Here is a 576,716-nt window from a genome sequence, read left to right as displayed (position 1 = left end):
GATTGATATCTGCCCACTGTTAGTGAGCTTCGAATATTCTTTGTTTTCCAGGTGAACTGTCTTCTCTTTTTAGCATGAATGTGTTATAGTATTTCTGTTTTCCCTAATACTATATGGGAAATGTTATAATTAATATTTTTCTTTTATTCTCTATCATAATCACAGCATCACCAAATCTCAATGCCTGCTGTTTAACGACACGTTTTGTCTCTACCTAGATTAATAGCAGTCCATGAGGTCGCAGAGTTGGACGCGACTGAGCAATTGAACTGAAGATTAGTACAGCCTCTAAAGTCTCAGCAAGTCTTCTTCCTTTCCTAAATCCTTATCAAAAAAGCATGGTATTGTTGTATTACTCTCATTCGTCCTGAATTACTTAGCCAATTTTCTTCTATTCATTTTACTGGGTTACTTTTTTCTTGCCTGTGTCTTTGTTTTTAAATTCCCAAATTACTCACTCTGCCCTACATATCCTGTGCAAAATAAAAGAATCTGTTAATTCACCCCACATCTTAAGGTAGAAGACAGTACATTGTAAAGTATTGGTAAAGTCTATACCAATACTATAAAGTCTATACATGGTAAAGCCTACATGGTAAAGTCTAAGTATTGCCATGTATTACACAGTGATATTACTTATGAGAAAACCTATGTAAGCAGATTCCCACATTTAGTTTTAAGAAATTGCACTTCCCTTTAGTGCTCAAACAATATTCCCAAGACTACTTGTTACTTGACAAAAAATTTAAAAATTTTATTAGACTCCTTCTGAACATTTCTGGCATGCTGCCCTGTCCCATAAATCCAGCTGGCATGTCACTCCGACCCCAGCCAGTCTTGTGGTACCAGGCGCATGACTCCCCACCCCACTGGGCCATCTGTACCTGGCTCTCAAAGGCTGCTGCTGATCTCTTTGCCTCGCCACTCTTCCCATAGGAGGGCACAGCCCAATCCCTTAAATCTGAAAATCTTGGTTAAGCCCTAACTTAACAAAACTATGCTGAGGATGTGAAGAAATGTAAAGAATTCTAACACAGCTAAGCAAGTCTTAAAACTGTGTAGTTTATCAACTATTTCCAGAGTTTACAGGCCCCTCCACAGGTAGAGACTTAAGGTGTTTCTCTTAATTTCAGCACCTCTGCTATCGGGTTCCTGAAACCAGCTTCCCTTCTCAACATAGGAAGGCCCTTCTGCCAATAATTTTCCATTCCTTAGAATTAATACCCTGGAGAGAACAAACAGAATATTTCTTAAAGTAAAAATTTATTCTAAAATTACAACATTTTGTATGAGAAGATAACATCTACTTTTTAACGCCGAGCAACTCAGTTCCTCCTTTTACCAATTCATTCCAAAATAGAAGCTCAGTCTTAAACTTGTATAACTTACAGCCTGGAATGGCTCCTCCAAAAACAAAAGGAGGGGAAAAAAAAAAACACCTCTTCTCTGAAAAATAGAAGCAGACCTCTATCCAGAGAAACAAAATGGGTTGGCAGCCTCAAAATAGCAGTCTCTGCTCCTGTCTCTTCCCAGTTCCCCTTGTGTGGTCATAAAGCTTCAACAATATTGATGTTTAGTCTCAGAGAAAGTTATGTACATGTATAACTTGACATCTACTCTTTTCTTTGCTCCTTATTTTAAGACAAGCATTGAATACTGAACTTGATTGTGACTCCAAGCTGAGGAGTATCATTTTTAATTTTGGAAATTCAAGCCAGAGAACACAGCCTTAGGACCAAGCAATGTGCAGTGTGGCTATGTTTATTCATAACTGAAGCAGAAAAATGGCTAGCAGTTGCAACAATCACGTTCAGTGTCTAGTGGCTATAAGGAAGAAGTAAAGATACAACCTCACAAAAGCTCACAATAAGATGCTGTGGAAGAAACCAAGAGATCCAGTGTAGCTGCTTGCAGACTGTAATGTGGCGTGCCCATCCAGTGATTGATAGGGACTGGGTGCCTGTGTGCATGCTAAGTCACTTCAGTCATATCTGACTCTTTGTGACCCTATGGACTATAGCCCACCAGGCTCTTCTGTCCATGGGATTCTCCAGGCAAGAATATTGGAGTGGTTTGCCATGCCTTCCTCCTGGGGGTCTTCCCGACCCAGAGATCAAACCTGTGTCTCCTTCGGCTCCTGCACTGCAGGCAGCTCTTTACTGCAGGGCCACTGGGAAAGTCCCCAAATTTCCCTGAACTGCATCTAAAAACACATAGGAATCCAGCAGGAAACAGATGACACAATCAAACAGGGTAAGTTGAGAGTTTAACCAGAGAACTATTGAAAATACAGGTGTGCAGCTTAAGGAAATCACAATTAATACTGCAATACCCCTGGGCCAGAATTGTGAGCTCTTCCTACCTCAGTCCTGAAGGGTCAAGTTGAGAGAGCAGCAGGGACTCAGAGGCAGAGAGGGCTACGTGGGGATGGGACTGCATCTCTCAGGGCTAAAGTAGGAGGAGAAGGGTGGAGAGTGTACCTGGAGGGCAAGCCTATGTCCTACTAAATCAGAGAATATTTTCGGTCTTCCATTTCACCCTGTATCCAGTTGCTACGAGGGGAACATGACGAATCATCAGAAACTGAACAGGAAACCAAACTGATTTAATTAGAAGAAAAAACCTAAAACTTTAATTGGCTAAAACAAATTAATTAAAATTCATTATGTTGATTTGCTTAAGACTTCTAAATCAATTCCTCTATTCTTAAGCACATAATACCTAAAACAGCTGTTCCTGCCCAAAACATTTTTCTATGCATGTAAAATTAGGTTTATTTTGTAAACAATAACTTCTGGAGAATTTTGAGTTGTAGAATGCCAAGCTCTGACTTGCACACTGGAAAAAATACTCCATAGTAGTTTAAAAGATCATTTTGAAAATGATGTACCTGGAGACAGTAATACTATATGAGATATTGTGACAGTTGGGATAGAGAGATGATGATAATACAGGAAACTTTTGGAGGTAGAATTAATAGAATTTGGTGCTTGATTGAACATGGACAGAAATTAGGAGTCGAGAGTTAGGACTCTTAGGCTCCTAGTTTTAAAAAATAAGAAGTGTACCCAATTAGTGGGCGGGGTCAATAATAGTTCAATTTGGGACATATAAAACAATGTACTGCTGAAATCCAACCAGCTGAATATATACCTTTCCCACACAAGAAAGAGATATGGAAGTTATAATGTAGGAATGAGTTAAGGTACATGGTTATATCTGGAATCAGGTGAAGATGGAGAACAGAGCACACAGTTGTTCAAGAATGGAGGCTTTAGCAACATTTTAAAATTCAGAGCTCTTCCTGCTTTAGTTCCATTGATAATCTTTCCCACCAGACAGTAAATCTCAGGGAGAACAGGGATTTGGCCTAGCTTGTTTTTAATGGTATCCTCAATATCTAGCATTGTGCTTGGCACATGGTAAGTCTCAATATACGTTACTGCATGAATGATGACTTGATCTGGCTAATGGGCATTGGAGAGGGTCATCTGATTTAAGAACTGGACTTATTTATAGATCAATTCACTCTGAAGGATTCTCCCATCTATACCTCTTTTAGGGCTCCCCACTGAATTTGAAGTTTTTCCTGACTAGCTATTGCTTGGAAGTTACTTCTTGTTTGTTTCTATTTCTCAGTTGTTATATTTGTCTTAGTTCTTTCATTTAAGGCTTTGTCTCAGGTCTGTTTTTAAGAACCAATTCTTTTTTAACCATACCTCTTTATCCAATTTTCTCTGTAGAGAAAGTGATTCTTTATTTATTTATGTATTTATTTTGGTATAACCAGAGGCCCATTCAAAATTTGGAAAGTAATCAACAAACATGTTTGTAAGTAGATAGGTAATATAATGAAAGTCTGAAAATCTAAAAGTACTTTAAGTACAGTGTATCTTAAAGCAGTGGTCCCCAAATCAGGGTTGTTTATCCTGGGAGTATCCCAAGACTTTCCAGGGTGAGGGGGGTGGAAGATACATGGGCACATAAAAGGAAACAATTTCCAGAACTTCAACTTAAAAAAAATATATTTATTTGGGGCTGCATCAGGTCTTAATTGCAGCACACAAGGTCTTTTGTTGCAGCACATTGGGCTTCCCAGGTAAAGAATCTGCCTGCCAATGCAGGAGTGGAGAAGACAATGGCACCCCACTCCAGTACTCTTGCCTGGAAAATCCCATGGATGGAGGAGCCTAGTGGGCTGCAGTCCATGGGGTCGCTAACAGTCGGACACTACTGAGCAACTTTACTTTCACTTCTCACTTTCATGCATTGGAGAAGGAAATGGCAACCCACTCCAGTGTTCTTGCCTGGAGAATCCCAGGAACGGGGGAGCCTGGTCGGCTACCATCTATGGGGTTGCACAGAGTCGGACATGACTGAAGCAACTTAGCAGCAGCCAATGCAGGAGACACAAGAGATGTAGATTATTCAATCCCTGGGTGGGGAAGATCCCCTGGAGAAGAAAACAGCAACCCACTCCAGTATTCTTGCCTGGAGAATCCCATGGACAGAGGAGCTTGATGGGCTATAGTCCATAGGAGTTGCAAAGAGTCAGACATAATTTAACATGAACATATGCATGCATGAGCTCTCTAGTTGTGGCACTCAGGCTTAGTTGCAGGCTTAGCATGTGGGATCCTAATTCCCCCACCAGGGATCAAAACCACATCTCCTGCAATAGAAGGCAAATTCTTAACTACTGGACTACCAGAGAAGCTCCCAACACTTCAACTTTTACCTGGCCTCTTTCCTATAAAATTCATCAGCCAAAGAAGGTGCCTTTGACTGTGTAGATCACAATAAACTGTGGAAAATTCTGAAAGAGATGGGAATACCAGACCACCTGACCTGCCTCTTGAGAAACCTGTATGCAGGTCAGGAAGCAACAGTTAGAACTGGACATGGAACAACAGACTGGTTCCAAATAGGAAAAGGAGTACGTCAAGGCTGTATATTGTCGCCCTGCTTATTTAACGTCTATGCAGAGTACATCATGAGAAACGCTGGGCTGGAAGAAGCACAAGCTGGAATCAACACTGCAGGGAGAAGTACCAATTACCTCAGATATGCAGATGACACCACCCTTATGGCAGAAAGTGAAGAGAAACTAAAAAGCCTCTTGATGAAAGTGAAAGAGGAGAGTGAAAAAGTTGGCTTAAAGCTCAATATTCAGAAAACGAAGATCATGGCACCCGGTCCCATCACCTCATGGCAAATAGATGGGGAAACAGTGGAAACAGTGGCTGACTTTATTTTTCTGGGCTCCAAAATCACTGCAGATGGTGACTGCAGCCATGAAATTAAAAGACGCTTACTCCTTGGAAGGAAAGTTATGAGCAACCTAGACAGCATATTCAAAAGCAGAGACATTACTTTGCCAACAAAGGTCCGTTTAGTCAAGACTATGGTTTTTCCAGTGGTCATGTATGGATGTGAGCGTTGGACTATAAAGAAAGCTGAGCACCGAAGAACTGATGCTTTTGAACTGTGGTGTTGGAGAAGACTCTTGGGAGTCCCTTGGACTGCAGGGAGATCCAACCAGTCCGTCCTAAAGGAGATCAGTCCTGGGTGTTCATTGGAAGGACTGATGTTGAAGCTGAAACTCCAGTACTTTGGCCACCTGATGCGAAGAGCTGACTCATTTGAAAAGACCTTGATGCTGGGAAAGATTGAGGGCAATCTTTCCCATATTGAGGAGGAGAAGGGGTTTGGGTAAACTCCAGGAGTTGGTGATGGACAGGGAGGCCTGGTGTGCTGCAGTTCATGGGGTCGCAAAGTGTTGGACACGACTGAGCGACTGAACTGAACTGAAGAAGGTGTCTGTGGTGGAGACCATTGGTTTTACTTTTGCTTCTTTTTAAAACCAGTTCTCCTAAACTTTAGAATTCATCAGAATCACCCTGAGTGCTTGTGAAAGCCCAGGTTGCTCTTCTCAGTCCTAAAATTTCTATTTCATTAGGGCAGGGTCTGAGGATTTGCATTTCTTACAAATTTTTAGGTGATGTTAATGTTGTTGTTTCAGAGAACAAGCTTTGAAAATCTAAAGCTTTAGAATAAACCAAAACCATTTATTAAAAACAAACAAACAAAAAACCCACCACATCAAACACACTCTTCATCTGTCCTGAGTCTTAGGATGCACTGACCTGGGATGTAAAAATTATAAACAAACAAAAGGACAAATCCAAATGAATGACTCTAGTGACACCAATAAATTTTAAGAAGGATTTCATTGAGATGTCAACTGACAAATAATTGAAAATAATTTTTGATAGACCACTATGTGATGTTTGGCGTATAATTTAAAAAGAAGCTTAAAAAATTTGAGTAGCTTTGCTTAATAAAACTATCATTTCCATTTACGTAAGTTTTTTTTCCACTTTTAAATCTATAAGAATAAAATAGGAATAGAATTGATGCTAAGCCATGACACATTCTAGTTTCATGGAAATGTGAATTGCGATAAACAGTCCTAATCATCTCATTGAGCTGTATTTTTAATAAAATGTTACAATTTGTGTAATGACTTTTCAAAGTTTGTAAGAACATTATATTGCTTTAACCAATTTTATATCTGTAAATTACAATGATAACTCAATCCAGATTTTTAACTTTACACCTTTATGTTCCTAAAATTAATTTTTCACTTCAAAGTACAAATTTTGATGTATATGTGTTGATAGCTTAATCAATAGAAGATTTTCAAGCACATAAATATATAATATTTAGATACAATTACATGTGGGAAGTGAAATTAAAAAACCAAGTCCAAAAATAAGAAAAACATAAAATATCTGACTGTTAAAAGATTATTTTCCTTCAGTTGTTTTTTAGATGGATGAGAATGGGAATCAAACTAGTATGGTATTTAGAGTCCTGCTGAATATATTTAAGAGTGATGTTACATGTTTATTTTAGAATGGCAATATTTATAATACACCAAAAATAAAGTCCTTTACAACTGTTTTACTCTGTGATGAAAAACATTTTGGTTGACAATGTCAGATGTGATGGGGACACAGTTTAAAGTTTTATTTTAAAGTAAATACTATCAAAATCATTTACAACTTACTGCCTTAAGGCAATCAACTTTTAATCTTCAACAGGGATCATTTGATGGATTCAGACAGGACTGTGAATTAAATTCCAATTAAAATCCAAGCTTTGCTTATTCTGTAAACATCTCAACAAAAACCATTCTTGTTCTTGTTTGGCATTTGCTCTTTCTAGTCCAGCTGGGATCCAAACACACAGAAATGAGTAATAATGGGAAAAGATTACACACTCTTGAATGACTCATTCAAAGACCTTTATCAACTTTCTGTAGACTTGTTTTAGAAAAGAATCATTTGGATAAATTCTGGTGTGTTTAGCAGATGGGAACTGCAGCACAATTAAAAAAAAAAAAAGATGTACAAGTTGTACAAAACCATCACTGCGGGGCCTTTTTCTTCAGAAATCCTTTCACTGCATTTTAATACTAGGAAACATTAAAAGAAACACAATAAAACATGTTGAAGCTATCACCGAGTCTTTAACCACTTGATAGTAACATCTTTTGCTTTTATCTAAGATATATTTCCTCTTGGAGATTTCTTTGCTTGGGAGACACTCATGTATAGCCCATTCATGAAAGCAACTCTGCACTTTTGGGCAACCTATTATATTCTTTTCTGTCCATTTCCAAACTCGAAAACTTAAGTTTGCATGATACATGCCTTCTGGACAATTAGCTCAAGGCTAATCCAGTTCTTACTTTCTGCTCTGTAACTGAAAATTCACTTAAGATCAGCAAAGTTGCTATCACATCAAAATGATGTATTCCTCTCTATGGGGCTTCCCTGGTGGTACAGTGGTAAAGCATCCACCTGCCAATGCAGGAGACACGAGTTTGATCCCTGAGTCAGGAAGATCCTCTGGGGAAAGAAATGGCAACCCACTCAAGTATTCTTGCCCGGAAAACTCCAGGGACAGAGGAGCCTGACTGGCTACAGTCCAGGGGGTTGCAGAGCAGAAAGGACTTAGCAACTGAACAACATTCCTCCCTATACAATCTCTCATATCTCTTCTATTTCAGCTACCCCAGAAGACCACCTCTTCTTATATAGCTCCTTATGGTAGGGGCACATTCTTCCCCTGATATGCAACCCAGCTTTTAGAAATGAATAGAAAACCACCTCTGGCTGATATTGAGTAGTGCTGAGTCTCCTTAAACTTCTCACTTTGTCCCAGTATTATAGGTAATGGAACATCTCATAGCCTCTATTATTTGTACCTAGATCAATAAAAATTTATTTGATGGATTTATAAACGTCTAATAAGGGTGTATGTGTGCTTGTGCTCAGTCACCCAGTGGTGTCTGACTCTTGTGACCCCATGGACTATAGCCTGCCAGGCTCCTCTGTCCATGAAATTCTCCAGGCAAGAATACTGGAGTGGGTTGCCATTTCCTACTCCAAGGGATCTTCCCAACCCAGGGATCAAATTCACGTCTTTTGAGTCCCCTGCATTGGCACATATAGGTGGGCCACTGTGCCACATACTTACATACTCCCTGGAGTAATTTCTCTTTAAAGGTCTGTATAGATATGACAGCACATTAAAAGGACAAGCTCAACAAGGAAAAGTATCTCTGCTGCATCTAATCATGCCTTCCCATATATTTTTGACATTCCAAGAAAGAAACCTCAAAATAACTTTCCACTCACCTTTGTCTTTTATGATATCTTCTATACAACTGGAGTATATACAATGGATTTGTTCTTTCACAGCATTAATAAATATATTGAATAGAACTGACTGTAAAATAACTCACATGGGATGCATTCAGTATAAAAAAACCTTACATTGGCAGGAACCTGTGTAGCTTGCTCACTGTAGAATCTCCAGGGCCTAGTCCAGTGCCTAATACACAGTAAGTACTTAGTAATAGTGAATGAATGAAAATAAAGGGATGAATGAATATCTGGATGGATAGGAACTTGGTGTTTGTGACATCTTCTGATCATTTTGTTAGATATGATCTTCTAGCCAGTAAATTAACCTCCTGAATCTTTAACAACTGAGAATATATTATTTTATATTTTTATTCAGAGTATCATGCAGGTTGTAGAGATGACCTGCATCCTCTACAAACAAACTATGCAACGGGGCACAAATGACTTAAATTCTCTAAGCTGTTCCCTCATCAATGAGACGGTAACAGCCTCTCTGTTAGGCTTGCTGGGAGATGAGGCACATTAAACACTTGGCCTGGTTAATAGGAAGAATTGTGTAAGTGTGACCTATCACTTTTCCTACTGCATGTTTCTTTCATTTTTGAGATCAATGCCTAAGAATGCGGTTGTAAACATTATCAGAATTACTATCTCCAATTTTTGCAGGGACATTTATAATCATCTCTCTGCTAGCCATAAAATCATTTCATTCAAGCCAGCAGCTTATACTCCATGATAGATCTAGAATGTAAAAATGTTGGTACACATTAGGATTTAAAGTTATAAATATGTAAATAAATACATGTAAATATAAAAAAATGTAAATAACCAGACCAGTCACAGTATAGTAAAAGAAGGATTTTAGGTTTCTTTGGTGAAACAAAAGCAGGTATAAAAAAGTTACAAAGATTTTAGATTTTCATTCACAAAAAAAAAACAATCATTCACATTTTACACTATACATGTTATAATATAAATACAGGAACGTATTATGTGCATTGTAATGAAAGAGGAAAAATAAAAACCTCATAGGTAGACACAGAGTTCTTCTGTGCTCTAGAACACCCAAAGGTTGGTCACATTTAACACAGCAACCGAGGAAACTTGCCTAAAGACAGGGTGTATGACTGTGGCTACTGTAGCTCCTTCTAGTCAAAAGAGGTTCTGAGAAAAAGAATCCCTGTTGGGTCTGCTCTTTTTCTATTCGCATTTTATTTTTTATCTTGAGCTCTCAAGATCATTCTAAACTAAAATTAGGAAAAGACACCTAAATGCTTTCTTTCCATCACAGGGTTTCTTTAAACATTAAATTAAGCAGATAATAATTCAAAGTCATCTTTAGCAGTCATTTTATTCAAATTAAGGGGAGAAAATGGAGTGGGAAGAGATAGGGAGAAATTTCAACACATACACTCCACCTAATAAGAAGCAATGCCCATACTATTTCTATATATGTGCTCCTTGCTTAGAATGGGCAAACACCATTTGCTGAAAGCTAGACACTTTTCCACTCTTCTTTATAATAAAACACTTAATGCATTCTATCCATCACATTATTTAATCAGGGACAGAGTACCTAGATTATACGATTCCAAACTGTGAGGGAAATATAAAGGCTAAAACCGAAAAATAACTACCAACTACGTCAATGTTCAGGTTTGAGGGAAAATAACATCCAATAAATTAAATCAGTATGGCTTACTTCATTTATTTATGTATGCTTCACAGCTGCAGCATTCATACATGAACATTCAAAACTTTATAAAAGATTAAAATGGTTATATATACAAAATTTCTTTCTTTGAATGTGTGTTGTTTTAACAAACCCCCTCCCTCCAGAACCCCAGGTCTATATCCATTTGAAATGTGTTGATCTGTAATCTTGCAAGTTAGTGTTAAGAAAGCCATTAAAAAGGAGACCCAGTTGAGTTAATAATTAGCACTTTGACCCCTAGAAAATGCTCCTGGTCATAGAAAAGTCCTCCATTCAGGCCTTTCTTGTAAGTGAAAAAAAAAGGAACGCAGCAAAAAAAAAATTATATAAAATAAAGAGTTCCATGTTGCAGTCTCTAGTTTCGTTGGGATCCCATTAGCCAGGCTTCAGCATCACATGGAAGCCAACTGTACCTGTGGTGGAGATGGGACAGTGACCTACAAAATTTTGTGTTTGTTAATTGTCCAGCAAAAGCTGTCTTCAGTCTTGCTGACAAAGAGCAGGGAAAACCATTTCCAGCCTAAACAAACTACAAAAAGCAGCCGAACCAATGATTAAAGACCTCTAAGGCTCCGTAATCATCATTAAATATGCTTGAACTCAGTGACTTTTTATTTTATATACAGGATTAAAATCAACATTAAATCATCTTATTTACATTGCCATTGGTGCTGAAATGGAGCTTTTTAAATAGTACAGTAGGCTGGTATACATTATAAAATGGTCTGCACTGGAGGCAAATAGAAAACTAAAGAAATTAGGCTGGAAATGGTTCCATTCTGCTCTCATTTTCCTTTCTTTTGTTTGCTTTCTTTTTGAATGCCAATACTTTGATTTAAAATGTTTTGGGAGCACGGCAACCCAAAATGACTGGACTGGACGGTGTTCCAAAAATCCAAACCAACTGATAATACTTCTCTAGGTGATAGGAAAGGCACAGGAAGTTAGGACTTTGGCTGAAATGATGAAAACATGTGTATGCCATTTTAGGGATCAGCGCCTTGATTCTTGCCACCTTCGGCTCCAACGGTGATCATGTTTTGATGTATTTATTGAATTGTCCTTTGCTGATGAGGAATTTTTAAAATATTTCTTAGAATAAGTCCTTTGGTATGCAGATGCTACATGGAAGGAAAGAAAGAAAGAAAAGAAAACACAATAATATTACTTGCTCCATACCCTAAACTACCAATACCGTAGCCGTAAAATGAGGGTGTCTAGTACTTGTTATAGCATGGTTGTCCATTCTTTCTAAAGGACCACTTACGGTTCAGGCAGGTAATTTTAGGCATAGCCCATCTTCCATTTCCTAGGCAACGGATAGTTGGAAGGTGGCGTTGAATGAAACCATCTTTGCAGTGATATCTAATCAAGGAGTTGATTTCATAACGAGGTTTCATCTTTCCAAAGGTCTTGGCATTTTCTACAACAGGGGGCTGGCCGCAAGCAACTAAAGAAAAGTAAATTGGGTTATTTCCAAATAATCTAAATATTTCTGTTAGTATAAGACACTCTTCTTTTTTTTTCTTTCCTTCTTTATTTTACCCAATCAAGTACCTTCAGTAATCATTTAGACTAAGAAATTGACAAATTTCAAGACAAAATGAAACATTGAGGCTTTGGGCCTGGTTTGAATCTCAGATTCTGTCATCTTGAATTGTGTGTGTGTGTGTGTGTTTTTTTAAAGGAACCATAAGGCATGTGGTTATACATTCATTTGTCCGTTTGGAAGAGCTACTTTTCTGAAAAAATTCCAAATTAAAAGGCATCTGTCTCATGTTACTATGTGGCCTATTGGTTTTGTCTCTAGCCCAATGGTTTTATTTACCCCTCGCCTTCACTTCAAACAAGCTACCCTTGCAGCTCAGCTGGTAAAGAAGATGACCACAATGCGGGACCTGGGTTCGATCCCTGGGTTGGGAAATCCCCCTGGAGAAGGGAAAGGCTACCTACCCCAGTATTCCAACCTGGAGAATTCCATGGACTGTATAGTCCATAGGGTCGCAAAGAGTAGGACACGACTGAGTGACTTTCACTTTCACTTTTCACTTCAAATAATAATAGATTTCTAACAATTATTATTTCCATTTCTCTGAAAAAATTTACAATGTATAATAACAACATAGCTCTAAAATATGGACTTTTCAGTGTAAATAAAATACATCTAGGTTCAATTATGTTTATTTGTTCTTTCTGTCTTCTCTATGGAGACAGAGAGCAAGTCAGGACATAGTATTCATGCCTCAGTTTTGTAATTACCTTATATATATAAATTTCAACTCTTAAGAAAGGTAAGTAAAGGTAAATCTTAGAATATATAACCATCATTTTTAACCTACAATAAAAAACTCTGAATAGCAACAAACTTAGTGATGATAGAAATAGTAAAAAGGAAATAACAGTTAAAAAAACTTTGTAATTTTGAAATTCAAGAAGGTAGGAAAATTGATTCAACAACATTTGTATTAATTTGTAATTTTACTCATATCAGCGTACTTGCTTTAAAAATATACTAATTTAACTCTAAGTGATTGTGTTTTGCTATATAGTTCTAATAAAAATATAACTTAACTTCAATATAATTTCCCTGAATGACATTTCCTACCCATAGTTTACTTTAAGAATGCCATCACAAGGCCTACAAGGGTATGCCATAGTCTCTCATGAAATAATGCAAATCTTCAATGGGAGAATGATTACCAGAAACCTCGGAACCAAGAGGTTTAGATGTCAACATCCTAAAATAACCAGGCAAGAATACTAGTGTGGATCGCCATGCCCTCCTCCAGGGGATCTTCCTGACTCAGGGATTGAACCCGTGTGTCTCTTATGTCTCCTGCACTGGCAGTCGGGTTCTTTACCGCTAGCGCTACCTGGGAAGACTATTAAATGGTTGCGAATGTTAAATTTATTTACATATCCAGAAGGCTGTTTACAACCAGATTCTTTTGCAGTGACAAATGCAGGTTTAACTTAAATATTTAGCTCTTTAATTTACTTCTGCCTAACAAAACAAGTTAGAAAGTATTGACCCTATAGCAAAAATTGTCTTTAATAAAACACAATCCAGGCATATTTTTTTCATTCACATAAGAAATTGTGTCTCAGATAGCCATAACCTAAAAATAGTTTATAAAATCCTGCTATCTAAAACTAAGAAATTAGAAGTATTTATGCATATAGTTCCTTTTCACAAATTCCTAGAAGGTAAACTGAGAATTCTATAATAATACGTTATTTTCAATTAATAGTCTACACTATATATAGTTCAATGATAACCCCCATCTGCATATCTACACTTCTTTTATTGTAATATGGAAAGTCTACACTGGGGCCCAGACACCAGTAAGTATCAGAATGAGATAGCAATGATATCAGTTAGATAACTCATACTTGATTCTGGCAAATTAAAAGTTGTCTTTAAATTTGAGAGGAAAGCAATGTATAGATTTCTTCCAAAACTATAAACGAAGACTTATTCTGAAGTTAAAATAATTCAAGGAGTGTGGTATTGGCAAGGAAAGGCAAATAGACTAGAAACAGACCCACATATACATGCTTGATATTTGACAGAGCAACATGGCAGAGCAGTAGCGAAAAGGCAGTTTTTTTTCATTTGGACAATTGGGTATTCATATGGAAAAAATTTTGGTTCCCTACCTCAGAGAGTCCATGGGAGATCAATTCTAGATGGTACACATACATAAATGTAAAAGATAAAACTATAAAGCATTTAGCAAACAACATAGGATATCTTTCCAATGTTAGGGTAGGTAAGAATTTCTTAAGACACAAAAAGGCTTAAAGCATAAAAGAAAACTCGACAAAATAAACAACTCTATTTATCAAAAAATGCCGTAGGGTAAAGAAAAGCTACAAACTAGGAGTAGATATTTGCAACATACAATTATCAGGGGATTAGAAACTAGGACATTAAAAACAAAAACAAAATACAAAAAAAACACAAACTCCTGCAGATCAATATATATAAGAGAAGCAATCAATCTTTCAAAATAAGCAATAGAAATGAGCAGATAGCTTACAAAAGAAGAGCTATGCATATATGAAAAGATTTCCAAGAAGAATCATCCAAGACAATGCAAGTTAAATCAGAAGAGATAACATTTTATACCCACCAGACTGGCAAAAATTTCAAAGTCCGATAAGATCAAATGTTGGAGAAGATGTGGAGTAACAGGACCCCTCACACATTGCTGGTGGGAGTGCAAATTGGTACAACCACTTTGGAAAATAATTTGGCATTTTCTAGTAAATTTGATGGTATATATATCCTATGACTCAGCAGTTCATTCCTGGAGAAACACTCTATGGAAACTTGCAGAGATCTACCACAAACAAGTTCAAGAATATGCATAGTGACATTGTTTATAATTGCAAAAACACTGACTATAACCCAAATGTCCACTTGTAGAACTGATAAATAAAATGTTATATAGTCATACAATGTAATACTACACAGCAGCAACAATGAAGAAATACAGCTACATGCATCAATGACGTGGATTAATCTGACAAACATAATGCTGAACAAAAACAGCAAGGCACAAAATACAAACTTAAAGTTCAAAAATGTGCAGAACCAAACAATTTGCTTACAGATACAAGCATAAGTGACCATTTTTAAGAGAAAAGTAAGGGAATTAAGTCATTATCTGTGGTTGGATTTGGAGATAAATGGATGGGATTGGAAAAAACCTGCAGAACGCTCCAAAGATGCATGAATGGCACGTACTAAGGTTTGTTTTTTTTAATGTCTTTTGTAAATAATGTAATTCTTCTTTGTAATTAATTAAAACTACCTAGGTCTGTAAAGACGTATAAATTATCTGTAAAGAGAAATGAGTGTATATAGACATTTATAAAATTCATAAAATTCCTCAGGGTAAAGATTAACAAAGAATTAAGTTTACATAAATAAAAATCAGACAGTAGGGAGATAAAATATATGAATTGTTTTGTTTTGGTTTCTTCCTCGTTTAACGAGGTAGACCTAATGTTTTGTAAATCTTTCCCCATTGGGAAATGTATACCATGATGCTGCTTTTGTGAATCCTTTTTAGATCTAGGCCAGTGGTTTTCAACCGGGGGCAGTTTTCTTCCTCTTCCCGCTTCCCCAGGGATAGTTGGCAATGGCTAGAGACGTGGATGGCTGTCACAAAGCAGAGGAGGATGGAGAGTGGGGGAGAATGCCTCTGGCATTCAGTGCATAGAGGGAAGTGTTGCGTGTTCAGTTGCTTAGTTGTATCAGACTCTTTGCGATCCCATGAGCTACAGTCCACCAGGCTCCTCTGTCCGTGGGATTTTCCAGGCAAGAATAACTGGAGTGGGTTGCCATTTCCTCCTCCAGGGGGTATACCTGACCCAGGAAGCGAACCCATGCCTCTTGCATCTCCTGCGCTGGCAGGTGAATTCTTTACCACTGAGCCACCTTGGAGGCCATAGAGGGCAGAGATGATGCCAAACGCTCTGCAAGGCACAGAACAGCCCCCGCAACCAAGGGCTGTCGGGCCCAGAGTGTCAGTAGTGCTGCTGTAACATACCCCAGTATAGGAAGAAACAACACTGGAGATAAAAGAACGTTTGCGTCATAAACCGAAAAGTATGACTCTGGGGGCATTTGGAGATCTAAGAAGGCAAACATGACATTTGGATAAAGACAGACAGTTCACTAAGGACTTCTCACACTAGGGAACAACAGGAAACAGCAGGGAAAACAGCAAATAACTTGCTTTGCTGTTTTCACAGGCTTAAGTGCTAAAGTAACATACATAGTCAGGAAAGCTGCTCACACAGAAAGGATATTCAGAATAAATTCTGTTTCAGAGAAGAGAATAGCAGAGTGAAATAATCACAGATACTGAGTTTCGACTCAGCTTTGTGTAAATTACTGTTCTCTGTGTTTTAACAGAATTTCTCACTGGTGTTTAAGTCTTTTCTAAAATATCTATAGAGTATATATTTTTTGTTTTATCATTTTTATATTAAAAAATAAGTCAAATGGATTTTATATTTTGCATTTGTGCTTTGTACTCTTAATTGAGGTGGGTAAAATCTGGGTCTAGAAGTTAAATATGCATGTTCTAACACCATTATCAATTGTAACCAGGTTTAAAAATTGTGATGCAATTCTTGTTGTTTTTTTTTAAGGAAGAAATCTACGTAGTATGGCTTAGAATTCAAACATATTGGTCAATGATAAATGCTGAAAAATCAGCTTCATTAATTTTATCTGTTAATGTCAACTAAGCAATTCTCCTCATTCTAGAATTTATATTATAAATGTTTTTGTTTTATCACTTCTTGAAAATAGTCATAATAGATATAGGGATGGTATTTTTGTTTTGTGGTTTATGAGCATAGATTGAGCTTCTAAGGGACTGATTGAAAAACTCAAATGCCTATAAAGACCAGGAGCTTAACCAAAAAGGAGGGAAAGTCCGAATGAGGAGCACAATGAGGTGGGGACCACAGCCCCCACCAAGGCAGGCAGTGTTGTTTAGCTGCAGTACTTTAAGCCACTGATAAATTTGAACCAAATTAGGGCCAAATGGCACCAAGTGGTCTTTTTTATTTTTAAGTAAAAAATAATTCACATTATCTTATGGTATATCCCAGTTTTTTATTTTTGATAACTAATTTTTTTTAATGCTTTCCTCATCAAAATTAACAGATTTGTGGGCCCTTGGGGCTGACAGTTGTTTTTCTTAAAAATACTGACAGGTAGTTTTTTTTTTTACATAAATGCTACATTATTATCTTAAGCACTTGAAATCTAAAATGAAGACATTACTGAAAACAAACTTTTCAATTAAATTGAGAAAGTAAACTGTTCCAGAGCAATAAGGATGCTGTATATGACATCCAGCTTATGTCTCAAAGAATGACGTTTATTCTTCCTGAATTTACTTGATAACTGAAATGCAGATTAAGTATATCTTACTGATGGGTTAATCATTACCTGTTCCTTTCTTGCAGGTGTAGGTGAGATGGTAATTGCAGGGAACGTCATTCCACTGGCCATTCTCATGCCATATAATCACAACACAATCTTCTCCAGTAGAAAAGAAGCTGTCTGGTTGGTTCGGCCTCCAGTTCTCATATTGCTGTAAAAATGCAGGGAAAGATAACTGTTGAAGCATACTATAAAAGCGATGGCTCCATCACAGCACAATTGAATTAGAATGGGCTCAGCAATTCCTGTTGAACAATTTAGCTCAAATAATTTTGGTGGTAAAGATTTTTACACTTTGAGTGGAAAATATGTGTTATCTCCAAATCTCTCTTCAAGAAATATGCATATTTTTTCCTTTGACAATGAGATATATCTAAGGAACTTGGTGCTATTAATAGTGCTTCCCAGTGGTGCTAGTGGTAAAGAACTCTGCTGCCAATATAGGAGACAAGAGATGCAGGTTCAATCCCTGGGTCAAGAAGATCCCCTGGAAGAGGGCATAGCAACCCACTCCAGTATTCTTGCCTGGAGGATCCCACGGACAGAGGAGCCTGGCGGGCTACTGTCCGCAGTGTTGCAAAGAGTCGGACACAACTGAAATGACTTAGTGTGCACGTGTGTGTCCTAGATTTCTAAATATGAAATCAATGCTCATTTTAAGAATTTTACCCATGGCATTATTGTTAACTGTAACAACATTAATGGCAGTGCAACAACTAGAGACAAAAATCATAAACTCGGCACTCTGATCTACATGTTTCCTTCCAGACTCTATGTGTACATATACTGTTATGTAGTTGTGATTATAGTGTGATAAAAGGTTCAGTCCTTCATTTATATTTTTATCACTATAAAGTAGCTTTCTTTGTCTTATTGAATTAAATTGTTTTATCCAAATTCTTTGATATATTGATATATATGTAAATTGCTATATTTGTTCTTTATTTATCTAATATACCTATGCCCATCATTTTACACTCAACTTCCCTGAGTAATTCTGCTTTAGATATGATTCTCATGTACACCATACAGTTGTGTTTGCTTTATGATCCGATCTGCAAGTTTCTTTAATAGGAATATTTATCACATTTGTGTATATTGATATACAAGATAATGCTTTTAAAATACATCTTACTAAAAATGTTTTTTAAATGAATGTTCAGATAATTAAAAAGAATTTTATTGATCTGATGTTTTTCTACTGGTTGCCTTTATATCTTTAGATAATTCCTATTGATTCTCTGGTTTGAGCAATGACATGTAACCAGAAATATCTTTTGCCTTCCATTAGTTTCACTTTTCACTTTCATGCATTGGAGAAAGAAATGGCAACCCACTCCGGTATTCTTGCCTGGAGAATCCCAGGGACGGGGAGCCTGTTGGGCTGCCGTCTATGGGGTCACACAGAGTCGGACTCGACTGAAGCGACTTAGCAGCAGCAGCAGCGATACTGGAACATGGAACAACAGATCGGTTCCAAATTGGGAAAGGAGTACTTCAAGGCTATATATTGTCACCCTGCTTATTTAACTTATATGCAGAGTGCATCATGAGAAATGCCAGACTGGATGAAGGACAAGGTGGAATCAAGATTGATGGGAAAAAAATCAATAACCTTAGATATGCAGATGACACCACTCTTTTGGCAGAAAGTGAAGAAGAACTAAAGAGCCTCTTGATGAAAGTGAAAGAGGAGAGTGAAAAAGTTTGGGGCTAGTGCACTGGGACGACCCAGAGGGATGGTATGAGAAGGGAGGAGGGAGGAGGGTTCAGGATGGGGAGCACATGTATGTGCTGTGATGGATTCATTTTGATATTTGGCAAAACTAATACAATTATGTAAAGTTTAAAAAAAAAAAAAGTTGGCTTAAAGCTGAACGTTCAAAAAACTAAGATCATGGCACCCGGTCCCATCACTTCATGGCAAATAGATGGGAAAACAGTGGAAACAGTGACAGACTTTACTTTTGGGGGCTCCAAAATCACTGCAAATGGTGACTGCAGCCATGAAATTAAAAGATGCTTGCTCCTTGGAAGAGAAGCTATGACCAACCTAGACAGCATAGAGATTACTTTGCCAACAAAGGTCAGTCTAGTCAAAGCTATGGTTTTTCCAGTAGTCACGAATGGATGTAAGAATTGGACTAAAAGAAAACTGAGCGCCAAAGAATTGATACTTTCGAACTGTGGTGTTGGAGGAGATTCCTGAGAGTCCCTTGGAACACGAGGAGATCAAACCAGTCAATCCTAAAGGAAATCAGTCCTGAATATTCATTAGAAGGACTGGTGCTGAAGCTGAAACTCCAGTACTTTGGCCACCCAATGTGAAGACCTGACTCATTGGAAAAGACCTTGATGCTGGGAAAGATTGAAGACAGGAGGAGAAGGGGATGACAGAGGATGAGATTAATGAATGGCAACCTGTCCAGTTGGTGATGGACAGGGAAGCCTAGCATGCTGCAGACCATGGGGTCGCAAAGGGTCAAACACGACTGACTAAACTGAACTGAACAGTGATATTTGCCTTTTATTTTAGCACCAATAATAGATGAAACCCTATTCTAGGTACTTCGTATGCATTATCTCTTACAATGATCCAGCAAGACTGGGAATAACTTGGACCTTAGAAATGTTAAACACCCAGAATTTTTTGGTTTACATTCAATTTTTTGTCACCTTAAAATGTAGCCTCCATATCAAGCAACAATTACATGAAAAACATAGTCCTTATGCCTATTCAAAAGTAACAAACTTTAGTGAGATGAAAATAATATTGCACTATAAATAAGAAAGCAGTTTCCCAGCTGCCAGACTCTTAACTAGAATGTGATACAGGACAAGTTTGTTCAGGTCTGTCTGACTCGACTTGGGTACTGCTTTCCCAATATACTTTGCTTACTGTCAGCTTTTACATCACATCTAATGTTGACCAGACTGGTGGAGACACATTTCCTTCATCTGAAAGGAATATAGATTCAGATTTATGGGACAATGGCAAATATGACATCTCTCTGGGCATACAGATTTATTAATCTTTTCTTGAATTAAATTTAAAATTAATTTCTAGTGGTAAAATCCGCCTACCAATGCAGGAGATGTAAAAGACACAGGTTTGATCCCTGGGTTGGGACGATCCCCTGGAGAAAGGCATGGCAACTCACTCCAGTATTCTTGCCTGGAGAATCCCGTGGACAGAGGAGCCTGGCAGACTCCAGTCCACTGGGTTGCAAAAAGTCAGACATGACTGAAGTGACTTAGCATGCATGCACCTTGAATTAAATTTATTAAGTTTGTGTGTAGAAAACAAACTTATGGTTACCAAGGGGAGAAGAAAGGAGGGAGAGAGAAATTGAGAGGTTGGGATTGATATATATATATATAAAATAGATAACTATACATGAAATAGATACTATACATAAAATAGATAACTAATAAGAACCTACTGTACAGCACAGGGAACTCTACTCAATACTCTGTAATGACCTCTGTGGGTAAACAATCTTAAAAAGAGCGTGTGTGTGTGTGCGTGTGTGTGTGTATATATATATATATATATATCTGATTCACTTTGCTGTATAGCAGAAACTAACAACATTGTAAATCAACTATACTCCAATAAAAATTTTAAAAAAGGGGGAAAAATAAGTCTGTGGTTGCAACAATGAATTAGATTCTATTTGAAAAAAGAGAAGAAAGAACTGAATATGACTGAAGGCAATTGTTCCCAATTCAGAGCATGCCAAGAGCTGTTATTTCCAAAAGCTATTTTTATGTTTTAAAAAAATGTATAGTAAATTTACTAGAAAATGGTTCGAATTTTCCTTTATCCTCAGGAAAAAAAAATGTGGTTTTTAAAACTTTATAGTGAAACAACCTAGATCTTTGAAAAATAACTTGTGAGATGAAGACCTTAAGTTTGAAAGGTAGACGATTAAGAAATCTTCTACTTTTCTTTCAATCTCTTTGCTTAACTTTGCTTTGAAATACACATCAATCATGTGAAAATTAAAATAGGAGACAAGAGACCTCTGCTATGTAAAAAAGCGTCTCTGAAAAGTGATACAACTGCAAAGAATTAAGGGGAGGTTAGTAAAGATTTTTTTCCCCCCAAAACACAGAATTAAGGATGTTTTTATTTCTACTGTGGAAATCCAGAAATTACATGGATTTAAATCCATTCTCTTAGCCTGGAGGGTACCACCGAGTTACCCACTAGGTGACCCTTGGAAAGACGCTTAGAGGAACATACACACCAAGCCACTCTGCCTGGCAGGTTTTCCTGCAACAAGGAACTGACGTTTGATCTGACCTGGGTTTCTAATTATTTCTTTATTTTTCTTTCCTTATTATCTCTTACCCTCTGTGTTTTTTTTTTTTTTTTTTTTTTTTTTGCTATCTTCCTTTATTAGATAATGGAAAAGGAAATGGAGCAACATTGCAGATAGAAATGTCACATTTGTCCTGCTGCTGTATAACTAAACTGTCTTTAATAGATGAATTAAAGCAGGATAAAATAAAAAATTAATAAGTAAAAGAATAAGAATCCCCTAAAACTAATAAAGATCTACATTTAATACTTTTATGGTGAAAGATTCCAGAGTTCCTCATATACTTAACTTGGAGCTCAATATTTTCTAGTTTACTTTCTAACTAACCGTTTCCAGGAAACCAGTGAATGTCCTCAAAGGTGGAAAATTTTCCAGTATCCCAACACATGTGTACACTGTGCAATGCTCCCCTCTCCTTGTCCCTCCCGTACTGTTCGTCTCCCTTCTTTGCTCTATTTTTCCTCATAACACTGATTACCTTCTAATATCCTATACATCTTATTTACTTATTGCATTTTTTTCTCCTTAGCAGAGTGTAAGCTCATTAAGGACAGGAGTTTGGGTTTCTTTTGTTTACTCCTGTATCCTCAGTGCCTGTATCCTCAGGAGCTATGGCTGGCCCCTGATTGAAGATGTTGCTTCCCCCTGGTAAACTGTAAGCAAAACAATCACAAAGTCAGCAGAGTTAAATAACCGTTCTGGGAAACGGTGGGCAATGCACACCAAGAGTCTTAAAAAGTTCTCAACACTGGACCTCGTAATTCTACTTCTAAAGGGTTATCCTAAAAAATAACCAGAGGTGTGAACATTTTATCTAAAATATTACTTACACTAGTAGTAAGTGGGAAAAATATATAGAGCAAACATATATTTAGTAAATCTTGGGTACAGCCAGACAAATGGGATATTATATAAGCATTAAATATCTTGTTATTGAGGACTATACAGGAAGATGGAAGATACTAAAAGAAGTGTTAAGTTAAAAATCAAAGTACTAAAAATATACAATGATCCAAATTTTACACATACTCTCAGATGTAGCTGTTTGTATGCGTGCATATAAAGGATCAAAGAAAAATATGTGATCAAATGTCATATATATAGTTTATACCCAGTGCTATGAGATTAAGGTAATATTTTATTCTACATATTCTTACAGGTTTGACAACTTGCCTTGAGTAAGTATGAATTACTTCTGTAATTAGTAAAAATGAACAGTATAAAATGATCTATGCAGTGATCAGAAAGAACTTACCAATTTCTCAGCTAGCCCTTTTTTAATCTAACCTCAAGAAATATCATTTCAAGTCATCCAAGTCCCTTAACTGCCGTGTATTTTGCAGCTGACATTTCCTCCTGATCTGAACAATAACCATCTCATTTTCACACTGAAATGAGATTCTGATTCCATGCCACCAAAGTAATTCTCAGGCCTTAAGCTGCCCAGACTCAGACCTCTGGTAAAAGATTTAATTGTTTTGGGTGGGAATTGCATTTGGCTCACAACAGTGATTTAAAACCCGTGTTCTGTGTTGTTGCTTGGCAGAACTGTGGCTTAATGGTGCAGGACCAAATTTTAAGTCTGTGGTTTTTACAAGAATGTCTGATAGCCACAGGCATGTCACACTATTACCTCATATCTGATTGCTCCATTGTGCACATTTATTTTGGCTTGGATGCTTTGATTTTGCTCCATGTTACTGCCAAACTGACTTAGCAAAGGAAACTGCAGTTTTCTGAACAACTTTCTTTGTATCCTTCTGAATTCTTTATAGCCTTATTTAATATCATTTATAGGACAAAAGAGTAGAAAAAATAAATCATTGATTTTAGGTTTAATAACGTATTTTTTTTTTCCACTAAAGCTAAATGTGAGGAAATCGGTTCTGAGTTATAAGAATGTAACTGAGCCTTGTTCATATAGACCGTGACTCATACATACAGAAGTGTAGACTCTTGGATCAAGCAGAGAAAAATTCTCTACTTTCACCTGGATTATCTTCTCCTCACTGGGATTATAAGCCAACATTCTGGGTGATCCAGCCCAGATTGACCCTCTTCTAGGATTGGATGGACAAACTAAGAATTATCCCAAAAGACCAGCATGGTTTGGGGAGAATTCATCTTAACATTGCAAACAGAAATAAATGCTGACCAGAGACTGCTTCTGTCTCAGACACTCATGTTCACCATTGTAAACCTTGAACTCTTTTTCTTTCCCATAGAGACCAGAATTAGATCAATACCGTGTCTGAAAAGAAGCCCCTACATTACTTTGCATTTTTATTCTCTTCTGAGGGCAGAGGAAATTATGACATAAAAGTCACACAGCTGATGGCAAGCCAGATCAGATGTAAACTTTTCTACATGTTCTGTAATAGACTTGCATTTTATCAGATCAGATCAGATCAGATCAGTCGCTCAGTTGTGTCCGACTCTTTGCGACCCCATGAATCGCAGCACGCCAGGCCTCCCTGTCCATCACCAACTCCCAGAGTTCACTGAGACTCACGTCCATCGAGTCAGTGATGCCATCCAGCCATCTCATCCTCTGTTGTCCCCTTCTCCTCCTGCCCCCAATCCCTCCCAGCATCAGAGTCTTTTCCAATGAGTCAATTCTTTGCATGAGGTGGCCAAAGTACTGGAGTTTCAGCTTTAGCATCATTCCTTCCAAAGAAATCCCAGGCCTGATCTCCTTCAGAATGGATCTCCTTGCAGTTCAAGGGACTCTCAAGAGTCTTCTCCAACACCACAGATCAAAAGCATCAGTTCTTTGGTGCTCAGCCTTCTTCACAGTCCAACTCTCACATCCATACATGACCACAGGAAAAACCATAGCCTTGACTAGACGAACCTTTGTTGGCAAAGTAATGTCTCTGCTTTTGAATATGCTATCTAGGTTGGTCATAACTTTCCTTCCAAGGAGTAAGCGTCTTTTAATTTCATGGCTGCAGTCACCATCTGCAGTGATTTTGGAGCCCAGAAAAATAAAGTCTGACACTGTTTCCACTGTTTCCCCATCTATTTCCCATGAAGTGATGGGACCGGATGCCATGATCTTCGTTTTCTGAATGTTGAGCTTTAAGCCAACTTTTTCACTCTCCACTTTCACTTTCATCAAGAGGCTTTTGAGTTCCTCTTCACTTTCTGCCATAAGGGTGGTGTCATCTGCATATCTGAGGTTATTGATATTTCTCCCGGCAATCTTGATTCCAGCTTGTGTTTCTTCCAGTCCAGCGTTTCTCATGATGTACTCTGCATAGAAGTTAAATAAGCAGGGTGACAATATACAGCCTTGACGTCCTCCTTTTCCTATTTGGAACCAGTCTGTTGTTCCATGTCCAGTTCTAACTGTTGCTTCCTGACCTGCATACAGATTTCTCAAGAGGCAGGTCAGGTGGTCTGGTATTCCCATCTCTTGAAGAATTTTCCACAGTTTATTGTGATCCACACAGTCAAAGGCTTTGGCATAGTCAATAAAGCAGAAATAGATGTTTTTCTGGAATTCTCTTGCTTTTTCCATGATAAAGCGGATGTTGGCAATTTGATCTCTGGTTCCTCTGTCTTTTCTAAAACCAGCTTGAACATCTGGAAGTTCACAGTTCACATATTGCTGAAGCCTGGCTTGGAGAATTTTGAGCATTACTTTCCTAGCGTGTGAGATGAGTGCAATTGTGCAGTAGTTTGAGCATTCTTTGGCATTGCCTTTCTTTGGGATTGGAATGAAAACTGACCTTTTCCAGTTCTGTGGCCACTGCTGAGTTTTCCAAATTTGCTAGCATATTGAGTGCAGCACTTTCACAGCATCATCTTTCAGGATTTGGAATAGCTCAACTGGAATTCCATCACCTCCACTAGCTTTGTTCGTAGTGATGCTTTCTAAGGCCCACTTGACTTCACATTCCAGGATGTCTGGCTCTAGGTCAGTGATCACACCACCATGATTATCTGGGTCGTGAAGATCTTTTTTGTACAGTTCTGCTGTGTATTCTTGCCATCTCTTCTTAATATCTTCTGCTTCTGTTAGGTCCATACCATTATTTAAACCTTGTATGAGCTGCTTAATGCTCTATACTGTATGAAAAAGTTACTTTAGAGTCCCAATTAAATGATCACCTCTACATATCTGTACAAAAAGAAAATGTGCCCCCAAAGACAACCATTTCAATTAAATTTAATTTATTAACTTTTCAGTTACTGTTTTCTCTTTCTTTCCCCCCCAATCAGATTCAAGCAAGGTAGCTGCCAAAAACATACACTGATTCTAAAAATCCTGGCCAAAATCCAACAGTCACATACCATTCTATCAACTGAATGTCTCCACAACCAGAGAATTCATTCTGAATCAATCCTAATATTGATTGAAGTTATTCACCAGAATCTATCAAATTTTACAAATGCTTAGATTATTTTTTTCCAAATAACCTGTATCTTACTGTCAAAATTTTATTCCTGTCTTAAATGAACATAAAAGCAGAGAATTACCCTGCAGGTCTCCTGGAGCACATGGAACTCCCCTGCCTGCAAACATTCTCCACCCTTGGAGAGTGAATTCAGTTCCATGGATCTAAGAAGAACTTGACTTAGTTCTCTCAAGCAGAGTGGCTGAAGAGTTATTCTCTCCTCCCCAGCTCTTTGAAAGTTTCCATCTTGATTCAATCAACATATTGGAAGGGAAAATGTATGTACTGTGTTTTGGGATGGGGGTAGAGTCTCTGCTTTTGAAAGTTACCAGAAACCTACTAAACTCAGTCAGGGTTTACATCCTTTCAAGGTGACTCTGACTATTTAGTGTCTTGGAGTCCGAACTGTCATTCAAAGATACCAGCGGACTTTTATCTTTAAAATACACACCACCATGATCAATGGTCCTGAAATCTCAGCAGATAACTAGCATCACGAGCATGAACAAAATAAACTGAGGATAAAACTGTAATGTAAGTAATTGACTTTTTTCTTAAGTAAAGATAGATCACTGTCTTTTTTCTAAGGTTAAAAAGCATAATTCATAGACTCACAGACACAGAAGGGAAACTTATGGCTACTCAAGGGGAAAGGTAGAGAGGAATAAATTAGGACTTTAGGATTAAAAGATATACACTACTATAACTAAAATAGATAAACAGCAAGAAAGACCTACTGTATAGCACAGGGAACTACATTCAATATCTTATAAGAACCTACAATGGAAAAGAATACATGCACACATACATGTAACTGAATTACTTTGCTACACACCTGAAACTAACACAACATTGTATATCCACTATACTTCAATTTTTCCAAAAGCATTATTTCATTAATAGACAAGGTTTAGAAATAAATCAGGTATTTTGCTTTGCTTTACAGCAGGAGTTAGCTTGGTTCAGCTTTGAGCACTGCTTTCTGTTCAAGAAAAGAAACATACCATCCAGTATTAGTTACTTCTGTGATAGTCACGTCCCAGCTGGTCCTTTATGTGACACAGATATAAACAGATCAATTTATGAGGAAATAGGCAAGCAGCTGGCTGGTGAAAAGAAAAGGCTGGATCAAGGAAGGTTCTTGAAATGTGGAATGACTTACTCTCCTCACATGCTGCTACTGCTAAGTCACTTCAGTCGTGTCCGACTCTGTGTGACCCCATAGACGGCAGCCCACCAGGCTCCGCCATCCCTGGGATTCTCCAGGCAGGAACACTGGAGTGGGTTGCCATTTCCTTCTCCAATGCATGAAAGTGAAAAGTGAAAGTGAAGTCGCTCAGTTGTGTCTGACTCTTAGCGACCCCATGGACTGCAGCCTACCAGGCTCCTCCATCCATGGGATTTTCCAGGCAAGAGTACTGGAGTGGGGTGCCACTGCCTTCTCCGCATCCTCACATGCATGCAACATTCCAATATAATCTTTGTTTTTAGCCTACCAGGCTCTTCTGTCCATGGAATTCTCCAGGCAAGAATACTGGTGTCGGTTGCCATTTCCTTCTCTAGTGGATCTTCCCAGCCCAAGGATTGAACCCAGATCTCCTGCACTGCAGGCAGATTCTTTACTGTCTAAGCCACTAGAGAAGACTTTGTCTAGGAAATCTTTTGTCTTTAAAGGATAAAGCCAATTCAAAAATCAAACCCCTGAAGATAACAAGGTCATGCTTCAGCCTCTAGTAGAGAAAGAATTCCTGGAACATGAAAGAGCTTTGTTTTTAAATTCCTTTATCCGCATCTTAAAGCTAAGACATTTTCAAAGCAATGGACCTTATCAAAACTTGGTTGATAACTAGCCCTTCTCCATAATATTTGACCCATTTCAAATTCTTTGCATTGAGATTTTATGATTTCTTTATTTGGTCAAATAACTACAAAGAATAATCGATGGAAACAAATTAGTTCTGCTAAAGAATCACTCTGTTTAAAATCTTTTGGTTTCTTTTCTTCTCTAATGAAATAAAAAAAAAATATTTTCACACACTAAATGAAATTAAAGTTCATCTTTCTGTGACACAAATTTGACACTTACTACCATCACACACACACACACACACATTCACCCCTACAAGTACAGTATTTCTTGGCCTCAGGGAAGGCAGCATCTAGGCTAGACCTTTGGGAGTGCCCCTGTTCACGCAGACCTGTGCTGTGGATAGGTTCCCACCATGAAGATGATAGAGAAATTCCAAAATGGTTAAATGACTACCAGAATCAACAGCAGCAGACTCCTTGAGATGGGAAAACAGAGCTGTCCTTTAGACAAACTTGTTAGCTAACTAAACAATCTTTACACACTAGTCCCTGGGTAGAGTTTGAATTTGTGCTTGAGCAAAAAGTACAAACTGTTTCATGTCATGGATCTTGAGGCTCTCTCATATCATCAGTTCAGTTCAGTCACTCAGTCGTGTCCTACTCTTCATGACCCCATGGACTGCAACACTCCAGGCCTCCCTGTTCATCACTGACTCCCAGAGTTTACTCAAACTCATGCCCATTGAGTCAGTGATGCCACCCAACCATCTCATCCTCTGTCGTCCCCTTCTCCTCCTGCCTTCAATCTTTCCCAGCATCACGGTATTTTCAAATGAGCCAGTTCTTCACAGCAGATGGCCAAAGTATTGGAGTTTCAGCTTCAGCATCAGTCCTTCTAATGAACAGTCAGGACTGATTTCCTTTAGGATGGACTGGTTGGATCTCCTTGCTGTCCAAGGGACTCTCAAGAGTCTTCTCCAACACCACAGTTCAAAAGCATCAATTCTTTGGCGCTCAGTTTTCCTCATAATCTAACTTTCACATCCATACATGACTACTGGAAAACCATAGCTTTGACTAGACATGCCTTTGTTGGCAAAGTAATGTCTCTGCTTTTTAATATGCTGCCTAGGTTGTTCATTACTTTTCTTTCAAGGAGTAAGCCTCTTTCAATTTCATGGCTGTAGTCACCATCTGCAGTGATTTTGGAGCCCAAGATCTCCCACGTATATCTGAACTGCAAATCTTGAATCTGTATCTGCCAAGGGCCTCCTCTGTCACTGACCTTGGACCTACACACATATTTTTCTACAGTTTTTCCGCTTCACTTGAGTTAGATTGAATCTTTTGTTCTTTAAAATTCACTGGAATTTAGATTATCTTAATGGCTTTGTGTTTTAGAACTACTTTGGGTTTTGCCAAGTATGTTTAAACAATTAATCACATACATTCCATTGATAAAAACCACTCTTGACATTTGTCCAGTAAAGTCATTCTATGATATAATATATTATTGTAATTGTTGGAAGAATTTATTAAGGCTTCAAGTTATAATTTGGAGTTTTTTTTTTTTTTTTTCCATGAACAATCCAGTCTCTACTTTCTACCTAGTCTCCCTTTCCCCAAACACTGCTGATTTAATTCACTGTAAAAAAATTTTCATAATAAAACCAAAAATATCCTCTAGGTTCACACGCCAAGCGAACCAGCCAAGGAAAACTTTCCTCTGTTATTACTGTGCATAAAGTGAAGATACGGGAAAGATTGGTCCTAATATTTGCCTCAGTTGCTAGGATTTTACTAAGCATGTGACTTCATGTGTTAGCTTCAACTGTATTTGAAAAATCATCTCATATCACATGTAACTTTCAAGTTCACAATATAATGCAATTCATACTAGAATTTTAAAACCTAAAGCTATAGGGACTTAACTCACAGAGAATATTACTCCTGCAGGAATTTAAGTGCAGTTCTGGGAATGCGAAGTTTTGACATGCAAAATACTATCTGGCCACTAGGTGGTGATATCCATCCATCACTATATTTGAATTACCAACTAATTCACAGTTAAAGTAGAATCCCCCCCAAACTACGATTATTTACTCTATATGGAAAAAAAAAAAAAAAGATTAAAATTATCTGTGTTATGTCCTCTCAGTTTTGTGAGGAAAAGTAAGAAGAGAACACTTTTCTAAAAAATAGATCTCAATTAAACAGTAAGTACCAATCCCATTACATTCTATTTGGCTACAGGCCAGTGTAGCTATAATCTAAACTTTCTACTTGACAAAAATATTCAACTACAATAGTTTATTTTTACTATTTGGGCTTTTTAAATTATCAGATAACTTACATCAATGGTGAAACTGCATCAGAAACAAGCCAAATCTATAATAGCCACCTAAAATCCTTAGAACGGGGCAGATAAAAATAAGCACCTATACAGGAGAGTGAAAAGGTTGGCTTAAAACTCAACATTCAGAAAACTAAGATCATGGCATCTGGTTCCATCACTCCATGGCAAATAGATGAAGAAAAGGTAAAAATGGTGACAGATTTTATTTTCTTGGCTCCAAAATCACTGCAGACCATGACCGCAGCCACAAAATTAAAAGACGATTGCTCCTTGGCAGAAAGGCTATGACAAACCTACACAGCATATTAAAAAGCAGAGACATCACTTTGCCAACAAAGGTCTGGATGGTCAAAGCTATGGTTTTTCCAGCAGTCACGTATGGATGTGAGAGTTGGACCATAAAGAAAGCTGAGCACTGCAGAACTGATGCTTTTAATGTAGTGCTGGAGAAGATTCTTGAGAGTCCCTTGGACTGCAAGATCAAACCACTCAATCCTAAAGGAAATCAGTCCGAATATTCATTGGAGGGACTGATGCTGAAGCTGAAGCTCTAATACTGTAGACACCTGATGTGAAAAGCTGACTCATTCGAAAAGACCATGTGCTGGGAAAGAATGAGGGCAAGAGGAGAAAAGGAGACAGAGGATGAGATGGTTGGATGGCATCACCAGCTCAATGGACATGGGTTTGAGTAACCTCCAAGAGATAGTGAAGGACAGGGAAGCCTGGCCTGCTGTAGTCCATGGAGCAGGGATATGACTTAGCTATTGAACAATATGCACACAAGTTAATGTCTTCGTGTGATTTAGTTTGTTTTTCATTAAAAACTTATGTAGATTAGTTATAAAAACATGACACTTGTACTAAAAGCTGACTTCTCTGTGTTCAAACTCTTTTTATCACCTGGAACCGGTAGGGCCACTGCTGCTCTTCCCATGGCCAAATGCAGATGATGCCAGGATGCCAGGGGTAAGCAGATAACCACCCAAGGATACAAGGATAAAAGCAAACTCCAAAGAGAAAACAGTGACCCTAGAGGATTGCTTACCCTTTTGAAACATATGCTGATAAGAAACCACCTTTGCACTAAATGAAGGACTCAGATAAACCACTCTGGGTTTACCTCCGCCCCCAACTCTCCGCCTTTCAGAACACAGGTCAAATGGTTATCTGCCAGGAGCTTAGGAGGACTACTTATTAGAGAAATCAAAACATTTGGTAACTTTAAAATGCCTCTCTCCCCTAGATGGCTCTGGTCACAATAGGCATTTGTTTGCAGTCTGCGGCATGGGGGGAAGGGGGGCGGTTGTATTTAATTTTGTTTTATTTAAATTGCCGGGTCACATGACCTCACTTCGAGGTAGAGATACACCCTCTTCTGATCCTGGTACTTGCTTCAGGTTACTCTGGTCTCGGTCCTTGTTTATTTATGTTTTAAAGGAGGTTATGGTTTTGCCGTTGTCTTTTAGTCTAACAACCAAAAGGAAAAGAGCAGCTTTGTTTTAAAGGAGAAAGAGACGTTTGTTTTGGTGTCCCTGCCCTAGGCTGGCAGCCTGGAGTCGGATCCTGCAAACATGAATACATCGAAGGGAAGAAAAACTAACTTGGGCTCTCCTGATAGTTGTTAAAGTGGCAATATGCCCATTATTTTCCTAGCTGGCAAGTCTCTGTGCGGGAGAGATGATCTGCCAGCTTTGGAGCACAGCACTAATCTTGTGTAATAGCGTGAGCTCACTGCCCTACAAAGTAGTAATTATCAACAGCAGTTTCCAAAGGATGTGAGTTCCTCCCACTGTGAGAGCACTTGGGAGATGGGGCCCCAGGCGCAGCCCCACAAGCCACTTGCGTTAATCCCCACCATGAATGATGCCAGTGGGTTCCTTCGCCCCAAGTTTGTTTGTACAGGTCTTCAGTCAGGAAGTGCTAACGATCCAAATGCAACGTGAAACTGCCAAATCCATTCAACATTTTCTTGGCCTTTTCCTTGGTTATGCATTGCCTTAAACTAATTAGCAATTAAATTTAAATAACCGTGTGTGATTTTCAAGTTTCACAGAGCACTGTTGGAAAAGCCTCTGGGAGAAGGAACTACTGCATTGATCAATTCTTTTTTTAAGGGGAATTTTGTCAACTATGAAGTGATTTTCTGGTGGAGGGTAAATATGGTTCTTCCAGCTGTTTGCTGTCACGAACCAGCTGACTCAAGGAAGGGAAAGGAGGAGGTGAGGGTTTTGTGTTCTACAACTACTCTATTGCTCGATCTATCTCACGTGTAGAATCAGAAGAATCAATTCTTGTTTCAAATCAAACTGAACTGCAACACAAGTAAAAATTTTCACCAAGAGTTTAGTGGTCTTTTGGACAAGAAACTGAAAATTCTTCTACTCATGGGCAATGTGTGAAAGGAAGAGGAAACAGCCTACGTTTCCTTGGCTTTTAGGGTAATGTGATGAAGTCTGTGAGATTTAACATAATTAAATTAATGTTGATATGCAGTGTGACTTGCTCATAGGGAAGTGGCATTTGACTTGGAGCTGAAGCCACAGCACAGCCAACACACATCCATCTGCAAACATTTGACAGGAAGTCTTCTAAGATTTTCAGGTAGAAAAAGTAAAACTGAAAGTTTTGGCTTGGGGGTTTTGTTTTGCATCATTGTTTTCTGCCAAATCATTCTCAATCCCTTCAAACCTACAAACCTACAAACAAACTTGGAAGACACGGTTAGTTAATTCTCTTGATTCTCTTTTCAATGTCCAAGACATCTGGGAGAGGGAGGAGGATACGAACCTTTGTGTTTATAAAAGGGTAATAACGGTACATTCCTGCAGAAAAAAAAAAAAATAATGGTTTATGGCCTGCAATTTGTTACTCTTTTTCTCTGTCCCTTTTAAGTGTCTCTTCCTGGATTAAAGGCCATTTCTTTATTGTTTCTACCTTTTTAAAAGCTGTGTTTTTTTTTCTCACCATACTTTGCATGACAGACTGAGGTGTTTATTCATGAAAGAAGAAAAAGGGACTCTGGATTTAAAGTCAAATCCACAACCGATTTGGCTATCTTTCTGCATCAACTCTGCATCATGACCAGGAGGGCAAGTGAGTATTCCAAATTCTAGGAGGGCCAGTTTGCCAATGATCAACCATGTTTAAAAAAAAAAAAAAATTGCAAAATTCCGATATCTTCCAGAATATTATTCCCATAGCATTTTTTTAAGCACAAAAAGGATATCAATAAGCGCTTCATAATCTATCTCATAACATAAAGGCACAAGATTAATTAGCTAGAGCTAGGAAATAAGACAGCTATGGATTTGTGAATTACTAACTTGTTTGAGAACTTTCTGACTAGAGCCAGACAAGTGCAGAGAAAAGGAAGTCTGTTGTCTCCAAACACGACCCTGGAGAGTGAGAAGGAGGCCGTGACTACTTCCTAGGAAGCTGACAAGCTACCAGTCTTTCACAGAGTGACACTGAGTGCTGATAAAACAGAGATGACAGGGGAAAAGTATAAAAGAGATGTAGAAAGTGCTCTTTTTAATGTATAAGGATAAAGCCAAGGGTTTTTCCCTTACAAATCAGACTTTCCTAAAGCTCCTCAACATTTTTTTAAAGGGAACTGGATTGTCAGTTCTATTCAATCCTCAACCTCTGGACATCGAAGGTGACATTTTCCTTTGAAGTAATCGCATCTGATCCACTGAAGCATCTGAGCCCCAGTGGTGAGGGGGCAGTTTTGAGCTGCTGTAGGAACTGACTAAAAAGAAGACTGAAAGGAGCAATACAGACCTCAGGAGAATCCTATGAGAATTCTCTGAGAGTTTTATTCCTGGGTGGTTAGAGAGAGGAGGGGGTAAGAGAGTAAAAGCTTTAAGTCTCTGAGGCCCACGGGTTGATTTTAAACTGGGGAGTTGTGTTATAAAAAAAACGGTGTGACGAAGGCACTTAACAGTTTCCAGCATCTTCCTAACTTTGCTGTCCATGGACACACTATAATCTGTAGTTGAAAAGCAAGTCATGAAATGATTTTGCCAGGATGCATGTAGGTGGAGAAACATAAGTGACTCCAGAGTGCTCCCTGAGGTCTGGCTCCCTCTGTGCTTGAAAGGACGGACTCAGATAGTGGATGGATAAAGGAAGCCCTGTCCAACTTAGCAACCACGTCATCCTCGGGGAAGCAACCCATAAGAAATGAAACAAGCTGAAAACATTCAGGAGTGGGATTCCTTTTGCTTGTTTCACTACATTTTGGATTTGGATAATAAGGTTTTTAAAAGTCTGAGTAATTGTCAGTTTCCCAAAACTTCATGGAAAATCGGCCCTGATATAACTCAAACTTTTGAAAAGTTTGCTTTCCATTTTTTCTTCCCAAGGCTTATATGTATTCTTGGGACAACCATGGACAAAATTGTCATCATTTCCAGGAGGAACATCTGTTTTCCTTTGAGTTAATAACTTTCGTAAGATGCATTATGCTCAGCGACATACTTCTGATTCACAGAAACATTTTTTTTTCTTTTCGTCATGTTTGAAATACCACCTATTTTATGGTTTAATTTTTTTCATACTGATACAACTTTAAATAAAACAATTTAGATAAACAAGAATTGTCATGGGGAGATTCAGCCAAAAGACTTGATGAGTCTTTTCAGTATTCAAAAGATAACACAGTGAGTTGGTTGAGTAATGTATGGATACTGATTATTATTCAAATATCTGTTTTTGTCAACCACTCTGCTAGGTGCCAAGAAAATAGGGATGAAAGTTAATCCCCGCCCCAGAAAGCTCTGTGTCAGGAAATTAACACCACAGGGTTCAGTGGTAGGATGGGAAGAGCGCACAAAGGTTTCTGCAACACAGAGGAAGAGTCCTTCGTCACATCCAGCTAGGAGGGTTTCCTGGAAGAAGGTGACTCTTAGCTAAGCAAGGTATTCAAACATTTATCAAGTGAATTTAGGGCAAGAGGTGAGAGCATTTTGAGACTGAGGGCACGTGAATGTAAAGACCCGCAGGAGTGAGATGTCATGGCTTATTCCTGAAACTGTGGGTATTTTGAGATAAGACAGCCTAGGAAGTGGCAGATGGAGTAAGTGGGCGTGATATGCGTCACAAATAATTACAAAATTTTATCCTGAAGGCAAGAGGAAGACATTTGCAGAATTTTAAAGGGAGTAACAATAGTTCAGAGCAAGGGAAGAGGAAGGTCATAGGCAGTGGAAAACAAGATCTGGGGGAGAAACACTTCAGACTAGTCATTCATTTAACAATAGGTTAAAGAAAAAACTTAAAAGTCAGCTAACAGTATAGAAGCTAGATAAGCAATGTTTGTTTAAGTTCGCCAGCTTTAATGTGTATTTAACTTGAATGGTTTAACTTAGTGTCTTTGAAGACATTACTTGGGTGACAAGGAAAGTAATTCATTATGGAAGTTATTTGTCAGGCTTTCTAACAAGCACTTGAGGCATTTTGCTGTGAGAAATCAATAGTCAAGTTAAAGAATGACTGGTGAGTAGAAAACCAAAGGACAAACTGAAATGTGACTGCTGAGTAGGAAAGCAAGTGACAAAATAAAAACTGTGTTAAGAGAAAATAGCCTTCATAGAAATCAGAAAGGTGAGGCTAGAACAAATACTGTTCATGAGTACAATTTTGTGAAATTTATTGGATAAATACTCCAAATAAATAACAAAAAATATTTTAAAGATTCAACAAAGGCAAGAATTTGTCATTGTAGCAACATCCTATTATACAAACCAATAATGTGGAATGAAGCCATCAGAATATGAAGAATAAGGGCAAAGTAAATAACTTGGCCAAATAACACTATTAATTTAGTATAAGCGTATAACCTGAATTAATCCAGCTATAAAGCATAATCACATTAAATACGATACACTGCAAGTTTTTTGGAAGCAAAGTTTAATGATTTCAAGAAAAGAAATGATTGAAATTGAGACCTAGTATCAGCTTGTTTGTTTTAACTGTAAGACTGAATGACACAAGATAATATACGGTAAATATCAAAGGTTCTTTTTGTTTTAATACTGCTCTACCTCCCAAGAAGGATAAGCTCTAATAAACCTTTCAAACAAAAAATGGGAGTGGGGGGAGAGAGGAGAAATCTCTCTAAAATATAAACAAAGTCCTTGAAATTACACACAGTCAAGTTAACACCATTCCCAAGTGTAAGCAGATACTGCTTTTCCCAAGGAAGAGTTTACTATTAGGGATATTTTCAAAAGCAGGACACTTGGCGTAAACAGCGAAACAAAGGGGAACTATTTTATTCCAAGGCCTGAGCACACATGGAACCTGTTAAGGGGATGGTGGCTGCAGAAAGAACTACAAACGAATTTAAGAAACACCTAGGCTGCCTCGGAAAGGAAGGATGGAGGCAAGGGTGTTTGAAAAGCAGAAAGTGGGCCAGAGATCAGTCGAATAGGAGGGAGACAGACTGTTGGGCAGATGGCCTCTTCTGTTCCAAAATGTTCAAAGTTAAGGACACTCCTTAGCACACTTTTATTTTACACAAAGAGTGAATTAAGAAGAAACCGGGGGTCTGTCAGAGTTTTTCCTAGATTTACTTGTGGCATTTCTTTGATAAACTTCACCTTGTTTATGACATTCATTTGCTGCCTTCTTCAAATTGAGCCCCATTTACTTGGTGCTCTCTCCAAAACCCTTGGGTTTGCATTAGAAAATGTGAATTAATTAAGGGAAAGTTTCTTGTTTATGGGGTATAGTTATCTATCTTAGGTCACGTTACCTTCATCTGAAAATATCAGAGTGAGTGAAAGTTGCTCAGTCTTGTCCGACTGTTTGCGACCCCATGTACTATACAGTCCATGGAATTCTCCAGGCCAGAATACTGGAGTGGGTACCGTTCCCTTCTCCAAGGGATCTTTCCAACCCAGGGATGAACCCGGTCTCCTGCACTGCAGGCGAATTCTTTACCAGCTGAGCTACCAGGGAAACCCAGAAAATATCAGAGGAAGACCATTATTTCTCCTTTGAAAAAGTGCAATACTCACTTATTTACCAAGTTTAGGACCAGTCTAAATTATGGAAATGGTAAGTAAGTTATTATTTCACGTGTGTTTCACAGTATAGTCCATTAAAACTTAAAGGACACAGATTAAAAAAAATCATCGAATTCAGCTGGCTTGCTTCAGAAGAGTGGAATAATGACACCTGATGAATCAAGCATATCTGAATGGCACCTGACAGGCAAGATAAATTCCCTAAGATTTTTTTCAGACCTCCATCTGCCAGCTATAAACCAATATTCAAGCTCACTAACCAAACTCAGAGGGAGTATAGAGCCTTATTCTACACACCTTCAGAAAGAAAATGCAGACAAGAGAACCACATCTTTGAAGAGCTCAATTGCTCATGGAGAGACCAGAAAAAACATTTCATTTCAGTTCAGTTCACTGTGTCGTGTCCGACTCTGTGACCCCATGAATCGTAGCACGCCAGGCCTCCCTGTTCATCACCAGCTCCCGGAGTTCACCCAAACCCACGTCCATCGAGTAGGTGATGCCATCCAGCCATCTCATCCTCTGTCGTTCCCTTCTCCTCCTGCCCTCAATCCCTCCCAACATCAGGGTCTTTTACAGCGAGTCAACTTTTCACATGAGGTGGCCAAAGTATTGGAGTTTCACCTTTGAAGACTCTTCAGAGTCCCTTGGACTGCAAGGAGATCCAACCAGTCCATTCTGAAGGAGATCAGTCCTGGGATTTCTTTGGAAGGAATGATGCTAAAGCTGAAACTCCAGTACTTTGGCCACCTCATGTGAAGAGTTGACTCATTGGAAAAGACTCTGCTGCTGGGAGGGATTGGGGGCAGGAGGAGAAGGGGACGACAGAGGATGAGATGGCTGGATGGCATCACTGACTCGATGGACGTGAGTCTCAGTGAACTCCGGGAGTTGGTGATGGACAGGGAGGCCTGGCGTGCTGCGATTCGTGGGGTCACAAAGAGTCGGACATGACTGAGCGACTGGTCTGATCTGATCATTCCTTCCAATGAACACCCAGGACTGATCTCCTTTAGAATGGACTGGTTGGATCTCCTTGCAGTCCAAGGGACTCTCAAGAGTTCTCCAATACCACAGTTCAAAAGCATCAATTCTTTAGCACTCAGCTTTCTTCACAGTCCAACTCTCACATCCATACATGACCGCTGGAAAAACCATAGCCTTGACTAGACGGACCTTTGTTGGCAAAGTAACGTCTCTGCTTTTGAATATGCTATCTAGGTTGGTCATAACTTTCCTTTCACGGAGTAAGCGTCTTTTAATTTCATGGGTGCAATCACCATCTGCAGTGATTTTGGAGCCCCCAAAAATAAAGTCTGACACTGTTTCCACTGTTTGGCCATCTATTTGCCATGAAGTGATGGGACCAGACGGCATGATCTTGGTTTTCTGAATGTTGAGCTTTAGGCCAACCTTTTCACTCTCCTTAGTGACATGGAAAAGTACAGAGCATGAGGATATACAAACCCAGTCTATAGGACCAATGACAGGCTGGAGATAGTCAGGGACTTTGCCATCAGATCAGTATGTTTCAAATGACAGACTTTACAAGTACTTGACTGGGTCAAATGCATCTATCCTAGCTCAGGGCAGGAGCATAGAGGTACCCAAGTAACAGGCACACTTAGAGATAAGTCATGGTCCAAGTCTGCAAAGCACAAGTAAGTACCCACCAGAACTGGTCACCTGAGTGCCTGGCATTCCAGCTTCTGTAATAGAGCTCACAAGAACCTGCACTTTTACTGGGCTATTTATAAGGGGGAGACTTAATAGTGGGTAGCCTAGACCCAATTTATCCCACAGGAATGAAGCCTACATTCAACAAGGGAAAACTTACCGAATGCCTATATTACATAATAAACTTCAACAAAATTATAAAAAGTTTTAATTGTCTGTAATATACATGAAAAATCTTTAATTTTTATGTTTGCTTACATTAATAAAAACAATATTGTCTATCTTAAATTAAAATTTATATGTAAGAACTCATCTACATGAACCACTATTAATATGAACAAAATTATCAGCCTGCAATTACTACTCATTTCAGCAAAATGAAAATATACAGATGTAACAACTGCAGATACATTAATACCATCCACCCAGGACAAGTAGAAGAAAATGAGACTTTTGATGAAGTGAAAAGTGAAAATGTTAGTCACTCAGTAAAGTCGGACTCTTTTCAACCTGATAGACTGTAGCCCACCAGGCTCTCTGTCCTTGGAATTCTCCAAGCAAGAACACTGGAGTGGGTATCCATTCACTTCTCCAAGGGGTATTTCCAACCCAGGGACTGAACCTGGGTCTCCCATATTGCAGGCAGATTCATTACTGTCTGAGCCACCAGGGAAGCCTAAGACTCCTGGTACAAGGGCTGAAATCCTATACCTTACTGAGAATATATTTTATGGACAAACTACTTTCTGTACTTTTTCTGCCTCTTACCAAAGAACTTACTTATGGACACAAACGACAAACAATGTTGATTAAATATAAGGAGTGATGACAGAGACAGTGCAAGCCAGGGTATTTTAGGGTTCCTAAAGGCAAAATGTGATAAGGGATACCCTTTTTAAAGTCAAGGAGGTACCAGCTAGGAGAAAGCCTATGGCTTCTCCCCTTAATAGCATTGTGACTGTGGGCAAAAGTTTAGCCTAACTGACCTTCATTTTCCTATTAAAATAAACCACCTGATGCCTTTCTTACAGGTTACTGTGGAGAATAGATGAGTACAAAATGCTGAGTACAATGATGGACACAGAGATGAACTGAGGGGCATGTCCAGGAGAGCACAGAAAAGTTTTCCTGAACAGGCAGAGCAGAACTTCTGAAAACAATAATTAGTTTGGAGTCTGTTCTAGAATGAACTTCACATTTTGCCAAACTCATTAAATCCAGATGAGTGGCAGTAATGAATGAAACTTAAGCACACACAAAAAGTGTTTAAAAATTATTTTCAGGTTTTCCTCTTGTTTATCTAAGTTAGAATTGAATTTGCACTTAACTGTCTAGCCTAGTAGATCCCAAATCTTTGTCTGCATTTTAGAATCACCCAGGGAACCCTTAGAAAATATAGCTGCCAGAGGTTTTGCTTTAATGAATTTGAGCCGAAGCCTAGACACCAGTTTTTGTTTTTTTTTTAAATTACGCTCCCCAGGTGATTTTAATGAACAGCCAGAGCCCAGAACAACCACTATAGCTAGCTGCACTTGAACTGCTGCTGCTGCTGCTAAGTTGCTTCAGTCCTGTCCGACTGTGCGACCCCTTAGACGGCAGCCCACCAGGCTCCCCCGTCCCTGGGATTCTCCAGGCAAGAACACTGGAGTGGGTTGCCATTTCCTTCTCCAATGCAGGAAAGTGAAAAGTGAAAGTGAAGTCGCTCAGTCGTGTCCGACTCTTAGCAACCCCATGGGCTGCAGCCCACCAGGCTCCTCTGTCCATGGGATTTTCCAGGCAAGAGTACTGGAGTGGGTTGCCATTGCACTTGAACTAGTTCTTAGGAATTAGACTCATGCATTTACTAGCAGTGACTCAAATCAGCTTCACCCATCCTGACTAAAGAACCTTATTGAAGCCTACTCAAGGATGTGGGCAGTATTATCAAATCACTTTTTTCTTTAAGAGGTAGAAAAATCTAAGAGACCATATAATTAGTCAACTGAGTTTGAATAGAAAGAAATTTATAAGATCATAATTCAACAATCCTTTCTAAGATGTAAAAAAAAATGAGCATTTTTTGCTCAGATAAAAATGAGCCATGCCTTATAATATCAGATTTCCAGTGCAATTATGTAAGAAGAAAAGGTTTTGTTTTTTTTTTAAAGGATGTTTTCTGTCACATTTATTATTTCCCTTTTTGCTTTGAAGCTGTAAAAACAAAGATAACCATCTGAAAGACAGGCCTGAGGCAATTCTGATGATTGTGCAGTTTACCTGTTCAATGGAAATCCAATATACTCTTCTTTTAAGAGGGCCACCCTGACTAATATTAGTAGCTGGATCTGTTCTCAGGGAATGAACTATTTTAACCCCTGTCTATTTTACCAAGTAGATGAAATATTACACTGATTAGATGAAAATATCACTGAGCAAGATGTTTAATTGGTCTGCAGCCTAATGTGTCTCAGTAAAATGCCAGCAACCCACAGTACCAAGTTCTAGAATTGGTATCATTTTAATCAGCAACTTACCAGTGTGCTGCCATCAGTCCAACGGAAGTCATGCTCAAACATCTTGTCATTGAGACCTATCCACTGATAATCATGGCCCACACCTGAGAAGGAGAACAACACAGACATTTTTATTGCCTTTCCCAATTATGGATGAAATGTATCAAAGAAAGTTATTTTTGGACTGAATCATGAATCCTCTCCTGGCTGAATTTCTGTTTAGTTGCTCATAAAAATCTTTCATGGTCTAACTATCTTTTGTTCTTCTGCCCAACGTGTTTTAAACTAAAAAGCTAATTTGCAAATATCGTGAATAAAATATCAGACATGGACAATTATTTCCCTAGCAGTTTACTACAATTAAGTAATTTTTTCCATCTTTACTCACGATAGAAACTTTCCACTTTTTTTTATTAAGCTGTGCAGTTGGCAAAAGTTCAGTGAACCAATAAAATGTGACAGATCTCACCCATACTAGACTCATTTTGGAAGCCACATGTTTCTTCTCAAAGCATTTTTAATGGTGAGCACCTAGACTGGACAGTTCTGCAAAACTTCCTCAAAAATAATGACTTTCACCATGGAATGAGTCACAGGCAAAGACACCATGAAAACACTTAAATGAACCTCTACCCAGATTGCAAATTAACAATCAAACTTCTAAAAGATAGCAGGCACCATAAGAACATATTAAATAGATCATCAAACAATGTTTCACGAGCAAAAAATTTCTATGTATTTTCTACATAAAAGCTAGCTGCCCTCCTCTTTGCCATAGTCTAGGAAGTTATTAAACAGCTCTGGTAATAAGTTTCATTAGCTTTCAGCATCCATAAGCCAATTATGCACAGAGAATAACATTAGGGTGCTATTATAATTTAATTTTAATTAGTGGGATAAAAATAATTGAAAGCAATTTTCTCTTTAACTTTAGACAACATATGTACATATTCAAAGACCAAAAAGTATGGGAAGAATTAGATTGGAAACTTAAGAGGTGGTCATTTCTGTAAGTTAAAAAATGATTGAATAGCAATTTCATATGATTCCACCTATAGCATGCTATTTCAACCATTTCTGGTGGCAAATCAAGAAATGTCTGCCCATGTTACAGTTGAATGTTTCTCAAAATAGGGGACTCACATAGGAGAGATGATTTTAAGCATTTTACAGACGAGGGATTTAATAAGTTGGGTCACAACTGAGAATGCTACTTGTTTCAGTTAGATACAGGAAAAACTAAGAAGGTGGTAAGATTGAATGAAAACCCATGTATATTTGATTGAATGAAAACCCATGTATATTTGGTACATACGATTCACAAACATTTGTTCCTCGTGAGACAGGATACTGGTGAGATGGGCGCCCTGCAGACGGCATTCCCGTTCAGCTGCATCCCACGTTCGTCGATGGGCAAAGTACTTGTAGCACTGCCCTTGAAATTTGTGCCAGCCATAGTCACATGTCTCCGTGTCTGGGAAGAAACAAGGATGGGCTTATTAAACTCACCTATATCATTCAAACTTGGTTCACTCATCCAAAAGTTCATAGACATCCCAAGCCACATCAATGCAATGTCCCTGAAGCAAGGGATTCACCAATTTTGGTTACAGTGACAAAGAAATCATGATAAAGAGAGCCCAGGTGATTCCTGCCAAATGAGTGACAATACATCTTAGGACTGGAAAGGCACTATCGAACTGCACTTTCCTTGATGAAAGCCAGTATCAGCAGGAGAAAAACTGGAAAAGGGGCCAATCAAAACCTCTGTAGGCTGCAGAGTCTACTGACTCACTTGTGAAGCAACTGGGGCTAATAATTTCTTACCAAACTTTTCTAAAGAGAAATCAGTCAAATGATAAGATAAGAATTCTTGCTAAAAGGATTATGAATGCTCTATTTGCATAATGACTTCAAAGGCTCTGGAAATAGTCCTTCCCCACTTCCCAGAGAGAGAGCTGCATGGTCACAGGTTCTTGTCACGTAGATTTACTAAGAGAAAAAAATTATTCATCAATTGGCAGCTTCTGGGATATCACTAACAACTGTGAGCCTTTTTCCCAAAAGGAGAGGGAGTATAGGTAACTCCCAGTGCAAAAGCATCAGGATTTGAAGTTTATCAAGAGTGACTTTAACTTAGTACCCCTCATTTCATCAAGCCATATGCACATATGTAGATATGTGTATATGTATTAATATATACATATACTTTTTCTCTTTTGAAACAAGCATACTATAACCAGTATCCTGGTGAGATGAAAACATTTGTCAAATATGTTTAAATTTTACACTGGCAGTAAACTTCAGCTATATTTTCTAGATTGCCACTTTTTAAGTATATCAAAAGAAAGTAGTCTTGCACATAGCATTGACTTCTCATTGGCAACCTTCTCAGACTAGCCCACTCACTGCTGCTGCTAAGTCACTTCAGTCGTGTCCGACTCTGTGTGACCCCATAGACGGCAGCCCACCAGGCTCCGCCGTCCCTGGATTCTCCAGGCAAGAACACTGGAGTGGGTTGCCATTTCCTTCTCCAATGCAGGAAAGTGAAAAGTGAAAGTGAAGTCGCTCAGTCGTGTCCGACTCTTAGCAACCCCATGGACTGCAGCCTACCAGGCTCCTCTGTCCATGGGATTTTCCAGGCAAGAGTACTGGAGTGGGGTGCCATTGCTTTCTCCAAGCCCACTCACAGGTGAGATTAAAATATGCATTAAATGATGATCAATAGAAATCATTTTAACTTTCATAAAGCATCTCATGAAGATATTGAACCAGTTACATGTAAAAACGAACAAAATGGCCAAGTTTATGAAAGTGGGGACACTGTGAAAACTCCACATTACCTAATGATCAGACGCCCCTCCCCTAAATTTTACTGATTGATGAAGATAACAAAACTCTATTAGATGAAATAAATGCTCATTTTATATGTCTGACTTGGGGGCCAAGCTGAAAGTCATATTGTTTCCTGATTCTCACTCCATTTATTCCTCCTCCTATAACTCATTGTGGGAAATCATGCATGATGAGAGACTTAACATTTTTCCTGGCTTCAGTGATTAAGCCAGAATCATACAACAGATGCAGCTTATCTCTGAAAACAGTCCTTATTTCAGTTTAGTCTATCAGGCCTGTTGTTTAGTTAGAGCCAGCTGACTAATTGATTTCAACAATGTGCACTGGAAGTTTTGAGTTGTATTACAGAGTTGTTTGGACACCACCAATCTCATAGGAAAGGACTCAAGACACAGATAGGCAGTTTTATAACAGTAGCACTCAGAACCCAAGAAGGAAGCCTATTTTGGCTACTTGAAAATAGTGGGTTTTCTTTTGGAAAGTTCACATGGAAGATTTCAGAGGAGAAGTGGGAGGGGTGTAGAGGAAACAGATCTTTATATATGAAAGGGTTGCGGGGGCGGGGGAGAGGTAGAATCGGGAAATTTGTTAAAATATCCTTACTGCCAGTCAGTGCTGTGATACTGTAATAGCATTAGTTCAGTTCAGTCACTCAGTCATGTCTGACTCTGTGACCCCAGGGACTGCAGCACGCCAGGCTTCCCTGTCCATCACCAACTCCCAGAGCTTGATCAAACTCATGTCCATCGAGTTGGTGATACCATCCAACCATAACCTTGGAAATTATCATTTATTTGAAGAAACACAGTTCAAGATTCTAGAGGATCCCTAGCTTACTGAATAATACATCAGAAAAAAATTATTCTCTACCCTCTTTCTTATCCTCTATTAGCCTAAACAGTTTTGGTCTGGTTTTCTTTGTCTTTCATCACTAAGAGAAAGTATTTTCCTCTTAAGTACAGAAAACCAAATGATCCTAAAAATTTAGATACATGACCATGACACTGCCCCAGTTCCTTTCTCAGTTAGCACATGTGTACAGAAAATAGAGGCAGTGTTTCTGCTAAAACCAAACAGGGACAGATTATTTATCTGTACTCTTCCAATGATTGTAAATAGATGTGCAAATACTTAACAGAGTGAATTTTTTTTAAAGAAGCCAAATAACCACACCAATTCACTTAATCCTTATTATTCATGAATTTAACAAACACGTAATGAAGGACAATGTGTCAAGCAGCACCTTCTAGCATGCAATTCTGAAAGGAGTTATCAGAAGCAGTTTGTCTTTTCAATCTTAGCTAAAAATAATGTGATACACATCTTATTTATTAAAAGGCAATGCTTTCAGATGATGCTTTCTTAGGCATCAGTCTACGTTTGGGAATATTTCTTATGCTTTAAGACTCCTATAGTCTATAGGTTATACTACAAAGTCCCACATTTAGTTTGGCCTGTGTATGTTGGGGGAAGATGGGGAGATTACAACAACACTTGTTCACGACCACAGAGGCTGAAATTGTCATTCTTAAACAACCTCACTAAAACTCTATTCTCCTTATGCTATATAGGTAACGTTTTCAACACTCCTAACATATAGCCCACAAGCCTTAAGAAACTGTCAACACTCTGGCACTTCTGTTTGGCAAGATGTATCTTGACTTGGGGGCAAATTGTGTGTACAGAACTGTCCCTCCATGGTTCTAAGACCTTCTTCTACATTTTAAGATCTGTTATCATTCCACCAAATGCGTCCCCTCTTTCAGAGTTGCTGGGAGTTGGGAAGTTACTAAAGCAGAGAACAGAAAAGGTCAGCTGAAGAAACAACAACACAGTCATCACCGAAATTTGGATAGAAAACTGTTTAGAGAACAATGCCGCTGTTAATGAAGAAAACATTTGTTCTTAGGCAACCTGAAAAGAGGAGAAAAAAATCTTTCAGTGTCCTGGCAGTAAATCACAGGAGCACAGCTGCATCTGGTAAACAGACTGGGGTAGCTATTCCTCAGCGAACCTTGCTGTAAGATAAAATAGAAGGTACCTGAAAGGCGATACCAGAAACGAGAAGAAAAATGAAAACTTTTTCTTTTTAATATTCTCTTAAAAGGAAGTAAAAGGTAATTGCCCCCACACTCCCTTCCAAAGATGTTACTGCTGAGTCTATCAGCTTCACATATAAATAAAATGCTTCTCCTTAAGAGTTACTTCAGAAGAGTGAAGATGTTGAAGAAATCTGGGCTTCCCAAGGCCACTGAGGTTCATTCTTCCCACTCTCTAATTTACTAGCTGTGTGACCTTGAACACATCACTTTTCCTTCCTGGGCCTCAATTTCTGGTCCACTTAACCCACAGAAATATTGCTGTCAGCCAAAGGAAATGGTGTACCTTGAAGCACGTGGTAAATTAAAAAGTAACCAACAAAGAGTATCTCTTTGTATTCCCTGCCAAGAATTATGCTGAGTCAAGAAGATCAGAGCCTTTGTTTTGTTCAGAGCTCTATCACCAGCACCCAGAACAGTGCCTGTAAGACTGCAGGTGTTCAGAACACTTGCGGCACAAATAATTTTTTGAATCACTCCTTGTACTGGGAACTAAGTGAAGCCAGAATCATTTTAACACATACAAAAGGCTCAAGCACCTCACCCTATCGTTTCCTTCAAAAAATAGCATCTTTCCTACTGTTTTCTTTAAAGAAGAGGATCTTGTTTGGTCAATTATCATATTTATATTTTACAATTTTGAAACAGACCCATCCTATGCAGTAAGGAAAAAGAAAAGAAAACCCTAAAAAACCCAAACATCATCCATCCCTTTCCTTTGGCAATGCAATGCACACTCCTTTTAGCTTTGCTTTAATTGTGTTGACATCCAGATTCATGCTGCAAAGCGGAATGTGGGGCCAGACCAATGTGTCTGAGTTATTAGACACTCATTTTCATTTTGTCTGGTGGAATGGAAGTTTGGCATTAAGCACTTTTATCAAAGCCAAACCACTGTATGACTTTAAGGAGAGGAAATCGATGTTCCAAAACTGAGTGTGCTGAGTATGCGATCTGTTTCTGATTGATGGGCTCAGAAATGTTACCGTTAACCACCCAAAATACACTCTCAGGTTGGCCATAAAATGCAAATTACAGGGATCACTCAATTCAAGCCATCATGAATTTAGGCCTTTCATTCAGAAAAAAATAGATTTTTCTTCAGTAGGAAAGAAACCTGGTTCATAATATCTTTTCTGTAGTATTTGCCAAGTCAAGGTGAATGTATTCACACAACTGCATTAACTCATTCTCCAGAGATGATCAACTATGAACAGTAAGACCATTGAGTCTCAAATGCTGAGAGGAGAAAATAAAGGCAATTAACACTGAATTCAATATCCTTGGTACAAGCTACATATGTAATTAAGGTCCATGACTAGTCTGTCCCCAGGAAGAATATGTACCACAGTGTTCCTTTTGGTGGATGGATGTCCTTAAAGGCTCAGCATGCCTGTCTGCAATTCCATTCTATCAGTAAAACAAAAATGATCAAATGAACATTATTGTTCAAATGTTGTGAGCTAAAAACGCATCAGGAAACCTAATGTATTTTGGCAATCTGCGAATTTCCTCTGCAGAAAAGAATATACAGTATGGTCAAAATTGCTAACAACAACAACAATAAAATCCAAATAATTATGACAAAGGGCTGTCCAGAATTAACAGTTGAGATGAAGTATCAATACTGTTCTTCATGCACATGTTGCAAAAGCTCTTACCTTGCTCACAAAGTGCACCAACGTAGCTCGGGAGGCAGAGACACCTGAAGGTATTAAAACCGTCAATACATGTGGCTCCATTGCGACAAGGATTAGAATGACATTCATCAAAATCTATAATAAAAGCCACAAAAGTACTTTCAGTAAAAGGTCAAAAGATCCTATTTCATAAGATTGCCAGGTAAAATACAGGATAGCCAGTTAAATTTGAATTCCAGATTAAAAAAAAGAAATTTTAGTATGTCACATCCTTTATTTAGGGCAAACTTGTACTAAAAACTCTTCTTTTTTAAATCTGAAATTTAAGTGTCACTGATCTAATATTTTTATTTGTTAAATCTGGCAACCCTAAGAAAATTTCAAGTATATTCAGAGTAAGGTCATTATCTCCATTGCTGTTAGATGAGTCCCATGAGCATTAAAACCAATAAAGAATCCCCCTAGCCTTCCCACCCCGAATTCTGACTCATGCTCTGACCACCTCAGTTGTGAAACACTGAAAATACTTCACTGGCTTCATAGCCTCCAGACCCTTCCCTTTCCAATAGATCCTTCATTCAGCTGACTGTCATCTTCTTTAGGCACCATCAAGATAATTTTATTCACTGGCTTTTTTTAAATCTTTTTAAATGTTTAAATGTATTTTTCAATTTTTACAAAACTTTTAATTTTATATTGGAGTATAGCCAATTAACAATGCTGTGATAGTTTCAGGCGCACAGCAAAGGGACTCAGCCATATATACACATATCCATTCTCCCTCATTGGCATCTAAGCATTCCGCAGACACCGATTATCCAGGGTGGCAGTCGTCAGAATGCGGTCCCTGGACCAGCAGTATCGATATCACCTGAGAATATCAGAAATGCATGTTCCCAGGCCCATCCAAGACTTACTGACTGGTATTTGGAGGATGGGAACAACAAATTGTGTTTTACCAAGCCCTCCAGGTGATTCTCATGTACACTAAAGTCTTAGACTTTAGACTAGATCCCACTAGCTTTCCACTGTTCTTTCCCAGCGTTTCTCTCTCACAACCCACTAAGTAGGCATCCAGAATACTCGTGGTCCCCCAGACACATCCTGCGTTTGCGGTCTCTGCTTTTGTTTGCTGTGTTGAGTCTTTCTCTCCCACTTATGAAAATCCTCCCTAATTTCAGTGTCTATATTGAATACAAACTTTCTAACAGACATCTATGATCTCTTGTGATGAAACTAATACCTTTATTTCATTGCATTTTGCAGTTACACTAAAAATTTAGTTAATGTTTATATAAGTATTAAAAATGAATATATGTGTGTTCGGTCACTTTGGTCATGTCCACCTCTTTGCGACCCCCTGGACTGTAGCCTGACAGGCTCTTCTGTCAGTGGGGGTTCTCCAGGCAAGAATATGGAGTGAGTTGCCATCCCCTCCTCCAGAGGATCTTCTCAACGCAGGGATCTAACCCACATCTCCTGCATCTCCCATATAGCAGGCAGATTCTTTACCACTGAGCCACAAGGGAAGCCCAAAAATAAATATAAAAAATAAATTAAATTTCTAAGAGGTATATGCTGTATTCTTACCTAAAGAAATGACCTTAGTAGAAATGATAATATATTAATATCATAATAATGGTTTTATATTGTTTGCTAAGTGCCAGTCATTGATCAAACAGTTTCACATATATTAACTCATTAAATATTTTCAATTGATTGTAATGTGAAAAAAAATGGGGGTCACACATATACTTTTATACTGCACACATAAATTTGAGGGCTTCCCACGTGGCTCAGTGGTAAAGAACCTGTTTGCCAATGCAGGAGACCTATCTTGATCCCTGGGTCAGGAAGATGCCCTGGAGAAGGAAATGGTAACCCACTCCAGTATTCCTGCCTGGAGAATTTCTTGGACAGGAGAGCCTGGAAGGCTACAGTCCAGGGGATTGCAAAGAGACAGATAGGATTTAGCAGCTAAACCACATAAAATATGTAAATTTGATATTTAAGATATAATGATTTCTTAAGTGTTATCTATTGTGACTCGATGGACATGAGTCTCAGTGAACTCCGGGAGTTGGTGATGGACAGGGAGGCCTGGTGTGCTGCGATGCATGGGGTCGCAAAGAATCGGACATGACTGAGCGACTGATCTGATCTGATTGTGATCTCTGTCTTCACTGGTTAGCACACAAATAGAACTAGCTCTGTTGACTTTTGCTCTTTTTTTTTTTAAAGATAAGCACTCTTTTAACATGAATGCTGGGGGTTTTATCTCAACATTTCTGTGTAATCTAAAGTATAAACTTTATTCAGTCATTATGAGAAAACCACTATGGTACTGCTAAAAGGAGCACCCGATGAGTAGCTCCCATCATTTTATTTCTTAGGGTCAAGGTCTGCTGCTACTGCTAAGTCGCTTCAGTCGTGTCCAACTCTGTGCGACCCCATGGACGGCAGCCTACCAGGCTCCTCTGTCCATGGGATTTTCCAGCAAGAGTACTGGAGTGGGGTGCCATCACCTTCTCTGAGGGTCAAGGTCTATATTTAGCCAAATCAAAACTGGAGTCCTTTTTAAATTTTTCTTCAGGAGAAGGAACCCCAAATAAGAATGGAAGTAAAAGGGACTGATTTAGTAAAGAGACAATGACGTTCTTTGGAATCCAAAGAGAGGAGGAAGACAACAATGTCACAGCTCCTCGAGGGAGAAATGGACTAGGCTGGTCTCTGGGCACAGCCAGAGAAGGTACTTTCCCATGACACGCCAGAGCAGCAAGTCATCTCAAAACATAAAAACTCCCTATTTTTTAAATTGTTGTTTAGTCACTATGTCATGTCTGACTGTGACCTCATGGACTGTAGCCCACCAGGCTTCTCTGTCTGTGGGATTACGCAGGCAAGGATGCTGGAGTGGGTCACCATTTCCTTCTCCAGGGGCTCTTCCCGACCCAGGGATCAAATCTGCGTCTCTTAGGTCTCCTGCATTGGCAAGCAGGTTCTTTACCACTAGCGCCACCTGGGAAATCCATTTTTTAAATAGAGCTTTTTAAAAGAAATTTGCACTTAAATTGGTAATTTATTGATACACAGATTTGGAGACAGATTAAAATTTTTGTCAGTATGTAAGCAAATACTGTATATCAAACTTTACATTTGTAAAGCCTGAGTGTGAAAACCACACATAAATACAACTGACCTCAGTAATCTTCCTTGAGTCCTGGTGATATCAAGAAAATTCAATAAACATCTATCCCTGTTTCCCATAGACTACTTAAATTACTCTATGATTTTAATTTCATCTAACACACCATTCATCTACAATGGGCTTCTCTGAAATCCTCTGATGGATCCAAGCAACATAAACTCTCCCCCAATATGTCTTCTGGAAAAGCACTATGGTCTTTCAGGGAAGAACATCTTACCAAGTTCACACCGATCACCACTGTATCCTGGCACGCAGGTGCACACGTAGGAAGTTTCAGTAGGATAACAGGTGCCCCCATTGAGGCACGGGTTCATTTTGCAACGATCAGGTCCTACCAGGTTCAGGAAAGTAAGAAGAGCAGTTAGGCTCATCTCTCAGTTTCAACATATTTTAGCATAAAAATGCCATTTTTTGCTACCATAACATAAGGCTTTACCATAGCACTACACATAAAAATTAAGATTAACTTTACTCTCTGGAGTGTTTCTTGGCATTATAACTAATTATTACAAATTGCGTCTATTCATTTCTGGAATCCAATCAATCATCATTATTTTTAAACAGTATTTTGTATGGTATCTGGCAACTAATTAATATATTCTACTGCAGATTTAGTTGGCATGATAATGGCAATTGATTTTAGTCAAAATGATTACACGTATGTGCACAGTGAATGGAACATGTATTCTTTTAAACGAGGTTAGTTCATGTGAAATGACTGGATACACAGAACATGCATTCTTTTTAGCATTGGCTTGTTACCATCATTTAAATTATTATTGCCTTTTACCACTTAATGCTCAGAAACTTTTTCTTCGAAAGTGTGCACTGAAGTCTCTTCTGCTACATTAATATGCTTTTTCCAAAAACACGTTCCAATTGTACTCCTTTAAACTATACTTGAAGAAAAGCAACACATGGATTAAACTCTACTGTGTAAAAACAAACCCAAATACAAAAATCTCACCTCAAGTGAAACCCCAAAATTTTATTACAATTTTCTTATTAAAAACACAAAATTGACACTCCTAGGTGATCAATATAAAGGCCAGAGGTACAAATGTATAAGGAGAAAACAGTTTAATACATATTTTCTAAATCCAAGTACTTTTAGACTAATTGAGGCACATCTGTTATTCTGTAATATCGCATGGGTAATTATATTTATATTAATAGCTTATATATATTATTTGAACACTTTTCCAGAAGTCCTTGCTTCAATGTTTAAGAATCCAAATGAGAGCTAACCATTTTTTACAAAAGAACTGAAATAAATAGGCTATATAGTTTCAAAAATTTTAAGACCTGAAAGTCTGAAATAATTGCACATGAAGAAAAGAAGATATGCACTTATGAAACATGAGAAACAGGTATGGCTGTAGAAAATAACTGAGCCTTTCCCACCCAGGAAAGTCAAACTCACACTTTCTGAGTGTTAAGCAAATTCTGGACTACTAGAAAGACTTGATAGGGGCACATGTGCACGTGTGGGTTCATGATAATTAGGTTAATTCAGATGCTTGCAACTGTTTCTTCAAAAGTGACCCCAACTGTGCTAAGATTCTCCCTATAGTTCTAAAGATCTCCCTACTTTTGCCTTCTGCTTTTGAAAACACGCTGCTTAGATGACAAGGCTACGGTCAACAACACTTCTACATGCTGCTCTCAGTGCAAAACCAAAATGACACTAAAGTGAAAGTGGTTGGTAAAGTGACGTGCCACAGAAATGTGAAGTACAGCGTTACTCCCACCACAGACACGGGACATCATGCGAGAGTGCAGGACACGGGCTTGGCCAGGGAGAGGGCTGTGAACTGAAGGCAGTTTCGATCAGGAGAACAGTTTTGTTTTCACTCATTTCATTCTTCCCTAAGCAGTGTGTAGTCATCTCGGAAAGTTGAAACTGCAGCAAATAGACCAGGCGATCCAATAGGAGCTTTTTTTATTGAATTCACCTAAAGTGACACTTGGTTTTGCAAGGACGCAAGCTCTGATTCTAGGTAAACATTACGAATTGGGCAACTGGTACACATTTCTCATTTGTCAAATCCAACTCTCTCTATAGATACATTTATTACCAGTGATTTCTCTATCATATTTCCTCTAATCTGAAGTATATTTCAACTAAATTACAAAAGAATAAATATTGGCCAGATTACTAGGTTATCATTTACAGATTCAATCAAGAGTGACCAAAAAAAAAAAAAAAACACAAAAATCCATCAGCCACCTTTGATCAGATGTATTCACAAAATACTTCATCATTTATAAAAGTTACACTTTATGACTATTTCACTCTATCTGAAGCACAACAAAACTGAAGCATTGGTAGCACAAAAGATAAGGTTGCAACGCTCAGAAGAATAACTCTTAAGTATAGCCATGCTGTAAAAACATACTCATTAAAATAAAACATATTTTTAATCAGCACAGTCCTAGAAGTACTATTTTTTGGTTTCTTTTTTTCTTTTTCTAGGTAGCAACTAGGTGGTGATAGCTACTTATGGATTCCACTAACATTATTATTCCCACCGTTCTTGGAAAACACCATTAAACTCAACTTTTCAACATTATCAACTAGACTAAAAGGAAAATAAATTCTACAGAGTAAATATTCCAAGATCTCTGCTTTACATGTAATTAAATATTATTCATTTTTATACTATATTAACAGAAAACCACCAAAGACCAGTGGAAAAAACCACCTACTCTGGAGCGAGGCCCATCTGGGTTCAAATACCACTTTACCATGATGTGTGTGGCTACAACCCTGGGCCAATTACAGAGCCTCTCTGAACCTCCACGCCCTACCCTTTTAAATGGAGATAATAATGTACGCATTGTGGCCTTTCTGTGAAGCTCAAATGGCATAGTCTATATGAACCAGTATCAAATTCATGCTTCCTGTCTACTCAGCAAAAAACTAGAAATCTCTCAACAGGCAGAGTTTGAATATATACTAAATGAATACTCACTGTGGCTAGGCACTGTGTTAGAAGCATTAGGTAGACTACCTATCTAAAGCAAGGAAATTACACAAAAGTATGAACTTATAACCGATATTGTGTGAACCATGTTAAGTATTTATTAGAGTTACTTACTAGTCTCATTTGTAAAGGCCTGACAGATTTTAATATTGCCATAATAACACCCATTCATTAGAGTTTTGTTTTGTTTTGTTTTTAATAAGATACTTTTCCTGTTCCTAAAACTAAGATGCATAACTATGGGACCTAAGACAAAGTCATACGTAAGTTGTGGATAAAGTCAAATTGAATTTTTATACCATTAACAACTTCAGGTTTTCCATGTTGCAATTGAAAAAAAAAAAAGAAACAACATGTTTCTTAAACCCAGAAAAATACAAAGTTTATCTTGGAAGCCCCCAGTCTATACTTACTTTCTTTGCATCTCATTAGGGAATCAATACTATGGCCTGTTCTGCTGTATGTGAACAATACAAAGAACCTTCACCCCTTTCACAGTACAACACAATTATATAAATAAATATGTTAGGACCAAGGGACTGTTTCCACGTTTGGAAACAGATTTATCAACGTTGTGTCCTTACCTGGTAAATAGACTGCTGTGCCTTCCACTGACTCTTCATTAATGCCAATCAGGAAACTGGTTTCGTTAGAAGTTTCCAGAAGGGGAAATGATGGTGTTGCAAGCTCAGTATTTAACTCTGTGGTGCTTAGTGTTGCCTGCTTATTAGAATCAAGCATCCTCGTCGGTACTTGCTGTTTGGGGGCCGCTACTGTGGAATCCTCCCCTCTGATCAAAGCTGCCTGTGTTTCAGGGCTTATTTCCAGAGGAGAAGGGATGGTGGGCCACTCAGAAGTCTGTGGGCTGGGCTGAGGCACCACACCTGCCTCGACCCCGTGAATCACAGAAGCAGAAGTAGAATGTGGCCGCAGTGTAGCACCTTCTAACTTCGTTTCACTTGCAGCTGTGACAATAGCCTCAGCCTCAGGGGTTTCAATACTGGGAAACACCTTGACTGTTTCCCCAGAAACCTGGACACTGGTTGTGCTGTCAGAATTTTGGAAAATCTCAATTTCTTCTTGAGCAATTAGTTCTGTGGCAGAAGCCTCCGTTGGTTCTAATAGTTTAGGCTTACTTTCATCTTCTGAAGGCTCTGTGTCAGGAGGTAAGGATGGAGGCTCAGTTATGTGAAAGTCTTCTTCACTTGAGGGTTTGAAAGTCGCTTCAATGTTTGCAAGTTCTCCTGAGGATACCGGGGGTGTGCTGGCATCTGTACTTGGCAGAGCACTTGGCTGCAAGTCCTCTGAGTGCTCAGAGTCTCCACTGCCTAAGTGGATGCTGAGTGGAGGAAATGATGGTGTCTGAGAGAGCAGCTCTGAAAAAGCTGAAACTGTGGATGTGTCGATGGAATCCGGCAGACGGGCTCCTTCCATCACATCAGGTGCCTCTGTTAAACTCTGAGCCGTCAGGTAGGTAGTACCAATACTTACGTAGGGGGTAGGATCTGTCAGTGCCTCCTCAGCCCCAGAAGAGAACTCTGGTTGGAAAGAGGGACTTACATATTTCTTTGCTTCATCCTCATTCTGTGTCCTTTCCAAATAGCCCAACGTTGATATGACTTCACTTTGGTCTGCAATAGCTTGGCCATCAGACAAAGTGCTTGATTCAAAGATGTCCTCCAGGGTTTTGGCTTCAGTTTTTGACTCTGGATTAACTGTGGCAGACTTACTAGGAATGGGCAGAGATGTGGCTGTGGGAAGCAAAACGTCTAATTCTGTCTCTGAGCTAAGGATGGGGATCCCAGTCGTGAAGATAAAGTCTGTGTGATCTAATGGATTTCTGTCTTCAGGAGCCTTCGATTCAGGTGTTGCCTGAGTGTAATTAGCCAGCAGAATATCACCAGAAGCCTCAAAGTTTTCCTCGGTTGAAGACAGGTTAACAGCTGCCTCATACTTCTCTTGAACTTGAGTGCTCTCTTCACTACTGTCAGGCGGTCCCGAGGGTACTTCTGGATCCAAGTCTGTCTGCATTCCAAGGATGTCTTCATATATTGGTTTAGTGTGATCAATATCTATGATAGTATTTTTATCTGATGTGAGCTCAGGTATAATTTCAAGGATGGTACTCTCCGTCATTGTCAATATTAAATCCTTGTCCTCTTTGTCCAGATCTATAATAATACTTTCAGTGGCTTTTCTTTTGTCGGGTTTCAGCGTGGAATCCTTGAATCCCCCGAAATGGTCTTGGAAACTATCTGCCGCACCTTCTGTGGCCTTCTCATATGATGCTGTGCTTGCCGGTGTGCCGGTTGCTTCAGGAGAGCCTTCTCTCTGCTCAGGATGAAGCGGCAGCACCATTGAAACTGTCGGGAATCCATTAACAGTAACAGCTTCGACACTTGGAACCTTGGGATGTTTTTCCAGGGATCTATCAGAAACAAATGTGGTGCTTCCTTGCCTAGTTGCCTGAGTCATTCCAGAAGCGTGGACTTCTGCACCAACGGCATCCAATTCCCCAGAACCTTCTCCAGAATGTTCATAAAACAGGTCAGATGGTTTCGGTGTTGATGTAACAAATCCTTTGGCCATTTCAAGATCATATGTTCTAGCCAGAAAATCAGTGGCAGAGGTTGCTGTTTCTTTAGTTTCTGCTGTCATAGAATTCTCGCTAGAGACTTGATCAGTCAGAGGCTGTGGTCTACTGGTCTGGATTTCTTCTGCCCTACGGTGCGTCTGATTTTGAGGCTGTCCGGGGCCTGTGGAAAAAGTGAGAGGTGCCGTGAAGGGCCCTTCTGTTCTGGCGTCACTTAAAATTTCTGGTAGCGTTGTGCTGGATGCTGTCTCACCATCTTCAAAAATGCTGTCTGTTTTGGAAATGAGTGGTCTCATTTCATTTGCTACATTTTCCATTCCCTCATAGTCTCCACTTGTATCATTTAAGATGCTGGCTTCTAAACTTTGTACTTGAGAAGTCAGGGGATATAATGTGCTAAGGACTTGTTCTATTTCAGTAAAATTCACTGATCCTAGAGTAGGCAAAACTTCTTCCCCAGATCCCAGTCCAGAGAATATAAGATCTGTATCTGACTCTTTAATTATCGGGCTCGTACCTTTGGGAAAGGGTTTTATACTCTCTTCCTCTTTGATGGTTGAACCTGCAGTTACACTTTCAGCTGGTACTGATTCAGTCACTGAGGCAGTAGCTAAGAAAAAATGGGATTTTTCAGTAACTTCAGGGAGAGTAGTGTACAATGCCAAGCCCTTTGAATCTAGAGTTGGAGTGGACACGTCAGCTAAGGAAATGACTTCCTCCTCCATTCTCTCATCAGTACTGTAAGTTTTCTTTGTCGTTAGTGTGAAATAACCTGTGGTTTGGAGTCCAGGTTCAGGAAATGTCTGTGAATCAAAAGTTGTTTGTTCTGGTGCAACAGAGCTTTGAAGGGGTTCAAAAGATTCTTGTTCTTGAGTCTTTTCCTCTGATACTATTTCACTTCCATTTCCTTGCCTTACAGGGTTGACTTCTTGTCTAGGCCATAATTCGTCTGGCTCCACAGTTGGGGGAAAGTCCGTTGAAACTGTGTGATTCTCCTTCACCTCCCCCTCTTCGGTTGAAGCTTTAGTACTCTCAGCTTCTGCTGTTGGCAAAATGGTGGATCTTTGATCAGTTTCATTGATAGCACCTTCTTCTCCCAATCGTTGGTCAATAAATGGGGAATCTGTTCCAGAGGCTTTTCCCGCGGCACTGGGAAACACTTGGTCAACAGAGCTGCTTACTGAGAGCAAGGGCTCACCTGAGCCCTCAGCAGAGGCTGTGAATTCTTCCCAAGGGAAGGCTGAGGTGCTGACTGAGGTGCTGACCAAAGTGCTGCCAGGTTCTTCCGAGTCAGCAGTGTGGTTACTGAGGTCCGAGGTAGGTGTTACAGATGGTAACATCTGGGTATCCTTAAATGCTGCATCCCCTGAGCCTTCCATCATCACTATTTCTTCTTTTGTTATGGGATAAGATACTGTCGAGTATTCTCTGAAGTCACCACTGAAATCTTCCTCCAAAGGAAAATCTGTAGAAAAGCCCTTTATTTCTGCCCTGTGAGTTGGCTCTCCTGAGATCTCTGAAACCAAGTTTTCCTTAGATGTTTGGCTTATAGTTTCAGCAACCTCCCTGACCACTGCAGTACTGAAGACTTGTTCGGTTGGCTCAAAAGGGAATACAGTTTCCACATTTGGAGACCAAGTGCCAGCTGCCTCCTCTTCAGCTAGAATTTCAGGCTCTAAATTTAATGAAAGTGAAGAAACAGTGGTGGTTTCTGGGTCAACAGCAGCTTCTCCGGAGCCCTGCTCCATAAAGAGAGAGACGGGGCTCCCTGGGACAGTAGGTGACCCTTCCAGAACCCCAGGTTGACTGCTAAGGCTGGGATCTGTGGTCTGTGCTGCCAGATTGTCTAAAACTTCTGTTTCTGTAAAGACAATGGTAGAACTTGTCGTTTCCCTTTCAGACTGTGTGGGTATCATCTGGGACGTGAAACTCTTCCTAGTAGCAGCTGCTGAATCATCAGGTGGAGTTTCACTTGAGCTTTCTAACTCAGAGGGTGAAACAAACTGATCTAATCGCTGTGTAGGGGAACGTACGTCAATTGTAGAAGCTGTACCTGTAGTTCCCTTCTCCTCCTCTTTCCTTGTTGTTTCCTCCAGAGGTGGACTGAAAACCCACTCATAAGTGTCTGTCTCCCTTACAAATTTGGTAGGCACTACTGCAGAAACCTGTTCAGAAATTGAATATACAGTGGTTGTAGGAACATCCACAAGGCTCTCCGTGATCATGATCTTGCTGGTGTCTGAAGTAACGCGGGGGTCTGTAGTATTTCTCTGTGATAAATCAGTTATCATGGCAAATATTTTATCTTTGTCTTCTTCTGCTTCCCCAGAGCCTTCCGGAATTGGAATTGAAGGACTTCCCGAGAACTCGACAGTGTGTCTAGGGGTTATTTCCATCCAGCTTTCTACTGTGGACAACGGCTCATCAGACTGTGGAGTGCCTGTTAAGATAAATGATGCATCCTCTGAGACAGGTGCTGATACAGAACTTGCAACCATACTTGGAGTATGTGTGGTAGAACTTTTTTCTGCCTCTTCACCAAACGTTCCTTCGGTAGCCCCTGAAAAGATGATTTTTTGAGATTCCTGGTCAATGGCAGCATCTCCTGAAGACTCTTCAGGAAACAGAGGTACCGATTCAGCATGTTCATGCACCAGATGATCAAGTTCAGGATTTTTCTCTGTGATTGAGTCTGGCCCCTCAGTGGCTTCTCCCTCATGGATTGAGGCTGTGGGGAAACTATCAGGCTCGCCACTTGAGAAAGGCTCTGCTGTTTCAGGGTAAATCTCGGGTCTCCACGTAATTTCAAGGGACTCCGTTGTTTCTTTAGATTCATTAGGTTGCATGGCAGTGGACAGTCCAGCATGGGTGATTATAAACTGATGGCTATCACTTTCACTGCTGTCTGAAAAATTTTGAGAAGGTGCAACACTTTCGAACTGGCCACGCCTAGCTTCTGCTGCTTCTGGGTCCTTGGGAACAGTGGTAACTACATGCTTCCCATTTATGTACTGCACGGATGGGGTGGTCGTGACATCAGTGGCATTGGCACACTCCTCATCTTCTTCATCCTCTTCACTGTGCAACATACCAAGTAACTCAGGTAAAATTTCAGCAATTAGATCGTGCTCTGGATCTGTTTCTTCACTACAAGGCTCATCTTCTTTAGATTCTGAATCTATTGGATGACCACTTACACTGAAATCACTCATTCGACCTGAAAAAAACAAAGAGTTTTCACAATACTTAAATAGAAGATTTGGCAGTGTACGATAGAAGAAATCGATAGCAAGGCTGGCTGATCACACTCTCACACAAAAAGAAGGATTCAAATCTGTTCACAGTAAGAGCAATCACCCTTCTACACATGGTTCTCAGTCTTCGCATTTGCTGTTTGATATTAACAACGGGAAAGATAAATCCAACTGTAGCAACAGGTCACAAAAGCTCTTCAACATGTTTAACAAAACCACATCCTTAAAACGAAACAAGGCACCAGGTACACACAGTGTAATCATGAAATGGAAGAATTCATCTCTGTGCAAACTGGAAAAAAAAAAAATTTCAAGTTAAGATCCCTTCACGAGATCATACAGAAAAAAGTAACTGTTGTCCTTCATGTTGGTGAATGCAAAGATACCCTCTATTGAATAGGGAAGTGAGAAGCAATTTCTTCTGGCCTCCTGTCATAATTTACTCTAGAGAAGACTGTTTTTAGAAAAGTAAAAGAGAGGTTTCTTTACAGCCCTTTCACAGTGTGATGACAATCCTGTCCCACACAACAGTAAGACAAGACTTAGCTGTGTAATAAACTGCAGCCACATTCCATGCACAAGGGCAGGAAGCCCTGGGGAGGAGGGGCTGGGGGTCTCCTTGCAGGGCTGTCTCACAGAAAGCACCAGGAAAGAAGAGCCCTCCACACCTTTCCAGCTTTATCTGTAATGAGAGGTGATCTGGCCTGGGGCAATTGTCATTCTTTTCATTAACCTTTTCTCCAAAAGAAGTTCAGGAGTCACTTCTAAACATTAGAACTAGCATACCTGAAATAACACCTATTCTCGGAACATTTCCTAGACTGTAGATTGCCACAGGGTATCAACCACTAAGCCCATCTGTCTTTTCTCTCTCCAAAAATCCACCAGCAAAGCTCCTCATCCAAACACCAGGAGGGGGACATTCCGCACCCTCATTTGCATCGGAGTGGAATTCAGTGGTCCTTGGAGAGGGTTTCAGAATCACGGCAGCACGGACAGGTACCTGTGGGTGTTCTGACCCCAGGAAAGACACAGAGAAGCTCGTAGGGTTGCCCGGGGTCTCGCCCTCTGGTCCCGGGAACACTGTTGCAGATACAGCTTTCAGCCTAGCCCTGATCCATGCCACACATGCTTAGGTTGAACCTGAGAACTTACAGGAGGAATAATAATTACAACGACGGAATCACTCCTACCCTCTATTGGTAGGGAAATGGCTTCTGTTGTCAGAAGCCACTCCCCGTCACCCAACATCTAACATTTCCTGATGGCAAAAAAGAAAAACACTCTATTGAGACGGTAGCAATATTGTCTGTATTCTTTGCATGTGTGTGTGTTTCAGTCATGTCTGACTCTTTGCCATTGTATTCTCTGTGTCAGCATAAATACAGAAGTATATGAACATCCAATAAAAACTCTACAGAGCTCCTTCTGTTTTTAACTATGGTTTGCTAATTAAAAAAAGAGAGACCGCAAAACGTTTATGTAAGTAGAAGATATATTGTATTTACATTAATCCCTTTCACTCTAATAAAAACAAAAAAGAAAACTTTTTTCTCTGTATCCCATCTTCACTATATTGCCACCATAAAATATCAGTACTATTTGTGTCAGAGTAGGTCACTCTTCCCTACTACATGTGCATCCTATTTAACTTTCACACACTACAAATCACTCCTTATATCTCCACTGAATACATTCGGTGCCTCAATCATGTAAACAAAGTGGGATAGGTATTCAAATGAACAAAAAATACTGCTACCCTAAACAGAAATGTGATCAATACATAACTCTGGCATATTACAAAAATATAAAACCCCACCTAGAGGGGTGGGATGGGGTGGGAGGTTGAAGGGAGGTTCAAGAGGGAGGGGACATATGTATTAGCTATGGCTGATTCATGTTGATGTAGGGCAGAAATCAATACAATACTGTAAACCAATTATCCTCCAGTTAAAAAAAAAAACAACTAAAAAATAAATAAAACAGATGGCCAACAGGGACCTACTGTATAGCACAGGGTACTGTGCTCAATATTCTGTAATAATCTAAATGGGGAAAGAATTGAAAGAGAATTTACATATGTATATATAGAGCTGCATAACTTTGTTGTATACCTGAAACTAACACAACATTGTAAATTAACTATAAACCAATATAAAATAAAAATTTTAAAAATTAAAAATATGTACTAATATAGATGATTTCTGCCACAGAAGTTACAGCTATTCCTAATTGCCAAACTCACAGAAGTAACTAAATGCCTTACCTTTGTTTTCAAAAAAGGGTAAGTTCATTTAATATTAGATCATAGAAGTTATTACTCTGATCTTATACTGTCTCATGGTGTATGTTTTAAAAGAAAACATCTTCAGATGACAAATACCTTTTAATATAGCTTGTGTTGAAGGCTACCTCTCACTAAGGAAAAAAGAATGTGAGAGAATATATATGCATATTCTTATATAGGTATATGAGAGAATGCATCTTTAAATGCCTTCTGTACAAATGAATCTTTTGAAATATCACATATATAACCTTATCTAATCACTAAATCAAGCAGCCTCATTGTTAATACTATTTGAATACAGTTGAGTGAAAGCGTGTTAGTCGCTCAGTCGTGTCCGACTCTGCAACCCCGTGAACTACAGCCCACAAGGCTCCTCTGTCCATGGAGTTCTTCTCAAGGTAAGAATACTGGAGTGGGTTGCCATTTCCTTCTCCAGGGGACCTTCCCGACCCAGGCATTGAACCCAGATCTCCTGTGCTACAGGCAGATTCTTTACCATTTGAGCTACCATGAAGCTACACTCAGTTAAACGATTCTGTGAAACTTTGTAGAATTTAACAGGAACTTCAAAAATATGCCAATTTTAAATTGCTTATAGTGCCCGGAGAATCCCAGGGATGGGGGAGCCTGGTGGGCTGCCGTCTGTGGGGTCGCACAGAGTCAGACACGACTGAAGTGACTTAGCAGCAGCAGCATAGTGTCATTTAGCATATCACCCTTTTCATTAGGTTTCATTAGGTATAAATATCATGAGAACTCATTATGAAAAATGATCACACATACAGTCTAAATTTCCACAACACCTTGCACTTAAATACAGAAAGAATTTCAATAAGAAGCATAGGTGTGTGTCAAGCATATATAAAAAAATCCCCATCACATTTTGTACCTCTGTATAAGCAGTGGAGATTAAACTAACTACTCAGCCAAGCTTCTCCAGCCAAACACAAGGATACATAAGGAAATAACTGCTTGATAGTCTTTATTTATAAACTCCTAGGCTGGGAATAGGGTAAAAATATTCAATGTTATTATAGATTTCTATGAATTTCTAAATAAATTCCTTACTTTTTAGAAAAACAAAATGGATATAAACATATCCCATGAACTTCTTAGTGAATAATTATAGATAGAGGTTCATTAGGTATGATGTTGGTAGCTCTAAAAACAAGTGGGGTGGAAAAAAGCAGAAAGAAGACACAGAGGTCTGTCAGTGTGTCAAATGTCAACATGTCAAAGGAACTGACACTCTGACGCTCACTTACATGTTTTACAAAGGAAAAGAATAATTGAAAATAAAATATTTTCCTAGTAAAGAAAACAAAGAACTCATTGTAAATCAACAATTTTTATAATAATTTCATTGACTATCAACTCATTAAGTCTATTTAATTCAATTAATTAAATTCCCTGACATTCATTTTATGTTCTCTAATTGCAGTTCAATGAACAGAGTATAATATTCTTTTAGCCCATTTTCCACTTGGATAAGGAACCCTGACATTTCTTATTGCTCATAAATCTGAGGACTCCCTTAGCATTTTAGACCAGCGTGTTAGAATATTTCACCAAAAGACTCAACTGTTAGATGCAATTTATTCCATTTTCTAACCTAAATAAATACCACAATACTTCAATCACAGCCATAAACTTCACAACACAGCTCAGCATCGTACTGGTTTTTGCATGCAAAATTAAATTAACTCCCACAACCATGCATGGCACCCCAAAATGCAATCTCCCCAAGATCAATTGATTGCACAAAATTTACTAAATACTTATTCTCTATGAGACTATATGGCAGACTCATATTTACCAACTTTACAGAAACCTATGGCCTCCAACGGTGTCTTCCAAATCTTTCTCTTTCTCTCTGAAACAAGTCCTCATGCCAATAGGTTAGAGAAATGACCTTCCTATAACTCTTTTTGCAAATGACACTTTGTGATTGTACGTAATGCAGATGTACCAATCATTACATTTAAATTAGAATTCCTTTATCTACCTGCCTTCCAAGTACCTGATCTGCCTTGCCTCAGAATGGCAGAAAATACAGAAATACTTAAGCAATTTCATCTTATACTTCTCATTGTTCTTTGAAGTTGGACTGACCAAATAACTATCAGTGCATCATAATAAACAGTGATTGAGAAGATATATTTCAAAAGGTGCTCATTAAATATGAGCACTGTAAAAATGCTCCACTTAACAAGAATTCTTAAACAAAGATATGAAATGTACATAAAATTATTTGGTTTTCTTTTCTGAAAGGAATCTTCTCACAATTAACTTATCAGTGAAAAGTGAAAGTGAGGTTGCTCAGTTGTGTCCGACTCTTTGCTACCCCATGGATTATAGCCCACCAGGCTCCTCCATCCATGGGATTTTCAGGCAAGAATACTGGGTGGGTTGCCATTTCATTCTTCAGAGGGTCTTCCTGACCCAGGGATTGAACCCAGGTCTCCCTCATTGTAGCCAGACGCTTTACCATCTGAGCCACCAGGGAAGTCTTAATAACTTATCAGTATTTATTATTAAAATAAGTTGTGTTCCAAATGGTTTCTTCTGATTTCTTAATATTGGTTCAAGGGTGAGGAAAATATTCATTGCCCAGGGCTTTGAAGACAAGTTTTTTGGCCAAGAGATTCTCTACAGATGAATCGACATTTTATTCTTAGCATGGCAAACTTGTTTTCATACTTTTAAAATGTCATGAAGGGCTTCCCTGGTGGCTCAGTGGTAAAGACTCCACCTGCCAAAGCCAGAGACATGGGTTCAATCCCTGATCCAGGAAGATGCCACGTGCTGAGGAGCAACTAAGCCCGCACACCACAATTATTGAGCCTGTGTTCTAGAGCCTGGGAGCCACAACTATGGAGCCCACGAGCCGCAAGTACTGAAGCCTGTGAGCCCTAGAGTCATGCTCTGCCTCAAGAGGACCACTGCAATGAGATGCCCATGTACAGCAGCTGGAGAGTAGTCCCCAGCTCACCACAACTAGAGAAAAAGCCTGAGCAGCAACAGACCCAGCAGAGCCAAAAATAAATAAATAATTTTTGTAAAAAGTCACAAAATCGACTTAAGATAGACAGGTGAATTCACTCCTGCCACTGCCACCTCCATCTCACCCATATTCCAATTTGCTCCTCTTTATTTAGTTTCTGAAGTTACTTCTTCATCCCCCTTTCTTGCCACCACCCTCACCCACCATGCATATTATGAGAGAGTTGCAAGAGCTATTATTGCAAACCAGAAAAGTTTCTTTGTAGGGTGTGTGACCGGTGGGGGGTGTGGAGGGGAGTAGGGAACACCTGTGTTTCTGTGAAAGCAAGTATTTCATCATGAAATTGTGATCTGCTCTATTTTGTACTAACAGTGCAACCTCATGGAATAATTAATGACCCCAGCTCTGAGGTGAACAGATTCTTACAAAAGACGACTCTATTTTAGAATTTTATTCTAGGGTGATATAACTTTTATTTGGACTGCAAGAGTCAAACCACAGAACTCTACACAGCGTATGTATAATCTTTTCTCTGTTTCTATGAATGTATTTTAACAGCTTGAATATACCACGCTAATAGATTTTTTTTAATGGCATTTCACACAAAGCTTTATTGCTAGCTGACCTCAAATTACTCATCAAGTATATTTAAGTACTTAATGGCAAAATTTTGTAGACATAGCACAAGTCTTACAATCACACTGTTAGCAGACACAAAACATAGTTGCTAAGATGCAGAGGCAGCTGGCTAGAGTCCATGTTTTCTATAGGGAATTCTACAATTTAAGAGCTTTTAATCAAATATAAGTATATACCAATCCACTCAGTGGAGAGATACTAGGATCACATTTCTCTATGAAAATAGATTTCAATGTGTGGGAAAAAAAAGATTTTGGTTCCTTATTTAAAAAATACAATAGACAGCCATACTGAAGTACTTGAGAAACACTTTTGGAATTTAAATAGAGAAAACTTGAAGTTGTCTAAGATATTTAAGTTTTCTGACACATACCTATGAATCTAATATATCCAGACATAAGCAAATGCTTCAATTTCATTCACCATTGAAATATTCTTAACTAAAATAAAATGCTAGCTGCCACCTTGTAAAACAATGAAGACTACCTAATGTGCTTTTCCACTAGGTTGTCTCAGACATTCCAAATTTCCCAACATTTTCAAAATTTGAGACACTAAAAATGGTGCCAACTCAGGATGTTGAAAAAATAAATGACATTAGTGATCAAGATATAAATATCTTCCCCAAATCTTGTCACTTGTTTTCATATGCTTAAATTACTTTAATAATTGAAAATCACGTGATATTTAGATCAACGCGCAATCCCTCCAGAGGTAAGAGATTAAACTAGGGGCCAGGAGATCAAGATTGGATTCTGTGACCCGTGTCTCCCTGTTAGCTCTGCTAGCCGAGGTTCATTTGGTGTACCACCCATGCATGCTATCGGACACTGACAGCTCCTGCTTGCTGAGAAAGGAGCTCAATATTTCTCAATTCATGAATTTTACACCCAGAAAGCGTAATAAACAATATAAGCGTTTCTGATGGCCTCACTTTTGAGGCAGACATGTTATGGGGATGATAAATGGGAATCATCTCTTTTCCCAGCTTCAGATAATCCTCTAATAATGCTGTTCTTTCAAGTGGAAAGAATGTGTTTAGATACAGTCATCTGCTCTAAGTGAGCTTAAGGAGTTACCACTGAGTGTGGGCTTTTCTTGCTTATAGAAGAGGCCCAAGGGACTCCCTAACTTCCAATTTTTAAAGGGTAAGGGCTTTCCTGGAGAGCTTAATCAAGTAATTTTGGGCCCTTCAAGCATTTTTGAACAGTAAGATAAAGAGCTGCATGAAAAAGAAGGCAGGTTATTTCAGTTTGTAAATGTTTCCTTGAAAGCAGAGCAAATGACAAAAACCAATTATTGGGCAGTACTTACTTTTCTTATCTTTTTCATGTTAGTTCCCCATGATTGTCAAAACTTTTCATAGATGAATAGATGACAGATAATGACTAGATGCCCAACACCAGAAAAATACTTTGGTCAAAATCAAGGATTCAAATTTAGGTAAAACACTTTGACATAAGTAAAACGAATGCCCCTCATATGTGTGTGTGTGTGTGTGTATCTCAATACTTCCTTCTAAGCTCTCCAATTACAGCTACTAAACTGAACTTTACCAAACATCAGTTTGTTTTCATTACAACACTCCCTTCTTCAAAAGTTACCTCTTCCAACTGACCTCTTCAATAGCATGTTCAAACAGCTCCATGGCTGTCCTCACATTTATCCTCATCCTCTCATTCTCTGCATCTCTGAGTTGGATGCAGAGAAATCTATGCCCCCATCTCAATATCCTCCTCATTCCCAACTCACACTTCTATTCAACAAGAATCCTCCTGCCCCAAACTTGGAATGCTTCATAAACCCTCCTTGGAGCTTCACTCCTGTATTTATGAATGATCCAGCTGAAGTCTCCATCCCTCCAGTCTGTCTTCACTAAAACTCCTCAGCCCGAACTGGTTGTGTCTTTCATTTGTATGCCATAGGACTTATGTCATATTGTTTCTTATTTATAAATTCCCTAGTGGGTATTATATACTTGTCTCACCTTCCTTACTAACTTCTATGTTCCGTAAAGTGAAAGAATCTTTTAAACATGTAAAGCTTTCCTTATTCTAGCCACTTAGCTTCTCTTTGGGAATTTAGTTGAAAGAATGTCTACATAGTTATTTATCATCAAGAATGGAAACATTTACATTTACTACTTTGACACTTTCTTTTAAATATCTGCATTTTTTCTGGTCCTGAAGAAACTGTTTTTTGGCTGCAATAATAGCTCAAATTCTGAGACACAACTAAAAGAAACACAGATAATGCAAATATTAAAGACTTCTATGGCTATGAAAATCAGATAATCTAAGTGGGCAGGCATAGTCTCAATATTATTTTTTATCATTCTTTTCCTTTCCAAATATAGAATCCATATAGGTTTATCTCAGGGCAATACTCACTATTTTTCTCAAGTGGAAATATATAATGAACATATTTACTTTGTCAGTATAGTCAAAAGAATCCTTAAGCCATGAGCATATGTATTTCCTTTTAATCCCCATGCTGATAGAGAGAAAGTAATACGGGTATGGCAGTGTGAGGTATGCAGGTCTGTATAATTCAAGATACATTCTCCACCCCTCACGATCACTTTTGATCCAATTACAATTACTCTGAAATGTTAAAAAACATATGTTTCCATTATAGTTAATTCTATTTTCTTCCTTCCTTACAGATGTCAAGGTTCATTTAACATGTGTGAGAAAAGCTACACTTCCCAAAATGTGATAAAGCCCAGCATTTCATTTAGGGGAGACTGAATTAAACATTTTTTCCCCCTTAAAACTGGTAAAATACAACTTAAACTTGCAGAGGTTTAAAGCAACCCCTTCCCCAATATGTCTATATTTCAAGGTCAGAAAGCCTTTACTTTACTGTAGGGTTCAACATTCTCCAGGAATAAAGACTGCATGCATTAAAAAAATACAGACGTCTAATACTAAAAAAAGAAGGCAAATTTAAGAAAAGAAACAAAAAATATGAAGGCCTGGGTCCCACCACTAGAAATTCAGATTCAAGTTGTCTAGTGGGGGTTGGGAGAGTGGATATTTTTATATGGAGGCTCCCTGGTGATTCTGATATAAAGCCAAGGTTGAGAAGCAACATGAGCAGAATTTGTGCACTGGGGGATTTCCTGGGGCTCCTTCAAACCCCTGCACAGAATGGCATCACTGTCGGTCAGCTGCTGATACCTGGTTGGTGCTGTTCTGTGGCCTTCTGGGCAACATGGATGGTTGCTCAGCAAGAGGATGAATGCCCAGAGTTTCCTGTGAGGCTGATTCTGAGACTTTGTCTGAAATAGTAACTTACTTCATTGTTGCTGCTGTTGTTCAGTCTCTCAGTTGTGTCCAACTCTGTGACCCCAAGGACTGTAGCAAGCCAGGCTTCCTTGTCTTTCACTATCTTTTGGAGTTTGCTCAAACTCACGCCCATATTACCTCTATTTTTCTTTTTTATTAAAGCAAGCAACTGGCTTTTATTGTATACTTTTCTTGCTTATTGATTATTTCAAGTTGCCTTCCCAACTAAGCTATGGATGACATTATTTTCCTTTCCCTAGCCCTGGTGGCTCAGACGGTAAAGTGTCTGCCTGCAATGCAGGAGACCCGGGTTTGATACCTGGCTCAGGAAGATCCCCTGGAGAAGGAAATGGCAACCCACTCCAGGACTCTTGCCTGGAAAATTCCATGGACGGAGGAGCCTGGTGGGCTACAGTCCATGGGGTCTCAAAGAGTTGGACGTGACTGAGTGACTTCAATTCACTTCAGCCACAGAGTAGCTTGACTGAATGCCTTTATTTCAACAAGCCTTTAAAATACTTCCTGGGAGTGAATGTGAAGAGATGGGCAGAGAATGTTTTATCTTCAGAGAGTGAAATGGCTCCCTTAGAAAGCAGAGCAAGGTAAGATCACAACGTAATAAAAGATGGTAACTATAGTATATTCCGTTGTACTCTACAGAAGCATACGTTGGTGTGTTTTCTCCCTTTCTCAACTTAGAGAAACCCAAACCTACTCCGAACAGCACATGGCCAAAGAAACTAACTCACCCTGTGAGATGCCAGGAATACTGTGGTGTAAGATGAAAAGATGAAGTCATTGGAAGCCAGACAAGGTAGTGTATGCCGATTACATACTAGGGGCAAGCAGGTCTAAGTACCATACTGAGACATAATATGTCAAGCTTTCATAGACACAGATGTTGAAGTACAACTAAACTTTCCCTCTCACTCAAGGGATTCTTTCTTTCCAGTTTCAAATCTCCTACTTTAACTTATCTATGGAAAAAAAATTTTTATACATTATCACAATAATTCTAGCAAGTATTTAGAAGGTTTGCCATAATTTAGTCTCCTCCTCCAAATCAAACCACTCCTTTTGAGAATAATTATAGCTTTCATGCCATTGGATCAGGGTTTCCTTCTTGATTTACACTCAAAAGGTCTGAATATTGGCATATCCCTCTAAGGAACACAGTTTCTCATGCAATAGGTGCTGAATTGTCCACACAATACCCTAGGTTGAAACAATATTTTACAATTTCCATTGCCTCAATTGTGTTGTAAAAAATCAGAGTACTTCCATGCAAATGAAAAAAATATATACAACAGTTTTCACTAAAAATTGTTCCCCTGTCCCCTCAACCAGAGCCCCATTCTTGGAATCTTCCTATTAATAAAGTCACTTATTAACCAGCTTTTTTTTTTAAATATATATGTGACAAACTGGCCTCAGTGAGATTCAATGTAATAAATTTTGCAAATAAATTTTAAAACTGACAAAAACAGATAATGCATTTAAATTATTTTTTCATTTTACCTCATTAAAATGAAACCTTTATAAAGCATTTCTTTTTCTGTTTCTTGTATCCCTTTGCTCCTCTCACCACACGTCTCTCCCCTTAGCTACACCCCTCCCCTCCAAAAGTTCTGAACACTGTCTGGGCCCGTGAATACATTTTTTATTCACTGCACAAATGAATGATCTAAGAGCTGTTAAGAAAGAAGAATGTAATCCCTGTGTAGAGAACTAGGGGGTTTCCTTGACAACAACAAAAAGACAGCAGGGAATGCCCATGTTTTCTATGAATATGCAAGAAGAGGCCTGGCCCAGCACCTGGAAAAATTTATAAAGAATTTGTGAAAAGATCTTTTCTTTGAAAAAAATTAAATTTGCAATCATCAAAAATCACAAGTCCAATTTTCACACATGAAAAAGAGCAGAAAGCTAATGAGTTCTACATGTTGATAGTATAGAATCAATACTATAACTATATTTAAAATTTAAATAAGGGCTGCAGCTGCTTCTGATTTGCACCCAAAATGGCATCACCCTAGACAAACACAATCCATAGATGATTAAAATTTTAACAAGCTCTTGCAGTCAGACAGATACTAGAGTATAATTATATTTGTCTCACTGTAGTATAAATCATCTCAAATTTTAAGGAAATTGCATTTTTAACATACTTAATACAAAACAATCTACATTTTCTGACATTTAGACGTTCACAATGAAACAACTGCCGTAGCTGAGAGGGGATTCATTTCTACTACGTCATTGCCATGTGCAAAGCACTATGCTGGGTGCTTTCTAGTCACTTAGGAGGTATTAAACGTGCGATGTGCCTGCCACCGTGTCGTGCAAGCCCAGGAAGAGATCCCCTTCTCTTTTAAGTAATCTCATGAGTTTGTAGTATTAGCACATCAGAGAAGACAATGGCACCCTACTCCAGTACTCTTGCCTGGAAAATCCCATGGATGGGGGAGCCTGGTGGGCTGCCGTCTATGGGATCGCACAGAGTCGGACATGACTTAGCAGCAGCAGCAGCAGCATTAGCACATATGTTTACTATTATAACAACTGAGGCCTGTGGCGATCAAGCAATTTACCCAAGATCAAATAGGTGGCAGATAACAATGTTGACCATGAACCCAAGTCTGTTTCCAAAGGCTCTTTCCACTCCATCGAACTGTATCCCATGGATCAAATCAACTACCTATCCATGGACTTTCAGAATATCACAGAGTATGCTTCAAAAATCCAGTTCTAGTATAGTATGTAGTGAATGGCAATTATTTGACTATTTGTTGGATACATGTATATTAATATATTTGGATACATACATATATGTATGGCTAAGTTGGTAAAGAATCCACCTGCAATGCAGGAGCTCCCGATTTGATTCTTAGGTCGGGAAGATCTGCTGGAGAAGGGATAGACTACCCACTCCAGTATTCTTGGGATTCCCTTGTGGCTCAGCTGGTAAAGAATCTGCCTGCAATGTGGTGAGATCTGGGTTCGATCCCTGGGTTGGGAAGATCCCTATACGTGTGTGTGTATATACACGTGTGTGTATATATATATATATATATATACACACACAGTGATCTTTTGTTATATAATCCCTGTGATTTGGAAAAAAAAGAGAGTATGTATCAGAATTTAGGAACGATTCTTTCTATACAATAATCACTACTACATCCATTTTACTGGCAAAAATTTCTGACAGAAAATTTAAGAAATTCCTGGGTCCACATGGCCAAGAATCAAAGGAAAGACTGATTGTAGTTTCCCTAACTTATATCACCTGCTTCTGTAATATTGCTAGTTCAAACTGCATTTGAATTAAGATATTATAAAAGTTTAGATCATCTTTTAGGGTATACAGCCCACTCTAAAAAGTAGTTTTATGTCATTTAATTTTACAAATGTGTAATTCTGAACCGTGATACATCATGGGACGTGTTTTGAAAAGCTAAATGTACTTAACTTACAGATGATGCTATCTTTATCAAAATATATCAATCACTGAAAAATAGGAAAATGTGAGAGAACACTCCTTCCTGAGGAAGTTGCCTGAAGTTTCCATGATTTGTATAGGCTTCTAGGTGAATCTTAAGAAGGCATTCATCTTCTGAATCAGGGGAGCCACTCTGCCATTCAAGCCCTGTCTAGGAAAATGCCTGACAGTACTTGGGGCTCCTTGGCCCACTGGTGAGTCTCTGTTGTGAAGCAATAGGTTAATAATGAGTTTTCAGCCATTTGTCTTTGATCGTACCCTTCCAACAAGAACCAGCTTATATTTCATCCTTCTCATGAAATATTTTCTGAATCCCCTGCCTTCATTGATTTATTCTTTGTTGATATAATCTGCCATTTAGTCAGTATTTCACACCTAGTGTGTAATTATGCATTTCTGTACTGTTAATTACATTTGACTATGTTAATATAGGCTCCTCAAAAGCATTTAAAGGCTTTGGGAGCAGGGCCTATGGTTTACAGTTATTTTGTGTCCCTTTTGATTCTGTTAAAGAACAAAGCATGTTGTAGCTTTACCTGAGGATAACCCTTGACTGACTACTCTGCTAGAAGACAGTGTGAGCCTTTCTCTCAAGGTCACTGCTAATGACAAGTGGCATTTGTCTTTGGCTGACGCCCCACCTCAATAGCAGCTTCGACACTGGCAACTTGTAGTTGCAAGTGCCATTTTCAGAAAGAATAAGCTTCTTTATGTTAAGAAGAAGACAGCAAAGTTCCTTTTACCCAACTACAGGACATCTCTTTTATTAGTAAGCCTCAACCTGTGAGAAGCATGATTTTAATGTCTTCAAGATTTTCTTGAGATTAGTGGGTTAATAAATATTTATACAGCATTTAAAAGTTTGAGATTCTATGTGTTTTGTATGTGTGTCTTATGTGAGTGTATGTGTTATACATACAAAACATTTCACTTAGAAGGACTTGGTAAAAAAGGTAAGCTTTGATCTGTACTGTAGTGTTAAGCTCATTAATAATTTAAAAATATTAAGGCCAATTCTTTTTTTCCTACTATAGAAATGAAGGGAAAGGAGACAGTCTCTTCTTTTTTTCATTATTTTGCCAATAGAAGAATTCAGTCCTTTTCTAGACAGCCAAGGAGGAATGAGGGAAGCCATCCTAATTCCCTGCAGGGGAAAAAAAACATGTGCTTCTCTGGCAGGGAGCCACAGCTGGAGCCCAGCAAAGAGAACCACTCAAGTGTGCAGGCACCCGCCCCATCCACGTTCAGGGATGTGCTCCAAAATTCTGCAGGAGAGAAACAGCCCAGAACCAGAGCTGCTGGTTTCAGCATGCTGTTCTCCTGCCATCGCAGGTATCTGAATAGCATACACAGAGCCCCTTATTAGCAGCAAACGAAATCTAAGCCATCTCCTCTTAAACCAATAGAATGCCAATGAGAAGCCAGTCTTTCCAGAGTCTATGTTCTTTTAGAAACTGACAGACAGAGCAGCACCTGAGCCAACATCGAGTCATTATTCCTGTGAGTTCATCAGGGGAGAGAATTGCCTCACTGCAAAAATGCTCCAAGGAGTGCCAAGACTCAGACTAGTACCAAAGTGCCAGACCCAGTGTGCCTCTGTCTGCCATCTGCTGCATTTCCCCTGGACACCTCACAAATTACCTCTGAAGTTTAAACATGATAAAATATATCAAGAGTGGTCTGAAAATATCAAGCTCTAAGTGCACACTTGATGATTTTGCCCTGCACATACTCTGAAATATAATTATATATAATTTTGACTACATACAGCTATCAATAAGATTAAAGTTAGATTTGCTTAATTTGTTTTATTCAGAATCATGTAGGTAAATGTTCAAAGGTAAATGTTAATAAATGTGTATCATTATAGGGAGACATACACATACACGTAGTGAAAACTGTGTGCTTAGTCACTCAGCCGTGTCCAACTCTTTGCCACCCCATGGACTGTAGCCCACCAGGCTCCTCCGTCCATGGAATTCTCCAGGCAAGAATACTAGAGTGGGTAGCCATTCCCTTCTCCAGGGGATCATCCCTACCCAAGAATCGAACCCATGTCTCCTGCATCGCAGGCTGATTCTTCACCATCTGAGCCACAAGGAAAGCCCATATAGTGAGAGACCAATTTAAAAAATGTTTTTACTTAAGAAAAAATAAAGAAATTCATTCAGAAATGAGTAAATTTTTGCTGCTTTATTCTGAATTACCCAAATGATCTCATTCTCTTTCTAGCTGTGTTCTAAGGTACATGTTACTTTAGAAACTACCACTGGGGATGAGAGAGGGGTCCCAAGAAAGTAGGGCTCCTAATATCCCCCCCGTCAAACACTAACCAGAACAGCCACTCTTTTATGCGCTCAAAATATGGAGGCCCAAGAAAGGAATCTGATCCTCTAATTAAAAATCTGAAAGCAGTTCTACATAATAAATTCTATAAAAATGTGATTTAAAAAGAATTATATAAGTAACATTACTTTTTAAAACCTGATGACTGTGCTTTCAATGGTATGAATATTGGCATTTACCCAGATATCTCCTATACTTAGAGCTAATGACCCTTATTCCTTACCCTCTCCTCAACAGCATCATATTCAGGAAATAAATATTTAGCTCTATGTACATTTCTCAAATATACAAACAAAAATGCAGATGGGGTTAATCATATGGGAATTATTTCTGAATGATGTAAGCAATCAGTTCAGTTCAGTTCAGTCGCTCAGTCGTGTCCGACTCTTTGTAAGCAATAAAGTACCATAATTCTCAACAAGGAAACAGAGCAAAAGAAACTCTAATTTAGAGACCAAAATTATTTTTCTCAAAACTTCATTAATCATTAATGCCATTTCATTAATAATTTCATCAATATTTTATATTTGTTATCATTTTAGTTTCATAGTGGCTTAATACCTGTCTTACACTTAGACTGGGTAGCTAGAAATGATAAAACTAGCAAAAAAGAACACCTGACCAGCAAATAATACCAAGCGAGTCTGACAAGTAATAGGCAGTATACATGAATTTGTTTAAAATAAAAACAAATAAGTCACTTATTTTAATGTTATAACCATAAGCATTTGCATAATAATTTGTACATTCAATATCTGTAGACTTCTAAATTATTCTTTGAGTTAAAATTACAGTGTATTAGTTTTTAAAATCATTCATAATCCTGTTACACTAATTTATGACATTTCAGATGATTTCAAGGAGGAGCATTCTTTTAAAAAAGGGAAAGAGTCCAGAATTGAGCTAACTCTTCCTATGCCTTTAAACTCTATAGATTTCATGTGTGTGTGTGTGTGTGTGTGTGTATTAGTCACTCAGTCATGTCTAACTCTTTGCAACCCCATGGACTGTATAGCCCACCAGCCTCCTCTGGAGGAGGAATGGAATTCTCCAGGCAAGAATAGTGGAGTGGGTAGTCATTCCCTTCTTCAGGGGATCTTCCTGTCCCAAGAATTGAACCTGGGTCTCCTTCATTGCAGGCAAATTCGTTATCGTCTGAGCCATCACATGTTCACAAAGAAAACCTTTCAATAACTTTTCAAAGTGCAGGTGTGCAAATTACTCCTGAAATAGACAGGAGCCATGTTTTCAGTATCCCCTGAACCACTGTTAAACACACCCTATAGCATTTTTCAGCTCATAAAAATTTTATGAGCTGAAAAGTTCCTTCAGATTTTTTTTAACTGCTAACTACAGTTGCCCTCCGGCAACAGCACCCTGAGTTGCTATTAAGATCCATTTGAGCAAATAGAACATAAACATGTCCTGCATAGTGTGTTTTGTTTAATAGTAGTAAAAATTTTTTAAAAATCAAGATTTATGTGACTTGCTGAGAGCAGCAAAAAAATTATGAATGCCTTGGTTTAGAGTAACATGGGTGGTATTTTTGCCTACTTGAATATACAGTATATGTACAGGTCAATTTTACGTTTTTGAATAGATTTATACAAATTTGTACATGTACCAAGGATTTTCCAGTTTGGAAAAATGTGCCTTGATACATAAAAAGGTTGGTTTTCCAGGCACATATGTATTTTTCCTTATTAATGAACACCTGCCTTAAAACTCATTAATTTAACATCTGCTCTCAGGTTTTCCCTTTTCAGAGTGAAAAATGCTTGAAAAATTAAATTTCTCATAGAAAACAAATAAAATGAATATAAAGCAGTTGGACCTGAGTCACCACCCTCATTGTCTTATCAAGACAATAAACGGTGTTTTTAGTCTTAAGAAGGGCATATATAAAGCATACAGAAAAGACAGATAGATGCAGGGACAGGGGAGAAAAAGACAGAGATGGAGCGAGGGAGTTAATAGATAGATACATGTTCTATTCTCATCCCTAGCCCCCTGCACCCCACTGCACTCACTGGAACCCTCTGCCAAAGAAGATAAACAATTATTCCCTTTCCTTTCTGACCCATTGTTATCAATGCTGAATGGAAATTAGTTTGAAGGCAAGTCAAGGCCACATGTTTGAAAAGTGAGATTGACACATATATACTACTATATATAAAATAGATAACTAATGAGAACCTACTGTATAGCAAAGGGAACTCCACTCAACTCTCTGTGGTGACAAAGAGGGGATATATGAATATGTATAGCTGATTTACTTTGCTCTACAGCAGAAACTAACATAGCATTGTAAAGGAACTAAACTCCAAAAAAAGAAAAGAAAAGTAAAATAAAGGTAGAAAAAAGAGGAGGAAATACCTAGTTGTGTTTCCCAGACCCAACTGACTTAAGTTTACAATTCAGATAAAAATACACACTTTGTATAAATGGTTTATGAGTTAAAGTTACTCAGACTCTCCATTTCAAGTAGCCATTTATAAACTTAGATTTTTTTTTTTTCTGATGGCTGCCAATTCTTCCAGGGAGATTGAGTTTCACTTATCCCGTTTGGTAATTTGATTACCCTCACCTCAATGTACAGTTTCCCATTTAGAAGAGTTTTTAAATGCAGAACATGTTTTACTGCTTTATCTATCATTTGATTCAACATAGTATCTACACTAACAAGAGAGTAATCTAAGTTGGGAAAAAACTTTTGTGTAGTTAGTCATTCAAGAATTTTTTTTTTAATTCTCAAATTAAGCATTCGTAGGAATCCCTAAGCTTCTCTTCATTTCTTTCTTTTTCATAGTAATATCTTCTTGTCACTTTCCAGCCCCACTAACAGCAATCCTCATTACCACTATTTGGCAGCCTGTCTTCTCTCTCCATCTCCAGTTCCAAGAGGCAGAAGAGCAATGTAGGAGAGAAGAAATATGGTTTCCAAGAAACAGCATCATTAACAGGCAAATAATGCTCCAATCCTGACCTCATTCAACTGTATTGGAAAGTGGAGATTAATATCAATACTCTGAGAGTGTATTCTCTTCTCTGCTATTCACTGTCCCGCAGGAGCTTTTACATGGAGAAAGTTCTGGGTGGTAGAGGCCAAATTACCATCTAACTGAAAGCCAGCTGACTAGACATTAGAGCCACCTGTGTTCCCAACAAGTGCATCCCCAAGCAGGCTCATGAGTATCGCATAAATTACAAAAAATGACACCTCTTACAAAAAATGACACCTCTAGGGGAATAGCCCAACAGTAAGAGAAAAAAACCTCTCAAAAAACATTCTTCTAGCTTGACTTCTCATAGCTAGGTTAAGGAAAAACGAGCATTTATTCCTCTAATCCACACACTAAAACTAAAATACAGCAACTTAACTAAAATCGATGATCTTAACTTCTAAATTAAAAAAAGACAAACCTGAATAGATCTATTGAACTCCATATAACACGTATTCGCGATTCAGCTTACCAAATTTGGAAGATAGAGTGTACTGACCTTTAAGAAGGAATAAGTTAAGTTTAATGATAAAAATTGCAAGTATTAGTCAATGTAAAGAAACAGCTTTTAAGATTTTTGCCAGAGAGATATATAAAATACTTGAGCAGAATAAAAAGCACCATGAATATTCTTATAACTAAATCACAAAATAAATAACATTACAGCCTGGGTTTTTAGGGAACAGAGGTAATCCACTTTCTGAAACTGTATTTGATAAAATATATTACAGCATTTCCTAGAATTGAGCTAGACCTTATTTGTTCTAAATATTTACAGCTTAATGAAAATATCCAAGGACAACAGCTTGAAAATATGTTGAACTTTCTTTAAAATAACATTTAAACTGCATACCTATTACCCACCCCACAAAGTTGCATAATAAACCTGCAAATCATGGAAGAGAAAAACCAAAACAAACCTCTAGATGTCTTTCTATCAGCCCGAGGGATATGCAATACGGTTTTAGCTGTCCACGGTGTAAGTACTGAAGGTTAATAGTTAAAGACCAATGAAATGTTAACACAGTCTAGTACTACACTTGAGTAGTAACACATGGAAAGACACTGAAATTAAAACATCTTGTTCTGCATGTTCTGAAGTGATGTAACAGTGATGATTTGGTTATATTAGATGACAAAGCAGGGCTTCTTATGACTTTTAAAATAAAACCATATCTAACATTCTTCCAAACTGTTTAACATATTCTTCCAATTCATGTACAAATACACAATATATGAAGCTAAAACAGAATTTTTTCACACTCCAGTTATCTTCTAATGGCAGCATTTGGCATGTTGATACTTTTTTTTCCCAAAAGTAATTTTCAAGATAAAATGCTGATTGCCTTGATTGGTATGTCTAGAAAGCAAAGACTTACCTGTCTTGTTTTCTCTGACCTCAATAATATAAACATTTATGTCAGGGTGGAATTTTGTCCCTGCCGGGGGTTCTGGAGTAGAAAATGCCTGTGGTCCGAAGGCTTCTTTGCCTTCCACAGTGGGAGGTCTCGTTGGCTGTGTAGTAGAAGTACTTGAAGTTGTGAAATATTCTCTATCAATATCTGTTTCTGTTTCCTTGGCTACAATATCCTCAAGGGTAGTGGGAGGAACACGAGATGTTGATTCTCCAATGATTACCATGTCACTGGTTGTTTCTTCATCAGGTTCTCTGTCAATGAGAGGTGGCTTCTCAGTGGAGGCTGAAGGTGTGTGAAGTCTATCTGCTGAACTGAAGGCAGCAGTGTCACTTGGAACTGTGGCTTTAACTATTGAAAATTCTGGGAGTTCTGTGGCCTTGGGCTTTTCGAATAATCCTGAGCCTAAATCAATATAATCCAGGGATGTTTTCTCTCTTTTCTCAGTCGTGGTCTCTTCTATAAGCTGGGTAACACCAATGCTAAAAGGAGATACAAATCCCCTTGGACTGGTACCTTCTGTTTCATATTTTTGTTTAGGCCATGGACTGAAAGTTACCTTTGACCCTGTGGTTGGTGTTAGCGTTACCACTTCATCTGTTTTTGCTTTGGTGACAGCACCAGGTGGAAAAGATGTATGCTGCTCAAATTTTCCAATTGGAGTTGTTACTAAAACTGAGACTCTGTCAGAACCCATCACTGATCTGTCTTCAAAGACAGTATATGCTGACCCATCGCTCTCTTGTTCATCCAAAGGTGGTGTTGTCTCCTTGGCTGTGTCAGTTGTAGAACTGGGAGGAGAAACTGGTTTCTCTGGAGTCTGTTCTTTCCAAAGAAAATCTTCTTGCGTTGCTTCTTGTGTAATTTCTGTTGTTGTTCTTACAGTCTCAGGATACATAGAAGCTTCAAAGTGAGTCTGATTAATGACACGTATGTCTTGAGAAGGTTCGCCTAGAACTTCACCTTCTGATGGAATGGAAGGTACCAACACTCCCCATTGTGTCTTGGGGATTACAGGAAGAGGAATGGTATGGGAAGTGTCTACATAAGTAGTAGGCTCCTGGGTGCTACTATAATTAACAAAGGTTGACCCTTCCACATCTGAAGGGTGTGCAAATTGAGGGACAGTAGACAAAGGCTTAGAGACATCCACATCTTCTCCTTCATCCAAAGCACTTCCCTCTATGGTTGCATGAGTAACTCGGACTTCTGTGCTTGTAAAAGGTAGAACTCTTTCTTCAGTTATAGAATCTCTCAAAGTAGACTTTTCTGTGGTAGCAATTGATGTAGTTGGCTGAAATCTAACTGTGAATTTTTCATGGTCTGTTGTGTCTTCCTCAGTAAACTCCTCTAGTGGCCTTTGAGTACTACCTGGGATACGAGTGAATTCATCTCTTCCATCTTCAGTAAGACTTGGCATTTCTTTATCCTTACCACTCACTCCCGTGGTGGTGATTAAGGCAGGGGGCAATTTTGGAGAGCCTACATGTTCTGTGGACCCTAAAGGTTTTGATGTTGTATTATCTTCATCCAATGACCATTTTGATACAGTAACCACCTCCACATTTAAAGTGCTCTGGATCAAATGCATGGTTGTAATACCCTCCTCATACTCTGTGGTATCTTGATAGCCATCTGTTTCTAATCCACTTGGAGTTGTAAAGTCTTCCTCCACATCTGTTGCCTCTGTTGGTGTCACGCCTGGCTTTGTCGTTGTCATCAGTGCTGGGGATTCAAAAGATTTGGTCATTCCCACTGAATACTCGGTATGATGAATTTGCTCTGGGGAAGCTGTAGGGAACTTCATTCCAGAGAAGCCTTCTTCCTCGATTTTTTCTATAGATGAATCTTTGGTGATCTTTTCCTGTATTTCATCATTGGTGTAAGTAACTGTTCTCATCGCTGGTCTTAGAGTTTCTGTTCTTTCTCTTCCTGTTCGTGGAGTGGGAGAAATAACTGTGGATGTCCCCTCGACTAATCTTTTATCACCAGAATAAGGAAACAATTCTACTTCTGTATGATGCTGTGATGGGAAAGGTGTGGTGGACACATACTGGCCAAGAAAACCTTCAGTTATCCTGCCATGAGTCTGTTTCTCTTGCCTGTGGTCCATGGGCGACCCATCACTGTCAGGTGAGACAATCGTTGATGCGGAGACTGACTCCACATCCTCTAGTTGACCGCGGGTGGTGTCTTCTGAAGTCTTTGACACTGTAATGACCTCAGGTATTTGGCTAAAGATCGAGGTACTCTGACCCGATCTAACTGTAGATGTTCTATCTTCACCATCACCTTCTCTCAAGGTGAATCCATAGTGGCTTGTGGTCACTGATTCAGAGACTGTGCTTATTGCTTTCTTTTCAGTTTTTGATTCCAGGGTCATCGTTGTAGATACAAATGGTGTCACAGTTACAGTGAATTCCTTAGAAGGAATGTGCTTTGAGATTTCCATAGATGTTACCAAGGGACCCACTTCTATTTGTTCAATTTGTGTAACTGAATCTTTTATTTGCAGATCTTCCTTCACACCATCCCATGAATCAGGAGCATGATGGGAAACGACAGTTGTACTTTGGGGCACTTCTTCCTTAATTTCAGATACGTCTGGCTCTCCAAGAGGTCCTGAAGCGGAAGGTGAGTAATAGTCCATATCCCAAGGCTTCTTCGTACTTCCATCAGGTGGCAGTGATTCTGTGGCTGATCTGTGGGTACTAGTTAGAGGCTGAACTGTGGATTTCTGTTCAAAATTGACAATATTTCCTATAGGAGGGACCTTTGTTGTAATGACAGGTAATTCAGTGATTAAAGGGACGATTGGTGTCATTCTGTCCAGTCCCATTTGTAGTTCTTCCAATAAAGTGGGTGAGACAGTTTCTGCAAGCATATTCAGTTCGATGGTTGTAGCCTCTGATATATTCTGTTTAGCTAGAAAAATAATTTCAAAGAGTTGATTAGACAAGTCACTGATAAAAGTTGTACGTCCAGTGTTTGTTAAGTGCTGTGTGTAATTTGGAGTGACCCAAAAGTGTTTTGTGATGGAGGGGAGTCTAAAAACTATACTTAACCCAAAGACAGAAACTAAACATTTAATCATCACAAAAGACTGTTCTTAGTTAACGAACGTGAATATTATGTAGTTTTCAGATAAGAAGTTCAAAAAACAAATGCAGAGCTTGGAAACAGTAGGCACATTATTTCTCAGAAACTGCAGCACCAACTTGAAGTTTAGTAGGAGAACTCAATACTACTATTCTGTCTCTAGCTACATAATGTCTCCAGGGAGAGGGAGTGCCTCAGATTGCAAAATAACAAAAAAGCCACATCAAATGTACCCGAGTTACATATCAACCATTACATGGTCCATACTGTGGAAGCTTTCATAAAAACAGGATATTAAACGTTTTAACACCACTTGTTGCTTGATCCCAGGTGTTGGACATTTGTCTTCATGTTCCTTTCAACTCTACAGGGTAGCCTTGTTTATAATAAATACTAAAATGCCTCTGGCAGAGGCTGCTTGGCCTTTGTTGTAGTTTTACATCTTGTTCTATGTTCAACACGATATGTTTATAACTCTTACGAGTCTTGGGTCCAGGCTTACTTTCAGCAGGAAATGCAAACAGAGAACAGGAAGTAAAGTACCCACATGATATATTTTAGCTCTGTAATTACAAATCACTGGAAACAACCCTGAGCATCAGAAAGAATGGGCTCAGGCAATAAAAAGTAACATGTCATCATAAAATGCTACATTATAACGCCTCCAGATTTACAGAGAATGGCCTGGCCTGTTGAAAGAAATATAAGTTGTGTATAAAAATGACAGTGTTGTAGATAGGATTCCATCTCACCATAAAGAAAATGCGGTAGTTAGGCACATAAAGATTTTGTCTTTTAAAAAATACTCAAGATTTTCAAAAATCAAAAACTGCCACTAGCCTCAGAAGGAACTGATCTGAGGACATCTGTGGTCACTGCTTTGCTAAGTTGTAAAATCTGTAGTATCTATAATATCTTGTGGCCTACTCTTAATAATCCCCAAACCAGAGTCCTTGGAAGACAAAACTGGTTGATTACTTTTGAGCGCCATCTACTCTGTCAAAACGTAATGATATTAGGGCACTGAAACTGCTCTGTGTGATAAGAGAATGGCAAAGACATGTCATTATATATTTGTCCAAATTCAACCCAAATGTTGAATGTACAACACAAAGAGTGAGCCCTAATGTAAACTACAGACTTTGGGTGATTATGTTGCATCCATGTGGGTTCATTGGTCTAATAAGTGTGTCATTCTGATGGGGGATGTTGACAATGGGTGAGGCTGTACATGAGTGTGGACAGGGCGTATGTGGGAAATCTTGGAATGTTCCACTAAATTTTACTGTGAACTTAAAACTATTAAATAAAGCCTATTTTAAAAATTTAATGATAAAATGATGTGATTTCGTTGTAAATCAGACTTGAGCTGTAACAGACTCCTCATTTTTTTTGGTCTGGTATGAGCTATTATTAGTTGTGCTCATTTCCTGGACCATTTTAAAGCCCAGATTCATTAATATTGTACAAAAACTTGGTGACCATTTCATTATGCTGTATTTTAAAATTCTTTAGTCTGTCACTATTTGTCCCTTTATCTTAAAACTAAACAATAAAAAAAAAAGAATTAGACTCTTCAAAAACATGTTCAATAACGTTTCTTCCCCCCTTTTTTAAAGAAAGCTTTTTCTGCAGTCATTTCCTGGAGGAAGCTTTGGTCTATTTTGATTGACATGGACAACTTAAGGAACCAAAGTGAGGTTGACTATTTTTCTTTTCATTCAATTCTCTATCCTCTGAAATTCCATAACTGTTACCTCATTTAACTGCCAGATATCATGTTTGTTTTATAACTGCATTCTTTAGGGAAGCAGTAAAATGTACATACAGAGAAAGTTCCCAAGGAAACATAATATAAACACTTGGTACACTGCATATTAGAGAAAATTCAATCATATTGTTATTAATAACAACACAAAAGCTAATTTTGCTTTTTCCCTCTGAGTATTTCCATGGCTGAAAAAATTCACTTAAAAGGAGGTGATAACTGCCTGAGAGCCAAAACAGGGCCTGTGAATCAGGTCTTCCTAATGTTCCAACCCAATTTGTATGCCAGCAACTTTCTACAGTACTATGAAAATACTTTTCATATCAGTTTAAAAACGAAAGACTCAGATTTCAAAAACGACATGACTGTATGTCATTATCAGTTGGTATTGTGCTGTTTGATGCTGTCTTCCTCTAGGCCTGAAACATAGTCATATGACGGTAGTGTGTCTCAGAATCTCCTTTACAAAGCTACATGACTTTGTTTTCAGAACAAGGGTTTTTAATGAGAGCCCCGTTTAAGGGTCTGCTTATAATTAAGCTGATTAATTCTACTATTTGGAATGGAAAACCTCAGACTTCCTTTTGGGGTTGGGTTACTTTTTCATCAACTTAACAGATGATTTCCATCACAACTCAGTGTATCTGAGCATCTGCCCCACTTGTTTCAACCCTTCCAAAAAAAAAAAAAGGAACTAATTAAAAAAAAATAAAAACACAAATATCTACAAAGAAATAACATAAGAATAAATACCAGTGTATTAATGATGACTATTACAAAAGTGAAAACACAACTCCAGATTTTTCTAAAAGTGTCTCTCCACAAGAATTCACGTGGAGAAGTTTTTGTCCTGGAAAACTACCACTGTCCCTTCTTCAGCTTCATTATCGAGGAAGCCAACAGAAAGCAGCAGGCTTCTTTTCCCACAAAAGCTCCCCTCGAACATTTGCAGCTGTTTGCCACACAGATGTTTCACATCACTGTACTTATGGTATTTTATATCCTATGGACTATCTTCTCCAGTGCTTCTATTGTGAGACACAAGGCAGATTTTCCTAATGAAATACGAAAATCCTATTAGCAGCACGATAGTCGATTTAACTTATAGCCATACTTGCCTTTATTATAGGGAAATGACTAGATATTCAGAAAGTTGATTTGGGGTTCATGGTTGCAGAAAGAGTAATGGTCAGAACCGCGGGATCAGAATTCAAAGTAATATTTAAAGTTTTATGAGTGATTGAATGCCAACCGATTCAAATTCAATAAAGAGAAAACATTTCAGAAAGGCCAGTTAGGGAAGGATAAGTTTTGACACCTATGGTCAGATTATGATCTAGGGTGCAGAAAAGATAACAAGCTGATCATAGGTTAGAAAGGCAGATCAATTGTAAAAGTGAACAAATACATAAGAAAGATGTCATAGGAAGTGGTGGGTATTTATTTAGTCTTCTTTAGACCACTGTCTTTAGCTCCAAGCTTAACTGAACAGAGGGGTGTGAAAAACAATGAGGGTTCAAAGCAAGATGGCATAGGTGATTAGAGGCCTAGAAATTAAAATTTCAAAACAAGGAAATTGTTTCAGCTGAAGGAGACACTGAGGGACAACTGAACAATTGTGTTCAATAGTAGAAATGCTGTTATTTAGAATTTGGTTTCCAACTTGAGAAGGAAAGATGGACTCGGATTCTAATGCAAAGGATTTAGATAATGAAGAAAACAATCTGAGAGTGATAATAATAGGATATTGGAATGTGTTTTCTAGGAAACATTCCCTGTCTTCCTCTCCTGGAGATCTTTAATCATATTAAATGAGAGGTTATCACGAGTCTTTAATGGTTTTGATTCCCTTAAATTTGGGGAGCATGCATGAACCTTCAGAGCACTGCATAACTCTACTTCGCAAAACTTGCTTAACTCTGAGGTCAAAGAAGAATGAAAAGTGCACAATTTAATCAAGGGGAAACCAGCAGGAAGACTGTATTTCACAAGGACATTAATATACTTGTTTTTCAAATCTGTTTGACAAGAACAGATTCTAATTCTATTTATCATCGGCCATTGTTAATGTTCTATTCAGTGATTTCAGAAGGAAGAGGGAATTATAGCAAAGTGAGATTTGGTATTGTTTATTCACCATGAAGTGGCCTTAAAAACACTTTTGACATTTGGTAAAAGCAAACAAGAAAAATATGGTTATATTTCTAAATTCTTCTACTTAACCAACTAGCTGTACATCCCTGACATCACTTTTGGAATTTGTCCTTAAGGTCACAATTCTTATCAACTTTAACCCTATAGATTTAGTCATGACTCAACTCTATGGGAAACTACAGCAGGCAAGTCATTTTGAGAATATTTTTCAAATTTAAAAAAATGTACATGTTTTAAAAAGAATCTTTTAAAAATGAATTCGAAATTTGAGGAGGGTGTTGGCATTATGTGTTAAGGAAGGCTTTTATGTATGACTAAACTTTGAGTATGGTAGAGTCTTAGGGAAGAACTAAATAAGAATCTAGTCTTTAGCTTAACTGGGGTAAAACACAAAAATTTGAATCTATTATATCTGCAAGTTATATATTTCCAAGTTATATAGATTCAAATGAATTAGGGAGAAAAAAGAAGACCTAAACTTTCAAATTTTATTCACGTTTTATACAGATGTTTTAGTAGGTGGTTATTCTACTTGAATCTAAGTATCTTGTTATTTTGTACATTCATGTGAATTCCTTATTTAAATAAATAATTTAAAACACATCAGGATGAATTCTTTGGGGCTATAGACAGGCTTTGTTTGACATTTTTCTCTCACAGAGAACAAAAATGTTTAAAAGTTTTCTAGTGCCAGGTTTATAAAGCACAAGAAAATAAAATCAAACAAGGATAATTCAACTCCTTCCTGAATTTAACTTCTCTAACCCACCTGTTCCCTCCCCTCCCCAATACACACACAAAAATTTGATTTTCTCCTTTAATCACACCAGTCACTTAACATAAAACTGATTTTAAAGCTTGAACTACTTGAAAATATTCCTGGAACTACTGTTATGGGTATGTGGCTTAAAAGAATGATATCTTCTTACTTCTGGGGATAAGGTTTGGCTATTACTGTTGTTGTTTTGTTGTTTTCCTGAAAATGATCAAGACTTTTCCTGTAGTTTCAGGGCCTAAGAACAAAAACAAATAATTCGTGGCTTTTCGTGGCCAGCTTGTATTGCACTGATACACAACACATGGCTTTAACACTCAGAAAGTTGAGTTTACAGGAGGAGATCCAAACAGAAATACCTTAGCTGGGAGATAGCAGGATATGAAATTACACCTTTCCATTGCACTAACAATCTATTCTCCTGACTACTCAGATATCCCACTTCTGTGTCTTTTTGGTTAATGAAGAAAGTCTGTATATTTAGAAGCCAATTACAAAATAAGCTAGTGTATTTTTGACTCATTTCAGTTACTGTTGACCTTCTGTATCCACGGGTTCCATATTTGAAGATTCAACCAAGTTCTGATTAAAAAAAAAAAAAAACTCCAGAAAGTTACAAAAAGCAAGACTTGAAATTGTTGTGTGCTAGCAACTACTTACATAGTTGATATTATATCCCATTACACAGTATAGCTTATGTAAGTAATTCTGGTATCCCTGAGGGCCCTAGGAGCAATCTCCCATGGATACTGAGGGGATGACTGTATGTATTGCTAAAACAGTACATATATTGAAAACTTAGTAAAAAAATTCTCACTAATTCAATATAATATGGCTCCATCTTGAACACACTAAAGGTCACCAAAATTTCTAGCAGATCTTTGTTTGGCTGGCATAATATAGATCCTACAGTAAACATCACAGTGAGGCTCTGGATTAGTTGCTTGTTTAATTAAGCATTCTACAAGCATGACACTATGGTTTGTGACTAGTGCTAAAGTAATTTAAGGACATGTAAAAATTAAATATATCATTAATGTTGAGAAATGTTACTTCAAATCCATTTTAAGTTATTTTAAATCCATACTTAACTGAAGGTAGCCTATTTATGTTAGAGCTTGCCAAAAAACATATACTGTATTTAATATGATACTAGAGCATTAGAAGGAACATATTTCCATTATATGAGATAAACTGAGATAAAATGAAATTTTTACTTATAGCATGGTTCATTTTTAGGTATTATCCATGTCAGCTCCAAGTACTCACCTGCGGTTACTGAAATTTAAATCCTCTGCTATTTGAAAGAAAGGGTGATACCAAACAAAGAGGGAAAAAAACAGAACTCAGGGATTCAACTCAGCCATGACTGGCCCCAGCATTATAATAGCACCAACAATCCAATTGCATTGAAGGACTGCAATTAATATAAAACAAGTGCTCAGAAACATGTTCTGTGCAATGCAGCACAGTTAAGGCCTTTGCCTGACATTTTTTCATCCTCTCTAAAAACCATTTGTCTAACTTGTTTTAACCATATCACTGCTGTTTCATTTCCTTGTTTTTGAGAGTCACTGAACTGTTTCCATTCCGTGCACACAATGCAAGACATGGAATCATTCCAATGGCTAGTTGAACATCAATTGCATGCCTTCGAAGCTTTTTTTTTTTTTTTTTAAACTAGAATGTTTTAAAAGGTATCAAACACTTACGTTTAAAGCAGTAGGCATCAAATCTGCTATCAGGGGGAGGGAAGCCTGTCTGGTTCTCAAAACGATACAGGGTTCTCACCCCAAGTAAACCACCTCCACACTGGGCCCTGGCCACAGTCACAGGGTGACGAACGCTGGCGTCCAACAGCCACCCGTAATCACACCGGTCGAAGCCATTCCTCCACGCTGCTTGGAGCTCCCCCACGGTCGCCAGGCGGGCGTCCTGGGTTTTACACTCTTCTCCAGCTTCCTCAAAGGTGAACTTGTTGGGAGCAGTGATGTGGAACACATCACCTGCAATAAGAAGAAGAAAAAAGGGTCTAAAGTTTACTCTTGTCTTTTCCTGTTTATAGGAGTTGGGGAAAAGCACACCATTCTTTTCTTATAGTGAGGAATCATCTTCTGATATTTACAGCAGAAAACTCAGTTTCCTAATTTTGTTATTATTAATATTAGTGTATGATAAGAAGTAACACAATAAACACACACCAGAAACGTTTCATTTTATATACGTACATTCCCTAGTTCATAGAAGCAGTCATTTGATAATACAGTTACAATAGATTCTTTGAAGTAAACAAACTTTTCCAATTGATTCTTTGATTTACTGTCCAGGAAATGGGTTTTCTCTCCATGAAAGAGGCTGTGGTGTACTTATTAACATTGCATGCCGGAAAGAGAAAGCTGCACTGAAATGTCTTTGAGGTCATTTTTCTTTGTTTATCCTAAAATCAAATAGCAATTTTCTGACTCTCTCATCCATTTCTGCCATCAGAATGGATTAACTCCCAGCAAAGCAAACAACAAAACAAGACTTCCAAGGTTTGAAGACGGGGGAGGGAAAGGGGCAGAATGGAATGCAGTTTCCTGCTTTTCTGTCCTAGGCACAAGGCTGCTTTGAGAGTTACGCAGGTCATGGCCTGCCCTTGGGCAGGGCTGAGGATGTATGAGGACCAATATCAGCTCCCAGTCAACCAGCCAAAGAGACCAAAAGTCCCCCTGGAAGAAGGGGCACCCTTTTTTTTACTTGCTCTGCCCAAGGTGGATACCGTTTGAAATCCGTCTGCCTTTCCGGTTCCCACAAAGTTACCATAAGGGGCTCTAACTAGGTTGGGGAAATTTTCATGTTTATTTATTGATTAACAAAGAAAGGCTGAACATTTCCTTTGTTCATCACATTAGGCTCAATTAGACCCAATTAGTATGCTCATTATCACTTAACATGTCACAGTAAAATATTCTGGAAATGCCAAAGCGTTTGTTAAATTGGAATGTTACTTGTGTAACGTAACAACTGGCTGAAATGAATGCAATGTGAATTAAATGATGCTTTTCACAAGTGGCTAAAAGACAAAGGTAGAATTAGAGAAGACCTAAGCAAATAGAGCAGGCAGGATGAGGAGTACAAAATGAGGTAGAGAGGTAGCTAAAATATCGAGAGCCCATTTTTATAGCAGCCATGGGTCCTGCTTCCATTTCATTGAGACTTGTCTTTGATTCTATGATCTATCAGACACAAGAGCTCTCATGATCTGGATCTTCACCTCACTAAATCCAGATATAACAAGTTATTGTTTAAAATGAATAGAGCCATTACTCCATGTGTGAGTGTCATAACTTTATAAAACCAAAAAATTATAGTCAGGAGAAAAAGGTCAAGTCACCCACATCAGCTCTTCTCACTACAAATCTGAAAACGCTGCCAATGAAACGAGGACAAATCCCAATACGAGCTATTTGATGAAGAAAAAGAAAAATGACTTTTACCTGACTGCAAAAAGTAAGGCAGAGGTGAGAATGGGGTTTTGTCCTTAATAATCTAGGCTGGCAAAGGACAGCAATCTCAAACCCCAAAATACACTGAAAGAACAAAGGCCCCCCTCATTCCTAGAATGTCATCCTTCCTAGTAGGTTTTAAAATTGTAAGGTCATAGTACCAGTTGCATAGCACGTATTCAATAATTTGTTAAGGTTCTTACTCAGAAAAAACGTGCCCTTTTTCCTTCCATCCTTCCCAAGCAGCACATTAAAGAGTGCTCCCTCGGCTGCAGTGCTCTGGGTAGCTGCCATCTGGGACAGGAGATTCATCTCGCCTGTGGATCTGGCTCAAAGCAATGGGCTACATACAGTCCATGGGGTCGCATAAGAGTCAGACACTACTTAAGTGACTAAATAACAAGAAAATAACAACAAAACCTGGGGGAAGGCAGGCAGACAGACCGTGTCGCCCCAAGCAGCCTCAGCAGCCTTGTTCACCTGAGCATTACTCTTGCATTTGGCCTGAAAGCAAGGAAGTGTGAAAGAGGGCAGCCTGCCAGCACGCTTCCCTCCAAGGTGGACCCCTTGGGTTTGTTATTACAGCTGGAAGATCAATTTTGTTGCCTTCGTTTCCTGTATGGTGAGGTGCTTCTACATGGAGGCAAGAGTACTGTTCCTTTTCAGTAACTGATCAGACAACCAGAGCAAGGCAGAGAAATAAATTAAATGAGTAAACCTCTGCTTCTCCAAACAGCAACTTTCGCCCACATGATGGGGGAAATCAGCTTCTCCAAATACAGCCAGACCAAAGGGCTAATGAAGAAAAATGACAGCATGATTTTCTGGATAACTTGTTTCTCTGTTTTAAGTTGCAAACACGTTTGGGGTATTAATGGAAGGAAAGGTTTTGGTAGGTGCTGGCAGGTTAAAAAAATACCCTTATTATTATCAAATCAATAAAGATCTACTTATAGAACTTTTCATTAAAAACTCTTATTAAGTCTGACTTTATATTAAATTAATTATTTAATTCACTTGTTTGGGGTATACAGTATCTATCTCTCCAAGCTCCAAAAAATAATGATTTTATTTAAGTATAAATTCTGTTATTCCCCTGTTTTCCTTTTCATTTGTATGTAAAAACTTTTCAAACATTGCAAATTAAATTTAAAAAACTTATTGAAAGTGATGTCATCATTGGGTTTCAAGTAACTCAGATGAAAAAAGGAAGATTTAACTAGCATTAATGTGACTTAAAGTGAGAATCAAAACAACTCATCTATAAAGATCCATATGTGTGGCCCATCATTATACACGGCATAATTGTTGTTTGATTTTAAAATAATAAAAAAAGTTACTTTAACTCTGTTGCAAAAAATAGTGTCTAAGCCTTTCTAAATCATAATTGTTTAACATAAACATTGCCTTGTCTATTTCATAATTCTAATGATACAGTGAAGTATCCATACTACGGAACTATCTTACTGAGTCTAGAAGCTTTTAGAACTGACACTCAATCTCTACCAAAAGAAACTAAGATAAATGTCTAAATTGTGACCTTTCTATGTAACAACCTCAAAATATTAATGTCAGACATCTAATACTGTTCTCAAATGTGCCAGAATATCCCAGCATCAGTTTCATATACTAAAACCCAAAGAAAAAAAAGGTAAATTAAAGGGTAATACACAGACAGCAATCACTGAATTAATTCATATTCCTAAGTATTTTTGATTTCTAAGTACTCTTGATTTCTAAGACATCTGTTTTTAGTTTTTATTGATATTACTAAAATAATCTCCTGTCAAGTCCTTTTTGATTCACAAGCTACCTGGATTTAGACAATTTTAGACATTATGTCGGAGAAGGCAGTGGCACCCCACTCCAGTACTCTTGCCTGGAAAATCCCATGGGCGGAGGAGCCTGGTGGGCTGCAGTCCATGGCGTCGCTAAAAGTCGGACATGACTGAGCAACTTCACTTTCACTTTTCACTTTCCTGCACTGGAGAAGGAAATGGCAACCCACTCCAGTGTTCTTGCCTGGAGAATCCCAGGGATGGGGGAGCCTGGTGGGCTGCCGTCTATGGGGTCGCACAGAGTCAGACACGACTGAAGTGACTTAGCAGTAGCAGCAGCAGACATTATGTATTTAATCTAACATAATATAAATGTAGATGATTTGTTGTTTAAATCAGAATTAACCTATTAAAAGCTTTACCACTGAGCTTCCCGGGCAGCTCAGTGGTAGAGAATCCACCTGTAATGCAGGAGATGTGAGTTCAATCCCTGGATCTGGAAGATCCCCTGGAGGAGGAAATGGCAACCCACTCCAGTATTCTTCCCTAAAAAATCCCGTGGACACAGGAGCCTGGTGGACTACTGTCCACGGGCCTACAAAGAGTTGGACACGACTGAGCGTCTAAGCTAGTACACAACCAAATAAAAGCTTATTGCTGAAGATGTGTATTGGGAAGATTATTAACGTATAGTCCAAGTTCTAAAAATACAATTTCTAAAAATGCCTTATACAAAAAACTGATAATCCCTGAAACATGACTAGGTATCCAGCGAAAATAGGCTTTGTGGACGGCATTTGGAAAACAAATACATACAAGTCATCTGACAGGTTTCATTTCTGTAAGACTTCTCAGAGCAGGTAATATTATAGAATTTACTGCGAGTTTCTATAAAGAAGTCAGGATTTTTAAACCATTTGACCATTTGAGGAAAAGAATAATCTCCTTTTCTCATAGAAGACTAACTAGTAGTCCACGGATCTATTTCTTAAAGCAAATTGGACTAAACTGCGCTAGAGACATGTATGGCAGCAGCGTGAACACCCTCCTCCAATAACACAAGAGAAGATTCTACACATGGACATCACCAGATGGTCAACACTGAAATCAGATTGATTATATTCTTGCAGCCAAAGATGGAGAAGCTCTATACAGGCAGCAAAAACAAGACCGGGAGCTGACTGTGGCTCAGATCATGAACTCCTTATTGCCAAATTCACACTTAAATTGAAGAAAGTAGGGAAAACCACTAGACCATTCAGGTATGAGCTAAATCAAATCCCTTACAATTATACAGTGGAAGTGACAAATAGATTCAAGGGATTACATCTGATAGACAGAATGTGTGAAGAACAATGGATGGAGGTTTGTGACATTTTACAGGAGACAGGGATCAAGACCATCCCAAAGAAAAAGAAATGCAAAAAGGCAAAATGGCTGTCTGAAGAGGCACTACAAATAGCTGTGAAAAGAAAAGAAGTGAAAGGCAAAGGAGAAATGGAAAGATATACCATTTGAACGCAGAGTTCCAAAGAATAGGAAGGAGAGATAAGAAAGCCTTCCTCAGTGATCAGTGCAAAGAAATAGAGAAAAATAATGGAATAGGAAAGACTAGAGATCTCTTCAAGAAAATCAGAGATACCAAGGGAACATTTCATGCAGATGGGCTCAATTAGGACAGAAATTGATGGACCTAACAGAAGCAGAAGATATTAAGAAGAGGTGGCAAGAATACACAGGAGAATTGTACAAAAAAGAGGTTCACAACTGAGATAATCATGATGGTATGATCACTCACCCAGAGCCAGACATCTTGGAATGCAAAGTCAGATGGGCCTTAGGAAACATCACTACGAACAAAGGTAGTGGAGGTGATGGAATTCCAGTTGAGCTATTTCAAATCCTGAAAGATGATGCTGGGAAAGTGCTGCACTCAATATGCCAGCAAATTGGAAAACCCAGCAGTGGCCGCAGGACTAGAAAAGGTCAGTTTTCATTCCAATTCCAAAGAAAGGCAATGTCAAAAAATGCTCAAACTAACACACAATTGCACTCATCTCACACGCTAGGAAAGTAATGCTCAAAATTCTCCAAGCCAGGCTCCAACAGAACATGAACTGTGAACTTCCAGATGTGCAAGCTCGATTTAGAAAAGGGCGAGGAACCAGAGATGAAATTGCCAACATCTGCTGGATCATCGAAAAAGCAAGAGAGTTCCAGAAAAACATCTATTTCTGCTTTATTGACTATGCTAAAGCCTTTGACTGTGTGGACCACAACAAGCTGTGAAAAATTCTTAAAGAGATGGGAATACCGGATCACCTGACCTACCTCTTGAGAAATCTGTATGCAAGTCAGGAAGCAATAGTTAGAACTGGACATGGAATAACAGACTGGTTCCAAATTGGGAAGGGAGTATGTCAAGGCTGTATATTGTCACCCTCCTTATTTAACTGATATGCAGAGTACATCATGAGAAATGCTGGATTGGAAGAAACACAAACTGGAATCAGGATTGCTGGGAGAAATATCAATAACCTCAGATATGCAGATGACACCACCTTTATGGCAGAAAGTGAAGAGGAACTAAAAAACCTCTTGATGAAGGTGAAAGTGGAGACTGAAAAAGTTGGCTTAAAGCTCAACATTCAGAAAACAAAGATCATGCCATCTGGTCCCATCACTTCATGGGAAATAGATGGGGAAACAGTGGAAACAGTGTCAGACTTTATTTTTCGGGCTCCAAAATCACTGCAGATGGTGATTGCAGCCATGAAATTAAAAGACGCTTACTCCTTGGAAGGAAAGTTATGACCAACCTAAATAGCATATTCAAAAGCAGAGACACTACTTTGCCAACAAAGGTCCGTCTAGTCAAGGCTATGGTTTTGCCAGTAGTCATGTATGGATGTGAGAGTTGGACTGTGAAGAAAGCTGAGCGCCGAAGAATTGATGCTTTGGAACTGTGGTGTTGGAGAAGACTCTTGAGAGTCCCTTGGACTGCAAGGAGATCCAACCAGTCCATTCTAAAGGAGATCAGTCCCAGGTGTTCTTTGGAAGGAATGATGCTAAAGCTGAAGCTCCAGTACTTTGGCCACCTCATGCGAAGAGTTGACTCATTAGAAAAACTCTGATGCTGGGAGGGATTGGGGGCAGGAGGAGAAGGGGACACAGAGGATGAGATGGCTGGATGGCATCACTGACTTGATGGATATGAGTTTGGGTGAACTCAAGGAGTTGGTGATGGACAGGGAAGCCTGGCGTGCTGCAATACATGGGGTCACAAAGAGTTGGACATGACTGTGCAACTGAACTGAACTGAACTGAGACAGCGTATTAAGCAGAGACATTACTTTGCCAACAAAGGTCCATCTAGTCAAAACTATGGTTTTTTCAGTACTCATGTATGGATGTGAGAGTTGGACTATAAAGAAAGCTGAGCGCTGAAGAATTGATGCTTTTGAACTGCGGTATTGGAGAAGACTCTTGAGAGTCCCTTGGACTGCAAGGAGATCCAACCAGTCCATCCTAAAGGAAATCAGTCCTGAATATTCATTGGAAGGGCTGATGCTGAAGCTGAAACTCCCATACTTTGGCCACTTGATGCAAAGAACTGACTCATTTGAAAAGACCCTGATGCTGGGAAAGATTGAACATGGGAGAGAAGGGGATGACAGAGGATGAGATGGTTGGATGGCATCACCGACTCAATGGACATGAGTCTGAGTAAACTCCGGGAGTTGGTGATGGACAGGGAGGCCTGGCGTGCTGCAGTCCATGGGGTTGCAAAGAGTCGGACATGACTGAGCGACTAACTGAGAGACATGTATGTTTCAATCAAGAAGAAGAATCTCAGTTGAGCCATAACAATGATAACTCAGCACATATTAAGTTTCTCATATCCTATGTGTTAACCTGTCCAAGACAGAAACACAGTATATAGACAAGGTAATCAGAATCAAAGCAGGAACCAAAAAAACAAAAACAAAGGTCATATGAAGTCCACTGCCTACCAAGGCTGTGTCAAAGACTGTAAATGAGCAGAAGAAGCTGGACCAGAGCAGAGACCCTGATGGTGTCCAGGACCACATGTAAGGTGAACACGTAAGTGTCCAAGTGTAATAACAATCATTTGCTCTTGACAGCAGATAAAATGTAAGGAAAGAAATACACAAAATATCCTTTATACACAAAGCAATGCACGACTTAATGTAAAATGTGAAGTTAAGTTGTCCTAAGTAAGAATTTACTGACATGCATATATATATACATTCTTATTAGTACAACACATAAACCATAATGTAGAACAGAGGATTTCACAAAAGGGATAATTTGCATGCTCATATGGTAAACATATATGCAGTAGCTTAACCTCTGTTTTTCCAAAATATCAAGTTAAATGCTGTGACTTTAAACTATTCCTGTTTTTCCAACTTTCTAGGGATGCCCTAGAAGAAATTGGAAGACATTGCTGGTGAGACTTTAATATCTGGTGACATTCTACAAACTAAATTCATCTTAATTACAGGAATTAACATCATCAAAAATAATACTTAAATTTGAAAAGTAACTGCTAAAAGACTCCCTGGAAAGTGGATCATGCGTGTTCTTTTTCCACACTTTTGATTGCTAAATGGAAAAGCTATTCCTTGGCAGATTTAGAAATGACACATACTAAAATGTGGCAAGCAATGATGAAAACAAATCAAAACATTAAGATGACCTACAATGTTCAAAAACTAAGAGTTGATACTCAGGAGTAACTCAGAAAAATTATGAAAGAGACTCTGAGTCCAGAGCAAATTGAGAAGAGGATCTTTTTCTTTCACAAGCAATTCCCTGAGATCGCCAAGGAGAACAAGAAACTGGCACCAGCAGATCACAGAGAATTATTCAGGTCCTTCCTAGATGGGCTGCTCTGTGTGGTAGTCAAAGCTGAGGTCTCACCGCAGTTATCTAGATGGGCCTATTTTCTGGATAGTCTGATAAATATTTATGCTTCTTCTGTTTGTGTGTGTGTGTGTGTGTGTGCACACTCATAACCTATCTATCCTGAACTGTCTGAGAATTAGCTCCTATAAACTAATCATGAGTCTCTTTTCTCATTTGAGAATAGAACTTCATGATTTTTTTGTTCACTATAAGGAAGATCAAGATTTGCAATTGTTACTACAGTTCCCTGCTGTTTGGGTCAAAATGGTATACAGGCAATAAGTGTATGCAAAAGTAGACGTGGTGTATGAGCTGGAAATAGTCAGATGACATGCCCATAAGGATAAAACCACTTACAATATACAGTAAGTGTTATGGTAATAAAGACAAGTCAATATAATTATTACTAGGTAAAAGTTTTGGACTTTTAAGTTTCTTCAAAGTAAGTTTCCTTTTTTTTCCCTCTGCCTTTTGCTCTTTCTCATTTTTTGCCCATGTCTATATACACAAGATCAAAACAATAAAGACTAATACTCATTATCCTGGATCACAAAATCTATCAGCTGTACGTGGTTGATTAACAGCCAACATACACTATTACATAATCTTTTGACAGCCAACATTTGTAGATAATTCAAAAGCATGTCAGTTCCCCCTAAGATCTGATTCTTTAACCTATACAGAAACCACTCTTCTGTTAACAGTGACAAGAAAACTTCTGGGGCTGCCAAGATAGCTTCATCCAATTCTAGTGTTAGGCTGGCAATGTATCTAATTTGGGGTGTAATGGCCAGGTCAGCACCTTTCAAATATATCATTTGCTTTAGGATGAAGTAGAAAATACCTAGAGCCAGACATCCTGGAATGTGAAGTCAAGTGGGCCTTAGGAAGCATCACTAAGAACAAAGCTAGTGGAGGTGATGGAATTCCAGTGGAGCTATTTCAAATCCTAAAAGATGATGCTGTGAAAGTGCTGCACTCAATATGTCAGCAAATTTGGAAAACTCAGCAGTGGCCACAGGACTGGAAAAGGTCAGTTTTCATTCCAATCCCAAAGAAAGGCAATGCCAAAGAATGCTCAAACTACCACACAATTGCACTCATCTCACACGCTAGTAAAGTAATGCTCAAAATTCTCCAAGCCAGGCTTCTGCAATATGTGAACCTTGAACTTCTAGATGTTCAAGCTGGTTTTAGAAAAGGCAGAGGAACCAGAGATCAAATTGCCAACATCTGCTGGATCATCGAAAAAGCAAGAGAGTTCCAGAAAAACATCTATTTCTGCTTTATTGACTATGCCAAAGCCTTTGACTGTGTGGATCACAATAAACTGTGCAAAATTCTGAAAGAAATGGAAATACCAGACCACCTGACCTGCCTCTTGAGAAACTTGTATGCAGGTCAGGAAGCAATAGTTAGGACTGGACGTGGAACAACAGACTGGTTCCAAAAGGAAAAGGAGTACGTCAAGGCTGTATATTGTGACCCTGCTTATTTAACTTATAGGCAGAGTACATCATGCAATATGCTGGGCTGGATGAAGCACAAGCTGGAATCAGGACTGCCGGGAGAAATATCAATAACCTCAGGTATGCAGATGACATCACCCTTATGGCAGAAAGTGAAGAGGAACTAAAAAGCCTCTTGATGAAAGTGAAAGAGGAGAGTGAAAAAGTTGGCTTAAAGCTCAACATTCAGAAAATGAAGATCATGGCATCTGGTCCCATCACTTCATGGGAAATAGACGAGGAAACAGTGGAAACAGTGTCAGACTTAATTTTTGGGGGCTTCAAAATCACTGCAGATGGTGATTGCAGCCATGAAATTAAAAGACGCTTACTCCTTGGAAGGAAAGTTTTGACCAACCTAGATAGCATATTGAAAAGCAGAGACAGACATTACTTTGCCAACAAAGGTCTGTCTAGTCAAGGCTATGGTTTTTCCAGTGGTCATGTATGGATGTGAGAGTTGGACTGTGAAGAAGGCTGAGCGCCAAAGAATTGATGCTTTTGAACTGTGGTGCTGGAGAAGACTCTTGAGAGTCCCTTGGACTGCAAGGAGATCCAACCAGTCCATTCTAAAGGAGATCAGTCCTGGGTGTTCATTGGAAGGACTGATGCTAAAGCTGAAACTCCAGTACTTTGGCCACCTCATGCAAAGAGTTGACTCATTGGAAAAGACTCTGATGCTGGGAGGGATTGGGGCAGGAGGAGAAGGGGATGACAGAGGATGAGATGGCTGGATGGCATCATCGACTCAATGCACATGAGTTTGGGTGAACTCTGGGAGTTGGTGATGGACAGGGAGGCCTGGCATGCTGCAATACATGGGGTTGCAAAGAGGTGGACATGACTGAACAACTGAACTGAACTGAGAAACAAAATGTGGCTTAAAGCACAGACACTGGGTTTTGAAAAATTTAACCTTTAATTAATTTTAGAGAATTGTCATCAGTCATGTGATAGTCAGTAAACATTCTTTAAATCAGATAACATTCATGGGAAAAGGAATCCACATATTTGTCGACGTGCTATTACACAAGATATTGTATATGTCGTTTGAAGGGATTAAAGACACAGGAAATCCCACCAAAATTTAAGCATATTTTTATGGTTTTCAGGATGTCAGATCTCATTCTTTCCCCATGACAGAGCAGTAAGACTTTAATTAGAGTGAGAAAGAGATTCTAAAAAATTTCTGGATGTCTGAGTCTTCAAAATATACAAAAGATCGAATGTGTTATTTTGTTTGACAGGCACAGTATGGCCGCAGGTCAACATAGGAAGATCAGCCTAGTTATTTTTTTTAACTTTTCACAGCTCAGAGTTAAATGGCCCTGTGTTTCCAAAGAAGCTCTTTTAATTTAGAATTCTAGAAATTGCCATCAAGCCTTAAAGCAAATGACGGTCACAGGTTTTAAGGGATTTCTGTCAAGACATTTCTACTTATTTATTTTTAGATTATAAAATAAAAGTGGCTATATATATAGAAAACCCTGAGGATTCCATAAAAATATATTAGAACTAAGAGATAATTTCAACGAGCTTGTAGGATAAAATATACAAGGCCAATTTATTTCTACACACTTCCAATGAACAATTAGAAAAAGAAAGAAAATTACATTTACATCAAAAGAGAAAAATATGTAGGTTAAATTTAACAAAAGTAATGCAAAATCTATACTATGAAAGCTCTGAAACTATAAAACACTGCTGAAAGAAAATAAAGACGATCTAAACAAAAGATGAAAAAATATCCCATGTTTACAGATCTAATCTGAAGACTCAATATTGTCAAGATGACAATACACCTCAAATTGATCTGGCAATTCAATTCAAACTCAGCTGGATTTTTTGCAGAAATTGACAAATGGATCCCAAAAATCATGTAGGAATTGAAGGGGTCCAGAAGAGGTAAAACAATTTTGAAAAAGAGGAACACAGTTGGGAGTCTCATATTTTCCAATTTCAAAATTTACTACAAAGCAATAGTAATCAAAACAATGTGATAGTGACATAAGCATAGTCATACGGATCAATGGGACAGAGTCCAGAAACCAACCCATATATTTATGATCAATAGATTTTCACCGGGGTGTCAAGGCCATTAAAATGAGGAAAGAATAGTCTTTCTAACAAATAGTGATGGCATAATTGAATGCTCACATACCAAAGAATGGACTTGGATTCTTATGCCATATACAAAAGCATTTCCCTGGTGGCTCAGATGGTAAAGAATCTGCCTGTAATGCAGGAGACCCCAGTTCAATTCCTGGGTCAGGAAAATTCCCCTGGAGAAGGGAGTGGCTACATACCCTAGTATTCTGACTTGGAGAGTTCCATGGACTGTATAGTCCATGGGGTCGTAAAGAGTCAGATACAACTGAGTGACTTTCACTTTCACTTTCGACCCCATGGACTGTACCCCACCAGCCTCTTCTGTCCATGGAATTCTCCAGGTAAGAATACTGGAGTGGGTAGCCATTCCCTTCTCCAGGGGATTTTCCTGACCCAGGGATCGAACCGGGGTCTCCTGTATTACAGGCAGATTCTTTACGATCTGAGCCACCAGGGAAATCCCTTTGTATATGGCATAAGAATCCAAATCCATTCTTTGGTGTGTGGGTATTCAATCATGCCAGCACTATTTATTAAAAAGGACTATTCTTTCCCCATTAGTGGCCTTGGCACCCTGGTGAAAATCTATTGATCATAAATATATGGGTTTGCTTCTGGACTCTGCCCCACTGACCTGTATGACTATGCTTACGTCACTGCAACAGTGTTTGGATTACTATTGCTTTGTTGTAAATTTTGAAATTGGAAAATATGAGACTCCCAACTGTGTTCTTCTTTTTCAAAATTGTTTTACTTCTTCTGCAAAGAGTTGCCATATACAAAATATAACTCAAAATAGATAAAAATAAAAGTTAAAACTTCTACAGTTCTTAGAAACAAACACAGAAATAAGTCTTCATGACTAGGGATTTAGCACTGTTTTCTTAGATGTGACACCAAAAGCACAAATTATCAAAGAAAAACTAGATATTGGATTTCATAAAAATTAAAAACTTTGTTCATCAAAAGGTCCTATTGAAAAAGTAAAAATGCAAATCAGAGAATGGGAGAAAATATTTACAAATCATATATCTGAATAGACACTCTTGAATCGAGAGTATACAAAGAATTCCTATAACTCAGTAATAAAAAGGCGAATACCCAATTAAAAATGAGCAAAGCTTCTGAACAGATAATTCTCCAAGAAAATTATGTACATAGTCAACAGTCATAGGAAAAGTTGCTCAACATCTCTAGCTATCAGGGAAATACAAATCAAAACCACACACAGGTAGTATTGCACACATTAGGATGGTTATAATCAAAAAATCAGATTAAAACAAGTGTTGGCAGGAATGAAAGAATCGGGACCCTAAGGTACTTCTGGTAAAAATTTCAAAACAGTTCCTCAAAATGTTAAAAATAGAGTTGTCATTTAACCCAGCAATCCCAATCACTGTAATCCAAACAGGGATGCAATCATTACTCAGATAAGAATTAGGATATTTTCATGTGAAAAATCAGAGATTTGGGGGAGCATTAAGAGTACTTTGCACCCTCCTGGTTTGTAAGACTGCCTGTTGCTCTACTGGGGAATCTTTGGTGGTCCTGAAAAGCTACTCAAGAAGGACAGTAAAAAAAGGGTATACCCAGTCACTTAACTTCTGTTCCTTAGTATCTTCATGTATAAAAAGGAAGGTTTTACAAAAATCCCTGTCAAGGTTTTCTGAGAATTAAGTTAAAGGACAGTACAATCATACAACAAATAGTTTTTTTTCTTATTCTACCCATGGAGCTACTTCACAGTCAATCTATTCAAGTCATACTGACAGAGGACATCATTTTCCAGAGGTTCTGCCAGGGTCCACGCCTGGACACCTTCCTCAGTGACTCTTAGCGAGACATTCAAACACTTAAACAAAAAGAACTCCAAGTTCAATTTCAAACCCTTAGCAAGGTGCGTTCATGTCTAAAGCCTATTTGGGAACCCACAGCCTTAACTGTGATCTACGATTCTGGGAGTTCTGTAGAGAGTAAAAAGTTCCGGCATCTTCAGGCACCGACATCAATCCATGTGGAAAGATTCTATAATCCGGAATCAATATTTGAAACCATCTGCTGAACCACAGTGTGCAGGAAGCTATTCTAGTTGACATGGGGCATTTTAACTGAATCAACCCAATTATCACTAATTCTTAAATAACTCCCAGCAGTAAAGTAATCTGTAGATTACACACTTCAAATTCCATTAATATTAAAAGTCAATCTGAGAATCCACAGGCAGGAAATCACACAATTTACAGATTTGGTATCTGATTTTGATCCTATCAAATCCTCTAAAGAAGTTGGAATTAAGCCCTGCTCTAAGACCTGTTTAATGATATTCAGGTTTTTACCTGAATATTTTTAGGTTTTCATATTGAACCTGCATCTCCTGCATTGGCAGGCAGATTCTTTATGGACTGAGCCACCTGAGAAGCTTACATATATAAAGGAGCTCATAAGACAAAAAGGAAAAGTTGTTTTTCGTTCTAGGTCAAACACCTGGATGACATGGAATCATTAGACAAGTCATAGAGGTGACAGAGTTATCCTGATTTTGAAATAAGGAAGCAGTAGAAAAATAAGCCTATGATTTGTGAATAGGTACAAAGGGACCAATCCCAGAAAAGACAATTGGCTGGGGAGGCAAAAAAGCGAAATGACTGGAGAGGCGAGAAAGAATAAAGGAGTATCTCTAGGAAAAAGTTATTTCTAAGAGACACCACAGAAAAGAGTGAAAGGAGAAATTCAAAGAGAAAAACTAGCACCTTGGTGATCCAATGAAAAAAATAGATCCTTAGTAAGTCTTGTGAACAAAATTTGGCATTTGTTTTCAAGTACTGTAGAAATGGTAGGGTGGTGGAGGCGGTTTCCGAAAGAGACAAAGTTTGGAAAAAAACTGCAATTACCACCGTGTAGTTCTTGAGTTCTGCTATGTGTCTGATACTGGAATAGATTCTTCACTGTGGTTGGAGAGTTATAGAAGATGGTTATTGCCTTATTTCTATCAGGATCTTACAAAAGTTTTTTCGGAAATAAAAATATTAGGTAATAGTTTGTGTATGATGAATATAAAACAACCAGAAAGAAGAATTCAACACCAGATATGTGGCCCTAACTCGAAGAAAGGTGGGAGTTCAAAATCAGAAAATGGCAGTGTGAGCTGGAAGGGCCAAAGATGGGCTCTTGAAGGCAGTCTGCTCACAGGCATAGGGGAGAGTGGAATGCTGGGAAGATGAGAGGTTTGTTCTCAGAGAGGCTCAAAGCACAGCTGTTGGCAGGAGCTAGGGACAGCTGGTGCATATAAGCAAGGTCATATCAGAGAGAGGGAAACACAGCTGAAAAGTTTATACTCCTGAGCCAGGATTGAGGTTCTTGATTGAGCCAGCAGCATTTGCTTGAGGAGGAAGGCAACGGGAAATTCACACCATACCATGCTGAGTAGGCGAATGATATGGCCATGGTGATTGCCTGTTTTGATGGTCATAAAACAGATTCCTTGAAGAACTATTAAAGGCTTGGGGATTACTTGCGAGGTAAGACAGAAAACCAGAGATGAGACACCAAAATGATTCACAAACCAGAAATGCAGGTATGGAATTCAGAAGAGAGTTTGGGGCTAGACATGCAAAACTAAAAATTATCATTTTCATTTTTCTTTTTTTTTGTTCTCTTGGTGTCTTTTCATGTCCTGTTCATCCCTCAAGGCACTTGACTTACTTACATACAAAAGAGCAAAAATGAAATCAATTAAGAATTCAGCAGAAATAAGAACCTTTTAAAAATCTATAAACTATAATAACTACTATTTATTGAGCACTTACTTTGTGCCACACATTGTGACAAACACTTTACACCTTAACTCATTTTATCTTCATACTGTGATGAAAAGGGAATTATCCTTACAGACCCCATTTCACAATAAATGTCATTATAAACATATTGAATATCCTCTGAAACTAAGTTTCTTCTGTGAAACAAATTGAAGCTTTGTAACTGCTGACACAAATCTCAGCCAGTGCTTGAATTCGTGTTTATATCAATTCTTTCATCTTTGTCTTCCAACTTCTATGTGGTAAGACAAAAAAATTTCAGATTCTGTCGTTTTAGTATAAATACCTTAACTAAAGTTATGCTGTGTTACACACTTCAAGTTTTCAGTTATCAAATACATGAACATATATCCCAAGTAAATACATAACTATATAAAACACAGTTGGGTTACCCTGGAGCAGAGACTGGTTTTACGAATAACAGTTGCCCTAGAAGTGACGATGTTTATGGAGGTGGAGAAGAACTCCTATATGACTAACACATCCCTCTCATTGTGGTGTATGCCTAGATCCTCAAAATGGCTCTTCTGACAGCTCAGTTTTCCCCAAACATTAGTTATGATACTCTGAACAGATTTTAGGAAGCCAGCTTTGATGGTACAACACGGCTAGGAATCCTTGGCAGGGCTTTTCCCACCAAGACCCTGTCAAAAGTATCTCACACTGAATTTGTGGAGGGCATGGAATTTCTGGAGCTTCTGCACAAAGTCCTCTAGACTTCAAAGAAGTAGCGATTCTGTAGCCTTAGAGAGTGGGGTTTCAGTACCTTCATCAGGATAAGACTAAAGAAGAGACATGCAGAGGGACCCCTAGGCATGCTTTCTGGGAGAACTGTAAATACATAATCCTAACTTTCCATCACAAAGGTTGGCTTGTGATGTTAACGTTTATTCCCATTGGGATCAAATTGTCCACAGATTTATACCTGAAAGCCACTATTTCAATCACACTTGGTAAAGATTACCAATTACAACTTATATATACTTTTGCAAAATCTGTCTCTGATTTAGTTCCAGTATTACCAACATTCCAGAAATTTCTATTGCTATCACTCTAATAGACATTATTCCAAAAGAAAACAACACTGATAAAATAAATTTCACTGAATTTAGGTACAAATTTCCATCTTACTGAGATAGCAATAACAAAATTTGTTTCCTAGAATCAGAATCTCCTATCAACCATCTCTTATCCTATGAAAAAAGTTAACTAAATTTAAAATTCAACTTAAGGAAGGAGATAAGCTATATCTCATAGCTTGAATTTTCTAGATTATTTTCCCTTTACCTTTGTGAAAAATGTAAATTGTTAGTATCTGAAATTATGGTTTAGAAAACACATGTATCAATCTTAAATAACAGTCATAATAAGAATATGAATAATAAGAAGGTTAAGATGCTAGAGAACCACACTAAAGAAACCTTCTTGGAATCAGGCTATCCTATTCACATTTAGGACACCAGGCAAATATAAGCTGCTTATTTTCTAGCTTTCGGTCACTGAGGTTGTTTATTCAATTCATAGAATCAGAGAATTTAATTATGTTGGGAGGGACTATGGAAATTTTCTAGTCCAACCTCCTCATTTTAAGCATAAGAAAATTGAGATCATTCTTTTACGGGTACCCAGCTAAAATTAAATGTATAACTCAATGCGATACCTCTATTTATATATTGAGGCCTCTAAGATAGCTATTGTTACAAGTGAACTTCCATTTCAAAAGTCACAGAAACTTCTACTCCATGTGTCTTATAATAAAATTATTATGTCCTTAGGTAACATTGCCAGAAGAGAACTCAAACTTACTATCTCTAAGAGTCTCACTCTGTCACTGAGGAGGAAATGACGATGCCAGAATCAATCAGGCTCTAAGAATCTCTAAAGCAAGGCTTACATCTTACCTGACTTCATAGTTCTAACAAGCAGAGCATCTATCACACAGTGGGTGTTTTGTATTTTTTTTTTGCGTGCTGATTGATTGAATGAATAAATGATTGCTTTAAAAATTAGTGTAGCAATATTGCTTTAAATATTTGTAATTAACCTCCAATTAAAAAAATAAATTTATATTAAAAAAAATAAATATTAGTGTAGCAAAGTGAACACAAGGAGAAGCAAACCATGAAAATCCTTCCTTGGCTAGTTTGTGTCATTCAGTTGCACTTTGGGATGTTTATCAGTACTTGGATTCACAGTGGTTTGTCATCACAGGACTTTACCTGAAGTCCTTACAAGAATAGGTACCGCCCTTACAGGCTTCTATTCTTAATGCTCTAAAAGTGTATTGGAAACGTTCCAGTGGCAGCATGACTGAAAGCAAACCTGCCATTAACTAAAGACATTTCAAACCTACATAACCATTTACACAGCCCTCCTTCTCTTTCCACTTTAATTTAAGCTTATTTCACCACAGAATCATACGGTTATTTAAACTAAACGTTGCTGTTTGGAATCCAAACAAGCATGGAGACTCACTCTATCCCCACGTGCTCCCAGTGTTTCCTCGATTTTCTCGGGTCAAATGAAGCTATAGAAATGTGAACATCTTACCATCCAGATGGTCCACGTAACAATACACATCGTAAGTTTCATGAGGAGCACGGAATCCGTAGGTCCGGACTCCTTCCTTCCCCATCATGTCTCCATAGCAGCCTTCTCGGGGAACCCGGATGGGATACCTGGGAAAATAAAGGACTAGGAAGTAGCACTATATTCTCACTCCCCACGTGATGAACTAAAGCCGGTAGCCCCCAGACCACTCACCTAACAGTCTGATCTGACAGCCAGCCTGCATCACACTGCTCAAAACCATCTTCATAGGCGGCATGCAGCTGCTCTGGGGTGGCTATGACGGCCCCGATGTCCACACAAGCCTTCTGTGCCATCTCAAAGTTCAGGGTGTACCTGCTGGTTGCCGCCCTGTAGTGAAACACAACCCCTGCAAAGATAGCAGCGAACAATTACAGGCGAGTTCAGGTCTCCCCTCGTACTGTGCAGTTTCTCATTGGAGCAGTATGTCAAATGACTTGCTAACACGGTCTTAAGACCATGACAATCTTTTTAATTTTACTTCATACAGCATTATGCAAAATTATGGTGATCTGAGGAACCCCAGAAATGCTATTCACTCAGGTATCCCATTCTGCTCCATTAAAGTTTCCTAGTCAGGAGTTTTCTGTTCCCATGGAAACCGTCTGAAAAAAAGATTTAAGCCGCTAAATCCCATATGGTGACTAGTGGTCCTAATTATAGGTAGTATTCAGGCTATCATGGCTTCCCAGGTGCTTCAATGGATAAACAATCTGCCTGCAATGCAGGAGATGCAGGTTCAATCCCTGGGTAGGGACGATTCCCTGGAGGAGGGCATGGCAACCAACTCCAGTATTCTTGGCTGGAGAATCCCATGGACAGAGGAGCCTAGCGGGCTACAGTCCATGGGGTTGCAAAACAGTCTGGCACGGCTGAAGCAACTGACCATGCGCGCACAGGCTATCAGGGGACCACGGACGACTAAAGGCAGTAGGTGCTGCAGGAGACACAAAGAGTTAAGGAGGTCACGAGATCAACTCCTCTCCATGTTTGTACTCAGGGCCAACTCAATAGAAGCATATAGAACCTTCACCAATACCACTTCCTCCAAACATGAAATATTGTGATATTTACTTACCGAGACAATATATTATAATGGAAAAGACACTAGAGTATATAAGAGAAGGCCTATTCTAATTCTTGATTTGCTCCTTAATCATATATAAGCCTTAATTTCCTCCTCTATAAAGTATACCTAACAGTGCTTATGCTGTTTTATTGAAATGAAGATCAAATTAGATAAAGAATTTTAAAATATCTTAAAATGTTGGATAGGCTACTATAATAAATGTTTATCATATTCACTAACTGATCTGCATAATGTAGAATCTCCACTTTGACAGGTAAAATGTATGATTTTTATCCCAAAGAAGGCCTGAAATAAAGTTCTCCAGACTCCCGCGGGTAGAAGCCAGGCATCCTGATATGTGCTTCAAATTCCACTTTGTCGTATTTTAGGAGTTGCATAAACTAGTGGTTCTTGAACTGTGTTTCAGGGTCAAAGAACTGTCAAAAGCCTGAGGAAAGAGCAACTGAGGGGGTGAAGCTTGGGGCCCTCCTCCCACTTGAGCAAGGGCATCTCCATTTTTAACTGGAGTAAATATGGTGACTCATTTTCATCAGACAGCAAAGTGAGTCAAGCTAATGTGCCTAGGAAGTCACTGGAAAATAGAAATTGGAGTAATTGGGTTTTATGGGTGAGATTTTATTGTCATATCATTAACACCACATATTTATTATGTGGAATTAATTTTGGTTTCCAAGATATCTTTCACTTTCCTTTTATTCCTAGTAATTTCTTAGAGTTGACAACAGCCTCCCTCCGTCTCTCTCTCTCTCACACACACAGCTTGACTTCTAGCTATTAAATTGTTTTCCACATGCCTATCCTCGCTTCTGTCTTCCAAAACAGGTATGTGCCAATAAAGCATCTACAGGGGACAGACTACGCATGTCATCAATAAGCACCTCTGATCAGTGTCAATACAAAAAGGCCTGCACAGGTACCAAGCGGATGCACTGACAACTAATACTTATTTCCCATTTCTGATATTTCAAAGAACAAAAAAACAAAAAAACAGCGAATGCTTTTCATAAAATCTATACCTTTACAGAACAACTTTAAAATTTCCAGGAAGTATATATGGTCCTATAAGTATGTTTATAATGATCTCTAAGACTTGAGCAAGACTTTGCATGGTTTTAAATTAGTCTTCTGCTGATCAAAGCTTCAAAGAGCCTTCTTGGTAATTAAAAATCTTCCTTGTGCACTGAGGACTGGCAGTAAGGGGGCACAAAGGGGCCTCCATGACCAAGGCAGGGAATATCAGGCTGTATAAGTATCTATAATTGCTGGATAATTTGAAGACCTCATGGGGCTAAGGAGATTAAGTGGAGAATTTTCATTGTTTCAGAGAGGCAAGGGGCAAATCCACTGCTAATTCTTTAATGATGAAGATTTAAGAAGTTGTTAAACTTCTGGGATTTAATATATATATATAATATATGTATAATGCGTATCTAAGTTTATATATTTTATTTATATATATATATATATATATATAATGTTACATTACACAAAAAGAGGAAGAGATATATCAGTAGAAAAAACAATCCAAGACTAATCAAAGTAAATGATAAAAAAAATTAAGAGCAAAGAGCCCAGGGTGTTCAGTGGATGCCTGGAAAACATAAAAATAGATTTATAGAAGACAGGAATAGGATCTGAATGGGAAAGGATGTTCAGAAAATTAATCTGTCACATCTGAAATTCAGAGTATTTCCTTTTGGCTACACAAGAAAGAGTTTTAATAAAACCCTTTGTATATGTTTCTGAAAGGTAAATATTTTATAGGGAAATGGAGGGTTGGAAGAAAAATCTGTTCCATCATGTCTGGGTATGAGAATTTTGCTTAATAACTTGCCAAAATATTCTGCTTCCAGGAGCTGTGGCATTATGTGTGTACCCAATTAAAGCAATTTTTCTTTGCTTTGTCTCCTAACTTAAATTCAAATGACATACAAACTACCACTGAAAGGGGGCTGAAACTAAAATGTCTCATCGCAAGACAGTGGGTGACTAGTGTACTGACCTTAAAAAAATACACCGAATTCTTGTTTTGATCCAATTCAAATGTTTATTGAGTCCTTGCCTTTTCAAAGCACTATGATATTAATATATACCATGGACTTATTAGGTGCCTTATTTATTCAATGTAAGTTAAGATATAACTTATATTTCTTAAAAGCAAACTCAAACATTTTAATAATCATGCTAGGAGAGTGAGAAAAAGGGTTTGTGTGTGTGTGTATGTATATATGTGTATATGTGTGTTTATGTATGCATGTGAGTATACATGCACATATGCACATATTAAAAAAAATTAAACTGTAGATCAGCCTTTGCAGTCTTCAAAAATAATTGCTGATAGGTCTCAATAATGAAGTAATGATTCTTGAGCTATATACCATGTCTTGAGGTATTCATTATATCTGGTATAAAGTCACCTTCCTTGACTCCTGACCAATTAACAGCTCATTTTTAGTAACGGACATGGACTATTGGGTCGATTGGTGTGTGTTTTCCCTCTGTTCAAACCCTGAGCAATGGCTACTTTTGAATCTTGTTTCACCACACTTCTGAACCAGGTATCCTGTAGTACCAGCTTCTTCTAGATTCGCAAGCCTTACCCTCCACGGTCAGTGACACCGTGTCCTGTGTGTCTTCAATCCCGTACATGACGTCACAGCGGTAGCGGCCTGCATCACTGGCCAGCAGTTTGACCATGGTGAGTGAGGCATCGCCCACGTCCTCGGGATGTGTAGGCACCGACACTCTCCCTTTGTAGTCTTGACCGATCTTGATATTCCCATTTTGGGCCACGAGAACAGTAGTCTCCTTTAAATCTTTTCCCGTCTTGTCCAATTCAATCTTAGACCATTTGATTCGCAGAAATTCACTGGTGGTGTTATAACTGGGTGGTAAGGTAGGCATGGTTGAGAAATGACAAGGTAGGTTGACTTTTCCAGAGAGAGAGCCCTTAACAGGTGGGCTTTTTTCCATGTTGACTACAGGAAAAAGAAAATACAAAATCGACAAGCTGAGTCTATTAAATAAGTGAAAGGATAAGAACCATTACAGGGATTTGGTTACATCTTCAGTATGTAAAATAATAAGGATGATTTTATATATAGAGAATAGTATATCATTTCAATAATGTTTTATAACAAAGACAGGAATTAATAATGCTCATTAAAAGTTGTTTTTGTTTTTATTTTTTAAAGTTTTTATTTTATACTGGAGTATAGCTGGTCAACAACATTGTGATAGTTTCAGGTGGACAGCAAAGGTACACAGCCAACATATACATGTATCCACTCTCCCCAAACTCCCCTCCTATCCAGGCTGCCACATAATACTGAGCAGAGTTCTCTGTGCGATACAGTAGGACCTTGTTGGCTCCCATTTTAATTATAGCAGTGTGTATATGTCAATCCCAAACTCCCTATCACTTTCCCCCTATTTTCCCCCATGCCAAGCAAAAGTTTATTCTCTAGTCTGCGAGTCTGCTTCTGTTTTATAAATAAGTTCATTTGTATAATTTCTTTTTAGATTCCATATACACCCTCATCCGGATATATTTATAACACTTTTCTTATATGATATTTCTCCTTCTCTGTCTGATTTCACTAACTTGGACAATCTCTAGGCCCATCCATGTTGCTGCAAATGGATAATGCTCATTTTTAGGTGCTAAAATATGAGCATTCATTTTAAAGTTTTTGTAACTTAGATTTTAACATGAACAAAACCAGTGATAAAATAAGGCCATTGTAGGAAGGCAAGAAATCAAGGGTGGGAGGAACCTAGACTAAGCAATACAGGTTAGGAAGAATAGTTAAAAAGCAGATTTAAGTCAACAGGTGAGAAGAAGAAAAATGATTAAGATAACTACCACATTACTTTAGAGGAAATGAAAACAACTTCAGGAGGAAGTGAAAATTATCAAAAGTATTTCAGTAGACTGGAGCAGGGAAATGTCTAACACTTGAAGGACCCACTATGGTTCAGTGAATCAAAGGCTTTCATCGTAATGACAAATCCAGCTGCAGTCGCTTTGCAGCGAAACATTACCTCTCCATTATATCCTGGGGGGTAATGTTGGCTTCTGTTCACCTAACCCTCCTAAGCCTGGCTTCCCAGGTGGCTCAGTGGTAAAGAATCCGCCTACAATACAGGAGATGTGGGTTTGATCCCTGGGTCGGGAAGATCCCCTGGAGGAGGGCATAGCAACCCAGTCCAGCATTCTTGCCTGGAGAATCCCATGAACAGAGGAGCCCGGCGGGTTACAGTCCATAGGGTCTCAAGAGTCTGACATGACTGAGTGACTGAACATGCACACATGCAACCCTTCTAAAGTCTTAATCTACAGAATGCCTTTCTGCTTAAGCCCTTAAACTTTTAATGAGAAAGAACACTTCAACTATAATTTAACACCATTACATGCAAATAAATAAATAAATAAATAAAACCCACATTCTTTCACTTATATAGGGATCTATACCTCTCCTCCCCATCTTGCACCCATCTCCCAGTCTCTCCTAGTTGGCGAGACAATGTGTTGGTTCAGTTCAGTAATAGAATATAAATTATAGTGCGCAGAGAACTCCCAGTTCATGCAAATATGATGAACAGTAATAGTAACCTCTAGGTGGAGTAAAATAATATTTCTTAATTGACAAAATAATATGTAGCTAACACTTGGTATGTTAGTGGTTAAAGGCATTAGTAACACACGTCTCAATATGAACATGCATTAGAAATGATACAGATGCTAAAGACTAAAATTTAACTTCAAAAGGACTGGATCCCATTAGGCAGCTAAAGACAACAAAAAGGTATTTTGTACTTTTTTTTTATTTTGGCAGAGAATAGGGGTCCTGAGAATGGGGTCACAAAGAGTTGGACACAACTGAGCAACTGAACTAAACTGAACTGAGGGGTCCTGAGAAGGAAAGAGGTGAGAATTTTATGAACTAAGAATGTCTTAATTTGTACCCATCATATGTTCTAGGAATTCCTATATTCCTTTCTGAAAATGATTAAACTCACAAATAAAAGATGGCTTTTTAAAGGGAGAATAAACATCTTTACCATTGACATCAATTGTGGTATAAATTTATAAGACTCTTTGATTCAGCCCAATCAATTCAATTGGGAGGTTTTTTACACTTAGAGCATTTCTCCAGAATTGTGCTGTAATGAAAAGATATATTGGAATAATATAATGTCAAAAGGCAATTTTCCAAGAGTTATTTATTGTTCTGGATATTTACAGATGCAAGAGAATTAAAAGCTGCAGTTGTATGTAAATATATATTCATGGAGAATCCAGTCTTATCAACAAGATTAACAAAAAGCTGTGTGGCCAAGTCTTTTGTGTATGAAATCTTGGGTCTTAATGCACTGGGTAATGAGAACTAAGTTTATCAAATACAAATATTTTAAGAAAGAAATTTAGTACCACAGAGGATAATGTTTATCGGCTATGCATGTTAAAAAAAAAATGCTACCTGCAAGAACTTGTCTGAAATTCTGACAGTGCAAGAAATAAAAATGAATGCTTACAACAGTTCACCATTCAAGTTTGTGGTCTAAATGAGTACTGTAAGGGAGAGCACTCCAAATAATGAATAATCAATTATGCTTCATTCTATGTCAGTAAATTCTGCAGAGCAAGAATGATGCAAATTCTATCTACAAAATTTAATCAAACACACACAGACCTTGGCCTAGAAGTACCAGAGTGAGACTAGGGGAATTTATCGCCCTCTCAAGTATTAATATCACTCCCTCATTCATTCATTTACTTGTGACTGTGCATGACTCCATTTATTATATTAGAGGAATATCCGAATAACAGAGTCAGTGGTAAATAATCCATATGAAAGATATTGTTAAATCAAAGAGTTCCTTATGCATTAAAATAAAGCCAATAACCAAGAGACAAAGTGCTCATTAATTACTCACCTTTCAAGTGCCTAGACTTACATAGAAAAACCCTTAAGATGAGAGTACTTGTGTTGACCCAACTAGCTATTACTCTGTGCTTCACTGTGAACTTGGCAAATATATTTCATATGTATCTTACATTTTCAACTTCGTCCCTTTGAAAAAATGAAGCTTCTTCTGAAATTAGCCCCAAACTAATGATATTGCTTAATAGTGATCACCAATTTACAAAAAGCCTGATGCCTGGGGTAAAGTACAGGACACTGGTTGAGAGCATGGACAGTGGAACCAGATTGCCTGGGCTCACCTCCAGGCTCCATCACTAAATTGCTGTGTGATCTTCTACATTAGCTATGTTGATAAATCTTTTGGTACTATTGTTTCCTCATTTGCCAACTGGGGAGAATAAAGCACGTGTCTCATGGAAGAGTTAAGATTAAAAAAGGTTAACAAAGTAAAATACTTAGAAGAAAGCCCAACATGTAGAAATTAGTCAATATTGTTAGTGGTTATTACTATTTAAAATATCATCAAGGAGCTATACCATAAGCATTAGTTTCCCTATTATTTGTGTGAGTTCTTTCTTTAAGTGAAAGGGTGATGGTCCTGTTTCTCAAAGTCCTCCTGCTACTTTCTCTGTAATTTCCTTCTATTACAACCCAACCAAATCAACCCCCTTTTCTCCATCTCTTTTCTGTGTCCTCCCTCTTCACTCAATGCTGTTGTCCTTTCCTCTCTGTCACCTTTACTTCCTAGAAATGCTGAGGAGGACACCTTCTTGGCCATTGGATTGGTGGAGCCTAGACTCTGATGGTCATCCAAGTCATTCATTGTGGTATTCACTCATTATTTATTTATTCATTCACTTATTCACTCAAGCATAAATTGATTAAGTGCTAGCAGTGTGTCAGGAACTCTGCTAGAAGAGAAAAAAAAAAAAAAAAAAACAGCTCTCTTGAAGTCACAGTCTGCTTGGGAAAAAAAACAAGGAATAACTTATCCTCAATGAGTGGTATGGACTATAATAGCTGTCACAGGACAGGGGACAATGAGAACGTAGAGAAAGGGCTTTAAAACTGCCTGGAAACAATTTGGGGGATGAGAGGTGGGAGCCATCTCAGAAGTCAGCTCATCCTTGATTCCTCTCTCACCCTCACCACACCACATCCCATCCATGCGTTGGTCCTAATCCTCCATCTCCACCTATCCAGTTCACTTCCCTCCAGCTCTCCTGCCCCCACGTGATACAAGTGCCCCATCTCACACACGGGTGATCACAATAACCTCCTAAGTCATCTTCCTGGGGCCGCTCTTTCTCTCCTACAGTCAAACCAACGTAGAACAGCAAACATGGAACCTGGGAAGTATTCATCAACTTACCTTTCACTGGCTGAAAGCCTTTAGTGCTTCCTGGAAATAAAATCCATTTCTAAAGCTTACAATGCTTACATGGATAAGAATTGTATCAGTGGTAAAGCTCACACACTCCTGGGACAGCCTTGGTTCTTCTCCCAGTTCTGCTACTTACTAGTCTTGTGACTTTGAGCAAGTCACTTAGGTTCTCTGGATCTCAGTTTCCTCTATGGATAGTGAATGTTTCAATAAGCTAATGTTAAGTATTAAAACTGTTCCTGGCTCATAGGAAGCTCCTTCTTAAAAAAAAAAAATAATAATAATTTGTGTATAGTTGCTTTACAATGTTGTGTTAGTTTCTGCTGAAAAGTGAATCAGTTACTCCTATACACATATCTGCTCTCTTTTGGATTTCCTTTCTGTTTAGGTCATCACAGAGCATTGAGTAGAATTCTCTATGCTTTACAGAGGCTTCTCATTAGTTATCCATTTTATACATGGTAGTGTGTATATATTGGTCCCAATCTCCCAATTCATGCCACCCCCTTGGTGTCCATCCAGATTTGCAAAGTAGAAATAGAGACATGGGGGTGCAGAAAAATAAACATAGGAAGCTCTTTTCTGAGTGTCAGATAGTGTTTCTATTTACATGAGCTGATTTTTGCCTATCTCTCTATCTAGATCTCCTACTTTTCCCTTGATCACTGCTCTCCAACTGCAGTGACCTTTCTATTGCTCAAACACACTACCTAACTTGGGCCAGATCTTAGCTGGCTGGCTCCTTCTCGTCATTCCCACGTCAGTGTTAAGTATTACTTTCTCAAAGACGCCTTACCACCTCCCCTGCCCCCACCCTAAGACACTTTCTATGTCGTCACTCTGCTTTATTTTCATCAGTTCAGAAGTACTGGGATTGTTGGTTTACATGTTTATCGCCTACCTCATGTAACTAAGGAGATTAGGCTTAATGAAATCTAAAACAATGTATGACTCATCCACTGATACATCCCTGGAGACCCAGACTAAGACATAGCACGTAGAATCTGTTCAAACAATACTGTCAATGGATAGATAAATGAATGGATAGGAAGGATGGATGAATAAATAGATTGAGTGACACAAGTTCTGAATCTTAAGAATGAACTGAAGTGGAACTGTAGAGGACAAAGGAAGGCACTGCTAAGCAGAAGGAACTGCATGGGGCAGGGGAAGGGAAACAAGGTGTAAGGAAAAAAATAGGGAATAAGAATGGAAATTATAAATTATTTCAGACTCTGAAGCAGGCAGTGAGTGTGAGAAAGAAGCAGAAGCTGAGTCTAGAGAGACCCTTGATGGGAGCAGGTCACTGATACTCAGCACAGATTCTTTCTTCATGGACCAAGAGTCTACAAATTTGGAATCACAAAACTCTCATTAGGCGGACATATAATTTAAAGCTAAGAAAACAGTGCATGTTTACTTATCCAGTTACAAAGGAGAAAGAGAGAGAGAGAAGAAAAGAGAAAAAGAAAGAAATGGAGGTAGGGGTAAAAACTTGTCTATCAGTTATCTTGTCTATCTATATCTTATTGATTTCTTTCAAATTGTATCCCTCTGAAAGCTCAATAGTCTTTTTTTCAATGTAGAAAAGCCTTTGAGTGGTGTCAAAAAGAGTGGAACCTTAAAATATGCCCAGCCACTCAAATGAGCCTTTTTGCGCAGTCTGAAAGTAATCTGGTAAGTTACTGAAAGCCCACTTTCTTCTTTAGCATCCTGTTCATTATTTTGTTATAACTGATTTATTTAAAACCACTGTTTTCAGCCTAATGATATTTTAGCTAAAAGTCTTCAGCAACGAATAAATAAAAAATTCATCCTTTATTTTAATGATTCCATAATCACATTCCATGCCCCAATACTTTAATTTTTATTTCAATTAGTCCTAAAAAATGATTACCACACTCACCTTTCTGTAGTGCATGGGCTGCTATTAAGGTGGAGCACATCCATAAGATGCTCTTTATATTTATCAGCATCTTGTCCTAGAAATGAAGACAAACACAAAGGAAATCATAAGCACTCAGGCTTGTGGGAGGCCATACGTCACATGCTTTTTGTGCCTTGTATGTAACAAGAGTACAAGAAGCTGCTCCTCTTGGGTTGTAAACACAGGAGGAGACTTGCAATACGAGAAGTTGTCCCAACACTTTAATTATTAGTTTGACTCTCACCCAATGTGGTCGTTACCAAAATAATTCCAGAACCCAAACTGGGGACATATAACAATGTGGATGTGTGGGGCAACCGCAGTGGGGTAGGCTGTTGGAAGAACAATATAGACCACAGCCTAAGTAACGAGCGGCTAGCGACTGGAACAAGGAGGGAAGGGCGACCACAAAACCTATTTAGAAACAGGAAGCTGATCATAGATGGAGCAAGAGAAGATGGGGAAGCAGTTGGGAGACATGTGGAAAGAAAGGGATTTGCACCAAATGTGAAGTGTGTGGAAACCCATTGCTGATTCATGCACATGGTACCAGGACAGAGAATAAGGATCTCAACAGGCTTTTAAAGCACAGACTCAATTTAGTTTCTAGGAGGCTGATCAAACAAAATAAATGTATTATAAGGAGCTGTTAATTACAGAAAAGGCCAATGCTTGCCATGAGTTTTAAAGTAGTTCCAACGGTCTGAAGGGTAAAGAATGAAAGAAAACACCCTGTACTGAGAGTCAATAAACCCTGCCCTGGCTTTGCCATTAATTTATTGTGTGAATTTGGGGAAGACATTTAACAAATCTGGGTCTCCGAATGATCCCTTCCAGCTCACATTTCCCTGCTGTTATAACTATGAGGAGGATAAGCATCATTGTTGAGGACCATCTAGAAATCAAAGAGCTAAGCTCAAAACAACCACAGAAGACTATTTGATCTCAACAGCTGTTTCCTCCCCAGTTACATTTAGAACTGCTCTATAACAGCCATCATTGGTTGGCTACCCAGTAGCCAATGTTCTCTCTTTTCTAACAAAACTTTGATTCCATTTTAATATCCACCCTCCTTCACATGGCCATACTTTGATGGAACCTGGGTCAAACCCCAGCCCAAATGGACGATCCTGTTTATTCCAAGCCAATTCAGTTCAGTTCAGTTCAGTTCAGTCACTCAGTTGTGTTCAACTCATTGCGACCCCATGAGCTGCAGCACGCCAGGCCTCCCTGTCCATCACCAACTCCCAGAGTCCGCCTAAACCCATGTCCACTGAATCAGTGATACCATCCAACCATCTCATCCTCTGTCGTCCCCTTCTCCTCCTGCCCTTAATCTTTCCCAGCATCAGGGTCTTTTCAAATGAGTCAGCTCTTCACATCAGGTGGCCAAAGTATTGGAGTTTCAGCTTCAACATCAGTCCTTCAAATGAACACCCAGGACTGATCTCCTTTAGGATGGACTGGTTGGATCTCCTTGCAGTCCAGGGGACTCTCAAGAGTCTTTTCCAACACCACAGTTCAAAAGCATCAATTCTTTGGTGCTCAGCTTTCTTTATAGTCCAACTCTCACATCCATACATGACCACTGGTAAAACCATAGCCTTGACTAGACAGACCTTTGTTGGCAAAGTAATGTCTCTGCTTTTTCATATGCTGTTAGGTTGGTCATAACTTTCCTTCCAAGCCAATCACACAGGTCCTAGTTTGTGAAACTGTTGTATCCATGTTGCACCCATGAATATATAAGATACCCTCTGGGATGAAGCTGAGAAACAATCAGGAGAGGCAGGGCTGAAGTGCTCAGGCATTAGAGCAACAGCTAGCCATACCCTTGAACTTTCTTTTATTAGATAATAAATTCCTTTATTATTTAAACCCAATAAAGTCAGGGCTTTTTGGTAGCCAATGTCACTGAAAGGCATCTTAACTGACACATATTTGAGTTGGTGCCCTATAACTTTCTCAGAAATTATCTAAATTCTGTACTATTTAGAAAACCTAGATTAAAATCTTGTAAGAATCCAAGTCCAATTTGGGCTCAAATTCAATTTAATAATTTACATCAGCTATTCCTCTTCCCTTGATATTCTTCTCCATTTAATTGCTTTATTTTATATAGCTTGAAATAAGTGTTAGAATCTTTCTAAAAGAAAATTATAAAATTCTAGATATTTCCTGAAGACCAATTTTTATCTAACACATTATATATCTCATATTTTCCATCAATGAACCATCTGACAAGTCACAATGAAAAGTATATAGCTGATAATCCTAAATTAACCTTGATAATTAAGCTTATTATTTACCATATAATCACTGAGATATGCTAATAAATGTTGTTACATGCAAACTGGGAATTAGGTTGCTACTTTTCTGGATTTTTTTACAAGATACCACAGCAAGCAGGAAGTGTACACCTATATCTCATTACCATACCAATATTTCAGGAAAAAAAATAAGATGTCAATTTCACATACCCTAAAGCTTCCAACAAAATGAAGCTTTAGATTGTATCATACAACACTATGAAGACAATGTACTCCATGAGTACTGAATCCAAATAAGAAACTTTTCTTCAATTGTGCTTACAAACAATAATTTATTATTCTCCTTCAAGAGAAATTTTTTCTCAAATTGTTTTTCTTTTTTTCAGAAAACATTTATAAGCTTAAGGTTAAAAGTCTGGGCTCCATTGTCAAAGAGCCCTGAATTTGAGTTCTGAATTTTCTGCTTATACTCTGAGGTTTGGGGTAAGTTACTAAACAGTATAATGAGAATTGATAAAACAATGCATATAAAATATAGCTTGGTGATACACAGTATATTCAGTACTCAGTATTTATTATTAAAATTCCTAATTCAAGCTTTCTACCAGTGAGAACTTCCTGGTTTCATATCACTAGTAGTAAAAAGAATATTTAAAGCTCTTGGATTTGAAAATTATAACCTGGGTTATTACTATAACTTTGTACACCTTCATGCTCACAGTAAACTGTCCTATAATTTATCATTATGTCCTTTGAATCATTACTTAGAAATATGTTTTATCTCCTATGTAGAACAGTAGCTTTCTGAAAAGCAGAGTCAGTGTCATATTCAACTTACTAATTCCCACAATATTTCCACAGTGCCAGCTTCAGAGTAGTTGCTTTGAGGGAGGTTTGCTGACCAAATGCATGACCAACACCCCCTCATTTTCTATTCAGAAATACATTCTGAAGAGAAGCATCAACAATCTCTTTAAACACGGGTGAGTGGGCTAATTAACACATGAAATACAATTAACATTGGCCATGACTCAATAATATCTGATGTTTGCGATATCTGGAGTGTCAACATCTTGTAACAAAACCAGTGGAGAAGATGCAATCCTGACCAAGAATGGGTCTTCTGCATCACAATTTTCCACCCAAAGCAGATACTTAAAAGTCTAACTCTTTTATAAGGATACTCCATCCTTATAAAAGTGGCTTTTTTTTTTTTTTAGGGAGAGGAGGAAGTAGTTCTTCATCTATTTAACAAGTATACTCATCACTTGCCCAAGTAAGACTGCCAGTAAGGCAAGGTTAGGGAAGGAAGTTGGTGCATTAAAAGAGCAAGGGAGAGATCAGTCATATTTTAAATACATTTGCATAAATTAAGTTGCCAACATTTAAAAATTGGAGTGTTCACACTAAGCCCCCGATCTTGGACTTCTTTTGGAAAATCAGACCTAACAATTAGAGGTCCATATTCTAGCTGGCCAATCATTAGCACTAAGCAAGCAGCAGGCCCTGGCCTTGGCTCTGTGAGCTCAAGGTTATCAATGCCTCAGTTGGCCTCTCGTCCATTTCTACTCCATGCCTATTCCCTGTAGTCACCAGAGTTTGCAACTCAAATTCCCAAACTTCTGATCTCAGAACTATGTTTTCACTGCCTCTTCCTTACAGGCCATGGACATCATTCCATTTCTCTAATTTTCATAAGTCTGTGTTCATGGTCATGGTTGTTTAAGCACACCATTTGCCTTCTTTGATTTTACAAAATGAGACACTTTCTGAAGCTTCTTTGTTTTTAGCACCACTCCAACCCCCATTTTCATTCTTCTGCTCTTCTGTGTGGGTCTTGTAAGCATTATCTGTTAGTGATAACAAGTCTGACTGCATAGAAAGACCTGGGAGATATGAGAGCCGGTGCCTATATTTAGTCTTCTATTCCAGTGAAGTCAATGAGAAGAGGAAAAAGTCATTGAACAATCAAGTCACAGCTGACTGAGGCTGTTTAATTGCCTAGGAGACATGAGAGACAAGGTCAACAGGATTCCTATCCATGAGAAACGTCTGCAAAGGGGATAAGGGTCATGCCAGGGGTAGGCTGCCTCAGCGAAAGAGAGAGCCAAGGTTTTAGTAAACAGATATTTAGTATTCTCCCTTGATCTTGGGGAAGCTCCACTGAGCAAAGGGTGACTTAAGGATGCAGACCCAGTGGTTTGTCTTCCAGTTCTCGAATTAGTTACCCTAGACAACCAATTGTTCAGAATACCTCAGCCACAAAGTGGATGCAAAGAGCATTGTCTTTCATGTTGCCATGTGGTGCTTACACAAAGGAGGATCACTGTAATGCAGAGAAAGATATCATGGTTTAAGCATACAGTGTCATGAATTTGCTTCCCCCGAATAAAGAGCACCATGTGAAATTACCACAAACATAGGTATGGATTCCTGCACCTGGACTTGGCTAAGTTTTTTCATGTCACTGCTCCTTAGTATTGCTGTGTTCACTGCCTGTGCCCTCCTTGATGTAAAACACACTGCACTTTCCATTCCCTTTCTCATGTTCTATTTTCATCATAGCACATCTCACCACTGTATATGTGTATTTGGGAACTGCCCTTCTCTGTCTGCCACAATATAAGCTCCAGGAAGGCAGTCTTTGATGTTCTGTTCATTGTTGTATCCACAATGCCCAGGACACCCAGTAATATTGGTCGAATGAATGAATATGCCCATTTTGTATGTAATTATGTGCATGCATGCATGCGTGCTCAGTCACTTCAATCATGTCCAACTCTTTGCAACCCTGTGGACTGTAGCCTGCCAGGCTCCTCTGTTCATGGGATTCTCCAGGCAAGAATACTGGAGTGGGTTGCCATGGCCTTCTCCAGGGGATTTTCCCAAGTCAGGGATCGAACCCATATTTGCTGCAGCTCTTGCATTGCAGGGGGATTCTTTACCCACTGAGCCACCTGGGAAGCCAATTATGTGCACATTATACACTATTTGGCACATTACTTTCTTAGTTAAAATACTGTTTATCTCTGAGAATGTTCTGAATCAGCTAATACAGTTTGTCTGTTACTTTTAACAGCTGCATAATTTTCTCCTACATGAACGTATCATCTTTTATCATACAGTTCCTGTGATGAGCCTTTAAGGTGTCTCCAGATTTTTGCAATGAGAAACAATGCTGCAAAAGGGCGTTCTTGTCCATTTGTCTTGAGTGACATTCCTACCAAATATCTACATGGCAATACCTAGAAGTGGAATTGCTGGGTCAAAATGTATATGCATTAAAAAAAATTATAGCTATTACCAAATCACTTTCTAAAGAGGATGAACCTATTTACATATATAAGAGATCCAGTTTCCCCGCAACTTGACCAACACAAACTTTTATTAAACTTTATCTTTACAGCTGATTGATGAAAATGGCACAGAATAAACTGCTGTTTCAATTATTATGTCTTTAATTATGAATGAGACTAAGCAATTTTTCATATGATTTTAAAACATTTATTGTTCCCTTTCTGCCAGCAGTCTACACACAAAACATTTGCCAATTTTTCTTTTTGATGGGCTGTGGTATATGCTTTTGTAAAAGTTCCTGGCATATCAAAATAGTTGTTAGGTCTTTGTTTCTCTTACGTTGCTGACATTTTCTAGATGTGTTATGTGTTTTGTGTAAATAATTTAATTGTTATTTAGTCAGATTTATCAATCTTTTCTAGTATAGCTTTTGGGTTACACCTTTTCCTTATCAAGGGTTTCTTTTCTCCTAGCTTATTATTTTAAACATTTTATAATTTCCTCTAGTTATTTTTTTAAAAGGTTATTTTTTCACTCCCTACATTTCATATGAGATCCATCTTAATTTTATTCTGGGATAAATGAGGTAAAGATTGATTTGTATTTTGAGTGGGCCAATCAGTTGTGCCCAAGTCATTTACTGAATAATTTTTCATTTCCACTGAATTTCCATGTTTATTTGAGTCTGTTTATGGACTCTGTCTTCTAGTCAATGAAACTAGACAATTCTTTTTTTTTTAATTGAAGTATACTTTCTTTACAATGTTGTGTCAGTTTCAGCTGCCCAGCAAAGTGATTCAGTTATATATATATACATTATATATATACATATATACACAGTTATATATATAATCTTTTATTAGATTCTTTTCCATGATAGGTTATTACAAGATATTGAATATCTTATAGTTGCCTGTGCTATACAGTGGGTCTTTGTTGTTCATTTATTTTATATATTGTCCTGTTAACCCAAACTCCTAATTTATCCCTTCCCCTGTTTCCACCTTGGTAAACCTAAATTTGTTTTTTTATGTCTGTGAGCCTCTTTCTGTTTTATAAATAAGTTCATTTGTATTGGTTTTTTTAGATTCCACATACAAGTGTGAAACTAGACAATTCTGAGAACAGTATGTCCCTCTCTAACTCATTTTACAGGTTTAGTAGGAAATACATGATTTGGGTAATGCTGTTAATATTAGGATTATAGAATTAGATCAAGACGAGCCCCAGGGATATATATCTTAACACTATTTATTTGTGGAGTTATTTATGAGAGCCCTTTCATAGGTACTTACCCTTTTGTTGTTTATAAATGTATATCCATTTCATAGATTTTGACACCAAATGCCCAAAAGTTGTGTCTTAACTTGGTTTTCTCAACTAGGAATTGCAACTCAAGCTTTCTGATTCTAAGCCTAGTGCTCATTCTACTATTACCACATGTAATAAATACCAACTCAGTAATTTAATAATAAAAAGATAACATATTTTATATGTTTACATAGTTTATTATAAACTATGCAATCATAAATTTATAGATGTAACCACCTCTTAAAATTCTTAGAAGAATGAAGTAGGATGTATATAGATACAGAAAAAAGATAAATTTAAATGTAGTTCCCTAATTTACACCCTTTTAAAGATGATCAATCTAGCCAGCAGAGTTTCAGGGAAGCAAACTCATCACATAAAGATGCTTTGCACTGACCACTGAAATGGAACTACTCTTGGCACATTCAGTAATAGGAACACAGCTGTCAAAAAAACCTGGAGAACATATATGTAATATGTAATTATGCACATATATGTAATTAACCACATATAGGCTACCAGAGGAAACTGGCAAACATTCACTAACAAGCGGAGCTTGGTCAAGACATTTATCTCTACTTCTCCTTGTTCTGATTCCAAATCAGAGTACAGACCTTGTATTTTCTGGTAAAGTACACATCTATCCAATAGTCAATATGTTTTCTCATCCCAGAGCCAGTCACCCCCAATAGTGAGTGTATGTGACTCCTAACTGGTTTCTCTAGGTGGGTGGTGGAATAATAGCCTACTGCAGTCATTCATTGTTTTCCTCAAAAGAACCATGTGTCTGGAAAAGTTCTGTTCAGTCATAGGGAAATATCCCATTTTAAATACAGTATTTAGTGATGTTTGTCCATGAATAAAGTTAACAAAAATATTTAAACCCCACCAGGTATGGAAAGTTTAGTTATATGGCTACTGGGTGACAGTGTTGGTTGATCTTTGTGCTCTGATGTTCAATTACTGACCAATCATTAACCACAAAGTACTTAACCATAATAATGTGAGGAAAGAAAGAACAATGAGTATATCTGTAACATTAATCATATTCAGCCTTAAATGAACTTTTTAGGTCTTTTCCAAACAACTTACAAGGGTGCATGCAGATATAGGTATCCTAGGATATCAAAGGTATTTCCTTCCAGTTTGTAGGCACAGAGAAAAAGAAGAAACCGAAACCTATGTCTGTAAACATATATAAATCCAGGGGGATTCTTTTAAAACCTTAAATTTGAATTACAGTTAATATTCTTTTTACACTTTAAAAGTAGGAAATACAATTTAGGGCTAACTTTAAATTTATTTTACTTACTAAGAAAAACAAAATAAAACTTTGAATTCTTACATAAATCTTTAGCAATTGTCTTGACTCTCATCCCTTTTCCCAGAACCCACAAGATTAAGGATCGTGGACTTCCTGCTGGAGGAAGTAATTGCTCAACTACTTTGGAATCCATGGAAGCCTTTGCCGTATTAGCTGGGACACAATCATAAAATCTTCTTCTTTTTTTTTTTTTAAACATAGCACCAGAACCAGAAGTTCAGTCTGAGACCTTCTGCTTGGTATGTTCTCACATTCCAAGTTACATATTCCCCCAACTGGAACAAATTTCATCTCAAACACTAGTTGCTTCCATTGATGCCTTCCTATTTTTATGTTAATCTCACAACATCCTATTTTAAGTCTTTAAAGGAATATTTTCACTGTAGGTTTGGCAAAATTGCCAAGCATGTTTAAAAGAATTTAGGTCACAGCTTTTAGAAGGAGTCAAAACTGAACGGCAAGTGTATCAGTTAGATGTCAGAAGACGGACTAGATCTGCCTGCAATGCAGGAGACCCAGGTTCAATCCCTGGAGATGGAAATGGTTACCCACTCCAGTATCCTTGCCTGGAGAATTCCACGGACAGAGGAGCCTGGTGCACTACAGTCCACGGGGGTCGCAAATGGTCGGACACAACTGAGTGACTAACACACTAGATCATTAAAACTCTGTTCTTCCAAGATAAAGCGAAGAAGTAGGCGAGTCTAAAATGCAGCTCTAAGTGGCAGCGTCTACTCTGCGCCACATTCCGCAGTCTTTTCGCTCAGTCATTTCATAAATATGAGCTGAGCTCCAACCATGGGCCGGGCGGGAGCGAAAAGCTCCTGCTGCAAAGGGATCAGGGTTACACCCACAGCCCCTAAGGTTTGCGCTCATGGAATCTATCAGTCCTGTCAATGGCAATTGCTTGTGGTGCTAGACGAACTCTTCATGACATCCGGAACGTGAATATCTTGTAACTGACTAAAAACGATCTTTAAAAAGTCAATATATAGATCATAAACTCATCTCAAATTTGCTTGGTGTAAATCTTTACTTCTTTCCTGTCGCCAGGCAAAATCTACTCCATCCCACTCCCAAGAAGCAAGAGGGGGAAAAAAAAAAAATCAAGGGGTCCTATTTAATAAAAGTGTTTAGCGCCCTCTGGATAGAAGTCAGATCCGCTCCAGCAGTCTCCACTAGCCCTTTACAAGGGATGCGCGGCCGCCGGGCTCTCCCCGCCCCGCCCCGATCCCGCGGAAGGACCAAAGCCACGCCCCCACCGGCCTCTGGGCGGTGACCCAGGAGGCGCCCAGCCAGCCGCGGCTCTGTAGGACTGCCGGTCCAGCAGTGCTGCTGTCTCCGAGCCCAAGAAGTCACACCCGTCTCGGGCCGGGAGCTGAAGCCCCAGCCCACGTGGCGGCGGCTGGTGAACCCCGGCGCTGCGGGAAGCGCTCCATGCGGTTCCTTTACGCGGGGACAGGGGAGTGGAAAGAAACCCCCAGCGCCCCCTCTCTAAGCCTAGTTCCTCCGCCTCTCCCCCCTACCCCCGCTAACCCCAGCACGCTGCTTCAGTAGGATTTGTTACCGCTCTGGGGATTAAAACAATGGCTTAAAATGAGACGTGAAATTCAGTCCAAACCTTGAAACGAACCCAGCCGGTCCGCTCCTGGCTATTTGCGTGTATGTGCCCCATCCTTTCTTCTTCCCTTTCTCCCCACTGCTCCTGTCCTTCCCTTCTCTGTATTTTCCACCCGGAGCCCTCCTCCCAAATTTCCGTCCTCGACGAGTGTTGTGAAATTGAGAAAGTTTAAATGGAGGCAATAGTCTGGGCGGGGCCCTAGCATCGATTTCGAGTGGTCATGGGCCTTAGTAAAATCTCCCAAAGATCTGTATGATCTTTCTTAAAGGGACGCCCAAGATAGAGTACCAAGCCCTCTGAAACCTGGCCACGTGTGTTAGTCTATCAAACTGCAGGCTTGACCCGGGAGCGCCGCGCACACCCCAGCGGACTCAAGAGAAGGCGCTTCAGCCCTTGGCAAAGACGTCTCCTTCCTGGGCCTGCCAACGCTTAGGTTTACTTCGCAGATTCCGAAGTAGAAAAGTAAACGGGAAGCTATGGCCCTCCATCGTTTAATGCAGGGCTGTGAAAGAGGCTCGTTTGGTTTTGGGGCGGGGGGAGGGGGGAGGGTGAGCTCGTTTTTCTCCACCTGTACTGGATTTCTCCATCAGGGGGCGCCCACACCCGTCACAAAACTCCCTATTCCTAGACATCTGGGTTCTGCAAGCTCGAAGCTCTCCAACTGGGGGCCGATCCGAAGGAGCGCACCGCCTCCCTCGCTCCTCCCTTCTTGCCTGCCTCCGCGGACAGAGGAGGCAGGGATTTCACACTAGCCATTCATTTGTCAGCGGTGGGGGAGGGGACGCAGGAGCGAAAGAGACGGAGCGGAGGCTGGGAGAGGGGAAGGGAAACAGAGAAGATGGAGACAGAAAGGTAGAGACAAAGATGAGAAAGCGGACAGAGATAGCCAGATTGTCTTTCCGCCTGTGGGTGTGCGCACGGCGGGACAGCTCTCCAGGCGCCGTGTAGACGTTTCCTCCCTCCCGTAGCATCTCCCGGGAACTTGCAGGACTTCTTAGGGCGCAGCTGGATCCCAGAGCACATAGTTTAAGCGATGACACTAGTTTTCTACCTCGCTCTCCGCTGCCTGACACAGGGATCGCTCCACGCCCAGTGACACAGTGAGCCTAGACAACCCTGATGCCCCCCAGCCCGCACGCACCAGGGATACTGCCCGGCGGCGCCCACGCCTCCGCAGGGCGGTGGGGCGCTCCAGCCCAGGGCGTCCCCCGGAGCTGCCGACACTCGCTCTCTGCCGCCGCAAGACTCGCCAGTAAAGTTGCTCAACTAGGGCCGCGAGCGGGGAGAGGGGTGGGGAAATGGAAGGAAAAGGAGGGCTGCAGTAGTCCGGGCGAAGAGGGCTGATCCTAGAGGCCCCAGATTCGGGTCCCCACGCCACCTTTGTCTGAAAAGCGCCCTGAGCGCTGGCTTGCTGGTTGAGACGGGAGCAAAAGCCTCTACCTCGCTTCTCAGAATGAGCTAAAATTCTTGCACATCTCTACTGGTTCGGAGCAAGTTTTCCCGCCCTGGCGCCGAGCAGACCTCCGCGGCGCTCCAAACACCCCACCCCCATCCCCTGCTCCCTCCTGGCCGGCTCCGGAGCACGGCGCGCTGGACAAAAGAACCCAGGGGCACCGGAGAGAGCCGTGACAGCCCTCAAGTCGCCAAAGAGACGCGGACCGGGAACCCTGCACCTCCCCCAGACCGGACCGCCTCCCAGACAGCCCGCGGGATGAGGGGGTCACGTCCGCTCAGAACCCGGATCGCCTTGTCAGGAGCTGCCCGAGAGCGGCTTTCCAGGAACGCGGGCATTGACCACACACCAGGGGCCGGGAACCAGGTGGCCTGCACCAAGGCGGCTTCGGGGATTTGCTTGTGGGCAAGTCTCGGGAGTCCCCATTCAAACTTTTGCCTCGCGCAGGTTAACGACAACAAAAAGATCAAGGTGCCAGGGTCCCTCCGTCCTCTCCAGCTCCAGACCCCTCGACGTTTCTAGGGGGGGTCTCCGCATTTCCTTCCCTCCCTTCCCCCAATTCCATTAGTCGGTCTACCCCCACCCCACCCCGGGCTTCTTTTGTCTGGATCTTTTTCAGCACCAGGGTCCCTCCGTAGTCCTCTCTCCAAACATCCTTTTGAAAGTTACCTGCATTTTTTACAGTGCCTATATTTTCTTAACTTCTCAAAGATAGTTCTTTTTGCCTTAATTAAAGCCTTCTACCAATCACAATGTACTTTTTTTCTAAACTCGATTTTTTTTTTCCTATAAGTTTTTCTTGTTCTTTTCTTTCTTTCTTTCTTTCTTTTTTTAAGGGGAAACAAAAGAAACGTGATTACCTTGAAAGGCGGCTTATTGCAGTTTGGGGGGAAAATTCACCTCAGCGCTGCGCGATTGGGCTCGGCGTTGCCGGGGCGGGTCACATAGGAAGCGCGGTGTCCTGGGGAAGCGTGCGGGATGGTGCTGGAGGATGCGGGGCTGGCCGCAGATCCGCGTCCCCACGCCTGTCCGCAGCACCTAAGAAGGTTCGCGGCTGTTGCGCCCTCCCGACTGGAGTTCCTCCTCAGAAAGGCTCAGGGCAGCTCGCCTGCAAGTTCAAATGCGGGTTGTGACACCCATCATCATTATATCACTGTACCGTCAGCGCCGAGGAGGAGACTCGGCGAGGAGGAGGAGGAGGAGGAGGAGGAGGGTTCATTCACAGGCTCCTCAAGCGCTCCGCAGCTTCAGCCACTCCTCAAAGCCCAGGCTGGGAAGGCAGGCAGAGGGGCGGAAAGGCAGCTCCCCGCGCTTGCGGTAGGGACCGCCTGCCTCCCTCCCCAGGCACTCCCACCTCTCGGCGTTTCTTCCTGACAAGCAAGTACCAATCGGCTTGGGGACAGCCGCGCTCCCCATTCAGCGGCTCACTAAGGAACATCGCGCGGTGCGCGAGGAAACCGCTGCCCTCCCACCCTTCCCCACCCCCTCTTCCCCGCCCCCCGCGCTGCCAGTGCTGGCTTAGGGGAAAGGAGCCCCCAGGCTCTTGTGGGGGCAGGCCCGCAGGAGACCATTGAGTACCGTCGGTTCTTCTGGGGAGCAAACGAAACTCTGTAAAAATTAGCCCAGAACTTGGTTACAGCGTGTTTACGCGGCCACCGAGCCTGCCTGTCCCATCTGAGGCAAGTGTCAGGGTCCTGGCTTCTGCCAACCTGAAAGAGACACTGAGACAAGGGGACCCTTCTGAGACCTAGAGGGGAAGTATAAGAATCCCCCCACTGCCTTTCCCTGGAGCTACCCAATGGGGAGCCCAGGGTCATTGAGCAATCTACAAAGACCCTGCTAATAACGGGGCTGGACAGGAAATTCCCCGAGGCAAATCCCTTGTCAGACTCAAACAGATCCTCTTCCCCTGCCACAAACCTCCAGAAGGCTATATTCCGCTTTCTTCTTTCTTTCTTTCCCTCAGTCTTTCCAAGTGTCCCTCGTGGCAGAATATTTAATAATTTCTCTGAGCAGCCGAGGTTCCTTGGATGTATCAATCACCTCCCCTGTGGTCAGGAAATGGGACCATAATCTTTCCTGAGTTTATGTGATTTTTATTCTCAGCCAGGTCCACTGGACTATGTAAACAATATCAACACATGGAAAAGTCCCCTGCCTCCTGCTACAAAAGCCTTCCAAGAGGACCTGACATCAAGGGTCAACCAGTTGACACAAAGGATTTCTGCCCTTTAGAAAAGAGAGATTTTGTATTTCCCTTTCCTTTGAAGTCAAATATGAGTTTATACAATGAGAACAAAATAAATCCGAGGTGCATATCAGTTTAACACGGAGGATACCAGAGTGGATAGCACACTTTTCTTTCTACACAAAAATAGAAGTATTCCAAATATGGAAAATGAGATAATTCTTCTCACTGAAGTCCCTATTAAAATTGTATCAAACTCAACATCTCACATGATTAAAGGAGAAAGTCCATTTTCACACTGAATTTCTTTGAGTAAGTTGACTTAAGTTCATACTTTAAAACTTGTAGCAGCCTAGACTCTTATAATATTTCTTTTGCAATTTGTATGTGGTCTCCAGGATCATAGATTTTAATTAATAAACAAATGAAGATTGGTCAGGGGAATTTCAGTCCTCAAAATGTGATTGATTGATTGATCTATCTATCAGTTCAATACTGTGAATGATATAACTATTAATTATGGGCTTTGGAAATCAACATATTTGTTTTCACACTGATTTATTTATTCTTAGTACAGTTATTGTTGGGAGTTCCCAGGTGGTGCTAGTGGTAAGCAATCTGCCTGCCAGTGAAGGAGATGCAAGAGATGCAGGTTCTATCCCTGGGTTGGAAAGATAATGGCAACCCACTCCGGTATTCTTGCCTGGAAAATTCCACAGAGGAGCCTGGCAGGCTACAGTCCATGGGGCCACAAAGAATTTGACACAACTGAGCACATGAACACACACAGTTATTAGACAACCATTCCCAATGTTGAAATTCCAGTCCGTTAAAATATATTTAGAATAAGGGAGTCATAGAACAGAAACGGATTTTAATCTTTACATTTAACAGATAAGCAACCTAGGGCCCAGAAAGTGACTTTTTCTAGTCACATGATTAATAGCAGAGCTGTTACCAGCACACAACACTTGACTTCTGGTCCAGTGATCTTTTCAGTGCTCCTCATAGCAACTTTATGCTACGTAAAGACTTTACTCAGAAAGGGAGAAAAATGAAATAAAACAGTCTTTATTGAAGTTTATATCCCAAGCATTAGGCTAGATCTTTCTCTGAAACATCTTCAAAGTATATATTATTCATCTCATTTTTAAATTTGAGTGAACCTAGTTGAGTTCCAAAGAGTTTAATGTCCTACCCAAGGCCACTTTCTAAGTGGTAGATCTGCCAATCTGAAAAGCTTATTATCGCTCCATTATCCTGCTCTCCCTTCATAATTCAGTTAAGTAAAACTTTTCTACAAAGGAGACCTGGAGCAGCAGCAAGCAGCTAATAACAGATTAATATCCATTTTCAAGCAAATGTTACTGGTTAACATTCACTATAAATAATACCATCTGTACATGATGGAACATGATTATAATTATGGGTCAGCTACTCCTTACATCCTGAGATAATTTCCTTTATCTTGCCAAATGTGTTTCTTCAGCCTTCCAACATTTACAGTTCCTTTTTATGTCCACAGACATTACAACTCTTGATAGAGCAGTTCTACAGGGAAAGGCACTTTCTCAGGCAGACATAACTAGTCAGAACATGGACAACGTTGGAAAGCTTTATACTGCACGCCTTTTCTTTACTTTGGCATGTAACATTATTATTTAGAAAATTAAACACTCTTCAGGCTGTCAAATAACCAGAATGAAATGACACCCTTGAATATCTGCTTTCTTTTTCTAAGGCAGATTTTCCCCTCTGGCTATTTATAATAGAGAAGGAATAAAAAGGAAAGCATACCTGGTACATTCAGCACAGTCTACAGCTCTATTATTTCTATGCAACTGTAACTGTCCTTGAGGACTTTATCCCTCTTTCCCCCTTCCTTCTTTCCCTCTTTTCTTCCTTTCCCTCGCCTTCTCTCCCCAGGTTATTGAATGAGAAAATATATATTTGCAGCTTTTATAACTAAAACTGGCATTAGTGGTAAAGAACCCCCCTGCTAATGCAGGAGACATAAGAGAGTGGGTTCCATCCCTAGGTCAGGAAGATGCCCTGGAGGAGGGCATGGCAACCCACTCCAGTGTTCTTGCCTAGAGAATCCCAGGGACAGAGGAGCCTTATGGGCTATGGCCCACAGGGTTGCAAAGAGTCGGACATGACTGAAGTGACTTAGCAAGCAGGCATGCATAACTACATTTGCCCGATACACTTGTCTGAATCATACAGTAATTAAAATAGCATTCTGAGCTTCCCCCTTCAAATCATGTTCTGGTCCTGGGGATGTTCTGTGTGTAAACTCCATGGTCCCAGACATGGATAAAACAAACTCTTCATTCCCAGGGTTGGTGTCTGCAAGAAACCAGAAGCCAGAAGCTACATGCCTTGCTTCATTGCCTTGATCTTGTCTTTAGGAACTTGGCTGAGGTCAGGGGCAGCCAGCCAATGACTTAGAGAAGAAAGGTGTAGATGTCAGGTGGGTCTCCAGGGAATTTCATTATCTTTATCTAAACCTCCTTCTGAGGTCCTTTGGGATCACATTTCAGTCTTCTCTTTTTTTATTGATCAGGTGGAGTGTTCTTAGACATCTTATTATCTGTGGCTGCACTAGGAATGAAGGTTCCAGTCCCATCCACATTCAGAAAACAGTTCATATTTCACGTCCCTGATCTGGCAGATTCTAGGCACAATTAAGCAAATATCCTTTCTGGATGGTGAAAGAATGTGAAAGATTAAAAATGCACTTTTAACAAACTTTAAGACCCTAGAAAAAGGAAGTCAACCCTCTAAGACTGCTTTCTAAAAACAAAAATAACTCTACGGATTAATGTTTTATCCAACACTTCAAATCTTTGGTTTCTAGGAAATGCAGAAGTAATATACAGTCTTTGTCACTTTCTTTAAAAAATAAAAGAAACCCTACAAAAGGCAAAGTGGTGGTGACAATCTCATTACATTTTAGCCTGAAGTATATAAATTACTCAGAGAAATTAAATACAGACAAATATCCTTAGAAAGCCATGAAAAATGTGATTTTCCCCAGAAATCAGATACCAAGCCTTTGCTCCCCAACCTCCAAATCAAAATGTTACAGTAAAATATTTATTTCAATAAAAGAGTTCTTTTTTTTTTCTTTCCTGTAAATGTCCTGTTCATGGTTGGGTAGATTTCTCCAGAACTGAAGTAGGAGACCATCTACATCATGACGGAACTATGCAAGCCAAAGCCAAGTTCCAACATGGAGTGATGGGAAAGGCTGGGCTGCCGAGAGGAGATGACTTCATTAGGGAGAAGAGAGGATCTCTGAGTCGGTCCACACTGCTGCCAAATGGCTCAATACATCTGCACTTGCCCTGGGGAGGTTGCTTGGAGCAGAGTATCAAAAATGCCATCGTTTTTAGACAGGAAAAGATCAAGGCACAAATAAAGCAGTCCAGCTAAATTGAATCACAGGTATCAATCTTCCTCCTCTCCTTAGTCACTTTCTCAAATTCTTTTCTTTTCCTCTGCACAGCCTGACAAATAATGTTAATTTATATATATATATTCATATATATATATATAGCGCATCTGTCTGAATGAACCAGGACGAAATGAAGAATCTGGATTTTGAACATAAGGAAGCGGTAGAGATCTTAGAATCTATCAACGGGGAAGGGCCAAAACTTGCTGTGTATTTTCAGTGAGTACCAGGCTCCATTCATTTAATTAGAGGACAATGAAACCCAGAGTCAAGAAGCTTAATGAAAGCATCAGGCGGGCGTGCATGTGTGCTAAGTCGCTTCAGCCATGTCCAGCTCTTTGTGACCCTAAGGACCATAGCCCGCCAGGATCCTCTGTCCATGGGATTCTCCAGGCAAGTATACTGGAGTGGGTTGCCATGCTTTTCTCCAGGGGATCTTCCAGACCTAGGGATTGAAGCTGCATCTCATGTCTCCTGCATTAGCAGGTGGGTTCTTTACCACCAGCATCACCTGGGAAGCCCAATTTTGCACAACGGATGGGGCAAAAAGTCAGCATAGCATCATTAGTATCTCCTTTGAACAAAGGTGGAAGCAAGACAGGAAACAAAAGAAGTTTAGTGAGAAGAATGTTTGGAGAACTCCAGTATAGGTATCAAAACAAGGAATAGCAGTAACAGCAGTTACTATTTTTATTCTATCAGTAGAAAGAATTGCAGGACTAGTTGAATGTCAGGGACTTTAGGCTCTTATCACAAATTATGAACAATCACATTTCAACCCTGTGATCCAAACAAGATCAAATATTTGCTATAACTCACCAAGAAAAAGAAGAATATCTATAAGGCTGTGCAAATACTTGTCACAAACAGACCACTCTCAATTTGATTTCTGTTTTCTTTGTCAATTCAACAAACATTTCCTGAGTACCTTCTGTGTACACTGTTTCAGACGTTAGGTGTTCAGGCATAATTCAAAAGGGAAGAATTGCTTCCCATCCTAAAGAAGTTTATAATTTCTATAGAACAAATATTTATTAGAGTAGTCAAGCTTATCATCTACATAACGACAAATGAACTTAGAGGGGAAAAGTATTTGTCTGTGTGTGCATGTCCAGTGGCTTGTCTACTCAGCCATTTTTTAAAAAACATGCCACCAACTACCACTGAATCAGAGAAGAATGCTAGCCCAAAAAAGCTACTTCCTCCACTGGAAAATCTCTTCACACACATATTCTACTGACATTGACTCCTGGGATTAATCTTATTATAGATGAAAAAAATGTATTTTTTATTTTCCCATAATAAAAAGTTAGTTATATGGTATGTAGTCAGAATTCATTTCAAGTTTCTGAAAGCCTTCCAGAGTTGATAAATCAAACTGAAGTTGAATGGTGGAAGGAAAGCATTAAATGCCATTCTAATGAGAAAAGAAGTCAAGGAAATTGATCAATCCAAGGACACTAGGGTCTCCAGCTCCTGGACATGAATATTAAATGTAGACATTAGAAAACTAGAGAAAAGAACATTGTGCTAAAAAACTGTTACTCTTCTTAGTCCTCAGAAGATTGAAATAATCTGATTTTAAATATAGTATCAAATTTATAGCTTCCCTCAGAAATGCAGTTGTGAATGAATACTGGCCTTTCACATTCCTTGTTTCTGCAACTCCTCTGAAGAATTTTTATCTCTTTTTCTCTCATTGGTAGCTGCCTGTGACTACCTCCTCCTCACCATACCATGTCACACAATATCTATCTCTTTCCCCCCTAGTTTTATTGAGATATAATTAACATATAACATTGTATAAGTTTAAGTTATACAACATAATGGGGGCTTCCCAACTGGCACAGTGGTAAAGAATCTGCCTGTCAATGCAGAAGATTCAAGAGACGTGGGTTCGATCCCTGGGTCTGGAAGATACCCTGGAGTAGGAAGTGTCAACCCAGTCTAGTATTCTTGCCTGGAAAAGCCCAGAGTAGCCTGGCAGGCTGCAGTCCATGGGGTTGCAAAGAGTTGGACATGATTGAGCAACTGAGCACACACACACACGCATACAATATGATGATGTGATACATGTATATATTGTGAAATCTTTACTACAACAAGCTTGGTTAACACATCCTTTAACTCACATAGTCACCAGTTTGTGGTTGTTATGATGAAATATTAAAGCTCTATTCTAATAGCAAATTTAAAGAATACAGTACAGTATTGTTAACTATAGTCACCAAGGATCCCTGGAACTTAACTTATGACCGAAAGTTTGTACCCTCTGACTAATCTCTTCCTATTTCCCCCACTTCTCAGCCACGGCAACCACCATCCTACTCTCAATATAATAAAAAGGCCACATATGATAATCCTAGAGCTAACATCATACTCAAAAGTGAAAAGCTGAAAGCCTTCCCACTATAATCAGGAACAAGAAAAAGGTACCAACTGCTTCCATTTTTACTTAAAACAGTACTAGAAGTTCTAGCCATGACAATAAGAAAAAGAAAAAAAGGTAATCCAAATTAGAAAAGAAGAGCTAAAACTGTTTCTACTTGTTGATGACACAATCTTGTTTATAGAAAATTCTAAAGACTTTTTCAAAAAACTGTTGCATTGATAAACCAGTAAAAATTCAAGATGGACAAAAATCCGTTGCATTTCTATGTAGTAACCACTACCTGAAAAAGAAAACAAATAAAGAAAACAGTAACATCAAAAACAATAAAACATTTAGGAATAAATTTAACCATGAAGTGAAAGCTCTATGCACTGAAAATTATGTGACATTAAGGAAAGAAATTTGAAGAAACAAATAAATGGAAAGATGTCTTGTGGGCATGGCTAGAAAAATTAATATTGTTCATACTACCTAAAGATGTCAACAGATTCAATGGGATCCCTATCAAAATTCCAATGGAATTTTTTAAAAAAAGAAATAGGATCAACACATGTCTATCTTAGTTTGGGCTCTTATGGAGACAAGTCCTAAAACAACGATTTGAATTCAAGTAGTTTACTTGGGAGGAGAGACCAAGAAATGTCCAGGGAGAAGCAGTGAATGAGACGGGGCAGGAAGGGGTGCATTTCAAGCAGGTTGCCCCTGTGGGCAACTGGAGCATATTCTTACTATGGGATACTGAGAAACCATGGAGAACATGAACTTGGAGGCATCCCATCTGAGAGAGAGGGAGCTGGAGTATTTTCACGCCTATTGTCAGTTGAGGGCTTTTCTAAGGGTGTTTGTCTGCATCAGTTCAGTTCATTTCAGTCACTCAGTCATGTCTGACTCTTTGTGACCCCACAGTCTGCAGCACTCCAGGCTTCCCTGTCCATCACCAACTCCCGGAGCTCATTCAAACTCATGTCAATTGAGTCGGTGATGCCATCCAACCATCTCATCCTCTGTCGTCCCCTTCTCCTCCTGCCTTCAATCTTTCCCATCATCAGGGTCTTTTCTAAGGAGTCAGTTCTTCGCATCAGATGTCCAAAGTACTAGAGTTTCAGCTTCAGCACAGTCCTTCCAATGAATATTCAGGACTGATTTCCTTCAGGATCGACTGGTTTGATCTCCTTGCTGTCCAAGGGACTCTCAAGAGTCTTCTCCAGCACCACAATTCAAAGGCGTAAATTCTTCAGTACTCAGCCTCCTTTATGGTCCAGTTCTCACTTGGGACCAAAATATAACAGGCAGGGAAGATTCTCCATCCTGACCCAGCTCCCCTTTTGTGGGCCATCTGTCCTCACCATGTGCCATCAGCAGCCTTGATTCCTCTTGGGCCCCAGTTCCAGGGGCCAAGAGAGTCCCCTTTCCTCTTGCAGTTGAGGAAGCCAGATCCCCAGCAAACCCAATGGGAACAGAGGTTGCATTTTTGTAGGGGAGCTGTAAACAGTACTACCATTACTTTTGCATCTGTAGTCCTCAGTGTACACTCTCAGTCAGAAGGCGCCACATGATTTTAAATCTTTGACACAATGTATTCTGAGATCTAAAAGAACAATTTTACGTGATTCATAAGTAGAGACTGGCATACTAGGCAATAAACAAGATAGGCAAGAGTATACTTCCTGTGGGAATGGCAATTACATCCTCAGAAGGGGAAGGAGTGAAATAGAGATCAAGAATGCACACACCTGAGGAACAAGCCAGAAACTCGATTGTAATTGAGAATGCTTTCCTAAGATGACCCAGAGATGCCTCACAAAGACAGCAGGATGACAAACAGAAGGACCAGAGCGAGGACAGCGTTAATCTGGGAACCGAGTAGATGATGTTTGGAAAGGAGTGGGAGAGGGAGTGGTAAAGAACAAAGGTGAGTACAAAATTAGGTTGCTTAAAACCAGCTCATCTTGCAGACTCTACTCAGTGAGATGAGAATTAAAAGCCTGGAAGTCAGTGGATTTTTCCAGGCACTGCCCAAATGACTATTTCAAAAGTCCCCTTCTCACTGCCAATAAATTTCTTGAATCTTGGGCAGGTTTCATAACAATCTGTATACTTTTCCTTAATATATGCCTGTTTTTACAAAGTTTCATGTGTGAATCTCATATATGAATTAAGGCTTTCTTTCTACTAAAGCTTCTATTTCTGAGGCTCAAGGGTCATGACAGGGGGTAAGGGGGAGAGGACATCAGCTTTTTAACTACTCCTGCTTCTCTGTGATGCAGGGGCAGACTGCTCTGGGACTCTGCTCTTGTCTTTCCCTGTCTTCAGCACCTCTGTTATGAAATACAGAAGTAAGGGTGAAGGAAAGGGACAACAAGGCTCTCTTACCTAACTGGCTGCTGTTATAATCCTCTCTGGGATCCTGAAAGCTTCCCTCGAAACAGTGAGTGACAGCAGATGTCCTCGGTGTGGCAGGTGTCCCAACCCTGGCCTCTGAGGACACATATGTGCTTTTCAAGTACATATGTCTCTAAGGGATATCCCCCTGTGCAATTCTTTGCCCTAGAAGATGGAACCGTGATTCTTTCACACGCCTCCACTCCATCTCAGTTCACATGCCCCGTTTCCCCGGGTGCTCTGGTCCCCTAGTCTGACAGACCACCCCTGGGACACCAGGCAGCTTCGTGCAGTTACTTCCATTCTATCACTGTGTTGTTGCTGTTGAGTCACTGGTTGTGTCCAGCTCTTTGCGACCCCATAAACTGTAGCATGCCAGGCTTCCCTGTCCTTCACTAGCCCCCTGAGTTTGCTCAAAAGTATGTCCATTGAGTCAGTGATGCCATCCAACCATCCCATCCTCTGTCACTCTCTTCTTCTGTCCTCAATCTTTCCCAGCATCAGGGTCTTTTCCAATGAGTCAGTTCTTTGCATCAGGTGGCCAAAGCATTGAAGGTCCAGCTTCAGAATCAGTCCTTCCAATGAATATTCAGGGTCAATTTCACTTAGCTCATCAAAATACCTAAAGCCTGATTCTTGCCAGACCACATAGTGGGAATAGAGGTTACCCATGCCGTCTGTCCATCTAATTGCCTCTCTCCAAATACCTTTGCTCCTGTTTGGGTAGGTTCAAGGATGAGCAACAAATCCACTTTCTATGCTGAGTTCCACTTCTTATAGACATCCTGAATTTCTGTGAATTATTTTCTTATAGGCTCCTTTTCATTTCTCCATTGAGAAGAAAGAAAATAGACAGCCCTCCACACACACACACACACACACACACATGAAATATAATATAGATGGAAGGCAGTGTGAGAGATATTCAGTTTAGTTCAGTTGCTCAGTCGTGTCCGACTCTTTGTGACCCCATGAACCACAGCACGCTAGGCCTCCCTGTCCATCACCAACTCCCGGAGTTTACCCAAACTCATGTCCATTGAGTCGGTGATGCCATCCAACCATCTCATCCTCTGTCATCCCTTTCTCCTCCTGCCTTCAATCTTTCCCAGCATCAGGGATTGATGAGGTGAAAATCAAGTTGCCGGGTTGTCCAAAGATGCAGCCACATGTATCTCATGGGTTAAAACAAAAAAAGATTTGCCTACAAAGAAAGGAATTGTAAAAGTCTTTCCTCCAGTCTCCCCTGCCATGGCCCATTGGTTTCTACTTGTGCCCTTGTGCACATGTGTGTGTGGTCATGAACCTCATATCATAGACCTTCATGTCTCATTTGAATAAAACCTTCCAGGCAGTCCAGTGATCAAGTAATCCCATACCAAATTCCAGCATTTCTTCTGGTTGACAGCCTTCTGGCAACTTCATGAAGGTAGAAGAGATCTTCCTGTGGTTCAGCAGTACAGGAAGAGGAGCACTGCCAAACCCCCAAATGGAAAGGGCAGGTGTTTGACATAAGGAAGCAATGCGAAGGAAGTAGTGATCTGAGTGCAGACTCAGGCAAGGTAAATAGGTTCCCGACACATCAGGGAGTTTCTGATCTGGTTTCAGATAGAAACATTTCATAAGCTTTAAGGTCTTCAAGCTTGAATGACACATAGAAAACAAGAAAGTGGCATAATGGAGAAACAGAACTGAATTTATAAGATCAGGGCACAAATTTCCATTCTCCTATGTACAAGTTTTGTAAACTTGAAGAAGCCAATTGACCTACCCAAGTTTCCTCACTGGCCATAGAGGGACAATGATATCTACACAATAGAGGTATTAACACTAAATTTGATGAGATAACAAAATAAAGCCCCCAGTAAAGTGGCCAGGCCACCATGTACAGCTGTGCAATCTGTGCATTATACAAGTGTCCAGCCAAGCGAATGAACATGACTTGAAATAGCTCCCAAGGTCTGCTAGTTAAGCCACTGACCCAGCACAGGGCTACACAGGACAGGGGGAAGGGGCAAACTATCTTCCACCTCTGATACAAACCTACCATCGAGACTTGTATAAAAGATTCCATTTTCTCACAGCTGGCTCCTCTTTCTAGTTTTCACAATGTCTCTAATAGCTACTAGATGGATGACTAAATGGAAGACTATCTTGTAACGAGGGTGATTAGGCTAATCTTCCCTGCTATCCTTGACGATAGCTCTCAATACATCCACAAGAGCAGGCTCCAAAAGAATGAGCTAGTCAAGGACTGTCTGCAACCAGGTCAGCGTTTCTCAAGATATATCTTGTGCCACTACAAAAAGTCATTTGGAATTTGTAGCTCTGACACCAGAATCACAAGTAATAGCAGAAAAATAGAAACATGGGGCTACATGATAATTGAAAACTTTTGTGCTTAAAAAAAGTGAAAAGACAATCCACGAAATAGGAGACAATTTTTGCAAATCATCTGTGTGATAAGGAACTTGTATCTGGAGTATATGAAGTATATATAAAGAATATAAAGTAATTCAGAATTCAATAACAAAAAGATAACCTAATTTTAAAAAATGAGCAGAGTGACTGAATGTGTATTTCTCCAGAGAAGATATACAAATAACCAGTAAACACATGAAAAGATGCTGATTAACCATCAGGAAAATATTATTCAAAACCACAATGAGATATTACTTCACATGCACTAAGGTGGCTGGAACCAAAATGTCAGATAACACATGTTGGTGGGATGTGCAGATTTCAGAACCTCAGACTCTGGTGTTGGAAATATGAGATTGCACAGCCACTTTGGGAAATGGTCTGGCCATTTCTCAAAAGGTTCAACAGAAAGTTACTCATTTGCCCCAGTGATTTCACTTCTAGGTGTATATATGAGAGAAATGAAATACATATCCACATAAAACCTTAAATCCAAATGTTCATAGAAGCATATTCACAATAGCCCAAAGTGGAAACAACCAACATACCCATCAGTTTTATTTTAAATGGATAAAATATGGTATATGCATATAAAAGAATACTATTCAGCAATAAAAAGGACTGATGTACTGATATACACATGCTGCAACATGGATGAACCTCGGAAACATTGCTCTAAGGGAAACAAACAGACACAAAAGACCACATAATATGTGATTCCACTGACATGAATGTCCAGAATATGCACATGTATATTGAGAGAATAAAGACTACTGTTTTGCCTAGGGCTGCGGAAATAGGACTGACTGCTAATGGGGATGGTGTTTCCTTTTGTGTTAATGGAAATGTTCTGGATTATGTTAGTGCTGATGGATACATAACACTGTGATTATAATAAAATGCATTTAATTGTATACTTTAAATGGGTGAATTGTATGATATATGGATTATATCACAAAATATGTTACTAAAAAAACATGAGTTTGAGTAAGCTCCAGGAGTTGGTGATAGACAGGGAAGCCTGGAGTGCTGCAGTCCATGGGGTTGCAAGGAGTCGGACACGACTGAGTGACTGAACTGAATTATATAACTGTCTTTATGTTTGTATAGAATGGTAGTATTTACAAAGTTGGTATTCACTAGTCACTTAATCCTCAAAAATATCCCTGTGTAGTATATGTGGAAGATAGTAACAGGCTCCCTGAGAGAGATTCCTCATTGCTCGCTATGTTAAGAATGTACCCAGAATTTGTTTTAGTCAGATATGGTAAGACAGCAGATATGGGAATGGTTGTCATAAAGGGAGAAGTTTGTACTCACAGATCCCTAGACATGTGGCATGCCCCACAGGGCCACCTGGGGAAGGACCAGACAGGGTCTAAGTCAGAAGAGGAGCAAAAGCAGAATGTGACCAGGAGTTTTTATTGTTACTATTTTATGGGAAGGTATGGGAAAGACAGGGTAGGGTCACTGAGTAACGTGGGGCTGGATAGTTGAATAGTATTCCCTAGTTGTCAGGTCCCTGGATCCGGGAAGATTTAGGTAGGTGTTAGCTTGGTGTGTGGGTGTTTGATAAAGGAAATGGGAGCATGGGCTGTGGGTAGGTTGGTTTCTGAATAGAAGGCAAGCTCATTTCTAGGAATTAGCTAGCTGCAGGCGGAGAACTCTCTCCAGGATCAAGGCCTCAAATGCCAGAGCATTAAGAATATAGAAAATAAGGAAATGTAGTCAGCGCACTTCCCCCAACTAATTGTCTGTCCAATAGGTCTCTCTTTCCTTCCTTTCTTGGGTCATCACTCTGGGGAAATGACAACAGTTCCCAGATTCTCTTTCAGGACCACATGACCGAATTCTGGCCAATGTGACAGGGGGATGTAAACAAACTCTAGGATATGTCCTTTAAGGATGGCAACATGGCCCCTCTTACCTCCTTGCTTTATCCTGCTGCCTGAAATGCAGATGTGGTTGTCAGCCTTCTTGGATCACGTGTATAAGGACAACAGCCTAGGGATGGCAGAGAAGCAAGGGAGAGGGAGCTTGGGACTTGGGACTCTGCCGTGCCAGTGGTGATCTGCTTACATTCAGTTAATCAGATTGACCCATGAGACAGAAATCAACTCATAGCTTGTTAACTCCAAGCCTTTGTTAAAAAGATTAAACCTGTATCCTAACACAGAGAGTTGAGCTGTGATATCCAGGTGTGCAAGGGTCTTTCACACTGCACAGTGTACAGCCTCTGTGTTGTACAAGGCATCCCTGAATACAGTCCCATTTCTTCAATCAGGACGGCAAAGCTCAAGGAGGTTAGGTCACACTTTTAGCAAATCCTAGATCCAAAGCCCTACAAGCATTATAGACTATACAGGGGACAATACACCAGTTTATTTATAAAATAAAATAACAGTAACATATCAACTTTCTTAGGCAAAAGATAAAAATATGTTAAGGGCTAGAATTCAATATTTATGTACTCAGAAATTAAAGTAAGACATTTGAACAAAATTAGAATTGGAGACAATTCTGCTGAATGTTGTTCAACATGTTCCAAGGAACAGGATTCTCTCCTTAAATGTGATAGCTCACGTGACAGGCTGTGCACGGGGCAGTTAGGATGCCTGGACGTGTGGGTCTATCATTTGCATGCATTAAGATGGAAATTGAGCATCCATATTTTACTTCCATGTGCCAGTGAAGTGATTGCACTTCCCAAGATCCCTTTGTACTCATAATTATGTGATTTGTGAACCAAATGAGTGGTTTGAGGATGGAAATAGGTACATAGGAACTCCATTTGGGAGGTCCAATTTTGACATAAATGACTAGAGGCTTTTTATGAAAGAAAGATTAGATATTGGATTCAAATTCAGTTTATTTAAACATGTGATACTTGGGGTTTCATTTATTGGAAGGGCCCAGTTTGATTTTTGGTACTTAAAATTGTGCTTTAATTGGGAGATGTAGTTAGGTGATGATTGAAATAATCTGTAATAAGAAAATAAGTATAAAATATCAGTTTTATCTGTGGGATATATCAAATCAACTCTGCAGCTGTAAGAAAAAGTGTCAATTTTTTTTGTGTGTGAATTGTAATAATGCTTTGCAATTATCTGCCTGTTGTTCCAAAATACATGTGTGTAATAGTAGCAACTATAAAACTGAATTTTGTCTCCACAGACCTGAGATACTTTTCCAAAAATACCCTAAAATTCATAGTTTAATTCACAAGTTTCCCCCTTCCTTGAAAAGTCACATTTTTTTCCCTCTTGTGCAAGTACGTTCCATAGGAAATTCAGTTCAGTTCAGTAGGTCAGTCATGTTCGACTCTTTGCGACCCCATGAATTGCAGCACGCCAGGCCTCCCTGTCCATCACCAACTCCTGGAGTTCACTCAAACTCACATCCATCGAGTTGGTGATGCCATCCAGCCATCTCATCCTCTGTCGTCCCCTTCTCCTCCTGCCCCCAATCCCTCCCAGCATCAGAGTCTTTTTCAATGAGTCAACTCTTCGCATGAGGTGGCCAAAGTATTGGAGTTTCAGCTTTAGCATCATTCCTTCCAAAGAACACCCAGGACCAATCTCCTTTAGAATGGAATGGTTGGATCTCCTTGCAGTCCAAGGGACTCTCAAGAGTCTTCTCCAACACCACAGTTCAAAAGCATCAGTTCTTCAGCACTCAGCCTTCTTCACAGTCCAACTCTCACATCCATACATCCATACATACTGGATAAACGATAGCCTTGACTAGACGGACCTTTGTTGGCAAAGTAATGTCTCTACTTTTGAATATGCTCTCTAGGTTGGTCATAACTTTCCTTCCAAGGAGTAAGCATCTTTTAATTTCATGGCTGCAATCACCATCTGCAGTGATTTTGGAGCCCCAAAAAATGAAGTCTGACACTCTTTCCACTGTTTCCCCATCTATTTCCCATGAAGTGATGGGACCAGATGCCATGATCTTCGTTTTCTGAGTGTTGAGCTTTAAGCCAACTTTTTCACTCTCCTCTTTCACTTTCATCAAGAGGTTTTTTAGTTCCTCTTCACTTTCTGCCATAAGGGTGGTGTCATCTGCATATCGGAGGTTATTGATATTTCTCCCAGCAATCTTGATTCCAGCTTGTGCTTCCTCCAGCCCAGCGTTTCTCATGATGTACTCTGCACAGAAGTTAAATAAGCAGGGTGACAATATACAGCCTTGACATAATCCTTTTCCTATTTGGAACCAGTCATAGGAAATTTAATAGGCCTAAAAGGAAGCATTCTTTATTAATTCAGGAGACCTGGGTTCGATCCCTGGGTTGGGAAGATACCCTGGAGAAGGGATCAGCTACCCACTCCAGTATTCTGGCCTGGAGAATTCCATGGACAGAGGAGCCTGGGAGGCTACAGTCCATGGGGTCACAAAGAGTAGGACACGACTGAGCAACTTTCACTTTCATATCTATTGAGTCGATGATGCCATCCAACCATCTCATCCTCTATTGTCCTCTTTTCCCCCTGCCCTCAATCTTTCCCAGCATCAGGGTCTTTTCCATTGAATTGGCTCTTTGTTGTAATTAGTAATAATAAAAGTGTTTTCAAATACTCTCATATTGCTTGAAAATTAGCTTTGTGTTTGTGTGGCTGAGATGGTGGGATCTTGTGGCCTGAGGTGAAGGTCCCTGGGAGTTCTGGTTTCACATGGCTGCTTGTGGCTTTCATTGGGCAGTACTGTTAGCCATTTTGAAAGAATGATCTTCGAACAATTTTAACCTAAAATGCTGGGTAAAGTTATATTCAGAAAGTTTGTAGCCAGCAGTAGTTTTTAAGCTGAGTGGGACAATGACCATCAGATTTGAAAAAGCGTGTTCTTCTTGGTTAAAATAAATATACAAGGCTGGCATTGATTTCTTCTATTTTGCTAATCATTGCACTCTCTTGCTGTTATGGAAACCAAAATATTTTGTTTCTAGGATAGTGTTTGTCTAAAAGATACAAAAGATGCTACAATCTCAGATGAGCTCCAAATTTGTTTCATTTATTCTCCAAACATGATTATGACAGTAATAAAAATAATCATAACGATAAAAGTAATAGTTACAGTGGCCACCAACTGTTGAGTATTTAATACAAGCCAAGTGTATCTTCAAAATAACCTTGAAAAGTGAATGGTTTTTCTAACTTCACAGAAGGGAAAACTGAAGTTCAGAGAGAAAAATACTACCTCAAGTAGTCAAGATGTGGCTGGTCCCCTGGCTACTTCCATGTACAACATACCATATAAGTCTCTGTACAGTTTTTGGAGGAAATAGAGAAAGAAACTGAGGGCAGAGGGGGTCTGAGGGAGCTTACAGAAAGCAAGCAAGCTCAAGTATGTCTTATGAGAGCACGACAATGTGAATTTATTTTGACACATTTTGTTTTTATTCTTAGACCTGAGATATATGTCATCTGGTTCAAAGTAAAACAATCTAGGAAGAGGCTGCTTATTGCCAAAGAATAAGTATTTTTTAACTTTCCTAGGAAATTTTTACTGTATAGATGGGGGCCACTTTTTTCCCCTTCTTTTCTAAACTGAAGCTGAATGAGAACAGTGACTGCCGTATTCCCTCCCTCTGAAGAGAAAAGAAGAGAAAAAAAGGAGGGAAGTGTGTAGCAAACTACTTATCACATTTAAGTCCCCAGAGTTAGTTAAGTGCTCTGTAAATCCTTACCATCCCAGACATAATGATAGACTCTGTTCTGGGGATTTATTATTTTGATTTTGATAATTTGTCTTCTACCTCCTTCAGTTTTATGCAAGAACACAGAAAAATCAATTGGTGTTTTGTTCCTTTGCTTTTAGTCCATTACATGCTTCTTTTTACCTCTTTTTTTTCTCTGCCATGCTTCAGAGTAACATGATATGATAGCATCAGCCTTGGGTATAAGCCCTCACAGATAGAAATGTTCTTGAAATAAGCTCAATAGGACTTCTTGTAATAACTTACTCATGTTCTCAGACTCCTATCAGTGCCCGAGGTAGTCATAATAAACATGAACTGAAGCTTCAAAATCTTCAGGAAATTCTGGCCTTAAAAAAACAACAACAACAAAAAACTGTCTTTGGAGGTTTCTTTAAAGTTAATGCATCATTTACAAATTAAGTTAATATTAATAACCTCTAAAAATAAAACCAGAAATTATTTAAGAAGAAAACTAAGAAACGTCTGCTTCTATGGTACTAAAAATGTTAGACTTTAAATTTTCCAACAAAAGTAGGCCAGCAATTTCGTAAAAATAAGACTATAAGGTGAAAAATGAACATTAAAAGTTTTGGCATTTCAAGTGCTCCATTTACCTAAAAATAAAGTGGGATTTCGAAAAGTAGCTGATGACATTTTCATAAAAGTATCAAGCTTGTAAAACAGGTTTAATAAACATTAGTTCATTTATTAAAATAACTTTGAGGTGGTTCTGTTGCCATGTAAAATTCAGTTTACTAGGAAAAGTTCAGTCCAGACCCAAATTATTTTCATTTTTTTCATATATCACTTAGAGATATCATGCACTGAACAATCCCAGGTCAGACATTGTGACCTTCAGCGTCTATCATAGCTAACCTCCTCAAGTTTTACTTTTTTTTAAACTTTTGGCCACAAAGCACAATGGGCTTTCATCTTTATTTCTGTAAATTACTATACCTTAATGGACAGTCTATGAATGTGAATGTGAAGTTGATCAGTCATGTCCAAACTCTTTGCAACCCTGTGGACTGTAGCCCACCAGGCTCCTCCGCCCATGGGATTCTCCAGGCAAGAATACTGGAGTGGGGTGCCATTTCCTTCTCCAGGGGATCTTCCCAACCCAGGGATAGAACCCAGGTCTCCCGCATTGCAGGCAGATGCTTTAACCTCTGAGCCACCGATTTTCAACTCTAATACACATGATTTTCTTATAACAAATTGACTTAAAATTTAATTTCCTGTAACTTCTACCTTTGAAAATATCTACTCCGTCATAACATCCTGCCTGTCTTCATATTGTTTCTATAGCCTGCAAACTTCTTTCTCTGCTTCCTACCTTGCTTTATCTGGAAAACTTTGACCAAAATTTCAAGACCGGATTAAGCCTTTAGCATTCCATGAAGTTTTTCTGAAGCGGTCCCAATGCTCACCCCAACCTCACCTCCTGTTTCTTCTCAGAAGAGGTAGCTACTATCAATTATATGTACTTCCATTATTACATTTATTCCAGAAGGCTACAACTTATGCGTTACATAGACTATAAACCAAGGACTGTGGGGTTTTTTTGTTTGGTTGGTTGGTTTTATTTTTTTATACTTATATTCCAGATTTCTGGAGCAGTGATTGACAGTTTGATATCCTGCAAAATTATTTAGTGAAAAAATAAATGATGAGAAAGAACACATCTGATTTCTATTTAGAGATTCTTTTGTTTCCTTCTCAGTTTTCAAAATGAAGTAAACTCTTTAGTGTACCTATTTTGTTGTTATTGAAAAATTACCCATGGACTTTATAAAGGTTGAAATAGCAATAGGCTGCCCGAGTTTGAAAAGTGACTTCACTACCTCACTAGCTAAATAAACTTGGGAAAGTAACTTAATTCTACCCTCTCCCAGAAAGAGAAGTCTTCAGTGTACTCATCTGTAAAATAGGGATTATAATTTTATTTGCCTTACAGGGTTCTCGTGGATATTGAAGGTTGTAATGTACACAGAGGACTTTACCCAAGGCCCAGAACATGGAACCAATAATCAATTATCAGGCTAGTGTCTAACAATCTATTTTTATTTTTAAAGGCTGAGGGAAAAAAAAAAAATCCCTACTTTGTGGCAACCTCCCCTCCCCCTTCTCCTCCCGGCTCCTCTAACAGCTTTATTGAAATGCGAATGGCAGTCATATTAATGGGTCCAGAGTTGCAACATGAAACAGCACTGCACCCAGTCAATTGTAAGAACTTAATAAATGAAGATGAGTAGCTTAGAAACTCAGTTATACATCAGGTGAACTGCAAGAGCGACCTCTAAGGACTTGTCATCATTTATTTTACTTTACTTCTAAGGCAGTTTATCAAGCAACTCTCATTAAAAAGGGTTTGTAAAGAACCTGCTTGCCCCAGGCACTCTGGTGGCTGATTAACAGATATCACATCATGCTTTGTATCTTTTCTGGTGTCAGCAGGATGATTCCTCTGTGAAGAGTGTATTTCGTAGCTTTGGGCATTCACTGCAAGTTAAATGCCACTCTCCAACAACTCTAAAGGAAGGTCAGCCCTGAGACGCTCTGATCTGAGCCACAGAGAGAGAGAGTTCAGGAACTTGTGGATGGGAGGGCTCTAATTAGCGCGCATTTTAAATATCCATTCCCCTCGTGTTATTCTTCCACTTCTTGTATTGTTTCAAATGAAAGCCAGTGCAGAGGTGGAAATGATCCTAGCCTTTGGGTGAAACCCCTGACAGGCACACATCTGAGGTAGTGGGGGTGGAGAGTGGCAGCCCCTGGAGGGGAAGTGAAATGGTTCCCAGAATGTTGAGCAATCTCTGGGGGAGCCTCTCACAGGTGGTGAATGTCCCAAGGCAAAGAGGCCGGGACTATAAGGCGTTTATTGGTGATAAATCCCTCCAGTGCAGGTTCAGACAGGGGATGGAACTGGGCAAGTGAAATGCCCTCAATGTGTGTAAAAGGCCTGTAAATAAATGTGTCCACATTTCAAGAGCTTTGAATATGAACATTTTGCATCCAAAGGCCCTGAAGTGAGGCCAAACAAAAACAATAGTAAAGAATGATGAGTGAAACAGAAGAGAAAGCTTAAGTGATGTAGACGGAAATCTTTAAAAACTATAGTCAATATTTTACCATAATTATTGAAAAATCAATTTACTATTTTCCCCCAATATTTGTATTGTGGCAAAATACACACAACATAAAATTTACTATTTTAAATAACCATTCCTGTGTATCATTCAGTGATATTAAGTACATTCACATGACTGTGCAACCGTCACCATCATCCCTCTCTAAAGCTCTTTTAATCTTGCAAAACTGAAATTCTATACCCATTAAACAATAACTTCTGATTCTTCTGTTCACCGATCCCCCGCTCCCACCTGCCTTTAGCTTCTGGCAATCACCATTTTACTTTCTGTCTCTATGAATTTGACATAAGTGTATTTCACATAAGTGAATGTCTGTCTTTATGCCAATATCATACTGTTTTGATTACTGTAGCTTTGTAGTAAGTTTTGAAAATAGGAAGTATGATTCCTCCAGCTTTGTTCTTCCTTTTCAAGATTTTTTGGCTACTTGGAGTCCCTTGATATTCCATTTGAATTTTAGGATGGGTTTTTCTATTTTTGAAAAAAAAAAAAAAGGCATTGGGATTCTGATAGGGATTACATTAAATCGGTAGATTTCATGGAGTAGTACTGACATCTTAACAATATTAAGTTTTCCAACCTATGGATTGTCTTTCCTTTTATCTATATTTTCTTTAGTTTATTTTAGCAATGTTTGGTGGATTTCATTGTATGAGCTCTTCACTTCCTTGGTTAAATTAATTCTTCAGTGTTTTATTCTTTTTGATGCTAGTAAATAGAATCACTTCCTTAATTTTTATTTAGGATTGTTGTTAGGTTAAATACCAATATTAACACCAAATATAGAAATAAAATAAATATCTCTGGCTATAGAAATGACTGGAATCGAAAAGTCAATTCACAGAGCCAAGTAAGAGAAAACACCCTATCAGCTCCTTAGGTATTCCAGGTTGAAATAATCTGAGATGATTAGTTTGTATGTTGAGTGCCTCCTTCATTTTTTACTTCTGAGGGTTATAATTCTGGCTGGCTGGCTGAATGGCTGGATGGAGTCCAGGTGGAGGAAGAAAAATATCTCTTCATTTACTAGATAGAATTCCTCAAAGTTTTTTCCCTAAGACTGCTTTATCAACTGGAAATTGACCAAATTAACCTAATCATTTCCTTTCAAGATTTTAAGTAGTGTAAGCAGAGGTGGTTTTCTCTTAGAGTTAAATGTGTGCTGAGTAGCAGTAAGAAAAGCATACTTTAGGTGCATGAACAGCTTGGATATAACCAGTACTGTGATGGTAAGTGTTTAACATTTGGCTCTCTGGATTGGAAGTGCAGGATCCCTGATTTATAGTGTTACCCAATTTTCATGGCTTAAGTACTTTCATCATGGTCAATTTTGAGTTGTCAGTGTGGTATCACTGAATGAGTTCCTTGAAAGAGGTGCATACAGTTGGCCCTGTGCTGAGGGTACAAGCCAGATCCAGCTCACAAATGGATACAACTGAATCACTGTTCCAATGTGAATCAGTTATTCATTTTTTCACAAGGGATATAGCTTTCCCCTTTGACATCTTCCTCTTAAGATATCTCCTTTCCTAATGCCCCCTATCTTGTTCTTATGGGTCTCCTAATGTTCTGCTCTAAATCCCAAATTTAAGCCCATACATTTCACCTTTCTAATCTTTATATGCTATGTTCTTGAAACAACCATTTAAAGAACATAAATAATAAATTATTATCTCAATACGTACATCTTTCAGGAAAATATTAATATAATAAAGAAAAGTATTACCAGTCATGCCAGCCTTCAGAGATAAGCACTGCAAATTCTTTGATGTATAGCTTTCTAGACATTTTTATTTACATATTTTCATGTATATGTATATATACATATTTTAAAAATATATTTCACATATTTTAAGTGCATTAATAAAAATACTACACCCTAAATAATATTTTATGGTTTGTTTTTATCTTCAAAAGCATTATAATTTAAAAAATGTTGAAATAACCAAGGGATATAGAGTTAAAAGGTTATGTGCTAGAAAGCAGAGATCCAGACTATTTTCCTAGAGTACTAATTCCATTACCTATGTCTTGGGAAGAGAATTCTCTGATCCCATAAATATTAAATATTAAGCTTTGTTTTGAAAATCCATAATGTGCTTTGGCATCTTAAAGACTCTAAACATTCCTATAGTATGTTTTACTCAGCTTACATTGAGTAAAATTATTTAGATACTATATCATCAATATAATAAATAATAATATAGCAATAGTAAATAAAATAATTTGAAAAGAACTTATTTTTCATGAAAAACCAATTTCATACAACATTTTGAGAAACACTTTAAGTTTTTGTCTGGATATATAGTGATTTAGTAATCAAGTCCTCTGCTATTTGTTATTTACATAGTTCAGGCTGGGGTCTGTTGAAACCAAAGATGGGATGAACACTGCAGTATGAGGTAGCAAAGGTGTGCACATTTTGCATTACAAGTATTATAATGTGTCCATAAGACTGCTGGTTAATGTATGTCAGAGAATCCTTTTCTAAAATATAACTAAAAAAACTGAGCACAGGTCTATGACAGACATCCTAAAAATTGGTAAAGTATGTAATAACAACGTGACTGAACAATATTCAGTTCAGTTCAGTTCAGTTTAGTTGCTCAGTCGTGTCCGACTCTTTGCGACCCCATGAATTGCAGCATGCCAGGCCTCCCTGTCTGTCACCAACTCCCGGAGTTCACTCAGACTCACGTCCATCGAGTCAGTGATGCCATCCAGCCATCTCATCCTCTGTCATCCCCTTCTCCTCCTGCCCCCAATCCCTCCCAGCATCAGAGTCTTTTCCAATGAGTCAACTCTTCGCATGAGGTGGCCAAAGTGCTGGAGTTTCAGCTTTAGCATCATTCCTTCCAAAGAAATCCCATGGCTGATCTCCTTCAGAATGGACTGTTTGGATCTCCTTGCAGTCCAAGAGACTCTCAAGAGTCTTCAACACCACAGTTCAAAAACATCAATTCTTCGGCGCTCAGCCTTCTTCACAGTCCAACTCTCACATCCATACATGACCACAGGAAAAACCATAGCCTTGACAGTGTTCATACATCTGTACAAGCTCTATTAATCAGTGAAACTAGGTGAGTTCCCAGATACCTTCAAGTATTTCTGTGATCTACAAGTTGGCTATTATTATATACATAGGAAACAGAAGATCAGTTTATGTTCGAAGAGTCTAATATTATGTTTTCAAATAATATGCACCATATTTTTCTTCAACCTCTAGACAATTTTTCAGGCGTCTAAACATTGGGTCCAATAACTGATCTGTAAAATAACTCTCAATATACCATTTTTTATATATTTTCAGACTTAAGGATACTAAAAATCTTAAAGTCCTTCAGTTATAAACATATGTATATACACATACAAACAGTGAAAGTAAAAAGTGAAAGTGAAGTCGCTCAGTCGTGTCCGACTCTTTGCGACCCCATGGGTTGTAGCCTACCAGGCTCCTCCATCCATGGGATTTTCCAGGCAAGAATACTGGAGTGGGTTGCCATTGCCTTCTCCACATACAAACAGTAACCTCACTGAAAAAGGTTTTATCTTGATTAGCCTAGTATTTTCCAAACTTAAACTTTCTCTTTAAAGACATGTATTCATTTATTTTTGGCTGCACTGGGTCTTCGCAGCTGCAAAGGGGCTGTCTCCGGTTGCTGGGCGTGGGGGCTATGCTTTCTCGTGGAGCATGGGCTTCTCATTGTGGTGGCTTCTTTTGTTGCAGAGCATGGGCTCCACGGCCTGGGGGGTGGCGTGCAGTAGTTGAGGTACAAGGGCTTAGTTGCCCCGCGGCATGTGGGATCTTCCTGCAGCAAGGATCAAATCTGTGTCGCCTGCACTGGCATGAGGTTTCTCAACCACTGGATCAATAGGGAAGCCCCCAGACTTAATTTCTGGATGGTAAGCTCTCTGAGGGCACAGACCATGTGTGCCTTGTGTGTGTGTACTCAGTCGTTCAGTATGTCCTACTCGGCACGACCCCATGGGCGTCGCTCACCAGGCTCTTCTGTCCATGAGTTTTCCAGGCAAGAGGACTGGAGTAAGTTGCCGTTTCCTGTCTTCCTAGCACCTATCAAAGTACTGGCACATACAAATGTCATTAAGTATCAGCTGAATAAATGAATGGATGGATGGATGGATGAATGAATGAGGTCTGGGAAAACAACAACTAAATGTTTGGTGTTCTACACAGGATATATTCATAAAAATGTAATTCTAAAGTGAAATTTGTTTTGACATCTGAAACAACCCAGTAATATTATGAGTACTTTTTGCAGCCTTTGAAGTCTAGTGTAAGTCTCCCTCCAAGACTCTTTCTCTTATTACTATAGTTGTCATCAATCTTCTTTGAAATTTTACATCACTTTTAGTCTCTACCACATAATTTAGCACTGAATTATATACAGTCTTGTAGAATTCACTACAAGAATTCTTATAAGTTTGATTTATGACTATCTGACTTCTGGCTACTCTCCTTTCTGGTGCTCTTTGAATATAACTATCATATGATAACAAACATGCAGCACACAAATACGCCTCTCATTATTAGTAACTGTGGTATGGTTAATAACTGTATGGCCCTTTACACTGATGAGGTTCATTTAAAGCTATTATCTCGGACTTCCCTAGTGGTCTAATTGTTGAGAGTCTGCCTGCCAATTCAGGGGACGTGGGTTTGATCCCTGCTCCAGGAGGAGTCCACATGCCACAGGGCAACGAAGCCCACGTGCCACAACTACTGATCCCGTGCCCTAGAGCCTGTGCTCTACAACAGGAGAAGCCACCACAGTGGGAAGCCCATGCACTGCAGGGGAAAGCAGCCCCCACTGATGCCACTAGAGAAAGCCCGTATGCAGTAATGAAGACTCAACAGTCATAAAAAAATAAAAGCAAGCTCCTCCCTGCATGTCTACTAAGTCGCTTCAGTCGTGTCCGACTCTTTGCGACCCTATGGACTGTAGCCCCCCAGGCTCCTCTGTCCATGGGATTCTCCAGGCAAGAATAATGGAGTGGGTTGCCATGCCCTTCTCCAAGGGATCGTCTCGACTCAGGGATCGAAGCTGTGTCTCTTATGTCTCCTATTTGGGCAGGCAGGTTCTTTACCACTATCACCACCTGGGAAGCCCTGCTGCTGCTGCTAAGTCGCTTCAGTCGTGTCCGACTCTGTGCGACCCCACAGACGGCAGCCCACCATGCTCCCCGATCCCTGGGATTCTCCAGGCAAGAACACTGGAGGGTTGCCATTTCCTTCTCCAATGCATGAAAGTGAAAAGTGAAAGGAGTCATGTCCAACTCTTCACGACCCCATGGACTGCAGCCTACCAGGCTCCTCCGCCCATGGGATTTTCCAGGCAAGAGTACTGGAGTGGGTTGCCATTGCCTTCTCTGGGGAAGCCCTAGAAGCATTAAAACAAACAAACATATTGTCTCATTTGGTTTCACAATAATGGTGCAGTTGATACGAGTGCAATTATCCTCATTTTTGGAGAAAATGGAACCCATTCCAGTATTCTTTCCTGGGAAATCCCATGAACAGAAGTGTCCTTGGGTTTGCAAAGAGTTAGACACAACTTAGTGACTAACCAACAACAATCCCTATTTTACTGATGGAGAAACTAAGAACCAAAGCAAGAATTTTCCAGTGATTAAATATTTATTAGACTACGGACTAAACCCCAGCATTTATTATATCCAAAGCCCATTTACTCGCTTCCTGATCTGTTTTCTGACTTAACACAAGGTAAGCCTTGTTGTGACGTAGAGAACGATCCAGTTCCCTGGTCTTTTTGCCCTGTATGACTTTTATCCCAGGTATTAATTTCTAGACAATCAGTGATTTAAAAGGCTGCGGAAAGAGAGAGGAAGAAAAAGGAAACAGAGAGAAATCTGAGGGAGGTAGAGGACAGGAAAGATGCTGAGAAGCAGAGAGACCAAGACTGGAGGACTCTAGCTCTATCTGGCCAGCAGATGTGTTTTGTTTGGCCACCACAGAGCATTTTTTAAAAAAGTGAATTCATTGCCAACTTTTAAAATGGCAAGTGTTCTCATCTATATTTCTGGCTTCTCTTGAAAATACAAGACGAATGGCCAAATAGGTTTAAATTTCTGCAGGGCGACAGTTGGCTGTAGCTGAGTAGTGGCGGCTCCCTCAAGACAGAGTGTGAGCCCTGCAGCTATCCCAGTCCCAGCCCGCTTTCTTATCTCACTCCAGGCAGCATCACTCCTCCAGCTTCTTCGGGGATTTGTGGCTGTTTCATCTACGTAAAGAAATAAGATGGGGTTTGTCTCTGATTTTCCACAGGTATCCACAGATTTAATGGGTTTAATTATGCACATCCTGATCAGAGGGCAAACTGATGTCAAACTCTTTTTTTTTAGCCTAATAAATTCATTCATTGAACAAATATTTATTTATTGAGTGCCTACTATGCCTGGCTTTTGTTTAGGAATCAATCCCATTACTTCAGAATTAGATCTTAGATGTCCCTTAAGATGACCGATGATTATTATAAACAATATCTGATAAAACTCAGCCTTATTGATTAGGATACAAATGCTTTTAATTATACACATTCAGTGTCAAATTTCAGCAATGATTTGGTCATCAAATCCAAGCATAGCTTTAAGGATTCCAAAATGATGAAATAATACTGTGGTAGATCAAAGGATTGGTTTGCATATCTTAAAGATTTGTGATGTGGTTTTCTCAACTGTGTTACATATAAGGAAAACAATCCACTTTTTCTATAAATTAGATTTGCCTCAAGAAGCCAGACATGCTTGGGTTTGAGGGTAACAGATCAGCCAAAGCTTACCCTCTAAGTCCTTTGGGTGTTACCCAGAACTTAAAAAAAAAAAAAAGGTGAGAGCAAAGCAGATACACATGGATAAGTTTCTGTAACTCTTTTTATCATCCCCAGACATCTCTTCAAAGATTCTGTCACACTCCCCAGAGAAAATCCAAGCATTAATCCTATATGACTATACCTTTAATTTCTGATTTATTACTGTAAAGGTCAAGCAGAAATTATGGTCAGTAAAGTAAGATCATCAGAAGATTTTATGTAATTGGTTACCATGTGTATTAATATCTTAGGGCTATCAAGACAAATTACTACAAACTTAGTGGCTTAAAACAATGGGAGTTTATTTTCTCCGAATTATAAACTACAAGTCTGCAATCAAGTAGGGCAGCTCTGTCTCTGAAGGCTCAAGGGATGGACCTTCCTTGCCTTTTCTAGTTTCTGGTGGTATCAGGGCTTTCTTGATTTGTGACTGTAAGATCTGAATATCTGCTTCTGTGTTCACATAATCTTTTCTTCTGGGTCTGTGTCTTCTCTTCTGTCTCTTACAAGGATACTTGTCATAGTATTTAAGGCCTATCATGGCAATCTAGGGTAATCTCACCTTAAGATCCATAAATTAATTACATGTGCAAAGATCCTTTTTTTTCTAAATAAAGTCACATTCCCAGATTCTAGGGCTTAAGATGTAAACATATATTTTTCTTTTCTTTTTTTTTTGCCAGTTCACCACCTGACAGAGTATACCATGTTTCACTGCTTGAGCTCCTGATACACACTTCTTAGAAACATTTATACTGTACAGGCATACTATGTATACTCAATGTGGTGCTCGTGGGGAATTCCATGAAGGGCTTAGTATCAAGTGTTTGGTCAACAACACAAGCCTTAATTCTGCCATGAGTTCTATAGGAAAAAACCAGATATGACTTATCACATAGATGCTTATCTGTTTTCCATGAATCTTTAAATATTAGTTTTGCCATTCAAATAATATTGTAAACTCAGAGAATCCAAGAACTGTGACTTATATTTATTTCTCTTTTCTACTCACCTAAGATAGCCTATGTATACTGATGGGTATTTATTGAATGCTTATTGATTAGTACACCCATTCTGAAATTAGTCTTTGTCCCCGATCTCTGTAGAGATTTTGCTTAGGGTATGAATGGAACAAAAGAGAAAGAGTAGTTTTTGTATGATGGTATATCTTCCTTTGGGGGGCGGGGGTTAAAGCATGAGCAAGGCTGGCTCCAAGCTTATAATTTCTTCACTGCTCCCTCCACTCCCAACCAGTCCTTTCTACTTAGCTGTTTGGATTGACCTATATACCTGCTTCCAGAAAGTGCAGGTGGAAACAGCAAGTCTGAAAAGTCTGTTCAAGACTGAGGTATGAGAATATGACTTGGAAGTCTTGACAAAATCCTATGAATGATTTAGTTAGGACTGAGGCTCTACAGGATTGCCACTGGGAATATGTCTGTAGAACTCAGGGAAATTGTATTAATACCTTGGTTAGAACTGTTTCAAATTATTATCTTGAAAGGAAGGAAGGAAGGAAGGAAGGGAGTAAGGAAAAAGGGTGGGAGAGAACTTTAGTTGGAATAGCTATTAGGATCAATAGAAAAGTTATTTTTAGGTTTAAAGAACTTCCAAAGTCTTTTTGAGACAGAGTAAGAAATGTCAGAGAGAGAAATTAAACAAAAGTCTGTGGAGAAACAAAAGAAATTTTGCACTGGGTTGTTGGTTGTCGGAAAGAGGAATTAAATTATCAGAATGTCATGAGCTGGATGGAGGCACTTAGAGGCAAGAGAAAAACTAATGAAAAGGGGGGAAATGTGTTTGTGGAGAAGGCTGGAGAAACGTAGTCTCATGCTGCAATTACAGTATGAATAGCCGGCCAATCTGAAGCTGCGGGAAGGAATCATTAGTGCTGGTTAAATGAATACATTTCTGTTGCTAAAATAATAAGTATCTTAGAGGCATCAGAAGCTGTGTTAAAGATTTGCAGCAATTCTCTTGATATTTCATGAATTAACCAAGACCACCTTCTCTGAAGCTTCTTTGAAGCTCCGCTGACAGCACTCATGGCTATTTTTTTCCTAGGTGGAGAAAGAAAATCTAGTGCAATCATATCCTTTTGTTCATTCTAAGTAGAGGTCACTTAGATTTCCTCAAGCTTAGGGAAAATATTATCCAGGCAAAGATTCCACTTTATATGGAAATAACTACTAAACCAAAGTCCTAAATTAGCTTCTAAATGGTTTTCCTTTAAACAAACAAATTTAAAAAAAATTGTAAAACTCTGAGCCTTTGGTGAGGAACTGGATGAAAGGTTGGGCTGTCTACAGTCTGTTCTGCTTGGGAGATGTGTGAACTCTACCATCCATTTTCTGTGTGTCTAGCCAAGGCGTCTTTGAATGCTCAAGGACTGTTTTCGAACCAAATTGATAAGAGACTAAAAAGATCCCGTCTGAATTTGCCGGACCTTATCGTTTCCCCGAAAATGCCTACCATGGTAAATGTGAAACACAAATGGGTAAAAAAATTAAATCAGATATCATTAAAACAAATACATCTTTTCTTATCAAGATGAATGCTTCTGTTATTTTTTTATTTTTTCAGAAAGCAAAAGCAGTTACAGGGTTGAGATGTGTGTCAGGTGGAGGAAGGAGAAACTATGAGTGGGATCCATCATCCAGAGAACAAAGCTTCCTCTCGTTCCAGTGGGGAGGGCTCAGGCAAGGGATGTGTCCACTAGGTGGCGATTCATCTCTTACATTAGTCCTAGAATTTGAAGAACCTATCTGTTCAGCATTGTGATGGGCATGAGAAAGGTAAATACAGATCATCTGCCTTAAAAAAAAATCGCTTATGAAAATCAGTGTTGAATACTGGTGAGAACAATGCAGATTCCCCCTTTTAGGATGAAAACTGAGTAGTATCATTATGGAAGATTTCATAATTAAGGTTCTGAATTGAATGAAGCAGAATTGAACTTTGAAGCTGACCATCCCAATGATCATCCTTGTTTTGGAAGTGAAGACACTGAGAACCAAGAATATAAAATCTCTTGCTTAAGATTATAACATGAGATAGGGGTAAATCCGGAATTCGACTCCATGTTACTTGAATCATCCCAGTTCAGGTTAAAAGCTTTCATCAATAAATGTACACATAGGCATGTTAAGTTCTAGGCATAAAGCTGGATGCTGCAGGTGCAGACATGGCGCCTGTCTTAAGTTAGCCCCCTATAGAATAATTGAAGAAGCAATCTCATGGCAATAAGAATACAGAGTACACTAAACAATGACCAGTGATGCTGCCTGCCTGGTGCTCTGAACAGAATATGTCAAGTGACGAAGCAAGGGCAGAACTTGAGGAAAGTGAGGCTGAGTATGTGGGAGAGGAGGTGAGTTCAGAACTTGGGTCACTGACTCAAACAAGGCAAAGGCGAGGTGTGAGTGGGTGGTTTGGTTAGAAATGGAACACATCAGTGCAGAAGTCGACAGCAGGGCTGTGCTGTAACCAGACCAACTGCAGGATCCATGTTGGAGTCAGATGCCACACAAGCAAACCCCACCAAGTGAGTGGAGAGCAGAAAGACCGGATGAGGCAACCACAAGGAAGCCAGAGGTCAGGCAAGGGCATGAGGCAGACACCTTGACAGGGAAGATGGGAAACAGTTGATCAGTAAGGAGTAAGGAGTAAGTTGATCAGTAACCAGTGAGGAGTCAAGAATCTGGCATGCAAGTCAATTTTGTGCTAGTCAGGAAGCTTCTAATATGTTTCTGCTGGGAAAAGACATAGTTCCAAGACACAAGCAGCCTGGAATCTGCTGAAAAGCACACACAGGAAGACAATTCTCACTTCCTTCTTTCCTTTCTTTCTTTCTTGATTTCCGTGCTTCCTTCTTTCTTTCTCTTTTTCTTCATAAAGCTAAATATATAGAGAGAAATTGAGTTTACTCACCTAATAATTGTATGCAGCCATGGTATTATCCTTCTTAAAAGTTTAACAAAATCAGTATGCAAAACATTTTTTTAATCTATGCTCATCACAAAACATACTGAACTAGATTTGGCAAAAGGGAGGTGAGGAAAAGGTAGTATAGTAGGCACAAGGCCCTTTTTGAAAAGAAGCTATCTTGGAATCCATTTGTGAAGACTCTCTAGCTGTGTGTCTGGCCTGCCACATCCATGCTGCCAGAAACAATTTCCCATTGAGAGGAAGCACTGGGTCTGGGAAAGACGGGAGCAGAAACAACAAGTGAATTGTCTGTGGGAAAGACAAGTTCTTCCTTTATATTAGAAAGTGAATGCCGGATCAAGCTAATGTTAACCTACTCCTACACAAATTTTGCCTCTTAGACCTTATGATATTTCCCTGTTTTCTTTGACAGGAAACTGGCTTTCAGGCCATAAAGAAAAGCTGTAGGTGGATCTCAGATCCTAACAGCGTAATTTCATCGTGAAGCAAAGTACCAGCAGGAAAGATTTGAATTTTCTGTTGGATGCTGACTGTGTTCATTATGTATAAGTCCTCACTTGACACGTTTCACTCAAACCAAATACAAATCTTGGCTTACTGTTGGTTCACACTTACCAGAACTGTTCAAGTCTGAATATGCTTCTTATCTGGGATACGAATTTTGGAAGATATGAATTATAATATTTTATCCTCTGAAAACATTATGGGACTATTTGAAGCAATAATATTCATTCAAATTTGGACTCAATATGTCCCAAACTTTGGGATGGGTTTGTGGGTAGCTGACATTGTTTTATTTCTTGACATATGTGATGTTACCATGTTATTTTGTTTTATAATAATTTGTTGTTTTATTTTATACTTTTTTTATGTGCATTACATTTCATAGTTTTAAGAAGAAGCTTTAAAAAATGTTATATTCTGTGCTTTGGAATTGGTGAGGCCTTTTAAGAAACACAGGGAAGTGCTAACAAACTCAAAGGTATTTCCTGAGATCCACGGACAATGAAACGCTAGTTTCCAGCCACATAATAATTTCTTCTATAGTTACACTTTAAAAGTAAAGTATTTTGATGTATATTTCTACTTTCTCTTTAGTGACTCAAAAATAATTCACAAATATCTTTTTGCTTTTCTGAGCCCCCTGGTACCCAAATAAGGAGCTGTTGTCCCAGTTAACTTCATCATGTAAGTTAAGAAAATGAGAATTCCGAAATGGATTTTTCACATTTAAACTTCATCTTCTGAACTCTCGTTTCTGTGGAAGATTGTATACTTGACTTGTCATTCATTCACCTCAGAAAAGTTGGTTGATGTCTGCAAAGGCATCTGTCCCTCTGTTAACTCAGTCCAGGTGTGTTAGTGACAGAACATGAGACTTGGGGCTCCAGACATACGTTCACTACAACAGACTCAAATTTTAAATCCTTTCCGGAATGTTCTGCTAGTTTAAACTGGCCTTCCTGTCTCCCTTTGTTAGCCTGTGTATATATCTCCTCTATATAATACTAGAAACAATCCTTGTGAGTCTTACACTGCCAAGTTTAGATCCAATTAAAATTTGTGGTTTCTGTTTCAAACTGACCTGGAACCTTTGGTGTTTGGGCTTGTTTAATCTTGGCAAAGTTTTGTTTCCTGTTTCTAAGAATGAACTATTATTAGGCTCAAAAGCTTCTTGCCCATCTAATAGTTCTTAGAAAGCCAATTGTCATTGTATGAGTGAACCTAGTAAATCTGAATGAATTCTATACATTTTAATGAAATAAAGCCTGGAAGAATCAAAAAGGAAACACAAAGAGGTTGTACTTGAGAAAAATCACTTGTATTTAATAAAAGTCTAAAACATAAAAAAAAAGTTTATAATTGTATATACTTAAATTACTAAAGAGAAAACCCTATTCCCTAAGATTTATCTCTAAAGTGTTTTAATGTCATGAAACTCTAGGAAATAAATTTTTAATTTACATAAAAGAAGCTCAGGCTGGAAATTAGGATACATAGATCAAATTTTCTTCTGCCAATAATCAACTACTATGTAAAAGTTGTTAAACTCTGCTACTAATTTAACATCTTTGGACTGCCAGTTAGTACCTTTTAGTACTAAAATACTTCACTGAAAGGACTAGTCCAATTTTCCAATTTCTTCCAATATGGGAAGAAAACAGAAGTGGACCTTCTGTAAAGCTTACAGAAAGTGTAAAACTGAGACAAGTGTAAATGTACTGCATCCTTCACCCTGGAGAGTCATCTCCATTGGCCACAGGAAGCCGGCCTGGGGCTTTACTGTTACGGCCACTGTGTCCCAGGGTGTGGTGGTCAAAGGTACATACTGTGATGCCAAGATTTCTGAACCCCTGTCTCACACAAGTTTGTTACATAATCATCCATTTTAAAAAAAATGGATTTCATCAGTTCGAAATGAGTCTCAAGGAAGTCAAACAAGTGGGAGCTTTGTAGTTCCAAGAATAAGAGGCTCACACACTGTCTAGGTGTTATGCATAGTCCATTGCGAGCAGCCTGCTCTCCCATCGCCAGGGCTGGCTTTATTGATACCCTGAGGCCAATGTGTCCACCTTTTCGGTTCTGCAGTCCTGATGGTGGTTTGGGGGCGCCTGCAAGGAGGATTTGGTCACAAGAGCAGGAAACTGAGAAGAGGTGACTACTGTCTAATCTGGGAGGGGTGGGCCCTTGGAGAATTTTGGGCAGAGAATGTAGTGCTGACGTGGAGGCATGGCTCTGAGGGGTTGATCAGAACCAAGCACTAGGTTCCGGCCAAGCATACTTGAAGGAGGAAACTACAGTCACTCTTTGCTTTTAGCACCTGTCAATGCAATACATTTTTATGCTCTAGTTCTGAGGTGGCACAGTGGTAAAGAATCCCCCTGCCAGTGCAGGAAGCGCAAGCACGGGGGGTTCACTCGCTGGGTTAGAAAGATCCCTGGTAGTAGGAAATGGCAACTCACCCCAGTATTCTTGCCTGGAGAATCCCATGGACAGAGGAGCCTGGTTGGCTACAGTCCAGGGGATTGCAAAGAGTGGATACAACTGAGTGCACACACACACACACACACATGTGTTCAATTGTCAGAAGACAATAACTGACCTCTGCTTCTGGTCATGATAGGATACAAGGACCAAATAAATCCTTTCACCTTAAATAGTCAGAAAATGTGACAAAACATGTGGAACAATAATTTTAAGACACTGGACAACAGGACTCATGAGACCATTATCCCAGAGAAGGGCAAGAAAAGGGAGAGCTTACTGCCTGGAGGTAGTTTACAGGTTATAGCACAGTACAATGTGAAATGTACAAAGCATGTTGATTTCACTGAGTTGAGGAGACAGAAATCAGAGTTTAGGAAAGTCAAGGAAATTAGAATTCATGCGACAGAGTTATCAAAGGAAGGAAGTGCACTGAGAAAAAGCTCTGGCTCTGCAGAAGGTTTGCCTTGAGTCTTAGGCTGAGGACCGATCTACACAGCCATGGAAGGAAAACAAGATTCTAATCATTAAGGAAACACGAGAAAACCACAATAAGGAGACATTCTACAACATAAAACACCTATATATTTTCAAAGATTCAAGGTCAAGAAAATAAAAAGGAAGACTGAAGTACTATTCTAGATGAATGATGTCTTAAGAGATATAATGACTAAATCCAATGATTCCAAATTGGATCCCGGAGTTCTGTGATGGTACAAGGAAAAGTGGCAGGTGATACAGCCTCCTGATACTGATTCACCACTATATTATCAATGGCAAAAAGACAGGAAACATGCCAGTCTTGCTCATTGATATATACCTACTGACTAGCATCTCCAAATGTTTACATGTTGGAGAAGACTCTTGAGAGTCCCTTGGACTGCAAGGACATCCAACCAGTCCATTCTGAAGGAGATCAGGCCTGGGATTTCTTTGGAAGGAATGATGCTAAAGCTGAAACTCCAGTACTTTGGCCACCTCATGCGAAGAGTTGACTCATTGGAAAAGACTCTGATGCTGGGAGGGATTGGGGGCAGGAGGAGAAGGGGACGACAGAGGATGAGATGGCTGGATGGCATCACTGACTCGATGGACGTGAGTCTCAGTGAACTCCAGGAGTTGGTGATGGACAGGGAGGCCTGGCGTGCTGCGATTCATGGGGTCGCAAAGAGTCGGACACGACTGAGCAAGTGAACTGAACTGATAGACACTAAAGGGACTTCCTTGGTGGCTCAGTGGTAAAGAATCCACCCGCCGATGCAGGACACACGGGTTCAATGCCTGGATCAGAAAGATCCTCTGGAGAAAGAAATGGCAACCGACTCCAATATTCTTGCCTGGGAAAACCCAAGGACAGAGGAGCCTGGTGGGCTACAGTCCACGGGGTCTCAAAAGAGTCGGACTCCACTTGGTGACTAAACAATAACAACAACAGGCGCTAAAGAAATAGTTCCTAACAAAAGGAATACTTGAATGACTAGCATGTTATCTGGTGGATTTTTAGATCTCTTGGCTGCTGTTCTCATTTTCTGAACTTGGTTGGTCTCTCTGCTAGTTGTCATTTCCACGTCTTGAGCGGCTTGGCTCCTGGAGAAGTACGAATGCGGAGGGGGTGACCTTAAGGGTGACCCCTCCTCCCACAGCCCTCAGCTTCCGCTTCTCTTAATGACTAAGCTTCTGACTTTCATGCACAGTCACCCCTTATGGGCACACCCAGAAGATTAAGAAATTCAATACAGTTTACAATCAAAGGAAAGTTCACTATCCCCCAGATAGCTGGGATTTTCTTCCATTGAGCCACTCTAGTTCCCATTCCTCCAAATTCCAGTGCCTGCACTTTTCACAGCCTGAGCCGGAAGAGCTAAATAATGACTTTTTGTTTAAAAAAAAAAAGCCAATTCGTTGATACCTGATAAAGGCTACTGTTTTCTATAGCTAGTGGAACCATTGTGATCAATCTTAGTATCCTCCACTGGCACTGAACACAGTGTCTTATACATGGTAGATTCTTTCTTTTTCACATTTTAAAATTGAGTTTATTTTTTTAGACCAGTTTTAGGTTCACAACAAAATTGAGTGAAATGTACAAAGAATCCCTTTATATTCCCTTAACCTACATGCACAACCTCCTTCCACTATCCTCCCCAATATCCCTCACCAGAATGGTGCATTTGTTATGGTAGACTCTTGACTATTAACACACACACACACACACACACACACACATGCACACAGAGAATACATTTACTGTCCCTGCATCACACTTCACAATTAAGACATTAATTAATCCTGTAGGTTTCGTGTCTGCAAAACAGAAGGTGGCTGGAGTTGATTAATAGAAGCCTCCATTATGTTTTATTTAATTGTGCTATGGTAAAGGAGTCTGTATCTCCAACTGAACAGACAATTTATGCTTCATTAAATTCTCCTCTCGTCTTTGCACTTCAGGTACTTCGATTAGATGGCAGCTCTATTTTGAATGGCTCATTCAAGCATGACAAGATGCCAGTGAGTATCTGGAGGAGCAATAGAATTAAAAGCACCCTTTACGTCTGGAAGACACTACCTCTCACTTCTTATAATACTCAATTGAACCCAGTGGTTCATAAATATTCATGAGTCTGAAAAAAAAAAGTATCTTAGATAAATGAACAAACACCACAGAATTCTTGATGGGAGGCTCAATTAATGCTTCAAAATTAGAAATTTATTTTTATAGAAATGAACTGTTTGCCTCATGTGGCACATTTGAGAATGAGGTGACTTTGATCTATTTATTTTTAATTACAGTATACGTAAAATATTAACTCTTCAGTGATTAAGTATGATCCACTAACATATAAAGCCTGTAAGACATACACTTGAAGACTTTCTATTTTCTGAAATTGAATGATACATTGCATATTTAAATATTTTCTTTGAAATAAGTTTGATTTCAGTCCAAATATGAGATATGCTTTTACTTTCATATATTGACTTGAATGTACATCAATAAGCAAGGTTTAAATATGTGGGGATAAGATTTTTATATGTTTCTTTATCATTATCATAACTTCACAGAGAATCAGATACCCTGTAATATCACAGAGAAAAGCTGAGAATCTTAAGCTTGTTTCTCTTTGAAGACAAATAATAAAATTATTACTGGTTCCTTTCAAAGTAAGAGTTTACAATATTTTTAAGTTGTTTATATTCATGAGCCAATAAAGTCATATAAAATGATTCTTCCAACTAATCATCACAGTGGACATAATCTTTAACCAAAATATAGCCTTTATGGCTGGATGTTTGTACTCAGAAAAAGTTGCCATTTTCTCTGGGATTTCTGCATCACTTTTCTGATGTCTAATAAAATGCCTCCTCACTTTATACTCCAAATTGCTGACATCCAGATGCCTTAGAAATAAGAGCTAGGAGCTATGGCACTGTCTTTGCATTTACATTTTCTCTTTCAAGATGGAAACCAGGGGCTTTTTAAAGCAGTTTAATCATCTTTCTCAGAGGTACAGGTTAATTCCAGAAGAAACTCAATGGAAATATGGAGAGTTTCAGAGAAAAAAAATGGAAAAACCTAGAGAAGCCAACTGAGACGGATATCAGTGATGTTCATGAGTTGAGCCATCACTGATGGATTTAATTATTCAGCAGCAACCTTACAATTTCACTGTCTTTCTATGGCTGGGCAAATATTTTTTTAGAAAAATTGCCTCTTTAGTTTCTTCACTAACTTCATCACCAGAAGTCCTCTGAGCTACTGTTGGTATGCGTTTCACCAAGTCTCTTGGCTTTCACTGGAGCCATGGCTCTCCCCCTTCCTGCCCCGACACATACTTTCCTTAAACAAACATCCTTTAAAAAAAAAAGCAAAGAAAATCTCAGCTCTCCATTTTTGTTTGACTTCCTACACATTGCTGTTAACCATTCCCCAAACACAGATGGGAGACCTGCTGGGACCCTTCCACTGGTGGCTTTTCCCCAAGATCTCCTTTCTTTAAATATTGTGACTTATTCTCCTGAAAAGAAATTGTACCTTTCAGGGCTTTTCTCCCTCAGCAGGAATTGATTATTTGCAAACCCTGCCATTTTGGCAGTATTAAATAGTTCTCTGGGGAGAAAGCCTACACGAACGGAGTGGCCTAGTGTGTGGTTAAGAAACCTCACAACTGAGGTCTCTCTCATTTGGCATCTCCTAAAGGGTTGAGGATGGAAGGAGACAAACCCACTGATGATCTCTGATTGAAAGAAGGATGTATATGTGAAAAGGAAAAAAAAAATGACTCTTTTGCTTCTTTATCATCTGAAATGTTCTCGCTTTGCCACTAAGCCAGGAAGGGTGTGGACATTGTGCTGTTAGGGGCGGAATTGTTTCAGAGCACAGTTCAACCTAGGGCAGGCAGGCAAGGAGGAAGGACACTGTCAATTCAGTGACTTAGAAACCAAGAAGAGTGTTCTTTACTATGTTTATTGGGGCAGGGCATGCAGACTTCTCTTTGTCACACAGAGCAACTAATTCCAGCACGAGACCATATAAAAATCTACCTAGCATGATTTCAAAATGATATACAGCTTTCACTTAGAAAAGAAGAAGCTTACTATACAGTAAGAAGTATAACATCGAGAGATTATCCAGAACCTATAATTGACAAGAATCTTGCACTTTGAATCTGTCACTGTTAACCTCACCTGTATTTGTCTATACAATAACAGAGTTTCCTTAGAACCAGCTATAAACTGAAAAAGTGAAAGTTGCTCAGTCATGTCTGACTCTTTGCAACCCCATGGACTATACAGTCCATAGAATTCTCCAGGCCAGAATATTGGAGTGCGTAGCCGTTCCCTTCTCCAGGGGATCTTCCCAACCCAGGGATTGAACCCAGGTCTCCCACATTGCAGGTGGATTCTTTACCAGCTGAGCCACCAATCAACTATAGGTTTCCTTCTAATGTTAATATCTGTCAACAGATAGATATGTAGATCTACCTATATAAAGAGATAATTATTGCATGCTGATATGAGTGGAATTATACATAGGATAAGAATTATATACAATAGACACTTCTTTATTTCTATATTATAGAGATAGGTACACATCTATCTATATACACATACGTATATGTGTGTATATAGAGAGAGAATCAATGAATCAAGCTTCATAGGACATAGATTCTTGAATTAGTTTTCTAAACACATATGAGTGTGTGCAAGTATGTGTACCCTATATTAGTGCTATTTTTCACCAAATATTTTTGGATTTCCTTCTTATACGCACAGGGTAGGATTTCTCTGCCCCTTTGAAGTGAAATAAGGCCATGTGACTTGCTTGGCCAATGAAATGTGAGCAGAAGTGGGATGTTCCATGCCCAGGTGGAAATTCTGAGAGCCAGTGTTCGACTCATATTCCCTTCCGATGGCTGTGGCAACCACGGACGCACATGACGACCCACAGTCTCTGGCAGTCTCGCTTCCTGAGTGATCTAGAAGCAGAGACTCCCAACAGCCAGTGTTGGACATGCAGTGTCAGCAAGAAATACAGTTTTGTCTGGGAAAATCACTGAGGTTTTATCAGTATTGTTTGTTACCACAGCATAACCTAGTCCAGAGATTGGCATACTTTTTTGGGGTAAAAGGCCAGATAGCGAATATTCCACTTTTTATTTTTCTTAACAAACGTTTAAAAAAAATTCTTAGTTCCAGACTGCACAAAAATAAGCTGCAAGCCAAATTTAGTCTTAGCCTTCCAATGCCCTTACCTAGCCCATACTGGTATAAAAGGCATTTACTTCTCTCTGCATCACTTTTTTCAACCATAAAAGAGAATCTGTGTGTGCATGCTCTGTTGTGTCCGACACTTTGTGGCTTTGGACTGTAGCCGGACAGGTTCCTCTGTCCATGGGCTTTTTCAGGCAAGAATACTGGAGTGGGTTGCCTCCAGTATTCCTCCAGGGGTAAAAAAAAAATACAGTTGTCCTAACGATCCTCTCAGAGGTTCCTTGAGAGCAAAAAGAAGAAATGGAGAGGAATTTATTTAGAAAAAAGTAGTGTTAATGTGATACAAAATGTTATTATTTCAATGAAAAGATTCATAGTAAAACTTCTAGACAAAAATAGATAAAAAGAAATAAGTTTTCTCGATTGTATCCTCTTCATTTTCATATAATTAACTTATTTTGAATGGAACCCTCTGATTCGGTGTGTTTCACGCTTCTCCAGCTGTGTTTTATAGAGCCCTAGTCTGCTAAGATGCTACAGCCCACCCTCCCACACACACAATAGGTTCTTTGGATAAACAAATTTAGGCAAGCCTACATCCTGTAACCATGGAATGCTTATTATCCATGGAGTACTTACGATCCATGGAATAGATATTACCTGTGAATAGCCAATGGAATTTGCATTCAGCCTAACATGCTCTGGGCAGCCTTACCGTGCCTCTTACCGAGCTCCTTGAAGTGAAGTCCTTGTTAGAATGACTGGTCAAAGTCTGAATTTACCCTGTTTCCCCAAGTCCTGCATTTCCCCAGCCTTATGGTTGAGCTCTAGGTTTATAGCATCTCTGGACAATTTGCATGCCACACTTGGCCTTGAATGCCAGTTGTTGGCTATGGTAAAAAATCAATTTCATGCTAAAGCTCCAGACTGCAACAAATGCAAGTTATCTTGGCTTTAAAAGAAACACTCAGGAGAAAGTGCTGGGTGGGAGAGGCAAAGGAAAGATGTTTGGTTATTCGAGGTTTTACTTTTCCAGACCATTATTCTATAAGAATCAAGAGAATCCATAGTAGCACTTTCTGAAGAACTTCAGGCTTTTAGAAGCAATAAGCAGAGCTCTACAGACAGCGTGTCATCTGTGATTGACAGTGGGTTGTTTCACTCACATGTGTGATAATTATCTTTATTTTCAGTGTTATTCAAACCTAATTCAGTATGCAGCCCTAGAATGAATCACAAATATTTTCCATTTAGAGTGGCATTAGAATGTTTTAAGTTAGTGAACCCAAGACAGGGAGAACCGTGAGACAAAGAAATTAAAAGCTAAATTAAATATGCTTCAGATATACTATATCTGTATATATTTATATATGTTTTCACGCATACACACATAATTTTTATGTGACTATGAAGAGACTTAAGAAACGTGTTAGCTGTGCTAAAATAGATACTCCTACTTCAACTTACATAATGTTACAGAATGTCACACATATGATGATTCTGGTCATTTTCTACAAGATACAATAGCAGTGAGGGGTGGGGTGGCGAACTGTTAGCGTATAATGTTCAAAGTGGTAGGTAAGGTCTATCCTATGAAAAGAAATTGCCTCCAAATGATACAAGGTGGAGTTCTTCATGCAATCCTATCTTCCTGCCCGGAATCAAAGTGCCAGGGTAATGGAAACTGGATTTGAAAGACTTGAGTTCAAGTGAGAAATTTCCAACAAGTAACAGTGTAGTGTGAAGAAAGTTATGTAACCACTCTGAATTTCTACTTATTCATCTAAAAAAAAAATGCAGGTAACGATCTACTTGTTGCTTAACCTGTTGTGAATGTACTGAGAGATAACTACATTGCTGCATCAGCATGTGTTAGATTATGTGCTTAATAAATATAGACATGAATCTGGGTCGGTTTATATGTTTGAACCAAATCAATGATTCACAATGCACAGATCCTAACTGCCCCTTTAAAACCAAGCCAACAGGGCAGGCGGTAAGGGGTGAATATCTTTTTCCTAACTGTGTTTGAGCTGCAAAAATGAACAGAAAGCCAGATTTAAGACAGCTTAAACTGTGATAAAAATGTGTTTCTTCTTTCAAGGTAGTGTGGCCTTCAGGGTTAGTTGACTTAGCAACTGCAATAATGTCATCAAACATACAGGTTCTTTCTCCTTCTCTTGTGTTGCCCCAGTGTTAACTTCATTCCACATCTTTCTTCAGTGAGAGTAAAGGTTGCTCTTCTTAACCGTAAGTCCCTCCATGGAATCTGACTGGATCAACTTAGGCCACAGATTCTAGAGTCAAATGACAGCCAGGGGAATGCAGTATTCTAATAGGCTTAAGCACTGGTTCCTCAAGGAATACTGGCAAGGAAGATAGGATTATTATAATTGGCTTAGTCAAACCAGCACCTGCCTCCAGAATTAGGGTCAGCTCCCAAACCACATGGATGCTGCCTGTTAGAGGGTCAGCCACATTATCCCTATAACCAGCTTTTTCTAAGTGAACTATATTGGTTTTTAGTTAGCTTGATACAGTCACTATGTTGCTTTCAAATGCCAATAACCCATGCAATTTTGAGTTAGAGATTTATAATGTGATTTTTAAAATTATCTTCTTTTAGTTGCTGAATCTAAACTAGTCATGCAGATTAGCCCAGATCAGGAAAACAGGAAAGAAATTTTAGCTTAGTTTGAGAGAAACCAAGCTATAGGAAAGAAGGGATTTTTCTTCCTAGTTAGGAATTATATATGAGCACTGTATCCCAAACCGGGAGCTCAGACCATGAACTCCTTATTGCCAAATTCAGACTGAAACTGAAGAAAGTAGGGAGAACCACTAGACCATTCAAGTATGACCTAATCAAATCCCTAATGATTATACAGTGGAAGTGAGAAATAGATTTAAGGGACTAGATTTGATAGACAGAATGCCTGATGAACTACGGACGGAGGTTTGTGACATTGTACAGGAGACAGGGAGCAAGACCATTCTCAAGAAAAAGAAATGCAAAAAAGCAAAATGGCTGTCTGAGGAGGCCTTACACATAGCTGTGAAAAGAAGAGAAGCAGAAAGCAAAGGAGAAAAGGACAGATATACCCATTTGAATACAGAGTTCCAAAGAATAGCAAGGAGAGATAAGAAAGCCTTCCTCAGTGATCAGTGCAAAGAAATAGAGGAAAACAATAGAATGTGAAAGATTAGAGAGGTCATCAAGAAAATTAGAGATACCAAGGGAACATTTCATGCAAAGATGGGCTCAATAAAGGACAGAAATAGGATGGACCTAACAGAAGCAGTAGATATTAAGAAGAGGTGGCAAGAATAAACAGAAGAACTGTACAGAAAAGATCTTCACAACCCAGATAATCACGATAGTGAGATCACTCACCTACAGCTAGACATCTTGGAATGTGAAGTCAAGTGGGCCTTAGGAAGCATCACTATGAACAAAGCTAGTGAAGGTGATGGAATTCCAGTTGAACTAATTCAAATCCTAAAAGATGATGCTGTGAAAGTGCTACACTCAACATGCCAGCAAATTTGGAAAGCTCAGCAGTGGCCACAGGACTGGAAAAGGTCAGTTTTCATTCCAATCTCAAAGAAAAGCAATGCCAAAGAATGCTCAAACTACTGCACAATTGCACTCATCTCACACGCTAGTAAAGTAATGCTCAAAATTCTCCAAGCCAGGCTTCAACAATACATGAAACGTGAACTTCCAGATGTTCAATCTGGATTTAGAAAAGGCAGAGGAACCAGAGGTCAAATTGCCAACATCTGCTGGATTATAGAAAAAACAAGAGAGTTCCAGAAAAACATCTATTTCTGCTTTATTGAGTATGCCAAAGCCTTTAACTGTGTGGATCACAATAAACTGTGGAAAATCCTGAAAGAGATGGGAATACCAGACCACCTGACCTGCCTCTTGAGAAATCTGTGTGCAGGTCAGTAAGCAACAGTTAGAACTGAACATGGAACAACAGACTGGTTCCAAATTGGGAAAGGAATACGTCAAGGCTGTATATTGTCACCCTGCTTATTTAACTTACATGCAGAGTACATCATGAGAAACGCTGGACTGGATGAAGCACAAGCTGGAATGAAGATTGCTGGGAGAAATATCAATAACCTCAGATATGCAGATGACACCACCCTTATGGCAGAAAGTGAAGAAGAACTAAAGAGCCTCTTGATGAAAGTGAAAGAGGAGAGTAAAAAGTTGGCTTAAAGCTCAACATTCAGAAAACTAAGATCATGGCATCCAGTCCCATCACTTCATGGCAAAGAGATGGGGAAACAGTGGAAGCAGTGGCAGACTTTATTTTCTTGGGCGCCAATATCACAGCAGATGGTGACTGCAGCCATGAAATTAAAAGATGCTTACTCCTTGGAAGGAAAGTTATGACCAACCTAGACAGCATATTAAAAAGCAGAGACATTACTTTGCCAATAAAGGTCCATCTAGTCAAGGCTATGGTTTTTCCACTTGTCATGTATGGATATGAGAATTGGACTATAAAGAAAGCCGAACACCGTAGAATAGATGCCTTTTCACTATGGTGTTAGAGAAGACTCTGGAGAGTCTCTTGGACTGCAAGGAGATTCAACCAGTCCATCCTAAAGGAAATCAGTCCTGAATGTTCATTGGAAGGACTGATGTTGAAGCTGAAACTCCAATACTGTGGCCATCTGATGCGAAGAACTGACTTATTTGATAGGACCCTGCTGCTGGGAAAGATTGAAGGTAGGAGGAGAAGGGGACGACAGAGGATGAGATGGTTGGATGGCATCACTGACTCAATGGACATGAGTTTGAATAAACTCCGTGAGTTGGTGATGGACAGGGAGGCTTGGCGTGCTGCAGTCCATGGGGTCTCAGAGTCAGACACGACTGAGCGACTTAACTGAACTGGACTGAACTGTATCCCAGGACAGACGTATTTATCACCTACTGATACACCCTAAATTTCATATTGATAAGTTTTGACCATGTAACAATTTTAGTCAGATGATATTTTAGGGTAAAAACTTAAATGTTCGAGTCCTGGTTCTTTCAATTTCTATCTGTATGAGCTTCAGCAAGTTACTTTACTTCTCTGTGGCTCATTTTCCTGCAATGTAAAAAGGAGTCAAAAATAGTACCTACCTCATAGGGTTGATATGAGGATTAAATGACTTGATATGTGTAAAGGATTTAGAATATGGGAGAATGTTGAAAAAGAAGTATTTGCTATTATTATCATATTACTCGATGGCATCACCAACTTGATGGACATGAGTCTGAGCAAGCTCTGGGAGTTTGTGATGGACAGGGAAGCCTGGCCTACTGCAGTCTATGGGGTCGCAAAGAGTCGAACATGACTGTGATTGAACTGAATAATAATCATATTATTATTATTATTATTATTACTTTTCTACTTTAAGGTAGTAAGCCATCTACTGTGGATGTTTCAGTCTAGACAAGAAAAATAAGCGTGGAGATAACTTTTTATATGTATTTTCAGGACTGTTAAGAATTTGTTTTTAACCAAACCATACTGCATTTCAGAAAACTATGATAAGATTTGTGGGAAACGTGAATCTGGAAAGACATTTCATGCAAAATGATAGAAACTCAACACCTCATTTTGTATACATCATGTGGCCATAAAACTCCCAAGACATACTCATGCCAAGTCCCAACATGCAAGAAAGAATCTGATTTGTTTTAAACAGCATTTGGGTGCAATTGTAATGGCCAGTTATTCATAAATTTGGCTTGACTCTAAAAAATACAAAATTATTCAAATCTCTTCTTCAACCTATTATGTTACAGAATAATTGTGCTTATGTGATTGTTATTTTGGGGATATCCTTTTAATTCAAATAGTTTTGAAAGTCTGTGAGTGGTTTATGTTGCCCACATATAAAAATGAATCCAAATATTAATTTAAAAGTTCTTGAAATAGTACGTAGTCCAATTAATAATAAAACAACTAAGATATTAACATAGGCTGGTTCATATAGTTTGCTATCAGGTTGAGGTGAATGAGGTCAAAATCACAGATTCTATATAAGTATGACATGGTTCAGTTTGAAAAGCTCTGTTCTATAACCAGTGAACCTCCAGGAAAACTCCTGGGAGTGCTGGCTTTTGAGAACATGAGAGAGACTAGGAAGGGTGGACAGGGGAGAGCCTGCATCTATGTAAATATTAGAAAGTTACTGAGGACTGTTCTTACAGATGATGAGTCAGTTGCATTATGAGTTACAGTAATCATGACAATTACAGGTGATTGAATACTTATACCTGCTAGACACACTGACAGATGTTTTACAAAGTTTATTCAATTTGATTCGATCTTCATAACAGCACAATGAAGGTGTTATTAACCCCTCCCCAAAGAAGAAGAACATGAAACTTGGAGAGTTAAAGAAGCATGCTCACAACCACACGGCTAACAACTGGCAGAGACATAGCACTGCATGGAAGAAATGCTCTTCTTCAGAGAAAGATGCTGAGGATGGACCAGCAGGGCGATGGGCCACAAAGCTCACTAAAGCACTGATGTTGCTTTTCAGTACTTTCTGAGCTACACTCTAGAGTTGGAGTTTACAGACAACTGCATCAAAAGAGAAATAAAAAAACATGACTTAAAAATACCAAAAAAAAAAAAAATCTCTGATTTTTTTCTTCAGAGGAGGAAGCCTGGATAATGATAATAATAGATATTATTCAAGCCAAGCACTCTCGAGCCAAGCAGTGTTTAAACACATTTAATCCTCTTAATGACCTCAGGTATGAGATAGATATTATTTTACTCTCATTCTACAGATGAAGTAAATAAGGATTAAAAAGCTAAATAATTTCCCCTACGATCACATGACCACTAAAAGGAAGAGCCAGGACCTAAGTAACTTCCTTATAAGGACAAAAGCCTATGCTCTTACTCAGATATTACACTGACAAAAATAAACAGCAAAGAAACGTTTACATAATTTGCTGCATTTGTGATAAAAATTGTACCAACTCATGATTACGCCACAATTTAGCTCTCAGAATGATTTATCAATGGTTTGATGGTATAATATATTATGCCTATAAAAAAAGCCTCTTGCAAAAACATAAATGTTTCCTTGGAGATAAAAATACAGAGAATAAAGTATACATTTTGAATAGGATGCAGATTCTCATCTAAGTGGTGAAAAGTCATAATTCTGTTGCTTCCCTAAGGTACCGATGATCTGTATAAAACGCTTACATTTACTTACAGCATGCGTGCACTCGGGCGTAAAAACAAAATGGAGAACAATTCAGATCAAATGTCATCATTTGTTCAAATACATGTCTCTTTGGTTGCACCTTCTTGATGAATAGTAGGGGACAAGCAACGCAGCTAATAAGTTATTTTAATAGGGTGATGTAACTGCGTGTGAATTGTTACCTCCTGGGAGAGTGACTGACAGATTCCAGTTCTCATTACTGTGTAGATTAGTCTCAGAGAATTCATTAGTGCCCAGTGTGGCAGCTCTGCTGAGTGTCCTTAATTTGGAAAAAGAGACAGGAGGCCTCTGTGCCCAAGAAACTCTAAAGACGGATGATCTGGAATTGAAGGCTTTAGGGCAAAGGACTCTCCTAAGAAGACGGCAATTATTCACCTAGTTTTTCAGGCGATGGGTGACAGCTCTCTTCCCTGTAGTCTCTGTGGTTAAACTCACAAGGAATGACAGAGGACTGTCGGATTTCCCCTCGCCTCCGAGGAGGCAGGTCTAATGCAGAATGCTTCAAGTATACCATACATCCATGTGACTTATCTCCACGAGAAACGACTTTTTTATTTTACAGAAGGGCACTGAGCAGAAGTGGTGCCTAAAAATGCAGTTTATCAATAATCTTGACTTTTCATTTTTAGAAAATGGTTTTAATCCTTTGCACCAAACCAAGAGACCTTAGTATTGACTGATTTAATAATTCTATATGTGCAATTTCTGCCACATGCAGCTAAACATATTTCTTCAAACTAGCTTCATAACAAACACAATCTTTTGACTTCTGGGCAATTAAAGGTACCAATGGTACTGTCATGTGTTGTTAAAAAGCTTTCAAAGTTTCTTGCCTGCAACCCATCAGTTCAGTTCAGTTCAGTCACTCAGTTGTGTTCAACTCATTGTGACCCCATGGACTGCAGCACGCCAGGCCTCCCTGTTCATCACCAACTCCTGGAGTTTACTCAAACTCATGTCCATTGAGTCAGTGATGCCATCCCACCATTTCATCCTCTGCCATCCCCTTCTCTTGCCTTCAATCGTTTCCAGCATCAGAGTCTTTTCAAATGATTCAGCTCTTCACATCAGGTGGCCAAGGATTGGAGTTTCACCTTCAGCATCAGTCCTTCCAATGAATATTCTGGACTGATTTCCTTTAGGATGGACTGGTTAGATCTCCTTGCAGTCCAAGGGACTCTCAAGAGTCTTCTCCAACACCACAGTTCAGAAGCATCAATTCTTCGGCGCTCAGCTTTCTTTATAGTCCAACTCTTGCATCCATACGTGGCTACTGGAAAAACCATAGCCTTGACTAGACGGACCTTTATTGGCAAAGTAATGCCTCTGCTTTTTAATATGCTGTCTAGATTGGTCATAACTTTTCTTCCAAGGAGTAAGCATCTTTTAATTTCATGGCTGCAGTCACCATCTGCGGTGATTTTGGAGCCCAGAGAAATAAAGTCAGCCCCTGTTTCCACTGTTTCCCCATCTATTTCCCATGAAGTGATGGGGCCAGATGCCATGATCTTTGTTTTCTGAATGTTGAGCTTTAAGCCAACTTTTTCACTCTCCTCTTTTACTTTCATCAAGAGGCTCTTTAGTTCCTCTTCACTTTCTGCCATAAGGGTGGTGTCATCTGCATATCTGAGGTTATTGATATTTCTCCCGGCAATCTTGAGTCCAGCTTGTTGCAACCCATAAGCAATATGTTTGACACATATCATTATCCATATACATGTGGGCATTTCACAGGTAAACTTAATGTTTCAGTACATATGATACACTGTCATTTGTACTGTTCTCTTTTAATCTCTTCCTTTCGAGTATACTATTCTATTGTAACCTAGTCTACCTGTTTTAAATTTTGGTTTTTAAAGCTGATATTGTGTTAAAAATTGATTTTACCACATACTACCAATGAATCATGATTTGCAGCCTGAAAAACTGTATGAAAAAAACTATATCCCAGGACAAAGTCCTTTTCATATTTATTTTTGCAAAAATAATAATTTATTGAGTGCTTATCATAGTCCAGGCACTATGCCAGTGCTTCACTTAACTTACTTAATTCTTAGTTAATTTACTCTCCACAGCAGAGATAAAAGTTGATATTATTCCAATTTTCAGATGGAAAAAATCAAGCTCAGAGAGGTAAAGAGTCCCTCCAGTGCACATAGCTGATAAGTGGTGGAGCTACAATATCGACACGTTGTAGGCATTCTGTAAGTATTAATTGAATAAATAAATGAATGAATAAGTTATGGTTGCAAATGAGGGCTCAAGCTGACTGGCTTTGACTGTTGTATATATTAACAACTAATTCTCGCTGTAGAGTTTCTTCTGGACCACAGTCTAATACTTTGGATTTCAACTATCTCAAAATAAAAATAAAGCTTTTACCATAAAATGCAAAAATTATTTCTTGAGTGGGACGGGTAGTAATAATAATGGTGATGATGGTGACCATGGCCAAAACACTGCTCTAAGTGTTTTCACATGTCGATATAAAATAATAGTAGCCACCCCAGTAGGTTGCTATGAGAACTGAATTTATTTAATTCTTACATCAACCCTATGGGATGAGTACTTATTCTTACCTCTGTTTTATAGTTGAGGAGATTGAGGCACAGAAAGGTTTAGTGACTTATCCCAAAACACAAGGTAAGAAAAGTCAAGAGGTCTGTCACCAAAGCCTTAGCTCGTAACCTCTACTTCCTCCTGTAGCCATTGGAGACCAGCAACGTTCTTTCATCATTAAAGCAAGGTAGATACTTTCCAAAGCAAATATAAAAAGAAATGCTAAATGGAGTGATCCACCCATTATGAGTCATTTTGTTCTCCTAATATATTTGTGATTTCTTAATTTTAGAGAATTTGTCTGAGGGTTTGGATATAGCCCATGTCACTCAGCATAAATATGAAAAATTATGACTTCACAATATCTTATATTGTCATGTCTTTTTTATATGTTTTATCACTAACTTTATAAAACAAAGTTAGTGATAAAGCATACTTTTTAAGAAATCAGTCATATTTTATTTTTAATAAATCAAAATAAAAAATATTTGTGTAGTTAGCAATTCACTCTAAGACAATGTTGGGGAGACAAATAAACACAGTCTCAAGTATAATCATGAGTATCTTACTAGTGGAGAAATCTATGGTGGGACATTTCACTGGCAGAATTTAAGAGTTTAACGCAGGCTTGAAGAACAAATCAAAATTTTTTTCTGGCTGTGCTGGGTCCTCATCGCTGCATGCAGGCTTCTCTGGTTGCAGAGCATGGGCTCCAGAGCCCACAAGCTAGGGGTTGCAGCAGGTGAGTTTCTCTGGGTGTGGCACATGGGCTTAGTTGCCCCATGGCATGTGGGATCTTAGTTCCCTGACCTGAGATTGAACCCACATCTCCTGCATTGGAAGACAGATTCTCAACTGCTGGACCACCAGGGAAGACCCAAGAACAAACCAATTTAAAGTCAAAAGCCAATTCATCAGCTGATCCCACGAGGAAGTAAGAGAACATAACAAAGGAAGGTGGTCAGAGGACAGATGAGCACAGCAGATCCTTCAAGCTATTTTGCAATGAAACTTTCTCCCCTTGGTCCCCAGATTATCTTCTAAATTAGTTGAAGACTATATGCCCTACCACATAAAGATAGTGGTAAAATCGGTTACAATTTTTGTAGCACAGAAGGCTGGTGATTATGTATACACACAACTCTCCTCTTCTACCTGGAACCAACACAAAACCACAGTTCCCAGACTCCTGACATTCTGACCAATGAAACACGAGTAGAAGCCATGCTCCTGGTCTCTATCAAGTCTCTTGGGATCCTCCATTCTCATTCTCTTTTCTCATCCACTTGCTGGGCAATCTTGTGTCAAAGAAGGAAGCATATTAGGTCCCTGATCAAGTGGGTGGAGCAGGGGCTCCCTGACAACCTGCATCAGAGAATGGCAAGAACGAGAAATACACTTTTACTTTATTAGGTCACTGAGATTTTGATGGCAGCTAACATTATTTATCTGAACTAAAATAGTCCTGGAGTATGAACACTGGGGTGAATGTTATGTGTTAAATAAAGATTACGATTGGTATTTAATGATGTCAGTTCGGGGAAATGGGTGTGCTATTTGTACACGTGGCCCCATCTGCAAAGATACAGCTGATCCTGTTAAGAGTCACGACTGTTCCCAGCAACTACTCTGGCCCAATAGAACATGTAGTGAGACTGGTTCTTTCTCCAGTAAATCTGCTGGAACCTGCTAAGGGATTGATCTGTTGCTCTCCTTTGACAAGTCGTATGAAGCTGTGATTCTTTAAAGACTTACGTGGTAGAGTCTGGGTTAAACTATCTGAGTCAAAACCCTACCTTCACCTCTTAGTGGCTGTGTCACTTGGCAGTTTGATTAAATTCTTTGTGCTCATCTTTCTTATCTGTTAGGTCATTAAAACAATAGTACCTATATCATAGAACTGTTTTGAGGATGAAACAAGTTAATCGATATAAAGCATTTAAAATAGTGTCTGGCACACGGTATGCATTTGATCAATGTTAGTTATTATTGCTAGCATTTTTATCATAATACTTGAGTCATTCTTTCTCTCCTGTTTGGAATATTAAGCTTTATAACTCTTATATCTTTTCTAAGCAAGAGACCTTCTCTCCTTGTCTAGGGAAGCTGGGAGGCAGTAACAAAATTTTTCTTTATTACAGTTCTAGTCTTTGAGTTCATTCTGCCTTGTTCTCACACAGTCAGAAGGGGAAGAATCTTCTTTTGGCTTTACATTAAGACTTAGGGAAAAATAAAACTTCTAAATTCTAATTGGCCCAAAACACAAGCTACAATAACTTGGAGGTGAGATCTGGGTCCAGATTGATAGGTCTGCCCCCTTGTGGCTTAGCTGGTAAAGAATCCGCCTGCAATGCAGGAGACCTGGGTTCCATCCCTGGGTTGGGAAGATCCCCTGGAGAAGGCAAAGGCTACCCACTCCAGTATTCTGGCCTGGAGGATCTGTATAGTCCATGGGGTCGCAAAGAGTCGGACATGACTAAGTGACTTTCACTTCCTGCAGCTGAGAGAGCATTTTTACAAGGCATGAATCTGAGCTTAGCTTTCTGTTGCCCAAGCCTACACAGTCTTTGTCACATCTGTCAGTATGACTGAGTTACAATGGGAAGTTCAAAGCCAGTTTTCCTATCATGGTTGTGAGGAAAAGATAGCTCCATCATGAGCCAAGGTTTGGGTTGAGGGAGGCAGAAGTTATAATGAATTTTCATACATTAAGAGAGTCATAATTGTTTCCCTAAATCCCTGGGCACAGGTAATGATGAATGCTTGAAGGGACATTGTTGCCCTTTCTCTTTCATTGGACAGTTCATCATGGTAGCAGCCAGACTCTCTTATGAAAGTGAAAAAGTCATTACTGGCCAGAGAGTATTGGTTCCATTTTTCTCCATTTCAACAGCCAGTTAACTGTCCATAGTTTAAAAAGAGAACAGATGGGGTATAAGCAGAGACCATGAATGTGACCGAAGTACACAGTGACAACAAAGGGAAACGTGTCGATATTGGGATGATGATACTTGCTCAGACCTGCCCACAGTCCGTCTGCACTGAGTTCACTGCTCACAGAAGATAAAAGAAAAGGTGGGGGGTCGGGGGGGGTGTGTTTTAATGGGGAGAAAGAAAGAATAGATACTTGATTTTTAAGGCTTGAGTACAAATCAATATCTATTTGATTTGCTTCATAAATTAAATAATTCAAGCATTTTTCAGAGACAAGTGATATGTATTTTTAAACTAAGAAGAAACTTTGTGGCAAAAACTTGTCTTCAGTGAGAGAGAAAGAAAGTTTCACTTGGAAACAAGCAATACAGTGCTTTTTGTTTGCACTTCCTTTTTTTTAAACGAAGGGGCAGGATCCTCAATAAAGAAAAATGATGAGTTGTAAGAGAGTGAATACTAGGAATTGAAAGCTAAATACATATTTTCCAAAGCTTAAACAAAGCTGTCTTACTTTACCTCGTCTTTCTACCTAGTTTTCCATTTTATACAATCAGACATGCTAAACTGAATTGCTTGTAGATTATTTTTTTCATAACTTGAAGGTTCTAATAATACCAACATTATATTCACAAAATATAGCAGATCTTTTCTCATTATCCTTGGCTGCAAGTGACTGACCTCCTTCATATATTCTTGTATTACCTATTCATTATTCAGTTCAGTATAGTTGCTCAGTCGTGTCTGTGACAGACTCTTTGCGACTCCATAGACTTCAGCACGCCAGGCCTCCCTGTCCATCACCAACTCCCAGAGTTTACTCAAACTCATGTCCATTGAGTCAGTGATGCCATCCAACCGTCTCATCCTCTGTAGTTTCCTTCTCCTGCCCTCAATCTTTCCCAGCATTGGGGTCTTTTCAAATGAGTCAGCTCTTCGCATCAGGTGGCCAAAGTCTGGAGTTTCAGCTTCAACATCAGTCCTTCCAATGAATATTCAGGACTGATTTCCTTTAGAATGGACTGGTTGGATCTCCTTGCAGTCCAAGGGATTCTCAAGAGACTTCTCCAACACCACAGATCAAAAGCATCAATTCTTTGGCGCTCAGCTTTCTTTATAGTCCAACTCTCACATCCATACATGACTACTGGAAAAACCATAGCTTTGACTAGACGGACCTTTGTTGGCAAAGTAATGTCTCTGGTTTTTAATATGCTGCTTAGGTTGATCATAACTTTTCTTCCAAGGAGTAAGCGTCTTTTAATTTCATGGCTGCAGTCACCATCTGCAGTGATTCTGGAGCCCCCAAAAATGAAGTCTGCCACTGTTTCCACTGTTTGTCCAGCTATTTGGATGAAGTGATGGGACTGGATGCCAGGATCTTTGTTTTCTGAATGTTGAGCTTTAAGCCAACTTTTTCACTCTCCTCTTTCACTTTCATCATGAGGCTCTTTAGTTCTTCTTTGCTCTCTGCCATAAGGATGGTGTCATCTGCATATCTGAGGTTATTGATATTTCTCCCAGCAATCATCATTCCAGCTTGTGCTTCATCCAGCCCAGCATTTCTCATGATGTACTCTGCATATAAGTTAAATAAACAGGGTGACAATATACAGCCTTGACGTACTCCTTTTCCTATTTGGAACCAGTCTGTTGTTCCATGTCCAGTTCTAACTGTTGCTTCCTGACCTGCATACAAATTTCTCAAGAGGCAGGTCAAGTGGTCTGGTATTCCCATCTCTTTCAGAATTTTCCACAGTTTATTGTGATCCATATAGTCAAAGGCTTTGGCATAGTTAATAAAGCAGAAATAGATGTTTTTTCTGGAACTCTCTTACTTTTTTGATGATCTAGCAGATGTTGGCAATCTGATCTCTGGTTTTTCTGCCTTATCTAAGTCCAGCTTGAACATCTGGAAGTTCACGGTTCACATACTGTTGAAGCCTGGCTTGGAGAATTTTGAGCATTATTTTATTAGCGTGTGAGAGGAGTGCAATTGTGCGGTAGTTTGAACATTCTTTGGCATTGCCTTTCTTTGGGATTGGAATGAAAACTGACCTTTTCCAGTCCTGTGGCCACTGCTGAGTTTTCCAAATTTGCTGGCATATTGAGTGTAGCACTTTCACAGCATCATCTTTCAGGATTTGAAATAGCTCTACTGGAATTCCATCACCTCCACTAGCTTTGTTTGTAGTGAGGCTTCCTAAGCCCCACTTGACTTCACATTCCAGGATGTCTGGCTCTAGGTGAGTGATCACACCATTGTGATTATCTCGGTCATGAAGATCTTTTTTGTACAGTTTTTCTGTGTATTCTTGCAATCTCTTCTTAATATCTTCTGCATGTGTTAAGTCCATACCATTTCCATCCTTTATTGAGTCCAACTTTGCGTGAAATATTCCCTTGGTATCTCTAATTTTCTTGAAGAGATCTCTAGTCTTTCCCATTCTGTTTTTTTCCTCTATTTCTTTGCACTGATCACCGAGGAAGCCTTTCTTATCTATCTTTGCTATTCTTTGCAAGTCTGCAATCAAATGGGTATATCGTTCCTTTTCTCCTTTGCTTTTGGCTTCTCTTCTTTTCACAGCTATTTGTAAGGCCTCCCCAGACAGCCATTTTGCCTTTTTTTAAAAAATTATATTTTATTTTTAAACTTCACAATATTGTATTAGTTTTGCCAAATACTGAAATGAATCCGCCACAGGTATACCTGTGTTCCCCATCCTAAACCCTCCTCCCTCCTCCCCCCTATACCATCCCTCTGGGTCGTCCCAGTGCACCAGCCCCAAGCATCCAGTATCGTGCGTCAAACCTGGACTGGTGACTCGTTTCATACATGATATTATACATGTTTCAATGCCATTCTCCCAAATCTCCCCACCCTCTCCCTCTCCCACATTTCTTTTCCTTCAGGATGGTCTTGCTCCCTGTCTCCTGTACAATGTCATGAACCTCTGACCATAGTTCATCAGGCACTCTGTCTATCAGATCTAGGCCCTTAAATCCATTTCTTACTTCCACTGTATAATCATAAGGGATTTGATTTAGGTCATACCTAAATGAATGGTCTAGTGCTTTTCCATACTGTCTTCAATTTAAGTCTGAATTTGGCAATAAGAAGTCCATGATCTGAGCCACAGTCAGCTTCTGATCTTGTTTTTGCTGACTGTATAGAGCTTCTCCATCTTTAGTGCAAAGAATATAATCACTCTGATTTCAGTATTGACCATCTGGTGATGTCCATGTGTAGAGTCCATGTGTAGAGTCTACTCTTGTGTTGTTGGAAGAGGGTGTTTGCTATGACCGGTGCATTCTCTTGGCAAAGCTCTATTAGCCTTTGCCCTGCTTCATTCCGTACTCCAAGGCCAAATTTGCCTGTTACTCCAGGTGTTTCTTTACTTCCTACTTTGCATTCCAGTCCCCAATAATTAAAAGGACATCTTTTTGGGGTGTTAATTCTAGAAGGTCTTGTAGGTCTTCATAGAACCATTCAACTTCAGCTTCTTCAGCATTACTGGTCAGGGCATAGACTTGGATTACCGTGATATTGAATGGTTTGCCTTGGAAATGAACAGAGATCATTCTGTCGTTTTAGAGATTGCATCCAAGTACTGCATTTCAGACTCTTCTGTTGACTATAATGGCTACTCCATTTCTTCTAAGAGATTCTTGCCCACAGTAGTAGATATAATGGTCATCTGACTTAAACTCACCCGTTTCAGTCCATTTGAGTTCGCTGATTCCTAGAATGTCATTGTTCACTCTTGCCATCTCCTATTTGATCACTTTCAATTTGCCTTGATTCATGACCTAACATTCCAGGTTCCTATGCAATATTGCTCTTTACAGCATCGAATCTTGCTTCTATCACCAGTCCCATCCACAACTGGGTGTTGCTTTGGCTTTGGCGCCATCCCTTCATTCTTTCTGGAGTTATTTCTCCACTGATCTCCAGTAGCATACTGGGCACCTACTGACCTGGGGAGTTCATCTTTCAGTGTCTTTCTTTTTGCTTTTTCATACTATTCCTGGGATACTCAAGGTAGGAATACTGAAGTGGATTGCCATTCACTGTTCCTTTCTCCTGGGTCCTGGTGCACAAGGTTCTGTTGTGCCCTCTAAATTCATTATTCAGATCAGATCAGATCAGATCTGTCACTCAGTCGTGTCTGACTCTTTGTGACCCCATGAATCACAGCACGCCAGGCCTCCCTGTCCATCAACAACTCTTGGAGTTCACTCAGACTCATGTCCATTGAGTCAGTGATGCCATCCAGCCATCTCATCCTTTGTCGTCCCCTTCTCCTCTTGCCCCCAATCCCTCCCAGCATCAGAGTCTTTTCCAATGAGTCAACTCTTTGCATGAGGTGGCCAAAGTACTGGAGTTTCAGCGCTAGCATCATTCCTTCCAAAGAAATCCCAGGGCTGATCTCCTTCAGAATGGACTGGTTGGATCTCCTTGCAGTCCAAGGGACTCTCAAGAGTCTTCTCCAACACCACAGTTCAAAAGCATCAATTCTTCGGCGCTCAGCCTTCTTCACAGTCCAACTCTCATATCCATATATGACCACAGGAAAAACCATAGCCTTGACTAAACGAACCTTTGTTGGCAAAGTAATGTCTCTGCTTTTGAATATGCTATCTAGGTTGGTCATAACTTTCCTTCCAAGGAGCAAGCGTCTTTTAATTTCATGGCTGCAGTCACCATCTGCAGTGATTTTGGAGCCCAGAAAAATAAAGTCTGACACTGTTGTCCACTGTTTCCCCATCTATTTCCCATGAAGTGATGGGACCGGATGCCATGATCTTCGTTTTCTGAGTATTGAGCTTTAAGCCAACTTTTTCACTCTCCACTTTCACCTTCATCAAGAGGCTTTTTAGTTCCTCTTCACTTTCTGCCATAAGGGTGGTGTCATCTGCATATCTGAGGTTATTGCTATTTCTCCCGGCAATCTGGATTCCAGCTTGTGTTTCTTCCAGTCCAGGATTTCTCATGATGTACTCTGCATATAAGTTAAATAAACAGGGTGACAATATACAGCCTTGACGTACTCTTTTTCCTATTTGGAACCAGTCTGTTGTTCCATGTCCAGTTCTAACTGTTGCTTCCTGACCTGCATACAGATTTCTCAAGAGGCAGGTCAGGTGGTCTGGTATTCCCATCTCTTTCAGAATTCTCCACAGTTTATGGTGATCCACACAGTCAAAGGCTTTGGCATAGTCAATAAAGCAGAAATAGATGTTTTTCTGGAACTCTCTTGCTTTTTCCATGATCCAGCGGATGTTGGCAATTTGATCTCTGGTTCCTCTGCCTTTTCTAAAACCAGCTTGAACATCTGGAAGTTCACAGTTCACATATTGCTGAAGCCTGGCTTGGAGAATTTTAAGCATTACTTTACTAGCGTGTGAGATGAGTGCAATTGTGCGGTAGTTTGAGCATTCTTTGGCATTGCCTTTCTTTGGGATTGGAATGAAAACTGACCTTTTCCAGTCCTGTGGCCACTGCTGAGTTTTCCAAATTTGCTGGCATATTGAGTGTAGCACTTTCACAGCATCATCTTTCAGGATTTGGAATAGCTCAACTGGAATTCCATCACCTCCACTAGCTTTGTTTGTAATGATGCTTTCTTTCTTTTTTTTTTTTTTTTTTAGAGAACTCCATGATTTAATCCGCGATAAATACATGTAATGATGCTTTCTAAGGCCCACTTGACTTCACATTCCAGGATGTCTGGCTCTAGGTCAGTGATCACACCATCATGATTATCTGGGTTGTGAAGATCTTTTTTGTACAGTTCTTCTGTGTATTCTTACTGAATAAAGGCCAGACATTCGTTTCCCCAGTTTCTCTAAGCAAGATACAGGTATAAGACCTGACACCCACTAATCACATACATATGCCATGTTTTGAATAGAAAGCTCTTGATTTTAAGCGGGAGCTTCAAGAAGTTCTTTCTAGAGTCAGTGACTATTGCAACAAGACCGTATTCCCAGGGCAGCAGTGACCATAGTTCCCTGGGAATGAATCAGTGCCCGAAGTGTTGGCAATTCAAGCAGCAGAGAGAGCCACACACTGAGGAGGTGAGTTCCTCTGTGCCACTAGGGACACTGCTTCAGGCTGCACGGCCTTTAAGCCTGATACTCCCATTATCTCAGCACATCAGTGAGCTATCTGGTATCTTCTTTTCTTCCTTTAAAAAATTTTTTCTTTGGAATAATCTCAGATTTACAAAATAGGTGCAAAAACGGTAAAGAGAGCTTCCAAATACCCGTAACTCAGCTACCTCTAGTATTAACATCTTACATAACAATGGCACATCTACCAACAGTAACAGTTAACAGTGGTGCAATACTGTAATACCCTCCCTTCAGGCTGCCTCAGCATTTCCACTAGTGACAGTCTCTGTTTCAGATACAACCCATGACCCTGTCCTCTCAGTCTCCTCCAGTCTGTCAAGGTTTCTTGGTCTTTTCTCATCTCTTATGGCTTTGACACAGTCGTGGTCAGGTATTTTGCAATATGTCCCTCAATCGGGATTTGTCTGATGTTTTCTCATGATTAGACTGAACTTATGGATCCTGGAAGAGGAATCCACAGAAGTGATGTGCCTTCTCTGTATATCACATCAAGAGGTACAGGATTTGGGGCTTCTCTGGTGGCTTAGTGGTAAAGAATCTACCTGCCAATGCAGGAGACACAGGTTCAAGGCCTGATCCTGGAAGATTCCACGTGGCTCGGAGCAACTAAGCCCAGGGGCAACAACTACTGAGCCTGTGCTCTAGAACCTGGGAGCCCAAACTCCTGAGCCCATGAGCCACAACTACTGAGGCACGTGCACCCCGGAGCCCACACTCTGTGACAAGGGAAACCACCACAATGAGAGCCCACACAGCACAGCTGGAGAGTTGCTTAACTAGAGAAAGCCCACACACAGCAACAAAGACCCAGTGCAACCAAAATAAATAATCTTTAAAAAAAGGAGGTATAGGATTTTGGTAGGCCTTCTTACTGATGATGTGAACTATGGTCTGCAGGTTAACCTGGTGTTTGCCAGGTTTCTCCAATGTGAAGTTGCTATTTTTTCCTTTCTATATTTCATTTGTTAGAAGCAAGTCACCAACTTCTACCCCCACACAATAAGAGGATATTAAGTTTCACCTTCTTGAATTTATGGACATAAAACCACCACAGTAATTAGTAGGTATTTTGAAGGAGATACTTTCAATCGAGGCAAACATTCCATTGCTCCTTAAAATTTCTGACCACTAATTTCTGCATTTGTCATTGGATCCTGCCTGCAGGGCAGGTTCTGTGGTGTACTCATGGTTAGATTCTTTTGTCACATTCTGCATCCCAGTCTGGGTTCTCTCAATATCCTGGGGTAATTCTTTTACACTTGCACAGCATACAGTGGTATCAGTTCAGTGCAGTTCAGTCGCTCAGTCATGTCTGACTTTCTGCGACCCCATGAATCGCAGCACGCCAGGCCTCCCTGTCCATCACCAACTCCTGGAGTTCACCCACACCCACGTCCATCGAGTAGGTGATGCCATCCAGCCATCTCATCCTCTGTCGTCCCCTTCTCCTCCTGCCCCCAATCCCTCCCAGCATCAGGGTCTTTTTCAATGAGTCAACTCTTCGCATGAGGTGGCCAAAGTACTGGAGTTTCAGCTTTAGCATCATTCCTTCCAAAGAAATCCCAGGGCTGATCTCCTTCAGAATGGACTGGTTGGAGCTCCTTGCAGTCCAAGGGACTCTCAAGAGTCTTCTCCAACACCACAGTTCAAAAGCATCAATTCTTCAGCACTCAGCCTTCTTCACAGTCCAACTCTCACATCCATACATGACCACTGGAAAAACAACAACCTTGACTAGACGGACCTTTATTGGCAAAGTAATGTCTCTGCTTTTGAATAATTTTTGACAAATTCATGGAGTCCTGTACTCAGCCCCACAGTGCCACATTTACCAATTCCATTACTCTAAATTTCCCTGGGCTGCCACTTTACAGTCAGTTTCCCCATCCCTTCTCCCAGAATCCCTGGAGATGGCTGATGTGTTTTGTGATCTTATAGTTTTGCTTTTCCCAGAATGACATACACATGAAATCGTACCACATGCACTCTTTTATGTATGGCTTCTTTCACTTAATGAAATGCAATGAAGACTCATACATGTTGTGTGAATAGTTTACATAAGAATTCTACTTTTCAATAGCAAACTATCTTATATTTTCTTCTGCAGATTTGCAGTAAGACACATTTTACACGCCCAGTATTAGTAAATCCAGTGTTCACTCATTTACTTGTTAAACTTCTCCTTTGGGCTCAGCATTCTATGCAAGCAGGGTGACAATATACAGCCTTGTCATACTCCCTTCCCAATTTTGAACCAGTCAGTTGCTCCATGTCACCCTGCTCATTTAACGTCTATGCAGAATATATCATGTGAAATGCCAGGCTGGATGAATTACAAGCTGGAATCAAGGTTGCAAGAAGAAATATCAACAACCTCAGATATGCAGATGATACCACTCTAATGATACAAAGTGAAGAGGAACTAAAAGGCCTCTTGATGAAGGTGAAAGAAGAGAGTGAAAAGGCTGGCTTAAAATTCAACATTCAAAAAACAAAGATCATGGCATCCGGTTCCATCACTTCATGGTGAATAGACGGGGAAAATGTTTAAACAGTGACAGATTTTATTTCCTTGAGTGCCAAAATCACTGTGGATGGTAACAGCAGCTGTGAAATTAAAAGATGCTTGCTTCTTGGAAGAAAAGCTATGACAAACCTAGACAGCATATTAAAAAGCAGAGACATCACTTTGCCGACAAAGGTCTGTATAGTCATAGCTATGGTTTTTCTGGTAGCATGTGTGAAGTGAGAGTTGGACCATAAGGAAGTCTGAGCACCGAGGAATTGCTACTTCTGGACTGTGGTGTTGGAGAAGACTCTTGAGAGTCCCTTGGACTGCAAGATCAGACCAGTCAATACTAAAGGAAACCAACCCTGAATATTCATTGGAAGGACGATGCTGAAGCTGAACCTTCAATATCTTGGCCACCTGATGCAAAGAGCTAACTCATTGGAAAGCACTCTGATACTGAAAAAGATTGAAGGCAAAAGGAGAAAGGGGCAGCAGAGGATAAGACTATATAGCGTCACTGACTCAATGGACATGAATCTGAGCAAACTCCAGGAGACAGTGAAGGATGGGGGAGCCTGGCACTGCAGTCCATGGGATTTCAGACTCAGACACGACTTAGCAACGAACAACAACAACAATGCTAAGACCCAGGAATTCATCAGTGAACAGGAAGGACTATGGTGTACTGTGATAACTGTATCAGGAGACCAAAACTATACAGAACCATGGCAGCAGACTGAAGAACTCCCTCAGCCAGCCAGGGCCCAGCAGAGTTCACCAAGTAAGTGATCTCTTGGCTGAAGGATAAAGAAAGAGCAGTAAGTGGGAGTTAAGAGGAGAAGTCACACAGAACAGGGAAGGATGCAAACAGTTTCAGGCAATAGGGATTGCACTTTACAAGCCCTGTTAGCGTGTGAGGAAATGAAGTATGTTCCGAAAAGCCAAAACTTGAAATTAGAAGTGGGAACGAAGTGGGAAACGTGGCAAGGGTCCCTCAGGAATGACTGACTGTGTGTATGCTGTGTTAAAGTATGTGAACTTTATCCTAAGGGAAACTGCCTATGAAGAGGCCTGGGAGTCCTGGCAGCCTTTGCTCCACCCACTCCCAATCTCACCTTCATTTACCTCCCGATTTTTTAGTGTGAGTCACAAGGAATACAAGAGTAAAATTTGGAAATGTAGTTGCTTTACTTTTCCTATTTTGAGATTGAAGTGAACTTGGGACGTTCCTTTGAAGTTTTGCTTTCCTTATACAGATGCAGACTAGCTTGTCCTAAGGGAGGAGATGATCAAGACTTTGGATTCAGAATTAAAAACATGTTTTTCTTCAGGAAGGAAAACAAACAAAAAACATGATGACAAAAGGTAAAACTCTGAATAAGATTAATGAGTTCATTGTGCTTCTAATAATAAGATTGGCTCAGAGAGCTGGCTTATTTAGCAGATTTCATTTTTTTTTTTTTTCCTGAAGCCAGTTCTATGACCAAACTGAATGTCTTCACTGTACAGTTAACAGGCAGAGAGCTGCAACTGAGAATGGAGTTGAAGTTCTGGGTGCAAAGAGGTGATCTTGTTTTGCCTGGAATGCTTGTCTGGCTTCTTTTGTTTACTGACATGTAATGAGCAGTATTAATGATGTAAAAGGAAAGTAAGAAAATATCGTCAGACATCTCTTCCTCTCTTGAAAAAGGTACTTGATGACTATTGCCCTCGTGCAATAAAAGAATCTGGTTGGAATTCCATTGAGTATGCCATATAAAGAAGCATGTGGACTGAAAGGTAAAAATGATACAGTTAGTAAAATTTAAAATTTCTATCAGAAATAGTCTTTTTAAAAAAGAATCTGAGAATGTTGTAATTCTGGGCAGCAATTTGGCCATCTTTCCTTTGCCGTTGCTGTTGGTAAATAGCTAGTGATGTGGATTCAGACACTTAAAATATTGTGACACAGAGACAGAAAAATATATGCTGAATCAGCATTTAAACCCGCCCCTTCCCCGCCCCCCCCCCCCCCCCCCCGCAACACACACCTTCTTCACCAATACCATTTACAACTCCATGCGGTAGATACTATTAGCATCCATATTTTACAGTTGAAGGACATGAGGTCTACAAAGGTTAAATAATTGCTTAGGGTCACACATCTGGTAAGTGGGCATGACCCAGATTCACTTGATCCCAAGTCTGTGGTACCCAGACTTGTGCAGTTTGCTATTTTCTTTTTTAAATTTGGAATTTCACATGTCAATCGTTTTCTAAAAAATAATTTTTTTAAAATCTATTTTTGGCTGCGCTGGGTCTTTGTTGCTGCATGGACTCTAGTTGCAGTGAGCTGGGGCTACTCTTGAGCTGCGACGTTCGGGCTTCTCACTGTGGTGGCTTCTCTTGTTGGGCAACATGGGCTTTAGGGTTTGTGGGCTTCAGTAGTTTGGGCACATGGGCTTAGTCGCTCCGAGGCATGTGGGATCTTCCTGGATCAGGGATCAAACCCATGTCCCCTGCACTGGCAGGTGGATTCTTTATCACTGAGCCTCCAGGAAAGCCCTTGTCAATCTTTGTAATGACTGTGTAGCCATCCAGTACACATTCCTAATTTGCTTAACCAGACCTCTACTAAGTTGCACTGAAGCTATTGCCAATTTTGTGCCATTAGGAAAAAAAAATGCAACCATTAAATCCTCACGCCTGCTTCTTGTCCCATTTGTGCAAATGGACTTACAGGATAAATTCCTATGTACTGAGCAGAAAAAGCACAGTGTAACCGATCGATTTTAAATTTTCTATATACTATAATAAGGGAAACATTTAATCAGTTGATAGAAAATGTAATACTTCACAAGAGCCTTAATTCTTGTAGAAGCAGTAAATGCAGTTTTGCTTTTCTTTGTGGCTATAGTCTATGATCCTAGAGAACATGAAGTCACCATGAAACCAAAGTGGGTTGTAGAGTGGTACCTACTTTCTAAAAATATGTATGCTCTAGAGCCAGGATGGTGTGAATTTTAACTGAAACTCTATTTATTAGCCTTGCAACCTTGAACACATGATTACTATTTCTAAGCCACAATTTTCCATGTGAGATGGCCAACCACCACTTTAGATCAGGTTATTTTGATCATTATTTAAGAGAAGGCAGATAGAGCCCTAGCATCACGCCTGGTACATTAAAAGTGGCTGATAAACATTCATTATTATTATCTGTCTATTAATTCTGTACATTTGCCTTTTGGGTGTGTGTGACAACACTTTTTGTATCCAAGTTTCCACATGAGTTAATATATTACAATACTCATATTCATTCATTCAACAATATTTATCGAACACTTTGTATGTACCTGGCACTGTTCTGGGTGTTGGGGATAGAGTACGCCCAGAGAAAGATGATAAAGATTTAAAGTCATCCAAGTTCTGCGGAAATTAGAATGTTTTAATGTATTTTTAACTTAAAAAAAACATTAATTAAAATAATATCCTGTGAAGCAGAATGTAGGACATTTAATTATAACTAAAGATTTGGTGTTACTTTAAATTGATTTTGATATTTCTCTAAAAATGAAAAATGGCACTACTGTTTCTGGGTCAATGGCTAGTGGGAATTCTTTTTACAGCTGCCTTGTGTCATTTATCTTGATCAGACACTAAATAAGCCATTTTTTAATAATTTACAAGATCATTGTGTTCTATATCCTGGCTCCCAGATCACCAAAGAATACAGCTTAACCTTTACTTTCATCTATCCACATGGAAAAATAACAAGTGACAGGGTTTCTGAATCCTACTTTTCAATTCACCTGCTTTAAAAATATCAGATGAACAAAGATAGTTACAATTGCAGCAAGAGGGAATTTAAATGTATATTTCACTAGAGACATACATTTTCAAAAATGTAATAACTTAGTATCAGATAGGATATACTTTTCAAAATGTATGTATATACATATGTGCATTTTTTAAAAATAACACTAGCTGGTATTTAGTGGATAAGTAGCAATCCTCTTATTGTTATTTAAGTCTCTGTGTATAGTTTGGAAAAGTCAGCAAGGGATCAAAGTCTGCCCAGAATGATGTCATAACAAGGTAATATGGAGTCTGATTATGTGAAAAGCTGGATATTTACACAGAGAGGTCAGAAACCAGCTGGCTACATATAAACTAAAGAAAAACCAACAAACGTCCTAAGACAGTTCTTATTCTTGATCTGCTAAGGACTTGCAAGCTTAGCACAATTTTTTTAAGTTCCAGATATTGAGACTGTTTTCTAAGTCAGCACAAATCCACAAAAAATTTTTGTGTGGCTTGCTATTCAAATTATCCGGAGGCAATAAGAAAATGTGTTTATTTTCCTTTGCACGACATTATTTAAAAATTATAATGTTTTGAAAAACTGTAGCAACATTTTACCTCTAAGATTAAAAAAACTTCTCAGATTTAATAAAACAACCTGGGGCTATTTTTATATGTGTTTTCCTTTTATTCTAAAGATATGAATCTATGTTCAAATCGGGTTTGGTGTGAAAATTCAACTGATTGCTCTGGACTATCACCAACATTAGAAAAAATTCATATCTGAAAAGTCAGTTCTCATTGCTTGCCTTCTTCCCTTATTTTGCTTTCCCCTCTCATTTCTATCCTTTCTTTGCTTCTGTTTTCTCTCATTTACTTTTATCCCCACTTTCTGTCTTTATCCATGACTAAAATATCAACAACCAATATCATGAAAGATTATGTAAGTATATAAAAACTTGGGTCACTTATACTGCAAAAATCATTACTGAATTATTTGAATCATTTTATCTTCAGCAACTCTATTCAACTTCTTCAAAAGATGTCAGATATATTCTAAACTAAGTAATGGATAATAGGAAGGAAAAGAATCAGAAGTGTGATATTTCAGAATTATTCCTTAAAAATAAAAGTGAGATGACAATGACAAGCCAAAGTTGTATATTCAGGCCTAATAACAAGAATAGAAATAAGTTAAAACAATTCTAACATTAGATTGAAGATAAGATTTGTTAAATTCTTTGATGAAAATATATCTAACAGCTATATTCATTCTATGATACGTTTCTCAAATTTTTTAAACTCTTGGTTACCAAGATTATTGCAATACCATCTGATTTTTATGAGGTTAAAAAGCACTCAGTGTTGGCATCTGGAGCCATTTTTATTAGAATGCTTAAAAACATCACAAAAGAAGCCCTACACAGGTATATTCCATGGATTTTGCTGACTGAGATATACATAGTCATATTGATGACCTTGAATATCTGATAGAATATAAAAGCATTACATAACGAGCCATGGAGAGACTTTGACATTCACAGAGAAACTCCTTTTCTGAACATTTGGTTTTAATAATCTTGAACTCTTTAACTTTCTTTAAATCTTTAACTCTTTCTTATATTTTCATAGACACTTCATCTGGCCAAACTTTTAAAATAAAATAAAAATGGTAAACAATCCCTTTTTAGCACAATATAGCTTACATAGCAAAGGACCGCAGCCTCAAGTGCCCAAGGGCAAATACACAGATAGTAGTGAAATAATGGTGATGTAATGACCCACTTATTACTGTGACTTGGGGTACACAGGCAGGGTCAAGATAAAACAGTTGCAACACAAAGCTAAAAGTGTCAACTGACACTTGGGCTGGGCCATTTTGTCCAAAGCAATTAATGTCCCCACCAGCCTCCCCACCTCTTATTTTCCCCACTCCCTCTGCTTCGTGGCTCTTTGAAGTTAAAGGAGTTTACACAACACACTTTGTTCTTTGAAGATTATGAGTTTTTCTACTTTACGTGAAAGAGGGCTACCTAGCTTCTGCTTCTTCTTCCCAAGACTAGACAGAAATGCAGAAGTCTCAGAAGATCCAGACACTGTTTAAAGATCTGCTACAGGGCAGTGAAGCCTTGACTTTCTCAGGAGAATGGAATAGACTCCTTGGCAAAAAAGGGGTTGTAGTACATGAGTCATTCACTCATAGGAAGCCCCAGTGGAAGTTTCGTTTTATATTTTCAAAGTCAAAAGAGCTTCTTTGTTCCTCATAATTGTAACAATATTTTGTGCTTGCTCTACAAATATTAGAGGATCTAGAAAGGTAAGAAATGAGGTCTTAATTGTAGTTGTGCTAGGCATTACAACTATTTTGCTGATTACTCTTTAATTTTTAATACTCAAACACACAGTTGTTTACCAAAATACATACATTTTATTGTGATGAAAAACACATAACATAAAATTAGTAATTTTAACCATTTTAAGTGTATGGTTTACTCATATTGTTTCAAAACAGATTTCCAGGACTTTTTCATCTTATAGAACTAAAATTCCACATCCATGAAGCATCAGCTCTTCCCCCCAAGTCCTTGGTAAATACCACTCCCTGTTTCTATGAATTTGACTATTTACATAAATCATGGCTGAGATGATAAAGAATCTGCCTGCAATGCAGGAGACCAGGGTTCAATGCCTGGGTCATGAAGATCCCATGGAGTAGGAAATGGCAACCCACTTCAGTATTCTTGCCTGGAAAATCCCACGGACAGAGGAGCCCGGTGGGCTCTAGTCCTTGGGGCTGCAAAGAGTAGGACACCACTGAGTGACTAATTTTCACTTTCATATAAATGGAATCATACACTATTTGTCTTTCTGTGAACAGCTTATTTCACTTAGCTTAATGTCTTCAATGTTCATTCATGGTACAACACATGAAGGGGTTTCCTTCCTTCATAATGCTGAATTATATTCCATCACATGTGTGTATCACACTGTGTTTATCCATTGATGGACATTTGGGTTGTTTTTGTCTCTAAGCTATCATAAACATGGGTATGCAGTATTTATAGATTATAAGTCTTAAAATTATGAACATTATAATGAACTTCTCTGAACATAAATATTTGTATCACTGGTGAATTACCTTGTTAAGAAAAAGCCTAGAAGTAGGATTGTTGAGTCAAAGGGTATATGCATAAAAAATTTACCTACATTTCAAAGTAATACATTCACAAGGTACAGAGCAAACATTTCAAAACTTATTACAATCCAAATAATCGTCTTCTTTCTCATGCTTTCCCATTGACTAGATAGATCCAGAAGCAAATTTTCTAAATTGTTTATGTTTCTATTCTCTTGGTCACTTACCACAGTTATTCTAGATCACTAATTCTCAACCATGACTACACATTGCGGTCACTTCTGAAACTGTTAAAAAAAAAAAAAAAAATATATATATATATATATTTCTGGACTCTATCCCAGACCATTTAAAATATAATTTCCTAAGGTGGGGTCTGGGCTTTGCCCTTTTTAAAATAATATATTTTTTTAATCTCCCAAGTTGATTCTATAAAAACGCATACCTAAATGTGAGAATCACTGTTAAGAAAGAGTGCTATTCAAACTCTAATGCATGTATGAAACATTGATGGATCTTGTTAAAATGCAGATTTCACTTCAGTAGTTCTGCAGGGGTTACGGGAGCTGAGGTTTGGCTTTTCTAACAGGTGATGTCAAGACTTGATTCATAGACCACACTTTGTGTATTAAAGAGATTGGTAACATGAATATTCTTCTATTTAACTCCTTTTGACAATAGGCAATGACTCCTTGAGATAAAGACAGGGATTTACTTATTTTTATCACCCCCTCTTACCCCCTTCTTTCAGTGTTTGTTATATTATTACTTTTAGTTCTACAAAACTAAACATTACTTTTAGTTCTGATTACTCTTATAATTTTAGATAATACAACTACATTCCAGTTTCTTTCTACTATTTTGAGAGTATTTCTTGATACATGACCCCCATTTAAAGATGAGATTATTAGTATCCTATTTCTTAGTCCATCTTTCCTCTCAGAACAATTTTGTTATATCTTTTGTTAGCTTTACTTTGACATATAAACAATCCAGGTAGTTATTATTCTGTTCTCTCCTGGAATCACAGAGAAACTAAATCTGCCATTTTATGCCCTTAGGTAATTTCTTGAAACAGAAATCAACAAACAGATTTGCTGGAGTCATGAAAGTGAAAGTTGCTCAGTCGTGTCCGACTCTTTGCGACCCCATGGACTATACAGTCCGTAGAATTCTCCAGGCCAGAATACTGGAGTGGGTAGCTGTTTCCTTCTCCAGGGTATCTTCCCAACCCACGGATCGAACCCAGGTCTCCCACATTGCAGGCAGATTATTTCCCAGCTAAGCCACAAGGAAAGCCCAAGAATACTGGAGTGGGTAGCCTGTCCCTTCTCCAGGGGATCTTCCCAACCCAGGAATTGAATCAGGGTCTCCTGCATTGCAGGTGGATTCTTTACCAACTGAGCTATCAAGATTTAGTGCAAAAACAGATCTATGCCATGTCAAGTGATAGACTAAGCTTCCAGAGCCTCCTCTATGGGCTGCTGTATAAGAATCTGGGCCACCCAAAGAATACTGTTCTTAGCAAGAAGGTCCATGGAGTCCTTAAAATCACAGTATTTAGGTTGCTTCCTATTTTGATCAAGTATAACTTTTTCCTCTGGAATTTCAATTACTACCCACCCCATGCCTTTTGTTAATTGTCCTTCAGTTTTTCCACACTCTAATCCATATTTGCTATTGCACAAGCCATGGATCGTCCCAGAAGCGTATCCCTGGTCTATGGTCTTGCTGCCCTAGACCTGTGGCAACCTGGGACATGCCTTTACTCTTTTTTTTGGATCAGATCTACTGTTCCTCAGTTCCTAGGTTCCTGATCTGTTCTGCTGAAGCACTCTCAAGAAGCTTTGCAGAAGATGACATTTAGACCTAAACACATATAGGGCTTTTATCTTTGAGATTACAGTTACAGAGAATTCTAGGTGGAAAATTACTTTCCACCTAGAGTAAACAATAAACCTACAGTGAACCATTTCATACCAAAGATTCTGTCTTTCGGCTCTAGAACATATCTTTTTATCATTCGCTTGAAGAATTCAACACTTCTTTGCCCTCCTCTCTCTCTCTGAGGTGTCTATTAGTTGAATATAGGTCCTCTCAACTTGTTCCTCTTATTGTTCCTCTTTTGCTTAACATTTTAGAAGATTTCTTTGATTTTTATATTTCTAGGGTCTCTCCTAAATTTTTTATTTTGGCAATTACATTTCAATTCCCATTTCTTGTTCCCTCCTTGTCCTATTTCTTGTTTTATAGGTGTAATACTTCCTTGCATCTTTTTGAGACCATAAAGGATGATTTTTACAGTTCTTTTTTGTTCCATAAGTTATTTTTTTTTACTCTAAGGGTGCTTTTCTGTTTTTTAGAAATTGGTATTTCTCCTTTTATATTGCTAGCTCTCCTCACATTCTAGTGACTTCTTCAGTTATTAAAAAAGGAGGCTTGGGTAGATGGAAGAGATGTTTCTGCTTTTGTGTGAACAAGACAGTTTTCCTAGTGGGTCTCTTCCCTTCTGAGACTTCCTCCTAGGATGGGTCAGGCAGTGTTGGCTGGTGAACTCTGATCGAAGAGTTGGCTGTCAGGCTGAGCGCCTCCAAAATGCCTCAATGATAATGGCTCCCCTCTGGGGCACCAACACATTTAGAAACGCTATCTTTTCCTGGTTTGTTCAATTTCTTTAAAGAGTCAACAAGTTTTGCCTGGGGGTAAAATGTTGGCTGCCTGCTCATGGCGTACATGTTGGGGATGTGGTGCCGACTGGAAGAATTCAGAACATATTCAGACCTTTAAGTAATCTCTCTTTTTAGCTCCATTTTTCACTCTCCCTCTGATATGTTGCTGACTCTGCACTGAGGCATCTGGGGTTCCACAGGGCAGATTAGATTTCTTCCTCTGCATACAGAGCTGACAGAATCTATTCCAGGCTAACGATTTCTCTGCCCTTTTCTTCTAATGGCTCCCATTCTATATTTTGTAGTCCAGAAGTTATTAAATATCTCACCCTTTAGCAATACTCACACACGCACATACTCTCCTGTCTGTTGTGCCAGGCAGCTGCCTTTTTGCTTTGCTTTCGGCTGTTACTCACCGTTCCTCGGCTCTTGTCTCCCTCACAGGGAAGTGACTCTAGCAAATGACATGTCCATGCCAACTGGCTTCGACCTAGGTTAAGCCAGTGGGAAACGGATAGAATATTGGAGAAAGGGAAGAAGGGAGGAGGCAGGATATTTCTCGCTTCTCTTTCTGCCTTGGGCAACATCTCTAAAAGTGGTTGCATTTTTCCATGGTGTCCAATATCTCTTGATTCCAGGCAGCTCCTGTCCTCATAGTTCCAGCTCCTGCCACTGAGTACTGACTCCCGGACTCCAGGTGGCAATACCTTCTTCTTTGGTCCTTCTAAGCCCTGGAGGGGTAGTAGCACCCAATGTTGTTAATTTATCTTTTCCTTTTTTAACATGTTCTGACACCTTCATAAATATTTCCCCATGTTGAGTTCTCTCTATTGAACTACGTGGCTAAATTTTCCTGATTGAACTCTCAGGGATACAGATATAAAAGGTATATTCTATTCTATATTTCCATAATTTTAATCCAATGAGGAGGCTTTCCAGGTGGCACTAGTGGTAAAGAATCTGCGTGCCAATGCAGAAGACACAAGAGATGCGGGGTTTGATCTCTGGGTCAGGAAGATCCCTTGGAGGAAGAAATGGCAACCCACTCCAGTATTCGTGCCTGGAAGATTCCATGGACAGAGGATCCTGGTGAACTGTATAGCCCATGGGACTTCAGAGAGTCAAAACACGACTGAGAGACTGACTACCACCACCACGAATCCAATGAGGTCTTTGAAGAAATGGGAGCTCAATGCATGTGTTCAGTCTGCCATTTTGAATTGGAAAATATATGCATTTGAGGGTTTTGATACATATAATTAATTTGCCTACAAGGCAAATTACAGTTTAATTTGTATTATACCTGTATCCTGTCACCCTCAAAACACAGGGGATTGTCATTTCCTTTGAATCACTGCACCCAACTTTGTATGGGGGAGTCAATAAAAATTTCCAGCTTTCTTGGCTTAGAAGATCTTATGTTTTGTGTTGTGCTAACAGCTGGAAATGATCTCTGAGGAGATAGAGCCAATAGTGCTTGCCTAACATTTGCTTCAACATGGCTGGCCAAGTTACCAAGGAGCCTAGAATCCCAACAATATGAGAGAGACACAGAAAGCAGCTTTTCCAATGCCTGCTTCTGATATCTAAAAGGGAGGAATTATTTTGGCTGTCTAGAAAAGTAAAATTCCCCTAAATAAATAAAATCATTTCTGAGATCCAAATTATTAACGCATGACTCAGAGAAGAGAGTGTCTCACAAAAGACTGAGTCAAAATCAACTCCTCACATCCCTGCTTCCTAGCTTAGACACTCACTGGAAAAAGCCGTCACCTCTTCTATGGGACTTAGCATGCCTGAATGCTCCCCATGGGGATCTCACATGGATTCCCAACCAGAGGACCAAAAACAGAGTAAGAATATTAGAAATAAGGAATTTCTGGGTTCACGTTATGGAGTAGTGTTATAACTGCAACACTCAGCGAAATTGTGTGGAAATTTCTATCTAGGGTCTTGATTAACCACATCTGGCCATGACTCAGTCCATTTTAGGAGAGGGCAATGGCACCCCACTCCAGTACTCTTGCCTGGAAAATCCCATGGGTGGAGGAGCCTGGTAGGCTGCAGTCCATAGGGTCGATAAGAGTCAGACACGACTGAGTGACTTCACTTTCACTTTTCACTTTCATTTGGAGAAGGAAATGGCAACCCACTCCAGTGTTCTTGCCTGGAGAATCCCAGGGACGGGGGAGCCTGGTGGGCTGCCGTCTATGGGGTCGCACAGAGTCGGACACGACTGAAGTGACTTAGCAGCAGCAGCAGTCCATTTTATGGTGCCTTTGACCAATATTTTTATTTCCCTGCAATAACGCTCTCAATATGCATCACCTGACCAATTGACAGTAGTCATCCCACCCACACAAGACTTCCTCTCCTGCCTTCTGTCTACATACAGAGGACACTGAGATATGCTTTATCATCAACTAATCAGCCAGGCTGCAAAGCACATAATTTACACTCTTTGACCTCAGTTTTCTTATCTATCAAATGAGGCTAAAAGATCTTGGAACTTCCATACAGATCTGAGCAGGAGTCACGATGGCTGGGAAATAGAGATCTTCAGAAGTGCCATCTATCCAGGGCCTTATATTCACAAAGGGCCTCAAATGTGGCCATTTGATCTGCATTCCAAAAAGGTTAGTTTATTTTTTAGGTGTTTAAAGCATGATTTTAAGTACTTAAATTGTAATACAGTTTTTGCTTTCCTGTCTGGCACTTCTTCTTTTTTAAAATATTCCAGGAGACTCAAAAAATGAGTATCTCAGATCTCTTTTGACATCTCAGAGGGCTGACTCCTATTATTCAATGAGTGTACTCACACATCTCTCCCTCTCCCTCTGATCTATGAATGGGTTATTGAAGGATGGAGAAGAGATTTGATATTAGGAAGGGATGAATTGGTGTTCTGACTAAACCCACATGTTTTGGTGACTACGGGGTGGAACCCAATAATTCTGCCAAGTTGGGATTAGCACCAATGCTACTTCCCCATGGTGGAAATTCAGCCCCAAATCGTGGTTAATGAGAAATAAAGAGAATCCAGTGTGCAAGTGGACTTCAATTATAATAATCACCAGAAGTTGTCTTCAAAGCTTCAAAGAAAGAAAAATGAAAAACCTCATCAAACACATTAACACACCATTTGTAATTTGCCTAATGGATATCTTTGTTGAAAATTATTTCTAATGAGACAGATGAAAGGCCAAAGTGGTCAACAGATTGGGCCAAATGAGGTACAAAAAATGTTTCTGAGGTCTCTTTTATTTCATTTCCCCATAATCTTCCACACACACAATTTCTCATCAGTCTCGTCTGTCACAACCTTTTCCTTTGAACCCTCGGTATCAAGGTTACGTTCACAAATTAGTTTACCACCATTTGTCACGTTCTATAGTCACAAAAGTTGTAGAAATGCACTAAATGTATGTTTTACTTTATACCTAAGAGATTTAAATTTAATCCAGTTAGTTCCATATTAAAAATGAGAAACCAAAGCATCTGGTGTGACTAAAACATTCCATGTATGTTGTGCTTTTATGGAAACATGGGTTAAGTTTTGGAAATCAATTTGCTTTTTCAGTCTACCAGAGTATCATGTAGGAAATAACTAGCAGGGTTATCAACCTATGGGACAGGGTTCTGAAAAACTAGGTATCTCTTGCTCTCTGCTATTTGGCTCAAGCACACAAGCTAATTTGTCCACACAAGATACCACCTTGAGCTTGCCAGTGTTTAAATAAAAATCTGTTCTCTACGTGTTCTTTATTGCCCAGCAAATATCTGTTCCAACTCAATCCAATTCTTTGGTAATAGCTGAGGCAAAAGGTAACGGTGTCATCTTTATGTGTGAATATTTCCACAATAAAGTTTGACTATCTGTTCTCAGGCTAAGTAGACATATAAGTACATCTTCTCAACATTCCAGGTGATTCTTAAAGGTAAAGCATGTTTGTTCCACGAATCACAAATGATATCTCTGCTTTATAAAAACTATTTCTCTAGGAAGTAAAGCATATTCCTCAAGTTTTCTGCAGATATCAGGAAATTCAGTTTCAAAGCACAAACAAAAACAAAGGGAAAAAACACAACAAACAACAAAATAACTGAAAACTTTTCCATTTAGATGATACCCGCCAACATAGGGGCCTCCCTGGTGGCGCTAACAGTAAAGAACCTGCTTGCTGATGCAGGAAGGCCATGTAAAAGACAAGGGTTCAGGCCCCGAGTTGAGCGGATCCTCGGAGGAGGACAAGGCAACCCACTTCAGTATTCTTACCTGGAGAATCCCCATGGACAGTGGAGCCTGGTGGGCTACAGTCCATAGGATCACAAAGAACTGGACACAACTGAGTGACTTAGTGACGTGCGCACCAACGTAGAGACGGAAAAAATAGCAGGTCCACTCCGTCTATACCACACTTCATGGTTAATGAGCCCACAATCACGCAAAGAAATGCTCTTCAGTGCAAGCAAGGTCTTTCTGTCTGGTAGGAGTCTTGGATGTTGGTGGGGAGTATTGGAAGTTAACTGACCTAAGAAATCACTTAAAAAGTACAAACTTCTGGAAAGCACTTTTGCACAGTGGATTAAGCTGTGGGTACCGCCTCTGTACAGTATCTGCCTTATCTGTGGTCAGACAAGAAGCCATGTGAGCAGGTCTCATTCTGCAGGAAGCGGCCTTCCAAAAAGAGGTTAAGTGGCTGGCTGGCGAAGATAGTTCGGCAGCAGGACAGCCAGGGTTGGTACGTCAGAGTGAGTGACTCCAACCCATTTGATCCCACTGTGATGCTGTCTCCACTCTGCTGAAAAAAAGTGTTGCTGCAATTATCCATCAAAGGAGCAGGCACCCCGGCTATCTGCAGTCATTTGGGGGAAATGTTTCCAGTTAGCAGTAAGAAACATTTACTTCTCCTGTTGTGGAGATCATCATGAATGAGGTAGGTATGGGATTAATTCATTTTGGCAGCCATATCCTGGAGGGGAAGGGAGAGCCAGAATTATCTCACAGACAAATAGAAAGGAACAGCAAGTTTTACACCCACTTTCTTGAAAACGATAGCCAGTTCCCTGTGTGACGTCTGCCCTGAGCTGAGTAATGCACTTGAGAACTATTCTCCCAGCTACTCAGAACGTAATCTTTAACCCCTCATATTAATGGAGCCTGTGACTCTGTGGCATGGGAAAAATGATACACTGCCAGGTTAAAACTATGATGGAATTTAAACTGCTTTTCTCATTCTTTACTTTCAAAGATACTGGGGCAAAGCGAGGGGTAATGGTGTCTGCTGGTGTGCAGAAAGGGTCAAGCCAGAATTCACCACCTTATGGCCATAACGTTGACCTATGCTGGGTCCTCTTATTAAGGATGCTGAGTGATGAATGGCTTTTCCACCTTGATAAACTACTTTGTGCTCACAGGTTAGTATTTTGTGTCTCTTTGTAATCTATTTGCTTTGTGACAGGAGAGGATCACACAAACTTTGTTCTTGAAAAAACACATGGTTTTTGCTGTACCATGAAACCTCTAATATCTATATAATACTTTTCTTTAATTGACTCACTTTCCTACTATTGTATAAGATTATATCACTACTCTAAATGGATAAAGAATATATTATGTGCCTTCAATAGGAAGTAGCTAGAAAATATATCAACAATGAATATAAAACAATGCTTTAAAAATTACATACCTATTGTTAATTTGTGCTTAAAACTCTGAATGTGAGGCCTAGATACTCTCTCAGTTTCAAAAATAAAAGAAGAAAGAGAAAGAAAAGAAAGACAGAGAGAGGGCAGGGAACACCATAAGGAAAGTCAAATGCTTGCCAACACTAACTTAAGGTTTTTCTTGTGTGATCAGAGGGTTGAGAGAACCTTGTTAAAGAAATCAATTTTTCATTATAGGATTCAGAGTAATGATGCTGGGTCACTGTGCCGCCCTGGGCGCTATCTTACCTTGGGAAGCACCACAGGGAAGTTTTTATCAAACTTGCCTCCATTGAAAGCACATCTCTGCCACTCAATTAGATGCTAATGAGAAAGAGAACACGAGACAAGGGTGCCTGCCACTTTTCCTCCACGGTCAATACTCCTCAACACACGATGTGAATTGTGTGCTCAGATATTTGGGCAGCTTGTTCTCTTGTTGGTGAGAAGGGACAAATGCATTTGAAACAAATAACAACTAAACAAATCAACACTCAATGAAAGGTGCATTTATTCAAGCACCTGACTGGATGGAAGTGCACAAGAAGCCTCTGGGCTCCTCTGTATGAATGAAACATAAAACGAAGCTCCTTCTGGGCAAATTAGAAATGAGCCAGGTCTGAAAGAAGCAGCCCAGAGGGGTCCAGGACAGGCAAAAGAAGGCAAGTAAAAGGAAGGTGGGATTTTTCTTTTTTAATTTTTAAAAATGTTGTTTATTTCCGGCTACACTGGGTCTGGTTGCTATGCATGGGCATTTTCTAGTTGCAGTGAGTGGAGGTTACTCTCTAGCTGCAGTGTCCAGGCTTCTCTAGTCGCGGAGCACAGGCTCTAGGGTATGTGGGCTTCAGCAGTTGCAGCACGTAGACTCAGTAGCTGTGGCACATGGACTTAATTGCCCCCACAGCATGTGGGATCTTCCCAGACCAGGGATCAAACCCGTGTCCCCTGCATTGGCAGGTGGATTCTTAACCACTAGACCACCAGAGAAGTACAAGCTGGGATTTCTGATCCTACTTTTCTTCTGCTAGAAGTACTCTCTGTGCTCAAAGGAGGGAGAGAAACTCCAGTCAGACTTTTACAAGATTTGATCGTGTTTGCTGTGTTGAATGTGGACTAAGAAGGCCTTTAGCACAAAAGCAGCCTGCAGAAGCAAAGAGGGAATAAAGTAAGTTTGTGTGTTGAAACATACTACTATCGTTTTGAAGAAAAGATTTTTATAATGTAAATAATTTTTAAAATATTAAAGAACACTTTTTGCTTCCTGTGTAAATCATCATCTAAAGGCTTTCTAGCAATAACAGTAGCACGAGACCAACCTTTTTGAGTATGAGGACTCAAAATGTAATGTATCATGCTATATACATTACACTCTCACATGTGTAGTTTGAGAAAACACATATTGATCAAAGGCTGCTATTCATTTCACAAAGCAAGCTTGTATTTTATTCAAAATTTCCTCCACAGACATTAAAAAAAATAGCAGTGTGTGCATATATGACATATTATTTATTTAGTCTACTATACTCAATGTGCATATGGATTTACAGGCCCTTTACAATAAATTCTGCTCCCCCTAGGGGCCCAAGACCTACTGGCTGGCAAGCCCAGGGCAGGACAGGCTTATGATCGATGACAGCGAGGAAGGCCTGGGCCGCATCTGCTGCTCCTCCACTGCTTTTGTCATCAGGACCCTGATACTTTCCTCCTGAAACCTTGCACTGGGATTTGTTTACCAAAAATATTTTCTGCGTAAACTTCAACAAGTTGGTTATGACTTTCCACAGTGGAAATATTGTTTTTTCATGCCAAAATATGTATTGTACTTCGAATAGAGACTTGAACAACTGGGAGAAAAGTCATTTAAATTCAAGATGCACCAGGTCACGGCATTTACTGAGATGTTCTTCCTTAAGTAGGTGGTGATACACGGTTATTTGCTGCACAACTATCTGTACCTTTGTAACATCTCTGTGTGTGTGCATTCTAAGTCCCATTCAGTCGTGTCTGACTCTTTGCGACCCTATGGACTGTATCCCACCAGGCCCCTCTGTCCATGGGATTCTCCAGGCAAGAATAGTGGAGTGGGCTGCCATGCCCTCCTCCAGGGGATCTACACGTGACTGAACCCACGTCTCCTGTGGCTTCTGCATTGCAGGTAGATTCTTGTACTTTATTAAATATTAGGCAATCTTTGTACTTTATTAAATATGGATGTTACAAGGGGCTTCCCCAGGGGCTCAGTGGTAAAGAATCCACCTGCAATGCAGGAGCCACAGGAGACGTCTGTTCAATCTCTGGGTCGAGAAGATCCCCTGGAGGAGGGCATGGCAGCCCATTCCACTATTCTTGCCTAGAGAATTCCATAGACAGAGGAGCCTGGTGGGCTACAGTCCATAGGGTCCCAGAGAGTCAGAGATCAATTTGCCAACATCCATTGGATCATAGAAAAAAGCAAGAGAATTCCAGAAAAAAAATCTACTTCTGCTTTATTGATTACTCTAAAGCCTTTGACTGTGTGGATCACAACAAACTGTGGAAAATTCTTAGAGATGGGAATACCAGACCACGTTACCTGCCTCCTGAGAAATCTGTATGCAGGACAAGAAGCAAGTTAGAACTGGACATGGAACAACAGACTGGTTCCAAATAGGGAAAGGAATACATCAAGGCTGTATATTGTTGCCCTGCTTATTTAACTTATATGCAGAGTACATCATGCAAAATGCCAGACTGGATGAAACACAAGCTGGAATCAAGATTGCTGAGAGATATATCAATAACCTCAGATATGCAGATGACACCACCCTTATGGCAGAAAGTGAAGAAGAACTAAAGAGCCTCTTAATGAAAGTGAAAGATGAGAGTGAAAAAGTTGGCTTAAATCTCAACATTCATAAAACTAAGATCATGGCATCTGGTCCCATCCCTTCATGGCAAATAGATGGGAAAACAAAGGAAACAATGAGAGACTTTATTTCTTTGGGCTCCAAAATTAATGCAGATGGTAAGTGCAGCCATGAAATTAAAAGACGATTGCTCCTTGGAAGAAAAGCTATAACCTAGACAGCATATTAAAAAGCAGAGACATTACTTTGCCCCAAAGGTCTGTCTAGTCAAAGCTATGGTTTTTTCCAGTAGTCATGTATGGATGTGAGTTGGACTATAAAAAAAGCTGAGTGCTGAAGAATTGATGCTTTTGAACTGTGGTGTTGGAGAAGACTCTTGAGAGTCCCTTGGACAGCAAGGAGATCCAACCAGTCCATCCTAAAGGAGACCAGTCCTGGGTGTTCATCGGAAGGACTGATGCTGAAGCTGAAACCCTAATACTTTGGCCACCCTATGCGAAGAACTGACTCATTAGAAAAGACCCTGATGCTGGGAAAGATTGAAGGCAGGAGGAGAAGGGGATGACAAAGGATGAGATGGTTGGATGGCATCACCAACTCGATGGACATGAGTTCGAGCAAGATTTGGGAGTTGGTGATGGACAGAGAAGCCTGGTGTGCTGCTGTCCATGGGGTCACAGAGTCAGACATGACTGAGTGATTGAACTGAACCAAAGGATTGCCTGCATCTCAGTTACAGCTGTTTCCCTTTATATTGCTATCACCACAGGCTAACAAAGTCTACCAATAAAGTTTTTACTTCTGCACAAAGCATAGTTAAGCAACACTGAAAATCTCTTTCTGAGAGCTTTCTGGAAGTTCAACTCATTTAGCTTAGCAAATGGTATTAGAACTTGGGATTCAAAATGTGCTTACGGACTTCAGTCCAACTCTGTTTCCCTTATTTTGTGACTACCTTATGTGTGACCCTAAGGACAGTTCTGACTTCCTTATAAGCAGTTTCTCCAATCTTTCATGTGTTTCTTCCTGCAAGTGTCCCCTCTCCCTCCTGCATCAACAATGTTTTCATATCACGGCACAATTTTCCAATAAACTTGTCTATGTTCGCTGTCTGCATGAGCTCATGTCCTAGCCAGTTTCAACCCACTCTCCTCTGGCTTCTGTCCCCCTTGTCCCACTGAAAGTGTTCTTGTCTTGGTTATAAGCTCTTTCCGTCTGAGCCCGAAGGTCACTTTTTTGGTTCTCAGCTCACTTGTTCTCTCAGACACATTTGGCATGTTGACACTTCTTGTTTGAATACTTAAGTTTGTTTCCACTATACTCATTCATTCATTTATTCATTCGGGAAGACTTGTTCTACGTACAAAGAACAGAACAGTGAGAAAGAAAGACTGGCTTTTTATCTTTACAAATGACAGCATGAGGGAAAGAGGCAAATACACAGCTGCAACAAAATATGCTAAATATTATGGTTGGGAAACACCGTGTTAGGAAAGGACTTAGGAGGAATGTCTAATCAGGATGTAGAGTGGCAGGGAAACGTTCCTCAGGAAGTGAGATCTAATTCAAGACTTGAAAGAGCAATAGCAGGGGAAGAGAATTCAGAGAGTAGAGTGAGAAAGGAGACCCAAGGCAAATGGAAGAGCAGACTGCAGACGATTGGAGGTGAAGAGAGAAAGTGATGAGATGGAATACTCAGTGTCAGTCAAATAGGGTGCTTTAGGGGAAGGGGTAACAAAGCAGAGAACGATACAAATGTCACTGGAGGGAGGAGGAGTCATATGACGGGACTTATAAGAAAAATTTTTTTTCTCTACAATATATTATTTTATTTATTTACTTTTTTTATTTTCCAATGTCTTTATTTTTTTTAATTTTTTTTAAATTTAATTTTTTTTTTAACTTTACAATATTGTATTGGTTTTGCCATATATCAAAATGAATCCACCACAGGTATACATGTGTTCCCCATCCTGAACCCTCCTCCCTCCTCCCTCCCTGTACCATCCCTCTGGGTCGTCCCAGTGCACCAGCCCTAAGCATCCAGTATCATGCATCGAACCTGGGCTGGCGACTCATTTCATATATGATATTATACATGTTTCAATGCCATTCTCCCAAATCATCCCACCCTCTCCCTCTCCCACAGAGTCCAAAAGACTGTTCTATACATCAGTGTCTCTTTTGCTGTCTCGTATACAGGGTTATTGTTACCATCTTATAAGAAAATTTAAGAAGATTAGAGTCTGGCCATTACAGAAGAAGAAACAACAAAATCTGCTGATTGACTAGGGGCTAGGACGGGGAACAACATCTGGTCAGGGAGATGGAAGAGTCAATAATAACCATGATAAGGTTGGTACCTTTCTCCCATCTGGAAAACACCCAGGTAGGAAAAAGACGTGGCTAAAGGCAGCAGGGAGATTATGAGTTCCATTGAGCTTGTTGACGCTCTTCACAGGCAGAGACACAGACATGCAGTGAGGACTCCGGAAGGTACTGGCTCACCTCTGTCTCTTTCAGATATAAGTTAGAGAAGGAGGAAATGATGACAATGTCTCTGCTCCTGGGACCTGTCTCAGGAGCACATCTGAATGACCCAGGAGGCAAGATGTGGAGAGTGGGCACAACAGGCTTCTAGAAGCATCTACCTTTTCGCTAAGTAGGGGGATAGTCAGACAAAGGCCAAGGCTAAAAAATCATGGATTAGAGAATTGGGGTATCAGGGACTCTGCAACAAGAGATAGATCCTTAGGGCCAAAATTCACATGACCTCTCATATGCTTTAAGAGGCCCCAGTGGTCATAAGGAGCTGGAGAAGTAAAAATAGCCCTGAAATAGCTACAACATGAGTGGGGGCTCTTGTCCTTTCTCAGTATCCTGTCAAAGTCTTGATGACATATTCAGGTTTGGGATCAGCAAATCAGACCATGTTGAAATGAGTCTAGACAAATTAAAAATAGGGGAAGAAAAATATGAGCTTTTTTCAGTTTTGTTGGCTTGAGCCTCTTCTTTTGTATTTTAATGGCACATACCACTTGCAGTGGAGGTCTTATTGCTTGCAAGATCATCGCTTGTGCAATCCTATCTGGAGCAATATGAACAAATGAAAGAAAAAGTGAGGAAATGTATTTCAGTCACTTCTAAGAAATTATTCAAGTTGCTCGATATTAGTTTAATGCCAATACCTTTCTAACACACTTACTTGAAATATTGTGTTTCGCGATTCTGTCAGCAGAGCAAAACTGAAAGAATTCAAATATTGTGGTGCAAGGCGACCATTTTTCTGTTTTCAACATGAGCGTTCCAGTTCATATTCCCATTACTTACCATCTTTCAAATCCTCTGTCTCTCTCCACGCTAATATTTTATACACCAACACGCTCTCAATACACCATTAACGGAGTGTATTTCACTCCAGGAAGTCTGTTAGGAATGCCCAGGAAATTCTGTTCAGCTTATGTGAAAGGGTGAAATTTCTGCAAATGAGTAAATGTCTTCTAAGATAAGAACTGTGGCAGGAGCTATGGGATTAAAGCTCATCGGTGACCTGAATTTCTGTACACAAAGTCCTATCAACGTTGCAATAAGGGTGGCCAACTCCCTTCTGCTGAATTAGTCATTGTCAGTCACAGCGGGAGAGTGATTTAACTCAGTTTATAAGATTGTTCCACTATCCTCAGGGGAGGGGTTAGTCACCAGCACCAGTTTTTGTTGCCTCCTGCTCATACTGCCCCATCCTCCTCTGTAACAGTTTTGGTTACAAAGGAAGTGGCATTTTAACATTAATAACCTGCCCCTCTAATAGAGTGATTCTTGTGCATCAGGAACTGTGCTTAATACTATTTTATATGATCTCATTTAATCCTCATATCCACCTGAAATGTAAGACTACTGGCTGCATTCCAGAAAGGACAAAACTCAAGTTCAGGAAGGAAGCCATTTCCCAAGGGTTATCTAGAACTGGGGTTTCAACTCAACTGTTTGACTCTTGAATCTGTTCTCTCAATCATAGGACCAATTGCTTGCAAATCTGTTCCCAAAGGATGAGGGGGCAGAGCTCCAGGATCTTATTCCAACCAAGCAACTCTTCTTTTGTTGTTTTACATACTGAGATTCAATGTAGAGTTTATTGAAATAAGGGTCCACAACCATATTTTAAAAATTGTTTGAAGCACCTGCATTCACTATATTGCCTCTGGGTAGCATCTTCACTGCACATGGAAGGAACCCAGACGTGTCCATGCTGTGCACACGAGGGTCACTAAATGATGAAAAGAAAAGCCCCACTGATTGGCTGCAAAGTCTAAAATCTTTGGACTTTCCTGGTGGCTCAGTGGGAAAGAATCCATCTGCCAGTTCAGGAGACACAGGTTTGATCCCTGGGTTGGGAAGATCCGCTGGAGAAGGAAATGGCAACCCACTCCAGTATTCTTGCCTGGGAAATTCCATAGACAGAGGAGCCTGGCAGGCTACAGTCCATGGGATTGCAAAAGAGTTGGACATGACTTAGCAACTAAACAACAACTAAAATCTTATGTCAGTAACTCTGGGTTAGGTCGGCGAAGGCCTGTCAAGCAGATCACATGACAAGACAAAGGAAAGTCCAGTACAAATTAACTCTCATCTATCTTTGGCGTCAATTTATTACCTACTCTGTCATTCAGAAATGTCCCAGGACAAGAGACCTGAGGAGGTACATTTTATTCATGGGAAAGCCAGAGACAGTTACAACAGTGGGGACCCAATGATGAGCTCACGAGAGATCAAGAGGGAGAGATGGAGGAAAAGCTTTCTTTTTATATAATGGGCTAGTCCCATATAGCAGAAATTAAAAAAAAAAGAGAGAGATGGCTCTGATTCATTGCAGAGTGTTTATTTAAAAGGCAATTAATCAGATTTAATTTCTTATAGGCCACCCTAAGAAACTACATGCCAAGTCTCTTTATCATTTCTCCTAATGACAGGTCTACAGTTAGAAAAATATTCCTGTCTTTCTTCTAGACACAGCTATCATTTCACAGTTCAGAAAAGATATTGTGAGAATTTATTGCATGGCATGAAAACCTTTTGGAATCAAAGAATCACTATTATCTAATAGATAAAGGAAGCCTAGATTATAGAGAAGTGATGTGTGTAAACCACAAACCCTCAGCAAATCAGATGCAATGGGATTTCCTGCGTGAGACCGCACTTCAAAGTTCTTAGACACCAAAAGGCGGCAGCTGAGGAATCTGCCACTTTGATGCTGCAAGTCATTTTTTATATCCTAAGAAGAGATAGCTGGAGCAGACAGATTTTTGATTCTGGGAAAAGCAACCCAGTATGCCTCTCAGTTCTGAAAAACAGAGAAAGTAAATACCCTCTGTTCTTCTTGGGGGAGAAATAATAACCTGGATTCAGACACTTTAAACCTAAAGGTCCATTTAGTCACATAAATCAAATATAATCTAACAGACTTCCTCTTCTCTGAAGCCACTTTTTGTGGTGGAGGAGAGCAGAAAACTCCTTTGTATAGATTTACGCTGCTTTATAATAGCACATTGTTGGTTGTTAAGAAGCCCCTCTAAGAGCACTTAGGCCGGTATGTGAGTGTGTAGGTGTGTGTTTGTGTGCATAAACGCATGTGTTTCTACATTATGGTTCCCATACAGGATGTTCATATCAGAGAATCTGAAGTGTGCAGGAAAGTTGGCTATGTCTGAATCTGACATTTTATAAAAGACTTCTGACTGGGCTGCAGACACCCCATATTTAAGTGTAGTAAACTTTGGCCACCGGATGAGAAGAGCTGACTCATGTGAAAAGATCCTGATGCTTGGCAAGATTGAGGGCAGGAGGAGAAGGGGACGACAGAGGATGAGATGGTTCGATGGCATCACCGACTCAATGGACATGAGTTTGGGTAAAGTCCGGGAGTTGGTGATGGACAGGGAGGCCTGGCGTGCTGCGGTTCATGGGGTCGCAAAGAGTTGGACACAACTGAGCAACTGAACTGAACTGAACTGAACTGACTCAACAGCAACAGTTTGGGAGAAATAGACTGATACTGAACCATTTGCCTGCTGAAGTTAATAGATTGAGACTAGCTCGGGCAGAGCATGGAGCTTCCCTTGGAGAATTAACATGGTCATCCTACAAAGAGACAGATCCTAGGATATACAGCGATGGGCTAGGAAGCCAACTCTAGGATGATGAAATGAGGGCTTCCTTTTTCCTCTGGAGCCTCATGGTAATTTGGCCCAGGAGGGAGGACAGGTTAGAGGGCTTTGAGGGAGGTGCCTATATGTGTGCTGGAGAGAATGTGTTGATTAAGTTGGTTCTTGCAACATGGCTGCATGCTACTGGAGACTCCCTATAGGTGGCTTCGGTAATTAAATTAAGTCAGTGCGGTGTGCCTTCCTTGCATACCTGCTGAGTTTTCAAGTAATCAGATTTGTAGCATGGAATAACTACTGAATTTGCCAATATGGAATCCCCTGGGGAGCTTGATAAAGATTTATTTGAAGCAACAACCTGGTCTCTGCTGTGTTGCAGAGAATCAAAGGTTTGATGCCCCTTTTGGGGATGAAGCAGTAGGATGGGGTGGTAGCAGCTTAAGGAACTCATTCTAGGGAGATAAAGGAATGATTGGTGGCCCACAGAAGGAGCAGAAACCTGAAGTCTGATCCAAATGGTTGGTTAAAATGATAAACAATAACCAGGGAGGGCCTACACAGTCACATATGGTGAAAGCTCAGATTTTTACTTTGTATATTTAAAGTTAACATGAACACGCCAGTGCGAATATCTCTTCAAGAGAGTGATTTCATTTTCCTTGGATACATACAGAAGTGGGACTGGTGGATCATATGGTAGTTGTATTTATAATGTTTTGAAGAACCCTCGTCCTGTTTTCCATGATGGCTCAACCAGTTTACATTCTCACCAACAGTGCACAAAAGTTTCCCTTTTTCCACAACCTCACCCATACTTACTATCTTTTACTTTTTGGTGATAGTCATCCCAACACCTCACACACCTAGGTGTGCAGTAGTATCTCATTATGGCTTTGATTTGCGTTGCCCTGATCACTAGTGCGGTGGAGCATCTCTTTGTATACCTGTGGGCATCATACTGCTTCTTTGGGAAAATATCCATTCAGGACCTTTGCCCATTTTAAAATACGGCTTTCGTTGCTTTTGCTACTGAGTTGTAGAAATTCCTTATATATTTTGGATATTAATTCCTTATCAAATATATGACTTACAAATATTTTCTCCCATTGCACAGGTCTTTTCACTTTGTTGCTGGCTCCCTTTCCTGTGCAGAAACCTCTTAGTCTGACACAGTCTCACTTGTTTATTTTTGCTTTTGTTGTCTGTGCTTTGATGTCAATTCCAAAAAATTCATTTCCAAGTCCAACATCAAGGAGCTTACCTCCTGCTTTCTTCTAGAAGTTTTATGGTTTCAGGGCATACATTTAAGTCTTTAATCCATTTTGAGTTGATTTTTGAATATGGTGTAAGATAAGAGCCCTTTCATTCTTTTGCATGTGGTAATCTGGTTTTTTTCAACATCATTTATTGAAGAGACTATCTTTTCCCCATTATGTGTTCTTGGCACCTTTGTTGAAAACTAGTTCATTGCAGCATTATTATTCACAGTAGCCAAAACATGGAAATAAACTATCAAAAAATGAATGAATAAAGAAAATGTGGTGTATATATATATATATATATAAAATGGGCAGTCCATGGGGTCACAAAGAGTTAGACACAACTGAGAGAATGAACTGAACTGACATATATATATATATATATATATATATATACACACACACACATACATACACATATAGTGGGCTATTATTCAGCTTTTAATAAGAAGGAAATCCTTCCATTTGAAACAATATAGATGAAACTGGAGGGGATTATACTAGGTGAAACACAGACACAGAAAGATAAATATCATATGATCTCACTTATATGTAGAAACTAAAAAGAAAAAAAGCCAAACTCATAGTAACAGAGTATGATGATAGTTATAATAGGCTTGGGGAGTGGGAAGAAATGGAAGATATTGATCAAAGGGCACAGACTTTCAGTTTATAAGACAAATAGGTCTAGAGACTTAATACACAACTTATGACTATGCTTAATAATAAAGTTTTATATACTTGAAATTTACTGAGAGAATAGATCTGAAGTGTTCTCGTTTGAGTTATTTTTTCTCAAGTTTAAGTTAGTTACAAGGGATCCACTTATTTAGATTTATTCTATTCAGATTTGTGTTCTTATCTTGGCAGTTTTGGATATTTCTGAGCAATTGGTGATGAGTCTAGGAGATGGAGTTTATTGTTCTTGACGAGCACATTTCTCTAGTCTGTCAATTACGGGTCAAAAATGGAAGGGTAGTTCTGACAATAAAATCCGGCAAAAGAAGCCTGTTGTTAGTCTTCATGTAGGACCCTATAACAGTATGTGCCTCAACCTTCTGGGACAAAAGACATCATGCTTTCCCATGACCCAAAGTGGAAAATCATTCCACTGTCCCTGGGACAGCTCAGAACACACACCATGAGAAGGAGTCATAAAGTCTTTTACTTGTTTTATCTTACTTTTCCCTCTTGCTAGTTCCCTTTATTTTGGCAGGAGGTGGGATGCAGTGACCTAAATTAGGCTTTTCCACATCTAATTCCCAGACTGTTGGACACCAGTTTTACTTTCCTACTTAAAGACACACGAGCTTCCAAAAGTTACCCAGAAAGAGTCGCGCTGAAGGCAAGAGTCCTATCAGTTATAGCTTGGTCTGAAACAATTTATTTGAATGGGATTTCCACTGCCTTTTAAGCAGATCAGTCACATGAAGCAAATTTACAGTATAATAAGTGGTATTTCCTGACGTGACGGATCTCCCATCTAATGGCCTCTGAGCGCGAGTCGCATGAGCCATAATGCTTTTTGCACACAAGCCCGTAAACGTCCAGTGTAGAGCCTGCCAAATACACTTCCTCTGCATACAGGGTTCTAAAAGTCTAGGCAGGCAATTCAAACAAAATTGGGTTTGCTTCTCTTTACTTTTTTTCTAAGTTTATACCCCTGGGTTTTTGTTAACATTAAAAAAAAAAAAAAAAGATATTTAAAACTGCACTTCAGCCACCTTGTAAAATGAAAGAGTACATTGTACAGGCACCAAAGGTACACGTCAGTGCTTTTATCAAACTCAGGGTCCCGCTTGGCTGCACTAATTGGAAACATGTGTTGAAAATGCAAGACAGGATTTTCAGTTGTTTTCTAATTAAATGGAATAAAATAAGGACTAAACCTCACATTTCTTTATAAGAAGAGGCTGTTGGGTTGTTCTGTTAGCAGGACTGATGTGGAGATCCTGGCACCTGTGTCAAGGCTCCAGAGACGCCAGTAGCTGCTTTAATATTTAAGATATTCTCAGTGATTCTACGCTATAATTTAGCCACATTCATAGAAAGCCTGATTAAAAATCCTTCTCTGATAAGGAGATAAAGGGATGTGATAGAAAACCTAATTATTTTCAAGTGCATTGGGAGATTGACTCATGATTTTCTATATTCTTATAAAGTTCAGTTATTGCAAAATTCATCAGTGAGGTGGAGAAAAGTACCTTCTCAGGCACTTGCCCACTGAAATCTGTGAAGAAATAATGCTAATAGGTGTATCTACTAGAAAGACAGTGAGAAATACTGCCACAAGTTTTCTGCTGAAACCTGAAAACAGAATATAATTTGATTTTTCAAAAAGTGCTATTTCTGCCACCTTATATTTGGGGAAAAGGTACTCTGTAGCTCTTAATTGTCCTGGGATCAAAATCCCAGGGGATAAAGAATTAGTTCACAAGGTTTCTTTGCAGGATGTAAGCCCCTCTTTCATGATGCTTTATGTTATTTAACATCCATTGAATGGCACCAGTGTATTGAAATCTACTCCTTCCCCCAACCCCCAACAAAGTTTGGACCCAGACCTGGTGACTTTATGCAAAGTGCTGAAGCCTTACAGCATAAATGTGGACACTGGTTGCGAGAGCACAGTCACACCGCACAGCCTCCAGAAAGAGGGGCAAGGAGAAGTGAACTAACGATGACAGTGATAGCCACTCCTCCAGAGGTACACAGGAGCTGCATTCAGAAGGAAATGATCAAGAAAAGGGCCAGTTCCACAAGAGGTTTAGAAATATCCTGAAATCACTCTGAGAGGAAATGATGAAACCACTTCTGCTTGTACCAACAGCCTGGGCCCAGGCATTAGAAAGGGGCTCTCTGTTGTGGGTGGGTTGTGCCACTCTATCAGGAGTTTCTCAGAACTTCCAGAGATTGTTGGAAATGCCCAATCTGTGGCAGTATGAAGTAGGTTCTGATGATTTTCCAGACAGGCTGGGAATAGCATCAGAGAGTTATACCGGCTGCAAAGAGATGGGAGACCTCTGGGTGCCCGTGATTATGCCCTTATGTTGTCTTCAGGTTTCCCTTTCAAAGCACAAAGCTAGTCAGGTCACCCCTTACTTTCCTTAAGATCTTTCTATAGCCATTCATTCAAGTTAAAATCTGCTGTTGAACTGTGGTGCTGGAGAAGACTCTTGAGAGTCCCTTGGACTGCAAGGAGATCCAACCAGTCCATCCTAAAGGAAGTCAGTCCTGAATATACATTGGAAGGACTGATGCTGAAGCTGAAACTCCAATACTTTGGCCACCTGGTAGGAAGAACTGACTCATTGGAAAAGACCCTGATGCTGTGAAAGATTGAAGGCAGGAGGAGAAGGGGACGACAGAGGATGAGATGGTTGACGACATCACCGACTCCATGGACATGAGTGTGAATAAACTCTGGGAGTTGGTGATAGACAGGGAGGCCTGGTGTGCTGCAGTCCATGGGGCTGCAAAGAGTCGGACACGACAGTGACTGAACTGAACTGAACTGAACTACCTTCTCAGATGGTGCTAGTGGTAAAGAACCTGCCTGCCAATGCAGATATAAGAGACGCAGGCTCCATCCCTGGGTTGGGAAGATCCCCTGGAGGAGGGCATGGCAACCCACTCCAGTATTCTTGCCTGCAGAATCCCATGGACAGAGTAGCCTGGTGGGCTAAGGTATATGGTGGGCTATAGGGTCACAAAGAGCTGGACACGACTGAAGTGACTTAGCATACCACCTTCTCAGTCTTGCGGCTCATCTTTCTTTTTCTCACTTCACTGCAGCCACAACCACTGAAGATGCCTCCCACACGGCTGAGTGTCCCTCAGCCAAGTGGCAATGCCAGAGTCATCCCAGAATTCAGCTCAAACTTCTCCTATCTCCTCTCTCAAATTTCCCTTGGCCACAGTCTCTTCTCCCTGTAGTCTCCCAACAAAACAAGAGTAGGATGACTCTCCTTGTGAGCTCTGAGCACCCCGAACACAACAGTTCTTTTATAGCATTTCACACATCCTGATTGTCTGTGCACAGCTCTGCCTCCTTCCTTAGTCGAGACTTCTAGACATTGTGAGGCAAAAGTGATGTCTTACTCATTTTCTATCTGCCGTACCTGGCAGGGTGCTTGGCACAAAGTGTTCAGTAAGTACTTGATGAATGAATGAACACATACATGTTAGAACTTGTATTCTTCTAACCACAGGTGAGAATTGAGTGTAAGGTTGAGGAATCATGTAATTGTACAGAATCCAAATTTCAAATTCTTGAGATTAGTAAGGTTACTGTACAAAGAACAGTAAAAGTGAAAGGATCACTGGGTTACTACCACCAACAATAACAACAAACTTCAACATGGGCTGATTGTTGGCAGTTTTGAAAGTTACAGATACCACATATGATAGGTTAGGGGTGTAATAGCAAAATAAAAAATAAAACAAAACAAATATAGAAGTGCCCTTCAGAAATGTCAACATTTTATACAGAATTCCTCAAGAACATACTAGTATTTGTTTTATTATATACTTTTTTCTCTCCCTCACCTTCTTCAAATGTCACATTTTTTTTATAGAACATAAAATTCTTGTTAAACAAACATAGCCTTCAGATGATATATTGTTGAGAATGAAAATCTGCCTCCAAGTCGGAAGTCTGAGATTCTAACTATAAGGAAAGATAACTAGTTACAAACAGTAGAGAAGAACTGCAATTTTATCTTTTGAGGGAGATACAAATAAATGGATTAATGAGTGAACACATGAACACTTAAAGCTCTGGGATAGATTTTCTCTTGCCTAAAAAGCACTTGGACAGACATGGTGTTTTCCACTGGAGTGCTTCATTTTTTTACTTCAGTGGCAAAAACCACCTCCTTTCTGACAGTCACATGATTTCTGTAGATGGGTCACTATGTTCAATTAGGTCTTACTACCCAGAAGTCATTCCGTCATTTAACAATGACATTGCAGGTATGGTGGGGGATAGACAGTATTAACATTTAACACTAGGGAATATGTTACATGAAAACACGCTACCTATTGGATAAAAACAAGGAACAATGAAAAGAAAGACAATATCTGAGTGGCTCTTGATGAGAAAATAAGAGGGATTGGGGGAAAGCTGAGAGGAAAGGAAAAGAGAGAGAAGGGAGGAAAGTGAGAAAAACGGGGCAGGAGGCTGGATCCTAGGAAACAAGTTGCCAATGGGAGATTCATAAATTGGAAAGCCAGAAGATTAAAAATTTTTTTTAAATTGGGTGTAGTTGCATTTCAGCACTGTGTTAGCCTCTGCTGTACAACTTCAGTTACATGTCAGTCAATTCAGTTGCTCAGTCGGGTCTGAGTCATTGTGGCCCCATGGATTGTAGCACAGCAGGCTTCCCCATCCATCACCAATTCCCAGACATTGCTCAAACTCATGTCCATTGAGTCAGTGATGCCATCCAACCATCTCATCCTCTGTTGTCCCCTTCACCTCAGATCAGATTATGTTGGGGGCCAGAGTGAGGTACTCCGCCCATGGCAAAGGTCATGAGGAAGGAGGCTCGACATACGCAAAGGCGGGATCGAGCCTCAGGAGTCCCCCTGGAAATCCTCGAGCGTCTACCCCCGTAACCAGAGCCTGCCTACTTTACTACTTTGTGCTCTTACCTACACCTCTGACTTTACGGGGGGCTGTCCCCCACGACCTCTTTCGGAGAAGGAGTTAACCTAGAGATCCAGTTAATAATAATTCCTGGGCATGATAAGACTGTTTTAACCTACAAACTCCTCTGAAGGTTCTCTAGCCTGCCTGACAGGCTTGTCCGGCCACATGTGATTGCTCACAGCCTCCCAACCATGAGAGGCACGAGATGCTTTAAACCTTCTAAAAACAGGTTCCTTAGAAAAGTTAGAAAACTATTAGTATAAGTATAATGGGCTGATTAGAAATTGTATTGGTGAAGGGTTTTTCATTTGTTGAGCCAATGTTTGTTGCTAAGTCTCCACATCCCCTGCCCTTACACACATTAATGAATATATAGAAGAAATAAGTATTAACCTTTGATATTAATCACGTTAGACCTTAGGCTAAGTAAATTCTTTCCTTAACTAAAACCCACTACACCCTCACCCTGTAGGAATGTAACTTTATTTGGGTGGCGTCTGTTTTGAGAATAATCAGCCCTGGAGAAATAAGTGTCCTGATTGACTGACCGCTGTCACAAGGAGAGGGTCGTAAATTGTCAGCAGGCCCCCCTGGCCAGAAGATGATGTAACACCCCTAAGACCTCTGTATACATTTGTATGAAGCACCTGACTTTGATAAAAGTCAGGACTGCTGACCCCGCGTGACTTTTGTATAACATCTCAGTGTATAAAAACAGACTCTGGAAAATAAAGAATTGGGATCAGTTTCTCGAAATACTGGTCTCCCCATGTCGCGCTCTCTCTCACTCTGGCTGAGTCTCCATCTGGAGAGTGGAACCCACCATGCTTACTAATTATGCCTGGGCTTCTAAGATCCGACCGGGGAGGCCTCAGTGTCTCCTCTCCTCCGGGAGAACGGAAGGACGCCTGTGGCCTACGTAAGTGGTGCAAACTTCTTGTCTTGAAGTTTTATTGGTCTCCCGCGTAAACCAAGCCACTCAGCCTCTTTTCTCCACTGAATTTCCTCACTGAGCTATCCTCATCCTATTACTCTTTATATCCTTAATTAACATTTAATTAAGCAGTTGTCTCCTGATCTTCGCCTATGCCATCTCTCCTTCGAATACCCTGGATCAGCTGGGGCTGGTCCCCGGCAAGATTAGATCAGATAAGTCACTCAGTCGTATCCGACTCTTTGCGACCCCATGAATCGCAGCACTCCAGGCCTCCCTGTCCATCACCAACTCTTAGAGTTCACTGAGACTCATGTCCATCGAGTCAGTGATGCCATCCAGCCATCTCATCCTCTGTCGTCCCCTTTTCCTCCTGCCCCCAATCCCTCCCAGCATCAGAGTCTTTTCCAATGAGTCAACTCTTCGCATGAGGTGGCCAAAGTACTGGAGTTTCAGCTTTAGCATCATTCCTTCCAAAGAAATCCCAGGGCTAATCTCCTTCAGAATGGACTGGTTGGATCTCCTTGCAGTCCAAGGGACTCTCAAGAGGCTTCTCCAACACCACAGTTCAAAAGCATCAATTCTTCGGCGCTCAGCCTTCTTCACAGTCCAACTCTCACATCCATACGTGACCGCAGGAAAAATCATAGCCTTGACTAGACGAACCTCTGTTGGCAAAGTAATGTCTCTGCTTTTGAATATGCTATTTAAGTAGGTCATAACTTTCCTTCCAAGGAGTAAGCATCTTTTAATTTCATGGCTACAGTCACCATCTGCAGTGATTTTGGAGCCCAGAAAAATAAAGTTTGACACTGTTTCCACTGTTTCCCCATCTATTTCCCATGAAGTGATGGGACCGGGTGCCATGATCTTAGTTTTCTGAATGTTGAGCTTTAAGCCAACTTTTTCACTCTCCTCTTTCACTTTCATCAGAGGCTTTTTAGTTCCTCTTCACTTTCTGCCATAAGGGTGGTGTCATCTGCATATCTGAGGTTATTGATATTTCTCCCGGCAATCTTGATTCCAGCTTGTGTTTCTTCCAGTCCAGCATTTCTCATGATGTACTCTGCATATAAGTTAAATAAACAAAGTGACAATATACAGCCTTGACGTACTCCTTTTCCTATTTGGAACCAGTCTGTTGTTCCATGTCCAGTTCTAACTGTTGCTTCCTGACCTGCATACAAATTTCTCAAGAGGCAGGTCAGGTGGTCTGGTATTCCCATCTCTTTCAGAATTTTCCACAGTTTATTGTGATCAAAGGCCTTGGTATAGTCAATAAAGCAGAAATATATGTTTTTCTGGAACTCTCTTGCTTTTTCCATGATCCAGAGGATGTTGGCAATTTGATTTCTGGTTCCTCTGCCTTTTCTAAAACCAGCTTGAACATCTATCTGGAAGTTCACAGTTCACATTTTGCTGAAGCCTGGCTTGGAGAATTTTGAGCATTACTTTCCTAGCGTGTGAGATGAGGGCAATTGTGCGGTAGTTTGAGCATTCTTTGGCATTGCCTTTCTTTGGGATTGGAATGAAAACTGACCTTTTCCAGGCCTGTTCCACTGCTGAGTGTTCCAAATTTGCTGGCATATTGAGTGCAGCACTTTCACAGCATCATCTTTCAGGATTTGGAATAGCTCAAATGGAATTCCATCACCTCCACTAGCTTTGTTCGTAGTGATGCTTTCTAAGGCCCACTTAACTGCACATTCCAGGATGTCTGGCTCTAGGTCAGTGATCACACCATCGTGATTATCTGGGTCGTGAAGATCTTTTTTGTGCAGTTCTTCTGTGTATTCTTGCCATCTCTTCTTAATATCTTCTGCTTCTGTTAGGTCCATACCATTTCTGTCCTTTATTGAGCCCATCTTTGCATGAAATGTTCCTTTGGTATCTCTGATTTTCTTGAAGAGATCCCTAGTCTTTCCCATTCTGTTGTTTTCCTCTATTTCTTTGCATTGATCGCTGAAGAAGACTTTCTTATCTTTTCTTGCTATTCTTTGGAACTCTGCATTTAGATGTTTATATCTTTCCTTTTCACCTTTGCTTTTCACTTCTCTTCTTTTCACAGCTATTTGTAAGGCCTCCCCAGACAGCCATTTTGCTTTTTTGCATTTCTTTTCCATGGGAATGGTCTTGATCCCTGTCTCCTGTACAATGTCATGAACCTCATTCCATAGTTCATCAGGCACTCTATCAGATCTAGGCCCTTAAATCTATTTCTCACTTCCACTGTATAATCATAAGGGATTTGATTTAGGTCATACCTGAATGGTCTACAGCTGAGAGGAGATACCCAGCGTCCGAGGTCAGGGGCGGCAAGGAGAGGAGTTACCCGGTGTCCTGAGGTCAGGGGCGGCGGCCGGGAGGAGATACCCCATGCCCCTAAGCCTGAGGCCAGGGGCGGTGGCCGGGAGGAGCAACCCCAAGCCCGAGGCCAGGGGCGGTGGCCGGGAGGAGCAACCCCAAGCCCGAGGCCAGGGGCGGTGGCCGGGAGGACCAACCCCACGTCCAAGGAGCTGTGGCTGCGCAGGTGCAGGAGGGCCTAGAGAAGCTATCCCACGTTGAAGGTCAGGAAGGGCAGCGGTGAGGAGATACCCCTCGTCCATGGTAGGGAGCAATGGCTGCGCTTTGCTGGAGCAGCTGTGAAGAGATATCCCACGCCCAATGTAAGAGAAACCCAAGTAAGATGGTAGGTGTTGCAAGAGGGCATCAGAGGGCAAACACACTGAAACAATACTCAGAGAAAACTAGTCAATCTAATCACACTAGGACCACAGCCTTGTCTAACTCAATGAAACTAAGCCATGCCTGTGTGGCAACCCAAAATGGGAGGGTCATGGTGGAGAGATCTGACAGAATGTGGTCCACTGGAGAAGGGAATGGCAAACCACTTCAGTATTCTTGCCTTGAGAACCCCATGAACAGTATGAAAAGGCAAAATGATATGATACTGAAAGAGGAACTCCCCAGGCCAGTAGCTGCCCAATATGCTACTAGAGATCAGTGGAGAAATGACTCCAGAAAGAATTAAGGGATGGAACCAAAGCAAAAAGAATACCCAGATGTGGATGTGACTGGTGATAGAAGCAAGGTCCGATGCTGTAAAGAGCAATATTGCATAGGAACCTGGAATGTCAGGTCCATGAATTAAGGCAAATTGGAAGTAGTCAAACAAGAGATGGCGAGAGTGAATGTCAACATTCTAGGAATCAGCGAACTGAAATGAACTGGAATGGGTGATTTTAACTCAGATGACCATTATATCTACTACTGCGGGCAGGAATCCCTCAGAAGAAATGGAGTGGCCATCATGGTCAACAAAAGAGTCCGAAATGCAGTACTTGGATGCAATCTCAAAAACGACAGAATGATCTCTGTTTGTTTCCAAGGCAAACCATTCAATATCACAGTAATCCAAGTCTATGCCCCAACCAGTAACACTGAAGAAGCTGAAGTTGAACGGTTCTATGAAGACCTACAAGACCTTTTAGAACTAACACCCAAAAAAGATGTCCTTTTCATTATAGAGGACTGGAATTCAAAAGTAGGAAGTCAAGAAACACCTGGAGTAACAGGCAAATTTGGCCTTGGAATACGGAATGAAGCAGGGCAAAGACTAATAGAGTTTTGCCAAGAAAATGCACTGGTCATAACAAACACCCTCTTCCAACAACACAAGAGAAGACTCTATACATGGACATCACCAGATGGTCAACACCGAAATCAGATTGATTATATTCTTTGCAGCCAAAGATGGAGAAGCTCTATACAGTCAGCAAAAACAAGACCAGCAACTGACTGTGGCTCAGACCATGAACTCCTTATTGCCAAATTCAGACTTCTCCTACCTTCAATCTTTCACAGCATCAGGGTCTTTTCATGAGTCAGTTCTTCCCATCAGGTGGCCAAAGTATTGGAGTTTCAGCTTTAGCATCAGTCCTTCCAATGAATCAGTCCTTCCAGTTTGAATTTTTTTTTGGCATTGCCTTTCTTTGGGGTGGGAATGAAAACTGACTCTTTTAGTTCTGTGACCACTGCTGAGTTTTTCATATTTGCTGGCACATTGAGTGCAGCACGTTCACAGCATCATCTTTTAGGATTTGAAATAGCTCAACTGGAATTCCATCACCTCCACTAGCTTTGTTTGTAGTGATGCTTCGTAAGGCCCACTTGACTTCACATTCCAGAATGTCTGACTCTAGGTGAGTGATAACACTGATGCAGTTATCTGGGTCATTAAGATCTTTTTTTGTATAGTTCTTCTGTGCATTCTTGTCAACTCTTCTTAATATTTTCTGCTTCTATCGGGTAAATACCATTTCTGTCCTTTATTTGTGCCCATCTTTGCATTAAATGTTCCCTTGGTATCTCTAATTTTCTTGAAGAGATCTCTAGTCTTTCCCATTCTGTTGTTTTCCTCTATTTCTTTCCATTGATCACTGAGGAAGGTTTTCTTATCTCTTCTAGCTATTCTTTGGAATTCTTCATTCAGATGGATATATCTTTCCTTTTCTCCTTTGCCTTTTGCTTCTCTTCTTTTTTCAGCTATTTGTAAGGCTTCCTTAGACAACTATTATGCTGTTTTGCATTTCTTTTTCTTGGGGTAGGTTTTGATCACCACCTCCTGTACAATGTCAGGAACCTCCGTCCATAGTTCTTCAGGCACTCTGTCTATCAGATCTAATCCCTTCAACCTATTTGGCACTTCCACTGTATAATCATAAGGGATTTGATTTGGGTTATATCTGAATGGTCTAGTGGTTTCCCCTGCTTTCTTCAATTTAAGTCTGAAATTGGCAATAAGGAGTTCATGATCTGAGCCACAGTCCACCCCCGGTCTTGTTTTTTGCTGACTGTATAGAGCTTCTCCGTCTTTGACTGCAAAGAATATAAACAATCTGATTTCGGTATTGACTGTCTGGTGATGTTCATGTGTAGAGTCATCTCTTGTGTTGTTGGAACAGGGTGTTTGCTATGACCAGGTTGTTCTCTTGGTAAAACTCTGTTAGCCTTTGACCTGCTTCATTTTGTACTCCAAGGCCAAGCTCCTGTTACTCCAGGTATCTCTTGACTTCCTACTTTTGCATTCCAGTCCCCTATAATGAAAAGGACATCGTTTTGGGGTGTTAGTTCTAGAAGGTCTTGTAGGTCTTCATAGAACCATTCAATTTCAGCTTCTTCGGCATTAGTTGTTGGGTCATCAACTTGGATTACTGTGATATTGAATGGTTTGCCTTGGAAATGAACAGAGATCATTCTGTCGTTTCTGAGATTGCACCCAAGTACTGCATACCCACCTCTTTTGTTGACTATGAGGGCGACTCCATTTCTTCTAAGGGATTCTTGCCCACAGTAGTAGATACAATGGTCATCTGAATTAAATTCGCCCATTCCGGTCCACTTTAGTTCACTGATTTCTAAAATGTCGACGTTCACTCTTGCCATCTCCTGTTGTCCACTTCCAGTTTACCTTGATTCATGGGCCTAACATTCCAGGTTCCTATATAATATTGTTGCTTACAGCATCAGACTTTACTTCCATCACTAGTCACATCCACAATTGGGCACTGTTTTCACTTTGGCTCCATCTCTTCATTCTTTCTGGAGTTATTTCTCCACTCTTCTCCAGTAGCATATTGGGCACCTACTGACCTGGGGAGTTCATCTTTCTGTTCATATCTTTTTGCCTTTCCATACTTTTCATGGTTCTCAAGGCAAGAATACTGAAGTGGTTTGTTATTCCCTTCTCCACTGGACCACATTTTGTCAGAACTCTCCACCATGACCCGTCTGTCTTGGGTGGCCCTACACAGCATGGCTCATAGTTTCATTGTTAGACAAGGCTGTGACCTATGTGATCAGTTTGGCTACTTTTCTGTGATTGTGGTTTTCATTTTGTCTGCCCTCTGATAGATAAGGACAATAGGCTTGTGGAAGCTCCCTGATGGGAGAGACTGGCTGTGGGGGAATCTGGGTTTGTTCTGATGGGTGGGGCCGTGCTCAGTAAACCTTTAATCTAATTTTCTTTTGATGGGTGGTGCTATGTTCCCTCCCTGTTGTTTGGCCTATGGCCAAACTGTGGTGGGGTAATGGGGACCTCCTTCAAAAGGGCTTATGCCAGCACTGTTGTGTTCAGTGCCCCTGACCCTGCAGCAGGCCTCTGTCAACCCATGCCTCTGCTGAAGACTCCTGGACTCCCGGGCAAGTGGGTCAGCCTCTTGTGGGGTCACTGCTCCTTTCTCCTGGGTCCTGGTGCACACAAGGTTTTGTTTGTGCCCTCCAAGAGACTGTTTCCCCAGTCCTGTGTAAGTTCTGTAATCAAATCCCACTGGCCTCCAAGGTGATATTCCCTGGGGGTTCTCAGTCCCTTTGCCAGGTTGGGAAATATGCTGCGAGTCCTAGAACTTTCATAACAGTGCAAGAACTTCTTTGGTGTAATTGTTCTGCAGTTTGTGGGCTGTCTGCTCCATGGCCCTATGGTGGGACTAATGTCAACCTCCTCCAAGAGGACTTAAGTCACATGCCAGGCCTCCCAGATCTGCTGCAGCCAGAGCCCCGTCCCTGTGCAGGCCACTGCTGACTGTGCCACTGTGGATGACACTCACACACCCAAAGGCAGGTCTGGCTCAGTCTCTGTGGGGTCCCTGGGTCCTGGTGTGCAGGAGATTTTGTTTCAGCCCTCTGAGTGTCTCTGGTGGGTTTGGGGTTTTGATTCTAAATGTGATTTCACCCCTTATGCTGTCCTGTTGTGTTTCTCTTTTGCCCTCGGATGTGGGGTATTTTTTTTTTTTTTTTTCGTGGGATCCAACATTCTCCTGTCAATGGTTGTTCTACAGAGAGCTGCAATTCTGGAGTTCTCACAGGAGAAGATGAATGTACGTTCTTCTACTCCGCCATCTTTTCTCTTTTGCAGACCTCCCTTCCATCTCCTTCAGAAGACTACTTAAATGAATAAAGCTATGGTAAAATCAAATATAAGTGCTTGTTTTAAGATAAACTGCCTCTCTCTGACCTGCACCTTTAATAAATTCCACCATACACAGAGATTTCTGAGTGCTTTTGCCATGTAAATCAAAGACAATGAAATGAGTTCCATGGTTGAACTGGCATGGAGGGGAGACAGGAGAAAATCAGGATTGATAACACATGAGACTTATCCCAGCAGAACTAACAGCAGAGGTAGCCATGAAAATAAATCCCACAGGAATCCAGGAAAATCGAAAATCGTGGGAAGAGCATCAGACTAGAAAAGATCAGGGACAAGTAGCGTGAGCCAATAAATTTCAAAGAGAAGGTCAGTTTAACTGATAATCTGGTTGTATGTAACTGTGCTGATCCATTACATGCAACACAACCATCATAAAATAAGACAGTATCTTGACAATCTTAAGATATTCCATATGTGCTTCACTTACTATGAAGCAGGCCCTGGGCTAAGGGTTTTATCTGCATTATCTTATTTAATTCTCATTGTATGGATAAGAAAACTTAAAGAACTTGCCCAGGGTTAGACAGTTAATAGCTGGCAGACAGAGAGTTGAAGGCTGGCTTAATCTGATCCCTAAATTCACATTTCTATTTTTTCTATTACCAGGTTGCAGCCAGAAGTTACTGGACTTTTTTTTTTTTTTAAACATAAACACTGAAAGCTATTACAAACGTAAAATTATCTTTGTTCATTATCCTACGTGATGAACTGTTTTAGTCAGAGCATGTCAAAATACGTTTATATAACAAAACGACCCCAAATCTCAATGGCTTTGAGTAGCAAGCAATTATCTTCATGCTCACAGCCAGCATGGTTGACTATAGCTGGGCTCAGATGCAAGGCTCTTCTAAAGGTTTCAGGATAGTGAGCTTGGCTCCAGCTTGGGACCGAGTCCAGTTCTGCTCTGTGTGTCATCAACGGCCTGGGCAGGAGAGGCAGCAGCTACCTGGAACATGTCAGTCTCATGGCAGAGATCAGGAGCTCCCAAAGGGAAAAAGAGGAAATGTAAGGCCTCTTAACTCCTAGGCTCAAAACATGTATATGACTATTTCATCCACATTTTATTAGCCAAAGCAAGTCAACTGAGTGGTGGTGGTGAACAGCAAAACATTTATGGACAATGTTTTAATCTTTCATAGTGATCTAATTACTCCTCTGTAAATTTAGTTCCTCAGAGACATATAGTATATCTCTTAAGGGAGAGGAACAAGATTGTTTCCAATAGTATTTAAAAGGGCTCTGGAAAAATTCACATGCGTGAATTCCCTAAATGTTTCCAGAGCTTAAGGACAAAATGAGCACTTTCAAGCCTACTTCTTCCATCATCATTGCCACCATTTTGTCCTAATAGGGATTCTATTATAGAAGTCTCATGAGGTTTTCAATCAGATTTAAAAAAAAAAAAATAATTTATTTATACTTTTGTCTGCCGTGAGTCTTCCTTGCGTGCAGGTTTTCTCTAGTTGAAATGAGCAGTGGTTATTCTTCCTTGACAGGCTTTTCATTGCGGTGGCTTCTCTAGTTACAGAGTATGGGCTCTAGGTGTGTGGGCTTCAGCAGTTGTGGCACGAGGGCTTACTTGCCCCACAGCATGTGGAATCTTCCTGGGTCAGGGATCGAACCCATGTCTCCTGCATTGGCAGGCGAGTTCTTAACCACTGGACCACCAGGGAAGTCCCAATCAGATCAATTATGAGACAGAGAGACAAAGAGAGAGAGAGAAGCCCTAGTCACTGCATAGAAATGCTGTAATGTAAAAGTAGTCTCTTGACCATTTGAGAAAAACCAAGATAAAAATTATGTTGCTTTGTATTCTTTAAAGGATAAATATATATATTATTCTACCAAAGGTGGCACCTTTGTAACATCTCACATTTAAAATTCATTTATAAATAAAATTTTTAGTACTGGCCCATGTTGACAAAGATCAGACATTTTATACTATTACTAAAAGTCATCAATGATTTGAAGACACATCTGGCGTAGCTGCACTTCCTGGATGGCTCAGTGGTAAAAAATCTGCCTCCCACTACAGGAGACACAGGTTTGATCCCTGGGTCAGGAAGATCCCATGGAGAAGGGAATGGTTACCCACTCCAGTATTGTTGCCTGGGAAATCCCATGGACAGAAGAGCCAGACATGACTGAGCAACTAACACTTTCACTTATGTTTAAAATTTCAATGGCATTTTAATGAATTTTGAAATTTATATTATAAAATATTATACAAAGTTTAATAATGAAAGTGGTTTTACCTTGTTATAGCTGTCTTGAAACATTCTTTTATTTTTATTTTAATTTAAATTTATTTATTTTAATCGGAGGCTAATTACTTTACAATATTGTATTGGTTCTGCCACACACCAACATGAATCCACTACAGGTGTACCTGTGTTCCCCATCCTGAACCCCCCTCTCACCTCCGTCCCTGTACCATCCCTCTGGGTCATCCCAGTGCACCAGCCCCAAGGATCCTGTATCGAACCTGGACTGGCAATTCGTGAAACATTCTTTTAATAGTAAGGTTAACTAATGACAATTTGTTAATTGACAATAATGAGAATTAATTGAAATCTTCTCTGGAGAATGTATTTGATTTCCCTATTAGTTGGGTATTTTCTTGTTTGTTTGAAGAAACCATTCCACTAATAAATGTTTCAAAAAAGGGAGCAGTGGCTTTTCAGGAAATGCATGTACTGGAACTGGCTCTGAAATATATCAGGACCTGAAGCTACTGTAGACACCAGCCACTCTCCCCATCAGGCGTGAAGGTCACACAGCGCCTGCTGCTATATGTGTTCACGCAGGGGCATGTGCAGCATGTGGGCAATGAGAAACAGAAACCCAAGGATAAATGCTTTTTGCCCCTGGACGCAGAGTTCTGAGATACTTTTTAGAAGATGCCTCAGAAGATCTTGGCTCCTGGTGGCTCAGACAGTAAAGAATCTGCTTGTAATGCAGAAGATCCGGGTTCAATCCCAGGGTCAGGAAGATCATCTGGAGAAGGGCATGGCAATCCACTCCAGTATTCTTGCTTGGAGAATCCCATGGACAGAGGAACCTGGAAGTCCCTAGTCCATGGGGTCCCAAAGAGTCGGATACAACTGAGAGACCACCACTTGCACTTCTCAGAAGATCCTGGTCAGGCTGGGGATACGTCATCCAAAGAACTATCTGCCTTGATGAGGCTTTTGCACTGGCATTTCCTCCTTTTCTTTTTAATGCATCTGGTCTCACACTTTTGCTCCCTGAGATGATATTCCCCAAATAAATTGCCTGTGTGCAAGCCCTGGTCTAAGGCTTGGTTTTCAGAGGAGTATAGAGTAAGATAGATTTCTATAAGAGTCTTATATGAGCAGGTTCTATAAAAATCATCTCATTCATCTATATTATTTGACTGGTTATGTTATACCTAAGATAGTAGGGAAGTTGGAGATGATCTCTAAATCCAAAGTGAGTGGTTCAGCAAAGGGATGGATTGTGAGTTCCAGATTAGTAGATGCAAACTATTATATATAGAATGAATAAACAACAAGGTCTTACTGTAGAGCACAGGGAACTATATTAATATCCTGTAATAAACCATAATGGAAAAGAATATGAAAAAGAATATATATGTACATTATATATAGATAATATATATCTATATCTATATACACATAAATATATATATGTATGTTGGAGAAGGAAATGGCAACCCACTTCAGTATTCTTGGCCTGAAGAATCCATGGACAGAGGAGCCTGTGAGGCTACATTCCATGGGGTCACAAGAGTTGGACACGACTTAGTGATTAAACCATCCCCACCATCATATATGTTATATGTGTATATGTATAACTGAATCACTTTACTATACAACAGAAACTAATACAACATTGTAAATCAACTATACTTTAATAAAAAATAAATTTTTAAAAAGTAAGCAGCTCAGGACTAACCTACATTCCATTTACTGTAACAGTAGCCACCAAAATTGTTCCTGCCCTTAACAGGAACATCTACTGATACTATCAAGAGGGAAATAGGCTCCAATCTCCCTCTCTCTCTTTTTCTATAGATCTCAAAGCCTTAAGGGACAAAGAGACCCTCACTCAGGACATACAGTTATCAGTGAGATTGTGAGATGATAGTTTAGGATGAAGGACCTCCAAAAGAGAGAAGAAAAAACAACATATGAACAATAAAATTCATATTGAATTTTATTCAAGTAGAGGAGAGGAAGGGCTTCCTTGGTTGCTCAGCTGGTAAAGAATCCATCTGCAATGCAGGAGACCCCAGTTTGATCCCTGGGTTGGGAAGATCCACTGGAGGAGGTCATGGCAACACACTCCAGTATTCTTGCCTGGAGAATCCCCACGGAGAAGAGGAGCCTGGCAGGCTACAGTCCACGGGGTCACAAAGAGTCGGACATAACTGAGTGACTAAACACACATACACACACACACACACACAGAGGAGAGGAAAATTATAAGGAAGGATAATAGTTGGTAAATGAGACGACGTGGATATTTGAAATGGAGAAAATTAGAAGGGAGGCTGGAGAGCATTTTAGGCTGAGTTAGGTAAGAAAGAGAACTGGGAGACAGGAGAAGAGATGGTTGGATGGTCAGTTAACCACAAAATGCATGCTGTCATGTATTTTCCAAGGCATCCTTTTCCAGTTATTAAAATGGAGACAATCATTTCATGTTTGTGCACTGAACACTTGCAAATGAAATCTGCCCTCCTGAGAAGCATTTACCTAGAAACTGTCAGATTAGCAGTGGAAAGTTTTAATTCAGACAACAGCTACACAAGGATACATGAATAGTTCTTTTGTTACTATATATTCCCTTACAAAATGTGTTAACAACCTATTTTTTTTAATTTCCTGATTTATAGATAAATTCATGAGGCCTTTCATGGGCTTGGATGTCAGCTATTTAATCTTGCTTTATTTAAAATGGATTCTGTATAAATAATAGTAAGAGAATGGGAGAGACACGAAAGGATACACGTTGGCTGCTTCTTTTAAGTATCTGCTGAGAGGCCTCCAGACTGGCCTTCCTTTCCCATCCTCAGATGCCCAGCAAGGTCTGCATGACCTGAAGTTTTCTGGCAGCCCATACCTTCCCAAGGAAGTGCTAGTTAGACCTGTGGGGCTCAATGCTTGCCATACCTTTATTATACAACTGAGATTCTCGCTCCTAAACACCCTGGGCCAACAGTCCCCCTGGAATATCTTCTAACCTGTCTTCTTCATTCTGAGGATTCACAATTGTAAACTTGGAAATTAACCTCATAGCTGATGCCCCAGCACCTTCTATACTCTCTTCTGATCTGAAGATAGCTACATCCTTAGCTCACTCTCCCCAACTCCTACCAATTTCTCTTAATCTCCCAGTTGTATCTTTTATCTTCTATGGATTCTCATCTAAAACTTTAATTTTTAAATTTTTCTCTTTAAGTCGCTTATTCTAATACTCCTTGATATTATGGTTCGTTACATAGTAGTTTCAAGCCCCAATCTCATACACTCCAGTTTTTGAGACCAGACCCCAAATTTCACTTGCTAGGATATAAACTCTATAGTAACAGAGTGCTAGTATTATTCATTGCCTCATCTAATGCCCAGAGTGGAGGTCAACATGAATGCTTAACAAATACCTGGTAAATGATGGATTTATCCTTCACTTCCACACATGGCCCAGTTCTGTATTTTGTACATAACTAATCCTTTATAAACATTGTTGAATCAAACTTACCCAATAAAGAGCTGCTTGGCTCTAAAACATGGGACCTAGAATTTTATAAATTTGAGTTATGTGCCACTAAGAACACATTTTAAGTAGTTTCCTGACCTTTTAAAAACCACATAATAAAGACATCTCTTCCTGAGACGGGATTTTTTTTCTCCCATGAACTTCCCTAATGAGGCCTGACCCATACCATCTGATGCCAGGGCCAATAATTATAAACCTTATGCCAAAAAACACCCTTCAGAAATGTAATCACCTTGTTTTTAGAAGTGAGGGCACCAAGATCAAAAAAGCCAGGCTGCATTATAACTCAATTAATTTGCCTTCCATTGCAGTATCTTCTACAAAAATCTATTTTAGGGTATAGACAAGGAAAAATGTGGGAAAAAAATCATAGCATGGAATTACAGAATCTGGGCCTCTCAACCAAACCTATAGATGTCTGTTTACAGAGAACAAGAACTATAAAATAGCAATAAATAGAAAAGAGGAAACCATGATTATGGGCTTATTATGCTCTATTCTAACCAGCTGAATCAATCTGACACACAGCAATGGTTGAAGAGAACCCTGAAAAAGTAAAATACAACTGAACTTTGAACAGTTGGGGAGAGGGGTGCTAACCCTCTAGACAGTCAAGTATAATTTATAGTCAGCCCTTCATATCTGTTGTTCCTCAATATCTTCAGATCCTCCAAATCTGCAATTCTGCATCTGAAGACTCAACCAACTGCAGATTGTATAGTACTATATTATATACTATTGAAAAAAATCCCCTTATAAGTGGACCTGCATAGTTCAACCCCATGTTGTTTGAGAGTCTACTATACCATGAACTATAGATTGTATTGTTACCATTACTTAGGAAACATTTTCCCTTCTTACTGCTAGATAACAGCCAAAATTCGGTTTTCTCTTTCTCTTAAAAAAATATAAATATGCATATATATAAAACATACACATATGTACATACCTATATACACATACACTGATGTATACTAATTTTGGTCAGTCATTTGTGGTCTATTCAGATGTGATAGTATTATTTTGAGATTCTGGTACTTTATGTACCAAATCCCCTTGGAAAGATCCAAGGTAAATCCTGGATTACACAAATTCATTACTGAATTTTTTATGTGACCAAGTAAAATTTTATATTTCACACATTTATATTTACACTTAATTAAAAATCTCCCTCTTAAATGGAAACCAGTATAGAAATGAAAATGCAGGAAAATTTCTATTTAAAATAGTTTGTGGTTCCATGGACAATAAAATCTCATTTCTTTTTAAAAACTGTTTCTATTTCTTAGTAGATTTACTTGGCTGTGCTGCGTCTTAGTCGTGGCATGCAGGATCTTTAGTTGTGGCACACGAACCCTCAGTTGTGACATGTGAGATCTAGTTTCCTGACCGGGGATTGGGCCTCAGCCCCTGCATTGGGAGCACAGAGACTAAGCCATTGGATCACCATGGAACTCTCAAGAAAATCCCATTTCTGATATAAACAATAATCTATCATTTCTTTCTCATTATCTTTCTGTAGTCAAGCTTGTGTGTATATATACGTATATTTTTAATTAATCAGAGAAGGTAGTTATGTTTTCTGAAAAATTTTTTCTTTGTATCAAATCATCCAGCTAGATTTCAGTCTTTTAATGAGTTTGTGTTCACAGTGATCTAGAAACTTAAGGCAACTAGATCATCTGAGTGCCTACACTGTAATGGACATGCTTTTATTTCTTCAGTAAACACTTATTAAGCCTCTAGGAATCCAGCCCTGTCCTAGGTACTGGCAGATGGAGAGAGAAAGTAGATGGTCATGCCTCTGCTATGGTGGGGCTTACTTTCTATAGGCAGACAGACAGGGGGCTGGGGGGTGGGGACAGTGGTAGGTTAGTGAGAGAAAGACAGACAAATAGAAGGAAGGAGACGAGAGAGATAAGAGGCAAGAAAAAAAATTGTAATTCCAGACAGTGATACATGAAAAGAAAATGAAAGTCGCTCAGTCATGTCCAACTCTTTGCGACCCCATGGACTACAGTCCATGGAATTCTCCAGGCCAGTATGCTGGGGTGGGTAGCCATTCCCTTCTCCAGGGAATCTTCCCAATCCAGGGATTGAACCCAAGTCTCCCACACTGTAGGCGGATTCTTTACCCTCTGAGCCACCAGGGAAGCCGAGTGATACAGAGTGAAAAAAACATTCCCATGGGATACAGTGACTGGGAATATGCACATCTTTTTAAAAGTATATTTCAGAGCAAGCACCTTGGAGTAGGAGACATTTGATTCTGGATCTGAAAGGTGAAAAGAAACCAAATGTACAAAGATCAACATTCTAGGCAGAGGGACCAACATTACAATGGTTCTGAGATCTTGAGATCTCTGAAAAACATGCTTTGATACAAAACGATGTTACATTTACATTAATATGCACTCTATAAAGACCTGATAGTAAAGGAAAAAGTTAAGCAAGATAACATTTTATTGAGAACACAAAATCTTCAATCAAAAGTTTTATCACTAGATTTTCAGATTGTGTAAAAACTAAAACTAGATTTTGCACATCATTCCACAAATTAAAATACTCAAACATCAGTGTTTAGAAAAGACTATTTGAAAAAGGATTTGTAGACATTCTATCTGTCCTATTTTCAAAATCTTCCTAGACAGGATAGACAGCTACTACATATAATATGTGTGAAATGAATAAGGTACATGTGACCTTTGCAATAAAAAGGTCTGAAATTTTACGTAATTACAGGCATGCTGAATGAACACATCAGAATAATGTGCCACTGTCATCAAATATTTTCATATACATGTGTAATCCATTTTGCACAATGGTTTCAGCTCACTATGTATGTAATTAAATTGTAAGGTGCACTAAGGGCTGCTGCTGAGCTGAAATTTTGTTTCTGCAGTATAAAGAATGGGATAGAAAACATAGTCTTGTGAATATCAAAGTACTTTTTGAGACAATTAAATCTCATCAAAGAGGTCTCCTGGACTACTATTTCTTAGAGTTTCTAAGGACATGTTTTCAGCTGGGCCATGATCCTTTTTCGGCATCTCAGGTAGTGGAGGATCAAGCCTAGAGTAAAAAGAAAAAAATCAAAATAATTTTATTTTGAAAACCTACATATAGAATAAAAGAAAATTTTAAGAGACACATAAGTGAAATAAAAGTTAAACCCTGCTTCCAAACTGTTGCATTAACATAAAGATAAATGAAAGGAATTTAATTTCTTTAACTGCTTTGGAATTTATCTGCCTCTTTTCTGAGCTAATGAAAACTCAAAGACCTTACAACAGTATTCGTAATTAAGGTCAAGAAATAAGATATCCTCTATGCTGTATTTTTATGTCAAGATACAGAAGGTTTCTCAATCCATTTCTTTAATAATTTCAAAACAATTTACATTTTCCTTCAGCTCCTTTAAATTCTAACTATGAACATGCATTTTGAAGCTCAACAGCAGGAAGTTCTGATCACATAAATTTCTTTTAGGGGTCATTCAATTGTATATGTGTGTATAATGCCTTGTTGTATAAACAGCTGTTGATGAAATGCAGTTGGTCCGCATTCATTTACTGAATCTACATATCTTCATTTAGTGAGTGAATTTCTTCAGTTTCAGTACTGCAGTTACTATATCAATGGACTAACCTCTATATTTACGTAAATATTCTGAGTCCTAGGGCAAAAGGCATGATCACTAACTCATAATTAGTCTTAAAAGTGGTGAACTGGAAGGTAACAGCTTAATCAAAAGAAGAGCTTAGGAATGTATATTTATGCCCTTGTATGAACCTTGTTAGAATCAACCCAGTAGTACGCAAATAAATACCCATATTTCCAACCACAAAGTTTGGTATAGCTAAAAAAGAACAGGATTTGAAGTCAGGACTCTTAGGTTGGAATCCAGGTCTATTTCTTATTAGCTAGGTGACTTCAGGCAAGTCATTTAACCTAAATGGACCTCTGTTCTCTCACCTGTAAAACTGAGATGATAATACCTGCCTCAGAGGTGGTCTAAAGATTAAATGAGATATTATAAATGAAAATGCTTATAAATTCCTACAAAACATTTGGAAACTATTATTTTTAGCCCTTGATACAACATAAACTATAAAAGTGCTCCTGCTAATAGCTTCTTTAATTTAAAAGAATAATCAACTAAAAATCCACAAATGTTGAGTGTGTTTAGATGAGTATTTCCAAAAGCCTGTACTCACACTTAGTTGTACAGATTGCTAAAGATGAATCCTCTACAGGGTCCTCCTTGGCCTCCTGACTGCATACAATTAATCATGGCTGGCTGCCATTAGATCTGGGACAGCTCTGTCTTATCCTGAGCAAGCCAAGTTCAGAAAACATAACCCTCACAGGAATGCTGAAATGCTAGGCATTAGTACATTCTCCAGATGACAAGTACAACCCTCTGGGAGAATCAGTATTAAAATTAACAACAAATATTAACATAATTACTGTAACATGTAATTAAATTTCTGAAAATATATTCTATAGAAGGAGAAAACTATACAGTACAGAACAAAATCATAATTATTACATGTATAAGTTCTCAATGTCAACTCAAAACACATTACACATTTTTGTCTAGCCCTAAATGTCTTAGAATTACTTTTTCTTCTAGCAAAAGAGAGAGTTGAATTATTTCAATTAAAAAGTCATACATGGAAAAACTTCTGTAATTTTATTCATAGTCTAGACACTGTACAAGCACAACACAGACAGCCATCAATTTAGTTTAAAAAAAAAAAAAGCAGTATAGGACAAAGGGACCGCTCTGAGGTGGCAAGTTTGAAGGGAACCGATCCCTATTTCTCCATTTCAGATTTCCATCTCTTTCTAGCCATGAGGAGCCCAGGAAATAGATTTTGACTCTTTTGTTCTTAGTGTCTAGTACATAGTAGGTGCTTAGTGAAAGCTGTTCCACGAATGGAGATCACTGTTCTACAGATTTCATATCTGTGGTAAGTGAAGAAAATAAATTTAGAACTCTCCCACACCCAGATAAAAAGTTTAAACATTTTTATAAGTAACATATGTTTATTGAAAGACTTTATAAAAATTCTGAAAAGCATGAAAAAGAAAATTAAAATGTCCACCATCCTGCTTTGCATTATTTGTGTTTTCATGTTTTTTTTTTTACAAATACAAGATTATATATATAATTTTGCAGCTTAATGTTTTTACTCTAAAATATATTATCAATATTTCTGCATGTTGAAAAATATAGATCTATTGTTGCTGTTGTTGCTGTTGAGTTGCTCGGTCATGTCTGGCTCTTTGCAACTTCATGGACTGCAGCACATCATATTTCCCTGTCCTTCACCATCTCCTGGAGCTTGCTCAAACTCATGTCCATCAAGTCAGTGATGCCATCCAGCCATCTTGTCCTCTGTCATCCGCTTCTCCTCCTGCTTTCAATCTTTCCCAGCATCAGGGTCTTTTCTAATGAGTTACTTTCTCAACAGATGGCCAAAAGATTGGAGCTTCAGCATCAGTCCTTCCAATGAATATTTAGGACTGATTTCCTTTAGGATTGACTTGTTGGATCTTCTTGTGGTCCAAGGGACTCTCAAGAGTCTTCTCCAACACCACAGCTCAAAAACATCAATTGTTCGTCATTCAGACTTCTTTATGGTCTAACTCTCACATCTATACATGAATACTGGAAAAACCATAGCTTTAACTATATGGACCTTTGTTGGCAAAGTAATGTCTCTGCTTTTTAATATGCTGTCTGGGCTTGTCATATCTTTTCTTCCAAGGAGCAAGCACCTTTTAATTTCGTGCCTGCAGTCACCATCTGCAGTGATTTTAGAGACCAAGAAAATAAAGTCTCTCACTGTTTCTGTTGTTTCCCCATCTATTTGCCATGAAGTGATGGGACTGGATGCTATGATCTTAGTTTTCTGAATGCTGAGTTTTAAGCCAACTTTTTCACTCTTTTTCACGTTCATCAAGAAGCTCTTTAGTTCTTCACTTTCTGCCATAAGGGTGGTGTCACCTGCATATCTGAGGTTATTGATATTTCTCCCGGCAATCTTGATTCCAGCTTGTGCTTCATTCAGCCAGGCCGTTTGCATGATGTACTCTGCATATAAGTTAAATAAGCATGGTAACAATATACAGCCTTGACGTACTCCTTTCCCAAATTGGAACCAATCCACTGTTCCATGTCCGGTTCTAACTATTACTTCTTGACCTGCATACAGGTTTCTCAGGAGGCAGGTGAGGTGGTCTGGTATCCCCATCCCTTTAAGAATGTTCTACAGTTTGTTGTGATCCACACAGTCAAAAGCTTTGGTGTAGTCAATGAAGCAGAAGTAGATGTTTTTCTGGAACTCTCTTGCTTTTTTGATGACCCAATGGATGTTGGCAATTTGATCTCTGGTTCCTCCGCCTTTTCTAAATCCAGCTTGAACATCTGGAAGTTCTTGGTTCACATACTGGTAGAGCCTCACTTGGAGAATTTTGAGCTTTACTTTGCTAGGGTGTGAGATGAGTGCAATTGTGTGGTAGTTTGAACATTCTTTGGCATTGCCTTCCCTTGGGATTGGAATGAAAACTGACCTTTTCCAGTTGTGTGGCCACTGCTGAGTTTTCCATATTTGCTGGCATATTAAGTGCAGCACATTAACAGCATCATCTTTTAAGATTTGAATAACTCAGCTGGAATTCCATCACCTCTGCTATACTCACCATTAATTTTAAATTGTTTGTACTAACAATTAATCCACTGATGACTGTTCAGGTTGGTTCTATTTCTTAATGCTCTTATAAATAATACAACAATTAAAATCCTTATACCCATATCTTAGCATATTTATCATATTATTTTTTCATGAACATGTTTATTCCAAGCACTCATGCTAAGAGGTGAAATCTGAAAGCAAATAACTCAGAGAACCTGTACCTAAAGTCTTAATAGAAATTGAGCTAAACAAGTATTTTTAAAATGGGAGTTCCTCTGCTTCTAATTAAATTGCAACCATTAGTTATGACCCACTTTAAGTTCTAAATCTTCCCTGAAGACTTTTCTTTTTTTGTTTTTACTTTTCAAATTGAGGTTAGTTTTTATTTTCTCTGATCATTTAAAGTACCTAATGTCTGCATCCAATATTTCAATACATAGTTTTTCATTCAATCAATACTTAAGTATGTACTACGATTAGCTCACTGTGTTAGGGAAACATATCAAATTTGATAAAGGTTACACATAACTTCTGCCCCTCAGGAAGCTTTCAGTTAAACTTTTTACTTTCTCCATTTTTTTTTCAAATATGTTTTTTCATCCTCAACATTTTATAAGTAGCTTTAAGGCAAGGATTGTAATATAATTTGTTCACGAAATTCCTTTAGGAGTGTTATAAACATTATATTAAGACTTAGGATTCAAGTATATTTTTAGTTTTTATGGACAACATGGTTCAATGGAAGAATTCTGAATCCAAGGTTGGGAGATCTTTATTTATGCTTTATCACATTAAGGTTTTGGCAGGTGATGGCACATTTCTGGATTTCAGTGTCTTATTTTAAGTTGTAGAAGTTAGGGATAATATAAAAGATCTTGGAGTTCCTTTAGTCCCTAAATTCTGAGACAGTTATGCTCAAATAGACTACTTTGCAAAATGCAAGCTCTGAACAAATACCTGTGGAATAAAATGAAAACTATGAATTAAAAAGGAAAGGTTAATGACAGAATGAGAAATCATCATTGCACAAAGGCTAAAGTATAAGGACTTTTCAAATAAAGTGAATAAATGAAGCTTCTCCAGAACATGACAGCCTTATTAAAAAATGGCTATAGCCTCAATACGGAGAAGGCAATGGCACCCCACTCCAGTACTCTTGCCTGGAAAATTCCATGGATGGAGGAGCCTGGTAGGCTGCAGTCCATGGGGTCGACAAGAGTCGGACACGACTGAGTGACTTCACTTTCACTTTTCACTTATTGGAGAAGGAAATGGCAACCCACTCCAGTGTTCTTGCCTGGAGAATCCCAGGGATGGTGGAGCCTGGTGGGCTGCCGTCTATGGGGTTGCACAGAGTGGGACACGACTGAAGCGACTTAGCCGCAGCAGCAGCATAGCCTCAATAATATAGTTTCAGAGAGTTCTATGTTTTATAACTTGATTTCACACTGCATTAAAACACACACAAACACACACACACTAGAGCTTGAATCAAACTGCATTCATATCAGATCAGATCAGTCACTCAGTCGTGTCCGACTCCCTGCGACCCCATGAATCGCAGCACGCCAGGCCTCCCTGTCCATCACCAACTCCCGGAGTTCACTGAGACTCACGTCCATCGAGTCAGTGATGCCATCCAGCCATCTCATCCTCTGTCATCCCCAACTCCTCCGGCCCCCAATCCCTCCCAGCATCAGAGTCTTTTCCAATGAGTCAACTCTTCGCATGAGGTGGCCAAAGTATTGGAGTTTCAGCTTTAGCATCATTCCCTCCAAAGAAATCCCAGGGCTGATCTCCTTCAGAATGGACTGGTTGGATCTCCTTGCAGTCCATTACCACCATCTAATTAATAGTGTAGATCAAAAGTTAGACTGGCACAAGAATTATTCATCCTGGGAAAGCTTCCCTAAAATGTTAGAATGAATAATTGACTTTCTCTTGTAAATTTCTGGGAGTTGGATTACCAACAACTTTTAAAATGATATTTCTAGTTATTGGCTCATTTTGTAAAGAAATTTTCTCAGTCAAGTTTAACATTGATATCAGCATGGCTGTAATATCAGTCTTTTCTTATCAAATGAGAACCATTAGTATTGTTTAGAGTGAACTACTTGCATTTTATAACATACTCTGAAAATAATATTTCTGAAAAATGTCAATGAGCCAGTTTGAGCAGACTGAGAGGTTCAGGAAGATGTACAATGATTGATGGCATTATGACACTTGAAAAATTATTCTCCTTTGACTGTGACATGAACAATGGTTCTAAAGTCAAAAACCAAAAGTCAATTTGTATGTGGGCTAACTGGAGAAGGAAATGGCAACCCACTTCAGTATTCTTGCCTGAGAAATCCCATGGACAGAAGAGCTTGGTGGGCTATAGTCACGGTGTTGGAAAAGAGTCAGACATGACTTACTGACTAAACAAGAAGAACAAACTGTACATGATACACATACAATTCAATTCCAGGTGAACTGAACAATCAATGAGAAAAGGCCAAACTTTAAAGCATTTAGAAGAAAATATGTTTAGGATCTTAGGATAGTGATGTTCTTTTTTTTAAGGCAGAAAGTGAAACCATGAAGATAAAGATAGATAAATTCAATTACATTAGAAGCATAAGAAATAAGTACAAACATCTTAAAGAGATGGAAGAAATCACAAATTGAGAGGAAATACTGCAACATATGCTACTAACAAAGGATTATTATCCAAAGGTACAAACAATTAAAAAAAACCCCAACATAATTTAAAAGCATATGCCAAAGACTACAGAAACTTCCAAGAAGAGGGAACAGTGGGGCCAAATAAGCATATGATAATTATCTCAACTTCATTAGAAACGAAGGAAGTTTCAACCAAGCAAATAAAAAACAGGATAAAGTATTTTACACCAGATTAGCAAAAACAAAAATGTCCAACAATAGCAAAGATCACAGAGAACATGAAATGACAAGAATGAATTACTACTGGCTGGAGTGTAAACATTTGAAACCACTTTAGATAACAATTTGGCAATAACTGTCCAGGTATATGAAGATTTATGTACTTATAACCAGGAATTCTGCTTCTAGTTACATACTCTGGCAAATATTTGCATATGTGTGTCAGGAGATAGTAAACAAATGTGCATTGTTTATAATAGTGAAAAACTGAAAACCCCCCAAATTTCTCTCTACAGAAAAAATGAGCAAGTAAATTATAGAATTTTCACACAATGGCATGCACACATGCATGAATCTCAAACGTGAGATGTTGAGCAAAAAAGCAAGGCACAAAATAATACACAATATGGTTCTATCTACTTAAAGTCAAAAATACGCAAGACTATATATATAATGTTACTCTTGGAACACTGGTATGTATGTATCTGTGTATACACGTAATAGTTTGGGATCTTATTTGTTCTCTCATTACAATGCTCTCAGATTTTGGAGTCTTGTGATTTTGGCTGTTGTGAAGATGGTGACACAGAAGGGGCAAGTTGAGTACTATGCATAAAGGATTCCATTTCAGTTATAATGAGTCAGCCTGAAGTGACCATACGATACCCAAATAGAGACAGATGCTGAGTAGGTAAATGCTTATAATATATAAGCTTATAAATGTAGAGCTCAGGGGAGATTACTGGACTACATGTACAGAGATAGCAGTCACTGTCATATCACTGGCCGCTAAAGACAAATGAGTTGAAGAGACTCCCAGAGATAGTCTACCAGAGACAAAAAGTTTGGTATAGAATCCTGTGCATGTGTGCGTGCTCAGTCACGTCCGACTCTTTGAGACTCCTCGGACTGTAGCATGTCAAGCTCCTCTGTCCCTGGGATTTCCCAGGCAAGAATACTGGAGTGGGTTGCCAGTTCCTTCTTCCAGGGGATCTCCCAACCCAGGGATCAAATTCATGTCTCCTGCACTGACACATGGGTTCTTTAGCACTGAGTCAATGTGGAACGCCTTATAGAATCTCAGGAAATGTGAAAATTGCAGAGGCAGATGGCAAGAGAGAGAGATGAATAAAAGATTGAAATAGAATGATTCAAAAGTTATGGGGAGAATTAGGGAAGAGAGTTGTCGCAGAAGCCAAGAACCCAGTGTTTTCTGTATGCCCACGGCTTGTGCTACTCCCATTTCCCACCCAAAATGCTGGGTTTCCATACAACTTTGACTGCTGAATCTGTAAACACACATTAGGTAAATTATTTCACCACTAAGAATTATCTGGAGTTGAAAAGAATAACCTGGAAGGATGTTGTTATGCTTGTGATTCATTATAGACAAGAAGAACAGACAATGTTTTCTTTGGGGAGGAAAGATAGTCTTAAACTCTCAGACTGCAGCCATCACAGCAAAAATCTAGCCAAATGGCCAATGGTCAATGCCTGCCTGGCCACCAATGTAGGGCATCTGAAGTAGCTCTTTCTCTCGCATTATGATGAAAATTATATCTATATCTATCTATCTATAAACAGAGAGAGAGCGAGAGAGAGCTTTCCTTTACTACCAACTTGCCTGACACCCACACATCTCATCTCTGACTCTCCTCTGGGACTGGGTAAAGGTCAGATGTGCAGCAGGGATGAAGATGAGAGATGAGGTAAGGGCAATGCAATGGAGAGAAACAACTGAGCACTGGCTGGGACATACATTACCTGGCAATAAGAAAAGTCAAGTACTTAATGGGTTGTTTTTCAGAATGTAACAAATCAAACCATCATCAAAATGATGACAAAAAACAGGCAAGTCCAAGTATTAGGTACTTGCTACTATCAAATAACTAGGCAGCTATCATACCGGCCTTGAGAGTTGCCTTTATGGAACAAACTCAGAGAAACATCTTTTAAATGCAAAAGTTATAAATAATGGGCTTAAAGATTTGACATTACCAAAGTTACCACTGTATTTTCAAGTTAAATATTAGTATTTTAAAAAATATTTGAACCTCAAATAAATGGGAAAATAGCTACACATTTCTAGTTGACCTTATAAAAACCAAAAGTGTCTCCCAAATAAATTAACAGACTGAAGTCATCAGGATTCAGTAAAACAAGTGTTGAACATTGTCTGGAATTCAACAGGCCAAGACAGCATTTCACTGGTCTGAGAAAATGAAAATAAGCTGAAGCTTTTTTTTTCTGGCAACCAAAATGGCAAATAAAATAAACTGCATTAGCTATTTTCAATTAAATTCCTAAACATTTTTTTCTAATGAATATTCCTTTGCTGTTTATCAAGAACAATATGAAAATAGAAATATGCTTTGAAATGAGTAATTTTGAATAAAACACAGAAAAGAGAATTATGAAGAGTAAACAACCAATGCTAAAATGCACTTGTATGCCTTATAGATATTGGAAAAGAATGATTATACAATTTCTCTGTAAAATATTCATATTATGAGTCCAAAAATAAGATTATCTAGTTCTATCCAACTCAACATCTAAAGTCACAAGACATTAAGATAAATACGTCCATAATCCACAACCATGCCAGAATTTATGCAAGAATTTCATGATAAATTGAAGGATTTTGTCCTTCTTACTTTATTTAGATAAATAACATTACTCTGATAATTCATTAGATGAGCAATATCGAAGTCCATACATACTTTAAAAAAATTAATACTTGAAAAATCTTATGTTAAACTTTCTGTATTCCTTACAAGTTTTGAAGTGGTATAGGTGACATTTGCTTCTAGTGATCTGTGCCTATAAAAGTAGAAAATTGTCATATTAATAGAAAATGATTTTCTACAACTTTAGTTTTAAGATAGGCCACTGTTTTTTGCTACTTGGTGTGCTACAAGTGAAGTTTCCCTCACTAGACTAGAAGCTTCTCAAGTAGAATGACTCTGCTTTACACACCCGAGCTCATACATGTTCCAATGAATTCATGTTTTAATTAACAAACAAATAACCAAATGAGGTAAACAGTATTATCAAGAAGGCTCAGTAAGTTAAGCAACCTGCTCAAAGCCACACAGCCAGTAAACACGCATGTGAGCAGGCAGGCAAGTCAACAATGGGATGAGGACATTAGTCTAGGTTTCCCTTACTCCCAAATCCATACCCTTCTTGTTACATCTGTGTACGGGAGTCATTCATTCTTATTTCTATTTCAGAGGAAGGCAGCTTGGTGTTGTTCAGTGTGTCTGAAAAAAGTACTCTAAATGAAAAAGATTTCACTCTAAAAAAATGAAATCTGTGGTCCAAAATGTTTGGAAAATATTTATTTTTCTCCATTAAGTCCTGTAAGTGTTTCATGTGTATATTATACATTTAAAGCTATTGAAGTTCTTCCATAAACTTGTTTAATTATTAAGTAAAATGAAAGCAAGGTACAGGAGAGTGTATGTAGAAAACTAGAGTGTGCGTGTACACACACACACATATTTATATGTATTGTGTATGTGCATTTATATATATATATATAATATCAGAATATCTCTGGAAGGATTCACAAGAAACTAGCAATGGCTGACTCTGGAGAGAGGAACTTGAGCTGAAGGACGGATAATTTTTGCTGGATATTCTCTTAAACTATCAAGATTTAAAAAAACTATTTATACACAGATTATATTTTTAATGTTTTACGAAAAAGAAACGTAGATTGGTTATCCTGTTTTACAAATGAATTTGGCAGCCGAAACCTCTTTTTTCACTCTCTCTCAACTACTAATATCCCAAGAAACTAGTGTTTCTGGAACAGCCTGCATTGATTTCTTTCTCTAGAATGTAACATCTACTAGCCTGAACCCAAAAACGTATTATAGTGGTCCAATGAAGGAAATTAAAAACACAGAAAACACACACACACATACATAACTCTACTTAAGGCTACCCAAAGAAGTGGAAAACACATGGGCAGAAAATAATGCCCTGCCACGGAGGTTAGCGACTCCTAACGAACCAGGGACCAGGGGTGATCGTTTTGCCGCAATGTGGAACCAGCTGTTGGTTTCCTGCTGCTGCTGTAACTAATTACCATAACACAGCAGCTTAAAACAACACAAATTCATTATCTTACAGTTCTGGAGGTCAGCAATCTGACCCACGTCTCACTAGGCTAAAATGAAGTTGTTGGCAGAGCTGTGTCCTCTCTGGAAGCCCCAATGGAGAGTTTTCCAGAGGCTACTCCCTTTCTCCATCCTCAAAGCCAGCAATGGCAGATGGGCACCTTCTCCTAGCATCTCACTCTGACCCTGCTTCCTTGGTTTCATTTCTTCCTCTGACTCTTCTGCCCCTCTCTTCTTTAATAGCCTTTGTGATACACAGGACCTATCTGGTTAATCCAGGATAATTTAGCCACTTTTAGGGTCAGCTAGTTAGTGACTTTAATCTATCTGCAACCTTAATTTTCTTCTAAATTTCTTCTTAAATTTCTTCATGTGCTCTAACATAGTGTCAGTTTCCAGGAGTTAAGAGGTAGACATCTTTGTACTGGGGGCATGGAGGAGGGAGCATTAGTCTAGTCTTAACTTGGTTATGGCTCAAATATTATTCTAATCTATGAGTTTAAACGTTTCAGGATCACTTAAAAGAGAAACAGACCTGAGTAAGTACAGGACTCCCAAGGCCCAGAGCTAAAAGAAACCTCCAAGCTGACTGGAGGAGACATCTGCAAGGTCTTTGCAATATGAACTGAAATGCAAAACAATCCACACTGGGGCTTCTTATCTAGAGATGAACTGAACCGGAATCATTGAGAGAGGCTGGCAGTCACATAATCCATCATCTACTCTATCCACTATTTACTGCATGCTTACCATGGGTCAGCAGAGAAGGCAATGGCACCCCACTCCAGTACTCTTGCTGGAAAAGCCCATGGGCGGAGAAGCCTGGTAGGCTGCAGTCCATGGGGTCTCTAAGAGTCAGACACGACTGAGCAACTTCACTTTCACTTCTCACTTTCATGCATTGGAGAAGGAAATGGCAACCCACTCCAGTGTTCTTGCCTGGAGAATCCCAGGGACGGGGGAGCCTGGTGGGCTGCCGTCTGTGGAGTCACACAGAGTCGGACACGACTGAAGTGACTTAGCAGCAGTAACAGTACCATGGGTCAGAGACTGTGCAACATGCTTGGGATACAAAGGGAACAAACAAATGCTCCAAGGCAGAAGTAACCTTGAGTGCTGAGCTCCCCTGAATCTACACTAACAACAGCCTTTGTCTAGGGGATAACAGCTGCTTCACTGACAGCTCTAATGAGTAAGGTTGTTAAAGAACCACAGACAATGCCACCTTCATGGGTGTATGACTATGCTGTCAGTCACACAAGGCCACAAGCTTAGAGGGGCTTCATCTCTGCTTTCATGTTCTGTTGTCACTATCTTCAAATTCTTAATAATTCTGAACAAAGGGGCTCTGCGTTTTCATTTTGCACTGGGCCTGCAAATTATTATAATCTGTCCAAACCCGGCACTTTCAGTGACCTTTGTACACCAGACTCAAATCAAACCTAACAACTGCTCATATTTATTTGGGGCCAATAAACAATGGGACTCAAAAAAAAAACTGGTTATGTACTGCTGTATGGACTCATGCTGTCCTCTTCAGAACCTAGTTTTGATCCTTAATTGCCCTAATCACCAGTAAACCTCTTTTCTAACACTTAAAAAGCACTTGCTTTTTTTCTTCAGGGAGATACTTGAATTTTTACACTGGTAGTTTTTTTGTTTTTTTTTTTTAACCTATAAATAAATAAGAATGAATGCAGTTTCCTGCCAAATAAATACTCTGCTTTGTGAGGTTTCTCCTTCTCCTCCCTTGCCTTCTCTTTCTCTCTTGAAGTTCTGTGGTCTTTTGTTTTACAGTAAGAGAATTTGGTTTCTATTTTAATTAGATTTGCCCATTATTTTTGTACTTGGTAGTGGACTCGATTCTTAGTATTCTCAAAATTACCCACTCTAATTAATTCCTTGGCTCACAAAGCAGCAAACATGTCATGAGTGCCATCCCGTGCTGTGACCTACCTATCTCCTTCTCTTCTGATCTATTGAGTAGCAGTCTGCCCCAAATCGTTCCTGAATATTTTTCTGGGCTTTTCATGGAATGGGTGACCCAGGATCATGTGGCAGCCAGACGTTTTAAAGGAGACAAACTATCTTGGACAATCATCAACTTCATATGACTTTTACATAAAATGAGTATCATATAAATGATACAGAAAAAAGAACAAACAAAAAACATTTCTTCACAAAGGATACACATAATGTGGTATTACTGGCAAATGTAGAGGGTCTCTGCTCAAATTCTGGGAGATGTTCTGTCTGTCTTAAGGAAATGTGCCAGAAACTGTGAGAAGGCAGATGGAAGCAATCTACAAAATTCTGAGGATTCTGATTTTGAATTAAAAAGATTAAACTTTACAGTTGACTTTAAAAATACAACCAAAGTGTAAAGTAAAACTATTGTATAGAATGTTTTTAAAACAACTCACTATACGTCACAACTGGTGACAAGTCACTGTGAGATAAGGCAGAACAAGCCATGGAGGATTCAGTCTATGTGCTCAGAATGACCTATCTGCATTTTTTGCCCTTAAAGAGTTTATTACGTGTATAGTATCACAATTTCAAGAAAAGCTCAGAAGTCACAACTAAACTGCAATCCAGTCCACACAGAAAGCTGTTGACTACAGTTGTGTGTTATATTTATATAACTATCTTTACTAAGTACTACACACTCTCTCACTGTGATATCTTTATGATTACATAAATTACCAACTTTTTTCAAGAATTTTTTTTTAGTGAACTAATGTTTATTTTGAGGAAGTAGCATAAATGCAACATATGGTTCCAGTAGTGTTTTAACTGGTACAATTTGGTCTTATTTCTTTAAATGTCCCACTGCAATCAGAGTCTCTTTAAAAATGTAAAAATAATCATAATTATCCAAAATTCATAGTGGATGAAGCTTTTACATGGCATTCAGAAGTATCATTAACAAATGTAATGAGATCAATGTTTTGTAAAAGCATTGGTTTGATTTGCCAAAATGTATGACTGGCTGTAGCATTTAATTATTAAGGCTTGAACAGACACATTCAGTAAATAACTGATTAGCAATTTAAATAACCATTGTTACCTAACTGATCTTATTTTGCTCTTATAAGAAAACTATGTATGTATGTATCTCGGCTTTGATCATCTGCAATCTGAACTATATAATTACTGACTTTTCTCCTTGCCTTTTATTGTTTTCTCCTTCAGCCCATCTTCCAACTGCTATGAATGAACTACCTTGCTACAACACAAGTCTGATTATTACTTTGTACTCCAGCAAGGCTTTAGTTGAAACTCCCTTGGCATAGCAAAAAAAATTATTACAAAATGTCTAGCTTCATGTCTGCCTTTTTGGCTCTAACTAGCCAGTGCACTTCCACAACCAACTTCTTGTCATCCACCAAATGCATCATTCAGTCTTCATTGCCATAGTTCTCCATACTGTTCCCTCAGTTTGAGAACTCTTTCTCCTACCTTCTTTACTTGGTAGGCTCCTACTCTTCACTAAAAGCCAAGTTCAGCTGTCCTTGCTTCTGGGAAACCTTCCTAGGCAGAGGAATTAATTATCTTCTGTTCTACAGCAGCACATCTTAAATCAAGTAGGTCTTTGTTCCTGTAACCACTGCGGTGTAACAAACCACCCTCAACTTAGTGGTACAAAACAATGATAATTTTATTACGCTCATACTTTCTGTGAATCAGAAATACGGAAAGGGCACAGTGAGGATAGTTTGTTGTTGTGCCTTGGTGTCCGGGCCTTAACTGGGGGATACTGGAAAACTGGGCTGACACAGTGGCTGGGAGTTGGAGTCCTCTTAAAGCTCATTCACCCATATCTGGTGCTTGGCTGGGAGCCCTGAAAGACTAGGACTGGTTCCTAGAGACTCTTCAGTGGCCTGGCTTCCTTGTAGCCCGGCAGCCTAGGTAGTCAGGCTTCTTCCATGAAAGCTTAGGGCTGTAAGCATGAGGTGCCACTGCTGACTTCTTGTTCAGTTGCTCCGTCATGTCCAGCTCTTTGCGACCCCACAGACTGCAGCACGCCAGGCTTCCTGTTCTTCACTATTTCTCGGAGTTGGCTTAAACTCATGTCTATTGAGTCGATGCCATCCAACCATCTAATCCTCTGTTGCCCTCTTTTCCTCCTGCCCTCAATCTTTCCCAGCATCAGGATCTTTTCCAATGAAAGTATCAGAGTTTCAGCTTCAGCATCAGTCCTTCCAATGAGTATTCAGGGTTGGTTTCCTTTAGGATTGAGTGGTTTGATCTCCTTGCTGTCCAAGGGATTCTCAAGAGTTTTCTCCAGCACCACAGTTTGAAAGGATCAATTCTTTGGTGCTCAACCTTCTTCATGGTCCAGCTCTCACATCCATACATGACTACTAGAAAAACCATAGCTTTGACTATGTGGACTTTTGTCAGCAAAGTGATGTCTCTGGTTTTTATCCTCTGATAAAGCAAAAGCATCACTTCTTCTGCATTCTACTGTTTACAAACACATCAAAAGCCCATCTAGATTTAAAGGGAAGAGACATAGAAACCACTTTTAAAGGAAGGAATATCAACCACAGACTTTAATTCTGCACATCTTTGGTCACTTATGTTGCAAGCAATTGGAGAACAAGGACTATGATTTAGAATCACTGTTTCTTTCAAAATTTGGCACAATTCCTAAAAGAACAAACTGTGTGTGTTGAAATAGACTAAGAAATGTCTTGTTGAGGGTGTTTGCCTTTTTTCTCTTAGAGCTGAGCATGAAAAAAGCTTTAGCTAGTTTCATACACAATTTGCACAGAATAAAAACCATTCCAGATCAGAAGGGCAACTCTAGATTTTTAGAAATGCAATCACATAAAACTTATATTTAAGGAAGGAAATTTTAATTTCTTACAGCTTTTGCTGACCATTAGTTAGCTCACTTTCCATTATGAAGTAACTTATTTTTTTTTTCAAGTAGTTTTGGATGTTTACAAATTTATATGCTTACCAGTTCACACAAATACCACTAAGTTTGGTTATACTCCACTTCACTGGAATGTTTGGGAAGGGAGATCTATGGTTAAATGAATGGTGTTTCAATCCTCGTGGCTAAAACCCTCACTAGCAAATGCTGGTCAACTTCTAAGTAAACACACACTCAAAAGACTCTAGTTAGTTGGATTTTCTATTAAGTTTCATTAAACTGTTGTTCTTGTTATTATTATTACTTAAGCTTTAGGACTGTTGATTAATCTAAACTTCTGCTATCTGCTTATTGAGAAACTACAAGGAAAAATAAGAAGCAATTACACTTTCATTCCTACTGCAAGTAAAAGTCAGAAGTGAAATAACATCTTCAGCTCCATGCATCCTTTATTCTGAGAAGAAATGTGACTCCTGTTAGCAACAGGGAATTATCACCCACAATCTCACCATCGATGACCAATGAAGAAGAGGGGTCAGATTTCAAAAATCAGAAACCATAAACAGAAATTAAAATGTTACACCAAGAAATTCTAACACTTGTTTGGAATTAGGAAAAGCTGTCATCCATAAATTCACATGTGGCCCCAAAAGACAACCATGAAAATTGAACAGGCTATAGACATGCAAGGAAAACAGTCAGTGAGATTCTACAGCCTGATCATAATGTCCCTTAAATATATATATATATATATATATATAACCCCCAAAGTCTTCTCAAAATGTTAGTGGGCCTCTATGGATGGAGAAACAGAGAAACTTTCAAAATCTTCTTTTATTTATTTATTTTTTCTTTATTTTTATTTTTTCCACTTTACAATATTGTATTGGTTTTGCCATACATCAACATGCATCTGCCATGGGTGTACACGTGTTCCCCATCCTGAACCCCTCTCATTCTTTTTTTTTTTTTTTGGCTTTCTGTAAAAACAGGCCCCTTTATCAAACTGAAAAAGAAGAAAGATGTTTGGCATTTCCTAATCTATTACTGAACATGTTTCTCTTAATGTAACTAAGAAATTTGGCAGTGACTAGAAGGAGCACTGAAGATTCCATTTGTAAGAATCTTAAATTTCCAGAAGGCAGGAACCATGGTTGTCTTTGTGTAGTTTAACCACACACAGGAGATTAATGATTTAGGAAAGAATTGTTCTTAACAAAGTGTTTTTGAACAAACTAAGGATATTTTTTAGAAATGTTATAAATAATAGATTTTTCTCAGATCACAAAGACCACTTAGCCTACAATATAAACAAACTATTAGAAAATATTAAGGAGAACTAGCAGTCAACATAATTATAATAACCAGTTTTTCATACACTCCTTACTTCGATTAATATTTTTTTATTCAATTTTATTTTATTTTATTTTTTAAATTTTATTTTATTTTTAAACTTTACAATATTGTATTAGTTTTGCCAAATATCGAAATGAATCCGCCACAGGTATACCTGTGTTCCCCATCCTGAACCCTCCTCCCTCGATTAATATTTTATCAGTGTAAGGCACTATGCTAGCCTATGAGATGAACAAATAAAACATAATCTCAGAATTTGAAAATCTCACAGTCCAGCTGAGCAAAAATGTATTTCAATCATTAAATATAACATGCTGTGATCAAGTATGTACATAGTATTGATTTATAAGGTTAAAAAACATTTTAAGTTCAAAATCTAGATGTCAGGAACACATCTGTGTTTATATAAGGCTTACTTGTACTTGCAGTTGTACACATAAAAATTAACATGTTACACATAAAACGCTATTTGATGTTTACTACATGGTGATTTCCGGTAACTCCTGAAGAGATAGTTGACTGTTAAGATCAAAAATAAGCTTTATTCATAACAGTTATAACCGCTTTCTTTTTTCAAGCAACTTTTCCCATAAAGAAAATGGAATTGACTGCTATATCAGAACACTGAATATTTAAGGGAAACATTTGTTTATATTCATGAGAGTTTCATTAAAATAATAGTAGACAATATCCAGACAAATCCAATCCAAATATCCAACATTTAGGTGGGATGAGGTTAAAAGGTTATTTCCACATCTGAATTTCCCTGCTAGGTCCAAAGTTATAGTATTGCATTTTCAGGATAGAAGGGAATAGAGTAACATTTAGGTTTCATTCGAAGTTATGAGTCTAGGGACTTCCCTGGTGGTCCAGTGGCTAAGACGTCATATTCTCAACGGAGGGGGCCCAGGTCTGATCCCTGGTCAGGGAACTAGATCCCACATACTACAACTAAAAACCCCACATGCTGTGACCAAGACCTGGTACAGTCAAACAAATAAATACCTAAATAAATAAACATTAAAACAAAGTTATGAATATAAATTTTCTATATTATTTTCTCTCCTTATTTTGGGTGTTGAATCATAATAAAAAAATATTCCTTAGGGTGAAATAGTTACTTCTTAAAATAAACATTTGGTAAAAACAAATAATGAATTTTCCTAAGTCTTTTTATGAAAACTTGAGCTTCAAATATAGAAATTTTAAAATTCTATAACATCCTAGTGGATGCAAGCAACAAAAACTATTTGAGGTTTTTATAAAGTAATATATATGCATATTACAAAGAATTTAAAAAATTCATTAAAATAGAGTAAAATAAAGATTATCCCAGGTGGTGCTAGTGGTAAGGAAGCAATCTGCCAATGCAGGAGATGTAAGAGAGGAGGGTTCAATCCCTGGGTGGAGAAGATCTGCTGGAGGAGGGCATGGCAACCTACTCCAGTATGCTTGCCTGGAGAATCCCAGGGACAGAGGAGTCTGGTGGGCTACATGTAATTCATGGTGATCGCAAAGAGTCGGACACGACTGAGCAACTAAGCACAGGTACAAATCTGACCTATTACAGAGGATAATTGCTTTGTGTTTGCTGGCTGATGTATGCGCCAAATTCTTTTTTCTTAAACATGAAATAAATGGCTATTATTAACTTGGAGATAAGGTAAAGGTTCTTTTTTTCACAGAATTCAGGAAGAGTCAGAGTGGACAAGGCATCTGAGCCTTGTGTGCACAGGACAAATAAAAGGACAAAAACAAAACAAAGGTGATTTACTCATTGGGAAGTTTCTTATTCGCTGATATACTGATATTTTAATTCAAGGATACATAATTATGCTCCGATGTCACTCTGCCACACATGAAATTGAAGAGAATAATTTAGGAGGTAAAAAGATGACTTGATAAGAAGAGAATCTTGACCTTTTTTGGTGCAAATAAAAATCCCAACTAGAAATTTTAGATGTTCCACGAACAACAGTTAACAGCTGTTAAATGTTCTCCTTATACCAAGTACTGTGTTAAAATCCTTATTCATATAATTGTCACAACAACCCTATGTCCTATATGGTTTCTGTTTTCCAGACGAGAAACCAAACCTTAGATATTGAGCAACTCACCCAAGTTCTCACTATTCATAAATGGCCAATGTGGGACTCGGACCCAGGCCTGCTGGCCTTCTCCATGCTTTTAACCAGTGCCTCTTTCCCTTTTTCTCTTTGCCTCAAATGTTTTTTTCTTTCATTATTACATGCTTACACTCTACTAACCCTTGAATCCTCAGCTAAAATCCTACACCTTCATGGAACTTGCCTTGTCTCTTCGTCTTGTCACTTTGTCTCTCTGAAAATCTCATATCACACATCATTATAAAATTATCCTAATATAAAGTAAAGTAGTTCTACTCAAAAAAAGATAGCCTTATGTGTTACCTGGCTAATTATAATGTGTGAAATTGAAAGCTGGGCCATTTACAGCAAATATTTCTTAAAGTGCAAAAAGGCATTTACAGTCAGATTATAAACTCTAATTTTCCCTAAACTCATTAACATCACCATCTTAATGGACGTATACTTAACAAACATTTGAAGGTGAATTATGCTTTACTGGATATTGTCTGCATAATATTAAATTGACATGGCCACTGCCCTCTTTGAGCTTACAATCTAAAACAGATGTCATGGTATAAACAAGCATAGAAAGAGACAAAGGTGCCTACATACATCTGTTCAACAACTGAAATACAATGCATGAAATATTTATATTATGTTCCAGTCACAGTGCAAGTTGGGTGTGTGTGTGTGTGTCTGTGTGTGTCTGTATGTGCATGCAGAAGATTGAAATGTTCACATTCAGGGTCGAGGTAAGGATTTTTCAAATGCAGGTTTTGTCTGTATAAGAAAGAAGGCAATGGCTCACATCTGGGCAACTGGGACTTTACTACAAGAATACAGATGTCAATCACCACAAAATAACCACTGTACACATGTGAACCAGATGCTTCCATGTAAAATAACCCAGGGTGTTTCACAGATGAATCACTGAAAACGTAATTACACATCAGTCCCAGTTTATTGGTAACAGGTCCACTTATGTGGAAGCCATATGGTACTATCCATCCTGAAGTAGTGGAAAATACAAAAATGGGTACTTTTAGATGCTAAAATATAAACTCTTCTTCTGCTGCTTTGCTGTATTATCCTTGTGGCGAGGTAAGTGATAATTACATGTGTTCAATCAAATGTCTTTGGGACAGATGTCTATTGCCGCATTTTACTAGTAAAGATTGTGCCAATAAAGTTTACATTATATCCTCTCCATTTCAAAGGAATTAACTTCAACAGAAAATAAAATGTTTAGTGACCACACAACTCTTCTATATCTAATTAATGACTGTTAGGGTAAATATTCATTTACAGTACCTCAGAATGTGAGCTCAGTATTAAACTACTACAAAGGTTTTCTTTTCCATGTAGTTTAAATATTGATTCAATATATATGCATTCATTGCAGTTAAACAAAACCCATGGAAAAGCTGTCAGGAATCATCTAAGTTCTGCAGCATTGATTCTCTGAGCTCCAAGGGTCACTAGTCTGTGTTTCATAAAGCTGTCTACCCATTTACATAATCGATGGCTTGTGTTTCGCATGTGTCAGGGCACTGTCTGACTAGAGATGGTCCTCTTTAGTTAAAGCAAAGCCTTTTAAGAGTTTAGTTTTATTCTTCAAAGAGGCTTTTTAAAACAAATAAAATCAGCATGCCAACGTCTACTTCTATGGAAAACTCTGGTTAGGAAACGATATACCAGGAGGGCACACAGCATCAAAGGCGTCTAGAGTATTGTATCCACCCATCCCTGCTGTATTCTAAGGCTGAGGTAGAAACAGTTGGGAGTATTCTCAAATAATCTGGGCCCTTGGGACAAAATACTGAGCGGTATTTTAATGCTCTAACCAGGTGTTTGTTTGGTTTTTTTTTTTTTTCTGTTTATTGTTTGACTACATAGTCAAAAATGCCTTGGTATATTGATTTGCTATGTCTTCCCCTTTCCATAAAAGGGAAAACTCAAATCTGTTACCTCAAATTACCCGGTGTTTTCAATAATGTAAAAAAACTTTTATGCAATGTTTGATACATACTATATAAACACATATAAGATAAAATCATCATAATAAATCCAACTAATACATTGCTAAAATAAAACTAATACATTGCTACCACTTAATTTAAAAATATAAAATCACCAATATGGGTAAATCCAACATGCTTCTTCACAACCTTCTCTCCTTGTCTGCCTGCAGAGGAATAACCTTATCCTATTATTGTGTGTTAATCATTACTTTGCCTTAAAAGGAGAGTTTTATAACATATGTCATCGTCGTCACTCAGTTGTGTCTGATTCTTTGCGACCCCATGGACTGCAGCACTCTAGGCCTCCCTGTCCATCACCAACTCCCAGACCTTGCTCAAACTCAAGTCCATTGCGTGGTGATGCCATCCAACCATCTTATCCTCTGTCATCCATTCTCCTCCTGCCTTCAATCTTTCCTAGCATCGAGGTCATTTCCAATGGTCAACTAGAATTTCTCATAGGTAATATGCCTAGGATCTAAATTCCTAGGTCATGCTGTATGTGAATGCTTCAACCTTTTTATAGAACAATCCAGACTGTTTTTCAAAATGTTTGACCTAATTTTCATTCCCATTCAGTTCAGTTCAGTCGCTCAGTCATGTTGGACTCTTCGCGACCCCATGAATCACAGCACGCCAGGCCTCCCTGTCCATCACCAACTCCCGGAGTTCACTCAGACTCACGTCCATCGAGTCAGTGATGCCATCCAGCCATCTCATCCTCTGTCGTCCCCTTCTCCTCCTGCCCCCAATCCCTCCCAGCATCAGAGTCTTTTCCAATGAGTCAACTCTTCGCATGAGGTGGCCAAAGTACTGGAGTTTCAGCTTTAGCATCATTCCCTCCAAAGAAATCCCAGGGCTGATCTCCTTCAGAATGGACTGCTTGGATCTCCTTGCAGTCCAAGGGACTCTCAAGAGTCTTCTCCAACACCACAGTTCAAAATCATCAATTCTTCGGCGCTCAGTCTTCTTCAGAGTCCAATTCTCACATCCATACACGACCACAGGAAAAACCATAGCCTTGACTAGACGGACCTTTGTTGGCAAAGTAATGTCTCTGCTTTTGAATATGCTATCTAGGTTGGTCTTAACTTTCCTTCCAAGGAGTAAGCGTCTTTTAATTTCATGGCTGCAGTCACCATCTGTAGTGATTTTGGAGCCCAGAAAAATAAAGTCTGACACTGTTTCCACTGTTTCCCCATCTATTTTCCATGAAGTGATGGGACCGGGTGTCATGATCTTTGTTTTCTGAATGTTGAGCTTTAAGCCAACTTTTTCACTCTCCTCTTTCACCTTCATCAAGAGGCTTTTTAGTTCCTCTTCACTTTCTGCCATAGGGTGGTGTCATCTGCATATCTGAGGTTATTGATATTTCTCCCGGCAATCTGGATTCCAGCTTGTGCTTCTTCCAGGCCAGCGTTTCTCATGATGTACTCTGCATAGAAGTTAAATAAGCAGGGTGACAATATACAGCCTTGACATACTCCTTTTCCTATTTGGAACTAGTCTGTTGTTCCATGTCCAGTTCTAACTGTTGCTTCCTGACCTGCATACAGATTTCTCAAGAGGCAGGTCAGGTGGTCTGGTATTCCCATCTCTTGAAGAATTTTCCACAGTTTATTGTGATCCACACAGTCAAAGGCTTTGGCATAGTCAATAAAGCAGAAATAGATGTTTTTCTGGAACTCTCTTGCTTTTTCCATGATCCAGCGGATGTTGGCAATTTGATCTCTGGTTCCTCTGCCTTTTCTAAAACCAGCTTGAACATCAGGAAGTTCATGGTTCACGTATTGCTGAAGCCTGGCTTGGAGAATTTTGAGCATTACTTTACTAGCGTGTGAGATGACTGCAATTGTGCGGTAGTTTGAGCATTCTTTGGCATTGCCCATTAGCAGTGTTTAAAAGTTCCTGTTGATCAGGGAATTCCCTGGCAGTCCAGAGGTTACGATTCAGCACTTTTACTACTACGACCTGGGTTCAGTCCCTGGTTGAGGAACTAAGATCCAACAAGCCACAAGGCATAGTTAAAAAAAAAAAAAAACAACTCCTTTCCAAAACTTGATACTCTCAGAACTTTAAATTTCTGCTAAAATGATGTTAAATGTATCTCTACAGAGATATATTAAAAGAATCTTACTTTTTAGGTTGAAAGAAAAAGGGAATTTCGTTTCTTTGAAAGAAATTTGAAGTATCAAATTGAAAATAAATTGCCAATTTATTTGAAAATAAATTGCCAATGTAAGTGTCCCTGCTATCTTACTACTTTAGTGAGTCTTTGACGAGCACAAATGTCCTTATAAACATCCTCCTACTTAATCACAATACACCATCAAATCGGAAAATTAACACTGACATATTACTACCATCTAATCCTCAGCCTCCATTCAAGTTCCAATAGTCCCCAAAAGATCCTAACAAAAGGGTTCAGTTCAAAATCACACATAACTTCAGTAGTCACATCTCTTTAGTATCCTTTCTCACTTCCTCAGTCATTTCTTGAGGTACTTTTGACAATTAAGGGCCAGTTATATTGTAGAATGACTTTTTCTTGTGGTTTGATTAAAGTTACAGACCTTTGGCAGGACAGTGGCAGAAGTGCTGCTGTGTTCTTTTTATTGCAACTGCTCACGTGGTGTATGATTCTAATTTGTACCATTACTGATGCCGTTCACTTTGATCACAAGTTGGTGTCTGCCATGCTTCTCTACTCTAAAGTCTCTTGTTCCCTCTTTGTCATTAATGTGTTTTATGAAGAAATAATGAAGGTGACCATCTTTTCACATTTGAAAGTTATTTGTGTATATCTTCTCTGAAATGTCTGCTTAAGTCTTTGGCCCATTTTTCCATTGCTGCCTGCTTTTTACTTTATTGATTTAGTAAGAGAACACAAATTTTATTTCAATTATATAGGTTGCAAATATTTCATCTTTGTACCTAGTTTTTTATTTTCAAACAATACAATATTGAATTGAAGTAGTGATCATAGGAAGATTAATCTAAAAAAAATGCTTCTATTTCTCATGAGGTTTTGTTATGTACATAAGGAAATTCCTATAAAACCTTATTTTCAAGGAAATGTAGTTTGAGTGGTGAGTTTCATTAAATTTCTATGCGCCAGTTGAGTTGATCATATATTTTTTCTTTTTATCTGTTAATATGGTATATTCTGATTATTCCTTCCTGAAATAAAACCAACTTTTTCATCATACATTTCTCATGCTTACATTATGCATGGTTAGATTTAGTTTTCTGATACTATTCAGGATTTTTCTTTTCCACCTATGTTCAGGAATCAGATTGGTCTGTAATTTTGTCAAGCTGTTAATTTTTTTGTTTTTTGGTTTTTTTTTTGGTAACTGAGGTTATGCTAGCTTTACAGAATTAGTTGGGAGTATTCTCCTATTTACTTTGCCAGAAAAGTTTGATAATATTAGAATGATTTATTCCTTGAAAAAGCTGAGGACTTTCCGCCAGAGAGAATCTGTGTTTGTTTCCACTGAGGCAGGGGCACTACCCCAGGGTGCTCAGGGCCTAGTGCAGTCTTTCAGTGGCTGTATTCAATCAGCACTTTGATCTCAGGGCAGCCCTATTTTTCAGTTTGTTTACTGTTCATAGCAAGGTGCCTGCTTTGCTTTCAGCTTGTTGTTTCAGTCTTGAAGATCCTTACAACTTTAATCTCATTTTTTTGTGTGCACTGGAAAAAATATGTGTATTTGTTATTCATGCATTTTACATTTTAGTGGAAGGGTCTCTCAGAATGTCTACTTTGCCGTAATGTCAGAGAAAGATTCAGTGGTTTTAATTTAAAAATAAGTAACGTCTTGTCATGGAAGACGTACCTAGTTTAGAGTCAGATGAAGCTGGATTAAAACCTTGGATCTGTCACTTTCATTATCATGTGATTCTGAGGAAGTCTGAACTTTTCCGAGTCTGTCTCTCTTCAAATCGGGGATACTAACTCCTATGTTATATGACTGTTCAAAAGTACATAATAAAATATAACTGATACTTACTGAACACTAAGAGCCATACACACTTATAAGTACTTACAGGTATTAATTCATTTAAACTTTACAACAGCCCTATGAAGCAGTATTATTATCATCTCCTTTGCATATCTGTGTAAAATTAAACAGTGTTAGGAAATTTGTCCAAGGCCATAAAACCAGTAAGTGGAGGAGATAGGATGCAAACCTACAGTCTGACTCCATTTTTATAAAAACACTCTTATAATTTGCAGCATTAAATCAATTGAAATAACGTAAAAAGTTTGCAATAGTACCTAGCACATAATAAGTACTTTAAAATAATAGACAAATATTTATAATAACAATAACTAATAATAGAATAATTTATAAAGTGGATAAACACACAAACCCACACATGGAGTACTACTCATTAGAAGCAATGAAATACTGACACAGAGCCAGAGGGAAGATCTCAAGGGCATCATGCTACCTGAAAGAAGACAGACTCAAAAACAGCTACATGCATGATTTTATATGGCATTCTAGAAAAAGCAAAACTACTGGGAATTAGTGTTTCCAGGACTGGGTGTGGGAAGACAGTATTGACTACAAACAGGCGTGAAGAAACTTTGCCGGCTGATGGAAATATTTCCGAGGTTGATTGTATGTTTGTCAAAATTCATAGCATTATACAACTAAGACTCATAAATTTTACTTTATGGTAGTTTTACCTCAACAAGCAAAACAAATGAAAAACAGGTAGCAATTTTTCCTCTAAAAGAGCATTTTCAAGCTATATTCATGATAAGAGTTTCATTTCTGATTAAGATACAGAGCTGTTATTATTTTTAAAATCTACTGATTAAAAAATACAGTGTATTGTTAATTGTGAACTATGTATTCATGGAACAGGAATAACTTCTTTCCAATCCTCTGGAAATGGAGGAAAGCAATTAAGGAAGGGGCTTGTTAGTTTCAAACTGTCAAGGGATGTTTAATACGCTTCTTAAGATTTTCTATTTCTTTATGTGCTTTAAGAAATAGATTATGAAATGCTTTCTGGCAAGAATTACTTGCTGTAAGACCAAACAAAATGTACAGTAACTACTAAAAACTCATGTTATGCAATGACAAAATTTACACTTGTCAAAGCAAAACTTCAGGAAATAAACCATATTGCAGTTCACAATGGAAGAGCGGAAAACATGATATTAGTAAAAAACACAGATTCAAAGTGGATTTTCCCATAAAAAATATTAAAGTGAAATGGCTCAAGCCTGGTTAGAAGGATTACTTAATTTATTTCAATTATACTTAAAAAATTAGAGACAGGTTCTATCATGAATAAATAAAATGAAATCTGGAGGAAAACTGCTTATTAGTAATAAGTGAATCTGGCTGAAAGCAAGTAAAGTCACAGTTTCTAAAAGTACAATAAGCTGAACTATGTGATAGCTTTGATTATGAGGCAGAAACATTTCCAGCTTCACTGCAAAAATGGAATATTGACTTTGGAATTAGGTCATAGTAGGGAGTAGAATAGGAAACATCTACATGCCAAGAAAGACCATTCTGTTCCACATCGTCTAGGAAGCAATTTCATTAAAAGTCACTTGAAGGCTCCTCATTTTATCTGTGAAAGTAGCAAAAAGCGGGGAGAGATCTCACTGTAGTTGATTACTCAGGACCCAAGTTAATCTTGTGAGCTCCCCAAAATTCTATTTTCAAATGATTTTTAGCCTGTTTTACAAAGTGAGCTTGTTTTTAAATTTAAATGGTGACCAATAGGTATATTACCTTGAGTCAATCAAAATCTTTTTCCATCTAAGGTGACCATCTACTGTCAAACAGGTCCTAACCTTATATAGTCTTATGACTTATTACTAGAGCATACTGTATTCTTCCTAGAATAATAAAAACTGTATTTTCCTTTTCCAGTTGCACAAAAAAGCTGTAGGGATAGCAAAAGCCAAACCCATTGTGTGTGCTTTAAAAAAAAGTATTAATGCAAGCATTTTACTGTTTCTCTTTTATATCTGTAAGGTTGGGGCAAGGATAAGGCCTGTTCAGTTCAGTTCAGTCGCTCAGTTGTGTCCGACTCTTTGCGACCCCATGAATCCCAGCACGCCAGGCCTCCCTGTCCATCACCATCTCCCGGAGTTCACTCAAACTTACGTCCATCGAGTTGGTGATGCCATCCAGCCATCTCATCCTCTGTCATCCCCTTTTCCTCCTGCCCCCAATCCCTCCCAGCATCAGAGTCTTTTCCAATGAGTCAGCTCTTCGCATGAGGTCTGTTAACTGTTCTAAATAAATTACACAGTATCCAAGAATAATTGCAACTTTTGTAAAATTCATATCGGTATATTGGCTCATCTCAGTCTAGTTTCCCTATTATTGTCAAATGGTGGAAAGCTGAAATAATTCATTGTCTAGAAACTAGCAGACGAAATAATTTTGGAATGAGTGGCTTCAAGACTTAGGCAGATGTAGATAGAAATCAGAGAGATAGAGACAGTATACGACCATATTTTTTAACAGAGTAGCTGATGGACACAACTTATGAAAAAATCCTTGAAATTTAATGGGAAGGTATATATCTCTGTAAACAGATGATACTACCAATATACATGAAACACTTGGGTATCACACTACAAAACTAAGGGATAAGTATATTTTTTGGATAATCATAGAAATCTTTAGTTTTGCAGTAAGATGAGAAGTAAATATTGCAAAATATTTAAAACAAGTTTAATATCAGTATATGTATTGTTTCTATAGGTTACCATACCATTATACTATTATCTTAGTATCTAGTGATAGCTAATCCAGTTTCGTGGCTCTGGGAAAAGAACTAAAATCAACAGCGGCCTTCTACTTTCACTTTTCTTGTCACCCCTGGATAATCTAATCATCCTTTGTATTATAATTATTTATCTTTCCCTTTTTTTCAGTCAAACCACTGATACCTAATGCATGTTGTAGAAAATATGCACTTGATGTATAACTTCTCTTTGTTACCATTGTCTCTACTACTTAATTCAATTTTGAAAATAGAGTTCAAAATTCATCTAGATTCTATCCAGTTTGCAAAATTTCTAAGAGTCCCCAGCACAGTATCAGGTGTTTTGTTTTAGTCATCCTCACTACTTCTATTTAATTTTTGACAAAAGAATACAGAGAAATGACCTGTCTCTACTTTTTACTTGGCTGAAAATTTTCAGGCAAAATTCTTACTAATCCAAATAAAATGAAAGAATACAAGAGAAATATTTTATTAAAATTATTGTCTTATTTTTACTATGATTTGAGTAGCTGGTGACTATTTGTAGAACTACAATAAATGATCTCTCTTCCTCCAAGTGATGAAACTACAACACTGTTGAGATGACTTTAATCAAAATTTCTATGTAATAACCACTCTAAAACATAGCAATGACAGGAAATAATCATTATTCTTTATTTTTGTAAAAGTGGATTATTCCTTTATTTGTAGTGTATATGATAATACTCTTTCTAAGAATGCTTCATATTAGCCTTAAACTCTTCTTTGATAAATATGATGACTATTTAAAATATTAAAAATAAATGAAAATTACTTTAGGGCTTAGTATTTCCTGAAATAAGCTATGCATTTTAAAATATAGTTTTGTATTATAAAACTTAACGCACTTTTTTTTGTTTCGACATTTTTGCACTCCCTTCCTTGCTTGGAAAACTCTTGCAGCCTCAGCTCGGATCTTCTAAGTAGCTTTATAGAATTTGATCTGCTAGATTTAGTGCCCCACGCCTGTCTCCCACTTCCTTTCCCACACAACTCCCAGAGAGCTCCCACTTCACAATGATTATTGGTTGTGTTTGTCTGTTTTACTAAATGTTGACAATCTCAGTATATTCATTTCCGGTGACTGCTGCAACAAATCAGCACAAACTTGGTAATTAAAAACAATACATATTTACTCTTTCACAGTTCTGGAGTCCAGAAGTCCAAAATTAGTATCACTGGGCCAAAATGAAAAGGTCAGCAGGGCTCCCTCTATATACACTGGAAAAGAATCTGTTCCTTGCTTCTTTCAGTTTCTCAATGGCACCCCACTCCAGTACTTTTGCCTGGAAGATCCCATGGATGGAGGAGCCTGGTAGGCTGCAGTCCATGGGGTCGCTAAGAGTCAGATACAACTGAGCGACTTCACTTTCACTTTTCACTTTCATGCATTGGAGAAGGAAATGGCAACCCACTCCAGTGTTCTTGCCTGGAGAATCCCAGGGATGGGGGAACCTGTTGGGCTGCCGTCTATGGGGTCGCACAGAGTCGGACACAACTGAAGTGACTTAGTAGTAGTAGTAGGGAGGCAGTATTCCCTCGCTTGGAGTCACATTGTCCCAGTCTCTGCCTCCATTGTCACACTGCCTTCTCTTTTTTCTGTGTCAAATCGTCCTGGACTTCTATCTTAAAAGAATATGTGTAATTGCATTTGGGCCCACCTCAATATTCTAGGATAATTGTAAGATAATCCCACGATCTTTAACTTGATCACATCTACAGATCCTGTGCCATGCCATATATGGTAACATTCACATCTTCTAAGGGTTAAGATATGAACATCCTAAGGGGCAATTACCCAGCCTATCACCCTTAGTAAGGGAGCGGTATCTTATTCATGTTGATATCTTCGGTCCTTAGTATTAAATATATCAGCTGGTATAAAGTAAAGGCTATATAACTTGAAGAAACAAACATACATAATTTCACTGGTTTTATCTGTATATAAAACCATGCAAAACTGTGAGTTTATAGCATTTAGTAGAATTCAGTATCAAGAAAAACTGACTAGAGGCCTTAACAGGCTAATAGTGCTACTAGTGTTATGTATATTGAATAGCTGAATGTTTCATAACATAGCATAATGCTTTATTCAATGCCTCTGCTTAGATGCTCAGTTGTGTCCAACTTTTTGTGATCCTGGTGGACTGCAGCCTGCCAGGCTTCTCTGTCCATGGGATTTTCCAGGCAAGAATACTGGAGTGAGCTGCCATTTCCTTCTCCAGAGCATCTTCCTGACCCAGGGGTCAAACCCACAATTCTTGGGTCTCCAGCATGGCAGGCGAATTCTTTACAACTAGTGCCACTTAGGAAGCCCATTCAACAACTAACAATATTCAAAAATTACGCTGACATCAAATAAGGAAAAAATTCTTCAGCCAGAAAGTTTATAAATAATTAAATAACTGTTAAAAGTGAAAGCACAGAACATATAATAAGAAATAGCTTATCAGTAGGAGGAGAAAATGGTAATCTACTCCAGTATTCTTGCTGGGAAAATCCCATGGACAGAGGAGCCTGGCAGGCTACAGTCCATGGTGTCACAAAAGAGTCAGACATGACTGAACAACTAAGCACACACACGCAAGCTCATTATTTTCCTAATTAAAAAGACAATTCACATATCTGCAACTAATACCTTTTAAAGGACTGGTTTATATATTGAACACACTAGGTAATGAATTATTAACTAACTCACAGAAGTCAATTGGATCTCTTAGAGATTGAATATGAATTGCTCTGGTGAATATATAGCTACTTTCCTCGTCTTGCGCCATTTTGGTATGACCTAGTCATGAGTAATAAGGAACAGTATCACAACACATTAAAATTTCTTTATATCTTGATCATGGATGGTAAAGGTCACGCTAGAGGAGGCAATTCTTCAGGGATCACTTCATCTCCGCAATTACATTATGTGGTGTTGAAGAAGACTCTTGAGAGTCCCTTGGACTGCAAGGAGATCCAACTAGTCTATCCTAAAGGAGATCAGTCCTGGGTGTTCATTGGAAGGACTGATGCTAAAGCTGAAACTCCAGTACTTTGGCCACCTCATGCGAAGAGTTGACTCATTGGAAAAGACTCTGATGCTGGGAGGGATTGGGGGCAGGAGGAGAAGGGGACGACAGAGGATGGGATGACTGGATGGCGTCACCAACTCAATGGACATGAGTTTGAGTGAACTCCAGGAGTTGGTGATGGACAGGGAGGCTTGGCATGCTGCGATTCATGGGGTCGCAAAGAGTCGGACATGACTCTGAGCGACTGAACTGAACTGAACTGATGTTCCTACTTGTATTTCACAATTCTAGTTAATGCCATGAAATAAGCTTTCCATACCTGGGCCTGTAAGGTAGACAGATATAACTCATCCAAATACTTTTTCTTTTTCAAATTGTTTGTATGTTTGTTCTCCAAAATGTACTTGAGATTAAAGCAGATTGAAGAATAAAAAGGTGAATATTGTTAGCTTATTAACAAATACTTAGTTACTGTTAACCTTAGTAACAAATATTTGCTGTGGCTTAACAGAACGTGCCATGCTGCTGTTTGTTACTAAGTTGTGTACAACTCTTTCGGACCCCATGGACTGCAGCATGCCAGGCTCTTTTGTCCTCCATTATCTCCCCAGTTTGCTCAAATTCATGTCTGTTGTGTCAATGATGCCATCCATCCATTTCATCCTCTGTCATTCCTTTTCCCTCAATCTTTCCCATCATTGGGGTCTTTTCCAATGAATCAGCTCTTCATATCAGTTGACCAAAGTATTTCAGCATCAGTCCTTGCAATGAATACTCAGGACTGATTTCCTTTAGGATGGACTGAATTGATCTTCTTGCTGTCCAAGGGACCCTCAAGCATCTTCTCCAACCCCACAGTTCAAAAGCACCAATGTTTTGGCGCTCAGCCTTTATGGTCCAACTGTCACATCAGTAATGACTGCTGGAAAAACCATAGCCTTGACTATACAATCTTTCTCGGCAAAGTTTTTTCTCTTCTTTTTTATATGTTAGATCCCCTGGAGAAGGAAGTGGCTACACACTCCAGTATTCTTGCCTGGAGAATCCCATGGACAGAGGAGCCTGGTGGGCTACATTCCTTTGGGTAGCAGAGTCAGACACAACTCTGCGACCAACACTTTCACACTTTCACACACACTAGGTTTATCTTCTTTCAAGGAGCAATAGTCTTTTAATTTCATGACTGCCCCGTCTACAGTGATTTTGGAGCCCAGGAAAATAAAATTTGTCACTGCTTCCACTCCCCCCTCCCCATTTGCCATGAAGTGATGGGATCGGATGCTACAATCTTAGTTTTTTGAATGCCGAGTTTCAAGCCAGCTTTTTCACTCTCCTCTTTCATTCTCATAAAGAAGCTCTTACATGCCAGGTTACCAAGAATATACTTTAAGTTTCTCTATGTTAATAATACAAATGTTTCCATGAAGGAGAAGGACCTAAAGTCTCTAGCATCACTTACTGTTAACAGATTTGGATATTTTCTTGATGTACCCTGCTATGTCATTTCAAAATATTTGATGAAATTTGTGGCATATTTTGCAACTCAAAAAAAAGAAGTGAAACTAATATAAATTTATAACAGTTATAATGCTCAAAACTATTGTTTACTGAATACTGGAACAATAGGGCCTATTGAAAGCTGTTATCATCTACATTATTTGAATTACTATCTCCTTCCATTTTGGGTACTGAGAATCCAGACTATTATATATAATAATTTTACTTACAATTAGAATACTTTTGTGCAAATGACTTTCTTTCACTAGACCAGGTATTCTTTAAAGTGGTATTAAGGGATAATTATCAGAGTATAGGACTGTGTTGCTTTTATCCCTTTTCTGAGCAAAGAGTATGATTTATTTATCCAAAAAATAGCTTTTTAAAAACTGGTATCTATCTACTATGTGCTAAGACTATGCTCTTTAAAGGAATATGTATTAAAGCAACATTTACTAAAAGGAAAAGTCTACAGTGTTAGGAGATATTTGAAAATCAAAAGAGAGATATCTAGAGCAAAGATGTAATTAAAGATAATTAAACAATCTGATTGAGAATAAGATTTTATTTGGGGCCTTCCCCAGTGACTCAGTGGTAAAGAATTCACTGCAATGCAGGAGATGCAGAAGATTTGGGTTTGATCCCTGGGTCAGGAAGATCCCCTGGAAGAGAAAATGGCAACCCACTCCAGTATTCTTGCTGGGAAAATCCCATGGACAGAGAAGCCTGGCAGGCTACAGTCCATAGTGTGCAAAGAGTCAGACACAACTGAGCTACTGAACACAAGACTTTATTTAAGATTATATTCTTGTCTAGACATAATATGTCGAGCAGTTCTTAACTCTTTAAGGTATTAGTAACAATTAAATAATATACAAAAATTAGTCTGCTTATGAAACTTAAATTTTAGTGAAAAAAGAGACAAGTAAATTAGCATATGGTATTATAAAGAGTGAAATGTTATATGGAGAAAATTTTAAGAAAGGAAGTAGATTGGAAGTGGGATGGAATTATAATATATAATTCATCAAAGATGAAGTTGAAATGTGAGCTACAGTGTGAAGGAGGAAGCAAGTGGATATGTAAAGGAAGAGCACTTAGGCTGAGGAATGCTTATGCAAAAGCAGAGCTATAACTAATGTGTTCAAAGAACACAAAGGAAGCTGGAGTGGCAGGAGCAAAGTGAGACTGAGGGAGAAGAATCCATGAGATCAGAGAGGTAAATGGGACAGATAGGTAAAAAATGGGGAGGAAAAAAGCCAACATAAATATTCTGCAGCAGTAGACTGATTACATATATCATGAGAATCATGTAAAATGAGATACTTTTGGAGCCATAAAAGAATAAGTTAGATCTAAATATGCTGGTTGGAGAAGGCAATGGCACCCCACTCCAGTACTCTTGCCTGGAAAATCCCATGGACGGAGGAGCCCAGTAGGCTGCAGTCCATGGGATCGCTAAGAGTCGGACATGACTGAGCGACTTCACTTTCACTTTTCACTGTCATGCATTGGAGAAGGAAATGGCAACCTACTCCAATGTTCTTGCCTGGAGAATCCCAGGGATGGAGGAGCCTGATGGGCTGCCGTCTATGGGGTTGCACAGAGTCGGACACGACTGAAGCGACTTAGCAGCAGCAGCAGCAGCAAATATGCTGGTATTAAAAGATAGCAGTGTGTAATACCCTGATCCTATTTGTTTATATTAATACGTGGTCTTTAAGTCAGAAAATGCTTTCTAAAAGGATACATAGGAAATGGTTGACAGTCTTCCCTTGTGGCTCATTGGTAAAGAGTCTGCTTGCGCAATGTGGGAGACCCAGGGATCAACCCCTAGATTGGGAAGATCCTCTGGAGAAGGGAATGGCAACTCACTCCAGCATTCTTGTCTGGAAAACCCCAAAGAAAGAGGAGCCTGCAGGACCCCAATCCATGGGGTCGCAAAGAGTTGGACATGACTGATCGACTAACACACACACAGGAAATGGCTTAATAGCAGAAACCTTTAGATAGAAGATCCAGTGGTGGAGTGAAGAATGAGAGGGGCTTTTACTTATATTTTATACTTTTCTGTACTTAAAAATAATCTCTCTATATTACTTTTATTCTAAAAAATAAGAAAAAGAGCTATTTGTATAAATGAGGCAGGGTCATTTGTTGAGAGTTGATGAATCAACTCTCATCAGCTGTTGATGTAACAGTTTTTGCCTTTTGCCCCTTGGATGCCATCTCAGCAACCTTAGATGAATTCTGCAAGTGTTCCATTTCCTAACTTCCTTTCTCAGAGCTTATTCCAACGATTTTACCAGGTCATAATAATTTTACTAAGAAAAAAATCAGTTCCTCAATTTCTTCTTGGCTACTTAGCAACTATATCAACCTTTAGCATTTTCATTTCCATAATTTCTCCATACTGACTCATGTAACAACCAACTAGAATGACATGTATGACTACATTCCTTCCTGCTTCCATCCTCCAGATAAGCTGTCCTCCATCATCCAGAGATGGATTTCCTACTCAGGGCAAGTCTCTTCTTTCAAAACTCTCTTCCCACATGATGACTCTCTGAATTCATCCAGAACTTCCAAACATAATTTATCCTGTATTAGATATAGGTACACATCAGTTCTGTTTCACGTCAAGCATATACTCTCTGAAAGAACAGGGACCAAGTCTTTCCTTTGTTTAGTATCTTCCTATTTTGACCTCATTTGATACTCCTCACACTGCAGACATTCTACTCATGTTGCTGCATTAACTGGCAAACTTATTAATTCATATTGTTTAGAAAGTACAGTTGGCCCTGGAACAATGGGGAGTGAAGGGTCATAAACCCTCTGCAGAGTCAAAATACACCCTCAAAAGCAGTTTGTCTATATATCGGCCAATTCAACCAACTGCAGATTGTGTAGTATTTACTATTGAAAAAAAAATCCACAATGAAATGGACCCACATAGTTTAAAATCATGTTGTTCAAAAGTCAATTGAAATTTATTTTAAAAAAATATATATATATATAACATCATACCCTATATATGTATGTATAACCTCAAAGCTTTTGTATGAATTCTGTGGATTTTTCTGCTAGTCTTTTGTCCATTCTCTTTTTAGGATCACTTTTTACTACTGCAGGAGCTGGAAAGCTAAAAACAGTATCTGTCTCCTCTGTAAAACTACTGAGATCAGGAGGGTGAAAAGGAGGCAAAGGATACCTTCTTGACTTATTTGACTGTCCCTCTCCATCTACCCCAAAGCAAAATCTTGATAGAAAATTAAGAGGGTTTTTTGTTTTTTTGTTTTTTTTTTTTTCTGTAGCAGATTCCTGTGCTCATTTTTCAGTTTTATGTGTTTCAAGAGGCACTTGCGGCTGAGGTGAGGGTCAGAATTCAAGTTGCAGTGACCATAAATTCACCAACGTTGAGGCTGTCAAGTGGAGGAGCTTCCTGCTAACTGGACCAGAGTTATGGTAGTGACTTCTTGTGTTCTGATGGCAGACCGAGGTAGACCATTACAAGAAGCCCACTAGAGCCCAGCCCAGGTTTTCCAATGATTTTATAAGCACGTAATGCCTTATGTGTATTAATTTTCTGTGGGTAAATTATGACAAATTTGGTGGCTCTCACAACAGAAATTTATTCTCCTACAGTTTCCGAGCCCACAGGTCTGAAATGAGTGTTATGGGGCTCAAATTAAGGTGTTGGCAGGACTAAGCTCCCTCAGAAGCCGTAGAATAGTCCACGTTCTTGCCTTTTCCAGTGTCTAGAAATACATTTCTTGTATTCTCTGGCTTATGTCCTCTTTCTGTATGTTCAAACTCAGCACCTTAACATCTTTTTTGACTCTGCTTCCATCACATAGCCTCTTTCTCTTCTGTCTGAAATCTCCCTCTTCCTCCTCCTAAATAAGGACATTTGTAATGGCATTAGGGCACATCTGAACAATCTGGAATAATTTCCGTACCTAATTATCCTTAATTTAATTACAGCTGCAAAATTCACTTGCCCTATAAGATGACATCCCTGGGTTCCAGGGATTAGGACTTATCAGATGTCTTTCAGGACTATTATTAAGCCTACCACACCATGCCTTCCTCTTTCACATGTCACCCCATGGGGTAACACAGTCCCAGGCTCCAGACATAGGAAGCTGACATCTTGGATCGGGGATAGGAGGAAGTATTATCCTACCTGCCCCAGAAAGGAATAGAATACATGTGAAAACATGATATAAAAATAACGAAACTTTAAGTGCTGCCAGGAGGATTCTTTTCTTCTATCAAATCTGGCCCATCCTTTCTATTTAGCTCTGCTTCCTGCTACTCTCCTAGATAAACCGCCTGTTAGAGTCAGTAAAACTTCTGCAAGGGACCAAATGTCCTCCCCACCTCTGCTCCTCTCACTTGTCTAGGTAGAAAGGCTTCCTCTTTCCTCTCCCTACAGCCCAGGTCTCCCTCATCATTGCAGGGACCAACAGAAAGCCTTCCCACTCCCTCAAATCTTCCCCCATCAATTCAGCTTAGAGGGGAGTTTTGAGATCTGTAATGTTGCCTTTACCACCATAAGATTTATGACTGTGTGTGGTTATCTTCACTTATGACCACATCTTTATCCCCAGAAGGAATGTAAGTTCCTGGACATCAGATCAGGAAGTGATCAGATGCGGTACATCAGTTTGCATTCACAGGTAGTTAATTATTTCTCATTTCTGGATACAGCTAAAGAAAATTCATGCTACTTATCTTAAAGATCATGTTTATCTTTTTTAAAGAGTGACTTAAAAAAAACAGACATAACACATATAACATTGTGAGGTGTAGCGGTTTGATACATCTATTCATTAGCATAGGTCTATTTTTATATATGTATATGGAATATGTGTATTTTTCTCTAAACTTCCTATTACACAAACAATAGTTTTAAAATTCTTATTAATTTTCTGTGCTTTCTCTTTGTACTTAGACCAATAACCAACTGCAAAGAAATATAGTAGGTGGAATGTAAAAATTCCTTTTTTCCTAAATTTTTAATCAATCTGTAAGAAGACCTAAAACAATTCTTTCTGTTCAAAAAGCATAGATTATAGTCCTCTAAATATTAACAAAAGTAGCTTAACAGAGCCCAGAGAAAATTTCAGTTTTGATATTTCAATGTTGTTTAATTTAATGTGATCACCATGAATAGCCACCTCAGAATGATTTGGCAGAGAGTTGATTCTTACTATTCAAGAAACAAAAAGGATGTGAAGAAGAAAGACCTTCTTACTTACCACCAGGTCCCTTGGTCCTCCAAGATATATTTAAAAATTTTTGGAGCTTCATGAAACATAGTCAGAAAAGGGTAGAATATATAATACGCTTCAGTGGACACAGAATATCCTATATGCTTCATAAAGACTTTCTTCACAAAAGTTAAAACATAAGGTTCAATCATTTATAATTATTTGAAAAAGAATTTTCCATCTAGAATTCTACCTGGCTCTAGAGTCAATTCTCTGTAACACTTGCATGTAGTAAAGAGTTGAATACATAATCACAAAATGCCTCCTAGTTTTCACCTTACTTATGCAGTTCTCTCTCTCAATCTTCCTGCTATGCCCTATGTTTCTACTAAGAAAGAACTGCTTTCTGCCTCTCACACATATTTTTTGTTTCCCTATTTCTGTCCTTTTGAATCAGTCATCCTCTGTTGGGACTCTGCCTTGTTTCCACCATTCACAAACCCAGATCTTTATCACTTCAGTAATAAAGCTTATTGATAGTCATGACTGCCTGATAGTATTCCTTCCACCCTGGCCTATGACACCCTGCTTATAATCCTCTTAATAAATAAAAACATTCTCCTGTAGTTTTCCTAAGATATATAGCCTATTTTGCCTTAAAATATAGATTCTGTGTATTTGTTCATCCCTCAGCTAAATTATAGGTATGCTCAGGGAATACATTAAGGAAAGCTGGCAGTTCTCAGTGCTGAATATTGTGAAATCTTTCAGAACTGCTTATGGAAGGACCATCAATAGAAAAATTATCTATCCTCTACAACTCCTCCTTTGTCCCTAGATCCCAAACAACTGGCAGAAACAATGTATAACCACTTTTTAGAAACACTACTAGTTTGAATTAATAAAACTTAAAACCCCATCAGAATTCCCTGAGAACTTTTCGAATTCTTCCATTAGCAAGAAAAATGTGCTGGACTGAAATACTTTGGGGAAAAGTCTGTGTTCAATATTCACCCAAGGTGAGGCTAGAATACCTAACAGGGGGACAGGGAATGAAGGAAACTGGGCTCTCCCTCTGGTGTAGTAAAAAGCCTTGAATTCCCCAACATGAGCAATTCTGACTACTCACTCCCACAGAAATAAGGTCTGACCAAAATGTTTGAACGATGAAATATTTTAGAGTTACAAAATTTCCCTTTCTCCTTTCCCCTGTTTTGTGTGTGTGAGTTTGTGTGTGTGTGTGTTCTGTTCTCTGTTCTGTATTTTGTGCCTCACATGGGAAGAAAAGAAGCCACAAAGATGAGTCAGGATTTCCAGCCTCTGATAGAGAAACTGGCCAAGCTGAAGCAGTTCAGAGATGCAGATTCCTGTTGCCTAATCAGCCTTTTCACTGGAGTTGGGGAGGGATACTGTTGCTGTGGCTTTGCTCACACCATCCACTCTCCAGGAGTGTCATGTATTGCTGGCTTAATTTGAAAATCCTAAACCATCCAAAGTCTAAAATAACAACGGCTGGGAACTGTATGACTCCATTTCTATGACAACTCCCTCCGTTGATTATAAAATCATTTTTACTAATATAAAATCTTAAACATTCGGCACTTAAAGTCAATCTTAAGAGAAGAATCCACAATCTTAAGAGATTTACCTGATTACTTGAACGTTTTTATTAAGTTTGGCCCTGCTTTAAATTGCGACTATAAAGCCTAACATGGGAATTAAATAATCTGTGATTTCATCTACTGAAATGTTTTTCATGTTTAAAATGAGATGAACACAGAATGACAGATTAATCTTAAATAAATTTTAAAGTGATGCCAAATTTCATGGTTTTTAATAACTACTTGGTTTCCTACTTCTTGGTCCTCATGAATATTTATTGATACATACAGATAAGCACCAACTATGCATCAGTGCATATAGGTATCACAACAACTCTTGATGAGGACCACATGCTTACTACTCACTAAGATTTTGCAACCTTCAGTAGAAAATTCACTGAACTGTACAGGGATAAAATTGGTAGGGTTAACAGTTTTTTTAGTTTTTCCTGGATAACTGATCACTAATGAAAAATATGTTAGCTGAAAACTGGTGACATACATCCTACTTTTCTGATCTAATCAATAGAGTCTGCAGATCAAAGTTTAACACCTTCATGTGATCATCCTGAGAATCAGTTCTCACTGTTGCAATCCTGAGAGATTACTTTGAAATTCCTTGGACACATTTTAAAAATATTAATACTTAAATCCTCTTTCTCTCTTTTAATTAATTCTGCTAGAATTATTAATTATTATGGTTTTGTATAATTAAGCTGTAGTTATAGTCAGAAAGGATAGTAAAAAGAGGTGGTCCCTTGACCTCGGTCAATAAAGTGCAATTGATGATGCTCTGAAATCTCTGAGTAATCTAGAAAAAGACCTTTTATTGCTGTGTCCCTCCTTTGCTTTGTAAAGTGGCAACAACTTTACAAAGGGTAAAATAATAAAAAGGATAATAATGATACAAATATATGGGAAATAGATGAAAGTAGGTTATAACATAAATCAGAATGATATGTTAATAGTACAGAAGCCCCTCCAGGTGAATACTTTACAATTTTATTTGGATACACATCTCCCAGTGAAATGGATGGAAAAGTTGCTGTTAATAGGGAAGCTAAATTATGATGAATCCCTTCTTGCAGAACATGTTGCTTAATGAACTTTGATCTTCCTTGGAAACTTTGGGTTATTTTTTCCCAGAATACTGAAACAAAACAAAGTGAAAGTCACTCAGTCATGTTCAACTCTTTGCGACCCCCATGGACTATACAGTCCATGCAATTTTTCAGGCCAGAATACTGGAGTGAGTAGCCTTTCCCTTCTTGCCAACCCAGGGATCGAACCCACATCTCCCACCTTTAGGCAGATTCTTTACTAGCTGAGTTACAAGGGAAACCAAGAATAAACAACTTTTAAAAACATATTATATTAAACTTATAAAAAATATTATATTAATATTAAAACTATAATCTATAAGGTATACTTCAGTTTAGTTCAGTCCTCAGTCATGTCCGATTCTTTGCGACCCCATGGACTGCAGCACACCAGGCTTCCCTGTTCATCACCAACTCCCAGAGCATACTCAAACCCATGTCCATTGCGTCAGTGATGCCATCCAACCATATCATCCTCTGTCATCCCCTTCTCCTCTCGTCTTTAATCTTTCCCAGCATCAGGGTCTTTTCAAATGAATCAGTTCTTTGCATCAGGTAGCCAAAATATTGGAGTTTCAGCTCCAGCAGTCAGTCCTTCCAAAGAATATTCGGGACTGATTTCCTTTAAGATGGACTGGTTGGATCTCCTTGCAGTCCAAGGGACTCTCAGGAGTCTTCTCCAACACCACAGTTCAAAGGCATCAATTGCTTGGCATTCAGCTTTCTTTATAGTCCAGCTCTCACATCCATACATGACTACTGGAAAAACCATACCTTTGACTAGATGGACCTTTGTTGGCAAAATAATGTCTCTGCTTTTTAATATGCTGTCTAGGTTGGTCATAACTTTCCTTTCAAGGAGTAGGCATCTTTTAATTTCATGGCTGTAGTCACCATCTGCAGTGATTTTGGAGCCTCTAAAAATAAAGTCTGTCACTGTTTCCATTGTTTCCTTATCTATTTGCCATGAAGTGATGGGACCAGATGCCATGATCTTCGTTTTCTGAATGTTGAGCTTTAAGCCAACTTTTTCACTCTCCTCTTTCACTTTCATCAAGACGCTCTTTAGTTCTTCTTCACTTTCTGCCATAAGGATGGCATCATCTGCATATCTAAGGTTATTGATATTTCTCCTGGAAATCTTGATTCTGAGCATTTCTAATGCATATAAGTTATACAAGCAGGGTGACAATATACAGCCTTGATGTACTCCTTTCCCGATTTGGAACCAGTCTGTTGTTCCATGTCCAGTTCTATTGCTTCCTGACCTGCATACAGATTTCTCAAGAGGCAGGTAAGGTGGTCTGGTATTCCCATCTCTTTAAGAATTTTCCACAGTTTGTTGTGATCCACACAGTCAAAGGCTTTGGCACAGTCAATAAAGCAGATGTTTTTCTGGAACTCTCTTGCTTTTTCCATGATCCAATGGATGTTGGCAATTTGATCTATGGTTCCTCTGCCTTTTCTAAATCCAGCTTGAACATCTGGAAGTTCACGGTTCATGTACTGTTGAAATCTGGTTTGAAGACTTTTGAGCACTACTTTGCTAGTGTGTGAGATGAGTGCAACTGTGAGGTAGTTTGAACATTGTTTGGCATTGCCTTTCTTAGGGATTAGAATGAATCTTTTCCACAAACCTTACCAGTTTGTGGCCACTGCTGAGTTTTCCAAATTTGCTGGCATATTGAGTGCAACACTTTCACAGCATCAACTTTTAGGATTTAAAATAGCTCAACTGGAATTCCATCACCTCCACTAGCTTTGTTTGTAGTGATGCTTCCTAAGGCCCACTTGACTTCACAATCCAGGATGTCTGGCTCTAGGTGACTGATCACACCATCATGATTATCTTGGTCATGAAGATCTTTTTGTATATTTCTTCTGTGTATTCTTGCCACCTCTTCTTATCTACTTCTCTTAGGTCCACACCATTTCTGTCCTTTATTTGTGCCCATCTTTGCATGAAATGTTCCCTTGGTATCTCTAAATTTCTTGAAGAGATCTCTAGTCTTTCCCATTCTGTTGTTTTTCTCTATTTCTTTGCATTGATCACTGAGGAGGGCTTTCTTATGTCTCCTTGCTATTCTTTGGAATTCTGCATTCAAATGGGTATATGTTTCCTTTTTTCCTTTGCCTGTTGCTTCTCTTCTTTTTTCAGCTATTTGTAAGACCTCCTCAGACAACCATTTTGCATTTTTTCGTGTCTTTTTCTTGGGGATGGTCTTGATCACTGCCTCCTGTAGCAAGTCATGAACCTGTGTCCATAGTTCTCCAGGCACTCTATCAGATCTAATCCCTTGAATTTATTTGTCACCTCCACTGTATAACTGTAAGGGATTTGGTTTAGGTCATACCTGAATGGTCTAGTGGTTTTCCCTACTTTCTTCAATTTAAGTCTGAATTTGGCAATAAAGAGTCCATGATCTGAGCCACAGTCCACTTCTGGTCTTGTTTTTGCCGACTGTATAGAGCTTCTCCATCTTTGGCCTCAAAGAATATAATCAATCTGATTTCGGGGTTGACCATCTGGTGATGTCCAGGTGTTGAGTCTTCTCTTGTGTTGTTGGAAGAGGATGTTTGCTATGACCGGTGCGTTCTCTTGGCAGAACTCTATTAGCCTTTGCCCTGCTTCATTCTGTACTCCAAGGCCAAATTTGCCTGTAACTCCAAGTGTTCCTTGACTTCCTACTTTTGCATTCCAGTCCCCTATAATGAAAAGGTTACCTTTTTGGGTTGTTAGTTGTAGAAGGTCTTATAGGTCTTCATAGAACCATTCAACTTCAACTTCTTCAGCATTACTTGTCAGAGCATAGACTTGGGTTACTGTGATACTGAATGGTTTGCCTTGGAAATGAACAGAGATCATTCTACCATTTTTGAGATTGCATCCAAGTACTGCATTTCAGACTCATTTGTTGACTATGATGGTTACTCCATTTCTTCTAAGGCATTCTTGCCCACAGTAGTAGATATAATGGTCATCTGAGTTAAAGTCCCCCATTCCAGTCCTTTTGAGTTCGCTGATTCCTAAAATGTCAGTGTTCACTCTTGCCACCTCCTGTTTGACCACTTTCAATTTGCCTTGATTCATGGATCTAACATTCCAGGTTCCTATGCATTATTGCTCTTTACAGCATCGAACTTTAGTTTCATCACCAGTTACATCCACCACTTGGTGTTGGTTTTGCTTTGGCTCCGTCTCTTCATTCTTCTGGTGTTATTTCTCCACTGATCTCCAGTAGCATATCGGGCAACTACCAACCTACTAAAGATGGCAAGTTCATCTTTCAGTATCTTATCTTTTTACCTTTTTATATTTTTCATGGTGTTCTCAAGGCAAGAATACTGAAGCGGTTTGCCATTTCCTTCTCCAGTGGACCACGCTCTGTCACAAGTCTCCACAGTGACCTGTCTCTCTTGGGTGGCCCTACACGTCATGGCTCATAGTTTCATTGAATTAGACAAGGCTGTGGTCCATGTGATCAGTTTGCTTAGTTTTCAATGACTGTTTTCATTTGTCTGGAGAAATATAAGAGACCTTATAGAAGCTTCCTTATAGGACAGACTGACTGGTGGTGGTGAGTGGGGGGGAAGGAGGACTGGATTTTGTTTTGATGGGTGGGGCCATGCTCAGTAAATCTTTAATCCAATTTTCCTTTGATGGGCGGGGCTGTGTTCCCTCCCTGTTGTTTGACCTGAGGCCAACCCATGGTGGAGACAATGAAGATAATGGCGACTTCCTTCAAAGGTCCCATGTATGCATTCTTCACTCAGTGCTCTCAACTGTGCAGCAGCCCACCACCAACCCACGCCTCTGCCAGAGACTCCTGGATACCCACAGACAAGTCTATGTCAGTCTCCTGTGGGGTCACGGCTCCATTCCCCTGGGTCCTCGTTCACACAGGTTTTGTTTGTGCCCTCCAAGAGTCTGTTTCCCAGTCCTGTGTAAGTTCTGGTGGTTCTATGGTGAGGTAAATGGTGACCTCTTCCAAGAGGGCTTGTGCTATACCCAGGTCTACTGCACCCAGATCCCCTGCCCCTGTCCACTGCTGACCTGCACCTCTGCAGGAGACACTCAAACACAGTTCTGTCTCAGTCTCTGTGGGGTCTCTGGGTCCTGGTGCGCACAGGTATGTTTGAGCCCTCTGAGTGTCTCTGGCAGGTATGGTGTTTGATTCTTAATGTGAAAGACAGTAGGGGAACCCTCCTACTGTCTTTCTGGGGCTTCTCCTTTGCCCTTGGATGTGGGGTACCTCCTCGAAGTCATTCCAGCACCGTGCAGCCACCACTCTAGTGCACTTACTCATTTAATCAAATTATAGATATGCATGTCTTATGAGTGCGATTTTCTATTTCTTTTATGACCTTATCTAAGAACATTTTGTATTGCTTATTTTCTAAAATATTCTTACACTGATTGCTTTATCTTAATTCACTATCCTATACTTGAGAGCAGGTTATATGTGTATATAGTTAGCAACAATTTTTTGTTGCTGTAGACATGTATCATAACAAATTATGGTAACAAAAGCCATATTTACAGAGTAAACCTTTTTTTCCAGGATAGACTGAATTACAGAGTAATTCACTCTAGTATTTTGTTAATTTTTGAATAGGTAATATATACTTGGTACAAAATTTAAAGGTACACAATGATACACAAAAAATAGATCTTACCCCTTCAGCCAATAATTACCTCTAGGAACTAACTAGTATTATCAATTTTTTAGCTCCATTTCCACAGATAATTCTAACAAAAGTGAGTTTTAAATGTTTTCAGATTTATATATCAACCTAGTCTAAGTTGATGTGGCATGCCATGATATGGTATAGGACAATTTTCCAGAGAGTGATTTTCAGAATATGAGTCCTTCAAAATGTCCTATCTCAAAGAGTTCTGTTACCAAATCATTTTGGGTGACACAACATACTCTTAATTCCATTTTGAAATTTACATTATGTATCTTAAGGAGTCTGAGGTTTTCAGGCAAGAAATATGCTTTCTTACTTTGTTTAACTTAGCACTTTCCAAACTGACTTTACAACAGGACACTTTTTACCTCCCTTCCCCTCAAGAACACTAATAAGGAGCATGTTAAATTAATTTATATTAGGTAGAACTGAAGAATGCTGAGTAAACACTTCAGTTCAGTTCAGTTGCTCAGTCGTGTCCGACTCTTTGCAACCCCATGAATCACAGCACGCCAGGCCACCCTGTCCATCACCAACTCCTGGAGTTCACTCAGACTCACGTCCATTGAGTCAGTGATGCCATCCAGCCATCTCATCAGTTGATAATAATGTATCAGTATTGGTGTATTCCCTGAAACAAATGTATTACACTGAAGTATCATGTGACTCATAGGGGAAGCTGAGTGTGTTGCACATGGGAATACTTTGTACAGCTGTCTCAATTTTTCTGTAAATCTAAATTAAAATTCTTCTAAAAAATAAAGACCATTATTAAAAAAGTTAATTTGGGAACTGCATATGGGACATGAAATAACACTAAGATGAAGTTAAGAAATCTAATTTCTAGGTATCAATTCATGTGAAAACAGTTTATGTGAAATTTTTATAGCAACGAAGCAAAGGTTAATTTTCTCTAGAGATTATCTAAATGACTATATATTTGGGAGTGTACCCAACTCTTGATTATATGATAGAAAATAAACTAAAGTAATAAATAATCATAAAGCATGTATTTGTGAAGAAATGAAATTACTATGAATAAAATATCTATATAGTAAAAGATAACCTGTTTAGTAATGAACAGATGATATGGAGCTGTCGAAGATAGCCTGATAGACCAGGCCCTGTCCCTCAGCTCATAGCTGTGGGGTACAGGCAGATCTCAAAGATATTGTGGACTGGGGTCAAGACTGCTACAATAAAGCAAATATTGAGTCACGCAAATTCTTTTGGTTTCCCAGTGCATATAAAAGTGTCTTTACTCTATATCATAGTCTATTAAGTGTGCAACAACATTAGGTCTAGAAAATGCATATACCTAAGTTAAAAAAAAAAAATGTTTATTTCTAAAAAGAAAATTGCTTGGAGAAGGAAATGGCAACCCACTCCAGTATCCTTGCCTGGAGAATCTCATGGACAGAGGAGCCTGGTGGACTGCAGTCCATGGGGTCACAAAGAGTCGGGCACGACTGAGCGACTAACACATACACACACAGCGGACTACCATTCAGCATTAGTGACACATGGTATCAATGGGTGAAGCTCAAAGACACTAACCCAAGGGAAATAAGCCATCACAAAAGGACAAATACGGCAGGATTCCACCTACATGAGGTACTGAGCGTAGCTGAATTCACAGAAAGTGGGATGGCAGTTGTCAGGCAGATTAGGGGAGGAGGAGATGCAGAGTTAGTGCCTAATAGGTTAGAGCTTCAGTTGGGGAAGGTGAAAAATTCCTAAAAAAAAAAGAAAATTGCTAAACATCATCTGAGACTTCAAGTGAGTTTTAATCTTTTTGCTGGTAGATGATCTTGCTTCAGCATTGATGGCTGCTGACTGATCAGGGTGGTGGTTGCTGAAGTCTGGGATGGCTGTGGCTATTTCTTAAAATAAGACATCAATGAGGTTTGCCACATCAACTGACTCTTCCTTTTATGAATAATTTTTCTATAGTATACAATTCTGTTTGGTAGCATTTTATCCAGAGTAGAACTGCTTTCAATATTGGAATCAATCCTCTCAAACCCTGACATAGCTTTTTAAAATAAGTTTATATAATTATTCTAAATTATTTGTTGTCATTTCAACAACCTTCACAGCATCATAACAGGCTTAGACTCTATCTCAAGAAAACACTTTCTTTGTTCATCCAAAATAAGCAACTCCTCATCCATTCAAGTCTTATCATAAGATTGCAACAATTTAGTCACATTTTCCACTTCTAATTCTAGCTCTCTTGCTGTTTCCACTACATCTGCAGTTGCCTCCTCCACTGTTTTTTAACTCCACAAAGTCATCTATGAGAGTTGGAATCAACCAATTCCAACTCCTATGAATGTTGGTATTTTGACATCTTTCCATGAAATCATAAATGTGCTTAAAGGCATCTAGAATGGTGAATCCCTTCTAGGTTTGCAATTTTCTTTGCCTAGATACATCAGAGGAATCACTCTTTATGGCAGCTATAGCCTTATGAAATGTGTTTCTTAAATAAGAGTCTTGAAAGTAAAAATGTCTCCTTGATCCACTGGCGCAGAATGGGTGTTTTGTTAGCAGGCATGAAAACATTAATCTCATTGTACATTTCCATCAGATTTCTTGAATGACCAGAAGCATTGCCAATGGGCAGTAATATTTTAAAAGCAATCTTTTTCTGAGCAGTAGGTCTTAAGAGTGGGCTTAAAATATTCAGTAAACCATGCAGTCAATAAATATGCCATTATCCAGGCTTTGTTGTCCCATTTACAGAGCACAGAGTAGATTTAGCGTAATTCCAAAGGTCCCAGTATTTTCAGAATGGTAAATGAGCATTTGTTGCAAGTTAAAGTTACCAGCTACATCAACCTCTGCCTAACAAGAGTACCTTTGAAGAGTACCTTTCAAGCTTTGAAGCCAGGTATTGACTTCTCCTCTCTAGCTATGAAAGTCAAAGGAGCATATTCTTCCAGTATATGGCTGTTTTGTATACAATTGAAAATCTGTTGTTTAGTGCACCTACCTTCATTAATGATCTTAGCAAGATCTACTGTATAACTTGCTGCAATTTCTACATCAGCATCTGTGTTTCACCTTGCATGTTTATGTTATGTAGATGGCTTTTTCCCTTCAACCTCATAAAGCAACCTCTGTTAGCTTCCAACTTTTCTTCCACATTTTCCTCACTCTCTTAGCCTTCAAAGAACTGAAGAGAGTTAGGTCCTTGCACTGGATTAAGCTTTGGCTTAAGGGAATGTTGTGGCTTGTTTGATCTATCCAGACCATGAAAACCTTCTCTGTATCAGCAATAATGTTGTTTTGCTTTCTTATCTTTCATGTGTTTACTGGAGTAGTGATTTTAATTTCCTTCAGGAACTTAGCCTCTTTGCATTCACAACCTGGCTAATTGTTTGTTATAGGAAGCTCACCTATCAGCCTGTCTCTGTTTTTCACAAGCCTTCCTCACATGTCCTTCTGACATGTCTTTCCTTAAAGGGAAAAAGCTTAATCATTTCTAGCTTCTGATTTCAAGTGAGATATGTGAGACTCTTTCTTTCACTTGAACACTTAGAGGCCATTGGAGGATTATTAACTGGCCGAATTTCAACATTGTATTGTGTCTCAGGAAACAAGGAGGCATAAGGAGAAGGAGAAAGATTAGAGAATGACTGGTTGGTGGAACAGTGGGAACGCACACAATATTTATTGGTTAGGTTTGCTGTCTTACATAGGAATGTTTTATGGCATAACAAAACAACTACTACAATAACATCAAAGATCACTGATCATAGATTACTGCAATAAATATAATAAAAATGAAAAAATTTGAAATATTCCCAGAATTACCAAAATGTGAAATGGAGTCATGATAGGAGAAAATGCTATTGAAAAATGATTTGTTTGACACATTGTTGCCATAAAATTTCAATTTATTAAAAAAAAAAAGAAATACCTGAGAAGTACAATAAGTGAATCTCAATAAAACAATGTATGCCTGTATTCTAACACTGCAGAGCAAAAATTTTGGGTGAACCTCTAATTAAGGGTAGTAATGAAAGAGAAATGAGGCATGTGTCTGCTTAATCCCAGACTCATAAATACAAGGATCTTTACTATGAAGTTGTTTAACAGCCCAGTAATTTTTGGCAGATGGCCTTAAATCAAAGTACTTGTAATATTTTTACACTTTTGGGTAATATCTGTGGACTGTCAAACTACTGTATTATTAAATAAATTATTTTGTGTCATATTGTTATTGGTTTCATGCTGCTACTGCTAAGTCGCTTCAGTCGTGTCCGACTCTGTGCGACCCCATAGATGGCAGCCCACCAGGCTCCCCCATCCCTGGGATTCTCCAGGCAAGAACACTGGAGTGGGTTGCCATTTCCTTCCCCAATGCATCAAAGTGAAAAGTTAAAGTGAAGTCGCTCAGTCGTGTCCAACTCTAAGCGACCCCATGGACTGCAGCCTACCAGGCTCCTCTATCCATGGGATTTTCCAGGCAAGAGTACTGGAGTGGGGTGCCATTGCCTTTTGTTTCAATGATGATTCTGAGTAATTGTGGTTTCCTTTCTATCTGTTCATCACCCCATTTATGCCAGTTAATCAAGGGTTGACTGTAGTTGAGTTCAATGTAACTAGTTTTACTATAGTCTCAAGTTGTTTCCTGATTTGCCATGCGTCATCGGCAAATATTATCAAATTTTTTCCTAATTATATTTGTAACCATTTTTTGAATTGAAATTGTACTCATTTGAATCATTACCTCAAATCCTTCATTCTTAAGCAGTTTATACCACATAATATTAACTAAATATAAGTAAGCAATGTGGTGTTCTTCGTCTCTCTAATTGAATTTTCTATTGTGCTTTTTTTTTTTTTGGCTAGGTTTTTTGCTAGATTATACTTGACTTTCCCAAGTTATTGCAGTATACAATTGAAGTTATTTTAACTGACCCAGTTTTTAAGATTTGTCATGAAAGAAAACTGTCTTTTTTATAATTTACAAGTATAGTAAATTATTCCTGTTATTCTACATATTTTCCTTATACTTTATTATAATACTGCTACAATTATAATCAAAGCTTTCTTAAAAGAATATTTAGTAACTAACCAACAAACCAACATGTATGTGATATCTCCTACACTATGTAGTTGAAACCTTTCCCCACACACAAATTTAACAAATAACTTTAATTTTCCCTTACTGTTAGGAAATGGCAACCCACTCCAGTATTCTTGCCTGGAGAATGCCATGGACAGAGGAGCCTGGCAGCTACAGTCCATGGGGTGGCAACGAGTCAGCTGAGACTGAGCACACACACCAGCAATATAGATAAAGCATGGACTTTAGATTGTTACTACCTAGGTTTGAGTCCTTGTTAGCCCACTTATTATCTGTGATTCTCTGTGTCTCGGTCTTCTTATATACAGTTAGCATTTTTATCCCCATTTTATATATGAGAGGGGTTTCCCTGGTGACTCAGACAGTGAAGAATCCGCCTGCAATTCTAGAGATCCAGGTTCGATCCCTGAATTGGAAAGATTCCTTTGAGAAGAAAATGTTGTCATTATTCCTTCCATTATTTTTTGTTGGTAGTATTATTTTTCACCCTCCCAAGAGCTCTTATGAGCTATTTCTCCTTGAATTAGGTCTTCCATAATTTGTTTTCTATTAAAGATGACATTTACTTGTCACAGTAAGCTGCTTTAGAGCCAGCTGGTTAACTTTACCCATTAAGTTATTCTACTTATACCTTTAGTAGAAATCTTGCTAAATTTTAGCTTCTGAATTTGAAAGCTTAGGTGTCTGCATATCTCTTGCTTAAAAGAACTAAACATGCTTGAGAGTGTGTGTGTGTACATTATTACATGGTGGTTTGGTCACTAAGATGTGTCCGAGACTTGAAACCCCATGGACTGTAGCCCACCAGGCTCCTCTGTCCATGGGACTTCCCAGGCAAGAATACTGGAGTGGGTTGCCATTTCCATCTCCAGGGACTCTTCCCAACCCAGGGATTGAACCCGGGTCTCCAGCATTGCAGGCAGATTCTTTACCGACTGAGCTATGAGGGAAGCCCCACATTTTTACATACATTTGTTTTTTACTTAATAGCATCAGAGAACTGATACAGTACTAAGGAAATTATTAGAATAAAAGCTAAAGGAAGGCAGGATCGTAGAGAGATAAAATGACTACATTTTTTTTTTTTTTTTGCCTAAAGACATTTACTGGAACTTAGTGAACTTAAACTGCAGTTTTCACACAATTGTGGGATACAGCGGGATAGAGACAAATCTTAGGGCTTGCCCAAAGAGGAGACCCTCCCTCATAAAGGTCATGAAAGATTCATTTAGTAACCACAAGCCTACGCTTGGGTATATTTGCAGCTCAAATTAATGTGATTTAGGAAGGCAATGGCACCCCACTCCAGTACTCTTGCCTGGAAAATCCCATGGACGGAGGAGCCTGGTAGGCTGCAGTCCATGGGGTTGCTGAGGGTCGGACACGACTGAGCGACTTCACTTTCACTTTTCACTTTCCTGCATTGGAGCAGGAAATGGCAACCCACTCCAGTGGGAACATTCTCCTGTTCTTGCCTGGAGAATCCTAGGGATGGGGGAGCCTGGTGGGCTGCCGTCTATGGGGTCACACAGAGTTGGACACGACTGAAGTGACTTAGCAGCAGTAGCAGCAGGTGGTTTAAAAATTCTCAATGGTGAATGCGTTATATACTGTGGTAACCCTTTCACAATATCATCATGCTATACACTCTAAATACATTACACTTTCACTTGTCAATTATATCTCATTAAAACTGAAAAATAAACAAACAAGAAAATCTCAAACCAGGTAATTTAAAATAGTTGAAGACCATTAGTGCCCCTATGTGGCAGAAGCAATGACAAATATTTTGCAGAGAAAACACCTTTACACTAGGTCTCAAAGAATTCCTACAAGTAATTTTCTAAGAAAAAAAAAAAAAAAGAGTAACACACAGTAAAAAATTACTTCACTCATAAGAAAATAAGGCTTATGAATAAGAACAGAAGAAACAACAGAAATCGGTTGTGGAGATTTCAAATATTATGAAAACAATAAAATAACAATGCTTACTACATTTCAAAAATAAAAGATACTCAAGAACAGTAACAGGAAACTATAAACAATGATAAAGCATATCTGGAGAGAAACACACACAATTTCTAGAAATAAAAATATAATATCTGAAATTATTCAGTGACCAAGCTTAAGAGATTAGCCTTTTATATATGAAGAGAGAACTAGTAACCTAAAACATGACTAGAAGGAACTATGTGGAATTCAGCATGGAAAGTCAAATAAAGGTAACGAGACATAGAAAATAGAGTGTGATGGCCTAACCTAAGCATGATTTGAGCATCAAAAGAAAGGGACAGAGAGAATAAAATAGAAGAGATATCTGAAGAAATAAAGATTGAGTAATTTTCAGAACCAATGAAAGTGATCAATTATTTCCCTTAGAAATCACAAATCACAAGCAAAATGACCAAAAAGAAATTTACATTTGGATGCATTAAGAGTGAAACTTTAGAATACCAAAGACAAAGCGGTAATCTTACAAGTAGCCAGTCAGAAAAGGCAGATTCCTCTCAAGGAGTGATTGTGGGAATGTCAAGAAATGTTCAGTTTCCTATGAAATCAAATATTTAGTGTGTTCAAAGAAAATAACTACTAACCCAAAGTCTAGCTTCAGTAGAATTTTTTCAAGAGCACAAGTTATATAAGGACATTTTCCAACCAACTAAACCGAGAAGTTTGCCTCTAGTAGAGTATCATTGCTTGGAGAAAGAAGTGGCAACCCACTCCAGTATTCTTGCCTGGAAAATCCCATGGACAGAGGAGCCCGACAGGCTACAGTCCATGGAGTTGCAAGAGCCGGACATGACTTAGCGACTAAACCAACCACCAGAGTATCATTAAAGGAAATTCTGAAAAATGTATTTCAGATAAATTGAAAATAATCCCAGACAGCTGTTTTAAATGCAAGTTGTAAATCCAAGTAGAAAAAAAAAAAAAAAAAAACAGTGAAAGTTATACATTTGTAGATAAATTTAAATGATTTAAATGAGCACTGGCTATATATACAAACTAATAATGAGAATGTCCTTTAAAAAAAGACTTAAAGTGTCCCCAAATATGCAAAAATAAGGTTAACTTTGTGGGATTTCGGGATTAAAGGAATTTAAGGGAATTAAAGTTTAAAGGAATTAAAGTGTTCCAAATACTGAGTTCTCTAAAGGGAGCAAAAGTATACTTGATTGACTTTTACAGTTTCATAAGTTAAGAAAACATGTTGGAATTGTAGCTACTAAAAGAAGAGAAACAGTGTATTTCCCGCAAACAGTAAAAAGACAAAAACTATCAGATGAGATAAAAAACAAAAGCAAAAAATGCAGTTAAATGCAGTTCATCAGAGAGGTTTCCAAAAGGTAAGGATACAAAAAGGTAGAAAGTAGAACAGACGGAAAAATATATATACCAGGTAAATCCTAAAAAAAAGAAACCTCCCGTGGCTATATTAATATTTCTTATTGAGATGAAGAACATTACTAGAAATAATGAGAGTGATTTGATAATAAAAAATTTCATTTTTCAGAAATATTAAACTATTTTATCTAATAATATAGCCACAGATTGTCAACTACAATGAAATATAGACAAGCTTTTTATAGTTCAGCTCAGTTCAGTTGCTCAGTCATGTCCGACTCTTTGCAATCCCATGGACTGCGGAATGCCAGGCCTCCCTGTCCATCACCAACTCCTAGAGTTTACTCAAACTCATGTCTAATTGGGTCGGTGATGCCATCCAACTATCTCATCCTCTGTCGTCCCCTTCTCCTCCTGCCTTCAATCTTTCCCAGCATCAGGGTCTTTTCTAAGGAGTTAGATCTTCACATCAGGTGGCCAAAGTATTGGAGCTTCAGCTTCAGTATCAGTCTTTCCAATGAACGTTCAAGACCGATTTCCTTCAGGATTGACTGGTTTGATCTCCTTGCAGTCAAAGGACTCCCAAGAGTCTTCTCCAACACCACAGTTCAAAAGCATCAATTCTCCCTGCTTAGCTTTCTTTATAGTCCAACTCTCAAATCCATACATGACGACTGGAAAAACTGCAGCCTTGACTAGATGGACCTTTGTTGACAAAGCGATGTCTCTGTTTTTTAATATGCTGTCTAGGATCGTCATAAGTTTTCTTCCAAGGAGTAAGCGTCTTTTAATTTCATGGCTGCAGTCACCATGAAGTCACCATGCAATCATCTGTAGTGATTTTGGAGCCTCCCCATAATAAAGTCTGTCACTGCTTCCCCATCTACTTGCCATGAAATGATAGGACCAGATGCCATGATCTTAGTTTTCTGAATGTTGAGCTTTAAGCCAACTTTTTCACTCTCCTCTTTCATCAAGAGGCTCTTTAGTTCCTCCTCACTTTCTGCCATAGGGTGGTATCATCTGCATATCTGAGGTTATTGATATTTCTCCCAGCAGTCTTGATTCCAGCTTGTGCTTCCTCCAGCCCAGCGTTTCTCATGATGTACTCTGCATATAAATTAAATAAGCAGAGTGACAAAATACAGCCTTGATACACTCCTTTTCCTATTTGGAACCAGTCTGTTTTTCCATGTCCAGTTGTTATAGTAGTGAAGGATTTTAATGCAGCTCTTTTTAGGAAAATGGATGTGGATATAGATTTTAATATGAAAATTAACAAATCTGATCTACCAGACATATAAAGAACACTTTACCAAACAAATGCAAATGCAGACATATTGTTTTCTAGCACATATAGGACATTTATGGGACCATAAGAAAATTTTCAACAAACTTCAAAGGACTGAATTCATATGGTATGTAACCTAAACTTTGCCACTTACTAGTTTTATGACATTGTTGAAGTTCTTTAGCCTTTCTGAGCTTCAATCTCTTAACTTCAAAATGGGGCAACGATGGTATACACAAGAGAATCTTACAAACAATGAGAGGTTGTTTGGATTTTAAAATAATGAATTTAAACAAGGAAAGGCATGATTAGATATGTTTTATAAAGATCATTTTGGCAGCAAGACCGAGAATGGCTTTAGAGAAAGGGGCAACTAGAAGGAGATATGTTAGGAAGAAATTATAATACATCATGTAAAATGCAGGGCTGGATAAAGCACAAACTGGAATCAAGATTGATGGGAGAAATATCAATAATCTCAGATACACAGATGACACTATCCTTATGGCAGAAAGTGAGAAACAACTAAAGAGACTCTTGATGAAAGTGAAAAAGGAGAGTGAAAAAGTTTGCTTAAAACTCAACATTCAAAAAATGAAGATCATGGCACCCAGTCCCATCACTTCATGGCAAATGGATGGGGAAACAGTGAGAGACTTTATTTTTTTGGCCTCCAAAATCACCTCAGATGGTGACTGCAGCCATGAAATTAAAAGATGCTTGCTCCTTGGAAGAAAAGCTATGACCAACCTAGACAGCAAATTAAAAAACAGAGACGTTACTTTACCAACAAAGGTCCATCTAGTCAAAGCTATGGTTTTTCCAGTAGTCATGTGAGAGCTGGACTATAAAGAAAGCTGTGTGCCGAAGAATTGATGCTTTTGAACTGTGGTGTTGAAGAAGACTCTTGAGAGTCCCTTGGACAACAAGGAGATCCAACCAGTCAATTCTGAAGGAAATCAGTCTTGAATGTTCATTGGAAGGAGTGATGCTGAAGCTGAAACTCCAATACTCTGGCCACCTGATGCGAAGAACCAAATTACTGGAAAAGACCCTGATATTCAGATAGATTGAAGGCGGGAAGAGAAGGGGATGACAGAGGATGAGATGGTTGGATGGCATCACTGACTAATGGACATGAGTTTCATAGGCTCCAGGAGTTGGGACGAACAGGGAAGCCTGGCGCGCTACAGTCAATAGGGGCGCAAAGAGCTGGACACAACTGAGCGACTGAACTGAACTGAACTGATAATACACCAGATGAAAAAAAATGTGGACTTGAAGAGCACATCAAAGGACATATCTTCACAAATATCTATCTTCCTATTTGTAATTTAAGTCCCAAAGAGAACTAACAGAAACTAGGTCTACTAAATGTATAACTATTACTTTAAAATTCTTTGGTGAATAACAGAATGTTAAAGCACATAATTTTTTTCATTAAAAAGAGAGAATATAAGGGGCAATCTTCAAGGCAAATGTCTTTGTGACATAAAAAAATGCAACTGAGTTATGGTATCCTTTATATACATCTATGTATATACATATATATATACACACACACACACATATATTACAGAGATACAGGTACAGATTTATTTTTTAATTAAGTGTATTTTCAAAGTATTCTCTTTTTTCATTCTTTAATATTGTCTAAAGTTTAATCATTCTCACTGTTAGGTACTTCTTCACAGCCAATCCCCTAAAGCAAAGACACTGCATATTTCTGTTACCTGCTATTAAGAGACACTTAAACTACTTGCATATTAGTGTATTCATTAAATAGTCTTAAAAAACTCAAAGTAAAATATTTCTACACATAGATTTTTTAGGGAATTTGTAAATACAAATGAAGCAAGTACTAAACTCTATAATTTTTATTTACATGAAATTTGGCTAACATGAAAACATATGTAATTTAAACAATAAAACTAAAACTAATCTGAATAATATATCTGTGTAGCACAAACATTATATATGAACAAGGTCCTTCCCTAATTTAGCTTTGCTTTTGTTTTCTATCATAGACTCAAGGGCCATAAGTGGTAGGAAGCACGATTTAAATTTGGGAGGAATAACACTTGGCTGGTGTAAATCATGCTTCCCAAGTGGTGCAGTGGTAAAGCATCTACCTGCCAATGTAAGAGACACAAGAGATGTGGGTTCAATCCCTGGGTCGGGAAGATTCCCCAGAGCAGGAAATAGCAACCCATTCCAGTATTCTTGCCTGGAAAATTCCATGGACAGAGGAGCCTGGTAGGCTACATTCCAGAAGATCACAAAGAGTCAGACACAACTGAGCATGCACACACACACACACACACACAGAGTGTAAATGATAGTGTTAATAAGGATGGCTATTGCAGAGAATGCCACGGTGGCCTATCTTTGCCAAAAGAGTTCTCATTTCTCATAGTACCAAATTAATATTCATTTTCATGTCCTATAAAAGAGTGTCATAATTAAAGTGAAAGGAAATGAAGTTCATTTATAGTGAAAGGATGTGCTGAAATAAAATGTCAGAATTGATAAATGGAACAGGCAAAGAGATAGATGTGACTCCAAGGGGTATTACACATTGTCTCTACCAATCATTTTGGAACTCTTCCAAACAATACATCAAATTAAAGTCAATCCAAGAGAGAAATTTGTAATTTAGATAATTTATACTTTGGCATAGGCAATGCTACATATTTCTGATGATGCTATCTGGAAAGAAGAACAGAGAAGAGAAAAGGAGATCAAGGTCATGCTTATTTGCAACTTCTCTCTTATCTCCTGCTAGAAAGCATCAAACTGTGTCTCAAATCTGACAACACATCATCCCTTTCATCTTTCATCTGGATTAGTGCAGCTTCTCAACTGGTCTTCCAGAGTTCCACTCTGGTCCACTTTCAGTCTACCATAGAGCACAAAAAGTGATCTTACAAAGTATTTCAAATAAAATCCACTGTTTAAAACTCTATAAGTTTCCCAAAGCACACAGAATAAAATCCACACTCCCTTACTTTGAGCTCTAAGGTCGGCATGATCTGGCCTGTCTGTGTGTGTTACTTCTTGTATATGTTGTTATCCAACCACACTGAGTTTCTTCCCACCTTAGAACTTTTGCATATACCATTCTGTCTTCAGGGAATACCTCACTCTTAAAAGCCTACTCCTTACGCTTATATGAAGCTTAAATATTAACTGCCTCAAGCCTTTCCTAACCACCCACTCAACTCCTTGTTTTGTTTCCTTCTTAGCAAACAAAGGCAATGGCACCCCACTCCAGTACTCTTGCCTGGAAAATCCCATGGACAGAGGAGCCTGGAAGGCTGTAGTCCATGGGGTCACTGAGGGTTGGACATGACTGAGCGACTTCACTTTCACTTTTCACTTTCATGCATTGGAGAAGGAATTGGCAACCCACTCCAGTGTTCTTGCCTGGAGAATCCCAGGGACAGTGGAGCCTGGTGGGCTGCCGTCTCTGGGGTTGCACAGAGTCGGACACGACTGAAGCGACTTAGCAGCAGTAGCAGTAGCATACATCATAGCGTACAATCGTTTTTTATATTTATTGATTTTTTATAAAGTTTTTCACCTAACATGTAAACTCTGTAGTGAGAGTGGTGAACGTCTTTTCTAATGGCACCTTTTTATATATAATTTCTTATTACAGACATATAAAGTAGATTATTTTATATGCACATTATTGTTTTTTTACTCTGAAATAATAAGACTGTTTTAAAAAGCATGTTCCATACTAATGCATAGTGTTTGGTGAAAACATGATCCTAGGTCAAAGAATTCTTTGCAAGTCCTACAAACTATATGTTCTTCCTGAGGGTCCCTGATGCATATTAAGATATTGAAAGCTTCCAGAAGTAAAGAAATTGTTTTACTTTTACTCAATCCATTGATTACTGTATTTGTAGATTCTGGAAACTCCTTAATTTCCTTACTAAGTAGCATTTATTAACCTCCTGAGATATTAAGTGTTCAACATAAGAAACTTTGAGAAATGATACTACAGAGTTCCAGGGAAGAACAACTTGTCCACTGTCTTTTGTATTTACTTACCTAAATGAATTCAAGGATTTTATCACAGCACCAAACAGTTCTCCCCCCAAACCCTTCTATTATAAAAATGTTTTTAAAAATGTTCCCCAAAATGTCTTAAGATGTCTTAAAAATGCCTTTTAAAGTTCTAAAAAATGTCAAGAAGTGGAAGAAAAGCATTATCACTGAAGCTGTTTAGTTGCTCAGTTGTGTCCAACTCTTGGCAACCCCATGGACTGTAGCCCGCCAGGTTCCTCTTCTGTCTATGGAATTCTCCAGGCAAGAATACTGGAGTGGGTTGCCATTCCTTTTCCATCATTAATGCCATGAACTAGTAATAAATCATTAAAAATTTATGCATACCTAAAATTCAGGCCTAAATCCAGATTTTCTATTTTGTGTGTTTTATTTTTGAAACATGGTTCTTTAACCATATCTATATTAATTTTATAGTTATTGTTATCATTATTACTTTGTGTTTTTTTTTTTTTGCTTGTGATCTAATAAGGCAACCAGAAGTTTTCTCAGTTAATTCCTACAAGGCTGCTTAGAATTTGCTGTTAATGTTAATATCTGCATACGGTTTTTATAGGCCACACATATTCTTTGGAGTAATGTACATATTACTTGAATGTTCACTGACAAGAAAACATTTTTGTTTAGCCAGTTTACCAGAAGTTTCACTGATAGTGAATACTTGTTGTTCTAATCTAATATGAAATCACATTCATTCTCTCATTTATTAATTCAACTTGGAATACATGGCTTTTTATAGCAGAATATGTTGTTGTTTAGTCACTAAGTTGTGTCCGACTCTTTTGTGACCCCATGGACTTATAGCCCACCAGGGTCCTCTGGCCATGGCATTTCCCAGGCAAGAATACTAGAGTTGCCATTTTCTTCTCCAGGGGATCTTCCCAACCCAGGGATTGAAACCGCATGTCCTGTACTGGGAGGCAGATTCTTTACCCCTGAGCCACCAGGGAAGTTCACAGCATACTATGGTGAAGGTAAATTTCCATTGGTAAAGCTACTACTTTATCTTTACTCTTTTTTTTTTCTTTATTTTTACTCTATCTTTGAACTATTTTGGTTCAAAAATCAAAAAATTTAAACCTTGACAACCAACAATACTGAGTTTCTATTGTTCCCATTATCTTTTGATTATTCCTTTGGCACAAAATACTTACTTGAACAGAAAAATATTTCTAAGTTTCTTTTCTGTACTTCAGAACTTTCATAGATATGCATGCCCCTGGTTAAGGACAAGTGTGTCTGTTCATCTACTAACAGACGGTGTAAACAGTTAGTCGTGGTTATTTCCTTTTTGTCATATTTTATTCTTTATTCAACAGAGTATATAAAGTACTGTTTATATCTACCTGGTAGCTCAGACAGTAAAGCGTCTGCCTACAATGCAGGAGACCTGGGTTCAATCCCTGGGTCAGGAAGATCCCCTGGAGAAGGAAATGACACCCCACTCCAGTACTCTTGCCTGGAAAATCCCATGGACTGAGGAGCCTGGTAGGCTACAGTCCATGGGGTTGCAAAGAGTCGGACGCAACTGATCGACTTCATTTTCACTTTTCATGATAAAAAAAGAAAAAGACAAAGTTAAATATCCTTCCATTTTAGAAAAGAGATTTAAAAAGAGGTAAAGTTTGATATTAATCACATTATTAAAATGTATAAATGACATTATTTTATAAAATTAAGCCAACTTTAAAATATCTATACATTGGTTTCTTTTAGAGTTAATTTAAAAGAAACTTTTGTAATCCACTCTGTCAAAAACTGCTTTTGTAGCTATGTATAAGATCATGGCATTCGGTCCCATCACTTCATGGCAAATAGATGGGGAAAGAGCAGAAACAGTGGCTGACTTTATTTTTTGGGGCTCCAAAATCACTGCAGATGGTGATTGCAGCCATGAAATTAAAAGATGCTTACTCCTTGGAAGGAAAGTTATGACCAACCTAGATAGCATATTGAAAAGCAGAGACATTACTTTGCCAACAAAGGTTCGTCTAGTCAAGGCTATGGTTTTTCCAGTGGTCATGTATGGATGTGAGAGTTGGACTATAAAGAAAGCTGAGCACAGAAGAATTGATGCTTTTGAACTGTGGTGTTGGAGAAGACTCTTGAGAGTCCCTTGGACTGCGAGGAGATCCAACCAGTCCATCCTAAAGGAGATCAGTCCTGGGTGTTCATCGGAAGGACTGATGTTGAAGCTGAAACTCTCCAATATTCTGGCCACCTGATGCGAAGAGCTGACTCATTTGAAAAGACCCTGATGCTGGGAAAGATTGAGGGCAGGAGAAGAAGGGGACGAGAGAGGATGAGATGGCTGGATGTCATCACCGACTCAATGGACGTGGGTTTGGGTGGACTCTGAGAGTTGGTGATGGACAGGGAGGCCTGGTGTGCTGTGGTTCTTGGGGTCGCAAAGAGTCAGACATGACTGAGCGACTGAACTGAACTGAACTGAACTAATTCTTGTATATTCTAATCTTTTTCTGGGGTAATCTAATGTAAAATCACATTCATTCTCTCATTTATTAATTCAACAAATATTTCATGTATGTCTAACACTCAAAGTACAAGTATCTTACTAAATGGTATCTTACTAAATGGAATATAGAAGTCGCTGGGGTCCTATCTCAGTGTTCAAGCAATTTAAAAATTGAGTATTCAGATAATTTCCATAGATAAATAATAGATAATTATCCCATAGATAATTCCCATAGATAAATACCAGGTAAATAGATTAAAAATTAAAGGATAGTTATCACTTAATAGCCTACATGCTCAAAGAGGAAAGGTTATACTCATAATTTCCATGGTAAAAGGTGATTTTTGAAGGCTAAGATTATAAAAGAAGTAGGAAATAATAATTTCCAAGCAGAGAGAACAATTTAGGAAAAAATATATATAAAAGTGGAGGGATGAGAAATATGTGTGGAATTTCAGTAAATCTAACTTGTATAGCATTGTATTAGGAGATAAGATTGTGAAGGTCTGGTCTTAGAAAAAGGACATCATTCTCTCTGGGAGGGGAGGAAAGAAGCTATAGTGACACATTGAGATGAGTATGACTGGTGACAAAGAACAAGGAGCGGGTCAGTGATTAGAGACAAGTCTCCGAAGTGGTGGCCTGGGAATGTAACCACTGAAAGAACTGCTTAGTCAGCTGACAAAAATGCAGATCCATATCCTCATTTACATTTAAATTATAATTGTTAAATAGAATTACATTGAGCAAGAAATGGGTCAATAATAAGGCTCAATATTATTTCTATTGTTTATGACAATTGGAAATAATTCTACTCAAGTTAATATACTGAATTTTAAAAGATCACTTTATCCTGTCACTAAAGCTACAGTAAAGACTTAAGTTCCTCTATTTTCCTGTGACCTAAGAAAAATCCAAAATATATTTTTGTCAGTTAGTCTACAAAATAAATATCAGACACACATTTGATGAAATTTTGAATTTATCAAAAATAATAACTTCATTAATATGCAACTTATCAAACAACTAAACCAAAAAAAAGAGGTGGGTGGTGAAGGGAAGGAAAGAAAGAATCACCTGTGCCTTCAGTCCAGTGGGATGCTAACTGGCCTGTAAAAATGAGAATAAAGAGTCCTGCTGCATTTAACTTGCAGAACTAGAAATTACTATTATCTACAAAAAGAAATTAAATCATTTCATTAACTATGGAAATATGGTATAATTCAAAATGTCATTTATATGAAATAAAATAATGCCAGTTCATTACCATAAGGAAAACAGTGGGGAACAAAATGTGTATTTAAAGATTTATTTCAAATTAGACATTGGAGCTTAAGTATATGGGTAATGAATAGCATGAAACACTGAATTCTTCAGCAGAAAAACATCTAGTCAATCCCAATCATTCTGGGGGATACTTACTAGAATTAGTAATAATTGTAAACAGAACCTGCTCTCTGCAAGTGTTTTCCAAAATTCCTTGAGACACTCCAGTAAAGGGTGTTTTAAATTCAAACATACTTGCAAAATGTTGATTTAATAAGGCTAACATGCAAAGAAAGGTTCATTGTGAATCTCAAGGAAGGGCTATAGCCTGTAGATTTCCCAAAGCAGATGGCTAGGGATCATGTTATTTGCCAGACATTTTTTATTATTTCAAGTAGTAAACTCTGAGATGCTCCTCTGTGAGAAATGATGTGATTCACTTTTCCCTACAAACTTTGGTAGTTTGACTTCACTTTTCTTTATATCTTATTCACAGAATGTCCTCTAGTCCCATATCTTGCCTCACACCTCAAATATAACACACACACACACACACACAATGAAAGTTTCTCAGTCATATTTGACTCTTTGTGACCCCATGGACTATACAGTCCATGGAATTCTCCAGGCCAAAATAGTGGAGTGGGTAGCCTATCCCTTCTCCAGGGATCTTCCGACCCAGGAATTAAACTGGTGTCTCCTGCATTGCAGGCAGATTCTTTACCAGCTGAGCTAGGAGGGAACTCATACATATATATATATATATATATATATATATATATATATATATACACACACACACATATATATAGTTACATTTATGTAGATACAAAACTTTAAATATGTATATATCTTTCATATCTATCTACCTATAAAAATTTACACTCCCTGAGCAAAGCCCAAGGATAGAGTTGTCTTCTCCTTCCCTTTAACCCAAATCAAAAATCTTAACACAAAATGCCTCCAAATCAGCTGTCATACAAAAGCACCTAATAAATTAAAATGTTTTGGCATATAAAGCTGAAAATAATCAAGTATACAAAAATTTTAAAAGAATAGGGCTATTAATCTTAATCTAAAGAAATAAATCATAAATAGTATTGTGGCAAAAGGGGAGATGAAGTTTGAAGGTGGATAAAATCAAAGGGAAGATGTTTCTATTCTGCTCATCCAATAACTATTTTATATCAGCATCTATCTACCTTGCTTACATGTAGGTCCAGTAATAAATTTTCATCGAAGGGAAGCACTGCAATTATATTTCAAGAAAAGTATTTAAATTTTTCATTGTTCTTCTCCCACCCTTCCCAACACAAAAGCAAAAAAAAAAAAAGAAACAGAAAATAGAGAAAGAAAGAGATAGAGAAAGAAAACTCAGGCAAATTTTACAGGAAAATGACAAATCTTTTTAAAATACATATTTCATCAATTTTATAATTGCATAATTTTAGTGTGAATTGTGACACAGAATTATATAATTTATGAGCTGAAACTCTTACTAATGACCTGGTCCAATATTCTCATTTATGTGTGAAATTTTAAAAAGAGGGAGAAGTGATAAATGAACTCAAAGTCACACAAACCTGTGGTCTAACCAGACAGAGCTTAAAACCCAGGTCTTCCAATTCTTTGTACCTTAGGCTTTGCAATTCACCAGAGTGCCTCCTATATTTTATTTTGCTTTTGAAAATCTTCATACATTGCAGAAAAATAAGACACATGAATACATTCTGTGTTTGTGTTCTATGAACCTAATGTTTAAATATTAAAAATTACCAGTAATGTTTAGTTTATTTTCTATCTGAATTTATTCATATTTATCTGCTGATTTTGAAGTCTTGACAAGACTTGCAAAATCTGCCAACGCTGAATGATTACAGAACACAACAAAGTAACGACTGTGTACTTTTCCCCTTTAAAAGTGACTCTGTTATTATCATGCGTAAGGAAAAGCACGTATTTACCTGCCAATATTCATGAGGGGTGGCAATTTTGCAGCATTTTATAAATCTCTGAATAGTGGATACTGACAAAAGGATAAAAATTCAATTTTTTAGAGAACAGAAAATTGTGAAGAATTTAAGACTTCTTTGTACTAATTTAGAAAATCCCGGAGCCCTCTAAATTATTATATGAGCTCTTAAATAAGAAGTCATGAATAATGAAAGATTTCCTTTTGTGCAGATAACAACGTGAAAAAGATTCTTTCCAACTAGTTTTTGGTCATGAAATGACCATCTTGAGCCTTAATGTGCTTTCTAAGTTTCCAAGTAATGAAGATTTGTTTTTAGCAGAGAATCCTTATAAGACACATGGTACAGAATATAAACAGAGTACTTGGAAGGTAGCAAAATCATCATAAATATTTACAAAATGAATGAAACAGACATTTAAATTTTGATTTTGTTAAACAAAATCAATAAAAGTATTGACTTTATATACCATTCTACATAATGTATACATAATCCCATTTTTATGTCTTCATTGTTAAAACCAAATGTAGTCAAGACTATTTCAATTCTCTATTTTGGATTAAGTAAATTTAATGTATTATGTGAGGGAAATATCTGGTTGCATTTCTAATTTGTAAAGAGGTTGGAAGTCATCACGCTTATCCTTACAAATAAAGTTGAAGAAACTGAAAATCAGTCACTTTTCTTGGACCAACCAGATAATTGAGTTTGCAGAGTAAACCATCACCCTCAAATCTGGAGAGAGAGGTTAATCCAGAGTATCATAGCTGAGATGTGCTTCTCTGGAGTTGAGGACCCTGGAACCGTGAACTGTTAAATGGGAATCTTAGTGAGTTGCTGGAAGCTGAATGTAGACTAGCTTGAGAGTAAGACACTGGGGGCGCGGGCGGTGGGGGCTGAATTTTGGGGAATCCCCACCCTTTGCTGGATTTTGCCTCCAGGAATCCCACCAGCTTCTCCCGGTGAAGATCCAAGAAGGATCCTCTCCTGATTCTAGCAGTGGTTAGGCAATGTCATCTTTGTGAATATGCTGATAGAGACTCTCCATAACAAAGGCCTACCTACCCTCCAGAGAAAAATACTTGATTTGCACTTCTCACATGTTTGCTCAGTGGCAAAATCAAGTCTTGTCTGACTGTGAATCCATGGGCTGTAGCCTGCCAGGCTCCTCTGTCCCTGGGATTTCCCAGGCAAGAACACTGGAGTGGGTTGCCATTTCATTCTCCAGGGGATCTTCCCCACTCTGGGATCGAATATATTGGCAGGCAGATTTTTCACCACTGAGCCACCTAAGAAGCCCTCTTTCCACATGGGGTAAGGATTTTCTCATGTTCCAGACCCCTCTCCCTTTCTTATATCACTTAAGGGGCAGGGGTGGGAGGGAGCTATAACACCCCAGAAACACTTGTGAAACTCACAGCCCCAAGACACAAGTCTGCTAAAAGACTGATATTAAATTATATAAAGATAGGATGCTTTTCTCCTACACCATATCATCACTTCAATAGGGTTTCAGTAAAATACCAGTAGATTAGAGTTGAAAGAGCTGGAAGATGTAGACTCTCTTTGAGGAGAAGTACTCAGGCAAGTCAAAGATAAGAGGAGAGGCAAAAAAAAGGGCACTGAGGGAATCTGAAGCTTCTGACAACAAACATTAGATACAGCACAACTTGTAGCACAGTAACATAAATCCTCACATTAGAGTCCTCTTCAGCCTCTATCGCTCAATACAATGTCTAATTTTCAACAAAAAATTACATGACATGATAGACAGCAAGAAAAAAAAACAGTATTAAGAGTAAAAGCAAGCATCAGAACACAACTGAATTTAAAATAATTACAATGAATATGCTAAGTATTCTAAGTAATGGAAATGTAATGTAATATGCTAAGTAATGGAAAAAGTAGACAATTGCAAGAAAAGCAGTACCTAAAGGGAAAGTTATAGCCTTGAATTCATATATTTGAAAAGAACCTTATAGCAAGCACAAGAAAAGACATAGCAAATATCAGGAAAGAAAACACTGAAATTGAAAACAAAATAACAACAGAGAAAATCAATTAAACCAAAGGTTGTTTCATGAAAACATGATAAAATTATTACACTAGACAATGTATATGGAAGTACTTTTTAAACTGCAAATATTGAATATGATACTGAATTTATTCATTCATTTAAAATATATTCAAATAAGAAAATTAAACATTTGAAGGAAAGACTGAACATAGTACAGAAGGTGAAAACACTGATAGCAGCCCACAGTTTTTTGAATATTTTATGACTAAGTATATATCATAAGGATTTTATGATTAGACATTTGTTACCTGCCTATACTTCCATCCTGAATCATCTATACAGTTAGCAAAGAAAACTACAATTTGCACTACAAAACGGTATCATAAACTGTCAGGCTGAAATAATCAAATATCAACATTAGTAAAACTTAATTCAGCTTTATTTGTCAACCCTTTGGATAAATATCTGCAAATAAGGTCTTAGAGAGCTGTGTTATCCTCTCCCTCCTGCCCCAGGGTCTTGAGTTGTACACTGTTTGAAAACAAATTTCCTTGTCAGATATAGGCTTCTGCCAATAATGTTGCCCCAAATATTTTTCTTTCTTTCTTATTTTGTCCCTGAACCCATATGAATGGGCAGAAAAACAAGTCCACTGACAGATACAATATGTATATCTTTCATTTCCAATCTCCTATCTAAGAATATATTGACTAGAACTGTTTATGCATATATACATATATTATATATTGATACACACAATGCATATATATATATACACACATACATACATATGTTCATATACATATATATATGTGGGGTTCCCTGGTGACTCAGACCGTACAGAACCTCCCTGCAATGCAGGAGACGAATGAATGTGTATGTATGTACATGTGTATGTACACACGCACACACCCTTCTCTTGTTGCCTCTGTCACTCTGAAGAACCCTGATTGACACAAAATTCTCTATTGGTTCACTTCTGCCTTAAGTGTTCCAATGATACCGACGCAATGCTTAGGTAGGTCTTTGGCATTTAGATGTGCTATTCAGTTCAGTTCAGTTGCTCAGTGTGTCCAACTCTTTTCGACCCCACGAACTGCAGCACATCAAGCTTCCCTGCTGCTGCTGCTGCTAAGTCACTTCAGTCGTGTCTGACTCTGTGTGACCCCATGGACTGCAGCCTACCAGGCTCCTCCGTCCGTGGGATTTTCCAGGCAAGAGTATTGAAGGTGGGGTGCCATCGCCTTCTCCAGCCAGGCTTCCCTATCCATCACCAAATCCCGGAGTTTACTCAAACCCGATGCCTGGTGGGGTTGCACAGAGTCGAAAAAGACTGAAGCAACTTAGCAGCAGCAGTATGTCCATTAAGTCAGTGATGCCATCCAACCATTTCATCCTCTGTCATCCCCTTCTCCTCCTGCCCTCAATCTTTCCCAGCATCAGGGTCTTTTCAAATGAGTCACCTCTTCACATCAAGTGGCCAAAATATTGCAGTTTCAGCTTCAACATCAGTCCTTCCAATGAAATACCCAGGACTGATTTCCTTTAGGATGGACTGGTTGAATCTCCTTGCCACCCAAGGGACTCTCAAGAGTCTTCTCCAACACCACAGTTCAAAAGCATCAATTTTTCGGTGCTCAGCTTTCTTTATAGTCCAGTTCTCACATCCATATCTGACTACTTGAAAAAACATAGCCTTGACTAGACGGATCTTTGTTGACAAAGTAATGTCTCTGCTTTTTAATATGCTGTCTAGGTTGGTCATAACTTTCCTTCCAAGGAGTAAGTGTCTTGAAATTTCATGGCTGCAATCACCATCTGCAGTGATTTTGGAGCCCCCCAAAATTAAGTCAGCCACTGTTTCCCCATCTATTTGTTGTGAAGTGATGGGACCGGATGCCATGATATTAGTTTTCTGAATGCTGAGCTTAAAGCCAACTTTTTCATTCTCCTCTTTCACTTTCATCAAGAGGCTCTTTAGTTCTTCTTCACTTTGTGCCATAAGGGTGGTGCCATCTGCATATCTGAGGTTATTGACATTTCTCCCAGCAATCCTGATTTCAGCTTGCGCTTCTTCCAGTCCAGCGTTTCTCATGATGTACTCTGCATATAAGTTAAATAAGCACAGTGACGATATACAGACTTGATGTACTCCTTTCCCGATTTGGAACCAGTCTGTTGTTCCATGTCTAGTTCTAACTGTTGCTTCCTGACCTGCATATAGGTTTCTCAAGAGGCAGGTCAGGTGGTCTGGTATTCCCATTTCTTTCAGAATTTTCCACAGTTTATTGTGATCCACACAGTCCAAGGCTTTGGCATAGTCAATAAAGCAGAAATAGATGTTTTTCTGGAACTCTCTTGCTTTTTCTATGATCCAGCAGATGTTGGCAATTTGATCCTGGTTCCTCTGTCTTTTCTAAAACCAGCTTGAATATCTGGAAGTTCACGGTTCAATGAAACTACACCATGCTGTGTGGGGCCACCCCATGTGGTGAGAGAGACCCATGTCAGACCATGGTGGAGAGGTCTGACAGAATGTGGTCCACTGGAGAAGGGAATGGCAAACCACTTCAGTATTCTTGCCTTGAGAACCCCGTGAACAGTATGAAAAGGCAAAAAGATAGGACACTGAAAGATGAACTCCCCAGGTTGGTAGGTGCTCAATATGCTACTACTGGAGATCAGTGGAGTAATAACTCCAGAAAGAATGAGGGGATGGAGCTAAAGCAAAAACAACACCCAGTTGTGGATGGGACTGGTGATAGAAGCAAGGTCTGATGCTGTAAAGAGCAATATTGCATAGGAATCTAGAATGTTAGGTCCATGAATCAAGCAAATTGAAAATGGTCAAACCGGAGGTGGCAAGAGTGAACACTGACATTTTAGGAATCAGCGAACTCAAATGGACTGGAATGGAGGAATTTAACTCAGATGATCATTATATCTACTCCTGTGGGCAGGAATCCCTTAGAAGAAATGGAGACCTGCTATTAGCAAGGCTTATTTTGGTGTACTATTTAGATGTGGGTCTATATCCTTGGAGAAGGAAATGACAACCCACTCCAGTATTTTTGCCTGGAGAATCCTGTGGACAGAGGAGCCTTTGGGCTGCTGTCCATGGGGTCGCACAGAGTTGGACATGACTGAAGCAACTTAGCATGCACGCATTGGAGATGGAAATGGCAACCCACTCCAGTATTCTTGCCTAGAGAATCCCAGGGACAGAGGAGCCTGGTGGGCTGCTGTCTGTGGGGTCGTACAGAGTGGGACACAATGGAAGCGACTTAGCAGCAGCAGCAGCTATATCCTTACCTTGCCATGTCTCTGTTTTCGTCATGAGCTGATTGAGGGTAACAGGACCTAACTTGCAGATACCTAGACCTACCTTGAAAGACTGTTAGAAAATCTATGCAGTGAATGCTGAAAACACAGTAGGTGCTAAATAAATTATGGCTGCTGTTATTGTTGCTATCACTATTACTGTTATCTCAAATATAGAAGGTTGCCTGTATTACAAAGTATATCTTGGAGAATTGCTTCAGAGAGCCACTAAGTGAGGGTGAGGATCGCTGAGGCTGCTTTGGGCATGGAATAAAGGTGGCATGCTGTCAGACAGAAAAGAACGTTTGGGAGTCAAAAAGTTTAGAGAAGAGCTGTAACAGGAAGCTCTTTTAGAGATTTTAGACATGACGTTGATTAGTGGAGAAACACTGAAATTAACACAGGCAGACCAATTCATAGTCCTTTGGTCCCAAGGGTCACATTTAGATTTCAGTCAGAGATGTGCTATGCCAAATTATTCCAGAACCTCGCCCAGCTATGGATATTATCTTACTAACCAAGAATTAAGGGCTGGATATTCTGACTTTTCTAAAGGAACACAAGCCAAGGGCAGGGGATATTTTACACTAATCCCACTCTGATTCAAACAAACTTTGAGAAAAGTAATAGCAAGCTCCTGTGAAAAGTCCTGGTTTTCGTTTTTGTAAATCAGATGCTACATTCCAGGAGGGTGGAGTGACAGCAGAGGTAATCACGGTCCATGCCTCCGCCCCTCTGGACAAAGCCCAAAGGAATTACCAACAGGACCAAAAAAAAATGATACCATGCAGAATTACAAGAAAATACTCATGGTTTTCAACTGAATTTATTACTTTTAATTTACCAAAGCTATTGTGATGAAACAAACATCACCCCCCACTTTGACTGATATTAATTTGTTGCACAATATGGCACCACAGCCAATTTCTCTTTGATGGCAGACTATTTCCCAAAACTATGAACAAACTAGAATGGTTCTGAAAAGATACTTACAATTATGAAAAGATACTTACTTTCGATTTTTTGTTTCTGTCAACCAGTAGGTCAAAATAAGCTACAAAAAATATTACATAGAGATTCCGAAGACAATGTAACGACCTGTTTTTATTTACAAAAACCATAGCAACTCCCACTTTACTCTCTATCTAATCTCTTCTCCTTCCTGGTATAGGCCAATAACTCCCAGAATCCAACTCTATGTTCTTTACAGTTTTAAAGAATTATTTTACTTTTAATTCAGTAAGTCATACATGAATGTATTTAGACTGTACTTTACATCATACATGAATGTATTTAGACTGTACTTTACCTAAAGCTAAAATCTTCTTTGAGATACTCATCCCTGTCCCCAATTGCAATCCATACCCACGTCAGAGGTAGCCATTATGAACAGTGTATACACAACATTTCAAAATCATTTTTACCAATAGAAAATATTTGGTATTTTATGTTTTTTTAAATTAATTGTCCTTATAATCAATAACCTCAGATATGCAGATGACACCACCCTTATGGCAGAAAGTGAAGAGGAACTCAAAAGCCTCTTGATGAAAGTGCAAGAGGAGAGTGAAAAAGTTGGCTTAAAGCTCAACATTCAGAAAATGAAGATCATGGCATCCAGTCCCATCACTTCATGGGAAACAGATGGGGAAACAGTGGAAACAGTGTCAGACTTCATTTTTTTGGGCTCCATAATCACTACAGATGGTGACTACGGCCATGAAATTAAAAGACACTTACTCCTTGGAAGGAAAATTATGACCAACCTAGATAGCATATTCAAAAGCAGAGACATTACTTTGCCAACAAAGGTTCGTCTAGTCAAGGCTATGGTTTTTCCTGTGGTCATGTATGGATGTGAGAGTTGGACTGTGAAGAAGGCTGAGCGCTGAAGAATTGATGCTTTGGAACTGTGGTGTTGGAGAAGACTCTTGAGAGTCCCTTGGACTGCAAGGAGATCTAACCAATCCATTCTGAAGGAGATCAGCCCTGGGATTTCTTTGGAAGGAATGATGCTGAAGCTGAAACTCCAGTACTTTGGCCACCTCACGCGAAGAGTTGACTTATTGGAAAAGACTCTGATGCTGGGAGGGATTGGGGGCAGGAGGAGAAGGGGACGACAGAGGATGAGATGGCTGGATGGCATCACTGACTCGATGGACGTGAGTCTCAGTGAACTCCGGGAGTTGGTGATGGACAGGGAGGCCTGGCGTGCTTCGATTCATGGGGTTGCAAAGAGTCGGACACGACTGAGCGACTGAACTGAACTGAATGTATGTACAAGCTAGCAATTTGCTTTTATGAAGTTGCAAGAAATTCTAGGATATTCACATTTATTTATAGAGGCTAAAAGATTAGTGGAAATAATGGTAGATACACAGAAGGTTCTTTTTTTTTTTTTTCTTCCCACCCTCTCCCTCTCCCACAGAGTTCATAAGACTGTTCTATACATCAGTGTCTCTTTTGCTGTCTCGTATACAGGGTTATCGTTACCATCTTTCTAAATTCCATAATTGAGATCCGCCATCTTGGCTCCTCCCTCCACAGAAGGTTCTATAAACCTCTGCACAGCCATGAAATTTTGGGTATCACACTAACCTCACTATCCTCACTTTTGAATAATCTTTCATTTCCCTCTCTCACAGGTTTTGCGTAAAAACTAAATGAAGTAATACATGTGTGTGCTCCAAAAGCTGTTATATATGTATATGAATAAAATATGGCTTCTTATCTGGAAAATGAACTCAAATAGTGACTACTACTCTAAAACTATATATAATAGGAATTTCAATAGAAATTTTAACCAAGAAGTGTCACAATATTGCAATTTTCAGCTAGTGGCACAATGTTCTTAGCTTTGAATGCTTCATTGGTAGCACTGCACTAAAGTTTAATCATGAGATAGTAACATTGCATGTAAGTTCAAGTTATTAAGTTGCTCACAAATCCGATTTAATTTTTATTTATTTTTTTAAATTTTATTTTATTTTTAAACTTTACAATATTGTATTGGTTTTGCCAAATATCTAAATGAATCCGCCACAGGTATACATGTGTTCCCCATCCTGAACCCTCCTCCCTCCTCCCTCCCCATACCATCCCTCTGGGTCGTCCCAGTGCACCAGCCCCAAGCATCCAGTATCATGCATCGAACCTAGACTGGCGACTCGTTCCATATATGATATTTTACGTATTTCAATGCCATTCTCCCAAATCATCCTACCCTCTCCCTCTCCCACAGAGTCCAAAAGACTGTTCTATACATCAGTGTCTCTTTTGCTGTCTCGTATACACGGTTATTGTTACCATCTTTCTAAATTCCATATATATGTGTTAGTATACTGTATTGGTGTTTTTCTTTCTGGCTTACTTCACTCTGTATAATAGGTTCCAGTTTCATCCATCTCATTAGAACTGATTCAAATGTATTCTTTTTAATGGCTAATACTCCATTGTGTATATGTACCACAACTTTCTTATCCATTCATCTGCTGATGGACATCTAGGTTGCTTCCATGTCCTGGCTATTATAAACAGTGCTGCGATGAACATTGGGGTACACATGTCTCTTTCCCTTCTGGTTTCCTCAGTGTGTATGCCCAGCAGTGGGATTGCTGGGTCATAAGGCAGTTCTATTTCTAGTTTTTTAAGGAATCTCCACACTGTTCTCCATAGTGGCTGTCCTAGTTTGCATTCCCACCAACAGTGTAAGAGGGTTCCCTCTTCTCCACACCCTCTCCAGCATTTATTGCTTGTAGACTTTTGGATTGCAGCCATTCTGACTGGCGTGAAATGATACCTCATAGTGGTTTTGATTTGCATTTCTCTGATAATGAGTGATGTTGAGCATCTTTTCATGTGTTTGTTAGCCATCTGTATGTCTTCTTTGGAGAAACGTCTATTTAGTTCTTTGGCCCATTTTTTGATTGGGTCATTTATTTTTCTGGAATTGAGCTGTAGGGGTTGCTTGTATATTTTTGAGATTAGTTGTCTGTCAGTTGCTTCATTTGCTATTACTTTCTCCCATTCTGAAGGCTGTCTTTTCACCTTGCTTATAGTTTCCTTTGTTGTGCAGAAGCTTTTAAGTTTAATTAGGTCCCATTTGTTTACTTTCGCTTTTATTTCCAATATTCTGGGAGGTGGGTCATAGAGGATCCTGCTGTGATGTATGTCGGAGAGTGTTTTGCCTATGTTCTCCTCTAGGAGTTTTATAGTTTCTGGTCTTACGTTTAGATCTTTAATCCATTTTGAGTTTATTTTTGTGTATGGTGTTAGAAAGTGCTCTAGTTTCATTCTTTTACAAGTGGTTGACCAGTTTTCCCAGCACCACTTGTTAAAGAGATTGTCTTTAATCCATTGTATATTCTTGCCTCCTTTGTCAAAGATAGGTGTCCATAGGTGCGTGGAGTTATCTCTGGGCTTTCTATTTTGTTCCATTGATCTATATTTCTGTCTTTGTGCCAGTACCATACTGTCTTGATGACTGTGGCTTTGTAGTAGAGCCTGAAGTCAGGTAGGTTGATTCCTCCAGTTCCATTCTTCTTTCTCAAGATAGCTTTGGCTATTAGAGGTTTTTTGTATTTCCATACAAATTGTGAAATTATTTGTTCTAGCTCTGTGAAGAATACTGTTGGTTACTTGATAGGGATTGCATTGAATCTATAAATTGCTTTGGGTAGTATACTCATTTTCACTATATTGATTCTTTTGATCCATGAACATGGTATATTTCTCCATCTATTAGTGTCCTCTTTGATTTCCTTCACCAGTGTTTTATAGTTTTCTATATATAGGTCTTTATTTTCTTTAGGTAGATATATTCCTAAGTATTTTATTCTTTCCGTTACAATGGTGAATGGAATTGTTTCCTTAATTTCTCTTTCTGTTTTCACATTATTAGTGTATAGGAATGCAAGGGATTTCTGTGTGTTGATTTTATATCCTGCAACTTTACTATAATCATTGATTAGTTCTAGTAATTTTCTGGTGGAGTCTTTAGGGTTTTCTATGTAGAGGATCATGTCATCTGCAAACAGTGAGAGTTTTACTTCTTTTCCAATTTGGATTCCTTTATAAGGAACATACCTCAACATAATAAAAGCTATATATGACAAACCCACAGCAAACATTATCCTCAATGGTGAAAAATTGAAAGCATTTCCTCTAAAGTCAGGAACAAGACAAGGGTGCCCACTCTCACCATTACTATTCAACATAGTTTTGGAAGTTTTGGCCACAGCAATCAGAGCAAAAAAAGAAATAAAAGGAATCCGATTTAATTTTTAAATCTGTGAGCTTCTCTGCTTGATTCCTGGAGTAAATGATCAGCAGCCCTAATGTGTTAAAACAATTAGAATAACTAAATCAGAAAAGAGATTGCAAAACTATGACATTTAGAAATATTTTAAAATTTGTCCCAAATCTACTTCATATGGTATTTTATATGAGCAAACTATTTTATAACAGCAAAAACAACTGTGTAAATTATTTCATTCTTAGTTACAACTCTGTTTAACAAAATGTTTTTTATAAGATAGAAGCCTGATGGGTCTGTATTTTAAGGGAATTCAGATATTAATATTCTTGGGGATAATAGTTTAAAAAAAGAATGCTCTACAAACTCCTCATTTCTAGTTTAGTAACAGACAATATCAACTTCACCTAAATTGAAAACTGCCGTGTATTTCTTCTGATTGTTTTTCATTATGAATTACCCACTTTTTGCTGCTGAGGGTGGAGGCGGGGGGAGAGGGTTTTGGGGGAATGACTGATATTTCTCAACCCAATTTCCTTTATTTGAAACACATTACCTCACACTATTTCTTGAGCATCTCTAAATTCAAATGTCTACGTAATTTTCACCTCTTAACATTAAGTGAAAAAGAACCATGGGAAAGTACTGACATATATACATACACATAAAAAAAATATTACACAAAGCCATAACATTTTAGGGGGTGTCAGTGTGATCATAGCAAGATAACTCAGCAATGAGTAAAGATCCTGAAACACAAGTAAGTCAGAGAGTTTCCCAAATACACTCATGTCTGAGAAGGAAGGTGTGGTAGATGGAACATGTATCTAATGTCTACCTTCCAGATGCCAAGAGTGAAGGCAAACTGTAAGAATTATTTGAGGTCAGTTTAATCCCACTCCAAATTATAAATCTGAGTGAACATACATATTTATTGAATTAGTGGAATAGAGTAGATTATAAAACTCTAATTGTATAAATCAGAACAATGAGTCACATGACAGTTTTAGGACCAGTTTTAATATTTTATAGTTTGTGCCAATTTTTCTAAATAGAGAAATGCTGACCACTGGTACTTCAAAAAAGCTTTTCACTCATAGGAAAAAGCAAGCAATAACACAATGACAGATGCTCAGACTAGGTAGACAAAAATGAGAGAGATGAAAATTTTAACTATCCACTCTATAAATTAGGTGAATGGCAGAAAAAACATATGGAATCAGAAAACCACAGGCTCCCAGCTCTAGCTTTAGTATGTTGAAACATTTTAGATTATAGTATCTTTAAATATAAAATGAGGGGGTTGGACTGGATCTTCAAGGTTCTCTACAACTTATATATTTCATGGGAAAATTTTCATAATGGTATGGTTTATAAAATCTAGGATTTGAATGTCAAAAATGGTAACCTGGGAAATTTTAATGGCTCTGGACTATTTATTGCTGTCAACTAGTTCTGTTTTCCAAAAACCAAAATTTTTTCTTTTGGTCTGGCTACAGAAATAATTACATGTTATATGTAGATAATGTGGAAAATAACAGACAAACTGAAGTAAGAAAAAGAATGACCTAAAATCACTACCCAAAGATAATGTGACCTATTAATATAGATAGTGTGCTCAGCCGTGTCCAACTCTTTGTGACCCCATGGACTAGCCCGCCAGGCTCCTCTGTCCATTGGATTCTCCAGGCAAGAATACTGGAGCAGGTAGCCATTCTCTTCTCCAGAGGATCTTTCCTGACCCAGGGATCAAACTTGGGTCTCCTGCATTGCAGGCAGATTCTTTATCATCTGAGCCACCAGGGAAGCCTTGGTTAACATATACATTTCCTTACCTATTGTTATATTAATTAATTTATTGAATCCAGTGGTTTTCAAATTTTTTATGCGCAAAATCTTTTATTTTTGTAAAGAAAATCTCACATGTAACCTTAAAATGTACAAGAAATAAAAGTTAAAATAGTCTGAAATGCTAATGATGGGTCAGGGTTTTTCTGAGGTGATTATCAACATACTCCTATGGAGTCTTGTATTTTAAAAAGTACCATTTTAAAAATATTGACTTAATTTCTTAATGTTGGACATTTATGCTGTTTGCTAGGTGTGTGTTTGTTTTTGCTGTTATAAATAACATTCAGGTCTTTGTACACAGTAATGGTTGTTTCCTTAGGATAATTTCTGAAGGCTCAATTTCTAGATCAGATGATCTTCATTCATTGTCATACCAACCAGTTCTAAAGATTACCTGGTTCGAAACCAGTTAACACCAGCAGGGGTTACCTATTTCCTATTCTGTTTTTAACAGTAACTAACCCATCTGTTACTGGGCTTCCCTGCTGGCTCAGACAGTAAAGAATCAGCCTGCAATGCAGGAGACCTGGGTTTGATCCCTGGGTTGGGAAGATCCCCTGGAGGAGGGCATAGCAACCCACTCCAGTATTCTTGTTTGGACAATCTTCATGGACAGAGGAGCCTGGAGGTCTGCAATCCACAGGATCACAAAGAGTTGGACACGACTGAGTGACTAAGCACAGCACAATCCATCTGTAAAATTGGAATCAGATTCTATTTCTGACATATTTCATCATCTTCCCTTTCTCTTTTTCATGACTCCAAACAAGTTTCTATTAAGGTTAAATAAATGCTATCTTTGAAGCACCAATAATTCGTTTCTGATAAATGATACTAGACACCTACTGGATTGGTCTTTTGCTTTCTTCGGACAATGATCTGTCAAGCAGTCAGCTTCTACATAGGAATTACCAGCCAAAGGATATACTCCCCTTTGGAGGGGAATATCTTTGTTACTTGGTGCCCAAGGACACAACATGCCATACTTTAAGTCTTATTTATTGTATCTGAGCTTTGGTTAAAATCTATTCAAAGCAAACTCAGACCTCAGTATCGAGCAGATTTTCAAATAGGAAGAGAACCTGGAGATTATCTAATCTATAGTCTTCATTTTATAGATGATGACACCAAGGCCCACAGGGGCTTCTTCGTGTGCAAATAATGACACAGTGACAAATATGTCACAAATGATACAATGTGGCTGTCCCCAATAAGTTGATAGCCTAGCCAGAATACCAACAAACAAAGCAACAACAACTACACTGTGTGATGAATGCTATGGGAGAATAAGGCAGCACAGGTGCCTCAGAAGTATAGGTTGGGTGCCTTTTCTGAAGAAGGCAACAGTTTTACTCCACATTGAAGGAAATTAATGGGCTGGTGAGATAAAGAAATGGCAAGGGAGTAAGACCTCCCAAGACAGGGTAAGCATAAAACTTAGGAAGAACTGGGCATCATTCAGCACTCTGAAGAATAAACCTTAAAAAGTAGCTGGAGAGGAGGCCACCAGGGAGTTAAAATTTGCATGCACACAAGTTATATAAATGGGTGAAATTTCATGGGTGAGGTCTGTGATAAATTAGAGTGAATTTCCTCTCTAACAAGAAAATGTCAGTACAGCCCACTGTCATCATGTGAGGGGATAATCTTATAATTTGAAGAGAAGCCAAAGATCTCTTAATTTTTAAACCAGTGTTGGTACCAAATTTTAAAGAAAACATGGTACAAACAAGACCAAACATATATGTGAGTTGAATTTTGTTAATAGCCTGCCAGTTTACTACCTCAGGGCTCAAGAGCTAGGCCAGGGGCAGCTCATGAAAGGCTCTGTGTACTAAGCTAAGGGGTTTGGACTTTATCCTGAAAACTGTAGGGACTCATTAAAAGACTTGAAGTGATTAACATCTTAGAAGGGTCACTCTGGCAGCTGTGTGAAGTCTGGAAGGTTGCTATGTAACAAGGGCTTAAACCAAGGCAGTGACAGGGACACGGAAAGGAGGAGACAGATTTGAAAGATGTTAAACAAGGCAAATGGTTTAGTAAATTACAGTTGAAATCTGAACCTGGGTCTTCTACCTCTTGCTTGATATAATCATACCAGCATTTTAGGATACCTTTTTGAGTGGAATCTTATTTAGTTTGCAATTAATAAGGTACAGGGGAGATTCTCTACAAACATTACCTTGAAACGCCAGAACTTTCTTCTGTAGATACTATTAGTATACTGTAGGCAAACACTGCAGCACTAAGATAAACTGCAGGATACACAGAGAAATTGTGAGGAGACAAACGGTGGGCAAGACACATGAATAAAGCCCGGCTAAGACATTTCACTGGCTAACAGTCCATGCCAGTTTACAATTAAATAATGGATGACGATATTATTAACTATTTGGTCAAGGAAAAGAAAGGACTATCTTATTCTATTTCTGCACCCAAAACTCTATGTCTAAAAATTACTCAATTTATGAATTTCTGGATCATTGGCATAGTGGTTAATCCTTGCATACGAAGTGCAAGTGAAGACTGAAGCTTTAATTTGGTTGGTATATTTTTTAGTTCAATGAATAACGCAGCCAGACAACACAAGCTAGTCAAATGGAAAGTGAAGTCATTAGGTGGGGTGAAGTGATGTCAAATCTCTGAGTGTTTTCTCTCTTAACCTCTTGGATGGGAACTGGACTCCGTTTGTGTGACTGACACAAGATGAACTTGTAAAAGAACATTTGTTAAATAGCTCTGTAAATAATAAAATCTATCCCTACTACCTGCTTTAGAAAAAGCTGAAAATGCTATACTTTTCTTTATTAAACAGATATTAATTTGTTTGCAAAACTGCTGACTCATTTGATATTTGCTAAAGTTTCTATATTATACAATTACATTGGTAGTGAGAGAAAATAAACTTCCAAATTGTAATGTCTGAAGTGATGTTATATATTTGTGAGTTTGTAATAATGTAGCTAAACAGTGGTTTCTTCTGATGTTCTACTCTGTTGGCCAGGGTGTTAGTGTTCACGTCACAGAAATGGGATTGTACTTTCAACTGATGCTGTCTTATGACTATTTTTTAAACAGTAGTGTGAAGGTACTAAGAATATGCTACGTGGACTAGTCTCTGTATTCTATTGGTTGGTACAGGTTAAGTTATACCATAGGAGCAAATATCTCAATAAATCAGTGGCTTGAAAAAACAAAGCTTCAAATTCTCATTAGTGCCATATATTCATCGGGAGTAGCCAGGGGGCTTCACTCTGTACTGTCCTCATTATAGGACACTGGATGGCAGGGCAGCTACCAACAGTGCCAGTCACCATGGCAGAAGGAAAGAAAGTTCTCTGGCTCGGAAATTACACATGACACTTTTAAGCAAATCTTGCTAGTGAGAACTAGAATCACAGCCTCACTCAGTTATAGCCATGAAGTTCAATTTTACCATGTGCCCAGATGACAGAGAGCTGGAAATATTTAGTGAACATAGCTAATGACTATCACAGTTGCCCAAATAATTGGCCTATTATGGTTTCATGTATCTTTGTTTTCCCTACCTGGCTGGACTGCGAAGTTAGAACCTATGACTTTAAAGGCTCCCAACAAATTCTTTTGATCCAGTACATGAAGAGGACAGCTTGATTAAAGTGTGATTTCAATAAAGTAATTATGTCCTTTTGGAACTTTTCTCCTAATACTGTATTTTAAAGTTTAGTTTTGATACAATACTAAAGTTGCCAGAAATAGATAACAAAATTGTTCAGATAAACTGACAGCCCAGAAAGTAATCATCTGGCTACTAAATCCAGATATAATCATAAACTAGATAATCAAAACTGGACTGAATTCATTTTTCCACAGATGTTACAATCTATTAAAGAATTAAGCCTGGAGCTCTGACACTACAATATCGTCTCTCTTTACCTTCACTGCATTTGCTATTTAAAGCTTCACATTAGGAACCATTCAGGCATTGTTGAAGAGAAACACTCACCCAAACTGAGTGTTCTCACTTTAAGATGACAGCCATAAATCCCAAATGTTTAGGACTCTCAAATCTTTATCTCCAGACCTCACTTCTTCCAGGAACTCTAGAATCATATATCTTGATATCTCTGCTTTGATGTCTTCTAAGTATTTTAAACATAAACTAGCCAAAACAGAACTTCATTTTTCTGCTCCACAAATCTACTGTTTTCTTAGTCTTTCTTGGGTCTGAAAACAGCACCACTCACCTAGTTTCTCAAGCTAAAAACATAGGGATCTTCCTGATTCACTTCTGCCCCTTATTCTTCTAAGTCAAACCTAGAAGCAAGTCCTGGCAACTTTACTGCTAAAACATACCCATGGTCTAAGAACACCTTGCTCTTGCTCCCGGATAGCCCGAGCCATGATTGACTTTTGCCTGGACTACTGTAAAACCTCCTAACCAATCTGTTTTCACTAACCCCCACCTCTACATCCAGTTTCCACATAGTGGTCATAACAGTCTTTAAAACAAACATCAAACCATGACCTTTCCCTCCTTAAAATCTGCCATTTTACTCTGAATAAAACAGAAAGAATATCCACCTCAAAGCCCTGAATGACCTGACTGAATCCACTTCACTGACCACACGGTTAGAGTACACCTCACTCCATCGCTTTCCCACTGCCCGGACCCGCTTTCTATTCCTTCAGCATGCCAGGTTTGGCTCACCTTCAGGCCTTTGCATTACTTATTTTCTCCCAGTCTTTGCAGGGATGTCTGATTATCTTTTGATTATTATCTGATGTATCCTGGTTTCTTTTTTGCTTATTTCACACCAGTAGAATGTAACGTTAGCTGTTTTGTGCTGTGCCTTGTATCCTTTTTGACTAGATCGGCACCTGGCTCATGCTAGGTAGTGAGCAAATAGGTATGGAAAGGTATTTATGATTTGAGTATGTACAAAGTACATGGTATCAGCCAGCAAGATAAAAACATTATATCACGTAACACTTCTAAGTTAATCTTTGGCCACTTTACAATTACTCTGGAATTCCAATGACAAAAATTATTAGATTATAAATTATCAAACATAATAATATATAAACTAAATGTTTTCATAGTATCATTTTATCAAAAGTAATTAACTTGGAAAACCATTTGCATTCAAACCTAGACAGACACTAGAAGGAGAAAATAAAATGAACAAGAACAGAGTAGCAGTAGTAATTTATATTGAGCATTTACCACATGCCTAGTACATTATATCCATCACTTTATTTATTTTAATGAGTTGTGTATTACTAACCCCATTTTAGAAATTAGAATATTGAGGCTCAGAGTGATAAAGTATCTTGCCCAAAATCAAATAGCAACTATCAGAGTTAGGATATTAATCTATCTGGAACTCTTTACTCTATGGCATGACCTTAGAAGGCAGTTATGTCGTGAGTCCTGACTGAGAAGCAGCAGCAGCTGCTACCGTCATAAAATCAGTGCTCTTTCTCTCTCTCTCTCAAAGAGCTGATGGCTGGTAGGCCTTTTAATAGAGAGAGAATCATAGTCAGGTGTGGTGTCTTCAGGTAACCATCATATTTTATTATACTCATTAACTTTATATTGTATTAAATTTTACATTTATGTTCAAGTGAAACTGGTTCTCCATCTAAGAATGTGTAACTTCATTTTTAATAGGCTTATTTAATAAGCAAAGTGATTTAAAAGATAATTAACTTATAGTGAAAGAGCTACCAAGAAGTGGCAAAAGTCAATGAGGTAGGTGGTGAAACTCAGATACAACGTAAATCCAAATGGTGGCCCATGCACGACTAAACTTTAGAAAATTCAGGATCATAGTACTTATCTTTTTAAGTAGCTTTTCCAAATAAATAATGGCATTGCAGGAGTGAATAGCAAGGGAACATCCCACATTAATAAGTGTGGTGTCCCATTATTCTCTGTATGAATTGCACCACATTTGAAATATAAGAGGACTCTGGGAACACGACTTAATGGAACAGTGGCAAATTATACACATTCAGTGAAAGGCAATCCCAACCAAGAGACTGCTCATGTAAAACCATATTATTTTGGGGGAATGAAAATAACCTTTGGCTCTTCTAGTGTGCAGAGGAGAAAACTCAGAGGATGTAATGGTCTCCAAATTAAATGGAGTGATATCTTAGTTGGGGTTGGGTTTTAATGGTAGGTCTTAATGTGAAAACCAAATTATCCTGAAAAATCCTTCATAAAATATTATACTCCAGCATGGTATACCAATTTTAATTAACCCAGCACCATAGGGTATTCCTCCTATTTTGATAAATGTTTTTTTTTGTGAAGCAGTTACCTTCTGTCTAGTAGTCAGTTTTATGAAAAAGATTTATCTTTAGGTGTGCTGCTCATATTATGGAAGGATAATGAGAAATCAGGGGATAAGAAGATATGTTTCCCACTTGACATCCACTTCTGGGCCTGATTGAGTAGAATGCCCAGAATTATTTAAATTGTGCTTTTTCCTGTCTCTTTCTTCCTCCACTTTTTATGGTGGGAGACAGGGATTGAGAGTATATGTTGAATGTGCATCAGTTATTTGCACTTAGAAGACAATTCCACTCTATATGAGTGACTTTAATGTAGACTATTTATCTGATATGAAACAGAAGGCAGAAAGTGAAAAGTGAAAGTCGCTCATTCATGTCCAACTCTTTGTGACCCCATGGCCTATACAGTCCATGGAATTTTCCAGGCTGCAATGCAGGAGACTGAGCTTCAATCCCTGGGTTGGGAAGATCCCCTGCAGAAGGAAAAGGCTACCTGGCCTGGAGAATTCCATGGAATGTATAGTCCATAGGGTTGCAAAGAGTAGGACACAACTGAGCAACAGAAGGCAGAACTAGGGCTAATAGGTGGACGTGAGCATGTGAATAAACTTTCATTTAAAGCAGTAGGACTTCTGACACACAAATTATTGATATTTATGTAAAGAGTACATGGCCATATGTTTTGTGTTAGATAACATAAATTCAATTCTAATACTAACACAATAATTATCCAAAACAAGTGGGCCAAATAAAAAGAAAATAGTAGGAAGAAAAGAATTATCATCTGCTACTTTATCCACATTAGTGTTCCCTTCATTGCTTGAAATCCAATGGGAGTGTGATAAATAAATAAACTTAAGAATCTTAGACTAAACCAGTGATCTATGATATCTCCAAAATTCAGACTGAATGAGTCACTGGATTGGGTGTCTTATCATTATAAATTATTTGAAATAACAGAATTATAATACTTATATAACATTTAAATAAAAGTTCAAAGGACAGTAGAAAATTAAGTAAAAGAATATAAATGCCAAAAGAAACAAGATTTTTTAAAAAGTGAAAAATTAGGAAAAAAAGGAACAAGATTTTTTCTACATTTCAGGTGGCTTTAATGAAAAGAAAATTAGGTTCACTGAAAAGACAAGGTACAATAGTATGACTGAAACATAATCCTGGAACATGTCAGTCAGCAGTTGATTACAAAGGCTAAATAAAATCCCTTCTGTTTTCCTATATGTAGCGTGTGTACATCGTATTTTAAAAGCTGTTACGTAGACATTCAGAGAAGGCAATGGCACCCCACTCCAGTACTCTTGCCTGGAAAATCCCATGGATGGAGAAGCCTGGTAGGCAGCAGTCCATGAGATTGCTAAGAGTCGGACACAACTGAGCGACTTCACTTTGACTTTTCACTTTCATGCATTGGAGGAGGAAATGGCAACCCACTCCAGTGCTCTTGCCTGGAGAATCCCAGGGACGGGGGAGCCTGGTGGGCTGCCGTCTATGGGGTCGTACAGAGTTGGACACGACTGAAGTGACTTAGCAGCAGCAGCAGCAGCATGTAGACATTATCTTTTTAAGTATATGGCTTAGGTGCCAGCTCCTTGAGAAAAAGGAATAATATGGTGCCTGGTTCTCAGTAAGCGTGGGCCTGAATTCTGAGATTATATATATATATATATATACACATACATACATACACACACATAATATATTAGTGAACACCGCTGACCTGATAACCTTAAGATTAAAATTAGATGATTTTTTTTAAATGACAGCAAATTTAAATCATGAAAAATAATAATTAATAACAGATCTCCCAAGGAGGATTTGGCAGATATTCACAAGACTCTAGATAACCAGAAAAATAAACTTTAAAACTTTACATATCATCATACTGAGACTCGTTCCCCTCCCATTTTTTTCTTCCCTTATTATTCCCTCTCCTTCTTCTTCTTATGTTTGTCTTCTTCCAAAAATCTTTCCTTTTGTTTTTTAAAACTTTCTTTCCTAAACTTTCAAAAATATAAGTTATAGGACTCTGAAAAGAATAGAAATTTGTGATGAGTTCAAGATTTCTCTTTTTTGACTAAGACTTCAGCTCCACAAAAGCAGGGACTTTGTTCTGTTCACTATTGAATCACTTAAGACAGTGCCTGGCAAATATTAGGCCTTCAAATATTTGCTGAATAATTCTTAGTTAGAAAAACTGTCTCCTCCAAACAGTCTTGTTTTAAATATGGGACTTCCTGCTGGTTCACTACCTGAAATTATCATTGTTTATAAAAGTCTAACAGAAAATGGTGGAAGATATTTCTATACTGTATATACTAGAGAGTATGTGCAGAGAGTTAAAAGTGATACGAATATGGAATTCACAGAGAACAGCATATTAGAGAGAGGGGATAAAAATGATTATAAATTGTGCAAAACAGTTAACATGTACTGAGTGCTAATATTTGTGACAGGCACAGTGCTAAGAATTCTACATCCAATATCTCAATACCTCAAAATCGAGATCGGTACTATTATTCCCCCCCCTTTTTTTTTTACTGATAAGGAAACCAAAGTGTATAAAGGTTGAGTGGGATATTCACAATCTGACAGGTAGTAAGTTGTGAAGCTATAACACAGACCCAGGCAGTTGGACTTCAGAATCCATACTCTAAATCACTATAATATGGTGTTTCACTACATATAAAGTAAATTAAGATAATTGTGTCTGGTTAAGTTCTGTGCTTTTTAGAGAGAAAAACTAAGGCAAAGAAATGTTGAATAATTTCATCAAGATCATAGTTTCTACTTGACTTGGTGTCATTAACAAAAGCATAACAATATATTTTCTTACTTCCTATATTAAATAAGCAATCAACAGCCCTCTCTGGCTACTTCTCTTCTTGTCTGTTTATTTTCAGAGGAAACCTCCTTCAAAGTTTTTCCCATATTCTGCATATCTAATTCTTACCTCATGCTACTCTAGTTAGTCATCTGTCTCAAAACGCCCCTGAGGGCCTAGCAGTGTCTCTGTCATTATTGATTTCTCAGCAGCATTTGAGAGTTGACCTTTCTTTTTGAAACATATTTTTTAGCTTTTATTAAATCATAATCACCTCATTTTCCTCCTATGTGATAGTCTTTCTTCCTCAGACCTTGTTCTCTCATAGGTGATGTGTGTGGAACCTAATCTCCACTCTTGAAACAAACATTCTCGTGTTCAATCCTGGGTATCCTTTATTCACAATTTTCTCTGTTCCCATGGCTTTAAATACTAGTTACAGTCAGTCTTCATTATTCATGAGTTCTGTATTTCTAAATTCACCTACTTGCTAAAATTTATTTCCAACCTTCAAATCAATAATTAAGTGTTTTCTCAGTCATTAGCAGACGTGCATATGAACAGAGCAGTGAAAAATTTGAGTCCCTGAAGTGCATGTACCCGGCTGAGGTGCAATGAGGTTAGCATCTTCCAGTTTTACTTCTCATACTTGTAAATAATTGTCCTTTTTGCAGTGTATTTAGTGCCTTTTATTTTTTGCATTTTTTATGCTTTTTATTGATGATTTTGCTTTTCAAAGTGGCTCTCAAATATAGAACTGACTTGCTACCTAATATTTACAATCACAAGAAGGCTATGATGGTCCTTGTAGGAAAAAATGTGTTTGCTAACTTTCATTCAAGCATGAGTTACAATCCTGTTGGCCCTGAGTTCAATGTTAATGAATCAACAATATGTATCAAATATGGTGTCTTTAAACAGAAACATATTTAAAACCCGATTAAGTATCGACTGGTTGATAAAAAACGTTATGACCAGAGGCTCCAGGAATCTAACCCCATGTTTCTCCTTGAGCCAATGATACAGTCTTTGTTAATTCCATGTTCCCAGAAACTTGACAGAACATAACTACTATGAATGAGAACTGACTGTATATGCCTATGTTCCCCAAATCTTTGTTAAACAAATGAGTGAATCACACAATTAGTTCAAGAGGTAGGGCAAGGTCATTCAGAGCATGGTAATGAGTTTCAATTTTCCAGAGTGAAGCCATTGGAATAGTTTAGGCAAAGTATAGGAAGCAGGGAGAGATGGGGAAAAGTATAAAGATAAAATTTCTGTTTTCTGAAGTTCACTATGTGGAGAATGAATTAGAAGATGGAGAAGTGAAATGGGGAGACCAAGAATGAGCAATTGCAGTATTTGGGTGAACTATGATTGTGGTTTACCCTAGCTTAGTGGCAGTAGAAGTAAGCAACAAGAGACATTTTAAATGCAGAATGTATGAGATGAGCGGCTAGACTGGATGTGGGTGTGAGGAAGAGGGAGGAGTTCAGGATGATACTTAATTTCGGCTATCATTACTGTGTACACGGTAGAAACATTTACCAAGAATAGGAAGACTCAACCACGTGAAATCTACTTTAATATCTCTTGTATCTCATTAGAGATCTGTTTATTACTTCATTTACTTGATGATTATAGAGTACTTACTACGCACCAGGTATCATGCTAGTTGTAGAGTTTTTTGGTAACGGATGATTTGCATTAAATCCCCAACTTTGGGGATTTTTGAACTCTACATGTAATATATTTTCTCATTTGCGGTCATTTATTTGTACGTCCATCCTGGGTTAACTGGAAAAAAGGTAATAATTTTTACTTTGTGTTATTTGTATTCAATTTAGTTAGGCATTCCAAATGTACCTGAACCTCTTATGTCACATGGCTTCATTATCATGCTGGATTGTAATTACTTACTGATCCATTTCTTCAACTATATCCTATCCTCTCACAGGGGGAGTACCTGGTCTGTCTTATTTGGTGCTATAGCCCCAGCACCAGGCATAGCACTCGGCACGTAGGGGTTCTCCATTACTATACTAAGGGTGAGATAAGATACAGAGGACTGTAGCCATAACTAATGATAATCTATAATGGCAAATTTTCTTTCCTAGGCTGGGTTTTTTTCCTCTAGAAATTACTCATGCATGTTCCCAACAGTTTATATGAAGACTCCAAAAGCATACTTTAGACTGAAAGACAATGTTATTATTCAGTAAGAACATGGAGAATTTCATTTGTCTTACTCCCACATATAGCAGTTAAGAATAAATGAAATATTTTCTTTAATAGTTTCTGTGCTTTATATGTGCCATTTATTGCTTAACCAAAAAGAAACCACAATAAATAAAGAAGTATTATTTTCATGGTTTCTGGATATATAAGTCTGTTTGCCTTTATATCATTATCTCATAACTTCATTAGTTTGCCAAATTCATTTGTGAATACAATTCCTATTTTATCCCCTATAGTCTGGAAATTCCTACAAAACTTATGTATTTTTGGCCCTAGGCAAAACACTTTATAAAATCAAGACTACATCCATAACAGATTGTGGCAGTGAAAAAGTTGATTTTTCTCTGTAGTCCATAAGTAGAATATATCTCCAAGTGAGAAAAATCCCATAATTTCAAACTGAAATGAAAATATATGTCCGAAAGAAATATTTCTCTGGGATTGAGGTTAACAAGAACACCAGCTACATCAAGGAAGGCTTTCAGAGGCTATATAGTACATACTCCAGAATGACAGCATTTTTCAAAATGTGATTTAGACATAGTTTACTGATTAAAATACTTTCCTATATGCTAAAAATTAAGTTAAAAACTGAATTAAAAAAGAAGTAAAATAATATAAAATTAATGTAGTGTATGTCTATATACTTGAGTGTATAAATATGCCAGCCTGACAAAAGAAACTTTTCCAGTTTTGGGAAGTCAATGCCCACGGCCACCAAGTTTTGTTTATCCAGCCTTTGTGGTAGGCTGATTTCTAAAGTAAGACAGATGACTTACTTTTATAAAGACAATGTTTAACAAATAGCTTTCAATAGCTGATGAGGCTTCCCAGTTCTTCCCTAGTAAAAGGATAGCAACCTCAAGTGTTACTCAATCCATCCCTTTCTTTTTTTTTAATCATGCTCATACCTACAATCATTATTTTTTCTTCAGATAATTTTTCTTGGCCCACTGTGATATCCTAGCTTCACTGCCAATTTGAAAACATTCCCTCCTTCAAATGCATGGTTTCCAGAAAAAACTGCCTAAAGTGCAGTTCATTTTGTGATCCTTTAGCTCAAAATGTTTAGCAAGTCACTGTTGCATTCATAAAAGAAATTCAAGTAAATCAGCTTAGCACTGGAGTCCCAAATTCTGTCGACGTTGCTAGTTTAATCTACATTCTATGCATCTCATAATATGGTCACTGGTCCCCAATCTTCCAGACTCTTTCTCCACACATTTAAACATTCTGTTCCTGATAGAGAGGAACCCGCTTACCAAAACTGAACAAAATCATGAAATAATGCTTATGAATAGTTATATACGTTTAATTTATTTAGATTTTTTGTTTATTCATTTCTTATACCTTGTTCTCATATTTGATGTTTTTACTGTTTGCCAAGATCTCAATTACTTGTGAGTTTCTCTTTTCTTATTTTGACATGGGTAGTTTATACTTTCACACAAGCTTAGAACATGAAACAGTCTTCAATTCTATTTTGATAAAACATTTTATTTAGTTTCTTTGTGTTTTAATACAAAAGAAATATCTATTTAACATCTAGTTACATATCACAGTAGATGATTTAAGTTATATAATTTCAGTTAAAACTTAAATTTTGAATATAGTATGCCAAATAAGAAAAAATAAATATATCTCTATTTCTTTCAATATTAAAGTATAAATTATGAACAAGGAGTCATTTCCTTTGATTAATAACCCCTTTGACCAGGTATAATGAATATTTACACTTTATTCTGTGTTGATAGAGTACTTAAAATGCCTGAAACAATAACTACTGTCAAGCTAAATTTAGAAAAATTTTATGGGAGAAAGTCTTTCAAGTGATAGAAACGTAATATATATGAAATATGTGATAAAGTCCCTCTACCTAAAACACAGGATTATAACAGCTCCCTATTAAAATTTTTTTAAAAACAGAAATCCAAGTCTGTCACTAATTTGAAATCTAAATGCATGTAATAGCCTGAGGGAATTGTAGTAAGGGTTGTTTCCAGAATGAGTTATAAACATGGAAATACTTTATTTAAACATCTATGTAATCTCCATTGAAACATATTATTTTGAAATTATGTTAAAAAAGAACTTAAAATACATGTTATAAGACTAAGCTTCTCACATATTTAATAATCATGCTGTAAAAGGCCACAACACTGTGGTTGATACTGTATATATTTTTAAAATATTAATATTTTGTCCTTTCTGTATAGTTAAAAAATGGCCATTTGGGCAACCTTTATCTTAAAGTGTAATTGCTGATTTTATTGGCAAACCTATAATAATGCATATGATCAATCTTTACTTAATTATTTTGAGTTGCAAACACAATTAATAAATCATCTTTGAAATGTACTGACCATAATCAGTATATTCTGGAACAAGTCCAGGGGGCCATTAATCAAATCGCGCAGCAAGGAAAGTGAAAACCGCGGTCTGAACAGTTAGGTAAACACTCAGTGAAGCTAATAAAAACCTATCTCGTTTTAAAACCACCACTGTATTTACTTTTGCAACTAAGATAAACATTATGATAAAATTAAAGTTGTGTAAAAAATGAGGTTTGCTAATGATGACTAAAGTAAACGTATAGCAATTGCACAAACATTTAATGTCCCTAACTTGACACTGAAGAAGTTTAAAGTTCAGTTACTGAAAATCTTCAAGAATTAGATATTTGAATCTGATGAATTATATTATCCATAAAAATTAAATACACACATGCACACACAAATCAAATATACTGAAGTTTAAACTAGAAAAAAAAGCACACAATAAATTTTTAGGTATTTTCTTAAGAATCAAGGCAGAAACATGAAAACAGATTTTTTAAAAATTAATTAATTTATTTAATTGGAGCATAATTATTTTACATATTCTTTTTGAAAGAAAAGGCTGGTCAACCACCATATTCTAGATTGGCAGATATAAATAAATAAATTGTTAAAATGAGTAAATTTTTGAATGAGTTAGAAATTATATATATATAAAACATAAATCCTTCTTTCTACCCTTACTCCCTCTCTCCCTTCCCCCACATTTCTTTTTTTCTTCTTTCCTCCCTTCCTCTCTTCCCTCTACTCTCTTTCTGTCTTCCCATTTGCTTCTAAAACCTGGTCTTCTACTTTGGTTATTGTCCTTTAATATTATCTTATTGACTGCTAAGTGGGCAGAAAGATTTGTTGAGTTAACATATAGAAGGTTATTGGAGATCCTCATTTCCATAAGAATTATGAGGAAAGGAAACACTAAAGGTTTAAAAACTCCATAAATACAGTTTACTTTCCAGGAACAGATTTCCAAGATTTAGCCTAAAGCCTGGGGAAAACAGTGCTTTAAAAATAACAATGCATCATATTCCTAGAGCTTACTACTTAGATAGTGCTACATACATGGGATTTCATCTAACCCTCATATCCATGTTGAAAAGCAGGCAGGAGGTATTACCAAACCACTCTTTATACTCACAGATGAAGTCCTATCTCTACTGTGTACTGCAGAAATTTTGAACAAGCAGTCGAAAGTCACTGCATCTCATATTTACTGGCCTTTTAAAATCGGATCAGATCAGTTGCTCAGTCGTGTCCGACTCTTTGTGACCCCATGAATCGCAGCACGCCAGGCCTCCCTGTCCATCACCAACTCCCAGAATTCACTGAGACTCACGTCCATTGAGTCAGTGATGCCATCCAGCCATCTCATCCTCTGTCGTCCCTTCTCCTCTTGCCCCCAGTCCCTCCCAGCATCAGAGTCTTTTCCAATAAGTCAACTCTTCGCATGAGGTGGCCAAAGTACTGGAGTTTCAGCTTTAGCATCATTCCTTCCAAAGAAATCCCAGGGCTGATCTCCTTCAGAATGGACTAGTTGGATCTCCTTGCAGTCCAAGGGACTCTCAAGAGTCTTCTCCAACACCACAGTTGCAAAGCATCAATTCTTCGGCGCTCAGCCTTCTTCACAGTCCAACTCTCACATCCATACATGACCACAGGAAAAACCATAGCCTTGACTAGACGAACCTTTGTTGGCAAAGTAATGTCTCTGCTTTTGAATATGCTATCTAGGTTGGTCATAACTTTCCTTCCCTTTTAAAATACAGGGCCCTAATTCATTGAGTTGTTGTAAGAATTAAAGAAATTAAAGGAATTTAAGTGCTTAACACAACTTTTGGCACACAGTATTCAAACTAAATATCAGTTATTATTTATCCAGTATAATAAAGTAGCTAAAAAGTATGGTCTTTGGAATAGATGATCCTACATTCAAAATCACAGATGCAGCTTTGTCTTCAGGCAAGTTATCTAATATCTCTAGGTCCAATCTTCCATCTATAAAATGAGCATAGTTTAGTGAAACATATAAAAGGAATATAAAGGGTTTACCACAATGTCTATATCATAAGTATTCAATGAATGTTAAATATTATCATTATTATGGAGAGATGGATTTGCCTAATAACTCATATAAATACAAAAATGTCATTAATATTAATTAAAAGGCAAATGATACTCTTGGTAACATAAAAGTAACATTTTTTAATGAAGCAGTAGGGGACAAAGACCTCCACTGAAAATAAGCTGAGATTATAGATAGATAATAAACAAAAGATGAAATGCCAATAATCAGTAAATATCATAGAAAAAAGACATCTCTAAAGGTTAAGCAATGGTAAACCACTCCAATATTCTTGCCTCAAGAACCCCACGAACAGCATGAAAAGGCAAAAGGATACGACATTGGATGATGAGCCCCGCCCTCCCCCCATGTCAGTGGGTGTCCAATATGCTACTGGGGAACAGCAGAGAAATAACTCCAGAAAGAATGGAGAGGCTGGGCCAAAGCAGAAACAGCACTATGCTGTGGATATGTCAGGTGGAGAAAGTAAAGTCCAATGTGTAAGGAACAATATTGCATAGAATGTTAGGTCCATGAATCAAGGTAAACTGGATGTGGTCAAATTTAATTAATGAACAAGAATTTAATTAATGGGCAAATTTATTTCAAATCACCATTACATCTACTTCTGTGGGCAAGAATCCCTTAGAAGAAATGGAGTAGCCCTCATAGTCAACAAAAAGTCCAAAATGTAGTACTTGTGTACAGTCTCAAAAATTACAGAATGATCTTGGTTTGATCCCAATGCAAACCATTCAACACCACAGTAATCCAAGTCTATGACCCAACTACTAATGCTGAAGAAGCTGATGTTGAACGGTTCTGTGAAGACCTATAAGAACTTCTAGAACTAACACCAAAAAAGATGTCCCTTTCATCATAGGGGATTGGAATGCAAAAGCAGGACGTCAAGAGAGAAGTTCGCCCTCAGAGTATAAAATGAGAACTTTGGTTCAGAGCCAGGAAAGCCTGATGTGTATAGTTATTTCTCTAAACAAAAGTACATGGATTGTACAATTTCATCCAAGATGATGCTGTTAGCTTCTAGTTTAAAAGGCAAGAACAGAGCTTCTTTGAGTAGAAGAAGACTGTATCCTATATAAAGTGTATCAGTGGTGGCAATGCACACCACATTCCACTCCAAAGAAGTGAGGAAATACCTGCTAAGATGTGCTGCATCATTTCCTGCTCTGTGTAGCCACACGGACTATGATAACATGGTGCAACCATGGATAATTAAATCATGAACTTAACCTAGGGGTGTGTATGTATTTGCCATGAATGTGCACACACACACGTGATTTACAACCCACCAATCACCTAAAATATTGCAGCTACACAACTACTAAATGGGACTGCTGAAAGGCTGATTCAGAACACACAGTTAAAACTTCTTCCTTATAGTTCAAGAAGCAACATCTGTGAAAAGTTACAAATTACCAATATGTTTAAGGTTGTTTGGAAGAATGTTTTCGAATTCTGTGTTTTCAGAAGACATCCATCACAAAGAAGACAAAATCACGCCTGAGATATGTGAACATATATATTTTTACTTGCTATCATACAGGAATAAAGAGAATATAAAATTATCTAAAGACTATACAAGTATTCTTTTGTACTTTTGGCCCAAACTATTTTAATGGTTTTATCTTGCAGTTGAGAATGTTCAACTCCTTCCTTTGCTGCTGCTGCTGCTGCTAAGTCGCTTCAGTCGTGTCCGACTCTGTGCGACCACAGAGACGGCAGCCCACCAGACTCCCCCGTCCCTGGGATTCTCCAGGCAAGAACACTGGAGTGGGTTGCCATTTCCTTCTCCAATGCATGAAAGTGAAAAGTAAAAGTGAAGTCGCTCAGTCGTGTCCGACTCTTGTCGACCCCATGGACTGCAGCCCACCAGGCTCCTCTGTCCATGGGATTTGCCAGGCAAGAGTACTGGAGTGGGATGCCATCGCCTTCTCCAACTCCTTCCTTTAGAGGGTACAAATTTGTTCCAACCACTACAATTCTCTTAGAAAATAACCCTGCTGCTCCTAGATGATCAAACAGTTGGACAAGTAGTAGATTTATGGGAAGATCGGGAGGTGGGGAAAAAGGTCCAATATACAAACTAAAATTTCGTTCTTGAGATAAATTTAATGCCTAAAACTCTAATTAAGGTTGGAAATTTCTTATATATTTAAAATCACTGATGTTTGAGAATTTTCAGAGTTTATATCCCAAACTATGGCCCAAAATAATGCTATCCCTTGGACTGTCACTAAGCCCTTTTTGGGAGAGAGGGAGGTGGACTGCATGAGGGTGCTATGCATCAAGTACTTTTGAACAATGATTAAACAAGTCAAATGAATAATTTACTATGGATTTTTTAGATCCTTTAATATATAAATCTTCATTAATATATAAACTATAAAGTTTTAGAGGTTGGAGCATAATGGAGCATGGGAGCCATATCAGTTCAGTTCAGTCACTTGGTTGTGTCCGACTCTCTGCAACCCCATGACCTGCAAGCATGCCACGCTTCCCTGTCCATCACCAACTTCTGGAGCTTGCTCAGACTCATGTCTATCGAGTCAGTGATGCCATCCAACCATCTCATCCTCTGTCGTCCCCTTCTTCTCCCACCTTCAATCTTTCCCAGAATCAGGGCCTTTTCCAGTGAGTCAGTTCTTCGCATCAGGTGGCCACAGTATTGGAGCTGAAACTTCAGCATCAGTTCTTCCAATGAATATTCAGGACTGATTTCCTTCAGGATTGACTGGTTGGATCTCATTGCAGTCCAAGAAAATCAGAAGCATCTTCTCCAATACCATAGTTCAAAAGCATCAATTCTTCGGCGCTCAGCTTTCTTTATAGTCCAACTCTCACATCCACACATGACTACTGGAAAAACCACAGCTTTGACTAGACAGACCTTTGTTGGCAAAGGTTAGGGTTTTTAATATGCTGTCTAGGTTGGTCATAGCTTTTCTTCCAAGGAGCAAACGTCTTTAAATTTCATGGCTGCAGTCACCATCTGCAGTGATTTTGGAGCCCCCCAAAATAAAGTCTCTCACTGTTTCCATTGTTTCCTCGTCTATTTGCCATGAAGTGATGGGACCAGATGCCATGATCTTAGTTTTCTGAATGTTAAGTCTTAAGCCAACTTTTTCACTCTCCTCTTTCACTTTCATCAAGAGTCTCTTTATTTCTTCTTTGGTTTCTGCCATAAGGGTGGTGTCATCTGCATATCTGAGGTTATTGATATATCCCCTGGCAATCTTGAATCCAGCTTGTGCTTCATCCAGCCCGGCATTTCATATGATGTTCTGCATATAAGTTAAACAAACAGGGTGACAATATACAGCCTTGACGTATTCCTTTCCCAATTTAGAACCAGTCTGTTGTTCCACATCTGGTTCTAACTGTTGCTTCTTGACCTGCATACAGATTTCTCAGGAGGAAGAGAAGGTGGTCTGGTATTCCCATATCTGGAAGAATTTTCCAAGTTTGTTGTGATACGGTGTGCAGCAATTTTTAAACTTATTTGAATATGAAACCCTTTGTGCCTGGTGGGCTACAGTCCATGGGGTCACAAAGAGTCAGACACGACTGAGTGACTTCACTTTCACTTATATAATTGTATAGAATGAAGTCTGTAAATGATATCATAAAGAATAACTTCTGTACTCAATATCATTTAACTTCAATTAACATCTGACTTTCTTTCCTCACTTATCCAAATCTCAGAGCGAGAGGCATTTTGTTCTTACCTATATATTTAGCAGCTCTTTTGACCACAGAAGCTAATGCTTTTTTCTAGTCAAGGGTCATTTAAGGAAGAGCTCAAAGTTAAGTTAGAGTTGCTTGAGATTTGCAATAATCCTTGTTCCTGCTCTATTAAGAACTTCATATCTAGGTTCTGGTAACTAGGTCTGTATGGTGTAGCCTGGTGTTTGACTCCTTGTCTTGGTCTCTAGCACAAACTTATTTGGCTGTAACTTGGGTTTGGCTCTTTTCTTAGCCACCTCTCCCAGGATCTGGAGCCCTGACTCTGAGACAAAGTTTTCATTTATAGGTCTCTTGTTCAGATACTAATTTCAGTATCTCTTAAAAGTAGCTTGCTTTTGATATAGAGAATCTATAGAGATAAGAAACAGAGCAGCTATTAGAAGGTAAAGCATAATTTCTAGGTGGGAAGAAATGGGCTGAAATAGTTGAAGAAGTTACAGACATTAAAGAGTTGATTAAATCATTTCGGCTGAGCATTTTGTTAGTTGGCTACTTTTGTTAATTGACTGCTTATTTCAGTAAGACTGGGACACTGACTCAATTTAGACAAACAAGTGAATAACGACTGGGTCATTCATTTTGTTAAAATAACACAACTATTCCACCTAGTCACAGCGATTTCATGTCATACCAACACAATGGCATTAGTAGACTTTTATTATATTAGATTTTTCAGGATGTTGAAAAAATAAGAGCTCCTAAATTTAGAAAAACCTGAAATTAAAATTCTTTCTGTTATTACATGAAAAAGCATTAATAATTTAAGCTAAGTGAATATAGTGTTAATTTACATACATACTGTGCCATTGTATATTTATAGAAAATAATTTTGCCATGTTTTTATTTATACTCAGAATTTTATCTAATGATATTAATACAGTATGTATAAGGATGAAAATAATTTCACAGTCTCTATAGTCTTTGCTAGCTGGTTCATTTTGTTTAATATGTAAAATTAAAAGGACATACCAAACAACTCTACAAATCATAATTTCAAGTGATGTAAGAGAGTAAATAGCAAGGAGTGTACAGCAGATGGTTATACTGAATAATAACTCTTAGTGTTGATGCTATTTGACAGAATAGGATGAGGGTTCCCCAAGTAAAATCATATTGACTGGATTAGTCACACTCGAATTTTTAATGAATATTTATCAATATATACCAGACTCAAGGATTTCAGAGTCTTATTAAAAACAGGAAATCATCAAAAGATCTAAAAATATTCCTGAAAAAAAAACCCTGCATATTTATCAAAGGGAAAAAAAAAAAGGCAAAATGTCAGTACAATTTTGCACCTCAGGACTGCTAACACATGCCAAATTAAACTATTATCCCTGTGAGTACTCTACATAAGTTTCAGTATGTTTTCAATTTTCTAGTTTCCTGTGTTTCAGAAGAATGAGTTTTATTATTGGGAATCCAAAACTGTACAACATTTAGCAGTTTGAAAGCAGAGCTAAAAAATGAAAATGAAATGAAGTATAATAGCTTTATATAAGTTTAAATGACTATATGTGAGAAGACACTGTAACGAATGAAATATCAGAGATATCTAGTGAATCTAATATTTCAATAACTCAAAAAGCAAAAAGCAAGGGAACCCAAGAAGAAAAGTCCTCTGTGATGTGCAAAACAGAAATGCTATCATATACATGAGAAAAAGCTTAATTTTTAAGAAGGTTCCACAGCCCAGCTTGGGCTGGCCTCTGAGGAGCCTCCGCCTCACTGTACTCCCTCCGTTCTGTGCCACCTCCATTCCCACAACCTTCACACAGTCCCCCTTAGGTACATGCTCACAGGCTGCTTTCTCTGCCTAAATCTCTGCTCTCTACTCCACTACTGTACTCCTCATATCTATGAATAATGTTTGTTTTCTCTCACGTAGACTAAGCTTTATGACATCAGGGGCTGTATCTAGTTTGCTCAGCATGTAAACATAAAAGAAAGATACACGAATGGATGAATCAATGAGTGTGGGCAAGTCATAGTCAAAATTATTTATTCTCAACAAAAAACTGTATCTACTATGCATTTCCTTAGACGATGTGAAATCATGTGGAAGTCATACAATGAATGCAAAATCTACTGAGAGGCTACTGCAGGAGATATAGAGGAAATATCATTGCGACCCTCTGACAATAAATGTTTGAAATCCAGCAGATGCTTAAAATTGAAAGCAAGTAATGAAGTCAGGCTTCCCAGCTAAGTTTAGTCAGATATAAGGGTTCATTATGCCATGGTAATGTGACCATAAACACAAAACCCAATGATAAATAGACAAACAAAACAATACAACTACTAACTGTACAATGGATACTTTTATCAAGAAATTTGAAACCTCTCTCCTGTCAGGCTCAGTTTCCTCAAGGTATAGACTGTGCCTGTCTTGGCATCCTCTTTGTCCATATCAGAATTCTAAACTTCATGCTCTCAGGGTACCTTTACACTTTCAAAAGTTCTTGAGGACTTCAACAATTTTTATTCATGTAGACTCTATTTGCCATATTCAAAATAAAAACTGAGAAAAATTTAAACTACATAAGAAATAATTTAAAAATAATAAACCCAGTACATGCAATAACATATTCTTCATAAAAATCATTACATTTCCCAAACAAAAATTTTGTGAGGGCAATGTTTCGCAAATCTGTTTGATGCAGACTTTTTGCCTCAATGAAATGTTCGTTATCCTAACATCTCAACTCATGACAACCAATTTGGGATGTTTACTGAAGGAGGACAGTCTGAACCAAAAAGTGAAAAACAGCACAAATTCAGTGTATAATTCCAAAATCTAAGAGAAATAAGTAGATGACTACAAAGAGACATTTTACTTGAAAAAATATCAAGAAGAATGAAATCAAGTGGCTAAGTTGAATGTTCTATGAGTCTCTTCAAAGCAGTACATTAGATCAAAATACTTTAGTGAACCCAAGCTGGATTTTAATATTTTTTAGTACCCTACATGCCATTTCTCCTAGAGAAGGGCATGCCAACCCACTTCAGTATTTTCGCCTGGAGAATCCCCTTGGACAAAGGAGCCTGGCAGGCTGTAGTCCATGGGGTTGCCAAGAGTCAGACATGACTGAATGACTAAGCATGCCACTTCTAATTAATCCATAGAAACCAAAAGAAAAAAAATTGCTATATTTTTTAGCAAATCTGCTCTAAATATTAATAGGAATTAACTAAATGCCAGGGAAAATGTATTGATCCAAACACTTTACAATCTCCAAAATCATTATTTTCGTTCTAAAAAATAGCCTGAAGTAAGTTCAGAAATAAAAAGATAATTTGAAGACTATGTAGATTCTTTTAATGTCACCTCACTACTTAGCAAAGAATAAGATGACTTACTTTTCCTTTTCTTGAAGCTGTTGCTCCTGAGAGGCCACTTTAGGTTCTGTCCCCAGATTTTTTTGCATCCGTTGCCTCCTCTTTCTACTTGGTGCAATATCAGGGATATCAGGACTTGAAATAATGGAATCATCTCTTCTTACAGTAGCTAAAATAAAATCACATAAAAACTATGTATATTTTTTGAGTACAGTATTAATTTGCAGCTTTAGTACCTATATAAAGTGACACAATTAAAATAGAGCAAAACTATTTTTATAAATTTATTAGATTTCTTATCTTTGACAAAGAACATACAAATAGGGAAAAGACAGTCTCTTCAATAAGTGGTACTGGGAGAACTGGACAGCTACATGTAAAGAATGAAATTAGAACACTTCCGAACACCATACACAAAGATAAATTCAAAATAGATTAAAAACCTAAATGTAAGACCAGAAACTATAGAACTCTTAAAGGAATACACAGGCAGAACCACTCTCTGAAGTAAATCATAGTGAGATCCTCTATGACACACCTCTTAGAGTAATGGAAATAAAAACAAAAATAAACAAGTGGGACCTAATTAAATTTAAAAGCTTTTGCACAGCAAAGGAAACTATAAACAAGGTGAAAAGACACGCCTTAGAATGGAAGAAAATAACAGCAAATGAAACAACTGACAAAGGATTAACTTACAAAATATACAAGCAGCTCAAACAACTCAATACCAGGAAAACAAACAACCCAATCAAAGAGTGGGCAAAAGACCTAAACAGAAATTTCTCCAAAGAAGACAAACAGATGGCTAACAAACACATGAAAAGATGCTGGAAAGATGTTCAACACTGCTCATTATTACAGAAATGAAAATGAAAACTAGAATGAGATATCACCTCACGCTGGTCAGAATGGCCATTATCAAAAAAATCTACAAACAATAAATGCTAAGGAGGGTGTGGGGAAAAAGGTAACTTCTTGCACTGTTGGTGGGAATGTAAATTGATACAGCCACTATGGAAGACAATATGGGGATTCCTTAAAAAACTAGGAATAAAACTACCACATGACCCAGCAATCCCACTACTAGGCATATACCCTGAGGAAACTAAAACTGAAGAAGACACATGTACCCTAATGTTCACTTCAGCACTATTTACAATAGCTAGGACATGGAAGCAACCTAGATGCCTATCAAGAGAGGAATGGTTAAAGAAGCTTTGGTACATGTATACAATGGCATATTACTCGGTCATAAAAAGGAACACATTTGAGTCAGTTGTAACAGGGTGAATGAACCTAGAACCTATTATACACAGTGAAGTAAAAGTCAGAAAGATAAAAATAAGCATCATATATTAACACATATATATGGAATCTAGAAAGATGTTACTGATGAACCTATTTGCAGGGTAGCAATGGAGACGTAGACATAGAGAACAGGCTTATGGACACAGGTGGGGAGAGGAAGGACAGGGTGGGATGAATGGAGAGAGTAACATGGAAACAGATACACTATCATATGTAAAACAGAGACCCAATGGGAATTTTCTGTATGACTCAGGTAACTCAGATCGGAGCTCTGTAACAACCTAGAGGAGTGGGATGTGGTGGGAGGCAGAAGGGAGGTTAAAGAGGGAGGGAACACAGGTATACCTATGGCTGATTCATGTTGAGGTATAGCGGAAACCAACACAATATTGTAAAGCAATCATTCTTCAATTAAAAATAAATAAAAAAGATTATTCAATTTGATGAAATGAGTAGTTAGTATGTAATATTTCAATACCAATATAAAACCTAAAATATATTGTATATATGGAACAACTTGATCAAAATGGTCTTTGCCTATCTTGAACAACAACTTCTGAAATGCATAAATAAAAGTGAATTAGAGGCACATCTAAAGAGGTTGGGGGGAGACACTGCTACAGGGATAATGAATCAAACTGACAGGAAAACAACAATTATCAGCAGGAATGGAGACTTCCATTAGTGATCTAGAGATAATTTTCATAAACTTCTCAGTCAACTGTAGGGAATAAATACAAGAAAAATGGAAGAAAGTACTAACATATTGCTAATGCGGCTAACCCACTAAATTACCCTAAAAAATATTTCATATACATGAAATAGAAGCAACAAAAGACATATGCTTGATTTATATTTTTTTTTCTATTAACAACTTAATTGCAAAGAGCTTAAGGGGAATTCAAAATATTCTTTCACTCAATACATAGTATATTCTATCACACATTTTTCTGTAAAATAAAAGAGCTCCTTTGTTATTGGCAAATAATGAACAATATCAACATAATTTGGACTTTGGATTATCCTGTTGGTTCATATGATTTTTTTTCCCAGCTTGTTAATGTTTTAAAGTGATCAGGAGCAAGCTTCCATCCCAATGAAAAAGAAAAACTTAGCAATGTATAAAAGCCTTAAGAAGTAGAAATGAGGGCTAAAAATCCTATACAAGTCCATCCCTTTAGCACTAAAAAAGGGGCTGGTTTAGTGAAATCAAGAACCCTACACTTTTCAAAAGTTAAGCTCTCTGCAAAGATGCAATTAGAACTGAAGAATCTGTGAAGACATTTCTCCCTGTATCTCTACTCAGACATTTAACTTTTTGAAGAAACTAGCGTAATCAAATGTGTTCAGTAATTCCCATCTCTTTCATTTAAGAGGAACTGTAGAACTGTGATGACACATGGAGAAGGCAGTGGCACCCCACTCCAGTACTCTTGCCTGGAAAATCCCATGGATGGAGGAGCCTGGTAGGCTGCAGTCCATGGGGTCGCTACGAGTCGGAAACGACTGAGCAACTTCACTTTCACTTTTCCCTTTCATGCATTGGAGGAGGAAATAGCAATTCACTCCAGTGTTCTTGCCTGGAGAATCCCAGGGACAGGGGAGACTGGTGGGCTGCCGTCTATGGGGTTGCACAGAGTGGGACACGACTGAAGTGACTTAGCAGCAGCAGCAGCAGTGATGACGCATAGGTTTAGGTGACTGACGTTTGGTGAAAAGGTTAAAGATCTACTAACTGTTAATATTTTTATTAGGATTGTAACTACAGAACTAACAACAAGAATGTAAAACTACACCGATTTTAAGTGCTCTGCCCAAACCTTAACTTTTTCTTCCAAAAGCTCTATTAATTTTAGTGTGTTAGTTTGCAGAGTGAATAGTTGTTCAGGCATACATATGTCACATTCTAGAAAATGCTGCATTTTAGGTTCTCATTCTATGTAGTCCAAGCTTCTCTGAGTGGCCTGACATCACTCGGACACTACTGATCCCTCTCTAGAAATGTTGTTTTTTTTTTCTTAATTTTTTTTTCCTGGATATAACTACCAGTTTTGAGAATGCAGTGCTGGACACATTACTATGGGTTTTTAAAATATTATCTTATTAATCTTTAAATCTGTGAACTTCATTTTACTTATGAGGAAACCAAGAATTTAGAGAAGTTAAGACACTTGCCCAAATCACACAGCTTTTGCTTTTATATTTTATCATTATGACAATCAAAAAATATTTCTGCCTGGTGGGTAGAAATTTCTTGATAAAATATGCCCATCAAAGCATATTTTACTTTCCAAAGCTGCTTAAAGACACATAAGTTATAGTTGATTTCTTATACATTATTTTATTAAAATGTATTGGGAGTAAAGAAATATAAATTTAAAAAACAGATGTTTCTCTGAACATATTCCAGCTGAATGATTCCTTTATTCTTATAAAGCTATGAGGCGACTAAGGAAGATAATTCTGGTTTCCTGATTTCTTACCCAGTCAGCTGTCATACAGGGTTTAATCAACTGCATAAGCAATCAACAAAGTACAATCTTGTCCATGAATAAAACTAGCAAAAGTGTCAGAGTTAGAGGATGTTTCAACTGTAGATAGACTTGTAAAATGGAGAAAGATTTCATTTAATTACATGTTGGACATTTATGAGGAAAGAATGCTAAGTTTAAATTAAAATGTAAGGTGAATTTTTAAAAAATAAAGTTACATAAAAGTTCTGCCATTAATTCCAAAACTCCAGATAACAACTTACACTTTGGCACTCAACAGCGTATTTTATATGTCGAATGGTTATATTATTTTTATAATGCCAATAATTTACTTTAAAATGCAATGTGATTAAAGGTGTGTATTAGTAAGAGTGTTGCATCTACGCAAGAATCACAGACCAGGAACAATTTTGTGGGATTCTAATAATAAAGTCCATATACTTGAGGAGGCTACTAGAGGCACCTTTGTTATTTGCATGTCAATAACTGATGACAAAAATGTGTATCTATTGGTGAAAACAAGGCATGAAAACAAGCATGATGAATACTGCATATGAGCTCTCATGAGTAAAATTAGAGGCATTTTAGATACACAGATTGGCTAAAGCATTTTAGAGATACTCCCCTCCATTTTATGGACAGGTTATAAGAATTTAATGAGGGCTATTTATTCTTAGAGATGATGTACTGTCCTGAATCTTCAAGTAGTTTTCTGTCTAGTTGTGACTTCTGGATGATTACAGTTGTCTAATGCCAAGAAAACCGGCCATTCCTACCTCAGGAATCTTTATATTTGTCAAAAGTGAAGGTTTGATATGAGTGAGTGACTGGGACACCTTCAAGGACATACAGCTGGGACTTCTTCAAGCTTATAGAGCAGGTTAATGAATTATTTTATATTTGGTAGTAAATATTTAGTTGCCCGGAGAAGGCAATGGCAACCCACTCCAGTACTCTTGCCTGGAAAATCCCATGGACGGAGGAGCCTGGTAGGCTGCAGTCCATGGGGTCGCTAAGAGTCGGATACAACTGAGCAACTTCACTTTCACTTTTCACTTTGTTGCCAACTGTGTATGTGAGAAAACCTAATCTGATAATTTACTATCATTATTTCTACAGTTTAAACTTCTTGGTGACGACTATGATGTATCGCAAAGAACTTGAGTTCTGTATAACCAAGAGTTTTAGTTCAGTTCACTGGTCCATTTTTATACATTTCTCTTCACAATTACAATGTAGATCACTGTAACACTGCCGTAAGGAAAAAGGGCTACCATATAAACTTATTTACTAGTTAAACCAAATGTATCCCTCTTTTGGTTTGTTTTTGCACCATGAGAAACAGCTTTCCCTTCAATTTATTACATACATGAGTGTGTGCTCAGTCCATGGAATTTTCCAGGCAAGAATACTGAAGTGAGTAGCCATTTCCTCCTCCAGGGGATCTTCCTGACCCAGGAATGCAGGAACCCATCTCTCCTGCATTGCAGGTGAATTCTTTACCACTGAGCCATCAGGGAAGCCCTTACTATATAAATGTAATAGCAAATCATACTGTAATAGATTCCCTTAATTTATATATGGCTTTAAATGAAGTTTTGTTAATAATTATATAGACTTTTAAAAGGAAAAATTTCCATCCTGTCCTTTCCTCTTCACCCTGCAATTTCAGAAACCGGAAAAAAAGAGGTGCTACTCCAATCTCTGGTACCTACATATTATTAATTGATCATTTCAAGCATTCCTCAAATTTGAACCATCCCACCTCTATCCACTACTTGTGCTTATGTTTGGTCCTCACATTTCATTTGGTCTCAAGGCTGGATACTTTATTCTGACCCCAGATGCCTTGAACATTGATTCTGGGTCTCAAAACAAGCAAAGCTGTTTTACATACAGCAGAAGGTGTCTGAACCACATCCACACAAAGTCAAACTTTATGGAGCCTCCAAAATGTCTATATTATTCATGCTCATTGTGCTCAGTCATGTTGGACTCTTTGGGACCTCATGGGCTGTAGCCTGCCAAGCTCCTCTGTCCATGGAATTTTCCAGGCAAGAATACTGGAGTTAGTTGCCATTTCCTTATCCAGCAGATCTTCCTGACCCAAGGATTGAACCCAAGTCTCTTGAGTCTCCTGCATTGGCAGGTGGATTCTTTACCAGTGCGCCACCTGGGAAGCCCATATTATTTATAACTTTACATATTTTAAGGGTGACAAAGTCTTCACTTACAAGTTTTACATCCCATTTTGAAGGGAAAAAATCAATTTACATGAAGTTTACTTAATACATACTCATTTTAGCTGTGAGGAAGAATCTGAATAGAGTTGGAAAGCATGACAAATGTTAAAAGGGAAATGAGAGGAAATTTGGCCTATATAGAGGAATGTTCGTGAGAGAAAAAAATGCAGGAAACGAGATTGGTTAAGTATAGGATGCAGGGAAGGATTAAATGAAAAAAAAGATACAGAGATACGCTCAATAAATTTGCAAGCTTCCAAATCCAGGCAGAATATTGAATTTGATATTGACTGAAGAGTTTTGTTTTGTTTTTCCTGAGATTCCACACCCAGAATTTTCAGTTTTTAATATTATCATCAGTTTCTTTGTCACAACAATGTGTCTTTCACTATTTCAAGGAAATAAAGAAGGAAAAAAAAACTATTGCCAATTAACTTATTATGGCTGAAATAGTGAGTAGGAGAGCTGTGGGATGAATTTCAAGTTCTAATTGGGTTCACTGCATCTAGAAAATGAGGAATCTTTATACAAGCTTGGTTATTGTGAAAGGTGGCTCCACAGAAAGCCACACTTCTTCTTGTCTGACAGAAGAACTGCAGGATCTTGGCAGCAGGAGTTCAGACATGAGAATGCCTCGGAGTTGGCCATCCTGGGTACTCTCAAGGGCGAAATAAAATGGCACTGCTGGTTAAACTGCCTAAGCCCCACGAGTTAAACTACCTGGTAAACGTCTATTACTGACCAGACACATATTAATATGTCTTTTGTCACCCGAACATTATTGACTGGGAGGTGTTTCAATATTCACTTACATAGCATATAGCTGGTCACAGGTGTTAGTTTCTACAAAAATCCCTGGGTCAATAATGTGTTACGTCTTTGATGGTTAAACATCTAAATCTCAATGTTTTTAAAAATAATTTTTTAGGTTTATAATTCATTTTATTAGGAATTCATTATTATCTCATAGCTATGGACATTTTCCCCCTTCTTCCTAATATGCATTACTTCACGTATCTATGGAATTCTAATGGAGACTGCCACCAGAGATTCCTGTCCCCCTCCAAACATATACATCTCTCTAGAGCCCCTGAACCCACCTCCTCCCCTCAAAATTAATGTCCTGAGGCATGTTAGTCATGACAATGACTACTTCGCTCTTAAATTATTGAATGAAGGAGCTCTGATCTTTAGGTCCTTTGACCATGAAAAAAAAAATATGTGCTATTTTCAGTATGCCATGTTCAAACAAAAACTTTGAGTGGTTTCACATCACCTATAAAATAAGATCCTAAGATCCTAGTCCTGCATTCAAATCTCTCTACAATGAAATCCTCACCTTCCTCTCTGACCATACCTCCCACAATCTTCTGCTAAAGAATTCCAAGGCCTCTAGGGTTCCTCCACCTTCCTTTTTCATTCCTTACTTTCCTTGTCTTCAATGTCCTCCTATTTTCTATTGGCTCAACTATGTGTCCCCTTCCAGCACAGCTCATTTCAGCCATTTCAGTCACTCCCAGTTTTAATAGTTTCAATCCACAGCAATCTCCCCTACTCTATAGGGTTTATAGTTTGAACCACTCATTTTACACATACGATCTTGTACTGTTATTCTTTTTATGTGTATTTCCTCTTTCTCAAATAGATTATGAACACCCAACAACTAGAGGCCATGTCTTAGTTAGCTACATCCCCAATGTATTATGTAATAGTGTTATACATGAGGAATATGATGACTTGAACTCTTATTCTGAAATGTGTATCTTATTTTTTAATCAAAACTCATTTACTTATGGTCCTCAGAAGTATAGAGAAAAATCCAACCAGAAGACCTGGATCTGGATCTCTATTTCTGCCATTTACCTTGGGCATATTACAGATCTTTAAGTTCCTCTGTGAGAAAATGGATATTAACTATGATTAAATGGGTTAATATAAACTGTTTTATAAATCATAGTGTCAGAAATATTTGATATCAGCAATAAGTATTACTGACAAAATGTGTGTGTCCTTACAAAAGATCTGAGATTCATTTACTTACTCAATTTAAAAGTTTACTACTATTATTTTCTATTATATAAGTTTCGGGTATACAGCATCATAGTTCAACATCTGTAAAATGACTTTTATTTAGGTGAATCTGACGAACTTTCAGGCTATCTTATATAGCTTCTTAGAGACATAAAAATTAAATTAAAAAAGTAAAAGGTAAGATAAATTTATGGTTTTCCAAATTCAAAATAACTCAATTGTCCTAGTATTATTATTTGTTATGAACACAGAGTAGCCAGACTCCTATGGCTGTTTCCTGCTATTTTATTCAGTTGGTCATTTCACAAATGTTTATAATCATTAAGTCATTGTGTTTTATTTCGAAAGATATAAAATATTGAGGGGAAAACTGAAAATCCAGACCTAAAAATACTACCTTTAGTAAATCTGAAAGTTCAAAAAACATACTCTTCCTCTCACCAAAGAAAATAACCAATCAATGTGCCTCTGTAGTTTGTCTTACTGACAGGTATGAAGATAAGCAAAAAAAAACTGAGATAAGGTCAATCACATCATACCTCAATAAGCAGTATCTTAAAGTGACCTATCTTGAGGTAGTAAATTTCTAATGTGACCAAATAAGCACACGTTATTTTCCCTCACCATTCATCAAATAGCCCTTTTCATATGTTATCATTTTCTACCCAGTTTTCATAACCTAACTTGAATAACTGATTAACATCTTACATGGAAGGCTGATGATCTAACCTATTATCAGCAATCACTTAATAAATGGATAATAAACAGTGCACTAAACTCTTAAAAGTGTGTGTGTGTGTGCGCGCACATGCATGTGTATATCCATGTGCAAAACAGACTTTTCCAAAAGTCAGGCTCCTCTTTTAGCCAGCACAGCTGGGAGTCAGGTGTAATGACAAATGCTTTACTATATTGGGGTAACCCAAAAGGTCATCTTTGGAAATCTAACACTTTCAATGTCAGAGGCAGGGTGGGCCACTGAAGATAAAATACAGACTCCAGAAGTATTCATAATACAGAAAAAAATGTAAGTTGAACATACTAAGGATTATTCCATATCCATAAAACAATCTACTTAAAAATGTATTTATTATTTCACTTATTCACAAAATATTCACTGCGTATTTTCTATGAGTCAGGCACCATCCCAAAGGTACCTTCACCATGCATTCAAAAAGCTTACAACTGAGTAGGGCAGAAAGACACAACTATTTTTGCAAGAAAGCAGTAAGTTATACAAACAATTATAGAGGAACAAATTTGAAAGTTCTAAGATAGGTGCAAAGAGTTGACTCATTGGAAAAGACTCTGATGCTGGGAGGGATTGGGGGCAGGAGGAGAAGGGGATGATAGAGGATGAGATGGCTGGATGGCATCACCGACTTGATGGACAAGAGTTTCGGTGAACTCCAGGAGTTGGTGATGGACAGGGAGGCCTGGCGTGCTGTGATTCATGGGGTCGCAAAGAGTTGGACACGACTGAGCGACTGAACTGAACTGAAGATAGGCACAAGTTTCCAAATTTTTACTGATATTTTCAAATTAATCTGTGAATTTTTAATTTCTCTTTTTCATGATGAAACACTAAGATTTGATTTTGTATTCTGTTTTCTTTTTTTTCTTCAGTTCAGTTCAGTTCAGTCGCTCAGTTGTGTCTGACTCTTTGCAACCCCATGAACTGCAGCACGCCAGGCCTCCCTGTCCATCACCAACTCCCGGAGTTCACCCAGACTCACGTCCATCGAGTCGGTGATGCCATCCAGCCATTTCATCCTCTGTCGTCCCCTTCTCCCCCTGCCCCCAATCCCTCCCAGCATCAGAGTCTTTTCCAATGAGTCAACTCTTCGCATGAGGTGGCCAAAGTACTGGAGTTTCAGCTTTAGCATCATTCCTTAGGTATTACTTTCAAAAGCTTAATTGTTAGTATCAGGTGGCTCTAAAGTAAATTTGCCAAAAGAGAAAACTAAAAGACTAGCTTGCTCTGAGCAAACTGATAAGAAATGACTGGGTTTCAAAATTAAGTTTTAATTTCAAAGTGAAGTCAAACAACATATCTGAATTAAAACTCTAAAATTACCTTAAAGATAGTCCTTCATATGGCCCCACAACATCCTTAACAGGCTTCATCACACTTTTAATAATTTATCTAATATTTATAAAGCTCAGTGAAGGTAGAGACTGAGTTCCTTATGCACTACTGATAGTATGAGTATAGGCCGACTAGCATGGTCTCTAATACATAATGGGTATAAATTCTAAAATACTAATAGAGTTAATGACTTCTTAAAAATATTTTAAATCTATGTAAAATACTATATTGTTGATTAGCTATGGTTGCCAGGCTAGTTAACATTAAGAAAATAAAAATATTAGTGGAGAAAAGCAGTTTATGAAAGAGCAACATTAGCTTTCAATTTATATTATTTTATAATTAAAAATAATAAACATTGGAAAGCAGTTTTAATGGTTAGTAAGTTTTCAGAAAACAAAACTACAATTTTTCAGCTTTCACCAGCGTTTTCAAAGGGTCTCTGCCTATGACCTACGTCATGAAATGTTTGGAGACAATATAAAGCTTTCATCGTTGTACAAGAGTCAGGTATGGACTTCTGTCAACTTACGACTTTTTTTTTCAGCATTTTCTTAATAGATTTAAAGCTTTTTAAATTCTTCATTCTTTTTTGATGTTGCTCAACTTTTAATAAAACCTGGACACTTTTTGCTTAAGGGGATTTTATTGAACTAGTATAATTGAAAAAATGGACAAAAATAAGTGAAATATAAAAACTTTTTAACAAAATGGTACAGGAAATCTTCCAGTTCACTGTTATTTTACATTGTCTGCAGTGACTTTAGGTGAATTGGTTAGAACTAGGAGAAGGTGATGGCACCCCACTCCAGTACTTTTGCCTGGAAAATCCCACGGACAGAGGAGCCTGGTAGGCTGCAGTCCATGGGGTCGCTAAGAGTCGGACACGACTAAGCGACTTCACTTTCACTTTTCACTTTCCTGCACTGGAAAAGGAAATGGCAACCCACTCCAGTGTTCTTGACTGGAGAATCCCAGGGACAGGGGAGCCTGGTGGGCTGCCGTCTATGGGGTCGCAAAGAGTCGGACACGACTGAAGTGACTTAGCAGCAGCGGCAGCAGCAGCAGGACAAGGTCACTAGTGCAACTAGGTCAAAATGAGAATAGGATGAAAGTGAAAGTAAAGCGCTGCTTAATTACCTGGTGAACTGAGTAGGTAAAGGTCATTAATCTAGAGCATAAACCCTTTCTTTGAATATTCACAGGGGTGAGAAGGAGAACTTGACTGACAAGTTCTGTGACATGACACACTTGCCCATTTCATTTTGCTAGAATTTCCTCAATCTTAGAAAGAATTAGATAGACTTTGATACATTAACAAAAAGTGTTTTATCTGCACTTCTTTAAACCCCTTTCAGTTCAGTTTAGTCACTCAGTCATGTATGACTCTTTGTGACATGATGGACTGCAGCAAGCCAGGCCTCCTGGAGTTTACTCAAACTCATGTCCACTGAGTTGGTGATGCCATCCAACTATCTCATCCTCTGTTGTCCCCTTCTCCTATCTTCAATCCTTCCCAGCATCAGGGTCTTTTCAAATGAGTCAGCTCTTCGCATCAGGTGGCCAAAGTATTGGAGTTTCAGCTTCAGCATCAGTCCTTCCAATGAACAACCAAGACTGATTTCCTTCAGGACTGACTGGTTGAATCTCCTTGCAGGCCAAGGGACTTTCAAGAGTCTTCAACACCACAGTTTAAAAGCACCAAAGTTTGCCACTGTTTCCACTGTTTCTCCATTTATTTGCCATGAAGTGATGGGACTGGATACCATGATCTTTGTTTTCTGAATGTTGAGTTTTAAGCCAACTTTTTCACTCTCCTCTTTCACTTTCATCAAGAGGCTCTTTAGTTCTTCTTTACTTTCTGCCATAAGGGTGGTGTCATCTGCATATCTGAGGTTATTGATATTTCTCCCGGCAATCTTGATTCCAGCTTGTGCTTCATCCAGCCCCACGTTTCTCACGATGTACTCTGCATGTAAGTTAAATAAGCACAGTAACACTGGAACCAGTTTGTTGTTCCATGTCCAGTTCTAACTGTTGCTTCCTAACCTGCATACAGATTTCTCAAGAGGCAGGTCAGGTGGTCTCCTATTCCCATCTCTTAAAGAATTTTCCACAGTTTTGTTGTGATCCACACAGTCAAAGGCTTTGGCATAGTCAGTAAAGCAGAAATAGATGTTTTTCTGGAACTCTCCTGCTTTTTCGATGATCTAGCGGATGTTGCCAATTTGATCTCTGGCTCCTCTGCCTTTTCTAAAACCAGCTTGAACATCTGGAAGTTCACAGTTCACATACTGTCGAAGCCTTGGAGAATTTTGAGCATTACTTTGCTAGCATGTGAGATGAGTGCAATTGTGTGGTAGTTCGAGCATTCTTTGGCAAACCTCTGTAAACCCCTTTATGATAAGGTGTAACTCTTTGGTGCCTCTTTGGTGTAACTTAGCCCATATGGAGTAATTCTATGAAGAGGCAAAAATGAAGCTGAATTTCCAAGGTGTCCTTGAAAACTGTGGGGTATTTTTTCAAAAGGGAGATTCCCAGATCCATGGTGCTAAACATGTTGTGCCAACTAGCTTTCAAACCAAATGTGATTAAAGCAATCCTTTCACTAAAAAGGATTAAGCAAAAACATGTGCCAAATGGTCAAATAACTAAGATAACATTTATACTGAATTAATAAAATACTTCACAAGGATCCTAAACCTGACTCTGTTAATCAGTGTCTTAATGACTTAGTGCAAATCATGTAACAATTCTGTGAAAGATTTTATTTTTATTCCATAAACTCAGGTGTGGAGAAATTAGACCAAATAGTTATTCCTGGCATTAAAAAATGTCCTGATTCTAAAATTTAAGTTACTATGCTTTTAAAAAATGATTATCTTAGTAATTGATATTATCTAAATTTTGTTAGAAAAACAAATGTGCTTTCAGACCTTTCTGAAGCACTTCTAAGTTAGTTTTAGGTTAAATGTTCTGCCCAAGTGAGAAAATTTTTCTCTAGAAATTTCATTTCCAAACATCCATACATTCCTAAACATTTTACACTGTTTCATAATGCTTCTAGATTCTTAATTTTCCAATAAAAATAAAACAGTCCAAAATGCAGCACTAGGCCATTCAGGTATGAATTAAATCAACCCCCTTAACATTATCACTTTCATGCATTGGAGAAGGAAATGGCAACCCACTCCAGTGTTCTTGCCTGGAGAATCCCAGGGACGGGGGAGCCTGGTGAGCTGCCATCTATGGGGTCGCACAGAGTTGGACATGACTGAAGAACTTAGCAGCAGCAGCCTTAAGATTATACAGTGGAGGTGATGAACAGATTTAAGGAATTAGATCTGATAGACATAGTACCTGAAGAACTATGGATAGAGGTTCATAACACTGTACAGGAGGTGGTGAACAAAACCATCCCCAAGAAAAAGAAATGCAAGAAGGCAAAGTGGTTATTTGAGGAGGCCTTACAAATAGCTGAGAAGAGAATAAAAAGGCAAAGGAGAAAGGAGAAAGATACATCCAACTGAATGCAGAGTTCCAGAGAACAGCAAGGAGAGATAAGAAAGCCTTCTTAAATGAACAATGCAAAGAAATAGAGGAAAACAATAGAATAGAAAGACTAAAGATCTCTTTGAGAAAATTAGAGATATCAAGGGAATAGTTCATGTAAGGATGAGCTCAATAAAGGACAGAAATGGTATGAACCTAACAGAAGCAGAAAAGATTAACGAGAGATGCAAAAGTACACAAAAGAACTATTCACAAAAGGTCTAATGACCCAGATAACCACAATGGTGTGATCACTCACCTAGAGCCAGATGTCCTCGAGTATGAAGTCAAGAAACATCACTATGAACAAAGCTAGTGGAGGTGACAGAATCCCAGCTGAGCTATTTCAAATCCTAAAAGATGATGCTGTTAAAGTACTGCACTTAATATGCCAGCAAATATGGAAAACTCAGCAGTAGCCACAAGAATGGAAGAGGTCAGTGGTCATTCAAATCCCAAACAAGGGCAATGCCAAGCAATGTTCAAACTACCATACAATTGCACTCATTTCACATGCTAGCAAGCTGATGCTCAAAATCCTTCAAGCTAGGCCTCAGCTGTACATGAAATGAGAACTTCTAGATGTACAAGCTGGATTTAGAAAAAGCAGAGGAATCAGAGATCAAATTGCCAATATCCACTAGATCATAGAGAAAGCAAAAGAATTCCAGAAAAACACCTACTTCTGCTTTATAACACGCTAAAGTCTTTGATTGTGGGGATCACAGAAAATTGTGGAAAATCTTAAAGAGATGGGAACACTAGATCACCTTACTGGTCTCCTTACAAATCTGTATGCAGGTCAAGAAGAAACAGTTAGAACTGGACATAGAACAACGGACTGGTTCAAAATTAGGAAAGGAGTATATCAAAGCTGGTTATTTTCACTCTGGTTATTTTACTTAAATGCAGAGTACATCATGTGAATTTCCAGGGAGGATGAATCACAAAGAGGAATCAAGATTGCTAGGAGAAATATCAACAACCTCAGATATGCAAATGATACCACTCTAATGGCAGTAAGTGAAAAGGAACTAAAGAACCTCTTGAGGAGGTTGAAAGAGGAGAGTGAAAAAGCTGGTGTAACTCAACATTCAAAACACTAAGTTCATGGCATCTGGTCCCATCATTTCATGGCAAACAGATGGGGAAACAATGGAAACAATGATAGACTTTATTTTCTTGGGCTCCAAAATCACTGCAGACAGACTGTAGCAGTGAAACTAACAGACACTTGCTCCTTGGTAGAAAGGCTATGACAAACCTACAGAGTTTATTAAAAAGCAGAGACATTACTTTCCTGACAAAGGTCCATATTGCCAAAGCTGTTTTTCCAATGGTCATGTACGGATGTGAGAGCCGGACCATAAAAGAGCCTGAGTGCTGAAGGATTGATACTTTCGAATTGCAGTGCTAGAGAAGACTCTTGAGAATCCCTTGGACTGCAAGGAGATAAAATCAGTCAGCCCTAAAGGAAATCAATTCTGAATATTCATTGGAAGGACTGATGCTGAAGCTGAACCTCCAATACTTTGGCCACCTGATGCAAAGAACCAACTCATTGGAAAATACCCTAATGCTGGGAATGATTGAAGGCAAAAGGAGAAGTGGGTGACAGAGGACTAGATTGTTGGATGGCATCTTCGACACAAAAGACATGAGTTTGAACAAATTCTGGGATACAGTGAAGGACAGGGAAGCCTGCATGGTGCAGTCCATGGGGTAACAAAGAGTTAGACATGACTTAGCAAATGAACAACAAAAATAACAACAATCACCAAAGTACAGAGGAGTAATTAAGGTCACAGATAGAGAAAAATAAAGTAGGGGAAAACTGTTTGGGGTTTTCCTAAAGAGTGTAGATAAACTGGTATTAAATTTTATTTTAAAGACAGTGCATAGAGCAGATAATCACAGTTAAGCAAAACTACCCTTGAACATTTCTTAAACTGCCCATTAAGTTTAATAATACATAGTATATATAACTGTACAGCTGACTCATAAGGGCAGGAGAAGAGGTCATTAGAAGATGGGATGGTTAGACAGCATCACCTATGCAATGGACATGAACTTGGGCAAACTTTGGGATACGGTGAGGGACAGAGGGGCATGGTATGCTGCAGTCCATGGGGTCACAAAGAATCAGACATGACTGGGTTACTGAACAGAAACATGATAATATTCATGCATAGCTATTTAAGAATACCATAGTAAAAAAAAAAAAAGAACACCATAGTATACAGTTTCATAGAGAAATTAAATTCATAAAGAAAATTACCCATGATTTTCAGTAATGGAAACAGATTATCAATTTTATGAACAGAATTATGAACTCCACTGAATACATATAATTATGAATGGAATTATGATTGGAAAGATTCAACTTTTGTGTTCTGCTACTTTAATCTTAATCTTGTATGAAATATATATCAGTTTTTCTGATCTTTCCTTAGTCAGATTTCTTTAGGATTCCAAACTAATTTTTCACTGTTTTCTTTCCTGGGTCACATCATCACTTTATTTGCTTGCCAACCTAAATAATGATGACTGTTTGTTTCTTTGTCAATAGTTAAAAACTTCAAAGTTAGTCATACTTGTTCCTAGATTTTTCACATCCACACCTGTAGACATACACAGTTGGCAGAACTATTTAAAAATGTAACTTTTTTTGTTTTTAAACCTAAATTTACCTAGAAAGTTTAATTAAATAAGGTTAAATTAAGTATTTATATGATGCCACTTCAGTATAATTAAAAAATGACTAGTCCAAATTTCAATCTCTCAAGGTATTTTAATCATGCAAGAGGAAGTAGTGACGTGATAGCATAGCAGGCCTCACAGAGTTATGTATCTTCCTGTTCCTGAAATTCATAAAACAAGCTTTATGCACAGATGCATTTGATAGCCTACAGTGAACAATGCTGGATCTGTGATCTCCAAAGAAGATTTAACTTTGGGACCAGGGATCAAGCTTGATCGCTCAGAACTTTTGTGTGGCAGAAGATTTATTACAGTGAAAAAGGACAAGAGAATGCTTCTAACACAGACATCACAAGGAGGACAGAGAGTGCCCCACTCACTAGTCTTATCAAGGCCTTATATACTTTCACCAGACCAACTCCCACAACATAGATCTTAAATTAACAAGATTAGAACTAACAATAGAAAGGTCTCACCAGACCCACTCCCACAAAATACATCTTAACATAAACACTATTAGTCAGAAGGTTTTTGTTAAGAAGAAACATGTTCTCGAGCAAGATAGATTGATGTTATATAATCATGAGTACGGTTCAGTTCAGTGGCTAAGTCCTGTCTGACTCTTTGCGATGACCCCATGAACTGCACCGAGACAGGCTTCCCTGTCCATCAACAACTCACAGAACTTACTAAAACTCATGTCCATTGAGTTGCTGATGCCATCCAATCATCTCATCCTCTGTCATCCTCTTCTCCTCCTGTCTTCAATCTTTCCCAGCATCACGGTATTTTCAAATGAGCCAGTTCTTCACATCAGGTCAGGTGGCCAAAGTATTGGAGTTTCAGCTTCAGCATCCTTCCTTCCAATGAACAGTCAGGACTGATTTCCTTTAGAATGGACTTGTTGGATCTCCTTGCTGTCCAAGGGACTTTCAAAAGTCTTCTCCAACACCACAGTTTAAAAGCATCAATTCTTTGGTGCTCAGATTCTTTATAGTCCAACTCTCACATCCATACATGACGAAAAAGGCTATGGAAAAACCATAGCCTTGACTAGATGGACCTTTGTCACCAAAGTAATGTCTCTGCTTTTTAATATGCTGTGTAGGTTGGTCCTAACTTTCCTTCCAAGAAGTGTCTTATAATTTCATGGCTGCAGTCACCATCTGCAGTAATTTTGGAGCCCCCCAAAATAAAGTTTCTGTTTCCAGTGTTTTCCCATCTATTTGCCATGAAATGATGGGACCTGAAGCCATGATCTTAGTTTTCTGAATGTAGAATTAAGCCAACTTTTTCACTCTCCTCTTTCACTTTCATCAAGAGGCTCTTTAGTTCTTCTCTTTCTGCCATAAGTGTGGTGTCACAAAATAGGCAAACTGTTACTATGAAGAGCTAGAAATGTTTAGGTATTATAATTTTAATAAAATAAACAAAGATAAGACTACCAATAAAGAAATGTCTTTCAAATAATGTAAATGCAGTGTATTCTCACATTTTTTATATTTATGATTAATCCATAATAAACTGACCATTTAAGAAAATAGTTTATCGTGTTTCCTGTTATGCTGTAGGTTGCTGAATGAAATTATTTAAATTACTGATGTTTTCATTGCTGAATCAAAATATCACTAAGGAAAATATCAAAGATTTTATAAATAGAATCTGAAACAGAGCAAAACAATTGTTGTTAAACATAAACAAAAATAACAAAATAAGCATTAGAAGTATTGAGTAGAGTTCTCTGTTCCATATGGGAAAAGAATCTAAAAAGTAGTGGATATATGTATAACTGATTCACTTTGCAGTACACCCGAAACTAACACAACATTGTAAATCAACTATACTCCAATAAAAATTATTTTAAAAAATTAAAATAAGTCTGACTGATTTGTTTACCCATAAACATAAGTTCTTTCAAAAAGCTTCTGAAAACAATTTTGGACAATTTATTTCTAAAAAACTATTCATTATAAGAAAGAGAAATTAAGGAAACAGTTCATCACTGCAACGAAAAGAATAAAATACTTAGGAATAAATCTACCTAAAGAAACAAAAGACTTACATATGGAAAAGTATAAAACACTGATGAAGGAAATCAAAGATGATACAAATAGATGGAGAAATATACCATGTTCATGGGTCAGAAGAATCAATATAGTGAAAATGAGTGTACAACCCAAAGCAATCTATAGATTCAATGCAATCCCTATCAAGCTACCAACAGTATTTTTCACAGAACTAGAACAAATAATTTCACAATTTGTATGGAAATACAAAAAACCTCAAATAGCCAAAGCAATCTTGAGAAAGAAGAATGGAACTGGAAGAATCAACCTGCCTGATTTCAGGCTATACTACAAAGCTACAGTCATCAAAACAGTATGGTACTGGCACAAAGACAGAAATATAGATCAACGGAACAAAAGAGAAAGCCCAGAGATAAATCCACACATCTATGGACACCTTATCTTTGACAAAGTAGTCAAAAATATACAATGGAGAAAAGACAATCTCTTTAACAAGTGGTGCTGGGAAACTGGTCAACCACTTGTAAAAGAATGAAACTAGAACACTTTCTTTTTTAACTTCTATGCAGAGTACATCATGAGAAACGCTGGCCTGGAAGAAGCACAAGCTGGAATCAAGATTGCCGGGAGAAATATCAATAACCTCAGATATGCAGATGACACCACCCTTATGGCAGAAAGTGAAGAAGAACTCAAAAGCCTCTTGATGAAAGTCAAAGTGGAGAGTGAAAAAGTTGGCTTAAAGGTCAACATTCAGAAAATGAAGATCACGGCATCTGGTCCCATCACTTCATGGGAAATAGATGGGGAAACAGTGGAAACAGTGTCAGACTTTATTTTGGGGGGCTCCAAAATCACTGCAGACAGTGACTACAGCCATGACATTAAAAGACGCTTACTCCTTGGAAGGAAAGTTATGACCAACCTAGATAGCATATTCAACAAAGGTCCTTCAACAAAGTTATGACCAACCTAGATAGCATATTCAACAAAGGACTTTGCCAACAAAGGTCCATCTAGTCAAGGCTATGGTTTTTCCAGTGGTCATGTATGGATGTGAGAGTTGGACTGTGAAGAAGGCTGAGCGCCGAAGAATTGATGCTTTGCAACTGTGGTGTTGGAGAAGACTCCTGAGAGTCCCTTGGACTGCAAGGAGATCCAACCAGTCCATTCTGAAGGAGATCAGCCCTGGAATTTCTTTGGAGGGAATGATGCTAAAGCTGAAACTCCAGTACTTTGGCCACCTCATGTGAATAGCTGACTCATTAGAAAAGACTCTGATGCTGGGAGGGACTAGGGGCAGGAGGAGAAGGGGACGCAGAGGATGAGATGGCTGGATGGCATCACTGACTCGATAGACTTGAGTCTGAATGAACTCCGGGAGTTTGTGATGGACAGGGAGGCCTGGCGTGGTGCGATTCATGGGGTCACAAAGATTCGGACACAACTGAGTGACTGAACTGAACTGAAGAACACTTTCTAACATCATATACAAAAATAAACTCAAAATGGATTAAAGATCTAAATGTAAGACCAGAAACTATAAAACTCTTAGAGGAAAACATAGGCAAAACACTCTCTGACATAAATCACAGCAGAATCCTCTATGATCCACCTCCCAGAGTAATGGAAATAAAAGCAAAAATAAACAAATGGGACCTAATTAAACTTAAAAGGTTTTGCACAATGAAGGAAACTATAAGCAAGGTGAAAAGACAGCCTTCAGAATGGGAGAAAATAATAGCAAATGAAGCAACTGACAAAGAATTAATCTCAAAAATATATAAGCAGCTCCTGCAGCTCAATTCCAGAAAAATAAACAACCCAATCAAGAAATGGGCCAAAGAACTAAACAGACATTTCTCCAAAGAAGACATACAGATGGCTAACCAACACATGAAAAGATGCTCAACATCACTCATTATCAGAGAAATGCAAATCAAAACCATAATGAGGTAACATCTCATGCCAGTCAGAATGGCTGCTATCAAAAAATCTACAAACAATAAGTGCTGGAGAGGGTGTGGAGAAAAGGGCTCTTAGACTGTTGGTGGGAATGCAAACTAGTACAGCCACTATGGAGAACAGTGCGGAGATTCCTTAAAAAACTGGAAATAGAACTGCCATATGACCCAGCAATCCCACTGCTGGGCATACATACTGAGGAAACCAGAATGAAAGAGACATGTACCCCAATGTTTATCACAGTACTGTTTAAAATATCCAGGACATGGAAGCAACCTAGATACCCACTGGCAGACAAATAGATAAGACAGCTGTGGTACATATATAGGATGGAATATTACTTAGCTATTAAAAAGGGTGCATTTGAACCAGTTCTAATGAGGTGGATGAAACTGAAGCATATCATACAGAGTGAAGTAATTCTGAAAGAAAAACACCAATACAGTACATTAACACATATATATGGAATTTAGGAAGATAGTAACGATGACCCTATATACGAGACAGCAAAAGAAACACAGATGTAAAGAACAGACTTTTGGACTCTGTGGGAGAAGGCGAGAGTGGGATGATTTGAGAGAATAGCATTGAAACATGTATATTATCATATGTGAAATAAATTGCCAGTCCAGGTTCGATACATGAGACAGGGTGCTCAGGGCTGGTGTACCGGGATGACCCTGAGGGATGGGATGGGGAGGGAGGTGGGAGGAGGTTTCAGGATGGGGAACACATTTACACCCATGGCTGATTCATGTCAATGTATGGCAAAAACTACTACAATATTGTAAAGTAATTAATCACCAATTAAAATAAATTAATTAATAAAAAACTATTTATTATAAATCAAATGAATGAATTCAAAACCTAATATGTTAAATTACAGTTGGAATTTAAAATGCCCTTGTGGAGAATATTCTAACCTTCTAGAAAATAGTGTATTTTTTATAAATATTGGTTACCAGATATCTTAGCCAAGAAACACAGTTAAACAGGGAAGTTATCATAACAGAGCTGGGAAAGTACAGAAGCAGAAAAAAAAAGTCTGTATTTCTGTCAGTGTATATGCAGATAGATAAATATATCTGTATTTATATAAATACATATAGACTACATATAAATTGGAAAATAAAAAATTATACAGGCTCTAAATAAAAGTGAGAAGTAGTATATCTAACCAAGGTCAAAGATAGAAAATAACAGGGCAGAAGCTTAGATAAATAACTCAAGAAAATAAGGAAACATGTGATAAGAGAAATGGAGACCTTTAAGAATGAGTATTCAACAGACAATAACACGTCTTGTAAGTTGCATGATTACTGTGGATTACTATACAAAGAGGTTTAAAGTTACTGTCTAAATAATTGCCATTGGATTTACCAGTGTAAACTGCAGGGGAAAAAAAAGGTAAATTTAATGAGCTCATAAATCATTTGAGTAAAAGCTGATGCTTTTGTCTTACAGTGGACATAGCACAAAATGTTTGTTTAAACTTCTGGTTCAGGTATGGTTTGACAGAAGCATTAAAATGCATACCCACATTTTTAGGATATCATTTTTGATGCTAATTCTAATAGTTTAGTAAATGTCATCTAGAGTATTGTATAATAAAGATTTTTAAAGATAAATACAGACTTAGTAGAAATAAGCATGGGAAAGGGAAAGGTTTAGAGTTCCATCCTGACTCATAATGATAGAGAAGAGTAAAATAATTACTTAAAAGTAGGAAATTAAGCTGGTATTAATAGGGACAAAGCAGCAACGTTTTTATTCAGTAACCTTAATGGTTCCCCTGCCCGCAATCTTCCCTATGGTAAGATTTCTCAGAATTAACAGAGTTTTAAGTATGAAAATTCCCAATTGTTTTGTTTCATAAATATGCTTTGTTTTTGGTATATAGGACATACCAAAGAGTCCACCATAAAAGAATCCATAAATGAATTGGGAAACAACTCTTTTAACATTTTGAAGATCTTAAGCATAAAAAGTTTGTGTTTTCTAAACTTGTTTACAGACTACTTCTCCAACTCCCTTATTGAAACATATTAGCCATGAAATTAAAAGACGCTTGCTCCTTGGAAGAAAAGCTATGAGAAACCTAGACAGTGTATTAAAAAGCAGAGATATCACTTTGTCAACAAAGGTTCGTAGAGTCAAAGATGTGTTTTTTCCAGTAGTCATGTACAGATGTGAGAGTTGGACCATAAAGAAGGCTGAGCATCAAAGAACTGATGCTTTCTAACTGTGGCACTGGAGAAGACTCTTGAGAGTCCCTTGGAATACAAGGAGATTAAACCAGTCAATCCTAAAGGGAATCAATCCTGAATATTCATTGGAAGGACTGATTCTGAAGCTCCAGTATTTTGGCCACCTGATGGAAAATACCCTGACGCTGGGAAAGACTGAGGGCAGGAGGAAAAGCAGGTGACAGAGGATGAGATGATTGGATAGCATCATTGACTTAATGGACATGAGTTGGAGCAAACTCCAGGAGACAGTGAAGGACAGGGAAGCCTGGCATGCTGAAGTCCGCAGGGTTGCACAGGGTTGGACGCAACTGAGTAACAACAACATATTGAGGACCCATTGTCCTTTACAACATATTTGTAAATGATATTATTGGAGAGATTTCTATACATTATTGGAGAGAGTTATTTATTTATTTATTTTGTAGCAACAATACAAATGATTTTACCCAGGTACCATGCTTTTTTCAGATGGTGGGGTTTTTAAACCATTTACCATCACCACCAAAACCATCTTTTAATGCAACACATTTTAACAGGAGGTGCATTTTATAATAATCCTAAGCACTTCTAAAATATAAAACCTGAGCCCCTATCTGTTAAAAATTCTGACTCAATAGGTCATAGGTTGTTATTTACATTTTTGAAAAGTTTCAACAGATGTTAATCCATTTCATACACAACAGTGCTAACAATAGGTAACTCAAGTACCAGTTACCAATGATAACTTCAGAGGACAAAGAAACAAAGTTCCACTTGCTTTAAATCTTCTAGCAGATTTGTTATTGTCAATTCATAAATATTTTACATCTTAAAAAGAATACATTTTCACACAGCAGAAGCAATGAAGCCTGTGTTTCTTTTCTTATAATACACAATTCTTTCTCAGATATTTGTGTTAATCTGTGAACCATCAGAAGAGCAGTGACACAGAGAGTAGCTACCAGGCAGGAGAAAGACACATATCCACAAACTTTATCATCCAAATCAGATATCTTAGACAAACTGAAATACATTTCTCTCTAATTACTTGGACAACCAAGACCTTCTACCCCTTTTTTAGAGCCCTATAATATCACCACACTAGTTAAAAGTACAGTAGATCTGAATTAGGAGACCAGCTAGTCAGCCTTGTGAAGTGTAGTTCAAAATATAACTTAACTCCACTAGTCTTAAATTTCCTAAGCTCAAAATTACTGGGTTAGACTAAATCTTTGTCTTCTAAGTGATCTAAGTTCTAAGTCTAGGTTACCTTGTGTTCTACTGAAATACTTCTGAAAATAGAAAATCAACTTTGAAAGGTCATATTTCTAAATTCTAGTAAGACTATTGAATGAAAATGCCTTATTTTTGCTTTTAATCAAACAGAAACTTAATGTTATTTAAGAAAATGGGAATAGGAACATATGTTAGTCTTTTAGGGATGCTATAACAAAGTGCCACAAACTGGGTAGCTTTTAACATACATATTTATCTCACACAGCTCTAGAGGCTAGTCAGATTGGTAAAGACTGCATCTTGTCAGTATTTCCAAATAATTGCCTCTAAATTCTGATTTGCAAGATTGGTCAGATTCTGGTGAAGGCCCTCTTCTGGGTTGCATATTGTTCACTTTTTGCTCCTTCTTCACGTGGTGGAAGGGACAATGTACACTTCTTGGACCTCTTTCATAAGGGCACTAATCTCATTCATGAGGATTCCACCCTCATGACCTATTCACTTCCCAAAGGCCTCACTTCCAAATACCATCACAGTGGGGCACTGGAATTTCAACCTGAATTTCAGGATGGGGCAGACAAGCATTCTGATCACAGCAGAATGCACACAACTTGCTTCTACTGTTCACATAAGGAAGCACACAGAATATACAGTAGCTTACACAGAACACTGAAAACAGATTTTAAAATATTAGCATATGAAAAAATTAGTTAATAATAATGGCAAATATCTTGCTAAGTTAACTTAAGAGTTTTGTTTAGATTAACTTATTGAATCTCAACAATTCTGTGAGAGAGGTACTGTTATCATCTTTATAGTCCATATGAGAAAACTGTCACTCAAGAGACATTAAGTACCCAAGATCACAAAGGTAATAAATAGCAGAGTCAAGATACAGACTCACATATTTGTTCTTTATAGGTGAACTATTATAGAGTATTAATTACATATTACTGTCAGGAAAACCATGCATTAAACAGATACACGTCCTTTATAAAACTGCCCTTCAAAAAATTAATACACCCAATCTCTACCTGGGCTTCCCAGGTGGTGTTACTGGTGAAGTTGTCTGTAAATGCAGGAGACTTAGGAGATGTGGGCTCGATCTCTGGGTCAGGAAAATCCCCTTGAGGAAGGCATGGAAACTCATTCCTAGTATTTTTGCCTAGATCTAGAATCCCATGGACAAAGAAGCCTGGTGGGTTATGGTCCACCAAAGTACAAATAGTTGGATATGACTGAAGCAACTTAGCAGATAACTACCCATAAGTGATAATAATCCGGGAACAATAATGGAATAGAAAATACATAAGAGTTTTTTAAAAATTACTTTTCCTTTCTTAACACTTAGAAAATTTTCAAGATTTTGGTTTAAGTTGCAACCAGAAATTTTATAAAGCTTAAATTTTTCTGTTTTATTTAAAGTGGTTTCATATTGTTTTCAAATGTTTATAATGATAACATTAAATATAATCATGCAATATTTGGCACCTTGCCAAGAGCTGGACCTTGCCTGGCAGTGTAATGAGATATATGTCAGGCCCATCATGACACTCAAACAATCGCTTTGAATTCTGAATTTAGGGAAGTAGAAAGAACACAAATAAGGCAAAATAAGCAATTCAACCATAAAGTATTAAGGTTGGGAAAGAGGATGGCGTGAACACACCCTAATGCTATGCCTCTACAATTAAAAGAAAATCAGAATTTAGAGGCAATTATCCAGATACACTGGCAAATGCAAATACTATCTCTCAGGGAAGTAACTGAAACCTCTGCCTGAGTTACCCAGATCACTATCTCATCACTTTGGGAGATCTAGCTTCAAGGGTTTGTTTTTTTTTTTTTTCCAGTAGATCACAATAATATACAATGATATTAGATACAAATTTATGTATTTATTTTTAAAATTGAGTCAGATAGCAGGGATGGAGAGAGAGAAATAGAAAGGGTGAAGGGGGGATGGAGGAGAATGAAGTGGAGGGAGAGAAGACAGACCAAGAAGCAAATATTTACTGAACCCCTACCTGAAATTAATTTGTATTTTTTCTTCACTGATCATATGAAATATTTTTAAATATCTCTCAAATAATTATTCTATCAGTGTATTTTTAGGTAAACAATTATTCTTTTTAAACACAGATATACAAATATTTTTGAAATTGAAAATTTAAATAAATGGGCACATTTTAACATTCACAAAAAAATGTTACACAATTATTCAAAAGTAATTTCTAACTTCTCTTCATTTTTTTTATAGTTACTAACATGTTACTTCTATGATGATAATAAAAATGATATTCTTTGGTTTCTAGTGCTTACATGTTTCTGTTCTGTGTACCTCTTTGGATAACAAATTATTTTAAAGTCCACTAAGTTGTTACACCAAACATGAAAGGTGCAAAGATCAATAAGGTGACTTCCTAGACTCCCTTCTTCAAATCTATACAACAACAGATTAATTTCAAGATCTCTTGTTTCAGTAATTATAATAAAGAAAACAGGGCCCCCTAATGATTTAAGCCATGAATCGTTTTTTATTACCAAAATACCTGCTACTATATCTAAACCTGTTTTCATTAAATACAGAAGAATGTTGACTTTGTTACCCGAGGACATTAAAAGGTAAGAAAACAAACTTCTTTTAAGGGAACCATTTTCAGAACACTTTCTCAACACAAGTGATTTTAACATGCTGCTCCTTCTCAGGATGGGGTTCTTATAAAGTGGTTTATATTAATGTTTCAAGCTGGTGTGATTTATCTTTGATAAATTGCTAACATATAGCCATGTTTAACTTCTTCAAAACAACAGTAATATCAGTATGAGTATATAAAACTGTGCTCAGCAAAAGACAACCTCTACAAAGCTGAATTTATTTTTTATTATAACCCAGAATAAAGATGTTTTCACCTTCTCAAGAAGAAATGATAGGTTTCCAACACTGGACAATAGTTAGTGCAGGACTACTCTTCTTCCAGAAAAAAGAGAAATATAAGAGGTGAGCCCAGGAGCACTCTGTCTTTTTGACTGGTGACACTTTCTGGACCTCAGCACATGGAGGTAGACAGAACTCAAGTAGAATGATTTCATTCAACTAAAGAGGCAGGAATTAAGAGTTTGGTGCCATTGAAACAGTTGGAACCAGAAGGGCTGGGTACTGAAAATGAGGTAACTGCACAAAAAATGAGCCCTTCAAAGAGTGACCTTAAGTTATTGAATAAATAATAAGCTTGCAAGTGTAGAGAGCAAGACTGTAGGACCCAGCAGAAAATAGTTGATGAGCCAGAGCTATGAGCTGAATAGATATTCCAGATGTTACAAATACTGAGAGATGCAGAACTTCTGACTGGTGGAGAAAAAGACCACACTGAAATCGCTGAGCAGTCAATGATACCCCTAAAAGGTCTAAACCCACCCTAAGAAAGCTCGAAAAGAAAAGCAAAAGGATCAAGCTTGTTTGCCAGTAAATTAACTGCCCACCAGAGCAAAATTCAACACTACTTAAAGGAAGAAAACAGATTCTAGACTCTCAACAACATAAAGATCACAATGTCTAGATATAATTTTAAAAAATTATTAAACATGTAAAATAGGAAAATTTGATCCACAGTAAGGAAGAAGTTACTAATACTTCAAATACTGTACATGATAAAGAAAGTTACATTCAGTTTTCTATTATATTCACCATTGTAAAATAGCAGTCTGGAATTTTAGAAAAATAGTATTTTTAAATTACACCTCAATTCCCAAAACATTTTAATTTCACGCATTATCTCAAAAAGATATGTTTTGAAAGCCTGCCTTCATCTGCCACATTTCTGCTATCACTTACTCCACGCTCTATTAATTTAGACTTTCTCAGTGATTGGCATGAAGCAATATGCAACCTTTGCAGAGCTGAATATCAACTTTCTGCTTTCAACTAGGGAGGCTGGGTAGGTTTAACAAATCTAGCACATTTTCCTGTCCTGTCCCTCCTTCCTCCATGTCATTAAAATGTGTTTCCAGTTTCCTAACCTATTGTCTCCTTTATCCTGCTGACATCAGTATTCAAGATCAATATTATATCTGTTAATATCTCTTTGCAAGGTCTCATTTTCATTAAATTGATCCACAATCCAGGTAACTATGTGCAGGATATTACTTTTTTTTCATGATAAGAAACTTCCTTCTTACGGACTGAATTGTATCCTCCTGCCCAAATTCATATTTTAAAAGCCCTAACCCCTAGTATATCTCAGAATGTGACTGTTTTAAAGATCAGGATTTAAAGAGATAATTAAAGTTAAATGCAGTTATATGAGTGGCCCTAATCCAATATGCAGAGAAGGCAATGGCACCCCACTACAGTACTCTTGCCTGGAAAATCCCATAGACAGAGGAGCCTGGTAGGCTGCAGTCCATGGGATTGCTAAGAGCCAGACACGACTGAGCGACTTCACTTTCACTTTTCACTTTCATGCACTGGAGAAGGAAATGGCAACCCACTCCAGTGTTCTTGCCTGGAGAATCGCAGGGACAGTGTAGCCTGGTAGGAGGCCGTCTATGGGGTCACACAGAGTCGGACACGACTGAAGCGACTTAGCAGCAGCAGCAGTAGCAATCCAATATGACTGGTGTCCTTAAGAGAAGAGACTCACCAGGGATAGGCACACACAGAAAAAAGGCCACATGACGTGACCCAGCAAGAAGGCAGTCATCTGCAAACAAGAGAGACTAGAAACTAAACCTACTGACACCTTGATCTGGGACTTCCAGCTTCCAGAAATGTAAGAAAATAAATTTCTGTTGTTTCAGCCACCAGGATGTGGAATGTTAATATGGCAGCCCTAGCAAACCTGTAACATTCACTCAACTTCCTCATCATTGCAAAACTAACTTAATGACACCGCATCCATTAAAACACCATTCTTATCCCTTGAAGTAAGACAAGCATATAACCCAAACATTTACCAACAACTGCTATTTCTAGGCCAGTATTCAAATATAACATCTTAGTCTTTAAACATAGTAAGTTTGATTTTGAATGGAAACAATATATAAAGGTCAGGGGTTGGGGGAGAGAGAGAGAGAGAGAAGAAGTTTCTTCTTTGAAATTACAAACAGCAATGTTGTGCTACACAAGTTAAGACCCCTGGATTTGAATCCCAGTTTCCTTACTGACTATCTGTGTAACCTTGGCAAACTATTTAATTTCACTGTAGATAATAACAGTACCTACTTCATATTGCTGTTGTAAGTTAAATACGTTAACATTTGTAGAGCACCTAGCCTGGAACATTAACGATTATGTGTGTTTAATATTATCAAGGGAACTGATTTCAGATGGTACTGCTAAGGGAGTATATGTGAGAAATTTGGAGATAAATGAAGGTTAGATTCAATAATAATTTTAAAAATAAGCCGAGCAAAAGAGGAGTTTTTAAATTTATTTTAAGATAAGTGAGAATCAAACATCTTTACAATGTCAGAAGCAACAGTTCAGGTCAAAGAAGGAGCGTCAGGGAAACAAAACACTGAAAGAGACTGAGGAGATCAAATGTGTCAGGACCAGAGTTTTCCAAAACGTAGGTTCTGACCCATTAGTAAGTTATAAAATAAATTAAGTGGATGGTAATCAGATTTTCTAAAATAAAGTATCTTAGAGAATATCAGAGTTCATGAGATATAACAAAGGTAAGCAATGTTTCATGAAATGTGTGTTGCCTTTACACACACATAAAAACAACTGTGTTTATTCAGTTGAAATGTGAAATATATTCTTACTGCATAAGTAAAGGCTGGAAAGCTTACTTTAGAGCATAAGGCATTTTTGACAGAGATAGACTTTTCTTCTGGGGTGAGAAGAAAAAAGGATCAGTGAACTGGCACTGGGAAAATATTATTCAACAGAATCAATTCATCTGTACATTATATTCATTACAAAGAAACTGATTTGTTGTGCTTTTTGGACCTTAAAATAAATAATATGAATGCAATGATTAAACAAATACATTAACTTAAGAATATTACAACTCAAATTTTTATTTTCGTAATTTATTTACTTTGTATTGCTGAATATTTAACACAGTGAATGAATCACTCTTTCAAAGTCCTGTGGGACATTAACCATATGTCAAATACAAAGATTGGTTTTCACAAGTCGGTATTAAATACTTACACTGGGTTACTTTAGAAACCCAAAATAATCTTTGTTTTTCTGACAGTGCCCTTAGAGGGTAAGTTTCACAGGTCTCAGTATCTCATGACTGGCTCTCCCTGGTGACCTTGCCCACTTTCACAGCTTCAGCAACCATCTACACACAAGGGCAAAAGCACCTACTGCTGTGTGCTTTCCTAGTTCTGGACGCTATGCTATGCTATGCTGTCACTTCAATCATGGCCTATGCTTTGCGACCCCATGGACCACAGCCTGCCAGGCTCCTCTGTCCATGGACTTCTCCAGGCAAGAATACTGGAATGGGCTGCCATGCCCTTCCTCAAGGGATCTGCTCGACTCACGGATCAAACTCACGTCACAAACATCTCCTCCTTACCACTAGTGCCACCTGATAGAGGATTCCGATGGTTTCTAATACATTTTTTAAAAAATCTGAGGTCTCCCAGACATAAATTTAGTACATGAAAATTTTAAATCACCAGAAGGGAAAGAGACACGTGTACCCCAATGTTCATCGCGGCACTGTTTATAATAGCCAGGACATGGAAGCAACCTAGATGTCCATCAGCAGAGGAATGGATAAGAAAGCTATGGTACATATACACAATGGAGTATTACTCAGCCATTAAAAAGAATACATTTGAACCAGTTCTAATGAGGTGGATGAAACTGGAGCTTATTATACAGAGTGAAGTAAGCCAGAAGGAAAAACACCAATACAGTATACTAACGCATATATATGGAATTTAGAAAGATGGTAACAATAACCTTGTGTACGAGACAGCAAAAGAGACACTGATGTATAGAACAGTCTTATGGACTCTGTGGGAGAGGGAGAGGGTGGGAAGATTTGGGAGAATGGCATTGAAACATGTAAAATATCATGTATGAAACAAGATGCCAGTTCAGGTTCGATGCACGATACTGGATGCTTGGGGCTAGTGCACTGGGACGACCCACAGGGATGGTATGGGGAGGGAGGAGGGAGGAGGGTTCAGGATGGGGAACACATGTATACCTGTGGCGGATTCATTTTGATATTTGGCAAAACTAATACAATTATGTAAAGTTTAAAAATAAAATAAAATTTAAAAAAAATCACTAGTTTTGATTTTCAGTCTTACCATCAGCCTACTAAATTAAAACACAAGCCTAAAAGTCAGGATGCTCCCATTAGTGTGGAAGAAATCATCAAGTTCTGTCAATTTTATTTCCAATAGCTTGCTGTCTCTCCCTCCTCTATTTTGGAGGACACTGCTTTCTCTCATTTTAATTCAATACCTTTTCACTTCATCTCTGCCTTCTGGGTTTCTTCTTTCTGCTCCATCCTCCACACTCTAACCAGAATTTTCTAAAACATTAGTCTAACTGTATTAATCTCAGACTTCTTGTCCAGCAACGCACTCCAGTACTCTTGCCTGGAAAATCCAATGGGTGGAGGAGTGTGGTAGGTTACAGTCCATAGGGTCGCAAAGAGTTGGACACGACTGAGAGACTTCAGTTTCTTGTCCAGCCGCTTCTCACCATTCTGTGAGAAGCCAGTGTGTTCTAAGCCAGTCATATACAACTAGTCTTCCTTGACTGAATTTGTCCTACTCTTTTTTTCTTCTTAAACCAAACAAACAAAAACCAACCAAACAAGGCACCTTCATGCCTTTGTGTATGCTGTTTTCTCTACCTGGAATGTACTACCTTCTCAACTTGCTTACTCTTTAGTTCTGTTTCTCACTCTTCAGAATATACAGCTCGAACCTCACCAGCTCTGTAAAGAATCCTTTCTCTTCACAACACTTTCTGCATAGCATTTTAAATATACATTCATTAATCATTCATTCCCTTGCCATACCAAGTACCTTCTATGACCATACATGTATTACTTTACATTGTAATTAATTGCTTAGATGTTTCTTTCCTCAAATAGAAGGTAAACTCCTAAAAAGCAGAGATAACGGCTTATTTAATGTGGCACCTCTGGAGCCAGATATCAGGCCTAACACCTAACAGGCACTTAACAAGTGTTGATGTAAATTAATCTGATGCCTGACAAAATTTGAAATTCTGAGAACTGAGTCATTAGGCAATTAATTATTAATGACATAGTCTAGTGTGAACAGGAATTAAACAACTTTTATTATACAAGCTTACTTAAGAGCTGCCTGTAACTTGGAATCATTACATCTATAGGTGGTCTCTTAGTAATTATTTCTGAAAGAAATGAATCCTATTTTGCCTAGTTTCTTAAGCTTCAAAAATTCTCTATCTTAAAAATTTTACATTTCCTAAGAAAATTTTTTAATTTTCTTATTACTAATGAACCTGGGAACCATATAGCTAAAAGGTATGATGTAAGCTTACTTCTTTTTTGAAAAATAAACTGGCTCATGGAAAAGTCAAACTCACTTCAACATCAGCAAAATCACTTAAGTAACTATAATTCATTCTTATTTGTTCATATTGACACATAGATTAATGTTTTGTTTCTATTAGCATTTATTAGTGTTTATTATTTTATTTCCTAGCTCACTCTTTAATATTTATCTTTATGTTATTTAAAATCAATCTGCAAATTACAGAATTTGCTTAAAAAGGAACTTTGTGAGTGTTTAATAACATCTACTGATCCAAATAAGCACTATAAGATTATTAGCACACAGCAGCTTTGCCCAAATTTTGAAAGGCCCACAGGGATGATGGTTCATTGTTTATTCTAACGAGTTATATTTCCCTGAAGCCTGGCAGATCCTTTCCTAAAATCAAAAGTATTTGTTCAAGAGGCAAGTTTTCATTATCTGAGTACCTTCCATACATCTCTTCAAAAATCTCTTATTAATTTCCAAGAATATTTCTTATAAATATTTGAATTTCTAAAATGAATGCTATTTAGCAACATTTTATTTAAATATTTTTTGAAGATTTAAATAAAATAGTAGTAGTATTTTATTTCATTTAACAGTGGCACATCTTACCATGACTACCAATAGTAATAGTGATATTAATAATAATGCTAATTTCAGCTAATTTTTACTGAGAACTGATGAATATTATATTAAATGCATAATTAATACTATATTAATATATAAATCATAAATATATAAACAGGATTAAAATTAAACCTTTTAAAAGTCAGTCTCCATTAATATGGGGCTTCCCTGGTGGCTCAGAGGATAAAGCATCTGCCTGCAATGTAGGAAATCCGGGTTCGATCCCTGGGTTGGGAAGATCCCCTGGAGAAGGAAATGGCAACCCACTCCAGTATTCTTGCCTGGATAATCCCATGGACAGAGGAGCCTGGCTGGCTACAGTCCATGGGGTTGCAAAGAGTCAGACATGACTGAGTGACTTCACTTTCTTTCTTTCTTTCTTTTCTCCATTAATATATCCCCAACTTAGCAATATAATAAAGTAAAGCATACATTTTCCTGGTGACATTAGATAAATGTTCTAGCTCAGAGTTACTGATTTTATAACTATATTAAGTTTTCCCTTGATTATGTTTCTAGATTATAATCTGATGGGTTGAATTATCCAATAATTTAGGACTTCTCAAAAATCAGATGAATGAAAATAAGGCTGTAATTTCAGCAGGTGTCATTTATATAATTCCTTTCAGAATTTTAGGGATGGCAACAGATAGGAGAAAACTTGGGAACAGTCTTCCAAGGCCACCATAGACTTTTCCTGACCTCATTACGGAAGAAACAGTAAACTTTAAATGCATTGGAGAATTGTAAATTTAGAGCTGGTTGAACTTCAGAGATTATCTAATTTTCTCCTTAAATTTTATAGATGAGAAAAACGAGAAGCAAGAGGTTAGCAAAAAATGCTTCGATCAGAGAACTAAGGTCCTGGTAGAACTACAGTGGAATCTTAGGCTTCCACAGTGCTGTAAATAATCGTGATATAAATCACTTGATAATTACTATTGGTAACTAAAACTTTCTGAAACAGAAGTTATAGGAAATAAACATTTCTGGACAATATATAAATTCAAGAGAGTTCTGTCCCTTTCTGGGAATAAATGAGTTGCTCCTAATGCGTCGAAGTAAGAAAAAATCAACTATTAATAATATTATACTAAATTAATGCTTCAAAAGTAACATACAGTTAGCCCCACAGATTCAACCAACTTCAGATTAAAATATTTGGAAAAACAATTTCAGAAAGTTCCAAAAAGCAAAACTTATTTTCTACACCCTGGAAACTATATAGGATTTACACTGTATTGTATAACATAAGTAATCCAGAGACAATTTATAATATTTGGAAGGGTATGCATAGGTTATATGTAAATATTATGTCATTTTATAGAAGAGACTTGAGCATCCTTGGGATTTTGGCATCCACAGGGTTCCTAGAAACTATCCCCCACGGATACCAAAGAAGGCCTTTAGTCAATTATTAACAACAGCAATAGTGGTAAAGGATAAGGAAAAGTAAAAGAGGCATTTATTCTTTCTCTGGACTCACATCCAGAGAAAATCAGAACTAGTTGGATACTTCCATTTGCCTGTTGCACAGACAGACACAGGAACACATGGGTATCCAAGTCAAAGTTAAAGATTTAACAAGATTTACATTTACCCTGGACTTATATAAAGGGTTCTTTACAGATTTATTCTTTCTATGCATCCAAGTAAATAATAAATAATGTCTCAATAACTATTTATTTTCTAGTATAATAAATGTCAAAATAGTTTTTTTAATATTCTTTATATTAAATCTTATCAACTCACGCATAGAAGTTAAGATTTAACAACCAAATCTAGCTATTAATTAATAATAAAAGAGCCTGAATAATGGGTTGAGTTGTCAGCCACAAGTGAGTTCAAATTTTGGCTGTTTATCATACTAAGTGAGTGACCTTGGACAAATGACTTAACCTCTCTTGAATTGAGAGCTCTAAGGCCTGATATTGATTGAGGGCAAGATAAAATGAGATAAATTATGTAAAGCACCTAGTATGGCATCCCAACAGAGCAGCATAAAATCAATGTTAGTTCACTTTCCCATTACTCTTTTGGCCAGAAACTTACCAGCTTCATTGACCTTGGTCTTCAGTAGGATTTGACTACAGTAATCACAGGCATCCTAATTTAGGTATTAGGATGAAAGGGGTATAAGAGGTTATCTATGAATTTGGACAAAACTCCACATATTCAGCCTCAAACTGTATGAGCACTTTCAGATCAAAGTCCTAATGCTTTTATGCCTAGTCTCTCGCCCAGCCACTTAAGAAACATGACAGCTTGGCTACTATTTGGTTCTTCGGTTTGAGGCAATAGTTCTACTAAAAACCTCTGTGCGGCTCTTCCTAGCAAGATTTTCAATAGACTTTTTATAGAAATATTAGGACAATTCAGTGTGACAAAAAATGTTGGCTACTCCTTAGGTAAAAAGCACTGTACTGCTGTTGGGAAGCAAGAGTAAACTATGGTATCGTCCCTTTTCTTTAGAAGCTCAAGATCAGGCAAGTAGACAACTAATTAAGTTGGTCGCATTTGTCAAACATTTTAAAATTGATCAGAAATGCAGAAAATGTAAAAGGTGATTTTGATGAAAACACTAATGTAGAATACTGCAACTTTTCTGTGAAAATATTTTACGGAAGCATAATCAGTTTGTACTCTGGCTTTTAAAATATTTTAAGAAAGAAAATATTTCATGGAAAGAAATGAATAATCAAGAATAAAAATCTTCTTTGGGTTGATGGTCTCAAGAAAAGAGGTTTAAACCAAGCTGAACCTGCAGATGAAAGAAGTGTATTTTGTACAGAAAGCCATTAAAAACACCTTATTACACGTTGTAAAGTCCAACAGCAGAGGGAATTGTGACTCATTTAAACTCTAACAAATGACGAATCCATGTAAGTGGGTCTCACAGGCAGTTTATAATCAATCATAGTCAATGAATCTGTGAGTAAGTGGCACACCAGCCAAAGAACAGAGAATGAATGGAGTCTTTTAGGCTAATTTGGATATAACACAATGTTTAAATAAGTGTTATGAAGCTTAGAGAAAAACAACTGAATAAACCATACTTTATCCTTCTGAAATAGGTAGGAAATTGCGCCAAATAAAAGTCATAACTGCTGGGCTTTGTTTAACAATATTACGATGCTAAAATAAACTGTGAGGCAGTCCTGATGTTATGCCAGGTAATGACAATAAAAGACCAAATCTGTCCAATTTTACTAATGATGTTTAAAAACATGACAGGTAAAATGAATTAAAAATATAATCCAATGTAAACTGCATTTACTGTGTTCATGTCAACTACATTCAATTATATGGTAAAGGATCCATTCACTTTATAAACAAATGTTAAAATCCTATTGTGAGCAATGCCCTGTGCTAGGTGATGCAGGAATAACACTGAATTTACTACCTCTTAGAACACAGAACAAAGAGTATGGGAAACAAAGAAAGATGTGTCTAAAAAAGTTCTTTGGCATACGTACATTCCTAAATCAAAGAGTAACGTTGATAAGAATACTACTGTCTATGTACTCTACAGAGTACATTTTCATATATATTATTGATACATGGCTTTCAGAATCCTTGCCAGGCTTAGAGGTAAGGGACACCTACCCTTATCCACAATAATAAAAGGAAGATTACATATGAGCTCTCAGCTCACCATCTAAATCTTTTCCATTAAAATAGGCTAAGCTTCTTATGAACATGTGTTTTAGTTTCATGACACTGACATTCAAATAAAGAAGTAGCACTAGGATGAGGTACCATTAAAACATGTGAATTGTTACAATTTATATGATATTTAAACAAGCAAATAGAACAATACACAAGCAACCTAGGCAAAAAGGAATTCTTATAAGAGGCTGACTTTTCCTCTTCACAATCACAAAGAACTGTTGATTCAAGAAATGTCAAAATTGTCTTCTAAGTGAGACACACAGAATAGTTCTTAAAGTGTTTATTTTTTGGTTTTCAATTCTCTGGTCCTAAACAAGCACGAAGTGAATGTTCAACAAATACAAAGATGCTAATCAAGTGGCAGCACCTTCATCTTCTGTTTTTAAAGCAACACTCCCTATTCTGAGTTACCAAGTGACTGAGCTGCCAATCACACCCTTTGTAACATGAGCTATAAGAAACTGGCTTTGAAAATAAAGGCTTTCTGGCTGACAGCATGACTATGGGAGGTTCTCCATTTAACTATCAGACACTATTTTTTTGTTTGTTTAGTTTATCTTTCAGTTTAAAAATATAATGTAAATGAAAGATTGTCACTTAGAAGCAACTAAATTTTTTAAAGAAATGATTCATTATTGCTGATGTCCTTTGTAATGGAAATTACAGCAAGTATAAAATACTTTGCACACACCATGTTTTAAAGATACTATTCATGAGAATTCTGACTCTAATAGTAGTGAAGTCTAATTTTATTTCATTTTGGAAAGGTATACCATAAATATAGCAGAAAAAGAGCTCCTGTGAAGGCTTGATCTGCAATTGAAAAATCATGAAAAGAAGCCTTCAGAGTTTTCAAAAAGAAAGTCATATTAATTAGCCTTTGAAATTAGTCGTTTTTATTAAAGAATGTGGCAAGTGCTTTTGTCAGGCACACAAAACCTATTTAACATTTTTTTAACTCTCAAAAATTAATACCATTAAACTTTTTTATTTTAAAATGTTGTGTTACCTAACTTCATAATTTTGTACTTCCATATCAAGTATGCTACAAATGTATCTATGAAAAAAGGATAATCAATAAAAGTAAATAAACACACAGAGCCTCTATTTCAGTAAACACTGTTTATTAAAAACTTAATCTAATATCAATGAAATTAATTTCAATATAGGAATGCAAATTAAAAAGTATACCAAATATTGTTGCACACTTTAATTTTTAATAACCTCACGTTCTGTTGGAAATAAATTAACTTTCTAACAATGCAAATGTTGATCTGTGGAATAGTGCATGCTGTATTCAAAAATGCATACTAATTACCATATTAAAGATTGAACAATTTAGAAGTAAAGAAACAGGTTTAATTTTTATTAACTTGGTGTTTTCCCAACTCATTTGGCCACAAAACTCATTTTCAGCAAAAAATATGTTAATATTTCCTGCTAGAATAGTTTTGATAGAATGAAGATCATTTGTCAGAAGATACTTCTCTAATTCAAATTAATCTTGTTAGTACTCAATTTTAACCATTTTTTCCCAAAGAAAAATCATCAGAAATGCATTCAAAGCAAAGCATTCTGAAGAATCCATCATTGATCTTTTCAGTCAACAATAACAGAATTATCCCTGAAACCCTATCACCAACTGTTAACACTCCTGGTCTCAGCAGTTTTAATAACCTTGGAGTCACCAAGGTGATATATTGAAGAAAGAGTTCAACCTGACATGTATAATCTTAGTTAATGCATCTTGTAGTCATCACAATATTTGCCACCATAATGCCTAAGAGTATCACAGTACATGTCAAAGCATCGTATCTCAAGTCCAGCTCACAATACCATAAAACCCACCTCCAACAATAAAAGGTGGAGCATTATACCAAGAGACATGGAAAGGATGAAGTATAGTGTTTAAATTCTGGAGTCGTTTTTGTTGATTTTAATTATCTTTTAGTGGGATTCAGTTAAGGTGTTAATTTACATTTTACAAATTCTCTGCAAACCAAGCTGGTCTCTGTTTTTCTGCACCAAAGAAGCTGTAATATTTTGTTGAAATACATAGAAAACAAAGAGCTGTACTAGTATCAGACAGATATAACTTTAAGGAAAAAAGCATTACTAGACATAGGAGAGATATTTCATAATGCTAAGAAAAAGTCAATTCACCAGAAAGATAAAATAATTCTTAATTTATATCCATAAAATAACATATGAGTAGCATACAGAATAAGTCTATATTTAAAACTATAATTAAACCTACAAATCTGTATTTTTAATGTCTATATGGACATTTCATAGTATTATTTAATATTTATTAAGCACTTCTTTACCTGAGCCTTTTAATCAAGTACTGAGTACAAATCACCATCTCCTGCCTTATTTGCTTTGCCATTAAATTATGGGCTTTCAACAGACACATGAACATTCCCATTCATCTTAATGGTGCATTAATGTCACCAGGCTGTAGCTTTCCTAGAAGAATGTGTGCCCATTCTATTAAGTAAGAACGAGGCCAAATATTCCATGCTTCCTTTTTTAGGAGCCTTATTTTATAAAAATGAAGGCATCAAAATATACTTGAATTGAAAAATATAAAATCATACTCAACTCTAAGATTTTAATAAGTTAGAGTGTTCTATTTATTGAATACAAATAACTTTACAGCAGGAAGGGTTCTCAGAGATGTCAGAATCTCAGCTCCATAATTTATTAGCCTTGTTACACTGGGCAAGTTCTCTAATCTTTCTGTGCTTCAGTTCTCCCAGCTTATGGTGATAAGCTGGGAGAACTAAGATTAAACTGGTGACAGTCATAGTACAAACTTTGTAGGATTGTTATTAGGTGTAAATGAAACAATACATCTAAGAAACCTAGAATAGACTCTGGTACCCACTTGTAAGTGCCATGAGTATGGGTCTGTAGTAGTTGTGGATGTCGTGATGATTCTCCTAGTAGTGATGGTAGTGGAACCATACAGAACAATAACAGTAATAGAAAAAGTAGAAGTAGTAATGGCAGTGATCGTAGTAGTGGTGGTAACAGTAGTAATAGTAACAGTATTAATGATATCATAGGAGTAGAGCTAGAAGAACTATTGTGATCATCTTCATTGTCAGTACAATCATCAACTTCCAGGGGGTCACACATTAAAATATTTCCAGAAATTACACAAGTGATATCAATGAATGAAGTAATCCAGACCTAAGAGAAGTATTGAGGAGTACAGAAAATAAGAAAACCTATGCCCTGTTTAAATACATTCAAATTTATTACTTGAAACACTGATGTCACTGAGGAAAAACAAAGTATGTGACATAGATCTTTAGCAAGAATTAACAATTCACAACCTCTGATTTAGTCCAAGTTATGCCATTTAAAATCGAAAGAAAGAAGGTTGTTAGCATACCTAGTCATTGTGCTTGAACGTACCCTAAGTTTTCTTTTTATTCTTTCATTTCCCCAAATTATAACCCTTCCACCCTCTCCACAAAATCCTGAGTGTTGATATGTATATTTTTGCAGCTACTATTTTTCAGCATTCCCAAGTTTTACAAGGCTTGGATTTGACACTTAGGGTCTCACTTCAAGTCTTTCTTTTGCCCACCCTCCTTGTAACTGTTCTCTGTGACTATGTCATGCATTCAGACTACTTAGCAAGCCTGCTGATATCCATCTTTCACACATACCCAGGCCCTCAGAGTTAAGTTGCAGCAAGCAACATTGTCAATGCTGGTGGGCTGGCTACATTCCAGAACCTCATCACTGGTAACCTTCTCTATCCTTTTGATCTTAAGTATGGCTTATAGGTGATATTGATGAAATGACTAAAGGAACCAGATGTGCTGTTTCTGGTGGTGATCCCTGTCACAGTCACGGAGAGATGAGAATCCTACACATTACAGTATAGACATTCAGCTGATTTAGAGATTGCTGATGCATTACACGCTTTGTCTCAACAGGGTCATGGTTTGCAGTTTTAAAGTGACAGTGAAAATGTTTAGCTTCATTTTTCTCAGTCAAATTTATAAATATAGTAATACAGATTTCTGAAATTTGTTTTACTACAATGAATCTAAAACAAAACAAAACAAAAAAACCCACAAACAGTACAACGTCTTCTGCATTTATTAGGTGTTGCAATACTCAGTTACACCTACAATCATCTATACCCACCTAAAGGTTTCATGACTTGGTAGTAAAATCTGATTTTTTTTCACAATAATATAAATATATTCTAGAACCACAGAATTAGTCTCAGATGGAACTTTTCTAAACTTTAAGATCAAATAGATCTTAAGTGTGTAAAATAAAGATATAATGTAGAAAACCAGAGTAAAAAAGCTGGCTTAAAATTCAACATTAAAAAAATTAAGATCATGGCATCTAGTCTCATCACTTCATGGCAAATAGAAGGGGAAAAAGTGGAAGCAGTGGCAGATTTTATTTTCTTGGTCCAAAATCAATGTGGATGATGACTGGAGCCATGAAATTAAAAGACCCTTTCTTTTTTGGAAGGAAAGCTATGACAAACCTAGACAGCATACTAAAATGCAGAGACATCACTTTGCTTACGGTCACAGGTCCATATAGTCAAAGCTATGGTTTTTCCAGTAGTCATGTACAGATGTGAGAGTTGTACCATAAAGAAGGCTTAGCACCAAAGAATTGATGCCTTTGCATTGTGGTGCTTGAGAAGACTCTTGAAAGTCCTTGGACTGCAAGGAGATCAAACCAGTCAATCCTAAAGGAAACCAGTCCTGAATATTCATTGGAAGGACTGATGCTAAAGCTGAAACTCCAACACTTTGGCCACCTGATGCAAAGAACTGACTCACTGGAAAAGACCTGATGCTGGGAAAGATTGAAGGCAGGAGGAGAAGGGGATGCCAGAGATTAAGGTGGTTGGATGACATCACCGACTTGATGGACATGAAAAAATTGGATAATTATTATCCAATTATAATTCCAAAGGGCTCAAAGATCCCCCCACTAAACATTATTTAAGAATCAGAGGTTAAAGGTTTCCCTGTTGGCTCAGTAGTAAAGAATCTGACTGCCAATGCAGCAGATATGGGGTGGATCTCTGATCCGGGAAGATCCCACATGCTGTGTGACAGCTAAGCCCATGTACCACAACTGCTGAGCCTGGGCTCTAGAGCCTGGGAGCTGCAAATACTGAGACCACATGCTGCAACTACTAAAGTCTGCTAGAGCTTGTGCTCTGCAACGACAGAAGCCGTCATGAGAAGCCTGTGCATTACAACTAGAGAGCGGCCCTTGCTTTCCGTAACCAGAGAAAAGCTCACGCAGCAGTGAAAAGCCAATACAGCCAAAAGTAAATAAATTAATGAAATGACTAAAAAAGAAAAAAAGAACCAGAGGTTAAGATCTCACTGGATTGAACAGACCAAGTTGAAAAGAATTTATGTAGAGTTTCTGTCACCAATTAACATTAACTATATCAACCAACACTTGTCCTAGAGTCCATTCTCAGATCAGATTTCTTACCACAACAACAGTAAGATATCATTTTTAAACCATTCTCAGAACTAGTACAAGTCACTGCATGTTCTGAGGTTTAATATAGTCTCATGGGTTACGCTACCTTTTGAGATTATAACCTTACTTACATGCTCCTCCGTCCACATTCAGTACATGTCCCCTTAAAACTGAGACATACAGAAATATGGGAAATATTTATTTTCTTTAGATACTTCCCCTGTTCTCACCTAATTCATATATGAATCAAATCATACAAAGCAGGGTTTCTTACTTGGGTGTCACAGAATAATAAAACCCATTTTAAAAGTTCTCAAGGTCTTATAAACTTGAGATGTGTTTTTCAATACTTTCTTGGATTCATCGTTATGAATATTAACATATTCAAGACTTTGAGAAGTTACACAGGAAAGAAAAAACTTGTTTAAGTTAAATAAGTTACCCTGTACCTTTTTCTCATATATATATTACCCACTGAAGCATCATGTAGATGACTACTTATTTCAAGTTGCCATAGTCAGTAAAATCCTATTTCTAGATGCTTGGAGAAAAATGGTATAAATATAGCCACACAGCAATCTAACCTCAGTTTATTTACAACATTGGCCCAACGCACTTAGCAACTGTTGCCAAGAGCATTACTGTCACCAACAATACTACTGGATGTGAGGATCACCCTTCACTGATAATTAAGTGAGTCCTATTTGGTCCAGGATTCCATGCCTGAGTTGGGAAGGTCCCCTGGAGGACATCATGGCAACCCACTCCAGTATTCTTGCCTGGAGAATCCCATCGACAGAGGAGCCGTGGGCTACACTCCATTGGGTCGCACAGGGTGGGACACAACTGAAGCAACTTAGCACACACTCAGGCACCTCTCTTATTGCTGTTTGCTTTTTGCTGATTTCAAGAGCAATGAAGAATGTATTTATCTCCTTTTTGGCAATTTTAGATCTGCAGTTACTTTTGGAGGAGAGAATGTGCCAACCTTCTCATTCACCCACAGCCAGAGACAAATATTCTTAACAGAATTTATTTTTATCTCTTCAAGAACATATAAAGATATAGAAATAGTTACCAAATGAGAGAGTTAATTCTTAGCTAGGTTGATAGGGAATCTGGGTCCCTCTAGGAGGAGAAAGGAACAACTTTTATTTTCTATATTTCTTTGTCTTAGTCACATAAGATGTTTTTTTTTAAGCTCTGAGTTGTTATGGCAACAATCTATTTTGCCTAAGACTAACTTTCTTAGTCAGAATGATCTCTGTTCATCTCCAAGGCAAACCATTCAATATCACGGTAATGTAAGTCTATGTCTGACCGATAATGCTGAAGAAGCTGAAGTTGAATGGTTCTATGAAGACCTATAAGACCTTCTAATATTAACACTGAAAAAAGATGTCCTTTTCATTATATGGGGCTGGAATGTAAAAGTAGGAAGTCAAGAAACACATGGAGTAACAGGCAAATTTGGCCTTAGAGTACAGAATGAAGCAGGAAAAAGGCTAATAGGGTTGTCAAGAGAAGGCACTGGGCATAGCAAACACCCTCTTCCAACAACACAAGATGCTAAACATGGACATCACCAGATGGCTAACACCGAAATTAGATTGATTATATTTTTTTTTCCTTTGCAGCCAAAGACAGAGAAGCTGTCTACAGTCAGCAAAAACAAGACTGGAAGATGACTGTGGCTCAGATCACGGACAATATACCAAATTCAGACTTAAATTGAAGATAATAGGGAAAACCACTAGACTATTCAGGTATGACCTAAATCAAATCCCTTAATATTATGTAGTGGAAGTGAGAAATAGATTTAAGGGACTAGATCTGATAGATAGAGTGCCTGATGAAATATGGATGGAGGTTCATGACACTGTACAGGAGACAGGGAGCAAGACCATTCCCAAGAAGAAGAAATGCAAAAAAAGCAAAATGGCTGTCTGAGGATCCCTTACAAATAGCTGTGAAAGAAGAGAAGTGAAAAGCAAAGGAGAATAGGAAAACTATACCATTTAAATGCAGAGTTCCAAAGAATAGCAAGGAGAGATAAGAAAGCCTTCCTCGGTATCAGTGCAAAGTAATAGAGGAAAACAATAGAATGGGAAAGACTAGATATCTCTTCAAGAAAATTAGAGATACCAAGGGAACATTTCATGCAAAGACGGGCACAATAAAGGACAGAAATGGTATGGGCCTGATAGAAGCAGAAGATATTAAGAAGAGGTGGCAAGAATACACAGAAAAACTATACAAAAAAGATCTTTACAACCGAGATAATCAAGATGGTGTGATCACTCACCTAGAGGTCCTAGAGCCAGACATCCTGGAATGTGAAGTCAGGTGGGCCTTAGGAAGCATCACTACGAACAAAGCTAGTGGAGGTGATGGAATTCCAGTTGGGCTATTTCAAATCCTAAAAGACGATGCTGTGAAAGTGCCGCACTGAATATGCCAGCAAATTTGGAAAACTCAGCAGTGGCCACAGGACTGGAAAAAGTCAGTTTCCATTCCAATCCCAAAGAAAGGCAATGCCAAAGAATGCTCAGACTACTGCACATTGCACTCATCTCACACGCTAGTAAAGTAATGCTCAAAATTCTCCAGGCCAGGCTTCAACGATACATGAACCGTGAACTTCCAGATGTTCAAGCTGGTTTTAGAAAAGGCAGAGGAACCAGAAATCAAATTGCCAACATCCGCTGGATCATCAAAAAAGCGAGAGTTCCAGAAAAACATCTATTTCTACATTATTGACTATGCCAAAGTCTTTAACTGTGTGGATCACAACAAACTGTGTGAATTTCTGAAAGAGATGGGAATACCAGACCACCTGACCTGCCTCTTGAGAAACCTATATGCAGGTCAGGAAGCAACAGTTAGAATTGGACATGGAACAACAGACTGGTTCCAAATAGGAAAAGGAGTACGTCAAGGCTGTATATTGTCACCCTGCTTATTTAACTTATATGCACAGTACATCATGAGAAACACTGGGCTGGATGAAGCACAAGCTGGAATCACGACTGCTGGGAGAAAAATCAATAACCCAGATATGCACATGATACCACCCTTCTGGCAGAAAGTGAAGAAGAACTAAAGAGCCTCTTGATGAAAGTGAAAGAGAATGAAAAAGTTGGCTTCAAGCTCAACATTCAGAAAACTTAGATCATGGCATCCGATCCCATCATTTCATGGCAAATAGACAGAGAAACAGTGTAAACAGTGGCAGATTTTATTTTTGGGGGGCTCCAAAATCATTGCAGATGGTGACTGTAGCCATGAAATTAAAAGACACTTACTCCTTGGAAGGAAAGCTATGAGCAACCTAGACAGCATATGAAAAAGCAGAGATGTCACTTTGCTAACAAAGGTCCATCTAGTCAAGGCCATGTTTTTCCAGTAGTCATGTATGGATTTAAGAGTTGGACTATAAAGAAAGCTGAGCCCCCAAGGATTGATGCTTTTGAACTGTGGTGTTGGAGAAGACTCTTGAGAGTCCCTTGGACTGCAAGGAAATCCAACCAGTCCATCCTAAGGGAGATCAGTCCTGGGTGTTCACTGGAAGGACTGATGTTGAAGCTGAAACTCCAGTACTTTGGCCACCTCATGTGAAGAGCTGACTCATTGGAAAAGACCCTGATGCTGGGAAAGATTGAGGGCAGGAGGAGAAAGGGTTGACACAGGATGAGATGGTTGGATGGCATGACCAACTCAATGGAATGGGTTTGGGTGGACTCCGGGAGTTGGTGATGGACAGGGAGGCCTGGCGTGCTATAGTCCATGGGGTCGCAAAGAGTTGGGCATGACTGGGCAATTGATCTGAACTGAACTGAAGTTTCTTTAATCCCAGAGCTAATGATTACACACACAAAAAAATAACTCACCTTGCTCAAGGATACGTATGTTGTGGGAGTGGGTCTGGTAAGACCTTTCTATCATCAGTAACTAATTGAAAAAGTACATAAGGACTTGATAAGACTAGCAGGTGGGGCTCTCTATACCCCTCCGATGTCCATGTCAGAAGCTTTCTCCATCCATTTCCATTAATAAAAATGCCACACGAAGCTCCAAGTGACTGAAGCTATGTCTTTGGTCCCAAAGTGAAATTCTTTCTTTCAGAGATCACGAATCTGACACCCTTCACCATAAGCTATCACTAGGAAGTTATACCAAAGTTACATTTTAATAGTGGGATACAGAGAAGTTATCATAGATTTGCTAAAAACCTTTGATACATTTGAGAGTTCTCAAATAAATAATATACTAAGTTAAAGTCTAAAGCAATTAAAATACACAGGGAGTGAGGTTAGTCAGACAGAAAAAGACAAACACTGTATAATTGCACCTATATGTGGACTTAAAACACCCAAACTCATAAAATCAGAGTAGAATGACAGCTATTAGGGGACGGGGGTTGGAAATCGGAGAAATACTACTTGAGATTACAAACTTACAACTAGGAGATCAGTAAGTCTTGCAGATCTAATGCATCGCATAATAATTAAGAGTCAATAATACTGAATTAAAAACTTCAAAGTTTCGATGGGACTAGATCTTTAATTGTTCTTACCAGAAAAAAGAAATGATATTTAGATATGTCATGTGATAGAGGTGTTAGCTAATGCTTCAGTGGTAGTCACATTGTAATTATAAATGTACCAAATCTACACATTGCACAAGGTCACATGTCAACTGTATCTCAATTAAAAAAATATATACAAAGGATGACCTCAATAGAAATATGTACATTCTGGAATTTTCTCCAAAAGGTTTAGGTCATAAAGCCTTCCTTATTTAATAATACTGACTATCTCTATGGAAAACTTATGCTTTCTTTTCTCTTTAGGATTTCTCTTCTCTTTAGAAGAAAAACATGTTATCATTATTGTATTGCATCGGTGACAACTTCCTTAGTGCTAGCACATTCCCCAGGGTTTTTATAATAGCTCAAAAAGAAATGTGCAAAGGTAGGCAATCAATCATTAAAGAGGGCAAACACTTTCTCATTATTTTCTCCTGTGTGACCAACAGTAATGTACTCAACCTTCCTAGGCTTCTGTCTCTTCTGAAAAATGATGGGCTTGTATTAATAATAGAAGATCTATAACTATATTAGATCTAGATGCCTCAAATTATGTCATCATTCTTCCACAAGGTAGTTTATGAATAAGAGCCCATGATTGCTAGGAAATTTACTCAAATTGATTTTCCAGTTTTGTGATAGGTTATTCTAAATCAAGCTTTTTATTTAGAGTTTAGAAACAAATGAGTCTATGATAAACAAGCTGGAGAATATTAAGGACATAATCTACGATTCTAAAGCTGAATTCTGAGTAATCTCTTTGGCAGGACATGTTATCCCTTCTGTGAGTGGACATTCAGTGTTCAAAGCAACGAGCTCTTTGATAGTTGGAAATTTTGGATTCTGTTCTATTTTTAAAAGCTACTATATCAGTATTCATCAACTGTTTGACATAGCCATTCATTTATTTTCAAAAAGGCCATTCTATAATCACACTTCCTTTCAGGAAGCCCACCAACTAAGCAAAAGCCTGAATTACTGATAGCAGTTATACAGGGACCTTCCTGTTGGATACGAACGAAGACTAATTAAACTAATGTGCTAAATTTCAGGCTAATAATTATGGAGAAAGTGGTAAGAAAGCTGATTTTCGTGGTTGTGGACCTTTAATACAAAGTGTAGCAAGCAAAAACATTCTAGAATAAGTATATTTCTTATTTGTACTTTTAGGAAGGTTGATTTAACTATTCTCTAAATGTAAGAAATTTGTTAATTTTTATTAGAAATAATTATAATTAAAAAATATTGACTATCCATTAAAGTAAGTTTTAAATTATATTAAACATAATTAATGAGACATTAAAATAATTCCCCTTGTGGTGGCTAAGTAGAACACAGTTAACCATGTTTTCCAAATACTTCACATAAAGATCCTATTTCTATAAAATAAATCTAATTTTTTCCACTAAATATTCACACACAATTTGAATTAAGACTAATAAATGCTTTATGATAATTTTTAAAATTCTTAGAACATTCATATATATTTAAAAACTGTTTTCACATAATTCTACTTTTAATATAGTATAAAATGATTAGGAAACTATAAAAATCTGCATAATCCTAAATTATTTCTTAGGTTAGATCAGATATTGTTGGGGCAATTGAAAAGCCACTTGGATAAACTGTTGCTTAGTAATGTTTTGTTACTAAGATGCTATATCAATTATGCTTATATCACTGGATATTTTGGTGAGATTCTGTTATTCACTGCACATAATTCAACTTGAAGTTTCTCCACAGCAATGGACATCAGGTGTTACCTTGAATGGTAACTAAAGAAAGAGGGTTTCCTGTAGAGAAGATCGTTTAATGATACCTATAATAACCCAGTAGGTTTCCACTGAGTTAAAAAACAGAAACAATCCTGGAGGTAGGAAAAATCCAGACTAACCAGGAGTCTTAATGCCACAAGGAACTAATACCCACTAGAAGAGAGTGAAATGACCTATCCTCCTTTGTAATCGGAGAACCGAGTTATAAATAGCAAACACAGCACCTAGCTTATCTATCATAATCTTAATCTGAAATAAAGTGCAATACCTACAAACCCCAGGACTTAGTATGCAGTCACAATGTAGGAAATAATAAAGTTTATAAAACCACTGCTCTCTAGAAATTTTGGAAATTAGAACATAGAGAAAGCAAATTTTACTACAGAAAAATATAAAATGTAGTCACGGGGTGGTATCAACTGTGATGTTCCAATTTCAGAATACTTCAGAGATCTCCTGTTAGTTAATAAACTGTTCATGAATGCTTTAAAGACTTTTCGTAAACCTTTAAATGTGGTATAGTACATATGAACATGATGTCATTTATTAGATTGGACTACTTGTCACTAGTTATTTCCTCAACAATCCTAACAATGAGGAAAGTTTAAAAATGTTGGAGGAAAAAAGTAATAAAACAGATTGCTTATTCATAAAAATGTTACCTATTCAGTTCAGTTCAGTTCAGTTGCTCAGTCCTGTCCAATTCTTTGCGACCCCATGAATCGCAGCACGCCAGGCCTCCCTGTCCATCACCAACTCCCGGAGTTCACTCAGACTCACGTCCATTGAGTCAGTGATGCCATCCAGCCATCTCATCCTCTGTCGTCCCCTTCTCCTCCTGCCCCCAATCCCTCCCAGCATCAGAGTCTTTTCCAATGAGTCAGCTCTTCGCATGAGGTTACCTATTAGTTTCTTACAAACTATGACACTCCTACCCTACTTCTGGGTATACACATAAAGAAATATTTTACTTGAATGAATGTTGTGGAATCACTAAATGATCCTGGTCTCACTAAACCTCTGTAGGACTGAGGTAATAATGTAAACAACTCATGAGGCAATTTGGTGATTTTAATAATTAATGATGAAAATATATTTACATAATAAAAATTATCAAGTTACACATTTAGCCATTGAAAGAAATGGTTTTCTGAAAGATAAATGTATTAAATTCCATTCATTTGTTTTCCTCTTGTTCTTATAGTATAGAAAGCATACATGAACCTGCAATATCTAAAATAAATTCATGTATTTACTTATACTCTAAGAAGTTATTGTCAAAATGGCAGAATAAGTTAAGGAAGAAATTCTCACTGCTCTCCCCAAATACTCAATAATAATATATAAAAAGCCAAAGGACTAAGCTAGATAAGAGAAAATCCCATGGACTAAGAATATATTTTGTCACCAAAGAAGAATAGTTTATGGAAATCTGGTATATTATGAGGCTCATTTTATTGTTTAACATATAAAATGCTTCTCCTCATATCTGTTTAGTCCAGTGCTTAATGACATATCAAGCACTTTCTATCTAAGATTCACTTTTCTTTAAAGCAAACTTTAGTTTCATGAATACTTCTTAAAGACGCAGAGAGAAAAGAACAGTTAAAATTTCTAATAAAAATGCTCTTAATTAAAACTTGTCAAAAGCAAGTTAAATGCAAAAAAAAAAAAAAAAGAGAGAGAGACAATCAGAGACCCATGGTCAAATATGTAGTGAACTAGATATGGGTTAAAGAAAAAATAATGTAAAATATATAAAAAATATTCAATGATCTAAACATTTTTGAAGAGGAGAAATTTTGCCAAATTTAAAATAGTATAATTATAGCTTAAAGCTTTGCTTAAAAGAGACTGAACACATAAAGGACCCTATTCTCATATACCCATATTTAACCATATATTTTCTCTTCAAAAATAATTTTCATCTACATCAAAGGTTTGTGAGACACTCTGAATAGGGAACAAAATCAAAGGCCATTGTGTTTAATAGAAGTTCAGAATGTTCAAATGGAAAGAGTATTCCCTTTCCTTGTGAACTTTCAATTACATTTGATTATTATTAAAAAAGAGATTTCATTTTAAATGGGCCACTAATGGACTGCACCCTACCAGGCTCCTCCGAAAATCCCATGGATGGAGGAGCCTGGTAGGGTGCAGTCCATGGGGTCGCTAAGAGTCAGACACGACTGAGCGACTTCACTTTCACTTTTCACTTTCATGCATTGGAGAAGGAAATGGCAACCCACTCCAGTGTTCTTGCCTGGAGAATCCCAGGGACGGGGTAGCTGGTTGGGCTGCCGTCTATGGGGCTGCACAGAGTCGGACATGACTGAAGTGACTTAGCAGTAGCAGTAGCAATGTAAACCAAGCACAGCCTCCAAATTAAAAGAAATTTTACTCTCATGTGAAAATGAGAATTTGTGTGTGATTGTGTGATCTAATTCGAATTAATCAATCAACTAAATTAATCAACACCAGTATATTTCCATGAATACAAGTAGACACTTTTCTTTGTCTTTATCCATTTATTCTACCTTCTTTCCCATCATTGGGAGAAGCAACCAAGCTCCCAGCTAACTAAATCCTGCCATTTGTGTATTTGATCCCATCTCATCTACTTAGAGACAATATTCCAGGATTTCTTACTTCTGTCTACTGCCTGGACACTTTTTTCCCCCTCTCTCCTTTTTCACCCCATCAGTATTCAAACATGACATTAATTCTCTCATTTAAGAAAAAAAAAAAAATACCCTCTTGATCTCACCCTCCTCTTCAGCTACTGACCTGGGTCTTTCCTCTTTTTTAATGGTAAAACTTGTTAAAAGTATTGCTCATACTTGCTATCTGTTCTCCAATTCTCTCTTCTCATTCCTTTTGAATCTCCTATTCTCTTCTATTTCCCACCAGTCCACTGAAAATGTTTTTATTAAGATCCCTAATAATATCTGTGTTGCTAAATACGGCAGTCAGTGCTCAATCCTTATCATCTTTGCTCAGTTTGAAGCATTTAACTCAGCTAATCACTGTCTCCTCCTTGAAATACTTTCTTGACTTGCCTTCCAAGATACCACACCTACAATATTTGCGGCCCCCTCATTCTACTTTGTTGGTCTCCTCATCTTTCCCACCTCTGTACACTCAAGTGTGTTAGTATGGCATTCTTGGACCACTGATCTTTTGTCTTCTCTAACTCCCTTGAGATCTCAGCAAGCTCTAAATACCATTTTTACTTATATGTCAGCAGCGAGCCCTCCCTCAAAGTACAAATTTTTATGTCCAGCTCCCTGCTGAATATCTCAGAATTAATGTTTCTGAAACTGAGGTGGAGACCTTCCTCTTACACTCTCTCCCAAATTGGTAGTTCCTTCAATTGCTTGCCTTCAGTACTTCATTCCAAAAAGCTTACCATCATTGCTGTCTTTCCCTTCTAATTCACTTTTACAGCAAATCTGCTGCCTCTAAACATTTCTAGAATCTTCCCTTCGTTTATCACCTTCACTGCTTTCACTCAGGTCTAAGCCACTCTAATCCTTCACTCATTGTTAAACTAGCTTTCTGTCTGTTATATCTTCTTCCATATTGATCCTCCTATAGTAAGGATCCTATTCTCAACACAACAGATTAATCCTATTAAAACAAGTCAGATCATGTCACTTGACTGTTTAAAACTCTGCAACAGTTTCCAGTATCACTCAGAGTGCGAACTGAAATCCTTACAATGACCTGTAAGACCTTATACACAATCTGGCCTCCCTCATGTCCTAATTCTTCCTGTCTTCATCTTTTCACTTTATGCATACTGCTCTCCATGCTATTGCTTGAACACATCAGGCAAACTCACACATCAAGGCCTCTGTATTCAACTGCTTTTTCAGCATGGCATGTTCTTTCCACAGACAGACTTATTACCTTTTTACCAAGGTCTTTTCTGGTGCCTTAGCTAAAATCACAACCCTCATTCTTATTTCCTCCCTGACATCTTTTGTTATCCTTCCCTGGTTTATTTTTCTCTTCAGCATTTATCACTACCCAACAAACTTAAATTTATTTACCTTGTTATTATCTGTTTCCCTGTCTAGAATTTAAACTCCATGAAAGAGGAACTTTCTGTGTTTTGCACCCTTACTGCACAGAAAAGTTCTCAGTATATAATAAACACTCAAAAATATATTTGTTAAATAAACGAACATTTATATCAGAACCTTGTATGTATGAGTTCAGGGGATCCTACCTCAAAGCAATTTGTAAAACTCTAGAAAAATCATCCATGAGTTTAAAAAGCTGCTGGTCTGATCGATTAAGTAAGGCTTAAGTACTTTAAACTGCCATTTCTCATCTTTTTTCTTAACCCACCTCCCTCTATTCTAGCACTTTTCTGAATCGTAAGAGAAGTCAATAGCCATACCACCCTGAAAGTGTCCGATCTCGTCTGAATAGGGAGAGGACTTAATCTCAGGACAATCTAAACCATTCTAGATCACCCTGCTCCTTCACGTAGCTCTAGCCTGATAAGACCTCAAATGTTAAAGGCAGCCAGCTTTCAGCTGGAGATATTTATCATGCAGTCATATCTTGCCTGCCACTTACCCATCTATGCTTAATAAGAAACACTGTACCTTGGCATACACGTGTGTATGTATATGTGTGGACATGCTTGTTTGTTTTGTTGTTGCCAATGAGTTGCTGCATTTTATAATGAATATTAATTTTTAACATTAAGTAGCTGTGGTTTTTGAGTAAAAACCCTGAAATGTGTTTGTAGAAAAAATTATTTTCGAAACATTTTTCTTTACGGTTTGTTACCGTAATAAGAAATAAGCCCCAGTGAGGTATTCATCAAAAGAAATATATGTATTTACTTTACCTGGAGTTAACACAGAAGGATTAGATGGGATCTCACTGTCCTCATCAGTACTTTCATCATAGATTGCATCTCTGTCAGTAGTCATTTCAGAACATGTTGGAGTTTCCCTAGAAAGAGAGAAAGGTGGAATTATAAATCATTGGTTCATTCTTGGCCAGGTATCAAATTCACCAGTAAGTATTTATAGAAAATATCCTTAGAAAAACATTGTAATTAAACAAATATATATTGAAATTATGTAATTAAGAAAGCACTTTAAAGACCATTTGTTAACTCTCTTAAGAACAAGTGTCTGTTTTACCTAATGTAAATGTTTAGTGCTCACTGTAATTAATTCTTGAATCAGTTTATTATCATTTATTATTCATCTGTCAAATCACAATACTACTCTCCTAAATTATCTTCTGTGTGTCACAGAATGGTCAGTACTTTACTGATTTCAAAGCAGTTCTGCCTTTGAGCAGAATTCATTTGGTCTTCCCCAAATTCTGAAATGGCTACCTTTACTCTTATTATGAAGACAGTTAAGTGAGGCACAGAGAGTTTAAAGGACAAAGCCAAGTATCATTAGAATTCAGTACCAGATCAACACTTGAACTAGGATCATCTGATACTAAATGTTATATTCTTTATATTATGCCATTAGTAAATTTGTGCTTTCTCTCAGATTCAGGAATAATAGACCCAAACCTGTATCAGTTAATGCCTAAAGTAATTATAATTGTTCAAGCCATATCAGCCATAAGTCACCTATGATTCTTCCTTAAAAATCAAGTACATATTCATACTCAGAGCCATTTGATCCTAAAATTAACAACTACTTAGATCAGGATTACAAATGTGTGCCCAACCTTTGTGGTTCTGGAGAAGATGAAAGTTTTTAATTAATATATTCCTTAGTGATGCCAAATAATTAAACTACTATTATTTAGCAGTCTCATGGCAGTTGTATGATTTAAGTGTAGGTGTGACTGTTGGGCAGATAATGGAGAGATTATGTTGTGTATTCTCCAGTCTACTGCAATTAACAACCACAGCATCCAACCCCAGGCTATGATATGTCACTAAAGTTTGCATCTAACTTCCATTAACTTCGGGAAGAAATTCCACTAAAATGTATGCTTCTGCCATCCCAAAACAGAAAGGTAAAAAATACATCTTATGTTCGATGTTCTTTTCCAGTTCTTGAACTTCATTTAACAATTTATGTAAGCTTCTGATCTTTGCTTTCTTCTCATTCAGCACCAGAATGAACCGTTTATAAAGATCAGTCTCTACAGCTTCCTTAGCACTCACACATTTTTCAAACCTAAAATGTGAATAAACAAACCAATTAATATATGGTGTGGGGTTTTCTTAGCATTATTCAATTTAATACTGAAGACAATTTCAATTTTTTTTTCAAGAAAAATACAAGTAAAATCATTTTAAATAAAAATTAATTAAAAATAAACAATTCCAACTTAAAAAATCACTTTAAAATGTTTTCATTGATTTAAAGTTTTATATTGGTAAACAAATAATTAGAACTTACTGTTTATTAGCATTTGTAGTTTACACACTGAGAAAAGGATCAAAATTGGAAATTCATAGCAAAAAAGCTTTTAAAACATCTAAATTCCTAAATGTAATAACTTATTCACATCTTTGGATTATTTCTAAAAGAACATATTTGTGAGAGAAATTTGAAACAAAGGTAACTATAGCCTGTTTCTGGTACTTTGTTAATATTACTATAATAGCAACCATGATCTTATTTTGGGATTAAGTGATTTACCTAATCTGTTCTCCCAAAGTAGATTATGAACTGCTCCACAGCAAGAACATCATATACCAAGCTGTATCTTATAATCCAGCAAACATACACACACAATTAAATGTATGTACTTATAAAATAAATGAAAGCATCCAACTTGAAGAAGAAATTATGTAAAATTTTATGTATATGTAGAAGAAGATATGTAAAACACTATATACTTTAAATTTAGGTATATAGGACAAAACATAAAATTCTTTATCATTTATAATTTTTTCTACAATATTCAAATGAGCTAACAAGAGACAGTACTAACTTTAATCCCTCATATATATATATAAAGAAGGTAGACTAGCAGAAATTGAATATACTTGATATGTGCCTACACACAGACAATGAATAAACCTCTATTTTAAAGATTAAAACATAAATTATTTCATGCAATATATTCATTTAAAAGTAGTTGAGGACTTCTTGAAGGAATGTAACTCAGCTCTGTGCTCTCTGATAACCAGAGGGGTTGGACTGGAGGGTGGGGTGGGAGGTAGGTTAACTAGGGAGGGGATACATGTATATATAATGTATACATATAGCTGCTTGTTGTCAGCAGAAACCAACACAACATTGTAAAATAATTATCCTCCAGTTAAAAAAAAAACTAAAAGGGTAAAAACTAAATACAAAAAACACTGAATATTCAAAATAAAATATTTCTGGATGGGAAAACAAGGAATTTAAGAATAAATGTCAAAAACACAACAAAAATGAGAGCAGAAACAAGGTGATTTCATAGAAAATAACATCTCAAATAATACAGATTAAATGATAACCCAAAATAAATCAATACACAAATGTTAACATGTGGTACTTAGAAACAGTACAGTAATCCTTGTATTTTCAGCTCTGACAAAGTTTATACCCAGGTCAGGGTTGTTCAGACAAAGAATATCTGCACAAGAGTTCAGAGGACAAAGAATGCTAAAAAGAAATGGAAAAGAAAGCAGTGGTAAAGAGATATTTAATAAGCCTTTAAGTACTAAAGAAGATGGTAAACAGCTGTTCCTCATCCTTTCTGATGACAGAACAAGAGGAAATGGCCTTCAAGTATACCATGAAGGACTCAGATTACCAATAGATGGAAGGAAGAATTTTCTGCCTGTGACTGTTCTTAAACAATGTAATGGGCGACCAATAGGAGTTGAAGGTATCTCTTGAGTCTTAAAATATCAGACTGAATTCATCTGGCTATAATGTGATCCTAGCTTGAAGGCAGAGAAAAGCTTTCGAGGTCTCTTCTATTCTAATGATTCCATGAGTGTCAACCCAATTCAATCTGCTGAAAACTGCCTCCAATTGTAGGTTTAATAACTATAACTCAGAGTAAAGCTAGAGACTTTCTAACTTGATGCTTGAGTACAAACAAAAGACCTACTCACAAACACCGAACTTGAGAATTGTTATTTGAAACTAAAAAAGTAAAATAAATATAGCTAATGACCTAAGGATTTACATACAATAATTCTAATGTTTTCTTTCTCATATAAATTATACAAAAGTAAGTGAATTCAGGAATGTCACTTGTTTAAACTGGAGCTAAGATTGAAATTAAAAGACGCTTACTCCTTGGAAGTAAAGTTATGACCAACCTAGATAGCATATTCAAAAGCAGAGACATTACTTTGTCAACAAAAGTCCGTCTAGTCAAGGCTATGGTTTTCCCTGTGGTCATGTATGGATGTGAGAGTTGGACTGTGAAGAAAGCTAAGCACCGAAGAATAATGCTTTTGAACTGTGGTGTTGGAGAAGACTCTTGAGAGTCCCTTCCAAGGAGATTCAACCAGTCGATTCTGAAAGAGATCAGCCCTGGGATTTCTTTGGAAGGAATGATGCTAAAGCTGAAACTCCAGTACTTTGGCCACCTCATGTGAAGAGTTGACTCACTGGAAAAGACTCTGATGCTGGGAGGGATTGCGGGCAGGAGGAGAAGGGGACGAATTGGGGGCAGGAGGAGAAGGGGACGACAGAGGATGAGATGGCTGGATGGCATCACTGACTCGATGGATGTGAGTCTGAGTGAACTCCAGGAGTTGGTGATGGACAGGGAGGCCTGGTATGCTGTGATTCATGGGGTTGCAAAGAGTCAGACATGACTGAGTGACTGAACTGAGGATTGCAATTATTAAATAGCAAATAAAAAATAACAGCAAATATATGTTAAAAGTATACATGTTAAAGCTCATCCTTTTCACTCTTATTGCAATTCCTCATTGCTTACTCAAACCGTATTCATTCTCCCCCATGATCCCAAATGGAAATAGTTTTAGATTTGGCTCTGATTATAATGATACATATCTAAATACAAAAATATATGTAAAAAATACTATCAAGAAGAAAATTTAATCCACAGTTCCAGACACACACTTCAGTTCCGTCAGTTCAGTTGCTCCATCATGTCTGACTCTTTGCGACCCCATGAACTGCAGCACACCAGGCCTCCCAGTCCATCACCAACTCCATCCCGGAGTCTACCTAAACCCATGTCTATTAAGTCGCTGATGCCATCCAACCATCTCATACTCTGTCGTCCCCTTCTCTTCCTGCCCTCAGTCTTTCCCAGCATCAGGGTCTTTTCCAATGAGTCAGCCCTTTGCATGAGGTGGTCAAAGTATTGGAGTTTCAGCTTCAACATCAGTCCTTCCAATGAACACTCGGTAGGATAGACTGGTTGGATCTCCTTGCAGACCAAGGGACTTTCACGAGTCTTCTCCACCACCACAGTTCAAAAGCATCAATTCTTCTGCACTCAGCTTTCTCTATAGTCCAACTCTCACATCCATACATGACCACTGGAAAAGCCATAACCTTGACTAAACGGACATTTGTTGGCAAAGTGATGTCTCTGCTTTTTAATATGCTGTCTAGGTTGGTCATAACTTTCCTTCCAAATTAAAAGCGTCTTTTAACTTCATGGCTGCAATCACCATCTGCAGTGATTTTGGAGCCCAAAAAAGTAAAATCAGCCACTGTTTCCACTGTTTCCCCATCTATTTGCCATGAAGTGATGGGACCAGGTGCCATGATCTTCGTTTTCTGAATGTTGAACTTTAAGCCAACTTTTTCACTCTCCTCTTTCACTTTCATCAAGAGGCTTTTTAGTTCCTCTTCACTTTCTGCCATAAGGGTGGTGTCATCTGCATATTTGAGGTTATTGATATTTCTCCCAGCAATCTTGTTTCCAGCTTGTGCTTCATCCAGCCCAGCTTTTCTCATGATGTACTGTGCATATAAGTTAAATAAGCAGGGTGACAATATACAGCCTTGATGTACTCCTCTTCCTTTTTGGAACCAGTTTGTTGTTCCATATCCAGTTCTAACTGTTGCTTCCTGACTTGCATACAGGTTTCTCAAGAGGCAGGTCAGGTGGTCTGGTATTCCCATCTTTTTCAGAATTTTCCAGTTTATTGTGATCCACACAGACACACACTAGTATCATTTAATTTTCTCCTTCTAGATATTCTTTATCTAAAGATGTATTTTACAAAAAATGAGATACCTTCCATATTGGTAACTCACATTTCTCCTCTTAACACAACATAAACATTTCCCATGATATGCTTTTTGCTCATATAATATTCAGTTCTCTATTAAATATATTTCAGACCTATCTACCATAGCTTCTAAGTGAATTCTCAGCAACTATTTTGTGCCCCTCCTCGCTCTCCAGGCACATGTAGTCTAGAAAAAAAATCTGATAAAGAAATAATGGAATCATGAATGGACACTGATATAAGACTAATCAGGAGCAGCCCAGGAAACTGAACTGTGACTAGGCCTAAAGAGAGGGCCTCAACTCTATTTTCTATGTGGACAGATACCTAACTCCGAATGTCTGTGTCCTATTTCTAATCTCTCTGAAGACTCTTGACCAGTACTACTGCCTTATGGAAGCAGTAGTTGTAAATCCTTCGCTCATTTCCCAGTGAACTACGCCTCTGGACAGGGAACAGTTCAGGAAATACAGTTTGGCTGTGACCAAGGTGTATTTACAACTCTTTAAAACAGCCACTTTCTGTGTGATAGGAAAGAAAACCAAATTTGGAAACTAGGTAAAGCTACTAATCTAACATCTGGAATACATCCAGAGCCTAGAATTCTCTGGAGTAGATTTTGTTTCCTCTGTTTGGAGGGCCATTCCAAGAACACACATCTTCAATTCCTGAAAAAGGTATGTGATCCAGGACTCAGAAAAAAAAAAAGAATAGATGGAGCATAAGACTGGTGACAAGCTACATGGCTGTGCATTTGATCAAATAGGTAACTTTTTGTCACAATGACACAAAAGAATTTTCTGGATAATTCAGAAATAGCAAATTGAGCATCTGTGCGACACATATTATATGTACCCTCACACACTGTCTTACAGCACAGGGTGTATTTGTCTCTACTGTCTCATCTTTGTTCCCTGCTGCTTTCCATCCTATGGCAGTGGTGTTGAATACTGATGAGATAATACCTCTTTCAACCTCTGGCAGACATTTTAAAGCAATTTGCTCAAGTACCAAGTACCCAGTCTGCATTTTTGTGGGCAATTTGTGGATCAAATTTCCTATCATCCTGAGGGTATTTTGAGTTTTTAAAATAATGGCTTATCACGACCAGAGTACATCTCCTTTCATTTGATTTATTTTGAATATAAAATAGAAAAATACACCCAGAGTACTGGTATAAGTCCCAAAACATGCTTTCTAGAACATTTTATATTAATTCACAGCAACAAGAATTTCAAAGGGAAAATTTAAAAGAAACAAATAACATATTTTTCTGTATGGTTTCTTGACATTTACATAATTTTGATTTGGTCTAACTATAGAATTGGAGATAAAAATTAATTCAGAACCAAAAGAAAATAAGATACTTTATTAATATAAAAATGAGAGTCAAATATAACCAAGTTTTAGGTGATAGGTGTTAGGTTCATGCCTTACATTAATTAATAAATATAAATGAATGTATAGAAATTATTTCTTCTAGTAAACCTCATTTAAAAGGATATAATGATAAAAACCCTTCATATTTTTCATACACTTCCCCATATACTTACTGATGCACATATAGAACAATATTAGTCAGTACCCTAAAAAGACCCTAAATTGATAAATGTTCAAATATTCTTATGTTTATGGATTGAATAAAAGATAAAAAATATTTATATATTGGATGTAATAATGAGCATTATTACTATTTTATATATTCTGCACAATTCTTTCATATGTTACAATGTATATACTAACAAATACATGCATATTATATTAATATGTCTTTGTAGAGATTCAAATATTCCCAACATACATTTCTTTCAAATATCTTGTACATAATAGAGTAATACAGCTATTCCCTGGACCAGCCTAGATCACAATATAATTGAGAAAACTGCATAACTGAGAAGATAGGTCACTTTCTTCTTCATTGTTTAAAGAGGCAAAATCAGGAAAATAAAGGCTTCCAAATGTCTTATCCAGGAGTAACAACTACTTCTTTTTAAAATGCTGAGAATATGAACTTTCAATCAATCTGCAAAAAATAAGTTTCTCTCAGGAGCCAAAACATACTTCACCTGAAATAGATGTCATTCATAAAAAGATTTCAAATAAGGAATCAACTATGTTTATTTATATTTCATTTCTCTTTTTTATTCATTATTAACCTCAGAGGTTAAAGCGTCTGCCGGCAATGCAGGAGACCTGGGTTTGATCCCTGGGTCAGGAAGATCCCCTGGAGAAAGAAATGGCAACTCACTCCAGTATTCTTGCTTGGAGAATCCCATGGATGGAGGAGCCTGGTGGGCTACAGTCCACAGGGTTGCAAAGAGTTGGACACAACTAAGTGACTTCACTTTCACTTTAATCCTTATAAATACCAAACTTCCTAAACTTTGCTTACTGTTAATGGGTTCTGATCACCACTGTCCAATTACTTCTTACTGTTATTAGTTTGCTGGTGCCACCAAATACGAATGACCTAAAAGTGTTACTGTTCTCCTATACTGTACAATAACAACCAATAATTTAGTTTAATCACATTAAGTAGAGGTATAATCATTGACACATTTCGTTTTAAATATATGATACTCTACATATAGCATAAGTGTATAAATCATAAACAGAGCTACAATAATATAAAGAGCTTAGTGTTCTTAAGATACAAGCACATTATGTACACACCGTCCTTGAATATCATTCCAATCTCTCAGAAGCCTTTCATTTTCTTTCTGCAGGTGCTCATTTTTGGCTTGGCTTTCTGCAATGGTGTCCAGGCAGTGACAAATAAGTTCTCTAATGACCTCAGCTGGGCTTGCAATTTTCTCTAGTTTGAAGGAACCAAGCCTGAACTAGGATCAAAAGAAAACATGATTAGTTTTGGGAGAAAATCAAGATTGAGTGGCCCAGTTTTAAATATATATTTTTTCTTCTGAGAGGGAAAAAAAGGTGTAAGATTTAAATATAGTGCATTTACCAGATATAAATACAGTGGACAAAACTACTGGGCAACCTCCTACTTTCTTATTAAGGTTTATCATATAAATCAACATAAAACCTAAGGGAAAAAAAATTAAGTGGTAAGTCACTCTCTCACATTTTAGCAGAAATGAAAACAACATAAATACCATAAAAACATGCTACCATCTGTTTTTACTGTCTAGTACATATTTTAAATCACTATACATCTTTCCTGGTGGCTCAGATGGTAAAGCGTCTGCCTACAATGCAGGAGACCCAGGTTCTATTCCTGGGCTGGGAAGATCTCCTGGAGAAGGAAATGGCAACCCACTCCGGTACTCTTGCCTGGAAAATCCCATGGACGGAGGAGCGTTGTAGGCTACAGTCCATGGGGTCGCAAAGAGTCAGACACAACTGAGCGACTCTACCTTCACTTTCATACTCAGAATAATAAAATAAATTTCACATGAAAACTTTTTTTTTTTTTTTTTTTTTTTGCGCCACACTGCATGGCATGCCTACAGGATCTTAGTTCCCTGATAAGGAATGGAAACCATGCCTCCTGCCATGCAAGCACAGAGTCTTAGCCACTGGACCACGAGGGAAGGCCCATACATGAAGATTCTAAACTCCAGTTTCTGTTAATACTGATAGTAAAAGCTATCTCTGAAGAAAGAGCAAAATTTTTGTAATATCTAAGAGAAATATAGGGTTTTAAATTTATAAACCTGGGAACAGTAATTACTTCTCTGTCAAAAACCAATAATTTATTATTATAAATTATAAATGATAATGCCATATGTCAAACTTGAGTACTTTTGTGCAGAAGTAAGATATAAAAATATCTTAAATCTTCTACTAGAGGTCACTACAAAATAAAATAGTTTAATACATCTTTATTATAGTTAAGGAATTCTAAAAGAGACACAGGCTCTCCTTGTTTTGGTAGATAAAGATACTAAAACACAATGATTTAATAATAATGACTATAATTATCCTTAGGCTCCCCTGGTGGCTCAGATGGTAAAGAATCTGCCTGTAATGCGGGAGACCTGGGTTCAATCCCTGGGTTGGGAAGATCACCAGAGGAGAGCATGGCAACCCACTCAAGTATTCTTGCTTGGAGAATATCCATGGACAGAGGAGCTTGGTGGGCTATAGTCCATGGGGTTGCAGTGAGTTGGATATTACTGAGCGACTAAGCACACAGCACATAATTATCCTTTCTATTAGAATTATTATAACTAAAATAAGATTTTAAATGACAATTAAAATTATATAGCTATCATATCTTATAGTTGAAGTATAACTCAAGCATAGCACAAATATAAACTCATTTAATCATCACCAAATGGAACTATTATTATATCCATTTTAACTGAGGTTCAGAGTGGTTATCTAACATATCAAAGGAATAAAATCAAGATCCCACTATACTATCCTGTTAAACTACTTGCTGACATAAGGAGTATGCTAAACAAACAACAAGTAAGAGGAAGAATTAGCTTCCAAATCTACACATAATTCTAAACAGAGATTCTAAAGGCATTGAGTAGGTGGCAATATTGAGAGTACAGAAATTTTTTTTTTTTTTGGTTTGTGTTGTTATTTAGCCTCCTGGATAAGTAGTTTCTATTACAGCATCCACTGATAGGAATATTTCTAAAGTATCTTATTTGTAAAGACGCACTCCTATAAATATGTTATATATATATATTAAGAAATACTTAATTTCTTAATTATTAATACTTATTATTAATAATTATAATTTTATATTATTATAATTATTGATAATTCTGAGACTAATCATATCAGTCAATCTACAAATAAAAATAAAAGTCCTAAAGTAAAACTCTAGTGTTTGTAATCTGAGTGGTACTTTATAAAACATTTATGTTAATTCCTATAATTTAGGATCATTCAGTTGTTTAACCCCACAGAGTAAACTTTTCTGGATGAATTATGTTTACCAATTTACTTTTAAATTTTCAGATTAAAACCACAGATAGATGTTTTAATATCATAGAAACTCAGTGAAAAGATTTAAATACTGAGAATTCCTAGATGTTGAAAAATATTTACATATACTTGCTTAAAATGTGAAGGAAAACAAAGGATTTTAATATTCTTGTATTAGTTCAGTTCAGTTACTCAGTCGTGTCCGACTCTTTGCAAACCCATGGACTGTAGCACACCAGGCTTCCCTGTCCATCACCAACTCCCGCAGCTTACTCAAACTCATGTCTATTGAGTCAGTGACGCCATCCAACCATCTCATCGTCTCTCATCCCCTTCTCCTTCAGCCTTCAGTCTTTCCCAGCATCAGGGTCTTTTCCAGTGAGTCAGTTCTTCACATCAGGTGGCCAAAGTATTGGAGTTTCAGCTTCAACATAAGTCCTTCCAATGAACAGTCAGGACTGATTTCCTTTAGGATGGACTGGTTGGATCTCCTTGCAGTCCAAGGGACTCCCAAGAGTCTTCTCCAACAGCACAGCTCAAAAGCATCAATTCTTCGGTACTCAGCTTTCTTTATAGTCCAACTCTCACATCCATACATGACTACTGGAAAAACCACAGCTTTGAATAGACAGACCTTTGCTGGCAAAATAATGTCTCTGCTTTTTAATATGCTGCCTAGGTTGGTCATAGCTTTTCTTCCAAGGAGCAATCATCTTTTAATTTCATGGCTCCAGTCAGCATCTGCAGTGATTTTGGAGCCCAGAAAAATAAAGTATCTCACTGTTTCCAGTGTTTCCCCATCTATTTGCCATGGAATGACAGGATCGGATGCCATCCGATGATCTTAGTTTTCTGAATGTTGAGTTTTAAGTCAAGTTTTTCACTCTCCTCTTTCATTTTCATGGGCACATAATAATGTATTATGGGCACAAATGTTATACAAGGACTGAAGAATACTGGTTTAGCCACAAATAAATTTTGTATGTATTTATGTATTTTGTTTTTGAAATCTAAGCAGGTCATAATGTCTGCTTGATGCTTTAATTTGTTTTATCTCACCTCTTTCTGTTCCTTAAAAAAATGGAAACAGACTAAGAAAAATTGTGCTTTATTTCAATGAGTACATATAGTTGTGTATATACATATATATAAAACCTAAATTCAGCAATTTGAGCTTAACTTTAATTAGAATAGTAAAATTATAATTTTTAAATTATAAATTTAAACTGAATTCTAATTTTAACATTACAATTATTATTAAATTATAATTTTAAAATAGCATAATTATTATTATTAAACCTTTACCCAAAAAAGACTTGGAAAACTTACAAGAAGTTTGAAATTATCTCAGACTATTTGTCACATCTGATTTATTTCTCGTAAACTTAAAATCAAATGGCCAAAAACTCTTGCTTTGAAGTACATATAATGAGTCCATTTAACAAGTATTTAAGTTTAAATAGGAAAGTTTTATCTATGCAAATTATATAAGAATTGAAAGTAAATTTGAGTATTTAACCTTTTAAAGCTTCTCTTATGCAAACAAACACACATAAGATAAAGATCAGCTATAGAATATTACTTGTTTGAGTCAATACAGAAGAAAAATGAAGCATATTTTATTTTTAGACAATAGATCATCAGTAAAACATAAACCCAAACCATGATTTTATATTCTCACATTTTCACAATTGTCGGGCAGCTTTGACTAAGATGGACATTAAGGAAATAATTTTTTTTTTTTTATCACTTGGAAGTTGCAACAATGTCAATGGATAATGAATCATTATCCATTGAGTGTTATAGTCAGGCTCACATTTTGATCCTGAATGAAGTAAAATACAAATGGACAGGTAAACACAACCCCCTAACCTATTTAAGATGGCAAAAGATAAAGGTAACAGTTTTAAATCACTAATAACAAACAACTTCTTTCAAAATATCATTCAAATGCTTATATTCAAAATTCCAAAAGAGAATTCTTCAATTTTTTTCTTGGCTACTCAGTGTAGAATAAGCTTAAAATGTCATTTCTTCTTAAGAGCAGGCAAGTATTTTTCAGTTTCTATTTTTCTAATTATATTCACTAATTTGGGGTCCTTTAACAGGTGTGATGGAGAAGGCAATGGCACCCCACTCCAGTACTCTTGCCTGGAAAATCCCATGGACGGAGGAGCCTGGTAGGCGGCAGTCCATGGGGTTGCACAGAGTCGGACACAACTGAGCGACTTCACTTTCACTTTTCACTTTGATGCACTGGAGAAGGAAATGGCAACCCACTCCAGTGTTCTTGCCTGGAGAATCCCAGGGACGGGGAAGCCTGGTGGGCTGCTGTCTATGGGGTCGCACAGAGTCGGACACGACTGAAGTGACTTTAGCAGCAACAGGTGTGAACATCTATTATTTGAAACAATGAAAATAATCAAGAAGTATTTAAAATTCAATCCAAGAAAAATATTTTACTTGAAATATTCCGCTTATTTTGTAGAAAAATTCTGGAATGTATGCGAACATGAGTCATCTGGACCATCCTGTCTGTATCCACATAGTTCAGAACCAAGGCAGGAAACGCCCTTTCACTCTCACTATCTCTGTTCCTGCCTGTCCACCTTATTACAGATGTAATGGACCACATGCCCAATTGCACTGGACTTATCAGAGGGCCTCAAATCAGGCCTAATGAATTGAGAAGCATAAAATATTTCTGTGTTCTAACTCTACATCCAACCCATCTTTATACCATCCTTCAAATAAAAGTGGAAACTTTAAAAAGGTGTTAGCTGTCTCGCATGGTATATTTCTCCATCTATTAGTGTCCTCTTTGATTTCTTTCACCAGTGTTTTATAATGGCAAAACCAATACAATATTGTAAAGTAATTAACCTCCAATTAAAATAAATAAATTTATATTTTAAAAAAAAAATAAATAAATAAATGAGTGTTAGCAAATTCCCACAAAAGTAACACTGGATGGTTGTATCGATTTAAAAGTCCTTTACTTTCATTTTTTGTTGGACATGTAAGGCTATTAACACAGATATTCTTTATTAGTTCTGTAATTTCAAAATAATCTGCAATATAAAATTAGGACTTCAAATAGTAAAACCAGAGTCAGAAACCACAATGGGCAAAAATAAAATTTTTTGCAGTTAGTTCTTAAGACCTTATGGTGAATTTTCTATATACAGATCTATACTCAGCACCTCACTCAGTCTATAATCTATTAAGCTATGTTTTTATTTTTCTTTGTCAAAAAAGTTCAAAACAATTTTTTAAATACTTGTAATCATATTAGGTTGCACTAGTTGACTCTGTCATTTATTTTAGCAAGCAACACAAACAAAGCATTTTTTATCTGATTTGCATTAAAAATTCACAATTTCAGAAAACATATCCATTTTCCTTAGCTGGTGTTTTAGTCTGGACATCTTTAAATGCAAGATTAAATGCCATATCCTTTTACACATCACTTCAAAGCCCAGATCAAATTCTCTTTATCTACTTTAGCCTGTATTAGCTTCTCTATTCTTAATAATTCAGATTTGTCTCACACAATTTTTCACCCAGCTTCATCCTCTGTGTATCTCTCTTGTTGCTTCAGAAATGCAGTGTTTTCCTTTAAATTTTTAGTTCTTTGAGATCAGAGACCATATCTTGTATGTCTTCCTTAACTTCCACAGTGTCTTATAGAGCTCTGGACATATACTGCTTAATAAAAGACCTAAATTTTTTAAAACTTCTATGATATTTATTAATAAGAGAATAAAATTATAATATTTCAGGTAAAATAAATAATTGGGACAGTGATACTCTAAATACAAATTAAGAAATCTTGAAGCTTTTAAGAGGTAAGTTTTATTTTATTGAATAGTATAATTTCAGAAAAAGGGCATGGTTAAAAGACTGTGTAATAGCTCCTGATACTGTGATAATACATAGGTTTAATAAAACCCAAAAAGATTTGTTTTTTGAAAAATGTAAGAATGTATATGTATTGTTTTCAGGTTCTTTGGAATGGCCACACAGATAAAAGAGAATATATAGTATCAGTAAAATACACAAAAGAAACACTAATTTCAGGGGAATTGTTTATTGTTTCTGGGGACAGGAGGATTCTCAAGGTGTAAGCTGAACTCTGCTTAGAACATATCAATTAAAGAGGTTGATACATTATCAACGTAGTCTAAATAACCTTGCAGAATTAATCTGTGTTACTGTCCTGGGAACCAAGATGTAAACCTAAAGGAAAAGGAGGAATAAAGATATCTTGAGATGATTCCTAGGCAAACAAATGGAATTCCTTTTTTTCAGTATGTGCTTTTAATTTATTGACATGTTTAAAAAGTTTAGCTGTGTCTCGATATGTGTACACTAAAAAGCAAACCCTATTCATTAGAGTTTGTAATACAGGATATTTTTATATTATAGAAAAACATATAGCTGTAAATACATAGTTGTTATAATACACAGTTACAAAATTCTAGTAATAAAGGAAACAAGTCAAGTTAATAGTAAAAAGGAAACTAAACTGTAATATTTTGGACTAATTACATTAATCATCAACTGTATTTTTAATCAAGAATAATATTTTTTACTAAGATGTTTGTATCATTAACTCTTTGGTTTTGTGACCTGCTTGAAACGTTATTATAGATTTAAATTTAAAATATTACAAATAAGTATTCTAAACCAGTGACGTACCTAGGTTGACAACTGAGCATATTTATCTTCCACAGTAGCTGGAACTGAGAAAAGAATGCTCATGGGACTTTCTAAACAGATAAGAGAACTTTATTGTGAGACTATTAATCTCAACTTTCCAATTATTTTCTTGTTCACATTTCTTAAACCTATTTAAAATGTTTAAATATCTTAAGATGATTATATGATCAAGTAAGACTTGTATATGCAGGGCTTCAGATATGTAGACCCTCTAGGTCCTTACAACCAAAATGCAATAATTCAAAAATTAAAAAAAAATACACTGAGTTCTAATATAGACCTACAAATTATTAGCATTTTTAACGGTATGCTGTATGCTGTAATATATTAAGTATCATCTAAGAATTATTTGGTATTCATAATTACAAAATTCATTAGTAGGAATCAGAGAAATGAAATGAAAAGCCCAAATGTCTTTGCGATAAGGGAATTTCAGAAGTTACTGTTACTTTAAATGACTACAAATGTTTATTCCATCATGTCCTTGAAATAGAGATGGTAAACCTTTTGGTTCACGGAAAATATAGGAAAAAGAAGATTTATCTTAGTCTAATTAGGAGTTATAATAAACAATGAAAAATACTCTATACATAGATTTAGAATCAACAGCTGACACTAGTGGTAAAGAATCTGCTTGCCAATACAGGACACATAAGACGCACAGGATCGAACTCTGGGCTGGGACGATCCCCTGGAGGAGGGCATGGCAACCCACTCCAGTATTCTTGCCTGGAGAATCCCCATGGATAGAGGAGCCCAGTGGGCTACAGTCTATAGGGCCACAAAGAGTCAGACATGACTGAAGCTACTTAGCATGAAAGACTTTAGCAACAGTAAATTGGATTGGGAGTAGTAGGGTAGGTAGATGTCAGGGGTTGCCTATTATTTACCTGTTACTATAAGTTTGATATTAGGTTCTGAAAAAGAAACAGTACGTTGGATCTCCTGGCACTCTATTAAATCTCATAACACTTATCTAATCATTTCTTCATAGTATGCTTCTCTTTCATTTACAGCGTAAATGGTGATATTTCCTAGATAGGACCCTTGATCTAATTCTCTTTTTTCTCTGTAGAGTTATATGGTTATCCACAATATCAGCTCCCGTTATTAGAGATAAGTTGAAAAATTGCCAAATGTGTATTAATAAGTGATACGTTTTCTCAAGTCAGGACTTCTAGAAACAATTAACATAGCATTACAAAATCTACTTGCATTTTTCTTCAGTTCAATTCAGTTCAATCACTCAGTCATGTCCAACTCTTTGCGACCCCATGGACTGCAGCATGCCAGGCTTCCATGTTCATCACTAACTCCCGCAGCTTACTCAAACTCAAGTCCATCGAATCAGTGATGCCATCCAACCATCTCATCCTCTCTCATCCCTTTCTTCTCCTGCCTTCAATCTTCACCAGCATCAGGGTCTTTTCCAAGGAGTCGGTTCTTTGCATCAAGTGGCCAAAGTATTGGAGTTTCAGCTTCAGCATCAGTCCCTCCAATGAATATTTAGGAATGATTTCCTTTAGGATTGACTCATTTGATCTCCTTGCAGTCCAAAGGACTTTCAAGAGCCTTCTCCAACACCAAGTTCAAAAGCATCAATTCTTCAGTGCTCATCTTTCTTTATGGTCCAAATCTCACATCCATACATGTCTACTGGAAAAATCATAGCTTTGACTAGACAGACCTTTGTGGGTTAAATAATGTCTCTGCTTTTTAATATGCTGTATAGGTTGGTCATAGCTTTTCTTCCAAGGAGTAAGCGCCTTTTAAATTCATGGCTGCAGTCACCATCTGCAGTGATTTTGGAGCCCAAGAAAATAAGTCTGTTACTGTTTCCATTGTTTTCCCATCTATTTGCCATGAAGTGATGGGACTGGATGTCATGATCTTCATTTTCTGATGTTGAGTTTTAAGTCAGCTTTTTCACTCTCTTTTTTCACTTTCATCAACAGGCTCTTCAGTTCCTCTTTGCTTTCTGCCATAAGTGTGTTTTCATCTGCATATCTGAGGTTATTGATATTTGTCACATATTGATTCCAGCTTGTCCTTCATCCAGTCTGGTATTTCAAATGATGTACTTTGCATATAGGTTAAATAAGCAGGGTGACAACATACAGCTTTGACGTACTCCTTTCTCAATTTGGAACCAGTTCATTTTCCCATGTTCAGGTCTAACTGTTGCTTCTTAACCTGCATAGAAGTTTCTCAGGAGGCAGGTAAGGTGGTCTAATATTCCCATCTCTTTAAGAATTTTCCACAGTTTGTTGTGATCTTCACGGTCAAAGGCTTTGGGGTAGTCAATAAAGCAGAAGTAGATGTTATTCTGGAAATCTCTTGCTTTTTTGATGATCCAACAGATGTTGGCAATTTGATCTCTGGTTCCTCTGCTTTTTCTAAAACCGGCTTGAACATCTGGAAGTTCACAGTTCACGTATTGCTGAAGCCTGGCTTGGAGAATTTCGAGCATTACTTTACTAGCGTGTGAGATGAGTGCAAGTGTGTGGTAGTTTGAGCATTCTTTGGCATTCCCTTTCTTTGGGGTTGGAATGAAAACTGACCTTTTCCAGTCCTGTGGCCACTGCTGAGGTGTCCAAATTTGCTGGCATATTGACTACAGCACTTCAACAGCAACATTCTCAGCATTTGAAATAGCTCAAGTGGAATTACATCATCTCCACTAGCTTTGTTCTTAGTGATGCTTTCTAAGGCCCACATGACTTTGCTTCCAGCACATCTGGCTCTAGGTGAATGACCACACTATTGTGGTTATCTGGATCATTAAGATCTTTTGTGTATAGTTCTGTGTATTCTTGCCACCTCTTCTTAATATCTTCTGTTGATACATACTGTGTCTGTCCTTAATTGTGCACATCTTTGTATGAAATGTTTCCTTGGTATCTCTAATTTTCTAGAAGAGATCTCTAGTCTTTCCCTTTTTATTGTTTTCCTTTATTTTTGCATTGATCACTAAGGAAGGCTTTCTTATCTCTCCTTGCTATTTGGGAACTCTGAATTTAGTTGGGTATATCTTTCCCTTTCTCCTTTGCCTTTAGTTTCTCTTCTTTTCTCAGTTATTTGTAAGGCTTCCTCAGACAACCATTTTGCCTTTTTGCATTTCTTCTTCTTAAGAAGGGAGGATTTTGATCACTGCCTCCTGTACAGTGTTACGAACCTCCATCCTTAGTCCTTCAGGCACTCTATCAGATATAATCCCTTCAATCTATTTGTCACTTCCACTGCATAATAGTAAGGGATTTGATTTAGGTCATATCTGAATGGTCCAGTCATTTCCCCTACTTTCTTCAATTTAAATCAGAATTTTACAATAAGGAAGTCATGATCTAGGCCACAGTCATCTCGTCTTGTTTTTGCTGACTATACAGAGCTTCTCCATCTTCAGCTGCAAAGAATACAATCAATCTGATTTCAGTACTGACCATCTGGTGATGTCCATGTGTAGAGACATTTCTTGTGTTGTGGGAAGAGAGTGTTTGCTATGACCCTCAGTGTGTTCTCTTGGCAAAACTCAGTTAGCCTTTGCCTTGCTTCATTTTGTATTCCAAGGCCAAACTTGCCTGTTACTCCAGGTATCTCTTGACTTCCTAGTTTTGCATTCCAGTCCCCTATGATGGAAATGCCATCTTTTTTTTTTGGTGTTAGTTCTAGAAGGTCTTGTAGATCTTCATAGAACCGTTCAGCTTCTTTGGCATTAGTTATTGGGGCATAGACTTGGATTACTATGATATTAAATGGTTTTCTTTGGAGACGAACAGAGATCATTCTGTCATTTTTGAGACTGCACACAAGTACTGCATTTTAGACTCTTTTGTTGACTATGAGCACTACGCCATTTCTTCTTAGCGATTCTTGCCTACAGTAGTAGATACTGTATTTTTTTTTCTTGTACTAGTCCAAAAGCCACAAAAAGATAGGAGCTATATATGACTCAAATTAGCATTCCCTTTTTTACATGGTTAAATATAGAATGTATTCATTCATTCATTTATCAGACTTTTTCAGTATGTACTATGTGCTAGGCATTAGAGACACTATTTTGAACAAGAAAAACAATTTGTCTACTCACTTGGTCCTTATATTTTAGTAGAGGACTGACAACACCAATGAACAAATAATAATTTCATCCAGTTGTAGATTTAATGAAGAAAATAAAATGGTAATAGGATAGTGACTAGAGGGCAGAGTAGGCTTAGATATAGTGGTCACAGAACAAGTCCTTCTGAAAACTGAGATGGAGAACAGAGATGGGATTGGAAAGAGATAGGAAACTAATTCACACAGGATTTTGCGGACTACAGTAACAAGTTCAGAACTCACTCTAACAAAAAGCCCTCAGAAGATTACAGGCAGAAAAATGAGTGCTTACAAAGTACTCAGCATTTCCTCTAAGACTGTCCCCAATCTGCCCACCCTCCAATTATTCAGGCCGTGTGTAATCCCCTCCCCTTAAGTGTGGGTAGGTCTGTGACTTGCTTCTAATTCTAACCAAGAGAACATGGGAAAGATGACACATATCAGAACTTCAGACAAACCAAAAGCAAAAAGCAAAAAAAAAAAAAAAAAAAAAATATATATATATATATATATATGAGGAATTTGGTTTGGAATCACACTCATTTTCAAGTTATTTTAGAAGGAATTTATATTTCTAATATAAAAGTAGTGAAAGTGAAGTTGCTCAGTCGTGTCCAACTCTTTGTGATCTCATGGACTGTAGCCTACCAGGCTCCACCGTTTATGGGATTTTCCAGGCAAAAGTACTGGAATGGGTTGCTATTTCCTTCTCCAGGAGATCTTCCCAACCCGGGTCTCCCGCATTGTAGGCAGAGGCTTTACCATCTAAGCCACCAGTGAAGTCCTAGGGAAGTTCTAATATGAATTAAAGTGAAATTTCTCCATTCAGGATCACTACACTTCTTTAATCAAGAGTTATTTTTATGTCCTTTGTTTGTTTCTCATTGTTAATTTTTTGTTTCCATTTTCTCTTTTTAAACTTTTTTTTTAATTGAAGTATAGTTGATTAACAATGTTATACTAATTTCCAGTGTACAATATAGTGATTTGATATTTTTATAGATTATACTCCAATTACCATTATGATAAAATATGGATTATATACCCTGTGCTGTCCATTATATCCTTGCATCTTATCCATTTTGTACCTAGTAGTAGTCGGACACCACTGAGCGACTTCACTTTCACTTTTCACTCTCATGCGTTGGAGAAGGAAATGGCAACCCACTCCAGTGTTCTTGCCTGGAGAATCCCTGGTGGGCTGACGTCTATGGGGTCACACAGAGTCGGACATGACTGAAGCGACTTAGCAGCAGCAGCAGTCTATGTCTCTTAATCCCCTTTCTCTATTTTGCTCTTTCCCTCAATCCCTCTCCTCACTGGTAAGCACTAATTTGTTATCCGTATTTATGAGTCTGTTTCTGTTTTGTTACATTCATTCATCAGCTTTATTTTTCAGATTCCATATTTAAGTGAACACATACAGTATTTTTTTTTTTTTTCTGTCTGATTTACTTCACTAAGCATAACACCCTTCAAGGCCATCCATGTTGTTGCAAGTGGCAAAAAATTCATTTTTTTATGGCTGAGTACTCTACATATGGACATCACCAGATGGTCAACACCGAAATCAAATTGATTATATTCTTTGCAGCCAAAGATAGAGAAGCTCTATACAGTCAGCAAAAACAAGACTGGGAGCTGACTATGGCTCAGATCATGAGCTCCATATTGCCAAATTCAGACTTAAATTGAAGAAAGTAGGGAAAACCACTAGACCATTCAGGTATGACCTAAATCAAATCCGTTATGATTATACAGTGGAAGTGAAAATAGATTTAAGGGACTAAATCTGATGGACAGAGTGCCTGATGAACTATGGAATGAGGTTCGTGACATTGTACAGGAGACAGGGAGCAAGACCATCCCCAAGACAAAGAAATGCAAAAAAGCAAAATGACTCTCTGGGCAGGCCTTACAAATAGCTGTGCAAAGAAGAGAAGAGAAAGGCAAAGGAGAAAAGGAAAGATATAAGTATCTGAATGCAGAGTTCCAAAGAATAGCAAGAAGAGATAAGAAAGCCTTCCTCAGCAATCAATGCAAAGAAATAGAGGAAAACAACAGAATGGGAAAGACTAGAGATCTCTTCAAGAAAATTAGAGATACCAAGGGAACATTTCATGCAAAGATGGGCTCGATAAAGGACAGAAATGTTACGGACTTAACAGAAGCAGAAGATAACAAGAAGAGGTGGCAAGAATACACAGAAGAACTGTACAAAAAGGATCTTCATGACCCAGATAATCACGACGGTGTGATCATTCACCTAGACCCAGACATCCTGGAATGTGAAGTCAAGTGGGCCTTAGCACCACTAAGAACAAAGCTAGTGGAGGTGATATAATTCCAGTTGAGCTCTTTCAAATCCTGAAAGATGATGCTGTAAAAGTGCTGCACTCAATATGCCAGCAAATTTGGAAAACTCAACAGTGGCCACAGGACTGGAAAAGGTCATTCATTCCAATCCCAAAGAAAGGCAATACCAAAGAATGCTCAAACTACCACACAATTGCACTCATCCCACACGCTAGGAAAGTAATGCTCAAAATTCTCCAAGCCAGGCATCAGCAATATGTGAATCATGAACTTCCAGATGTTCGAGCTGGTTTTAGAAAAGGCAGAGGAACCAGAGATCAAATTGCCAACATCCGCTGGATCATCAAAAAAGTGAGAGTTCCAGAAAAACATCTATTTCTGCTTTATTGACTATGTCAAAGCCTTGGACTGTGTGGATCACAATAAACTGTGGAAAATTCTGAAAGAGATGGGAATACCAGACCACCTGACCTGCCTCTTGAGAAACCTGTATGCAGGTCAGGAAGCAAGTTAGAACTGGACATGGAACAACAGATTGGTTCTAAATAGGAAAAGGAGTACATCAAGGCTGTATATTGTCACCCTGCTTATTTAACTTATATGCAGAGTACATCATGAGAAACGCTGGACTGGAAGAAGCACAAGCTGGAATCAAGATTGCCGGGAGAAATATCAATAACCTCAGATATGCAGATGACACCACCCTTATGGCAGAAAGTGAAGAGGAACTAAAAAGCCTCTTGATGAAAGTGAAAGAGGAGAGTGAAAAAGTTGGCTTAAAAAGCTCAACATTCAGAAAACTAAGATCATGGCATCTGGTCCCATCACTTCATGGGAAACAGATGGAAAACAGTGTCAGACTTTATTTTCTTGGGCTCCAAAATCACTGCAGATGCTGATTGCAGCCATGAAATTAAAAGATGCTTACTCCTTGGAAGGAAAGTTATGACCAACCTAGACAGCATATTCAAAAGCAGAGACATTACTTTGCCAACAAAGGTCCGTCTAGTCAAGGCTACGGTTTTTCCAGTGGTCATGTATGGATGTGAGATTTGGACTATGAAGAAAGCTGAGCGCTGAAGAATTGATGCTTTTGAACTGTGGTGTTGGAGAAGACTTTTTAGAGTCCCTTGGACTCCAAGGAGATCCAACCAGTCCATTCTAAAGGAGATCAGCCCTGGGTGTTCTTTGGAAGGAATGATGCTAAAGCTGAAACTCCAGTACTTTGGCTACCCCATGCGAAGAGTTGACTCCTAGGAAAAGACTCTGATGCTGGGAGGGATTGGGGGCAGGAGGAAAAGAAGACGACAGAGGATGAGATGGCTGGATGACATCACCTACTCGATGGACATGAGTCTGAGTGAACTCCGGGAGTTGGTGATGGACAGGGAGGCCTGGCTTGCTGCAATTCATGGGGTCGCAAAGAGTTGGACATGACTGAGCGACAGAACTGAACTGAACTGAACTGAATATTTCATTGTGTGTGTTTCAGATCTCCTTTATCCACTCATCTCTTAATGGAAACTTAAATTCATATCCTAGCTATTGCAAATAATGCTGCTGGGGTGCATATGACACTGGGGTGCATATATCTTTTCAAATTAGTGTTTTCATTTTCTTTGGATATACATTCAGGAGTAGGACTCTTAGATGGTAGTTCTATTTTTATTGAGGAACCTCTATACTCTTATCCATAATGTCTGCTTAGTTTTTAATCAGACTCCCTTACACTGTAGCTAATAAGACTACCAAATGATCTGTAGGTAGAAATATGAATGTAAGTGCCTACTTAGTCTCATTTTCTGTTCCTTGGTCACATAAAAAGCATTATATGGTTATGGGAACCTAAGCAATCTCTGTTTTAGAATCCTAATTCTGACATTTATTTTAAGTGGTGTCCTGCACAAGCAATTGTAACCACTCCATTCAAAATGATAACTTATCCTATAAGAAATTCATGAACAAAATATAAGGGCTGATCATGAAGGATTTTACAAATAAGCCACAATGGACATAACACCAAAGGGCACAAAAAACTCTACTCTCTAGAGTCAGTTTGAATTGGATGTGTCTTCTGAAAGTGGTTGATTACTTTAACACACAGTAGCATTCCAGTGTGGCTATGACAGAGAAAAATCTCACTGGGGAGCTCACTGTTGCTGTTGCTTAGTTCCTAAGGCCTCGTGGAAACAATAAGGAAGCAAACACTGAGGGGGGCGGGGAAACTTATAACATGATAAAATACCTTACTACGAGATACTTAGGAAATATATCTTAATAGGACATAGTATGAAATATCATGGAATGATTTATTTCTGTATTCAAAACAGTTTACCCTGTTTAGTAAGAACTGCTCAGGCCTCTCATAACATTCTCTTAAGACAATTTAACTGAAAAAATAGAATCTTGTATTTTTTTCTGATTATAAATCCTGGACTTTTGCCATTTAAAAAATTTGCATAAACTTAAAGCCAACCTCCGTTCTTCCACTCCTGAAGCACTGAACTATATATATTTGATGAAATAGCCTGACTGGTTAAAGGCGTTGTATTGACATTAGAAGTTTCTGGAAACAACAACAAAAAAATCATAAACACTTATGTTAACTATAACTTCATTTCCTTAAAATCAGTTATTATAAACCAGTAAACTCAAAACAGGTGATCTTTAACAAGCCACAGAGGTACCAAGTATTTTTAAATCCGAGTTTAAATGAAGTGATAAAGTATAGGAATCCAGAAAAAGATATGTTCATTTTTCGTTTAGCTTATGAGTTTCTTTCAAAAAATCTTCACAAAGCTTAATAACTGTCTTTTTAAACTAGGAATTAAAAATGCTTCTGTCAGATTTTTCATCCCAAAATATTTACTAAGAATCCTAAAAAAAAGCACCTATAATAATGTAGTGGCAGATCTCTAACAAGCAAATCCCAATCAAAAACATTTATATAGAAAACTAGTCATACTTATTTTGATTTATTTCGTTATTGACCTAGAGACAAGATAAAAAGAAATTACTGGTCTAAAAAACATTTTAAATTTTTCAAGGTGTTTTATTTCAGGTGATAATTACCTAATAGAAAATCTACTTGTAAAGTATAAAAATTAACAACTATTTTTAATGAGATTGAGAAGGACTGGAGAGTACAATGGATGGTAATCATTCATTTAATTGAATTTTCTTGCAAAGAAAAATGTAATTAAAAGTTAACATTGAGATAGTTCCAGTTTAGATAATAGCAAAGTAAGCTGTATTAGATTAATGCTCCTAGAGATAACAATTATAAACTCTGATGGTTCTCTCCCATTTGAAAAAAAAAAAAACCCAAAAAACAAAACCCTATTTCAAGGACTGGAGAATGACAGAAAGCAGGCAGCAAGTTGAGAGTACTCAAACCAGGTAAGAGCATGTTTATGTGACTTGTGCCTCACATGAAATCTCCAGTCCTAGAGCTCATGCAGAACAAGTCTCTACTTGTAGCCACGCATCCAACTCTTTGCGACCCCGTGACTGTAGCCTGCAAGGCTCCTCTATCCATGGAGATTCTCCAAGCAAGAATACTGGAGTGGGTTGCCAAGCCCTCCTCCAGGAGATCTTCCCAACCCAGGGATTGAACCTAAGTCTCTTAAGTCTCCTGCATTGGCAGGCAGGTTCTTTACCACAGCATGTGAAGTGAAGTCACTCAGTCGTGTCTGACTCTTTGCGACACCATGTACTGTAGCCTACCAGGTTCCACCATCCATGGGATTTTCCAGGCACGAGTACTGGAGAGGGTTGCCATTTGCACATGATACAATTAGCCAAAAGAGACAAAAAAGAGAAGGAATTTAAAAAGCAGAAGAAATGCATGAACTGAAAGATTTAAATTTCCAAATGGAAAGGTCCCAGCACACTTGATTAACAGGGATCTCACAGCAAGGTACAGCATCCTCAAACTTCATAATATTTGGAACAAAATGAGAACCGTAAAAGATTCCAGAGCAATAAGATAGATTATATGTAAATTAATTATAAGGATTAGAATAGCACTGGATTTCTATAATAAAATTGGATACCATAAGTCAATGAATTACTATCCTCAAGATGTGATGAAATAAATCAAATTATACCACAATATTTTTCTAATAATAATAACACTTATTGAGTACTTACTATATTTCAAGTATTATGTCAATTAATGACTGAATAAATTCAGATTTTGAGCTCTGCATCTACGGCTAAAGTCATACAAGGAATACATGGTATATAGTCAATAAGTTTTTGTAGAATCCTAAATAAAAATTTAAAATTTGATTAAATATTCTTTAGTTCCTACCAGGTATACTACAAGGCAATCTACATCACAGAAAGATGTATCAGGTAGAATATTTGCTTTACATAAATGTAAAGAGAGCAGTAGCATTTTATGAGGTCTACAATGTTAATAGATTAATTTTAGAAAAAATCGATACAAACTATAACCTGAATCTTTAGCCTTTAAAAGCTCAAATTATTAATAAATGTCGAAATAGTACAGCATTAAAATTGCTGTTTTCAATGACATAATGTCATTACTAGATGAAATACCAAGTGTTTTGTGGTAACTATGTAAATAAGTCATGTTACATAGAATAGCACCTTGCTGTTAGCAAATATTAAAACCAGAAATCCAGTCAGTTAAAGTCCAAAAGAAATCAACTCTTTTGGCATACTGTAGTTCCACTTCTGTGAACTGTTTCTTATGAAGCAATCTCAAATGAGAACACTTACTCATTGCCAAAAAATGTCCAAATGGTATAGCAGTTATTGTGTTTTGACAATGTAGTAATCTCCATTCATTCAATGGGGTGCTAAGGGATGAATCTGTAACTCATGTAAGGGAGTAGTAGAAAGGAGAGTGGCATTCTAAAAATACAGTGTATACTGAGAAATATGATTACATGAAAATTCACAGCCATTAGGGAAATAAAGTCAGACACAGAATGAACATTTCATAAAATTTTTCAAAAAATATTTTTTCTTTGTATGACTCAAAATGTTGGATCAAAGATGTATGTTTAACCACTGGAAACACTTTAGTACCTATTGTCATGGTTACAACATGCTGGGTGGGGGAAACATTCCCTTTAATAAGTCAGTTCAAAAAACTACAGAATGTAGACTCTCTAAAACTCATCATGATTTAAGTTTATAAATCAGTGCTTGGCTATAAATTGAAGGAGGCAATGCTGTCTGGTGTGCACATACAGAGCTCCTTTTAGAAAGGTAGTGCCAATAGGTTTATTTAACTTTTAAACTAGGCAAGTAAATTTCTCAAGATCATGACAAGTTTTGACAAGTTCATGCTTCGGATAAACTCAAATTTGCCACCAAAATATTGCTAACTGGGCCAGTGCATAAACCAAAGAAAGTTACATGGAACAGCCAACTGCTTTTAAAATGACTGGACCTAAAGTCTTCCCAAAGGGATTCTATATATTAAGTGACAGCAATTGTCACAGTCCATGTGCCCTTAGAATAACTATGGAAGTAGTCATTTTAAGTGAATAAAGAGAAGATAGTGCCCATAACATTAGGTTGTTTTCCTAAACTGGACAGAGCTAATATTCCAGTTTACTGAACATTAGTCTCACAGGAAATAGAAGCCAGGCATTACTGGGGGCCAAAAGAGGCTTTTCTCATTCTGTCTGTATCTTCCCCTTAACCAAATTATTCTCATCCATAGGGATATTCTTAATATACTTCTGCCCTCAAAGGTTCATCTCTGTAGATCTCCTCTGAATGATTTTAAGAAATCTGACCACCTTGACTCTACAATCTAGAAAAATGTTCTGGACTTGAATATCTATTGGTGTATATCTATCTCAAATGCAAATTACTATTTGTTTAGCATTTGTTTAACTGAGTTTTTTACTTTTAACAATCCTATATATTAGCAACAATTCTAATAAGCATACATTCAAAGTCTACTTTAAATTTTGAGGTTATCAAGTGTAACAATTAAATTGGTTTTAAGAGCTATTTCCTAAGACCTAAACGTGATATCAAAGACTGACACTTGAATTTGAATTTTGGTTATTCTTAACACTTCTTTCTTCCAACATGTTTTCCTGACTCTAAAATTTGAAACTTCCTTATGTTATCCACATTCTTGGTACTTAAATTCCAGAACGAGATATATCAAATATAAATATTACAGTCTAGATGAGGTTGCTTTGCCAGTAAGCTGTGTTCTTGATCTCTGAACTTCAAAAACTTAGAGTAATACTACTGTCCAATCTGTTTACCCTACGTGAATGGCATTCAAAAACAAACAAAAAAAACTACCATATAACTTCAAAGAATTGTTCACTCTTACACCTTGAATCCAGTAAACAATTTAAGGGAATTTTTTTGTATGGATGTGAGAGTTGGACTGTGAAGAAAGCTGAGTGCCAAAGAATTGATGCATTTGAACTGTAGTGTTGGAGAAGACTCTTGAGAGTCCCTTGGACTGCAAGGAGATCCAACCAGTCTATCCTAAAGGAGATCAGTCCTGGGTATTCTTTGGAAGGACTGATGCTGAAGCTGAAACTCCAGTACTTTGGCCACCTCATGCAAGGAGTTGACTCATTGGAAAAGACCCTGATGCTGGGAGGGATTGGGAGCAGGAGGAGAAGGAGACGACAGAGGATGAGATGGATGGATGGCATCACCGACTCAATGGACATGAGTTTGGGTAAACTTCGGGAGTTGGTGATGGACAGGGAGGCCTGGCATGCTGCGATTCATGGATTCACAAAGAGTCGGACACAACTGAGTGACTGAACTGAACTGAACTGAATATATATATCAAAGGTACAAAGAAATAAAACACTGTCTCTGCCCACAAAGAGACTCTTATAACAAAAAAAATACCCATTATATAGTATGAAAAGTGTTATTTAAAATGCTCATTAACATGTAAACTATTATATATAAAATGGATAAACAACAACAAAGTCCTACTATAAAGAACTGGAAACTATATAGTGATAAGCCATAATGGAAAAGAGTATAAAAAAATGTGTGCGTGTGTATGTGTGTATATATATATATATATATATATATGAATCACTTGGCTGTAAAGCAGAAACTAACATACACTGTAAATCAACTATACTTCAATTAAAAAAAATTCTTATTAAAATTTTCACAAGTACATCAATTTCAGAATAGATAAGCACATTTGGGGGATTATAGTAGCCACATGAAATTTTAAGTATGATATCAATATACAGGCCCATAATCAGACCCTCAATATCAAGACCATCAATACCTAGTGTGAGGCTTTATTTTATGTATCAGTTTTATCTGGATGCCCAGAGAGCTGGTTAAACATTATTTCTGAGTCTGCCTGTAAAGATGTTTCTGGAAGAGATTAGCATTTGAATTAGTGGACTGAATAAAACAGATTGCCCTCCCTACTGTGAGCAGGCACTAACCATAGAGCTGAGGGCCAGACTAGAACAAAAAGGCAGAGGAAAGTTAAATTCTCTCTCTGTCTGGCAACTTCACTGCAACATGAATCTTTTTCTGCCCCTGAAGCTCCTTGGTTCTTAGCGCTTCAGATCTGAATTGGAAATTCAATATCAGCTCTTCAGCTCTCAGGCCTTTGAATTATACCACCAGCTTTCTTGGGTCTCCAGATTGTGAGAGTTCTCAGCCTCTACACTTGTGTGACCTAATATCTTATAATGTATCTCTATAGAGATAGATATTTTATATAGGAGATACTTTTGGTTTTTTCCTTCTGAAAACTATAATACAGGTAGTAGTTCTGTCTTAAAGAGCTTACAGTTATGTCCTAAAGAAAACTCGTTTCCCAAAATTTCCACACTGTGCTCTGTCATCCTATAACCAACTCAATAAAAAAAAAGTGAAGAGGGTAAGAACTACATTTATTGAAGTTTTTTTTCTATGAGTGTGAATTGACCATTATAAATAACAAAATAAAGAAATACTGGAACAATATCTAAAAATAAAATCAGAGAATATCACAAATAATGACTGTTGTTGGAACATATGCAGAAATAATTTCCTGTAGACAATTCATGTCATCACTATGAACTACCATTGAAAAAGGGAACAGTCCAGAATTATTTGAACCTATGAGATCAACACAAAAAGAGAATCACAAAAAGAATTTGTTCATAATTTTACCAAGAAAGAGAAAAGGAGAAATGATGTAAATTTTTCCATTGTATCTGTTTCATCAGTGAGTAACTGAGAGGAACCACCCTGTCCTGGATTAAATATGACTTCCCTCTCATTGCCAACAACAATCTATGACTCCTTTTAACATGAGTATCTACCTCTCATTCCATGCAAAAATGATTCTGTGAGATACTGGAAACAGATTTTTTTTTAATAGTTCAACACGATATTTCTGAACAATTAAAATCTGTAGAGATAAACCCCAACAAGACAATTTAAGGACACAAAGCACTTATAAACTTAATCTTCTGAATATCTGCATGTTCAATAACTCATTTATATTTTCATGTTTTTATGCAACCATAAAGAAGTACAGCAGAAATTCCACTAATCACCTGTATTTAATTCTCCAATAATCCAAATCTTCATTCTCAAAAATACTTTAGACAGCCATAGTTCAAAATGCTCTTCATTGCTGTTCAAGTGAACAGCAATGGTTAGGAAACCAATTTAGAAAAGCTGCACTAAGAAATATTTTTGATAGTTGGATGTCAACAAACAGAAAGTCTTTAAGTATCTCACAGAGAAAGGGATTAACATCAACTGAAAGTCCTATTTTCTCTATGTTCTGAACATATAACACCATAAGAGGAGACCCAGTTCCTAAGCTCCAATGAAAAAATAAAAGGAATAAGACACTGATAGTGTTGAAGGGTTTCAACCCCCACTGTCACTAAAATAGTATTCCAGTGATTATCCTCTGCCACTCAAAATGAGTCTATCGATTCACTTTTGGTAATCATAAAGTTATGCTTTAAGATTTTGTCCAATAATGCTAGAGAACTGATAACTACTTTTGACTGCACTACCTTTTTAGCAAACATATGAACACATAAAATCAGCATGTGTGAAAGTATGATCAGCACCATTTAAATCAATTTCACTGAGTTCCTGGTATGTTTTAGAAATTATTAGGGGCTGAGAATGAAAGCATAAACAAAGCATACTTTCTGTCCTTATGAAATTATAATCTTGCAGGAGACACTGAAATGCTATCAGTCAACTAAGATGCAAAATATTTGAAAATTAGGAATGGGATTGACTTCCCTGGTGGCTAAGATGGTAAAGCATCTGCCTATAATGCAGGAGACCCGGGTTCAATCCCTAAGTGGGAAGATCCTCTGGAGAAGGAAATGGCACCCCACTCCAGTACTCTTGCCTGGAAAATCCCATAGATGGAGGAGCGTGGTGGGCTACAGTCCATGGGGTCGCAAAGAGTTGGACATGACTGAGTGACTTCACTTTCTTTCTATGAATGGGATGAAGCTAGTAAAAATAATAAATGCCATGCTAAGACATTTAGTCCTTATTCTCTAGGTTAGGGTTTATAAAGTTACTGTCTTCAGGGGCTATGCAGGTAAAATAAATGAATAAAGTTAATGGGCTGGCAAACTACAAAGAGCAATTCCTATCCATAGGGGCAGCTACTAGTAGTAACAGTGGAAGGAGTAGTTGCCTTGTGAAGATGTGGACCAGACTACTAAGATTTTTAATTTCTCAAGAAAGATCAGAAATCTAGATTTCTAGGTATAAGCTTCCGATTTAAGCTATTGGAAACTCGTCTAAAATGTTTTATGCATGGAAGGGTAAAACATAATATGTCTATAGTCCATATTTGGTCTTCTGGTAAAGGCAACAAGGTGGAACTTCAAATGATTTTTAAGCAGAATAGTGTGATTAGATTTGCATTTTAGAAATGTCCCTCTGGTAGTAGATGAGAGTAGGGAGGACCAGAGACAGGAAGATCAGTTTTTTGGAAAAGTTGCTGCAAAAAAGATGGTGGACTTAAATCTGAGCTATAGAAAAGTGCAGACAAATTTAGAGTGAAAAGAACTTGAATGAAAAGCACTGAAAACCGGGCAACATACAAGCTGAAGTGAAGGAGCAAATAATAAAGAGGGGAAAATGAAAATACAAGAGTAAGGCTGAGTGTGAGAGGGGAAACATATGCAGGCCTAATAGAGTGAATTCAAGGAGCAGTAGGAAAGACCAGGACAGAAGAATTTAGACTTAGAATAAAAATTCTGTCTTTTCTGAAACTAAAGGAAGAAAAGAATATACACACATATGAAGACGGACAAAAGAAACTGAAGAAATAGATGGCTAATAGCATCTATTATCTTAATGACAGGCAGAATGCTAAGATACCTGTCAAGATTCTAGTCACTGATGTATGTGCCCTGTGCAATCCTCTCCTTTTGTGGTGTAAGAATTTGTGAATTTAATGAGATATTCACATCCATGATTATGTTAGGTTATATGGTAGAGCTGACTTTTAACAAGAGAGATTTATTCTGGTGGGCCTGACCAAATCAAATCTTCAAACTGGAGTGGGATCTTTGTACAGAGAAAGGAGTTAACTTGAAGGAAATTCTCTGTTGCTGGATTTGAAGATGGAGACAGCCATAATGACCTGAGAGCTGAGAATGACCCTTGGCTAGCAGCCAGCAAGGAAATAAATGCTGCTGTTTTTTTTTTTTTTCCAACCATTTGAACTTGGAAGAGGAACCTGAGCTCCAGGTGAGAATGCAGTCTGGCTAACACTTTGATTTCACATTTGTGAGATCCCGAGCAGAGAATCCAGTGGTCCCAAGGCTGGACTTCTGACCTATAGAAACTGAGATAATGAATAGTCCTTAACTGCTAAATTTGTGACAATCTGTTATATACCAATATAAAACTAATACATTTAGCTTAGAAAACACAATTTCTTGAATGAAACAAGAACTCATTCAAGATAAGGTTGGTTGAACCACCACAAATCAGAGTCAAGCTGGATTCATTTTCCAGCAACTTTGGTCTTATTAAGCTTTACCCAAATGTCCTACCGGGCACTAAATGAGAAATTTGTTGCTGGTGTTTAGCCGCTAAGTTGAATGAAAAATAACCTGTGTTATATCAAATCTTAAGTTTATATCAAAGAGTTAGACAGTCATAACAAGGTTCTCCAAGAATATACTCCCATGCCAGGGCTGGAGAAGAAAGCAGATGGATGCAGCAAACTTAAAAAGTCACTATTTCATTGGTGGTTAACAAACTTGAAAAATATTATGAAGCAATTTCTTTGAATTTAACAACTTCAGAAGGTTCTAGCCATCATGATAGAAGAAAACAAGTACAACTACAAGTTTCTCCAGTCAGCAATGACTGTATTTCTACTAAAATTCTTTAAATGTATGTATGACAAAAGGTTAACTTCAGCATTGTAAAATTATTTCAGAAAGCATTTCAATAATTATGGTAGAAATAAAAGTTATGAAAGAATGATAGTATTATTACAGTTCTCTTGGCATTTATTTACTTAAGTCTTTTGAAATCACTCTGTTTACAGTCATACTTACTGTCTGGTTTCCACAGTAATAAACACACAGCCTGTTTATTTTAAATATTTCATCCTGAAATGAGAAGGATTTTTTTTCCCCTCAAACTTATCCTGCACACTAACCAAGATTGCAAGCCAAAAAAAACACAGGAGACCAAAAGTGTAAAAGACAAGTAAGATCCAATATGAACATTTTCTAGTCTTTAGATTGAGAGAAGAAAAATGTTAAACTCCAGCGGTTTTAACTTAATATAGAAGGATAGCACAGATTGGTCTAGTCTTTGTCTCTTGAGGGAGACAAGTAGCCCATGACACAATTTGTCCATTTTGTTCATTTTATGTTAGTAAGTATAGCACTTGCTGTGTATTTCATCATTCTTTTGTAAACAATCAGTTCTCCTTAAAGAGAATAGTTCTCTTTAGATTAAAAATGAAAGTCTACTCCAAATCAACAAATATATAAAAATCTCTGAGAAAATTGTGTTTAAAGTTAAGAGCTGTCCTCAGATGAACACTTTCAAGGGGGTAGTCTTGGTTATCCAATCAGCATTCATTCTAAATCGAACAAAAGTACTTCCCTTTAAACTTGGCCAAACAATAAAAAAAAAATCCATAATTTTTAAAAGGAAATGAGCTATAAAAATGGCTATTTTCCAAAATACTAGAAAATAAATCTGAAACATATTCTTTTAAAAATGGAAGCATAAAATAGATGTTAAAATAATAATGAGGAAATAGTAAAAACAATTCACATTTGGCAACTTTCACCTCTAACTCAAGACAATCCAAAACATCAAATAATCACACCTACCGCCAACCCCCTCGAATTTATCCCTTGTGGCTCTCTGACCAACTCCTGCTCCAAAATGGACCAGTGCTCTCTAAGTCAACTGCAGTGCCATCATTCTGGATCTCCCTTCAGCATCACCCTGAGGATTCTTTTTGCTGTATACCTTGTTCCTTAATGTTAGATTGCATGACATGAGCTGAAAGCTTGGCTCATTAATCTTCAATCATTGCTAAAATATACATTTAAAAACTATGCTAACTCTTTAGCTTCAAGTTTCAATACACAGTGTTTTTTTGGATGCTGTTCAATTTTAAATAGTTCATAACCTTTCTTTAAATTTCTTCTCTAGGCCATGAATTTTCTTATGTCTATGTTTTATATTTGTGGAAGAGACAATAATTAAGTAATAGGTATTTTTGTAATTAAGTATTTACAGAAAATTATATCTCTATATTGATCCTCTAGAGCCTTCTGTGGCACAGTATATAGTTAAGTGGGCTTCCTTGGTGACGCTACTGGTAAAGAACCCACGTGCCAATGCAGGAGACATAAGTGACATGGATTCAGTCCCTGGGTCAGGAAGATCCCCTGGGGGAAGGCATGGCAATCCACTCCAATATTCTTGACTGGAGAATCCCATGGACAGAGGAGCTGGTGGCTACAGTCCATAGTAACGCAAAGAGTCAGACATGACTGAAGCAACTTAGTATAGCACAGGACAGCACATATAGTTAAATATTGTCATCCTTTAGTAAGTTTGAGGAAAAAAGTACATTCTCTAATTGTTAGATAAAGGGATCTACTTATCCATCTACCTACTAATCTATCTACCTATTTATCCATCCGAGTAACCTTGTTAAAATACACTGTTCACATCTTCTAATTTCTGTTTTCTCATATGCTTAATATATCGAGTTTTGAGAGAAATATTTTACAAACTTTCAACATAATATCTGATCTTTAAATTTCAACTGAAATTGAATTTTCAACTCAGTCAGTTGAATCAATCAATTGTTGCTTTACATATTTCAGGATTATGTTGTCAGGTGAACACAGGTTCTCAGAATTGTAATATTTTCCTAGTCATTTGGTTTCCCCCATTCCTATCAACACTTATTGGCTTATAGTATAGATGCTGGGAAAGACTGAGGGCAGGAGGAGAAGAGGATGACAGAGGATGAGATGGTTGGATGGCATCATTGACTTGATGGACATGGGTTTGGGTGGACGTCGGGAGTTGGTGATGGACAGGGAGGCCTGGCGTGCTGTCCAACTCACAAAGAGTTGGACACAACCGAGCGACTGCAATGACAGCTCTTTTAACCTCGTTTCTTGGCGAACTTTGTTAGATTACTCCCCACCCCCATTTTGGCTCTCCTCTGTGCTGACTCTCTATTTTAGTTTATCTTTATGTTGGCCAATGGCAGCTCACGTGCACCCTCATGGATATGTGCATGAAACGCTTACCGTGCGTAAGGCTTGCAACTTGAATCTGACTGGCTGGTCCTCTACAGATCACAGCTGGTGTCCAGGGTAATAAAGCGGTGGTCCCTTTTTAAGTCTTTTTTTTTTCTCTTGCCTTAATTGGGCAGTAAAACTCAGAGTCTTAAGGAGAGTTGCTAGAATTTATAATCAGAAATAGACAATGAAATGAATAGCTATTTAAATGTTCATTTCATGAGTGGCTAGAAAAAGCTATTCTTGCACAGTCTTACTGAATGTACTGGTAGGTGGCAGCTGCAGTTCTCAAATAAACTATAGGGTTAATCCACACTCCTTCAGAATGAGATAACAGGCAAATGAAGTATCAAGTGTTTTATGATCCAGTAAAACTACAGCTGACCCTTGAACAACATGAGTTTGAACTGCTCACTTCCACTTAGATACAGGTATGTTTCAACAGTAAAATACTACAATACTGGCTGCTTCTGTGTCGGTTGAATTTTTAGATGCAGATGAACTACAGATACAAGGACCAACTATAAATTATAGGTGGATTAACCCCTGTGTTGGTCAAAGGTCCACTGTATATCTGTACCACATTTTATAATGTGCAAAATTAGAGACTGTGTTGGAGAAGGTAATGGCAACACACTCCAGTATTCTTGCCTGGAGAATTCCATGGACAGAGGAGCCTGGCGGGCTACAGTCCATGGGTTGCAAAGAGTCAGACACGACTGAGCAACTAACACTCACACACATACACCCAAGCAGTGATAGACACAAAACATGCTTAAAGTATAGCTTTGTGTAATAATAAAATTCCATTATAAATTATACTTTGATTAATATTTATCTGATGTATTACTTTTATCTTTGTTTTCACCTATTTTGATCCTTGTATTTTAGATGTTTCTTATAAACGTATCTAAAGTTGGATTTTGCATTTCATAGAATCTGTCTTATAATAGGAGAATTTATATTCACATAATTGATCTACCAATTTATTTCTACATATTACTTTGTTTCTCTGTTTACCAAGTATTTACTTTTCCTTTGCTCCATTTTATGATGTTTCATATTCCTTTAAACTATGCATAATCACTTAAAGTAGGCTGGTTTTATGTTATTGTATTTTTTATATTATTTCATATTTTGTGGTAATAACTATCTTTTTAATGTGATTGCTACTATGTCAAAGTTAGATAATTCATGTGGGCTGGAGTTTTTAATTTTAAACTTACCCTCAGAAAGAATATTCTCTCCAAAAGATTCCCATTTGCAGGCGCTTTGTACTAGCTTCTAAATAGCTTACCGTTGCTTTTGCAAGAGTTTGAGAAATTATTTATGACAATCTCTTGGCTTGAGATCCCTGTGCTGTGGGGACAGTATTAAGTCTAACTCTATTCAAACCTGTGCATAGGATGCTCCCTCCCTCTTCACCCTTGCCCTGCCTCCCACAACAAATCCCTAATACCCTATCACTGTGTAGACATTAAATTCAATCCCCTAGAATTATACTGGCCAAATGACCTCTCAGGCCAATGCAGCATAACTCCAGCTTCAAGTTATCTTTTCATTTTCATCCCCTGGAGATTTTACCCCTCTTTTTATGCCTCAGCATTTTTATGTACCTGGAATGAGATGGAAGCTTATTGAATTCGTCAGTCCTAGAAATCCATACAACACTTTTCTAATCACTCACATTACTTCCATGAATATCCTTAAATATCTACTGAGTGCTCAGCTCAGCACAAATGTGAATAACAAGAAGGTCATGTTTTCTGTCCATCTGGATTTACAAAAGGCATGAGGATTATTCATCAGTGTTATCAGCAATTTCAACATGCAGTATTTCCACTAGTACAGATTTCTACCTAGGACATAAAATACTCTAATTCTACAGTGTCTTCTTCATAATATTTTAAGTTAAATCTAATAAAATCAATTATGTCCAGTGATTATCCTAATCATAGACATGTTTATCACCTCAAGACATGCTAAGAGATTTTTCAGAAAGAATATCTCCTTACACAAACTAATTTTATTAATCCTTTCATAGGTTATACTTATTTAGAAAAGAGGGTTTTTTTCATTATGCTCTGGATCAGGAAACTTTCACATTTGTTTTCATTTTGAATTGATAAGTTATAACTAATTCTGCATGTTTGTTCAGTTTTAAAACTCTATGATGCTATTTTATAATGGGATTATTTTAAACATTATCTTATCAGATTATAGGTTCTTTAACATTTCACATTATTTAGAGCACTGAGAGAAAAAATGATTTTAGTTATTTAAAATTAAACATATCAAATGAAATACAATCATAACTTATATGTCCTCCATAAAGCAAATTCATATTCGTAACACTTTTACATTGTAATTATGAATTTACTCTGAATAATTTCTTACAGTCTTTAACACAATAAAATCATGTGATGTGTAGATGCAGTCTTATTTAGCTTAGGAGAAGATATGAGAGATTGAAAGTTTTTTTTAACCAGAAAAACATCAAAACAATATATAAGATGTCCAAAATATATATCAAACTGTTAAGTTTTTAAAATTTCCAGTCCTCGATCTTAGTATTAAAAAGTAATAATTTTTTTATTTAAAAAGAATAATTTATTAAAAATATTGCTGTAAAATATTAACAAAAACTTATCTGAAAGACAACTTAAATATTTGAAATTCTCTCCTAGGCTCTGCTGATAAAATAAAGTATTATATATTCTACAGTTTCAAATTTCATGATAATTTAAATAGTATAAAACTGAGATTTTTTTTTTCTGTTTAGTAAAATATTATATAGTTAGCAAAGGTCATTAAGAATGGATAAGACTTCCTAAAAGTTCAAATTTCTTTCTAAGAATCAGGTAATTTTTTAAAATTATCATTTAAGTTAACAACTAATAATTTTTGGTTTTGTCTATTTGCTTCATTTTGTTTTAAGAACCTTAATGCCCTATACTGTAGTATTTATTTACAAACTTCATACAGGAAGACCTTTGACATGCTAGATAGATTTTATAATATCTTAGGGCTTCCCTGGTAGCTCAGCTGGTAAAGAATCTGCCTGCAATGCAGAAGATCCTGTTTCGATTCCTGGATCAGCAAGATGCCCTGGAGGACGGATAGGCTACCACTCCAGTATTCTTGGGCTTCCCTGGTGGCTCAGACAGTAAAGAATCCTTCTGCAATGCAGGAGACCTAGATTCTTGGGCTTCCCTGGTGGCTCAGCTGGCAAAGAATCCACCTGCAATGCTGGAGATCTGGATTCTATCCCTGGGTTGGGAAGATTCCCTGGAGAAGGGAATAGCTACCCACTCCAGTATTTTGGCCTTAGAGAATTACATGGACAGAGGAGCCTGGCAGGCCCCAGTCCATGGGGTCACAAAGAGTCGGACACAACTGTGCGACTTTTACTTTCACTTTCTAGGAATTCACATTTACAAAACATAAACCTTTCTACTAGCTCCTAACATTTTCAAAGTCACATTGCTCTCAGGAGACATGTTTCAGATATCCTTTGTACAAATTAAGAGTATTTTCCATATTCATTAAAATTTTCCTTCTGACCTGATAACCATTTTCTCTTAAAAGATGCGTTTTGAGTACTTCAAAGGTTACTGTAACAAAATATCATATCATATGTGGATAAGCAGGCAACTCTCCCACCTAAGAATCTGTGACTCAGAAATTAAAACTCATGATTACAGACAATTACTGATCATTTTGGCCACAGACCCTTAGACTTTGATCATGACTTGGATACTATAGTAATAAATATTGGAAGCTTACTGATATAACTCGTGATTTAACTTTTTATCCTTGGTCTTCTCCCTGAATTAAATTGCAACGTTTTGTTTTACAGTGCTCTGTCCATAGGTATAGAAGTACTGAAACATGTCCATTAAGATCATTTCACTAATGAAATTCAGTTCCCAAATTTGGCAGTGCTGATGAGTAATGAGAGTTCAATCAACATTAATGAATCAGTTCATACAACTTCAGACAATCCCAAAGAAGAACAGCTTTACTTAGGACACTTTCTAAATCTTATTTATTCTGAATTATTTTTTTCTTTTTTTCCAGACTAATAAATAACTGAGAACTCCAACTGCTTGAAGATAAGCTATTGGGAAAAGGACTGACACCAGACCTGAGAGACTCCACAACAGGAGCAAAGACTATTGCAAAAGCCACAGATGTCTGCCACATGACAGTTCGCATGCTGACCATGATGTGATGAAAGTCCTCTGTCCCCACTGTATTCGTCACAAGGAGTGGTAGCCATCTGTTCTTTATTTATGTTTCTAGAAACCAAGTAACTTTAGAGATATATTCACATGGGAAAATAATGTGTATTAAAAACAAAAAGGAGACAGCTATAAATACCTCAGTGGCAAAATGTGTGATACATTTTAGTAGGTATACAACTTAAGATTTAATCAAAAGACTTCCAGGTACAGGTTAAGAGGTAGTTCGGAGTTAACAGAAATTGGCATACTCCATAAATTCCTCTATTACAAATTGACTGTCATTAAAATAGGAATTCAAAGACAAGAAAGGAAATAAAATGCAGTTAATTTTAATTCCCCCACTCCCAGGTCAACTAGTGAATAGCCAAGTGAAGTTCGGATAGTTCACAGTTAATTTAATTGAAAATGACAAGAGCAAGCAGGTTAACCTTACATAAGAGAATTAACATCCTCACTGCAGAAAATAAATGAACGTAGATTTTACATCAGTCTTGGGCTTCAATATCTACTCAAAGAGACTACATAAGATTTAAAGGTATATGGCTAACCAGACTTTAGGGTAACAGTACTAAACAATTGCTGGTATAAGTAAGCCCTAAGTAGCAAGTTCACAGAAAATTATGAGTCCAGGTTCAAGGATGAGATGGAAAATGTAGTCTACTTATTAAAGTTCTTTATATTTCTAATAGAAAAGACAAATGAACAAATACGGTGAGTCAAAGAAAGAATAGTACTTCATGAGAAAACCTGGAGCAAATCAGTGCTCTTTTAGCACCTAATTCTATTGAGATTTTAAAAACTGCAACTGATTTGAATTGAAATAAAATACATAAATGGAGTTGAATATATTAATAAGTATTACAAAGATTCCCTAGACCTCTTTCACCAGATATTATTTCTATTCTTATCTATTAAAAGGTATTATTTGTAATCATAGGGTCAAAAGTTTCTTATTATTCATCCAATAAAAGTAAAAAGAACTGAGAAAAAAATTGTCACTTAAAAGCTAAGTGTCTCTTTTTATTGGCTCCCTCATCTGTAAAATGCGGATGATAGTATCAACTGCACACAGTTGCTTTATTATTAAATTGGCTTATATTTGCAAAGCACTTATAACAATCTTGGCTTATATAAATGCTATATTAAATGCCTGAAAAATGACAAATTTAGAATACCATATGACAAATTCAAATACAAATGTTTCAAAGTAGTCAAGTTTAAATTTAGTCTTCTTTAATTGTGATGGGGTGGGAAGAGGGAAGGAAGACATAGAGGTCTGCACTTTCTCTTCTGGCCCTAGGTGATAGCAGTCTATAAACAACAAAAATATAAGTCCATATGCAGATGACACCACCCTTATGGCAGAAAGTGAAGAGGAACTAAAAAGCCTCTTGATGAAAGTGAAAGTGGAGAGTGAAAAAGCTGGCTTAAAGCTCAACATTCAGAAAACGAAGATTATGGCATCTGGCCCCATCACTTCATGGGAAATAGATGGGGAAACAGTGGAAACAGTGTCAGACTTTATTTTTTGGGGTTCCAAAATCACTGCAGATGGTGACTGCAGCCATGAAATTAAAAGAGGCTTACTCCTTGGAAGGAAAGTTATGACCAACCTAGATAGCATATTCAAAAGCAGAGACATTACTTTGCCAACAAAGGTCCATCTAGTCAAGGCTGTGGTTTTTCCAGTGGTCATGAATGGATGTGAGAGTTGGACTGTGAAGAAGGCTGAGTGCCGAAGAATTGATGCTTTTGAACTGTGGTGTTGGAGAAGACTCTTCAGAGTCCCTTGGACTGCAAGGAGATCCAACCAGTCCATTCTAAAGGAGATCAGTCCTGGGTATTCTTTGGAAGGACTGATGCTAAAGCTGAAACTCCAATATTTTGGCCACCTCATGTGAAGAGTTGACTCCTTGGAAAAGACTCTGATGCTGGGAGGGATTGGAGGCAGGAGGAGAAGGGGACGACAGAGGATGAGATGGCTGGATGGCATCACCGACTCTATGGACATGAGTTTGGGTGAACTTCGGGAGTTGGTGATGGACAGGGAGGCCTGGTGTGCTGCGATTTATGGGGTCGCAAAGAGTCAGACACGGCTGAGTAACTGAACTGAACTGAACTGAACTGATACATAAAACAGATAACTTATACGGACCTACTATATAGCACAGGGAACTCTACTCAACCCTCTGTAAGGACCTATAATGGGAAAAGAATCTAGTATATATATAACTGATTCACTATGCTATACACCTAAAACTATACAACACTGCTATATACCTGAAACTAATACAACACTGTAAACACTGCAAATCGCCTATACTTCAATAATTTTTTTTTTTAAGTCTAAGTTTGAAGCCCTTCACAAAGTAAATTTTGCCAAGAATGTTTCAATGAATTGTTCCAGGAGATTTTATTCTATTATCATATATTTTTCATTTCACTCTTTCTGGGATTTTCTACTTTTCCTCCTCAAGTTTTCATTACTAGAGACTAACTCCCAGGAAGACATGAGTGAAACAGAGTAGTGATTAAACCTTTGTGAAACAAGGTCTCAAAGGTCCCTTGGTCCTTTACCTTCATCAGACCAAAAAGCCCTGCCTTACACATAACTTGGTCATGCTGGAACTATATTACAATTTTGTCTTCACTAAATTTCCTAAATTCATATATATCTTCTTCACTGTGCCTATCTTTCTCAGCCACATAGCAGTGTTCTGGAACATTCATGAATGCCTCTCAAACTGAAAGCACCATCACTCTGCATCAAACATTTCCACTCTATTCGCAAACTTCATTATCTTCTCCAACTACCTATCTAAATGACTGACAGTCCCATTAGGTTATAAATTCTTTAAAGAAAGAGAATTATCTGCCTTGAAAATAGGTCAAAATATGATTTGGAAATAAAAGCAACACTGAAATGACCAACCACTATTTTTTCAAATAAAGAAAGTATAGAAAGTTTTCAATAATTTTGAGGAGTTTCAAGATATTTTAGAATATAATAAAATATTTAAATTATTATTTTCATATTTTCTATGTAATCCTCAAACATATTGACTATTGTATCCTCCTTCTGTTTACTAATCTCAAAATTTTGCATTAACAAAAATTATATAAAACTTAACAAGTTATAGAAATTTAATTCCCAATATATTCCTTCTCTTAATTTGGATGTCTGTGTTATAGTGACATATATTACTTGGAGAAGTAAAGTATTTTGGTGAGCAGTGTTAAAAAAGAAACTGTAAAAGGAATGAATAACTATGCCAATTAAAAATTACTTTATACTTTTGCTCAATTTTGTACATACAAGATTAGATCATTTTGATTATCATATTTTCTATTTCATAACTAAAAAAAAAGCAGTTTCTTATGAAAAACTGAGTAACATCCCCTTCTGTCTCATACAATTAAAACTGATTACAGTTCTCCAGTATAACATGCAACAGTCTTACACAAATTTTGATATTTTGAGTCATAAAAGACAAACATTAAAATTCGTAAATTACTTCCCCCTACTTTCCTCTTTTGTTTCTTAAAATTCATGATAACTTTACAGTATTGACATTACTATCATCTTTGCATGAAATAACTTGTTTTGTATATATTAGAAGAATTTCTGCTTTTTTTAAAATATATTTCAGAAAAAATCTCTTTCATAGGTTGACAATAATTTTACATTAATCATCAATATGATATCCTTTCACATTATTTCTGGAATATGGACAATAATTCTTTCACAATCTAGAACTCCAATCTAATCCTTGTGTAAAATGTCATATGTGGGGTAGCTATTTTTCTTCATTTATTTAAAAGAAAACAAGAATTCTTTTAAAATGGAAAAATAATCTATTAGATCTCCTAGTTCATCTTCTGTCATGGATTTATTCCTAGCCCAGAAGGATAAGAGATCATGACAGAAGATGATGTCTTAGACCTTTACTTGATAGAAATCCCATGGTTTCACAAATTTAAACTTATTAAATATAGTCAGCTTCTCTCAATTTGTTTTCAACAGATAAAAATCCCACATAAGCATTTAGATTTAGGGAGTGCTTCCTCAATATGAGGTTATTAGAGAGCAGTAATATGTTTATATGCAAAAACTTCCAAATTGCATTTGAATAAGCAAACTCTTCACCATATAATGTACTATTCACCTAAATGTAGGTTCTTGATAAACAGCCAATTGGATGGACAATAAATTTCAAAATTTGTATTTTCAAGATTTGTGTTTTCAATCCCAGATAACCAAAGCTTGGGGATATGTTTTTTCTTAACAGTTTTCATTAATGCACTATATCATAACTTTCTCTTTATTAAAAATGCATTCATGCTCTTAAATGCTCACAGCACTATTTTATGTAACAAAAAAAATTTAAATCCATACTTCTCAAAGTAGGTTTTATGTCATATTAGAAGTATGTGGCTATGAACCAAGGAAGTGGACACAGCAATCCACATTACCAACTGGCACACTTAACTCAGGCATGTTGAAAGGTGGACATTTTTTCTTAATATTAAAACTATCACAAGTATATTATGGAAGAGAATATTGAAGTCATGGGCATATTCTAATTGCATTTTTAACAAAAATAATGCACACATTATTTAAAAAGTCAAGGAGTTCTACAAGATTTATCTTGAAACAGCCCCATTCCATTCCTCCACATAGATTCCATCTTACCAAAAGCAACCCTTTTCATGCTTTTAGCTATTTTTCATGACTTGTCAATTTTAGCCATTCACTAATTATTTCCTTTATAGACTTTCTTCAATCTCTTCATTACTATAAGATGTGGATTTAACTCTTACTACTCCTCACCCCTAGTTCATTTTCTCTGCTTCCACTCATTCACCAAAGTTACATGTTTTAATAAATCATCGCAATGTTTACATAATGACATAATGTGTAAAACTGTTCACAGCCGAACTATGTAATACACTACATTTTATTATTTTCTTCCTTGTACAACTACAGTTGACATGAGCAACACAGGTTTGAACTGCATGGGTCCACTTATACAAAATGATACAATCCAAGACTGGTTAAATCAGGGGGTGTATACAGAGATGCAGATACAGAGGAACTGCCAATACAGAGGAATTGCAGGTATAAAAGGCCAACTTTAAAATTACAGGCAGATTTTTGGCTGGACAGGTCAGTGCCCCTAACTCCCATATTATTCAACAATCAATTTTATTTGTTTTTTTTTCTGAATGAATTATTGCCTCATTTTTTCATTTGTTTTGTATTTTATATACTTATCATTAATTCACCCCTAAGTCCCCAGTAGAGTTATGAATGTCTCTCAAAATGTATGTGTGTGTAGTTGCTCAGTTGTGTCCAACTCTTTGTTACCCTTTGGACCAGAGCCCGCCAGGCTTCTCTGTCCATGGAATTTTTCAGGCAAAACAACATTTTATATTACAGGATTTCCCCCAGTGTCTGGCAATCATTGCTGCCCATCTGTATTTGACAATGAAAAGCTAAAACTTGATTCTGCATATGGGGAGGCCTCAATATGTTGTCATCATGCATATTGTATTCAAAGACCTCCCCCCTTCACCCCCCAATATCTGAGAGTCTTTACTCTTGATCAGCTCATTTTTACATGTAGGAGTTCAAGACTGGCTGCTTGTATTAAAATTAAGCAAGGGAAGGGAGCTTGCTTCTAGTTTCATTATGGAAACTTTCATTTAATCCTCATGTTTTTAGTAAAGTCACTCAATCTTTCTTCAGCTTTGTTTGGTATCTGTGAACCCAGATTTTTTTTCCTGCCCTGAGAATGAGAAGTGGGAAAATTAGGTGCATGGCTATCTGGGTGGTCTGAGTGCCCCTTATTATCCTTAAACAAATTGTCATGGTTTTCACACTATTCTATACCCTCAGCTTTGGAGGTAACTGGTACCTCCAGTTCCCGAGGCTTCTGTTTAGGAATCAGTTTGCCTCTGTAGCAACCTCTCCTAAAAGAACCAGACTCTTCTATCATTCCATTTACTAAGTTACAAATCATTTGTCTCCCATCTTCAAAACTTGTATAGATATTTCTTAGATATCCTCTACTATTCTTCTTGACTTTAGGAATTTATACCTCATTTCTGCCATGTTAACAGAAAGTCTCATATGAAATAGTTAAAGCAATATATGAAGACACTTCAAAGAAATTTTACACTTATGCTAGCTAATACGCCAAACAATCAGTTCACTCCACTTAGCCAAAAAGAATAGGGTGGTAATGTTTGAAGAACAGTGTTTAAGTAAACATAGTCTCTGACATATAAAAACTAATGAAAAACATCTCTGACAAAATAACAAAGGTAAAACAATGGAGCAAAGACAGTTTCAACAAATGACACTAGAACAATTGAACATCCATAGGCAAAAAAAAAGTCTAGAAACAAACCTTACACACTTCACAAAAATTAACTCAAGATGGGGAGCATAGAACTGTATGTATAGTACAAAACTATAAAACTCCTAAAAGATAACAGAGGAAAAAATTTAGATGACCTTGGTTAAGCCAGGGTGTTTTTAGATACAACACCAAAGACACAATCTGCCAAAGAAATAATTGATAAACTGAACTTAAATTAAAAAATTCTGTTCTGCAAAAGACAATGTCAAGAGAATGAGAAATAAGCCACCAACTGGGAGACAATATTTGCAAAAACAAATATGAAAGACTTATCCAAAATATACCATGAATCCTTAAAACTCAACAATAAGAAAACAAACAAACTCATTTAAAAATAAAGACCTTAACAGATGCCTCACCAAAGAAGATCTACAGATGACAAATAAGCATATAAAAAATGTTCCACACCATATGTCATTGGGGAAATGCAAAGTAAAACAATGAGGTCTCACCACACACCTACCAGAATGGCCAAAATCTGGAACACTGATAACACCAAAATCTGACAGAGTTATAGAGCAACAGAAGCTTTTTCATTGCTGGTAGGATTGCAAAATGGTACACTCACTTTGGGAGAGTAACTTATAAAACTTAATATACTCTTACCACACAATCTTGCTATTATACTTTTTACTATTTATTCAAAGGACTCAAAAACATATCTACACAAAAAATCTATACATAGAAATGTATAGCAGCTTTATTCATAATTGCCAAAACTTGGAACAACGGAGATGTCCTTCAGTAGGTGAACAAATAAACTGTAGTACATCCAGACAAGGGAGTATTATTTGGCACTAAAAAGGAAATGGGCTATCAAGCTATTCAAGACATTAAGAAATCTTAAATGTATATTATTTATTTGAATACCAAGGATACACTCAGGGCTATCAGCCTTTAGTCATATAATCTTCATCGAGAATTTTATCATTTAGTTTTAATGTCTTTAATAAGTTTTTTCCAATTACACTAAAAACACTAAAAAAATAGAATATACTCTTCATTCTTAAAAATTTCCTATTCATACGCCATATTATCTATGAAAGGAACAATGTTTAGAAAGATGAGACAAAAAGAAATCAAAGAACATAAAACCCAAAAATCTAAATTCAGTCCCTAAGACTCATTCGTACTATGTGACTCATTCCATAAAAAACTTTTTGATTTCTATACAATGAGTAAATCACCTTGAAACAAACGTAAATACAGCAGTAGGGGCAAAAAAGAGGATGAGTCATGCCAAAAAAAAGGGCATGACTGCAATAACAAAATAAATCTAAACAAAGCAAAATATTTTCTTAAAGTGAAGTCTATCAAATGACTCAATAATCTCCCTAGGTATGTGATGAATGTCCTTTCACTTAAGCCGCATCACATCTGAGAACTAGTGCAGACAAAGCACTTGAGAAAACCCCATCTGGACCAGACCACTACTGACCAGGGAATATGCCTTGATGAATGTCTTAAATTTTCAACTATGTTTGTCATTCAAAAGGCAAAGAAGACAGGTTACATTCCCTGAAGAATATCCTTGTAAATAAATGATGCTTGAAGACCTTATTTCAAAATGAAAGGTTATATCCTTTTCAGTTTGCCCTTCTAAAAATTTTGAAATAAATTAGCTAACAGTTTTCTGGCACTGAACATATTTAATTCAAAACTGACATCAGTTATAATAGCTTGGTTAATTTACTCTTTCATTTTAAAGCTACCAATTTCTAGAAAGCATATAACTAATGAGAGTAAAATTAACATGTAAAAAAGACATGAATAGTACAGATATTGTCTGTATAAAGGTAGAGAAAAAAAGAGCTAAAACAACAAAAGCTTTAAATAAAATATACTAGTAGTTCTTAGTTTTTAAGTGATTTTTGAAAGAAATCATTGTTTTAAGACTTCTCAAGTTTTTCTTGGTACCAAATGAATATTGATATTCAAATTGTGTAAATGATTTTAAAGTATTCTACATGCTAAACTATGATCATCTAAGAGCTTCTTCCTGATTTTAACTCTAATTCTAGAATAGGCCCATTTAAAATGAATCTTCACATGTTAGAATGAAATCTACTGAGGACAGAGTTAGAGACTCAGTAAACATTTATTTTGTACTTTTCATTTCATGTCATGTAAGAACACGTGAAATTAATGCTTGAAAGCCCTTTTAGGCTAGGGAACATAACTGGCAGGTGACTGGTATGTATGGAGCAATTAATAGTTTTCTATACTCTTGCTTGAATATAGGAGCTGAGGGAATTGCTCTCTAAAGGTGACAAAAGTTATATTTTGTTACAGTACTTTAATCCTTTCCCTCTTTAGAAATATATCCAAGTTCTCTTCAGAGTTTGATGAGGACTCTCCCATGGAAGTCTGATCAAGAACTTAATCTTGAGCATACTTTTAGCAAGCAAGATCTGACAAGCTTTGTTTGTAGTAAATACATTTTTAAGATGTTCTTTTTTAGAGAAGTTTAGGTTCACAGCAAAATTGAGAGAAAGATAGAGAAATTCTCCATATACCCCCCTACACATATGCATCAGCTTTCCCCATTATCAACATATTCTACTATCTGATGTACCACAGTTTATTTATCAGTTCACCTACTGAGGGACAACTTGGTTGCTTCTAGCTTTTGGCAATTATGGATCAAGCTGGTATAAACATCCTTATGCATATCTTTGTGTGTACATAAGTTTACAGCAGCTTTATTTATAGTTGCCAAAACTTGGAAGCAACCAAGATGTCCTTCAGTAGGTGACTGGATAAATGAACTGTGGTAATTTAAATTTAAATTACATGAAACAAATGGTTACTTTTCTAAATGTATGATTATTATCATACCAGATATGCCTGCTTAAATTATATCCATTTTCTTCCTCATTTCTCAGCCCTAAAGCTAAAAATTATTTGTTTTAAAGGATGCATGAAGGGTGAAGAGAGAGAGAATTCTGGATAAAAACTGATAACAACAGCAAGAGTACAGAATAAAAAAAAAAATTAAAAAGTGGTTTCTGAGTAGATCACATGCCTCTGTATGGATATATAAGAATCCACGACTGGGAATGATTAGAGATGAAGAGGGATGAAGACAGAAGTCAATTAATAAACACCTTAAAAGCTGTGTGAAGAAGTCTGAGCCATATTCTGAATGGGGCCAGGAGGCACTGTGTAGTAACCTCTTGACTTGTCCAGTTGATTTGTAAACTTGCTACTTAAAGAAATCACTTACATAAAACAATCCTAAAAATAACTCCATATTTTGTTTATGATTAAATATTTAATGAATGGCTACTGTCACAGGCTTAAATAATGGACTCCCCCAAATTATTCACTTCCCAATCCCTCTAACCTGTAAATATTACATGGCAAAAGATGGGATTAAGTTAAATATATTGAGAGACAGAGCTTGTCCTCTTTTTAAGAAAGAATCAGAAGGAGTTTACACACATAAACACATACACACAAACACACAAAGAAGGTGACGTGAAGATGAGGCAAAAATTGTAGTGACGTGGCCATAAACCAAGGAACAGTAGCAATAAATGCGAAAAAAGGCAAATAAAGTAATGTGAATGTCATTTTTATGGCACACTTAAAAATGGGTAAGATGGTAAGTTTTATACGTGTATTTCACCACCTTTTGGTTGTTTTTATTAACTCTTGCAATGTGATAATTCAGAACAGCCATATTCAGCATCCAGTGGTTTTCTCTGTGTAATTCCTTGTAAAGAATGTTGGTTATCACATAGGGAACTAAGACAGGGGACTATACCAGTGCTGAGAAACTTTCTCTGGGAAGCCACAGTGGGGAAAGCTAGTGGGATTAAGACTTCCTGTGGTCAAGCAGGACGCTTGAGAAGGGACATACTGGCTAGAGAGTGAGTCATCTGATTTAAACTCAGTTATTCTCAACTGCAGCAATTTTGACCCCCAGGAACATTTGGCAATATCTGGAGACATTTTTGGTTGACACAACTGGGAAGTTGCTACTGGAATCTAGTGAGTAAAGGTCAAAGATACTGCTAAAGATCCTACACAACAGCTATACTCAACCTCACAGCAAAGAACTGTCTAGCCCAAAATCTCAATGGTGCTTAGGCTGAGAACCTCTGACACAGATGGAGATTGTAAATGCATTTAGATGTTCATATGTAGATATAATAAAAAGCTAAATATCAAAAATATTAATGTTGGTTTCTAAATAAAGGGTTATCTGGCAAAAGACAACATAAAAAGTGTACTTATTGAGGGTCTAATGTGCATCAGGCTTTGTTCTAGCTTCTGGAGTCCCAGCATCCAACGGGACAGATTTCCTGTCCTCATGGAATTTATGTTCTAGTTGGGAGTGTAGACCTCTAAGAAGCATGTACATTTCAGATAATAATTATAACTCTTATGAATTAACTCATTTAATTCTCCCTACTAGCCTAAAAGATACGTGCTACTATAAATCCCCACTTTGTAAGACACTGAGGCATATAGAGAAAGGTAAGTAGTTTATCCAAGGCCCGAGAGGTAACAGACCCAATCTGACTTCGTTGTAGCATTTAAAATTTCTCTTACAGTCAAACAGACTTTAGAGTGTAACTAGTACATGATTTTTTCACCACAACTTTTTTTAAACTGGAAAATACCAAACAAAACCCCTGGAAGAGGCAAGGAACATATCTTTCCCCAGTGTACCTAGAAGGAGTATGGCCCTGTCTACATGGAAACCTTGATTTAGGGTCCTTGGCCTCAAGAACTGTAAAAGAATAAATTTTTGTTTTAAGCCATCCAGTTTGTGGTAATTTGTTACAGCAGCCACAGGAAACTAATACCTACTATATGCAAAAACTTTGTATTGTAAAATAGCAAGAAGATATCAATATATATAAATATATATATAAACCTATCTATAAATTTTATACACAGGTAAGCATGGAAAAGATAACACCTTCATAAAATTAAAACATAATCATTATATGTATTTTACTTTTAAGAATGAAGGTAACATCTTGAAATTAGATTCAGAACTCTATGGAAAACATAAATCATAAACATGACAGCATTTTCTCCCCAAGATAGTCTTTTATGAACATAGTATAGCCAGTGACTGTCACAATTGGAGAAAATAATATGAGAGACCAGAATGATATTTACTATGCAGGTGGCTTTCTTCCTAATATAGGAGTCTTATCAATTGTCAAAAAAGTAATATATCAAGAACAAGAACTGTCAGTAACTGAATCCAGAAGTAATTATCTTTTCCTTTGCAAGAAGTTTACAAAAGATCTCATCAATGAAAAGTTTTAAAAAGTATATTATTCTTATCAGACTCTAAAAGCTAATGAACAGAAATTATTTCTAAAAAAATCTTCAATTAATATAAACACAAAGGAAGGTATTTTTATTTAGCTGTGCTTGTATTAACAACAATAAAAAATCTTCACTTAACACCAGTGCCACATAGTTTTCCATTCTGATGACCAAGGGTATATGTATGCTATTCCTTTTGATAAACATATTTCTGCTGAAATTGCAGCACTAGGGAAAAGTTAGAAACTGACTGAAAGAAAAACAAAAAATGGATGTTGATACATAAGAATATTACCTGAATATGTGGTTTGATGTCTAATACAAAAGTTAAGTTTTACAATACACATTCAACTTAGCAGAAACTATTCAAAATCACACATAATTAAAATATTTTCCAAATGCATCATTTCCCTTGTTAAAGCACTTCATTATAACAGACACTAGGACTGATACCAAGAAGTACTCCAAAGCAGAGCTAGAGATAGCCAGGTATTCACAGAACTACTTATAATTATATTGTCACCCTGCTTATTTAACTTATATTCAGAGTACATCATGAGAAATGCTGGACTGGAAGAAGCACAAGCTGGAATCAAGATTGCCGGGAGAAATACCAATAACCTCAGATATGCAGATGACACCACCCTTATGGCAGAAAGTGAAGAGGAACTAAAAGGCCTCTTGATGAAAGTGAAAGTGGAGAGTGAAAAAGCTGGCTTAAAGCTCAACATTCAGAAAACGAAGATCATGGCATCCGGTCCCATCACTTCATGGGAAATAGATGGGGAAACAGTGGAAACAAGTGTCAGACTTTATTTTGGGGGGCTCCAAAATCACTGCAGATGGTGACTGCAGCCAGGAAATGAAAAGACGCTTACTCTTTGGAAGGAAGGTTATGACCAACCTAGACAGCATATTCAAAAGCAGAGACATTACTTTGCTAACAAAGGTCTGTCTAGTCAAGGCTATGGTTTTTCCTGTGGTCATGTATGGATGTGAGAGTTGGACTGTGAAGAAAGCTGGGCGCCGAAGAATTGATGCTTTTGAATGTGGTGTTGGAGAAGACTCTTGAGAGTCCCTTGGACTGCAAGGAGATCCAACCAGTCCATTGTGAAGGAGATCAGCCCTGGGATTTCTTTGGAAGGACTGATGCTAAAGCTGAAACTCCAGTACTTTGGCCACCTCATACGAAGAGTTGACTCATTGGAAAAGACTCTGATGCTGGGAGGGATTGGAGGCAGGAGGAGAAGGGGACGACAGAGGATGAGATGGCTGGATGGCATAACTGATTCCATGGATGTGAGTCTGAGTGAACTCCGGGAGTTGGTGATAGACAGGGAGGCCTGGCATGCTGCGATTCATGGGTTGCAAAGAGTCGGACACGACTGAGCAAATGAACTCAACTGAACTGAACTGAATAATGGCTTGAAATTATTTATTATTTTCTAAGCCAGTGAAAAAACTGGCTTGAAACTCAACATTCAAAAAAGTAAGATCACAGCATCCAGTCTCATCAGTTCATGACAAATAGATGGGGAAAAATTGGAAGCAGTGACATATTTTATTTTCATGGGCTCCAAAGTCACTGCAGGTGGTGACTGCAGCCATGAACTTAAGACGCTTGATCCTTGGAAGGAAAGCTACGACAAATCTATACAACGTATTAAAAAGCAGAGACGTCATTTTGTCAACAAAGGTCCCATAATGAGAGCTATGGTCTTTCCCCTAGTCATGTATGGAAGTGAGAGCTGGACCATAAAGAAGGCTGAGTTCTTAAGAATTGATGTTTTCGAATTGTGGTGATGGAGAAGACTTTTGAGAGTCCCTTGGACTACAAGGAGATCAAACCAGTCAATCCTAGAGGAAATCAATCCTGAATATTCATTGGAAGGACTGATGCTGAGGCTCCAATACTTTGGCCACCTGATGCAAACAGCCAACACACTGGAAATGACCCTGATGCTGGGAAAGATTGAAGACAAAAGGAGAATAGGGTGGCAGAGGATGAGATGGTCAGATAGAATCACAGACTCAGTGGACATGTATTTGAGCAAACTCGGGGAGATAGTGGAAGACAGAGGAATCTGGAATGCTGAAGTTTATGAGTTCGCAAAGTGTCAGACACAAATCAGCAACGGAACAAAGCTTACATGATACAAAACATACTAATATTTTATAGAAAGTTTTAAATGATACAATAGCACTTGGTAACAAAAGTAATGAATTGTTGTTGCAATGTTATGACTAAGTCATTTCCGATTCTTCTGCAACCCCCTGAACTGTAGCCAGCCAGGCTCCTCTGGCCATGGGATTTCCGAGGCAAGAATACTGGAGTGAGTTGCCATTTCCTTCTCCAGGGAGGATCTTCCTAACTCAGGGATCAAACCCGTATCTCCTGCACTGGCATGTGGATTCTTTACTACAGAACCACCACCTTTACTACTGTTACCAAATTATAAAGTATTGAAAATGTCACCTTCACTGCTGTTAATGATAAATATTGATTCCTGATTATTCAAATTAAAAAACATACAACCGTATTTCCTTAATTTTTAAGGAACTTTGAGATTCCTCCTCCTTCCTATTTTAAAATTAAAACAAGGATATTTAACTGTACATGCAAATATATAACAACTATTATACTGCTTCAAATATATTTTAAATAATTGCTCTAAGTTTAAGAGTGTTCTGGAAACATCCATGTTCTTATTAAATTTTTAATGGTCAGAGAATTATGGATTCATATGCAGTTGTATATGTTGGAGAAGGAAATGGCAACCCACTCCACCGTTCTTGCCTGGAGAATCCCAGGGACGGGGGAGCCTGGTGGGCTGCCGTCTATGGGGTCGCACAGAGTCAGACACGACTGAAGCGACTTAGCAGCAGCAGCAGTTGTAGGACTTGTACAAAGAGATCCTCTGTAGACTTTACCCAATTTCCCAAATGGTAACACCTTGGAAATCTTTCACATAACATGAAAACCTGAAAATTGACACTGCTACAATCAATTTACTCAACCAGATATCCTCAGGTTTATATGCATTTATCTTTGTGTGTATATCAGTCCTGGGTATTCATTGGAAGGAATGGATATTCTTTGGAGGGAATGATGCTGAAGCTGAAACTCCAATACTTTGGCCACCTCAAGCGAAGAGTTGACACATGGGAAAAGACCCTGATCCTGATGCTGGGAGGGATTGGGGGCAGGAAGAGAAGGGGACAACAGAGGATGAGATGGCTGGATGGCATCACTGACTCGATGGACATAAGTTTGGGTAAACTCCGGGAGTTGGTGATGGACAGGGAGGCCTGGCGTGCTGCGATTCATGGGGTCACAAAGAGTCGGACACAATTGAGCAACTGAACTGAACTGATGATGAAAAGGACATCTTTTTTGTTGTTGTTGTTAGTTCTAGAAGGTCTTGTAGGTCTTCATAGAATCATTCAGCTTCAGCTTCTTCAGCATTAATAGGGCATAGACTTGGATTACTGTGATGTTGAATGGTTTTCCTTGTAAACAAACCAAGGTCATTTTGTCACTTTTGAGACTGTACCCTAGTACAGCATTTTGGATGCTTTTGTTGACTACAAGGACTACTCCATTTCTTCTAAGGCATTCTTGCCTACAGTAGTAGATTCTAATGGTCTTTTAAATTATATTCACCCATTCTCATCCCTCTAGTTCACTGATTCCCACAATGTCATTCTTCAAACTCTTGCCATCTCCTGCTTGATCACATCAAACTTACCTTGATTCATGGATCAAAGATTTCAGGTTTTTATGCAATATTGTTCTTACAGCACTGGACTTTACTTTCACCACCAGACACATTCACTACTGGGTGTCTTATCTGCTTTGGCCCAGCCTTCTCATTCTTTCTGAAGCCTTTTCTCCTCTCTTTCCCAGTAGCATATTGGACACCTACAGACCTAAGCTGTTCATCTTCCAGGGTCATATCTTTTTGCCTTTTCATACTGTTCATAGGGTTCTGAAGGCAAGAATACTGAAGTGGTTTGCCATTCTCTTCTCCAGCAGACCACATTTTGTTAGAACTCTCCACCATGACACGTCTGTTTTGGGTGGCCCTGCACATTGCTCATGCCTTGAGTTACACAAGACTGTGATCCATGTGTTCATTTTGGTTAGCTTTCTGTGACTGTGGTTTTCTTTTTGGAGGCTGCGGGATTGTAGTTCTTGCTTCTTCTGTCTGTTCTCTCATGGAAATATTAAGTTCCAAGTACTGGCATTTTATGTGTAGGTTCATGTACCATGACCAAAATCGAGAACACAATCTATTATCATAGCTTCTTGAACCATAAAATATCTTCACGTTGTTCTGTCCCTTCAATTCAGTTAGTCGCTCAGTCGTGTCCGACTCTTTGCAAACACATGGACTGCAGTATGCCAGGCTTCCCTGTCCATCACCAACTCCCGGAGTTTACTCAAACTCATGTCCATCGAAATGGTGATGCCATCCAACTATCTCATCCTCTGTCAGTCCCTTCTCCTCCCACCTTTGATCTTTCCCAGCATCCGGACCTTTTCCAAGGAGTCAGTTCTTCACATAAGGTGGCCAAAGTACTTAAGTTTCAGCTTCAGCATCAGTCCTTCCCATGAATATGCAGGACTGATTTCCTTTAGGATGGACTGGGTGGATCTCCTTGCTATCCAAGGGATTCTGAAGAGTCATCACCAACACCACAGTTCAAAAGTATCAATTCTTCAGCGTTCAGCTTTCTTTATAGTCTAATTCTCACATCCATTAATAACTACTGGAAAAACCATAGTTTCGACTAGACAGACCTTTGTGGGAAAAGTAATATCTCTGCATTTTAATAACCTAAGTTGGTCATGACTTTTCTTTCAAGAAGCAAGTGTCTTTTAATTTCATGGCTGCAGTCACCATCTGCAGTAATTTTGGAGCCTCAAAAATAAAGTCTGTCACTGTTTCCATTGTTTCCCCATCTATTTGCCATGAAGTAATGGAACCAGATGCCATAATCTTAGTTTTCTGAATGTTGAGCTTTAAGCCAACTTTTCACTGTCCTCTTTCACTTTCATCAAGAGGCTCTTTGGTTTTTCTACGCTTTCTGCCAAAAGGGTGGTGTCATCTGCATATCTGAGGTAACTGATATTTCTCCCAGCAATCTTGATTCCAGCCTGTGCTTCATCCAGCACAGCGTTTCTCATGATGTACTCTGCACAGAAGTTAAATAAGCAGGGTGACAATGCACAAACTTGACGTATTCCATTCCTGATTTGGAACCAGTCTGTTGTTTAAAACTAGTTCTGACTGTTGCTTCTTGACCTGAATACACATTTCTCAGGAGGCAGGTCAGGTGATCTGGTATTCCTATCTCTTGAAGAATTTTCCACAGTTTGCTGTGATCCACATAGTCAAAGTCTTTGGCATAGTCAATAAAGCAGAAGTAGATGTTTTTCTGGAAATCTCTTGCTTTTTCTCTGATCCAACAGAAATTGGCAATTTGATCTCTGGCTCCTCTACCTTTTCTAAACACAGCTTGTGCATCTGGAAGTTCAGAGTTCACATGTTTTTGAAGCCTGGCTTGGAGAATTTTGAGCATTACTTTGCTAGCATGTGAGATGAGTGCAATTGTGCGGTAGTTTGAGCATTCTTTGGCATTGCCTTTCTTAGGGATTGGAATGAAAACTGACCTTTTCCAGTCCTGTGGCCACTGCTCAGTTTTCCAAATTTGCTGGCATATTGAGTGCCGCATTTTCACAGCATCATGTTTCAGGATTTGAAATACCTCAACTGGAATCCCATCACCTCTATTAGCTTTGTTTGTAGTGATGCTTCCTAAGGCCCACTTTACTTCACATTCTAGCATGTCTGGCTCTAGGTGAGTGATCACAACATCATGATCATTTGTGTCATGAAGATCTTTTTTGTACAGTTCTTCTGTGTATTCTTGCCACCTCTTCTTAATATCTTCTGCTTCTGTTAGGTCCATACCATTTCTGTCCTTTATTGTGTGCATCTTTGCATGAAATGTTCCCTTGGTATTTCTAATTTTCTTGAAGATCTCTAGTCTTTCCCATTCTATTGTTTTCCTCTATTTCTTTGCATTGATTACTGAGGAAGGCTTTCTTATCTCTCCTTGCTATTCTTTGGAAGTCTGCATTCAAATGGGTATATCTGTCCTTTTCTCCTTTGCCTTTAGCTTCTCTTCTTTTCATAGCTGTTTTAAGGTTATGTTTGTCCTCAGACAACCATTTTGCCTTCTTACATTTCTTTTTCTTGAGGATGGTCTTGATCATTGCCTCCTGTACAGTGTAACAAACCTCCATCATAGTTCTTCAGTCACTCTATCAGATCTAATCCCTTGAATCTATTTCTTGCTTCCACTGTATAGTTGTAAGGGATTTGATTTAGGTCATACCTGAATGGTCTAGTGGTTTTTCTTACTTTCTTCAATTAAGTCTGAATTTGGCAATAAGGAGTTCACGATCTGAGCCACAGTCACCTCCTGGTCTTATTTTTGCTGACTGTATAGAGCTTTTCCATCTTTGGCTTCAAAGAAATACAGTCAATCTGATTTCAGTATTAACCATCTGGTGATGTTCATGTGTAGTGTCTTCTCTTGTGTTGTTGGAAGAGGGTGTTTGCTATAACCAGTGCATTCTTTTGGCAAAATTCTATTAGCCTTTGCCCTGCTTCACTCTGTACTCCAAGGTCGAATTTCCCCATAGATACTCTGGGTATTTCTTGACTTCCTAGTTTTGCATTCCAGTCCCCTATAATGAAAAGGACATCTTTTTCGGGTGTTAGTTCTAGAAGTTCTTGTAGATCTTCGTAGAACCATTCAACTTCAGCTTCTTCAGCTAGTTGGGGCATAGACTTGGATTACTATGATACTGAATGGCTTGCCTTGGAAACAAACAGAGGTCATTTTGTCATTTTTGAGACTGCATCCAAGTACTGCATTTCAGACTCTTTTATTGACTATGATGGCTGCTCCATTTCTTCTAAGGGATTCTTGCCCACAGTAGTAGCTATTATGGTCATCTGAGTTAAATTCACCCATTCCAGTCCATTTTAGTTCACTGATTCCTAAAATGTCGAGGTTCACTCTTGCCATCTCCTCTTTGACCATTTCCAATTTGCCTTGATTCATGGACCTAACTTTCCAGGTTCCTATTCAGTATCGCTCTTCATAGCATTGGACTTTACTTCCATCACCAGTCACAACAACAACTGGCAACAACTAATCTGCTCTCAATTTCTATACTTTCTCACTTCAAGAATTTTTCTACATAAATGGATTCATTTTGCAGTTGACTTTTTCAATCTGCATAATTTCCTTTAGATTTATCCAAGTCACTTTCTATAGGAACAGTTCATATGCTTTTATTGTTTAGTAGTATTTCATGTTAAATGTACCACAGCTTGTACAATCATTCACCAGCTGAAAGACACATGGGTTGTTTCCAACCTCTGGCTAAGAACGAAGCTACTGCAATCATTATGAAGTATTTGTGTGAAGATAAGTTTTCATCTCTCTAGAATAAATGTCCAGGAGTATGACTGCTAAATCATGTGATAAGTGTATTTTTTTTAATATAATAACCAGCCAAACAGTTTTCCCAGAGTAACTATGACAGTTTATATTCCCACCAGTTACACACCTGCCAGTTCCACATCCTCTCCAGAACCTGCTATTGTCACTAGTTTTAATTCGAGTCATTCTGATAGATGTGCAGTGTTATCTCACTGTGGTTTTAATTCGCATTTCCCTAATGGCTAATGACGCTGACTATCTTTCAGTTCAGTTCAGTTGCTCAGTCGTGACGACCCTTTGCGACCCCATGTACTGCGGCACTCTAGGCTTCCCTGTCCATCACCAACTTGTGGACCTTGCTCAAACTCATACCCATTGAGTCGCTGATGCCATCCAACCATCTCATCCTCTCTTGTCCCTTTCTCCTCCCTTCAGTGTTTCTCAGCCTCTGGGTCTTTTTCAATGAGTCAGCTATTAGCATCAAGTAGCCAAAGTATTCAGCTTCAGCCTCAGCATCAGTCCTTCCAATATATTTAGGACTGATTTCCTTTAGGATTGATTGTTTTGATCTCCTTGAAGGTTGATCTCCTTCACTCTTAACAGAAAACTTTGGAGAATTGTTGAAATAGTTTAATCAGGAAGGGGATACAGAATGTGTTATGACTAATGACAAATTATTTGACTTTAATAACTCTTTATAAGTTAGATGCAATTTTTAATTAACCAATGCAATTCTAGTTGCTTTTCAAAAATGTTTATAATTATATTCAACGAGGCAGAAAAGGAAAACAGAAATACAGTTGCTGTCAACTTATTGCTAGACCACTTTCACATACTATTAGAGAAATATTACTGTTCCCATTGTAAGCAGTCTGAGGCACAGAAATGCCCTGAACCATGCGCTGAGTGAAAGGAATGGATTTGAACCAGGAGTTATTTATCGCCAAAGTCCATGCTCTTCTGATTACATACTGGCAACATTTTATACTTCTAGGATCTCATTTCTGTTTCATTAATCTATTGTATGTTTTTGTACCGGTACCATACTATTTTGATTACTGTACTTTTGTAGTATAGTTTGAAATCTGAGAATGTAATACCTCCAACTTTGTGCTTTCTCAAGATTCCTCTAGCTAGTCAGGACTTTTCTATGGTTCCATACAAATTTCAGAATTATTTGTTCTAGCTCTATGAAAAACATTATGTGTATTTTAATAGGAGTTGTATTAAATGAGCAGACTGCTTTGGGTAGTACTAACATTTTAACAATACTGATTCATCAAATCCATGATCACATGTACCTTTCCTTTGTCATCTCCTATTCTTTTCATCAGTGTCTTATATTGATGAAAGACCAAAAAGGTCTTTCGCCTTTTTAAGTTTTTTCCTACATATTTTGTTCATTTGCATACACTGATAAATGGGATTTTTTTGCATTGCTCATTCTAATAATTATTAGTATATAGAAATGCAAGTTTTCTGAATCTTAAGTTTGTATCTTGAAATTTTACTAAACAATTTATTAGCTTGAACTGTATCTTGGTAGAGTCTTTAGCATATACAGTATCATGCTACCTGTTTATAGTTACAGTTTCCTTTTCAGTTTGGATGACTTTTACTTGCTCAACTACTAGGGCTAGGACTTTCAATACTTGGTTGAATAAGTGTGGCAAGAGTGAACATTTTTGGTCTTGTTACTGATGTTAGAGGAAAATCATAAAGCTTTTCACCACTGAGTATATTAACTATGGGCTTGTAATGTATGGCCTTTACATTGAAAGTTTTTATCATGAAAAATAAAGATCTTTCCATTCTTTATTTTATATTTTTAGTTTCTATTTCATTTTTTCCATTCCAATTGTTATTATTTCTTTGCTTCTACTAAATCTGGGCTTTGTCTGTTCTTCTTTTTCTAGTTTCTATAAACATATAGCTAGATTATTTCATATTTTTCTTGACCCTTGGGGTAGGTATAAGCTTCCTTCCTAGCACTGCTTTTGCTGTGTCTCATAGATTTAGTACTTCCATTTTCATTTGTCTCAAGGTATTCCTGATCGCTTTTATTTCTTTGTTTACCCACTGACTGTTTAGTAGCATGTTGTTTAGTCTCCATATGTTATGTTTTTCCAGTTTTCTTCTTGTAATTAATCTCTAGTTTCAAACTGTTGCAGCTGGGGAAAATGCTTAATATGATTTCAGTCTTTTTAAATGTATTGAGCCTTTTTTTGTGGCCTAATGTTTGATCTATCTTGGAGAATGCTCCATGTGCATTTGAAAAATATGTGTATTCTGTTGCTTTAAAATAGAATGTCCTGCATACATCTATTAAATTAATTTGGTATAATGTGTTATTGATGATCAGGGTTTTCATACTGATTTTCTGTCTGGATGATCTATCCACTGTTGTAGAGGGGCATATACAGTTCTATATTACTATTGTTAATATATTATTTATTTCTTTATTTCTGTTCGTACTTGCTATATATATTTAGTTGCTCCTATGTTGGGTGTATAAATGCTTATAAATGTTATATTCTCTTGTTGGACTGACCTCTTCATCATAATGCTGCTCTTCTATGTCTCACAGTTTTTGTTTCAAAGTCTATTTTGTCTGACATAATTACCAGTAATGCAACTCTGTTTTTATTTCCATTTTTATGGAACATCTCTTTCTATCCCTTCACTTTCAGTTTATTAGTGTCTTTAGGTTTGAAGTAAGTTCCTTGTAGATAGCAAATAGAAGAGTCGCTTTTCATGTATACCATTCAACCACCCTATGTCCTTTGATTGGAAAGTTTGGTATTTAGGATAATTAATGACAGGTTTGTACTTATTCCCATTTTGTTAACTGTTTTCTGGCTGTTTGTTGTAGTTCCACTATGTTCCTTTTTTCTAGGAAACATTTTATAAACACCTGCTTTAGACTATGACCACAAGCAATACAGTGAAGTTACATTATACATATACTTAAGATATGCAAATTCAACTTTTGTGCTTACAAAAAAAAAAAAAGCAAATATTTTTGGTATATAGCACCTAAATTAAAGTAGCTTTTATTTTTTTACCTGGTGGCCAGAGAAAGAAGTTTATCAATAGAGGAAAAAAATTGCCTATGCTGGACTTATAGTGCCATGGATATTAAGAACATGGATACTTAAGAAAAATTTAAAGGATTTCAAGACTAATTTTTACTACATTCAACTATTACCTTAGGCCCTGACTTTAAAACTTAGCCCTCCTTCAAGATTCCACTATAATTGTAACATAAATCATCATAATTTACACTAACTCATTTTCACTTAACCTACCACTCTCTATGTTCAAGGCCATAGGCAAACAAACCACTTAAAAGTTCTATATGTTTATGTTTACACAAGAATGTTTATGTTAGAAATTTTGTTTTTATTTTAAACAAATCTTATTTTAAAAATTGCTATATTAAAAAAACACACAAGTTTATTTATATAATGACATATATTGCAACATAAAAAATTTCTCGATTAAGCAGACTATGAGTTATACATACAATTCTCTGAATAATTAGGTTTATGTTTATCATGAAAGTGACAATTTCAGCCACACTAAATCCTAGAAATCCTTCACACTAGTTTATAGATGTGTGACAGAACACAGAATAATATTTGGAATAAATTCATAGCACACAAGTCCAATAATCTTCTCACTGTTCATATACCATCAGTGCAAGGACTTTGTATGTCTTTGTATGTATTTATGTTAAACCCTTGGTAAGCAGTTAATACAGAAATCTTCATTGCATTTATATTTTCTGTGACCAATGAAAATATAACTTCATCTTAGAGCATGCCTTTTTCCCTTAATTGAGCAGTTAGTTAAATTACCTGAGAAACACTCTGAACTCCAAGTGACCTCTGCTATTCCAAACATTATATTCTCAAACCAAACAGTTATACTACCACTCAAGCCCTGATCTACCACATCATACTTAGGAAGATTTAACACCAAGAGACTTCCCCTGAAAAGTAAAACACTTACTTCATTATGATAGATTGCTATGAATGTGTATGATTCAAGCATACCAAATAAAATTGGTATCAAAGTGATAACTGCTTTTTTAATATTCTTTAAAATCTCACAGAGGCAAAACTCTCTCTGTGGCAAAACACAGAGAAAGACAATACAAATTTAATGTTTAATAAAGAATGACAGCATTTCATAGCACACTAGACATTATTTAAAATATGTTTGTCATGCTAACATTTAAGAGAATAGTTGAGCTATTATTTGAAGATTTGATTTAATTATATGATTTTAGATTTATCAAAGACAATTCTTCCCATATTTTTTAATATGGAATATCAGCAGATCAGGCATTTGGAAAGATACACTTCTAAGTAATCACTATCTTTGATCAAGCACTAAATCACAGAACTGGCAATACCATTAGTGTAAGTAGCAGCAGTTTAAGCAGCCAATCCTCAATAAGCACTCCCTGGACTCTTTGTGGGTGGCCCATTTTGACACTGAAGCCAGTTTAGCCACAATATATCAAACAAGTTGTTATTTTTAATAGAAATAAACATCTTCTGCTCTCTCTACTTGAAACTGGAGGAAAAAAAAGTGCTCAGATACAGAACATTTACACAGTGTCAGATAACAGAGGATTAGTGTATCAGTGCCTTTTATAAATCAGTTCTAATGACACCATCTCTTTTAATGAAATATTATTTTGGTTGGAACTTAATGTTTCGAAATACTGAATCACAAAGAAATGCCACTTCTTTGGTCATTCTTCAAAATACAAATAAGAGAATAATTATAATTCAGAATACTAAAATATTTGGAGTTTCCTGTTTTGTTGAATAAATTATTCATTTTTCTTTAAAGTTGCTTTTAAGCATTATGCTACTATTAAAGTATAACATATAACACAATATAACATGCAATGACACATTCATTATACATGTTTCTTATATCTCAAAAAAAAATAAAAGTATTGTAGACCAAGAGCAAGGTAATATAACACATTTCAACATACTTCAGTCAAGACAGTTCATTTGAAGAATACATGCTAACCTTGATTAACTAGAAGGAACAAGAGCCCAACATAAACTCTGTAAATAGTTGAATACTATGGAAATAGATGGGGAAACAGTGGAAACAGTGTCAGACTTTATTTTTGGGGGCTCCAAAATCACTGCAGATGGTGACTGCAGCCATGAAATTAAAAGACACTTACTCCTTGGAAGGAAAGTTATGACCACCTAGATAGCATATTCAAAAGCAGAGACATTACTCTGCCAACAAAGGTCCGTCTAGTCAAGGCTATGGTTTTTCCTGTGGTCATGTACGGATATGAGAGTTGGACTGTGAAGAAAGCTGAGCTCCGAAGAATTGATGCTTTTGAACTGTGGTGTTGGAGAAGACTCTTGAGAGTCCCTTGGACTGCAAGGAGATCCAACCAGTCCATTCTGAAGGAGATCAGCCCTGGGATTTCTTTGGAAGGAATGATGCTGAAGCTGAAACTCCAGTACTTTGGCCACCTCATGCAAAGAGTTGACTCATTGGAAAAGACTCTGATGCTGGGAGGGATTGGGGGCAGGAGGAGAAGGGGACGACAGAGGATGAGATGGGTGGATGGCATGACTGATTCGATGGATGTGAGTCTGAGTGAACTCCGGGAGTTGGTGATAGACAGGGAGGCCTGGCGTGCTGCAATTCATGGGGTCGCAAAGAGTCGGACACGACTGAGCGACTGAACTGAACTGATGTAAAGTGCAGATCTTTCTCAAATTTCAAGATCCATCCAAAAGAACCCTTAATGGGTTGACCCAAATCTCTGCCTAGTTGAAGAAAACACTAGCAAATTTAAATATAAACCAATACAGTCATATTGATGCAACAATTATGTGATCTAATAATTAAATATAAAATACACTATATTTTAGTATTCTGATTTAATAATAAATGTTTTGTTTCATATAGGGCTATTCACTGTATAATGCTGCAAAAATAAACTATCATAAACTCTTTTTTTTGCTGGTAGGAACTAAAGTTCTTATACCTTGTTAAATATTCAGCTAAAAACATTTGTTTAGAGTACACTTAATACAATTTCTTTGACATTTTCTTATGTCTTTACTGTAATTTCTTTATTATTATCAGAGCTATCTATTCCAGGAAAAGGCATTTATTCACTTATATCTTCACCCCTCACAGACCCAAAGGAAGCACCTAACACAATGCATTATATAAAGCAGGCACTCAATAAGTATTTGTTTTAAAAAATGTAAAGTTACATAAACATGACTTTAGGGGATTTCTTTTACATTCCCTCTACTGGAGGTTGAAGACTGACACTATGAATAGGTGCTTGCATGCCTGCTAAGTTGCTTCATTCATGTCCAACTCATTGTAACCCTATGGACCACGGGCCACCAGGCTCCTCTGTCCGTGGGATTCTCCAAGCAAGAATACTGGTTTGTCGTGCCCTCTTCCATGTGATCTTCCCAACCCAGGGATCAAACCCACATCTCTTACATTTCCTGCATTGGTAGGTGGATTCTTTACCACTAGCGCCACCTGGGAAGTCCTATGAATGGATAAGAGAAATCAAATTTGGTTCCCAGACTCATTATCAGTAAAGGATGTCTTCTAGTGAAGCATGAGAGTAGCCACAGAGTATTCTGAACAGTAGTGCTCCAAGAAGCTCTCATCAGTCAGAGAAGGTACAAGGCAGAAACTCTGAGTTAGTTCAAGTCTTCATTTCATAAACTGAGGATTAAATTTTTTAACTGAGGATCAAAAATTAAGCCAAAAAGGTTCAAGGTCACAGAGATAGTAAGTAGTCTGATGTTAAATATAAAATTATCTAAAAAGCAAGAAAAAAGAAACTACAAAGTAGATTAAGATGAATAGAACAATCATCATAAAGTAGCAGCTATATTTTGTTAAGTACCTATTGTGTATCTTGTATGATGCTAAATAATTTTATGTATCAATCTCATTTTAAACTCACATGTGCCACATGAAATAGGTACTAATTAGCCACACTTTTAAAAAATGATGAAACTGAGATTCAGAGAAGTTAAGGAAGTTTTCAAAGGTCACAAGTAAGTATAGCACGTAGCCAGAATTTAAAGTGAGAACTATTTCAGTTTAGATCTGGTATCATTAACCAGTTTGTTTAATATTCTTTTCCAGCAAATAAATTTGATTTTCTGTTCTTCTGAAGTGCATTTCACAATTGCAACAAAATTTACTTTTTGCTTTTTCCTGTGACCAAAACTACAAAGAACACCTAAATATCTGAAATTCAGGCTCCTGAACTTAAGGGGAAACAGAAACAAAGAAGAATAAGAAAAATAATAGAAAACTCAATGTTAATTTTCACTTTCAATAACTGACATTCATTTGAGACTATGTCATTTTTTATCAAAAAGCACAAAGGATACTAATACTTATTGAATTCCTTCTATCAGTAGGACACTATCCTGGGTGTTGAGAATATAATAATAAACAAAAGAAAGTCCTTGCAATCAAGAATTTTTTAAAAGAACTTATAAAATGAGTATCATATTATTGCTTCCCTTCCATAAATTTTACTATCAATTTTAAACTTTTTAGAGGAATTTGTTTTCTTACTTCAATGCACAGATGCATATCAATAAAATAAAACCTAACAGGCTTTCTTGCTAATAACCACACAGTCAAATAGCCACTAGGAAAGGTAACTACGAGATCATATAAACTGTCCATCAGCCAATACAAGACCTGGGCTTATTACTTGTTTTTTTCTCTGACTTTTCCAATTCAGTTTGAAACAGCTCAGAGAAAGTCCCCTTGCCAGACTGTTTAGTCTCACAAATCTCACCATTAGATATTTTTTCCTGAGGTTCAGCTGAACTGGCCCTTTGCTTACTTTCATTTCATAAAACTCTTTTGAGTGTCAATACCAGCTGCTCACTTTCCTTGGAAATTGTCCACTTTTCAAATACAAGCATGACTTTAATTAGACAAGGCATAAACTAGGACAGCAGAGAGACTGATTTTAAGGAATTAGGCCTAAGCACCAATTTCTGAACAAGCGGAAAGTTCAACAATATAAACATACGTTTTTGAAAAATGGAGAAAAGCCACAAGACCATAAGGGACTGGAAAACTCAAAATTTAAGTACAGATTTCTGCTTCTAGTCATAGTCAAATAGTTCCCATAAAACAAACCCTACCCTAGATAACAAATATAAACTCTGAATAAAATAGGTTTTAAAAAAAAATCTGAAGGCACAGTAAACAAAAGCAGGCCAAATTTGGTGGGGGGGCCGGGGTGGGGAGAGATTTGCACTGAAAAAGATTCTCATCTTTATGTCCTGAGTGAGGACCCCAATCCTTGCCATGAAGAGCAGTTAAAATTTAGTCAAAACCAGTAGTCTTACTCTCCTATAGAACTGGAAGAGAGCATCCAGGGAAACCATAGCAAGAAGTAAGAGGGAGAATTCTGTAAAGAACCAGAGAAAGGAAGCTCTAAATTCTATGGCTAAACTATTCAAGTCTCTTGCTAATCCTCAAAACAATTATATAAGAGACAGACTCCAAGTAGCCCTCCTAAGGTTAAAAGCACTGATCTGAAATTTCAGCTAATACCCACCACATGGGAAACAAAACCTGAAGCTGGAGTACAGCCAAGCTAACGGACTTGAAAAACAAACAGACAAAAAAAAAATTAATATTCCTCAAATGAGTCCAACAGGATCTACTTTCCATAATATCATTCGCAATGTCCAGGACAAAATCTGAAAGTTCTCAACAAATGAAGAAACAAAAACATTAAAAAGACAATGCATACAATCAATGGAGATTGACATGAATTTATCCAGATGTTGCAGTTAGCAAAGATTTTAAATCAGCCAATATAACTACAATCAAGGATTTAAAGCAAAATATGATGACAATAAATGAAAAAGTAGAGAATCTTAGTGGAGAAATAAATATTAAAAAGAAACAAAAGGAAATATTACAAACAAAAAATATTAACCTCAGAAACTATTGGATTGAGATGAAAAAAGAGATAATGAATTTGGAGATCAATATAAATAATCAAATCTGAAGGACAGAGAGCAAAAGGATTTTTAAAATAAATAGAGCATCAGGGCCCTTTAACTGAAGCCTCAGAAGTAAAGAAGAAATAGAATGGCAATTAAAAAAAAATCTTTTTGAGAAATAATGTCCAAGAATTTCTCAGTTTTAGTGAAAGACATAAATTTACAGATTTAAGGAACTCCTATAAAATATTTTTAAAGTCCATTCCTTGGCATATCATGGTTAGATTGCTTAAAACCAAATATTAATATAAAGAGAAACTATTAAAAGCAACCAGGAAATAAACACACTATATACAGTAGAACAATGATGCAGATGAGTACTAATGCCTCAAAGAAACAAGACTGAAAAACAGCTGCCACCCACCAAAATTAAGTAACCATTGTTTTATGTTACATTTCTATATTTTCATTTCATTTAAATGTTCAACAGACTTTACCTAAGTATTTTTTGCATAATGGTAAGTTAAAATACCAACACTAAAAAAGGTGATTCTCCAAATATCAAAAGAGCACTAGAATAGGAAATCATTTAATCCCTGAATCACCTTAAGAAATAATAATACCTATTCCACAGAGTGATAAGGAAGCTGTAAAATAACATGAAAAAATGTTGTCTCTTTTCATCTAGAAGTACTCTGTCATTGATAACTATTTGAATCTTTATGTTAAAGTGGTAGGAAGTATAAAAGATCACATGATAAAAATAAAGCTGTATCACATGTAATATATCCCAAATTGACAAGCAAAAAAACGAGTTGGAAAAAAAAAGAAAAAACAACTGCTAAACAGGCCTTATAAAAATTATGAGAACAAGTAATTTATCAGAAGGAAATTTTAATAATGTCTAACATTTAGCACATAGAAAGAAAAATAAAATCATAGCTGGGGATCTCTGAATAACAATTCTAAAAACATATACAAAGGAAACAGACATCTCAGTAACGTCATCTACCCAGTAGCTATGTACAGAATGAGATACTTTTACAAGTACAATCAAAATTACTGATAATTTATTTAAAAATAAGGAAGCTTACCCTGATAAAATTTCAAAGATCCTCACAAACTTAGCCACATTAGCTCAGTATATACTGGCTGCATGTAGATGTGCAATTTGTCTTCCATGAGTCTTTCCATTTACTGCTGCTCCTTTGCTGAGGCCCTCCCAAATTTACACCTGGAGTATTATGAATGCCTTAGGACTTTAACAAATTAACGCGATAAAAATCTGAGCATATGAACTACATCCAAAATTTAAAAGACATTTTATATACAGCATGGTAATTAACCCACATGCTTCTGAAGTCACTAGCTCTGCCACTCACTAGCTGCTGCTGCTGCTGCTAAGTCACTTCAGTCGTGTCCGACTCTGTGAGACCCCATAGATGGCAGCCTACCAGGCTCCTCCGTCCCTGGGATTCTCCAGGCAAGAATACTGGAGTGGGATGCCATTCCCTTTTCCAATGGCACGCATACACGTTAAGTCACTTCAGTTGTGTCCGACTCTATGTGACCCCACGGACAGCAGCCCACCAGGCTCCTCCGTCCACACGATTCTCCAGGCAAGATGAATGGGTTGCCATTTCCTTCTCCAACTCACTAGCTATTGGCTTCTAATAAGTTATATACCACTAAATGTTAGTTTCCTCATCCATAATACTGTGAGGATAACAGGACTTATTCCATAAAATCATCATGGTTACATGTAGCACAACATATGGTATACAGTGGTCACTCTCATTATTAAGCACAGTAAAAGGACTGAAATACGACAATTACAAAGCCCCAGACCTTAAGCAGCTATCATAGCTGAATACAACTCAGTGTAAGTCAAATTATGAAATACTGTAGAATATCTATAGGAATAACAAGAAAGATGACACCAGTTTTAAATAAAAGGAGAAGGTAACTGAAAACTTCTTGATGAATAAGGCATTTCTACACACCAACAAAAATATGTACTTTTCATAAGATAGAATATGCAAAAGATATTTAGGGAATAACATGGACCTTACATAGATGCTCAAAATATCTGCCTCATTTCTGTCACAAAGAAATTTAAATAATCTTTCTCAAGATCTATAGGCCCCTTCCTATGTAACTAATCTCAAAAATATACAAGCAACTCCTACAGCTCAACTCCAGAAAAATAAATGACCCAATCAAAAAATGGGCCAAAGAACTAAATAGACATTTCTCCAAAGAAGACATACAGAGGGCTAACAAACACATGAAAAGATGCTCAACATCACTCATTATCAGAGAAATGCAAATCAAAACCACTATGAGGTACCATTTCACACCAGTCAGAATGGCTGCGATCTAAAAGTCTACAAATAATAAATGCTGGAGAGGGTGTGGAGAATAGGGAGCCCTCTTACACTGTTGGTGGGAATGCAAACTAGGACAGCCACTATGGAGAACAGTGTGGAGATTCCTTAAAAAACTGGAAATAGAACTGCCTTATGATCCAGCAATCCCACTGCTGGGCATACACACTGAGGAAACCAGAAGGGAAAGAGACACGTGTACCCCAATGTTCATCGCAGCACTGTTTATAATAGCCAGGACATGGAAGCAACCTAGATGTCCATCAGCACATGAATGGATAAGAAAGCTATGGTACATATACACAATGGAGTATTACTCAGCCATTAAAAAGAAAACATTTGAATCAGTTCTAATGAGGTGGATGAAACTGGAGCCTATTATACAGAGTGAAGTAAGCCAGAGGAAAAACACCAATACAGTATACTAACGCATATATATGGAATTTAGAAAGATGGTAACAATAACCCTGTGTACGAGACAGCAAAAGAAACACTGATGTATAGAACAGTCTTATGGACTCTATGGGAGAGGGAGAGGGTGGGAAGATTTGGGAGAATGGCATTGAAACATGTAAAATATCATGTATGAAACGAGATGCCAGTCCAGGTTTGATGCACGATACTGGATGCTTGGGGCTAGTGCACTGGGACGACCCAGAGGGATGGTATGGGGAGGAGGAGGGAGGAGGGTTCAGGATGGGGAACACATGTATACCTGTGGTGGATTCATTTTGATATTTGGCAAAACTAATACAATTATGTAAAGTTTAAAAATAAAATTAAATTAAAAAAAAAAGAGATTTAAATAGTATTATTTTTTCAGTATAAGGCTATTTATATATTAATAGAATATCTGAAGCTGACCTATTTCAGTTTACTATTTTGGGAAGTTTAACAACAAAGAAGCATGCTGACTGAATAAATCTCATTGTTGTAGTTCAGTTGCAAAGTCCTGTCCAACTCTTTGCGACCCCATGAACTGTAGCACACCAGGCTTCCTTGTTCTTCAATATCTCCTGCAGCTTGCTCAAACTCATGTCCCTTGAGTCGGTGATGCCATCCAACCATCTTATCCTCTGTGCCATCCTTCTCCTCGTGCCTTCAATCTTTCCCACCATTAGGGTCTTTCCAAGTGAGTCAGTTCTTTGCATCAGGCGGCCAAAGGAATGGAGCCTCAGTATCAGTTCTTTTAATGAATATTCAGGGTTGAATTCCTTTAGGATTAACTGGTTTGTTCTCCTTGCTGTCCAAGGGACTCTCAAGGAGTCTTCTCCAGCACAATTCAAAAATATCAATTCTTTCGTGCTCAAGCTTCATGGTTCAACTCTTACATTCATATATGACACTGGAAAAACCATAGCTTTTACTATATGAATCTTTATTGGCACAGTGATGTCTTTGCTTTTTGTTATGCTATCTAGGTTTGTCATAGTTTTTCTTCCAAGGAGCAAGCATCTTGTAATTTTGTAGCTATAGTCATGGTCCAGTAATTTTGGAGCCCAAGAAAATAAAATCTATCACTGTTTCCACTTTTCCCCCATCTATTTGCCATGGTCTATTTGCCCCATCTATTTGCCACCTATTTGGGCTTCTCTTGTGGCTCAGTTGGTAAAGAATCTGTCTGCAATGTGGGAGACCTGGGTTTGATCCCCAGGTTGGGAAGATCCCCTGGAGAAGGGAAATGCTACCTACTCCAGTATTCTGGCCTAGAGAATTGCATGGACAGTATAGTCCATGGGGTCTCAAAGAGTTGGACACGACTAAGTGACTTTCACTTTCATTTGCCATGGAGTGATGATCGGATCTTAGTTTTTTGAATATCACTGCAACATTTTAAAAGAATACCCACACAAAGGGCTAATGTTTCTAATATATAAAGGAAATGGGCAACACAAGGATGTCATCAACTTAATTTTTAATATATAAATAGTAAAATTTCAAGTACAAAGGACCAAAATCCAGGAAAAAATGAAAAGTATATGAACAGACCATATAAGAAAGATAAAGTGATTCATAAACATAAAAAAGGTGTTCAAATTCATGCAAAATTAGAAACATGAAAACTAACACTGAGATACTCTGTCAGACTAGAATAAATTCAAAAGTGTAACAATGCATTCTGTTAGTGAACTAGACAATTTTATATGTTGCTGATGGTAATGCAACCTGGACCAATTCTTATAGAGGGGAATTTGGCAGTATCTAAGAAAACAATATCTGCATTTTCTAGCAATTACACATCTGGGAATTTACCCTGAAGATAAATGTCCAACAATACAAAAATACACACATAATTCACTGCAGCACTGTCTGAACTGCAAAATACTAGAAATAACTTAAATGCTCATACACAGGATGGAAGTTGAAAATTTATATTTCTACACAATGGAATGAGAAATATTTGTAAAAATGAAAGAGGGAAATTATGAATTGACACAGAGCAATTTCTAGGACACATTGCTATGTGAACAAAATCAAAATGCAAAGAAATAGTATTGATGCTGTACTATACTTAATATAAGAAAAAATAGAATATAAGAAAATACACAGGTTCATTTGTACAAAAGAAGTATGGGACATATAAACCAGAAACAAATGAGTTTAGTTACCTAGAGGTGCTGCTAGGAATGTAATGAAAAAAGTGTAGGAATGGGAAGAGGTTAGCAGGAATGAAGGAGAAGTGGCTCTTTTTTTTTAATATACCTTCTATACAGATCTGATTCTTGGCAATCATTCAGATCCCAAAAACTAAATAATTAACAGAAACCAGAATGTGAGTTGAACCCAAAATAGAACAGGAACACTGAAAGGATGGGAAGAAACACAATTAATCTAGGACATTTTAGGAAGCCATATTTTAATTGCATATTGGAAGGATAAAGACAAAAGGCAAACCATTTAATATCACAGTAATCCAAGTCTATGACCAATTGCTAATTCTGAAGAAGCTGAAGTTGAATGGTTCTATGAAGACCTACAAGACCTTCTAGAATTAATACCAAAAAAAGATGTCCATTTCATCATAGGAGACTAGAATGCAAAAATAGGAGATCAAGAGATACCTGGATGGGGAACATGTGTATACCTGTGGCAGATTCATGTTGATGTATGGCAAAACCAATACAATATTGTAAAGTAATTAACCTCCAATTAAAATAAATAATTTTATATTTAAAAAAAAGATAAATAAAGGACAATGACTGAGGCTTAAAAAAAAAAAAGAGAGATACCTGGAGTAACAGGCAACTTTTGCCTTGGTGTACAAAATGAAGCAGGCCAAAGTTTAACACAGTTTTACCAAGAGAATGCACTGGACATAGCAAACACCCTTTCCAACAACACAAGAGAAGACTCTACACATGGACATCACTAGATCATCAATACCAAAATCAGATCAATTATCTTCTTTGCAGCCAAAAATGGAGAAGCTCTACACAGTCAGCAAAAACAAGATGGGGAGCTGACTGTGACTCAGATCATGAACTCCTTATTGCCAAATTCAGACTTAAAAGAAAGTAAAGAAAATGAAGAAAACCACTAGACTATTCAGGTATGACCTAAATCAAATCCCATACGATTTTACAGTACTACTATCGCAGTGTACTTAGTTGCTCAGTTGTGTCCAACTCTTTGTGACCCCATGGGCTGTAGCTAACTAGGCTCCTCTGTCTGTGGGGATTCTCCATGCAAGAATACTGGAGTGAGTTGCCATGCCCTCCTCCAGGGGATCTTTCAAACCCAGGTCTCCCACATTGAAGGTGGATTCTTTGCCATCTGAGCCACCAGGGAAGCCAGAAGTGACAAACAGATTCACAGGATTAGGTATGATAGAGAGAGTACCTGAAGAACTAGGGACAGAAGTTTGTGATACTATACAGGAGGTGGTGATCAAAACCATCCCCAAGAAAAGAAATTCAAAAAGTCAAAATGGTTGGCTGTGGAGGTCTTATAAAAAGCTGAGAAGAGAAGCTAAAGGAAAAGGAGAAAAGGAAAGATACCTATCAGAATGCAGAGTTCTGAAGAATAGCAAGGAGAGATAAGAAAACTTTCCTCAGTGATCAATGCAAAGAAATAGAGGAAAACAACAGAAGGGGAAAGACTAGAGCTCTCTTTAAGAATATTAGAGATACCAAAGGAACATTGCATGCAAAGATGGGCTGAATAAAGGACAGAAATGGTAGGCACCTAACAGAAGCAGAAGATATTAAGAAGAGGTGGTAAGAATACACAAAGAACTATACAAAAAAGATCTTAAGGACCCAAACAACCTCAATGGTGTGATCACTCGCCTAGCCAAACATCCTGGAATGCAAAGTCAAGTGGGCCTTAGGAAACACCTCTACAAACAAAGCTAGTGGAGGTGACGGAATTCTGCCTGAGCTATTTCTATGGTTGGACCATAGACAAAGCAATAGAATTCCAGAAAAACATCTACGTTTGCTTCACTGACTACACTAAAGTCTTTAACTGTGTGGATCACAACAAACTGTGGAAAATTCTTCAAGAGATGGGAATACCAGACAACCTGACCTGCCTCTTGAGAAACCTATATGCAGGTCAGGCAGCAACAGTTAGAACTGGACATGGAACAATGGACTGGTTCAAAACTGGAAAAGGAGTACGTCAAGGCTATATATTGTCACCCTGCTTATTTAACTTCTATGCAGAGTACACCATGCAAAATGCTGGGCTGGATGAAGGACAAGTTGGAATCAAGAATGCCAGAAGAAATATCAATAACCTCAGACATGCAGATGACATCATCCTTATGGCAGAAAGCGAAGAAGAACTAAAGAGCCTCTTGATGAAAGCGAAAGAGGAGAGTGAAAAAGCCTGCCTAAAACTCAATATTCAAAAAACTAAGATCATGGCATCCAGTCCTATCACTTCATGGCAAATAGATGGGCAAACAGTGGAAACAGTGACAGACTTTATATTGGGGGGGCTCCAAAATCACTGCAGATATGAAATTAAAAGATGCTTGCTCCTTGGAAGAAAAGGTATGACAAACCTAGACAGCATATTGAAAATCAGAGACATAACCAACACAGGTTCGTCTAGTCAAAGCTATGGTTTTTCCAGTAATCGTGTATAGATGTGAGAGTTGGACCATAAAGAAGGCTGTGTGTCAAGGAATTGATGCTTTTGAACTGTGTTGTTGGAGAAGACTCTTGCAAGTCCCTTGGACTTCAACAAGATCAAATCAGTCAATCCTGAAGGAAACCAACTCTGAGATTTCTTTGGAAGGACTGATGGTGAAGCTGAAACGCCAATACTTTGGCCACCTGATACAAAAAGCTGACTCAATAGAAAAAGCCCTGATGCAGGGAAAGATTGAAGGCAGGAGGAGAAAGGGATAACAGAGGATGAGACAGTTGGATAGCATCACTGACTCAATGGACATGAGTTTGAGTAGGCTCCAGGAGGTGGTGAAGGATGGGGAGGCCTGGAGTACTACAGTCTATGGGGTCACCAAGAGTCGGATATGACTGAGTGACTGAACAAAAGCAAAAAACAAAAAGAACTACATACAAATAGTGTACTATATTTAGAAAATTTGTTTTTCACTGGGATATGAGTAAACAATTCTGAAAATATGTGTATACTAGGACTGAGTAAATAACTAACATATTGTGGATACTGAAAGCCAGAATTTTCACTGTCAGAGGAAGCTGCAAATTAAGAAGAGGGGGAAGGCTGGAATAAACTCTCTGACACTGGGCTGAACTAATGGCTTTTAACATATATACAGATGGAGAAATACAGATGTGTGTACATATATTTATAAGAACACACATGTATTTGCTAGCTCTGTGAGTCAGCAGAAAGGACCTAAAAGAAATAGTACCTCAGTACCTAGAAGCACACCTAGTACCCAGATATTTATTACAATATTTAATCTTAAATTTAAAAAACTATTGATCTTGGGATAAATGGTTGATTGCACAGCCAGGTCAGGAAAGACAAGATGGGTCTTGTGGTGCTGGAAAGTCAGGAAGGGCTAGAAGTAATGGAGACATATCTAAAAGACACAAAAGGTGAGTAAGCTCCCAAAGGCAAAATCGAGGACAATTTAAGTAACAAAATAAATGAGAACAATTTAACCCATAGAATATTATAAATATACTCATGACAGTACATATGCATATAAATAAATAATTGAAAAAATAAATGGAAGAGCATAAACAGCTTTCAGTTCAGTTCAGTTGCTCAGTCATGTCCGACTCTTTACGACCCCATGAACGGCAGCACTCCAGGCCTCCCTGTCCATCACCAACTCCCGGAGGTCACCCAAACCCATGTCCATTGAGTCGGTGATACGATCCAGCCATCTCATCCTCTGTCATCCCCTTCTCCTCCTGCCCTCAATCTTTCCCAGCATCAGGGTCTTGCAAATCAGTCAGCTCTTCGCATCAGGTGGCCAAAGTATTGGAGTTTCAGCTTCAACATCAGTCCTACTAATGAACACCCAGGACTGATCTCCTTTAGGATGGACTGGTTGGATTTCCTTGCAGTCCAAGGGACTCTCAAGAAGTCTTCTCCAACACCACAGTTCAAAAGCATCAAATAAGATCTGTAGATTATCATTTCAGTGTTAACATTCTAATTGTTAATAATTGTACTATGATTATATGTTGGGTCTTAGTTGATTAGGGCTTTCCTGGTGGCTCAGAGGGTAGAGTCTGCTGGCAATGTGGGAGGCCAGGGTTCTAACACGGGGTCGGAAAGATCTCCTGGAGAAGGCAATAGCAACCCACTCCAGTATTCTTGCCTGGAAAATCCCATGGACGGAGGAGCGTGGCAGGCTACAGTCCATGGGGTCGCAAAGAGTCAGACACAACTGAGCGACTTCACTTTCTTTTCTAAGCTTTCTGAATATTAGACAATACAGAGTAAAGGATATACAGGAATTCTTCTCAGTATTTTTGCCACTTTCTCTGTAACTCTAAAATTAACAAGTTAAAAAAATAGCTGTCAAAAGATATAAAATGACCAAGAAGCATAACAAATTAGTGAAAATACCATTATAATCCACTGTTATGGTTCTAGTCACAATGGGCATATCTCCACTCTTGCACTGGTTTTGGATCATGTAGCCAGAAATATCACATTCTCCCCAGAAGTTGCACAAAAAAAGCAATTAGCCTTTAATTATTATAACAGTATATCTTTTTTTAAAACTATTTTTTTGTATACTTTCAGTTTTGAATAAACATTATACTATGTGGCCAGTTTTCATCAACATATGTTACTATACTAGAAAATTCAACAAAGAAAACAAAGCTCGGATCCTCCAACAAACTTTATCTGAAAGAGTAAACAGTATAACAAAGACATCTGTTTAACAAGGCTCTCCAAGGTCAAGGAAATTCTAAGTCACTCCTACTTTTTAATCTCTACATACATTGACAGAAATAAAGATTACAAAAATTGCACTGACACATTTAAATTGATGTTATTTATAGTATGTTTTAAATGGTATCACTTGAGATGGGATACAATTTGAAACTAGCATAAAAAAATGTCTGCTAAAACAATGTGTATAAACTCATTTACAGATAATATCAGAAGTATATGCTGGAGACCCTTCTGAATACAAGGCATCAACTCAGTGGTCTCTCAGGACAGGCCTCACACTATACCAATTCACAATTTACAAGGAATTTGTACACACACATCAATCTTAGTGCCCACAATCATAAAATCTGGGAGTTCTCATTATAAACCTATTTGAACTATTTTTCATCATTAAAGACAAATGACTTGCTGAATCTAAAATAAATAGAAATAGATAGAAGACTAAAAACAAGATTTAAAGTTCTTTCCATTATGCCACACTTCCTCTCAACAAAAGGCCACCCCCAAAATATCCAGATTTGCTGGAATTTCAAACTCAGCTAAGACACAGTCACTGCCTTCAAGGAGTTTACTATATAATAGAAGAGACAGCCAAGTAAATAATTAATAACAATGCATATTTATAAAGTACCTGTTAAGAGAAGTGTCCTAAAAAAGGTATATACACATACCTATATGCTAATTCATTAAATCAGGTATTAGCACATCCATCTGAGATTCAAATCAAGTAGTCAGGCAGTGTGACAGTAACATGTCCAGAATGGGTTGTACAGGTGCAGCAGGCTATAAACTGTTTTAGTAGTGAAATTTTAAAGTATAAAAGTATAGTCACTAGCGTAGCAGCATCAAAACAAATAGGTCACTCAAAAATTGAGCTAAAGACCTGAACAGACATTTCTCCAAAGAGGATATACAAATGGCCAACAGGCATATGAAAAGATCTGTGTACTAAACACTCTACAATACTGATGAAAGATATCAAGGAAACCCTAAAAAAAAAAAAAAATGTTTATGGACTAGAAGACTCAATTGTTTTTTGTAAATAGAATGCTTTTAAAATTAATTTTCAAAGGCACAATAACTAAATCATCTAAGACAATATTGAAAAAAAGAATAAAGTTGGAACAATCACAAAACCCAGTCTTAAGGTTTATAATGTAGCTACTGTATTTAAGACAGTGTGGTACTGGTGGAAGAATATACACATAGGTTTATAATATACACACAGAATACAGAATCAAAAATCAGATCCACACAAGTACAGTCGATGATTTTTAATAAAGGTGCAAAAGCAATTCAATAGAGAAAGGAGAGTCTCTTCAACCAATGGTATTAGTTCAATCGGACATTCATATCCAAGAAAATTAAGGGCAAACTGAACGAAAATGAACTCAAAATAGATCATAGCTCTAAATGTAAAACATGAAACTATAAAACTGTTTTAAAAGAAAATCTTCATGACCTAGGGTTAGATGAAGGGTCCTTAGACATAACACCAAAAGAATACTCCATAAAAGGAAAAAAAAGAATCCACAAACTGGACTTTATCAAAAATAAGAACTTTAGCTCTACAAAAGTGAAACTCGCTCAGTCATGTCCAACTCTTTGCAACCCCATGGACTAGACAGCCCATGGAATTCTCCAGGCCAGAATACTGGAGTGGGCAGCCTTTCCCTTCTCCAGGGGATCAAACTCATGTCTCCTGCATTGCAGGCGGATTCTTTACCAGCTGAGCCACAAAGGAAACCCAAGAATACTGGAGTGGGTAGCCTATCCCTTTTCCAGGGGATCTTCCCAACCCAGGAATTGAACTGGGGTCTCCTGCATTGCAGGTGGATTCTTTACCAACTGAGCTCTCAGGGAAACCCTGATAAGACCCTATTAATAAAATGAACAGACGGGTGATAGACTAGAAGAAGATATTTTCAAATCACATATCTGATAAATAAAAACAATCCAACTAAAGACATGGGTAAAATCTGAAAAGACATTTCACCAAGAACAATTTACAGGTGTCAAATAAACACATGAAGTCAACATCCTTAGCCATTAAGGACACAGAAATTAAAGCCACAATAAGATACGATAATATGCCTATTAAATGGCTAAAATAAAAAATACTGACAACACCAAGTGTAGAAAGAATATGGATCTTTCATACATTTCAGGTATGAACGTAAAATGGATCACCCACTTTGGAAAACAGGTTACCAGTTTCTTTATAAAGGTAAACACATATATTTATCATACAATCCTGTATTCACAATCTTATATATCTACCTTAGAGCAGAGATCAGCAAACTCTTTCTAATAGGACAAAAGTAAACTTCTTAGTCATTACATATCATAATGTCTCTGTTGCAGCCATTCAGCATTACAGCACAAAAGCAGTCATAGACAATGCACAAACAAATGGGCATTGTTATGTCCCAGTAAAAAGTTCATTTACCAAAATGGGCAGCTGATTTACAGGATGTAGTTGCCAGTCTCTATTCTAGAGAAACAAAGACATATATCCACACAGAAACCTATGCATGCATGTTTAAAGCAGCTTTGCAATTGCCAAAAAGTGGAAATAACACAAATGTTCTAAAGTCATTAAATGGATAAAGAAACCAGTACAGTCATACAATGGACTAAATAAAAATAAACCAGTGATATTTGCAATAACTTTAATGTATCTCAAGGGCATTATACTCAGTGGGGTGAAACAAGCTAATCTCAAAAGGCTACCTACTGTTTGATTTTATTAATTAATATTCTCAAAATGTCAAAAGCTCAGTGATGAAGAACAGAAAATAAGATACCGTGGGTTACACTGGAGAGCAGAGTATGACTATAAAGGGGTAATACAAAGGAATGAAGAGGTTTCTTTGTGATAATAGAACAGTTTTGTATCCTGACTATGGTAGTGGTTATATGAATCCATCAGTTCAGTTCAGTTCAGTCGCTCAGTCATGTAGACTCTTTACGACCCCAAGAATCGCAGCACGCCAGGCCTCCCTGTCCATCACCATCTCCTGGAGTTCTCTCAGACTCACGTCCATCGAGTCAGTGATGCCATCCAGCCATCTCATCCTCTGTCGTCCCCTTCTCCTCCTGCCCCCAATCTCTCCCAGCATCAGAGTCTTTTCCAATGAGTCAACCCTTCACATGAGGTGGCCAAAGTACTGGAGTTTCAGCTTCAGCATCATTCCTTCCAAAGAAATCCCAGGGTTGATCTCCTTCAGAATGGACTGGGTGGATCTCCTTGCAGTCCAAGGGACTCTCAAGAGTCTTCTCCAACACCACAGTTCAAAAGCATCAATTCTTCGGCGCTCAGCCTCCTTCACAGTCCAACTCTCACATCCATACATGACCACAGGAAAAACCATAGCCTTGACTAGACGGACCTTTGTTGGCAAAGTAATGTCTCTGCTTTTCAATATGCTATCTAGGTTGGACATAACTTTCCTTCCAAGGAGTAAGCGTCTTTTAATTTCATGCAATAAAATTCATTTAACTATAAACACGAAAAACAAAAACAAAACAAAAAACCACAGAAACACATAAAAAAACAAAAAAAAAACAAAAAAAAATTACTTGTAAACACTAACAAAATCTGTGTAAGGTCTGTAGTTTGGTTAATGATATTGTGCCAATGTCAATTTCCGGCTTTAAATAATATACTATGACTATATTGTTATCATTGGGAAACCCAGGAGCAAGGTATAGTGAATTCTATGTGTAATTTTTGAAACTTCTCGTGAGTCTAAAATTATTTCAAAATAAATTTTTAAAGTTAATTGACTGCTAAAAACAAAAATAATTACAATATATTGCAAAGTTTATTACATATATGGAAGTGAAATCACACGACCAAAATAACATAAAGTCCAGGAGAGGAAAAATGGATGTATGGTGTGTGTGTATGTGTGTGTGCATAAAATATATGTTGCTATTAGGAATTTTAAACTATCTGTAAAGTAGTATATCACTTCAAGGTAGACAGTGATAAGGTAAAGATATATGCTATAAATTCTAAGTGAAAGTCACTCAGTCATGTCCAACTCTTTGCGACCCCACCGACTGTATGGTCCATGGAATTCTCTAAGCCAGAATACTGGACTGAGTAGCCTTATCCTTCTCCAGGGGATCTTCCCAACCCAGGGATCGAACCCAGGTCTCCTGCCTTGCAGGCAGATTCTTTACCAGCTGAGCCACAAGGGAAGCCCTATAAAGTTTAAAGCAAACACTAAAATGCATAATGAGTTATAATCCAACCAAAAAGAAGAAACTGTATTATAAAAATATATGTAAGTAGTCTAAAAAAAGACACATTAAGTGAAACAAGGAAATAAAGGTGGAATAAAAAGAGACAGAATATTTTAAAACCGTCATTAATAAGCATATGAAATATAAATACCTTAAACACTCCAATTAAAATCAGAGATTTCCAGACTGGATTAAAAAAGCAAAATCCAACCATATATTTCTTAAAAGAAATACAATTTAAATAAAGATACAACAGGCAAAAGAAGAAGGATGGAAAAAGATATGTCATGCTAACTCCTACCAAAAGAAAGCCGGAAGTATATTTTACATCAAATAATTTTAACAGCTACAGGGCCATTTCAAAATGATAAAAGGGTCAAATCATCACAGGGACATGACAAACCTTAATGTTCTGCACTTTATAATGAAGATTCAAAACACAAGAAGCAAGACCTGATTAGGCTTCAAGGTACCTACTATAGGGTTACATTTACGTAAAACTCTAGAAAATGTAAAAATAACCTACCGTGATAGAAAACTCTGAGTGGTTGTCTGAAGACTAAATCAGGAGATATGGAGGGGAAGAAAACTATAGAAACTGACAGAAAACTGAGTGGTTGTCTGAAGACTAAATCAGGAGATGGGGGAGGAAGATTACAAAGGTATACAAAAAAACTGTGGGACGAATGAGGATGTGTTCACTATCTTGATTGTGATGACTGTTTCTGAGTACATACATATTTTAAAATTTCTCAAAATGTCCACTTCCAATATGTACATTATATCTTAATACAGCCATTTTAAAAATATAACCACAAAAAGATTTATATATGAATGTACATAAGTGCTTTATTCACAATAATCCACAACGGGAAACCACCCATAGACTATTCATCAAAAAGTGGATATGGTATATCCATTCAATGGAATACTATCAAGTAATCAAAAGAAATGAATTGACGAAACACAACACATAATGATGAATCTCAAAAACATTATACTATGTAAATAAAGTTATATGAAAGAGTACATACTGTCCAGTTCCATTTACATGAAATTCTAAAACAAGTAAAGCTAATCTAAAGTGACAAAGAATAGTTTAGTGGCTGTTTGGAGCCTAGAGTATTCTAGGCTTATTAGCAGGATTGAGAAGGAAAGATGATAGGTTGGGGACAGACTTTAAAGAGGCACAAAGGAACTGCCTAGAGTGATGAAAACTTTGCATCTTACACAGGTACAGTATATTATATGTACATTGCTGCTGCTAAGTCGCTTCAGTCGTGTCCAACTCTGTGTGACCCCATAAACGGCAGCCCACTAGGCTCCTCTGTCCCTGGGATTCTCCAGGCAAGAATACTGAAGTGGGTTGCCACTTCCTTCTCCGATGCATGAAAGTGAAAAGCGAAAGTGAAGTCGCTCAGTCATTCCTGACTCTTAGCGACGCCATGGACTGCAGCCTACCAGGCTCCTCCGTCCATGGGATTTTCCAGGCAAGAGTACTGGAGTACAGTGCCATAGTACATTACAACTAAATAAAAAAAAAAAATTTAATTTGCTTTGATAGAGTCCTGATTCCACCCTACCTAACTTACTACCTCCACTTTCCTTAGGAACTTGCTTATGCTTTTAGCAACTGTTTCCTCACATACAAACAGTGACAATGCCAAGGTCACATGATGAAGTGAGAGTCTGTGTTAACTGAAAAGTAATAAGCAAATATTAACATTATTAATACTCAAAAGTTCTCTTGGAACACAGTTTTCACATGCTACTTCAGACTCTTGTTTTTACTAAACTGTTTTTTTTTTTTCTGAAAAATCCTGGAATAATTGAAAAAATTAAAATATAATGACTTTGAGATGTTTCTTATAAAAGAAGAAAACATTTTAAATCAAAGCAGAGCAATATGAAACAAGAAAAAGAGAATAAATTCTCAAAGACAAAACTGTGTAACTAATAATTTGAAGTCTTTTGTATGGTTTAACTACAAAACATATACTTTGAACAGGATTTCTGCACCACTTACATAACTAATTTAGCTCCCACATTTCAAAAGGTCAAGAATTATAAAGTGTTTAATAAAAAAAAAATGGCAGATGTATACAAATACTTTTATCATGGAAATAATACTACAATTTCTTTTTGAGGCATTCAAGCAACACATTTGCAACCCATACTCCCACAAACCTGAAAATCATTACTATTTTTGACAAAGTCCTTGGCAGAGTACCATAACAAATGCTCCAATCCACTTGATTTCAAAGTTTTCCAAACCACAGGGACACATGGCAGTAATACAGGATTTGGGACTGCTGTCTTTAAAAAACAACTTCGACTACTTTGGGATAACTTATTTTACTTCATTTTTATATACCTGAGAAATGTAAGTTAAATGTAGGGAGGTCTGTTGAACTTAGAATGCATTTTCCACTTAAAAAAGAAAAGTTATGACATATAGGAAGATGCAAACTAACTTTACTGTACATACATACCTTACTGTATGTTGCAACATTTTTCAAACAACTGAAACATTATTTGCAATGAAAATACTAGAGAAAGACTCCTGTAACAATAAGTGAATCCTTCTAAATGACTGAATGACAGTTCAATCTCTCCTAAACATTAACATGCAGAGATTCCTAACTGTCCCTCAACATCCACCTTCCCTTTTTTTACACAGTAATGAAAACTTCTGGGCATAGGACACAGCTGAAGAGCACACTTCTCAGATTCCTTTGCAGCTAGGTGAAGCCATGTGACTTAGTTTTGGACAAAGGGATGCTAGCTAAAGTAGTGCATGCAACACTAGTATGGAGGTCATAAAGAAAATGCTCATGTGCTTTACTTTCTCTTTTGAGGCACCTTTCCTGCTGCCTGAAAGGTGAGAATAATCATGACCATGAGATTAAAAACTTCTTTGTAAAAAGGGAAAAGGAACATGCTTACAGAAGCTTGAGCTTCCACATCATAAAACTAATATATTAATTCAGACCTGCCTATTTGGATCATTACATCAGAGAAAAGAATCTGCCATGCTATTTAAGTCATCAAATTTTCAGTCTAACTGTATCCAAGGCCAGTATCTGATAATGGGGGCAAGGGAGAGAAAGGGAAAGAAAATGCAAATTGACTTTATTAAGTTCTTTTTTTTAATTTCAAAATTTTATTCTATATGCAAAATTTAAGATTTTTCTTCTTTTCTAAAAGAGACCTAAAGCCAATTTTCATGTTTATGTTTGTAATGTGTGTGTGTTGATCATTTTTTATGTTCCTTCAAATTTCATGGCTTTCCTTTATTAGGACTATTTTTAGAAACATAAAACTATGGTATGATAGATGACCTGCCATGAATCAAAGAAATCACCTCAAAATTTTATAGTTGAGAAAAAAGATATATAAACAATCTAAATCATGAGACCAAGGTTATTCTTATCAAATAAGACAAATAAGGTCTTTTTCTAAATGGCTCATGAATGAAAACATTTTCTGAAGGAACAAATTATGAAATAGAAAAAAGAAGATATTTTTAATTAAGATGCAGTATTTTCATGATAAAGTATATATTGCAAAATCAGTATGAACTGGGAAAAGCAGAGGGAAAACAATGACACGAAGTACATGAATAATCTCCTGAGTGGGCAACAGTACTTATAGTAAGAGATAATGAATTCTGAATGCTTGTACTAGATTATGTTTCATCCAGAACAATCTACAGCCAACTGAAGTGTCCTGGTAATGGGGTAGGGAGAGTCCCAGAAGTTGGCACTGTATAGAAAAAAAGCATTCAACTGGCCGTACAACATTTATCCCAATGAGAATTAAGCTAAAATTAAAAATCCACGTCATATGTAAGGAAAAGTCAATAAGAGCAAAGCAACCTTGTAAAAATAATGGACCCATTCCTTCCCAGAAAACTGTATATAAACATCAACTTACACATTATACATACTAAATATTTCATTGGTTTGGAAATTGACAATTGTTTCACTGATAAAACACAAGGCAATATTTCAAAAAGAACCAGTTCTTCTTTAATATAAAAACTAGTAGTTACTTCCTTTTTAAAAATAGAAAAACAAAGAAAATTTGACACAAAGATAAATTCAAAAAAGTCTTATGTGACTTGAATACTCAAAATGTTCAAATTATGCAGTGATCTCCAAAACAGAATTACACATATAAAACTTCCTGAATTTATGGCAACACTTCAGTTCAGTTCACTTGCTCAGTCGTGTCTAACTTTGCGACCCCATGAAACACAGCACACCAGGCCTCCCTGTCCATCACCAACTCCCGGAGTTCACTGAGACTCACGTCCATCGAGTCAGTGATGCCATCCAGCCATCTCATCCTCTGTCGTCCCCTTCTCCTCCTGCCCTCAATCCCTCTCAACATCAGAGTCTTTTCCAATGAGTCAACTCTTCTCATGAGGTAGCCAAAGTACTGGAATTTCAGCTTTAGCATCATTCCTTCCAAAGAAATCCCAGGGCTGATCTCCTTCAGAATGGACTGGTTGGATCTCCTTGCAGTCCAAGGGACTCTCAAGAGTCTTCAATACCACAGTTCCAAAGCATCCATTCTTCGGCGCTCAGCCTTCTTCACAGTCCAACTCTCACATCCATACATGACCACAGGAAAAACCATAGCCTTGACTAGATGAACCTTTGTTGGTAAAGTAATGTCTCTGCTTTTGAATATGCTATCTAGGTTGGTCATAACTTTCCTGCCAAGGAGTAAGCATCTTTTAATTTCATGACTGCAGTTACCATCCACAGTGATTTTGGAGCCCCCCCCAAAAAAAGTCTGACACAGTTTCCACTGTTTCCCCACCTATTTCCCATGAAGTGATGGGACCAGATGCCATGATCTTCGTTTTCTGAATGTTGAGCTTTAAGCCAACTTTTTCACTCTCCACCTTCACTTTCATCAAGAGGCTTTTTAGTTCCTCTTCATTTTCTGCCATAAGGGTGGTATCATCTGCATATCTGAGGTTATTGATATTTCTCCTGGCAATCTTGATTCCAGCTTGTGCTTCTTCCAGGCCAGCGTTTCTCATGATGTACTCTGCACATCAGTTGAATAAACAGGGTGACAATATACAGCCTTGACGTACTCCGTTTCCTATTTGGAACCAGTCTGTTGTTCCATGTCTAGTTCTAACCGTTGCTTCCTGACCTGCATACAGATTTCTCAAAAGGCAGATCAGGTGGTCTGGTATTCCCATCTCTTGAAGAATTTTCCACAGTTTATTGTGATCCACACAGTCAAAGGCTTTGGCATAGTCAATAAAGCAGAAACAGATGTTTTTCTGGAACTCTCTTGCTTTTTTGATCATCCAGTGGATGTTGGCAATTTGATCTCTGGTTCCTCTGCCTTTTCTAAAACCAGCTTGAACATCAGGAAGTTCACGGTTCACATATTGCTGAAGCCTGGCTTGGAGAATTTTGAGCATTATTTACTAGCATGTGAGATGAGTGCAATTGTGCGGTAGTTTGAGCATTCTTTGGCTTTGCCTTTCTTTGGGATTGGAGTGAAAACTGACCCTTTCCAATCCTGTGGCCACTACTGAGTTTTCCAAATTTGCTGGCATATTGAGTGCAGCACTTTCACAGCATCATCTTTCAGGATTTGAAATAGCTCAACTGGAATTCCATCACCTCCACTACCTTTGTTCGTAGTGATGCTTTCTAAGGCCTACTTGACTTCACATTCCAAGATGTCTGGCTCTAGGTGAGTGATCACACCATTGTGATTATCTGGGTCATGAAGATCTTTTTTGTACAGTTCTTCTGTGTATTTTTGCCACCTCTTCTTAATATCTTCTGCTTCTGTTAGGTCCATACCATTTCTGTCCTTTATCGGGCCCATCTTTGCATGAAATGTTCCCTTGGTATCTCTAATATTCTTGAAGAGATCTCTAGTCTTTCCCATTCTGTTGTTTTCCTCTATTTCTTTGCATTGATTGCTGAAGAAGGCTTTCTTATCTCTTTTTGCTATTCTTTAGAACTCTGCATTCAGATGCTTATCTTTCCTTTTCTCCGTTGCCTTTCTCTCCTCTTCTTTTCACAGCTATTTGTAAGGCCTCCCCAGACAGCCATTTTGCTTTTTCGCATTTCTTTTCCTCAGGGTGGTCTTGCTCCCTGTCTCCTGTACAATGTCATGAACCTCATTCCATAGTTCATCAGGCACTCTATCTATCAGATCTAGGCCCTTAAATCTATTTTCACTTCCACTGTATAATCATAAGGGATTTGATTTAGGTCATACCTGAATGGTCTAGTGGTTTTCTCCAGTTTCTTCAATTTAAGTCTGAATTTGGCAATAAGGAGTTTATGGTCTGAGCCACAGTCAGCTCCTGGTCTTGTTTTTGCTGACTGTATACAGCTTCTCCATCTTTGGCTGCAAAGAATATAATCTATCTGATTTCTGTGTTGACCATCTGGTGATGTCCATGTATAGAGTCTTCTCTTGTGTTGTTGGAAGAGGGTGTTTGTTATGACCATCACATTTTCTTGGCGAAACTCTATTAGTCTTTGCCCTGCATTCCATATTCCAAGGCCAAATTTGCCTGTTACTCCAGGTGTTTCTTGACTTCCTGCTTTTGCATTCCAGTTCCCTATAATGAAAAGGACATCTTTTTTGGGTGTTAGTTCTAAAAGGTCTTGTAGGTCTTCATAGAACCATTCAATTTCAGCTTCTTCAGCGTTACTGGTTGGGGCATAGACTTGGATTACTGTGATATTGAATGGTTTGCCTTGGAAATGAACAGAGATCATTCTGTCGTCTTTGAGATTGCATCCAAGTACTGCATTTCGGACTCTTTTGTTGACTATGATGGCTACTCCATTTCTCCTGAGGGATTCCTGCCTGCAGTAGTAGATATAATGGTCATCTGAGTTAAATTCACCCATTCCAGTCCATTTCAGTTCGCTGATTCCTAGAATGTCGACGTTCACTCTTGCCATCTCCTGTTTGACCACTTCCAATTTGCCTTAATTCATGGACCTGACATTCCAGGTTCTTACGCAATATTGCTCTTTACAGCATCAGACCTTGCTTCTATCACCAATCACATCCACAGCTGGGTATTCTTTTTGCTTTGGCTCCATCCCTTCATTCTTTCTGGAGTCATTTCTCCACCGATCTCCAGTAGCATATTGGGCACTACTGACCTGGGGAGTTCCTCTTTCAGTATCCTATCATTTTGCCTTTTCATACTCTTCATGGGGTTCTCAAGGCAAGAATACTGAAGTGGTTTGCCATTCCCTTCTCCAGTGGACCACATTCTGTCAGATCTCTCCACCATGACCCTCCCATCTTGGGTTGCCACACAGGCATGGCTTAGTTTCATTGAGTTAGACAAGGCTGTGGTCCTAGTGTGATTAGATTGACTAGTTTTCTGTGAGTATGGTTTCAGTCTGTCTGCCCTCTGATGCCCTCTTGCAACACCTACCGTCTTACTTGGGTTTCCCTTACCTTGGGCGTGGGGTATCTCTTCACAGCTGCTCCAGCAAAGTGCAGCCACTGCTCCTTACCTTGGAGGAGGGGTATCTCCTCACCACAGCCCTTCCTGACCGTGAACATTGGATAGCTCCTCTAGGTCCTCCAGCGCCCGCGCAGCCACAGCTCCATTTGTTGAATTTATGGCAACAAATGCCGCCAAATCCTGACTCTACTAGGTATGAAACTGGTAGCAAATGTACTTAGAACTCATGGAATATTCTTTGGGAGAGTAACCTGATGTCAACAACAGAATTCACTATAAGGTTTTGGGTTGAATCTATGTTCATTCTTATCTTGTAAGTATAGGAGGTTATTTTTGGCAACAATCAGATGTCTGTGTCATCAAGGAAAGGACTGCAAATACCTTTTACATATTTAGGTCATCTAAAGCAAAATCAGCTTTAAAAAGTATTCTGCCATGTTTCCAATCATCTGCATATTTTTGACACCAAATGAATTTACAAGATACTGTCACTCTGAAATTCAATCCACAGAAGCACATCCTAGAGTACAACAAGATTCCCATGGGAGTTTGGCCAAATAAACTTGTGATTTTCATCCGCATCCATGAAGCTGACTGCAGAACCTCATACTGAAAGTTTTACCTCATTCAGACATATCCAAAAATATCTCTCAAGTAAGTCAAGTCAAAAACTCCTCCTCGTCAAACTGTTCTGAGGAGTAGCCTTTTTTTTTTTTTTTTCTCATAGGCAAATTAATAAATAATGAGGTAGGGCAACCCACTCCAGTCCTCTTGCCCGGAAAATCCCATGGATGGAGGAGCCTGGTGGGCTGCCATCTATGGGATCGCACAGAGTTGGAGAGGACTGAAGCGACTTAGCAGCAGCAGCAGCTATCTAAGCTGCACCATAGTGCTTCAGAGCATGAGCATTCGGCAACCTACACTCTTCTGCATTACTAAGAATTTCTTACTCTGTTTCTACTTTTTTAAGAAAACCTGTTGAAAAGTTAGTGTTTCAAGGCTTTGGCTCTGATAAAGTTGATTAATTTGGGGGTAGTACACAAACTGTCTTTCAGGATTATTGTCACAGTTTTTGAGTCTGACACATGCTAAGCCAGTTGTACAGGACTTAAGTCACGATGACTTTCTTCACATAGGCACCAAGATCAGATGTATCGCCAAGCACGACAAATACTCCATCCATGCCCAACGGACCAAATCTTCCTTTTCATCATGTCAAAGATACTAAAACCCTTTCAAGTACCAAAAGGTACTTCTCACACTCTTAATTTGTTATGCATTAGTGTACACAAAACAGTTGAAAACCAGAAACTGCATGAAATAATGTTAATCATTACATACAAATGTTTTTCTAATGGGAAAAGGCATTACTCCCAATTTGACAATGATCTGCTTCAAAATATTAGAAGAAACAGTCAGCAGTCCTATAGTATATAACATCACTTGATTGTATTTAAGCCACAGGAAAGAACATTTTGTGACAAATAATGAAATTTTACTAGACATTTCAAACATTACTTACCCTATTTTAAACTATCATTTTTAAGGACCTCAACATATTGAAATTTACATAAATTGGCAGTTAAGTACAATAAGTATATATTTTCTAAATAGAAATAATTACTAAAGCCAGGCTCTCTGCATTATTCTATATAGGATAATATGTATTTCAAAGTAATGATTCCATCTGTTGCTTCAAATGTTTCTCTAATTGGTGAAATCCCTTTAATCATTCTGAATTAAAGAGTTTTTTAAAAAGAATTTTTTAAACTCAGCTTAGTTCCAGTACAAACTGTCAATAACTGTCTTTAAAATTAATGTAGTAAAGATGTCGCTCTTTTTCTTCTACTATAGATCTAATATCTGATTGATAAACGACTGACAAAAAAACAAATAATTCAACCTCTAGTTATACTAAAATGAATTAAGATATACAAACAGTAAGTAGTACACTTCTCATAAATAAACTTTCATTTGAACTGATGTATAAACCAAACAGAACAAATAGCAGATTCCTTGTCTGTACAGCTTGCAAGCTTTTGAAAAGGTTGGGTTGAAAGTTATTTCCTTCTATTTTAATACTTCTAATTTTGAAAATGTAAATAAAATACCTTAATTTATAAACATATATCTTACTCCACCTAACTATATCATTTTGTAATTGCAAGTACATTTTAATAAAGAAGAAAACAGGTCATAATTTTAAATATTCAAAGAAAAATATATTATTTTCTTTCTCTAAAATCAGTATTTCCCCAAATTCATTTCAATAAGCCTGTCTCATGAGCTAAAACGTCTGACGCCATTTTTCAAAACTTCTCATTCATGTAATTATCTTAATACAACTTAGTTTTAAAACACTAAAAATGAAATATACTTTACAATAATTATTTTTCACAATTCATGAATGTAAAGCATTTAATGACTAACTTTGAAGCATTTTTCCAAGTACTTTTCAAACTTTTGTTTCTGAGGTGTTTTGGGAATAATATGCTAGTTACTTAAATAATTTCTCCATAAGTACTCTCTGACATTTTACCACTTATAACATTATGGAAAGATTTACTTACTGAAACATCTTTCAAGTTTTTCTCAAAGGAGAAGTAATGAGACTCTTTAGAAAAATTAAACTTGTATGTGTCAGTTGGTCCTGCTCCTGACACCAATGCTTTTCTCAGTTCATCAACATATTTCTCTTTTTCCATTGCCATGTCATCAGCTTCTTGGGAAATGTCTGATTCACAAACTGTGAGAAAGAGTAATAAAAAGTCTGATTTGAAAATAAACTTCTAAACATAAGAAAAGATATATTTACCTGTTGCTAATTTATTATTAAGCAACAGAAATTTAAACAAAAAAAAAATCAATGCCCACACCATACATTTTTAAGTCAAATTATACCTCTTAACTGAACTAGCAATTTTTGATAAATACATTTACTCTCAAATCTCATTAGACTCCTTGCATTCTTTCTCTGTCCTCAGATGAAATACATAGATTATAAATTACCACAGAAACAACCATCTTGTGTACCTGCTCCAAGGTCATAGCAGAAGAAAGCATTTTCTATAATGATTAATAAACTCAGTATTTTAAAACATCCTTCTTCCTTGACTCAATTATTAAAGAGATTAAATAGTCTATAGTCTATTTCTCACTCACATCCGTTCACTTCAGTTCAGTCGCTCAGTCGTGTCCGACTCTTTGCGACCCCATGAATCGCAGCATGCCAGGCCTCCCTGTCCATCACCAACTCCCGGAGTTCACTGAGACTCACGTCCATCGAGTCAGAGATGCCATCCAGCCATCTCATCCTCTGTCGTCCCCTTCTCCTCCTGCCCTCAATCCCTCCCAGCATCAGAGTCTTTTCCAATGAGTCAAGTCTTCGCGTGAGGTGGCCAAAGTACTGGAGTTTCAGCTTCAGCATCATTCCTTCCAAAGAAATCCCAGGGCTGATCTCCTTCAGAATGGACTGGTTGGATCTCCTTGCAGTCCAAGGGACTCTCAAGAGTCTTCTCTAACACCACAGTTCAAAAGCATCCATTCTTCAGTGCTCAGCTTTCTTCACAGTCCAACTCTCACATCCATACATGACCACAGGAAAAACCAAAGCCTTGACTAGACAGACCTTTGTTGGCAAAGTAATGTCTCTGCTTTTGAATACAGGTAGAGTCAAAGTAAAGTAAAAATGGAGTTCATTCTCATCTCATTATGTCCCAACAATAAAAACAGTAGATGAAGAGAGTCTTACCACTTAGAGGAAAGAAAGGGAAGGGAATTAATATTTATTGACTCCTCTATGGCATACATTATATTACATATCTGGCTATCAATTATCTCATTTAGGTATATTTAAAGCTGATGTTTTACTCATCCATAGTGATTTTTACTTCAACGATTATATGTCCAAATTTCAGATCATTTTTTCTTTTTCATAAAATCCTGTTCTGGCCTTCTTTTCAATATTTGAACATATATTGGACTGCAAGGAGATCCAACCAGTCCATTCTAAAGGAGATCAGCCCTAGGATTTCTTTGGAAGGAATGATGCTGAAGCTGAAACTCCAGTACTTTGGCCACCTCACGCGAAGACTTGACTCATTGGGAAAGACTCTGATGCTGGGAGGGATTGGGGGCAGGAGGAGAAGGGGATGACAGAGGATGAGATGGCTGGATGGCATCACTGACTCGATGGACGTGAGTTTCAGTGAACTCCGGGAGTTGGTGATGGACAGGGAGGCCTGACGTGCTGCGATTCATGGGGTCGCAAAGAGTCGGACACAACTCAGCAACCGATCTGATCTGATCTGATATATATATGACATTTTACATTTCATTCAGATCAGTTTCTATGCATGGTTCCTAAAGTATTAATTCCGTTTCTTCTAGCTGCTGATACATTCTCATTCTCCTTTTTTTTTTAGCTTCTGTGCTTTGTGAAGTCTGAACATGGCTCTCCTAAGCCAAAGTATCAAGTGATCTGGCAAACAGAGGTAGCCATAAACAAAGGTTGCTGGTTGGTCTTTCCTGGAGTCCTTACAGGTTTCACCAGTTCTGCATCAGTTTTGGAAGTTAATTTCTTCACTCAGTTTTTACACTTGTGGCAAATTTTAGAGAGTTCAAATTTAAGCCCACCACCCCTCACACATACATAACACAGACAGGATTCTGATTTCTGCTAGGACTTTTAATTTACTCATTACAATTAAATGAGCTAATGAGCCCTTATTGACTACTCTGAGTCTATGCTACATCTCTAAGCCAGGGTAGTTTTTTGTTTGTTATTTGTTGCTTAAAGATTTTATTAATAGGATCAATTCCAGGTTACTTTATCTTTACAGTTCAGCTCCAATTCCTAAAAGGCCTGCAGTCTCAACAAGCCCTTCCTCTCAGGTATTACAACCACAGTCATTAGATGCGTATCTATTCAGAAGTCCATGAGCTTAGTTCTTTAGCTCTCATTAACTCTTTTGGTTTTCAGATATGTCTTCACACTTGACACCTGGGGATTCTCTTTCTAAAGACTGTGATGTGTCTGTTTATTGCCTTTTAAAATTACAATATTTAATCTAATATTTATTTGGAATGTATGCGTGGTTGGGTTCCCATGTCAACTCGAGATCACAATGATGAAAGTCCCATATAGTTCTACAGTGTTTTTTTTTTTTTTAAGGTTACATTTATCTATTTTGGGGCTTCCCTGGTGGCTCAGCTGGTAAAGAATCCACCTGCAATGCAGGAGACCTGGGTTCGATCACTGGGTTGGGAAGATCCCCCGGAGAAGGGAAAGGCTATCCACTCCAGTAGTCTGGCCTGGAGAATTCCATGGACTGAAGAGTCCACGGGGCTGAAACAGTCAGACACGACTGAGCAACTTTTACTTTATCTATTTTATTCCTTACAACAATGAAAGACAGATATTCTCATTTTACAAATGATAAAAGTAAAACTCAAGAGAGATCAGGTAATGGTCAAGGACCATGAAGAAGGTAAGTGATAAAACTGGGATTCATACTTATATCTCTCTGGTTGTTCTGGTTTGAGGTGAAACAGATATGGGACATTAGATAAACTATTTACTCCCATAATATTAAAAATTAACACATTAGTATGAAATAGTATAAAAACAATAAAATCTTGATTAAAGAATCCTTTAAAATATAGCAGCTTTCCATAACTTTGGTCCATGTGCCATCAACTGTCTAGAAGCCCCATGATGGGCAATGAGGAAGAGAGTCTGGGAATGCATCCATGTATCTTTTATAATGAGTTTTTGATAAGTTCTGATATTGAAATCTAAGTTTAAATGCAGTCTCTGAAAAAAGGTAAGAATAAAAATATTCTTGTGGAATTTTACAGCTTCTAAATACTTCGACATATTTTTTTCTCCCTCTAAAGCATTGCACATTTAAGATCACCAATATCAAATCTATTGATTTTTCAAATACTCTTTTAGCTCTTCTGAAAAAACATATAAGAAGACAAATGCTTTTTATCTGAGGAATAATTTCATATTTTCTGTTTGGATTGCTTTGAAAAGTATAAGTACCTACAGAAAGATATTATTGATATTTCACAGAGAAATAGAAAATAATCTATAGAAACTATCTTGACTGTAACTATAGAAAAACTTAAGAAAACACAAACACACACACAAAAAGATAAAATGAACATATTTAGAAAACAAAAAGAGACTCAACAGACTTCAAAAACAGATTTATAGTTACCAAACAGGAAAGGTGGGGAATGGGAGAGGGATAAAATAGGAGTTTGAGATTAACATATACATACTGCTGCTGCTCCTAAGTCACTTCAGTCGTGTTCGACTCTCTGTGACCCCAAAGACAGCAGCCCACCAGGCTCCCCTGACCCTGGGATCCTCCAGGCAAGAACACTGGAGTGGGTTGCCATTTCCTTCTCCAATGCATGAAAGTGAAAAGTGAAAGTGAAGTCACTCAGTCGTGTCCGACTCTTAGCGACCCCATGGACTGCAGCCTACCAGGCTCCTCCATCCATGGGATTTTCCAGGCAAGAGTACTGGAGTGAGGTGTCATTGCCTTCTCTGACATATACACACTACTACATATAAAATAGCTAACCAACCAACAAGGCTCTACTGTATAATACTTGGAACTCTACTCAATATCCTGTAATAACCTACATGGGAAAAGAATCTGAAAAAAAAATGTATATATGTATATGCATAACAATCACTTTTCTGTATAACTGAAACTAATATAACACTGCAAATCAACTATATTCCAATATAAAACAAAAATTAAATTAAAATATAATAAAGTATGTCTACTGATACACCATCTAATAAAAAGTACTTTAAATTTCATTACAATCAAAAGATAGTTTCCTGAAAACATTTAATGGAATATATTGATTCAGTCCATTTATTGAACCCGCCTGCATTGTAGGAGACGCAGGAGACAAAGGTTCAATCCCTCGGTTGGGACGATTTCCTGGAGAAAGAAATGGCAACCCACTCCAGTGTTCTTGCCTGGAAAATCCCAGGGTTAGAGGCGCCTGGCAGGCTACAATTCATAGGGTCACAAAGAGTGGGATACAACTTAGCAAGTAAACAAGTAAATTCTGAAACTGCTTAATGAGCATCTATTATGTGCCAGGCACTATTCTAGGCACCAGGGATAACAACCATTAGACAGAGAAAAATGCCAGCCTTATGGAGCCTTGATTCAAGTGCTGACATCTTAGATATCTTTTCAGATATCCTTTTAGATACTATCTTAGCTACGCCCATATGTTACTCCATCTATGAATCCTGCATTGGTTAGTGTTATGAAATATTTCCTGAGAAGAAGAAAACATATGAAAGAAAATTATTTATATCTGCACGTCTCCTTTAAAAAACATGTTTTTAAAACAAGGTACCAGTTTAAGAAAAAAAATTTACTTGAACATTTCCTGTAATAGTCCATGTGAAATTCTGACTGCCTATTTAGAACTTCAATCCTAGAAAAACAATTGGGTCACCAGTTTTGAATTTTGTGTTGGAGGAAGCACAGCTGTAAGCACTCAATGCTCCTTTTAAAAACTTCAGCGACTGGGGATAAAAGCCATGGAAATAATAAAATTCAGTAAGGATACAGATGAACGACGTAATATGGCAAGAAAGTGAGCAGGCCAACAAAAAATAAGGAATTGTTTTCAGGCAGGTAGGATAAAAGAAAGAATCACTTCAACAATATCTGTACGTAGGTGAAGATGAAAATAAGGAAAGAGGGTTCTTTACTTTGGATTCTAATGTAGAATGAACTGAAGGACTATATATTCTAAGTTTGTGTCAGAGCTGAGAAGATACAGACTTAATAAGTCATCACATCATGGACCCACTTCACTACTCTTCATTCATTAAAAATCCTTTTTATACTGAGCTCTGTAACATAATTTCCATAGAGGTCACCAAATATATCAGTGTTTATAACAAATATAAGCAGATATAATTATTTGATAATAAAGTCATTAATAAAGTTTAGTTCATTCTTCAGTGAATTTTACTCCAAGATGAGTGATATAAGTTTTTTACTGCTGACTAATTCTTATGAAAGTCAAATAACAGTTATCGATCATTAACCCACTTTGTGATTTAACCCTGTGATATAAACTTCTATAATGTTCAAGTGATGATAGACCACATGATAATTAGACCCCAAACATTCATTAGATAAAACATTGCTAATGGAAAAGAAATCACGGAGTTTAGTGTGTGGGAGATTAAAAGAAACCCCACATCCTTTTAATTTCACTCAAATGAAAAGAGAAAAAAAAATTACCCAAATTGAAGGTTGCAGAAATCAAAAAATTGTACAAAAAACAGGATGAGGTATAGGAAGGAAATTCATTTTCATGTTTCAATTATTTAATTGTTTCAATGTTCTTAATCATCTTATTGTCTATCTGTAAAGTGCCAAACCAAATTACATTTATGTGTAAGCTTTAACTAAACATGGAAACAATGTTATGCTACTTAGTTACATATTTTATAATTAAAATTCACTCAAGAAAATAAAAGTGAACAATAAAGGGTATTAAACATTTGAGAAACTGAAAACTTCAACATCTTTGTAAACAAATGGCCATCTTCCAGTGCATTGTAAAATTTTCTGTTTGAAAGCTTGTTCAGTACAGGAAGCCAAAATCTTAACAATCTATTTGCCATGAAGTGATGGGACCAGATGCCATGATCTTATTTTCTGAATGTTGAGTTGTTTTTTTTTAATGTCTATTAGCAGAGTTATAAGAAAATATTGTTCAATAAAATCCAAATAGATAATATAGTTGTCAAGGTGACAATTGTTTAAAAGCTTTAAAAAGAGAGAAAACAATGTTTCCACAGACACAGGGTAACCTTGAAAAAAGATTTTTCTTCCTGAAAGTGTTTTGTTCAGCTGGAGGGAAAAGAAATAAAAGGAAACATGAAAGCCAGTGAAAGAAAAACATGAGCATGGAAGACCATCATTAATCTTCAATTCAAATTGTATAAAAGGCATTAATAGCAATTCTATTCAGAGATTCGGGGTGAATAAGTGAGCTAATTGCACAATGATTCTGCATGGGGATGACCCTAGAAATACAGGTTGCCACTGCCAAGTCGCTTCAGTTGTGTCTGACTGTGCAACCCCAGAGACAGCAGCCCACCAGGCTCCCCCGTCCCCGGGATTCTCTAGGCAAGAACACTGGAGTGGGTTGCCATTGCCTTCTCCGAATGTTGAGTTTTAAGCCAACTTTTTCACTCTCCTCTTTTACTTTCATCAAGAGACTCTTTACTCTTTGGTTCTTCTTGCTTTCTGCCATAACAGTGGTGTCATCTGCATATCTGAGGTTATTGGTATTTCTCCCATCAATCTTGATTCCAGCTTGTGCTTCATCCAGCCCAGCAAGTTAGCATGATGTACTCTGCATATAAGTTAAATAAGCAGGGTGACAATATACAGCCTTGACGTAACCTTTCCCAATTTGGAACCAGTCTATTGTTCCATGTCCAGTTCTAACTGTTGCTTCTTGACCTGTACACAGATTACTCAGGAAGCAGATAGTTCAGTTCAGTTCAGTTGCCCAGTCGTGTCCAACTCTTTACGACCCCATGAAACGCAGCACGCCAGGCCTCCCTGTCCATCACCAACTCCCAGAGTTCAACCAGACTCATGTCCATCAAGTCAGTGATGCCATCCAGCCAACTCATCCTCTGTCGTCCCCTTCTCCTCCTGCCCTCAATCCCTCCCAGCATCAGAGTCTTTTCCAATGAGTCAACTCTTCACATGAGGTGGCCAAAGTACTGGAATTTCAGCTTTAGCATCATTCCTTCCAAAGAAATCCCAGGGCTGATCTCCTTCAGAATGGACTGGTTGGATCTCCTTACAGTCCAAGGGACTCTCAAGAGTCTTCTCCAACACCACAGTTCCAAAGCATCAATTCTTCGGCGCTCAGCCTTCTTCACAGTCCAACTCTCACATCCATACATGACCACATAGCCTTGACTAGACGAACCTTTGCTGGCAAAGTAATGTCTCTGCTTTTGAATATGCTCTCTAGGTTGGTCGTAACTTTCCTTCCAAGGAGTAAGCGTCTTTTAATTTCATGGCTGCAGTCACCATCTGCAGTGATTTTGGAGCCCAAAAATAAAGTCTCTCACTGTTTCCACTGTTTCCCCATCTATTTGCCATGAAGTGATGGGACCAGATGTCATGATCTTTGTTTTCTGAATGTTGAGCTTTAAGCCAACTTCTTCACTCTCCACTTTCACTTTCATCAAGAGGCTTTTTTAGTTTCTCTTTACTTTCTGCCATAAGGGTGGTGTCATCTGCATATCTGAGGTTATTGATATTTCTTCCGGCAATCTGGATTCCAGCTTGTGCTTCTTCCAGTCCAGCGTTTCTCATGATGTACTCTGCATATCAGTTAAATAAGCAGGGTGACAATATACAGCCTTGACCTACTCCTTTTCCTATTTGGAACCAGTCTACTGTTCCATGTCCAATTCTAACTGTTGCTTCCTGACCTGCATACAGATTTCTCAAAAGGCAGATCAGGTGGTCTGGTATTCCCATCTCTTGAAGAATTTTCCAGTTTATTGTGATCCACACAGTCAAAGGCTTTGGCATAGTCAATAAAGCAGAAATAGATGTTTTTCTGGAACTCTCTTGCTTTTTCCATGATCCAGCGGATGTTGGCAATTTGATCTCTGGTTCCTCTGCCTTTTCTAAAACCAGCGTGAACATCAGGAAGTTCATGGTTCACATATTCCTGATGCCTGGCTTGGAGAATTTTGAGCATTACTTTACTAGCGTGTGAGATGAGTGCAATCGTGCTGTAGTTTGAGCATTCTTTGGCATTGCCTTTCTTTGGGATTGGAATGAAAACTGACCTTTTCCAGTCCTGTGGCCACTGCTGAGTTTTCCAAAGTTGCAGGCGTATTGAGTGCAGCACTTTCGTGCACTGCTATTCTCATCTCTTTAAGAATTTCCCACAGTTTGTTGTGATCCACATAGTCAAAGGCTTTGGTGTGGAAAATAAAACAGAAGTACATGTTTTTCTGAAAATCTCTTGCTTTTCCAATGATCCAACCGATGTTGGCAATTTGATCTGTGGCTCCTCTGCCTTCTCAAAATTCAGCTTGATCATCTGGAAGTTCACGGTTCATGTAGTATTGAAGCCTGGCTTGAAGAATTTTGAGCATTACTTTGCTAGCGTGTGAGATGAGTACAATTGAGAAGTAGTTTGAACATCCTTTGGCATTGTCTGTCTTTGGAATTGGAATGAAAACTGACTTTTTCCAGTCCTGTGGCCACTGCTGAGTTTTCCAAATTTGCTGGCATATTGAGTGCAGCACTTTCACAGCATCATCTTTTAGGATTTGAAATAACTCAACTGGTATTCCATCACTTTCACTAGTTTTGCTCATAGTAATGCTTCCTAAGGCCCACTTGACTTCACATTCTAGGATGTCTGGCTCTAGGTGAGTTATCACACCATCGTGGCTATCTGGGTCATGAAGATCTTTTGTGTATAGTTCTTCTTAATATCTTCTGCTTCTGTTAGGTTCATACCATTTCTGTCCTTTACTGTGCCCATCTTTGCACAAAATGTTCCCTTGGTATCTCTAATTTTCTTAAAGAGATCTCTAGTCTTTCCCATTCTGTTGTCTTCCTCTATTTCTTTGCACTGATCACTGAAGAAGGCTTTCTTATCTCTCCTTGCTATTCTTTGGAACTCTGCATTCAAATAGGTATATCTTTCCTTTTCTCCTTTTGCTTTCACTTCTCTTCTTTTCACAGCTATTTGTAAGGCCTCCTCAGACAACCCTTTTGCCTTTGTGCATTTCTTCTTCTTGGGGATGGTCTTGATCACTGCCTCCTGTACAATGTCATGAACCTCCATCCATATTTCTTCAGGTTCTCTATCAGATCTAATCCCTTGAATCTATATGTCATTTCCACTGTACAGTCAAAAGGGATTTGATTTAGGTCATACCTGAATGGTCTAATGGTTTTCCCCACTTTCTTAAGTGGGGAAATTTAAGTCTAAATCTGGCAATAAGGAGTTCATGATCTGAGGCACAGTCAGCTCCCAGTCTTGTTTTTCCTGACTGTATAGAGCTTCTCCATCTTTGGCTGCAAAGAACATAAACAAGCTGATTTTGGTATTGACCGTCTGGTGATGTCCATGTGTAGAGTCTTCTCTTGTATTGTTGGAAGAGGATGTTTGATATGACCAGTGTGTTCTCTTGGCAAAACTCTGTTAGCCTTTGTCCTGCTTCATTCTGTACTCCAAGGCCAACTTTGCCTGTTACTCCAGGTATCTCTTGACTTCCTACTTTTGCATGCCAGCCCCCTATAAAGAAAAGGATATCTTTTTCAGATGTTAGTTCTAGAAGGTCTTGTAGGTCTTCATAGAACTGTTCAACTTCAGCTTCTTCAGCTTTACTGGTTGAGAATAGACTTGGATTACTGTGTTACTGAATGGTTTGCCTTGGAAACAAACAGATCATTCTTTCATTTTTGAGATTGCACCCAAGTACTGCATTTCAGACTCTTTTATTGACTATGAGGGCTACTCCATTTCTTCTAAGGGATTCCGGCCCACAGTAGTAGGTATAATGGTCATCTGAGTTAAATTCACCCGTTCAATTTTATTTCACTGATTCCTAAAATGTCAACGTTCACTCTTGCCATTTCCTGTTTGACCACTTGTAATTTACTTTCTTAGACCTAACATTCCAGGTTTCTATGCAATATTGTTCTTTACAGCATCATACTTTACTTCCATCACCAGTCACATCCACGACTGGGTGTTGTTTTTGCTTTGGCTCCATCCCTTCATTATTTCTGGAGTTTTTTCTCCATTCTTCTCCAGTAGCATATTGGGCACCTATCGACCTGGGGAGTTCATCTTTTGGTGTCATATCTTTTTGCTTTTGTTCATGGGATTCTCAAAGCAAGAATGCTGAAGTGGTTTGCCATTCCCTTTTCCAGAGCACCACGTTTTGTCAGAACTCTCCACCATGCCCTGTCTGTCTTGGATGTTCCTAAATGGCATGGCTCATAGTTTCAATGAGTTAGACAAGACTGTGGTTTATGTGATCAGTTTTATCAGTTTTCTGTGGTTGTGGCTTCCATTCTGTCTGCCCTTCCTCTGAAAGATAAGGATAAGAGGCTTATGGAATCTTCCTGATGGGAGAGACTGACTGTGGGGAAAACTGGGTCTTGCTTTAATGGGTGAGGCCAAGATCAGTAAATATTTAATCCAGTTATTACCAAAGACAAAAAAATCAAAAGTCTATTTCATAAAATAATAGCCAAAAACCCACATAGGGGTTTGAAACATGGTTTACAAAATTTTACATTATCATTAACAGTTCTCTTTCATTTTGTTACAAATGTAGTATATGTTCACTGGAAATAATTCAAACAATAATATGAAATAAAAAGAAAACAACCACCACTTCACTTTCCTAAGCTTTGGCCTAGCCAATTCACCTTCCTGTTCCTTTCAGTATTTCCTTGGCGTGCTAAGAAATGATACATATAAAAAATACTATTTTATATGTTTTATATAGAGAAATAATTTTAATTTTATTTTATTTTTAAACTTTACATAATTGTATTAGTTTTGCCAAATATCAAAATGAATCCGCCACAGGTATACATGTGTTCCCCATCCTGAACCCTCCTCCCTCCTCCCTCCCCCCTCCCCATACCATCCCTCTGGGTTGTCCCAGTGCTCTAGCCCCAAGCATCCAGTATCGTGCATCGAACCTGGACTGGCATCTCGTTTCATACATGATATTTTACATGTTTCAATGCCATTCTCCCAAATCTTCCCACCCTCTCCCTCTCCCATAGAGTCCATAAGACTGTTCTATACATCAGTGTCTCTTTTGCTGTCTCGTACACAAGGTTATTGTTACCATCTTTCTAAATTCCATATATATGCGTTAGTATACTGTATTGGTGTTTTTCCTTCTGGCTTACTTCACTCTGTATAATAGGCTCCAGTTTCATCCACCTCATTAGAACTGATTCAAATGTATTCTTTTTAATGGCTGAGTAATACTCCATTGTATATATGTACCATAGCTTTCTTATACATTCATCTGCTGATGGACGTCTAGGTTGCTTCCATGTCCTGGCTATTATAAACAGTGCTGCGATGAACATTGGGGTACACGTGTCTCTTTCCCTTCTGGTTTCCTCAGTGTGTATGCCCAGCAGTGGGATTGCTGGATCATAAGGCAGTTCTATTTCCAGTTTTTTAAGGAATCTCCACACTGTTCTCCAGAAATAATTTTTAAAACTCTGATCAAGTACTATGACTCAAAAGGGTATTTTTCCTCATTTCTATTAATGTCACTTATAGAAAACAGCATTAATATTACAAATCTACATGTAAATTTGACAGCAATAACAAGTAAATGTTAATTTTAACCAATATCAATTAAATATTTAATTTGAAGTATCACTAAGGACTGAAATATAGCATATTACATTAATTTTTCTTAAAAAATTCACTTTTTATATTACCTGTCCCAGTCCATGCTGACTGCCCATCAGTAAGTGTAATAACAAAACCAGATCCTAGTGTTTTCTCCCAAGCAACTTGTAGAAAATGAATTATATCAGGTTCGGAAGCAAGACAGATTCTGCTTACTTTTCTTTCCATTTCTGATCACCTGTCATAAAAGAAAAAAATAAATATTTTTACGTGAAACTGTGACTATCAAATAGTGACTTTTCTGTATTGGTCTCTTGAGTTATACAAAGCACTAAGGAAATAAGTTAAACAAAAAGTTGTTTAATAGCCAACCATAAACTCAGTAAATCACAGTTCTATTCAGTATTGATTCACAATTTTAACCAATAAGAAAAGCAGAGACTCATAAATGACAAATGATTTGCCCAAGTTGTATAGCTGAATAAAAGTTACTATCTTCAACATTTTAAAAACTTAATATCTAAGTATTTATATCAAGGCAGAAGTACATATCTAAAATCCAACTTAGAAGCTTTTCAACTGAACAAATCCATATAAGCAGTACCTAGATCAAGAAGCAGCACACGACGACCCCAGAACTCATTCTTACAACACCCCCCTTCCAGTCACTACATCCCCCAAAACCACTTTCTTAACTGAGATTTGCGTTTTATTTTTGCACTTTCACATAAATGTAATACAGCATTTTATTTGTGTCTGGCTTCTTTTGTTCAGCATTATGTTTAAGAAATCCATCCATATGGTTTCTTAGAGTTGTAGATCATGCACACAATTGTACAATATTCAATAATATGGTACAATTATTTATCCACTTATCCACTAGTGACAGGCATTTGAGTACATTCCAGGTTTTGACTATCACAAAGAGTGCTGCCATAGACATGCTAGCAAATATCTAAGTTTTTCTGTTGGGTATATACCTATGAGTATATGCGTGTAATTTGTAGATCAGAGGATAAGCATATGCTCAGTTTTAGTACCACACAGCCAAAAATTGTCTAAAAGGTTTGAAACAATTTACACACTTGGTATATGAGAGTTCTGATCACTCCATATTCTTAGAAACATTTCCCATCTTTATAATTTTAGCCATTTTGGTGGGTATGTAATACTACATTATGGTTATTCACATTTCCCTAATTACTAAAGATGGTGAATTCTTTCATATCTTGATTGCACTTTGAACATCCTGCTTTGGGGAATATCTGTTAAATCTTGCCAATGCTTTTATTAAGTTGTATTCTTCATATTGACGTTCTTACTGAAATCCTCTGCCACCCTCTTCTTTTGCCTTCAGTCTTTCCCAGCATCAGTGTCTTTTCCAATGAGTCAGTTCTTTACATCAGGTGGTCAAAGTATTGGAGCTTCAGTTTCAGCATCAGTCCTTACAATGAATATTCAGGTTTGATTTCCTTTACAATTGACTGGTTTGATCTCCTTGCAGTCCAGGGGACTCTGAAGAGTCTTCTCCAGCACCACAGTTCGAAAGCATCAATTCTTTGGCACTCAGCCTTCTGTATGGTCCAACTCTTACATTATATATGACTACTAGAAAGACCATAGCTTTGACTATATGGGCCATATGGATGTTATTCTATGTTTATCTAAAAGTTTTATAACTGTATGTATCATATTTAGATCCACAATTCATCTGGAACTGAATTTTGTACTTCAATTGTCAAGAAGAGATCAAACTAGATTTTTTCCATGTGGATATATAATTGACCCAGTACTATGTATTAAAGACTGTCCTTTCTTATTGCAATGCTAGGTTACCTTACTCATAAATCATGTGACTGAATACGTGTACAAGGTTCAATTTTTGTTTTGTTTGTTCTTTACAGGTGTGCAATTTCATATTATATACTTGGCTTGTCAAGGTTCACTGAATAGTGATTCTGTTACTATGAGCCAACACATTTATAATCTCTCTGTGGCTTTGCCATTTAAAAGTTTGATAAACCTCTAAGTATTAAAATCACTTATGTAAAATGTTGAGCAGAACAAGCTGAAGCATTGGACTTCTGTGGCTTGCCATTAGAAACAAACTTCTCAGACATCAATTGCTATTATTAGGTGGGTGTATTGCTCGTACCTCCATTTAAGTCATAAGAGTACCAACAGAGTCCTTTGCAAAACCTTAAGCTATAGAAGGGCTTTCCTGGTAGCTCAGCTGGTAAAGAATCCACCTGCAATGCAGGAGACCCTGGTTCAATTCCTACATTGGAGAGATCCCCTGGAGAAGAGATAGGCTACTCACTCCAGTATTCTTGGGCTTCCCTAGTGGCTCAGGCAGTAAAGAATTTGCCTGCAATGTGGGAGACCTGGATTCAGTTCCTAGATTGGGAAGATCCCCTGGAGGAGGACATGGCAATCCACTCTAGTTTTCCTGCCTGGAGAATCCCCATGAACAGAGGCACTGAACAGGCTCCCCACGTGTCCATGGGGTCACAAAAGAGTCGGACATGACTGCGCAACGAAGCACAGCACAGCACAACAAGCTACAGAAGCTAACAAACAAAACTAAAGAAATACCATAGAAATTACAAATATGCCAAGAAAAACATAAAAAGTCAAAACTAGGAACAATGCACACACTTCAAAGATGAAAAACTAGAGAGAATTATTCTTTAGTCACATAGCATGAATCTCTTACCAGATGATCCTAAAAAAGGTAAAAGAATACTCCAATCTTTTATTTGGGGGAAGAGTATAAAATTGCCTCAAATTATTATGACCAATTTAAATAATATGATATTCCAAAGGTAATATTAATTGCTATTTCATTAATAACTGATAAGTTTTCATCAAAGCTAAACTGTTAAGCTATTTTAATCTGCTTTCTCAATTTAAAACTATTACGTTCTCATAAATAAAGCATCATATTTTTCTCAACAAGTGAATATGAAAATAAAAACAACTCATTCTGTCAACTCTTCACAAAACTAAGCTGATTTCTCTATCTGCTGTGGGGTTGAGAGGCATGCTTAATTATAGAATGCTAGAGCTGTATATCTTACATAAAAAGTACAAGGAAGCAGAGAAATGGCCAGAATGAAAGAAAAAAAATCTAAAATTAAAAGTGTAATATACCTCTAAATTGATGAATTAGCAATAATATCTAACCTAAAGTTTACTCAGAAAATTATTCTTCTTCCCAGTGAAAAAAGTTATAAGATAACCATACTTGCAGTCACATCAATTAAGCATGCTAACATATTTTAAATATGCAAATCTGTAGATTTGACTACAATATAATCACTGAAAAAAATATAATTATGTTTAAATATTTCATTTAGTCAATAATTTTTCCTACATTGAGATCTTCTTTGCCTAGAGGTACTTAATTCTGAAATGCTTCATCCACTTGTAAATATTTTCTTTTAAATCAATAAGTCAATACACTAAACATGCAGTAAATTACCCCACATGCTCTGTAATTCCCAAATTTGAAAATGACTGGCAAATGTGTTCCTGCTTTTCTATGCCAATCACTGAAAAAGACATACTCAGAGGCTTACATAATTCTAATGGACCCAAATCCCACAATTCTGGGAGGGGAAGGCAGAAGGTAATACAAACTACTGATATAGGCTTTTTTTTTTTTCCTCTACAGAATGTACATACACACACAAAGATACACACACATTTATATAGACCATTTCTTCTTAAAATGTGCCTGAAGAACCCTGGCTATTGTTACCATTAGTGTAACTCAGAAATACCCTAAAACAGCAATTGGTATCACTGCTGTTTCTTAGCTTGTTTGAAACAAGTAACACATATCTAATTATAGAAAATAATTTAAAATTCAATATTTCAGATGCCTATCAGTAAATCCTGCTTTCCACAATAACATAAAAGGCTTTAGTCTCAATAATGTTAAAAAGACATTCAGGGGTCATGTATTAGTTTTGAGATCTTTGAATTATTTATGTTTGAGTATTTTCCAATTTTCTGATTAACTCTAGATACTTACCACAGAAAATAAACCGAATGATCAAACTAAATAAACTAAATGAAAGCAAAATAAATGATTTTATTTTAAAGATTCTGTTATTCTAGTAAACTCATATTTGAAATTTTGGATGTTACCACACTAAGGACTTGATATATTAAAAGTCTAAATTTGACAACTCAGTATCCTTTAAGTATTTTATGGCTCAATAGCCTTATAAATGTTTTCCTTATATCAACTGAGTCTTAATTTCCTTATAATATACTATTTGAACCAATTTTGAAAGCTCTTCATTCACTTACTTACTGAGGTCACCATCTCATTAAATACCAAATACAAAATTTCTAAGACTCAACCACAGAAACAGAAAAAGAGACGACTTGGAATGTCTTTTAAGATTCAGTAAGAGCGAATCAAGGATCTCTTTGCTTTCACCAGCACTTAAAGGAAATAGCCGTGGGGTTTTTTGCCCCAAGACTAATACTTGAAGAAAGCGGGTGGAATCCTCTTCGGAAGGACTGATTGATCAGGGCCATAAGAAAGCCTGTGTTTTGTTTTCTAAGGGCACTAAAGGTCAGACTAATATCAGCACCTCTCCCAGCCAGAGCCAAGGATCTAAGACAAGCTTGCAGGTGGAAACAGTTGGGTCCCACCCCAATTTGTACATCAGTAGCTTTATTGAGAGCTCAGAACAGTTGAGAATTGAGAAGCTTATCTTTAGTACTTTGTATCTTTGATACTTGGCTTCTCTCTTAGAAGAGAAATAAGTTGTTGGCTGGTATGCAATTGATGTGATCTAGACTCTGAACAAACACCATTCACAGTTGCTTCTGAATAAACAAGACGCTTTTTAAATTAGTTTACAAAGAATTTTGTATGCCCTTTTGGATGCTGATAAGAAGCCATGCAGAAGCCAAGTCTCTTAGGTCAGCTCAAGTTAGTGACTACACTGTATCATTGATAACACCATTTTGAACTTGGGCTTCTTTCATTTTCCTTTATAGTAAGTTACGGCTTCCTTTCAGGCTGCTTGGGCTGCAGGTGTTCAAACTTCTGCAGCTACGCCAAGGAGTTGTACTTACAGATCAGAAAAGGCTAAATGCATGTTTCTAATGAAGCAATTAACTTAAGTGCCCCCTTGTTGAGAAAAGTAGGCTGATACCTAAGTGAGTTCAGAATAAAGATTAGCACATAGCACATGCTGTTAATATTCTGTAATTAGATGCTTGATCACACTGTTTCGTTTGACCTTCCTTTAAAAAAAAAAAAAAAAAGAGGAAAAGAAAAATATATACCAAAAGTGTGGCGATAAATGTTTTAAAGTTCTATCATACTACAAACATTCAAGGACAGGACTCTATATAATTGCTAGATAAAAAGGAAAGAAAGATTTATGTAATAGTCATTGGGCTATTTCAAAAACAAACATCACATAATAATTTAAGAAGAGGACTATTTTCTTATTTGTTTAGTACTTTTTTAAAAGCACTGATTATCCATGTTTATCTTATCAGAATTCCCACACTGAGTATTTTTAATTAGTTTATTTCTACCATTTTCATTATTAATAACATATCACCTTGCTGCTTGTTGCTATCTTCTTGACCAAAGGGTAAATTAAGATCTTTTTGAAAAATGACCAAGAAATCAATTTACATATAAATGCCAAAGCAATTAAAACAAAATTAACCTTCCATAGAAGAAATGCTTTCCTGAAATAACATTTTCAAATTAAAATTTTATAAACTTTAAGGGTAAAGAATTTACAGGGTTATTAAATAACTTTCTAATCATATCGGGATTTTCTCCACTCAGTTAATTTTGAAATCAAGGAAGGTGACCATCTGTCCAAGATTCCCTGAGATTTTCCCAGTTTTAACACTGAAAGTCCAACGTCCTAGAAAATCTCTCAACAATCCCAGGCAAACAAAGATGGCTGATTACCCTAAGTAAGAGTAAAATTTAATTAATACTGTTAGTATAATCTTGATCAAAAATTTGTAATATACAGCTTACTTACAAGGAAGACATTAAATAAACAATCTGATGCTTTAGGAATATAGCACTAAAACTATAAAATAAGTCTACAATCTAAGGCATCTTTGCCATGAATATAGACTTTTCTCAATTATCCCTTATGAGCCTGGAATGCCAGCTGCTAGCATTCCAGATTATCATATTACTGCTCATTTCCTCTGCTTATCTTTTGCAAACACCATTAATAATCATTAGTTTCAGTGATTTCTTCAAATTCTACTTCCTCTGCTTTCCTTTCTCTTATCCAATGGAGTACTAAAAAACAATAAAATGGCCTAAATAAATTCTCCACATATAATCTAAGGCCTAGATCCAAAATGCCCATAAAATTGGACTCAAAGTACCAAGACTATGACTTTTTTTATATTCATCAATGGATACTCTTGATTACCAGTAACCTTGGTGGAAAGAACAAGAGCATACTTAACACTGTGGAAACTTTCTAAATGTTCACAAGAATACTTCAGTTCTAATGGCAGAGTTCATATGAGAATGACACAACAGAAATGAAGAGATAAGACAGTTTGTGAAATATAATATTATCTTAAGCAACAGTGAAAGTGAAGTCACTCAGTTGTGTCCGACTCTTTGAGACCCCGTGGACTGTAGCCCACCAGGCTCCTCCATCCATGGGACTCTCCAGGCAAGAATACTGGAGTGGGTTGCCATTTCCTTCTCCAACAGTTCTTTCTCACTAAAAATTTAGCAATTATGACCTCTTAGAGCTCAAAATTTTGACACCTTGATCATATTTAAATTCTAGAAAGAGTGAAGAGACTCCTATTTGCAATACCATCCATTAAGGAGGGGAGTGAAAAAGTTGGCTTAAAGCTCAACATTCAGAAAACTAAGATAATGGCATCTGGTCCCACTACTTCATGGCAAATAGATAGGGAAACAGTGGCTGACTTTATCTTTGGGGGCTCCAAAATCACTGCAGATAGTGACTGCAGCCATGAAATTAAAAGACGCTTACTCCTTGGAAGGAAAGTTATGATCAACCTAGACAGCATATTAAAAAGCAGAGACATTACTTTGCCTACAAAGGTCCGTCTAGTCAAGGCTATGGTTTTTCCAGTGGTCATGTATGGATGTGAGAGTTGGACTATAAAAAAAGCTGAGCACCGAAGAATTGATGCTTTTGAACTGTGGTGTTGGAGAAGACTCTTGAGAGTCGCTTGGACTGCAAAGAGATCCAATGAAGCTGAAGCTCCAATACTTTGGCCACCTGATGTGAAGAGCTGACTCATTTGAAAAGACCCCGATGCTGGGAAAGATTGAGGGCAGGAAGAGAAGGGGCTGACAGAGGATGAGATGGTTGGATGGAATCACCAACTCAATGGACATGGGTTTGGGTAGACTCCGGCAGTTGGTGATGGATAGGGAGGCCTGGCATGCTGCGGTTCACGGGGTCGCAAAGAGTCAGACATGACTGAGAGACTGAACTGAACTGAACTGAACTCTGCATAGAAGTTAAATAAGTAGGGTGATAATATACAGCCTTGACGTACTCCTTTCCCAATTTGAAACCAGTCTGCTGTTTCATTTTAGGTTTTCACTGTTGCTTCTTGACCTGCATACAGATTTCTCAGGAGACAGGTAAGGTGGTCTGCTATTCCTATGTCTTTAAGAATTTTCCACAATCTGTTGTGATCCACACAGTCAAAGGTTTTGGCGTAGTCAATAAAGCAGAAGTACATATTTTTCTGGAAATCTCTTTGCTTTTTGGATGATCCAACGGATGTTGGCAATTTGATGTCTGGTTCCTCTGCCTTTTCTAAATCGAGCTTGAACACGATGTCTGGTTCCTCTGCCTTTTCTAAATATAGCTTGAACATCTGGAAGTTCATGGTTCATGTGAACTTTTTGAAGCTTGGCTTGGAGAATTTTGAGCATTACTTTGCTAGCATGTAAGATGAGTGCAATTGAGAAGTAGTTTGAACATTTTTTAGTACTGCCTTTCTTTGGAATTGGAATGAAAACTGACTTTTTCCAGTCCTGTGGCCACTGCTGAGTTTTCCAATTTTGCTGGCATATTGACTGCAGCACTTTCACAGCATCGTCTTTTAGGATTTGAAATCGCTCATCTGGAATTCCAACACCTCCACTAGCTTTGTTTGTAGTAATATTTCCTAAGACCCACTTGACTTCACATTCTAGGATGTCTGGCTCTAGGTTGAGTGATCACCCCATCGCGGCTATCTGGGTCATGAAGATCTTTTGTGTTTAGTTCTTCTGTGTATTCTTGGCACCTCTTCTTAATATCTTCTGCTTCTGTTAGGTACATACCATTTCTGTCCTTTATTGTGCCCACCTTTATATGAAATGTTTCCTTGCTTGCTATCTCTAATTCTCTTAAAGAGATCTCTAGTTTTTCCCATTCTATTGTTTTCTTCTATTTGTTTGCATTGGTCACTGAGGAAGGCTTTCTTATCTCTCCTTGCTATTCTTTGGAATTCTGCATTCAATGGGTATATCTTAGGGGAAACTGACATCAGATGGGCTCCTCAGGGAAAGTAGCAGAAGAGCAGGCCCCCTCACCATCCTTTTAATAAGAACAGTCACTACCTGGGGCTTGGGGCAAGTATGTAAGAAGGTCAGTCAAGTGAAGCAGGCCCTGGTTGAGCAGGGGATGTACAAAGCAAAAGAAAAGCCATTTTGGGTGGTCTGATCACACAACAGTCTTTTCTACTTGAAAACTGTGCTGCTGAAAACTGAAATGTAACTAAAAGCACTTGTATGGAAACAAAACAAGACTTGTACTGTACTTTTCCCCCACTTACAAATCCACCATTTACTTAAAACTATACTCATTTATTGGCCTATTTTCTAATGGCAAACAAGAGGATGAATGATAAGACTGGGGTACAATGAGAGTTAACTTGCCCCCAAAAAATCCCTATGACATATCAACTGGTGATACTACCTAACTCAGCCATACAAAACTATTTAGGAACCGCATGAAATTGCCAATATTTAACAATTTTTAAGCTATAAAGACGAAAATATCACATGCTTCAAATAATACTAAGTTATAAATATAAACAGGACATCATGACTTAATTGGATAATTACATACATATCTTCCTTGTCATAACTGCTGAGTCTAAGACATTTTCAACCACATCCCTGAACATATTTTGGATAATTCTAGTGGAAGGAGGTTTGAAGATAAAAGAAAAGATTCAATTCTGGGTCCCCCTAGGCGATGCATTTTCAAATTGAATGGATATTTGTATTCCTAAATTTTAAACCAAGACTCAAACATTTTACTAAGAGTGTGAGTCTTAATGTCTGCAAGGGCTCTGCAGGTCAGGTGTAAGCCCATGCACGTTCACTGCATGAAGAGTGGGGACGATGGCAAATGGGAAACTACAAGTGACCCCATAAAGATGCAGCCCTGAAATTAAAAAACGCTTGCTTCTTGGAAGAAAGTTATGACAAATCTAGACAGCATATTAAAAAGTATACATCACTCTGTCAACGAAGGTCCAAATAATCAAAGCTATGGTTTTCCTAGTAATCATGGATGTGGTGTTTATAGTAATAAGCTGACTTAGGGCGGGTCACTAGCCTCAGGATACAGCTGGTCACCAGGAAGGCCAAAAGATTAAAGGGTTGGCACTTTCAACCTCAATCCCAACCCACCTCTAAAGAGGAGTGTGGAGCTGGAGATTGAGCTCTATAAAACCTTTGGAACAAAGAAATGGGGCGGGGGGAATGCCACTGGGCTAGTGAACAACTCAAAATACTGGGGAGCAGCTCACCCACTCAATGATCAGAAGACCTGCACTCTAACCTTCCAAATCTTGCCCTATGCATTTCTTCCGTTTGGTCATTCCTCAGCTGTATCCTTTTTACTGAAGCAGTAAATAAAAACAAAGTATTTTCCTGAGTTCTGTAAGCCATTCTAACAAATTATCAATCCTGAGAAGATAATCAATGGGAAACTCCAATTTATTGCACATCAGAAGTATGGGTGACTCAGAACTTGCGACTGGCATCTGAAGTGAGGGCAGTCTTGTGGGACTGAAGCCTTTAACCTATGGAAACTGACACTAACTCCAGGTAGACAGTGTCAGAACTGGATATCCAGCTAGTGCTGGAGAATTGAGGAACTGATAAATGGTGGTGGAAAACACACCAATGTTCCAAACAAAACAGCTTTAGTCCAGCTTTATTTAAGGCTATTGGTGTATAACCTCTACTAATTCAGAAACTAATTCTTTTATCCCCACACTCTTGGAATAGGGAATCTTTACCTGAGAAATCTGATCTTTCCTAATGTCACTGGATAAAAAGGTCCAAGTTGGCCTCTCACAAATACAGTGACTTTTGAAACATGGCAAGTCAAACATAAGCATTTATTTAGATCCTGCCTGACAACAGGTAGTATGATACGTGTTGGGAATAGATCTGTGAATAAAATAGACATATCCTCTAACCTCAGAACATTTACAATCTCATGAAGAGAGAATCAAATAAACACATGTTATAAAACATTGTGGTAAGAGCCATAAAGAGGTAGAAGAGTTAACTAGGGAACCCTGATTAGACACACCCAGACTGATAGAGTCATAGGAAGCTTTCTGGAGGAAATGAGGTCTAAGACCTAAAGGTAAGAAGAAATTCTGTATCCACCCTTGCAACTGCGCTTTTGCTTAAGCTATTTACTCTCCTAAAATAAACACCTCGAGTCTATACCTATGAATATCTATCAGTTGTTTCAAGGTCTAGGAGCACTGAAAGCAGTTATGATCAGCCTCCAAGGATCTCACTGTCAATCATCTCATTCCCCAACTGGAGGAAAAAGAAGACATAATATGGGGAGGATATCAGGATCATCATATTCAGAGAGATTCTACCAGCTCTTCCTCCTGAGTGAAGAGGCTCAGAGCTGAATTATGCCCACTGAATCGCTCAACAGTGCGTTTAGAGTATACATCTATTGACTTTTTGAAATGGAATTTTGGCAGCCTCAGAATTCTAGTACCACTCTGTTGACTTCCTATGTTTGGACCTCTACATTTGAATAAAGTAAGCAATGAAGTTAACCTAGATTAGAGTCATTTGTTCTTAAGGTATAAGGATTTTGGAGTCTGTGCTTCTACACTGTGTAATGGCAGTATCTGGAAGCCAATACCTGTAGCTGGCAGCAAAAAAATAAGGTTGCACAGCTAAAAATTGGGCCTCCCTGGTGGCTCAGATGGTAAAGAATCTACCTGCAAGGCAGGAGACCTGGGTTCTATCCCTGGGTTGGGAAGATCCCCTGACGGAGGGCATGGCAACCCACTCCAGTATTCTTGCTTGGAGAATTCCCATGGATAGAGGAGCACTGCAGGCTACAGTCATGGGGTTGCAAAGAGTTGGATGCAACTGAATTTCTAAACATAGTACAGCTAAGAAATTAACCATATTAATCAGAATATTAATCAGAAAAATATTCAATCCATTGTCATCTTCTGATGGCAACAGAACATCAATTTTGAAGTTAAATCCTTAAAAAGATTCTGACACAGAAATGAATCAGAGATGTTCATGCCTATAAAATACAATGGAAGTCATCAACAATATTCAAACTACATACAGAATTATCAGTGATGATTTTTCTCATTAGGAAGAAGTCAAAAATATCACATTGCTTAGGAAAAAAAATAAATATTTATTTTTTTAAAACAAATACTTTCCCCAAAGATTCAACAGAATGCTGCTGCTGCTAAGTTGCTTCAGTCGTGTCCAACTCTGTGCAACCCCATAGACGGCAGCCCACCAGGCTCCTCCATCCCTGGGATTCTCCAGGCAAGAACACTGGAGTGGGTTGCCATTTCCTTCTCCAAATCAACAGAATACTTAGCAACAAATGAAGCTACTTTGTGGAACAGAAATAAGTTTAAATTTTGTAATGAAGAATCTAAAAAGCTAACCTGAAAAGTCATTCAAAGTTAAGTTAGTTTCAAAGCCAGTGTGTGTGCGTATGTTAAGTCACTTCAGTCGTGTCCAGCTTCTCTGTCCATGGGATTCAGCAGGCAAGGATGCTGGAGCGGGTTGCCATGCCCTCCTCCAGGGGATCGTCCAGGTCCAGGGATCGCACCTATGTCTCTTGCAGCTCCTGCACTGGCAGGCAGGGCTTTTTACCACTAGTGTCAAGTGGGAAGCTTTCAGAGGCAGTACACAGAACAAAACCAAACTTTCCATTAGGTTGAAATAATGAACTGACATTTATTTGAAGGAAACTAATTACAAAAAGTCCACTCTGCTAAGTCGCTTCACTCGTGTCCGACTTTGTGTGACCGCACAGATAGCAGCCCACCAGGCTTCTCCATCCCTGGGAATCTCCAGGCAAGAATACTGGAGTGGGTTGCCATTTCCTTCTCCAATGCATCAAAGTGAAAAGTGAAAGTGAAGTCGCTCAGTTTTGTCTGACTCTTAGCGACCCATGGACTGCAGCCCACCAGGCTGCTCCATCCACGGGACTCTCCAGGCAAGAATACTGGAGTGGGTTGCCACTTCCTTCTCCAAAGTCCACTCTATTACCATTCAAACATTCATTGAGGAAGCACTATGTACAAACTATGCTCAATAAGAAATACAGTAGATTAAAAAAAAAAAGAAGAAGAAATGTTGTCTTCCCTTAGAAGATTTTAATCCAGTTACAAACACATGACAAAATAGAGTTGTACAAAATTATAACTAAAATACAAGATGGTATATAATTTTGCTAGATGGGAGCTCAAGAACTAATTAAAGAGTAAGGAAGAGATATATTAATACATGGTAGATAATATATAAAGTTTCTACATTTTCTGATGTTTAAAAATAATTACAGGCCCAAAATAAAAACAAGAGATATTAAGAATACGTTCACATGAGGAATCCTGTGTTCATAAAATGAAATAACAAAAGAAACTGGTAGATTCACTAAAAACAATCATAATGTAACCCCAATACCTTGAAAATTAGCTTTAATTAATAAGTGAAATGCATATTAGTAAAGTCAATTCTGCCTGCATGAATACTCCTCTTTGGCCAAGGTACAACAATGTCCAACAAATTAAAGAAACACAGATATCCAAAAAGATACCCACTAATGTAAATGTTTTTCATTATTAAAAGGGATTTAACTCCAAACTCACGCTAGTAAACTAATGCTCAAAATTCTCCAAGCCAGGCTTCAGCAATATGTGAATCATGAACTTCCTGATGTTCAAGCTGGTTTTGGAAAAGGAAGAGGAACCAGAGATCAAATTGCCAAGTGGAGAGTGAAAAAGTTGGCTTAAAGCTCAACATTCAGAAAACGAAGATCATGGCGTCTTGTCCCATCACTTCATGGGAAATAGATGGGGAAACAGTGGAAACAGTGTCAGACTTTATTTTCTCGGCTCCAAAATCAATGCAGATGGTGACTGCAGCCATGGAATTAAAAATCGCTTACTCCTTGAAAGGAAAGTTATGACCAACCTAGACAGCATATTCAACAGCAGAGACATTACTTTGCCAACAAAGGTCCGTCTAGTCAAGGCTATGGTTTTTCCTGTGGTCATGTATGGATGTGAGAGTTGGACTGTGAAGAAGGCTGAGCGCCAAAGAATTGATGCTTTGGAACTGTGGTGTTGGAGAAGACTCTTGAGAGTCCCTTGGACTGCAAGGAGATCCAACCAGTCCATTCTGAAGATCAGCCCTGGGATTTCTTTGGAAGGAATGATGCTAAAGCTGAAACTCCTTCGTACTTTGGCCACCTCATGTGAAGAGTTGACTCATTGGAAAAGACTCTGATGCTGGGAGGGATTGGGGGCAGGAGGAGAAGGGGACGACAGAGGATGAGATGGCTGGATGGCACCTCTGACTCGATGGACCTGAGTCTCAGTGAACTCCAGGAGTTGGTGATGGACAGGGAGGCCTGGCGCGCTGCGATTCATGGAGTCACAAAGCGTCGGACATGACTGAGTGACTGATCTCATCTGATAACTCCAAACTAAAGCCAGACACTAAAATAATCAACCTTTGAAAAATAATCTTGTATAAAACATTTTCTATCTTTTAGTAGGATATCTTGTTTGCTCAGAAAACATGGACAAATAATGGCCATAATCAATTTTGGAGAACTGCTGTTATTTGAAAATGCTGCTCTATAGAGTCAGCAAAAACAAGACCAGGAGCTGACTGTGGCTCAGATCATGAACTCCTTATTGCCAAATTCAGACTTAAATTGAAGAAAGTAGGGAAAACCACTAGACCATTCAGGTATGACCTAAACCAAATCCCTTACGATTATACAATGGAAGTGAGAAATAGATTTAAGGGACTAGATCTGATAGACTGCCTGATGAACTATGGACGGAGGTTCATGACATTGTATAGGAGACAGGGATCAAGACCATCCCCATGGAAAAGAAATGCAAAAAAGCAAAATGGCTGTCTGAGGAGGCCTTATAAATAGCTATGAAAAGAAGAGAAACCAAAAGCAAAGGAGAAAAGGAAAGATACAGCATCTGAATGCAGAGTTCCAAAGAATAGCAAGGAGAGATAAGAAAGCCTTCCTCAGCGATCAATGCAAAGAAATAGAGGAAAACAACAGAATGGGAAAGACTAGCGATCTCTTCAAGAAAATTAGAGATATTAAGGGAATATTTCATGCAAAGATGGGCTCGATAAAGGACAGAAACGGTATGGACCTAACAGAAGCAGAAGATTTTAAGAAGTGGTGGCAAGAATACAAAGGAGTACTATACAAAAAAGAGCTTCATGACCAAGACCATCACAATAGTGTGGTCACTCACCTAGACCAGACATCCTGGAACATGAAGTCAAGTGGGCCTTAGGAAGCATCACTACAAATAAAGCTACTGGAGGTGATGGAATTCCAGCTGAGCTATTTCAAATCCTGAAAGATGATTCTGTGAAAGTGCTGCAGTCAGTATGCCAGCAAATTTGGAAAACTCAGCAGCGGCCACAGGATTGGAAAAGGTCAGTTTTCATTCCAATCCCAAAGAAAGGCAATGCCAAAGAATGCTCAAAAGTGAAGTCACTCAGTCATGTTTGACTCTTTGCGACCACATGGACTGTAGCCTACCAGGCTTCTCCATTCATGGGATTTTCTAGGCAAGAATACTGGAGCGGGTTACCATTTCCTTCTCCAGGAGATCTTCCCAACCCAGGGATTGAACCCGGGTCTCCCACATTGTAGGCAGATGCTTTACCGTCTGAGCCACCAGGGAAGTCCAAGAATGCTCAAACTACCGCACAATTGCACTCATCTCACACGCTAGTAAAGTAATGCTCAAAATTCTCTAAGCCAGGCTTCAGCAATATGTGAACCGTGAACTTCCAGATGTTCAAGCTGGTTTTAGAAAAGGCAGAGGAACCAGAGATCAAATTGCCAACATCCACTGGATGATCAAAAAAGCAAGAGAGTTCCAGAAAAACATCTATTTCTGCTTTATTGACTATGCCAAAGCCTTTGACTGTGTGAATCACAATAAACTGTGGAAAATTCTGAAAGAAATGGGAATACCAGACCACCTGATCTGCCTCTTGAGAAACCTATATGCAGGTCAGGAAGCAACAGCTAGAACTGGACATGGAACAACAGACTGGTTCCAAATAGGGAAAGGAGTATGTCAAGGCTGTATATTGTTCCCCTGCTTATTTAACTTATATGCAGAGTACATCATGAGAAATGCTGGGCTGAAGAAGCACAAGCTGGAATCAAGATTGCTGGGAGAAATATCAATAACCTCAGATATGCAGATGATACCACCCTTATGGCAGAAAGTGAAGAGGAACTAAAAAGCTTCTTGATGAAAGTGAAAGAGGGGAGTGAAAAAGTAGGCTTAAAACTCAACGTTCAGAAAACGAAGATCATGGCATCCGGTCCCATCACTTCATGGGAATAGATGGGGAAACAGTGGAAACTGTGAGAGACTTTATTTTTGGGGGCTCCAAAATCACTGCAGATGGTGACTGCAGCCATGAAATTAAAAGACGCTTACACCTTGGAAGGAAAGTTATGACCACCTACACAGCATATTAAAAAGCACAGGTATTACTTTGCCAACAAAAGTCTGTCAAGTCAAGGCTATGGTTTTTCCTGTGGTCATTATGGATGTGAGAGTTGGACTGTGAAGAAAGCTGAGCGCCAAAGAACTGATTCTTTTGAACTGTGGTGTTGGAGAAGACTCTTGAGAGTCCCTTGGACTGCAAGGAGGTCCAACCAGTCCATCCTAAAGATCAGTCCTGGGTGTTCACTGGAAGGACTAATGCTAAAGCTGAAACTCCAATACTTTGGCCACCTCATGTGAAGAGTTGACTCATTGGAAAAGACCCTGATGCTAGGAGGGATTAGGGGCAGGAGGAGAAGGGGATGACAGAGGATGAGATGGCTGGATGGCATCACCAACTCGATGGACATGAGTTTGTGTAAACTCAGGGAGTTGGTGATGGACAGGGAGGCCTGGCGTGCTGAGATTTCATGGGTTCGCAAAGAGTCAGACACAACTGAGCGACTGAACTGAACTGAACTGAATTTTTGGTTAAAGCTTGACTGGAAATTTTCTGTAATAGAGACATCTATTTAACTGATGGCAATAAGATTCAATCAAGTTAGGATATTTTAGGACATGAAGATCATAGAGAGTTAAGTGAAAACATTCAGTTCAGGTATATCTGGTTTAATATCTAATAATTTCTTCAACTCAGGAAAAAATAAAAGAGACTGGTAATAATCTGGGATCAAAAACTACTAGATAAACACGGAAAAATAAAGGTACATGTATAACTAATTATAATGTATGATACAGATAGAGCTTTACTACATCATTCATTTCTCCTAAAAGCTCAAGCTATGGCACTGTCAGTGAGGAAACAAAATGAACTATGCTGGAAACTTAATATATATAGCCATAATCTTCAGAACCATTCTAAAATAAGAAAACTGAAATTCAGTAAGGAGTAGTAAAGATAGAAGTGCATTCAAAAACAAATCTATCCAACATACTGCCTAAAGGTTGTCTCCACCCTAGACAGCCTCTTTATAAGTCTTATACTTAGCTTACTTCCTGGCTCTCAGCCTTTCTCTGAATTTAATCCCTTTATAACTATCAAGGTACTGAACTGTTTTTTAACCTATGAACAAGTTATCACAATACATTAACACAACTCTAAATCATCAGGTGACATGTAACCCAAAATATCCCGTGAATAGACTCCAAAAGTAGAGGCAAAGTTTTTTATACAACCTTATTATACCTTCTCCACAAATAACTGCTTTATTTTAGATTATTCTAACTTGGACTGCAAGGAGATCCAACCAGTCCATTCTGAAGGAGATCAGCCCTGGGATTTCTTTGGAAGGAATGATGCTAAAGCTGAAACTCCAGTACTTTGGCCACCTCATGCGAAGACTTGACTCATTGGAAAAGACTCTGACGCTGGGAGGGATTGGGGGCAGGAGGAGAAGGGGACGACAGAGGATGAGATGGCTGGATGGCATCACTGACTCGATGGACATGAGTCTCAGTGAACTCCGGGAGTTGGTGATGGACAGGGAGGCCTGGCGTGCTGCGATTCATGGGGTCACAAAGAGTCGGACACGACTGAGCGACTGATCTGATCTGATCTGAACAACAAACAATTTTCACAGATAGCCAATCCTTCTACTAATGAGAACTCATGAAATTCTAAAGGAAAACATTCTTTGAGAAAACATGTATGGCTCAAAACAAGAACTCCTAGCATAAGTTGTTTTAAAATTAAAGAAATGATGAGTTACTAAGTAATGACAAATGTATGGCCAGTAAACATGTCTGTGTGTGTGTGTATTCCCCACATTCTGACTTCTTTTATTTCCTAATACAAGTTTTGTCCCAAAGCCAAACTTACTGTATATTGAGATATAAACAAAAAGAACTCATAACCCACTGGCTTAACCAAAGCAAAAATAATTCATACCCCACTGGTTTCCATGGTAAAAGCTTTTACTCTCTACACAGCACTACCAATGATATACCCATGCTAAAATAAAAACAAAAAACAAAAAAACACTACATCATAAATAAAACCAAACGTTCAATTAACACAAAACACAAAGGGTGCACAAACATGTAAAATGTCACTCAAGCAATGCAATCAGCAAAATCTACATTGTGGGACACTTCATGGGGCAACCGACCCAGATTCTTTCAACAAACTTCAATGCAAAAGCAGGGTAGTGCTGGACTATCTAAGAAAGACTTAAAAGCCATAAGTAAGTGCAATTTAAAGACCTTATTTAAATCATGACTCAACCAACAATCAAAATTTATGAAGCAGTAATCTGAGAAATTTAAGGACACAATAGGCACTTGATAACAACAGGGAAACATTGTTAATTTTCTATGGTATATTAATAGAATTGTGGTTATGTTTCTCCAGTTTCTTTACTTTTTAAAGATACATGTTAGAATATTTACAGACGAAATGATATGATGTGTGGGATTTGTTTAAAAATAATTTAGAAGAGTAAAATTTGAGTAAGATATAAATGAAACAAGATGGGCTTTGAGCTGATAATTGTTATCAGTTCAGTTCAGTTGCTTAGTCGTGTCTAACTTTTTGCGACCCCATGAACTGCAGCATGCCTGGTCTCCCTGTCAAACACCAACTCCCGGAGTCCACCCAAACTCATGTTCATTAAGTCAGTGATGTCATCCAACTATCTCATCCTCTGTCGGCCCCTTGTCCTCCTGCCCTCAATCTTTCCCAGCATCAGAGTCTTTTCAAATGAGTCAGCCCTTTGCATCAGGTGGCCAAAGTATTGGAGTTTCAGCTTCAACATCAGTCCTTCCAATGAACACCCAGGACTGATCTCCCTTAGGATGAACTGGTTGGTTCTCCTTGCAATTCAAGGGACCATCAAGAGTCTTCTCCAACACCACAGTTCAAAAGCATCAATTCTTCGCTGCTAAGCTTTCTTTATAGTCCAACTCTCACATACATACATGACTACTGGAAAAACCACAGCCTTGACTAGACAGACCTTTGTTGGAGAAGTAATGTCTCTGCTTTTTAATATGATGTCTAGGTTGGTCATAACTTCCATCCAAAGAGTAAGCATCTTTTTATTTCATGGCGGCAATCACCATCTGCAGTGATTTTGGAGCCCAAAAAAATAAAGTCTCTCACAGTTTCCACTCTTTCCCCACCTACCTGCCATGAAGTGATGGGATCAGAGGCCATGATCTTCGTTTTCCGAATATTGAACTTTAACCAACTTTTTCACTCTCTTCTTTCACTTTCATCAAGAGGCTCTTTAGTTCTTCTTCACTTTCTGCCATAAGGGTGGTGTCATCTGCATATCTGAAGTTATTGGTATTTCTCCCAGCAATCTTGTTTCCAGCTTGTGCTTCTTCAGCCCAGTGTTTTTCATGATGTACTCTGCATATAAGTTAAATAAGCAGGGTGACAATATACAGCCTTGACGTACTCCATTTCCTATCTGGAACCAGTCTGTTGTTCCATGTTCAGTTCTAACTGTTGCTTCCTGACCTGCATACAGGTTTCTCAGGAGACAGGTCAGGTGGTCTGGTATTCCCATCTCTTGAAGAATGCTCCACAGTTTGTTGTGGTCTACACAGTCAAAGGCTTTAGTGTAATCAATGAAGCAGAAATAGATATTTTTCTGGAACTCTCTTGCTTTTTCCATGATCCAGCACATGTTGGCGATTTGATCTCTGGTTCCTCTGCCTTTTCTAAAACCAGCTTGAACATCAGGAAGTTCACGGTTCACATATTGCTGAAGCCTGGCTTGGAGAATTTTGAGCGTGATTTTACTAGCTTGTGAGATGAGTGCAATTGTGTGGTAGTTTGAGCATTCTTTGGCATTGCCTTTCTTTGGGATTGGAATGAAAACTGACCTTTTCCAATCCTGTGGTCACTGCTGAGTTTTCCAAATTTGCTGGCATATTGACTGCAGCACTTTCACAGCATCACCTTTTAGGATTTGAAATAGCTCAACTGGAATTCCATCACCTCCACTAGCATTGTTTGTAGTGATGCTTCCTAAGGCCCACTTGACTTCACGTTCCAGGATGTGTGGCTCTAGGTGAGTGACCAGACCATCGTAACTAAAAGGGTCATGAAGACCTTTTCTGTACACTTCTTCTGTGTATTCTTGGTACCACTTCTTAATATCTTCTGCTTCTGTCAGGTCCATACCATTTCTGTCCTTTATCGAGCCTGTCTTTGCATGAAATATTCCATTGGTATCTTTAATTTTCTTGAAGAGATCTCTAGTCTTTCCCATTCTATTGTTTTCCTCTTTTATTTTGCACTGATCCTTGCTATTCTTTGTAAGACTGCATTCAAATGGGTATATCTTTCCTTTAATCCTTTGCTTTTGACTTCTCTTCTTTTCACAGCTATTTGTAAGGCCTCCTTAGACAGCCATTTTGCTTTTTTGCATTTCTTTTCCATGGGGATGGTCTTGATCCCTGTCTCCTGTACAATGTCATGACCTCAGTCCATAGTTCATCAGGCACTCTATCTATCAGATCTAGTCCCTTAAATCTATTTCTCACTTCCACTGTATAATCATAAGGGATTTGATTTAGGTCATACCCGAATGGTTTAGTGGGTTTCCCCACTTTCTTCAATTTAAGTCTGAATTTGGCAATAAGAAGTTCATCATCTGAGCCACAGTTGGTTCCCGGTCTTGTTTTTGCTGACTGTATAGAGCTTGTCTGTCTTTGGCTGCAAAGAATATAATCAATCTGATTTCAGTGTTGACCATCTGGTGATATACATGTATAAAGTCTTCTCTTGTGTTGTTGGAAGAGGGTGTTTGCTATGACCAATGTGTTCTCTGTGCAAAACTCTATTAGCCTTTGTCCTGCTTCATTCTGTACTCCAAGGTCAAATTTGCCTGTTACTCCAGGTTTTTCCTGACTTTCTACCTTTGCATTCCAGTCCCCTATAATGAAAAGGACATCTTTATTGGCTGTTAGTTCTCTTAGGTCTTATATGATATAATACTGGAGATTAGTGGAGAATAACTTCAATATGGAGAAATAACTCCCAATATGATACTGGAGATCAATGCAGAAATAACTTCAGAAAGAATGAAGGGATGGTGCCAAAGCAAAAACAACACGCACTTGAGATATGACTGGTGATGGAAGCAAGGTCCGATGCCATTAAGAGCAATACTGCATAGGAACCTGGAATGTAAGGTCCATGAATCAAGGCAAACTGGAAGTGGTCAAACAGGAGATGGCAAGAGTGTACGTCGACATTCTAGGAATCAGAGAACTAAAATGGACTGGAATGGGTGAATTTAACTCAGATGGCCATTTTATCTACTACTGTAGGCAGGAATCTCTTGGAATAGCCATCATAGTCAACAAAAGAGTCCAAAATGCAGTACTTGGATGCAATCTCAAAAACGACAGAATGATCTCCGTGCATTTCCAAGGCAAACCATTCAATATCACTGTAACCCAAGTCTATGCCTCGTCCAGTAACGCTGAAGAAGCTGAAGTTGAACAATTCTATGAAGACCTACAAGAACTTTTAGAACTAACACCCAAAAAAGATGTCCTTTTCATTATAGGGGACTGGAATGCAAAAAAATTCTTGTGCTAGATAATGGGAAATCATTATTCTCTTCTTTTACATATGTTTGATATTTCCCATAATAAAATGTGTACAAAGAAAAATGGTTTCAATAAGTCTTCTTTGACCATCAGGATAATTATCTGTTACAGGATACTTTTGTAAAAGGAAAAAGTCATCTATTAGAAATACATTCTTAAATATATAATCAATACTTCAAAATTTAGGAGCCTAACTAAATAAGTATTAAATTCACTAATGGTCACAGAAAATACTTCTATCTGATAAACATTACACCAGGGACACCGGTGCATAATGCATTGGTGAATTTTACAACAATGAAACAAATATATTAATATTAAGGATAAAATTTTTTTGAATTATAGATTGAAAAGCTGGTAATCAAAATAGCTAAAATTATTTCAAAATTTATTAGCTATACACTAATAACTTGGTCTTAAGGCCAAAATGTGAAAAAATTAATTGAAAAAATATTCAATATATGAGCCAATGTATATTCAAAGACTGCACAGAATATCCACAATAAAGAAACCAGAAGTAATAATCGTACTCAAACTTTCCAAAATTTTTCATCCTATGACACATCATTAGACTTTTGACATCAGAATTTTTTTATCTAACCAATATGAGTCAAATACCTATTATACATAATCAATAAGCAATTCTAACTCAAATGGCTGAATTAATTTACTCTATACCAATTTGAATGATGTTAGTTTACACTGATACTTTTCCTTCTTCGTATCCAACTGAAGAGTTCTGTATTTAGGTATAGCTAAACATTTATCAGAAAATGCCATCAGTGTCTGGTCCATGCCCTACCCAATTCAGGTTAAAAGTGTTCATTTATCCAACATTTAGAGAGAATTTGGTGGTTTGCATTACTCAATACAGACTCCCTACTCATAGCAACAAATCCTTGAGTGCCACACACCCCCACCTCCACTGTTCTCATCCACAGGGTATGAGCAAGTTGACTTTAATCCCAAACTGCAGTAGAATACATATCTGGACTAAACCAACATTACATTTGAATCTCCAGGAAGTGATTCAAAGATGAGTACATGATTCAAGTTAGGACAACTAAAACCTGTAAGGCTCAATGTCAAGACTTTTATTTGCATCTAAAGCATAGAGTTTCTTCTGTACCAGATTTGATGTTATGAGGCTGTACAACTGGAAATGTTTAGAACAAAATGAAGAAAGCAGAAAGTAGAACTGAGGGGTGGCCAGCAGCTCAGATCTGATTACGGCAGCTACAGAATCTAGATCTAATTGTGAATGTTTTAGGTATGAGGCCAAGAAATTCCTTTTTGCTTAAGCTATCTTGTGTCAGGCTTTGGAATCAGACATTTCAAGATGAATCCTCACTGTTACTCATTGGTTATGTGGATCTCAATTATCTTAAAGTACATGCAAAGTAAGTTGTAAGTAAGCAAACGTATATATTCCATCAATGGTGTGTGTACCACACTTCAGGAAACACTCTATTGAACTCATAATATTCAACATCAAACAAGAAGTTTTACATTTTCAACTTAATATGCTTCCATTCTTATCAAATCCAAAACACATGTCATTTCGAAAACACTGGGACTTCGTTGTCACCACATAATAAATAACCAGTAACAGGTGGTTCAAAAAGACAATTAGCAAATATTTTGTATAAGGCACTAAGATTCTAAAAAAACAATCATAATGTGTCTACTCAAACCAAAAGTACAAGTCTTGGTTACAGGGCAAAAAATGTTTCCCAAGTTTTAAAAATCACTAATTAACAATTCTAATGTTTTCTCCTAAAAACTCAAGATCTTACCTCAAAATAATGGCAATGCCTCTCTGAAAGAGATATTCAGTCAATTTAAATTTTAAAATGTGTTTTTCACTTCTATCTTTAATATACTGAACACATTAAAAGTTTTTTTATGATCCTCTAAGCAAATCTGTTTTTCCATGTTTATCAAGTTGTTTACAGACACAAATGTAGCTTTTGCAAGAATATATGATTTCAATTATACTCAGCATTCCCTGTTCACAATATAACATTCAGTTCAGTTCAGTCACTCGGTCGTCTCTGACTCTTTGCAACCCCATGGACCTCAGCATGCCAGGGCTCCCTGTCCATCACCAACTCCCGGAGTTTACCCAAACTCATGTCCATTGAGTCGGTGATTCTACCTAACCATCTCATCCTCTGTTGTTCCCTTCTCCTCCTGCCTTCAATCTTTCCCAACATCAAGGTATTTTCAAATAAGTCAGGTCTTTGCGTCAGGTGGCCAAAGTATTGGAGTTTCAGCTTCAACATCAGTCCTTCCAATGAACACCCAGGACTGATCTCCCTTAGGATGGACTGGTTGGATCTCCTTGCAGGCCAAGGGGCTCTCAAGAGTCTTCTCCAACACCACAATTCAAAAGCGTCAATTCTTTGGCACTCAGCTTTCATTATAGTCCAACTCTCACATCCATACATGACTACTGGAAAAACCATAGCCTTGACTAAATGGACCTCTGTTGGTAAAGTAATATCCCTGCTTTTTAATATGCTGTCTAGGTTGGTCATAACTTTTCTTTCAAAGAGTAAGCGTCTTTTAATTTGATGGCTGCAGTCACCATCTGCAGTTATTTTAGAGCCCCCAAAAATAAAGTCAGCCACGGTTTCCACTGTTTCTCCATGTATTTGCCATGAAGTGATGGGACCGGATGCCATGATCTTCGTTTTCTGAATGCTGAGCTTTAAGCCAACTTTTTCACTCTCTTTCACTTTCATCAAGGGGTTCTTTAGTTCCTCTTCACTTTCTGCCAGAAGGGTGGTGTCATCTGCATATCTGAGGTTATTGATATTTCTCCCAGCAATCTTGTTTCCAGCTTGTACTTCATCCAGCCCAGCATTTCTCCTGATGTACTCTGCACATAAGTTAAATAATCAGGGTGACAATATACAGCCTTGATGTACTCCTTTTCCTATTTGGAACCAGTCTGTTGTTCCATGTCCAGTTCTATACTGTTGCTTCCTAACCTGCATACAGGTTTCTCAAGAGGCAGGTCAGGTGGTCTGGTATTCCCATCTCTTTCAGGATTTTCCAGTTTATTGTGATCTACACAGTCAAAGGCTTTGGCATAGTCAATAAAGCAGAAATAGATGTTTTTCTGGAACTCTCTTGCTTTTTTCATGATCCAGCAGATGCTGGCAATTTGATCTCTGGTTCCTCTGCCTTTTCTAAAACCAGCTTGAACATTTGGAAGTTCGTGGTTCACATATTGCTGAAGCCTGGCTTGGAGAATTTTGAGCGTTACTTTACTAGCGTGTGAGATGAGTGCAATAGTGCGGTAGTCTGAGCATTCTTTGGCATTGCCTTTCTTTGGGATTGCAATGAAAACTGACCTTTTCCAGTCCTGTGGCCACCGCTCAGTTTTCCAAATTTGCTGGCATATTGACTGCAGCATTTTCATAGCATCTTTTAGGATTTGAAATAACTCAACTAGAATTCCATCACCTCCACTAGCTTTGTTCGTAGTGATGCTTCCTAAGGCCCACTTGACTTCACATTCCAGGATGTCTGGCTCTAGGTGAGTGATCACACCATTGTGATTATCTGGGTCGTGAAGATCTTTTTTGTACAGTTCTGTGAATTCTTGCCACCTCTTCTTAAAATCTTCTGCTTCTGTTAGGTCCATACCATTTCTGTCCTTTATTGAGCCCATCTTTATATGAAATGTTCCCTTGGTATTTCTAATTTTCTTGAAGAGATCTCTAGTCTTTCTCATTCTATTGTTTTCCTCTATTTCTTCACACTGATCATTGAGAAAGGCTTTCTTATTTCTCCTTGCTATTCTTTGGAACTCTGCATTCAAATGGGTGTATCTTTCTTTTTCTCCTTTGCTTTTTGCTTCTCTTTTTACAGCTATTTGTAAGGCCTCCTCAGACAGCCATTTTGCTTTTTTGCATTGCTTTTTCTTGGGGATGGTCTTGCTCCCTGTTTCCTGTACAGTGTCACAAACCTCCATGACATTATGTTGTAATGTAATATAAACATTACAATATGGTAACATAATTAGATTACTGTATAAAAGCTATCAATCTTCACTATCAGAAATGAGAAATGATGAGAGGACCAGTCCCAATAGCCATGGTTCATGCTTTTCTAGGACTGTTTGGACTATTATTATTCTAAGAATGCTAAGTTTAACCTTCTAGAAATCTGTAAAACAGATGCAAGGTTGTTTGTGTGGTTCCAGCGACTTGATATAAAGGTTTCAAGCAACTATTTTTCATTAAATACTCTTGTTAAGTTACAGTGAATCTCACATGGGAATTAACAGTGGTGATCTATGATACTCAACCAAACATATTTACTTTAGTCGCTCATTACCCTATACATTTTCTTCTGAGACATAGTTGCCGTATAATAATCAGGATAAATTTCCTCATTACAGTTAAACTTCAGAAACTTGTATTTTCTCTACTGCTAAATTCTCAGAGCACAAACTTTTGGTTCCCAAAAGTAATGTTGTGATTTGAGCCAACTTCTGTAAGAAAAATGCTCTAAATGAAGAAGTCAGTTCCTAAGTACATTAAGGCAAGATTTTTTAAATTCAATTTAGAGATGAGTATCATAGCACAACTAATTTACAAAATTATAAATTTCAACCAAGCATGCTGTAATTTAGAAAAAAATACTTAAGTCAAACACATATACGGAACTATATTAATACACTATATTATACAAGCATCCACCTACAAATTACCAAAAAAAGAATCAATAAATTTTTAAAATTCAACTTTTGAAGTGCCCTAAAGTTTAGACAGATGTTATCCTATTTTCTCTGAGATCTTCTCTGAGCAGCTGTTCATTTGGACATGATCTTTATTTATTGATATACTGTGTCCAACGCTAGGGTCATATTTCTTAAACAGGAACTTGGCAACTTCCAGATTCTATGGTAAATATTGACATGTCTCAGCACATCAATATTTATACTATCAGGACACTTTGATGAGTCTCTTCACAATGGCCGCATCTTATGTCTTGGCAGCCACTTATTTCTGCCAATTGAGAAAGACTTTTCTTTATTCAATAAAATTCTCATTAACTGTTCTTACAAAATTACAAGTAAGCTAATAGCATCCTCTCACACAAAGACCAGATTGAAGTCCTTGCTTATTTCAACATTTTGGTCACTGTTGCAGGGTTAGCAAAGCTCAGAGAAACAAGGCACAAATTCAGAAGTGTACTCCAAGTAACACTTGTTTTGACTCTTAATTCTAAGCCTAATCATTATTTTCAATCCCATTGCTAAGGGTGAAAGCACTGAAGTGTTTTCAGAATTTATAGAATTAAATTATTTCCCTTTTTGTTAGTCCTAAAAGCTCGACAAATTTATAAAAGACTGGTTTACAGACTGTAAAAATGATGACAATATTCGGAGAGCAGTTAAAATCCAGAATGCCTGCCATAAAAGGTAGTTGGAAAGTCTGGCTCATTATCTAGAATTAAACAGTGTTTTATATGCAAAATTAGTGCACCTAATTTTTGTGCCAAGTATCAGAAATCATGTTAACAAACCAACCATTATTAATCTTAAGAACAAACTCCCATACCACTGGGAGAAAATCTTTGTAAAATGTTGTAAATACCCTGGGATTTCCCAGTGGCACAAAGGCAAAAGTTTAATTTAAAGCTATTGGCAATACTGGTATCTAGCAAAAGCATGAATGCCTCATCAACCATTTGGAATTCTAACATGGTTTTTTCTTTTGGGCAACAGAAGTCTCAATGGCGTTTTTCTTCTATAAAGAGCCCAATTTCATCAATATTAAAAATTTGCTGAGTATAACAACCCTCTGTTCACTAATTTCAGCCCGTGTTTTAGAAAAAGTCACAACTAACTTTCTCACCAGTACTGGCAGCTTCACAAAGGACAAGGAGCATATTGCCCAGAGCAATAAAATGCATTAACTAAAAACCTCCTACTAGTATAAGAACTGTCTTGAAGACAGTTACCTTTTTCCTTGAAAACGAGGTATTGCAAATAAAGCATTGACTTATACCTCATAAAACTCAGGTTGAAATCAAAACTCCTAGCTGAGTAACTTTGGTCATGCCATTAATGCATTAAAATATTCACTGACTACATCCTTTGTACCAGGCTTTAAACATCTCAAAGATGAGTAAAACATATTCCCAGCTATCTGATGAGACAGAAACACCCAAAGAGGATTATTATGCAAGCTTGTAAAATACAGAGGCAAGATGGGAGCTCCTCTGAAATGTAGCACATTAACCAGTCTGAAATTTCAGAAGAAGCTTCCTTGAGTTATATCTGATATATAATTTAGAAGTTGGAAAAGGTTTAGGAGTGAAAGGAAAAAAGATAGGAAAACACATTCTAGGAAGAAGCAGCTACATGAGCAAAGGCTTGGAGGCAAGAAATAGCATGATAAACAGAAATGAAAATTCAGTTTCAGACTTACTGACACTAACAAGAGCATTTGGGGGAATCATAGGCACTGTGCTGAAGGGATCTCAAGAAAGAAGAGTAAAAGAGAAATTGGAACTTGGAGCACAGAAAACTCTTGAAGGGATTCTTGCTCAGAAGAACAAATAAATGGCATTGGAATCAGAGACAGATTAAGAGAAGCACTTCTTAAGGTGAAAAAAATAACATGCAGGTCAATCAAAAGTTTTGTGGGTCTTAATCTAAGAGCCATGGGGAAAGAGAATGTTTAAAAAAGGAGAAAATGAACACTAAATAATAAAGGACTTCAACCTCTGACTATGGAGACTAGTTGAGGATCAAAGAAAACAAATTAAGTAAAATTATTATTTTTTTTTTTACTATATTGAATGAGAAAAAAGTCAGATAAAAGGAAATGATCAACACCATCAATACTAGAGACAAGTAAAAAAGGACGGGAGAAAGCAGTCTGGTACTAAAAGTAGTACCAATTCAATTTTTTAAACTTTTAATTTAAAAAACCATTCATTGAGTGCTTAACATTCAGGTCAACTGGCCCTCCTTCATTATCCCTCCCTTTAAAAGGTTTTTATTTTAGTGAACAAAGAAAGCCAGATACAAAACATGCAAGCCTTATAGAGTGCTTGAAAGTGAAAGTTGCTCAGTCCTGTCCAGCTCTTTGCCACCCCATGGACTAAACGGTCCATGGAATTCTCCAGGCCAGAACACTGGAGTAGTGGGGAGCTATTCCCTTCTCCATGGGATCTTCCCAACCCAGGGATCAAACCCAGGTCTCCCACATTGCAAGCAGATTCTTTACCAGCTCAGGAACCAAGGAAGCCTAAGAATATTGGAGAGGGCAGCCTATCCCTTCTCCAGGGGATCTTCCTGACCCAGGAATTAAACCAGGGTCTCCTACATTGCAGGCAGATTCTTTACCAGATGAGCTACCAGGGAAGCCCATTGAGTGCTTGCTGCTGCTGCTGCTGCTGCTGCTAAGTCGTTTCAGTCATTGTCTGACTCTGTGCGACCCCATAGACGGCAGCCTACCAGGCTCCTCCATCCCTGGGATTCTCCAGGCAAGAACACTGGAGTGGGTTGCCATTTCCTTCTACAACACATGAAAGTGAAAAGTAAAAGTGAAGTCACTCAGTCCTGTCAGACTCTTCGCGACCCCATGGACTCCAACCTACCAGGATCCTCTGTCCATGGGATTTTCCAGGCAAGAGTACTGCAGTGGGGCACCATTGCCTTCTCCATTGAGTGCTTAGTGCAGGTCAAATACCCAACAATACTAGGGAGGTCCATGCATTCTTTGCACAGAAAAACATAAATATGTACTATTTTTACATATAATAGTATGTAAAGTATATAAAGGATAATAGTATTTCTTACTGAACCTAAGAAATCAAAGTTGAAAATACTCGTCTAGATGCAGGAGAGACAATAATTTTTGAAGAAGGAAATTATAAGAATCAGATTTCACTTTTAGTGTGTAAGAAAATGATCCAAGATAGTCTGAAATAAGATTCCATACCAGAGTTGCTAGAAAAGAGACTTTTGAAATAGCAATGTAAGACAGTGCTTAAATTAGTTCACTGGCAGTGAAGCCAAGAGCAGGGAGTTTATGTGCTTAATGACCATGTATCTCAACTACCACCTCCTTAGGGATCTTGCCAAGAGATCGTGTCAGATTAACTTTGTTGTGTTACATGAAAAACTTTATATATAAATGTATGTTCAGTCTTATCTGTTGCTATTTGGCTTCCTCTGTGGGTAACTTTAAAATAACTGGCATTGTTCTTCCCTATTTTGAAGCTGTAGTACGTAAGAGCCTATAGTCTAAAATTAATTAAAATGCATAAATACAGTAAATCAACTGTGATTTTTAAAAACTTCAATTTCCTGATGCACTTCAGCTATTACACATAACCCTCAAAGTGTCCATGTAAATGAAGACAATCTACATGACATCAAGATGTCTGCAGACACATTTACTACTTTGGAAACCAATCTTGATGAGTTGCACAACGTAATTTCCATAACCAAGCCAAGATTATTTAATTTGAATGGTAAGACTTAAAAAATAAATTGTAAAGCAATCACAAGACAAAGCATTACAGCTTGTTTTTTGATAGGACAAGGGTACAGTATATTTTTATACATTTCTTATTCCCCTCTTCCCCATGCCCATTAAATTTCTGGAAAGAACAGGCCATCTTTATCCCTCTGCAGCAGTCTCATGATGGTATGAATAAAAGCTCAGTTAAGTACTTGCTAAATTTGTGTACTTAACCAATTCTTGACAATTCAGTAGATTCGAACAAAAAGTTAGTAATGGTTAAAAAAAAAAAAGAAAAGAAAAAAACTTGGGCAGTAGCCAACAATACAATCACAGATAGTAGAAACCCAAATATTCTAATCACTGTGTTGCCCTAAATATAAAAGGGTCACATAGTTTGGCCAAGAAAAGCACATAAATCAATGCATTATATGAGCTTCCTTTTCCTGTTTCTCTCAATCCACTTTGAGTCAAAGTATTAAAAAAACTGATAATATTCTAAAAAGAATCTGGGGAGAGGGAATAGAACCTTATCTAATGGGATTGTTAAAATTAGAGAAAGTTAAATAATAATACTGATTAAAAGAAAAAGTTGGTATATGTCTTGCAGGTGGACCATTTCTCTAAAGCACCTAATCAATTACTTAATTCAGGAAGGGCAGCTCCTTTCCATTTGTTCCCACAGAAAGTTCTTTCCTGACTCCAATCGGCACCTTTCAGCCTCAGATCGAACCCAATGACAATCTACAAAACGCTGGGAATTAGAAGAGAATGCCAATATTAGAAAAATGATCAAACACCTTCTCAACACAACCCTCTGAATTCAAGTGTCCTCCTAATTCCACAGCTTTACAGGGCATTTCAAAGGCGCTTTACACAAAGAATCCCGCAGGTGCAAAGGGAGAAACTGAAAAGGGAGCCCAGGAGACGCACGACCTGATGGTAACGCCAGAAAACTCAGGTGTTCCCGAGAGTTTACAAACAGAAGGGCCAGAAGCTTACACATCGAGGGGAGTCTACGCCGGAAAAAAAGTGAGCGCTGAGGAGTTCTAGAGAAGTAAAGAAAAAAAAATAATAATAACAATAACTGGACCACCGACTACTATTAAAAGAGTCAGTCGCCACTTCCGGACCCTACCTCTCAGTAATTCCACTTCCGGCCTTCTCCAAAAGGCCCGCTCCCACAGGCGGACATCCAGCACCCAATGAGAGTGTCACCTACTTCCGCGGGGGCTGAATGACGTCATTTAGGTCCCGTCCTTTCCGGTAGAGAGGAGCCTATCGTAGAGCCCGAGACCCGCGCCTCAGAAGGAGGTACCCTGACAGGCCCAACCAGACCGCGGGAAGGGGAGAGAAAGGCAAGCCGGCCGTGCACGCCTCTTCCGCCCTGGGCCCGGAAGGGTGATGTGGCTGGGGCTTCGCCGGCCTCACTATGGTAAGAACCGGGGCTTTGGGGTCGCGACTGAGGTTTGTGCAGGGGCTGCGAGCCAGTAGTAGGGTTGGAGGGTTGAGTGGCAGTCCCCGGCCGGGGAACCCTGTCACTAACTTGACTCTCCCGGGGCTCAGAGGGAGAGATGGGCCCGGGAGCCCTGTGGCCCCTACACGTCTAAACTGGGACAACCAGAGCCGACAGCCCAAGAAAGAACCTCAGGGCCGCAGAGTCCCCCCTCACACGCAGAGGCTACTTTAATGACTTGTTTCAAAGAAATGCGCTGGTTTGGCTTAACCCGTCGTTACTTACTCTTTGTGGTCATTTTCAGGCTTTAGAGCTGCCGGGTTTGCGCTCTTGTTTTGCGGTTTGTTATCTCATTGCGGACCTAAGCCAGGTGTTTCATTGTTGTCAAACAAACCCCAAACACCCCACCTTAATTTTCACTTGTCGAATTAATTGGCCTTTTAGGTCTCCCCAGCTCCATTCTTTCAACTCTAAAGATGCTACTTTATAAGCTGTGTTTTAATGATCGGAGTTGTCTGTTGAGGTGGTTTTTCTAGAAGCTTACTGTGCTTGGAGTGGTGTTTGGCCTCCGGTCTTCCTCCCCTTCCATACACTATTAAGATTTCTTGTGTTATTTTGTCTTATTGCAGATTCCTTTAATAGTTTGGGCCTGTTAGAGAAGCTTGAAATAAGCCACAGAAGTTCACAAGAGAAATGTTTACTTCTCCAAGCTGAGAAAAATACATAAAACCAACATGGACAGAGGACAGATGAAATAATCAATAGTAATAGCAAAGATCTGCAGGCATTTCACCTTTGTCACGGTAAATGTTAACAACCTCTACACCAGGCCTTGGCCATGAATTTATGAGGTCTGTGTGCCAGACTTCATAAAAGGTTCATGCCTTTTATTGTAGTATCAAAAGCAGCCATGACAAAAGCTTTTCTACAGTGAAAAGTTGCTGAGCTTGTGTTCCCAGAAGTTCCTGCAGAATCCCATACAGCACAAAACCCTTAGACTTTTAATCGAAAACTCATTAATTGTTGTTTACTTTGTGCCAGCTTTGGTTATAGCTGGAGCATAAGTCACAGTCTTTTCCCTGGAGAAGTTTACAATGTATAGAGGGGATGACATTGGCAGATTATTCCTTCCTTGGCCGAAGATACTCTCCAGTTCCAAAATTGAGCTATCACGTGAAAGGACACAAGTGGATAGACTTGTGTCCTGAGTGAGCCGTTATTTACCTTAGAAAATGTGGTTCATTTGGCAATCCAAAAAGAGTAGCAAGACTGTTACTCTTAATTCTTGCATATATCCTCCTTGAGGCTGAAATTGGATTACTCATAGTACAAGCAGAGATAGATTCTTCTTTTTGTCTTATATTCTATTTAGAAGCAAGACATATACCATTTAAGATTAACAGTATTTGAACCATCTGGCCATCTCTGGTTTATTCAGAGAAACAATAATAACTCTCATTTATTAGCTATTGCTGTGTGCCAGGGTGCATTTGAAAAATCAACTTATAAGTATTGTCTCATTTCGAAACTTCTGAGTAGATGTTTACAGGCAAAGGAAGTCAGGCATGTCAAAAGTCTTCATGCCATTGTTAATGAAAAGAACATAACTGAAAATCAAATATGTCTTAGTGGTTTGTTGCTCTCAAATATAATATGCCAATCGGATGTGGGTAGAAAATAGAAATAACTGCCAGGTAATTAATGTTTTCATTCTTGCTCTGTTCCTGTGAGCTTAAGATGTCAGTATTTCAGAAGAAGTACATTGTAGTTGGAAGAGTTACACAGTGAGGTTTCTTTTTGAGTTTGTACCTAAACTTGGTATATTTGCAAGGTAGCCTAGTGATAATGAGATGGTTAAATAGCACCACTGATTCAGTGGACATGAATTTGAGCAAACTCTGGGAGATAGCGAAGGACGAGGAAGCCTGGCCTGCTGCAGCTCAGAGACATGGCTTAGAGACTGAACAACAACCAGTGATTATGACTTACATCTGAATTACTGTATTTTAATGAATCCATTTTTCTTTTTAGAAAGAACCATTCAGTTTTTAATATCCTCCTTCCAGTGCATTCTCCCCCCCACCCCCCCATAATTTTATTTATTTATTTCTGCCTGTGCTGGGCTTTTGTTGCTGCAAGTGAGGGCTACCCTCTACTTAAGATGTGCGAGCTTCTCAGCGCAGTAACCTCTCTCATGGCAGGGCACGAGCTGTAGGTGCACAGGCTTCAGGAGTTGCGGCTCCTGGGCTCTGAAGCACAGGTTCAGTAGTTGTGGCACAGACTTTTATAGTTGTTCTGCGGCACGTGGGATATTGTCAGATCAGGGGTTGAGAACCTGAGTCTCCTGCATTAGCAGGCGAATTCTGTACCACTGAGCCACCAGGGAAGCCCCCAATGAATCCATGTTTTAAAATGTATTTCAAGGCCATTAAATGTTTATCAACAATAATAATTTAAAACTATCAGAGCATAAGCAGTATAATAATTATATCATTTACAAATTAATACTTTTAAAAACTCCAGAAACCCTAGTTCTCCCTAACTTAAAAATCTTCAAGATTCATCTCTAGTTTCATCTCTTCCAAAGAAGGCTTCCCTGTACCTTAAATTTTCTTCTTCTCCTTTTAGGTGTTTATTTGGACGTCTGTAGTCCAGTCCATGTATATGCCACCAGTGTCCCTCTTGCATAGAAAACAGCAGTAAGATATTGCTTATAATTCTCCCTTCTCTAGGCAGAGTTCTTACAAGTAGAGACTAGGTCTTTTAATCTCTACATCACAGGGTCAGAGTTAGTACTTAAATGAATGAGTGTCTGGATATACAAAGTCGTGTAAAACATGCTCATTGTATTCAAGGACTTTACAGTCCAATGGGGGAGAGTATTAAATAAGTAAACTTTGTGTGTCATCTGCTAGGACATAGACAGCGTGTGTGGTAGAAAGAACGTGAGCTTTAGACTAAACCAAACAGGGTCAGAATCATTCCCAGCGACCATCCTTTACTTGAGGAAGTTTATCTTCGTTTCTTCTTCTGTTGGTGTGTTAAGTGACTTACCGATATTCTCATCTAATGTTCATAAACCCTGCAAAGTAGGACCTGTTTATTGCCCATATTTTATAATTAAATTGAGTACCAGGGAAAGGGTGTAAAATAGTTTATTAAATAGTTTATTTCCTCTTGTAGCTGAGAAATTGTTTCAGTTCAGTCGCTCAGTCGTGTCCGACTCTTTGCCACCCCATGAATTACAGCACACCAGTCCTCCCTGTCCATCACCAACTCCCGGAGTTCACCCAGACTCATGTCCATCAAGTCAGTGATGCCATCCAGCCATCTCATCTTCTGTCGTCCTCTTCTCCTCCTGCCCCCAATCCCTCCCAGCATCAGTCTTTTCCAATGAGTCAGCTCTTTGCATGAGGTGGCCAAAGTATTGGAGTTTCAGCTTTAGCATCAGTCCTTCCAATGAACACCCAGGGCTGATCTCCTTTAGAATGGACTGAGTCCAGGGGTCTCTCAAGAGTCTTTTCCAACACCACAGTTCAAAAGCATCAATTCTTCGATGCTCAGCTTTCTTCACAGTCCAACTCTCACATCCATACATGACCACTGGAAAAACCATAGCCTTGACTAGACGGACCTTTGTTGGCAAAGTAACGTCTCTGCTTTTTAATATGCTATCTAGGTTGGTCATAACTTTCCATCTAATTGTCACTGGGAACTGCTGGAGGGCATCATCAAGGAGATAACACTCTGACCTGTGTATTAAGGAGTGACTGAGGATTAGAGAAGGAGTCATTAGCTAGAGCTGGGAAAACATTCTCTAGCCTTTAGATAGATAAAGGATGAGGTAGTTAAGGACACAAAGAGCATGAAGTTGAACAGTTGCCTGGGGAGTGCAAGAAGTTGAAGTTAATCAGTGAAAAGATGAGACTAGAAAGCTTGTGGCCAGATCTTGAAGTCTGTTCAAGGTCTTTATATTTTGATAATGTTTGTGTACCTAATAAACACTTTGAGCAAGGAAAAGAATGGAGTGCACTTGAGAAAACCAACCGGTAACAATGGAGAGGATATATTTACATGTTATTGTTTAACCGATAAGTCATGTCTGACTCTTGTGACCCTATGGACTCCAGCACACCAGGCTTCTCTGTCCTTCACTATCTATCTCCCAGAGTTTGCTCAAACTCATGTCCATTGGGTCACTAATGCCATCCGATCATCTCATCCTTTGCCACCCCCTTCTCCTCTTGCTGTCAAGCTTTCCCAGCATCTGGGTCTTTTCCAGTGAGTTGGCTCTTCTTATCAGGTGGCCAGAGTATTAGAGCTTCAGCTTCAGCATCAGTCCTTCCAATGAATATTCCTGGTTCATTTCCTTTAGTACTGGCTGGTTTGATCTCCTTGCTGTTTAAGGGACTCTCAAGAGTCTTCTCCAACACCACAATTCAAAAGCATCAATTCTTCAGCCCTCTGTCTTCCTTAGGATCCAACTCATATCTGTAGATGACTACTGGAAAAACCGTAGCTTTGATTGTACAAACCTTTATTGGCTAAGTGATGTCTCTGCCTTTTAATATACTGTCTAGTTTTGTCATAGCTTTTCTTCCAAGGAGCAGGCATTTTTTAGTTTTGTTTTCCCATCTATTTGCCATGAAGTGATGGGACCGGATACCATGATCTTAGTCTTTCGAATATTGAGTTTTAAGCCAGCTTTTTCACTCTCTTCTTTCACCTTTATCAAGAGACTCTATAGTTCCTCTTCCCTTTCTGCCATTCCCTTTCTACCTTTCTCGATATCTGAGGTTGTTGGTATTTCTCCTAGCAGTCGTGATTCCAGCTTGTTATTCATCCAGCCCAGCATTTCACATTGTACTCTGCATATAAGTTAAATAAGCAGGATGACAATATACATACTTGTCATACTCCTTTCCCAATTTTGAACAAGCCCTTTGTTCCATTTCTAATTCCAACGCTTGCTTCTTGACGTGGATATAGATTTCTCAGGAGGCAGGTAAGGTGGTCTGGTATTCCCATTTTTTGAAGATTTTTCCAGTTTGTCATGATCCACACAAAGGCTTTAGCATAGGCAATGAAACAGAATTAGATTTTTTTTTTTAATTCCCTTGCTTTCTCTTTGAGCCAGTGGATGTTGGCAATTTGATCTCTGGTTCCTCTGCCTTTTCTAAATCCAGCTTGTACATCTGGAAGTTCTTGGTTCATGTACCACTGAAGCCTGTCTTGAAGGATTTTGAACAGTACCTTGCTAGCATGTGAAATGAATGCAATTATCTGGTAGTTTGAACATTCTTTGCCATTGTCCTTCTTTGGGATTGGAATGAAAATTTTTTTCCTGTCCTCTGGCCACTTCTGAGTTTTCCAAATTTGCTGACATATCAAGTGCAGCATTTAACAGCATCATCTTTCAGGATTTTGAAATAGCTCACCTGGAATTCCATCACCTCCACTAGCTTTGTTCACATTAATGTTTCCTAAGGCCCACTTGACTTCATACTCCAGGATATCTGGTTCTAGGTGAGTGACCACACCATCATGGTTATCTGAGTCATTAAGATCTTTTTTGTATAGTTTTTCTGTGTGTTCCTGCCACCTCTTCTTAATCTCTTCTGCTTCTGTTAGGTCCTTGTCATTTCTGTCCTTTATTATGCCCATCTTTGCATGAAATGTTCCCTTAATATCTCCTATTTTCTTGAAGAGATCTCTAGTCTTTCCCATTCTATTGTTTTCTTCTATTTCTTTCCATTGTTCACTTAAGAAGGCTTTCTTATCTCTCCTTGCTAGTCTCTGAAACTCTGTGTTCATTTGTGTTTATCTTTCCCTATATTTTTCTCAGCTATTTTTAAGGCCTTCTCAGACAACCACTTTGCCTTCTTGAATTTCTTTTTCTTGGGGATGGTTTTGGCCACCACCTCCTGTACAGTGTTACAAACCTCCATCCATGGTGCTTCAGCACTCTGTCTACCAGATCTAACCCCTTGAATCTATTCATCATCTCCATTGTATAATCATAAGGGATTTGATTTAAGTCATACCTGAATGGTTGGATGGTTTTCCCTGCTTTTTAAAATTTAATCCTGAATTTTGCAGCAAGGAGCTCATGGTCTGAGCCACAGTCAGCTCCAGGTCTTAATTTTTCTATCTGTAAAGAAGGTTAAAATCTGAGAAACTGATTGAATGACTGCCCTCTTGACAAGTGTAAGTAGGTTGAAAGATAAGAAAATCATTATAAGGTGCTTAATAAAGAGTGGTGAAGTACAAGTCCAGTTTAGATGATTGGAAGAAAATATTGTTTAAGCACCAGCTCTGCCATGTGCTTTACATATGATGTTTTATTAAAATCGTACATTATTGGCCACAGTGTACATATGAAAAAAAAGGTGCAGAATTGTTAAGTGTCTTCCCCAAGACCACACTGCTTATGAGTAGTGAAGCTCAGATTTAAACTTAACAGCTCCACTTGTCACCAAATCTCAGGCCCTTTTTATACTACAACGCCATTAATCCCACAGGGAATTCAAGAGGAAAAGCAACATTTGTATGCCTCAGTGGGTGAGGGTGTGGGTTGTTTGTCAAGATCATAATTCTGTAGCTACTGTTACTTGTGCACCTTCAATACAAATGACATCACAGTAGAAAGGTTATTTTCTTAGTATTATAATAATAGTTTTGACTGCATAAATATATGAGGAATTTCCATGAGCTACACTTTGAAAACCTCTGCGTTAGGCTAGTAGGTAGGTATCTGAAGTGGATGCTGGTCTTCTGTAGCATAGTGGCTTGTAACTCTAACTGCAAGTAAAAACTCCCAGGGAGTTTTGACAAATTCTGAGCCCACAGTGAGTGAGTGAGTGAGTGAAAGTCGCTCAGTCGTGTCTGACTCTTTGTGACCCCATGAACTGTAGCCCACCAGGCTCTCCTCTGTTCATGGGATTCTCAGGCAAGAATACTGGAGTGAGTTGCCATTCCCTTCTCCAGGGGATCTTCCCATACCAGGGATTGAACCCAGCTCTCTTGTTTTATCTTCTTTTAGTTTTGCTTCCTTTTGGTCTTTACTTACCCTACTGAAGTCTTTGGGAGCTGTGCATATGTGTTAACAGCATCTACCATACCTCTTCATTTTAGCTTAGGCTGGATTTGAAGAGCCAAAATAGGAAAACACTTAAGGAGACCTGAGATTCTCACAGAGAAATAAATTAGAGCTGCTGTTTCTTTTAGCTTTGCTTTCCTGTTCTTTATTATTTATTTTTTAAATGTAATCTCTCCTTTTATCAACCTTCATCATTTCATACTGTAAGAAAGTGAAATCACTAAAGGCAAATAACCTTATGAATCTGCTGAGTGTGAAGAGAAAAGGCCATGGTACAGATGAATGGATTTACACTAGGTTTACAGTTGGCAAAAACTCAGGCTTTGTTGTACGATAAGTATCATTATGTGTTACACAATGACTGGGTACTGATTGCTTCCAGTGACATAAGCAGTCCTTCAAAATCAAGTATAAATATAACAGAAAAGCAATATGGAAAAATTAATTCCAGGCTGTTAAGTAATTCATAATTCTGGAAAATATTTTTCCATGCAGTGAATCTGTAACACTGGCTGTTACACAGTCTCTCTCCCTCGCTCTCTTTATGAGAGACCCTTATCACCAAGTCTTCCCCGGATAGTCTCTGTGCACCATTTGCTTCCAGTTGCCTCACAGGCCACTCTTAACCCACCTCTGGAAACTATAAAATCATGTAATTTGTGCTAATGATAAGAGCATTTGCCCATCAAACCAGTATATATTTAACCAAGATAATCCTTTAAACCATGATCATGATTAGAAAGTGACATTATGTCAATATTACAAACAACTGTTTTTCCCTTGGACAAATTCACCTCTTCCCAGAAATAGGCAAAGTTCAGTGCAAAAGAGTAACAGTAAAGTGTTCATTAAGACATCAGAACAAATCACCTTGTTTTTAAGATAATAACTCCACCTTAGTTTCAAGTGCGTCAGTGTACTAACCTAAAGGATTGTTACCTGTAAACAGTTTACACAGCAAAAGTGCTGGGAGGAAGTCTTACAAGCAAAACCAGGTGCCGGCTATTAAAATGATTAAAATTATTAAAAATGACAGTGATTTTAAATGATAACTGATCAAAAATCACATTAGCTCTTTAGAATGGGAATTTAAGTTTAGACTAAATACAGTGTCTTCTGAATATAGTCAACAAGCAACAAAGCCAGAGCCCATAGTTAAAGGTTTCTAGACCCTGCAGAAGGAGTCTACTGTACTGCATGGATATCTGCCCATGCCACAGAGTTTAGTCCAAATTTCTGGGCGTTGATTATTTTTTTAAAGCTCTAGGTAAAGTGAGTAGCCAGGGTTCATACCCTGCTTGCCTTCATTTATTTGCAAGTTTTTCCATTTTGTCAGTCTTATCTATTTGCATGATCAGAATATTTTTTTCATAACAGAATTTGCACTTTTCCTTCAGACTACTTTCTCTTATTTATCAAGGAGATGTGAAGCATTTACATCAATTTTCTTAAGTCTACTGTTTGTCGTAGTTACATGCATGCTTCCTCTTTGTAATAGCTGTGACACTTTTGTTGCTTCATATTTAGATGTGAGATGTCTAAGCTCAAAATAAGCAGCACAAATAGAACAAACACACTGTAGGTCCTATTGACGAGATACGAAAATAGGCACAAATGACCACCAGTGTTGCCAGTGGCGAACAGAGTAGAAGTGAAAAAGAAAACGTTAATATTCCTGTATGTTATTAGAAATATTTTCTATCATATAAGACTTACTCTTGAGGAAATGGGGTGTTGTATGTGTTTGCACATTCACATACTGTCTTACATTTATCCCTGTGTTTCCATGTTTTTCATTTTAAGAGATAATAGTGGTGCATATGAATTTACAATAGAAACTAGTTAGGAAATGCTGACCTGACCTAGATTTGTAAATGATAAAATGCTGACCTACTTTTCCAGTGCTGTATAATTTCTATCACAATTAGGTCAGAAATATCATTTCTGGGTTTCATTTCACTTCCAGAGAGGGATCAAAAACTTTAGTTTTGCATGAAAGCAATAGATATTGAAATTAGTAAAATAGTTATAGTGTTTAGAGTTTTAAAAATTTAAGTTTGATTCTCAGTTAAACTGTAAGAATATGTCAATAAAAATGTATTCCCCATGTAGGAGGCAGTCAACATTTGAAGCTCCCAGACAGTGTTATGCATAAAGAAGGCCCTTAATCAAGAGACTGGCTAAATAATTTGTGTTGATAATCCTAAAAATAAATAAGCTCCATGGAACTCAAGAGATCCAGGACTAATGAATATGCTGGAGGCTTAGCCAAAGTCTTTTCTGCAGGATAAGTACAGTTAGCAAGCAACTAGTCATTTAGCAGTCTTGGACAGAGCACTGTTCAGCATATTAATATGTGTATTTTTTTTAGCGTTTTTCATTGTTTCTTTCTTTGTACTATTCTAGTGCCTGAATCTTTCCCCCTTTTTTACTTCTGTTCCTAATGCTTTGGTTTTTTTGGTTTTTTTTTTTTTCAACTTAGAAGTATTTTTATTTATGTATCTAAAAACAAAACTCTTATGTTGAAGTCTTGCCCTTATATCCATACTTAGTATAGTTTTAACATTCAGGAATGACTCTGGAAATAACAAATTATATCTTTATGGATAAAATGATAGAAATTGAACATGAAATAAATACTCCTAACTTTTCAAATCAACTTGAGAATAGAGAGTTTTAAAGAGACGTGTCAACATTAGAGGTAATTTCATTTTGGACGCTAACCTTTGCATTGACGAGTCTCTATCCTTTATTGATAAACGTTCAATCTAATGTGACCAAATGAAAGTCTGGGTTATTTTTATTATTTCAGTGGCCTAATAAATTGCCATCTACTTCAGAGTAATTATGCAAAGTGACTGATTCATCAAGTTTATTTCCTTCTAGTTTGATAAATTTAAAATTCAGTGCAGTGATTTGAAACACATCAGAAGCTCTGCTTAGCTGTAAGTAGTATGATGGGTCTGGAGTATGAAGGGATAGTAAAAAGGGGCCTTTGAGGGGAAAAAAAAAGTTGAGATATTCATTACCAGTTTTAGAAGAGCAAGCACAACTCTGATGATAATGGACAGGGTGGGACTCCTGTATTCCAGGACCCCAAAGGTTACCATTCTGATTGTATCTGAGGTTGTGCTCCAGAAGTTGCTACAGGCAGCCCTGAGTCTAGGGAATGTTACTGGATACCTCTTTATAAAAAGGAATTGTTTGTAGCTGTGGTGGACAGAACGCAATTCTCCCCAGCCCCCTTTAAAAAAAAAACAAAAAACTGAATATGTTATCTTAGGTGACACAAGGGACTTTGCATGTGTGATTAAGAGTTTTGGAATGGGAAGATTATTTCTTGAATTACGAGGAGACAGGGCAGTTTAATCACAAGAATCCTTGTGAGAGGGAAGCAAGAGGGTCATGATCACAAAAGAAGTTGTCAAGGTCAGAGTGATGAGTGGCTCACCAAGCCCAAGGAATCAGGCAGCCTTTAGAAACTTGAAAAGGCAAGAAAACAGATTATTTCCTCAAGCCTCCAGAAGGAGCAAGTTCTATTGTAGTTTGTAACTTTTGTAACTCCTTAGTTCCAGTGTGTGTTATTTAATGTTTAATAGTGAGCTGAATTTATTAGACTGAATAGCATGCCACTGTATATCTCCCTGGCATTGTCACAAGATGTCTTTGATGAAAATTAGATAAACCTTAGATTTGAGGGTCTAGAACTTTCTGCCAGCCAATTTGCCTGCTGCCTCAGGCATCCAGAACTCATGAGGATATATCTCTTACAAATTAAGTGGACTCAAAAGAACACACACTGTCCCGTATGCAAGCACCTCAAGGATGACTGCTCAATAGAACTTCTCTGCATTCTGGTTAGTGATACAAGATTTGGATGCTGAGAAGAAATTACCTCAGACCTTTATTTTACCCTATAGCCCTGGCCCTTAGCACAAACATATGTTTCTTCATTCTGAATTTTGCAAAATACCATTGATAAGTAAATATAAATGCAAAGCTGTGTGTGAAGGTTTCTCTTAAATAGTTAAGAAAACATTCAGCAGTCTAACCTACATTTTTTTAATAACATGCGTTGTTAATTTGGAATCTAAGGGTGCTCTTGCATTTGTTAAAATGTTTATTTGCAGTTGTGTTCACGTTCCTGTTCATTCAGTATTTTTTCAGTGACTGCTGTGTACTATTTTATTTAATAAGCACAGGAGATTGATAAGAACCTCCATAAAATAGAGGAAACAGTTATAAGGTCATCTAGCGGGTGACAGGTATATGTGTAACACGTAAATGCACAAAGATCCAGCCTCTGCTTGGTGTGGAGAGTGGGGTGGGCACAGGGAGGACTTCACGGAGGAGACGACTCTTGAGACAGAAGCCGGAAAAACGTACAGCATGTACATAAACGTAGTGTGCCTTGAGGAGCGCGTGATTTACGGCTCTGGAAAAAAGAACACAGTAAGGGAGCTGTACTTCCATTTTCACCTTTCTTTTAATCGTATTTCCCTCTATTTTGTGATTAAATATGCTTGCTTTCTTCTTAGCATCCTCCCTTCCCTTCAATAACACTTCCCTATTGAAAACCTCAATTACTTATCTACACTACAGTAACATCTGTTTCCTTTAACTCTGAGACTAAAATTTTGTATCAGCTGACAACAGATGCTAAGCATTAAGAGGAGTGCTTAGGTAGGCTAGGCAGTGGTAGACTAACGTCTGCGAGTTTGAAACACTTTTGACCAGAGTCTGCTGCTGCTTCTAAGTCACTTCAGTCTTATCCGACTCTGTGCGACCCCATAGACGGCAGCCCACCAGGCTCCCCCATCCCTGGGATTCTCCAGGCAAGAACACTGGAGTGGGGTGCTGTTGCCTTCTCTGGACCAGAGTCTAAGTACATCTAAAAGACTTTACCACCTAAGATTATTTGTTTAAATTTTAGAGTCTGTAAATCCCAGGAACAAAGTTGTACGTATCATATAGTACCTACTAATAAGTGGTTTTCATTTGTAAATGATTTCACACACTAACATATGTATACACACCCCACTTCTTTAATGTTTAATGTTCTTGTATGTTTTTAAGTGCCTCTTAAAAATCTTTTATGATAAAAAATTTAAACATGTAAGGTAGAAAGAAGAATATAGTGAAGCCACATATACTCAACATTTCATCATCAACTCCACACCTCCCCCTACACACACACTGGGTTATTTAGAAACCAATCCCAGACATATCATTTAAGTACATTTCTTTAACAAGACATTCAGGGAATAAAGTATAGATTGCAAAATCATGAATTTAGATACTCTATTAGGAAGATAATAAACCTTTGCAAATTTCTTTTCCATCCACTTTATTAGGTAAATCCTTTGCTTGGTACAGTAAGTCTGCTCATTATACCCTGAACATGCAAATTCCTGATTCTTTGGGGATATTTCCCATGCTTTTGTCTCTTCTGGAGCCTGCTCTGTATTCTTTGCCATTTGATTGTGCCCTTTCAGGCTTGACTCAATTCCTTGAAGCCTCTCGTGACTTTTCTTTGTGAAAATGGCTTTTTTTTTTTTGGTCAGCATTGCTCAGTTGTTATTTACATATGTTAGAAGTTGCTATTTCGTTTTTAAAATGTATGTCCTATTCTCTTTCATTTATAACTGCTCTATGCCTTACTTATCTCATGTATAAAATTAGGATATTAATAACATCCACATCAAATATGAGGATGAATAAGATCATCCAAAACAAGAATGTAGTGAATATCAGTGAATTCTTGCTGTTAGCTATTAACAGGAAGGGAACCATGCTATGTACTTTGTTTTTAGTTTTTATTTTATAGTGGGGTGTAGTTGGTTTACAATGTTGTGTAAATTTCAGGTGTACAGCGAAGTGATTCAGTTATACATGTACATATTTCCATTCTTTTGCAGATACTTTTTTATGTAGATTATTATAGAATACTGGGTACAGTTCATTGTACTAAACAGTAGGTCCTTGTTGATTATTTTATGTTTATATTAATCCTAAGCTCCTAAATTATCCCTTGTCCCAGTCTTTCCCCTTTGGTAGCCATAAGTTTGTTCTCAAAGTCTGTGAATCTGCTTCTGGTTTGTAAGTTCCTTTGTATCATTTTCATAGATTCTACATACAAGTGATATCATACACTGTTTGACTTTCTCTAGCTTCATTTACTATGACAATCTGTAAGTCAATCCAAGTTGCTGCAAATGGCATTATTTCATTCTTTATATGGCTGAGTAACCAGTCCATTCTAAAGGAGATCAGCCCTGCGTGTTCTTTGGAAGGAATGATGCTAAAGCTGAAACTCCAGTACTTTGGCCACCTCATGCAAAGAGTTGACTCATCGGAAAAGACTCTGATGCTGGGAGGGATTGGGGGCAGGAGGAAAAGGGGACGACAGAGGATGAGATGGCTGGATGACATCACCGACTCGATGGACGTGAGTTTGAGTGAACTCCAGGAGATGGTAATGGACAGGGAGGCCTGGCATGCTGCAGTTCATGGGGTCACAGAGTCAGACACAACTGAGCAACTGAACTGAATATCGAAAAAGCAAGAGAGTTCCAGAAAAAACATCTATTTCTGCTTTATTGACTATGCCAAAGCCTTTGACTGTGTGGATCACAATAAACTGTGGAAAATTCTGAAAGAGATGGGAATATAGACCACCTGACCTGTCTCTTGAGAAACCTATATGCAGGTCAGGAAGCAACAGTTAGAACTGGACATGGAACAACAGACTAGTTCCAAATAGGAAAAGGAGTAAGTCAAGCCTGTATATCGTCACCCTCCTTATTTAACTTATATGCAGAGTACATCATGAGAAACACTGGGCTCGAAGAAGCACAAGCTGGAATCAAGATTGCCGGGAGAAATATCAATAATCTCAGATATGCAGATGACACCACCCTTATGACAGAAAGTGAAGAGGAACTCAAAAGCCTCTTGATGAAAGTGAAACAGTGGAGTGAAAAAGTTGGCTTAAAACTCAGCATTCAGAAAACGAAGATCATGGCATCTGGTCCCATCACTTCATGGGAAATAATTGGGAACAGCGGAAACAGTGTCAGACTTTATTTTTTTGGGCTCCAAAATCACTGCAGATGGTGACTGCAGCCATGAAATTAAAAGACGCTTACTCCCTGGAAGAAAAGTTATGACCAACCTAGACAGCATATTCAAAAGCAGAGACATTACTTTGCCAACAAAGGTCCGTCTAGTCAAGGCTATGGTTTTTCCAGTGGTCATGTATGGATATGAGAGTTGGACTGTGAAGAAAGCTGAGTGCTGAAGAATTGATGCTTTGGAACTGTGGTGTTGGAGAAGACTCTTGAGAGTCCCTTGGACTGCAAGGAGATCCAACCAGTCCATTCTAAAGGAGATCAGCCCTGGGTCATCTTTAGAAGGAATGATGCTAAAGCTGAAACTCCAGTACTTTGGCCACCTCATGTGAAGAGTTGACTCATTGGAAAAGACTCTGATGCTGGAAGGGATTGGGGGCAGGAGGAGAAGTGGACGACAGAGGATGAGATGGCTGGATGACATCACCAACTCGATGGACGTGAGTCTGAGTGAACTCCAGGAGATGGTGATGGACAGGGAGGCCTGGCGTGCTGCGATTCATGGGTCGCAAAGAGTCGGACACGACTGAGCGACTGAACTGAACTGAACTGAATATTCCATTGTGCGTATGTACTCACCGTCTTTATTCGTTTCTTTGTCAATGGACATTTAAGTTGTTTCCCTATCTTGGCTATTATAAATAGTGCGGCGATGAACATTGGGATGTATAGGTTTTCTCCAGATATGTGCTCAGGAATGGGATTACTGCATCGTATGATCATTCTGTTTTTAGTTTTTTAAGGTAACTCCTCACTATTCTCCATAGTGTCTGTTCCAGTTTACATTCCCACCAATAGTGTAAGAATGTACACTATTTTCTCCACATCCTCTCCAGTATTTATTGTTTGTAGACTTTTTTATAATGGCCATTTTGACCATGTGAGGAGACCTCACTAGCTTTGATTTACATTTTTTCAAATAATTAGTAATGTTGGGTATCCTTCGTGTGCTTTTCGGCCATCTGTATGTCTTCTTTGGAGAAATGTCTGTTTAGATATTCTGCCCATTTTTGGATTGCATTGTTTGTTTTTTTATATTGAACTGTGTGAGCTGTTTGTATATTTTGGAGATTAAGCCCTTGTTGGTCACTTTGTTTGCAAGTATTTTCTCCCATTCTGTGCATTGTTTTTTGTTTTTTTTTTTTTTTTTCTTTGCTATGAGAAAGCTTTCAGTTGTAATTAGGCCCCACTTGTTTGTTTTTTCATTACATTACTATAGGAGAGGGATCCAAAAAGACACTGTTGCAATTTATGCCAGAGTGTTCTGCCTGTGTTTTCCTCTAGGAGTTTGTATCCAGTCTTAAATTTAGATCTTTAAACCATTTGAGTTTATTTTTGTTTATGGTATTCTAATATCATTCTTTTACTTGTAGCTGTCCATCTTTCCCAGCACCACTTACTGAAGGGACTGTCTTTTCTGCATTGTGTATTCTTGGCTCCTTTGTCATAGATTAATTGACCATAGGTGCACTGGTATATTTCTTGGCTTTCTAGCCTCTTCCTTTGATCTGTATTTCTGTTTTTGTGCCAGTAACAAGTTTTGATTTCTACAGATTTGTAGTATAGTCTGAAGTCACAGAATGTGATTCGTCCACTTCTCTTTCTCTTTCCATGATTGTTTTTGGCTATTCAGGGTCCTTTGAGTTTCCATACAAATTATAAAACTTTGTGTTCTAGTTCTGTGAAAAATACCAGTCATCAGTTGATAGGGATTGCATTGAATATGTAGATTGACTTGTGTAGGATAGTCAGAGTGCATATATTTTGTACCCTTAAGTTGGTTTATTGCTATTTTATTCTTTTTGATGCAATGGTAAAAGGAATGGTTTGTTTATTTCCCTTTCTGATCTTTCACTGTTGGTGTATCGAAATGAAAGAAATTGTTGTGTATTAGTTCTTTTTCCTGCGTCCTTATTGAATTCATTGATGATCTCTAGTACCTTTCTTATAGCCTCTTCGTGATTTTCTATGTATAATACCATGTCATCTGCAAACAGTAACACATCACACATTTTCCAATTTGGATCCTTTTTTTCCTCTGATTGTCATGGCTAGGACTTCGAAAACTATGTTTAATAAAAGTGGTAAGACTGGTCTTATTGTCTTGTTCCTGATCTTGGAGGAAATGCTTTCAGCATTTCACCATTGAATATAATGTTACCTGTAGGTTTGACATATATGTCCTTTATTATGTTGAGGTATTTTCCCTCTATGTCCACTTTCTGGAGAGTTTTTATCAGAAATAGATGTATAATTTGTTGAAAGCTTTTTTTGCACCTATTACATGATCATATGGTTTTTATTCTTCAGCTTGTTAGTGTCACACTAATTCGGGAATATTTAAAATTCCTTGCATCCTTGAAATCCACTTGATCACAATGCATGATCCATTTAATGTGTTGTTGAATTTGTTACTAGTATTTTGTTGAGGATTTTTGAGTCTGTGCATGAATGATAATGGCCTATAATTGTGTGTGTGTGTGTGGTATCTTTGTCTTGTTCTGGTATCAGAGTGAGTGAAAGTGAAGGTCACTGTCCAACTCTTTGCGACCCCATGGACTATACAGTTCATGGAAGTCTCCAGGCCAGAATACTGGAGTGGGTAGCCTTTCCCTTCTCCAGGGGATCTTCCCAACCCAGGCATCAAACCCAGGTCGCCCACATTGCAGGTGGACTCTTCAGCAGCTGAGCCACAAGGGAAGCCCAAAAATACTGGAGTGAGTAGCCTTATCCCTTCTCCAGTGGATCTTCCCAGCCCAGGAACTGAACTGGGGTCTCCTGCATTGCAGATGGATTCTTTACCAACTAAGCTATCAGGGAAGCCCATCAGAGTGATGGTGACCTCATGGAATGAGTTTGGGAGGATACTTTCCTCTGCGATATTTCAGAATAGTTTCAGAAGGATAGGTGTTAACGCTTCTGTAAATGTTTGATAGAATTTGCCTGTGAAGCCATCTGGTCCTGGACATTTGTTTATTGGGAGTTTTTAAAACACAGTTTCAATTTCATTACTTGTGTTTGGTCTGTTCATGTTTTCTATTACGTTTCTTCCTAGTTCAGTCTTGGAAGGTTGTATCTTTTTTAAGTTTCTGTCCTTTTCTTCCAGCTTGTCCATTTTATTGGTATATAGTTGCTCATAGTAGTCTCTTATGATCCCTTGTATTCAGCCTTCTTTATGGTCCATCTCTCACATCTGTACGTGACTACTGGAAAAACAAAGTGATGTCTCTGCTTTTTAATAAGCCATCTAGGTTTGTCAGACCTAGGTAGAAGCAGTGACAGATTTCCTCTTCTTGGGCTCTAAAATCACTGTGGATGGTGACTGCAGCCATGAAATCAGAAGATGATTGCTTCTTGGCAGGAAAGTTATGACAAACCTAGACAGTGTGCTGAAAAGCGTCAGAGGGTGAGATGGCTGGATGGCATCATTGATGCAGTAGACATGAACTTGGACAAACTCTGGGAGGTGGTGAAGGACGCGGAGGCCTGGTGTGCTGCAGCCCATGAGGTCGTGGAGAGTTGGACACGACTGGGCAACTGAATCAAAAGAACTAGGTTTGTCATAGCTTTTCTTCCAAGGAGCAAGCATCTTTTACATTTTGTGGCTGCAGTCACTGTACACCGTGGTTTTGGAGCCCAAGAAAATGAAATCTGTCACTGTTCCCACTTTTTCCCCATCTGTTTGCCATTAAGTGATGGGACTGTATGCCATGATCTTAGTTTTTTAGATGTTGAGTTTTAAGCCAGCTTTTTTATTCTCTTTCACCTTCATCAAGAGGCTCTAGTTCTTCTTCACTTTCTGCTATTAGTGTGACATCATTTTCAGATCTGATGTTGTGTTCTTCTGGCAATCTTGATTCCAGCTTGTGCTTCATCTGCCCCAAATTTCACATGATGTGAACATTTCACATTTCCCTGTCCTTCACTGTCTCCCAGAGTTTGCTTAAATTCATGTCCATTGAGTCAGTGATGCTATCTTACCATCTTATCCTCTGATGCCCTCTTCTCCTTTTCCCTTCAGTCTTTCCCAGCATCAGGGTTTTTTCCAATGAGTCAGCTCTTTGCATCAGGTAGCCAAAGTGTTGGAGCTTTAGCATCAGTCCTTTCAATGAATATTCAGGGTTGATTTCCTTCCAGATTGACTGGTTTTATCTCCTTAAAGTCCATAGGACTCTGAAAAGTCTTCTCCAGCACCACAATTCAGAAACATCGATTCATGTGAATGTATGGCAAAACCACCACAATATTGTAAAGTAATTAGCCTCCAATTAAAATAAAAAGAAAAAAAGAGCATCAATTCTTTGGCATTTTCTTTATGGCCCAACTCTCACATCCTTACATGACTACTGGAAAAATCATAGCTTTGACTATACAAGCCTTTGTTTGCAAAATGATGTCTCTGCTTTTTAATACAATATCTAGGTTTGTAATAGCTTTCCTTCCAAAGAGCAAGTGTCTTTTAATTTCTTGGCTGCAGTCACCATCTGCAGTGATTTTGGAACCCAAGAAGATAAAATCTGTTGCTGCTTCAACTTTTTCCCCTTCTATTTGCCATTAAGTGATGGGACTGGATGCCATAATCATAGTTTTTTTTGAATACTGAGTTTTAAGCTAGCTTTTTTACTCTCCTCAAGAGGCTCTTAAGTTCCTCTTCACTTTTTGCCGTTAGAGGAATATTATCTGAATATCTGAGGTTGTTGATATTTCTTCTGGCAGTCTTGATTCCAGCTTGTCATTCATCCAGCCTGGTATGTCACATGATGTAGTCTGCATGTAAGTTAAATAAACAGAGTGATATTGTATAGCCTTTTCATACTGCTTTCTCAGTTTTGAACCAGTCAGCTGTTCTGTGTAGGATTCTACCTGTTGCTTCTTGTCCTGCATACAGGTGTTTCAGGAGACAGCTAAGGTGGTCTGGTATTCTCACTTCCTTAAGAAGTTTCCAGTTTGTTGTGATCCACACAGTCAAAGACTTTAGCGTAGTCAATGAAATAGAAGTAGATGATTTTCTGAAATTCCCTTACTTTTTTTATGATTCAACAAATTTTGGCAGTTTGATTTCTGGTTCCTCTGCCTTTTCTAAACCCAGCTTGTACATCTAGAAATTCTTGGTTCACATACTGCTGAAGCCTAGCTTGAAGAATTTTGAGCATTACCTTGCTAGCATGTGAAATGAGTGCAATTATATCATAGTTTGAACATTCTTTGGCATTACCTTTCTTTGGAATTGGAATGAAAACTGACTTTTTCCAGTCCTGTGGCCAGTGCTGACTTTCCAAATGTGCTGACACATTGAGTGCAGCACTTTAACAGTATCATCTTTTAGGATTTGAAATGGCTCAGCTGGAATTCCATCACCTCCACTAGCTTTGTTCATAGTTAGGTTTTCTGAGGCCCACTTGACTTTACTCTCTAGAGTGTCTGGCTCTAGGTCAGTGACCATACCATTGTGGTTATCTGGGTTATTAAGACCTTTTTAATATAGTTCTTCTGTACATTCTTGCCACCTCTTAATCTCTTCTGCTTCTTTTTTTGTCCTTACCATTCTTTTCCTTTATTGAGCCCATCCTTGCATGAAATGTTCCCTTGATATCTCTAATATTCTTGAAGAGGTCTCCAGTCTTTCCCATTCTGTTGACTTCCTCTATTTCTTTGCATTGTTCACTTAAGAAGGCTTTTTTATCTCTCCTTGCTATTCTGGAACTCTGCATTCAGTTGTGTATATCTTTCCCTTTCTCCTTGCCTTTTGCTTCTCTTCTTTTCTCAGCTATTTGTAAGGCCTCCTCAGACAATCACTTTGTCTTCTTGCATTTCTCTTTATTGGGGATAGTTTTAATCATCACCTTCCGTACAATGTTATGAACCTCCATCCATAGCTCTTCAGGCCCTCTGTCTACCAGATCTAATGCCTTGGATGTATTTGTCACCTCCACTGTATAATTGTAAGGGATTTGATGTAGGTCATACCTGAATGGTCTAGTGGTTTTCCCTATTTTCTTCAATTTGAGCTTGAATTTTGCAATAAGGAGCTGATGATCTGAGCCACGGTCAGCTTGAGGTCTTAATTTTGCTGACTATATAGAGCTTCTCCATCTTCAGCCACAAAGAATATAATCAATCTGATTTTGGTATTGAGCATCTAGTGCTGTCCATGTGTAGAATTACATGTTGTTGGAAGACGGTGTTTGCTATCAACAGTGTGTTTTCTTGGCAAAACTCTGTTATCCTTTGCACTGCTTCATTTTGTACTCCAAGGCCAAACTTGCATCTTACTCCAGGTATCTCTTGATTTTCCTACTTTGCATTCCAGTCCTCTATCATGAAAAGGACATCTTTCATTGGTGTTAGTTTTAGGAGGTCTTGTAGGTCATCATAGAATCGTTCAAGTGCAGTGAATATGTGCCCATAGTTTCCTGTATGAAAATAACTATTAAAACAGTAATTACAAATCAATTTTGCTTTATTAAGCCCATAATAGTAACACTTTGAAAGTTTGAGAAATTCAGGAAAGTTGAGAATTAGGTTAAAAAGGTTTGAGAGAGAGCACTGCATTATCTCCTCTTCCTTGCATGAAGTCTTAACCTAGTACGGATATACTTATTGTGAGTCTTGTTTCCTGTTTTTCCCATTCCTTAGCCTTTTACAGGAGGATTTTTTGTCCTTAAAATATTGGCAAATAGCATGTATAGTTTTCTTAATGTTTTGAATAGTTTGTAAATTAAATCATTAAAAATGTGTAAAAGATTAAAAAAATATTATGACAGTTTCTGAAAGACGTAATTCTTTTTTTAGGATTCTCCTGGTTGTTTTTCCTATTTTTCTATATGTACTTCAAAATCAGTTGTCAACTTCAAAAATAACTTGTTGCTGTTGGGTTCACTTTAAATTTACAGATTAGCTTTACAGTGCTGCTATAAAAACCTGGTATCCCACCCATTCAACTTCCGTGTGCTTTAGTATGTTTTAAGGCTTTGTCAATTTTGGTCTTTAATGCCAGTATTACAGATTTCTTATGAAGATTGTTCCTATATGTTGAATATTTTAGCTTTTTGTTCTAGTTGCTATTATAAATGGGGTCCTTTTTCTACTGGTTGATATTATAATTATGCAGTCTATCAATTTAAATATTATGATCCTGTCCACCTTACTCAGTTTTAATTTCCTTATAAACTATAGTCATTTTTCTCTATATTCTTTTGGGCTTTTTAGGGTAGCACTTATTTTCAAGCAACAATTTAATCTTAGTATCTTTTTAATAATTCTTATTTGTCTAACTCCTCACTTTACAAGAACTTTGTACTTAATTGAAGAATGGTTTGATTTACAATATTTTGTCAGTTTCATCTGTTCAGCAAAGGGATTCAGATATTCTTTTTTTTCAGATACTTTTCCCATCATATGTTATTATAAAATATTGAATATAATTCCCTATGCTATACAGTAAATTCTTATGGCTTATCTATTTATGTATAATAATGTATATCTGCTAATCCTATACTCCTTATTTATCCCTCCCCCCCGCCTGGTGTCTTTGAGTTTTTTCTGTTTTGTATATAGATTCATTTTTATTATGTTTTAGATTACGTGTATGAGTGATATCATATGATACTTGTCTTTCTCTGACTTGAACTTCGCTTAGTGTAGTGTTCTCTAGGTCTTTCTATTTTGCTGCAAATGGCAGTATTTCACTCTTTTGTAGCTGAGTAATTTTCCAGTGTGTGTGTGTCACATCTTCTTAAACCAATCCTCTGTTAGGCACTTGGATTGTTTTCACCACTTGGCTAATACACAGTGCTACTATGAGCAGTGAGGTGCGTGTGTCTTTTGAGATTGGAGTGTTCATATTTTCCTGATATATGCCTAGGAGTAGGATTGCTGGATCACACGGTAGGTCTGTTTTTCCTTTTTAAAGGGACCTTCATACTGTTTTCCATAGTGGCTGCACCAATTTACATTCCCAAAACGATATAAGAGGGTACCCTTTTCTCCACACCCTCTCCAACATTTTTTATTTCTAGACTTTCTGATGAGAGTTATCTGGCCAGTGTGAGATGATACGTGATACGTCATTGTGCTTTGATTTGCATCTCTCTAATAATTAACCTTGCTAAGCATTTTTTAACGTACCTAATGGCCATCTGAATGTCTTATTTGGAGAGAAGCCTGCTTAGCATTTTTTAATTGGGTTGTGTGTTTTTTCACTTGAATCATACAAGCTGTTTGTATATTTTTTATATTAACCCCTTGTAGGTCTCACCCATTGCAAATATTTTCTCCCATTCCATAGGTTGTCTTTTTGTTTTTTTGATGGTTTTCCTTAGCTGTGCAAAAACATTTTAAGTTTGACTAAGTCCCATTTGCTTGTTTTGCTTTTATTTCTTTTGCCTTGCGACTGCTACTGCTAAGTCACTTCAGTCGTGTCCGACTCTGTGCGACCCCATAGACGGCAGCCCACCAGGCTCCCCCGTCTCTGGGATTCTCCAGGCAAGAACACTGGAGTGGGTTGCCATTTCCTTCTCCAATGCATGAAAGTGAAAAGTGAAAGTGAAGTCGCTCAGTCGTGTCCGACTCTTAGCGACCCCATAGACTGCAGCCCACCAGGCTCCTCCGTCCATGGGATTTTCCAGGCAAGAGTACTGGAGTGGGGTGCCATTGCCTTCTCCGTTGCCTTGCGAAACTCATCTTAAAAAAAAAAAAATACTGCTACAATTTATGTCTTAGAATATTTTGCCTGGGTTCTCTTTCTATGGTGTCATGTCTTATTTATATTTATATTTAGGTCTTTAATCCACTTTGAGTTTATTTTTGTCTATGGTGTGAGGGAGTGTTCAATTTCAGTTTCATTGATTTTTGTATAGCTGTTCAGCATTCCCAACAACACTTGTTGAAGAGATTGTCTTTTCTCCATTATGTATTCTCACTTCCTTTGTCATCAGTAAATTGACCTTGGGTGTATGGACTTATTACAGGGCTCTCTATTCTGTCCATTGATCAAATGTTTATTTTTTGTCCTGATAGGATGCTGTTTTGATTATTGTAGCTTTGTGTATTCTTGTCTGAAGTCTGAAAGGGTTTAGCCTTCCAGCTTTGTGCTTTGTCCTTTGTCCTCAGGATTGCTTTGGAAATTCTGAGTCTTATGTGGTTCCATGTAAATTTTAAGGTTATTGTTACTAGTTCTGTGAAAACTGTCACAGGTGTTTTGATATGGATCGCTTTAAATCTATAGATTGCTCTAAGTAGTATGGCTATTTTAACAGTGTTAATTCTTCCAGTCCAAGAGCATGTGATATCTTTTCATTTCTTTGAGTTATCTTTAGTTTCCTTTAGCAGTGTTTTATAGTCTTCAGCATATAAGTTTTTCAGCAACTCAGATAAATTTATTCCTGGGCTTTATTTGGGGGAGGGAGGATGCAATTTTAAACAGGATTGTTTTTTACTTTTTCTCTCTGATAGTTCATTGTTAGTGTAAAGAAATGCAATACTTCTTCCCTTCCATTTTGGATGCTCTTTATTTCTTTTCTTTGATTGCTGTAAGTAGGGTTTTCAGCACTGTTGAATAGAATTGATAATGGAGAAAAGACAATCTCTTTAACAAGTGCTGCTGGGAAAACTGGTCAACCACTTGTAAAAGAATGAAACTAGAACACTTTCTAACACCATACACAAAAATAAACTCAAAATGGATTAAAGATCAAACATAAGACCAGAAACTATAAAACTCCTAGAGGAAAACATAGGCAAAACACTCTCTGACATAAATCACAGCAGGATCCTCTATGACCCACCTCCCAGAATATTGGAAATAAAAGCAAAAATAAACAAATGGGACCTAATTAAACTTAGGAGCTTTTGCACAATAAAGGAAACTATAAGCAAGGTGAAAAGACAGCCTTCAGAATGGGAGAAAATAATAGCAAACGAAGCAACTGAGAAAGAATTAATCTCAAAAATATACAAGCAATTCCTACAGCTCAATTCCAGAAAAATAAACAACCCAATCAAAAAATGGGCCAAAGAACTAAACAGACATTTCTCCAAAGAAGACATACAGATGGCTAACAAACACATGAAAAGATGTTCAACATCACTATCAGAGAAATGCAAATCAAAACCACAGTGAGGTACCATTTCACGCCAGTCAGAATGGCTGCTGTCCAAAAGTCTGCAAACAGTAAATGCTGGAGAGGGTGTGGAGAAAAAGGAACCCTCTTACACTGTTGGTGGGAATGCAAACTAGTACAGCCACTATGGAGAACAGTGTGGAGATTCCTTTAAAAACTGGAAATAGAACTACCATATGACCTAGCAATTCCACTATTGGGCATACACACCAAGGAAACCAGAATTGAAAGAGACACGTGTACCCCAGAGTTCATCACAGCACTGTTTATATTAGCCGGGACATGGAAGCAACCTAGATGTCCATCAGCAGATGAATGGATAAGAAAGCTGTAGTACATATACACAATGGAGTATTACTTAGCCATTAAAAAGAATACATGTGAATTGGTAGGCGGATGAAACTGGAGCCTATTATACAGAGTGAAGTAAGCCAGAAAGAAAAACATCAATACAGTATACTAACACATATATATGGAATTTAGAAAGATGGTGACGATGATCTATATGCGAGACAGCAAAAGAGACACGGATGTATAGAGTATTTTGGACTCTGTGGGAGGCGGGGGGGATGATTTGGGAGAATGGCATTGAAACATGTATATTATCATACGTGAAATGGATCGCCAGTCGAGGTTCAATGCATGAGACAGTGCTCGGGGCTGGTGCACAGAGATGATCCAGAGGGACGGGATGGGAAGGGAGGTGGGAGAGAGGTTTAGGATGGGGGACACATGTACACCCAGGGCAGACTCATGTCAGTGTATGGCAAAACCACTACAATATTATAAGGTAATTAGCCTCCAATTAAAATAAATAAATTTATATTAAAACAAACAAAAAAAAAGAATTGCTAAGAGTGAGCATTCTTCCCTTGTTCCTGAATTTAGTAGGAAGGCTTTCAGCTTCTCAGCCTTGAGAATTGTTGCCTGTGAGTTTGTCCTAAATATCTTTTATTGTGTTGAGATGTTTCCTCTATATCTAGGTTTCTAGTTTTTGTTGTGGAAGGATGTTGCATTTTGTTTGAATTCATTTTCTATGTTTAATGAGGTGATCATGTGCTTTTTATTCTTCAGTTTGCTCACATTGAGTGATTTGTAGATATTGAGAAACCTTTGTATCCTTGGGATAAATCCCACTTGAACATGGTGTTCAGTCCTTTTAATGTACTATTTGATTAAGTTTGCTAATATTTTGAGTATTTTTTATCTATATTCATCAAAGGTATTGGCTTGTTATTTTCTTTTTTTGTAGTGTCTTTGTTTGGTTTTGGTATCAAGGTAATAGTGGTGTCATGGAATGAATTTGGTAGCATTCTGTCCTTTTCAACTTGGACTAGTTTGAGAAGCGTAGATGTTTGGTAGAATTCCGCAGTGAAGCTGCCCAGTCCTGGACTTTTGTTTGCAAATAGTATTTTTATTACAGGTTTTCTTTCACTTGATCAATCTGTTCAAGTTATGTTCACTCAATTTTGGCAGGCTTTGTGTTTCTATAAACATTTCTTCTGGGTTGTCCAATTTGTGGGCATATAATTGTTTATATTTTTATGATTTTCTTCTATTTCTGTGGTATCATTTGTTATTTCTTCTTTTTTCATTTCTTATTTTGTTTATTTAGGCTCTCTGTCTTTTCTTGATAAAGCTGGCTAGATTTTGTAGATTCTGTTTGACTTGTCAAAAACTTTGCTCTTTATTTTACTGATCTTTTCTGTTGTTTTTAATCTCTACTTTATTGCTTTCTGATCTTTATTATTTCCTTCCTTTAGGTGACATTGGGGTTTGTTTGTTCTTTTTCTGATTGTTTTAGGTGGTAATTAGGATGTTTGTTAGAGATTTTTCCTGTTTCTTGAGGAAGACCTGTGCTTCTATGCACTTTCTTCTTAGAACTGTTTTTGCTGCATCCCATAGATTTTGTAAGGGTGTTTTTTCATTTGGGGGCTCCCCTGGTGGCTCAGTGGTAAAGAATCCACATGCCAATGCAGAAGACACTAGTTTGATCCTTGAATTGGGACGATCCTCTGGAGAAGAAAGTGGCAACCCACTCCAGTGTTCTTGCCTGGAAAATCCCATGGACAGAGGTACCTGGCAGACTGCAGTCCGTGGGGTTGCAAAGAGTCAGACACAACTTAGTGACTGAGCATGCACGTTTTTGTTGTCATTTGTTTCACAGTATTTTTTTTTTTTATTTCATCATTGTCCCATTTATATTCTTGTAGCATGTTGTTTAGTCTCCATATGTTTGTTCTTTTCCTGTTTTTTTTTTTTCCCGCTTGTGGTTGATGTCTACTTTCATACCATTGTGGTCAGAAAAGATGCTTAAGATAATTTCTGTGCTCTTAATTTGTTAAGGCTTGTTTTGTGATCTTGTATGTGGTCTGTCCTAGAGAATGTTCCATGTGTGCTTATTTAAAAGAAAAAATGTGTATTCTGATTTTTGGAGCTGTAGTGTCTTGTAGATATCAAGTCCAACTGGTCTGATGTGTCATTTAGGATATCTGTTTCTTTACTGATTTTCTGTCTGAAAGATCTGGCCATTGATGCATATATGTAATTAGTGTAAGACCCTCTGGCTGTTTTTAACCATTTATTATTATATAATGTCCTTCCTACCTTTCTTTATGGACTTTAAGTCTCCTTTGTCTAATATGAATACTGCTACCACCAATTTCTTATCATTTCCAATTCCATAAAATATCTTTTTCCATCTACTAACTTTCAATCTGTGTGTTCTTAACCCAAAGTGAGTCTTTTGTAGGTGGCATATTGTAGTGTCTTATTTTTCGTCTAATCTGCCTCTCTGTGTCTTTTGATCAGGTCATTTAGTCCATTGGCATTTAAAGTAGTTATTGATGAATATGTACTTATTGCCATTTCAACCTTGTTTTCCAGTTACGTTTGTACTTCTTTGTTGATTTCTTTTTTTTTCTTTTTTTCTTTTGTGGTTTGTTGGTTTTCTTTTGTATTATGCTTGAGATCCCTTCTGTTTGATTTTTGTCAGTCTGTTGTATATTTTTGATTTGTGGTGAACCAGAAACTCCAACACTTTGGCCACCTGATGCGAAGAGCTGACTCATTTGAAAAGACCCTGATGCTGGGAAAGATTGAGGGCAGGAGGAGAAGGGGACGACAGAGGATGAGATGGTTGGATGGCATCACCAACTCGATGGACATGGGTTTGGGTGGACTCCGGGAGTTGGTGATGGACAGGGAGGCCTGGCATGCTGTGGTTCATGGGGTTGCAAAGAGTCGGACACAACTGAGCAACTGAACTAAACCAGGTTTTTAAGTATATTGACACATAACTATGTCTACTTGGCATTTTGTCATTTTTTCTTATTTTTCAATCAATGTACTGGCTTATTTAAATGATAGAACTTCCCTGGTGGCTCAGGTGGTAAAGCGTCTGCCTACAATGCGGGATACCCGGGTTCAATCCCTGGGTCAGGAAGATTCCCTGGAGAAGGAAATGGCAGCCCACTCCAGTACTCTTGCCTGGAAAATCCCATGGACAGAGGAGCCTGGTATGCTACAGTCCATGAGGCCACAAATAGTTGGACAAAGTAAAGTTGAGTGACTTTACTTACTTAATCCTTTTATATGCTTGCCTTTCCTATTGTAATTTCCCCTTTTCCTATTAAGGCTTGCTTCTTTTCTCTTTAGAGAAAACCTTTCAATATTTCTTCTAGGGTAGGATTAGAATTGCTGTATTCTTTAAATTTTTGCTTGTCTGAGAAATTCTTTATCTTTCTAGTCTAAATGATAATCTTGCAGGGTTTAATATGTTGTAGGTTTTTCTCTTTCAGAACTTTTTGAGTATATCATGCCACTCCCTTCTGGCCTACAGAGTTTCTGCAGAGAATTCAGCTGATAGCCTTATGGTGATTCTCTTGAATATGACTCTTTGGTTTTCTCTTGCTGCTTTTAGACTTCTGTCTTTGTCTTTAATTTTTGCCATTTTAATTACGATATGTGTTGGTGTGGGTCTATTTGCTTTCATCTTTAAGGGGACTCTCTGTGCTTCCTGTACCTGAATATGTTTCTTTCTTTTGGTTTGGGAAGTTTTTAGTCCTGATTTCCTCAGCTACATTTTCAGTCCCCTTTTATTTCTCTTCTTTTTGGACCCCTGAATTGTTAATGATATACCAGATGGACTTCTCTGAAGGCTCAGTGGTAAAGAATCTACCTACTGGTGCAGGAGATGCAGGTTTGATCCCTGGATCAGGAACATTCACTGGAAAAAGAATTGGCAACCTGATATTGTTACATGGGGAATCCCACGAACAGAGGAGCCTAGTGGGCTACAGCCCATGGGGATCAAAAGAGTGGGACATCACTTAGTGACTAAATCACAACAACAACAAAACGATACATCAGAGATCTCTTGTTTACATTTTTAGAATTTTTTCTTTAGCTGTTGTGATTGAGTGATTGCCATCATTCTATTCTCCAGACCACTTATTTGTTCTCTGTAATTTAGTCTGCTGTTGATTGTATCTATATTTGCTCTTATCTTAGCAATTGTATTGTCTACCTTTGATTGGTTCATGTTTATAGTTGCTAATTCCTTGTTACAATGATCTGAATTTCTAACAGTTATCTTTTTTAATTCCTATAACATTTTTCTTCCTTTTTGAACCCAGGGTCTGGGAGACTGGTGAGGGCTGTTTCATTTCTTTCAAGGGAATTTTTCTTGTACTTTTAAATCTGAGTAGTTCCTCTGCTTTTTCATATTTTTTAACTTCATTCTGGCTCTATGAATTTAAGAGAAACAGTTCTCTACTATGGATTTGAAGGTGTGTTTTTAATATGGGAGCACCCCTGTATAGTCTGTGTGAGTGCGATATTTTTGACAGCCACAGTTCTGCCCATATGCAGCCCAAAATTGCTTCTCTTTTTCCATTGTGTTTGTCCCAGATATAGTGCTGAGCTGTAGGCTGTGGTGCCGAGTGGACTGGTTCTAGGGGCCAGGGCACTGTGGCTGCGTGAATCAAGATGGTTGTGCTGTTTCCTGGGACCTTAACTGCCTCTGTGGCAGGCCTCTCTCAGGACCTGTCCACCTCAGATCCAGCTCCAAGCAGAGGTGGGAAAAGGGTGGACCTGGAGCACTGAGTACTCCTCCACAGGGGCTCTCTACTGGAGACATGCCTTTCTGTGCATATCGAAGTCCACCCGGTACCACTGCCAAAACCCAGACCCACCCACCAACTCCTTCCCCCTTTACCCCCACCTCCACTTTAGGGGTGCTTCAGATGGATCTCAGGTGGCTTCAGCCTGTAGCAGCTTGAAGCAGGGCTTGAGTTCCCACCCAGAGACTGAGGCCAGGTTGTGGCAGTGAGAACACCAATCCTAGCCATTAGACCAGTGGTCAGTGACAAGGCCCTGGCCCTTTAGCTTTGCAGAAGAGTACCCACAAAGTTGGAAAGTAGTGAAACAAGTAAAGTATTTGTTAAAAGGGGAAAAAAAAGAATACAGTATGTGTGGATAGACACATGGGTAGACTCAAGAGTTGCTGAGTCACGCCCTCATGGCAGTTTGAATTACTTTTATGGGGTAGTTTCTTCCAGGTTTCTTTTGGCCAGTCATTTTGATTTGCCTGGTTCACAGTCCATATTTGGTATATCTCAGGATCCTCCCATGTGTGAGGACACATCTCTTAGCCAAGATGACTTCTTCCAAAAAGGCATATGGGTAGAATATCCTTTGACATCACTCCCGCTTTGACCTCCAGGGAGCCTTTCTGCAGGAATGTGGTCGAGAAGGTCTCATGACTCCCTAAATGAGAAATGAATGAGAAGCTGAATGAGAAATGTGTGGTCTGGGCAGGGCCCAGCCTCCTCCCTTATTTGTGCTGCTATTTTTGTCTTGGAGTTGCAGTCCATAGGGAATGAATCTCTAGTTGCTTTACTCTGGTGGGTGCCCATCTTCCTCCTGCCTCGGGACTGTGGGCTCTGTGGCTAGACCTGGAACACCAGACCCTGAGAGCTGGCTCCTTGCAGCTGTTAATAGATGGAGTCCTCCTGCAGAGCGTGTCTGTGAAGAGTCACTGCTTAGCTGTAGCCCAGCCTGATTCACACTTTGGGAAGTGTGGTGAGGTGCAGCCATCAGCACCAGTCTCTCTCCACCCTGATTGTTAGCAAGCCAGCACGCGTACATTGCTATCAAGTCTAGGCCCCTGAAACCCCTCTGTCTGTTCCAGCAGGCAAGGATGCTTCCCAAGCCTACCTGTGTAGACCCTTTCTCCTTTACACATGCCTACCAGAGGCATCTTGATGTCCCATCTTGATGCCTTTTTTTTCCCTGTCCTACCTGGTTACATGGAGATCTTGCTTGCAGCTTTGGTTATATAGGAGATCTTCTGCCCATTTCCAGTTGGTTTTCTGTGAGAATTATTCCACATGTAGATGTATTTTTGATGTGTTTTGTTGGTAGAGGTGAGTTTCACATCCTACTCCACCATCTTGATCCCCCTCAGGAAGTACTTCTGAGTCTACTAAGTAAATATATTGTTGGCTACTGTGTGAGATTGATATATTTTAGCTACCTGTATATAATAGAAAAGTTGTTCTTTATTGTATGTACAGTAGCATTCCTGTGTTGTTTTTTTTTTTTTTTTTTTTCCATTCCTGTGTTTTTAAAAAATTGTAGTATTTACTCTATCATCTCTTATTGGGCTCCCACTGTGTGGCTGTCGGATAGTTAGGTGCTGGAGATTCAGTTTGTCCCCTCTTTAGGGATGAGTATTATGATAAATGTGTAACAGTTTTATTTAAGAACAGATTCTTGTGTTAAATTCTTTATCTTAAAGTATCAGCAGTGAATGAGCAAGTCCTTTTTCCACCAAAACCTAATTGACAACTATTAGTTAATGCATGGAACGTGACTACTTAAAGCATTCTTATTCTAAAAGAATTTCAGAATTGAAAAATCTTGAGCCAGCATTGAGTCTGTCTCCCCATTCTCCACCTAGTTTTACTGATGTGAAACAGATTTAGAGAGGGCAGTATTCAACTGAGGTTGGATAGCCAGCTTACTTGCAGAGCTTGGAGACCGTATGTTCTGCCTAGTAGTCTGGGATCCTAGGACATCTGTATAAATTATTGGTTTGGCTTTGGTGAGCTGTTCTGGATTTGTAACATTTTTGGTGGTATTTTTAAGTTCTTGAATTTAGAATTTTTGTTGCATCTTCTGAATTCCTTAGCCCAAAGAATGGAGAAGAAGGTATGGTCTCAAAATACTTTGTGATTTTGCTTTTAAGGCTTCTATGGTGGCTCAGATGGTAAAGCGTCTGCCTGCAATGCAGGAGACCCGGGTTCGATCCCTGGGTTGGGAAGATCCCCTGGAGAAGGAAATGGCAACCCACTCCAGTACTCTTGCCTGGAAAATTCCACGGACAGAGGAGCCTGGTAGGCTACAGTCCAAGGGGTCGGAAAGAGTCGGACACAACTGAGCGACCTCACTTTCTTTCTGCTTTTAAAAAGCGTTCTCAGACATGTGTTTGCCTTTTTGAAGAAAAAAATGTGATTCTTAATATGGAATTGTCTGACTTTTTTTTTACCTTTGCAGTTTATCTTGTGACATTAATTTTTCTTTTTCTCTTTTTAGTCTGCCATTTTCAATTTTCAGAGTCTGTTGACTGTAATCTTGCTGCTTATATGTACCTGTGCTTATATCCGATCCTTGGCACCCAGCCTCCTGGACAGAAATAAAACTGGGTATGTTACTAATAATGTTTAATCACCCAAGTTAGTTCTTAGAGATATTAAATGCCAACTATTAAAAGTCATTGAGTAATTTAATTTCTATATGTAATTTAGTGTGTATAACTAAATTATAAATTTTATGTAAAATTTTATGTAAAAACTAAATTATGTAAAAATAACTTTTTACATTGTTTTTCCTTGTTTTTAAAAAATCCAAATCTTTATATTCATAGATTCTTACCAAAAACATAAATATCAGAAGTTACCTGAAGTGTGCTGGACTGAAAAAAAAAAAAGTATTTTAAAAGATGAGATAGTTTTTCTTTCTGAAATTATAGCTACAGTTTAGTAGTTTCAGAGACAGGGTTTGGCCTTTGTTTTTATAGTAAAATCCATTATCTTATCTTGAAAGCATGAAACAGTTTATAAGCACTGTGTCCACTACAGTACTAGTATAGACATCCCATCTCCACTCCAGGACTGCTCTAATCATATAGGCTCCCCAGCTGTATCATAAAGCAAACATCTTTGGAGAAATTTAGCTTTCTTAAAGCAATAATAAAAGTTAAGTTTGGGGCATGTCATATCCCTTTTAATTGTATGTTAACACTCCTGCTAAAATTGAGCTTAATGCGATACTACATAGACTTAAAATTTTTAAGTGCCATGTTTCTCATACAGAAATACATGTTGAGTTCAACCAGAAGGACAATTTTATTAAAAAAAAAAAAAAAAAATAGAGACCATATGGTGAAAACTGTCTAAACTTTCTTTGCCTTACAGATTAATTCTGTGAATAATTGTCTTAAGCCTTTCATAGTAAGATCCTTAATCATCTTAAGAAATAATAGGATGAAATAGAACACTTCACATAGGAATAATTAATTATCTCCACCTTTTTTGTTTTTGATGGAAAGGAAAAGTTCTAATTAGAATACTGCAAAGTCGGGCTCTGTTCTTCCACTAAAAAAATCTCCTACAAGAAGCAAAGTAGTAGATATTCAACTATGAGAGGAAATAATTATCTTCCCTTCAACTGCATTATATCTTTGGGGTCATAATTAACATTTATTCAAACATTCCATTATCTAAATCATTTGGCTTTTGTTACTGTTTCTTTTTATTGTGTAGGTTTGTTTGAACATCTATAAAGGCATAGAGAACCCCTACCCAGTTTTGAATAATGAAGATCTATAATCTTATCCAATAAACTGATGATCTGTCTCTATCATCCTAAGGCATTTTATTTAACCTACTGAAGGGGAAAACATGTTATTTGTCCATGGGTTTTTCTCACTTCCTTTGTAGAGATTATGTTCTTATCATTCGACCTTTTCTCTGAACTCTTATTGCACTAAGTCTTCAGTCCCTTTGTTGAAATTACATAATTTTATTTGTTGCTTAGTTGTACAAGAAGCCTTTCTACTCAGCTAAACAATTTGATTTCCTCCTTCCCTTTCTCTGCAATCCCCTGTGGGTTTCTCTGGTGGCTCAGCAGTGAAGAATCCACCTGTGCAGAAGGCACAGATTCAATTGCTGGGTTGGGAAGATCCCCTGGAAAAGAAAATGGCAACACACTCCAATATTCTGCCTGGGAAATTCCATGAACAGAGGAGCCTGGCGGGCTACAGTCCATGGGGTCGCGAAGAGTCAGACCCAACTTAGCAACTACACAACAGCAACAAAGCATATGGTAGAATGCAGTAAACGATCTCATGGATTGTTAGTTTAGATTTCTAATACATAATGTTTAATAAAGAATGTATTTCATTCATGAATAATCACTTAGTGGTAGAACAGAGTATTTGTACATTTCTGGTGCTGTGACAAAGTAGGCTGCATGTGGAAATGTCTGCTTCTCATTCCTTTGGAAGCAGGAATACATCCACAACATGCTACATTAAAAAAGGAGTTCTCAGGGCTGCCAACCTTACAGTAGAGGTTGAGTAGTAGTATATTTCTCCTACATAAAAGCAAAGAAATAGCATGCCTATTTTTACATTTCAAAGTATGTATGATACAGTTAGCTGTTTGAAAGGTTTTTGGAAAAACTTTTTGTTTGCTTCTGACTGTGCTGGGTCTTCATTGCTTGCTACATGGGCTTTTCTCTATTTGCAGCAAGTGGGAGCTACTCTCTAGCTGTGGTGTGCAGGCGTCTCATTTCAGGGGCTTCTCTTGTTGAGGAGCATGGGCTCTGGGCCAGGCAAGCTTCAGTAGTTGCAGCTCGTGGGCTCAGTTCCTGTGGCTCATGGGCTTAGTTGCTCCTCGGCATGTGGGATCTTCCCAGAACAGGGGTCAAACCTATGTCTCCTGCATTGGCAGGTAGATTCTTTACCACTGAGCCACAGTGGAAGCCCTAAAAACATTGTCTCTATACAAATGTTAAGCTCCTTTCATTTTGACTTGTACAAATGAAATAATTTCTGTGGAAGACATTTTTACTGGTCCTTGTTCTTTTCTGTTAAAAATGTATATTTATGAAAGTCATAGTAGACTTTCCTTTGATTATACTGAGTGTTCCATGCTTAAGTGAACTAATTAGATAAAATGGACCAATTAGATAAAATGAGTTCTTAATAACTTCACTGTTGAAAATAGCAACTTCATTTTTTGCTGCTTCAAATAGTATAGAACTTAAAAGCAGCAGAGAAGAGTTGCTATTTTGTCTACTTTCCTATTTTCATAGACTTTATAATTTTATCAGCATATATGCTTACTGGTTTATGTCTTTAAAAACTAAGCAGCATATTTGTATTGGTGTTTACCAGCTTAAGTTCCTTTTAGCATTTGGGATATCGTGTAAATGTCTAGGTAGGGAAATATGTGAAAAAGGCCAAAGCAGTACCAAATAATCTCTTATGTTGCCAAATTAGGAATTTTTTTCATTTAAGTAGCTTTTAATATGCTCTGTTATACCAATTTCCTACTGATGCTTTGATGCTAATTTCTAGACTATAAGACCTGAAAAGACCTTGACTATGATGATATGGTTTCAGACTGTTCTGAAGGGCCCTTAGCTTCCCATAGAGGAACTTCAAGTGTCCTACTTCTGAATACCTCAGTCCGAGCAGCTTTGAGTCAATAATTCATTTTATAATCAGTAGATTTTTAGAATCAAGTTTGCAGGGCATTGCAGATCACTAACCAGTTGTCTTCCATTTTTTGATGAAGTGTAAGCCAATGTTAGTGATACCTGGAGTTATTGTCCGTACCTTTAGCCTATGTAATATTGAACACAGCACATGTTAGTCACTGTTCTAAAGACTTTCTGTGTAATAACTCATGTAACCCTTATAGCAACCCTGTTAAAATGAGATAAAATAACCTGCTCATAGTTATGCAGCCAATTAAGTAGAATTGAACTTAGGCACAGTTTAGCCCTGATCCTTTGCTTTCAAGAGTATACATTTGTCCTTTTTATTCCTATAGTGAAGTTTCACCTGTCAGAATTCCTATCCTTCACAATACTTATATTTTTGCCCATTTCATTTAATCTGAACTAAGGGACTTTTTGCTATGATGTCAGGAAATTACTGTATACTTCAGAGGAGGAACATGTTTGGAACTTCATTGAGTCAGCATTTTTTTTTTTCAGTCTTAACCATTCCAATATAACGATTTATTGCCAGCCATCTCTTTGGGCAAAGAAAATATAATTTCTCTCAAATATAAACATGATTTTCTTCCTATAACAATTCTAATTCACTGCAGTAATGTTAATTTATCTTGATTTGTAACCATGTGTAATGCCATATATATTTCTGTTCTTTTGTCACATCAAAATAATTGTCTACAATATTTTTTTTCAAATATCTCTATTCAATGAATATCATTGTTTTTAAGCTGGTGTTTTTTAATACTTGGAAAATAAGTGATATATCCATATAATATGTATTTATAATATATTTATTCATGGAACTGAAATAGAAATATTAGTCTAATTTTTATTATTTCCAGAATATATGTATTTTAAATATATATTTTAAATTTTATATGAAATTATAGTTTCATATACAGTATCCCTAATCAACGTTTTCTTATGTTGAGATATGTTATATTGAATATATTACATTGAAATATAGGCTCATATTTTTGTATTCCTCCTCATTTAATGTTATGGCCATATAAATACTGTCATTGGAGTTCATGATTATAGATCATTTAAATATAGAACTACATTCAGGAAAGTTTTTCAGTTAATGTCAAAATTTATCCAAAACCAACTGTGTCCATTTACTGTTTTTTCAAAATTAATGTTTATTTAAATCAGTGTTATGTGTTTTTTGCTTTTGAAGGTAAAGCGCTCGAAGTTGATTGAATTAATCTTTTAATAGTAAGCTCTTGTGCAAATTTTTGCCATTCTTACATTAATTTACTTTGGGCCCAACCTGTGACACCACATATGTTCCAATTTCTAATAGTTTCTGTACATTGATGGTTGATAAGCTATTGTGTCCTACTTTTCTAAATAAGTAGTGGCTCAATATCAAATGAATTTCAGTGTAAAGCAATACATCAAAGTTAAAATGCTAGTATGTAATAAATTACCTATATGATACTGAATAATTTGTCTTTCCCAGTAATCGGTAGCTACTTTTTTATTTTCTGCAGGTTGTTGGGTATATTTTGGAAGTGTGCCAGAATTGGTGAGTCTCTGTCTATTATCTCTGTACTTTATTATGCTGTAAACTGTTGGCCAGTTATATTCAAACAAACCAAATGTCAGTTTTTAAAGTGCAGACTTCCCAGTTGTGTACCTTTTTGCAGTACTTTATAGAGTTCCACATAACTCTTTTCTTGACTCTATTTAAAACGGTTTCACACATACCTTCTAATATTCACTAATAGGGAGATGGAAAGCAGGTCAAAGGTCTCTGTAATTTAGACAGTAAACAGTCTGCATTCCTGGTTTTGAGGTTACAGGCAAGTATGTATATGCACACATTGTGTAGAGCATGCTGCTTCATATAACATGTACCGTTTCCATAACGGAGGATGATTTTTGCATTTCATGAAAGGCTTGCTGAGCAACTATCTAATTGTCCTCTGGTAAGTCATAGACTCTTACTAGTTGCTTTTAGAAAACCTGAACTATTTCATCTCTTGAATCCATGTATGTGATCATTCTTGAACTTTGTGTAAACGTGGATATCTTCTAACTTTTCATAATAAAGTTAGTAGCATCTTAAGTGTGTAAATGGTTAGATAACAATATATATTAATATTCATTGTCCCATAACATTATGTATAGTATTTAACACAATGCCCAGCACATACGAGATTCTCAAATAATTGGTAAGTAAATGAATTAAAATATACTTTATTCACCAATAATTTTTTTTTATTGAAGTGTAATTGATGCAAAATAGTATGTAACAGGGCTCCTCAACCTCTGGGCCCCAGACCAGTTCTTTGGTCTTATTGCTGGGTCATATTGTATGTTTGAATTGCTGGGTCATATTGTAGTTCTGTTTTTACTGAGAAACCTCTATCCTGTTTTCTATAGAGGATGCATTAATTTACATTTCCACCAATAACCTCAGCAACATTTCTTGTGTCTCTTCTGATGATAGCCATTCTAACAGGTGTGAGATGACATCTCATTTTGGTTTTAATTTGCATTTCTGTGATGATTAATAATGTTGATCATCTTTTCATCTGCCTGTTGGTCATCTGTGTGTCTTCTTTGACAAACTTTCTCTCAGGCCTCTGCCCAGGTTTAATTGGGTTGTTTTTTTTTGATGTTGAGTTGTATGAACTGTTTATAGATTTTGGATATTAATCCCTTATCAGTCATGGCATTAGCAAATATTCTGTCTCATTCAACAGGTTGTCTTTTCATTTTGTTGATAGTTTCTTCTGCTGTGGAAAAGCTTTTAACATTAATTAGATCCAGTTAGTTTATTTTTGCTTTTGTTTCCTTTAGATATGTCCCCGAAAATATGATTTATGTCAAAGAGTATTCCACTCTATTTTCTTCTAGGAGTTTATGTTTTCCAGTCCTACATTTAGGTCCTTAATCTACTTTGAGGTTATTTTTATATATAGTGTGAGGAACTAGCTATTCTGATTTCATTTTTTTACATGTAGCTGTCTAGTTTTCCCAGCACCACTGGTGGGGATGGGGAGGAGTTCCTGACACAGTTTGGTACAGTATCTAGGGTGTTCTGAAACTTGGCCTGCCAGTGGGCCAGACCATGTCCCAACTGGACCCAGGGCAGGGCCTGGCCTGCTGCGATGGGGGTTTAGGGGGCAGTCTGAGTCTGTAGGTTGCAGGATTGTCACTAAATTTCTAGCATTTAGTGTCTGCCCCCTGTCAGAGTGAGGCTGATCCAGAGGCTAGAACAGGCTTCTCTGAGGACAGGACTGGGCTCCATGGGTTTCTGGGGCTGGTGCTTGCCCACTGGTAAGTGGAATGGGGCACTGAACCCTCTGGTGGATAGGGCCATGTTCAGAGGCAGCTGTGCGCTCTTAAGGCAGCATGTCTGCTGATGGATGTGGCTCTGTTCTTACCAGATGGGTTGCTTAGCTTGAGGTGTCTCAGCACTCACCTGTAAGCTGTTGGGCAAGGACACAGTTGGGTCCTACCACTCATAAGCTAGAGGGAAGATTCTACAGTGGTGCCTGCCAGTGTCCATATGACAGAAGTAACTCAGAATGGCTCCCATCAGTGTCTGTGTCCCGAAGGTAAGATGCAGTCGCCTTTTGCTTCTCCAGGAGATTCTCCAAGGCCAGAAGGTAGGTTTGACTGAGGCTCCTATCAAGTCACTGCTTTGGCCCTGGGTGCTAAAACATGTGAAATTTTGTGGGTGTCCTTTAAGAGAAAGGACAAGAATAAACCTCATGCATTTATGATCAATTAATCCACAACAGTGGAGGCAAGAATATAGAGTGGAGAAAAAGTCTCTTCAATAAGTGGTGCTGGAAAAACTTTACAGCCACAGGTAAAACAATGGAATTAGAACATTCTCTACCAGCGTACAAAAATAAACACATATTTAGGTCTTAAGTATCTTAAGACTAGATACTGTGAAACTTCTAGAGGAAAATATAGGCAGAAGACTCTCTGACATAAATTGCACCGTATTATTTTGGATACAACTCCTAGAGTAAAGGAAACAAAAGCAAAAATAAACAAATAGGACCTAATCACACTTACATGCGTTTGCACAGCAAAGGACACCATAAACAAAATGAAAAGACAATCTATGGAATGGGAGAAAATACTTGCAAATGATGTGACCGACAAGGAAATTAATTTTCAAAATACACAAACAGCTTGTATAGTTAAATATTAAACAGATAACCCAGTCAAAAATTGGGCAGATCTAAATAGACATTTCTTCATAGAAGACATACATGAATAGGCACATGAAATGATGCTTAATATCACTAATTATTAGAGAAATGCAAATCGGAACTACAATGAGGTATCACCTCACTCCTGGTCAGAATGGCCATCATCAATGGCCATTGAATAATAGATGGTGGAGAGGGCGTGGAGAAAAAGGAACCATCCTGCACTGTTGTTGTAAATTGGCACAGCCACTGTGGAGAACAGTATGGAGATACCTTAGACAAAATTGAGTTATTTAGACAAAAAATGAGTTACCATATGAGTCAGCAGTCACATTCCTTGGCATATATCCAGAGAAAACCATCATTTGAAAAGGAAAAGATATATGCACCCCAATGTTCATTGCAGCTGTAGAATATCACTCAGCCATAAAAAAAGAATGAAATAATGCCATTTGCAGCAACCTCGTTGGACCTAGAGATTATCATACTAAGTGAAGTAAGTCAGACAGAGAAGACAAATATATTGTACCACTTACAAGTAGAATCTTGAATTTATTTACAAAAGAGAAATAGACTTGCAGACATTGAAAACAAAGGTGGGGAGATAAATTAGGAAATTGGCATTAACAAATACTATTACATACAAAATAGATAAATAACAAGTATCTACTATGGTGGCTCAGAAGGTAAAGAATCTGCTTGCAATGCAGGAGACCTGGGTCGATCCCTGGGTTGGAAAGTTCCCCTGGAGGAGGGCATGGCAACCCACTCCAGTATTGTTGACAGGAGAATCCCCATGGACAGAGGAGCCTGGCAGGCTACATTTCATGGGGTTGCAAAGAGTCGGACACGACTGAGCGACTAAGCACAGCACAGCACAGTATAGCACAAGGAACTATATTCACTATATTGTAATATCTTTAATGGAAATAAATCTGAAAAAATATATAAATATATCTGTATGTATATATTTACATGTATGTGGATGTATAACTGAACACTTTGCTGTATATCTAAAACATTGTAAATCAGCTATTCAGTTAAAAAAAAAAAAAAAAACATTATGGACAGTTTGAGGGGATAGGGAATATCACTGGATTAGAGTCATCAGTTCAGTTCAGTCACTCAGTCGTGTCAGACTCTCCAACCCCACGGACTGCTGCAGCACGCCAGGCCTCCCTGTCCATCACCAACTCCCAGAGCTTACTCAAACTTATGTCCATTGAGTTGGTGATGCCATCCTACCATCTAACCCTTCTCCTCCTGCCTTGAATCTTTCTCAGCATCAGGGTCTTTCCCAATGAATCAGTTGTTCGCATCAGGTGGCCAAAGTATGGGAGTTTCAGCATCAGTCCTTCCAATAAATATTCAGGATTAGAGTCATACGAACATTAAAATTATTGGCTTATGGTGAAAATGTTAAGGCATTTTAAATCCATTTTTTTATGTAATATATTAGAAAACATTGTACAACTCCATTAGTAACTAATCCAGGTGACTTTGTTCACAGTTGTTGCTTGGAAGTGTAGGTAAAGGTTTCAGACATCTAGTTTATAGCTTTCTTAATAATATCCTGTTAGTATTATCTATTTTTATGTCTAATTATAAACTATACCTTTTCTTTTTTTGCTTGCCCATCTATTTCCATTTTCCTCTCTTGACTGCATGAATATCATAGGTTAAATAGTTCAGTTATTCACATATTGCCAATTATGTGAAAACCATTAGCTTTTCATTTTGGCAAAGGGTTTTAGAAAATGTTGGTACTGATATGCAGCTTTCTCAACCACATGTTCCTCTTATCTTGACACAGAATATATCCCCAAAGAAAGGATGCAATTTTAATGGGAAAAGGCCCAGCCAGAGCATCTTATCATGTTACACATCACAGTACAGCAACTGTTTCACATTCACTTAGAGAGACCTCAGACCAGACAAGAAGTAACATTCTCACCCTAGTTCAACTAAAGATGTTTAGCTCTACCACATGGCAGTCTCTTTTAAGAAAATTAAAAACAGGAAAATGAAACCCATATGTAAATCATAGTATTCTAAGTTGGAGGATGAGAAAGAGAAGAACTTCCTCAAAAATTAATTTTTAGCAGATGGCAAATTTAGGACAGTATTAATTTCTTCTTTTAGTATTTAAGAAGGCTGTATTTGACAATAAGGGTATCTAGACTTTCACTTTTCACTTTCATGCATTGGAGAAGGAAATGGCAACCCACTCCAGTGTTCTTGCCTGGAGAATCCCAGGGACAGGGGAGCCTGGTGGGCTGCCATCTCTAGGGTCGCTCAGAGTCGGACACGACTGAAGTGACTTAGCAGCAGCAGCAGCAGCCCTATGGAAATAGGGACAGGCTTCCTTATGAGATCTACCTGAAATTTTGGTCTGACTGATTTTTGTTCTTGTTTTGTTGGATAACTTGAGTTTTTTACTCTGAAAGAATCAGCATTGCTAAAAAACAAGGAACACCACTATTTTCTAGTTTTTTTTTGTTTTTTCCAGTTGAGATCATATTGTGAAAACTGTATTTTCTCACTTTCTGAATTTTCATTTAGTTGGAACACAGTTCATTAAATGTCTGTGGATAGAACACTCTGAAAAACACCAAATGTTTATTTTGTTTGTATGTGTGTAAAATGTGTCATATGAATATTGCCATTGAATAGATATAAAGATAAAAACTTACCAGTTGTATCCCTATGATGTCAGTGAGGGAGCTCTGAAAATAATGACCTTCAAGGTTTTAATTGCTAAGAGTGATCAAGATTGACATTTTCCAGAAATAATTAACTAACCTTGGTATGTGAATTAAGGAACTTAGTTACTAGAAAAGAAATTATTTTAAACACCATAGAAAAACACAGGTGAGGGGAGTATAAACCATCTCTATAAAGGAAAGTGAAAGTGAAGTCGCTCAGTCCTGTCTGACTTTTTGCGACCCCTGGTAGGCTCCTCCGTCCATGGGATTTTCCAGGCAAGAGTACTGAAGTGGGGTGCCATTGCCTTCTCCATGGGATCTTCCCAATTCAGGGATCGAACCCTGGTCTCCTGCATTGCAGGCAGACGCTTTAACCTCTGAGCCACCAGAGAAGCTCTTCTATAAAGGAACCAGGTACAGACTCAGGCTTTTTCCTAGAAGTAGCACGTCCTCACTCTTTCCCCTTCCTTCCTTCTTCCTTTCGTGTGTGCCCTCAAAGCAGCACAAAAATGCCCGGTGCCTTGTATGTACAGTCTTGCAATTATTGAAGAAACAGGAATGAACAAGATAAGTTTGAGTGAGCTCACAATCACAGGATCTCTGTTTGCAAGACAATCGCACAAGCCAACTCCAGATCTACTTATGCAAAGGAAAATCTCCAGCTATAAACAGACACTCCTTAAACACATGTGAAAACTGACTAATTCAGAAGTGATTGTTCTATGTCTCTAACCCAGAGTAATTATACTATAAAAGATTTGATACGAAATCCATCTCAGAAATAGTTTAGGTTTCTCTAACGTGTTTGTTTTTTTTTTTTTTTTTTTTTGACATTCTATGTGATGTTGATTTTTAAAATGCAGTTTTGTTGAATACTTGTTTATTTTCATTCAGGAATGCTATTTTTTTCCCCTTACAAGTTTTTTGAGATAATTCCTCTTGGGTCTTTATCCTACATTCTTTGTTACATTTTTCAATATGTAGGTTTATGCAGTGACACTAAAATGGCGAATCCAGTGTTTTCTAAAGACATGACAAAGAGGTGGTCTTAGATCGGTATCGTTTAGTTCATTCTGGTGTGTACTTACTTTTATGTTGCATGTAGTTCATTTTGCCCCTGCCCCTAAGTGTATGGACTTCATAGGCAAAAATCTTATCTTGGTTTGTACGTGCCTCTCCCTGTAGTAATAACCTTATGTTCACCACTCAGTTAACATGAATGTATTTAACTGCCTCTTTTCCACCAGGTGAACGGAAGAGTCCGTATGTTGCAGTGTGCTGTATCGTGATGGCCTTCAGCATCCTTTTCATACAGTAGCTTGGAACAACGCCAGAATTCCAGTCGCTATCAGATTTAAATATGACAAAAAAGGACTGATCTGCCGAAAATAGTGGAAAGAATGGTTAACCCTTTTATCTCTCAACATTGAATGAGCTACACTTTCAGCTGCTGTTCTCCATTTTTGTTATTGGACCAATGTTCTATATAAATAATTAGGATGTAACATTTAATACGCAGAGTTGAAATGTGTCTGTAACAATCAACCTCAGTACTGTCGCTACAATATTACATTCTGCATATGTCATTCTTTTGTGCTAGATACCAGTCTTTAGTGAGGTATCTTTAAGGCACATAGTAGAAAACAAAATTGGTAAATTATTCAAGTTCCTTTCACTGTGATTTGGAAATGATAAATCTTTATAGAATGAGACCTTTTTTTCAGACTAGCTTTTTTATTGGAAAAAAAAGGTTCAATTTGTGTTGGTATAAGGATTGCATTCATATTTAATAATGCTGGCTTTTCCTCTGGCCATACCATTTTGAGCATTAACCAGAGTACCTCTACTCTTAGCAATCTGTAGTTTATTACAGGTGTTTAAACTATTTAAAACAAGCCTATGTAGTTCTTAAGGAGGAAGATAGATGTGACTTCAGAGAAAATGTTAAGACTATTGAGAAAATGCTCCTATTTAACATAAAATAATTCAGAATACCTGACTGGTGTTATTATCTCTGAAACCTCTGGTTAAGTATGGATAAATGTCTTAAGCAAAAATTTGACCAGCTGTCATTCTCCAAATAAGACTACATGCTTAGAGTAAAAAGAGCTAAACAGAACAATTACAGAATGATAATCTTGGATGTGTTTTTCATTCTTTTTAGTGTGAGGTCTGTACATTTTTAATTACCCCAAAATACAAACTGTGTTTTTGTTTATTTAATACATTGCTCTCAATCTAGTTTATGTTTTCTATATCAACTTGAACTGGAATCTTGTGTAACTTAGTAAGTGATGATAAACAGCTTTCAAGTCTACTTACCATATGCCATGACATAAATGTCTTTGAGTTTTGTTGATAAAGGAAAACCTTCAGTAATTTTCATCCAGGCAACAGGAATTTTGGAAATGTGACTTACAGATTTTGTAGTAGAGCAGTTATTACACATTTATGGTTAACATTTAAGGTTCAACCAAAATTCAGTTAAAATTTCAAAACGAAAGAGAGCTTCTTAGCTAAAAATTGCCTGTTACAGTTTTAATTAGATACTGTTGTCAGCTATTAATTGCCATAAAGATAAGACTAAACCTTTTTTGTTTTGTTTTGTTTTAAGAAAAAACTGTTTGGAGTTATTATAAAATGAGCCTGCTAGTAGCTCTTTCTGCAGAAACAAAGTACGGAACTAAAAGTCACTTATTTTTATGACTACTTTAAGGTGCTTAGTAAGAATTCTAGGAAACATCTAAGAAAATCTTGTTACATGTTGCTGGGTTTTTTTTGTTTGTTTGTTTTTTGCAAAAGATGAAAGCTTCTGTAGGCTGTCGGTATCTTTTTTATTGTACATTTCTGGCTTATCTATAGCTGATTTAAATGGTATATTTTGCCCTAGACAGGTAATCAGGTTATGATAATTATTCCTACCTGCACTGTCTCTTGGGCCTTTGCATTAGGTCAAGGATTTTCAGGGTATTCCCCAAAATAGAACTCTTATCAGCATACAGAGAGTAAGTAACCTTCCTGGGTCTAGTTTCTGAGTGGCCATCTGTTGTCCAACTCTGCTGCCAGCTAGGTTTTCCTAAAGCTATGTCAACTAACTTTTTTAGTTGTTTACTAACACAAAGCTAATATGAAGAGGGCAAGAATATTCTAGATAATCAGTTCTAGGCTATCTCTTTAAGTTGGAATTTCAGTGGAGGTAGGTGGAAGTAGAGGTAGAAATAATTTCTTTGGAAAATTTATGGCAACATATAAGCATTTTTTTTTTCTTTTTACTGTGTATAGGTGCTGAACAAAGTGGGAAACAGCTTATTTCTGACTCCATTCTGACTTTTTGAAACTTAAGATCTTTGGGAGGTGGGAAAAAAAATCACAGGATTCTGTGGGGAAAAAAGGCAGTCAGCATATTCTTTTTTTTCAAAGAGTTACCACTGAAGCCTGTTGTCTAACCTAAAGGGCAGAGAAGATAGTTAAGTAGTCCACAGAATATTCAGATACTCCTTTTGTGGTCTTAACAGGTTGCAGAAGAGGATTAAGGATCAATTTAAACATCAGAGGTTCTGCCTGTATCACATAGTCTTGGTGTAAGACCGGATGGGATGATGGGCACTAAAGTCCACAGTTTACTAGATTTGAATACTCTCCCTAATCTCCTTCCTGGCTCCAGAATCTTGATTCCAGCTTGCTTGGAATTTTTGTGTTGATGTTTAGTTCCTGATTGGCTTCAGCTGTACCAATGGCAGGAGCGTATCTTCTTTCCAGGCAGTCATAAAAAGATGGTCAAAAGAACACATAGTCTGTTGAATTCCATCTGTGGCTTAAAAAAGTTTAGATACAAGTCCAGTATCCTGTTAATGCTTATGCTGCTATGCCAGGCACTACTATCCTAAATGTTCTTTGCATCATCAAGTTCAAAAATAGCCCTTTTATGCTGGGAAAAGTAGTAGTATGTAACTTGTAATAGACACCATCATCTTAGTAAAATGCAGATCGATCTAGTCCTAACCTAGGACAAAATAGAGGTTTGAATGAAATAACTTCTCTAAGTTCACAAAGTCAAAAATGAACAGATCTCAGGCTAGTTTTGTGAAAAAACCTAGCACTTGTAAATAGAATATTTATATTTCAACATTTCTAAGAGGCATTAGTAGAATGCCTTCGGTCTATTATCAGTGAAGATAGAAAGACAAGTACAGTTTCTTCACTCTAGTGGTTCATAATGTAGCGGGTGAGAGAGAAATAAGGTTATTTCTATGAAATACAATATGATAGCATTTATTACCAAGATAATACCAGGATTCTAGAAGAAAATAAAAAGGTGATAGTTCAATCAGAGATATGAACTTCCTTCCAGAGAAGCAATGCTTAAACTGAATTTAAGAGCAATACGCAAATGCACCAGGGATATATATTATAGACCATCAGAACGTTGATTGTTGTGAAAGCCACTTAGGAAGTGGAGTTGAGCCGTGAACAACACAAGTTTGAATTGTGTAGCTCCACTTACATGTTGGATTTTTTTCGGTAGTAAATGCTTTAGTAATAAACAATCCCAAGTTGGTTGAATCTGCGGATATAGAACCATAGTTATGGAGGGCAGACTGTAGGATATGCATAGATTTTGGACTGCATAGAGAGTCAGCACCCCTTACCCCCTCACTGTTCAAGGGTCAACTACATTAAGACATAAGCCTAGAAAGGTGGAGAGAGGTTAGATCCTAAAGGGTCCTGTATTTTTCTCATTACCTACCTCAAAATTGAAGTGGAATGTGTTTTCTCTTGCCTGACAAAAAAAAAATGTAGGGAAAAAAATTCCTCGCTTGGTGTATGTGTAAAAAAGATTGAATATATCCATGCCAACCTTATTTTGGACCAAGAATACAATAGCATCCTCTTCAGAGACACATGCATAGCATAGAAAGCCAAGGTAACTTACAAGTGAGGTCAGGTAGTCTTAGGAACTTTGCAGCTCATACTCTATCAATGCCAAGGGTAGTCAGGATTATTAAAGCACAGGTGCAAACATGAAGGTGGTTGTAATTTCTACATTTGCTGGGTGCACAGAAGAGATTTCCAGTCTTTTCAGTCTAAACAAGGAGATGTGCTCCTTTCAAACCCTTTGAGAAGATACTGTATCACAGGAAGTTGAAAACAAGAATGAAAGATTCTTACAGACCCCCTTTTTTTACTTTCCCTGTTAACTAATAAGAGGAGATGAACAAAAGAAGTGGGCTTCCCCGGTGGCTCAGTGGTAAAGACTCCGCCTGCAGTGCATTAGACGCAGGTTCAGTCCCTCAGTTGGGAAGATCCCTTAGGGGAGGAGATGGCAACCCACTCCAGTATCCTTACCTGGGAAGTCCCATGGACAGAGGAGCCTAGCCGTATACAGTCCATGGGGTCTCAAAAGAGTCGGAAACAACTTAGCGACTAAACAACAACAAAATTAATACCCAAGTAATAGCATTTTTAATACTGCACAGCCCTGTTACTTTCAGTCTGCCTGAGAATAACTACTAGCTACTAGCTTCTACTGCTATAGAAGTAGTAGATACTACTAGCTTCCAAAAATAGCTCATGATTATGCTATATATATTGCCTTCCATGATTTCCTTTACTTGGCCCTAAACCAGTTCCAAGATGGTAGTCTGAAATGCCACTCCAGTATTGCAAAAAAGAGGGTAGGTAGAAATACATTTCCTGTGATTTTGAGAGTACAAAGAAGCATCCTACTCTGGTTAGTGTACATGTCTGTGGTGTGTAATAAAAATCAAAATGAACTCACAAGAGCCTCCTACTTTTGTCTTTGGTCAGATGAATGAGGGTTGTTTTAGAAGTTAAAAGTATTGAAATTGCCACCTTTTGAGTAGGATGCAAATAGATATGTTTCTCTTTTGCCTGCATTTTAATTTGTGGCTGGTCAGGTTTGGTTTGGGGGAGTTTTTATATTGTTTTGCATCTTAAAGCTGTTCAGTCTATAGTATTACATTGCTCTTTCTTTGAGTGAGCCTTCAAGAGTCTAAATGACTAAATACGAAGTCATGAATTCCCTCCAGAGATTGGAAATCTGATTCTGAGTGAAAGTGACAGTTAATTGTTGAAAATTACTTTCAACCTGTCCTCAACTAAGAGCCTTCAGATGCCCAAATATTCTGGCAAGTAGCTGTCAAAATCTGTGAGCAGTATCCATCAGAGTGAGATTATTTAACCAATTTATACCATTTGTTGAAAAATAGGAAAAAAACATACATGTACTATGTGCCTTGCTTTGGATAGCATGGTCTTTCTACTGTTATCTTCCCAGCCCTCCACTTACACAAACAAATCTTTGTTAGACCTGTTACTGGAAAGAATTGACTTAACCAAATGAAATTACAACGACTGTATTTTTAGTTGAGTTTAGAACTCAAAAAAGTACTTCAGATACAAAGTAGAAAACCAATATCC

At 38.0% G+C, this 576,716-nt stretch overlaps 3 protein-coding genes and 1 non-coding gene across 18 annotated transcripts; 2 read left to right on the top strand and 2 right to left on the bottom strand.

Moving 5' to 3' along the window:
• Positions 1–10,049: 10,049 nt before the first annotated feature.
• On the bottom strand, positions 10,050–130,344 carry VCAN (versican). Of its 4 annotated transcripts, XM_086412877.1 has the most exons (15): positions 130,111–130,344; positions 117,954–118,029; positions 111,334–111,711; positions 107,818–107,992; positions 107,605–107,732; positions 89,137–89,430; positions 79,593–82,553; positions 54,881–60,106; positions 51,527–51,640; positions 48,123–48,236; positions 42,822–42,980; positions 41,528–41,610; positions 17,411–17,555; positions 11,699–11,881; positions 10,050–11,552 (listed from the first exon to the last, which is right to left on the bottom strand). In XM_086412877.1, exons 2-15 carry the CDS (start codon positions 118,021–118,023, stop codon positions 11,425–11,427), a joined length of 10,158 nt encoding a protein of 3,385 aa, XP_086269003.1. In that variant the 5' UTR covers positions 118,024–118,029; positions 130,111–130,344; the 3' UTR covers positions 10,050–11,424. The 4 variants fall into 4 exon arrangements, with proteins under 4 accessions (XP_086269003.1, XP_086269005.1, XP_086269004.1 ...); XM_086412879.1 differs by lacking the exon at positions 54,881–60,106; XM_086412878.1 differs by lacking the exon at positions 79,593–82,553.
• A 67,695-nt stretch (positions 130,345–198,039) lies between these two features.
• On the bottom strand, positions 198,040–527,981 carry XRCC4 (X-ray repair cross complementing 4). 12 transcript variants are annotated; one of them, XM_086412872.1, is made up of 8 exons: positions 527,907–527,981; positions 496,679–496,827; positions 484,700–484,875; positions 400,981–401,147; positions 394,160–394,312; positions 393,004–393,110; positions 339,609–339,756; positions 198,040–206,409 (listed from the first exon to the last, which is right to left on the bottom strand). In XM_086412872.1, exons 2-8 carry the CDS (start codon positions 496,815–496,817, stop codon positions 206,391–206,393), a joined length of 909 nt encoding a protein of 302 aa, XP_086268998.1. In that variant the 5' UTR covers positions 496,818–496,827; positions 527,907–527,981; the 3' UTR covers positions 198,040–206,390. The 12 variants fall into 12 exon arrangements, with proteins under 12 accessions (XP_086268998.1, XP_086269000.1, XP_086268999.1 ...); XM_086412874.1 differs by lacking the exon at positions 198,040–206,409 and adding an exon at positions 210,676–213,076 and having other exon boundaries at positions 527,771–527,981; XM_086412873.1 differs by lacking the exon at positions 198,040–206,409 and adding an exon at positions 210,676–213,076.
• Positions 527,982–528,152: 171 nt separating this feature from the next.
• On the top strand, positions 528,153–576,053 carry TMEM167A (transmembrane protein 167A). The gene is made up of 4 exons (XM_086412875.1): positions 528,153–528,203; positions 560,174–560,283; positions 564,883–564,917; positions 571,523–576,053. The coding sequence occupies exons 1-4, from the start codon at positions 528,201–528,203 to the stop codon at positions 571,591–571,593; spliced, it is 219 nt and encodes a 72-aa protein (XP_086269001.1). The 5' UTR covers positions 528,153–528,200; the 3' UTR covers positions 571,594–576,053.
• Positions 562,108–562,242, top strand: LOC147369899 (small nucleolar RNA U109). The gene has a single exon (XR_015168678.1). It is a non-coding gene; the product is annotated as a small nucleolar RNA U109 (small nucleolar RNA).
• Positions 576,054–576,716: the final 663 nt, after the last annotated feature.

Source organism: Bos grunniens, chromosome 7 (genome assembly GCF_055505025.1).
Source record: "Bos grunniens cultivar Pamir isolate PY7600 chromosome 7, Bosgru_T2T1.0, whole genome shotgun sequence".
NCBI lineage: Eukaryota > Metazoa > Chordata > Mammalia > Artiodactyla > Bovidae > Bos > Bos grunniens.
This window is presented reverse-complemented; position numbering and strand designations above follow the sequence as displayed.

Bases quoted from the DNA above. Each gene is read 5' to 3' on its own strand.
- VCAN (XM_086412877.1), bottom strand. From the start codon at position 118,023: ATGCTGATAAATATAAAGAGCATCTTATGGATGTGCTCCACCTTAATA. The intron at 107,733-107,817 runs GTGAGTGGTCTG...TTATTTTCCCAG, and splicing joins CTGTCAGATCAGACTGTTAG to GTATCCCATCCGGGTTCCCC. The intron at 51,641-54,880 runs GTAAGGACACAA...TGAACCTGGTAG, and splicing joins CACAGCAGTCTATTTACCAG to GACCTGATCGTTGCAAAATG.
- XRCC4 (XM_086412863.1), bottom strand. From the start codon at position 496,817: ATGGAAAGAAAAGTAAGCAGAATCTGTCTTGCTTCCGAACCTGATATA. The intron at 484,876-496,678 runs GTAATATAAAAA...TCTTTCTCACAG, and splicing joins GTCAGCATGGACTGGGACAG to TTTGTGAATCAGACATTTCC. The intron at 335,786-339,608 runs GTAAGTCATCTT...ACTTATATGCAG, and splicing joins CAGCTTCAAGAAAAGGAAAA to AACATCATATGAAATGCCGG.
- TMEM167A (XM_086412875.1), top strand. The intron at 560,284-564,882 runs GTATGTTACTAA...TATTTTCTGCAG, and splicing joins CTGGACAGAAATAAAACTGG to GTTGTTGGGTATATTTTGGA. The intron at 564,918-571,522 runs GTGAGTCTCTGT...CTTTTCCACCAG, and splicing joins TTGGAAGTGTGCCAGAATTG to GTGAACGGAAGAGTCCGTAT.